The sequence below is a fragment of the Neocloeon triangulifer genome, unplaced genomic scaffold, assembly GCF_031216515.1.
Source record: "Neocloeon triangulifer isolate White Clay Creek 2 clone unplaced genomic scaffold, ASM3121651v1 ptg000017l, whole genome shotgun sequence".
NCBI classification, from domain to species: Eukaryota; Metazoa; Arthropoda; class Insecta; order Ephemeroptera; family Baetidae; genus Neocloeon; species Neocloeon triangulifer.
Window position 1 is genome coordinate 8,198,448 of NW_026775559.1, and position 411,652 is coordinate 8,610,099.

A 411,652-nucleotide genomic window follows, 5' to 3' on the forward strand; every position below is an offset into this window, starting at 1 on the left:
TCCTCATCCACATCCACATCATCATCCACATCCTCATCTACATCCACATCCACATCCACATCCTCATCCACATCCACATCCTCATCCACATCCTCATCCACATCCACATCCTTATCCACATCCACACGTAAAAATATTTTAAATTGAAATAAAAAATAAAAATAAAAAATAACTTTTTTATTTGTTGTGTGGATAATATTACTTAATTTTGAGAAAAATTAAAAAAAAAATTTTTTGATTTTTATTTTTTAATTTCTTTTTTCAAATATTTTTAGGTGTGGATGTGGATGAGGATGTGGATGTGGATGTGGATGAGGATGTGGATGTGGATGAGGATGTGGATGTGGATGAGGATGTGGATGAGGATGTGGATAGCGTCATCCACACGGTGTGGATGGAGGGTGCACGTGTGGATAAACACTTTTTAGCGTGATTTTAATTGTGATAATTTTTACAGAAGATAACAAGATAATTTAATTTAATTTTGACAAAATTAAAAAAAAGTTATTTTTTATTTTTATTTTTTAATTTCAATTTAAAATATTTTTACGTGTGGATGTGGATGTGGATGTGGATGTGGATGTGGATGGGGATGTGGATGTGGATGTGGATGTGGATGAGGATAGCGTCATCCACACGGTGTGGATGTGGATGTGGACATGTTAACCTTATGGCGATATATGAGGCTCGAGTTTGACGGAACAATTCTATCCACATGTGGATGAGGATGTGGATGTGGATGTGGATGACGCTAACTTCAGCACGGTCAACGTGAAGCATTATTAACATTTTACCGCGATAGCCACAGAACAGATGCACAAACCATTGGCATTATTGGAAGAATCGAGAGTTCACCAGCATCCGCTCCATGGACCTATTAGGAGCCGCTTCCCTCCCCCAAAACAATGCTTCTAGAAAAATGCAGCTGTGGTACAAAAGCGCAACCCGCACACCCAATTTTATTCATTAACTACTAAGAGCTTGCGCGGGTCAGGATACAGTGTTTTGGGCTCTCTGTTGTTTGAAAAGCTCCACAGTCCAGAGAGTCTATATAATCAAGATTTTGATTTAAATTAAAAGTGAAGGCCAACTAGTGCTCTGCCCCGGCAGAGCATTGAACAAAAAAGGAAGAAAATTATTTTCTCTGTCGAGTTTCTTTTTGCCGTGAAATGCATTTTAGCGTGTCGAAAACTTATAAATCCTGATTGACGTGAACAAGAGACGAAAAGGGAGGAAATGCTGTCCGCAGCAGCAGCGAAGGAGATCAGGGTGCCTGTTTTTATTGCCTGAACAAAAGGAGCAGAAGCGCGTCGCCAGCGAGGCGAGCCTCGCTGGACGTCTTCTCTGCAGGAAGAAAGCAGCCGCGCACACATGTGTGCGCGTGAATGAACTTAATGCGGCTGAAAAGGACCTGAGATTGGCACTTTTACAACCCTGGCGCGCACAACACCCCCTTGAGAAAAGCTCTGCGCGTCGGTTCTCACCAGCCGAGGAGAAGAATTCCAAGAAGATGGACCACCGGAATGGCCGGAGTTGCCAAAACTCACGGCTCTCTCTATTAATTGCTCGAAAAGAATTTTGAATTTTTAAGCCGTTTCAGTTTGAGAATTTAAAATTAATTGTTGACAGCAATTTATGAGAATTTGTATGTAGAATTGAAATTGAAAGTTGCATGGAAAAATAAAATTAGTTTTGAGCGCTTGAATTTAAATGCTGGGAAAAGTAAAAGAGAATCGAGAAAGTGCAAATTGAGAATTAAATAAAACGGAAGTAATTTTCAGTTAGCAAATGAGATTTGAGTTGAGAGAAAACAAAGGGAAGCGGAATTAAAACGAATTAAAAAGGGAGAAAAATTAAATGCCGCGCCAGTAAATAAATTCACTCGCTCGCTCTCGCTGGCCGTCTCTCGGCCGGCCCTGTGTGTGTCTCTCCTCTCTCGCCTGCACAGCGCACGCAGAGAGAGAGGCACTCTGTCTCTCGCTCGGCGGCTGAATAATAATTGAGTGGCCGCCGCGCAACAATTTCTTTGGTAATTGGTCTATTAGAAATTAGAAGGAAAAGGAAAAATAGAATTTATGGAATGCATGCATAGGAAATTAATTAAATCTTATTTGCAGGGGCGCAAACGTGCAAAGTCTCAAATAAAAACAGGCGATGTTTTTTTTTTATGAATTTGGAATTAAAGTTTTTTTTTTCAGTTAGAGTTGAGCGTTATTTAGTTCAAGATTTTAAGTTGAACCCTTGGCCAAGGAATTTAAGTGAAAAATCGGTTCTCGGATAATTCAATTTAGAATTAATTTTGAGTCTTCCGAGAGTGCCGAACTTGCGACAGCGCGCAGTCTTGTTGTTTGTATTTTTCATCCCTCTCAGCGCGCGCTGCGTAGAGTCTTAAAACAAGTCTTAAAACACCCACCACTCAAGCCAATACAGCCGCTCGCTTTTGACCGGCCGCCCCAATCAGAAGGTACCCCGCGAAAGTAAAGTAAAGAAATAACACAAAAGTGATGGCCGAAGGGAGGTGCTCGATTTTGGAATAAATAGCGCCGTTTTCCCTGCAAAAGGGGCATTCTATAGGAATCGCCAAACGATGCAAAAGGTCTAAGGTTCTCTTCGGAGTTCAGGGCCGCACGTTAAAATTCGATCGGATTGCTGGAGCTCCGGTCAAGAATGCGCAAAGGGCCTTCGTTCTCTTCGGAGTTCACAGCCGCGCATTAAACTCATGTGGTCGGCCGAGAGCCCTACTGAGGTTTGAGACTTGCACATAGCGCCAGGTGTCCGAAACACTTGCTTAGATTATCTCCTGCCAAGTCCGGCCGAAATGCGACCAAGGGACGGAGCGAACAGCCCCAAAAGGCCCTAAGAGGTAGCATAAATACGGAATAGTCAAAATAGGCTGGGTGCTAAAATGTGCATTTCTATGTGTTTTAGGCAAAATTATGCGTTGCAATCAGCAGCCGTTTCGAGCCGCGGAGCCAGCCAGTGGGCCATTACACTGCCCGCCGCTCGCAGAGAAACGACGGAGAAAAGACTTTTTTAGTGCTGACCGAGAAATAACACGCGCGCGATAAAGAAAACTCTGTAACTAGATAGGGCAAGGAAAATAAATAGCAGTTCACTTTAAATATAAAAAATTGACGGATTTTAAACAACAAAATTATAGCCCCTTTTAAACAAAAGTAGAAATTTGGGGAAGATAAATTTTGAGTTTTGAGAAAAGTAGAAATTGAATTTCAGAAAAAAAAAGAAGTTAAAATTTTGAGAAAGAAGAAATTTGAATTTGGGAAAATAAGCAAATAAGAGTTAAATCATTGGGAAAAATTATGTCACGACGACCGAGTGGACGGCGCTCGGTAGAGCAGCGGAAGTAGCCGCTGGCCATCGAGAGGACGACAGACGAGAGAGAGAACAGCGGCAGGACGACGGCGTCCTGCAGGTGGCAAGAACCGGGCACCCCTGTGCTGCCTACTCCAACACGCTCCCCGCCTCCGTTCACCGCTCGCGGAGGCGCCATTATCGTTCGGGGCCACCTTCGAGTCGCGCCGGGGTCGAACGGGAGGACCCCGCGGCTCGGCGCACCTGCCCCGTCAGCTGCGCGCGTATGCAAATCACGTCGGGCTACCCTTCAGGACCAGCAAGGGGGGCGCGATTTGATTTCCGCCGCGCGCGCCGCACGGCCGGGCACACCAAAAAGTGGTGTCAGGTGTGGGGTGTAAACTTTGCATCCCGCAAAGACGATGGCCGGCAACAACAATGAACCGCCGCCACCAGGCGGCAATGATGTTGACGTAGTTCAACAACCACCCAGGAATAGAGATGAAGATAGGCACCAGCCACCGCCACCACCTGGTGACGGGTACGATGGAAGGCAACAACCGCTGCCGCCGCCGAGCATCGGCAACGTACAGCAGCAGCATCAACCGCCACCTTACAACGGAGATGGACAACAACCACCGCCAAATGAGCCCGGTGGCTACAGAGAGCAAGAACGGTGTCCGTCTATCGATTCAGTGAGCAACAACAGCAACAACCAAGTCCCTCCGTGGATGTGGGCGATGCCGCCGCAATTTGTGGCACCGCGAACGTCACCTCTAAGCGCCGCCATCATGCTGACGACTTTTACTGGCGACCTTAAAGGTGAAAATTTGGAGAAATTCTTGCAAGATTTGAATTCAATGGCAGAGATGGAGAACTGGGACGCACGGAGCGTCTTCAACGTGCTCCGTTTGCGCACTGACGGCAGTGCCAGGACCGAGGTGTTGTCCTGGGGACCGGAAGTCACTTGTAAGATGGAAAAAATGTTTGCAGCTTTGCGAAAACGGTTCAAACCAAAACGTAGTATTGAGGAAATTGAGACGACGCTGATCACCTTCGGACAACAACATGGAGAACGAGCTGTTGAATTTCGCAATCGAGCCGCTGCCCTTGAGAGAGATATGATTGAGGCACTTTTGCCGACGATGCCGAATGTTGACATGGAGACGATGAAAGCAATTGTTGGTGCAAGAATTTTGCGAGCCTTTACCAACGGCTTGAAGCCGTCCTTGCTGCCGAGAGTGCGTGCCCTGCGACCGCAAACCCTGGAGGCGGCCGCCGAATTTGCAACTTTTGAGGAGGACAGCGAGTTGTTAGCCGCCCACCAGCAAGCCTTCGCTCAACCGGAGGTTAATTTGGCCACCCTGATGGGTCACCATGAGCACCAGAGGAACCCAATTGAGCGTGGCCGAGGACAAGGAGGACAAAGTTTGCGTACAAGACAGAGAAATCCAGACGAACCTGTGGTGTGCTATGAATGTGGCAAACAAGGCCACTACGCGAATCGTTGCTACTTGGTCATTTGTGGGATTTGCAACAACAGAGGTCACCGTCCGAAAAACTGTCCGACGCTGGAGGAAGAAAATGCAGAGCCACAGGCCGCAAATTGGCCAGTTGATGGCACTTGTAATGGTGCATTCGGAGTAGATGCAACTTTGAGGAAAATTTCATTTGTTGTTCACGTGCAAATTGGAAAATACCAGCTGCCATTGCTCGTTGATTCTGGGGCCGAAACAAGTGCCCTACGAATGGATGTTGCTCAGAAAATTGGTTTAAATTGGAAACCTGCGAACCCGCCCTTCAGGTCAGCTTCAGGACATGCACTGAACGTGGTGGGACAAGTAAAGATCGACGTTCAATTTGAAAAGAAAACTTTGGGCCACAATTTTACAATCATGAACGTGAAAGAGACGAATTATTTTGGACTTTTGGGTGTTGACTTTTTAGTGCAACACCAAGGAGATGTTTTGATGAGCAAACGCAAATTGAGCTTCCCGTGGGGAGAGGTGCCCATAACAGAAAGGTCTGAATTGGACACCATAAGAATGAGAAGGGACATTGTAAATAAATGTGTTTTTGAGAGTTCTGCAAAAATAGTAAACAATAAGGTCAATGGTCCGAACTCAGCAGATGCAGCCACCGTTGTTAAGCAGCCAAAATTGGAGCAAAAGCAAGGAGGTCCTTTAGGGCTCGCCGGTCCACCAAGGGCCAAAGGGCGATTGCCAAGGAGGGCTTCTAGGCAGCCGCCGTGGGTTCACAATGGCAAAGGAGGGCAAAGGAGTCCTCGCCTTGTTGAGACCCCGGCCGCGGCCAAAAATGACTCCGAGGCGCGAAACTGCTTAAAGCCATCCCGAAGAGAGAAGAGAGCAGCAAAACACGGTCGGCCACCTCCGTTGCCGCCGCCGATGCCACGCACAGTGCCACGTTGTAATGATAAAGAGTCCGTTTTGCTGCGCGAAATTTTGGAAAAGTTGACAAAATTGCGCCCGGTTGCGCTGAAAAATGCTGCAGAAAGAAAAGTTGAAAAGCCCATAAGGCACAGTGAGCCTAAATATGGAGTTGAAATTCGAGAGAAGAATAAAGAAAAATCGGAACCCGAGACGTCAGCTAAGAAAATCGGCCCGGAAGGCCCTTCGTTCCACTTTGAACTGACTTTTGAAATGGACTCTGAGAAAAATGGAAGCAAATTAGACCGCTTAGAAAATTTGCAAAATGTGGTCAGGCAGATGAATGAATTTTTTGAGGAATTTGCAGAAGGAAAAGGTTGCACTAAAACTGAATTTAAGCATCGCACGCGCACCGGGAATGCTGGAAGAGCTCCGAGGCCCTATGTTTCCCCGCCGAATGAACTGCAAATTCACGCCGCCCTGATGTATTGGCCCAACTGGCACACCAGCCGCGACGAGATGGGCCGCGCAAAAGGCAGAAATTATTAGTAAGAAATGAAAAGGAAGGTGCAGCTGCTAATTATTCAGGATATTAGCACGAAATGTTGCTAAGAAAATTGTACAGAGTTTAGTTTAAGGAAAATTGGAATAGAAAATTGTGCTAATGGAAATTTGCTTTGTTGGAGAAAAGGAAGAGAAAATTGTATCTTGGAGCAGAAAAATATTTGGAGAAGAAGATGATGTTTTTGAAGGAGAGAAATAATTTAGAGTGAACGATTTTTTTTTGAGACGAGAAATGTGGAAAGGTTGATAGAGGCACCCTCTCTTAGCAAACGCACGACACCTGAGCGCAGCACCCTTCGCTCCGCCCACGCCGGAAAGCGAGAGTGCCAGGCTAGACTGCCTGGCGGCACACCTGAAAGGCAGGAGGCGGAGAGAGCGAAAGGGAAGCGCCGCGCAGCATTACTCTCCCCCGCAGTTGTTTATTCTAGGCGCTAGGAAAAAGGGAAATAAAAAAGGATGAGGAGTTTAATCATGAGGAGCACTGGAAATTGATGATGAGGAAAATGGAAATTAAGGATTCCGAGAGTGGCTTGGCCGCTGATTGATGTGGCCGTTTTAGGTCAAGGATGGAGGCGAAAGAAGAGTGCACCGCAACCGTTGTACACCGGCTGTTGGTGCCGGCCGCAGAAACCGAGGACTAAGGCCGCCGCAGTCGCCCCCTCAGGCTGCTAGCGCACCTACCAAAGGGCACTGCACGACCCCCCGATGGACTGCCACCGAGAGAAAAATTCAAGTTCCGTACAAATTTGGATGAACTCCCTTCAAGACGCCAATAAAGTACTGCAGGCACTGTATTCGCAGACTTCTGGACGAAATAAGTTGTTGTTGTTGATGGGGAACTTGGCCCCTAAAATTGGTTGATGTATTTTGAAAATTGAAGGTGCTCTGATTGAAAAGGCTGACTAAGGAAAAGCTTAATTGCAAGGCTGCCGAGGGCGGCAGCCAATCAAGGTGGGGCGCCTGCTCTGCCCCGGCAGAGCATTGAACAAAAAAGGAAGAAAATTATTTTCTCTGTCGAGTTTCTTTTTGCCGTGAAATGCATTTTAGCGTGTCGAAAACTTATAAATCCTGATTGACGTGAACAAGAGACGAAAAGGGAGGAAATGCTGTCCGCAGCAGCAGCGAAGGAGATCAGGGTGCCTGTTTTTATTGCCTGAACAAAAGGAGCAGAAGCGCGTCGCCAGCGAGGCGAGCCTCGCTGGACGTCTTCTCTGCAGGAAGAAAGCAGCCGCGCACACATGTGTGCGCGTGAATGAACTTAATGCGGCTGAAAAGGACCTGAGATTGGCACTTTTACAACCCTGGCGCGCACAACACCCCCTTGAGAAAAGCTCTGCGCGTCGGTTCTCACCAGCCGAGGAGAAGAATTCCAAGAAGATGGACCACCGGAATGGCCGGAGTTGCCAAAACTCACGGCTCTCTCTATTAATTGCTCGAAAAGAATTTTGAATTTTTAAGCCGTTTCAGTTTGAGAATTTAAAATTAATTGTTGACAGCAATTTATGAGAATTTGTATGTAGAATTGAAATTGAAAGTTGCATGGAAAAATAAAATTAGTTTTGAGCGCTTGAATTTAAATGCTGGGAAAAGTAAAAGAGAATCGAGAAAGTGCAAATTGAGAATTAAATAAAACGGAAGTAATTTTCAGTTAGCAAATGAGATTTGAGTTGAGAGAAAACAAAGGGAAGCGGAATTAAAACGAATTAAAAAGGGAGAAAAATTAAATGCCGCGCCAGTAAATAAATTCACTCGCTCGCTCTCGCTGGCCGTCTCTCGGCCGGCCCTGTGTGTGTCTCTCCTCTCTCGCCTGCACAGCGCACGCAGAGAGAGAGGCACTCTGTCTCTCGCTCGGCGGCTGAATAATAATTGAGTGGCCGCCGCGCAACAATTTCTTTGGTAATTGGTCTATTAGAAATTAGAAGGAAAAGGAAAAATAGAATTTATGGAATGCATGCATAGGAAATTAATTAAATCTTATTTGCAGGGGCGCAAACGTGCAAAGTCTCAAATAAAAACAGGCGATGTTTTTTTTTATGAATTTGGAATTAAAGTTTTTTTTTTCAGTTAGAGTTGAGCGTTATTTAGTTCAAGATTTTAAGTTGAACCCTTGGCCAAGGAATTTAAGTGAAAAATCGGTTCTCGGATAATTCAATTTAGAATTAATTTTGAGTCTTCCGAGAGTGCCGAACTTGCGACAGCGCGCAGTCTTGTTGTTTGTATTTTTCATCCCTCTCAGCGCGCGCTGCGTAGAGTCTTAAAACAAGTCTTAAAACACCCACCACTCAAGCCAATACAGCCGCTCGCTTTTGACCGGCCGCCCCAATCAGAAGGTACCCCGCGAAAGTAAAGTAAAGAAATAACACAAAAGTGATGGCCGAAGGGAGGTGCTCGATTTTGGAATAAATAGCGCCGTTTTCCCTGCAAAAGGGGCATTCTATAGGAATCGCCAAACGATGCAAAAGGTCTAAGGTTCTCTTCGGAGTTCAGGGCCGCACGTTAAAATTCGATCGGATTGCTGGAGCTCCGGTCAAGAATGCGCAAAGGGCCTTCGTTCTCTTCGGAGTTCACAGCCGCGCATTAAACTCATGTGGTCGGCCGAGAGCCCTACTGAGGTTTGAGACTTGCACATAGCGCCAGGTGTCCGAAACACTTGCTTAGATTATCTCCTGCCAAGTCCGGCCGAAATGCGACCAAGGGACGGAGCGAACAGCCCCAAAAGGCCCTAAGAGGTAGCATAAATACGGAATAGTCAAAATAGGCTGGGTGCTAAAATGTGCATTTCTATGTGTTTTAGGCAAAATTATGCGTTGCAATCAGCAGCCGTTTCGAGCCGCGGAGCCAGCCAGTGGGCCATTACACTGCCCGCCGCTCGCAGAGAAACGACGGAGAAAAGACTTTTTTAGTGCTGACCGAGAAATAACACGCGCGCGATAAAGAAAACTCTGTAACTAGATAGGGCAAGGAAAATAAATAGCAGTTCACTTTAAATATAAAAAATTGACGGATTTTAAACAACAAAATTATAGCCCCTTTTAAACAAAAGTAGAAATTTGGGAAAGATAAATTTTGAGTTTTGAGAAAAGTAGAAATTGAATTTCAGAAAAAAAAAGAAGTTAAAATTTTGAGAAAGAAGAAATTTGAATTTGGGAAAATAAGCAAATAAGAGTTAAATCATTGGGAAAAATTATGTCACGACGACCGAGTGGACGGCGCTCGGTAGAGCAGCGGAAGTAGCCGCTGGCCATCGAGAGGACGACAGACGAGAGAGAGAACAGCGGCAGGACGACGGCGTCCTGCAGGTGGCAAGAACCGGGCACCCCTGTGCTGCCTACTCCAACACGCTCCCCGCCTCCGTTCACCGCTCGCGGAGGCGCCATTATCGTTCGGGGCCACCTTCGAGTCGCGCCGGGGTCGAACGGGAGGACCCCGCGGCTCGGCGCACCTGCCCCGTCAGCTGCGCGCGTATGCAAATCACGTCGGGCTACCCTTCAGGACCAGCAAGGGGGGCGCGATTTGATTTCCGCCGCGCGCGCCGCACGGCCGGGCACACCACTAGATTAGATCTATTGAACTTTTGCAACACCAAGGTAAGATTCGACTTCGAATTTTGAATAGCATTATTAATCCATTGAATTTTGACTCCAGAGGTCTAATTCTGTAAGGCTGAAATATAATCGTAAATTGGAGCCCAGAACTCCATTATGTCATAAAAAAATAATCGGCCGTTTTCAAATTGACATGCTTGTTTTCCACAGCGCACAGATGGACGTCCCATTAAATTTTTCAGCGCACTCCAACTTGAAATTGCCGCCAGAGGCGCGACCGAGTGCCCCCGAAAACCCCTGGTGGCAGTGGTGGCACTCTGCTGAAACAGATCTGTCCTACGAGAACCCGACGCGGAGCGTGTGGTGCATGGTTTATTCTCATTTCATTGGTGTTTGCGGAGTCACGTGACAAAAGTGAGATGAGATCGCCAGTGAGGAAAAGTTTCATCAACAATTAAAAGCTATTTTAATACGCCTCCGTTACGCCAATCGAGCGCTGCAGCTACTTGACCGGCCGATTATGTGATTTTGATCATATTGGAAACGCCCTCATTCACGCACATTTCGTTTTCTGCCCACTTTTAGCCCGTTTTACGACCTGCGGGCCACTTTCTCGTTGTTCTACAGGTGAAAAACGTTTTTGTACATTGTGTTCCTTGTGGCGAAGGCCGCCTCAGTCCGGGCACGCAGTCTATTACGGCATAATAATTTATTGTTGAAGTGGTTTTGTGATTTTGTCGGGATTTGTTTCGAACGCAAAACCATTTCTTCGTCGTGAAAGATTTCCACGGATTTTCCACCTTTTCCGCAATATTCCGTGAATTAACCGTTAATTGCTTTACCAACATAAACCAGTATCGTGTCAAATTATTAAATTCGCAGTGTGCGCAATCTTTTTACAGGTTCATCTTCTGCAAAAACGTCTCGACCACGGATGCACGGATGCAACTTTCGGCAACTTAGTAGGTCTTCGTCAGTACCAGAAATTTTTTGTATATATTTAAAAACGGCTAAGTATTTTTGTGTGAAAAGTGCGATTTAACTAGTCTAGCTAAATAAAATTTTCAATCCATTGGCCATATTTATTGAAGATTTAAATAATAAGTTATTCAATTAATTAACTACAAAAATCTGAAAATATAATTCCTCTAAATTAACGAAAACATAAAAAAAATTGCATCCGCGCGAAGGAGTCTAAAATTTGGCCTTTCGCTCACTCGCCACACTAAACTTATTATTTTATTGTTGCTGCTGCTCGAGCAGCCGGCTGACAGAAAGCAATGAAAGCAAAGGATGGATGTGGGATGGAGGCATCCCTCTCCTACTGCTAGCTTCTAGGTTCTTAGGAAAGCAGCGCAGCAGCGGTACAAAAGCACACCAACTACCAACTTTTTAAACGTAAACAACTCGGAGCTTGAGCAGGTCAGGAATTGTTTTTTTATGCTCTCTTTATTGTTTGAAAAGTTCCGTAAAGTCTATAATCAAGAGCTAGATTCAAATAATAGTGAGGGAAACAGTAGACATTTTTTCAGGCACTAAGTTATGTGCTGAGGTAAGAATTGAGACATCGATTTTAGAATAGCATTTTTTTATGAAGGATGAGGCAAAACATTTATCAAATATTAGCAAGTCTTGTTATGTTTTAAAGCTTTGAAATTATGTGAAATATTTGTTTGTTATGTATTTTTTCAATATAAAAAACAACACTAATTTAGTTATTCTCATTTTCAAACGAAAATGTATGTATTAAGGGATTTGCAAGGTTTTTATCTGCAATTTTAACAGGTCTGGTGTTAGTGGGCACAAAAATAATATTGAACTTAGTGGTTGAGTGCTTTGGTTGAGCCTTGTGCCTTGGTGATTAATTATTTAAGATATGCCAATGTTAAAAAAAAAATAATGAGTTAATAAATTAAAAAATCATAAATCAAAAATCGTGGGATGCCAGTATAAGATTGAGATGGGTTAACTAATTGAACTTATTAAATCGCTAAATTTTCTTGCATGTTGCAGTTAAATATAAACTATCAATCTTAAATTTTTATCAATAATTAAATATAAAATTAAAATTAATGAAGGACCATGAATAATTAATGAGGGTATCTGCAGGAAGATAAAATATTATATTAAAGCGATATAATTTTAATTATTGATTCTCTATTCATCTTTTACAGAAGAGGAAATAATGGCCAACGAATTTTCGGGATTCATCGATGGAATTGAAGGGATTTCTGTTGACTGCTTCAGAAAGGAAAACTTGCAAAGATGCGACTTGTTTTTTCTTTCAAATTACCACAAAGGTAAGGCAAATGATATTAAAATTATAATTACGCTGATCATTAATGTGTCTCAAATTTTCTAGAGGATTTTCAGCGCTTTTGTGGGCAGGCCGTCAATCGAAGCCGGCAATATTATGTCAGTCCCACAAAAACACTCTACTGCAGCCTCCGCACTGAGCAAATGATAATGAATGTGATGGGTTCAGTCTCATTTTCAGGATTCAAAATAGAAGTATTTGATATCGATCAAACCCTTAAAATTCCCCTACCCAATGGCAGGGAACTGAAAGTGACGGCGATTGATGCAAATCATTGTATGGGCTCCATAATGTGAGTTAAAAAAGTTAACAGAAATTTATTTATATTCTCAGTTAATTGCATCAAACTTTAAAATATCGATAGAGAGCGTTCCATTTGTTCTGAGGAAAAAAAATATTTTTCAGGTTTTTGTTTGAGACGGAGCAGAAAATTGTTCTCTACACATCTGATTTTCGTTGCACAACAGACCAAGTGCAGCAAATAAAAGCTCTACGCAACCTAGACGGCAGCTACAAAAGTTTAGATACACTGTATGTTGACTGCTCTTTTTTGGAGCATCATTATTTTGAATACCCAACTGTAGACAATTTGGCTCGCGTCTTAATTGAAAAGATAGAGAAGTTTGAAAATCCAAATGAAAAAGTCCACATACATTCAAGTGAGTTAATAAAATACAAATAAACATACTTACATAATTAATTTCACAGCAAAAAAGTTTGATTAATTAAAATTATTAAATAATTTATTTCTTTAATAAACAACGATTACAATTCTAATATTTTTTTAAAGATGAACTAATAAAGGAGACACTGATGATCAAGAAGCTCTCAATGCACTTTGTGAAAAAAATTCACATCTCATCTGACATAAAAAAGATGTATAACAATGTACAAAATATGGATAAGTATATGACTGATGCTTCTGAGACGAGCATCCACATGTGCATGGTAATATATTTAATTTTTTTTATTGCAAATTAAAAATTTCTTAATATAATTTTTATAGTCTTCTTCTTGTGACATCAACGGCATGGGCTTGAGAATAAAATTGAAAGATACTGTGCCCGAAAACATCACTGAGGAAGAAGAATCAAACTCGCAAATGGCAAGATCAAACAAAAAAATAATCACTTATAATTTATCTGAGGTAACTTACAGATCGAAGAAAATGGACCTGAGCTCACTGTGGCACACACCATTCATGCGACATTCGACGAAGTAAAGGGCTTGATGCAAATTTGTAACCCAGCAAAAGCAATACCCTGCGTTATACCAAGGAAGACCACAAAGGAACAGGTTTGGTTTAGAAAAACATTTGAAACTACAAGTAAGGCTCTTTTGTGACATTAAAATCACTTTGATTTAGGCTGAATACAAGTTAAATGTCATGCTTGAGGAGGCAACGAAAATTGCAGAAACGGAACACTTCCAATTTGACGGCTTTATAGAAGGTTTTGATGGAATTGCTGTTGACAGATTCAACGACAAGCATGTACAAACTTGCTCTGCCTTTTTCCTCTCTCACTGCCACCTCGGTAACACGCAAATTTACAATTAATCTGTATAATTTTATATAATCCAAATTTGATAGATCACATGCAGAATATTGAAAATCTTCTGGAAACCCCGTTTCAAAACTCAACTCTTTATTGTACTGAAGAGAGCTTCAAAATTCTGAACAACATAAAAGAAAATTTAAACTTGCAAGGAAGATATTATGACTCATTCTTCAGAAAGATTCAACCTCTAAAATGGGGTGTGAACTCAATTCAAATTGATGTAATGGAGAGGTGCTATGACCCGAACCTACCGGAGAGGGATGCATCACATTCTTATACAATCACAGTCACCACAATTCCTGCCAATCACTGCTTGGGCTCTTGCATGTAACGTTTATTCCATTTTAAAGTCGACTAGCAAAATATTTACTTAATTTTACAGGTTTCTATTTGAAAATTCCATAAACAAAGAAACGGTGCTTTTTACCGGTGATTTTCGTTTCTATGAAGTCCAGCTTCCAAATATCAAGGAGCTACATTCTGAGGATGGAACTGTCAAAGAATTGGACTTGGTTTATTTGGACACTACATTTTTCAACCAAGTGAACCAGAAGAAAGATTTTCCAACTGAAGACGAGAGCTTGCAAATGATTGAAAGCGAAATCAAAGAATATTTTGAAAAGGACAAATTTGCATTCATTGAGATCAGGCAACCAGGCATGTTTTACTTCCAAAACATATTAAATTTAATTCTAATTTTGTAAATCACACACAGCATACCTTTGCACTGGAGAAATCTACAAGAGATTAAGCCGGACATTTGGAAAAAAAATTTGGGTTCATGATAAGCATGCCCAATATTACAAAGGATTCAAAGATATTGAGTCATGCTTGGTAACAGATTCCTCGCCGAGACGAAGCAGCATACATATTTGCAGGACAGCAAGTAAATTCGAATCTGAATGGATTTTTACAAAACTCATTTTTTTCAGGGGTCCTACACTCAAAAGAGTAACAGATATCCGTATTGGAACAGCACAAGACAATGCAAACCGTACTATGTTGAGACATGTGTGAGAATTTATTCAACTGCAATGTACTTTGCAAGTCAGTTGGAAATGACAAGTCGGGTGAGTTTTAACTTTTGCTGTAAAATATAAAATTTAGTATTGATCTGTTTATTCTGTATGCCAAAAGTTGGAACTTGAACGAAGAGAGGCTGATCACAATAGAGATGTTCGCATAGCTATTTCAAAACACAGTGGGCACAAAGAAATTGTTGCTTTTCTCCGTTACTTCAAACCAAAGCAAGTCGTTGCTTGCGTGGATAACCCAAAGGGAGGCTCCACCATGGGAGAGGTGATTTTAATTTTATATCAAATAATACTTTGCTTGATAAAGAGGGAAAATAAAAACAATTATGTTTATTACAGATCCAGAGTGACTTAAACAAACTTGTCGACGAAATCAATGCCAACAAGAAATTAACCTCCCAAAGTCCTGCCAAGAGAAGGAAACTGAACTGAACAATAGTAATTTTTGAGGTTCAAACTTTTTAATAGTGTATCAAATGTTTTTTCCTGTTCTTTTCTTACTACCAATCAACTACCAATGTGGCAATTCTACAAAAGTAGAAAAAGAGAAACTTTTAGCAAATTGAAATCAGAAAAAAAATACGATATTCACCTAAAATTATGATATTTATGTACACTGGATTTATTAGCTTTGAATTGAAATGTTTTGCAAGCTAAAAACTGATACAAAATTAACTTTAACTGTGTGACAATAAATATATTTTTAATGGAGCACCATCAAAAATTATTTCTACTGTAATTCAATTGGACTGCGGTTTCAAAGAATAGAGTTTAATTCAATATTTAAAATTATTGTTCAATATATTGTAGTAAAATATAATGTGGGCCATTCTTGGTCGAAAAATGCAATCATCCCAGCCCATCCGCATGTTTTCATATAACCATAAGAAAGGATTTAAATACATAAAAAAGTTTCTAATTTTGTTTCAAAACAAGTCAATTAATAGAAATTCGCAAAAAGCAAACCAGTTTTCCCTTGAGCTACACCTATAAACTTTGTAATTTGAAGAGCGCGGCATATTATTTATTAAATTTTAAAATGATAAAATTTCATTTAAATGGCTCAATGGATTTTCAAAAATCAGAATATAATTTATTTATTTGACCAAATTGTTACTAATTTCTTTTGATGCGATAAACGCATGCATTCTTCTTTAATCAAAAACCAGATTAAAATGAAATTATTAAAAAATAAGGTCAAGTGTGTTCCATTTCTGAAGTTTTATAAGACAACAGTAACACAACTACACTTTTGCAATTTATAAACCAGATATGATTATGCAAGCCTAAAAAATAATCTTATCATTATTCAATGTGAATTTTCAGAAAAATAACAAACAGCGAACATAAGTAACCGGCATGACGTTGCCGTTTAAATAGTACAAGGATCAACCAATTAACTCTAGCATTATATTGGCATATCATACAAATCACAAGATTGATTAAAATTTGGTAAATTAAAAGCGCACATAAACCCTCTATGATATTCTTTCACAGTGACGAGGTAAGATAAAAAAATTTGAATATCGCTTTCATTTTTGGGTGTGGTATAGCTTTAAAATTTAATTCTTTTAATTAGTTAACTTATTTATTGTCTGCGAGTTTAAAGATGCTATAAAAGTAAACCATACAATAATTATTGATAATATATGATCGATTCTTGGTCTAGATTTTACAGTGGCTATGTACCACCTTTGGACATCAAAATCCATTATGCACCTGCTTCATTTATTGACCCTAAGGATCATATTAGTAACCAGAAAATTGGGCTAAATGATTAAATCGGAGTTTGAATGTAAATAAAATTTGTAATGAAAAATGATAAAAAAATCAACGATTTTTTAAAAGTGACATCCCGTGTCCCAACATCCCTTAGGTCCATGATTTTCGCATCACAAAATATGCTTGTTGTATAAAAAATTACCGATACTTGTCTATATTATAAAATTTTTTGATTCTTCACTAACTGCTGCCTTATTTGTTTGCGTTTCAGATTGCTCAAGACAAAAAAATTCACCCTTTGATTTTTAACTTTTTTTATCTACTTTTCTTATAAATATTGCTTTATTCAATTTTTGCGAATTTTTGAAAAAGAAACGAATATAATGACGTTGCTCACGTTGCCGTTTAAATGGTCAAAGGACCAACCAATGAATAGCAAATAGCAACAAAAATCACACTATTTAATTAAATGTCTTACTTAAAATTAAAAGCGCACTTCAGCGGACAGAGAGTATCAGCGGCTTTCCTAGTGTTTCACTTAAAGATTTAAGGAAAAATTTTAAAAGTGGCAATTTGTGGGATCATGAGCCACGCATGAGCCCAAGAGCAAGCCCAAGCCTCAAAATTTAAAAATGCTAAGCCCGAGCGAGAGCACGAGCCCTCAATTTTAAAAGAGTGAGCTTCAGAGCCTACTGGTGACCAATGAGCCTGAGCGTGAGCCCTTCAAATAAATGACTCACTTGTTATATTATATATGCACGCGCCTCTTACGCAGAGGCTCAAGGCAGTTGGCGCTTGCAAGCGAGAGTTGCCCAAATCAGTCTGTGGAACATCCGGCTCCCCCCCCTCCTCCTGGTCACATTATTAAAAAAAAACTCCTTCTGGTGTGCAAAAAGTACGCCAGTACACTTGCGTCTCGCTTTGCACAGCAACACCAGTCTGTTGAGATCGAGCAAGCGTCAAGGCCAGCAACGGTATGTAAAGCTGATTTATTGGATAAACTATAAAGTTTTTAGAGTTTTCTTGATAAAAACAAATTAATTGAAAGTCAGAAATTAACAAGTACAACGTTGACTCTCTGATATTCGCAGTCAACAAGATGAGTTAAAAAATTTTAATATCCCTTTATTTTTGGGTGTGGTAAAGCTTTACATTTACAAGTGATAAATATTTTTTTGTCTTTTAACATATTTTGATCTGCAGAAAAAAAAGGAAATTTTCGGGCCAATATTTTCTATATTTCCAGTATTCCTGTTTGTACGTTTAGCACATAGCGCACATAGTGTCAGAAATAATCAAAATAATTTTATATAATAGAACCTATGTAAAATAAGTGGGAGCTCAAAAATAGAGGATATATTTATAATGTGTATTGTTGAAAACAAGAAACATAAAACCATGGATTAAAATATTTTATAATAAATCAGCAAAATGAACTCATGCCGACTTTCACGGCGGCTCACAACTAACAATAATCACTGCTGGGGACTTGTATTGATTTTAGATTTTAATTTATGTGTTATTTACACAATATTAATTTTCAATGTTTAGGATAATTGGTATCATTCATTTTTTCATCACCATGGATGATCTTATTATAAAATTTTTAATTCTCCAAATGATTGATAATGTGCATGCATGTTTATATTATAATTAGCATAAAGTACTGTCTTTTGTTCTTGATGTTAAGTGTGTGTAAAGCAGATTCATAAAAACCAAAATTCAAAATTTTTGATTTAATTCCTAACAAAATTATTTACTGTCTGCGAGTTTCAAGATACTATAAAGTAAACCATACAATAATTATGTATAATATGATCCATTCTTGATCTAGATTTTAAAAGGATATGGCCAATTCATTTGATGGGTCTATCGATGAGAATGAACTTGAAACAGAGGAAATAACGGCTAACTCATATGCTGTCATTCACGAGATTAAAGGCATTTCTGTGGACTGCTTCATAGAAGAAAACTTGGAAAAATGCAAATATTTTTTCCTTTCAAATGTCCACAATGGTATAAAAAAAGAGCGAGTATTATATTAAAATTTTGAAGAAACAAGTTGGTCTATCAATTTCTAGACGATTTTCAGCGATTTTGCAAGAGAGCAGCCGATGATTGCCAATCTAAAAGTGAACAAATACTATTTTGCAGCAAAAGAACTGAGCAAATAATTAAAAATGTCAACCGTCGCTTTGTCTCAAGATTTAAAGTTAAATCATTTGATGTTAATGAAACCTTTGTAATTACTTTGCCTCGTGAAGACAATAAGGAACTGATAGTGACAACAATTGAAGCCAACCACTGCACCGGCTCGTCTATGTGTGTATCAAAAATTTTCACAAATTCAAATATTGGCAGACACTTTCCTTTTAAATGTGCATTTATAAAATTCTAGAATGATAATAATTATTTTCTTTTCAGGTTTTTGTTTGAGACAGAAGAAAAAACAATTTTGTACACATCTGATTTCCGCTACTCTAAGGACGAACTTCAACAAATAAGGGCTTTGCGCAACCCAGACGGAAGCTTAAAATGCTTAGACGCACTTTACGTTGACTGTTCGTTTTTGCGGCACAATTCTTATGAATTTCCAAGTGTGCAATTTTTGATCAAAGATTTAATCACCAGGATTGAGAATTTTAAAAGTGAAAACAATGTACAAAATCATGAGGTTTACCGCAGGGTTCACATACATTCTGGTGAGTAGAACATAAATTATTATTTAAACTGCAACTTAATTAAGAAAATAAAAATGAATAGAAATCATAGATTATAGTACTATTACTTAATCAAATTGAATGGAAACTGGAAACACTCGAGGTGGATTTAATTCGTTAATCAGTTTAAATTTAAATAGCTTTTACGTTTAAAAAGTAATTTTTAAAATTTTATTTATTTGAAGATGAACCCGAGAAGGAAGGCTACATAATCAATCAGCTAGCCATGCACTTTGGAGAAGCAATTCATGTGTCTTGGAACATGAACAAAAAATACAAATGCATTCCACAAATGGATCCTTATTTAACTAGCTCATTCAAAGCACGCATTCACATGTGTTTGGTACTGCAATAATTATACAAATCTTACATCCTTTTGTCAACCAGTAAAATTTTAATTAGGATCCCTGTTACAACCATGAATTGGGTTTGAGAATCAAATTGCAAGACGCTTGGTCTGAGAGCAACGCTGGAGGTGATGAACATTTGAAAATGGCAAGTTTTAAAACAAACTGAACAGGTGCATTAAAATTAATAGAATAATGCGCTACGCTGTTTTGCAGGTCGAAGAAAGTGGACAGGAAATAATTGTGGCGCACACCCTTCATGCGACGCATGAGGAAGTAAAAGCCCTGATACAAATGTGCAAACCAACTAAAGCAGTTCCCTGCGTCATACCAAATGACTTCACCAAGGAACAGGTCTGACGATGACTATTATTTTAAGTTTAAAAAGACACTTCAAACGCAAACTGTTCTAAATCAAGGCGGAAAATGCGTTAAGGAAAATGCAAGATGAAATAAGTGAGGGTGCGGAGACGGAACATTTTAAATTTGATGGTTTCATAAAAGGCTTTGAAGGAGTTGCCGCTGACCGATTTGATGAAGATCAATTAAACTCTTGCCCTGCAATTTTCCTTTCTCACTGCCACTTTGGTAAACATGACTTTTTTCAAAGAAATAAATATTATAATAATGTAGAATTGAATTTATGCTACAATTAATTGTGCGTTGCAGATCATATGCGAAGTATTGAGAATTTAATTAACACTCCATTTGAAAACACAAAACTGTACTGCACCAAAGAAAGTCTGCAAATTCTTAGAAATATTAGGCGCAAATTATTCTGGAGCAACTCATCTGCCGCTGATCGTGCCACTGATCGCTTTGATTCAATGATTGAAGTATTGGAGTTGGGTCTCAAGTACACAATAGAAATCAACTTTCAACTTCGAAAAAACAGTCCCAGTGAACAAAGGGAAGTGGTGCCTAATCCGTACACCTTGGCAGTCACTACAATACCAGCAAATCATTGCTTGGGCTCATGCATGTAATATTATATAATATTTGAGATAAAAAAGTCAAAAATCAAATTTTTATAGGTTTCTCTTTGAGCGTGAAAATAACAGAAGAGTGCTCTTCACTGGAGACTTCCGCTTTTATGAATCACAGCTGCCCGATATAAAAGAGCTTCATTTTGAAGACGGAACGGCTAAGGAGATGGACTTGGTTTATTTAGATACAACTTTTTTCCATCAAGTAAACAAAACAAAAGATTTCCCAACATTAGAAAAAAGCTTGGAAATGATAAAGGAAGAAATAGATGGAGCTCTGAATAAGGACAAAAATACATTCATTCAAATCCAACAACCAGGTTAATATATGTATTTGTTTTTTCTTATATTTATTATAAAAAGTTGGAGGATAAAAAAGTAATATTAAATTACTTTCAGCATATGTTGGTTCAGAAGAAATCATAATGGAAATTTTCACCAAATACAATATTAAAATTTGGATGCACCAAGATTCATTCCAATATTATGAAGGGATTAAGGAAATTACATGTTGTTTGACCACAAAGGAAAATGAAAGCAAGCGCAATGTACACATTTGTATGGAGGCAAGCGCATAATATTTATGTGAATTATGTTTTTTTTACTTCAATTCAATTCAATTCATTTATTTTTTTTACAGTTATTTTCTTTCACAAGTCTTTTTTTTAACAGATATTTTGAAATTTAAAAAATTAGAGTTTCATAATTATTTATATTTAATTTATCTGAATTATTTAGCGAGAAATAAATTGCAAACCTTCAGCCACGTGTAGGTTGAAAATTATTCCATCCGCTTTATACTTTGCAAAGAATTTGACCAAACAAAGCCGGGTAAGAGTTTCCTCAATTCAATGAATATATCATTTTTGACGATAGTTTTGCATTTATAGATTGAGGATGGTCGCAATATTCGCATAGCCCTTTCAAGACACTGCGGACACAAAGAACTTGTTGCTTTTCTCCGTTACTTCAAACCTAAGCAAGTGATCGCCTGCGTGGCTTATGGGGACAATGGCTACACCATGGGAGAGGTACAATCAATTTTCAAACAACTGCGCATTTTTAATCATAAGAGGCGAAATGAGTATAAATTATTTACTTAATTTCCAGATTCAAAGTGACTTGGACAAATTGGTTGACGAAATAAACGTTGGCAAAAAAGTAATTCCCCGTAGTCCAGGAAAGAGATTTAAAAGAGCTGACGATGAATAGAGAGCTTCCTATCTAATGCTATTGACACATATTAAAAATAATATTGTTTTTTTTATGTTCGAATGTATTCCTTAGTAATAATAACTTTGTCAAAGATATAACCATAACAAAGAAACATCTAAGCAGATTTTAATTTTTTTTTTATTATTATTGATCATATTTAACTAAATGTTTTATGTGCAAAAGCAAATAGTGTAAAAATGCCTTAAATATCCGTTGAGTATAACCTTCATTGTAGTATGTACATAATAGCTAGATTTGAAAAAAATCACCGTTCATAAAAAATAATGCTTGAATAAAAAAAAACGAAAATATTTTAAAATCATAATTTTTATGTCTCGACTCTTTACTACCTTGCTTCTTACGTTGTAACTTACAAGATTTTAATCTCTATGTTAAGTAAAAGGCTTAACTAAAAATACAATCGAAAATAATGTAAACTACATTTCCATTACGTTTGAGGTGTGTTCCACTGAAGCTCTCAGGCGGCCCGGCGCGGGGCCGCGGCGAGACTTTCATGCTGATCTGATGCCCGGCAAGTTACCCTGCCGATTCTCGCCGCACACACCTAAATGGACTTAGAAGGGCTGCGTGATTTCGGCCGTGGCCGAGAGCGCGAAATGAGAGACGTCAGTCTTATGTGATAGACAAAACGAATCTGAGTTTATTATAACATAGAGAAATATAATACAACGGAGTGCGCGCGGCGGCGCGCGCATTTCGCGGTTCAATATTCGGACACTTTAAAAGTCTATGCAATGGCCATATACAAAGACGATCGAAGTATGTGAATATTTGATAATAAATAAGAGCACCACACGTTATATACCTTCAGATTTTCAGAAATGGAACTTTAAAATGACCAAAAAATGTTTTTGCCACGTCACATTTGGTATTTATGCAGAAGCTCATTCATTACAATGCCATGCATGAAAGTCACTTGCAAAATGATTTATTTTTATTTTTATTGAGTTAACATTATAAGCAGCTTCTCCAGGCCCCATTTAATTAACTCATTATGTTATAATGCAGTTTCATTGCATATATATTATTCGATTTAGAGCGCAATTCCGCAGAGTGAAAGTTCCAAAACTTTCAAAAATTCGCGCTGCTTTTTTCCCAAAAGAGAAAACCGAACGATTGAGAAACGTCCGAAAATGGACGTCCACGTCCCTCGAGGGCCATTCTCGGCCCAAAATGCAACGTGACAGGTCGCACCGTGCCCGCAGCCACCCCCCGAGACGTGACACCCCCGGCGACAGGGTCAAAGAGTTGGACAAAGAAGGGCTGCAAAAGCGCCTCTTCGAGCTGGTCGAACGCACCGGCTACGTGATGGTGCAAGAAAACGGACAGCGTCGCTACGGCGGCCCGTGTCCCGGCTGGGGCAACGACCCGCCGCCCCCGGCCTCTGCAGAGCTCTTCGTGTCCCGCATCCCGTCCAACTGTTTCGAGGTAAAGTCCCAGAGTTAAAATCACCAACCTTTTATTCTGTCGCGTGACGTCACAGGACGTGCTCGTGCCGCTTTTCGAGGCCTTCGGACGGCTGTACGAGGTGAGGATGATGCTCGACTTCGACGGCACCCACCGTGGATTCGCCTACGTCAAGTTCTGCAGGACCCAGGACGCGATAGCGGCCATGCATGCCCTGGACAAACACGCGGTATGTATATTAATTTCACCCGCGGTCGTCAGTGAAGAGTGAACTGCGCGCTTGCAACATTTTCCATTTTTGCGCTTTTGCTCCACTGGGCGGGAGGAAAAAAAGGATTTCCCCCTCCCTTGTCTTCCGTCTGGATGTCTGGGACTCTGGATCCGCTTTGTTTTATCTTGTTTGGAATTTGTCATATCATGCACCAGATCGGTTTTCATTTCATTAACATTCCAACTTGAGATTCCAAACTAAAAGCTGCTCCTTCTTCAGTTTTTCTTTTCCCTCATTGTGCTAAAAGGTTTGATTTGAGCCGAACAGCCCAACAATGGAAAATGATCCATGGTTGAAGTTTTACTGTCCCCCACTGGACAAATTCATCGATGGGTCTTTTCGTGATTTTGATGTGAGAATTTTTTAGTGACCTATTCACACATACATTTTATCCACCATTTTATGCTCCTATTTTTTTCTGTTAAAAAAATCATAATTTTGTTGCACTTTGGTAATTGAACAAATAAATAAGGACCAAGAGATTTAATTTCAAATTAATTTTCTTATGACTTGTGAACTCTTTTCTGTTCATCATTAATGGATTCTCGATTTATTTTGTTTATTTTTGTGAAAAATCGTTTTGGTTTGGAGGTCCTCTAATTTTCATATGTTCAAAATTCTAGTCTTTTCTATTCCATTTTGTGTATATTTATGAAATAATGTTTAATTAAATATTGAGCTTAAAATATGTAAAAAAAATGTGCCCAGCATTTATATCATACATAAACAATAGTTACAATTTTTATCCTAAAATACAATTCAACCCTTTATTTGTTTGAAAATTTTGCAGTTGGCTGGCAGCGGACGCACCGGAATCCGAGTGTCCGAGTCTCGCAACAACTGCGAGGTGGAGGTGTCCAACCTGCCGTGGACGGGTGTCCGCGAGCGTCTGGAGCCCCTGGTGCAGGAGCACACTGAAGGGGTGCGTGCCGTGCGCTGGACCTGCGCCACCCGCGCCCTGCTCGAGTACGAAAGCCACAGGGCTGCGGCCGTGGCTCGCAGGAAGCTGCTCGCCATTCTGCCTGACCAGTGTGGCCGCGAAGTCCGCGTCCAGCTGGTCCGTCACGACCGTCCCAACCTTCCTCGGCACCAGCAGCAGCCCATGATGGGCCAAGCCACATTCAGGCCTCAACAAAAGGTATGCAATTTTTTTCCAGTGAAAAGAAAATCCTGATTTTTTCATTGCTATAATTCTTTTTAGCCCCAACACCCTCTGACTGAGAGTGCTGAAGAGTACTGGGCCCGTCGTAAAGCCCTGCAAGCTCAGGCTGCCCCCAGGAGCTCCTGGCCACTGGTGCCTGTTGCCTCGCCGTCCTTCGGCACCCAACCCTTCTTCTGGCCTCCCCAAAATAATATGTAAATTTGATGAAGTTTGCATAACAAATATTTTCAGTAACTCTACTTTGAAATACTCGAAGGAAATTTTGTAATGGTTGACAAATGGAATCCAAAAATCCTTCTTTTTAATTTTACCCTTACTAATATTTTTAAAACTATTGACTTGTCACTGCATTCATGACAAACCTTTGTAAAGAAGTGTACTCATTTGAAATAAACAGAGATTTTAACTTACTCTGATTAAGTGATTTAATTTTTTTCTGGGAATCAAACAAAGAACACAATAATTAATGTATTGTTCTTTCTTATAATAGTTTTATTTTCTCATGATCGATTCACAAAATGTTCTGCTATATTCCAATTTCTGTAAATTTCAAGTAATAAAATTTTACACTTTGCTGCAGTTGGCGTTGGAACTAAAAAATAATGCGCTTTGCAGTACACTCAAAATTTCTACTGTCCCCTTCTAAATTAACGAGGAAATTTGCTCCGCCGTACTTTTTTTATTGCAGTGGTGAACATACATTTGTTTTTACTTTAATTTAAGATCTGCTTTTCTCTTTTGTGTATACGGAATTAGCTTTCTTTTTTTTCTACATGCCTCGAAAATGTTCTATATTTACACAACACTGTGACAAGGCTGAAATCAATTTAGATTTTTCTTTCTTGCCCTGCTTAAATTTGCACTCGTTCTCATTTACCTGGCTTTTCATTCAGAAGTGTGATAATTAATCTTTTTACAATACAATCTCCTTATCTGGCGCTCTTTTAAATTTTACACATTTAGTTTGAAAGATTTTGATAATGTAACAAGCTCTTAAAGTTTAAGTAGAGATGAAAAGCCATCATCATCGTCATCTTATTGTGTAGCGAGTCTAAATAATTATTCAACTTACAGGGTAATGTACATTTTTTTTGTTACTCTGCGAGAATGCATTCCTACGCTCATTTATAATGTACAACAGATTGGCTGCAGTGTTTGATCTTGACCGGCGGTTAATTGCGGTGCATCGTCCACTCCTGCGGCTCGTTGATTGTCCCACCGGTCAGCTTTTGCTCGATCTCACTCGAATCGCGCAATTGGACGTCGAATCGCGGCGCAAAACTCAGATTTACTTCGTACAGTCACTTGGCCACTACACACAAAATATTTTCTCCATTTATACACTTTGAATGTCAACAAAAGTACACATATATAGGTCCATTTCTTATTTAGCAATTTGCATCACTGATGTCCTTCTCTTATCAAAAAATGAGGTTCCGCCGATAGTTTTCTACGAAAGTGTCTCTCAGTCATCACAGACCAGCCAGTAATGCAAAAGTATATAGTCAAAATAACCCGAAGCAAGTTTCTACACAAATTTTATCCCTCCAATTTAGTTTTTGATTTGCTGGCATTTTTTTGCTTTTTAATCATTCACATATGTTTGTAGCTCGTTCGGCCTCAGTGGTATAGTAGTGGTAATAAATACTCAGTTTTTTTTGCATAGTTGTCCATAAGAAAGTTAGAATATCACAGAAACACTCGCTGGCCGTCGCCTCTCGGACAGGCAGAATCTTCTTATTTCGGCAGCCGGGCAGCGAGCAATCAACTGATTTTTGCTAGCTCAGTAGACAGATTCACACGGCAACACATTCATGCTCCAGCTCACTCGAAAATAATTGTCCCTTCAAGTTGAACTACGGTTGAAATCAGGTTCGAGTCTTATTGAGGTGGCTGAGGGAATCAGACCAAGGGCCGGGATGACCTGTGGTAGATTTCATTTGGATGGCTGTTCTGGTTGCTGCTGTCATTTGACCTTGAGCTGCATTGCTGCAAATTAACAAAATAATTAAAATTTTGCTCGTCACTTCAAATTTGTTTCAAAATTTTTATTTGTGCCAAAAATATAAATTCATGCTAATATTTAAACAGAATTGAACTCACTTCCTGTTTTCTCTCCCAATTCTTCATGGCCAGCTTGTACTTTTCAAACTCGTGGCACCAATCTGAGTAGACCTTCTGGTAGTCCTGAGACTTGCTTGGTGCGCTGCACCGGTGGGCGTCCACGGTAATGTTGTAGCTGCACAGCAGGGAGCCACCGAGGAAGCAGTCGTACCGTCCAGCGTCTGCCTCGCGCACCCCAATGATGACCAGGCCGTGCTCAGAGGTCTCGATGTACTTGTCTGGCCGGAAGGTGATCTGGTAGCGACCCTTGTCCCTGCTGTGGTGGTACCAGCTCACTGTCTGGCTGCTCAGCACCTCAGGCATTTTCACGAAGCAGCCCAGGTGCACACTCTGGCCCCAGGTCACCACCATCTTCTTCTTGGTGATGCTTGTTTCGCAGACACTGGCTGAGCTGTTGGTCACATCTTGCAAAAGTCTGAAAATATGATTGGATTTAATTTTAAAATTTGTCTTATAGATTTTTGTAAATAGTAAATTTAAAAAGTCTCATGAAAAATGCATAATTGCATATTAAACTCAATTATTTTAATTGAATTTGCAATACAAGATCAGAAATTATTACTTTTAAAGAATCAAATTTTAATTAAAAACTGGCTCTCACCCTTTGGCATAAGGCTTGCAGGAACTGGTGTCCTTGTCCCATCCGCAGTAGGGGTCGTGGACACATCGGAGGCAGTTGTCATAACGCCTGTTGCACATCACTAGGTCGACCTGGCGCACCCTGTGGTCCGAGGCCACATACAGAGATTTGTGCTGGAAAATTAAATTTTATATTTATTATTTTTTGATAACTTTGAGATCGTATTTTACTACCTTCTGAGAGATTTCCATGATTCTGATTGGCTCCCCTGGAGTCAATTCAAACACATCCAGAAGGTTGGAGAATGAATCTCCATTGGCATCGTACCACTGGACAACTTTGTGCACTTTGCCGTTATCTAAAAAGAAGTACCAGTTAATAATTTTCTTCACAACTTTGTTTCAAAAACTTACTTGAACCAGCGTAGTGAATTGTGTATTCTTGCTCATTTCCATAAGTGATCACTTTGACTTTGTCCACCACAAGATGGGTAAACACCAAATCGCGCTTGTAGAAAACCGGCTTGTGGTTTTCGTGACCCACAGCCGAGTCCATCAGAGGGTGAGAGCGAATAAAGTTCAAAACGGTGTCTAAAAAAAGCAATATTAATTTGTTTGCACATTCACTATTCCAATAAGAAATACCAGGTAGAGTTTCGGTATCGTTGACACACTCGCCTGGTCGAGGCTCAGGCACTTTGTTGCTAAGGACAGGAAGCCAAGCTGAACTGCTAGTGGCCTGCTCTTTGAATTTTCCCTTGAAGACAGTCTGGATGTCTTCGATGGTGAAAGTGCAAATTGCAGAGCCCATCAGACCATTCATCGAGGTAGTGAATGTTGCGTAGAACTTTTCATCATCACCGGGCACTTTGTAAATGCTCTCTGTAATAAAATATGACAAATTAAGGTTTAAAATATAAATTTAAAAATAAATTCCTAAAATTAATATTGTTGAAAAAAGATACTCACGAATCTCGTTGAAGTAGAAAGGAAATTCGCCTGGAATGGAGCAGTTGAGCCTAGCCTTCAAGTAAGTGGCCCAGTTTTGGCTGAGGATGTTCTTTCCTCCAGTGTCCTTCTTGCACACTCTGGCAACCCTCGAGTAGATGTTCTTGCCGCAGTTGATATACTCGACGGCCGTTTCGCGGAAGAAGAAGTAGACGTAGTTGCCGATATCGAAGGATCCGACAAAGTTGGGTTCTGCAATGAAAAGCGCACGAGTTATAATAAAATTATGCAGCAGCTCGAGTGTAAATTTTTCATTTAATAAAACAAGTGGCAGAGACGAAATTGCGTTCTCGGTGTTTCATAAAATGCAAATTTCGCACAGAGAGCAGCCGGGCTTTTCCTCGGCAGTAGTTTGCATTTGGGCTCTCTCGCTGTGTGCCGGAGCAGAGAGCAGGAAAAGCGCAATTTTCTCCATGGGTAAACAGAAAGTAACAAGTGAAATATAAAATGGGAGATGTCACAAATTCGCCCAAAATGAAGTCGGCGCACGCGGTGGGCTCCCCTTTTTGCATACACGCGCCGAGTTCATTTGGCGCTCGCCTCGCTCGCTCTTGTGCCTTTTATTTTCACTAACAAGCCAGGGTTTGTTCAAAATTCTGTGACGTTTCGGACAGCGAGCGCAGGTGAATTTTAAAAGTATACATTTGTCAGCGGAGAGCGCTATCTGCAGCCGACTGTGTTCGTTAAAGGCCAAAAATTAAATTACACGGCGCATGAATCTTTTTTATTATTATCCTGCCTGCTGCTTTTGCGCCGCGCGGTGTAATCAAGAGCTGCTGGGTGGAAGAGACAAGCGGCAGCACAAGAATTATCATCATCAAGCCTTCTCTTTTTCTCCCTTCTTCATTTACATTCGTCGAGAGCTTTACGCGGAATGAATGAATTCGTCGTTTGTTCAACAAAATGCCGCCGGATTTGGGACGAAAAAAGTAGCCGGCAAAAATCAGTTTTGCTTGAAGCGGCGTGTATCTCTTTCTTACATAATCAACTGAATAAGCCACCCTGACTTGAATGCATAATGAATTTCGTTTCGTCGCCAGCTAGAAAATGGAAAATGTTAACGAACCTGCTTTTCCTCCAAATTAGCAAGACAGCATCACGATTAATTTTTTCTAATCCAGGTTACATAATCAGATTGTCGGGCGTAATCCGCGAAATGAAACCTTTTCCCAATGAGTGCGCTGATTCTATGCTTGGCAAACTCTTTACCCAAGCGGCACACACGCAAAATTGCAAACGCAATAACGACGGAGCTCTCTCGCTTAATCCAGCTTTAATTTACTCGACGCGGCACAAAAGGGCTAAAAATTATTATTCTATTAAATTTTGGCTGCGAGCGGCTTTTTCTCCCAGGAATTACATTTTGCTTCGTCCGACGAGCACCCGGTGGTGTCGGGGGTGCTGATTCAGCCCTTACTTATCTGCGGTCCTTCACTCACTTTCTCGCACGGGGTAAAAACCACCCGAGCACATCCTCCAGAGGCCGTCCTGCATATCACTTTTTGTATATTTTAAATGCGGCCGACGAGAGATATATCCAGAGCCTGCCCGCCGGCTATGCAGAAAAACGACTCTTTCCTCCTCCATATACGCGGTCAGCACATTTCCGAAAGTTTTTTAAATTGATGTTTGCCTCGATGGAATAAAATACGGGAAAAGTTCACTCGGTCGACTTAGCGTATTAAATCGGCAGCTGCGTCAATTCCCAAAAAGAGATTAAAAATTTTTAGTCGAAATCGAAAAAACAAACAAATTTCTGCTTTTAAAAGTGCGCGGATTAATCGACGGTCTCTATTTTTGCAGCGTGTTGTTTCAATGGTAATTACCTCTGAATGATTTGCGAAAGCGACACACAATGGAGTGCTTTTAAAAATTAATTCGCAAGTGCACGCCCGGCCGAGCGGCAACGATGGCAAGCAGAGGGGACACGTCGAGCAGCTTTTATTTCATTTAAGGCAAAAAGCACTTCGAAGGGGCAAATAATGCAAATGCAGCCGAGGGAAAATGGAAATGACACACACGTGATAATGACGGGGAGTCTGCTAATGCACATAAAGAGATCACAGCAACGGCCGTAAATAGGAGAGAGCGGCTGATGACAGGGGAGGCGCCCCGTTCCCAGCAAAGAGCCTACGGCGGTGCAACCTATCTTCAATGAAAATTCGCCTATGTACTGTACCCTCTACTACCTACGCGGGCTATGTCGGGGAAACATTGTTAAAAATCCCTGCGTCGTGGAAATTTAACCGAAACTTTTGCCACTCCTTATTGAAGCCGGTAAAATATAGAAATTTCAATTTTAATAACAGACTCCAAAATTTTTAGAACCGCTACTTTTATCCATTTCCAATCATAAAAATGCATTTCTCTAGAGATTTTTTTTAGTTTATCTTATTTTAATTTTTGATAGGGATATTATATATATTTTTTAAATTTTCATCCAAAAAATCTACCTCCCAATTGCTAATTTATTATTATTATTTTATTACAAAATTTCTAATACAATACAGTAAAATTCTCAACATTAATTATGGAAAATGACCAGTAAATTTGCGTGAATTTTTTATATTCCTCTCATGAAAAATAAATTTAATTTTTTTAAATATCTTATAAAAGCCAAAAGTGGGCAATTGGTGTTAATATTTCACTAAAATTTCGCAGAATAATGATGTTGTATGTACTTTCTCAATGAAATTTTTACAAGGCTAAAGTTTTATCAGTGTTAAAAAGCGACCGTCACATTCAGTCCTCGCTCATCTCTGGTTATCAGATAGAGCGATCAGTCATTTGGGCGCGCTCAGCGCAAAGTGCACACACACCTCGAACGCCTCTGGCCACGTCGACCGCAACTCAATGAAGAGCTGTGTAGAGCAACTTGTTCTTTGCTTTCAACCGCAAGAATAAATAATAATTCTCCCCCTGTCAGCGCGGCGCTGTGTCGATAGCAACCCGCGGCGGCTCTTCACTGAGCGCGATCGGAATTTATCCCCCTGAGCGGTGAATTAACATTTCTAAAGAACCAACAACTTGAAACCGATGATGAGGCGCCTTGTTGTGTTCTGCGCTCTGTTTTCTCTGCATTGCTCATCCCTATACATGGATGCGCCGCGTGCTGCTTTTCGCTCATTAAAACTTGCACCAGTCAATAAGAGCAGTCCCGACTTTTGTTTTCAGTCTTTTTAATTGCACAGCAAAAAATCCAGACTTGGAAATTCTGAAAATTTAAAGAGAACTGAAAATCAAATTTCTCTCGTCGTGTGACAGGTGTAAATCCCAGAAAATTCAATGTTGACAGACGAAGGCACGTCATTAAAACAAATCCGTTCTCGACGTGTCCAGGCTTTCGCGTCTCATTAATGCGTTTGAGCGACAGACACACGCTTGGCACTTAAATAAATAATAATCTCCGGCTGCTGCCTCTGGAGAGCAAAAAATAATTCATGGAATGAGCTTTCGCGCATCCCTCTCGCCACCGACACGCTCCAAAATTTATCATCGCGACTATTTCTGGCTAGTCATCTCATTTCATATTCAAAAGCCTCTCTGCAGCTTTTACGAGCAAACAAAAATACTTGGACGTGCACAGCCGCCTTCTTAGCAGCAGCCGGGAAAGAATTTTTCTGCCGAATCAGGGCGCATTTTATTGCTTTTTTACAACTGGCGTCCGTGTTTTTCCGCGCGCAACCCTCTTGTCCGGCGCGCGAAACCGCTGTTTAATTTTGACGAGGCGTATTAAAAAAATTTCCTTTGACGCGGCTGGAAAAGAGTGGCGGCTCTTTTTGAAGTGCGGCAGCCTCTTTGTTTTTGCCCCTCAAACTAACTAATGTGACGGCAAACGAGTGGCGCAAAGCGGCGCCTCTTCAGCCTCGCAGGCCACTGAGCCGACAAGTAACGAAATTTGCGTGCAACCGGCCACGCACTTAACCCTTTATCGATTGATTGTTTTGTCAAAGGGACCAAACTGGCCATCGGAGCGAATGCACGCAAGGGGGTCGGTGTTTCACATTGTGCATTTGACACTGACGACTATCAGATTGCAATCAGATGATTGGATTTACAAATGATGGCCGCGCCCAGGCACCTACCAGATCGATAACGTTTGTGCAATTCAAAGGTACTTATCAGAGCAAACTAAAAATTAAGTGAAACTTGAATGCTTAAAATTTCAAGGGAAAAATAAGAAACGGAACCATCAATTTTATCCCTCTCACCCGTCATGAAGAAATAGCAAGCAGAGTTGCAGCACCACGCTTTATTTCACAAGTTGTGGTCAAAAATCAGCAGGGGTGGCGAAACTTTTCTAAAGCTGAGGCGTAAATCAATTGATAACCGCCGCCAGCGAGTAATTTTTCCCTCCTTTTATTCTCCCCGCGGTCGTCGGCTGCATTTGCTGACATTTATTCTCGAACTTGTTTCCTCCCTTTTTTCCTTCTAATATAACATGTAGGTGATAAAATCAATAAATTCCATAGCTTGAAGGAAATCTTCCGATTTCCGTGTCGCACCCTTATCTTTTCGTTTTGTTCCAACGAGAGGGAAAGATGTATACATCTTGCGCAAGTTTAATATAAAACAATGCAGCACGGAGAGAAGAAAGCAGCCAGCGTCTCTTATTTGCAAGCGCGCAACCTGTTGTTTTAGCGAATTTAATTTCGCTCCATTATTACACGGCTGGTGAAATTTATGCGGAAAAGAAGCTGCGTCGCCCCTGGCCTTCTAGGTGTCGTGAAACGAAAAGAGAATTCTGCATCGCACAAGTTAATAGGAAAGAGGAGCGTTTGGGAAATTCGCCAACAAAAGCGGCATCACAATGAGACGGGCGGCGGGGGAATATCAAAGAACGCGCGGCGGCTGGTGTTCTTTTAACAATTTGTCAAAGCTTATAATGCGACTGGGAGGAGAGGAAGCGCACAGAGACGCGCCAAACAAGAGGAAGAAAAAGACAATTTCGAGACTTGTGAGTGAGGGAACTCGGCAAGACAGAAAAACCTCCCTTGAGATTCAGAATTTGAACAGGTGGATTCGAACGTAAACGTATGTTTAGGAATTCCCGAGAATTCTAAAAGTCAGAACACTTTTCTAAATTCGCAAGAGAATTTGAATAATTTAATGAAAATTTTCACGCAGGTCGTAAAAAAGTCGTAACCGATTGATAAGTACAGCAACTTTGCTCATTTTCCAGAGCAATTTTCAGCAGGCACCGTCCCCCCCCTTTCTCAACTCTTGCTTCTTTTTTAAGAGTTCGGCAACAATGGCACGGTCTTTTTACAGCGCGAGGGATTTTAATATCATACTTTGGCCCGCCCGGATGGAAATTTATAGCTTCAGCGACGGCCAGGTGAATTTTATTGCCAGCGTCGCTGCAAACGGCTCGAAAACAATAAACTGCTGGCGAAATAATCATTCGCAATCTCGCGGTCAAGTGCGCCGCCGAGCCGATTTTCCACCCCACCGATCGCTCGGCAAACGGAGAAATGAGTTGCAAAAGTTACAAATTGATCGCGCCGCGCCATATAAGAAGGTAATGAAGCACAAAGAAATTTACGACGGTATCGAGTGCGAGCGCCAGCGTTTTACGAGCAATAAAGCAGCCCTCCTGCGCCATTTGAATATACCAGCACACACAAAGAAACTTTTGCACCAATCACTGCTGCCTGCAGAACACGGCAAATTGAGCAAGAACCGAACCAACGGACGGATGGCTCCTCGGAGAAAGAATCTAATGATTCAGACGGACGGGCGTTTTTCCAGCGGCAGTCACGCGAATGACCCATTAGTCGCGGAAAATGACGGGAAATGCTGCTTTAAATGTAATTACTCGGTCTTTCTTACCGGGTCTGTGCAATTAGGTGATTTATCACGTTTATAAAAAGTGGAATCTAGTTGATGCAGATGAGGAAGGAAATTATAAAAAAAATTCAAGACTATAGTTCAGTTGAAAAACTGCTCTTTTGCATTAGAGTCTAACCACAAATTATTATTCATAAGGCAAGACAGTTTTTAACCATCATTCTAACATTTTGCTCGACTTGAATTTAAATTTTTTTCAATTCAGCTACAAAATAAGGAAATTTTTCCGCCTCTTTTTCAATCTCTCCGCCACTTGATTTTCTAAGTCTAGGCAACCTGTTCAACACCGAAGTATGGCAGGTTGCCTAATTTCGAATTCCGCAGGAGCTATAAAAGTTGTTATACTCACTGTCAAGCCACTTCGAATCGTATTTGATGGTTCTGCGGTACGAGTACTGCTTTCGGCGTGTGGTCATGTTGAAGAGGTCCGTCCTGAAGATGACCGTGTCAGCCTTGGTGAACTCGGCGTTGGTGCCGCTGTACAGACCTGGAAGATCACCAGGGTTGCCTTTTTCAACCCACACTGCTGTCGAGTTGTCGTTGGGATCGTACGGACACTTAGCGACGCCCATGCCGATGCCGGGAACGTAATCGTTGCGCGACAAGTGCGTCAAATTGGACTGTGAACACAGAAAATACAAGAAATTAAAATAGAATAAATACAAAAATGCAATGGATAAAATAATGCAAGTACAAAATATTTTATAATGGAACAATTATTTGTAATTGTAAAATGTTTACTAACAACATTTTGAAATAATTATATTTGAATGCAGAAAAGTTTTAAAGAAATTATATTAAGAAATACTATACAAATGATATACACTTTTAATTTTAATTTTAAAACTTTTAGCGTTCCAGTATGCAGAGATTCCAATAGCAAAAAAATTAAACAAGGGTCCCTTTGTGATCTAGCAAAAGCTCTTTGCTTGGTACAGACAAAGAGCACACAAGCAAAGGGAGCCGCCACGCAAATGCAGCAGGTCGTTTGGGTCGAATCAATCAAAGGCCTGTATCGCCGCTCGGATAAGGCAAACGCGATCGAGAAAAACTTCGTTAGAAAATCTTTCATTAACTTTTTCAAGGGGCTTGAAAGGAAGGAGTAATTGAAACCTTATTGAAGTCAGCAGGAAGGTGCCTTTCTAAAGAAAGCAATCACTTTTTTCCTTCCCCTGCTCCACTCTATACACCGCCCTACTGATAGTCTTTTCTTTTTAAGCGACGACAAAAAGGACTCGCTGCTGGAAACTACTTTCGGTGTAAAGAGCAAAGCGCCGCCTGTAGGCGTGCGTGCAAAAGTTGTGCAATTCCTAAGAGTATGTGTGTGCTCGTTCAAATGGCGCTCGTAAAACGGGCGTTTTTAAAATTAATTCACCGGCATGTGGCAAAAAGAGATAAAAATTGGTGCTTCCGCGCTCGTAAATTTCCTCTCTTGAGATGCGATCGGTTTGAAGCACGCAAGATTTTTGGTACAAGATTTCGGAAAGCTTTCTTAATATCGCGCTCAGGAAGTTTTACTCTAAATAAAAAGCGATAATGAAATAAACTCAGAGCTTCCTCCCTTCCGCTAATTGAACTTGTTCTCTCCAAATTTCACAGAAATTTACACGCCCCTGTAGCAAAAGTGTTTCGCGCAGTTCCCCACGGGGTAGATTTCCTTTCAAAATTCCCAGTTAATTTCGCAGACGGGCCGTGCGCGGGAGATGAATTGGGGAAAGCGGCTGCAAAAGTGGTAATTTTTGCCCTGTGCTACATTTAGAGTGAGCGGGTGGCCTAAGGAGCGGCAATTACCATTTTCAACACCGCAACCAACCCCCGAGGGAGCCATTCTTTCTTCACTTTTGACACGCGAATTCGCTCGTTTTCGCAGCCACGGCCGTTTTGTATTTTACTTTTCGCTTGACGCAACAATTTAGCAGCCGCCGTCGGGCACACGCGCGCTGCAAATCGATGTCGTATTTTTTTTAACACTTCAATTTTTTATCGGCGCCATTGAGCCGCCATCAGCAGAGGCATTATTCGGTTCCCAGAGGATTTGCAGCTGCCGTCGAATAAATTGCGAGTGGCAGTTGTATTTCTGCCGCTGCTCCCTCGCAATCACATCAAGTATTTACATTCCAGCCAGCACATCGATGGAAACGGCCAAATTTATAGGCAGCAAGTTGAAATATTTAATTCTGAAATTGAAATTAACTCGGTATGATATACGGAATCTGATTCTTTTATCAAAATTGTTTAAAAAAATTTACTTATCCAGTAATTCAAATGAACTTCATAATATTAAATTCAATTTATATTCATTATACATAAATTTGATAACAGAAAACTAATGTTTTTAAGTCTGGATGAACAATTGTTGGAAGCGGTAGGAGTTTAATTTCCCATGTTCCTCGCGATGTGGTGGAGAAACAAAGGATAATTTTCCAGCCAACAGCGCCCGTCCTTACAACCCAACGGAGATTTGCAAAAAAAGTAACTCACGGCGCAGCATTTCTAGCTGGCCTGGCGCCGTAGTCGTTGCATTAAATGAAGGCATTTTGTTCCACTCTACTTACTCGCGAAGGAGACTGAGATTTTTGTCCCGCCGTATCCAGCAGTGCGCAGAGGCCATTTTTATTTAAACTAAGACGCTGCTGGCAGCCGGAGAAGCATTATTGTTATTGCCGCCGCTCCTTGCATGCGACTCCACATGAATAAATTTCGCGCCGCGCACCTCACTCTTAAATGTGGTCGTTATGTAATTTCGCTTGGGTTGCCATCATTAAAGAATTTGCTACTTTTCCCTTCTTTTTACAAAATGAGGGCTTATTATTGCTAAAAAAAAGATGCTTGAATTTCTAGTACTGCTTTTTATAAATTGATCTTTTAATAAAATATATATTATATGTTTTGAATAATTCAATTATAATACACGAAAGCAGGCATAAATTGAGATAATTTTTAAATAAAATTTTGCTTACCATTCTCATCAACTTTAAATATTATAATCGTGTATTCTCTCCGAGGAATCAACATTTTCACTATTTTCATATGCGTTTCTTCCCATTGAATTTAATTGTAAAATAACAGATTAGCAAGTTTTAGGCCTCATTATTCACCAAACATTGATTTTGGCACTGTAATTTATGGTCTGAAAATAGACCGTCTAGAAAAGCAAACAGCAACTTCCTCATTTCAGTAGAGGAAATTAAACATGTCAAGAGTGGCGATAGTCCCTGAACAAACCGGGGCAAGACAAACAAAAGATTGCGCACAAATCATTAGAATTGCCTTTTCGCCTCGCACACGTTTCTCCATTCAGCGTCTAATGAGCCGCGTTTCTTCGGGCTCGTGCGGTCGGGTGCTACCTGAAAATTTAAACAGCCTGCGTGTGTGTGGCAAAAAGTTTGCTAGAGAAACAAGGCAGATGTTCTGGCGGTGCGGAAATCTCCTTTGTCTACACAAGAAACGTTATTAGAGCCGCAAAGACACTGAAATTTATACCCTAGGAACTTTGCAATTTGCTCTGGGGAAGAGGAATGGCTTTAATTCTATGCGAGTCCGGAGTTTATTTTGGTACATATACAATTTTGATTTGTATAAAGTCGGTGCCAAATTTAATTTTGAGTCAAAATATTTGCTCTATGCCCGGTGTAGGATGAAATTTCGCAGGCTCACTTTTTCACCCGCCAGGTAGACAGAGCAAGCAGGGCTTTGAGTGGGGCGCAAAGTTAGTTTTGCCCTCGCTGCGAGATAATTCAGTTACGCTCGTGATTCGCATGGTAATCTAATGTGCAAGACACGCATAGCGGCAACAATCTTGCTCTGCCGCTCTCGCAGCACATTGCGCTATGCTAAACAGGGGTGTATTCGCGTACATGTGTCGGCCGGATTTTGCATATTATTGTTTTAAACTGGCGCTTTATGAGCAGCGGTGGCAGATTGACAGACAGACGGAAGACCGCAAAAGCTTCCAACTCGATTACGCACAATGAAAGTCAGCCGCGTTTTGACAAATTGTTTCAGCCCGCCGGCGTCTGCTGTTGACTCGTCCGCCGCGTGCATACCAAGTACGGAACCGACGACAAAACGACAAGAGAGAGACAGTTTTCTTGTGTAATTTAAGCGTTTCGATTTTTCGCCAAACAATACTTACATAGATCACCCAGTCCTTGGGGTTGTGCGCGTTGGTGCCGCACACGTAGAGACGCGTTCCGTCGCCCGTCGGTTGAATCACGCGGATGTGATTACGGCAGTCAAATGCCTGAAACATAGAGACATTCAAAATAAGTACATTGTTCATGAATGACAAAGAAATCATCACAGTTTTTTACAAATGCAATTATCGGACAAAATAAATAAATAAATGGATAAAAAACAAGCGCCATTGTGGGGTTAATTAAAGTCTCAACCAGAAAGTGTATTGTTCCCTCAAATTCAAGCGTCACAAAATACAACAATATAATAATATATGAGCTGATATGCAAATAATATGCCATTTTCATTAAAATTGATATTCAGGGAAATACAGAAGTCTCGTTTGAGAGCTAATTATAACTTATGATATATGATGATAAGAAAAATTAAACAATAAGGATAAAATTTTTAATAAATAAATACTATTACATTTTCTCGTATTAGGCACAAATTATAAAACCGGATTTTATTTAACAAAAAATGAGCCTCTCGAGTGCCAAAATGTTCCACAACAACTACAAGAACGTATATAGAAACTTAAAATAAATATACTTTAAAATGTTAAATTATTATTATTATTAAAAGTTATGCAATCTAATTTTTCTATTTTAACAAAATAATAACTAATTTAAAAAGTTTATCACATTAACACTCTTTATATAATTCGGCTTTTATTCCATAGTTTATTTCAACATCGGCAAAAACCTTAATCCCAGAACTTAACTTTGTAGTGCTTTGTAGCTGAATTTGCACACACATTATAAAAAATAGCAGCAAATCCCCGAGGCAAAAAATTCGGCGAGGAAAAGCACTGTTCAATTTTAAATCCAGCGTTTTCCCAAATTCAGCTCACGCAAGTGAAGCTCTGAATCAATTGATCCTTTGTTATATTTTTCCCCGAAACCGAGAACAAGTAGCCGGCCGGCCACCAATCGATTAGCCACCAAACGGAATGGCCGGCCGGACGTAAAAAAGCGGCAGTTTCGTTTTCGAGGCCGCAAAAAAGAGCACTTGGGCTTGATGACTCGCAAAATTGCAGAGTTTGCCGAGCGATTTACCTCTATTTCTCTCCAGCAGCTGCTTTTGATACAATGAAAACAAACGCCGATTTTTGCATTTGGCTTTTGATCTGGCAAGAGAAGCCAATGCTAATCCCACTCGCATTTATTGGCGCCGTCCTGCTTTCCACTTTTTATTTTTGTATACATTTCGGCAAGGACATTTCTCTCTCTGCTGGGATGAAATAACGCCGTCGGATACACGCGTATGAATAAAGTAATCGAGAGAGCACGGCTCCATTTGTTATTGGCTGCCGTTATATAAATCCTTTCTGCGCCACTGCTTTTGTCCGGGAGGAAAAAAATACATTGTCCGGGCGTTTTAATAAATGATTGCAATGAGCCAAGTGACTGGTTTGTAAATCAAATCATTTGCAAGACTTGGTGGAAATGTTAAATTTGCTCAATTTGTGCCCAACATTATGTGAAAGTTATATTGAAACTCCCATTCTAAATTTAATCAGATATATCTTGCAAAAAATGATTTATCTTCTATCATTTTGGTTTTGAAAAATTGTTAATTTAATAAGTATGGAAACTAACAAAAAGATTTAAATACTTATTCACGTTTGAATAGAACAATAAATTTATATACAAAAATTAAATCAACATTTTCACGAGTTGAAACTCGCTCTCAAAATAAACAAGCAAAGTTGTAGCGAGGTGACATTTACGCTGTTTGAAAATTAAACCTTTACTTTACAATACGGTAGATCCAAGCTGAACCTATTTGCAATTTAATTTGCTGAGCATTGTTCCAGTCGGACAGAGTCACTGAATATCTGCCGTAAATTCGATACCGTGTGTGCGGACGAAACAACATTAAACAGTGCACATGGCAGGCGGTATTATTTGCAAGGGGTGGCCTCTCTGTCCATTTTGTATGTGACCATTTGGCGTGACAGAGATAATATTAAATTATTTGCCGGTCCGGTGGTGGTTTAGCTCTGGCTCTGCAAACTCCAAACAGAGTTTTGACACAAATTTGCATACAACACGGAGAGCAAACTGATCGGATTCGTTCGAGGAAGACATTAATTAAATATGCCGAGTGTGGAAATAATAAATTTGGGCGAGTGAAAGAAAATCAGCAACTTTTGGCTTGCGACTCGGCGCCGAGAGTTGGCACGAGAGAATTTTGGCTCCATTTGCCCTCGCTCGTAATTCTGCATTACAGTTTCAGACGAGAGAGCGACCGCCTGCCTGCGTCCCTGGCGAGGCAGAAATTGCTTTGGTTGTGTGCTTGCTCGCGAGGAGCGAGTCCTATTTTAGAGCCGCCTCCTGTTGTAATCCGGCCCCGCTGCTATTAGGGTCATTGTGCGCCAAGAAAGGGTGAAACACCCCAAGAACGTAATGCCGCGCCGGCCTGATTTATCGCGACGGGCTGATTGAAAGAGCAACCGCCTGCTTTTTCACCCCAAAACCCGAATTATTCGCGCGCACTTTCGAGAGACGCCTTACTCCACTGCGGCTCATCTCCCTAGCGAGAAAAGGCGCCCAGCCAATATATATCCCGCTGATAAAAATTCACAAGCTATTTTCAATTTCAATGAGAAACCAATAAGGAAACTGTCAGACACCAAATTCAATCAAATGTGCAGAATTACTTGTTTTCAGAGGAAGTAAAAGGATTTAAGAAGGCTTGTTTATTTTTAGCTTTTCATTATCAGAGCTCTTTTAACTTAATATGCAGCCTGAGGAACTACAATCGAACAAAAAAAAAAAAAAAAAAATATTCACGTTTTAAAATATACGTAAAAAAGAATCTCTATTTATAAATTTTGATGAAAGGTTAAAACATGATATATAATCATAATTGATTTGATTTAATACATTTTAAAAACTTTTTTCACTGTAATTGAAAATAATTATAAAAATATTTTCTTTTCAATGATCAGAAATATGAATTTTAAAAAGGATTTTGGGGTAAATATGAAATTGAAAAGTATGCACTGAAAGCGATTAACAGATTAATTTAAAACAAATGAAAAATTTATCACAAATTTCAGTTATAAATAGGTTCAGATATATACATATAATGTCATATGGTAAGATTTTTTAAATATCTCCATGCGGTGACTGAAATTGCTTTTGACTTTTTCCTTCTCTTTAGAAATCGAGAGCTCTATTCGATCCAGTGCAGCAGAGCGGCTTTGGCGAAAAGTAGTTTGTTTGTCAGAGCGCGGCGGATAAAATTCCTGACTGAGCCAAGAGGAAAAGTAGGAAAAGAAGAGGCACTGGCGCGCGCATATTACGGCGAGAGATAAGCCTCGAGAAATAAAGCAGCAGTCATATAGCTGTTCTTTTTTCGGTCTTATCTCGGCGAGGAAAACAAGGAAGAGAGTAGAGCACGTCGAGGTTAACGGCGCCAAATAACAGCGCTCTGTTTTGATACCAGACGAACCAATCAACTTTTGGCCAGAAAAAATACACACATAGAGAGAGAGAGAAAGAACAATCGCGCTTTTTCATCTTTCGTTGGGGGCCATTTTTCCGGCTAATATCCGCGCCCACCCAGCTCGTAAATTTTCAAAACTCTCTCGGATTATAAGAGTATATTATATAAAAAAAAGAGTTCAGCTTGGGGCTTAACTCATATTCGTTGCACAGAGGCGGATCAATTTGCTTTGTGTTTTCATTGCTGCCCTGCCGCCGACAGCTTAATAGAATAATTGCTTGTGTTTGAACTCTACCGAAAAAAGGGTTGAGCAGACAAAAATCAACCAAAGTAAATTTTTTGCTCGGAACCAATAGATTTCAAAAGATTCAGTGCTTCAGATGCAATGGAGGGTGAATAATTATGCAAAAGGCAAAACTCATCCTTTCTCAACTCTATATAAATTTGAATTGCTCTCTATTTGAAAGCGCAGCTCATTGTCGGCGGGCTGCCAACAAAAGCGGCTCAACTTGCAAGATATTTGCCCGTCAACTTAAACTTCGTAAAACTCTTCTCCCGTTCCCCCTGATTAAAAATTAACGTGATCATCCATGTGTGCAGCTGAAATGAGATGCACAGCCGAGCAACTTTTCTCCACTCTTTGTGTTCACAACATGCCAAGTGTGCAAATAATTGCCGCGCCTGCAATTTATATAAGTATTTGCCTATCTCGTCGATATACGCAAAGTTTGCTCAGCAGGATTGTGCACATATTTCTATCGAGAGTTGGTTTAATTGGCAATTATTCCGCCGAGCAGGCATCAGGAGAAAATTCTAATCCAGCGGCACGGAAAAAGAGGCAAAAACATGCACAATGCTAGTGTTGCGGCGTTATAATGAGCTGGTTTGCCCAACTTTTGTTGCTAGGATTTATTTCTATAATTTTTTTTATTTCGCTTTTTCCTTTCCACCTCAACATTGTATGTTATTGAAGAGAGGCTTCCCTAATCCAGAACGAGCAAAATATTTTGCCAAATTTTTAAAGCTATTATTATAAACTACTTGTAATTTAAATAACTGCTCTGAGAACGTCATGGTGACGTTTTTATTTTTTTTTTATTTTTAATGGAAATTTTTATATAGAAAACCTTTCGTACGTAGGCAAAAGATAGATGTCATTTCAGAACACCCCAGGTTATTAAAAGTTGCGAATCAGCTTTTTTGAATTGGGATATTCCTCTTGATAAACATATCTTGTCAATGGCGAAATTTCATTTTTTTTCTCAGCGAGAACGAGTTTATTTTTTCTGCCCTTTCGCGTGTGGTGGAAAAGGTGGTGGGAAATCTTCGCTGAATATCTCATGAGCTTATGCAGCAGGTAAGGAGGAAAGTATCCAATATTCCTTTACAGCGCCGTAAGAGGATATGCGCGCACGCTTATTTCTGCTTATTTTCCTGCGGCTGCCGCTGCTGCAAGTGAATTTCGTATGCATTATTCAGCACGCACCGGTGGAGCAGCCGAATTCTCACGCAGGCGGCCAGGCTATTGGAAAAGAAGGGTCGGAATTGCAAAAGAGAATTCGAAGGGAAATTGCGAGATCAAACAATCGCGCTTAAAACTGCCGCCGCCACTTTAATGGAATTTTTAAAATAGCATCATTTGTTCATGGAAGTGGAAGAATTTGATCCTCAGGGATGTTTGCAAATAAACCTTTTGCCTGTTTGCCAGTTTCAAAGGGAATAATAAATATCCAAATATTTAAAAAAAAAGCAGAGGGTCAAAAGATATATACAATCGCTTAAAACACAAATACTTCAATAGCATTCTAATTTTCCACGTAAAAGCCGATTAGCCAAAATTTTACTAATTTAATTATTTCCCGTTTTGAGTGGATCTTTGGGTTTTAAATTTTTAATAAGTGTTTAATGTGTGAATAAGGATAAGATTTCATAATTGAAATTATTTAGGATTATAAACAAATTAGGAGTGACGCAGATAACCATTACCAAAACAACTCCAGTTCAAGGAATTATTTTTGTGTGCCATTACTCAGGCGACAAACAGTGTGAATAATATTGTATTCCTTGCGGCGCATTGTATTTCGAGAACTTTCATGTAAATACGTATTGTTTGACTGTCGCGTTAATGAGAATAATAAGCGCGTGATGGGTAGGAGAGGGCAACGCTGATTTTTCTATAAATTGATAATGTAAGCCAAGCTTGGAGCTTTTTCACTTTCGTTCTGGGGCTGTCACTTTGTCCGGCAGATGCCTGCCGCGGTGTCTGAATTTTGTCAGACATAGTTCGTCTTTAGGAAATGTAAGTGTTTATTGTTATATTGTGTATTGCCACTGATAATTTTGTTATTTCACTGCTGATTAAGAAAAATGGGTTCAAATGATTTAGTTAATTTGACAGGTAGGGCCAGATGTATTTTAATTTCTGCATATTTTATTGTATTTTATTTATGTATATTTTGTAGTATTTATTTCAATAACTAATGTTAATTAAACACTTGATCCTGCATTTTATTCCTTATTGGCTGGCTTATCCACACTCCTTTTTAATGATTAGTATTTTTCAGTCAATTCAATTCAATTAATTTCTCACGCTACCAATTAAATAAAGAGTTCTTGATTCATTTTGAGTGACTGATTACTAAAACTTACTAAAACTGTAATGTCGTTATTTCGGGCTTAGAATTTTGGGGAAATTCAGTGGGCAGAGTAACGTGCATTCACATGGTGGCAGCGGTGGGATACGCTTGCAATAGTTCATTTTATCCCCAATTGGTTTATTTAATTGCAAGTCCCAGCCAATTTAAGGTTTTCTTTGCGGATGAGTGGTTGAATATTTTATATTTGATGGAATTTTAAGAGTTAATCGGAGGATAAGTGAGATTTTTCATTTTTTTATTATTCATTTCTTGCACTTTAACGTGGCTGACAATTTCAGCAGGTACTTTGGTGGTCAAAGTGGACCAAGTACTTCCTGTGTTCCTAAAAGGCAATAATGGTTGGATATACGAGTTATTTCTGGGAATAATAGCATTTGCAAGGCAATGATCGTTTTATTTTTATATGAGAGCATTGAGAATAATGTTCACTTATTCGTTAATAGAGCATACTTTTTGTCACTCCCGCATTGCGGAAAGAAGAGCAATTAAAAAAAAAAAACATTTTTTCTTTTGGTTGCACATTCACACACTAGTGGCTGAGCAAACCGTTTCGGGTTTGTGTAAAAGTGCAGATTGTGGTTTTGGATTTGTTTAAAAGAATTGTTTAAAGAATTAGTTGAAAAAAAATTAATTCCTTAAAGTGCTAGCAGCGAATAAGTTGTACATGGCATGAGAGTAATTGGTGGTTGTTTGTTGTGTTTTGATTATTTTATTTTACTAATCAAGCATGGATTATTGAGGGTTTGAAAGTTTAATGTGCGTGATTGTTTCTTTTTTGCTCTCATATAGAACAGTGTCAGACTGAGAGAAAATGAGTGTGAGCGATGCCGCGGCTGTATAAATGCTAGTAAAAATGCTTTGCAAGTTGTTCTATATTAGTTTTGTTTGTATTTGATTGCTAATTTTCATTAGCAAAGGTCACCCGTGAGGTCCAACAAAGTTGCCTATGGGAATATCCGTGCGTTGAGTCGGAATTGATTTAAATTAAAGTAGTTTCCGCTTTTAAAAGTTGGGAAGGTCGGCGCACTGAGGTGGCTGATGAAGAAAGACCAGTTTAATTGTTTCAATTCGCCACCAGTAGGGGCACAATTAAGGGTGTAATTTCACATTTTTTGTAATGGGATCAATTATTACCCGCGGGAAGTAGGAATATCAGTGCGTTTTTTCGAGTAGCAAATTTCCAAATGCGAGAATCCTAGGTTAGCTATTGGTAAATTTGAGTCTGCTCCCAGCTCAGCCTGACAAACTGAGCATTCAAATCGAGCTCGTAAAATAGTGCCAAAAACATAGACCTTAATCTTGTCAAGTTTTCATGGAAAAAGGGAAGCTTACAATTTTATTTAAGTCCTGAAAAAAAAAATACATCTGGACAGAATTTCATGCCGAAGTTTTCTTTTTCTGCTTTTCAAAGATTCTACAATAGGCCAAATTTGAATGCCTTATTGAAGAGGGTCTGGAAAGTTTTTAAATGGGAATTGATGACGATTATCAGCAGTGAAGGCAAGATTACGCGAGTTGGAACACATAACAATAGCACTTTCAGCGAGTCCACAAAATTTTTCTGGGCGTTTTAATTCCACTTTCGCAGTGTCCGAGAAACGCAAAATTTATTGTGGAAAAATTTCTTAACGTTTCTTTTTCTTTTCTTTTTTTGTAGCATGATAACATGTTGGTTCGCTAAGGTCTGTCGACAACCCAAGGCGACACATGATTTCAGCGTTTTTCATTTAGTATATTTTTTTATTTTAATTAATTAGCAACACTTGATTTTGATCAGCTAGGTAATTTTAATCTATGAACTTAAATTACCCTGAAAATTTTTGCTGTTCTAGTTTATCGCAGACGTTGGGCCAAATTAGAGGCAAATTCCAGTTGTTTGATCTAAAATCGTAATTTTCTTTCAAGCCATTTCTAGCGATCATGAGGGATTCAACTTATTAAGTCGGAATCATAATTATGAGCTTTCCTCCTTAAGAGCCTTTGCGGAAAAAAATGGGAGGGAGTTAAACTGAGACGCTAACTTTGGTGAAATATTTTTTTATTATGAGAAAGCCAACCTTTTGTGACATTGTGACATATAGCATAGAACTCTTCCAAAACAGGGTGGATTTCGCTCTTTATGCGTAAATAGACTCCACATTTTATATTTCTCTAACTTCTCTTCAGTGAGCCTTTTGTTGGAGTTGGGGCGACTTTACGGTTCGCACTTATTTTGCTTTCAAGCAAATGAAAATGAGGGCAGGGATTTTTGACATTTTTGAACTGCCTAACGGGGAGAAATCATTTCATATCGTCCGAATATTTCATCATCATTTAATCTGGTGTCTGATTTTTCCATGTCGCAGGAAGCGCTGTTATGGCCGTTTTATAGGACGGGATTGGCGGTTTCCAGAATCAGACTAGCGCCAATCTTCTACTGAAGTCCGGGGCAACATTTGGTTTGCCATGGCCTTGCCTTAGGGCAGACCAACATTTTTGGGCAGATATTTTGATCTGCAATTTGATGAAGAATCATTCTCATCTTTTAATTTATCATAATCAACTCATTCTAATATTAACTCTGATTGGTCATTTAAGGGGAAAGAACTGACCGAAAAATGGGCATTTCATGTCAATGTAATTCAGAGGTTTTTAAATCAGAGTTGGTTGTATCAATGAGACCGCAAGGATGTTATATTTGAGTAATGGGAATTTGAGTTTATTACAATCTTTTTATTTTTTTTTTATTCTTTTTGGAGCTCATACGTGTGATAAGGTTACCTGATGAAGAAGATGCCTATTGCTGCACCACCGAAAGCCTTTCACCTGTCTCTGCATCCTACTGATATTGAGAACTTTGCCGCGATAGCGGGTGCACACTGAGCAAAATGGACTTAATGGTTAAACGATGACGAGAATGATCTGGTTGACGTAAGCCCAACGACCTGCAGACTATGGTAACTGAGTAGAATTCGACACTTGGAGGGTAATTCGCAAGTGGCAAAGAAAATGCCGCGGTCCTCCTTGCCCTAACCTCTATTCAGTAATTAGCTGTTTTCAGGTAACATTCACGCGCATGAGTGTTCGCTTTACGAAATGCTGTTGGCCGTCCACACCCTCAAGATCTAATGAGTCATCTGCATCGGTCTCCCCTGTTGCGACAAATGTCCCACAGAGTCAGCGTCTGACTGTCTTCATTTTGATGAGGTTCTGCTCGGCTCACCGTTGGTGTTCCTGCTCCTCGGCCAATCCTCGACCTGTTGTCTGATCACTCTCGAGGAGGTCCGTGGCCCGACATACCACACAGTGTTTCGCCCAGCTTAGGTGCACTGCACACCGGCTCCGTGCGTCCATGGAAACTGCAGTTGAAAGCAGGCTGTTCCTCCTAAGAGACTCCTCTCCCCGTCTTCTGGACAACTCCTGCTGTAAGCGGATGCTGAGCGACAAAACCATGAGGAAAAATGGGTGTTCGATGCGGTATAGATGATATTGGCCAGATATTGGCCTTCCTGAATTTTGCAGTTGGCAGCACATCGCTTGTCAATATATTGTTGATGGCGGCCGTTATTTGATTGTGTACAATTTTATCACATATGAGAGCTTAAATCTTTTCCTTATTCGATTTTCCCCATTTTTTTAAATTTCAGTTGTCGAGAATGCGACAAATTTTGTAAAAATTATCTTTTCTCTTGATGGAGGGGTGTGAATAAGGATAAGATTTCATAATTGAAATTATTTAGGATTATAAACAAATTAGGAGTGACGCAGATAACCATTACCAAAACAACTCCAGTTCAAGGAATTATTTTTGTGTGCCATTACTCAGGCGACAAACAGTGTGAATAATATTGTATTCCTTGCGGCGCATTGTATTTCGAGAACTTTCATGTAAATACGTATTGTTTGACTGTCGCGTTAATGAGAATAATAAGCGCGTGATGGGTAGGAGAGGGCAACGCTGATTTTTCTATAAATTGATAATGTAAGCCAAGCTTGGAGCTTTTTCACTTTCGTTCTGGGGCTGTCACTTTGTCCGGCAGATGCCTGCCGCGGTGTCTGAATTTTGTCAGACATAGTTCGTCTTTAGGAAATGTAAGTGTTTATTGTTATATTGTGTATTGCCACTGATAATTTTGTTATTTCACTGCTGATTAAGAAAAATGGGTTCAAATGATTTAGTTAATTTGACAGGTAGGGCCAGATGTATTTTAATTTCTGCATATTTTATTGTATTTTATTTATGTATATTTTGTAGTATTTATTTCAATAACTAATGTTAATTAAACACTTGATCCTGCATTTTATTCCTTATTGGCTGGCTTATCCACACTCCTTTTTAATGATTAGTATTTTTCAGTCAATTCAATTCAATTAATTTCTCACGCTACCAATTAAATAAAGAGTTCTTGATTCATTTTGAGTGACTGATTACTAAAACTTACTAAAACTGTAATGTCGTTATTTCGGGCTTAGAATTTTGGGGAAATTCAGTGGGCAGAGTAACGTGCATTCACAAATGTCGTAAAATAGAAATTGATAAATTTAAAATACAGTTTATGTATTATTGAAAGAAACTTGTATCTTACAAAAATAAAATAATTTGAATGTTACTTGATATGAAACATAAATTTGAAATTGCATTAAATTCTAGGTGATCAAAAGAACAGTGACTTACATATTAAAATATAAAAAATAAATTAGTTATACGCTTTTTTACTTATGTACTAATTCAAGAGTTACTAAAATTATTTTTTCTTGGTCTTTATTTTAGGCTCAATCTTTACATTTAATTTGCCCTGCTTTTCCACTCACAACTTGGCCAATTAAGACTCCAGGAGTAACGATAATAAATACGGATTAAGATTAGCGCGCTATTTGCAGCTTCCTTTTCGCGTAATTGGCGGAGAAAAAGTGGTTCACAGTTGAAAGTCTGCGCTGCAAAAACACGAGAGCGCAATAAAGCATAACATCAGCGGGCTAATCTCGACTCTGGAAACGCAACGCAAACATCAGAGCTAGAGAGATACAAATTTTCACTCTCACCAAAGGCAGAGGAAAAGGGAGCGAGAAAATAACACGAGAGAGCCGCTTTACAGCATTTTGTTATTTTATGAAAGGATTTTACCGAGCATGAAGTCAGAAGTGGCGTTGACTTGTTTCGACTACTTGTATATCAGCCGGCCTGCGAGTTTATTAGGTGTTGTTACATTTATCTATCGCTGCATCTGCGCGGATCAGTGAGCAGGCAGCCGAGCACGAGATGTTACTGCTGCTCATACTTTTGTTTCAAAGCACAAAGGAGGTTTAGTGGAGGAGGCGTCGCTCCATAAACAGATATCAGCCCGGCTGCAATATCCAGCAGGGGTGCTAGCTAGGGTAGGTCTATCTGGGGCGTACATCAGTGCTGATATTCGCACAAGTTGTGTGACAAGGCGATTTCCTCGGTGCGATACACACGCACCGAATTTCCTCCCGAGTTTTTCATAAAGTAGCTTTGGCGCGCCGATGGATAAATTGAAAATCTTATCAGCCGGCAAACACATCGCGAACAGACGTGTGCACGTGAAAAACGAGACGACGCGCCCGCCGCCGCCGCCCCCGCACCACCGGCGCAATAACTTCGCGCGCGCGAAGGACGTTTTAATCAAAACTTTTGCGTCCGCTTTTTGTGAAATTCACAATGTGAATAGTAGACGAGTGCCACTTTTACAACTCTCAAGTAGCACTGATTTTTAAAAAAATTTTTTTTTAAATAAGAACAAAATATTTGTATTATTAGGTATGTTGCTCACACGTGCTTAATAAATATTTGATTGATTAAATATACAATTTCAAATGATGATTGAAGTCCAAATTTGGATTCACATAATATTTCAATACATTATTTATTACAATTTTCTCTTCATTTTTTTTTTTACCATTATTCAAATCAAAAGTCACGGGGGATCATTGGGATGTATAAATCTATCAGCAATAGTATCTATATGGTACAAATGATGATTTAAATTTATTTTATGTTTAACTCGTCTAAATTTATAAATATAAAAGTATCAAAGAATCAATTAAAAAATTCTATATTGCCTAAAATTATTTTAAATTTTTAATATATAAATGTGAACATATATATATGAAATGTTTACTAACTTGAATTTTTTAATGTTGATGTTTACATAACAAGTACATAAAAATAATAATAAATAAAATATAAAATATTTAGATTATTTAATTTACTCATATTTCCCTTTTCAATTTTTTTTTTGACAAGTAGAATAACTAATAATGAATAATTCAAACAGAATAGGCATCTTCTTGCATATAACTTTGAAACATTAACAAATTTAGTGACTCGCCCTTTTTATCTATCAATTTTAATCCCTTCAATCAAATGCATCATTACTGTAAATCGATTGGAGTAATGCAACAAATATTTAAGGCTGTGACCAACCGCTATATCAATGAGAAGATAACGCGTTGACACCTAACTGCGCCTGTTGTACCCAGCCTTGAATATTCAACATTAGCCTAATCTCATTCTCTCCTATCAACCCGATTCGAGCTGGGCTGATACCAAATTCTCCGGTCGGTCTCTATCATTTTTCGGTCAACTTTGGTGCAGCAAAAATGCAGGATGGAATTAAAATGGGCGGCAGCACTCGGTCCCGCCGTTTTTGGATCATTTTGGTATCAGCAGTCATAGGGGTGCCGGTTTTCGTCATTTTGGTCCTGCTGATGGTGGTTTTGATCCAGGCGGCGGTGATCACGGCACCGCAGGGCAACATTGCGATTTTGAATAATGCCAATACCGAAGGAATCACTGACGGGAAAATACAGGAGCGAGCACAACGATTGGCCGGAATTCTGAAAATAGAGACAGTGTCCTACGACGAAAACAACCAGAACAAGTCCGAGTTTCTGGTTCTTCACGATTACCTAAGTGACAGTGAGTATAATACTTAAAAAATGAACAGAATAATTAACTTATCTCTTTTGTTGAAAAGCGAATAATCTAACACTTCAGAAGCGTCAAAACTCAAAATTTTAATGCCTCTTATTAAGGATTATTAATTTTTTTGTGCTTTATAAGAAACGTTGATGTTAAATATTAAATATTTCAATCATTTTATTAACTTTGACGTAATGTTGCAGGTTTCCCAAATATTCACAGCAGTCGTTTTGTCGAAAAATATGTGGTGAACAAGTACAGCCTGTTGTACAAAGTGACCGGTTCAACGCGCGGAAAGCTTCCTTACTTGCTGACGGCACACATGGACGTGGTTCCGGCAACGGCCGCAAACTGGGAACATCCCCCATTCGGTGGTGTCATCGTAGACGACGTAATTTGGGGACGCGGCGCCATAGACGATAAGGGAAGCGTCATGGTGATTTGATTAACACACGCACGAGCAGAATTCGATAACGCATTCATAAATCGTTTCGCGACAGGGCATCATGGAGGCTTTGGAGTATTGGCTGAGTCAGGGGGTGCAGCCCAAGCGGACCTTCTTCATCGCGTTTGGCCACGACGAAGAAGTGAGTGACGCGATTTGCATTGATCAGAAACGGGATTTCTAATTTCCTGTTCCTCTCATACAGCTCTCAAGCATGTTTCAAATGAATGCATATTTTTATGCCTAAAATTAATTCATGTTTAAATTCCGTTTTAATAATAATCATGGATTTAAGCTAATGTATTTTTTTTTTATAAATAATTTAAATATTATCAGACCGGTGGAAACAAAGGGGCGTATCATCTTGCCATCAAACTAAGAGCATTAGGGGTTGAAAAGCTTGATTTCGTGCTGGACGAAGGGCTAATGACCACTGATAAGATTCTACCTGGCGTTACAAAACCAGCTGCACTGTGAGTATATCAAATTTTATTCTTTTACCAATAAATAAAACTCTCCAATAGGATTGGAGTGTCGGAAAAAGGATTTTTGAACGTCCAACTGGAAGTCACGGGGACATTGCAGCACTCCAGTTTCCCTCCAGCTGAGACCCCAATTGGAATTTTGGGCCGAGCCGTTGGGAAGTTGGAGGAAAACAAACACCCAATTGTTTTTGGAACTGGTCCTGAAAGCGACACATTTCACTACGTATCCCCTGATGTCTGTTGCAAATTTATTTTTACATAATTTATTTAAAATAAATTATTCGTTCTATTTTAAATAGACTGATTACGGAATAAGGATTTTCTACGCCAATATGTGGCTCTTTGGCCCTCTGATGGCTTCAATTATGCAGAATGACCCTCTTCAAAGCACTGTTGTAAAAACTTCAACCGGTCTAACCATGTTCAACAGCGGCGTTAAAGTAACAAATTGAATTTTTTTTTTGCTAATTATTTAAAATATTAAATTTTATAGGACAATGTGATTCCGGACAAAGCAACCGCCTTAGTAAACCACCGAGTTCATCCTGGGCAAACTATTGACCAAGTTATCGAGCACGACCGATGGGCCATAGGTGACGACAAAGTCAAAATCACACAGACAGCCAGAATGGACCCCCATCCCGTTTCTCCTTTTGGTCCCGAAGCTCTCGCGTACCAACTGATTTCAACTTCCATTTACCAAACTTACGAAAACGTCGTGGTTGCACCTTGTAATTTTAAAATACCAAATTTAAATCAATATGACTAAATGTTTAATTTGCAGGCATAATGATTGCTAACACGGACACAAACCACTACTTGTCCTTCACAAATAAAGTTTACCGATACGTTCCTGTCTCGGTGACTCCGGATGACGTGAGCAGGTACCACGGGGACAACGAGCGAATCCCAATCGACGACTACGCACACATGTTGGACTTTTACTTCCGCTTCATGCAGAACTCCGACCTGGTTTTCGACTTGGCGCCGAACGAGACGCAGGAGCTCGGCGACGAGTTGTGAGAGAAGATTGATTTTGTGACAAATAGACACTCGACACGAGCACACTTAGTCGGGGCCGTTTGCTTTTTACATTAAAAGTGACGACTGCGAGAACTTTTTAATTTCATTCCAAAGAGCAGAAGGCGGCGAGAAACTTTTCTGGCGAACTAACTCGTCGTGGGGGAAAGCGAAAGGCATGTGCGGGAGTGCCGGCTGAGCAGGGCGGCAAATCAAAACGACGCCGACTCTGCGAAATGAATTCGTCTACAAATTGAATTAAGTTGCAGCGCGACGGGCACGGAAAAGCATGAATTTGATCTAGATTTAATTGATGACCTATCATATTTGATTTTTCTATAATGTATAAAAATTTGGCTCGTTTTAATTGTTTTTAGCACACTAATAACTATAAAATAAATTAATTTTATATCAAATTCAATATTACCGTATAATTTTAATTAACTGAAAGATGTTGCAATGCTATTAGGGATCAGTTGAGGATAAAAAATTAATATATGCCTAGATAAACGGGCTTAAAATAGCTTAAAATAATTAATTAATAAATATTTGATATTATTTTAATTTTCTTTCAACAGTAATATGTGGAAAATTTTGTTGAAAAAATTGGCAAATTGCTCAAATTTTCATCATTATTTTTGTTTTGTGCAAGAGAAGTTAGGGTTTCAAAATTAATACTCCATACAGCAGGTACAAAGAGAGGAAGAGAGCGAAGACACCTTATTTACATGTCAAAAGTGGACAGGCTGCAACAATGGGCGTGTGTGTGTAGCGTGTTTGCGCTGATATTTAGAGCTGACAAGGATTACACTACTTGGGCCGGCGCAAACACACAGAGATAGATGTTCGGACGAGCATGTTGTGACGCCTTTTGTACATGTGATACTGCGCCGCATTACCTGATGCATGAATTCGAGCGGGGAGCTGACTGAATATAATCCGACCGCCGCTATCATTAAATACAAGTACAATGCAGGCAGGACGTGTGAGCGTCAATTGTGTTTCGTGTTTATTGACTTGCATCACTGAATGCGTCTCTCTCTCTCTCTCTTGCACACAATATCGCAGAGTGGATGGACGAGTGCAAATCTATCGACACCGGCCGAGCATGATTTATGAACAGCTAGCACGTCCAGCTTGCTAAACAGCCCCGTATTAATTGAATGCACTTGGCGCGACGCCGATGGTGGAATTTCCGCGGATTTATTAATTAACGCCGCAACCAGCCAGCCGGTGGATTTTCCATATTTAATTGGATCGCAGCACAGTGTCGCTTCCACTTCAATGGCCAGTTGAAATGGTTGACGTTCAACTGATTTTCAATTTTACTGCTGCACTATTGGAAAATAATATTATTGTGTAGAATTGCGTTGAAAATACTCTCTAAGATTTATTTAAAATGACTGCAACTAATTTTAAGAAAATTGCTAAATTTTGACAGACATATTTTTTTATTATTAGCAACTTTTTTATTATTATGTATTTAATATTTTTTTCTAGTATACGTTGGTCTTAAGATTAGCTAATTTAGTGTATTTTAGTTCAAAGTACATATTAAAGCATAACTTTGCAAAAACATTTTGCCTGCTACTTTTCTAGCAAGTAAAACCAGAAAGAGTTACACAATTGTAATAAGACAAAATCATGATCGTTTCATTTGTTGCATTATTTATTTCATTAGAAAAATAGAATTGAGATATTATGTGTCTTCACTTCATAATTATATTTAATTAGTTGATTGAAAATTTTGCAGTATAGATATTAATTAAATACAAGTGGATAAATAATTGTAGATAAAATAATGATTGAAATAGGGAGAGAACTTTGGCAATTCAAAACTTTGAAAGATTTACGGTGCCAGAAATGAGAGTCGAAGTTGAAAAATAAATATCCGGCGTGCGAAGGCATTAATTTCAATTGCGGAAATTCGACGACGCACCCTTTCTCTCCGTGTTTGTATAATTTGCAGCGCGCAACTTTGGTTGGCTCCCTCCGCAATTTTGAGTCTGGGCGCAAAGTTGGTTGCTCGAATTCATTTCATTAGTTTCACATCCTTGCAATAAATTCCGGGGCCGAGTTTGGTCGCGCACTCACTCGAGTGTGAATATTAATGCCGAAAACGCGTGTTGTCTGCCGACGATAAATAAGAAGCGCTGCGTGTAAAAAGTTCTTAATGGTCCAGTCCAAAGTGACGCGAGGCAGTAAATTAAGAGAGAAATGACGACGAGGAGTAGCATGTTGTTTGCGTTTCTTGTTGGCACCCGAAACGGAAAGAAGAAAACTCCCAGAGAAGAGAAATATAGGCATTCGGACGCTTTCAAAAGTTGTCCCAGACTATGTGCGAACATATGTTTTTGTGTAATTTTTCTAACCAAGCGGGACTGTACTTTCTCCACCGCGCGACTATATGATAACTCGTACTTTTCTCCTGCGCTCGGAAAAGTTTCCACGGTTTTTAGCAGCGGGTTTAGTGCACTTTAGTTTCTTTCCAGTTCTCCGTGTTTGTGCATAAAGTATGAGCCGGCGATGAATAAGTCACGAGGCGCTGCAGAGAATTGCCAGCAGCAGCGACCCACCCTTGCTGCTTCCTGATGCACACGATGATTCTCTCGAGGATAATTCGCGACCGAGCCATAAAAGTCCGACTTTGTTTTTACACCTTTCCAGATGTGGTAATAACAAAAACACATAAAAACAGCCGGCCATATTTCCAACCCCGGGCCGATTTCGCATTATAAAATTTTAAACCGCATCAGGTGGCGTCATCTGCTTATTATTAAAAGCACCTGCCACGTTTTTGTCATTAGCAGAGACGTGCGAGGGGTCGTAAAAATTCTTGCAAGTTTTGAGGGAGCTTCTCTCGTCGTGGCGCAGAGGGCGTGCGAATTAAGGGAGGCAGTCCATTAGTCTTAAAACGTCAGCCGACAAAAGACACCGTCGCTGTGTGAAAATTGCTACTTTAATGAAGTTTTATCTCCAAGCCCGAGACGCGCACACCCCGTAATTATGCGCGCTCGCGACGCAAAATTGCACTAATTTGTTCTACTATAAAAGGCAACAGTGTTTGTTATCCCCCCGATTTTCTTTCTTCTCTAAACAATGAGGACAAACGAGCCGAGGTTTTAATCCGCGATAATGAGTTCGAAAGTATAAAAATAGCCGCTTGGAAACAATGGCAGAGATTTCCACCCTGTCAATTTCGCCCCTCGAAACTTTTGCTCTTTCTTTCTTCTTCCGTCGGCGCCTGCAATAACTCACAAATGCGACACTGTGTCGGCGCACGAGAGAGGAAAAGTCTGCGGGGAAAATATACTCAGCGTCCGGTTTTTTTCCTGGTTTGCAAAGCTAAATGGCGCGTGAAAATTTTAAGATATCAAAGTCGAAACTCACCTCCGATTTTCCTTTGGACACACAATTGGCGACGTTGCTTGGCTCCAGCTGCAGAGAGTCTCTCTGAAAATTAAATACAAAAATAAAATATTATTTTCGTGGAAAATTATTTTAATAGCAAAATAATATGTGGGTTTTATTTCTAAAAATGTATTACAATAATAAACGGCTGTTCTTGTTTGGGCAAATTTAAAAGTGAGAATATATTAATTTAAAAATAATGTAAAATAAAAAAAAAATGGTTTAGTTCAATATCTGCAAGATAGTAAAATAAAAATGATATCATATTAATTTTTTTTTTATTTCTTCATAAGGCTGGTTACAGAAATTTCAACGATTTTATACGATCAAATTTCCTCTTTTCTTTGTTTTGAAATAAATGTTTTAGAAAAGCAGACAAATTATTATGCATGCTAATTAAATTAGCGTCAAAAGCAGTCCGTCCCCTTGAGGGCCCCGCGGCGCTGCGCAAATTGCAATTATCTCCAGGCAAATTGGAATTATGGCTGCAATAAAAGCTGCGCTGCCGACACAAACAAAAGCGTGGTGTATTACAATTTTCCTCTTTCCTAAGGAATGTGCAGTACAAATCAAAGCCACTCGAGTCTGGAGAGGGACCTTTTGAGTGTCGAATTAAAAAAGGGTTTCCATGGCGACAGACGCGCGCCCGGCGAATTATTATTATGACTGCGTCGCAGACTCTTTGAAGTTATCGAGTAGTAATTCAATCAGACTTAGGCCACAGAGACACAACGGGTATGCTCGTCAAATTGCCCGCTATCTCAATATCAAACTACGCGCCTGCACGTTTTGAGTAAACGAGTGGCACGCGTGTCTGATGTGCATGGAAACGGTGCGAGGGGGCTCTGGTTTAATTCGATTAACTGGGCCTGCTGGCCATTACTTTGTTTGATCTCCAATTATTTGATTACGCCGAAAGTGATCCTTCCAGCAGCTATGACGAGGGAGGAAAAATGGAATTTATGTGCAAAGTATCTCAAAACATTCACTCATGCATAAAGGGTTTGTTTAGTAAGTCTGGTATAACGTAATAAAATGTTTGGATGGTAACAGTGGGTTTGAGTGGATTTTTGTTAAGTTCAGCTGAAATATAAAAATGTAATATCCAATTTACAATATTTGTGGAATAAATTTTTTTTAATTTAATAATCTTATTTTTAATTTCATGGTAACCGCTTTGTTTCATTATATATGGACAAATAATTTTTTACATTTGGATACCCTAGAATTTTCTTCATATTAAATTATGTAGCACATTTTAGTTCTCGATTGATATTATTGACACATTCAAGTTAAATTTTTTTGATAGTTATTTAAAATATTAACACATTAAAAAAAACTTTGAAAGTAATTGCGTTTGGGCAAGAATACAGTCTTAATTTAGAAAATCTAAGAAACTCAATCTTTTCAACCGCTACGGTGAAAATTGGCCTCAAAAACTTTTACCGCGCACTCGCAGTAATTAAACGCGCTTTTAGAGTTTATGATAAGGAGTGCAAAGTAGGCATTTCTTGAGCGAAAACGCACCAAGCCCTGTCGGCAGAAGTGCTGATTAATTATTATTCCATCTGGTTTTACTGCCAGAATCAAGAGGGGGTGCTTGCTTGCTATGGGAAAACAAGCAGAGAGACCGTTTGAAAATCCGTCTGGCCGAAGATATAATATTGTGAAGAGCGACCCTCTGATTCACCAGCAGCAATATTAACTCTCGGGCTGAAGCCGCCGCACCAACGGTCATAATCAAATATAGAAATGGCTTCCATCCGGCCGTTGAGGCCGTTCTCTCTTTTAAACAAACAGATCTGTATTAAAATACCACTCAAAGATGAGGGTTTGATCATTCTAATGCAAGCGGAGATGATGTCACTCTCAGCAGAGGCCAAATTGTTTCCAATTGGGCCGAATTCGGCGGATTAACTCGGCTCTCCAACTGACCGTTTTCTGTTTGCTGAGCAGAACCGAGTGAGTAATCGGCACTGTGTTCTGCTGAGGGAATTATACGGGTCAAGAAAAGGGCTGAAAAGTTTGCCAGAGCGTGCTGAAAGTTAGCAAACTTCTTTCTGGATAGGGCTGTGCAATTAACGAGCGAGTTGTAATTCCAACTTGGAATCAAAATTTCTCGTTGTAATAGTTAAAAAATTAAATTATGATGAGTTTACGTTTAATTTATCTTCTTGAAATTCTTCAATTGATTCACAAAAACTCTCCACAGCTAGCCCTGAACGTCACAAGGCTGGTAAAGGTGCCACTTTTCAGCAATATTACAATAGTATCGTGCCAAGGGGACTTGGAGGAATAATCATATACAAAAAAGAAAAGGCAATATTTTGCATTTAGTGTGGATTATAAATGTGTCAATTTTGGAATTCAGTAAGCCTAATTAAGTCATGTCTTGTCTCCTAATTAAAAAATAATAATTACAATGTGGCAGAAAAATAAAATATTTTGAAAGCGGTGAGAACTCTTGGGAGAGGACGCGTGTGAAGTTTATTTGCATTTTCATTGGTTTCCCATAAAATTATACTTGCACACAATAATAATAATAACACACGGGTGCAATTAAAATTCGGTAAAATATGTAATATTCACGCAAATGAATTCCCAGGCGCTTTATCTCGTCGTAATTAATTTCGTGTGCTATCGGAATCACATAAAATTATTGCCGCACGCAAGCCTTAATTGCGAGCCCGTCGAGGGCCTGCAGATAACGCGCACCGCTTTTTTAATGACAGACTCTGCGGAATTAATTGCGAGTGAAATTCCGAGCGCGTCCGAACCGTTCGAGCAAATTAGTTTTCGCTCTTTACGACTACGTCGCCCGCGAGAGGTAATAGATTTTTCTTTCGCCCGCCGTCTTTCTTTGTTGCTAAAAGGGAGGAAAGCAGTCGTGGAAATATATTACCGAAATCGAACCAATTGCCAGCCGACTTTATTGCCGCAAATCCACATTCTTCACGCGCGGCCGTGAGCGGGCGCAGATTGGTCTTTTCACCCGCGCCGTCGATATTCACGGAAAATCTAAGCAGATGTGGAGAGAGGAGGAAATAACGTCTGACGCTGCATTTCCCTGCAATACTTCTTGATCGGAAGAGAAATCGCGTATTTGCAAATGCATTTATTCTGCTTGTGGCGTTTAAAGTACTTGTTGGAGTGTCGACGCCGCGACAGATTGAAAAATGGAAGAGAGCTTTTTCAACCTGCTATGTAGGATAAACTTATTCTCCGATGAGAGTGTAAATCAACACACTGCACTTTTTTGCTTTTGTAAAAAATAAATTTAATTTAATTTTAAAAATTATTTTCAGTATTATTTGTTCAGTTAAATATCAAAAATTAATTTAAATTTTTTACGTTTCATTTTTTTTTTAAATTATTGCTATTTATATTTGTAATTGAAAAGAATATTCTATATGATTTATAAATTTTGTTTTAAACCTACGTAAAGAAAAATAATAATATCAAAGTCAGCTATTGAGGGATAATAGTGTGAATGTATCCAACGGCGACAGTTAATTATATTCTTCTATAGCTACTTCTTTGTTACTTTGAGTTAAACGGCCTGATCCAATTATCAGAAGTAATTAAGACATATAAATTAATAAAATTAATTTATAATACTATAAAATAAAACGCTGTCTATCAGACTGTAAAATTTGTAAGCATTCTATAAATTATTGCTTTTTTCAAGTTAATTAATTGAGTTCAATCTAAACAATGTTGTAATTTTTTATACCAGCTTTTTAAATAAAGAAAGTAGAATCTCAAAACTGAAATATCCAAATGCGAGATAGCAAAGGAATAAATTATACTTCGGATTCAAATCAATCTTGTTATCTGAAGTTTAAATGTACTCCAGAATAATGTTTATTTTAATGGAAATAAGTGAAATTTTGAACTTAAAAAGTGCAATATAAATTATATTCTAATAACATTCTAAAAAATTATTTCCTGAACAACTTTACCACGTGAAATATTATTATTTTTTTGTTTTAAATTAGCAATTAAAGAGCGAAGATGAAATTGTGTTACAAATTAAACAAAAGATAGAAAATTTCCATGTTTTACTCACCTCGCAGTTGGAGTGGCTGATATTGCTCAAGTTGAGCCTGAAGACGCGGTCCCTGCAACAAGAAAGTAAAAATTAAGTCGCACATTCCGAAATTCATCAAGGGGGACAAAAATTTCCGCACTAATTAAAACGCCGGTTGTTTGCTTAATCCCCCCGGAAGAGATATTTGCATGGGAGACGCGTAAAAATGAAGCGCGCCTTATCAAAGGGCGGCAGATATGAGCAATGGGGTGGTTGGCGGCGAAAGCACCGCCATTACCGCACGACGACACACCAAATTAGGCCTGATGTTAGGCAGAAGGATCAAGGGGGTCAGCAAATAAAGCAGCTATGCACAGCAGCCTAATACTCTTTCCGAGACTGCAAAGGGGGAAGCAAGTTTGGCAAAGGGAGGAGGGAAGGCGCGCGTTATTTTGGGGGCATAATGTTATTATAATATTACGATCTGTCCCTGCTAAAGGGGTAGTTTGCTGAGATGAGATTTTCTCTGTGGAGTGTCACGCAGAAATATTTACACACTCGCGCCTCTCTCTCTCTCTCTCTCTCTCTTGGTTGCTCAAACATTTTGCGGCACCCTTATCTCGGCCCAAATGGCACCGGCGAGAAGTAAAAAGTTGCGCTGCTGGATGCTAGATTTTCATCTTCGCCACACGTACATACATTTATTTTTTCGTCACACTTACACGTTTCTGCATCATGCACTCACTCCCTTGAGAGAGGCGTGTAACATAAAAATACGTGCAAAATAGGTCACCGAGATAAAGATAAAGGACCGTGGAGTGGTGCGGGATGCATTTTTCATTTCTTTTATGCAAAAACGGCTTTTTAAGATATTCTTCGGAGACGAGGTCGGAGGAGGGATTTGTTTGCAACCTCGTCATGTATGTGCTTAGCTTAAGTGTCATTGCGTTTCTATTCAAACTCTCGTCTGCACCTCGGGAAAAAGTACTTTAGTTGTAATTTCTTTTCTCAAAGTTGAAAACTAGATCAAAATCCCTCTTGTTTTGGTATAATGATGAGGTTGTGTGCATGTAAAATCTATTTGCTAGGCTGGCGTGTCTGTTGGAGATCAAGTTTTTGCCACATATACACAGGAAATGGGATGCGTGTCAGCCTAATGCGCGTAATACCTCTGGTAATCTGGCTAAAATCATATCTCAGCCGGGGCAGGTCTAAAAACGGCAGCCTTAATTAAAGCCAGAGAAGTGCGCGAGAGATGATATTACACTGCCAACCACGCAGCCGCCGCCGCACTTAGAATCGCGAGTTTATCGCGCGCAGTGAGGGAAGGGGTTCTTAAAAGCATCTCGCTCCGTCTCCTCTGCGATATTAAATATTCATGTATTTTGCCGTCGTCTAATTTAACGGCTCAGTTTGGAAATATGCTTTGATCATTATTTGGAGGATTAATTTAATATTCCGTCTCGCACACAGCAGCAAGAAGTGCTGGAATTGTTTTATTTGTACCAAACTTTTGAGTTGATTACCAACTTTTTCCTTTCCGCCCAACAAGTTGACGTATGTTTGCGCAAAAAGCCACGAGCGCTGCCCCGGTGAACTCTGCCGGGGGAAATGCGCGAAATAACCTCCGCTTTTCTTTCTTTGCTTGTTTGCTCAGACTGTCTGCTGGCTGCAGTGGCCGGGCAAAAAGTTGACCACCGCGTGCTGTTTCGTGTCATTTTCCGCACCTAACGCAAAATTGGCCTCTCTGCAGACAAACATTGAGATTGCCGTTCCAAAAGATTCTCTCGACTGCTCTCCTTGAAAACTTCCATCACCGGGGTGAAAAAGTCGCAGCCTTTGAAATTGGTTCGGTCGCTCGCTCCAGATTGCCGAGCGCCGTTTGTTCTCTCCGGGACGAAAGTTTGATTGCAGCGTTTAAAAATCATGAATTTTCTTCTGTTAGTTTTTCATGTAACAAAGATAAAAATAAGTTTGGCGACAAAAATTTCAAGGTTGAAGATTTATGAAGCTAATGACAAGATTATGTTTTTGTACCCACCAGAAATTATATGATTCAAAACAAAAGTCCTAAACATAAGTAAAACTCAATTTTTTTTTATTATATTATTAAAGAGTTATAATAATTAGCATTTTTAATAACTAAATGAATGCCTCCAATTTAAATAAAAAACCTCAGATTACAATGTATTTTTAATCAATGGGGGCCTATACAACAATGGAATTCAGTATTCAATGTTGTGGACCAATCCGAAATGGCACAATCAAACATAACGCCTTTGATTGGCTAACAACAATGAAAAATAAATTTCATTGTTGGTATGAACCCCCCACTGTTTAAAGAGTGAAAATTCAAATAATTTATGCTTGAATTTGCATCATTGATTTACTATTTACATATCAAACACAAAAAAGCATAAAATGTAATTTGAATATAAAAATAAAATTTCAATTTTTAAATACAACCAAATCTCCTTATAATCTATACTGTGTGTTGTGGATTCGGGTGAAATGCCGAAACAACAGCTTGCTTGTCGCTCAGCAAGCGGATTAGTCTGTCATTATGTTGCAACTCGCAAATCCTAGCGGGCACACACTCACAAAGGGGCCGATTCATCCCCAACAAAGGCCTCGCTCGGTCGCCTACGGTGTTACTTTTGAGTCGGGCTCCATTACAGCAGTGTGTGGTCAGCGGCTGCATTATTGCTCCAGGGCCGAGCTGGAAAGCGTATATTTGCATACAATTGCTGCAGCGGACTAGAGCTGCTAAAAACAATAACGTCCCTAATGCATTTGTATCGTGGGCAGCATAAATCTGAAATCCATTACTCCGGAGGGCAGATGTTGCCACCGCTGCATTTAATGGTCTTCTGATGGATTGACCACCGCCTTGAATGCATTAGGGCAGAAAAGTTTATGATGGCAATCCGATTATCTTGACCTCTTGCTGTGTTATTTTTCGTTTAATTTCAGAGCAGGGTGGAAATTTTCCTTAGAACGGAGAAGCTTTAATTTGAATAGCAAAAGTGAAGCGTTTTATGTGCCTTCACTCGCATTCAGTTTCTCTCTAAAATTGCAAATTCCTCCAGAGCAGAGCTTTTCATTCAGTCAGTCTCTGAATTACATGAAATACCTGTGCTCGGCAAGGGAAGGCATCTTTTGTGATTGAATTTTATTGTTTTCCTATATATACGTGTAATGCCTGTGCAATAAAGGCGCGCCGGGTATAAACGACGTAATAGTGTAATGCATGTTCTTGGCAGCTATTTCATTTCCAAGAGAGAGCCTTTAATGCTGCATCATCACGTCTATCGTGCTATATCAATTTACTGTCTTCCTCACTCATTGTTGTAAAACAGCATTACAACAATAGATTTTCCAGGAACGCAAGAAATTTAAAACAAAGAGCGTCAAGATTTTAGTTCTATTGAAAATAATAGTGGCTTTTGTTTGCGATAATATGCAACCCATGTAACACAGATGATGGAATTTTATTGATTTCTTTTTAATTTCCATGTATACCGGAAAGATTGTATTTATATCAACATAAACCTTTAATTTAATTACTTTCTAAATAAAATTGTTTCTTTTATTTACTGAAGCTGGACCTGATTTGTGAAAACAAACATTTTTTTCTTAATGAGCAATTTAAACTGGTTTCAATAAAGCCCTTCCACGTTCAAGATGAAATTTTAAGGTTAAAAATACAAAATTCAAATTTTGTGGGTTCGCTTCTTGAATACTACACATTATAAGGAATGTTGTTATTTTTAATTTTTCAAAAGAGAAAGAATTTGTGATGGAATTTATATATTAATTAGATACAACCAGAGAAATAGATGTAATCGTGGCAAAAACAAGATGATAGCACGTCGCAGCAGAATCAGTGGAGTGTCTGTTGGACGTGCAGGAGCGAGTACATCCATCACCCTTGGGCGCCGTGTCTGCGCGAGCATGTGATGCGATGTTTGTGCCACGGCACCACTTGCTTAATTGCCGCCGTGACAATCTAATTAATTAGTCGCGATATTTGCACGACTGGTGCTGCTGCTTACTGCACAGTTTCCGCTTGATTTATCAGCTAGACGCGTCAACCGGGGCAGCCTAATAGGACGGCGGGGCATCAAAGTGCAGCATTTGCTACTTTCACGAGTCGCTGCGTTCCGACTGACAATGAGAATCATCGTCAACCCCTAGTCAATGTCATAGGCATCGAATTTATGATTTTATAGCTTGAATGATTCATCGCGAATATGATTTAATGCTACTTCTCGGAGATATGGAGATCATTAAATCCCTATTAGTTTATAAAAGTCAGAATAAAAAATATCCCATACACGAAAGAATAAAATAGTTTAATGCATAATATTAAATGTAAGTACACTGATTTTCGTGAAATTAAGTTTTTTCATTCAAAAATTTTATTAAAACAGAACTAGTTAGAGAACACTTTTCACCGAATAGCTGTTGATATAAAAATAATGTAAAATTAAAAGACAAATGAATATAAACAAAATTAAAATATATTTACACAAATATTAAAAATAACTTTTAAAATGAAATATTTTAATTACCAGATAAATAATTATTGATCTTAAAATTACAAGTTGAATATTAAACAAAGCACTAAATTCAAAACGTCAACTAGGAGCCACTGGACCTGACGTGCAAATATAATCTTTGTTTACCGCAAGTACAACGCAATCAAACTAGAGCCACGCACCACTGAATGCGACAACATTTGATTATACGATTAGTGCTCCGCCCGACACCTGTCAGTGTCATCTCAGGGGTGCAAACAACCCCCTTCTGCAAACACACACACGTGTCCTCCGAACATACAATCATTCTTTATATTGAGGAACCCGAAACTCAACGCTTTTAACCCTTTGAGCTGAGATAAGCAAACGTCTTAGCTGCGCTCAGCAAATATTTATGCGTTATTATTATATTCCTGTCTGGCGAAAGGGGTGTGTGGGTGTGAGCCATCAGAGTATCTCGTTTCCGAACCCGCCCCCTTGTGCAATTACAACCCCTCGTTTTGGCACCCAGCGTGTCGTGTTGGAGAATTTCAAGAAGGTGCGAAAAAAATCAAGGAGGTGCAACTTGAGTCGCTCGCCGAGCTTTATTGTTAAAATTTTGCAAAATCCGGTAGCCGGGTCGGCTCGAGTTTTCGCCTGCGGTGTCACCTGGCGAGTCGCGGTTTTGAAATCGGACGCCCGTCCGTGCAGCTTCCTTTGGCACGGAAGGAGAGAGATGCCGAAGGAACGAATTTTGCTCTTGTAATTAGAGTAGAACAATACCTGAGCTTTAAGGTTTTTCGCTCCCACACTTTTTCCACCAAAAGCACGGGTGGTCTGCCAGCTGAATTCCTAAAATTCTGGCCCCTCAAAGATTAGATCGTCCCGCGAGAGTGGCTCACGCTCTTTCTTATCGCTCGCTGAAATCTGCCTTAATTACCTTTAGATAAATGGGTTTCGGATAGAAATTCCCAGAACGGGGAGGAAGTTAACGCTTAGCGCAATTATCGGCAGTTTTTTAGGGTAATTATAATAATGACTCAATTTAAGTGAAAAAGAACGTGTTTCGCGATTTAAGATTTGTCAGAAAATGGCGGCCTAGAACAACTTTTTGAGTGCTGTTGGACCGATACAATTGGGAAAGAAAGCCGTCGGGAGCTAAAGTTGCTCGCAAACACCTCTTTGTTGGCTTAGGTGACAACACATAGGCACAAACTTCAGCGTGTGTCGCCAAATCAGTGTGCGCACTTTGGCACTTTGCGAATCAATAATCGATGCGGCGAAAACAAGAAGTAAGAACGGTCGGTTGGTTTAAAGATTCAGAACATAAATGTATACTTTAACTCAAACCGATGGAAAGGAATAAAAAAGGTTTTTTTTTAACAAAAATGTTACAAATCAATGTTTTTTTTTAAAATAAAAATACCTGTTATGACTGTTTAATCTCACATTTTATCTGGGAACTGAGTGTCCTGAAAGAGTATCAATCAAATTGCAAGAAGAAATATTGGATTTCCCGGCCCAAGCAAAAAGTGCTCGTGTCTAAAAGCCCCGTTGAATTCGGTTTCATTTCCTTTCCTGACAGCGAAACCACATTTTTGCCACCTTGCACGCTCTTTTGATAAAAAGGACGCCTTCCTCTCTTTCTCCGACAGAGCGAACAAATACATAAATCTGCGCCGGTCCGCAGAGAGGAATTCTTCAAATAGATTAGTCGCACAATGGTCGCCAGAGTGATATTTCAACGCCATCTTTTTAATAACCCGCGACAGCGATTTTTGTGCCGCGTCATTCCTTTCCACAGAAAATGCAATTTCCGATTTTTTTTTTGCGCCAGGGAGGAAATTAGACGTGTATGTTTGTTGACGTGGAGTGAGAGAGACGAAACTGGAGACGTTAGTCGATTTTATTGGTGCAGGTGTCACCCGATAATGCTCCAGTGATGTTCGCTCGGTTTTTGCGCCTGTTATCTATTGGCTCGGGTCACGCACTGCTGTTATGTGAAACACGACGCCGCCACGAAAATCGGCAAACGTTGTAGAGGAAAACCAGCACGGTTCCGAAATTTGTGAGTTCGTATAACACTAATTTCATTGAATAGTTTGAGATCATTGCTTGCTCAACACTATTAAACACAAAGCATTGTTTCAAACCAAATTTAAATTATTCAAGTCTAAAAATTGCCCTTCATCATATGATTTTGGTGCACCAACTGAAGTGACGTTCTCAGTTCGAGTTAATTTTTATTTGATTTAATATTTAAAAGCTGACTTACTTTAAAATAAAATTGATTTGTAAATTTGAGTATTGAAAAGTGTAATAGAAAACTTCACATATTTAATTCATTATGTCTTTAAATTGATTCAATTAATCTTAAATTACTATATAACTGAAATTTATAAACTAAAAAAATTATTTTCAAATGTAGTAATTAGATTTTTGCAGATAAGAAGTCTATGAAACTTCTTGTTTCAAATTAATACTTTTTGGATTTATTGGGACTCCGTGCGCAGAGCTCTTGTTCCTCTCCACCAAGCTGCTAAAACTTTCGGCACTCGCAAATTTCGCTGTCGGTCTTTTAATTAAAAAGGACACGCAATTGTACTTATCTGTATAATTAAAGATTAAAACGAGCCGCTGTGGGCGACTTGATTAAAATTTATCTCTGCTCCGAACTGCAAATGGAGGCTGTGGAGGCGCCAGCTGCTCTCTGGGGAATCGGGAAATTGGAAAAGTAAAAATCACGCGGTTCAACTGCCGCTAATAACTGATCGCCAACGACACTTGCGCTCGTTCTCACGGAATTTAATATCAGTTAGCACTTTCCGTGGAGAAGCAGTGCCTGAAGGGGCTGTTAATTGATTTCGCTCGCCTGAATCAACACGCACCCAACTTTTCATTTAACTGCACATGTACATAATTAGCAGGGAAAATTATATGCCCTTTCAAGCGTCTTTGGAATATGTTTTATTCATCCGAAGAAAGGCTAATTCGAAAGAGAGAGAGCGACGCATTCACTCGTCGGTGACTTGCGAAGCCGCCATTTAATAAAGTCAATTTTATGATAATCTGTGTGCCGCCTCGTTTTATCCACTTTATGAAAGGCGAATGTGATTTGGCGTCGGTGACTTACTCTCTTGGGCGGGGGATTTCGCATTCAATTGCTCTTTCGCCAAAGTAACCGACCGTCTCTTCCTCTCAAGAGGAGCAGCCGGCACACATTTTGAATTAAGACGATTAAAAGTTTTTCGCGACGAGCAGTGGAAAAGTTTATTATCGCATTATTATCGTACAAAGAGCCCCGCACCGGCGATGGAATTATATATTTGGAGCGATAAAAATCGCCGCCTGAAATTTCGCGGCTCACTGAGCCCGAGCGGCTGCTCCGTTTTTGGCTTCTGCGTCTCTTTCCTAATGCGAGGCAATTTGCGGCTGGATTATCAGAAGTGGTGTAGTTGGAATCCATTTGATGGATTTTTAACCCCCAAAGCTCTGACGGCTGCGAATGATGAGCGAGCGAGAGAGCTGGAGGCAGCAGAAATTTTTCGAGATTTGACAGAGCCAAATGATCATCCGCGCGTCGCCCGCGCGCCTTCCTAATTTCTGCGCTAAATTGATTTTTTGCTGCACCCTGCCAAATCATTCTCCGATATTTCCAGCATTCCGTCACTCGTTTGCTGCCATCCAAATTAAAGCAGATATGAATTTGAGTCTGGTAAAATCCCCTTCAGGACTGCAATGAATTAAACAGAAAACATTGTTTAAATTTACTATACGAAAGTTGATATATTTTGTAGTATCAACTTTTGAGCTGTTAAAAAAAAAATTGAGAATACAAAATGAAAAACCCTTGTTTAAAAGTTAAAAAGTTGCTGTGAAAATTTAAGAAGTATTTTCAGAAAAAAAGCATTAATTAAGCATTGGGTTTTGATGAAAAATTAAATAAATTTGAAATTTTCTAACATGGATGTTCGCATAGAGTGTTTACTTCAAATGCTATCATATGAATTTTAAATTTTTTTCTCATTTTTAATTCTTTTGTGATTATTTTTACCAACATAGCAGAACAATTGAAGTGACTAATTAATTATAATCAATTTTTTTCTGACAATAAGACAAGAAAGTAATTGCTCGGAGACAAATAAAACTAATTAATTTCTTCATCTGTGCGCAGCACCAGTGATGATTGATTACAAGTTGTGGGGTGACGTCGCAACAGCAGAGCAGCACTTTAGCAATAGGGAGGACGCTGATGCAAAAAATGGCAAGTTGACGACGGCTTGCTGATACGCACCAAATAACGCATCATAAATCCAACGCACATACATCTGTCTTCTATCTATCTTCCTCTCGGTTTCCCCTTTTATCAAGAAGAAAAAATGAAATACAAAACAGTCGTACGTCTCTCTGCGGAGATGTTATTTATCTCGTGTCCGCGAATAAATTCATCATGCGCTGTCCGATCCGCTAATTGAATTGCGCCGAAAGCTGCAATTACCCGAGCCACATTTTCTTTTTATTTAGTGCCGGCGTGTCTGCTGCAGATGACGAATGTCTCCGCCGCCATTACATTTTGTTCTGCTGTCAAATTGCGCGGAATAAACTTTGCAATTTTTCTTCTTGCGACATTCCGTCTGCGAGTCGGGAGTGAAAATCGACTTTACGGCTGCTGGTGTGTGTAGGAGGGCTGCTGCTCTTTTCGCCCGTAATTAAGTGTGAAAAATGCATCCATCCGGACAAAATGCGCAGTTCCAAGATATAAAAGATATAAAATCATTGTAGGAGAGGGTCGAAATTCACTCGGACGGGTGCCAAGAAAACTCCTCCAAGTTTAAAATCACGGCTTTTTATGCGGAGAGGGTGAATATTGTCGGCTACTTTGTGACATTTAAAAACCGGATTCGAAATGTCACGGCGCCGCTGCTTTTGTGAAATATTAGCCAGAGCGGAACAATAAAGCCAAGTCCCTGGAGGGGGATGACCCGAGTGACTGGGAAAATGAGTTTCCTTTCCTTATTCTAGCAGCAGGTGAAAAATACGTATATATAAGTGCTGCACGTCGAGAAACAGGTGGGAGTCGGGAAAGACACAAAGTTCCTTGGAGAAATTAAAAAGATAACTCTTGCAGCGGCTGGACGCTGCCGGGACACTGGGAAATTGCTGTTGCATCTCTCGCCGACTGCAAAAATTCTCTTTTATGATCCGTGCTGATGCTTTGCTACGTGCACCGTCTTTTATGAGGCGAGGAAAAGGGAAAAAAACTAGGTGCATGATGCGAGTGTTGCAATTCTCTAGGTTTTTTTTTAATCTTTCTCCACGGTGCTTTAAAGAAAAGAAACTCGTAAAAGTTTGCTTCCATTTTATTTGATTTGTAAATGTTACAAACTCAAATGTTAATGAAAATTCATAGAGTGCACTTTAGAAGCATAAAACTATCATATTATAGACTTTCCTATTTTTTTTCATCAAACGCTACAGATTAAGCTGCATATCAAGAAATCATTTTAATTTTTATCTGTTTCAGTTTGATTATAAATTTTGTTAGACGATATCGGTTTTGTTGAATAAAAGCAATAATTATTTAGGCAAATTCTTGTTTTTTTGAATGCCTACTCTAAACTAAATTTTTTTATTTTCTTTCCATATCTAAATTTTTCATAATAGATGTTTATACTCCACGTTTCAAAAGCGAGTACCACCTTAAAAGACAGATGATTTTTTTAAACTCATTTTGGCGAGGAGATTTTAATTAGCTCTCGGAACACATGTGCAGTGATGTGTCAGTTTTCATACTTGAGGATTCGTTTGGTTTTTGGTGTGATCGATGTGCTTGCCTCACGCCAAATCGGAGAAATCCGATTTCGCGCAACAAATAAAACGAACAAAGAAAAGGCTTGTTTGGCGAGACGTGATTCGCCAGGATTATGCTTGTTGTTGTTGCCATTATGAGAAAAGTTTCCATGCATGTGTATTTTGATAAATAAATAATCGAGAAGGCGGAGGAGACTTTTCCACTGGATATTTATAAGCAATACGCGCGCCCCAAAGCATGTTTATTCCGAGTTGAAAAGTTGCTGCATATGTCGGGAAAGAGAGGAAAAAGACGAGAAAAAAAACCAACTCGGAAGAGAGAAACTCAGGAAGTGCGTTATACTTTTCTACTTCTTCTCTCTTGCTGAAAATATAAAAACATACACACTCTTGCAGAAAAATACAAACCGAAAATGGCGTTTCTGCAACTTTAAAGTGCGTGGCTTTTACTTGAAAAAAGACGCACGCTTTTTACTTGCAAATCTCCTTTGTTTGCTCAAACAACTCTGCCGAGACGGAAAATTTCCTCTCCGGCTGTGTGTTCATGCAAAAGAGCGTGAATTTTTCAACCACGAGGTATTTAGCCGGCAGCGTCCGAATTTCTTTCGTCTCGGCGTTGACGTGAATTATGGCTGTGCAGATTTATGCGTTTGACTTAGAAAACGTCACATTATTATTACCCCTTTTGCCGTCGCTTTTGCAGGCAGCGCATGAAGATAAACTACTTTTGTTATTTCGCGACGCCACGGTGCAGGAGAGAGAGCGAAAGAAAGTAAATAATGTGTTTTGGAAAGAAAAGTTTGTCTCCCGCCAAGCTCCGGAATAACAATAATATGGGAAAATATGGGGGCATATGTTATCACTGTGGTGATTTATTTCCCTTGCTTGCGCATAATGCCGAATCCAAATTGCTATTTCGCGTCCCCGAAAGAAAAAGCATAAATTTAAAATTGCGTTGCTTGAGGGGTCTGAAAACCTTACAAATTAAAAAAAAGTGATCTTTTAAAGTTTCCAAGTACAATTTTTGCGAAGAGTATTTTTTTCTTTATTATTCTGACACTTGGGGAAACTGGATGGTTTTCACCAGTGAAATATTTTGTATTAATCTGGGTCTTAATAACCATCGAATTTTAATTTCCCAAGAGTTGGTAAATCCTTTAGGTGGAAATGTGTTCTTTGAAAAGTAACTCATCCGTCAACTGGAATGATTAGCTAGAGAATTTCGATGTAAGGTGCGGCTTCAATCATAAAGCGTCAAATGAGCGAGACATGGAGGATGAATTCAATGGTGCAAGTCTTCATTCTTTCTTTGCAGTAATTAAAAGCACGTTGGTCTTTTGTGCCTCGCAATTCACAGTTCGTTAATTCCACACTGAGCGGCTCAGAGAGAGAACAATTTTAATCAGATTATAGAAAGGCGCGCCGGATGAGAAATGAAAAGTTAATTGACGTATTTAAGACGCACCCCTTTTCTCTCTCTCTTTCATTCCCGATGAGTATATTGCGAAATAAATTTATTTTATTTCCAGCAGACCGTTTGATCGGCGTATTTACACACGACTGCACTAATTAATATCATTAGGTGCGTCGCACGTTTGCTGAATCAGCGGCTGAAATTCTCCCCCTATTGTCGGCCGAGATAAAAACGAGCCGACGAATGGAAGAAAAGGGGAATTTATTTGCAGTGTGCGGAAGAAACTGAGGGATATAATGAGGTTGATAAGGAAGTGCATGGCGAGAAGCTGCGACTGCACTCAAGCGCGACGTAATTGCATTTGTATTCTCTCTCGTCCATTAGCCTGGCTCTCATCAATTTAATTAAGGCTGTTGATCTTTGATTAAATTAATAGATGCATAATTGGAAGCCAGACACAAACGCGAGAAAGAAAGTTAGGGAGAGTTTTCATTAAATTTCTCAGATTCCAAAACTTTAAAAGTTTGTAAAGCGGAATCACAACATTTTCCATTAATTAGAAAGCTTTTTAATTACTTTTTTTCTGTATTCATACCTGACACAAAATTTCTCATGTTCTTCCTAATTCATATATTTAATTCAGAAAAGTAGAAATGAGTGAAAATTCTGAAAAAAAAATTGTATTGATGAAAAAAAGACACAAATGGTTAACTTTTGAACTTGGTCTGGGGAAAGTTGCTTGAAAGTTGGATTTTTTAATTGAAAAAATTTGAATAGGACGTCAAACAGTTATGGAGTTTGGTCCAATGAACAGCACCAGACTAAGTACCAGTTGCTCGCGGAAGCCTCTTCACATTCGCCCACCACGATCTTAATTGAAGTAAAACTTTGAGGCGCGAGCTGCTGTGTAATAGCTCGCTTATTACATGCATTCAGCATCTCATATAGAGAGGCAGAGAGAGCAGCAGATACAAAACAAAGTTGGTTGAATGAGTGACAAAAGTTTAATGGCGCTCTGCTTCGGGAGAGAGACCGACTCCCTCTGATAAATCGAGTTGCCGGTTGGGCTTATTACACACTCGTTCGCTCCACTGCGAAAGAGAAAATGGCATTGATATTTAATTGGAGGAATTTCAATGGCGTAATTCAGCATTTGAGTTGATGCGATGCACTGAAAGTCTCACGACTACCTATAAATTAGTTGGTGAATTTCATTAAAAGTTGCGTAAAAATTCGACAGAAAATTGAGAAGCTCAGTTAACTTGCAACGAACATTATTTGTGAAAAGGAAGGTAATAATTTATTCAGATTGATTTTTTACCACTGAATTGTAATATTGGCTGATCAAATTTTGTATCAGTGATTACTAACAAAAGTCACCTATATTATGCAATATTAATTGAATATATATCAAAAAATGGATATACCCACTTCTGATAAAGGATGAAACAATTTATTTATTTATGTATTCTTGGTATAATTTCTGAATATAGAATTTATTGTATACACTATTCGTATAGTAGCATTGAGATATATCTGATATGCAATATACATATTAGAAGGGTGTTCCATATATTATATAATTTCATTTTACATAGGAAAATATAAATTGTATTTTAATTTATCCAATAAATGCTTCTGGCATTAACAAAATGTTTTTGCTAAAAAATTTTATATAAAAATTAATTAATTATTATAATCTAAAAATAATCAAAATCAGCACGTAGTAAATTAATCATAAATAAAAAAATTAAAAGTTTTATTATTTTTTTATAACTATGTATTTATGTTATTTATTTTTTTAAACATTTAAAAATTCTTCTTTCTCTTAAAATGAAGCTTGCCGAGAAATTTTACAGCCACTCAGCATCAACAGGGACCATATTGTGTTTGCACACTATCACCTTCATATCGGACGGATCATAATTAACTGCAAAGCGGCGCACGCGTTTGCAATGCATCGTAAAGTGCGCTTATCGCCGCCCAAACGTTCTCCATCTTTATGATTGCTAATTTTGTTTTACGGCCCGCACGGGGGTGGGGCTGGCGCGAACAACAAAACTCGTGCGCGCGAAATTAACTGGCACGTGCTCATTATAAATTGCGTCATTATTATCGTATAAGTACTTCATGTATGCACACTGCATACTTTTCACTTTCATTGTCTTCTCTGGTGGCGGGCGATAAAATTTTACGCGCGCACGAACCAACCCCCTTATTATTATTGCAATGCAGCGTATCACGTTTTATTATCTTTACCCTGATCTCGTAAAACTCGGGAAAAACATTTCGCCGCTTTCTTCCGCCGGAATTGATTTCCTCGGCAATTAGTCTTTGTTTGAGGGGCGGATAATAATAAAAATAAACCTACTCGGATGATTGGGGAGCGGCTGAATACGTGATTTGCCTCAGCAAAATAAATCCACCATAACCGCGGCGGCTATAAATTTCTACTGCAAATAGCCCCAAAAAAGTGATTATTTCTTTACGCAGAAAAAGAGAAAATTTCAAAGAAATTGACAATCCAAAGAAATGTACATTAGAAAATTTGCATTTTTGATTACAAATTTTACCTTATACAAGTTATATCGTCAATTAATTTATTCTATATTATTATTATTTTTAAACAAACGATTCAATATCCGGCTTATTATTTTTTTTTTCAAAAGCTTTGTAGGCAGCATTAAAATTTAGAATTGACGATTTTGTACTCTTACGAGGTCAAGCCAATTTTCTCTACAATTGTTATGATTTTTCCAAAAACAATTTATTTGGAATTAATAAAGGAATTCGATTACCGTCTTTTAGGAGGTCAACAAATCACCAGAAGTGGACACTGGAGATTTTCACCCGAAGCAGAATAGATAAGCAGATGAGCTCGGCGGGGAGTATTTATCTTTCTCCAAGGAATCTTTACAAGAGAGTGCAGGAAACACAACTAGGGGCTATTTTTATAAGCGTAATGCAGATGGAATAATAAACAGCTCAGGAGGGCCGGAAAAAGAATGGCTATTACAGCTCTGCTCCTCCGGCCGTGGATTACGAGCTGCTGCTGCTGCAATATTACTTCTCCACGTCTCGGCGTTTTTTGCACCTTACACCTAATCTCGTTGTCGTCTACAAATGTGAGCACAAACTTTTCTTATTCGCAAAATCTCTCCTTTGTAATAAAATTACGATGATTCAAAAAGAAAATGTAGCCCGTGCAGCATTGAAGAGAGAAGAAGATGCTAAAAGAGATATTTTAATTAATTAGTTTTTTCTTTACATATAATATGAAAATTCAGATCTCTGAAAATTTGCAGTTTTGAACAGTTTCCAATTTTTGGAAATTTTTCATTTTCAAGTGTCACTTCCTTCTTTTCAAATTTAAATTCAAGTGCCCGCAAGTTTTAAAATAATTTCTTGCAGGGGGAATTTTACACACCAAGTGAGATCTGATGACCCGACGTGTGAGAGGTCACCGGCTTCAGTTGACATTTGTTGGAATTGCGACGCGCTGCAGCGTTTTTCATTTATTTATTTTTGCGCGGACTCTCTGGGCGGCGTTTACAGATTACTGATGCTTATCGCACACTCGACACCTCGCCGTGAATGGAGGTTGTCCTGCATGTGTATGTTTACGCGGCGCAAGTGTGTATTTATGTACCGAGCAATCTCGGGCCACGCGCATTTGAGCTGCTCAAACATCAGAGTGTATCAGAACGAAGGACGGCCGAGGGCAAACACAAGAACTGGAGCGCACTCGTGACGGGATTGAGTGCGTCTGAGAGCGCTTTATGCAAATATATGGGTCAAGACACGCGCCCCAGCCCCGGCTCTCGTCCCTTTCGACTTATCCATATTCAAAATTTCCAACTCTAAACTCGTCTACAAACTTAACAAACTTGTTTGTATGCTAATCGATTCCGACAGCAGGACACACTGAATTATTAAATTATTCTTATTCGTTGTTTTTAGTTTGGAGTGACAAATAATGTAATTGCTAAATATTTTATTATTGAATCTTAACTTTACTTCATAATAAGCAATAATAAGCTCTTTCTTATACAATTCACGATTTTTTAGGAAAATCTATTTGAAATTGGAGATATAATGCGACTTATCGTAATAAAAGGTAAAATTTTAGGTCATTATGACGTAAAATTTATTAAGGTTTTGAAAAAAATGACATAGAGCTTCAATAAATGCTTATTCTTCTTACTCCTCAGATAATTTGAAAAGTTACTGTTATCAAAAATGATAAATTGAGTTTTCCAGTTCCTGTTATAATTAAATTCCTTGTATACAAAATATTCGGAATATTGTTAAGGAGTTTCCAGAAAATCAACATCGATTTTGAGTTTCTGCAATGTATTGGCAAAATACCAAACAAAGCATGTAAACGATTTTCATCAGACGGCGTTTGTAACACGTCTTGCGGTGGCGGAGAGACGTGTATGCAAGCCCGCCTGTCACCCATGCCGAGCAGGTTGCATATCGGCTCGGAGCGTCGGTTCGATCCATCGGAAATTCCTTCGTCGGCCGACGTTTAATTACAAGCGAGCGTGTTTGCAACATTCTTGCCTGCATAATTATAGTTAACCGATAGCAGGCGTGATGGAGTGCCGCGTTCGCATCGTCGTGAGCGCAGTGACGAGGCTTTTCTCCCACGACGGACATCTTGCAACTCCTTTTTTACTTTTTTTCGTCCTGCGGTGCTCGAGGTAAAAGCTTTCGGCTCTTGAATTCCGTGCGACGAATTATACTACGACAGACACTCTCTCGGCGGCGAGTGCACGTTTTAATAAAATGGATGATGAAGTTGAGCTAAATTTCTGCGAACGGAGGTGCCGCAGCGTCTAATGCATCCCACCCCTTCCACCACGGTAGAGTGCTCTTTATTCTCGACGGAGTGAGAATATTTATTTTTTTGGAAAATTATCTTTTCCTGGTGCGGTAATGCGATTACAACAAAAGGAAATACTATGGAATTTGTCGGGAAATTCTGTGAAATTCTACGCTGAATTAATTCAACATTTTTCTGAATAGTATTAAGTATTAAGTGGCAATTTTACAACCGTCGTTATTTCAGTAAAACGCAACCATTAAAATATGAATATTTAAACCAACTTTTTGAGCTTTGAATTTATTTACTCCCTTTCTAAAATTCCTGCATTCATTAATCATTTTTTATACACTGTTGATGAGAAAAATTCAATAGCTATAGAAAGTGCTAAAAAAGGAAATGTTTCATAGCTCAATTTTACCATTTAAACTTAAAAATAACGACTATTTGAGTCTGACTTTTTTTAGTTTAAATTTTTATTCAAAGGAGGAAGCTAAGTTCTAATATTGGCAAATGAATTACTAAAAATTTTTAATTTATTTGCATTGCAGTTTGCGTACTACTCAAATCTAAAACTTTTGGGTCAATGAAGTCAGGCTACTTTTCAAAATTATAGGCACTTACATGGCTCCGACGTAGAGGGCGTCGCGTTTCTCATCCAGATAGAACGTCCGGTAGTACATCTTTCCGCAGCTGAACTCGCGCACGTGATCTGCAACACCAAAATACAATTTAGCACAAACACGGCCAATAATCCAATAAATAATGAGGCACTGCGACACTACTCGAGGTGTCGAAAGAACCCAAACACACCACTACTTCTTGGTAATGGAATTCCGACTAAAGGGGGACACCGGCCTGTTTGTATGCAACTTGTTTCACAACGGACATGAATATTTGATGCCGCTGCAGAATCAATTTTCCCTAACAGGTATACCGAACAAACTCTTGCGACCGACAAACGGGCGGGGATTCCGGCTTGGCGTTTCCCATTTTCTGCAAACCGAATTCCGTGTTGCCGAGCGACACCGAGAGATACGATACGGGCGGGGAATTTTTCGTGCGTGGATATAAGTATGCAACCGGTTGGGCCCGTCTTGAGCAAACACAATCTCCTTGAGACGATTTCAGAGCTCGCAGCGGATGCAAAACATGGGCGTGTTTGTGTCTATATGCACGGCGAGAGAGGATGGAAAATGCGAGGACAGGTTTGAAATCTCGTAAAAATCAGTGTTCGAAGGTTGCGTAGGGAATTCGCAGCTAACGCTTTAAGGTTGGAAATATTGTTAGACGAAAGACGCAAAGAAAAAAAAAGAGGTAACATTAAATAACATAAATTTTTATAATGATCATTCCGTCATTTATACAAGATCAATCATGATATAATTTTTTCTCTAGATTTCATAAGTAGCGAAATATTGATAGAATATTTTGGATTCATTTTTATTTAATTTTTGTGTACAATAAGTTGTCAACCACTCACTAAACTTAAGTAAATTTTAACTTGAATTTGAAAAAAAAAATATTAATATTACTACAAAAATGAAACTGTTTTACAAAATTAACAAATTTATTTCAGTGTGCAAGAAAATCTTCAGATTTTTAATAATTATTTTCAATATTTGTATTGTATTTATCACATTAAAGTTTTTTAATGATGGCATTACATTAATTTAATGCCAGACTAGAGAAACATCCCAAACAATGAGGGATTATGGCGTTAGATTTTTTTTTCTCACAGACCGGGAAAATCGCTGTCTCGCACACTTATGAATGTTTCATGAAATCCAAACACAGCCCAGAGATATTTGCGCTCCGAATATATCCGCATTATTTATGCATTCGCACGCAAAATTTCCAATTCGGGATTCAATCCAGCGAAGAGCAAACACAGTGCCTCATTACAGATCAAAAGAGCGCCAGATTTGTCCCGACTGCATATATTTGTGCAGGTTTTGCTCATATGCAGAAGCAATTAACGCGAGAAAGAGAGACACGGCGATAATTCCTGTGCGAAGTTGAAACAATATTTGCACTTTTGTGTGTCTGTCTGCACAGTGCACATGCACTCAACTTTCATCTCTGTGTGTGCTTTCTCGCAAAGCCGCGGCACGTGTTTTTCTCTCGCTCGGTGCGCGCAGGAGGAATTAACAAAACTTCAAAGAGCAAATTTATTATTCTTAGCAGCTGCTCTCGTTTTCACCGCGGCTAAATTTATCGCCTAAACAGCTGGAGGTGCGAGCGAACAATTGGATTTAATGCTCTTAATCGGCGTGGAAAACAAGTTGGATTGCGCTGCTGCCTTATTTTTTCCTCACGGCCGACTCCCATAAATTGTTCCCACATTGGGTTTTGGAAGTAAATCACTCGGAGGCACACAGAGAAAATTCAACCAGAGGTGCCCTTGTTTGTTGGCTGGTGAAAATTATTTGTGCTCTTTGGGTCACATAAATTATTATATTCTTGAAATTTTTACGCCAATGCAAAATTTTGAATTGACGACTGGATACTTAATATCAGATAATGTGATGTAATTTTCCATTACAATAAGAAATTAACTTCAATTAAAAATAAAAAAAATCAATTCATAAAGTAAAAAGAAAAGATTTTGATTTGACAGGGGTTTTATTGTTTTAGGCTGATAAATTTTAACAACGTGTCATTCATATCCAATTTCTGCTGGATCACTTGGTACAATAGAAGCCAATATATATGAGAATATTTTACACCCATCCTTTTTTCTGCTAACCCTTTGAGAGGGAGAGATCCGTCTCAGCTATTTTGATTTCCTTTCATCCTGGGCCGGGGAGCTATCTATATGTAGTTGTTATAGGCCCTTTTCCACGGGATGAACTACTATAGGCGGCATTCAAAACGATAAGTCATTACACTATACTCCTTTCGCTGACAAAGCATCTTGCATGGCCGCCAATCCGGCCTTTTATTCGGCGCGCTGCCATTGTTGGCCAGCACATAAAAGGAGTCTCCTCATCACCTTGCTGGCTTTTTCTCCTTTGGCCGGCGCGCGAAGAAAGGAGGAAGAAGCGGCAGCTAATTGCTTTAACACGCAACGCTGCAGTCCATGCAGCACCCGCCGCCGCCGCCGCTAGATTTATTGCTGTCATTCCGCGCCGTAATGGCCATTAATTTGTCATATTTTATCGCGCCGCCGCTCGAAATAATACCAAGATAGCAGCGCCAAGGATTGACCTGTTATTCCGTGATTAATGCCGGCCAGATTGACTACGATATCACGTGCATGAGTGCTCATGGGCCGAATTCATCCGAGTTTTACAAAATAAGAAACTAGATTGCTTGAAAATAAAATTTAATTCAGTGCCAAAAGGCTGGGATCAAAGCATTTAAAATTTTATCACCTATATTTCAACTTATTTCAATTATTTCTTTGGTTATCTGATCGGACTGCTGTGCAAGGTAAAAAAGCACGAAATGTTGAGGCCATTAGTGAGGAATTAATGCATATGACTGTAATCGCAAGAGATTTGAATTTGATCCATCAAGAGTTCATGTTTTCATTGTGTCAGTACAAAAAATGAGTAAATTTAGGTTAAACATTAGAAAAAAATTCATGTATACAATCACATTTAATTTTTTAAATGCCGTAGTTTATAAAAATTAAACAAAAAATAGCTTAAAATCGGCCTTGGGCAAAAAATATAATTGTATTTGAAAAATTTATATTTCAAAGGATTAACTATTTTTATTTGAATTACAGTAAAGAATATTCCAAATATGTTGAAAAAAAAACCTAAAAATAACTTGAACAGTTAAAAATATGCATCAATGTAACCTTCAATTAACGTATTTTCAACAAAAAGTCCCACTCCTTAATTTTGCCCCGCAATCGGTGTTTTTATTGATTACACATACTAAAAGTATAGAACCAGGTTAAAAAATCTGTGGAATATCTTTGAAAAGCTTGTGTCTTTGATACAAAACGCCTTCACCAATTTGCGAACGAAAGTAATCTAGTGTCCAAATCAACAAACAACACTTTACGCACCCACCTATCTAGCTAAGAGAGAGAACAAGGAAAAGTCGGCAAGGCGTCACCAAATTCTTAGAATCTCAGAGGGCCAAAATGAGACATCACTTCGAAATCCAATTACGGCACAGTCAACAACTGCAATTACAAAGCCTAATTGGGAATGGAAGGAAAAAGGCTCTCGTCTCAAAGAATAAATTTGCATTAATCAGCACACGTGTGTATTAATAGTTAAACAATAAATTCGATAATGCTGGAAATAAATTTATCTTGGGGTGCGAACGCCGACGAAATGCAATAAATCTCGCGGGGCCAATTAAAAAATTCATTCAACGGCCGAAAAACGCGTCAGCGGGAATTAAAAAAAGGCGAGTGGAGTAATTTATGGCTATTTATGCGCGACCTTTCTTTCCACGGTGCCATGAATCATTCCACAATGACACTAACAAGCTGAAACAACGGCAACAAACAACCAGACGCTCACCAATTCTCGCGCATCCCTGATAGGCGTCGGCTGTTATTAAATATAACATTAGAGCCAGAATAATAATAATAATAATAATAATAATACGAACTAGAAACGGCCAAGCGAAGAGGACAGAGAGGATGCGACCAATCTTATTGTGTGAAACGATGTCTGAGGTAGTTTAAAAATAATTATCAAAGCGTCGAGTGAGTTCCAACTCTGGGGATTTAAAACTATTGTTTTTTTTTCGAGGAAAAGTGATTTTGACTTTATATGATGAAGTTTAAACCTACATAAAAGTTTAGAAATATACACATTTTGTCTACTAATTATTAATTCCTTGAAATAATTATATCCTTTGATTTAAGAATTAAATATCTTGAGACTCACATGAACTTTTTAATTTTATTAAAATTATTTTGCAATAATTTTAATTTTTAAATAATTAAATTACATTTATTTATTATATTTATAGCAAAGACCGATTTATAATGAAACTCTATTTAATCTTTCACTTTATAGGTTAAGATTATAAGACAATTTTTATTAAATTATATTATTTTCTTGTCAGGACAAAACAATCATTCCTAACAGCTTAAGCAAGCCCTTTCACAATGGTAAAATTCACTCATTTATCTTGGAGTTGTTTTTAACTTCTTTGTCATTAATGTATATTATTAATCATTAAAACTTCACCTCGGAATGAATTATTACCTTGAGGTTTGATGCACCAATTGTCATGACAATCTAATAATTGAATGCATTAAGAATTCACATTGATGCATTGAATTTTAAATATATAACAAATCATCAAAGATTTTAGGGAGAATTGAACTCGCCGGAGCAGCAAAGTAGGACCTTGAAGGACAAATGATGCGTCAGTGCAGTGGCGTTAAAAGTTTCGAGCGGGTCAGGCGCGTGCGAAGGAAATAATTTGGCGGTGAACACGCCGCACAACAGCAATAATTCCACGCAACCGACGCCGGTCAGCCACCGCACTTTGCAGGCTGAGAATTTTGCAATTCGTCCGTCTCTCTGTGAAATTTTAATGGTGTCGGGAAATATTAATGGAAACACCGCATAGCCAACACCAGATGCGTGGTACCGGTCTGTTCCGCCGTGGATTTGCGTGCGGTTAATTGCAATAATAATAATAGTAATGCGCGCCGTGGTATTCGGTCGGGGTGCCTTATAGGAAGAGGGTGTGTTTGGGGAACATTATACTGGGAAAAAAGAAGCAATTACACACATACACAGGGAGTGGCGCCGACAAACCGAAACCTGCACTGTTTCACTTTTTGCGGCCCTTGTCAAAACACATTTGTTTCGTTCTGTACGAGGAAACAGTACGTTTTGTCACCGACTCCGCATTACGACATTACATATAATGTGGTAAGCAAAATACTGGAAAATTCTAAATAAATTTAAGTCTGTTTTGAAATTTAGTTAAAAAGTGATCCTGTGATTTTAAAATGGAGATAAAGTAAAGTTTAGTTTTTTCGTTTTATTTATACTATTTAAAAATTAGTTGAATAAAATTAAGTATCCAAAATTGTAGGCTAAATAATTAGATCATATTTTATTTTCAGATTTCATACCCGCAATAGTTAACTATTTTATATGAAACTGTCAAAAAGATTTTATTTATTTATTTATTTTATTTATTTATTTTTTCTCCATTCGATACAGTCATGAATACAGCAAGAAAACTAAACATAAAAGTATGATACAGGAAAAGCTGAAAAGATGCAAAATTTAAAGAGCCCCGATAAAAAAAATTAGAAAATAAGTCAATAATTTTAGTATAAGAATAGTTTTATGTCTAAACTTTTGATTGTAATTTATCAACTTCATAATTGATTTTACTTAAATTTAATATTTCCATGGAGTTTTGAATAAAATTTTTATTATTTAATTACATAATGCCAAAGACAAATTCATACACGCGTGAATTCCATTTGAAATTCTATCCAATATGATCCCGAATAATTTCAAATTTATAAAAAAATTTTGTTGTGAGTATAAAATTCCATTAATTTTGATAATACTGTGTTTTCAACAGGCCATGATACAGGCAGCTAATATATGAAATTATATACTGATTGTGCCGAGCGATTGTGTTGTTTTTGTGTGCAGTGATTCGGACACGGCTACTTGGCTGCTGGAAATTTAATGAGAACAAATCATTATTTTGGGAAATCAAGCCGGACTAATTATTGTGCTACGCTCCACATTGCATTATCGACATGCCATACTTGATATACGAATTTTCGCGTGTCGCGCCGCCAAACATTAAAACCCAGCACGCAATCACCAGCAATATTTATAAAGTGGTTAAATAAATAGCCAAAACGAAATGATTTTCAGGAATATAATATGAAAACAAACGCAAATATTATTTCGGCCAATTTGTAGCGAAATTCGGAATGAAAGCCGAGGGCGTCGGTAAAAAATCCAGCTTTTTTCTGCTGGCAAATAATCGAATTCCGGCTTCACGCGTCGTTTTCGCAGCGCGTGTCGGGAATTAGAAGCGAAAAATAATAATCCGACGCATAAACTCGCCAAAATCACCAGCGCCAGCAGCTTTTGTCGCCATCAAGTATGCATCTCGACGCAGCAATAAATGTCGCACACATCGCCTCGCGCGCGCTGAATTTTAATCCAGCGCCACTTTTTTTTTTTACTTTTCTTCCTGTGTGCATTTTCCAAGGGAGAAAAGGCGACACCGTGTTTTATATTTTTATATCAATGAATAAATGTCGAAAAAAGTTGCTCGCTGGTAATGTATCCGCGTGTTTATTTTCCGTCCGCTCGAAGCAGTTTGTTCTTTTAAGAGAAAATATATCTTTTAAGCCTCTTAGCCGCGCTCTCCGAGTAAGAAAAATTCTCTCGCAGAGCGTGCTGTGTATTTTTATTCACGGGATTTTGTCTTTAGATACACATCATTCAATATTCACCGTGGGCGATAGGGAGAGCAACAGAAAAGAATTAAGCTCCAAACGGAGAGAGAGGATTTTGCAAGCAGAGGAAAAAAGTACAAAAAATAGCTGATCAAGCAAAACTTTTCAATCTCTTCTCCGCATTGAAAAGGATTTTGCTTATGAAGGAGGATAAACGCTTTGAGAAGTAAATTAATTTCGGAAGAACCCAATAGAAGGTGCTCAAAATTCTGAAGGCATTAAAGGATTATCCAGAAGTAGAAGGAAGGATGCGATTGCCATTTTTTTAAATTTATTTTTAACATGTTTGAATTTGCATGGAAATACATATTACCTTAATTTAGAATTCCAACCAACTGTATTTCAGAAATAAAAAAAAAAACCATGAAGGTTCATGCCAATTAAAAGAAAATAATAATTAATAAAGCTGATAATTAATAAATCAAAATATTGTGAATTTAAATTATAGAAAAATTTGGCTAAAAAAAACACAAAGATGAACTTCCTTCAAAATTCCTAATTTTAATAATTGAATATGGTTACTTTATAAATCATATGGTATTTAGGCTATTCTATCCTTAGGAATCTCCGATTTCGATTGATGAATGTCCAGCTTCACTTGTGCATAATAAATCATCTCTAGCGCGCAGTGGTGTCATTCTCACGTCCATTTTCGCCTCTCGTCCCCTCGCTCACCCCGAGTGAGAGCAATTGAAACGCACGCAAACGAGCACTCTCGGAAATCTGCGGCCGTATCATAATTACAGGCAAACAGCGTACAATGAGAACGAGAGTGGTCGCATTCGAGATTAGCCACCGCCGCTCATTATTATTCTCCTCCTGAATAATTTCTTTGTCGTTGGCCGCACGCGACCCGCTAAAAAATATAGACTGTTGATTTCTCAGTAATCATTTATTATTCTGATGTTTACGGTTTCCTTTTTTTCCACCCCAACAGAAACTAGTGACGAATCGCGCCTGATTTATTGTAAGCTCGCGTTCGTCTCTTAATGGCGCCCATTTCTTGTCACATCAATCATTATTTTACAAATGGAATACTTTTTCTAACGACAAGACCAACTTTTTCTAGCCTGATTACCTTCATATTTTGTTATGAATTTAAGAAATTAACAACTGTCAATAAAAAAAACTTGCAAATTTTTTGACAAAAATTGATTTTTCAATACACATCTTTTTGTCAAATTCAGATTTATTACAAATTTTTTCACTTTGTCTTCATAAATTTTGGAGGTAAAATAATAATAATATTAAAATGAACAAGCGCTAAAGCGCTTGCGTTAAACGCAAGCATTTTCGGAATGTTGTTGTGGGACTCCATTTTTAATTTTACTTTTTAATTTTAAATTTCAATTAAATCGGAGAAAAAGAAAAAAAATAAGGTTTAAAACGAGAAAAACGAGAAAAAAGGTAAAAATCAGCGTAAAGAATCAATTTGGAACACTCTATAGGCAATAAGTTGAATGGTGGAAGGTCAGGGAACGCGCGGGAAACCCGCGCGAGTCGAATCGGCCCGAAAGTTTCGAAATCGGCCAGAGTTTAGGCCGCCGAACCCTCTGTAGTAGTTAACGAAGCGTCGGCTTGGTGCAAAAAGGGCGGGAAACTACGAGGGGTAGTCGTCTCCAACGTAATCAAAACCCCCTCAAAGTTGGCATTGGAACACCCTACACAGGCGCCACAACCCGCGGGAACCTTCAAACCGCGCGGGAAACCCTCGGGAGAAAGTTATCTAGAATGTAATCAAAAAATCTCAGAGTCAGCATTGGAACACCCTGTAGTGGGCAGTCAACCCGGGGGCCTTGGGGAACCCGCGTGGACCCCTTGGTATGTAAACGCCTTGAAAACTTTCAAAAGATTTCAAAGTTTACTTTGGAACACCCTATACCGGGCAATTGCCCCTTATCGACTTGATTACCCATCGTAAGATCCGTGGTTTCAACGTACCCGCGAGCCCCGCATAAAATTCCCAAAGTTCATTTTGGAACACCCTGTACTGGATAATTACCCCTTATTTACTTGCACACCCTCGTGGTACCCTTATAAAAATGTCTCCTTCAAAGTAATTAAAAATCCTCAAAGTCAGCATTGGAACACCCTAGACCGGGCAATTAACCCTCCTTGACTTGCTTACCCATCGTAAGATCCTTGGTTTGAACGTACTTGCGAGCCCCACATAAAATTATCAAAGTTCATTTTGGAACACCCTGTACTGTTTAATTAGCCCTTATTTACTTGGACACCCTCGTGGAACCCTTAAGAAAATGTCTCCCTCAAAGTAATGAAAAATCCTCAAAGTCAGCATTGGAACACCGTAACGCTGTCAGCCCTTCCGCGTGAACTTGCGAAACGCGCGTGGAACCCTCGTGGTTGTATATCGCTTTGAAGTTTTTAAATTTTGTTATAGTTTGCTTTGAAACACCCTATACTGGATAACTATCCCTTATTTTCTTGCAGAAGCCGCGTGAATCCGTGGAGCACAATTTATTTGAAACCTCTCAAAAAGATTTTGAGGCCCATTTTGGAGCACCCTGTACCGTGTAATTATCCCTTATTAGCTTGGAAAACGCACGTGAAATCCTCGGTTGTAATTTATTTGAAACGCCTCCAAGAAATTTAAAAGTTTGTTTTGGAACACCCTATACTGGGCAACCTACCCTCACGAACCTTGAAACCCCACGCAAGCCCCTCGATGTTAATGTACTTGAAAGCCTTTATAAATTTAGATGGTATGCTTTGGAGCACCCTGTACTGGGCAATTGACCCCTTAGCACTTGCAAAACCGGCAAGAAAGTGTTGGGCATCATATTTTTTTTGCCCATAAAAAATTTCCCATTTGAACTTTGGAACACCCTACAATGGGTCATAATCCTTAATTTACATATGTAATGCCCACGAATTGTACATCGTAATTTATTTGAAAATTTTTTTTTTTAAAATTTTAATAGTTAGCCTTGGAGCACCCTGTAGCAGCATCCTAGCGCGTGTGATTTTAACCCGCGGGAAACACGCGCGCGTCTTTGCCGCGACCGCGGGAAAGACGTCCGTGCCATATGGAATGAAAGTAGTAAAAAATTCCCAAATTTAATTTTGGATCACCCCTTGGTGGTTAGAAAAGGCGCGTGCAATTGTGTTACACGCGGGAATAAATTTTTTGCATAATTTTTTTCAATTTAAATGCAAATCACTAGAAATGTGCTTTGAAAATTTTGTAACATAAAATTAACACGGGCGCATTGGTGAAAGCAGCGGAAAGTTCACCGTGTCAATTTTTTTTTAAATTCTTCTGATTCTTACTCTTTATGTATTTTACAACCGCAATCGACCTTAATTGGCCGCGGGTTATGAATTTCGGCTCGGGGGCCACTGGGAGGCCGCCTTGGGCCCGCGGCGATCATTACGTCTCGTCTGAAGCAAAAGCGCGTGTTAAATCCCATAAGGAAAAAATTGTGCCGAATAATCGGCAATTCGGCCGCGGCGGGCTTGGGAGCCCCCTAGAAAAATCGGCCCAAAAATCAGCTTCATTTTGGTTTTTAAAAATTGAAAATCCGTCATGTAGAACGGCCGCGGCGGCCTCGCGCGTTTGCTTTTTTCTCCCATAAGAATAACACAGGCCGCGAGTTAGCGAAGCGACGGACGAAACTCGGAGGCGCCGCGTGTTAATAAAATTCGCCGGAACCCCGCGATCTATGCTTATTCCATCGGCGGCCGGCCGAATTTGGCCGCGGGTGACGAATTTCGGCCGTGGGACCGCCGGTGGGCCGCCGTGGGCCCGCCTCGAGCGACCCGATTCGCGTCGAGCGAAATCGCATGCTAAATGCCATAAGAAAATAATTTTGCCGAAAAATCGGCAATTCGGCCGCGGCGGGGCCGGGCGACCCCTGGAAAAATCGGCCCAAAAATTAGCTTCATTTTGGTGTGCGAAAAACGAAAATCGGACCACGGGAACGGCCGCGGCGGCCGCCGGCGTCTGCTTGTCCGTTCTCCCATAAGATTAGCATTGGAAGGTGGTTTTTCAGAAATTTCAAAACTAAACGCCGCATTCGCTATGGGAATGCGACCCAGGGTCCTATGGTGATTCGGACGCGTCTCGCAAAGGCGCACAATTCCTGTTTTGCACTTTTTTCGATTTTTGACTTTTCGCAATGTAATTTCTCGAAAAAACCGGTTTTTTCACCCTTCGGGGTGCCGGTAAACCTGGGGAAAAAATCGCAAGGGTCGGTTCTACCCGGGAAAATGTAGGGCACGTCAGGGTGCACCTGGGATTCGATCGGCTGTTCATGTCGATTTTTTTATGTCAGCCGTTTTCGCACTTGAATGCGGAAAAAATGCGATTTTTTGCGATTTTTCAGATTTACCCTGAATTTAAGGTGGGAAGGAGTGCCCCGAGCGAAAAACGGGTGACGACGTCAAATTAGCAAATTTAACGGAGAATCCAACCGTGCTAGCGGCAAATTCCTCGCTCGGGTAGGTACCGAGCAATAAAGCGCGAAAGACAAAAAGACGTGTTTGGGCCGCGCGGGCCCGGCGGGGCCTCGATCAAAAATCGGGCGAATACGGGTGGTCGAAATGGGGTGCCCTACCGGGTGATGCGGCGCTGCGCGGCAAAACAGTCGAGAAAGAAAAGTGCGACTTGGTATTATAGGGTTAGAATATACTTCTGCAGAATCAATGAAAATTACATTAAGAAAATTGGCACAAAAACAAGATTTTCTGAGAGAGAAATTTCAACACCCTGTCTATGGAAGAAAAATTACTTGGCTCTCAGCACAAAAGTTTCAATCCTGCCAGCACTGCTCTATTATTTTTTCCCTGTTCCAATCAAGGCACTGCTTCGGCGACAAATCAGGGCACTTAGCTCCTTGTCAACTGCAGAGAGAGCCACGTGAGCTACTTTTTTCCAGGCACGAGACGTTATTAGCAGATGACGGCGCAGCACTTTACCTGCCAATTATTTACTTTTAATTACATCAAGCGCGTTAATAGCAAAACTTTTCCAGCCGCACTTCTTGCCGGCGCTTGATCGCTTTATCAGTTAATGCAGCCGAGGATGATGCGATAATGAAGCAGCGATGGCGGCGTGCTCAGAATTTCCGACCGCCACCTCAGCCAAAGGCGATGACATAAGAGCATTAATTTCAAAAGCGGTGCTGCAGAAAATTGCAAAGAAACGAAAACTTTGAAATTGGCTAAAAAAAAGTGCATGGAATGATGAAAATTTTAGACGCAATTTAATTTTGGGACAATTGGAATGATATTGAAAATATAATTTAATTTCAAACAAAGTTTTGGTTTAAATATTATGCAAGTTAATTCGGAATTATATCTCAATAAAAATCGATTACAAATTTTTTTTTTGATTATTATTAAAATTTCACTGATATTTTGTCATTAAATAAAAAAATAATATTAAACGTAATTAAACTTTTAACTTTTTATCAACAGTTTTTTTTTATAAACTTTTCTTGTGTGCAATTAGAGTTGGAAAAATTACCTCGCGTGCTACCTCAACTCTTGAGGGAGAATATTATACATATTTTATGTTTTGCCAGCTACTATTATGAGCGACTGCTAACTTCCTCTTTAAATTAAGTTATGCTGCCACTTATACAATGTTAAATGTCTCCACACGAATATTTCTCTCCGATTCTTTTGTAAGATTTGTAGGAAGTTTATATTTTCAATTTCCTTCCACGTATCACAAAATTTCAAGTAAAAGGGCGTGCACAATTTACGATATCAAATTTTTTCAATTATAAGTATATTTCAAAGTATGGCATCAGGCACAAGAAAAAAAACTATACACACGCTATGTGGAGCGACTGCAGTCATTATTACGGGGTAATTTAGCGTATGGCATGACTGCGCGCCGACTGGGGGTCACTTCCTCCCAAAATAAGCCATTTCGTAGAAAAAACGCATCCCCCTGGGGAGCGTGATGTCGAAACGGGATATATAGAGCGGGGGTGTTTTTTTCCCTTTGCATTTAGAGCTGCGTGTTTCTATTTTCTTGATAGTGCACGTCAATAAATTAATAAAAAAAATATTGTGAGCAAAAGTTGTAAAGTGATTCTAACGCAATAAAAATGTGACCGAAGGCAATTAATTTTATACTCACTGCAGCACGTGTCAAAGTAAATCGACTCTTGTTCAAATTCGGCTATAAAATTTCACATAAAATTGAAATTTGATTTCACGGTTGAGGAGTGCGAGTAATAAAACATAGGCGAATAATTTACAGTAAAGTGCAAATCCAGCCAACTGAATGCATTTTTTAGTATGCGAGCGCGGGGAAACGCGAGGCGTATAACAAATTTATGCACGCGCCGGCGAATTCCCAGCGTCCAACTTTTCACGGTGAGAAATGCGAGTGCTCGACTTTATTACCGTCAACATGACAAAACGGCTTAAATTTTTAATCAGACCGGCGACTTTCCGAATTCGTCTCACGGAAGAAACTCTTATTTATATACAGCCAGCAGCACCTGTCCCAGGTGGGATAAAACTTTTTCTGCGCGCGACAGTTTGTCTTGCCGACCGGACAAGTTGGGAATTGATTCCAAACAATCTTCACACCTTTTGCGGCAAAAGCTTATATAGCCACTCCCTCGGGACTTTGGTAAAGGACGACATTCTTTTTATAGATCGCCTGCTCCATCAAATATTTCCTCATTGAATTGAGCACAAAATATTTTATTTTTAATGATTTTTTATTGTGCATTTTGGCCGTAGCAGGTGGATTATTTAATAAAAGAAGCACGGCTGTCAATCACAATGCATCCGGCGGGCGGAGAGAAGAAGAAGGAGCACAAGTGTCACATGGGGTGGAATTGTACCTCTTATTTTGTACAATTTCCCCAGGGCTCAAGCTGGCAGATGTGGCTTTCTCTCCGACTACAATAAAAAATTTAGCATTCAAAGATGTTTTCCTCCGCTACTCTCAACCCCGTCGAGACTCGAGTTTTTCGCCAGAGAAGAAAAACGACACAAGCGAAGAGATGCAAATTTATTAATAAAGGACGAATTTATCCAAGGGGGGTTGGCGAAACTTTTTTGTGAGAGGATTCTTTAACCAGGATTTTAAATGGCATTGTTTCATTACTGGGCTTGCAAATAATGTTACAATCCGCTTTCTTCCAGTAAAATTCGACTTTCTTTACTCATTTTTATAAACTTTTTTTTGGCCAAAACGAAAAGCAGCATAGAAAATAATATAATTTGCATTATTTTTTATTTTAGCTGAACCATTATTTATGTAATGATAATACAATCTGGATCTGGACTATCATTTAAATTTAAAATCTTTAAAAAATACTATGCAAAAATTCTGTTGATGACAAAGACAAAAATTTAACTGTGTATTTGTCTTTTTAAATTTACGCAATGATTTTTAAATTTAGTGCGAAATTCAATTTGGAAATGTGTCTAAAAGCTGGATTTAGCAGTTGGACAAATTGAAAAAAGGGTTAGCAGGCCAATTTGTTTCGACTGGCGCTCAAAAAGAGGCCGAATGTATAAATTGTGTAGCGTTGGTGAAAAAGCGCCGTCATTGCACACACAGGGCGGCCAAGCTTTTTCCTGGCAAAATCCCATCCGCGAAAAAGTTAAATCTAGTGTGTGCTGGAAGAGTGCGGCTTGTACGACTGTGAACGCTGGCAATTTACTGGGCCAACGGTTTTCACTGCGGCTATGGTGAAAAAATAATAATATAAAGTACTCGCCGCGCGCGTTCACATAAATTCACACACGGCGGCGAGAGGTTGGCACAATAAATTTTTCCGCGTGCACCCACCCGCGCACCGCGCCAGCCATGAATTTTTATTTTAATCGTCGTCATAATAACGTCGTTATCGCGCGCGCACTCGACCGTTTTCCGCCTATTTGAGGAAAATTTCAGGCCATTAGAGAATATATGTAAATGTGGTGCGCGGAAAGGAGTGAGCGTTTCTTGTGTTTTTTCATTATCTTTTCTTTGCTCCGAGTGCAAATCGAGTTGGTCGAAATGTTTTTAAAAAGGGAGAATATTCATAAAGCAGAGAGATGCGGTTAAGTTGAACACAAAATTATAATTAGAAGCGGAAAGTAACTTCGTTGTCAGAGATGGAAGGAAACCTTGTTGCTAGGACGGTTGCCAGAAAATCTTTCCTGCTGCAAGTTTTCTCTCCAGAGATTTGAAGAAGGTGCTTAAAAACCTGCCTCTATCAATTAAGAAGCTGCATGGAATTTATCAGCACTTTGAGAGGTTTATTTTTGTTTGCTCAAATTACTATGTATGAATAATAATTGCTGATTTCACCATAATACACGCTAAATTTTTTTATATTGAAAAATGAAACTTCTTCAAATAACTTTCATTTTTTGAGAATTTCTTTTAAAAATATAAAATTTAGGGTCCATATATTTTTCTTCAAATGTTATTTTTTGGCAAATATTATATATAAAAAGCGTTCCTTTTTACCTTCCGCTTCCCCAAATTGGTTTTTGGTTTAAAAATCCACTAGAACTTCATAAAAAATTTATGAGTTATACACAAATTGAGTTCTAGATTACCAAGTTGGCTTTAATCAAAGTGCTCGTGCCGATTAGGAAGCTTTTGGCTGAAATAAGAAACTTCAAAAGACGCAAAGCTTGCTCTCCCCATAGCTCATCTCATTTCCATTACACGCCAGGAAATTAAAACGCATTCAATCTCTCATCCCTTTCTCTTGCACTATATAAAGTCTCCGTCGGTATACAAATTTCCAAGTAGCGTAAAATAAAAAGCTTTAGAGTGCAAGAATGAAAATGTATATATAAATTTTCCATGAAAAGCCACCGCTCGGGCTATCTTTAATAAGCGTGCGCATTAAAAATTCAATTTATTTGTTTCTCCTTCATCTCCTTGTACACTAATCTGAAATGGAATTTTAAACTGTCAGCGTTATCAACCGCTTTTTATGACGCTGCTTCGGATTAAAAGCATTATTGTGTTGCTCGCGCGCCCAAGAGTGGAAAACAACAAAGGTGCTGCAGGTTGCTGGAAATAATTTCCTATTTAAGATTTATCACACTGCCGTGCCACGCCAGCCGAGGCATTTTCGGCTGCATATTAAAATAATGGGAATTCTTTTTGTTATCGTCCATTGTGCTGCTGGAAATCAGTGAACATCAATTTCATCCTTCTTTAAGCTGTGTGGGAACGGTTTCTTTTCGTCAAATTTCGCGCGTCATGAGAATTCCGCTGAATTGATTTCGTGCTGCAAATTGGAAATAAATTCCTTTTCAGCCGGTAAGCCGATTACGCTTTTCAATTACTTTTTCAGCTAAAAGGTTAACTTTTAAAAGGAAACGGGCGCTTTTCAAAAATTATGCTGACTGGCCAGTCCTATTCAATATACAAACCTCGCGTGTTGCCAAATTTTCCGCGACCTTGTTTCACGGTTTTCGGCGAGCAGTTTGTTGCTGCTTAGCGCGTTTAAGCCGATGTTGTGACATGCGATGCTTTTTCAAGAGCACATTCCTCTTAATTTAGCGTCGTTTGGTGGGCGTGCGGGTGGCCTAAATGGACATTCTGCTGGTGTACGTCATCCATCTGACTTTTGTGCGGCTTCTGAATGACATGGCGAAGAACCGCGAAAATCAATCGCACATAAAAATTGTATTTGATTTCGGTTTGTATAGAATGAAAGCGGGGGTGGCAAATCTTTATGTACAACTTTCCGACACCTTTCGTGTCTTGGAAATGTTTGCACGATGCATTTGCCATGACGACAATTATTGTGGTAAATAAAAAAGGAATTTTCTTTGAAGGATATTGACTTTTGTTTGAAGTTTTTGCTAAATTTTAATGTTACGATAATCTTTCAAATGTAGGACAAAGTTAACATTGCATTAACATAATTAATTATTTAAAGCCTTATTTAAAACATTGAAAAGTGTTTTATATTATAATTTTTAATTTAACTATTCTTGATTTTTATTTATTTATTTTTATAAATAAACAGGTTTTAAAAATTATTTTTATTATTTATATAATAAATTTAATTTGATGCAATATAGAACGAGTATTCAAATTAAATCTTTTGGGAACCAATAAGTAATAAAAAAAAATCAATAAATAATAATAAGGAGGACGATATTCAAAAAGACAATATGAAAATGGAACAGGAATACATGGTACGAAAGATTTTGTTAAGCGAGACAAAGTATTTTATAATGTGGATTAAGATTTAAACACCAAATAATGAGTAATTAATTTATCATAAATGAAACTTATATTAATAATACTGAAGTTTGCATTTAGAAATCTAAGAAGTTTGAGTTAAATTTTCAAGTAATCCATTTAATTTCAATCCATCTTAATCTAAAATTAAAAAAAAAAGGAATTAAACTTATAAATAGTGATATAATGCTACATAGTTCATCTTGATCTCTTCATCTGTTTCTAGAAAAAGCAGACATAATTGAGTCACTATTCTTATAATTTGACACCTGAATTATTTTAACATAAATTCAAATCAACGACCTAATCATCTTTATACCAAAATCACGGCTGAATGGGCAGACAAGTTGAAGTTTCGTTTCGTTCTCCCTCCCTGCCATTGTTGGAACAAAAAGAGATCCTGCTGCGTCTCCCTAACACTTTGCACACGGCTGTATGAGTTTCGCCTTGCTTGTAATTTAGCGGGCGCGCATATTATACTAAACTTGGCTTCGGCCTGGGTGCATTCGAGCAGAATCGGCCTGATAATAACCAGCATTGCCGCGCACACGTAACAATGGACGCGTCAAAGTGTATTAATTTTTTATTATCCACACACACGCGCGAATTTGAATTTCACACCTCTCGCTCTCCCACAAAACTGCGCTGCTTTTCTGTATTGTGTGTGTTTTTTTTCTTGCACTTCAAAGCGTCTGCCGAGTGAATTTACCCCCGAGCATCTCAAACGGCATTTTAATGGCGCATGCAAACTGCGGGGTCAGCGAAAATGACGTGTGTCCTCGCGTCGCCAACGGACCAGAAGAAATTTATGTGTCCCTCCAGAGCTCTTTTGTCGTCAAAGTGGCGGAATTTGGCCGAGCCGTACGTTGCAAGCTTGCAGTTTTTCATACATACAAAGTACAAAAGGATTGTACAGAAATTTGCAACAGATTTCGGTTGGGGAGTCTCTTTCTGCTTCGTACATAAAATTTTTACACAGCACAAAGTATATATTCGTTTTCCTTCCAAATGGATTGACATTGATTGAGCCATCTCTCGATATATCCGAGTCGCATAATGTCGCTCGCAGATGTATTGGAAATATGACAAAACGCTTTTTGCAGAATTACATCTTGACCCTCATTTTTATTATACAGTGGATTCAGAAGTGGAATGAAAAAATCCTGCCCGCTGCATGCAAGCCAGAGATGGTTTGATCATAAAAAGCGAATAAATTTCCGATGATATTTTTATTTCCACTCAGTCAGGCACTGAGAGCAGATTCGATTCCGGATCGAAAGAAAGAATTCGCGCCCTCGCATCAAAGCCAAAGCAACGAATCCATTTCGGCCAAGCGTTTTATAGACATACCGACCGGCCCTAAAAACGTCCATCAATTTTTTAACATGCTTATTTTTCAATCACTTAACCCACACAATATATATTTTGAATAAGGAAACGTTCCACAAATTTTTACTATGCAATATTGAAAAGACGGATTTATCAAAATCACTGTACACACGTATTTGAAGAGATAGTTCCAATTTGCGATTTTGTTTTGAAATTTTCAAAAGTGGTAATTATTCTTTATAAATATTCTTCACAGACAAAAATTGATTGTAAATAAAATGATTAAATTTGATTTACATAATTTTAAAAATTCATTACAGGCTTCGTTGGAAATAAAGTAAAAATATATGTTTATTTATTAATTGAATCAAATTAAAAATTATTTAGATTTTTAATATATTTTCGTTGACGTGCCAACGCTAATCTGAACTTCTTTCATTGACATCATTTGAATAAAAAATGATAATAAAAAATAAATGAATATTGAAACTTGTTCAATTTAGCTGTAAGGACAAAGTTGGCTTGCAAGTTAAAAGTAAGTTTTTATTGAAGCCGTTATAAAAGCAAATATAGATTAACAGCCCCAATTATGGCTTAATTACGGCATTTTGCACGTGATCCATTTCAAAATTAACAATTTGAAGCGCGTGCAGGAAACGGCCGGTCGCCTGAATTAATGCCGAAGCTGATGTCGTTGGCTGCCTATGTATGTATTTATTCGAGGCAGCTCTGGGCCCAGACTGCATGTCGGCTTCGTTCTGGACTCGGCGGCGCCTCACGATACTCGCGGCCTAAACCTTAGCACACCATATTATATTATATATTTTTGTGCCACGAATCGAACGAGATAAAGAGCAGAGAGCAGGGTATAAATAATAATAACACTGCTAGCCGCCACTCGTTCGCCGTGTAATCAAATGAAATGGGCCCCGAGTTCAATGAAATATATCACAAATGCCGCTTTTCCACGCGGGCAGGCGTGTTTTCCACTTGGAAATGGATTCCGGGAATTTCATGTCGCAATAATATTGTATAATAAAAATATGCACTGCTTCTCTGACCCGCACACGCCTTTCAAAACGCGAGCTAAATAACCTTTTCTATGAAAGAGCAATTTTATAGGCAAACGAATTGAAAGTGCTTGACGGGAAATTATATTCAAGCTTTTTTCAATCAGGGAAGAAACTTCTCAAAGTAAACATGTCTCAAGAAGTGAAAAGTTTCGCCGGAAAAGAAGTTTTTACATAAATATTGGAGTGATGAAAAATGAATTTTTACAAATTCTCTCCAACTGAAACGAATTCCAAATGTTTATTTTTGTTCTGGCGAACAGGAACTCATGCCACCGCACGTCATGCACGGTATCTCTCTGCTGGGCGTCATAAACCGATTTTTGAATGTGTACTTGAAGCCATTAAGAAATAAAATTTGACAAAGCACGTATGAATTTTGACAACGGCGGGAGGCCGGGCAGCGCCTCCTGCACGATAATTATAAAACAACTTTTTTTTAAGTGCACAGCCGCGGGTCATGATAATTTGGGGCCACACACAAGCTCTGCGCAAATTAGCGTTTATTGGCGGTGAAAAACGCTAAAGTTCAGGGCTGGAAACTTCTTCTTAATTTGAATAGCCAAACCTTTGAATTCGCAGAAGATTCAAATTTTAAATTCTCAAGACCCTTTGTTATTTCGAATAAAAAATTTATTCTATAAATAATTAAAATTTAACTACAAATTTAATTTGCAACCTAACCATAGTTCATTGTCCATTAATATTGCACTCATTTTCAATTTATATTTAATTTAAGTTGTATGTTTGTTTGAAGAAGTTGACACTCGAGGAGATGATCATGGAAATGAAGAGATCGGGCTTTTCCTTTTTGCAGAAAAGCCCGATCTCTTCATTTCCATAAGTTGTAAGTTTTTCTATTCAATGTCTTTTTTTTCTTTAAATGCATTTCACATTGATTTTTATAGGAAATTTCAAGTGGGCGGAAACTTTCATAAGAGTCACTCTTTGACAAACTGTGTTTGAACTTCTCGTGAGTTTTTGCCATGCTGCGTATATTGCCATTGTGGTCATTGCGCCCACTTTTGCACAAAACGGAGAGGGGGCACACATAACAAAATAACGTAATGGTGATATCAAGGACCCACCTGTGAGTGTGCACAAAAAGCGGCGCGCCGAGAAGGGTATGACAGCTAGGCTTCTTGTCAGAAACGAATATCTCTTTCTCCCCGGCGCGGCTTCTCCTTTTTTACATTCACTTTTCAGCCGTCAAAGTCTACTCTATAATTTACAACGCGCATACGTTTGCATATTTAATCCCTCCGTGAAAGCGAGCGCCATCAAATTCTTTTTAATCAATTCTTTTAATCAAAGGACGGGATGTAATTATTGCGTCTCAATTAATCACGACGCCGAATCAATGTCACTCCTTTGCGCTCTTAATTCTCAAACTCTGTGTCAGCCTGCTCTCGCGCGTGATAGATGGTTTATTCGCGATTCAATACAATACCCGCCTGCATGGCATGAGAGAAAATAATGCTCCTCGCTCAACAGATGTCACTTTGCATACCTGAAACAAAAGAATGAAGAAAAATTAATATTAGATTCTATTGGAGTTTTTTAAATTATTATTTTAGCAATTATATTTTTCATCTTTAAAAACTTTAGTACATATTTTCATAAAATCAAACAAGACCTAAGTTTTTTTTATGCAAATCAAATGGTTATGTGTATGCCAAAATTATATAAATTAGCTTGATGAATGCCAAAGTTTACTAATTTTATTTAATCAGCAAAAAATAAATACTTAAAATCATTAAAATTTATAAAAACGGTTGCATCTATAAATAAAATTTAAATATTTTAAACTATTTTTTAATATTAATAATCTTATTTTCAAGTTAAATATTTAAATTTTATCTTATATATTTCAGTTTTTTAAATTTTTGAAAATTTCATGACAGATAATATGTTTTTGAAATTGAAAATTTTTTAAAAACTTTATTGTATAACATCCGTAGTTTCTCAATTGTGAATTTGATATTTGTCAATAAATATAGAATTGTACTGGCTTTCTTATTCATGCTTCCACAAATTTAATTCATTGCTATTCAAATATTAAAATTTAGAACAGTAATCCCACTAAATAACCTGTTAATGTTGGACTCTTGCTATGTAATTTAATTAACGAATAAATTTTACCTAGAAATTTTGAAAGATTGAAGAAACCCTTTGTCGATTATAACCAGCAAATGAAGAAATTTGTAATTTCTCATAAGTCTGGCCAGTCGGAAAATTGAAACCGAGTTTGGTGGCCGAAGAGGCGCAGTTTGGGTCCCGGAGCGCGTAATTTGAGCCGTTGGCTGCTGCCGGCAAGGTGGCAATTTCAAATTCGCGGCATGAACCGCAGTTACAGTCGGCATAAATATAGCCGGCGTGTATGTGTTATTGCCTGCGCCGGGTTCTCGCCACCACCACCACACCGTAGTGGGGTTTCTATGTCGGTTACAAAACTTTATGAGAGTTGCCATTGCCCGCCGCGTGTGATATATAAAGAATCGCCCTGGCTGGAAAAGCGGCTGGAGAATTTCCTCTCTTGCGCGCCAACGACGGCTATATTTATTGTAACTGCCTTCATTTTGCAGGTGTAAAAAAGCTAGGCAATATTTCCTCATCGCCCGTGGGCAATTTCTGCCATTTGTGTGGCTACACAAAAAGGTGTTGCTTTTTATCGGTATGTTTGTGTATTTACTCTTGGCGCGGTCGGCCACCTTTTCCAATTAAAACTTCTCGTGGTTTTCGATTCGGCCACTGTGGGACTTTGCATGTGCGCACTTTCGTTTTATTATTTGTCTGTTCTATGAGTAGCGAGCAATAAAGTGTTGCTTTTTTATGGCAGTGGCTTCTTCTGCGTCTGCGAGAGACATGCATGACTTTATGGGCTGAAGGATAATTATCCAATGACTTGTCTGCAAATCGTTATTCAGTTTTGGCACGTAATTGCTACTGTGGGCCGCGAGTGATGAGGTCATGGAACTTCAAAAAATTTAAAGTGGCTACTGGCGAATAATGAAAAGTGAACATGCAAAATTGCAGAATAAATTTAATTGCATGCAATATAAGGAAGCAATATTTTTTTCATTTTTATTTATATAGGATATTTTTAATGGCCTAAAGGAATATTTTTCCAGAATTACTTTAATTTTAACTTAATGAAGATTAAATCGAAAACTAATAAATTATGCAATAAAACTAAATAAGCCTTGGCTTTTGGATCAAAATGTAAAACAGCTTTTCCTAGAATATAATTATGCATCAGGCTAGAATGAGCGCTTTGCAAATCCGCCTAATTAAACCTTTAATGAGACACACGTCACAAACATTGAACCGAGAACGGTTTGCTTTTATATGCAACTAAATGCGGCGTGCAACTATACTGCAAGTGCATGTATACATACCAGGTCGGTACACAAACTTGCACTCGGTATAGACAAAAGCGCACAAATTACTGAGACCTATTTCCATCTCATTCCGCGCGACACTCGCTGCAGCGCGCGAAAGAGACCGTAAGCGTTGGCAAAACAACTATTAGGAGCGCCGAGTGAAATGTGCTGATATTTTCCGCCACTGCACTTTTGTCTAGCATTAGTTCGCACAGGCTGCCGTGTAATATTGCAAAAGTGCATGCACCATTTTCCACTGGCTCTTCCGCCGTGATAAACATCATACTTGGCACGAAATTTATGCTCCAACGTTCTGAGCAAAAACAGAACAGCATCTCTTGCTCCATTTATATACCAAAGTGCGGCTTACGTGAATAAATATTAACGTGAAAATATGCATGGTGTGTCTGGTTGTGCAAAATGAAGTTGGAAAAAAGTTGGCGGAATAAAAACATCAAAAAAGAGCGACCGGGTCAATTGGCTGAGCTGCTGGATGGAGCGAGAGAAGGTTTCCGCATGCACATACAATTTGCAATTTGCTGTCAATATTGAATTTCCTACTCGAGGTTCGTTGGTTCACCGGTCGGTCGTGTGCCAATAGCGCGGGGAAAAGTTGCTACAGTGCCCCAGTTCAGTGGAGAGAGAAGCGCGCTATTGTTCCGACTAGGACAGCACCAACGGCGGAGAAATTATCAAAAATTCACGTTCTTTGCCAAATGACTGAACAATGGAATGTTTAATTTGTGTATTGATCGCTTCAGTTTGGGTGGGCATTCACAAACTGACAGCACAAGCGAATCGCAAAGCTAGACACTATAGACAACAAAAAAGCACTAGACCACCCTGAAAATTATTCTAGATTTTGGATATTTGTAAAGAAAAACAAAATTTCTAAGAAGTCAAATAGATTTTTGAAATTTTTATGGAATTTTTTTCGAAAACTTTTTTATTAATTTATTATTTTTAAATCAACTACTCAACTTCAAACAACGTTTATGTTTTTATAATTGTTTATAATTTAGAGTTATAAAAATATTAATATATACATTTTGTGCTCATAAAATTAAAAAAAAAAATAATAATATTTACAAATTTCATCTTGCATATATTATAGAGTAGAAATTTTCATCAATCTGATTAGGATAATAATGTAATCTTACTCACAAAAAATACATATGTGATAATAATAATAGGATATATAGAAATAACTACTTTATCGTATTTTCCGATTTTTCTGAATGAACTGAATTGTTGGAGTTACGCGAGCCATCCAAATATGCATGATTTTCAGAATTTCTTTTCCTATTTCATTTTTTAATAAACACAAAAAAACCAATCAAAATCTACAATTCAATAAAGCAAGGCATTGCTCTGCACATCACTATCGATATTGGAACTTTCAGCAAAGTCACCGGCAGCGCAAGCATTCATTCACTCACATTTTCCATTTTTGCCCAAGTCAATCTGCTATGCGCTCGGGAGGAAATGGAATTCCCATCACAAAATGCCATTTTCACGTGCCTAGCGAGCAGCGACAAAGCGCTAACTTATTCAAACGAACGTGTTTGTGCTGCGTGTACTCTCCGGCAAATAAATAAATAACTCGTCAGACACGCAGAGCCAAAGGGAAGAAGATGGAGTCCGTCCATTTGCTCTTTCTTTTGCAGTCGAGCCCTTTTGCGAGCAGTTGTTGCAACCGAAACCCTCGCGATGTATATCTTGGCTGCGGCGGTGCGGCGCACACGCCGAAACAGCTTCATTTCCTGCCCATTTCTTACATTGTTATGTACATACCCCGCCGCCTGCCCAATGATAAGGACGACAGGGCGGTGAAGCCCCCTTCAAAAGGAAATGCACTCGCCGTTGCTCCACAGAAAATGTGCATTAGAGACGACGAATTTGCGAAATTGCGGAACTCGATTTCGATTCTATCAGCCAGTCGTTTGCCCGCAAATTGAGAGGAAAAAATGAGCTGAACAATCCCCTTTAAAATTAAATAAAAATGGCTTAAATTTTCAATAAAACATTTTGATCGCACAACAAAATCTTACGTAAATAAAGTTGCTTAATTTTAGATTGATCTATTTGAAATTTTGTAGCGAAATTTCTGATAAAACATGAAAACATTAAATTGGTGTTTTGCTATCAATCATATCAGACACTTTTCTAGTCAGTTTTATGAGACGATTGTATACAAATGTAAATTTAATTAAATTTTTATCTTTTTTGTAAACAAAACAATCCAAAAACAAACTTAACAAACCTTGAGACATTTATCATCGTCTCGGCAGTAAGAAATTAATATGATAAGATTTTTAAGTTAATATTATATTTATAAGTTAATTCACTCAAAGAAAAAAGTTGAATGCAATCTGGCGAATTTTGCCACTGATGCGATGGCACAGGAAGGTCCCCCGGCGCGCAGATTTGGCCTAAAGTTTAACATCAGATTATCATCTTGATGGTGCTCAAAGTTTTTCCCATTCTCTTTGACGCTCTTTAGCAATCAACCAGCAGAACATGTGGGAATTCGCCAATGCCTGCGGTCGGTTATCTCTGAAACCTGTTTTCTTTTCCTCCATATTATAAAGTCATAAAAACGAGCCAATTTTAATTACCATTCAGCGGTGAATTAAGTAATTAAAATCATACTCCGCGTTCGTGCTATGATTGTCATTCAAATTGCACCGTGAATAAAATGTGGGTAGTGTGTGCGCATAATAGAAATAGATTTTCTCAGGAGATGCCTGCCGTAATAAACACATTATTTCAAATTACATCCCTGGCCGCGAGTCGAGGACTGCAATTACTATTGCCTTTTTGTTTTGTACCTCGGATAACAATCGCATGGCCATGATTATTAAGTAATTACATATTGTACAATGAAGAAGTTTTCAGGACACCTTGCATTTTTTGTTTGTTTCAGACCCACAGTTTAACTCCCCCACATAATTTCAAAATTGCATGTGATAAAACCATTAAAATTTTATTACTGACAAAAACAATTTAAAGTGCACATATTTCCATTGCAAATTAATTAAAGTGACTTAGGGAGGCGCAAATTAATTAGGCGGAATTTCGCGCCACTGATGAAAACTGAGAGAGCACTTGACTGTTGATTTAATTAAGGGCGGCGGCCTCGATTTCGCAACTTTCCGCTGATTAGCATTCAGATCATCTCTGGGGCAATGATGCGCAGGATGACGTGGCGGCAGCGCGAGCCTTAATTACACAGCACGCACTACTGATGTTGTATGAATGCGCACTCGGGTCTCGGCGTCAAGCTCACGTCTCTGCACTGCATCGTTATTCACCCTCCGTGCTAAAAGACGCGCCGTGTACCTCCGCAGTGAGCACAGCACAGGTGCATCAATCATATTGGCCAACGCACAAACACACACACATAGTACGTGAGACTCTGTCCGCGCCATTAATCATTACGTCCGTCCGGCCAACGACGCATTTTAATGTGACTTTTACTTGAGAGACAAATTATTATATTAATCCAGACATAAAATGCCATTTCAATTGAAAAAGTTAAAAAACCTTATTACACTTTTGAATTTTTAGTGTTATTGTGTAAAGCAGAATTCAGTATTAGGGTAAAATATTCAAAGGAATGAAGTAGATTCAAGATAATTTTATTTTTCAAAACGTTTTTTTATAACATATTACATTCAAAACTATGATTTTTAAATACTTGGTGCAATAAGAAATTTTTAATACCTTTCTTCTAAAATTAAATATTAAATTTAATGCATTAAAATTTTGGCAGCCCGTGAAAAATAATTACAGTTTCAACAATCTTTATTAACAAAGTTATTTTCAATTGTTTATATAAAAGAAGGTCACATTACTAATAAATTACTAAATTTTTTTTTGTATCTCAAAGCATTTATAAGTAGTATTTTTCCAAGATATAATGGCATTACATACAAATCAACTCTATTATTAAATTTATGGTATTTTTAATGAAATGATTAATTATTAGACCGTGTCCTATATATTTTGTAAATATATTGCGTGCTGCAGCCGGCTGGATAATTTAATCCCAAATAATGACAGGGTTGGCGAGCGTTCTTTTCTCTAATAAAGCAACAAAATTGGAATCTGGGATGCATTGAAGCGCGCGGGTGTCGATACCGAGAAAAGAATATTCCTCCCCGATGCACGCCACATAATGACTTTATAAAAGAGTTAGGTATACGCCAGCTGCTGTTGTGATCTTTCTGCGCGCTGCTGCCTCGACAACATCTGCTAGTCCCATCATATCGGAGAGAGAGAGAGCAAAAAATCTCCAATAAAACAACACAGCAAGCAAGATTGAGCCATTTCACGCTGCACTGAACTCGCATCAAGCCTCATGGCTTTCGGCGTCATTTGCAATCGCGACACGCGGCCATTCATCAAGCAAGCATTGCACCGCTCTCGTCACCAACCAGAGCAGCTCTCCGATTCTGAAATGATTGATCGCTTAATTTCGCGCCGGGCTTTGAGTTTCATCACGAGCAATTCATGAAGATTAAGTGACACGACGAACAAAATTTGCTAATTTTAATGACATTGCACTCATTTTTTTTCTTTAAAAAAGGAGTAATTTAAAAAGGATTGCAAATTATAGTGAGGTGGAAAGAGGGTTTCAAAATTCAGATATTTTATTGAAATTAAACTTGATTTTTCTGTTCATTCAACCATTATTTAATCGTAAATTACTAATTTTTTTGATATAATAAAGGTAATTATTGAGATTTTTACTTTACCAACTCCAATTGAAGAATTTTCAGGCCATGTATTTTTTATTATTTTTTAGTGCTTCTATTTTTTTTTGTCCCCAGTAGACCAGAATATGCTATGTGCAGCTTTTGCATATCAATTGAGATGAAATATTCCTATGCACCTATATTGAATCTGCAGAGGGAGGAAAATTTTGAAAGCACGTTCTCTCTCTCTCTGGCTTTTCCCGCCCGAAAACACATGCACGGAGCGTACCGTGCGCGATATCAAAGGGTTGACGAAGAGAATTATTGAAGCACGCTGGCGCCTTCTCGCTCTCTCTCTCTATGTGCCATTCGGCGCTGAATTGTGTGTGTAATGACAACGCTGATAATTGCGAGCGTGCATGTGACGTGATGATGAAAGGAGGCCCGCCCGCCCACTTGAATGTGTAATGTAGAAAATGCCACCCTCGCGCGCCGGTCGCCCCCAGAACACACACATCTGCCGCTCAGCTCAAAAATTGGGCCCCAAAGTGGTAAAGTGTAGCGCACGCGAGCCATTGTTAAACGGGTGATGTCATCTCGCCGTTCAGTTGAAGTTCAAATAGATTCAGGATGCAATAAAAATGTTGGATCGCGCCTTGGATTGATAAATTTCTGTACTGAACGCCCAGCGATTCAAGCATTTTATTATGGCTTGTAAAAGGAAGGAAAGCATTGCAAAAAGGAACAAAAATAGTATTGTTGATCAGGCGTTTAACATTTTTGCAAAAAAGATCTAACTGACGTTCTATTATTAAATTTATTTCAAACCTAAATAATTTTTGAACTTGAAAACAAAAATTAATTTTGTTTTAATTTCAATATCACAGTGACAAGCAGCAATACTTGAAAATTCTCTCTTTTTCTTCTTGCAGCATTAAAGTCGCGTCATTCTACTTGCATTATTTGAAGTGAATAGGAAAATCAGCGATCTGATGGTTTGACGCAATGTTTGCAAAATGATTGGATGCATTGTTAGCGAAGAATAACAATCCTTTATGCAAAGTCTCAGCTGCAAAAAGTAGGTCTTTCTTATTAAATATAAGTTCTATGGAGAGCAATTGCAAAAAATGCACCGCAGGCAAATTCATCAAATGATATACGCTGATTGCCATTTTCAAACTATCCAAATAGGTGAAATTTTTTGAGCTGACTGTTTGTTTATAATTTCGTAGAAAACACAATGGCGGAGAAAAGGACTGCGGGGAAAGGTGAGCGAAATTCCATTTGGAAACTCTATTTACCTAGGGCAAATTGAATATTGAGGCAATTTTGAGTTCGCCATTTGGCTGCGGCATCAAGAGTCTTCCTCTCACAACTTTCAATCACCTGCACTCAGCATTCAGTCGAGCAAAATTGCAAAAAAATGCAACGTCAAAGGCTTGGGAGATACGACGACTTTTTCACGCAAACACTCTTCCTATACAGTATAATTTAAATGGGAAATTATTTTCTGCTGCACTCCATAGTCGGCAGTCGAGTGCTTTTTTATGACGGCGCAATTTTCCATCTGAATAAGATAAAGGCCAGCATATTAAAATGATAATGTGGAAAAGGAGTCTTCAAATTATTTAAGAGCGTCTTTTTGTTTACACAACTATTTGACATAATGAGAACAATTGTCGGGGCGGAAATGAGTTTTTGCTTTCTTTCGTCCTTCACGTGTCTCCGGCCTGCGTTTCCAATAGGGAGGCGGAGAAGAAGAGATGCGCCGTCATTAAATAAAACACGCGCGCGCTGCGCCGTTCTGGAGGGTGAATATATGTGCATTCATTCCGTCACACTTTTTGCTCCGAGAGCAAAAAGATGACGACGCCCTGGCAAATGAAAAAACTTTTAGCGCTGGTGAAAAATGAGAAAATGAGAGATCGCGTCGTCTTAATTTACAAGACAAAAGAGCGAGCGAGATGTGCTATGCGCATCTCTTGTCCTAACTGACTATACGAGGGAACGCCACCAATCCTTACAATAACTGAATTCAGTATTAATTTTAAGATGCGAATGAGAAAAATGAATATTTCCTGATTTATTAATTAGGCTCACAATGAAAGCTTCCAAAATTTATGCACCAGAGAGAGAATATGTCATCTTGATTCAAAATTTATTAAATTGAATTCATTGTGGAAAAAAAGAAATAACATTTTAAAATTTGTAATAATTGAACGTACTTGGAAGTGGGGATATTAATTTATAAAATTTAGAACATGATTTTAAAAATTAAAATTAAACACCATGCCCTAATTCAGTTTTTGAGAGCAATTTATAATTACACCTTGTTTATATCACCTGTATCTTTCTCTGGCAAATTTTTTATGTTTCAAGTATGGTTTGACAACTGAAGATTGGTGAAGTTCCCTTCCGTCCCGAGATTAAAAAGGAAATATGAAAAAATAGCGCCGGCAGCGCCACGAATCAGAGCGTTTTCAAATTACCATCGAACAAGTAGCTCCCCTGCTTTTTTATTTCACTTCTTTTCTCTGCATGCGCTCGTCACTTTGCAGCTGAAATACAATTAAGATGGTAAATGAGAGACGGCTCTCTCTCTCTCTATATGGGGTGCGGACGAATTTTCAGGGGTGCTGCGCTCATTGATTGGCACCAGGGATTTTTGATGTGGACATAATCATCATCTATGCACCCCTCGCTCGGCTGCTTTTTTCTATTTTCGCGGTGGAATTCGTCATCTTCTTCCCTCGTATACAACTGCAGAGTTCGTCCCCCGGCAGTCCATGATAATAAAACGAGTCCTTTTGTTGACTTAGCGCAGGGAGCAAAATTAATTTGAGTTCTATTTGGCGTGTAATTCGTCGCTACAGGTCAAGTGCTGATTTCATCATCTGCAGCTGAAGTTCGCACAATTGCAGGATGACGAGGCGGAAAATGGAAGGGACGTTTTGAAATTAATGAATTTTGGTGATATTGAGATAATACAAGGCATTTCATGCTTTGGGAACGCTTACAGGGATTTAAATTCGATATTAAAATCACAATTTTTTTATTTGAAGGTTGGAGCGTATATAAATGCTCTCGGCTGAACTTTGTCCAACTATGGAGTGAATATTTTATAAGTTTTACAATTTTCAATTATTTTGATGGTTCACGTTCCATACAGGGCTTCATATTTTCGAATAATTTACTTTTATGAAGTTTATAACAACATACCGAAATTGAGCAATGCAAGTATTTATTTATTTTTATTTTTCAACAATTACTTTGATTCAAGTTAAAAGACTTTGAAAATCAGGTATTGTTAAGTAACAGAATTAAATATAAAGTAAAAAAAAAAACATATTGGAATTTAATAAAATAAATTAAAAATAAGAATAAAAATGATTAAATTAAATCATATAAAAAAAATCAATTAAACTTCCATTTTTTTAAACTTTAAATTTGGGCTTGCAAATAAATAAATAAAAATTTACATAGCCTAAAACCAGTTTCATGTATGTACTAATTTTTTATTGCGAAGAATTGATTGCTTCAGCTGGTACTAAAGAATTTTACACCAAAACCGTTGACGTACAAAATATTAAATCTACTTTGGCGCTAAACGATTTTCGGCTTCACCTGCGCTGTCAAACTTGTCGTATTTTCAAAAGCGGCAACGCAAAACAAGCACTCAAAAGCAGAACTAAATCGCAACGCAAAAAAAAAATGGGGAAAGAGAAAAGAGGGGTTCTTTTGTAATTACTGTTTGCGTAATTGACCAGCGCCGCGCACCTGTCACCGCGATGAAAATGAAAAACTGAACACGAGATAAAAATTCAATCTGCGGCTGAAATATGGCGGTATGATCGCGCTGGAAATTCAATTATAAAATCAAACAGCGAGCAAGCGAGCCAACCAGCCGTGGCTGGAAATTGCTCCTGAACGGACACGCTCCATTTGAAACCGCTCGCCGCGGCCGGACACCAACCGACCACTCTCTTTCACTCATCTCGAATTAAAATATATAAAAATATCGGCGGATTGTTTTATTCAACGACTGCTGCTGTGATGTATTGTTTTTATTGTCTCCTTTGTTTCCCTGTCCTGTCAATCCGATCCGAAAAAGCTGCTCTCTCTGTGGCAGAATTTGATTGATGGCGCTGTTTTGACGTTTGGTCGCGCTTACAATGCAAATTTGAACACACCATAAGATTGATTTAAAATCAAATTAAAAGATGACATGCTCTGCAAACGTGTAATTGATTTTCTTGTTGGTTTTGAAATTTTAGAAAAGAAGCAAGCAACTAATTTTAATTGTTTTAAGAATAAAAATTACAAATGAGTCTCCTAATTTATTTGCAATTTTTAAAACAAGATTTATTTCCCTCTTTTTAGTAATTACTCAATAAATCTATTGAATAATTTTAATATTATATTGAAGCTTCTTTAAAGAAACAAAAAAAAGGTATACACAACTAAAAGACCATTGTAAAAGGGTCAATGTGGAGCAGAGTGGAAGTAAATTTGAAACAAAAAAGGCAATTGCACGGTGAGTTATGAAGGTTGGGGCCAATGCAGCTCTTAGGAAGGACCACCCTCTGCGTGCAGAGGCAAAAAGTCAGGACCACAAGATACGCTGCATTCTACAGGCAAGTGGTCCACCGAAGGGAATTTCCAAGGCAGCATTTTTGGATGCTGGCAAGAAAAGTGACACATCCTAAACGATGATCACGAGCCGAGAGCAGCGGGGGTTTTCTCTCTACTTGGCATTCGGCCACGTCGGGGGCCCTAACAGCGTCTAATAAGTCTCAAAAATGCGCCATCCATAATTTTTTGCCGCCCCTCTCTTTGCTTTTCACATTTACAAATGGAACGCGTTCTGCGGCCTTGTTTTCGGCGGCGTGTTAATGCATCCGAGCTCTGCTTGGGCTTTTTGTTTTATCTGCTGTACAAATAATGTCCTGACAAGACTACAACAACTGGAACACTGAAAGCGGATACATACATTTCGACACCCTCTTTTGGCGCCAAACTCGCAAATAGGTTTTCAGAAACTCACCTAAAACAGAGAAATAAAGTCATGAGACAATGAAAAATTTAATAATAGAAAAAAGCTTAGGATTCATTATTTAAATAAGTCAAATGTTAAAAGAGTGAAAAGCCGTTTTTTTTAATAAAATTTCAAAATCTACTGATAATATTAATTAAATAAAATAATCATCCTAAACACCTACATAATACTTTCAGTATAATTAGGAAACTGAACAGATTTTTGTGCTTAAAAGTAACATTGAAAATTGAAAGTTTAAATTGAAATGAATAAATACCCGCTTTAGATAAATTGAAATTAAAGAAATATTTTTCGTGCTGATCAGATTGCACAACGCACTAATAAAAATGAAAAATTGGAAGATTATAAGGGAAAAAAGATTTAAAATTCTCATATGCCAAACAGGGGTGGTGATTTTGAAAGGGATGCTCCACCAATCTGCATTTTAATACAGGAAACCTGAAGGGAGCCCCGCCAACACAGAATGGCAATAACAAGACGGATCAAGGGCCCAAAGCCGTGTGAGAAGTGCAACAGCAGGGATTTATATCGAGTTTTCCGTGCGGTTGACACGAACGAACGAAATCATGATTTATCAGCAGCCAAGGGGGCGGCGCGTTTCTAATTTAAATTTGATCCGCCTGGCGCCTGTTGTGCGCGTCAAACGTCGAAGCAAATGTGCGAGGATTAAAAAATAAATAAATTGCGCTGGCCATAAATTCGGAGAGCGCCCTTTCGCCGGGCTAATTACGGCGCCGATTATCATATTTGTGCTTGTGATTTACGGTCTCGTGCGTTTCACAGCTGCAATAACGAGAAGGGCGACAGGAAGTGGCAGATCGGAAAGGGAGAACATGCAATTCGGTTTTATTTTAAAACGGACCCACCCGGCTCCAAAAATAAACTGCCTCAAGTGCACGCGCCCTGCCCCAAAATGTGCAACGTGTATATTTATTTATGTATTGCGGTGCATGAAAGACACCGAATGTGCTCTCCATTAAATGTTAAAAGGGGTGATTTATTTATAAACTCGGCCAAATTACAAACGACTATTGGTTTTCTTCCTGTGGAGCTCAATTTTTCCTGCTGGGAAGAGCCCCTCTTTATTTATTAAAGTGCATGCAGCGTTTCCCGCACCGACGGGGGTCACAAAACGTGATGTTTGACATTCGCGATTGGCAAGTGCACTCTCCTCTTGACATTTCGACGGCGGAAAAATGTCACTCGCGCAATATCTGCGGACGCCCAAGTCTCAAGGGAGGAAATTTATATATTACGGGCCTCACTGACATCTTTTATGTATTCCAAAATAAAAAATTCAATCATACAGACCGAAAAGTTTTTTAGTGAATTTAATTCCACGCAGATTTATACGTCGATATGAAAAGCTTTTGCACTGGTGAAAATTAACGAGCAAAAAGCTCGCAAACAAAACCGACCGAGCGTGCGGTGCATTGTGAAGAGCAAAGAGCATTTTTCTAAAACGGGGCGCGCCGTTTAATTTCACTGATGCAACATGCTCAGCACATAAACAAATATTTATTCACGCGGACGAGTTAATATTGGCTGGAGTGGTTGTGTGCAGTAAATTTCGCGCACCACACATTCATATACAAACGGTACAACAACGTTTGTCTGCGAGTCTGCAATGTGGACCTCACTCAGCTGCACCAACGTGAGGGCATAGAGGGTAACCCAGGAAATTTACAGCATTAAATAAAGCATTGAGGATAATTTTTAAAAATTTTAAAGAATTGAGATCATTAAATCTCTATATCCTATAATTTATATTAATAATTTTTATTACTTTTGCTTAATGCAATCAATCTATCGAATAAAAAAATAATAGAAACATGAAATCATATGGTACTGAGAATTGACCAGAATATACTGATATCCTATTTTAGTTTCAGGCTAAAAGATGTAGTCTTAACTCTTTTTTGGCTTTATTAATATTTTTATATTACTATAATTTCATAAGTTAAAACTAATTTAAAAATAAAAAAAATCACGTTTGTTCATTATCTTTATCTTTTTTATCAATATAAAGAGAAAAGAGAACTAAATATTAGAATAAAATTTTGAGTGTAGTAATTAATATTTTTTTAATAATATTAATATTTGTTTTAAACAAATAAATAAATTTTAACAGCTGTATTTGTATTACTAGTAAAGTCAAAACAATTATAAATTAAAATTAATAAAATTAAGAGAATAATCAACTTATTTTTAAACTTTCAATTAATGAAATCAAGTGATTAACAAATTTTTTTCATCACATTAGGCTGTAAGAATTAAATTATCTTCAATAGGTTTTCCCAAAGCTTCCCATCGTGGTTTACCCTATATAGTGGCCACACCACACTCAAACACTGCACGCGGACAGTTTTACCCCACACAGGGCAGCTCACATGGACGTGTGTAACGCACACACAAACGTAATATAGAGGAGGGCGAAATGATACAAGCACAAAGTAGATGCTCTCTCCATTAATGGCTCAATGAACATTTGTCTGTCGTATATGCACATATAAATGAAATCCGACGCAATAACTCGCGCATGAGGTGTTCCTGGCGGGCCTAATAGCAATATCATTATTCGTCCCGGTCGCTCTCATATATAAAACGGAGCAAGTTCAGCGTGAAAATCGCCTCCTCCTCCTCTGCTCTGGCGACCGTCGCCCTTTGATAATCACATTTCGTCAGCCATGCTATCTGCAGGTATTGGCTTTAATAAAATTTCAACGAGAGACGTCCAGCAAATTGAAATCCGGCACGTAATAACGTTCGACTGCTGCCGAGCTCATTTTTTTCGGGCCAAAATGAATAAAAAAGTTATCCGTGAATCGTAATGGCTCTTTTTCGTTTGCTCGGCAGCGCTCCAGCCCAATTTTCTCCGCTTTTTTCGCCAGGCGTGTGTTTGTATGTGCAAAGGTAAATTTTCGGGGTCGACGTAAATCTTGCCTGTGAAACCCTTGGGCAGTAATGCCTGCATGCACCGGCGGAGAATTTGCGGCCGCTGATAAAACGTGCCAGCAGAGAGAGCAGAAATGCGGGCTGTAAAAGTTTGTTTCAAGAAAGAAATTACAAGGTAATAAAAGTACTGCCGGTCATTTCAGATCGGCCGAGGTGAGATATCAGCACGAAATTTATTTTATTGTTCCTGGCGTAAAATTTGCCAATTACAAGTCCGAGGCAGTAATAAAAACTTCTCAGCCGAATCGCATATAAAAGCAACATGTTTATATTCTTCCGCTGCCTCTCGCAGAGAGGGATTAAATCATCGCATATATAATTAAATTGTGCAGGAAGTGAAGTCATCGGCTGCACTTTTTTCGCAGTTTTTGTGCTTTTCATGGACCAAGTTGTGATGTTTGAAAGGCGAGTGTGGGAATTTTTTGAAATGGATAAAGAGGCAGCCCAAGTCGTAAAAATGAAATGTCTCCTTATCAGATTCGTTTTTTGTAAAGGCGGGTTTTATTCATGGTGCGAAGAAATCAAGTTGGTACATCTTTTCGCTATATTTTTTTATAGATGTCATTTTAGAAATTAAATATGTTTTTTTTTTTAAATTAATATTACGCATGTAATATTTTTATTTGAAAATGAATATGGAGGAATTAATTATAACAATATTGAATCAAATATTTGATATATTGTGATTTTAAGGATTACTTTTCTCGCAAATTCAACTAACAAAATCATATCATGGAAGAGTGGGAATATTTGGAAATTCGATAGAGAACTCTTAGCCAGGTCGTAAAAAATATCCGCTTATCAGATGCGTTTTTGTCCGTTTTATTTCCTGGGACAAAACAAATCCCGAAACAGTTGGCTCAGCTGAACTACTTTCTGTTTATCTGAAAACAAAGAACTTTGAAGACCACAAATCTCGAGGCTCCGCCAGCAGCACAAGCAGTGCCAATGACATAAAACCATTACACACACTGCGTGTCTGCTGAACCCATTAAAGGGCAAGCACAGAGAGAGCGTCTATGTCTCGTCATGCATGGAGAAAACATGGCAGCAGCTCCTCCTTCCTTTATGTTGTTCGTCATCTAAACATCCCCGCGAGTGCAAAGAAAGTTAGCCTTGCGTAACGCCTTGCACAACCAGCAGCAGCTTGTATATTCAATTTAATTGACGTCGCCCATATTAGTTTCGCCTTTGGCAAAAGTGCTGACCGGAACCAACCAACCTCCCCTCGCATACATACATATATGAAAAACTACCCCGTTTTGGATTTGGCCCCGGGAGTGAGTTCTTTGTTGTTCTTTGCTCTCCGCTCCATTTGCGCTTGGCTGCTTTCCCTCTCTCTCTGTTTTCTTTTTGAATATTTCCGAATCAGACGCACAAAGTTGCTTGCTTTTGGCGCGTGTGTTTACTCGCAAATGTATGTGTTTGCCTCCGAATTTAATTAAAAATTACGCAAGAGGAACTCTCGACGAGTTTTCATACACTTTTCAGCGATTGCTCATGCGACAATCTGTCGCCGTCGCCGCCGACGACAGACAAGTAATGAGTCTGCTCGCCACTTTTTTGCCCTGGCGTTTTGTTCCAGTTCAAAAAGTTGCGCGATAAAAAACTCATTTCTGCGAAAATAATTTTCATGCATACACGTGTGCTTTTGTAATTAAAAGTGTAACGCGCGGGCGCCCGCCCGCCGCCGCGAAAAACAAAGTAGTGAAAAAATATTTGTCAACAGCAGACGCGCAGGTGTAATGAGATACACAAACTGTGGTGCGTGTGTGTGCATTCAAAGCCGTGCTTTGGCGCAAACTATATTATATAACGCAGGCTTTGAATGTGGAGAACTTTGTGCCGGAATTAGTGTTTGTGTTCATCCTCGTAAACACACTAGCTGCTGCAGAGACGCGGCGAAAATGGACTTTTGAGAGAGGCTGAGATTAAATGTGACTGTGAGAAACGCAAACAAAAGTCAAACTGCTATAAACATTGCATCGACTTAATGTGAACCGCGAAAGTGGAAGTGTCGAGCGAAATTAAGAAAAACGCAACGCTGCTCTAACTCTCGTCCCAGAAGTAATCTCTCTCTTTTGCGGGGAAAAAGAGTAGTGCTGGCTATTTATTGCTGGCCGGTGATTGCTTGGTGGGACCGACAGAGCACCAGCGTTCGGTGCACTCGCTCTGCCCTCGCCGGTAAAACCTAAACAAACAGAGCCGCAGGCGAGCAAGGTCAATTTCTCATGTTGACAAGTTAATCTGGAATGCATTATAGACAAAACCGCAGGGACAACATTCTGGCAACATTTTCACCAAAGCTTTACTTATACCACTGCGGTTGACGGGAAAATGCAAGTATTTGATCTGAAAGGGAAAATATGAGAAATGAGGGTATAAGAAAATTGTAGGATCAACGTAGTGGTAAAATCAAACAAAATTGTACTGCTTTGCTCTCAAATAAATTAATATTGCTCTATTTTCTTTAACAAACTATTAAATAAAATCTGCAAAGTGAATTTTATTAAATAATGTAATATAATAATACTATAGTTTAATTAAAATGTTTTATATTAAAAATAATTTTATTTCATATAATTTTTTCCCCTTATAAATAAAAACATTTTAGACCTTTAAGTTTATTTATACAATATAAATTTTCCAAAATTTCAAATATCCATTGGAGAACTTGTTCAACAAATAAAATCATAACTTTATGGACTTGTATTCAGGAAATGTTCCACATTGTTACAATGAAGATTTTCACAACAATCAATATTATTTGTCTGTTGCAGCCATAAATCATGTGCGCTTGCTTGGCGGAGGTATTTTATATGCTATACAACCAGACATAAGTTTTGATCAATCAAATGTGCATTTATGAAAAATTTATCGAAGTACAGGAAATTCAATCTGACAATGATATTTAAAATTGAAACAGAAATTAATTAATTGCTATTTTTACATTCAATTATGTAATTAATTGAATAAAGTGACTAATGAAAAGCATAATTATATTATTTATTAATGAGGTTCAATTTCTATTAAATCAAATTATTTAAGAGCCCAACTCAAGCTGTCAGAAAATTGGGAGATCTTTCATCCAACGAAAATCTGCAGGCAAATCCAGCAAATTTCACAGCTCAGCAAATTCGTTGGCTGTAATTCTATAATTGCATGCAGCCGAGGCAAAATTCGCCGAGCCAGATGTTCATTTGCATATGAGTTATGGAGTGGATAATACGAGGTCCAGCAGCGTGGCGCAATAACAGCGTATGGTGTAATTACGAAATGAATTTAATTTATTGATAGCACTCGGCCACTGCATTGTGAATTATGGCGCCCGTGTGCATGCAATTTTGCTGTTGGTCGATCGGCCGGAATAATTTTCATTTGACCTTTTATTTCAAATGTGTTGTGCGAATTAGCAATGCCCTTTCCAGCGTCAGGCCTAATTAAAATATCGCGAACGGCGATTGATTTCGCGCCCGATCGATGCGCTTTGTGTGCATGACAATTATTTCCATCATACAGTCCGAACATCAAACGGCAAAGGAAATAATTATTTTATCTGACTGGAGGCGAGCGAAACAATTCCAGAACCGGTCGGACTATTTTTTCCGCACCACGTTTGGGGCTTATTTAAATAGCTGGCGGCTGCGAGAGCGCGCGATCATTGTGTTATTATATTATAACTATCATGCAGAGAGAGCAATCATCAAGTCGAGTGTGCGGCCGATTGTGTAATTCGTGTGTTCCTCAATTGGCAAAATAATAGAGCCAAGTGCAGAGCAGAGAGAGTGCTGTCAGAAACAAAGCGCTGAATGTTATATTGTGCCGCAGTGGGCAAAAAGTTAATGGAAAAGAGTGAGTGCGCCTGACGAAGCCGAAACCGCATTGGAAAAACACACAAAAGCAGCAGCAGCAGTGCCAGCCAGCAGTTTAGCCACAAAGCAACGGCACGGGAAAAACACAGAGACGCGCGTACAATGTTTCAGGTGCAAGTAGCAGTAATGACTTGTTGCCTCGCGAACGAGTGACGACCTCACAAAAGGCGATTGTGCTCTGAAACAACTGTTGAGATTTTTATTCGCAGACGTCATTAAGTGGATCAACAAAGTTTTCAGTACAAATAAAGTGTAAATTTTGAATTGTAAATAAAAAGGAAATTAAAATATTTTGCTTAGTCAATTTTGTACTTTGAAAATAAAATTAAAATAATTATATTGTATCTACGAAACACAAATAAAATTATAAATTATTAATGTCTAATAAAATACTTTAACTTTTTGTATTATTTTATAATACTTTATTCCATTTAAAGAAAAAACTTTTTTAAATTTTTATTTTTATTTTTTACTATTTGTTGTTTAATTTGCATGTCACATCAAACATAATGAGTTGAAAAAAAATTTATAATTTTTTTTTCAAATGTAATCCCATCAATTTATAAATCCCATCAAATTGGTTAAATAATATTTAAATTTTTACAAATTAGAGGACATAGTAGTTGGCCAAGAAACAATAATGTGAAAGATTAAGTAATACATTTTTTATTAAAAAAAGTTTGAATGGTATTTTGCTAACAAGGATTGTTACAACCAGACAGCTCATTTTGATGATATTTTTGTTTGATCAGCGGAGCCCCCAATCGAATGGACCAAATGCACCCCTTTGGTCCGAGAGAACAAACTAAATCCGCTCAACGCGATCGTCATCAAGCGCACGCATCTGATGTTGACGGCTCTCTGGCATTAAAGTTTTTGTGCTGCGATTTGAATCCCTTTCGGGTGCAGTGCGCTGATCTGATTGCTCGACACACAGCTCATCAACGGCGTTGTGCGCTAATCCCTTTGATTCATCCAGGCTGCCCCCTGTTTGTACACTGCACGCACGTATAGCCTATTCGATTAGAAAATTATAATTATATATATTCGGCGAGCAGTCCCTCAGCGCAAAAACTAACAATGAATTCAGACTAATTCTGATTTGTGTGTTTGTGCGCCGGCGGTTGTTTTCGCAAAGGCAGCCGCGCCGTAATTCAATTATTCCAACCTGCTGCATCCGCGATCGTAATGAACTCTGAAAGTGTGCCGCTTTTGGCCATATTTGTTGTTTGCTACGCAAGTTGAACCTAAAAAATTGCGAAAAGAGGACGTTAAAAGTTAAAAATATTAAAGCGTGATAATTCAAAATATGAATAACATGACACTGCGGCAATTAACTTTTTAATCATCATTAAAAATCATTTAATAAAAAACAGGTTGATATGTGATGAAAATATTTTTCTGTCTTCAGCTTGTTGGCTTATATAAAATTGCACCTAAAAAAAAAACTTATTATTATGGCCTCTGCAGGGGATGACAAATTAGAGCTTTTTATATTGAACACGGAAAAAATTATTCACTAGTGAATAACAATTTTACATGAACCAACGATTAATTATGAAATTAGTAAAAACAGTCATCTTTTTGCATCATTGTTTATCAAAAGCTTAGTCGAACCCGTTTTTATCTTTGGGCTAATATGGATTCAAGAGCAATTTTGTTTCTGCAAATAACTTTATTAAATTTATCACGCAAAAAAATACCTTTAATTAAAACTGACTTTTCTATTTTCAAGGTAACACGAAAATAATGATCCTTTGAACATGGTTTCGTGCATGCACAGTACTTAAGCTGCCGAGCATTTTGCCAAGAAGCTCCTTTGAACTATTAGGAGGTGCGCGCACACCGGAGCCTAAACATTCGCAACATTTTGCCAAAGCTAGCTGTGCGACTCAAAGGAGCAGTAATAAGTGGCTCAAAGTTTCCACTTTGATATCACAGCAGAAATGTAAGCAGATCAGCGCGCGCAGTGGCGGACACACATTAATGGCGCAGATTCGCGAGATCTTTTCAGCCTTGGGGCCAAACGTATTATAATAACAAGCTGCACGTTGATGATGTCTGGTCAGCGGCCATAACGTGAATGCCGACGGAGTTTGCGAATAAAGAGATTCAAAAAAGCCCACGGCCTTTTAATCCGGCTGCCGTGAAAAGGTTCAAAGCGCAGCATCGACTGTGTGCAACTTTTGATAGGCGCGCGCGGAGAGAGAGGCAAGATATTTCTCTTCTTCGCCGCTGCCTATGCTGCGTTCACGAACAGCAGCGAGTAGTTTGCAGAATCTTGTACTTTTGGCTCGCAAGTGCACTTCAAAGGGCGCATTCAAAACTCAAACAAGATGAGCACATTCACCACGGCAAAAGGCTTTCAGCATTGGCATGTATTACAGAAAGGGCGCGCGGTGTTATTATGAACGGTGCTCATCAGAGGAAGCCATCAGGTTAATTCAGAATGAAATATTATATTCCCAGTATTTCACAGAACTCCCAGCACCTGAATCAACATCCGCACATGATATCTTTGACACATGATTCAGAAATTGTTATCTAATTAAATAAATTGCTTTCAAAGACTCATATTTAACGGTTGAATAAAAATATAATTGGGAGGATTTCTTACTATTCAAAAAAAATGGTTTCAATATTTCCCAAAATATTTTAAAAATTAGCAATGAATATAAAAAAAATTCCCAAGCCTCTCTCGAGATGAATTTTTGACTGACAACCGTATTATTTCCAAGGCAATTTCCAGGTATGCGAGATGAGTAATGATAATGACAAACGAATTTTAGGGCTGTCAGGAAAGGTGTGCGGGTCACAGGAAATTCACGCTGTGTATAAGAGAGAGTGTTCGGTGTTTGATCGAAGGATTATTTGTGTTTCCAGAGCCTCTCCAAGTTAAATACCATCGCTAGACAATATTTGCTCTTGCGCGGCGCAGATATATACGCGATGGCTTTCTTCCATTATAAGCCACACACGGGTGTTTCGAGCAAACAAACCCGCAGCATCGAGTGCTCGCAAGCTGGGAATATTGTTCATGACGGTGCATCATCATCTCGTCTGACGAGCAGGATACAAAATCACATGTGTGCTCCGCGAGTGACTGACTGACTGAGATATAATATTCGTTAAGAGAGAGGGAGCTCATGAGAGAGTGCTGTGTTTTGTTACAATTCACGAGGAGGTGATGATGGCAAGAGCAAAAGCCTCTTCTGCGCCGAGCCCTGACTTGGCGCGATTTCGAGGACTTCGCCCGAGTGCTTGAGTTCAAACTCACGCCTGATCATCTGAGCCCCTTCAGGAGGTCGATGAGAATCAGCAGGAAAATTATATTTAAAAATTCAAAGTGAAAAGTCAAAAATTTAGAAGCACCAAAATAATTATTGCAATTTTTTTCTATAATCTGGATAATTTTGTGTGTGAAGCAATTCATGATTTTAATCAATTATTACACGGAATCAGTATTATAATACTTGAAATTATATAATTTTATGTATTTTTTTTAATTAATGCTAGATAAAATTACCTAAAAACAAAGCAAAAAACAAGACCTGCGATTCATAAATTTAAAAAATAACTTTTTTCTCTCAAATTCAACAAATGAATTAAGGTTATTCTATCTTTCATCTATCTTTCATCTTTCATATACATTGAGAGTTATGGAGAGTTGACATTGTAAAATAGTGCATCTAGCTGTAATTTATTGAAACGACTGACCCAATTTGCAAATGAAACATCAATGTAATAAATTGGATAGAAAAACGAGAGAGAACAGACAAGTTAATGCCTCGCAATTATTTTTAAATTACAACCCGGCTGCTGCATTTTATGCGCTCTGGAAGTCGACGGCACAAGAGCGACATAAATTTGATCTATAAACAGAGAGCAGCAGAGAAGAGCACTTAGATTTTTTAATGTTTTTGATGCATTAGGAATAATAACTGAGCGTGCCACATGTCGAAATGTGTATATGCTGGATGGGATATATCAAATTACAGAGTCCAGGCTAAATGGATATGAAAATAATGCCGGCTTTTTCAAATAATATACAGATAACAGCGGAAAACAATAAACACACGATGATATGCATGTATTTCTATGCACACACAAAAATATAATGATGTCAACTTTACAGTTTTATGGCGCGAGTACATGCACAGCGGCTTGTATTTCCAGCAACAAATAACATATTCTGTAAGTTTACAAACAATTGTTATGTTTTTTGTGCCACTCGCTCTCTGCTATGGGCGAATCGTGCTGCAGACATACAAAAGCTAGGCAGGCTCTAGTGTAATGTATGTCGTGTAATTGAATCTCTCTTTTGTGTGTGACAGATACACCGCGTCGAATGTTCACGATAAATTCTGTCTGTGTAATCGGTTGGCAGCAGTGTCGCGGCGGGATATTTATGTGGTACATTCAGAATTCGGAATACATTCGTCTTCAATCACCAGTAATAAAAAAGCAAAGGAAAGGCAACAAAAGAAAATTTACTTTTATTGGCCATTTTTGCAAAAGGCAGAATTATTTTTTACCAGAGCTTCTCTGCGCTCATTTCAATTACATTTTTAACTTGTTTTAATCATAAATTTCTTGTAAATCTAAAATTTATATTCAAAACTATCCAAATTTTTAAATTTATTTTCAAATATGATTTTTTTTTCATTTTGATTATGGATATTAAAAACTTCAATTTTTTTAACACTGGTTAATGTTAGGGTGTGTTAGGGGGCTATAAATTATAAATTTATTTTAATATTATACTGTTTTCCAATGAAAATATTTTGTTTTGTTAAATAAAATATATTATATCGTTTTTCATAACAAATAATTTAAATGTTGAAAAAAATTGCATTTTAAATGGTGAAATGCAATATGAATCAACTTTGTATAATTAAAAAAAATTGTAATTAACTATTCAAAAATGAAAATAGCTTTTAAGCTCTAATTTATATTACTTTTCGGTTAAGCTTAGAGTGCCAGATTAAAATAATTTTTAAGCATAGAATTTACGTTTATGTCCGGATTAATGAACACGTTTATTAAAGATAATTTTGAGGGTGTAAAATTAATTTCCATTTGAGGAAAATGTGTTAAAATCATACTGAAGCTCAAATTTACACCAGAAACGTCTGTCCAAAATGAACTAAATTATCATTTAGAGATAATTTTGACGTCAAAAATCCATCTCTCTTCAGTGAATTGGAGTAGATTGGAAAACGCTACGTGTGGTTTAGCGGCGAACAATGGAGCTCGTGCTTGGCGAAAAAGCAAACAAATCGAGACGCAGATTGCTTTTGGATTATTTGATCATTCGCGCCGCGCGGTAATGACGTTTTGACTGGATGGATTTCCGCGTGTCTACAAAGCCATTTGTAAAAGTTACGCCACGGCGCGGCGCTTGATGGAATAGCGTGTTCCCGCGTGCGCAATCAATAAAGCACCAAGGTGTTTTTGTTCTACGGTTGAGAGTCGAAAATAATAATATCGCTCACGACACGTTATTCGCCGAATAAATTCCGCTTTTAAAAACTAATTTCCCTCTCTAGAACACGAAAACGCCTTGTTTTGCGAATGGGCTTTCAATTTTGTAAGCTATTTTTATAAATTTTGACCGGGAAGTTCATTTGGAAACTTTCAAAAACGCACTGTGCACAAATGCGGGCAATCATAATTCTCTGCTATTCAAGTCGCGTGACTGCCGCATAAATAATAAATTCGAGACACCCTTCTCCTCCATCTCTCTCTTCCTTGCCTTGTTTTTAATGTTCATCCAGCAGCAAAGGCTAAAAAACGCGCTGCAGCTATTATACTTATACGCGGAGTTTCATTCAAGCGTATTATAAATGTGCAGCTAAATCACGTGCACGTGAGGCGAAAGGGGTGAAATAATGATTCTGATAACACGCGAGGTCTTTTGATATTACGGACCGGAACCCTCCTTTACGGGCCGGTTAGAAAAGCATAAATAATAGTGGAGAGTCGAAAATTTATGTTCGTGCAAAAATAATCTGAAACGAAATTCAAATCTGTCCAAACGGGACATAAATTAATGCAGTTTTTACACGAATAAATGTTGCGGATCAAAAAGAAGTGACGCTAATTAAGGTGCATTTTTTTATGACTGGCACCCCTCCCACAGACGTCCAAGCACAATAGGGGTTAATTTATGGAGTGCATTACTTTTACGATCTCTCGTTGTTTGTCAGCCGTAATTATCACTTTGTAATCTGCTCAAGATTGCTATCGGCAAACAAAAGTTCATAACTTCTCGCATGCGAGTCGAAATTAACGAACTCGTGTATGGTCGGGGGTAATTTTTTCACTTTTCTTTTGCTCGACGGGGCGCACAAGCCCAACAACCCTGGTGATAAAACGCACCTCTCTGCGCGCGCCATGATTTATGACGAGTCGTTTTGTGTTATTGCCTCCGCGGCTGATAAGTCAGGTTTCCCTGTTATTTTTCGGTTCAAACGACAAATATTTGCCGCTACAGAGAGGGCATTCAATATTAAATGAAATTATATACCTTTGTGTTTGTGTCAGACCGGGGGAAAAAAGATAGCTTATCTCCAAAAACGTCTGTTATAATTGCATGGCTTCAACTTGCCTTGTAAAGCACAAAATTAATATCCAAAATGGCAGCTGCTCAAAATTCGCAATTTATTCAAACAAAATGGTCGCACTAACTCATTTCGAGCCAAATGCGAAAAACTTTATGGCCCATCGCAGCTCGCACACCGCCATAAATGGAATAATGAAGTTCGGCGCGTTTTACAGCAGCTTTTTGAGTAGCAAATTATTATGTTGCGTGATTCGCGAAGCATTCCGACAGCAAATTTATTTTTTTAAACTTGCCAGTGGGAAAAACGAAGGCCATAGACTGCTGATCCGCGATTTCTTTTATTTTTTGTCGAATTGTGCTCACGGCTGATATCTCAATTAGCAGTTCAATGCCTCTTGTGTGTACTCACAGAAATATTTTTGCTGATTTTTATTGCAGCAACAAAGTAAGCCTTTTTATTACGTAATAAAATAAAATAGCTTGTGGAATAAAATCGTCAATTAGGAGGATCGAATGTTTTTGATCAGGTCCGTGGTACAAGATAATTGTTTGAGAAAATCTTAAATGAAGTAAATTTATTCCGAAAGAGAGAAGGTTGTGAAAAATGGAAGCAGTCAGGAATTTAAGTCTAATAAGGAGAGCGGCATGAATAAATATTTTGAATGTCTCATCAGCGCGCGCACCTGGCACAAAAAAGGTATTTAGTCCCACATCTTTGGTCTCTTGTTTTCGTTGCACGACGACGCAGAGAATGTGAAATTAATGATGCTCGAATTCCTGCAGCAGCCTCGCTTGTGTATAATATTTATTTTATGCGCGCGGCGCGCACACACACAATTTCCAACTCCCGATTCCCCTTTGTCTTATCTGCGATCACCGCGGGTCGGATTCTCATCACATTATTTTTCAAGCAAACCCGCCTGTTTTTGTTTCTTCTTCCTTTCCCTCGGCGGCGTCTATAAAATTATAGCAGCGAAGGCCACTTGTTACACGAGATGTATATAGAGGAACCTAGCTGAGGGCCATCATTTTTTATCGTTCCTTTTCGATGCTGTTGTCCCTTTAACGGCCGTTTAATTACTTCTGGAAGCCATGCAAGTGCAACGCGACGAAATCAGGCTACCGCACGCTGAAATTCGAGACTGCCAATTAGTGAGGGCGGCTCATTTAATCTGTGTGCAAACGATTTTTCTCAATTGATTTTCAACTTGAAAAAATGCGGCGTAGAAATTAAAAGTGGATTACAACATACTTTTTCCTTGTTCGTCCACTTTTGTAATGTTTTGTAGAATTTATCTTTACCAAAAAGCGCTCTCATTTTCCATTTTCTGGTGGAATATTTCAAATTTGCTCAAGCCTTTAATTATCAAATAATGAAGCTGGCAAAGAGCTCAATTACGGAGGGACGGGTGCTATTAAAAATTTACCTGATGCCAAAAGAGAGAACAGGGCGGCCGATCAATCGTGCGTCTCATTAGCGTCACATTTTCCCCCTTTCGTCGTTTCCAAAATAATTAGAGTCGGATTAGGCGTCAAATTACGTCACTCGAAACAGTATAAAATCCAGCAACAATAACGAAGGGAATATGAATAAAAAATTTCATCTTGATATGCTGCGCAGAAAGTGCAATTTCCATCATATTTATTTTATCTCAAAATGTCTTTTTTATTGGCTGTGACATATATTCAGTGAGAGATATGCCCAAAACTGCAGATTGAGACATTGGCTCTGCAGCCGGTGCATAAATTGTTTGAATGGGCATTCATTAAGCCTTGACTTGAATTTATACAGACAAAAAAGTCAAAGGCGCAGCTGTCAATTTTCATTTTTATTATCATTCCGACCGTTAGAATTTAAATGGTCGAATTACGTATTTTAGAAAGAGGAAAACATGGAAACGAGCCGTGTGCGTTCCTCCCACTTGGATGGCTCCATTATGTAAATCCAATGTTTTATGACTATCTGCCATACAAGCCTCCATTATTGAGAATAAATTTATCAATTTTACCCATAACTTGAAGGATAAGGAAAAATTTCTGTGGTCAAAGACTCACTGGTGCGTTCAGGGGATTGTATTTCATTATTCCTCACCGCAACATGCAAAAAAACTTGAATATTTTGTGTAGTGTGAATGTGAAAGTTCAGAAAGATCAGGGTGGCGTGAATCGCAGTAATGAGCACAGGGCGTTGACCAAACGGCTAATATGGCGGAAGGAGCAGCACCCAAATTGGTCCAGCACGAAAAAGAATGAACAGTTTGGATGCTCCATTAACTTTTATAAGGTGTTTGGAGACTCGTAAATGGGCCAAATTAGCATCTAATTTTGGTCACAGGAGGAGAAAGAGCCGCACGGTTATGATCAATTTGACCTTTGTGTGAAAATCCCTCTGGGACAAATTAAAGCCATTAAATGGAATTTCGGAAGTTCTCTTAGGACAGTATAAAAAAATTCGTATAAATCTCTCGTGCCGCCGAAAGTGTTCCGATTTTATGGTGTTTGAATATCGGTGTATTATATTTTATGGCAGCGAAACACGAAAATGTTATTTCCCTACCTTCACACCACACTTCCCACTTCCCACGCTCAAATTTATGCAAATCCGTCCCTCTCCCCTGATAGATCCGAAAAACGACGCTTACCTGCAACAAAAAGAACAAAGTCATTAGCAAGATGCACGCACACAACTCAACAACGTCTCAATTAATTTTATTTTTTAATCGCTCTGACCGGGCGCCGGGCGTTTTTTTATAATCCGTGTAATTCGAGAGAGCCGTCAAGATTAGAAGCAACTGCTGCCAAGATAAATGAAGCAATTAACCTGGCGCGATCAATTTCCAAAGATATAAATTAGAAGGAAAAAAATGGGCATCAGTCAAAACACTGTGTGTAATTTCGGTTGAATTAAAACGAGCCGCTCTCTTGTGGTTTATCTATCAACATTATTAAAGAGCGACATAGCAAAACTGGGTGTGGGGGTCATAAAGCATGTGCACATTGAGAGGAGCCGCCACTAATAATATCATCCATTGGTAGTCATGCGGAACGCGTCGAGAAACCATCATCATCAGTGTGCAGAGTCATCAGTAAAAATCGAGCAGCCACTGCTTAAGTTAGCCGTCGAAATATAATTTGCTTTTTATGTCGATTATAATATATGTGCTTTATATGTTATTGCTTTATAATTTAGATTAAAATGCAATAATTACAAATTGATAATTTAATTTTATAAAAGTATCATATATTAATAATTAAATATTTTTAGTCTCACTTTTTATTTCGCAATATAACCTAATTTTGACATTTCTCGTTTTTATTATATTATTACCTCTTAAAATTAAATTTATACTAGTGCTATTGATGACTTTGTTTGTTTAAAAAGATCCAGTTTAAATGAATCAATAAATAACAAATTTCAACGAGGTCTACATACATTTAATATCAATATCAAACCTATTGCATCATTCCCAGCTGAATAAATAAGAATATTTTATTATAGGAAGAATAAGAATGTACACATTAATTAAAAATTTAAAACAGATATTCATGTGAAACCTGTATCTTCCTGAACTCAATAAGAGATATATCTTTGGGCTTTTTGTAGGAGTTATAGAAAATTATTTATGAAAATTGTTTTGTTATGATGGAGAAAACCCTGAAAAACTAGTACACATCTCAGCAAATTCCGATCAAAAAGCTGATTCACAAGACCCAATAAAACTCATAATGCACCGTGACATTTGAAATGCATCCATGCGGGCAGTGGCAATTTCACGGAAAACTAAGAGAATACCAGATAACCGGCCCTCCCGCCACACAATGCGTGGCCACGGTTATGAGTTTTTGCGGCATTTCGCTGACTCATTATTGTATCAAACAGGGGGCACATTATCACCCACCAGATAGGGGATCGCGCTGCAAATTAAAAACGACTAAGTGCAGCGCCGGCCAGTGTTTCGCCCGCAGCAATATTATATACACACGGTTCTCATTATTTATAAGTTATGCACGCGTGCATTTTGTGTGTTATGACAAGGGGTGGGAGAGGACACTTCAACGCCAAAGTCACTCTCCGGAAATTATTAATTCATCATAACTGAGCAAGTTTTTCACGTGACTCGCGCGTCACAACGGTATGAAACGGCAGAAATGTAAATTGTTATAAATGGGCCTTTTAAACTCAACCCGTTATTAAATCAAATTAATTCGTGTCCCTAATGCACCACCAGACTTATGGGAAAATTATGCAGATGAATCGTGGTTATACTTTTCAACAAAAGTATAGTTGGTGGACCTGCGTGTTTATTTCCAGGGCACAATCTTAAGAGATAAACTCGGAATTAACACGGGCTTTTTGAGTGAGATAAACTCCTCTTTTAAAAATTAAACAAGCACAACGAATTCCGGACTGAAAGCAACAAAAGAGAGAAACACGCAAATTTAATTACGCTATACAGGAATATAAAATTCTCTCAGGCCGCGACCTTCACAAAATGTTTTCTCGTCAAGAGAAAATGTAAACGAGAATTCGGTGGAGTAATTATTCTTACTAATTGGTCAACCAATTAAACGTACAGCATCTGATTTGACTGGAGCACTTCATTATTATTTTCCTCTCGCGGAGGTAGAAAAAAAACACAAAGCAGCTGCTGGAGAATTCCTTTTCATATGCTAATCAGCCCGGCTATTTAACGCAGCGCCTCATATTAAATTATCCCGGCCCGGATTTATTTATTAAGTTCTCATATATGCGTTGGATTTGTGTAGAGACTTAATATATTTTCAGGCAGGTATGGATGCTTATTCGGCTTAAAAGGTGCCGTAAATTTAATCGGCCCGGCCTAAACATAAAAAATATTTAAGGGTGGGCGCGCGCGTGTTATATTGCTCGACGTCTAAATTAAAAAGAACAAAAATAAATTCGGGCTGATGAGCACCGCGAAAGTTGGTCAGAGGAATTCATGTGGAGTGCTCACCGAGTCACTTCTCTCTCTGGAGAGTAATTTTCGGAAGAGCAGCAGCAGCACATATCTCGAAAAATGAAATTTAATTTAAAATTCCACGAGCGAGCGAGTTTTTTCCCTCTCTTTTATTTTATTTATTTCACTCTGCTTCGCTCTGTGTGGAGCCTCTTAACAGAATGAGCTGCTGTGTAACACAAGACAAATGGTAAAGGCGTGTTCGCGGTGACATAAATGGTGAATGTTTATAAAAAAGAGAAAAACGATAGAGCATGGTGGCGACGATGACCTGCAGAAAAGTCGAGTGAGCGGCACCTTTTTGCTCCTCGACAGAAAACAAGAGGAAATATTTAATTTTTTGTCACTTGAGAACATTTAGTTTGGATTTTATTTCTAATTTTTTCCATCCGTGGTGTAATACGACGAGCTTGGGGAATTATTAAAATGCAAATCCGCTGAATGAAAAAAAGACAGCTTTAAAGTGACACAAAGAGACAAAGGCGTCCGCCCGCCCGCATTGGAAAGTGCCTTTTGGAATTAGCTCATGCATTGATAATTTAATCCCGCGGCTGTCATCGCGCGCTCCGATCTTTTCTGACAAATATCACTTTTTAATATCGCACCAATAATTCTGTTCACTCTCCGCGTCTGTCTTGCTTTGCTCTGCCTAGGGGGTGATGTATGGAGCTCATTGTCTAGGCTCCTGACTGAGATGCAGGGGACTGACAAAGAGAGGGAAAAGAAATTTCCATGGACGTTTAGCTGACGTCTGAGACCATGACGAAATTCTGGAATTTCGAAGGGAAAATCGTCCTAGGAGGTCTGCGACTTTTTCCCAGGCACATATAGAGTTGACACAAACTCTTTTAACTCTCAAAATATCCACAATTACTTTAAAAATAAAATAAGGGGTCCACAGCTAATAAATTGTAAAACTTGATTTAAAAAAATCGTAATTTTTATTTTAATCATGTGTTTTTGTGTGGCAAACAGTTTCTGATTATAAATGAACAGTATTTTCATTCAATTTTTTATGGCATTTAAAAAAAATATGAGCATCAAATTAAGAACAATATTCATGGTATTCAATGTAGTAGAAATAAATTTAAGCTTTCAGGTATTTTTATGGAAAAAACGGGAAAATGCAATCAAGTTCTCATTTCGTCTTGCAATCGCCAATAATTTTTTTTACTTTTATCGCGTGCGAATCTCACAGTCATTGATCACAACTCCTAACAGTCTGCAAGTGCAAAAACAACCGAGTGCGATTCAAAGCCTCTTCCCATAGCAAGCTGAATAAGGAGTAAGGAGCGGTCTTTTGGTCTTTTGAAGAACGCGGCAGCAAAAAGAGGAAAAATCCCTCTCTCGGTTTCCATGGCGTGTACCTGCATGAAAGACGTGCCCACTATGGAGATTTATCCACAATAAGCCTCAATAAATTCCGTCTTGTGCTATGAGAGATCGGCAGGGGGGAGGATTTTTATATACCCTTTTCATTTTAATTTCAACTGATAAATAACCATTGCCCTTATATCCGGGTGTCCAATCAGTCAAATCAGTTCCATATTCAAAATAGAAGAACATGTTTAACAAAAGCCCCAGACGGATAGATTTATTTTCTTTCTTCTCAAGAGGTGACACGGGAGGCAATTAAATTTTTTTATAAAAGAGGGGACGAGGCCGTTTTATTTTGTCTCGTCGTTTTGGGCGCTAATTAGAGCTAGCTAGGCGTTGTTATGAGGAGCAGTCGAGACAGAAGAAGCCCCGCAGTGTCTGCAAGCTTTAAGAAAGCTGTTGACAGCTCTGCGTGCTGCTGCAGCCGTCGTCGTCTGCTCGACTGACCGACCGGATTAAACGCATTTGAATATCTGGGTGCGAGAAATGTTGTAAAAGTAAATGCACCTTAAGCAGTGCGTCGCCCTTGTATGGATGCCGCAAGTACATCAGGTTGCAATTCGTGAGTTGTTTTTAATTTGATGACAAGGGGTGCGAATTAAATTTTTGAATTTTTTTCAGGCCTCCCCCTTTTGTTTTATTCAAACCTATTCCCAATTGACTTTGAGAACAGCAGCACGGAAACCCACTCTCGCGCACGCCGTTAAATTACATCTGGTATGTTGTGCGAAAAAATATTGCGTTATTTTTATACATGCAGTTTTTTTACGAGCGTTGTGTGTTGCATTTTATGATTTACATCTCTATAAAAGGAGCGCGCATACAATATAAAAGCAAAAACAACACACGCTGGGGCGCCAAAACACAAGGAATTTTGAGCAGCTTTGGCTTTTGCATCGAATTCGTCTTTTGCTCTCGCGGAATAAATAATTCAGTGGTGCTGGAAACAATGGAAAGATGCTCGTAACTCGGCACGCACATCATGTATATTACCACTTTATCTATTCCGATGAAGATAAAATTTTAAGGCTCGCTCCGTTTTTAAGAGCGCAGGCGTTTTCCAGAGATAAAAGCGAAACAGAGTCTTTAGGTCTTTTCGTGTTTTGCTTTACGACGCTGCCTGCTTTTTGTGGTTGTAATGAGCCACCACAGTGCATTAGTTTTACGAGCATCAACAGCCCTGCCATTATAAATTCACAAATTATCTTCAGCAAAAGCAGAGACTCTTTTATGTTCGCGGGCCTGCTACTTAAAATAATAATATTTCTGATGCGCCTTTTTATAAAATAAATGTATAACGCTTCGAGGCGGACGAGAGGCTATTTTAGTACTTTAATTAATTAGGACCGTGCTTTACGCGTGCGTATTTAAAAGGGTTCTTCCTACTCTCTCTCTCTTTTCATCGTGTCTTTGGTAGTGCTGTATAAACTCCTTTCGTTTTGAAACGCTAATAACTTGATGCACCAATTTAACGTTTGCCTACTTAAAATTTCTCTCTCTAAAATAGATGCGGGCAATTTGCGGTTTTCAGTTTCCTCGCTAAATAATTCATGCAATTTACGATTTTTTTTGCTTTTATGGCCAAGGATTTAATTGCAGAAATTAGCAACGTTTGCTCATTTTTGTAAAAGGATGTAATAAGAAACTGGCGGTAAAATGTGAGACATCTAGAAACACAATTGTTTTCTCATGTTGAATTAAATAAAGGCAAACAAACGGAAACTCATTCTTGGCACAAGAAGCTCACCAAATAGTTAATTTATTTCTGGATTTTTTTACTTTTCTTTGACGCATCAATCATTCGGCCACCTCTGAACAGCAGGGAGGAGAGAAAGGTCCGAAAATAAAACGCTGGGAAAATGCTGCGTTGAAAACAAATGAATTGTATTTTGCTTCTCCGGATAATAATTCCATCAGCTAGCTCTCGACATCCTTCTCCCGACTTTTTGTTCAGCCCAATAAATAGATTTGAATACATAAACTTGCGCGGCCCATGAGCTCGGGGCGAAATTAAGCAGCAATTAATTTTTATCCATAGGTCGTTGCCTCTCCTTGCTCGTTTTTTTCAGCCTCATGAAAGTTTAATCAAACTCGCTTGGTCTTGTCTCTTAAAATACGTTTGATAATTGCCTCCTCTTCTCTTCTCTGACAACCTCAAGGACGTTTAATACTTTTATGGGTATAATTCAATCCCCGAGAGTTTCTTACAATAAAAACGGAGCAATCAAGTTAATTCCCTCGCGCGACACCTCGCGCTCTCATTCTCGAGTTGTAAAAAAATTATTTCCTTTGGCGTGCACGCTTCTTCATTCTTTTTATTCATCAGCGGTATCATTATCGCACTTGCTCTGAGTTTTTCCAGAAAGAAGCTGAGAATAAAAGCAGGGCTGCCGTGCTGCTCTTCGCCCCCAGCCACAAACTCATGTCATGTGGCATTTTTACTTTTTTCTCCATCGGCAGGGATGTAGAAGCTCCGCCGTAGCGCTTCTTTTCGGGCCTTGTTGCTGATGAAAGGAGGGAAATATTTTTGTTAAAAGACGAGGCCTGAATGGCATTTTGCACCTGGCTACCTGAGGAGAGAAGAATGGCCCGAGCGAACAGTCGGCGGCAATAAAACGTGGATGGGCAATTCTCCTCGCAGCTCCTAAAGATGCAAGTCGCACCTCAGCAAGAAAATAGAAAAATTCTTCGTGAGCATTTCTGAAGTATATTTCTCTTCAAATGAAAAGGTTTATTGTTAACAATAATTTTTATTGCAATGTTATCATGACTGAACTGGTGTGAATAAAATTTAGATGATATCATTTAGGTTTTATGAGGATAAACGAATTGATAAATAAAATTATATCTGATATCGGTCTGATTATTTATTTATCATTTTTTTTACTGCACTAAAGAAAGGCAAGAATTTAATTTACTGAGAAAAAGTGATGTCCATTATATTGATTTTACATTAAATTTGACATAAATCCATTCCCGGTCAAATTATCTCCGTTCCTCAAATTTTGGCCGAAAAGGTAAAATTTGTTGCTCATTGGTCGAAAGACAAACAGGTTCAGAAATATAAGCGCCACCGCATTGAAACAATGGAAGTGCAAAAAACTTTTTGAAATCAGTATGAGGTATGAGGATAAAAAAAAAAATAAACATACTAACTGAAATCAGGAAAAGCAATCGCAGTCTACGAATTTGGCCACAGGACTCCGACGTTGCTGATAATGAACGCCAGATAATCTCCAGGTTGTAATTAAGGTAGGGGCCCTGGGCAGTTGGCTGGCTGGTTGTTTAAAGGTAGGCCGAGATGATAATAAAGGTCTGCGCGCTGAGCAAGACATCATCTCTGATCTTGGCAGGCGCGCACCGCCTTCGAACACAACGTGATGCAGCCGCGGGGCCCGAGACGGACGCGCAGCCATTTTCCTCCATATATCTATGCGTTAATAACAAATAAACACGGTTAGGTCGAGGCAGGATATCGGTTCGAGATAGTGCAGTGCAATCCTTCATCCCGGCCAAACGCACGCACGCCTTTTCCTCTTTGACTCAAACATTTCCGGCGACTTCGATTTTCTCTCCACGCACCTTTTGATAAATTACACGGCCACGTGAGCCTAAAATTTAATGAGCAAAATTCAGCTTTTCATATACGGGCGTAAATAAGCAAGAGCTCAAATAATGCTAAAGCGGTGGAATTTATGGTCCCGAGCGGTGTAAACGAAAACTGGCAAAAATTCCATCTCATTATGTTGACGGGTTTTTCTTTTTATTAATAGAGTGCCGCCGACGAAGCCCGCGTTCATTCATTAATTAGAGTGACAGAACGCATTTTTAGCGAAATTATCTGCTAACAAGCTCCTTCCAGAGGAGACCCCCAAAAAAAGCCAAAATTATGAAGTCTAACATCTTTATGGGCATATAAAAAAAATGCTGCAGACACGAAAGACCATTTTTGAGATTTCTTTAATTTGTTTTCTTGCCAATTAAAATTTTACTATTTATTAAAAAAATTTTAGCAAGATTTTTGAATTAATAAAAAATGCTTTACACGCAGAATAAGTTTTTATATTCATTCAATTTTCAGCAATTAAACATCCTTCAAAATTTTGCAGTGAATTCTATTTTTTTTTACATATAAAATGTCAGTTATGTTAGAAAATAATTTTATTATTAAAAAATAGCAATGATGCTCTGATTGAAATAATTCTAAAAGTGCAAATATACTTTATCAAGAAGATTGCCTGTGATTGAACGAAGTTCCTTTAATTGTTATAGATAAAACTTGAAAAGCATAAAATTAATTTAAATTGACTAAATTTATAAACTGCTTTGGAAATAATTCTTGATAATCAATAATTTTCAAATATTTATCCCGGCATATTTTTGGCAATCAAGAAAAAATTTGGTCATATTATAATCATTCTTTGTTTCTAAAGTTTATTTAATTTTAGCTCACCCATTATTTTCATTCTTGATTAATTTGGTAACAGAATGCATTTTATATCACAAGATAATTCAACCAACAAGCTCTTTTTCTGCACAAATTAGGGAGCCATGCGACATCTTTGTTAAAATAGAGCCTTTCCTTTTTGGCTGCATGCTTTCTAACCAGTTTTGATCAAATGTTTCTGGCCGCACCTTTTAGCTCATAATATTTTTTTCATCCGATATACAAAACACCGCGTGTATATTTTTGCACGTCGTTTTGTTTTGCTGGGAATAAAAAAGGGACCAGTTGTCTTTCTTTATCCATCGGCAACCTATAATTTAGCGTTGCCATATCTTTATTGCGCGCGCGAGAGAGAAGAAACGAGAGGCTCTCGCAGCTTTTTTACTTCTTCATCATCTCGGCGCAGCATCTCCTCGGTGGGTGGGCCGCTGGACCTTGACTTACAAATCGCAAAGGTGTAATAACCCAATACACGCCAAAAAGACGAACAGGCAAGCTTTGATAGTGTAATTACGTTCGGTGAATCGAATACAACAGAGAGAGAAAGAAGAGACGCTCTCGGTTTCATTGGTATAGTGTTTGCCGGTTTTATGGTTTCATGGTTCCGACCCGCCAATTACATTTTTCCTCTGCGCCGCCTTAATTTCTTAATCAAGACCATCTGCGTCGGAGAGCCGTTTGTGTGTGTGCGTCCATGCATGTGCTGCGGTCGCGGCAGAGCTTCGTGCAAATCGTTAAGCAAAAGAGACCTTGGAACTTTTTAAACTATGATATAAAAGAAAATGCAAAATGGACATTTTTTAATATTTCAATTAAATCCATACTATTTTTACATTTTCCATTCCTGAATCATTTATTACTAAAGGTTTATTTTTAATTATTTCAAGATTTTCTGGAAACATACCTATTAATCAGAAAACGTAAAAATTATTTTGTTAAAGCTGCATTTTTTCCATAGGGAAAAACAAATGTAGCATAATAGTTACATTTTTTTTTATTATAATTATTTCTTGGCTTAAAATCGGACATTAATATTATTCAGATTATTTTGAATGATAAATCAACTGAATAATTATTTGTCCTTTCAAAATAAAGACTTGTCATGGCTACTTAAGCAATTCATTTTCAATTTTAATTTACTGCCACAGTCCATTTTTGTCTGAAATAATTTTACGATTTCTATCAAAAGTGCTTATTTATTTTCTTAAGCAAATCAATTTCAGTCGAGCGCACTAACTTCTCAAATTTGCATAGGATTTTTTTAATACATTTTTTTTTTTAATTCACCGAACCGTGTAAAATCATTCCCGGTTGAAAACCGTAGGGCAAATTTTGAACAATGAAAGCGAACGAGTATACATATATGAACTAAAACAAAAGCACGCCAGCGAGACTTGAAAAAGCCGGCCCGAATAGGCCTCGCGGAGCTGTGAGAGAGTAGAAAGGAAGCTATTTTCTGGTGCGACTTTAATACACATCGCAGAGTGCCGCGCGTATATGTATTTTTGCAGAGAGTGTTGCTGCCTTCGGGGAGGTAAGGTGACATTAAGATGAAGTGCTGTGCTGCCGTGGTGCACGAGACGGAGAAAAAACACAAGAGAGAAAGAAAGATGCATGTTCGTAAAAGCAGCGGCAGCTTCCCCTTTAAAACAATGGGGCCGGGATGGAAGTGTGAAGATGACGCGCTCCATTCTGGCACGGGAGCAGCTCTTCAGACATCACCGTCGCGACCTACAGAGCATGATTATCATCGTCATCAGCATCTCACCGTGCGCGCTGACAAAAAGAATTTGTCGCCCGTATTTAAACGCCAACCTTGCTGCCCCTGGAGTGAGCACCACCGAGAGGATTTCTCGGCCGGCGCCTCCTTCAAGAAAACCGGAGGACATATCATATGTATGTACATACATAGTCTGCACTGTAAGATATTGCCCTAAATTGTGCACTGAGAGAGACAGAGCACATTGTTTCCCAATTCACACCTTTGCAGAAAAGAAGAAATTTAACAATTTGAATTGAAATTCTGTAATTTGGCATTCTTTCCTTTTATTGTAAAAATATGTTATCATGATTATAAAAATAATTTGATTCTCGCATGAATATTGAAATGGTCTTTCAGTATTATTAAGTTTTCAAATGGTATTCCGCAATTATTGCAATTAAATCAGTAACAAAACATTAACGGATTTCAAATGTTTGTAATTAACAGGTATGTAATATAAAAATTGTATGACGCTTGCAAGATTCAAATAATAATTTGTCAAATAAAATATTGGACGTCAGTTAATACTTATATTGATTATTTAAAATTTTTAATTAAATAATAATATTTTAAATTATGAATAAAATCAATTTTTTTAGTGCAATTCCATTATTCAATCGGAAGTTACACGCTGTCTAAACAAATAATTTCTTTAAATACAGTTTACAAAATAAAAATTATTTTATAAATAGCTAACAAAACTTTTATGCTGTACAATAGATGGTACTATGTATTGAACAAAAATTAGATTTGCAAGTCTGTGCTCTTAATTATATTGATTAGTTACAGCATAATTTAGGATGAATAATAGAATTATGTACCAGAATAACGGATAATTTATGATGTAAAGATTAAATAACAAACTCTGTTGGAACAATTATTGCGTCTTGCACCCTTTTAATTTCCACAAGAAGCATTACAGAAATCATTTTTAATGTCCAATAGTCCACATAATTTTAACTTAAACTAAACAAAATATCAGTGAAATTTTAAATCAAAGCAAATGAACCATAATGAACTCCGAGTTTAGTTATAATATTATGAAGTAAACTAAATTAATTTTAAAAATAATCAAAATTTAATTCCTCTCTTATTTACAATTGACTATTGGTGACTATGAGGATATTTTATAAAACGAAAACAGGAAGTAATTATTAGTTCCTAGTTGCAACCGAACTGTTTCCTGATTCGAACGCATTTATTTTTTCAACTCAATTAAAGGTGAAAAACGAAGGTATAATTTTTTTGTTGGATCCCCAGCAGCGAGGAGAGAGATAGCGTCTCTCTGAATCGCACGTGGTCCGCCGGTAGGTATTCGCAGAGACCGAAATAGCCGGAAGTGGAATGAAAAAAACATACCTCTGTGGTGTCGGACGTGGTGGTGTCCGCAGCAGGGCGCCTCATAGTACAGCCCTCCGAAGTGCGTGTTGTCGGCCCACACGGCGTCCCACAGGCCCAATTGAAACACGACACTGGCCAAGAGCACAAACTTGAAACAGGCCGCCATAATTCAGTCCGACGGAAGCAAAATCCAAGCAAGTCGACACGGAAAGAGAGAGGAAGGTCTCGTCGGACACCTCGCTCAGGAGGAGGCGCGCATCGCGCTGTGCAGAACGGTCAAGCGAGGCTTCTGGGCCGAGATCGGGCGAGCGACTGACTCGCTGCTTGGGAGCGGGGCGACCGCGACCCCCCCTGCCGCTCGACGCCGCCGCACTCGGGCCAAATGCCGCTGCCTGCCTGCCCGCGTGTTTGTGATGAATTTATATTGTGTGTGTACACATTCGCATTCAATGCCAGGCAGCAGCTGCCTCTCCGAGGGATGCTCTCGGGGGTGACTTTGTGTGTTGCATTTTCCAGTTGCAACGCGGACAAAAGTTCAGCGATCTAGTTATGTCCGGGTAATTAACGAGCCGCTTCTGACAGTTGGTCCAGCATGCGGGTGAAAATCGGGGTCGATTTTTTTCTAACCCTTCCCTAAAATGCAATTCCGAAAGATTTTTGTAACAACTGCTGAACTGCTATTGAATTCAATTCAGTCACGTTAAATGTAACAAACTAATCATTGAAAGAAAAAAAAAACCAAAATAAGAAAATTACACTATCGTTGTTATTAGGATAATCCAGAGCTCTGTATGACGATTCAAAATTTTCACTATAGTTAATTTTCACGCCGATTTTTAAAATTTTCTTAGAGTTGGATTGCATTCAACTGCACAAATTTCGGGAATTTTGGGAAATTGATACCAAAAATGGATGTTCCCTCACAGTTCATTTAATCTCCATATTATTTTGGTGTTTTATTTTCCTTCGTTCATATTGATAACGTCAGCTTAGCTTAAAGAAAATTAAAATATTGATGGTAATGGAATATTCAAGTATGATGATGTGTTGATGCCTGTCACTGCATTTAAATATGGTTTATTAATTTTAAAAAATAATAATATTTTGTGTTTAAGAAAAGAGCTTTACTATGTTAATTTTGTTTACTCATTAAAATTTATTTTAATATATTTTTTTAGCTAAATTTTATTCTTTCTTATAAAATTAATTTAGAGACACATTTAATTTAATATTCCACAGTTGTTTACATCAAATTTTTGTATTGAACGTTTAAAATTAATATATAAATTTATGTGCTTTCTCAACTTATTTATTTTTGAGATATTATTATCCTTTATTTTTCAAATTTAGTTTTGTGAAGAGATGTGATCATGTTTAATTAAAAAGGAACTTGCAAATTATTGATGATTCAAGAAAATCCCTCTTGGAATATTGTGAAACGTGCATTGATCTGTAAAATAATTACCATAAATAATATTGAGCGTTGTCGAATAAGAAAACCAAGCGCATGAATATCGCGTAGTGGAGAATATTACACGCCGGAGTCGTAAATGAAAATGATGTTTTAATAGATGTCGGCCTGCATATCAATATGAATTACATACTCTGCATGAATGTGCAGTGCCGTTGGATCATCTCTCTGCTCTGCATTTTGCGTGAATGCATCAACAACGGTGCGGCGTCACCAGCAGGAGCTTAACAATATGGACGTGCGTCACTCCAATTTGCGCTCCCTCTTTATTAATAATTTGCCGCCAACGTTCTCGTACGTGCATGCAAATTCTCTCCTCTAATTATTCTTGTCCGAAGCATCCATAAAAATTTATCCTCGCATCGGCGCTAATCGGCAGCGAATTGGCTGTTAAATTTTATTGTGTGCTGTCGATATTAGGTACGCGGCGTGCAAACTGGGCTTCACTTTAAGCAATTATCGCGAAATGTACACGCGGAATTTACCAAAATGTTGTTGGAAAAGGACCATCGCAAATAATTTTAAAGAGATTTTCACAAAGTTTTAAATTAATCCTCAAGACTGAGGCATTTTATATAGTTTTAATTACGAATAATGTGTTGTGTTTTGAGTTTGTCATATTTTTTTTTATAAATTTATATAAAAAACTTTTGGGTATATTTATATTTCTAATTATTTCTTTAAATTAAATTTATATTTGTTGTTGTTTATTCTACTCAAGTCATACATGAAAAAATTGAATTGGAAAAAATGAGCAGAAAGGGTATCAAAACTAGCATGTGCATAAATTATTATCAAAAATATAATTTTCAATTTATTTCTCTTTCCAATTTAACAGCCTTTTTTTTAATTACTGTTAAAATAAAAAATAAATTATGATTGGAATAAGGCCGTTTAACCTCATTTTTAACTTTATAATAAAATATATTTTGTCAGTTTTTCTGAGAAATCAAAGTTTCTTAATAATTTCTGAGTTTTTTATAGGATTCTGCGCGATCAAAAATTGTTTTCAACTGGGTTTCAACAATTGTGAGTATAATAATGTTTGAAATAATAACTGCATTTTGTAATAATTTCAATCACTATAGGACGACGAATATCGAGAGTGCCACTCTACATTTCTCGTTGAGGGGTGCGTCGTGCACGTTTGGGGGTGCATCGGGGGTAAACAGGCCGGGCGGAATTATTACCCTTGTGTGATTGACAAGAGTGCAGCAGGGTGCGCGTCCCGGCCAAAAATGATGTATCTCATACCATGTGCGACCCCTGCTCTTGAGGAGCCAAACGAACGTCGCTGTCTGCAATATCGCTAATCTGGCGGCTGTGCGCTGGATAAACACGTCTAATTGGGGCGGATTTTATTTCTTACACTCGAAGGAGTTTGATTGGGGTTGTGTGCTGCACCGCGCGCCACGTGCACATCCTCTTTATTTGATCATATATGTGTTTCCCCGCATTAATACGCGTGGATTGAGAGGAATCACAGGGAAATGCACTTTTGGCCGCGATTTTTGTTTTCCCTAACCGACTCATACTGATATAGGGGGCCAGCAGGGGGCCACTTTAACTAATATCTTCAATGCTGGATAGAAAAAATTGGAATAGAAATGCAATTAATATTTTGAATTTTTTAATTGTGATTCGGAAGTGATTCTGATTTAAGTCACGTTTACGATATGCGAATTCCATATTTCCACTTTTATGGCACATATTTTGTTTCCGAAACGTTTTTCTCTTAACATTCTATTGCCTTCTGAGGATATTAACGGCCTTCGTTTTGCTATTTAATGTTCACCTCACGCAATAGTTTTGCCCAAAAAAGACCAGCTGCTGGTTCGAGTGAGACCTTTTTGCAGATTCAGATAGAAACGGTACGAATTTTCCAACTTCCATACATTTAAAGTGCTGTAAAATTCGTAAATTGCCTCCCAGCACGGCAAAAACTATTAAAAGATAATTCATAATACTGCTTCGTTCTGACTGCCAAAGCGAACACTTGAGACGCGCGCATATAAAAAACCTGCTCTCTTTTTGTATTATTTTTCATGGTGTGCGTTGCTTCACGAGACCAGTTTTTGGATTTAACTGCTTCGAGTTGAGAGAGAGAGAGGAGAGCACAAGAGAGAAGAGAAAAAGCAGCCGGTGTCGAATCCACAAATCATGACTTCTTAATTAATCGATACAAGGCAGAGAGAAAGATGCCGGAGCAAAAAATCTCACCGCGCGGCGCTCTTTATATTTTCTGTTCGTCGTAGGAAGAGAAACAATTTAATTAGGATTGTGATGAGAATTCTTAATTCGAAACGCCGCTTTTCGAGGAATCGGCATGAAATGTGTTGAGTTAAAGCAGCTCACGACCGGCCAGTCCAACCGATTATCAACTTCTTTTGGTGTGCCTTAATTGTATAAATTTTCAATTTCATCCCAAGACCGAAAGGAATAAGAAAATGACTTTAATTTTTAATTGCGTGGCGTCAGATAAGCTCAATTTTAATAAATAAAGTTTTCATTTGATTTTTTTTTTTAATATGTATAATTATGTTAAATAATCTGTACAGCTCTTAAAAAAATGAAGCACAATTTAACGAACTGTTTATGCTCAGGTAATTTTTCGAAATAATAATTAATTGACTCTGATCGTCTGATCTGATTTCAAGAAATTAATTATAGAGAAAATAATTAAATTCCTTAAACAATTATCTTTACACTACCTAAAAGAGTCTTAAAATAACCAAAATAGTAAAATAATCGCATGCCAATTTTTCCTCCTTATGGTTGGTTTTATTAGCAGCTTTATTCAAATCTACAGTTTTTTTTTTTAGAATTAAAATTATTCCGCCCTTTAAGCTATCTTCATTAAAATATGACCTCTAAAATTTAGCCTTCAATGATTATTCCAGTATGATTTTAGCCCGAAAAAGATGCTGCGTGAGCAATATGCAAATTTCTCCTCAATTCAAAACCGCCGATTTGGTGAATTTGAAGCTCAGCGTCGTGGAGCAGAAGTGCTTCGAATACGCTCCGAACAAAAAACACTCGCGCCCCGCAGTTGTTAAAATGCTCGTTTAAACACCAACCGCTGCTCCCACACATGCATACTTTGCATAAAAAATCCATTCCATTTCCGGAGAATCAAAAGTATTGGAGAGAGGAGGTGCAGGTCTTAACAGATAAAATTTTTCTTTAAAAGGTGCACACTGGAGAGGAAACGGCTGGTGTCTTATTTTCTGCGAGTCTTTTTCTTTTCTCTCTCGGTTTACACGCAGAGCGAATTCGTGTATAATAAAAAGTGAGAGCTCAGATTGAAAATCATTGTCGTCGTAAGGGGATTGAAAAGCAAGCGAGCTGTGCGTGCGCTTTAAAACTGTGGATTCGCCGGCCGGAATAAACCACACGCGCGCGCAAATGGAAAAAGCTGCGGCGCTCGCTCTTCCAGCGCGGCACCCGAGCAAATTCCCTATTCCCCTTTTAGACGCGCACCCCGCGTCATTTTTATATCAAAAGTGGAAAAGGGGCACATCAGAGTACTGACTGACGACTCTCTCATACACGGCCGGGGAACCCCGACGACAATTTTCCCTGGCTGATTTGAATTTTTATATATTTGCACTCGGCTCCCTAAAGCCGGTGTAATGATTCGATCCGAATGTGTGTTTCCCAACTCGAGATATAAAAATTTGAATTTCTAAACCGAATACCATTGTTTGATTTGCGCCGGAATATCTCAAATTGAAATATATTGGAATTCATTTTTATTTGGCTCTTGGGTTCCGTGTATTTTGGAGAACATTGAATTTGATTTTTGCAAACAGCGGCTGGTTGTTCCCCCGTGTGTGCGAAATCGCAATGTACGCACGTGGCACATATCGCGACCCTTTTCAGTTTACTTTCTTTCTTTCTTTCTCCGCGTGGGTTTTAATGGTGCGGGTGGCCCCTGAGATGAATTCCCGCAGCCCTCCCTTAATGGCTCTCTGTCGTTGACATTTGCACAAAAAGCGAACGCGAATCGCGAAACTTGCTCACTGCCCTTGTTTACTTCACTCGTGTGGATAGGAAAACTTTGCTGAAGAGCTCTTTCAAAGGACATACAATCTCAAAATCAGGTCCACTCTCAAGGATTTAGATTAACAAAACAAAAATAAAATTGTTTGCGGAAATTTTTCTACAATTGTGAAACTTCATTAAATTCTAGAAGATATAAGTTTGATATTGTTACTTCATTTTTGAATTCCGTACCTAATCCTTTTTATATTCAATGCATTTTAATTAAAATTAGTGAAAGACACAAGTATAACACAACTTTAACAAGCAAAATATTCATATCGAATAAATAGTCACCTATACCATTAAATTAAATTATGTAAATTATAGTTAAATGTGTTTGTAAAGATCATACAATAAAAAAATTGTATTTTTCTCAAAAAACTTAAATTAAATGTTAAAAAATGTATAATTATTTTATAAAAGAAATTAAAAGCAGTTAAAAATTTTTATTCATTATAAAAATTGCTAAAATATTTTTACTATATATTATTATTATTTTAAATTTAATTTTATACTTATATTTAAACTAAATATTTAGCATAGTGGTTTGATTTCCTCTACGGCATTTGAACTTAAAAAGGGATGTGAGTAATTTTGAGCTAGGTTACTGATCACCATCAATATTTTGAAACTACTTTTTATACCTAAAGTTTAATTTAATTAATAATGTATTTTTCAAAAATGAAAAGTTTTCAAAGATCTTATAAATTTTAAATATTAAAAAGGACGCATTTATGGGTATAACTACAGTTAAAATTAAAATTTGTAAATTATGTATGTACGCTTAAATTAATCTCCATTAAAAATTGTGCGTATTATATCTTTTGTCAACTGGCTCTTTCCTGACTTACACGCTGGAGCATGGAATACATAAATATTATATCTACTTACAGGAAAAGAGAAGGAAACAGATCTTTATGTTTATTTATTTTTAATTTATAACTAAAACTTATTTATAGTACCTGGCCAAATGAACACAATGGAAAGGCAGACACCAATAGTCCATCCTTAAAATACCAAAGTTGTGGAGATAAAACGTAAGTGGTCAAATAAATAAAAGCGCGTCTTTCGATTGGGCGGCCGGCAGGCAGGCAAAAACCTTTTAAGATAAACCGTGGCCAAAATCCACGTCGGTCATTAAAAAGTATTAAAAGAGCCGGCGCGCGCCCGAGGTGATATTTTACACGTAGTCGTCTCTTAAATTAAAACTCTTGACCGTTGAACTTGATAAACTCTCAGACAATCATACAAAACATTCTCTTTCTAGACTTTGATTTTTTTTTTTAAATTACACCGGATTTTCCTGCTTGAGTTTTGTTCAATTTTATTTTTATACTCGAAGCAACCATCTCTGCCAAGTTATAAAAATATACAGTAGCCGGCTAAAGAGTCTGGTGCCCCTTCAAATTAATGATCATCAGCGGCCCTTTCGGCGCATGCAGGGAGATTAACGAATATAAAAGCCTCTCGTTTTGTCTCTTCTCTCATTCTCGCGCTGCCGCTGCGAGAAACAAGCGCGGGACAGGTGTTTTTCTGTGGTGGTGCCCGCGCGCGAGACCAGAGCTGCTCACCCGACTAATCGTGCCGCCGAGTCATTAAAACAAACAGACGAATCCTCTCGCTCCTGCTCTCCTAATTAGGCGGACACGTCACGAATATCATAATATTTCGTGGATTAAAAAAAAATCCTCCACGGCGATTTTATCTTTTTGTGGCAGAGGCATGAAAACTTTAGCATATGGAAAACGCCGAAAAGAAGTTCTACTCTAGCAGATGCTAAGCGCATAGCACTTCTAAATAATCTTTGATGCATGTTGTTTAAAAAGTTCAACATAAAAAAGGGTTTTCCATTGGCCCAATTAAATCTCAACGATTACTTTTTGCTGAGTTATTATATCATTTATTATTCACTTTTCACTATGAATTGTGTGTCTATAAAATATGATTTCAAAGTCATTGCTTTGGCAAAAAAAAAAAAAAAATTTAAATATAAATTAAAAAACAAATTCATAAATTATAAGTTTGACAAGATTTACTGCAACCAGAGAGTAATATTGGCGCAGAGCAAAAGAAATCGTTATATTTCTTCTTCTTCTTCACTGTTCATACGCATCTCAAATTGGAATGAGTTTACATTGCGAAGAAGAGTAATAGTTTATAAATTCACCATCAAACTTCATTTCATTTCAAACAATATCAAAGAAAACTGCTTTTTTATAAATAAGTTTCGTAGATTCAATTTGTAGTGTATCCTATTGAAATGAGAAAATAGACGACCTAAACTTTGATTTGTTCCTTCTCCACATTTCTTTTAAGTAAAAGTTTCTCCCTTTGTTTTCCCTCTCTCTTCTTTTACAAAAGAAAAGCTCAGCGGAAAAATGTATAAATAGGGGAATCGTTCTTTTCTTTCTCTCTTTGTTGTGCGTCTCGCGAGTTTGCTTGTTTTTTATTTGTTGCTAACTAAAAAGAGGCAAGGCGCGCGGTGACGAAGCTGAAAAAGTAGTAAAATTCGGTGACTCGGAAAGGCAAGGAGAAAAAATGCAATAACGCAGTACCAGGGAATATTTCCAGAGAGAACGTGTTCGCCAGCGTAAGTAGTCGCGCCCGTTTGCAGTGTGCGTGTCTTCCCTTAGGGGGAATGCAAAAAGCCCATATCGTAATTCACGCCCGCGCGGAGACAAACATATATTTATTTGCGAAAAGAGCGAATGGGGGGCGCAAGAGCAGCACAGCCCTGTGAAGAGGTTGAATTTCACTAGGGGCAAAATGTAAATGCCAAAAAAGTGTAAGTATTACAAAATCAGGAGCTTTTACATTGAGAGTTTTTCTATAGATGCAGATAATAATGTATTTAAAAAAAAAAAACAATATTTCCTTTTTAACAAAAATGACTCAATTTCTACCAAATCTGCTCTTTCTTCAAATTATACTATTTGTAAAAAAATAAACAAAAGAAATTAAAGCTTTAACCTGCTAAAAACTTAGATTTTTTAATTTAATTAATAGAATAAATACGTTTTTAAAATAAATATTATGTTGTTACACTAAATAGTTTGCCATTCATATTTTCAAATTCATTCAGAAATATTTCAAATATGGTATAATTTTATTTTTCAGCTTCATAGCAAACGTATAAGAATACTATTTATTTTTCGAATTTCGAATTATATGTTTACCTAAAAATAATTGTATAATTGCTTATACTTTTAGATTTATTTTAATATCTAACGAACATTAGTGGTCTAAATTATATTATATTATGATATTTTTCTAGATCTTAATTGTTCTTGTTTTTTTTTCTCACATTTTTTTACCCTTTTTATCGTGTGGTATAATGAAACTTTCAGACTTCTTGCCATAGAGATAAACAAAAGCGAGTTTGAGGGCCAAGAAAGGCAAACAAACTTTGCCTCCTCTTCTATACATACAGAGAAGAGAATCCAATTTGAAGTGAAGGGGTTTCTCGCATTAATTAAATGTTTATCCTTTTTAAATTTATCATCAAGCACAAGGCGGAGATGGACCCACAAGGAAGGCGGAGAGGAGAATTCCCTTGCGGATTTCATCATCGCAGAGTCAGCTGCTCTTTCGAGATCAAAACGGCGTGCAGCCGCAAGAGCAGCCAGCGCACAAGAAAATATCGCTTTTGAAGTTTTTTAATGGGATTAAAGCGGCAAAGAGAATGTAGCCATCAAAATTGAATCTTGGGCCTCTCGTCCCATTCACCGCGCGCAGAAACACACACACACACAGGCTGTGCTGATGGAATTTTCTTGATGCAATAACGCCGACCGTGTATTTCCCGAATCTGGTTCGCCTCATTGAACAACGCTCGCGAAACTACTGCTCTCTGCTTCTGATGCGCTTTTCATGCCTCAATGGCGCGGTACTCGCATTTTGCGAAAGATGTTTCTTTTTGGAAAAAGAGGAGAAGAAGATTTGATGGAAAGTAAAAGTACCTCTAGATTTAGAGGAGATCCACCAATAGCCTGGCGTTTTCTGAAAAACTTCCACCAGTTCAACGTACCTGAAACAGAAAATTGAATAAAAATTAGAAAAGAGTTATCGACCTTTGAGACTTGGCAGGCCCAACTGTTGCCATTCCCAAGAGACTATTAAAAATGAAGATAAAAAAGTAAAATAATTTTCAATTTCACCTATCAATAGGAAAAATATAGTTTCTTTTGTTTTATTGAAATAATATATTTTTTATTTTAATAATTTATGCTGTAATTATAATATTATTTTTAAAAGGACTTATTTTCATAAAAAGTTACAATATTTTCATCAATTTACTATACATTTTTATCTGATTGATATTTGCTATTTTTTGTTTCTGTTAATATATATTTTTTGCTAACAATTTAAATTGAATTCAATATTAAATATTAATGAACTTTGATTTTTTTTATTTCCTTGTTTTATATTTTCACTTATGTAATAATCATCATTCAAGCAATGCATGGAAGGCAAAAGCAGTGATATAATTGATTTTCTCTTTAGATTGTCTTTCAAAAGGGCAAAAGAATTGGGCATTGATAGATTGATATATAAAAATGAATGAAAGAGTTCCAAAGTTCATCAAGCACAAAAACTGAAAGTGACTCAAAATTTAGATAATACATATACAGGAGAAGAGATAAAAATCGAGCCTTTTATAAGCCAGCAAACATTTATTAGTTGCAAATAAATTATATTTAATAATATATGATCACAGAAGCAATCACTATGTACCCATTTAGAGAAGAATCAAACATAATTTCATATTTTAATCCGATTAAGAGAAGAAACATGACAGATATCTTAAAATTTAACAATTATAATTTCTGAGATTTTGTATTATCAAAAATTGAAGTTTGAATCCATTTTGTATTACCAACTAATTAATCAAAACTCTAATGGTAATTTCATTCATCAATAATTTTTTTTCTTATTTTTCTATATTTCATATTACTTGGCATTAATTAATTTTGCATTGGCATTAATTTCCCTTGTTTATTTAAGTCAGATTGCTGAAGCAGCTTTTGTCAAGTTCAATCCCAAGTAGGCAAACAAAGGAGGAAGATGATTGTTGCCAACGCGATTATCAGAGCCTATGGCAAAATTTCCTTCAGCCCGCCGATTACAGTTCCATCACGTCCCCTCTCTTTGATAAAACGCAAGCCTCTCCTAGCTGGTAATTGCCGCGAAATTCGCAGCCGAAAAGAGTGCTCTGCCAACCCCAACTCGACATAGCCAATTAATCAGCGCGATGAGAGAGCGAGAGCGACGCGGTCTGATCCCCTGAGCGAGTGCTTCGCTCACTATCAAAATATCATGTTCAAACAGCACCAATGACAATTAAAATTTGCATTTCGTCGAGGCGAAAACGCGGGTGCGGCAGAGTACATGGGAGGCGCCCGGTGACGAGGGTTGTTTCGCCCCAACGCACAAATTAGACCAAGCCACCCCTGAAATCGTATCACGCCGGTGTGTAAAATCGAAAATGCGTGTTGCGAATTGGAAAAGCGGCGTTTTGCCCAAATAAATTTCAGGCCAGGTGAATTAAACTAATTAGTTTTAGTCTGGCAGAGCAAAGATCGAATTGCATTTATTAAATATTTCTCCTCTAAAATTCAGAGCGAGTGCATTACATTAATTATTTAAGACGCTCCAGTTACAAGCAGGGCGCGCGTGAAGGCTTATTTTATCGCGCGAAATATGGAAACGCTAATTCTACTTATACTTCTAATCTTATCAAGCTTCTAATTTTAAGCCTATTAGCGCTCTTTATGCAAATATTATTAGCTGTGGAGGAGAACGCAAGCGTCAGACTTTGAATGTCTTTAAAATTCCTCCACATTGCTCTGAGTGAAGTACTAACTGCTAAAAATTAGTAGAAAATTTGTTAAATGGCAAGTGAGAAATTATTAATTCAAAGAGATTATTTCAATAGGAAGGATTTTATTTAAAAAATATTATTTAATTCATTAATATATTCAGGAGTAGAGAATTAATTTTTTAAATTTAAAATAGGTCTTACAAGAGATGACGCATTTTTTATTGTAAATTTATATTGTTTCCTTCGACCCGTTTGTTTTATCTGTAAATAAATTTAATTCTAATGAATAAAATGTTATTACATTTATTTATTTTCCATTCAGATTACATCATTTAGAAGAACCGCCAAATTTTTTTTAAAAATAATGTCTTTTAAGCTTGAAAATTATATGCTTGATATTAAAATTTTAATAAAAATGTTTTTAGTTTCAAAAATTACAGCATATAATAGTAAATAATATTAAGTAAAAACATTACTAGCTAAAATATTATACAACGAAAATTTTGTACTTACAAAAATCAGGTCGCATGTCTTTAATTTAAACCAAAAATACAAAATGAGTATCAAAAAGTGAGGAAACTAAACAGAGATGGTAAAATAAACAGCATTAGAAAAAAAAATTGAAAAAAATCCTTTTAAAGCAGTTGAAAGGTACAACACGAGATGCTAAAAACGAAAAAAGACGTCACGAGGGCGCCAAAGAAAAATTCCCTGGCGATGATCACCTCATTTACATTCCGGTCTTTCTGCGCTCGTTCTCTCGTTCTGGATAAATGAAGAAAAATATGCATATTTTCACGACTCCTTGGTGGCGTAGAGCACGTTAATTAATGAAAAGAAGCAACGCGAAGGCGGCGGCAGCGACGAAATGATTTGAAAAACACAAAGCCGCGCGAAGATACGCTTCTGCTGCTGCATATTCAAGACGGTCTGATTTTTAATTTACTTTTCTTCGCCGTCGTTCGTTTCCCCAACGGATTGAAAGGATTGAATTAAATTCAATAGCGAGACGAGAGAGACAGAGAACGGCACTGCGAGAGAAAAAAGCGGAGCATATAATGGAGAGGGGGCTGCGCGCGCGAGAACAAAAAGCAGAAAAAGAGGAAATTCGAAAAAGGCTGATGGTGATATTCCCACCCGCTCTTTTTTATTAAAAATATTAAAAGAGAAGGCATTTTTATTTCTTTCTCGTGTTCAAATGCTGCGAAATGTACGTATAAAAAAAGAGCCTGCCGCCCTTTTATGCCTCTCGTGAGAGATAAAAGAGGAAAAGATGGAGAGAGCTCCTGGGTTGATATGCAACCGGCTGGGCACCGACTGGTAATTTTTTGATACACGTCGCTGATCGGCCGGAATTAGCCGGATTAAACTTTCAACCGGCTGGATTTTCGAATATTCCACCGAGGCCGCCGTTCCGCAGGGTTAATTGCATGCACAAAAAGGGGCTGCATGTGGGGGCAGGTTGCACACACATGCGCGAGAGGACAAAACTCGATTAGGTCCGCCGCTCGTCAGTCAATTATCAAGGCGCTTAACGACGTTAATGAGAACCGACACTTTGGGGGTGGTTTTCGCCCTACCCTCTCTGCCGCCGCCGCCGGTCGCAATCACTCTCTCGGTGCTGCCGGAGGACGTGACCTGGCCCGAGTGGGCTGCATCCAGCACTGCACGCCTGCAGAGCCAACTCTCAAATCACACTTTGATTACGTCGTGATGGCTCGCAGGCGAAATTGCGTTGCATCCCGTCACAGTAATTGAACTTGTCTGACGGTAAATTATTCAAATTGATCGTTAGCAAGTGTATGTAATATTTGGTACAATTACTTAGTAATAATTGTTTTTCTAAAAGTGTCAAGTTTTTAACAAATAACAAATTTAAATAGAAAATGCAATTTCTTTCAGTTAAAATATAATTTGAAATTCATTTCTACGCATCATTAATTTATTTAACCATTTTCAATTTTTAAAAATTATTTTTCAATGATTTTTTTTAAGAAATTGAAACATATATTTGATAGGATTTCAAACATTAAACTATTTTCTTCAAAAATATGCTATTCAATATAATTATACTACTCTCACTTGTTTATTTAATTATAGAATTAAAAATTTATTCGTTATTTGGCTTTTCTGCACGGTATTGGTCATAAGAACAAATAATAGATTATAAATTATTTGGATAATTAGCGTGCTTAATCTCGCCAGGGAAAATTATAAATTAAAAAATATCCCAAGGTAGTCTTGTGAGAAGTTTTGTTGCTGTTTATATGTATTTGATTAATGTTAATTCTACTCAAGTCATTACGAAAAAAAATGAGAACTTGAAAGACCGCGGTGAACTCACACTTGTGTTCTTTTTTTCGAGATACGTGAGAAAGAAAATTGATGTGACAAAAGAATAATTTGTTATTATTTTCCCTTTTTATTGCTTCTAATGGCGAAATGCATAAGATGCAATTAAACATTCTGCATTTCATTTTTTCGGAAAAAATATTGCGCAAGAAATTGTATTATTTATAAATATAAAAATACTTGTTTGAAGTAATTTAGAGAAAAAGCTTCTAAATATTTCTTGCTTGATTAAGTTTTTGCGATTATGTTTCCATTCTCTGAAGCCTGCCCCAACCTGACATTTTCTGTGACATTTGTTGCTACACCGAGGGTGCATGAGTCACACATCTGAACACACGGGATGTTGCTCTCTTTATTAAGCATTACAATTCTCAGCGGAAAGCGGCGCAGATTGCAGGGGTGAATTTTGACGCCCCCAGCCGACCGCCTCTCTCTCTCGGAGGCCCCAAGTTCAACAATAAGCAGAGTCAATTGTTCTTCTGGCGCGTCTTCCTCGCGCCTCTGCCACCGCCATTACCAACCAACATCACAGCGAGAGCAGAGCGAGCGAGCGGGCCAGCAGCCAACGTTTTGCATACATCTCGTGTAATGAGGGGGAAACGTTGTCAGCCAGAGAATAAGAGAGCAAAAGCGAGCATTCGCCTGCAAATACGACTGCGTGTTGTTATTGTGTTGTTGTGCGCAAAAGAACTCGCTCGTTGAGACCTCACATAATCCACCAATGATTTTTCTTCTTCTTAATTTTGCCTGACAGAGGAACAGAGATTTGCTGAAATTTTAAAATTTCAAGTTATTATATTGCTTGTTTTTTCATTAAAAATTGGACCCTTACGTGTCGTTTTCTTTTAGGACGGGTGAATTATTCACCAGTAGGGAAACTCCATTTTTATACTCAGAGCTAGGGGGATTTCCCGTTTGTAAAGGGAATAGTACATGCCATTGCGCATGGATTCTGCATAAATAAATTGCGGTACCGGGCTTAAGAGCTTTTGTGCCCGAAAATAAGTGCCACGGTCTGATTCAATCAGACGCTCCCTAATGTCTATGCAGGCATAAATACGACATAATTTTCCCGCCACACACACACCACTTTTCAGGCCGATAAAATGCATAAATAAATTCGACGAGGAAAATATTATTCCTGTCAATTGGTTCTGCGGGGAACAGGGAAGGGGGGATTTTGCAATATAACACCATAAAACCGCATATATACACAATTTTTTTTATAACTTTTCAATTTCCCTGGCCTCGTGCCCTCACAAACAGCATCTCGGCAAAAGTTTGTTTGCCCCTCTACAAACTGCTGCAGATTTATACCCAACACTGTCAAATCCATCCATGCAACTTTGCGGCCGACTTTTTCATACACCTCTCTCGCGAGCAGTTCACTCTTTACAAATTTATATATTCTCGCCTGCGCGCGTATACTTTTTCCCAGCACTCCCTCTCTGCCGTTAAAAGTGTATCTCAAGTTTGTTTTTCATCAAGTATACAAAACGCCTGCCAAATTAAATAAAACAAAATGCGCGAGTTGAAAAAGAGTGGCTGCGAAAGACGAATGTTTGTTCTTCGGTGCAGGTGAAAAGTTTTTGGCCGAAGCGAAAGGGTTGCAGGGAGACGATTTTGCCGCAGCGCTAATGAACAAAGCGGCAACTTTTTATTGTCTGGCGTGCATTCAAAGTGGAACCGTATAATGAGATAATAAAAAATTGTGCGCGCGCTCTTTTGATATTTGATCCTCGTGCTCTTTAGCGTCAGCCATGATGGGAAATGAACCCCAGCACATTCGTTCCTACATTCTCTTTTTTACGAGTGTGTGTGTTCGTCATTGTATTTGCATATGTGCGCCTATAACGCTGCCGTCCGTTTTTTGTAACATTATTTATTTTCATCGCCGCAATGACAGTTATGGAGGCTAATTAAAAACGTTGGCTGCACTTCCAGAGAATTAATCAACTAATTGTAGAGCAAATTATAGCTTTGAAAAATGAATGATCAATACAGATGACCGGTTCCAAACAAAAATGAGATGAAAAATTGATTATCTATGATACGAAATAGTTTATTTATGGATATATTATAATTTTATAATTTTTACGTCGTAAAACATAAAATTTATAATCTTTCCGAAAGTTTAATATGTAGAGGTGGAAAATATGAGTTCAATAAAATGGATTCATTGATAATTTAAAAAAAAAAAAAACAGATCATTAATTATAAAGAGCAATAAAGAAATAAGCACATATACAAAAATTATTTGATTTTCAGGGTATATTCAGTGGAGTTTGAAAAACATTTTATTATTTTATAACGGTTAAAAAGATAATCATCCTTCTCAAATTCTGATCTTTCTTTAAAAAAATCTTTCTCCCAATTATATTAAACTATAATCTTTGTATGTATATAATTATGACGTATCCTGTTAATGGCAGCAATTGCCATTGTGATCAGATCAACAGACAATATTTGCAACTATAACAACAACAAAATACAAATTAAATAAGATTTATTTTAATCAAATTTCCCAAAATAAAAAATTAATTTTAAAATAAAACGTAAAAAACTTGTTAAAAAATAATTTATAAAATATGTTTTTCCCTGGATTCTTTTTTTGTGAAATGATTTTGGGCCAATCTCATTTCCAGCATGAGTTCATTACACGCCGCTTGCTAGATGTCTCGCTTGGCCGGATCGCTTTTTATTAGAAAAGTAATAAAAATCTCGCGTGCCGTCTTTTCCGCCCAGAGTGCGTCTCCTAATTTTCTCGTCTTCTCTTTCGGCTAAAAAGAGAGAAAGAGCGGCCCGTGCAGATTTTATTTTTCCAGATGGCGAGATAATCGTTTTCATGCTAGTTTGCCCTCGGCTACACTCTTGGTGTCATCGCGCGCTTCTAATCTCTGCAGCGAATCTCGCTATTTTCGAACACACTGGAGAGCGAAATGGAAAAAAAAATACAAGAGCTTCTGGCTCGATGAAAATATATCGGAAAAGAGATGTAGGACGGATATTGCACACCTAGCTTTGCAACGGGCACACACACACAGAAAGGGAGCAGAAAAAGAGGCGCGCACCTTTGGTATTAAATATTGTCGCTCGGCGGCAATAGCCCGCTGGAATCCTCTTTTATTATTTCTTGCAGGCAACTTTGCCCGTTCATATTGGAGTTGGAGCAAACAATGGCAAGGGTTTGAAATATTGTGACAATAACCGCACCGCCATTATTACAGCATTATTATTGTTCTTCCTTGGTGCAAAAGCGCGCGCTTGTTTGCTCGGCTCGCCACAGACCTCGAATGTTTGTTTGTTTGAACGGTGGGCGGAAAATCATTGCTGCGACTTGTATTTATCAAGACTTTTGCACTTTGGCTCAAAGGAAAATATATCAAACTTTTACCGCGGAGTTCAAGCTCCAGAGTGAAAAGAGCCGTAGTGAAAAACAAAGTTCGAAAGGTGGGCGCGGATTAAGTAAAAAAAATCCCTTCTGGAAGATTTTCCACTTTGGCTTCTCTTTGGAGAGGAAGAGGAGGAAGTGAATTAATCATTAAATGGGATTAGCGCAGCGCTTGCTCTTATAGTTTAATATGCTTTTACGTCGCTGAACGGAACCTTAAAATCTGGTGGGGGTGACGTGATGCACAAAGACAAGTGTCAGGACAAGTTTACTGTGAAATTCCCTGCTCTCACGACGCCAAAAGTGATTCGAATTTTGTCAGAGGTGAAAATTCCTTCATTAACTGGGTGATTAAAAAGACGAGATGAGATTATTTGAATAAATAGTATCAATTTTTAAAATATAAAAATAGAAATTAATGAAAGTATGAGCTTGAGAAATTTTATTTTCATTTTAATTAAATTAAAAATGAAAGTAGAATATTTAATCAAAATTAAGTGCATCAAATTATTATAAGAAAATAATTTTTTGCCAAAAGGTTTTGCTAATTCATCAAAAAAGAGCAATTTAGATTTTTCTGCATCATCAATCATTTAAAAAAAAAAAATCAAGTCTAATATTAAACTTGGATGGAGCCCAATTTTAAGCATCGAGGCCTTAATTTTGATTGACGAGGTCAAAAGTCAAAATCTGAACTGCTAATGGAGTCGCTCGCACCCTTCAAAATTCGCACCTGCGTCGTCACTAATTAATTAACGCGCCAGTTCAAATTTGCGCCACTCTCTCGGAGAATCCTCTCGACCTCTCTGTCGTGTACGGACGTGCGTTTTTTGTTTGTGTACTTATGCTCTGGAGACGCACACGCGCCGAGGAATTTAATTAACGTGACTGAGGCAGCGCCAAATCTAATTAATGGGCGCCCGAGCACGCGTCTCGCCGGCCAAAACTATACGAGCTTCTGACGAGTAATCAGTCTGGGGAGACAAGTCGAAATTCGAGTTTGTTTGCACAGACGGATTGAATGCGCGGTATATACAAATTTGCCTGCTCGAAATGAGGCTCGCGGATATCTGTTGCAACAACAATGGCGTCGAGCAACGTCTGTCTAGCTACTGCCGTCATAATGAGATGACTTAGTTAGATGACAAGCTCTTTGAGCGGCACCTCTCTCGTTGATATTATGGCATTACGGAAAGATGAGTCTCTTAAAAGGCAGGCAGTAGCTTGTCAAAAGCAGATTTCGCATTTTGACGTCAGCCGCGTGGAAAATCTGAAATGAATTGCGTTCCTATCCACGGTTCTATAAAAAATTGAATCAATTAATTGCGTGTTTCAATCAGCAAAGGTCAAAATAGTAAACAATCTAATTACCACATGCAGGACAAAGGGTTTCGGAGTTAATCAATTAGCAATTTTTGCTGCAACGTCATATGCAGGATGCCACACACGAAATAATTGATGCTGACATTGTTGAAACCTCTGGAAAGACTGCTACTCGCTACATTACAATTGTCCATCGAGTATTGCAATTAATTAATTTAAACGAGAGAGAAAGCAGGATATGAATTAATACGGCGTATTATTGCGGTTTTCAGTTTGATCCAATTGTGCCTGATGTTGATGTATTTGCTCTCAGGCTTCTGTCGGAATATCCGCTGAATATTATTTTGCCTCCAGAGACAAAGGATGTGATTCAACTAACGCGCGCCAGTCGTGGCGGACAAAGTTTGTTGTGCGGTGCCACGCTGTTTCGCTCGGCTGACCATTTGTGTGGCTCCCTTTGTTTGTTTTGCCCAGTCTGTATTTTGACAATCTCTGCCCGCGCCACGGTTGATAATCTCCAGAAACAATTTGTGCATCAAATCGTCAGAAAGGCGAGGACAGAGATCAAAAACTTTTGTAACAAAGAAAATCGTCCTGAATCAACTTACAAATTTTGTTACTTTTGGATAGTTAATTTCTGTCCGAGTATCTGCTAAATTCTATGAGATATTCTTTAAAACTCATCTTAATAATTAAATTTTTATTAAAAAAAAGTTAATAACATGTTACTTAATCTGTTTTTATTTCATCATATAATAATTATCTAATTTTGAAAATTAAATATTTGGATAAGGAATTTTTTTAATGAAATTTGAATAGTCTATAGATTCCTGTGGTAAAAAGTGTAACTTTCATCCTTCTAACCTTTTTGAGCTCGTTTTTTCGCAAAAAAATGAGCATGGAGAAAATTATTAAAATTATCACAGCCCGTTTTCCCAAAGTCGACGCAAAAAGGGCAAAATCCACTTCTCGCACGCTTCGGGCGCACACATTAATTAATTTTCAGGGCAGGTCTTTATTTGCAGCTACCATTTTTCACCGGCTCTTTAACCGCACAACTCGCACACTTTTTGTCTCGCCCCGTTGCTAACGTGCCCGTACAAGCAGCCGCTCTTCAGGAGCAGCGCGTGTGTGTTAATTGTAAATTAGCTGCTGCCGCCACGCGCGGCGCGGTGCAGACGCAAAAAAGAGACTCGAGAGTGCCAAATCTGCGTCTGACAGCCATAATTTGAGGTAAGACGAGCGAACATACAGAATGTGTGTGTGTGTCTGCGCGAAAGGGTTAAACGTACGAACGTAAATTCAGCAGCCGTCGGAGCGTAGAATATACCACGGAATTGCGGCAGCCTGGCTGATGCGAGAGTGCGAGCAGCGGGCGATGTAATTTAAACGTATGTGCGCCTCGATGGGGAGAAAAGGGGTTGAAGATGTTACATGCAGAACATGTCACGCGCAAACAATTGCAAATGAAAGTTTTTTTCGTGAAATAAAGAGATATCAGATAAATTAATAATAAAATAGAAACTGAAGAACATAAATTGAGAAATAAGAAGATATGAAATTTAATTTTATATTATAATTTTTCCCATTTCTCTACTTAAAATTAAGTTGAATTGTAATGAAACTAAATTCGAATTTTTTTGTTAAATTTTCTTTGAAAAATTTTGGTTAGCTATCACAGACTATTTGAAAAGTTTGTCAATTATTTTAAAACTTCAAAAATAAGTGATGGTAATTGTTAAACAAAAATTGTCACAATAAGTAATAATCAATTGTATTAAGATTAATGAGATTTTTTTTTTAAATTAACTCCCCTTAATTATTATCAGATTTTATTCTAGGCAGGTTTTAAATTTTAAGACTTAAGTTACGAACAAAACCGTAATGATAGCTTTGGGTCTCCCTCGACCGCACAATCGGGATGGTTGATCGGCCAACGAGGCGCACAATCGCCAATTCCCACACATTAAAAGCTCATCGCGATTCCCCAGCTCGTCGACGGTGTGCCGACGAGGAAAGAGCAAATGATGCATTTCACCCTTGTAGAAAGTATCAACTGGACGGGCGGCGGCCGGGCTATTTGAGCGCCCCCTAGCTGAAAGCAATCCTCTCTCTCGCTTCTCGTCTGTCTGTCGGCGATCTTTGCGATGCTGAGTTGCAAACCGAACGTGCGCCGAATTTCAACCGAGCCCAAAGAGGAAAGCTCCCTCGAGGACGTCGGTCGGTTTGTTGGACGGACGAAACATACACCTTGGTGCGTTGGGAGAAAGCGAAAAAAATATTATACGTTTTCACTTTGAAATCCAGCCAGGACGAGCGAGGAAAAAACTGCACGTCGGTCGCCGGACGGGCTGAGAATTTTGATAAATAGTAATTGACTTTCTCACACAGACCGGCCTCTTCATCTCTTCACACAAACTTCAAACTAGATAAATTCTACAAGCAATTGTGGAATAGACTTTCTTCACATCAACTTATTAAAACTTGGATTTGAAATATATAATGATCATAATTTCTTGGAAAAATGAGATGTTTCATTTTTATATTACAATATATTGCATAAAATTATTATAGAAGTTGAATTGAATTGAAATTTTTCAACAAGATCTATGGACACAAGATGAATACATTTGATATTGTTCATAATAAACCAGAAATTACACATTATTAGTAAAAAATTATATTGCTTTCTTTTTGTAAACTAAAATACCTCATTTCTTACCCTGCTATTTTCTGATACATAAATTATTTTCTTATACATAAATAAATGTGCGTCATAGCTGAAGCAAAATTACAAATGAAGCGAACATAAAACACTAAATAAAATCTCTAACTCTAACAAAGGAAAAAATATTGTAAAATTGAGGCATTGCATAATTTATCGTTGTAAAATGGCGTGACTCTGTGATATAAATAATTATTAACTCTTCAGTGCATGCAATGATGCAATTCTATTCTCTCCAAATGCTCAGGTTCACTCAGAAATTCCAGCTAGGTTGCATTCCGCGTACTACTTGTGGAAATTTCTGTTCATATACATAGAATTTAATTTCATTAAATTTTCAAAGCTCCGTTGCAAGGTCCCGTAATAACGTAATAGGTGTAGTACTGCATTTCGCAAGGCGAACGCTAGCTGAATGCATTTCACCTGCAAATGCATTCTATTTGGCAAACGTGCGCGTTTATTCATACGTTTCTTGAAGTATAGCATGTCTGCTTTTCACTTGGTGCAGCAAACTTTACATTTTCACCATATCAAATGAAAAGAGCTTTTCCATTTTGCGCACACCGAGCACATACATTTTGAAATTCAAAATACTGTTGAGCATATGAAGTGCAAAATAGCACTTTGTAATTTTTGCAATTGGAGCTGTGCGGCCGAATTGCTATGGTCAAATAACAAAATCCGAAAAGCAGCACTTGGTGGACGATTGCAAATTGTGTAATTTAGTCTGATTGTGAGAGCGCAACGAGAGTCATCATTCATGATAATCAGATGAATTACGACCACGCGCGTTGTTGTTATTGCATGCGCCGGCTGCAGCTCTGTGTGTGGGTTTTGTTTCATGATTTACCACCGGCTTTTATTGACGTTGTTCTCTCTCGCTAATTTGAAAATGAAATGTTTCCGAAAATCCGCAGGAATTCGTACGACGAGGAAATTGCGCAAAAACTGTGTTGGGTATAATTGGGTATGCAATGCGCTGGATATCGAGTTTCCGATGCCATTGTGTTCGCGGCTGAAAAACAATTTAATGAAGTATGCATGCACGTCAAATGCTGGAATAATAATGCACGTGTGCGCATGCATTTCGCTGGCTATTGTGCAGGATTGCATTTTGATTGGATCACGAATGATTTGAATACCAGCAAGATATTTCCAGCATCGTCATCAGCAGTCGATTGTGTATCAAAAGCGCTTTGTTGTGAGTCAGCAAAGAGCAGGGCATTCCACGGCTCAAGTGGCGGTCAAAGGAAAAGAGAGCACAAAAGTGGCTTATTGGAAATAAAAAATGTTTTCACCATCTGCCAATAAAAGCAGACTTGTCCCTGGAACATCTGAATAGAAAATGAGCCAAAATTAATTGACAAAAATATTATTCCAAGTCTATGAAATTTCTAATTTATTACTGTATTATGCAATTATGTATCTAAATTTTATATTTGAAAATTCAACTTAATCACAACTTTCTCAACAATTTATAGCGGAAAACAGTTTTTAACCATAAATTGGGATTAATTGAAACATTGAAATACTTTCTCTCAGGTAAAGGTAAAACCATGAATTATCAGGAGAGGTCAGATTTGAAAAATTTCACAGTCAATTTAATTTAAAGGTTTTTAATATTTTTAAATTAAATAATTGATTTACAATGACATGTGACATCATCAAATAATTATTCATTTTATTTACTTTTGAAATTAAATTCTGATGCAAATCAGTTTTCATCAAATAATGATCGTTCATTTGATTGTCCACATAGAGCAAATAAATTTTACTGGTGCTCAATTGAGAAATCATGGATTGCATGTTTATGTTTTCATAATAATTGGGCCGGCAAATTTGCAACTCTAGCTGCGCTGCAATAAAATTTAAACCGATTATTTCACTATCAGCAGTCACGAACGGAATCGCGCAAACAGCCAGAATCAAATTATTCTGGATACGCGAAATAGAGGGTGAAAAAGCGCCATCACTAATTAATTAATGGGTGCGGAGTATGCAATTGAAAGGCGGATAATTTATCGAGTTTAAATAAACGCGCCGAGAATAATCATCGTCTCTCCGTCCACGCAGCAGATGCAGGTCAAGTGGCCGAGAATAAATTGGTTTTGCTGATTGATTGACCAAAAGTGCCACTTTTCCGAACCCAATCAATCCACGGGATTATATAATATTATTCAATAATACCACATTTGAGCGGCGAGTGGTAATAGTAATAATAATTGACACCACCGCGCGCACACCACCCGCGGTGCCAATAAAAAATAGCAGCCAGACTGCTCAGATAAAATCGGAATATTACCCAAAATAGGGTGCACGCCTAAACGACCATTGTTCGGGCGCGCGGCTAATCTAGCGTAATTTATATTTCATTCCGACCGTCATGGGAGGTCATCTGCATAATAAATTCACACACAGCGAGAGAGAAGGCTTTTATCGGACCGTCACAATCGGGGCCGTTCCAACATCCGATGTGGGTTTTTCAATCACCTGCACCTGTGAAATCAACCGACGGGAAAACGTCTCTCCCGCTGCGGCAGTGCCATTGGTTGGCGCACCCAGAGCACTCGTAATTAGCAATTTCCATATTACCACCGGGGATTCCGCCCTCGGCGAGAGACTGCCACTTACTTGTTCTCAAGGGTTGCGATCGAGGGCCTCCTTCAAATGGGCCTAGTTTGAAATTCCAAGTTGACAAAATATCGTAGAACAGCTATATATTCAGTGTATAAATTCAACCAACCATTGTGGAAATTCATAGACCATCTATTTTTTATTAACTACGATTGCTTATTAATTGTAGTTATACAGCTTTAAAATCCTTCAGAACCAAGCTTTAATTCATTTTGTTGAATAAAATTATAGAACTCTGTAAAGCTTCTTTTATTTATAAATATGTTTACTTATATTTTTGACAGCAGATTGATTTCAGATTTCTGAATTATTAAAAAATGTTTTTTTTTTTAAAGAAAATTAAAATTAATAAAAAAAATCTAAATAAATTTATTATAAAATAAATAAACTAATAGTCGAAAATTCAACAACTAAATTGAGATTAAATTAGTATTTAACTTGTAAAAAATATATTATTATTATTTTATAGTTTAATACTAATATTATTTTTTGGTTAGCCCCTCTTGAATGAGGTTCTTGTTGTGCTTCTGCAGAATGTGTGTTCTCGTCGATGTTGAATCGTCGCAGGGGTTGATGCCAAATTAGTTTTGCTCGCCTGCAATCACGTGATTGACTTGATCCATCTCTGGCGCACACACAAACTGCCGGGGTAACCAAGTTAGTGGCTGGCAGAAAACACGGCTTGCGCCCCTAATTCGATAAGAAGGCCCACGTTTTTCTTGCTCGGGCTCCGATTTTGTAGGCATGGCTCACCAGACAGAAACGGCCAAATTGAATTTTAAAAATAGTCAGAGAAGAAGAAGAAAGAAGAAGTGATGAACGAGCACGGCGTGTTGGGTCATTCAGCACAGCGAGAATTAACTTTCCTCGCGCGGCGTAATGCATTTTTAATTGTTTTCAGCGCTTTTGCCGCGTCAATGCATTAAAAGCTCTTGGGCTTTTTGCACTCGGAGCTTTTGTTTTTTCTCGCGCGCCAGGATGAAAAATAACAGACCGGGGATGATGGAACGAGAGAGTTGCAAGAGAATTACGCTATTTTTGCCTGATGATTTATGAATCGGGCGCTGTATTCCGATCCGAGTGTGTTGTCTATTTCTAGAGAGTGCTCTCCTCCCGCTATATATCTGCGGCTTCGAGATGCGACTCGTGATTGATGGGCATAAATATGGATCGGCTTTCTTTCGCTCGTGCATTTGCTGCGCACGAGTCGGAGATTCCCGTCTTTCGGGAAGAAAAATTATCATTCGGCGCGGCAGATGGAGGGCTTGAGAGTTAATGAGACACTCGGTCCGATCAAAATGATTTATCCATCTCTTGATGCTTGAAAGAGTTAAGAGTCTTTCAAAAATTATGCACTTAATAGGCCGTGAAATTAGATACGCTGCAAACGAGGGATAAATTTATGAGACTATACAATTGCCAAAATTGCACCGATTCTATGTTTCTCTTCTCGTTTGTGATTTTTACATTCAAAGTTAATGGTTTTGAACCGAATTTAAACTATTCTACTATTTTAATGTGATTCTAGGGTAAACGATTTGAACTTGAAACAAATTTTGAGGTTAAAAAAATATTTTCTACTGCTTTTCGTAATTAACTAATTTTTATTTTTGATCTATTGTAATTTATGATAAATATTAATGAGCATCCATAAATCTTCAACAGATCAATTAAAGGGAGTCGAGGGTAACAAAGTAAATCAGTTCAGCAGCATTTCAAATTCAAAATTTATGAAGAGCAAAAGTTATATATTTTTACTTTTAAACTAGATTTTTGTAAAACAAATTATAATATATGATGCTTTTAATCTTATGTATCCATTTATACACCGTGTAAATACTAGATAAATCCAACAACTTTTTTATAATAAAAATAATTAATTTAAACAATGATAATATATTTAACAATCTAAATAATACTTTTTTTAAAAATTTTTCTAAAAATGTATTTAAAAAAAATGCGTAAATCTTCTTTTTCAAAAACATTAATATTTTTTGATATTTGTAATGTTCTGGAGTGAAGGCTTTGCAGTATGTGCAACTGAAGATTGAATTTTCTATGACTCTGCTTCGGGAAAAAATTCTTCAGGAGTTACGTCATGCATTGGTTTCTTATCTGGTCAACGAGGTTATTTGTTGCAAAATTTCTCCCAAGGGGGAAGGACGCGGCCATTGAGCGCGTATCTCGAGTGGGCTGATGCAAGTTTACGCGGCGAGTACTGCGCTGTACTGTGTGTGTAAGTACGGAGTGCGCATTTCATATACAGCGGCGTTTCTCTCTAGAGATAAACTCCGCAAGCACCAAGTAGACAAGGATTGATACAAGTTGGCGGGAGAGAAAAATGAGCTCGAAAGAAATGCATCTTGAGCAAAATATGACATAATAATAATGCTGCACGTGGGGGAGAGAGTGTCTTTGAGATTATTATATATGCGCGTGCTGAGGAAACGCTTTGAATGCGCAAAACGAGACGAGGGAGCAGACAACTACTTATATACCCAAGCAGAGAAAATTCATTTTTATTTTAAGAGAGAGCAACTTTTGAAGTCTCGAAAATACTTCTCATACTTGATAAGCCATTAATCTCCTGTGAGACAAAGCGAAACGCGGCCGACAGAGCAGTGAGTGATTCCGCTTGGCATCAAAATAAATGTAGCTCGTAATTTTTATCATTCAAATTAGTTTTTTGCCTCTCGGCTGCTCGCCCTCAGATTAATGAAAAGACCCTTCAGAAAATAAATCATGCTCCAGCGGAGGCGAAAATAACGCCGATGAGAAATTGCCATTTGAATGAAGGCCTAATTTGCAAATAGACTCGCTCTCTCAGTTATTAAATCTGTGTGTTTATTTTAATTCGACTAAACTTATATTGCAAATTTGGCTCCAGACGTAAAGTTTGACGACAATAAATAAATTTGCATGACAACTCCTTTCAATAAAGGGGCTCAAAGTCTTTAACAAGTAGAAGGGCAATTATTTGCATACAAGTATGCACTACGCAACTCTCTCTCATTTCATTCTCTCGCGTTTGTTAATTAGTCTCGGCGCGCGTTATAATAAACCCCTGCTCGCGCCTTTGCGTAGACGGGAGGTATTAAAGTTTGACTCGAAAACTTTCGCAGTTGCTCCGAATAATGTGTATTATTCAAATGGGAACGCGAGGGGCTGCATTCAGACACTTTTGGACGCAATTAGACACACTGCAGTGCATATTGTGCGCGCTGAAATAATAACATTTTTGCTGCAGGAAAGGAGGGGATGCATTTTTGATGCCGCTCAGCTTTGATATGAGTCAGTCGGCAGCAGGTACGTATCCGCGAGGGGGAGATGATCCAGCCTGCAGCAGCCATCCATCACCCTTCTCCGCGTCCTAAGAAGCCACGCGGCTTTCTTATATTCTCCCAGGAAGATGAGCGTGACACGTGACGGAAAGATTTCGCAGCCGTTGACAGAGATAAAAAATAAATAGAAAAATGCAGAACGTCTTGAAAGGGACCGCGGATGTTTTATGCATTTCCTTGATGGCCTGCGGTTGCTAGGCCAGTTGGCCAGACACTAGCATAGCGCCTGCATAGATACACGCATAGGCAACCTGCACATCAATTGCATCACAAATGAGTGCAAAACTTAAATTTACATTTAAGTATTTAAAATAGTTTTAAGAAAATTCAAAATTAATTGATCAACTATATAGATTTATGGAATATTATAAATGATCAATTACTTTCATGATTTCCGTACTTTCAAAATCTCAATTTTCTATTTGAATCAACCAATTTTTTGCAAGAAAGGAGCTGCACACTAAAATTTAGCCCACCCTGTCAAATTGTATCCTTTGTAATTTATCAATTTCTTTAGATCTTGTTCCATGCAATTTTAATTTGATGTTGCTGCTAATCCTAAAGCTTCCTAAAGTTGACAATTTTCTATGTTCCAAAAAAAATCCAATTTTTCATTTAAAAAATTTATAACCAAAACATTTTTGGATGCATGGAATTCTTTTAAATTTAAAAATGGTACATTGTGTGCTTTTCTCTTCGCTTAGCAATCCATGGCGCGTGCAATTGCAGAGAAAATGAGCGAGCGGAAGAAACGAACAGAGCTTCATTAGTGCGACACTAGCGCTGCCGTTTCCGGTGCCTCGTTCGTTGTGCACGCCAGAGGTGTCGAACGGTTGGTGAACGGGTGCGCGCGGATGGCTCCACTTGATGACGCCTCATCGCTCATTACCGGCTGCGAATCCTCCGATGTGTGTGGATGTGCACGGGCTGTGGATTGAGCGAACGAGTGTGTGTGTCATTAGATCCGGCAGATATGAGCCTCGTTATACATTGTCGCTTTGAACACCTTGCGCCGCCGACAAGAGATGAATTTGCTTTGCCGCCGGCATTGTAATGCGGCAGACTGAGCATCGGCTCGCAACACATTGGCCGTCTCCTTTTTTTCATCAACTTGCTTCCCTTGGCCTAATGGTCACATATTTTATTATTAATCCGTCTAAAAAATATTGAAAGCAAATAAATTATTTATGGATATTTTCATGAAATAGGTAAATCTAAATTTTAGCACAATGTGAGTATTATTTTTCTCCTTTGACACGAGAGATTTTTTTCTGCATTTAGTTTTCATGGTAAAATTTGGATTTAATCAATTCTTTTGATTCACAGTAAGCGTTTGGAATATTATCATGAATTAAGCTATTTATTTCAATTTGATCAAAATTGACATCACGGTACTTTAATCTAATCATTATGGGTTGGGTGCATAATATCTAAAGCCATAGAGAATTTTCATTTGAATGTTAAAAATTATAATTTAACAAGTTTGATTATTTTTATATAAAATTTGATATTTTATAAAAGACAAGAATTTTATTTCATAATGATTTATATAGAAGCTTGTATAAAAAAGCTTTAAAAATATTAACAATATTAAAATAGAAAAGTAAATTACTTATTATATTAAAGTTGAAGAGTTTTTTATTCTTGTATAATAAGAATTTTTTAATATTGTAGGTCCATTCTTTTTCATTAGCAGTTTCAATGCTTCTGTCGGCAATCACGGAATAATCCGCGCAATTTTGAAGCCTCTCTCGCGAGCACAACTTCATCAAACAATATAATTGAATGCAAATCCTGACCTAATTATTTACGACTGCACGTAGGTAATATGTGCGCGGAAACAACAACAATCAACTCTGCTGCTAAATTAATAAGGGAGTCTGCTACACGTTCGTTTGTTAATTAATTAGCTAATTGGACACGTACACGTCATGCCACATCAAAACCGGCTTATTGCACGATTCGATTTGCAGCTCCAGTTGAAGGCGCGACATTTGCATAATCTGGGAATAAGTGGCAAAATAAGCTCAAGCGAGAGAGAAAGATTTATTGGGGCGAAAGAAAGGTCAAACGAGTGCAAAATTTACTGCAATCAGTTTGTTTATTTGTCCCGACGGAATATTTGCATCTTGCCAGTTTATTATGCAAATATCGGCATGGAAAATATGCAGTGGCCAATCATGCTTGCGGGCCAGCAGGCCAAGTGGAAGCGACTTTATTTTTTTCCCAACCGTATATAATATATTATTTGAAAAATTCGCTTCACATACATAGATAGAGAGTGAGGTGCTCCTCATGCAATTTGTGTGCATGTTACGTGAAATGCAAATATGCAGAAAAGCGCACGGACTGCCTTATTTATTATAACAAGGATGCTGAAAATATTTATCCAGCAACTAACCGGGGAATACACGTCTGAAGTCTGATTACACGCCATGCATGTTTGCGCTACAAAGCAGCCGGCCGGGTAATAAGCGAGACTTCAAAGAAAATGCAGCGTTGTGCTGGCGAAAGAGATGTGAATTTTTAAATAAACTACTTCCGTCTCTGCACTGCAGAAAAAGGCTGATGATGTAATTTAGTTCACGCTTTCGGAGCATAAAAGGGAAAAAACGCGGGTGATTGATTTGACGACAGGGCGAATCGACGCGCCTGTTAAAATGTAATTTTCACTTGAAAAGCTCTTGGGCAAACAACTCGAACGGTGGCAGTGTTGGAAAACGAAATTAAAGCAAACAGAAATGACAGAATGACGAGAGAATGAATGAGAGGCAGGGACCGTCATCCGAATTCACCACACTCACGTCAAAGTACATACGTGTTTGTGTTTACACTTTACTTCACATGCAGAGATCCGCTCAATAGTTTTACTGCGCAAAATTGACGGTGTGTGAAAGAATGTCAGCCCTGAATCGCCTGCTGCAAATTGAATGCTGGGACAAAAACTTTGGCAAATTTTAGATTAGTTTTCAGTTTGAACAAATAACGTTCAATGTTGATTTTTTCCCCTTTTTTTCTGTCATTTGCATTATTTATTGAAAAGATATTTTTTAAAAGAGATACTATTTAATTTTTTAATAGAAGTTAGAATTTTTTGAATGCAATTTTTAATTGAATAATAAATTAAATGCCATCAATGCATGAATTTTAAAGGAAATTGTCCAAATTATGAAGTCTCCTCTTTCTTATTATTATTTTTTTAATCAACTTCATCATAATTAAATGCACTTATTTTCCCATTATATCAGACACGAAAATGCATTTTTTGCAGCGTCAGCATGATGCATCACCTCGAAATAAATATGAATTAACACGTCGCTTTTAATCCGCCTTCCTCGTTTTCCACCCACCCGCGGAGTGCATTATTTTTTTCACAGAGAAAAACGCGCCGTGTGTGTTATTTTCCCATCGCCCTCTCTCAGCTTGATGCAGACGAGATGCAAATCCTTGAGTCATTATATACCGTTGCGCAAAATTTACACTGGTGTGTGATTTGTAGAGTCAATTTCTGGTGAAATATATATGCGAGGGCTGGAGGGGCTGAAAATTTTTCATTAATTCTGGTAGCCGCCGGGAATATTTATCCTCTCGCACCAGCACCCAACTAACCGCGCTCTCCACACGCCAGAAAATTTAAATTCGGCAACGAGCTGAAATTCCCCGTTTTCGCAAAAATCTGATTCAATCCCACATGCATTCTGATCAAAGGATTTTGAGAGTAGAATTATCACGGTTCTAATATTATCTTATATAATTCTCCCGTTTCACTTGTCAAGTTTCAAATCAACTGCGAGAACCGCGATTAATCCGGATGGTGTGCACAGGCAGCACAATTTATTGCCGAGATACATTCGCGCGCGCGCCGAGTTAAATCCATTAATCCGTCTCTCTCACTCTAGTCATAATAATTCTGCAAGAACTGCTTGTGCTGATATGTAAATCACGAGACCGACTCATTTCTGTTGGATGCAAAATGCATTCACGGTGTGCAGCCACAGCTCAAAGCCGCGGCCTCTGTGTGTGTATTCAAAGGAATGCAATTTAATTTCCATTTGCGAGACTTGCAACTTACTTGCTCCCTCCGACTTGCAATTATTGGACCAGAGGCAGATTCGCTCTCTCGTGTATAATGAAAGAGAACCACGTCCTTCTTACCTGCAACAAAGCAAACAATTGTACTCATTAGTCACCGCGCCGTAATGCCACTTTAGTGTACTTTTGCAATTAAATGATCGTGGCGGACGCACCAGGAAACCAAGTAAGGAAAGGAAACCGCAGAACTGAGTCTGACGTTTCCAATTGAATATCACAATTATTTTGCTGACAAATATATTTCTTCCCTCATTGGAAAATAATTGAATTCAATCTAAATCTGAACTGAATTTTTATTTGCATAATAAATATTTTTGTTAACTCGGTGTTGAATTGTGTCTATTCTGTTCGATTTGGTACAAATCAATTAAAGACTCATAGCAACTCATTTGGGAAAATTTATTTTCAGTTCCGTAATTTGTAATATTTGTTCATAATTAAATTTTAATAATATTTTATTTTTTTAGTATATCTTTCTAACTTCTCTATTTCTTAGCTATGTCTATTGCAGGTTTTTTTCACTACTGACGCGATGCAAAACATTTCGATTTCGTTTCGTGACCTATCAACTTGCAGCTGCATCTCAATCAGTAGAGAGCGACTTCAACTTGCATGTAAGTTTATGTGTAAACGTGTTTTGCACCATGCACGTGACCTGCCGTGCATCGTTAATATCGAAATGCACTTGACTGCCCGCGGCCATTAATTTTGCATCAAGTCCGAGTGTGTGGAAGGAACTCGGTTCGTTTCCTCGAGCGGGCCGACGTACAAAAAGGATGCGAGGACGTGTGTTTTGTGTTATCACACGCGCTGTCCCATTTATAAAGTCGCGGCGTAATTATTTACGAGCTCTATTTACCTGCGGCCGAGGTCGTGACCCCCAAGTGTTGTGCCACCGAGCACATCTTCTGCCCAGGACTGCGGGTATGGTAAAATTAATCAGCCGCGCCACAGCAATATCTATCTCTGCTTGTGGCTGCAGTTGTGTGCGGCGGATTAATTTTGCCCCTTGTTTTTCCTAGATTGGATGCAGCTCGAGCAGAACTTTCAGCCAATGAGCCGATTTATATTACTGCGCTTGTTACGTCAAGTGCATCTCTGGGGTGGAATTGCGCGTATGCAAATAATTCAAATCCTCATGGTTTATAAATAAATTGATCAGTTCACATAGTTATTGATTTTGACCCATCATTTATGCACAAAATGATGAAACGTGTCATAATTAAATCTATAATTTTATGTCATCTTGAATTGATATTGATCATTTTTCTTCAAGATTTTAAAATTCATTATTTGATATTTAAATAATTCTTGTATTAATTATAATTTTAACTAATATCAGTGATATGAGTAATTGTGAAACTAAAATTGAAAATTTTAATAAAATTCTGATTAAAATTTTCACATCAACAATGAAGACACTGAGATTGAAATTATGATCTTATAAAAATGCTCTCATTTCTTTATTCTACAGATATATTTATTTAAGTTTCTTTGACAAGTAACTAAAGACAAGTGCAACAGTGAAAATTTCCTCTTTTGGTATCTTCACAGGAAGAATTATAAAATTTAACCTACCGAAAGTAGCTTTTTGAGTGGGGAAATTTAATTTAAAAATTCCTCTGTGCACTTGAAAATAACTCTCTCACTAAAATTGCAAGCGTCTCGTTCTCTCCACATAAGAATAAAACACAGCATTTAAAATTTCCTCACGCGCGTCTCAAAAGCACTTCAAGTGACGGCGCCAGCACGATTGATGGCGGCGAATAAAACGCGAGCAAATGAAGCAATATGGAAAAAAACAACCCTTTCAAGATTAACCGCCCTCCTCCGGGCACTAAAAAAAAAGTTTCACTCTCTTTCGTGCGCAGATAAATTTCCGACAGGGGGGCGAGGGCAAATAATAACGAAAGGTATGTGACGATAAATTATCGGCTAAATGCTTCATAAAGCAGCGTGTGTCGTACAATTTACGATTTTTCGACGCAATTAAGCCGCGCTTTATCGCCGATAGTAATTTAACGTCAGGCGACAACCCTTTCACTCTTTGGCAAATAAATCTAATGGTCTGGTGTAAAATTTCTGTATTGTTCTGAGAAGAATTACCGCCACGAGTAATTAATTAATTTGATGTTTCACCAGGGAATAATTATTCTATACATGCGATGAATGGAAAATTTAATTACTATTAAAATTGAAGGTAAAAAATTCTGGTTGTGAACGGTTGTGAAGCAAAATTTAATTACGGTGGCCCATCTGCGTACACCGTATACTTCAAAGTTATAAGTCAATATATTGCGTTAGACAATGATGCGCGCGCCGCCTTTGATTAAAATCTCAAGTTGTCCTTCATTAAATTATACATTATTTGATCCAGTTGAAACGGAAGAGGAAGGAGCTGCGAGATAAAGAAAGCAGATGACAATTCGCAGAGGAGCGCTTAATGAAATGAGAACTTTCCTTCTTTCCTTTCCAAAAGTATGTTTTCTTATCTCTCCAGACTTCAATCGTCAGCACTTTTCTGATTAATAAGTCAACTGTATGAACGGGGAAATTATTTGCTTCGGCTGCAATATTGATAATTAAAGCCAGGAGTGGAATGCAATAGCGCAGTTGCGATGCAGATTCAATTATCCGCTGGCTTCGGAATGCTTCGAGTGCACGACGAACATTTTATTGAAGAGCTGACTGCACCAAGTATAATAATAAGAGCAGCCGGCTCCTAGTTGTGTGTTGCTGCTGGTTACTCTGCGGCCAAGAATTTTCCATCAACAGCGAATATACATTGAAATTCCTCGCGATCGGCAATAAATTATTCACTCGCTCTTAGAAGTCTTGAAAGTTATCTATATTGGAATCGCTCCTCTCGTTTAATTGCTGTTTGTGCACAATCAGGCAATAATTTCAGTCATTTTGGCCGTAACGAGCAATTTAAATTGTAAAAGAGCAGCTAATTAAGTTTTTACAGCAACCAATTAAATAATATAATAGTGAAAATTTTAAGTACAAATTTTGATTAGCTGCAAATAATATTGATTGATATATCACAGATAGGGCAGCGAAAAACAGAGAAGATAGATTAAATTGTAAACTATTTGTAACAACAACGTCAATATTTATAATTTTGTTTATTTTGTCGCAAGATTAAAATTTATTTTCAATTTGTTTCCTTTTTGTTTCTTAAAAGACTTTTTATTATTATTTTTTTTTTTTTATATATATGATATCAGAGAAAAAAATTGAAAAATAATTTTTTTGTCCCTGTTGAAAAGTTAATGAATTACATAAAATAAAATATCTTTTAAATTAATTTTTTATATAAATTTGGATTACATATTATTTGAATACATTTCAAAAAACTGATATAGTTCTAGCAATCTTTGAGCCAGTCCTTTTCATTGATAATTCTGATCTCAAATAATAATATAATTGACCAAAGACATAATAAGATCATTGATGCGATGGCAAGTAAAAATTTAAATTCAGAATCAGCTTGATCTGAAATATTCGAGTGTTGCACATTTCGCATATGTTATTGGACAAAAGTCTCATTCCCGTCTCACATTCGGAAGTTTCTCAAGTGCAGTTGCTAAACAAACTTTTGGCAGGGGCGATAAGCTCGTCTGATAATGTGAGTGAGGAAGAGGAAACGTCTTTTCCGCGATGCAGATCAAGCTCATCAAGCTGTCAGGCGGTAGCCCTAAGTTGCCGCTCAACGGTCCATTACAACGCACAATGCTGTCCGACCGACCCCAGCAGTACAAGTACAGCTCGCATGTACACACAATGCCAAGTACAGGAGGGTTGCAATATCTCGACGTAGCACGTCAGCAGTGACAGCAAAATACAAAACGAATCGTCCCGAACACGAGAGCGGCATTTGATATTCATTGTTCAACAACAACGCTGCCCACTTGATGGACCAGAACAGATAACACGCGATACGCTCAGTTTCCATCCGTGCTGGGGAACAAAAAAAATTGTTTTTTGCAAATGGCACACTGATAGCGCGTTCGCGGAAAACGTCACGAATTTGTGTTTTGAGTGGCCGGTGACATGGCTGTAATCAAATCCAGCCTGCCATGAGTTGCGTTTGTGATGGATGCGTGCTCCATAATGAATTTTTGCGAATTATGTGTGTGCCAACTTGCGATAACCTACAAATCCCATTCATTAAAACGAATCATACTGATCAATTTTTATTGCTCAGGCTCCATTATCTTTAAATAGTTTGGAATTTTTTTTATCACTAAAGCAATTGTTATTTTTCAATAAAATTCTTATTAATTAAAATGAAATAAAATTCTTATAGAAAGAAGAAGAGGAATATTTTGTGATGTAAATGTTTAAATGAAGTAAATTTTAATCATGTTGAAGAATTGTTAAATTTAGCCAGTCAGGATATGGAAGAGATTAACAGTGAAAATTAAATGAAGACAGAAGTCCTTGGCTTACAAAGAATTTTAAATCGTAAAATGTAGCAATTGTTTAGAAAATGACCTCTTAAGTTCATATTTCCTGTCACATAAAATTTTTAAGCCGTTGGCATGTAAACAATAATTTAAAAAAATTTATTTTTAATTTCAGATTTTTTAGCCTTTCACAATAAGTGTCGTTCAAAAAGTTATGCAAAGAATGAGATGTTACATGTTTTGTTGGAGCATTTTTTGTGTTTAATGTTAAAAAATTACAATACGTAATTATTATTATGTGGCTTTCAGAACCTATAAGCCCAAGATCCACACCACAAGTTAGTAGGTGGGTACCCAACAGGAAATTGCAACTCTTTAAACACCTAATTTTGTCACCCAACACCAATTAAAACGCAAAGCCGAAACTCGACGCGGCCGTTCACCGAACAGCTGCAAATCCGGCCACGTTCTCGCACCGTACGTGACGTGCTTGCCAAAAGTGCACGCAGACTATGTTGAGGGAATCTCGCTAATTACGCATCGGGCATAATTTGCATGCGTAACTCTGACGAAATTGACACGCTGCGAAATAATTGTTTCTGATTCAATTACGCGTCGTTTCATCTCCCTTTTCCTCTCTCTCGTCCAACCAAATCCGTTTTGTGAATTGGTACTGGGCGGGTAGTGAATTGTTACCACGGAAGAGAAACGGGCTCCCACGTATGCCACTTTTGGAACTTTGATAATTGCATTTCGCAAGAAATAAATCACTTTGGAACTTATTCCAAGCATTTCCTGCTACAATCCCGAAATCGCAACAACTCAAAATTCAGTTTCCCTTCGCTGGGTGAAAATCTGCGCGAATTCGAGGCGTTTGTGAATTAAGCGTCCTTTTGTGCATTCTGGTCACGCGCTTCCTGACACTTCCTGCGCCCGCCGAGCATTCAATATCGCAACGGCCCCATACACACTCACTCTGGATAAAAGTTTAAAGGGCGAGCGAGCGGCGCGAATAAATATCAAGAGCTCCCGATAGAATATTATTATTGAGAGTGCCGCGCGGTGTAATGTATGATTTACTACGCAACGAGGAATGAATTTTTATTGTCTTCGTCGTTGGTGGAGAAAAAGTGGAAAAGAGTGCTTCACTTCTACAACCTCGGGCAAACAAACTTTTATGGGAATTGATTGGTTATGGCTCGAATTTCTTGCAGCTCAATAATTTTTTGCGCTCAACTTTTTAATTCTTGCTCCGTGGAATTTAACGATTACTGCAAAACTTCTCGGGGAAATAAAGGTTTCTGCCAGAAATCCTCCGCTCGAGATGGAGGAGAAGCTGCTGATGCAGTTTCATATTTTTGCGCGGCACTTGCAGATCACAATAAATTCGCCAAGCTCTTTTCCTCCTGCATTTGGGTCAAGATGTTCAGCTCTTGAGAAACAAGCAGCAATTCTGTCTGCACCTCATATTTTAAGAAGCGGTAAGATTTTTGCAGGAGAGGTGTTCATTAAGGAACTTATTAGGAAAAAAGCAAAAAAGAGTGCCTAGTTTGAAACCTGACAGGGAAGGCTTTGATTAATTTTTTCCTAGAAAAATTCAAACAACACATTTTTTCCCTCAATTGTTTCCAGTGCCCCCAAATACATGAGAAAATGTAATTTATTTTTATATTTAATTTATATATAAAAGTTACAAGTGATGCAGCCTTCCATCTAACAGTTTTTTGCTACTAAAGTGTGCCTGACTAAAGTGGATTCGAACTCATACTTCTTGTTTCTTACAATGTAGATTGATATTATTGCAATACTCAAATGAAATTAAATAAAATAGCGTGAAATTTTATATTATTATTTAACTATTCCATCTAAATAAATAAAAGAAGTTATTTTTATATTGAAATATATTTAATTTATAACATTTTACTGCACGCTGGTTTCCAGCCGCTATATTTTCCGGTGCAACAAATCCGCATATTACAAATTGTTATAACCAGATCTAGGAAAATTCTGCAATTACATTAAGTGCACGGAGCAAGCGTTATGCACTATGCGAAACTTTTAATTAATTCAAGCGAAAACACTCGCCTGAAAATTATGCTTGCCGGTAATTGGAGTGCATTTCTTTCGAGCCAGCTGCCACGCCAGCGCAAAAAATTCCCACCGAGTCAGCAGCAAATTGGACTAATTTGCATGTGCAGCAGTTTTTTTCTCGATCTCCTTATGGAATTATAATTGGGGTGAATCAGCGGCCGACGGGAGCCCTAGTTTTTGCACGCTCCTCTTCTTACCCTAATTTAAAATTCAAATTCGATTCGCCACTAATTATTAATAATTCTAATCTGGCGTCGGCTCTCCACTTTTGCCATGCATTTCATAAATTTTAATCTTGGTCGACACCGCTCTGGGTCGGGGATGCGGGGGTGCGGCGGATGCCACTCTTGCCTCTGCAATTTGCATTCGTTAAAATGGCACACATCTGTCACACCAACTCGGCAGCAGCTCTCCCTCGGCCCTTCGAGGTTTTGACTAGCGAGTCAAAATTAAATTTCATAACATTTCTGGGACGCAAAAACTGATGCAATTTTAAGCAGGGTTAAGTTAATTAAATAATTAGTCATTATTTAATTACTTTGTGACGTCATTGTAGGTCTAAATCTACAGAAATATACACAAATTAATAGAAATTTAAAAAAAATTCCTTGGTTACTTTGCTGTTGATATTCTCTGAATCTTCTCAATGAGTGCCGTTCTTTCAGATTTTTTTATGAACAAAAACTGTTGATACATTTCTTAATTTTTCAGAATAAACTCTTTAATTTTGCTCTATATTATAGCCATTTATCATGCATGTTATCACAAACAGTTTTTTGATTCAATGTTAGGTGGCAAAAATAATTTGTCATATAAATAATAATAATTTTGGCATTTTATTCAACCACCAGTTTTTAATCTGTGTCATTAACGTAAGTTAAAGAAATTAAAACTTCCTGGCAATAATAAATAAATTAACAATAAATAAAGCATGCCAAAGAAGCTTTGCCTTGGAATTCATTAAATCTGAAGAAAATATTTTTTTTTTTCATGAAAATTAAGAAGAAATTTGCATAAAGAACCAAAGAAAACTGTTTTTGGACTTGCAAAAAGGACGCAAACTGAAAAGTGGCGCGGTTTCTAAAAAGATGGAACAGCCGCTTTTTCAGGCTCAACTCATTAGTGGCGCGGCGGTGGTGTAATTTGCCAGGTTTTCGCAACCCCTCGCGGATACATTTTTAATGCAATAAACCTTTATTACGGTGCGTGTGTGTGGTGCGGCGCGAGTGGAGCAGACGATGGTAATTATACACCTGCACGTCCCGCCGCCGCACCGCGAAAGTGTGTTGGGGAAAAATTACAAAAGCAGGTGGGGAAAAATTAAAATTCACGGGGCGCTCCGAGGCTGGGACTAGAAAAAGATAAGAATGGGAATTTATTCGGCGCGTCTCGGGGATTCCGAGCGGCCCACAAAACACCACCTGCATTCCGGCGCGCACAAAGGGTCAGTTCATTTATGCTCGGCGGACTTTGCGCGCGCCCTTTGTGCCGCTGGAATTTGCGTACCTGCCCCTTTGCTGTAGGCCCGAATATTCGGCGCTCTATTTCCCGCAGAGGGTCAGCGAGGAATGGGAATTTCAGTGATTTATCTAGGCTTTGCTCTACATTCGACGACCGGCCTAATGGGATAAAATAGTTGGCGTACTGCAAAGTTCGATAATTTCTCTCAAGACCTTTAACGCAGCAGACGCGGCCTGGGCATCCCAAAATGGATAAAATTTGAAAGGGCCTTTGTCTGTTAAAATTTATTTGAATATTTTAAATAATTATTGGTTTATAATTCATACAAAAATAAAGTTTCAATTAAACAGCAACAAAATCTTTCTTTTTAAAGATATTTTTACTGTTTCCATTCCATTTGGGTAAATTAATAAAAAATCAATGTTGAGCTAAATTGTTCTTGTTTCTTGGAGCTTTAAAATCTGATTTTTATGAATAATGTTTGTACAATTTTTAGACGCAAAAATATGGAATCATATCTCTCCCTCATTAAGCCAATTAGCAATTAAAAATTCAAAGCGTATATAGAAAAAACTTGAAACTTTCATAAGCAATGTTGACTTCTGAAGAGGTAATTTATCTGCTTTAGCAACTTAATCATATCATACTTTTTAATTAAAAAACCATCGTTATTCTCAGTGTACAAAAAAATGGTTGCCTTTGAAAGTCGACTCCGGTCAGCTTCCGAGAGAGTCGTTTCTGCACACTAGAGTGTGACACGTGCGTAACTAATGCGCGCCATTAAAGGGGTAAAAAGTGGCCGGTCAGTTTGCGACGCACACGCACGCAAATTACACCCGGCTGGACAATTTTTCCCCGTCTTCCCGGCATCCCTGTGCACGTCACCTGCAGCGGGAGAGCTATAGAATTTCCCGGCGGCGTGTGCAATTTTGCCCGGCGAGCGGTGGCGGTGCCGCATTACATGCTCTCTTGATCATATTTTTCACGCGTTGCCGGTCAAAGAGCGACAGCCGCGCCCAGCCCTAGAGTGAGACTGAGGCCCACGGATGCATATCCATTTGATCGATATTTGAATTCGCACTCAAATCTATGGTATGAAGTCAAAACACGTTAAGATTAAAAATTCATGCGGCCGGTATAGGAATATTCAAAAAAATATGTCAGAATGTTACAAAAAAAAAAAAAAAAAAAACGTAGCCACAATTTTAAATAATTATTTTATTTTTTTATAAATGAATTTGAGGGATTCAAGTCACATTTCCGCTGAAATTTTCAGCCTGAACACTTAATTTTACGGCACAACTGCCGAGTAATTTTGCTTCGCTCTTATAAATCGTAGATACCAGTATTTTTTGAAAACTGAGAAAACAGCAAAAACTTTGCTCGAACCACATTGCAATCTAGAGAAAAAGCTTCAAAATTAAATGAAAAAGCAGCCTGAACACTTAATTTTACGGCACAATTGCCGAGTAATTTTGCTTCGCTCTTATAAATCGTAGATACCAGTATTTTTTTTAAAAACTGAGAAAACAGGAAAATCTTTGCTCATACCACATTCTAATCTTGAGAATAAGCTTCAAAATTAAATGTAAGTGCAACCTTAAAATTTAATTTTACTTGCCGCAAGCAGAGTTTATTATTTTCGCTCTTCGCAGAACCTTGTATGTAATAAAAAAAAATTGATTTAAAAAATATTTCAAAACCATTGCACTTTAATTCTAGGGCAAATAACTCAGCTAGCGCTAAGTGTAAGTCTTAAGGCTTCGCTCTTTCATTTATTTTTAAAGCAATTTTTCTAGAGATTATTCCATTTCCGTTTTTTTGAACATTTTTATTCTTGAACAGTGGCTTCGTCACTTAGTTTCTCAACCCACGTTTATTTTCTTTTGATAAATTTGATTAGTGTTGCACAAAAAGAAGTAAGTAAGCCTAGCATTCACCAAAATATTTACATCGCAATTGGACAGATTTATTTGAGGTCAGCAAGAAAATTGAATAGGCAATAGGCATGATTAAATGTTGATCGTGAGGATTGTGTCTCAGCAACAAGTTAGGCAAACTTGGAATGAAGCTGCAGTGTCGTGAGTATTTGTGTACCAAGGTGGCGCAGCAAGGACACAGAGAGCACCATTGTCCGGCTGTCAAACGTCGCGCGAGCACACACACGATATATTCTCTATTATGCAGCAACACGAGCGGCAAATCAAACGATTGTCCCGAGCATAATAACTGTCACTTTAACGTTGGATTAAAGATCGTTTACGTGTCCAGCCGGTGTCAACCTGGGAGGTTTTGAATCGGAGGTCGCGCGATTTCATCGTCGTTTAAAAAATAACAATCGGCTTTTTCTTATTCGGGACACAGTCCATTGAAAAAAGGCACAATCATCCTCTAATTTATAATATATTTTTGTTCCGAGATTTAAATAGAGGGGATTTTGATTCGCGTCTCTGCGACTGAGAAATTGTGTTTGGCGCGGATGAGAAAATCATGAAATATATTCTAGTCACGGCTTTATCCCCACAACGACCCGCTTTTTATTGAAAAATAAAGAGCCGAGGCGAACACACTGCACCGTCATTACTTTCCGCCGCGCGTTTACGTGTGGGATAGTTAGGAGCCGGCCTGGGTAATAATAATAATAATGCTGCGGTAAGCCAGCCAGATACAAACACATTCAGGTACGCCAGTCTGTAAATCACTTTAAACCCAGGGCCGGAGGTCAAATGTCCACTATAACTCGCCCACTGAATATTAAATTTGTAAGCTCCGCCTGATAATAAGCTTTCCTATAGTTTTATATACATAATATGCACGGACGGACGGAGCGTTTTTAATTTTTGTCTCTCGTAAACTGGTTAGACGCGCCGCTCGTTATGGGAGGAACGAGAAATGAAGTTATTTGTTTTGATTAAGTGAAATCGCATTCATAATTCGGCTGGGAGAATCGTAAATTCGTGAGAGTGGTTTTCGTCCTGCTCAATTCACTTTGGGCGGCAACAGATAAAGAGCATCTCATTGAATGGGTGGTGGGTGGACTCTTGGTGCGGCTGAAAATCAGTTTCTTTCAAGGACCCGGAGAAGAGAACTCACATATTTTGCAGCCGCTCTTGAGCACATCATTTTGCACTCTCGGTCGCCGCTCTGCGTGGAAACCGAGTCACGCAGTCACATTACATTCTACGACCATAGCATCGCACTACATTACGGCTTATTTTGTTTCCGTTTGTCGACGAGGAAAGGTTCGCGTATGGAGCAACACCAGCACAATATGGTCGTGCAGAAACAAGCAAATTGAAATAACAAAAAAGGACAGGAAAACACAATAATATAGTTTAATGCACTTTTAGTTCTATAAGACAAGGGAGCGGAATGAATCTGAAATGTACTTAGTTTAAGAAATTTAATCATTTTCTGAAATAAATTTATATCCAATCTTTAAAATGAAATTGAAATTTTAATATTAAAATTAATATAAAAATTGATGAAACCAAAATTTGAATGATTTCGTTGATTGAAAAATATCTATTAAATGTTTTAGATGGGACTATTATAAATATCACTGATAAAATTGCCTGGAATGTGTGACAACTTGAAAGTAATCAGTTTAAATAATAATTTATTTTATTTTAGATAATAAATATTATTATTTTTCTTACATTTCCATCAATTTTAAAACTAGTAAACTACACCATAGTTGTTTGAAGTTTATAATGAAGCCAAAGAGATCAAAGCAGAGTTTGAACATTGCAAAATTTTCGAGCTGGAAGGGAGGCGTTAGTTTTGCAAAAGGGTTGTGCGGCGAGGCAATGATGATTCATTTGAGATGCACCCTTTCGCTTTATTGCCTCTTTCTCTCTCTCTCTCCTAGGCGGGCGCGTTCAAGCTTACAGGTGCGCCAAAGGAACCGTCGGTGGATCACTCTCTCATCTGCCGGTCGTTTCGAGCGCCGCGCAGTTTGAACTTTACTAGCATTAAAATTTAAGCCTCCATTACTAAAGAAGGGCTGCCGTTTTTACGATTAATTTCCTAAAAGTCTGAGCGGCTGTGTGCAGTGCTGACGAAAGAACAACACCTTAAGTGCCCTTTACCAGAACCCTCTTGTAACAGGGCCGAACTCTTATTTTATGGAAGAAAACTTGAAGCTATTGATTGATTAAAGCATAGAATTAAAATTTAAAAAATTATAAATTGCTTAATATTGAATGAACTTCTTCTAAGATATTGATGTGTTTATTTTTCTAGTTAATTTTTTTTAATTTTTAACTTTATTAATCTATTTATTAAAGAAGCCTTGATTTGCAAGTTCACTTTCCTCTTTCTTCAATAAAACTTATGAAATTGGTTATTGAAGTTTTGAAGTTTTTCTTCTTTTGCCAGGGTCGATTGGAAACAAAAAGCAAACTTCCAAGAGAGTTCCTGGGAAAGGACCGAAGAAAGTTGGTGCTGCACTAGTTTTATGGTTCTAGTTATACTCTGCCGATCTTTTATTCCCTGCTCTTGGTCTCGGCTGGCAGGCGGCAATTACACCAACTTCTTGCCGGTGTGCGGTACGAGCGCGTCGTAATTAGCCGACGTAATGTATACGTGCGCCGGCAATTACTTCTCACTCTGCGTGCAATTTATGATACACGACGAGAAGAATCGTTTTATATTTGTCTCCCGCACAATGCCGCAGGTATACGCCGCGCGGTCTCAAAACTTTTTACGGCCTCTCATACTCGAGGAAATTCTCAGGGGGCGAAAATAAGTTCTCTCATGAGTTCTGCCACCTTTTGTGCAAATTATGCGGAACAGTAATCTGTTGCTTCTCTTCACAGGAATTGTGAGAATTAAAATACCTCTTTTCAAACAGACTTGAAATCATATTCTGCTGCAGGTGGTGTCGGTGAAATTGTGAGATAAAATTTTCCTTAAACTAAGTGTGAATTTTAATAGAAATGTAAATTATTTTGATTTTTCTTATGATGTTTTTAATTTTCAATTTTTTTTATTGGCAAATTGAATGTTTGGAAATGGGTTCAATTTCCGCAGTGGGCCCCAGGTGGAATGAAACAGAATTGAATTAATTGAATAATCCAAAACATAGTTAAAGCCAATGACACAAATCCTAATTACAGCCTTCGGCCAACTGAAATCCGCGCAAAAACATTTTAATCAGCAGGGCGCATATTTCATTATTCCGTTTTGCCACAGTGCGTGGGTTTCAAATTGCGTAGAGGGAAAGTGAAAATTAACGCCAGCGTGATTAATAATGGAAGTAGCCGTGCAATAATAATGGCTTTGTATATTATTATATCATTTGAATGATACACGAGTACCACGTCCGAGATACTCACGCAGCATAATTCCGAGCTCAATGTTTGTGTTTCGGTTTCGTTTTATGGCCGCGAGGCTCATTGTGCCACGCCGGTCGTAAATATCAAGTGCATTCTTCGCATTTGCAATTAGGGACCGCGCGCAATAATATAATGGGATGCCTCCCTCTCACTGGCCGTTCCATTCATAATGTTCGATATGGCATTGCAGGCCAATAACGGAGGAGCATTCCTCTGTGCAGCAGAATTCCTATAGCTTATGGTCGTAAATTCGCCAGATGGTGTCCCTGAATTGCGACAAAATTGCTGCCTCGTGGTGGCAGTTGGCTGAATTTGCGATGCAAAAACCGGAGCAACAGTTCGAGGGGCAGTAAAGTTGAGTGAATAATTCAAAAATTGCTTATTGCAGTTCACTGACCATTGGAAAATGATCATGTGCTTTTATATTTATGCCTAACAAAAAAAAAATATATGAAAATTAAAAATTCTATTATTTTTTCTTTAGTTATGGCCAAATGGTTAATAAACAAATTTCTGAAACTAAAGATTAATAATATCGTTTTCCAATCCGGCTAAGGATGACCATGTTTGATTTATACAATTTCACAAGAAATTTCATAGATTTTAGAACTTTGAGTGTCAATTAATTGGAAACTTTCATCCTGGTCTACAGACTCGAACTTTATTTAAGATCATTGACATTTATTGTGAACAGCACGATTTTTGTAAATAATATAAAAAAAAGAATAATTTCACAGCAGGTTAATTTTTCATTTTAATTTGTTCAAAAGTTATTACAAAAATTAGTTAATTGGAGAAAAATGTTCTTTTATCCAAACCCTGATAATTATTTGAACCTTTTAGTTTTGTTCTACAACCTCTCAATGTACAAAAAAATCAATAAAAATTTTCTTTTGTGATAACACATTTTCCCAATCAAATCACATTAAATAGCACTTTGAGATGCTCTTTAATTTTCAATTGATCAAAGTGCAAGGAAAATTAAACTTTTTTATGATGGCAGCATTTTTATTCCATGATAAAAAATTTAATTAATGAAAGAGTTGAATGGAATTTATATGTGTGTGTCATGGAAACTAAGTACTTTCCAGAACTTCAATCACAAGAGATATAAAGGAAAAAATTCCCTACGTAAATAGCTAAAGGAAACATTCCTAGAAAATCCTTTTGCGAGCGAGTAAGAGAGGCGATTGAGGCCGTTTGAATTGCAATCTGCGCTCTCACGTGTATTTTTCCGCGTCGAGTATTCTTCTGGCTGATAACTTCATCATCTCGAAAACACTCGAGAGAGTCGGAGCAGCGCTGGCAGGGCGCAAAAAAGCGGCTCTTTCCCAAAGTGAGCAACTCTCCTCTGCAGTTTCCACGCCGCCGCGGCCTGGGAAGAAGCGAGAGCGGTTCTCTTTCGGCGGCGGCGGCGGACACGTTTTAATGGAATATTAATGTAGATTGGTTCATTGTTATTCACCTCTGATATATTCGACGCCGACGCCGCTTTATTCCTCATAACAAGCTGCCCTCTGCTAACTTTCATTTTTTCATCGCTGATAATTTCTTTTTCAGCGAGCGCCGTGATTGGAATTTTAAAACTTGCCTCTCCCTTCTCCGCTTTTAATTTGGTCCGCGAACAGAGCGAGATCGATTTTGGTACAAACTGGGCCAACGGATAAGTTTCAATCTGCTAATGACTTATTCTGAGATTTATTAATCCCTTCGCCGCAATAATTGAGAGAGCTAACTGGCGCAATTCCAGCTCAATTTATAGCTCGGGCGAAAAGGATTAATTTATTCTCTGCAAGTGCACTTTTGCGCTGGAAATTGCAATCACGGCCAATACACACTGCTCTGAATGCGCGATTTATATATTGAAGCTCTGACATGCACCACCATCTCAAGGGTGCTTCAAGTAAATTTTTCCTTTGCGGAACTCACCTGCCTGTGAGTTTTCATCGTCTCTAAATTGATTTACATCCACAGGCAAAATATAAAATATTGGTACGGAAAAATGAGAGGGAGAACCGTGCTTATCAAAATTGGCTGCCACACGCGGAATCAATTTGTCAAAATCATACCCGAGCTAGCGAGAGATGTAATTTCGTGAGTATCAAAAAATAAATTAATGCGCCGCCAGCCAGCATATGGTATCGACACCTCTACACTGCATGCCGAAAATCCAACACGCCCAACTGAAATTATTTTCTGAGTAAGAAATGAATTTCTGCAGGACGATAAACGGTTTTTTACTTAATTTGGGGGGAAAAAATATTGAACCAAAAAGAATTGTAAGAATTACTTCTTTTATTATTTATTCAATTCAAGTCAAAACAATAACAGAAGTAATTCTTACAAATGTTTTTGATTCAATAATTTTGGCTGCCCCAAAAAATAAGAAAAAAAACGTATATCAATCTATCAATTACAATTAAATTAAATCTGTTCTATATTTGTAATGAACACTTTTCTGAGTTACCAAAATGACTTTAGAAAAAATTAATTAACTGATATATACCATCTACAATTAAATTAATTTTATTTGAGGACATAAAAATGTCCCCTGAAAAATCCTCTCTTTCCATCTTTTGCATCATTCTATTTATATTATTATGTCTGTCGTCATGACAGATAAAATGCACGTTGCACTTTGCTTGGCACAAAGCAACCCTCGATGAAAGAGGTGGTGAACAAAAGGAAAATGCACACGAGACGCGGGGTGCGAGATTTCACCCGCTCCTCCTTTTCTTTCCTCCTCCATCCGCCGGCGTGCTGCAGCAGACACGCATGAATTAATTAAAACTCGTGCACCGCCAAGTTCTTGTCTCGCACCTCCGTTAAGAGAGGAGTGCACTGCAATTTCGAAAGAATCCTTTACTAAGGAAGACGAGGGGACAGACAAATGCACCGCTGCTAGTTCTTCATTTCGCTGAGAGCCTGAGGCAGGAAATAAAAGAAGATAAAACCCGCCAGAGGAAATGAAACGGAGAGAAAAATGCATCACAGGGTTTTGCGGCTTAATCTCGCTACTTTAGGCCCGTTTTTGCAGATTAAAATATAAATATTCAAGAAGAAAATTTGCTGAGCAAAATTCACTCCAAAGTTTCCGGACAGCATTGTTTTCTCGGCTTCTGGAGAAACAAAAAGTAAAATGCTCCGTGGCGCATCCTGTTTTGCAAAAGTTTGCACTCTTTGTTAGTAATTTTACTGCACACGCCTCGGTTCTCTTTGGTCCGCGTGCATTTACGCCGAGTTTATATGCAAAACATACGGCACAGCTGAGGAGAAAAACTTTTACGAGGGGCAGGAATAACTTTGTTGTGTGTGCACACGAAAGTTTCAAAGTTGTTGCACTGCATGTTGTTGTTGTTGTGAATTGATTCGTGTGTTTGCTTTTTTTATTGCCGGCGTGTTTGCAGCTGCACTATACTGGTGTATCGACGTGCCGGCCGCCGATCATAAAAATAATTTCCTCTTTACACCGACCGACATATTTACAGCCACTTGTAAATAATGCAATCCCGCTCGTCACGCCTGCTCTGCCGGCTGCATAACCTGCATTGCGGCCACCACAAATTGAAAATATCTTTCCAATGCAGCTCCAGTCAATCGTACAAAACTATACCATGTAATTTTATTTATGAGAATTACTTTTTCCGCTTTGGAGAAGAAAACAGGCAAAGAATCTGAAGATGGTAGTTTATAATTTTATCGCTCACTAGGGATTTCCTTCTTTTCAAACTCATCTATTATTAAAATTACAATTACAATTTTTCAAATGGGGGAGTTAACTTTTTTCAGTGCACTAAAAGTATTTAAACTTTGCCAAATTGATGATCGTTAGGAAGTGAAAAAGCAATCACGACGTTTGCTCGCAATGTCTCTCCAGAGAGCCACTACTAACTCTGCTTCGACGCCGCCCGCACGGAAATAATCAATGCAGGTGGCCGTCCTGCTCTCTCAGTGCACACACAAAAAGAGTGCACACACGCACCTTGCCAACTGCCGGTCTGGGAGCAGAAAAAGTTCCTTATTGCTTCTCGGTCGATCTCTCCGAAGAGCAATTAACGGTCGGAACGAGAGACTTCAAAAATCAACACCTCTGCCGCTTTTTCTCGCTAGTCCGAGGTGCAAACAAAGCGAAAGGGGTGCTGCTGGCGGTTTGTCCAAATAATTCGTCGGCGTGTTTGCTCAAAGTTCATTAATTTGTTGCGATGTGGGCTCGGATTTTGAGAGGGCGCCCAATCGCTGCAGCACACTTGACGGGCACAATCACCTCGCCATTATCCAGCACCGCCTCGCTCCTTCCTGCCCTTCATTTCCGTGCGCACCGAGAGGATTCGTTCGAGAGAAGAAAAAACGCTTCATATAAAATGCCGACTGCCAATTTGTCCGCCCTCCCGATTTCGCTCCCTCGGACCGCACGGATTTTTTTATCCAGGGGGAACTTTTGCACACACGCGCCATTAAAATTCCCTCGAAACAATCGAATCTGGGGACTGCAGGTGAATTTACACAGACAAAGAAAACGAACCGGGCGGAAAAGCCGTTTTATTTCTACAGTATGGCGCCGCTTCGGTGCCGGATTTTCACACCTGGTTGAATTTAATTTATGTCCCCAGCTGTTGTTCCCGCCCAAAATAATTCTACACTGCAGACGGTGGGTGCAAAACTCGGAATGCTTAAAAAGTTTTAATTAGGTAATTCAAAGCACGCAGGGTTCTGGCGGCGATATAATTTAAATTTATTATTAATACACAAGTTGTGCCGAGAGTTCATTTTTGAACCCCTGCTTTCTCTCCGAGGTAATAATCCGCCAGCTCTGGCTGTCACAACGGGACTAATTCGCGTTCCATCTCGCGGGAAATGGAAAGAGCGCGGCCAATATTTCAAAAGGCACCCCCGCCTTACATTCGCTCCGAAACTAACTAAACACCTCTGCAGGGGTGCGATATACGGACAAATTCAGAAAGAGAGGGAGCCGGCGAAAATTTCTAGCCAAATTATTTCACACGCCCGACCAGTTCCCTTTTCTCCTCCTATTAAACTGATTTGCTCGGGTGGAGACGAAAGTTGAGTTGATTTTTGGTGTGCCCTTTGAAATTTGATTTCGGATCTACCAACGCCCTTATTTTCCAGGAGAGGAAGTTGAAAGTAAAAATGCTGGCTAAGAAAGTCTGAATATTCATGCCGTGCTTTGAAAGTGCCGTACGTTTTATTAAATAAATAGGCAGCATGTATGTACGTACTTGGGTTAATGCGTTTGTTTTCTCCATTACAGAACCGTTTCGCCAAAGAAGCGACGCCGTCTTGATTACGTAAACACGCGAGAGAATTATAAAAGACCTCCACGTTCTCGGCAAAGTGGGTGAGTAATAATTCAGAGGTTTTACTGCCGCGCTGCTTTTCTGCTCAAACTTTTAAAAGAGAGTCTCGCTCGCAAATTGCACTTTTAAGAGGCGCTGCAAGGCGCGAATTCCCTCTTAAGCTGGAGCAAATTTTCATCACCTGACGGTCTGCAGAGGTGCGTCCCGAAATTCCAAAAACCGCTCGAGAGATAAATTCCGAGAAAGGTCCTTCGGGACTCTAACGAGCCGGAATAATCTTGCAAAGTTGAGCACAACCCCGAAATGCCCGCGCCAACCCTTCCTCTTCTTCGGTCAGCCTTCTTAAATGTTTACATTCAGCAGAGAGCTATTAATCTTGATTCCGAAACTTGTTTCAGCACGACCGAGCGAGCGGACAAAACCCCAAACACCCCCGCGTGTGCTCCCAGAAGTGCACCCCCTCCGCCCCAGAACCAATTAGCAGTCATCAACGTTTGCACTCGTTAATTGGCATGAAAGTGCAGCCAGGTCTTTAGGAATTCACGCCGAGACGCCACACAAAGGTTACTTCTTGCTCTTGTAATTAATGGATTGTTGTTTGCTAGCTCGTTTGAAGTCAGTTTTGTTCCAAGCAATTTCATCCTAGGACTTAAACTTTAGACCAAAGATTAATTAACTTGCAAATTATAAACAATTTTTTTCCTCCAGCTCGTAGTGAAGTTAAATAAGTGTTGTGCTCATTTTGAAACAAATTAAAACTGGCTAAATGAAACTAAATCGATCGTAATTTTGCAAAATAGTGGATTACTTTGTATCACAACATTATAATTTAAATTTATCAACTCTTTTGAGATCCTGCAAAAATTAGTCTTTTAATTTGAAAAGTTGGTGAAATTAGAATTTTAATGGGAAATAAAGGCTGGTTTCAATTAAGAAAGTGCATTAGGGTGCAAACGTCCTGAGGGAAATGAGAGCAGCCTCACCTGTTTTTGGAGTTTGCGGAAATTACAGCGGCGGAAAGGGTCATAACGTCGGTTTATTGCGGCAAGGAAATTACGCCCTTTGCTTAATTGCGCACTTTTATTTACCCCAATAGGACGGGTAATTATCTTTTAGTACTGTCCCTCCCGGTGTGGTGGATAGTAATAATATGCAGCAGACGACGACTTTCGCCCAGCGCCGGACCGGTAAAGAGGAGGGTCGGTGTCTGTCTGTGTATAATTACGACGCTCGGCAACTATACATGAAATCCGAAGCAACTTCATTACCCAAGAGTTGGTTCATTCAAAATGCATGCAGATCAAAGTTTGCGCGCGCGAGCTGTATTAATGAACTATAATGTAGCGGTGAATGCACAGCCAGGTCGGCGGCTGCCATTCATCAGCCATACACAAACATCATCAGTGAATCTGCTCGGCTCTTTATTGGCACACAGAAGCCGGAGGGCTCTTCGAAATGAGCAGTCTGCTTGGTTTTGACTAGATAACGTTCAATCATTTCAGTTTGAAAGTTTGCGGACTTACTCATGAATAGACGGTTGCAATAAGCAATATGAAATTCACTAAAATTAAAAAAAAGTTTGATATACATGGAAATATGGATTGCAAAGGTTTTTAAGAAAAAATAGTTAACTTGCAATTATATTTACAAAAATATAGAAATTTAAATAGCTCCTAACATTTAAAACTATGTAAAAAAGGCCTAATTTAAAAACTGGAGAAATATCATGTGCTTTTAAAAACATGTGTTAATGAATTAAAATGTGCTTTTGAAAAAAAAATGTAAATGTAAAAGCATTTTACAAAATACACTTATATTATCCTAATATTTTTTAAACATTCAATATATTTTATAAATTTCCCTTTTATTAACGTATAATTAATAAAAAATAATATTTAAATTTTTATTTCATTTTTTTTTAGATAATTGAAGTAAACAAGATTCTTGAAATGATTAAAATTTTTAATCAATCAATAAAGTTCCTAGTTAAAATATGCACTATCAGAAATATGAGTTATACTGTAAAGCATAAGGCATTATGTAATCAAGTGATTAATAATTTTATATTGGTGTTATTTCCAGGCCATGTACTTAAATAATGTAAGTTAAATGATATGATAGATTAAAAATATAGATTCTTACTTATCACATTGGATAAGTGCAACTCAAACAAGTATAATATTATTATATATTACAATAATAATTGCAAAATTAAATATTGCAATTTACTGAAAGCCCTCATTGAGAGCATCCACGCATTTGCAGGCAGCCTGTTTTCCCAGTGTGTTTGATAAAGCCGGGGCGCGGTACTTCATTAAGGGCGGCTCATCTTGGCTCAAATCAGCCCAATACATTTGCGTGCGTGTAGTGTGCCTGTGTGTTGCTGGCATAATCACTGCAGAGGTGCGCGTAAAAAGGATTTGCCCCCTATTCATGGGCTGAGCTAGAGCGGATGATGAAGCAAAGACCCAGCGGAGGCTCCGTCGGCTTCCATACACATATGCTTATTATTGACAAAACCCAAACTTCGCCACCCTCCGAAAAGGTGAAATATATTGGGTTTTGAATAAAAGGGCAGCTTGAAATGTGCATAAAAACCTTTTTCTTTGATTAGGTTCGGCCAGGATTAATCAGATTTTTTCTCCCCATCCCTTCTGATTGCTGATGTGGAGCGATTCTGAATATGAAAAGGAGGAGGAGGAGGAGTTTGGGGAGTATAAAGTTTAAAAAGGCTGCCGAGCAATTCCATATCTCGCGTGATGGGCGATAAATTTTCATTTTACGGCGCACCTAAAATTGAATCAGCAGCACTTACTTCGGCAGCGCGCGGAAGTGCCACCGGAGTAAAAAAGAGGAGCATAAAAAGTGTCTCCAACGCCGCTGCAAACTTTTTATCATTTGCTTTAAAAAGAGCGGAAAGTGTGTGTGCGTGCAAAATTTCGAGAAATCTGGCTCGCGATTGCTTTCTCACATGCTGCGTCAGTAATGGCCGAGTAATTCGTCGGGCGGTGCCGACGACAAAGGACTCTGAATCTCTTCATGAGACACGTTATACCCACACCACAACGAGACTTGACTGTGCCAAAATGACACATTTGATACAACAATTTTTGAAAATTAACAAAACAGTTTCTTAACTCCATTTTTTTTTTCTTAAATTAATGAACTTTGATTGATTTATGTGTGGTTTTCTTTTCAAATATATTTCAAATTGTTCACTATTTTAATTTAAATTTTTATTCCAAATCTACTCACTGATTGTGAAGAAAATAAATTAAAAATAAGACCCCAATGACAAAATAATCCATCTTTAATCTCAAATTAATTAATTTGAAAACTCCATGGAACTCTATATTTCCTCCTTAAATCCACTTTTAGTATTAGGTTCCCTTATATAATAGATATCAGTCAATATCCCACAACTATTATAAGCCAATATTGCTGCAGAGAGTTACAGTGAAGAAGCTTTTCCGTGTCACTATCAGATGATTAGTTGCCCCGCCGAACGATGAGATCAAATGGAAATTTAAAAGCCCGAGCTGATTCACCGCGAGGGTAATTACTCCCTTTCCCAGAGGCTGCGTAAACGGAGACACTTGCTTCTTTCTTATTTACTGACTTGTGCCATACGCACGGCGCACGCACTTCTCCTCCCACATTTGAGTGCCACTCGATGCATCCCCGGCTGACGTTGATTGACAGTAATCTGCAATACTCGCGACGTTATCTCCTTAACAAACGCCACACTGCATGAATCAGCTCTCTCCGAAATCTATTACGTTACATCTAAGTAATTAGTGTCAATCCCCTTAACGGATAATATTTTATACATGTGCAGTTGGTTCCTTTTGTAATGAGATTACGTATCAAGGATTTCTCAACGTACTCGCAGCTCCTTTGAGACGACATGAGACTGCGCTCTCAAATTTCATCTTTAAAGAACTTCTCACAAGTCTTATTCATCCTACCATATTAAAATTAATTTAAGTGGGTGCAAATGATTAAAATTATATTTATTTTGTCCTACGTGACATAATCTATAAAAAAGATGATTGTCAAAATATTTTGCTTCAAATAAAATTAAAATCATATTTTTCAAATGTATATAATTATCTTAAAGAAAATGTGAAAATCATAACTTAAAGTTTTGGGAATAACAGCATTTTTATATAATTTACTGTTATTTCTTTGAAGACGATACGTTTCAAAAAAATCGTCCAGAAATTCGTAATTTGAAAAGAAAAATCACCAAAATAAATTTATGGCAGAGCTGAGAAAATTTGAAATAACGGCAAAATTTAATTGATAATTTATGAAAGTTTCACAAACCATGACAATTTGATTTACTGAAACTTAAAATATAATAAATTGAATATTTTCATTTAATTATTATACATAACTGTTAATTTACTGTTGTCATTAAAAAAAAACCAGAAATCAAAATTTATAAATTATTTTCAGAAGCTTTTAGTTTGTGTGAAATTCGCACTGATTTTGTTCTAAGCAAATGGTGGTTCATACTTTTATCCCGCAGCAAATTAAAATTCCTACCTTGTTCTTTGGCGACCGGCTCTTCTTCCTCAAGCGTGATGGTGGCGAGGGCAGGTGCCGCGGGGGCGGTGGCCGCGTTCACCCTCGTCGTTGCCAAGGCTGCACACACCGCGACTAAAATCACTGCGTTCATTGTCTTTTCTTTCTGCACGGACGGAGAGGAAGAGAGAATTGAGAGTCGGAGAGAAGAGATTCGGTCGAAACGCACTCGGCGCTGATTAGCAATCACCACCTGAAACATACACGCAGGCATTTGCATTTGAAATTATTCGGCTGAGAGTGTGTGTAGAAAGAAAGGGAGGGTCCAACATATAAAAACAACGCGAGCAACGCGGAGATTCAATTTGCCTCCCTCGGTTCGCTTTACGACGGCCGCAACTTCAAAGGCAACTTTCGCCGGAATTGCAGAGGCCTCCAGCAGGTAGAAAGAGAGAGCGAATGTTGCGGTGAAGCGAGCAAGGGTTGCTTTTCAGACGCGGATGGCAAGGGTTGGCAAGGTGAGAGCGAGTGAGGTTGACGGCAATTTATCACGCGGACGGGCATCGCGCACTGCCCCTTGCTGTGGCCTCTGTGCCCCGCCATCACGCAACCTGGCCTCAAATGTGGCCGTTTGCAAAATATTTTTTAGGAGAGGGGCCTCCTAGGGACGAGAATTTTGTACTTTTCAAAGTTTTTGAAGAAAAGAAATAAAACCTTTTTTGCTCATAACTACCATGAAGGGATTTATCAATAATTATGGTGTGATATTTATGTGATTTATGTTTGAAGATGATTTGCAGAAATTGCATTGTTAATATTCGATATATCATAGTGATGTATTGGATTAAAAAGTATACGAAATTCTCATTCACCAGTCATTTTTCACAAAATTTACATCAATAAATAAAACAATTATTAAGCAATTTAATCCTGTATTGGAATTTCTCAATTGAGGGATATTAAACAACTTGCAAAACCTATCAAGGAGAAGCTGATTGTAAATTCAAATTACTAAAAAATTTAATATTTATATAAAATTTAAAAAAAATATTTTGCTGAGCTTTTAAGAACATTAAGATTTAAATAATTTTGAGCATATTTATTAATAATATTTTAAATTTTTTATTTTAATTTTTCGTCATTATTTTTTGAGCGTTTATATTATATTTATTTTATAATTTTAATTCCTGTTTTTATCAGAAATAATTTTTTTTAATAAATCCACAAGTGCAGTAAGAAACAGTATTAAAAAATAATAAACATAAACTAAAAATTTGTTCTTCGCGAGGTTTCAAGAGTATATTGCCCTTAATTCAATGAATAATATTATTGGTTGTTGAAATAATCATGAAAAATTATAAAAGAAAACTTTTCGTTACGAAGATAAATTAATATTATGAACGAAAAATTAAATTGAGAGATAATGAAAGATACAAAACTATAAGAGTTATAAGACTTTCCTCTCTACATGAATCAGACTATATGAATATTATTATGCACGTCGTTGATCATTGATGTAAACACAGTTTGTTGAACTTCAAATAAAAATAAAAATATATACATATTAGGCGGTTATATTATTCCCATTAGCATTACTGAAATTGAAAATTTAAAAAAAAATCAAATGAGTCCTGCAACTGTTAATCAACTTAAATTTTGGCATAGCATGCGTTTTCCCAGGTTGCAAAGTTAATAACGGGGGACCGTATAATATTTTATGCTACATGTTCCCCGCCAACATTACCGTGTATTTCCAAATTTCGGCAGAGGTCACCGTGCGTAATTTAATATTCACCCCTTTCGGGGGAGTGTGTGTGTGACGCAAATTAACTGTCACTGCACGCGACTACATTATGCATTTAGCGCCGGACATTTAGAGTCCAGTTTGAATTTTACACAAATGAGACATTGCGGTGTGCGCGCTTCACACCCAATTGTTGGCTCGCCAGCAGTTAATAAATAAACTAATTTTCAGTCTGCGAGTGCGAGCGCTCGTGAATAATTAATAAAGTGCAGTGCGCGAGGGTGAAATGAAACCCAGACCGACACCCACACCACACCGAAAAGCGACAGACGGCTCGACAGCCAACGTGGGCTTGCAATTTTGATAATTGCCTGATGCTTTGCAGAAATACACTACTTATGCGTATAGTTATAGCTTGAAAAAATTTTATTGCGTGCTAGCGATGAGGATGGTCTGATCTCGACGTTGGCTGCAAAAGTGCAAATTTAAAGTTTTTTACATTTTCCCCAGATCTGCCCCAGATTTAATTTCAATTGATAAACGGATGATAAAATGCAAACAATCGATATGATGTATTTTTCACTTGAGCTAGAGTACAGCAGGTGTATGGTGTGCCAACCACAAATAATTTGATTCTTTGAGCTTTGTGTGTTTTTTTTTATTATTTGATTTTTATCAGGGGTTAAAATAATAATATTTCATGAATAATATTATTGCATAGTGTGTTTTTCAATAATTTTTCCGCTGGCAACAGTTAATATATTTTTATATTAATGAAAACTTTGTATTAATTCAATAAAAATTGAAAATACCCTGATATATAGGGAAAAAACAAAACAAAAAATAAGTAAGACATCAAAAATAAATAAATAATTAAATACATAAATTATGTTATGTGTATTTTTATGTATTGAAAAAATAAGAAAGAATAAATAAATTAATATTAAGTAATTTTAGTATTTCAATAGTTCGTACATTTTATTTGCCATTTTATCAAATATGTGATTAAAGAATTTGAGAGTTTTGACTTTTACGCTTTTCTTTTCCGGATTGACGCTAACGCTGGCGAAACACGTTCGACTTTCACGTTCTGCTCCACTCTGGTATTATGAGATTGTGGCGGAGCTCGCCCCGTCGGAACTTAGCTCTCTTGAGACCTCTGAAATGCGTCTGCTAGGGTCAGGGGTGGAGGACCGCGGGCCAATTTGATCCTCCCCGCGCCCCTTCTGGGCTGCCCACTCCAGCGACGGGACGGAAACATCCCATATAACTCCCTAGTCAAAAAGGAGACGAAAGTGAAGATTTAAAACATACAATTTTTGTTATTTTTAAAACTGCTGACAAATGCACACTAATTTTAATTCCATAAACAGAATTTTTTAGCTTGACGGAAATATTTTAGTTGAAGAACTGTTTGTGAATAAAATATGATGCACTTCCTAACATTAAAACAGTGTATAAATGGCTTCAACCCGGGAAATTTTATAAAACTTCAATTATTTCTGTAATTTTTCTTTTCTCCCTGAAAATATTTAAAGTAAGAAAGGTTGGATCGGGTCGTAAATATCTATCATGTTAATAAATCTAATAAATTAGAAATTTTTACTTCATAATACAAGGAAACGAACGATCTGCTTGCATTCCAGTGTTTGATATTCATGAAGATTTAATAAAGAAACGCCCTGCGGCTTGTTCATTAAGTTGCGAATATGCATCACACGGTAGGCTGGGTTATTTAATGACTGGTGAGCCGAGTAGCAAACGACGAAGAGAAACTCATCGCAGATGCAATCGGCATGAGCAGGGAAATTCACGGGAGAGAGACGGATCGGAATCGACGGCGGCGGGCGTGACTCGGTTAATTCCTGAGCATTTTATTACAGAGACCGGTGCGAAGCCCACACAACGATCGTTTGCAGATAGACGAGCGAATTCGCTAAAAGGCAACAACTCGGGGTGGATTTATTTGCGCTCGACGCCGATCGGCGATAAAAATTATTATTGGAAATTCCTCAACTGCAACGTTTCGTAAAAAATAAAACAGAATGAAAATGTGTTCAGGTTATATATTTTTTACAGAGAGTTGGAGGGAAATGTTTTGGGGAAAAGAGTTCACACGCTAGCAGGCAATTTCGCGAGAGCACAAAGTGAAAAAACGGACGCGTCATTCCGCAGCAGGCCGGATAATAATTCAACCCTTCACGCCTCGGTATGAATAACCGCGGCCAAAAATGCTGATAAAGCCATAAATTCTGGCCTGCGTGGAGTGAGAGAGAGAGGCGCGTGTGACACACATTTATGCGCCCCCATATTGGCCCATTGTGCATTCCTCTCTTTTTTCGCGAGCAGGGCAGATTCGAGTGCCAAAACGTATATATTACACATTCAGCGAAACACGGCGGCGGCTTATTTTGAAAACAATAATCTGCATTCAGCAGCAAAAAGCGGCCCGTCAAAGATAAAAAAAAAAGGGAAAAACTTGCTTTGTCCGAAAAACACGTCGCTGTGAATTAATAAAAGTTTTACCCTGGACGCGAACAGAGCGGGATTAAAAGACCAACAACCGGCCGATGCCGAAATTAAAAAGTAAATTTTGCATAATGGCGCAGGACGAGCAGCTCGGTGTTGGTTTATTGTTTGCCTCGTTTTTCATAATAACGCGCGGGAGCGGCCACTAAATTTTCAGCGGGAATTTTTTCGTTCATACTTTATTCCAAATGGACCGGGGATTAGCGGACGACAATTTGCAACAACCCAAATGGCCCGAGTTAATTGACTCCATTTTTCAAGGACGTGCTGTTTGCAATTCTACAAAAGGGAATTCGCGAGAGGGAAAATGAATTTCCGCAGTTCGGAATGACAAAGAAGCAAAAAAAAATTGTTTTGCTGCCGGAAATTCTCCTCTCTCTGAAGTAACGATGGACAATTTTGGAAATAATTATCCTCTGGGAGAAAGAGAGCCGAAATTTATTCACCCTTGGACCAAATTTTTTCCGCTGGTAATATTTCGGAATGATTTAATTTCATGGCCGGGTACCTCGTTGACCCCCATATTCGCCCGGAAATTTTCTTTTCAGAAAGTAGAGGGATGAAAAAAAAATGCTTTTCTTTTGCGGTGGAACCCCCAGGGGGCCAAGAGGGCTGGGGCGCGGCAGCCAGTTGCTTTCCCATTAAGCGACGTCGCGTAGGATGAAAAAAAGAGAGAAAGCCATCATCGGGCGTGTGTTGCAATTCACAATGCACCAGCGGTATTATCCCGCTCCCATTTCGCCGAATCAAACAGCGACTAATAACAAGGCGAATTTTCTTCTCTCGCCGGAGATGAGACGTGCCGGTGCGGAGGAAGCGAGTCTCTCATCTATTTCTATTACACATCCCGCGCAAAAGGTGCTGGAAAATATTTTCCGAAGTGATTGGCAATTTCTTTGCAAATGGCTCGGCGCAAAAATTGAACGAGATAAAGATTGATGGAGAAGAGGGAGATGCGAGTTCCCAGTTAGCTTTTCTAACCTAAAGTGCTAAAGATGATGCAAAGCTCCAGCATCCTCGGCTCATTCGCTGGTTTCTGTGAACAAAAGAAGATTTAAATTTAATTTAATTTGATACAGTCTGATTCTTTCTGTTTTCACATACCCCGCCCAAAGTTGAAGATATCGATATGAGATTTTCACCACTTCACCATCTTAGTTTGGAAGCGACTTTCCTAAATTTTTGACTAAAAATTTTCAAAATTGCGGGTTTTGCGGGACATTTTGTAAAAACAAAAAAACATGATTATCTCAGCTTCTAGTGGTCGTAGAACAATTTTCCGGGTACGGCTGAACTCGTCTAAGCAAGTTCTACAACTTTGCTGTTGAATGTAAAATTTTAGGTCAAAGGTCAAGGTCATTTTTGGTGACCTGAAATTTTCAAACTCAAATTTGAAAATGTGCTGCATGATGAAAATCATTTTTGAGATTGCCATTCGATTCATCATGAAATTTTACGTATTATATGTCAAAATTGCGATGTTGATATTTTTAGTTTAATTTAAATAAAAATAAGAATATTAAAAAACGTGGTTTTTCGCACCTCGGCAGGCAGTGTCAACAATATAATCGTCTGTAACTTTTGTTCTGATGATTTTAGGTACTAAGTGGTTATGACCAAAGTTAATCTCCACGTCAAGACCAATCGATTGGTGTATATGTCAATGACCTTTAGTGACCTTGGGGTCAAAGGTCACCCAGGTCGGTGACCTGGGGTCACACGACCTAAATGTGTGATACGTACTTAGAAAGGTCTTGTCAAGAGGATAATTTTAGTCACTAAGTTTTTTACTTTACGTCTACTACAAATCGAATAATTATAATTTTTCCTAATTAAACGCAGAAGTTTAGGTAAAATTTATTGGATTTTAGAGATTACTCGCTTTGTGGTAGACGTAAAGTAAAAAACTTGGTGACTAAAATTATCCTCTTGACAAGACCTTTCTAAGTACGTATCACACATTTAGGTCGTGTGACCCCAGGTCACCGATCTGGGTGACCTTTGACCCCAAGGTCACTAAAGGTCATTGACATATACACCAATCGATTGGTCTTGACGTGGAGATTAACTTTGGTCATAACCACTTTGTACCTAAAATCATCAGAACAAAAGTTACAGACGATTATATTGTTGACACTGCCTGCCGAGGTTCGAAAAACCACGTTTTTTAATATTCTTATTTTTATTTAAATTAAACTAAAAATATCAACATCGCAATTTTGACATATAATACGTAAAATTTCATGATGAATCGAATGGCAATCTCAAAAATGATTTTCATCATGCAGCACATTTTCAAATTTGAGTTTGAAAATTTCAGGTCACCAAAAATGACCTTGACCTTTGACCTAAAATTTTACATTCAACAGCAAAGTTGTAGAACTTGCTTAGACGAGTTCAGCCGTACCCGGAAAATTGTTCTACGACCACTAGAAGCTGAGATAATCATGTTTTTTTGTTTTTACAAAATGTCCCGCAAAACCCGCAATTTTGAAAATTTTTAGTCAAAAATTTAGGAAAGTCGCTTCCAAACTAAGATGGTGAAGTGGTGAAAATCTCATATCGATATCTTCAACTTTGGGCGGGGTATGTGAAAACAGAAAGAATCAGACTACAGTAGTATTATCTGAATTTTATAATTATAAAAATGCTTTTAAGGTTAATGGGGGCTTATCATTAATTAATTGTTTTGTTGTTGCTCATTGCATTTTGTTTACTCTGGAGATAAAATTATTTCAATGAGTCAAAAAAGTCAAGCAAATCCCTCTATTCTTCATCCTCTTCATAATTTTCTTCACATTTTCTTTCTGCAAATACAATTTGCAAACTAAATGATATTTAACAATATCTATGACCTTTATTTAGCAATGGACCCCTTTCATAAGAAGTTTGATGTGTTCAACTTTTATAAGTAAAAAATATATGAAATTGCTTGAAATTAATATTACAGTTTAGTTTTAAATATTTATTATTTTTCATCCTGTATTTTTATTGTTTTTATCATCATTTAATAAGTACAGTTAACTTTAATTTATTTTTATTTTATTATTTATTTTTGTAATTTTCAAAATTTTCTTTATAGTTTGCTTCAAATTTAACATTTTCTATAACAAATTGATATTTGATACATATGTTACATAAATATTTTGAACCAACAAACATTTGATTAGTATATTGAATTTTAAAAATATAATGAAAGTCTCCAAAAACTGCTTCCATGATGAATGTGACGATTAATACAATGCAATAAAAAATTGAAAATTCATGACCTCAACGACTTGCGATTTTCGGCTCGCAAAGTTTTCTGTTGAGTTTTGTGTGGAAAGTAAGGTAAAGTGCGGTTGAATTTGGCTGCTGGCGGCGCATCAGATGTTCGTGTATTTAATTAAAGACGTGCGAGAAAATGAGTTTTTAACTGGCAAGCGGCCGTTTTGTTATTTAATGAAACCCAGCGCATGCATCACACTCGGCTGCATTTTATTTTATTTGGTGGCCGCAAGCTGTCTGTCTGTCTGCCTTTGAAAAGAAACTTTTATATTTTCGCCACCGCCTTTTCTTGCTCGCTAAGTCAATATTAAAACCGTGGCTGGGCAAAGCGCTGAGCGCGATCTGCGGTCGTGCCCGCGAGGAGAGGCAGATGAATTTGCTCTCGTTGTCTTTGGCTCTTTAATTTTTAGCCTTTTGCCTTTGACACGACAAGAGAAACGGATAAAAGGAGGAATAACATCAAAAGGAAACCAACAAACAATACGAGACTTTCGTTTGCGCGCGCTCCATATTGGCCTTCGCTGAATTCCCCGCCTCTGGGAGTGAAATTAATATTTGAGCTTTCGACCTAAAATTTAATTGCGAGCGGAGCCAAGTAATAAGAAAGCAATTTCGCGAATCTGAGTGAGCAGAATATATGCTATTTGCATTATATGAACTTGTTCTTTTGTCTTACTGACAAATTCAAAACAAGAATCCGAAAGTCTGTTCAAAATTAAAATGAAGCCTTTCAAGGCATGTTTTCGAAATAAAGCAACCCAATTTTTACGATTTCTATTCTCATTTTTTTTCTTAAATTGATGAGAACATGGGCACAGAACAATTAATATAATTTTGTATTTCAAGTTCCGACTTATGTTGTTTTTGGAGGGGAAAAAAATGTGAAATTAAAAATAATTTAATAATAATTCCAAATGCCATGGGTTACATGTTAAAATATGACCGTTTAAAAACTGATATTTGCTTAATTTTGTTGGTTCTGATCAGGTTCTGATGATATTCACATTCACGTTTTTTACTTCTGGATTTTATTAGGTACTAAATTATTTTTGTAACTTAAAATAAATTGAATTTGATTCGATGATTTCAGTAGGCAAGATTTTTTACATGATATTTTTGTTTTTGCAGAGGGTGCGATTAAATTTTTTTTTTTAAATATCATCGATTGTGAATTTGAGCAAAATTTAATTGTCTCATCTCCACTCAAAACACGCAAATTGCAAAACCAGTTTCGTCAAAATGTGACCGTCCCTTTCAAAAACAAACCTTCCGAGTTAGGAAAGGAATTTTCTTTTCTTTGGCAGCTTCCCGTGCCAATAGAAGGGAAATTTCAATTTGGAGGTGAGAGCCCTGGGCTCCATTTATTCAGCAGCATTTATCCGAGAGTACGCCGTGTTACAACTTGTGCCATTCAGGCGGAATCTCTTCTCTCTCTGCGACGTGTGTGTGTTTTTGCCATTGTGCAACTCTCGGGCAGGGGGCAGGGAGGAAACTCATTACTTTGGTCTCTCTCTTGTTCGGATGCGCGCGTTATCTCCTTTTATGCAGCCACACGTTGCAATTATTCGGCTCTCGCTTTCTTTCTTTCCTTCTATCTCGGCTACTTTACAGAATTTAATTTTTTGCGTCACTCGAGCGTTAAATGGCCCGGGGGGAAATCAGCGCTAATAAATTCGAGCGCGCGAATTTCGAGAGCTGGCGAGAGGTAATTTTTCACTCGCACTGATCGACGCGCGATGACAAGTTGTGTCATCTGGCGTGTCACGTGGCGCGCGTGATTGATGCACTTTGCACCCGCGCGACACAAAACTGCTCTCACTCGCCCCCGGGCCGCCCGCAGCGCAACCCCATCGCATTAATTACAAAACTCTGCCTCGCCTGCGACGTGCCCACGATAAATTACCAATTATTTTCAACGCCGAATCGCAATTTGAACTTTTTGGAGTTTGAAAATTGTTTTAAAAAATTACCAGAGCACAAAATTTAATTATGTTGGGAATACCTGTGCAAAATTGACTTGGGCCGGTATGATTTTATAATGATTTTATATTAATTTTGTTTAGGAGAGAAGATTTTATATTTGAATGTATGAAAATAATTTATTTTCGCCTCATCAGTCATCACCCACTATCCTGAGCAAAATTTAACTATTTTAACTAAAAATCTAGCAATCTGAACTGATTTGCTAATGTAAAGAGAGTGTAAATAAATATTTTTTGCAACAGTTTGAAAACAAAAGAATTTTTTTAAAGAAAATTTCATAAATTTTTTTCTCCTGGTTTTATTCTTCCAGATTTAAAATTAAAATATTATTCAAAAATCCCCCTTTGTCCACTTTTATCATTTACCTTGACAAGAAAGAGGGAGCAAAAGTTAGCCGAGGGTCCGTAAAAATAATTACGGGCGGAATAGCGCATAATTTTAATTACGCAGGGTGCAATTATGCAAAGCTCTTCTCGAGGGTGCAACACCGCCGGCCAATAAAAAACAACAGTCCCCCGTGTGGCTTTCGGTCAATACGGTCGCCACAGCCACTTGCGCTTTTGCCGAACTGTCCTCACCTTCCGGGATTTGCGGCTCCGAACCGCATAATCCCGCTTGTTTCTTTTTTTTGCACCCTCCTGAACGGCTCCTTTCACTTCAGCCAGGAGATTAACTTTAACCGCGCACGCCTAAGAAGATTAAAAAATCATTATCATAAAATTTCAATGTAAGTCTGCGTGCATGCAAATTAGAAGAAAAGTTAAATAAAGTGGAAAGCAGGCAGACTCCTCTCTCTTGCCGATATGCAAAGCAGCGAAGACACAGCACATCGGCTGATGGGAAAATGCTTTTGATGTCGGGAGCTTTTTTTTATAAATTCTACCTTTTTAATTTACAGCTGCTTTTTTCAGAGAAAAAATATTTAAATTTGCATACGCAGTGCTTTTTATTAGCCGCGGTGGCTTGCTCATAAATATTTCACAACGGCGCGGGGCGAAAAATTCTCTAACTGCGGAGAGAGAGGGATAAAGTCGAGTGGAATTCGCAGCGCAGGGGAGCGAGCGAGAAGAAAAAAGAGAAAGAAGAGCGGCCATGCACGCACGTGTACCATGCGTACGACCATTCATTTATAGCTTTTTTATTTGCACGTGAATTATTTAGTTGGCTGTTGTCTCTGTTCTTCTGTTGCATACTTCCAAGGGGCTCCCTCTTGCAAAACATATAAATAAATAGGGTCGAGGGCCAGGGGCTCTTCACAATCACAAAAGCAACCACAGTTCAGTAAATTTCAAAGAATTAAAAACATTTTTCTAAATAAAACATAATTTTGATTTTTTTGTAAAAGGGCATATTGCAACATAAATTATGCCATGGAAATACTAAATCAAAACTTCCATGTTCACATTTTCTGTTTTTGTCATTTTTTCTATGCTAGTGCTAGGAAAACAAGTATAAAAAGATTGTTATTATTATAACCAATAACTTAAAACACTAATTAATAATTTCACTCTGCTTCCAGTCATACCCTGAATAAAAATTTATGTGTCTTATTGGTCATTAAACATTGCTAAATGTTTTTTTTATTTCTTGCCGATGAGCGAAGAGCCCCGGCCAGATTCAAAGAAAGCCACTTACCCCCTGCATATCTGGATAAAAGCTTTCTGCTTTCTCTGCTCGTGGGGCAGGCAATAATATTTCAGATTTATTATTCGGGATGATATTTATGATGTTTGTCCGCAAACTAAAAGCCGCAGCGTTTCATCTAATGAAATGAAAGGGGTGACTCTGCCACCATAAACCAATGCGGCTGGAGCACAATAAAAACCGAGTCGTAATAACGCGCGCGCGAGACGCTTTGGCGTTTTGTGCACGTGAAACGAAGCGAAAGGGTGTTGCCGGTGGCTCTTGAAATCACAACAACAATGCACGGGTGATGAGCGCGGGTGTTCGGAATCATTGTTGTGGAGTGGCCTCTCATAGCACAATCCAGCTGGAAATGAAAATTAGCCGTATTTTGACTCGTGATTTGCCACCATTGTGTGTGCAGCAGAAATTCCGTCGCAACTTTCGGGGTCGTCTGGTGCAATCACAGTTTGCCGAAATTTGCTTAGCGCGGTTTGGTGCTCGGCCAAATTAAATTAAAACTTGCGTGTCCGAAACTGCAAATTAATTTCATTAGGGTGGGAGGGGAAAAAGCGCTAGGAGATGTTCTCTCGTTTTTGGGCGTTTTGGCGCCGGTTGCCAAGGGCGGCGTCCGAGCTTAATTAAAGCTCAAAGCCCCTCGGCTCAGATGTTAAATTGCAACGCGTATGTGTGTCCCTTGCGGTGGGGCGGCCGTGAAATGACCCGAAAGACTACCTTCCAGCCGCCAGCTTTTCTCTAATTTCGTATAGCCGGGCACAGAGGTGTTTGCTCGTCGGGTACTGTCTTTGTGCAAGTAACGCGCTCGTGGCTCACTTCAAAGTGCCACTTTAAATAAACAAATAGATGTACAACGTCCTTTGTTTATGAATTATAACAACCCACACACCGGCCGAACGGCTGCACTTGATAACCCTTTGCTTGGCCATTCTTTGCTTGTGCACAAGCTTGATTACCTCATAGTTTGACACAGTCATTTAAGGGACTAACTTATTATAGCTTTAATTAAAAAAAGAAAAAAAAATTGGGATACAATTGATTATGATAAGAAGTAAACCGTTAAAGGCTTCTTCCTAACAAAGTCTGCAAAGTTGCAGAAAAAATGAATTAATTATATAATTGAATTTGAATTAAATTATTGATTGATATTATATGATATAATAATTCATAATAACGTTAATAGATTACTTCATTCATTTCTGGGCAAGAGATCAATTAGCTCAAAGGTGAAGCTTTCCACTATACTCTGCAAAGTTGATGCTGGGATTATAATATATTAATTTACAAAATTTAAAATTAATATACCTGTTTTCATTTTACTTCATTGTAAGTAGAGTATAAAATATAAAAAATTAAATAATTATTATATTAACCTAAATTGATTAAACAATTATTTCCAGGTATATCAATTTAGTAAAATAAATAAAATAAATTTAATAAAATTGATGGTAATTTAGAATTTAAAAATTTTTAGTCTTTATTTTTAGCTGTTATTTTTTTTATTTGATATTAAATTATTAAAAAACAAGAAAATTTTGATTTATTTGAGAATTGATTTAAACTGGTGCATCTTGACAAAAATTAGAGATTCCCCCCAAGTGAAAGAGTCCTTTTTCTTTTTTTTCATTTTAATATTTTGAAAGTTTTTTTCCATTAAAACGTCTCCGACCACTGCAGCTGCGGGACATCCCCTTTCCTATTTGGTTAATATAAATACGTGATTCATATCTACTTTTACTTGGTGCTCTGGCTGACACTATTTGCATAAGGGGACGGATAAAAATGTCAAGAGTACACTCTTTTTCATTTTTTCTTCTCTCTCCCGTTGCTGCTGCCGCTTCCGGGTGCGCGCCTTAAGTGATATTGCGCTTAAATTTTCCGCAGCTTTCGCCCGATAAATAATGCCGCACGAGAGGAAAGAAATCTGTGAAAATAATATTTTTTTTCTATCTGCTTGCGGAGGATAAAGAAGCGAAAACGGGCCTTTCTTACTTTATCAGTGGCGCAACGGAGATCGCTGATCAAATAATGGATGAAAAGGTGCACGCGTGCCGCAGAAAGGGTGTATAGAGAAGAGAGCGCATTTGGCCAATGAAGCGCGACGCAAAAGCTTCTCGGCGAGCGGCGAAAGTAGGAGCGGGCGAACGCATCCTTGGCGTTTGATTAGTCTGGAGATGCGAGGTCGGCCGCAGAATGGCAGTTCACCAATCTTCCCCGAGACCAAATGGGGTTAGTTTCACACTCGATTTGCTCTGCAAAGGAGCAGGAAAAGGAAAGAAGCGACTGCTCTGAAGAAGTCGGGCCCTTTCTCGGCCTCCTTTCACTTTCTGATTTGATGACGATTTCTGCCCGGATTGATAAAATGACAAATTTAATCATCCAAGAACTTTGATCATACACTAAATAATGGATATATTAAATAGTCGTTAAAACAAAAATTAAGTGTTAATTAAAAATATAATAAAAGGTGGCAAAATGGAAAGTTTTAATGCTACGAATAGAGGAATAAAATACAAAATTTTAAATTAGGGTCAAGTAGACAAACAAAATATATATTGTTAGTCTCTTTTCTAATCGGAAATTTTAAAAATAATTAATAAGAAGGAAATTCAATTTTTATTAAAATTTGCTATACGTCGCTAATTGCAAGAATTTTTTTTCCATTCTGTATGAGTAAATAAAATTTTCAGTCCACGATTTTGGAAGGAATCTATATTTTTATTCCTTCGGGGCCTTCCCAAGTTTGATTGCCGAACGTACTTAGTAAATTACGACGCAGAGGGTTGGAGATGCCAAGAGCTTTTTGTTTTTCTATTGACATTTTATTCAGCCCCTCTTTCTTCTGGTAGTGCTCTGGCGAGATTCACTCCATCTCTATTCTCTTTCTTGCTCCGTGCGGCCGCAACATCACATAATAGAGAAACTTTTGCCCTTTTTGGCGTCGGCTACTCTTACTAGGCATATTGGCGAATAATACGCCCAGAACCGTCTCTGTTTGCATGCGGCTCAAACGCTCGAGACAAAATATTAAAATGCTTATAACGAGTTTTTTTGTTGTTTTCAGCTTTGGCAGAATTTTTATGACGGCAAAGAAATTTAGCAAATTTGACGCTTCGCAAACAACGCTTTAACTTTTGAGGAAACCACAGATTCTACTACAAGCCCGCGCAGTCTAGACGGTCTCAACTGCGCCGCAAATAGCCTGAGTTTTTCTCCCTGCTGTCGATGGAGGAAACAAACATTCTCGGTTCGGCCAATCGATAAATTAGCTCCTTTTCCATCTTAGCTCTCCGTGACTCATTTACCAAAGAGGCTTAAGAACTGCTTCTTCTGGAGTGATGCAGAAAGTCGCGGCCGTTTTTGCATGGAAAAGGAATGTGAGATCAAAGCAGAGGGTGCGAAATGTTTTGCACCTCAGCTCGATTGCGCACTCTGCTTAAAATTCAGCAGCAGCCGCTCGGCCAACAAAGAGCAAATGAAGCAGCGCATTGAAATTCAGCAGTCGGCGCGCATTAGGTGTAATAATGTGCCACCTCAAGAACTTGTTTCCATGTATATCAGGCCAATGTCAAACAAAGCCCTTTCCACAAAGAGAGACTTTCTCCTTTTCTCCGAGGCCCAGGGATTAAATTGGAAATTCACCCAAACTTTTGCGGTGAAGCTCCTTTTATTATTTGTTCCTAATTTGTTTCCACGCACTGAAAATCTCGAGGGCTTTTGAACAAATTAAGCAATGCTCTTGCCTCATTTTAATAATGTGACCTGGGCACACTATCGCACAAAGGGCCACACTGCTCATTCGCCGGCGCGGTTGTGTGCTTTCTGTTCAAACAAAAACACACTGCAGCAGATTTGCCGTGTGAGAGGAGTCGTGTGCTTTGTTTTGTCTCTCTCTCGGTGCTGCTGAGGTGTAAATATTGTTTCAGCGTCGACGGATTCCATTAATGCCGCTATTAATTTAAATTAAACAAATATCTGCGGTCTAATTCCGTGCCGCTGTTGCCAACAAAGTTGAGAGCGAGTCAATATAATGCAGCAAAGTCGCTCTAGCTCCCGCAGTGGCAAGTTTAAATAACTTTGCGTTTTATTGTTATTAAAGAAAGCGCACGTGTGTACAAGACGAGGAAACAAGAATCGTAAAACTGAACAACATAGCTCGACGCGTTCGCATAATGCACACGGTTTATACTGCAGTGCTTCTCGTTCATTTGAAGTAAAAAGCCATATAGACCCGCAAGATTAAAGTGGTTTTCGCCGTACCAAATTTTCAAAGAAAGCCGGTTTAGAAATTTTTGGATATCGTAAGATTTTCTGTGTCACTTTACATTATTGGTTCTAGGGTTAACTCGGAGAATAATCTGATTTCTCCAACTGCTAAAGAAAGTGCCAATTTTCTTCCAATAATATGTATAATATATATAAATTTAATGCCTCTGAAGTACAACATTAAAGGCTATTCAATTTTTACATTTTTTGTTTTAAATTCAAAGAATTTTTATGAAATAAAGTCTGGAAATTAATAGAAGTCAATATAGTACAAAATAGACCCCATAATGGCAATGTTTACATTTATTTATATATAATGTTTTTTCAAATTATGAATTGATAAGAGTTTTGAAGAAAAATTTAAAAATTGAGATTTTTTTATTACTCTCATTTTCCAGGGAGAAGACTGGGGAAAAAGAATTACAATGACTCAATATGAAAATTTAATATAATAAATTTAATATATAAAATTTAATACCAAAATTTAATAAATAATAAAAATTAAGATAATAGATAATTCATTCCCCTGGTAAGAACAATTAATTAAGTTTACATTTAATCTAACAATAAGTTTTATTACTATTTTTTATTTTTACTTTTTATTGATGATTTTTTTCTGTGATTAGAAATTTTAAAGAAAAAAGGTTTGCATAGAAAAATGTATTAGTTATAATTATTGTTAGTTCTCTTTGAATTGATTTCAGATTGGAAAGCCCTAAATTTTATTCCCAGACACATCGACGGAGTGTATCTTTTATCGAGGAAACGTCTAAATGTCACACAGCCTTTCAAACTTGTCGGTCGGACACACGGCTCTGAAACATTAGAGCAAATTCTAGGCGTTGCGCTGTCAATAAAGCGCAAAACGGATCAAGCGTGTTCCTTTTCCACTCAAGGTGTGCGTCAAAGTCCCAGCAGCCAGCGGCCTTAAAACAAATCCCTCTTTTTCTGTCTTCCATTCGCAGTAAATCAAATTGAAGAAAACACTGAAAGTCACTCACGCGCCGGCAGCAGCATTGACGATCAAAAAAGAAGGCAAAGACCAACGAACTAGGCCACCGCGCTGCAGTCGCGCGTCCGGCAGGCTGCATAAGTTGAAGTCTCGCAGGCGCTCTCTATTTAAAAAGCATCTCCGCAATATGATGGTATTTAAGTAGGTGGGCAATTATTGGTCCATTAGGAAAGGCCTTAAGGGGGCGACAAAAGTGACTGCGGGGGAGGCGAAGGAAGGGCTTTTAGCGGGAACGAGTTAAGAGCGGGGACAACTTTTTGCGCTGCTCCTTCTCAGCGCCAACTTTACTTTCTTTTCCCATAAAGCACAGGATGGAAAAATCCGCCCTTCATCTTTTCGGGCGGGCGAGATCTAGTTATAATAATGAGTTCTCTTTCAAGTCCACAAAGAAGGCGAGAGTTACTTTGATAGAAAATTTAGGCAAACTTGGTTCTCCGTTGTAAACAAGTATTCTGATCACCTCTCTCTGGCGGAAAATGGAATTTCCAAATAGCAGGACGGGCTTTACAAAAAAAAAAGAGGAAAAGAGTCTGGTGAGAGAGGGAGGCGTTTGTACAGATGCCGACGAGAGAAAGAGACTTTGTATCCAATTCCTCAAACCCCAACAAATGCACTTGTCTCGCACAAAAAGAGGATAAAGCGGCACAAAAGGGCAAAAACCGGCGAGTTGTTTTGCAGCAAAAAGCGGCGGGTCCGTCGAAGAAAATATAAAAAAGAGGGATGCTGCTGCTGCGTGTTGGGAAGGAGATTTCGTCGGCTAGCTGCGCGAACATGGAAACACAATTGTTTGCTGTAAGGGTGAGAACCTAAATGGATGTAAGCAGCCAGCTGGCAGCTCTTCTCGGTGAAACGCGAGCGTCGGGCAAGAAATAATAATTCCGTTGTGCGCACAGGGCAGCTTATTCTGTCCACCACGGTGATTCCATTAGCCAGGTCAACAGACCCTCGGCGAAATGTATCAAATTTTATATCCAACGCGGCGACGAACAAACAAACTTTCGCTAAAAAAACCACACTTCGTGAAAAAATGGCTCGGGAAACTTTCCCAGAAGGAAATCGATAGGCGGTCTTTAGACTATTTTGTAGAAGAAAAGGCAAAATCCATCAATGATTCAGCTCTCGGTACTACTTCTTGGCACTCGAGCCGCCTTTCCCATTTTATTATCGAACCCCAGGCTGCCTGCAAAAAGAAATAATCAAAGATTCAATTTCCCCCTGCTTGTTCTATCGCGTTTCTTTCTCCTGCTTTTATTATTTCTCCGGCGCCCTCACCTATAGCTTTTTTCGGCCGGTTATTGCGTGTGAGTGCGCGGCGGCGGCGCAATATATAAATCGCTCAAGATGCACTCGCCAAGTGCAGAGGAAATCCTACACCGGATAAAGTACTCTGCGTTCGTCTAGCTGCAGATGAACAGCAATAAGTGACCCTCGGGAAAATAAATAATGTGTGGTAATGCATTTCTGGGGGCTGGAAAATGTTCGAGGGCATTTCCATTGGCTGCGCTTATTATTTTATGCGTTTTATTGCCTCGCCAAGCAAATCTGCGGAAAGCCGAATTTTTATTACCACCCTGACAAAAGGGAAAAATAGCCATTTCTTTGATCTATTTAATTTGACAGGAGGTGAAATTTGAATCCGAAGCACCAAATCGAGCGAAAGATGAAAAATCTCCTCCACTTCCAGCAGTCAGACGTATATTCGCATTGCTGGTTTGATCTCTGGCTCCAGCAAGCAGGCCATAGCGAAATTCTGCTTTGTCATTTTACTGATGACTCCACTCTTTTTGCTGTCACAAAAGCGCTCCGTTTCAAATTTCGTTCACGTCTCACTAGGTATTCGCTCGAGAGACCATCATAAGTGGACATCAAAAGAAAAGCGGCGACCTTACATGCATGTGATGCATGCATACAATCAAAATCTTTGTTCATAAATCTTTAGAGCATTTTAATTTTTATTTTTTACTTTTTCAATATTGAAAATATTCAATATTTAATAGAGTAAATTATTTTTTTTAAAAATTAGGCAATTTTATATAATTATATAAAAAATATTTATTGATTGCGATAAATGCGACAATGGTGAGTAACGAAATTTATTTGTTTACTGAAAATAGCGGGAAGGATGGATAAGAAGAGACGTTTTTATCTACGGTGAGATATTCCCATTTTTTCTCCGAAGTTGAATCCAATTTGGCATCACGTGAGCACATAACTCAGCATCAGCGTGGCAGTTGAGGTGCTGCAATAAATATACTGCAGCGCGCGGCATCCGTTTTTCGTCTCTGCTCTGTGAGTGCCAAGAAGAAAGAAGAGGCTTTGGAACGTGTGCAACGGGAAGAACAAAAAGAAATATTGCACCGAATAATGCGACCGAGTGAGAAGCTCAAAAGTGGCCCTCTCGCACCACATGATGAATTGTCTGTCAAAATAATGCAGCCGCGCAATTTCGTCCGTCGTCGGCCGGAAAGTGGCCGCCGGAATTTTTATATGAGGCGCGAAATGCATTTCATTCCATGTGATGGAAAATTCCTCGCTGGATTCGTTTTGCTAATTTGGCGGGCGCCGCTTGTAAAAGGGTGCAAGTAGACAGAGTCTTATTTGATTTTTATCTGGCGCGTCCAATTTATTTATTCGCGCAGAGTTGGCGCGAGAATGCATTTGACACGCAGGCAGGGGGCAAGCTGATAAATTGAGCTTCGGCCGGCAATTAACAAAGCTAAAACGGCGGCTTTCCATTTGTCTGCAGCAGCGCAGTGGCAGCGAAAGGTACGCTTGGTACTGCACAGTTGGACGTGCAAATAACTAATACGCTCGATTACGTTGATTGCTATTTTGTCAATATTACCTGCACACACAAATAATCCCCGTTGCCGCCGCCGACACCGTTCCAGGAGGCCTGACGCTTTGTTGTTTTGTGAGAGTGCGAGAAATAGCCTTGCCGTTCCCAGAATGGAAAAAAGAGCATGTGGCCTTTTTCACATTATTTACAAAAAGAGAGCTCTATCCAATTCGATTAATTGGCACTTTTGGTCAAAAATTCTATTTGCGTGGTAAAAAAGAAGCAATACAATTTTTATTTATTTATTTATTTTAATACAATTATTATTATTAAGCTGCATTTAAAATTACTTAATTATTTAAGTAATTGTAAATGCAGTATTTAATTATTCAAAACTAGTAACCATTAATTACTTTTGGATATAAATTTTTGCAATGCTTTATTTATTTTTATGATAATACTCCTCATACAATATATTTTGAATCTCGGATGAATAAGCACATATTGCCATCGTCATTTTATTGGGGTAATCCGCGCATCCCATACGTTTCAATTTCCATTGGGGATAATACTTGTGGTGCACGCGTCGTCACCCCGCCGACTGGAATAATAATTAAAGCTCAACGCAGGCAGCGCCGCAGAGCCGATAAATAAAGCACTTAACTCTCGCGGCATAGGTGCGCTGCCGACAATAATTCAAGGGCGCATTGCAAGTGACTAAGTAACTGACTGTAAGCACTCGAGCAGGGGGAGATACGGAATAATCTCTTTTCATCAGACAATTAAAACAATAATTTTAATTTAGCGCCGAAAGGGGTGGCAAATTCTCAACAACGGAGAGTGAGATGCTGCGATAAAAGAGCTGGAATTGAAACGGCCGCATTCATTTGCATACCAACAGGCCCTTCCTTTAATTTCCTGCCCGCCTATGCAAATATGTTTACATAGTTACTTTATGTAATTACGTTTGCTAGGTATATAGTGAGAGCAGGCTCGCGGAGATAAAGCTTGGAGATGAGTAAAAGCAGTTTAATTAATTTCAAAGCTAATTCCACCTCGTCTTTCTTTCAGTCAAAGGTAGAGAAAAGTCTGCCGCCTCTCATATTTAATGAGATGCACCTGCCGTTCCCTGGAGGGACCAAATTTCACGCCCGCAGAAGGCAGGGATTGTTTCCCATTTCAGGGATAATCCCCTGGCAGATAGACAGCCGGCAGACCAAAGGTGCGGGAAATAAATAAATATCACGCAGCGGCCACACCAAAGTGGCTTAGTTCGTTTCTCTCGCGAAAACGAAACGGCGACGCCTCTAAATTCTAAGCCGCTTATCTTTATGCAAATTTATCGCTTGTCCACAACCGGCCATTTCTTTAATTACGTCTGCCCCCCGGCAACTTTAATTAAAATGCTTGTTTGCGCTGCATCACAGTTAAGTAAGTTGGGTTGGTTTCGCGCGATGCTCCTGAGGTCTGGCAATTAAAAGCTTACACGCTTGATGCAATTGCCTGCCAGTCTTGATAACGTTTCCTTCTTTTGTGAAATTTTATTTGTTCAGTGACCACTTGAAAATGAGTTTAAATTTAGAAAATCCAAAGCTTAATAAAATTCTCCTTTCATTCTATTAAATTTCAAATTTTTCTACATATTAATAATGGGAGACCAAACTGATTGTGAGATCTGTGCTGTGGCGAACCAAGCTTTGGAAGTGGCGCTAACCAGAGAGGAGAAGCGCGAGCCCTCTCGCCGAGCTCCCGGGAACACGGTGCACAAGCTCGCTTAGTTGTTCCCCAGTTCGCTAGATCACAGCACAGGACGGCCGGAAAATTGCAGGTGGAAAATTTCACAGCTTTCTTATAAAACCTTTATTTTTTTACTTAATATATCCATCCCTCTTAATAATTACTAAACACAATAATAATGTTAAAAACTTGTTTTTTTTTTTTTTTGCTTTGTCGTGAACATATCATCATGAATATTCACTCTTTAAAATATTTGCTTAATTTTTTTAATATAAAAATATTTTGTGCTCAAAAACTAAATTCCAAATCACAAAATATTTCATTCCATCAGAAGTGTTGAATTAAAAAACATAAGAGTTCATCGCACTCATGAAATATTCCAAAGGTAATAAATGAATAAAATAAACAAAATAAAGACAGCTAATAAAGATGAGAAATTCGGCAGAGTGCACAGGACAAAGAGCATAGGGCGGCCGTTCGTTATGTTTGATGTCAAGGTGCGTGATGAATCCACACCTGTTTGCTTTTTCTCCGCGCTTAAGAGGAATCAAAATTATTAAAATAAAACATCACACAATGCTTCCTAGAGGTGCTGACTGCGAGTAGCGACGCGGTGATTTCACGCGCTCACCATATTTACAAAGCAATCAAGGGCGTGGTGCACAAACAATTACGAATTAACGGAGGCGCAGCCCTCGCTGCCTCAGCCGCCAGGTGATTATTTTTGAATATTCCGAGGTGCAATAAACTTCAAATCGGAGCAGCCTCGTTATACCAGCATGGGACGATTTCCAGCCGGTATTGATTCGTCCAGACTGGAGAGTGGAAATGGCTGAGAGAGACGATGAAATTCGCGTTCACAGAGAGAGCGAAATTTTTACATCAGAATGCACAGCGCACAGCTCAAAATGAAATTAAACGCGGCCCGGCCGTGCGTTTGACGTTTGCTGCTGAATTTTTCGAGCGGCAAAAACGCGATTAATATTCGTGGCGCGTGGTCTGGTGCAAAAATTTAAACAATTAAACAGCTGTGCGCGGCCGGGCATCTCGTAAGAGCAGTGATGCTGGTGGACTCAAAAAAAAGTTTTTGGCTCCCAGTGCGGTAATTGAGTTTAAGAGAGGGTGGGGGAAATAATGCGTTGCCACCGTCATTAAAAGTTCAGACGGCCGGCTCACTTATTCTAATAGAGCCCAACAATGGTACGCTTGGGCATATTATTCGCATTTATATTCAACATTCAACTTGATCACTTTCATATTTTACAAATTATATTGGTAAAAAATGACTAATTTTCACGTCAAAGTAACATTTAGGCTCGTACAGATTATAATAATTTTTATGCCAAATCCGCCAAATCCTGAATTTAGAGCAAATTAAATGTAGTAAATCTTATAATTTGACACCCTATTTGCCAATACAAGTTTATTTTTCTCATTTTTTTTCAGACACTGCAGGTTTGCAAGGTTATTATAGAAGAACCAGCAGACCAGAAGTCACCTCTTGAGGTCAGTTATCTTAAATTTTTTTTTCTCTACTATAAGGTTTGTACGGTTTCGATTTTCAATAAATAAATAAAATTATTCATTATTCATCTCGACTAATTCATTTTAAACAATAATGCTGAAATATGTATAAGCTGCGGATAAATAAGGGAAAATGGTTGTTGGAAATTATCCTTCCGGTTTTAATTGTTGGATGTTAAGGATATAAACATTTGATATTTTATGAGCCATGTTGGACCTACTCTAAATTAAAATAAATGACGTTGGCAGCTCTAGCAACATAATGATCACTGCGTAAACGTTTTGGTGCGCGTCTGCATTTGCAAGATATTATAATTCCAGCAAAGCGCAGGCAAACTTTGGCTGCGGCTGCTTTATTGGCGAGCCAGTTTGCTGTTCCTGCGCGACCGCACGAACCGAGAGAGAGAGAGAATTATCATACAAAAGCCTGCAAAGTGCCGACGAGAGAGAGAGAGAACCGGCAGGTCGGTCACTTGCAAGAAAGTTTGGTCGGCGGGCAAAGCCCTAAAGTGAGCGGCTTAGCTTTTGATATTGTGCAAGGCGCAAATTTAATAATGATCGAGAGCAACCGGCTGACTACGCGAGAGATGAGGCCAAACTCAATCCCCCTCCGACTTTCTTATTCGCACACTCTCGGGACGCGCGGCGTTTTAATAAAATAATCCATCCGCCTGTCTGGCTATGAGAAATTTGGTCCCTTCTCTCGTCATTTGTCAGTCAAATGGGGTGTCGAAAGAAAATTCGCGTGAAATTGGATGAAGGGCCTAATCCCATTCTTTCCATGGACCTTCTCACCATACCTTTGATGTAAAAAGTATGAGATTTCTTGTAAAAGTTGAAAATGAGGAAAATGAGTTGAAAATGAGGAAATGAAATTCCACGCAGTATTTTCGCACTGCAAAGCACATATGGAATAATAACAAACGTGCTTTGGAAATAGTGCGGTTACACTCTTGAACTGAATCACTATACATAAAGCCCTCGGAATTTGAGATGATTTGTTTTGATTTTATAGTGATTTAAAAATAGCATTATGTAAAACTTGTATTAATTAATAAAAAATAGCCTATTTTTATATATTATAAATTATATACTCCGATTGATTTGCATTTCAAAATTAATTTATGTTAATTTCTGCTATATTTTAGTAAAATTATTTATATTTTGTTAAATAATTTTTTTAACCAAGTTTAAGTTTCTAAACTCAAGGACACAAAAATAAAAAACTAACTATAATTAAAATTGTAAAATAATTCAATCTTCTTATACGATCATGAAATTTTACTATTGAGAAGCGCAACAGCTAATAGTCACGATTGGTTGGTACAAAAATTATTTAATAAAACTTTAACAGTGTTTGTAATTACATTCAATTACAATAATGCAATATAAATTTCCATCGATATTCTTTAAAGCATTGATTTATTTTGTAAAAATCGTTGGCACACAACTAAAGATGGAATAGCAATGTTTGGATTTGTTTCTGGCGCATCTGTCTCCATATCGAAGAACAAACTGCATTATTTCTGAGTGCACACAGGGAATATCCAGATTTATGATCTTCGCATTATTAGATTACGTGCCGCGGCGGCAGAAGAACAATACGATTCGCATTAAAGCGTCCCAGACGCCCAGGGGGATGAAAGTGGCATTAGGGGTAAAAAATGGAGCGCGCATTTCCCGAAGGTGTAGTGCGGGTTGCATACATTTGCTCCTCTCCCCCATCAGATTCGTTTCAACTCCTGATAAAGTGACAAATAAATTAATTCAAAATGGAATAATAATTTCTAATTAAAAGGCGCGGGCCCGATTGGGCGTGAAGATTCGCCAAAATGACAAAGGTGTGAAAAAGGGCGACACTTGATACACGTGTGTCGCTCGAAACTCGCGTGTGTGCAACTCAGCGCGTTACTCGACACCGCGTTCGTGTTATTCGTCCAACCCTCTCTTTCTTTCTTCGGCTCCTTTCGAGTGCGCGTAATGCGTCGTGTATCGGTGATTCGTGATCCACACAAAACATGACTCTCGCTTGTTCTTGCAACGGCTTCTCTTTAATTTCGCGTTATGCAAATTTATCAGTGCTGACAGCCCAGTTTAATGGAAACGTAACACTCGGCAGTCTCTCAGTCAGGTGAGGAAGCGGAATGAATTTTTTTCTGCTCTTCTTTCTTGGCTGATTTTATCTCTCTGGGCGAAAAAGGTTCTTTGTGCTCCTTTAGTGGCACTAAAATACTCTGCCATGCTGCTGTGACGCCTGCCGTCAACGCAGCATTTAATTAAAAACAAGATTGTACGTTCGTGTTAACAATTTTTTCTAACACAGCCTTGAATAAATAAAAATAAATAGTTCGTGAGCGTCTTTTGCGTGATGGAAATACAAGTATTCTATAAATATATGGTCAATAAATTAAAATTTTGTTACTCTCAGATGCAAATAAATCAACAAATTAGTGTGCAATAGATTGAACAAATAAATTAATTTAATTTTTGTTATCAATGGTCAAATATAATTCAATTGTTGTTCAAGAGTTATGATATACACAATCATTAAATATTCCATTATAAATTTTGGACGAGAAAAAAACTTTTGTCATGCACATCACACTAACACATTATATAAACTTATTATTAGGAAAAGAGAAGTTTAAAATTTAATAAAAGCGATGAAAATTGAATGCTTAATTTTAAATACTTCATTAGGCTCGTGAATTTTATTCGATTTTTATGGGTCAAAAAGTCGACTATTTTTAGTTGATTTTTCAGAAATTTAGTTGCCTTTTTAGCTGGTTTTGGCCTAAATAGGCGGTTTTAGTCAATTTTTTTAATTGGATTTTTTGAGCTGTATTACATGAAAACATTATTCTCATCGATTTTCATGCAGAAAATGCATTTCCGTAACGTTCTGAGCGACGCAGAAAAAAAGTTGATCGACTAAAAAACACGGGCCTTTACTTCATTTAAATTATTCATTATTTAACCGAGGGACCAAGCATTGTTTTTTTCAGCAAGTATAAATGTAAAAGTACTACTTCCTTACCTTAATAGTTGAAATATGAGTTATTCAGCATCAGGGTGGGATTATCTGCAACAAGTAAACAGACAAACTTTTAGTATGTAATTGAGTTGCAGCAACAGATTAATGACGTAACTTTGCAAAACTTCAGAGCACACGGTGGTAATAAAACTCAAGCCTTATTTTTTGCGCAAATATTTCAGCTAGAGCGTGATGGGCATAAAAGGCGGACGGACATACATATACACAGCTCACAATTTATTCCCGCTCTTGAAGTATGCGCGCTGCAGAAGAGCAATAAATGAGAGGAGGGAAATAAATATTTGAAAAAGAGAGCCCCACCAGCAGCATCTCTCGCGTTATATTACCGCGCCACGGACGCGATAACAATCTTGGGAGCGTATATATTTTTATGTAAAGTTTGCATAACGACTGCTATTTTATCGACAATAACCGCTTATTTTCTATTGGTATTTTATATGAGGCAGTATTTTAATAGGGAATGAGAAATACCAAAGAGCAAGAGCAGTTTTTTTTAATTCCTCTAAATCAAAAGGTATGTTTTTGAAGTTGGGGCATCCCGATTTTAACTCCTTACGATCAGCCTTTATTTAATTTCACGTAAATAAAATTTTTATCATGTACAGCCAAAAGTTTTGCAAATATCTTATTGATTATTACAACGGATGAACGGATTGGTGAAAATTATATTGCAAAAGAAGTTTTCTTGTATATTGTCTTTGTTTCATAAATTATTAGCCACCTTTACTTTTCTACGAAAATAAAATCCTTTTCCTTTTCTTATATTGATAGTGAAATTGGATAAATGTTTTGCTGGTGTATATACTTGAATTTCTATATATAGCGTCCAGATTTATCTCTTTTTAAATTCAGATTGATCACAGCTTAATTTTTTTCCTCAGTATATATCTCACAATTAGGAGTTCCTCTTGAAAAACCATACCTGTTGGTTAAAAACCTCTTTAATAAACATGCAATTTTACATGACATTTCCACCTGGCAGCTGAAATCTCAAAAAACACTTATGAGGAAATTTCAGCAGAATAGAATGGCAAAACAGCTAGGTAGGCCCGAAGCAGCGATTGTCCCAAGTCGGACGCGGTATTTATTTATTTAGTAGTGCAGTGGCCACAGAGTCGTTTGTTATAATAATGGCGCGGAGGAAGATGGTTTCTGTTTATGGTTGCTTTATGGCTTGTAGTGACCATTTTACGACCAGCTAACACCGCTCTCGTTTTCGGTGCTCTTCTCCCGCGGCTACACGCGTGATGAATAACTTTATAAAAACGAGCCAACGCGAGATAGGCTGTGGATAATAATTAACTTTTTAATACCTCCAGTAGAATTTGGGAACGTTGTAAATTACGCCCGTGCGACAGATCGTATAATGGATTAATTAGATTTTAAAAGCAGGCAAGCAGCTATATAGCGCGTGAATGAAAAATAACACACGCCGAGCTCAAAGCTTGTCCCGGTTGATGGCTGACAGCCCGAAGAAATAAACGGATTAAATTAATTATGTCGGCTCCGCTTTCACGTGTGTGGAGTTGATAGGTCTGTCAACGGTTTGTCCTTTGGGGATTTATTTACACTTGGAGAATGTCACAAACAGATCAAAATCTTCACTAATGTGGTGAAACAATAAAGAACAAAAGCAATGAAATTGTTATCAAAATCGGTAGTTTTTAATTTAATTCAAAATTACGTTTGAGATAAAGAAATATTCATAAAAGGACCTAAAAAGAATGTTAAATAATTTTTATTACTGCGTTACAAAATTATTATTATAGAATCTTTAAATTTTTAAATAGCTGCTTAGCTATTACAGATTACTTTTCTTATGTTGTTGTTTATTTTACTTAAGTCATACATGAAAAAATTGAATTGGAAAAATGAGCAGAAAGGGTATCACAACTAGCAGAGGTCTGCTAAAACGCCCGACATCAACAAGAGATCGGCCACCGCGTGAACCCACATGGGTTTTCAGATGAAAATTTTTTAATGATTTTTTCGAAATTTAAAAATGCCTGTTTTTCACTAATTCCACAAAACGTTTCTGGTATTAATTATTATTTGATATCAGTTGTGATATGAAAAAAAAATACGATGAACTTTGTATTCCACCTTTTTCTGTACTTATTTAATGTATTTTTTTTCTACCTTGAATTCAGACATGTGTATCAAATAGAGAATAAATAAGTATGAAATTAAATTACTTCACCTGAGTTTTGAGGGTAAAATTATATAAAAGTTCCATATTTAAATTAATATTTCATTATTTCATTCTATAGCTTGGAGAATAATTATCTCACGTTGTATAAGTTCTAATGAAACTGCATAATTATTCCACATTGAAGTGCACAGAGTTGAGAGGGTAAGTGGAGACAGAGGTCTTGCTGCAATCAAGATTTTAAACAAAATATCACGTCAGGCACACGGTATAGAGAGAGAGAGCGACTGACTCACTTTGTCTCAACATTCAAGTGTCTATCCGCCGCAGTGCAGGCATTGTGCCGAGCGCGCGCGAACACAGAGAGTAGCGGCGCGACACATGAATGAGTAATTACACTGGCAATTATTAATCCTCGAGCGGTGCAAGACACACGTACACGCCGAGATTATTATTAACGCGCGAGAGAAGAGATTTGAGTGTCTCGGCAAGAATTAAACTCCTCTTATACGCGATCGTGTGCCGCCGAACGGATAATTATCGCGCGAGGGTGCAAGGCGAAATAATCATTGCTCATAATAATGCGCGCAGATTACGCGCCGTGTCGCGCCCACGCACTCGAATTAATTGCCGATGTACGTGCGATTCTCGCAGTTTGTTTGCACCCATTGTCCCAAATAACCTGCGTGCGATTGTAATTAACTGCAATCACACTAAGAATCTTCACATTAAGAATTTAAATATATTAATCTTCTTTATGAATTTGCTGCTGATATTAAAAATTTAAAAATGAAAAGTGTTTTTTAACTTTTTTTTACCAGTATTATTAATTAAAAAGCTCACTTTTTTACCATTACACCAGCAGTTTATATAAAAATATAAAGAAATGCAGGCAAAAAAAATTGAAAATTATAAATAATTATGAAGTGAGAATAATTGTAATGTCCTTTAATAATTTTAATACTTAAAAAATTAGGAAAAAAAAGGTTTTTGAACAAGAATAAAATCTTTATTCTTTCCTAGGGCTGTGCGTTTTAGTCTATTAAGAAGGTCAAAATAGAGTTTTTAAAGTCGATCTCCGGCCATAATTCAGTCGATTTTCGACCAAAGGTCGTCTGATAAAGTCCATTTTGGAGATTTAATATTCAAGGCAAAGACTGCAAGGATTGAAGGCGGTTAAATAAATTGTCAAAAAATTTAGCAACAAATGATCCAAACGGTCTGTCCGAATTTTTAGATGGTTTAAAAAAAAATGTTTTGTTGGGACTTCGTCACTGGGCCCGGGGATCCAGGAGTGTGGAAAGGAAAGAACATTTCAAAAAGGGTTTTCAACGTATTAGAACTATATTTTGACTACAAGTCAATGTAGAACTATATTTCGACATGAAGTCAATGTAGAACTATATTTCTACATCAAGTCAATGTAGAAATATATTTCGACATCAAGTCAATGTAGAACTATATTTCAACATCAAGTCAATGTAGAAATATATTTCGACATCCAGTCAATGTAGAACTATATTTCGACTGAAGTCAATGTAGAACTATATTTCGACATGAAATCAATGTAGAACTATATTTCAACATCAAGTCAATGTAGAAATATATTTCAACATCTAGTCAATGTAGAAATATATTTCAACATCAAGTCAATGTTGAAATATATTTCAACATCAAGTCAATGTAGAAATATATTTCAACATCAAGTCAATGTAGAAATATATTTCGACATCCAGTCAATGTAGAAGTATATTTCAACATCTAGTCAATGTAGAACTATATTTCAACATCAAGTCAATGTAGAAATATATTTCGACATCCAGTCAATGTAGAACTATATTTCAACATCCAGTCAATGTAGAAATATATTTCGACATCCAGTCAATGTAGAACTATATTTCGACATGAAGTCAATGTAGAAATATATTTCGACATCCAGTCAATGTAGAACTATATTTCGACTGAAGTCAATGTAGAACTATATTTCGACATGAAGTCAATGTAGAACTATATTTCAACATCAAGTCAATGTAGAAATATATTTCAACATCTAGTCAATGTAGAAATATATTTCAACATCAAGTCAATGTTGAAATATATTTCAACATCAAGTCAATGTAGAAATATATTTCAACATCAAGTCAATGTAGAAATATATTTCGACATCCAGTCAATGTAGAAGTATATTTCAACATCTAGTCAATGTAGAACTATATTTCAACATCAAGTCAATGTAGAAATATATTTCGACATCCAGTCAATGTAGAACTATATTTCAACATCAAGTCAATGTAGAAATATATTTCGACATCCAGTCAATGTAGAACTATATTTCAACATCAAGTCAATGGTCAATGTAGAAATATATTTCGACATCCAGTCAATGTAGAACTATATTTCAACATCTAGTCAATGTAGAACTATATTTCAACATATAGTCAATGTAGAAATATATTTCGACATCCAGTCAATGTAGAACTATATTTCAACATCTAGTCAATGTAGAAATATATTTCGACATGAAGTCAATGTAGAACTATATTTCAACATCTAGTCAATGTAGGAATATATTTCGACATCCAGTCAATGTAGAACTATATTTTAACATCAAGTCAATGTAGAAATATATTTCGACATCCAGTCAATGTAGAACTATATTTCAACATCTAGTCAATGTAGAACTATATTTCAACATCAAGTCAATGTAGAAATATATTTCGACATCCAGTCAATGTAGAACTATATTTTAACATCAAGTCAATGTAGAAATATATTTCGACATACAGTCAATGTAGAACTATATTTCAACATCTAGTCAATGTAGAACTATATTTCAACATCAAGTCAATGTAGAAATATATTTCGACATCCAGTCAATGTAGAACTATATTTTAACATCAAGTCAATGTAGAAATATATTTCGACATCCAGTCAATGTAGAACTATATTTCAACATCTAGTCAATGTAGAACTATATTTCAACATCAAGTCAATGTAGAAATATATTTCGACATCCAGTCAATGTAGAACTATATTTCAACATCTAGTCAATGTAGAACTATATTTCAACATCAAGTCAATGTAGAAATATATTTCGATATCCAGTCAATGTAGAACTATATTTCAACATCTAGTCAATGTAGAACTATATTTCAACATCAAGTCAATGTAGAACTATATTTCAATATCAAGTCAATGTAGAAATATATTTCGACATCCAGTCAATGTAGAACTATATTTCAACATCTAGTCAATGTAGAACTATATTTCAACATCAAGTCAATGTAGAAATATATTTCGACATCCAGTCAATGTAGAACTATATTTCGTCATCGTGTGAATGTAGAAATATATTTCGTCATTGTTGAATGTAGAACTATATTACGTCATCCTTTGAACTGTACAAGATTTTTATATGGTTGCTGAAAAAACATGTTTTTTTCTGTCGAGACCGTCACAAGGGTTGGCCAGGGTTCAACATTATAGTCGATTTAATTGACTCGAAATTGCATGATTTGTGCTCATTTCATAACCCCAACATCATGCAAAGATGAGAAATAAAAAATATGTTGATGTACTGAAACGCTCAACCCCATTTTTTCCCTTTTGAGTCTAAACTTCTTTACAAAATTATGAATTGTGGATTATGGAATTGCCAAAATATTATTAATAATAAAAGAACAAAGTTTAGTCAACCAAGACAAATGGGGTCTTTTTGATCTCGAGTTCTTGTCAGTGGAAGTGCCGTTAAGTCCAACAATTCATTTTTCTACAAATTGAATGCAAATAATGGGCAAATAAACAACAATCACAAGAAAAATCATTATTTCAACAGTTATTATTTTAACTTCAAGATTTAATTAAAATATAATTTTAACATTAAACAAAATCAAAACACGATTTATGGTACCTAATATTAAAAATAATTATTGGAGCAATTATTCCATTTCCATAATGGAATATTTTTATCAGAATAAAAATGCACTGGAAAGCTTTTCAATGAGCAACTCGTTCTCAGAACTCACTTAAAATTCATCTCGAGTTGAGTCTGTACATTATTTTCCAATCTCAACCAATGCGCACATTGCCCGTTTTCCACGAAGTAATTCAAAAGTCGGTACGAGAGAGTGTAGAGATGCATCCCTCTTTGCAAGGAGCGCAGCAGAGCAGATATTTATAATTTTAAACTCCGCAGCGTGAATTCGCATTTTAACAACAACGTATATATTCAGTATATTTATATTTAAACATGCGCAATATGCGCACGAGCATAAAACGAAATGCAAAAATAAAAATAAGAACGAGAGATAAAACTTGCACACCAGTTTTAATTAAAATGCGCAAGACGTGGAATAATAAACGCGAGAGGCCGCTTTCGCCTCTTTAATGTACGCGCCGTCACGGCAAATAGAAATGAATACGTTGGCCCATTAGAGACCACGATAATTATTTCGTTACTCTCTGACAGCAGGTCATTTACGGCATTGTTCTTAGGAGCATGCAACGAGTATGAAAAAAGAATAAGCCGGCCTCTCTGGAACAAAACGCTGCATCCCATTTGGATGAATATAAAAAAGCGGCACGACGGGCGAGTCGTGAATCTCATTATTTTCCGGTGTGGGAGTGCCGACCGACGGATAAATATCTTGATCTCCATTCCTCTCTTTCAACGCCGAGTGTAAAATCAAAAGTTGCGTGCCAATTTCAGCAATTTCAACTCAATAAATCAGCCAAAGTTTTGTGTGTACGTGTTTCATATTAATTGACAGCCGGCCAAGATCGATTTGTAGCAAATGCACTTTTCGTCCGACTTACTCGAGGCCGTAAAAGGCGATTGCTTGACCAGATTGCACGTGTCAATCAGAAAGATGGATGGAGTCGATTTAAAGATCACTAACTGCAGATCATTCACTCGCTGTCACACGCGCGGCTGAGGCCCCACGCCGTATTTTTTAAACGCCGTTTTGTTGTACAGAGTCAAAATCGAAACAAGAGAGATGAGAAAGAAAACGAGAGCGTGCGCCAGACCTCTTTGTTTGTTGAAAAAATATTCAGGAGCCAATTAGAGAAAAATTTAACATTTTGTATACACAAAGGCTATGCTTGGGTCACCCTTACTTGTCCTGAAAGAGTTTTTAGTAATATTTTTTTGAATTGCAATTATTTACAAGAAGCATTTTATTAAATTTAAAAGGGCACAATATTAAGATGATAATGAGATGAGATGGTATGTAAAATCTTAATTGCATAAATAATTGTGTGAGACACAATACGATTTAAAAATACATAAATAAATAGGATGAATATTTTTATTCTTAAATTTATTTTGTATAATTTAAGGAGCAACAAACACCCATGATATGTATATTTCTTTTTCATTCTGTAAAAGTTAATTTTTGAACAATAAAGGAGCTCCCAGTCAGTAAGAAAAAAAAAACGCTTACTCTCATTGTGTTGAAAAAGCAGCAAACCGGATTAATTAATTAAATAATTAATTAGGAAGCTTAATGAGTTGGTATCCGACAAGCGCAATTAGCCGAGGCGCAAACAAACAAAAGGGATAATCGGATTAGTCGTGACTAATGCTTTAATTAAGAAATCCATTCGCGAGAGAGCCCGAGTCGCTCTGGATTTGACGCATGGCAAGAGTGGCGATCAAAACTTTTACAATCATCTTTTGTGTGCAAGGAAATTTAATCTGATTGTTCTGGTGAGAAGCTCTTGCTTGTACAACTTTCTGCCCACCAACTTTGCACGTTTGACTTTGATTGGTTGATGTTTTGCGACTTCCTCTCATCTGCGGAGCGAAATTCAATATTTCACTGCAGGGGAAGAGCGAAAATTTCCATTGACTCCTTTCAAGTGCATGCGCGCTTGCATTTTGATTGGCTCCTTCCTTTGTTAGGGGTCGGAGTTTGAAAAATAATTCAAATTTACTTTCAAAAATTAAAAATTTGAATATTAATAACTGCTCTTTGGGCGATGAGTCTTCCTTTCTGTCTGCCAGCAGTCGCGAAAAAAACTGCTTCATTGGAAAACCTGTGTGGCATTTCGGCCACGCGGTAATTGCACTATCTGATCCCAAACAATTCCAAGTATTTAGCGGACCAGACACAATGACGGGCCCTCATCAATAATGCATACAACGGACGTATAGAAAAGTAATGCAGCATCATTAATTTGGTCGCGTCACTATGACAATAATGGCATCGAAATTTATACACACATATACATGCATGTTACATCGACGCGGGAGTATAATATAATGAATCGGCGAGCGCGTCGCAAATGGACCGCAAATGAGCATGATCAGGCAGATTCCACGGCCCGCCAATTCCCCTTCTGCGAACCGCGCGCGCGAGCCTTTTTGTTTTTGCAGATTCAAGCAGCTTAATTAATAACGCATTGTTCCATATGGATTTCGGTTCGTCAACCTCTAAAAAGATCAAGGTTTCAATTGAAATAAAAAATTTCAAAATTCAATTCAACTCACAGGCAAACATGAAACTTCTTGCAATGGTAAAAAAGGAACAATGGAAATTTGTAAAGTTTCCAATGAATAAATTAAATTAAAAAAAGTAAATACTCAAACCTATCATTGATGTGTAGGTAAATTTTTTTAACTAATTCTGCCTAATTTAGCATGACTTTTGAAAAAACAGAAAGGCACGAAAATTTACATGAAGTGAAGTTTTAACATTATTTTAAAATAATACCGTAACATGAATTATATAAGTTCAAAAATTTTATTTGAAATTTGTCTACTTCAAATAAGTCAAGATTAAAATTTGGGTGAAAAAAAACAACCTCTCCCATAATTTGAGAGGCATATTAAGAAAAAAAGTAAATAAAATTATTAATGTTTCCTGGTCAACAAATTACATAAGTATATATAACAAATAATAAAAAGATCCAATAAATATCTGTAGAGCTGCTTTTGTTTTCCTCTTCAATTCTGCAAATATGGCACAAAGCAGATATAGCAGAGCTCGATATTCTAAAGTATTTCCTACTGGTGCTCTCATCAGTCGAATTCCACTTTGCGCCCATGCGAAAAAGTGCGCGAAAATGCACTCTGTGTGAGAGCTGCTCGTTCGCATTCCGCTCCCTTGCGCAAAACCCGTCGGATGCTGCTGCGGTGTGGAGCCCCCTTTTTGCCTCCCTGGCGAGAGAGTTCATTTCGGGCATCTCCCTACTGTTGTTACTTCTGTGGATTGAGTTTAATCCTGGATTAGAGGCTGCGGTGCGCGCAAAAAGAAAAAGACGCTCTTCTTCCATCAGCAGTCGTCGCCTGCTTTTCAAATTCATGTATGCATGCCCGTCGCGAGTTTATATATATTATATTTTTCTCCCAAGACGTCCTCATTCGCATACAAAAGCCGCTCCGCAAGCGTCCTGATGGGAATTATAATAAATTGCAGCATGAAAGAAGAGATGCACCGCATCAGACGCACCAGCAAGTTATTTCTGAATGTAGTTTCTTCTTCCTTGCAAAGCTGCAGGAATAGAAAAACAGCTTTTCTTTGATTGAAATTGTTTCTATGAATATAATTTTATAATATTGCTTCAATTTTATTTAAAAATAAGCAACTCTACTTTAATTTCATTGAAATATATTGAAACCGCTCCAGGAAGAAATAAATCCACTCACGAGGGTCATAAAAGTTGATCTCATTAAAGTTCCAGCTACACAAGCCGCAGTTACAAAGTTCTCGCTCAACACAAAGCAACTTTTATATTCATTTGCAATTAAGTTGAAATTGCGCGGAAAGTTGGCTGCCACGTTGAAAATAAACAAAGGCAAAGCCTTGCTGCTTCTGCTGCGGAAGAAGAGAAGAAATAATGGAACTTTGCAACACCAGTCTCAAGATTAGTTTTTCCTCGTTGTTGAAATCCACTCAATTTCAAGACACACCCCAACAGTGGATAAAAGGAGAGCAAATTTTAAATGTATTGGAAGCAATAAAGCTTTTCCATTTCGCAACCGTGAATAGTGTCTGAACGTAATCATTGAACTATAATTAAATTTTTAGCATTAATTTCCCTTGTAATACAATGCTTTTTTATTCTACAGTTTCATTATTAAAGAATAAAACCTTGTCCTGAATATTAATTTTGTTTATTTTTGTCCAAATTGTTACATCACATTGTTTACATTCAACTGTTGACAACAATTTACTTGAAAAGAAAAGAAATTGTTGAACAAAATGGCACCACCACTATAGCAAGAATTTTGCTAAAATGTATTCCGAGATAAAAAAAAAATACCCCATACACCGCAGTGATCCTCGGTTGACTAAGTTTTTGTTCTTATAACTAATATATATTTTTGTAATTTGCATTTCTTTTGTCAGAGAGCAGTGTTAAAAATATACTGAGTCCTCAAAACAATTGCACTTTGAAGTATAAACGCCCTCTTAATAAAATTTTTGCCTCGCAAAAAGACGTGTCGCTTGGATAATGCCATTATCGTTATTCCAGTCCACCGCCCACAGTAATGAGGCATGACGTAAAAATAATGATTTTCCAGGAAAAAGCCGGAAGCTGAAAATAATGCTAAAATTAGCACCGATTTCAGCCACCATATTGCTGCCGAGAAAATACACAGCCCAGTCTGTTATATAAATAGAGAGAGGCTGTAAAGAGGAACCGCAATGCCAAACCCAATATACCACACAACGCAATTTCAACGCCAAAGTGATTTTGTCTGGGCGCTCAATAGTTAATGTCAATAGTCCTCGGATACATAATTCCGCAGGCTGGTATGAGTGACACTGCTGTCGCGCGTGTTGCGTTGATTTGATTACACGCGACACTGGAATAATAATTACTCTCCCGCGCACCGACGCAGCTCCACAATTCCAGGATGGCTCTAATTTGATTTTGAAACTCGGAGGCAACACTTCGCGCCTCCCTAGAGACTCAACTTGTGTGACATATATATGTGTGGGCGGAATTAGATATATTCTGATATTTCCATAACTGAAAACTGGGAAATTTTGCTCTCTCTTAAACTAACCCCTGAAATAAAATAAATATAAAATGCAGCTGCATGACTTTTTTAGTCCGTTTAATATCGACATTTTAATGTCGCACACTGTATTTTATGACTCGACTCTCAGTTTTAATATTGTAGAGGCGCACTTGAATAAAGAGTCTATGTGTATAAGCTCCCTGCCGAGAATACAAAATAATAAGAGGGAAAAGTAGGAAATTTTTCAACATAAAGTGAAGCACCCTTCTCAGTGCAGTAAAATTCAGCTGCATTTTGAGCGTAAAAAAATCTTAACATTAAATAACAACGAGAGGGTAAAGTTGCAAACAAATTTTCAAATTAAGCCTTTTCATCAAAATCCGTCTTTGTATAAAAGGCGAAAAGAAGCTTCTGTGCGAAAATGACTTTCCCAGGCTTGAGTATAATGTCAAGTCTCTCTTTAAAATCCATAAATCTCGCTGACGGAGCACAAAAGGCGATGTTTCGGAAAAGAGAGTACACACCGGTTATTTGTCAACGCGCCAGCTAGCGTGCGTGATGAATGGGGGTTGACACCCCCGCGCTCGCTTTACAAGGCAAGTGCAGAATGCAGCGGTGGAAAGTGCACAATGGAGGCCAAAGTTCGTCCTTTGTCGTGCACCCATTTTATCGTGAATATTTGCATGCTGGGCCGGAGACAATAAATTAATCCGCGAGACGCACTAAAAAGGGAAGAAAGAGAAGCTTTCGCAGCTACAGAGAAAGAGACGCCAAGCGGGGGTGTCGTGTGGCGTAATTTTCTTATTATGAGTGTCAAGATTGGCGAAGAAACTTATTGTTAGAACGGAATTAATTTATTAATATATATTTAGGGTGCTTCTTATAGCATTTATTTTGATATATTTATATTATTTTATTTATAGAAGAATTATAATAAATTTTAGCATTATGGTTAATTTTTTTACTAAACGAAAAAAGATAAATTTTAAGATTTTGATTTGATTTATGCCAAAAATATTTTTTTGACTATACAATAAATAATGCTATACATATGAATGTGTAACATAATTCTAAGGCATGTTTGACCAATAAAATGTGAGGTAGCCTTGTCAAGTATTTATTGTATTGAAAATTAATGAAATAATCTATAATAAAATTTAAACATACAGAGACCAAAATGTAATGAAATGTAAATAATGTTAAGGCTTAACGAAGTATTCAAATTTTCATTATTCAAAATTATCAGTCTGGGGGCCAGAAAATAAAAATATCCATCGTGATAAATTTCGGCACCACGGGGCACGGATTCTCGCGGTGCACGCTCGAAACGAGAGGAATTTTGAATAGCCCCAGAGCTAACAAGAACGAGAGGAGCGTCATTACGCCCGAGAATAATGACGCGCCGCGAGAAGCGTGAAAGGTAAAAAACGAAATTGAGTTATCCATCCGCCGCTCTCGTTCCTGAACTCTTCTTCTCCGCAACACACACGAGATCAACTCACCTGCATGAACGAGAGAGAGAGACTAGTTTGGAAAATGTGTATATTTTCAAGAGGCGCACACACACCTCATCATCTTTGAAGCCGCAGCCCGCGGCACTGAATTCATCTCAATCATTTTCTATGTACCAACTATAATATACGCCGAGATGGAGCAGAGCAGAGGATTTTGGGCTACCACATAATGAGCCTCGAGACTCGACGTAAATGAGGCGAAACGCCTTGAAATCATTTCATGGGTTCTGTTAACACCTCGTCTCGGCAATACTTTTTCTAAGAAAAGAATTTCCTAATAGGACAAAGTTTGAGTACAAAAAGTATGATAAAATAGGTTATTGATATTTTAATGCAATCAAATTAATGGTTGAAAGCTGATTATTTTTTCAAATTGTTATTTTTTCAGAAAAATAAAATAACTTTGTGATTTTTCAAAGATTTAAAAGAATCTTTGAATAAATGTGTTTGCATTTCGATTCTCGATGTATTGAAATTGTAATAAAAATATTCAAATTTTTGGGCCTTATTTTTTTCTTCTTTTTCCAATAATTAAAATTTCCAATTTTAAATAATGTCTACCTGTATGTTTCAGTTAACAATCTGATTTCGTTTACTTTGTTTTAATTTAAAACACCTCAAGGTGAACTTCTCTACAAGATAAATCCTGAGTATCCTGACCAATGTTTAATTCATTCAAAAACCCACTTTCGGGGTTTCCTTGATTAAATTCCCTCTCTGGTTTTTTTTCTCCTTAGAAAGATGAAAAAAGGAGATGTTTAAAAAAAATTTAAGAGCGTCTCTCTGCTCGACTGCTTCCTCCGCGGGGAAGGAGCGAAATTTCTCGCAATAAATTTTTGCTTTCTCGCACAAGCTGCGCTACAGTGCGGAACTAAAAAAATCTTGAAATAATTATGGGCGCTGGCTCGTCATTAAAGAGAGGTTGCTATTCCTGTCCGCAGTGAGAGCAGCTCCTTAATGGCCAAACAATGGCACGTCCCCCGCGTGCTGCGCTGAAAACTCCTCCCCGGCGAGTCGCAAAAACAGCCGAATGTCTAATGAGCTTTTCTCCCGCGGCTCTTTCCCTCTGCTCCTCCTTATTTGCACCTGCTGAAGTTTCGCAGCTCTTTTGCCTCTCTTTTTGCTGTCACCTGCGTGTGTGTGTGTGCAAATAAAGCGGCCGGAAGTCGTTAGGCACCGAAAACAAACAAGACGATTTACATCAAACAACGAAATTCTTTCCCACCGACAGCTCAAATCTTTTTAAGAAATCCAATTCTTTTTCCAGAATCTTCTCTCATTCTTCAAAACATTGTTCAATTAATTTCTATGAAAGATATCATGACTTATTTTTAATAAATTTAATCTCTTCCATGGAAAAATTTTAATTTTTTAATTTCTGAACTTATTGCACGGTTCGTGCATGTTTCATTGCTCAATTTATTAAACAAATTTCAATGGCAATATCTCTGCATGCGAAATGAAATTGTTTTATTCGTTTGGGGTGGTAAACTGCGATTTCATGACTTGATAATCGCCCGCCGGCCGTCAATATGAGAACATAAAGCGAGCATATAGATTTTTTTTGCACAGGCGAGTGCAGGTTTGCGTGTCTCGGTGTTTATTTCTTGCTCACATCGCTCTCGCGATCCGCTGGCCGAGGCAAGAAAAAAGGCTGAAATTTACTTTAATTTTGTTCCTGTCGACTGGACAAACTGCGAGCAGGGAGAGCAGAGCTCAAGCCTGTTCTGCCACACGCTTGATTACACTTCACACCGCCAAGACGAAAAAGACGTGAAGTTAGTGAGAATAAAACTGAAAAGTTGCTCCGAAAGATCCGAACTGCAAAACAAAAATCTTAATAATCAATCGCAGGGTTTCATAATTTAAAAAATATTAAATCTTTATGAGAAAATATAACAGCAGAAAATTTTTAAAAATTTTGTTGCATAAAAGTCTAAAAGGAAATTCTTCAATATAACTTAATTGTATGTGATTAATATTTGTATTTTAGTGTTATATTTCACAATATCATATTTTATTATTAATTTTTTCAATATAAACAAATATATTTTATTTAATATATTTTTATGCCACCAAAAACGCAATCATTAAAATTTATTTTATAATTGAAAACAATTTTTTTAATAAATATAATGACAAATTAAATATCATTTATTAAGGAACTTAGTGATCAAGTTTGAGTTGTGATGAAATAAAAAATATCAATAGGAATGCCTTTCTGGCTGAGTCCCAAAAGTTCTGTATTAAATTTCGCATATATTCTTTAATCCTAAAGAATAATTCATAATTACATTAAAATGCTAAATTAACACATAATAAGCCATCATTTTTATTTATTTTATTATAAAAATTTTCAGTGTATTTATACAATTCTTGACTAATTATTTATCATATGCCAAAAATAGCAGAAAAAAAGTGGTTCAAAGATAATGCGTTGAGGGTTTTTCCATGTTTTTTACAGGGAAATGCAAGCTCTCATTATCAGACAAAAATATTATTTATGTACATATCGTACATGCATCCATCATCTCGGCACGTTGCCTCTTTTTCGCCGGTGCATAATACGCGAATTGCACGCCGACTGCTTAACAAACACATTTATTTGCAGAGAGAGAGACAAAGAGGATTGGCAGTTTTGTTTGCAGTGGCGTCGCATTTTGCATTATGGATGCAGCCAAGCAGGCACTCGCTGCTGTTTCACGATTCGCTCTCTTTTCTCTCTCTCAACATTTTTATCCTCGGCGTTCTGGTGCTCTTCATGAGAGGCGATTTTTAGCCTGAAACAGCTCGCAGACGTCTCTGTTTTATATCCTCAAGTACGTATGTATGTATACGTGGAAAGATGAGAGAAAGAGGGTATACGGCGAAAGGGAAGAGTAAAGAGCATCATCCCCATCGTTTCGCCGATGCTTTTGGCCGTTGTGAATATGAAATGTGTGCGTTTTCTACCTGCTTTATTCACAGCAGTGTGGCAGACAAAAAGTTAGGTTAGCTCCAAACATCAAAAAGGATTTCCTTTTATTTTCATGTGTAAATCTTTTCCGAAAATCACCAGATTTAAAACTTTTAAAACAAAAGTTTTCAATAAGAAAGAAGTTTATTGAAATGCAATTTTTTTATGTGCTTGTTTTATTTGAAGAGACATAGTCCTCTTATCACAATCACCAATCACTTGAAACTTTTGTTGAAGTAAAAAAGCTCGGCAAGTGTAAAGTCGCTTATTATAATTAAATAGACTATTTTAAGTCTCTCAAATTTGCCCAATAAACATGTTCAATATAATCTGGAAAATTTTTAGTTCTATTTATTTCTATTCTATTTGTTTAAAATTCTAGCAAAAATGTGCAGTTTTAGATTTTGATTTTTTTACCTTCAACTATTCGCTGTCCTTTTTGTCTCTCTCTCTGAAAGAGATTTGTACAACATAAAACAAAACCAACGCGGTCTCTGATACATAATGTAAGGCTTGGTATGTTGTTTTGTTTTCTTTTGACGCCGTTTGAATAAAACATTTTGATCTAATAATGCAAATGTCGGTGGCCATTACCGCGGCATATAACATTTAAATATCAGAGTGCTCTTGGTCACAAACACGACACAAAAAAAGAATACAAATCTTGCTTCAGGAACGAGAGCAAAAAGCAACAGAGAAAGAGACTCGGCGCCTCATGAATTTTAATTCAGCCGTGATTGATTGACCAGGTTTGGTCTGAATTCGAAGTGAACCAAACAAAAGCGGACACGAAATTTACATCCGGCTTTGCTTCTTGTCGTGATTTGAAACACAAAAAGAAAAGAAAAACAATAATCGTGTAATCGAGATGAAAATTAAAAACAATATTAGTTAAAAAATTAGATCATAAAATCGAAAATTAATGTTTAATTTGATTGATATCCAGAAATTAATGAAATATTTGTAACTTTGAAAACATTTGAATTGAATAATAATTTGATATACATTTAATTAATATGCATAAAAAATTAATACAAATTTTTTTCTCCTATTGAAGACCAGTGGAGACCAGTTAGTAAGCATTTCACTGCTTCAACTGAAATAAATTATTCAAATTAAATTTTTTTTAATCATACAACTTCTTTTACAATTACCTGAAGTTTGTTTTAAAAGTTTTAAGTATCTCGGTCCTTTTTATGACACCACATAAAAGTTTAACATGTAAATTTTATTAATATACAAAACACACATATTCGCTTTGCTGCGTCCATAAAAGCCACTTTTCGCACCCACGACGCGATTTCTCACCCGTATTTTCGGGCGTCTGGGCAGTATGGCGAGCCCTCCCGCGGGCCATTTGGTGAAAAACGCGTCTGGCCGAAACTGCAGGTGGCACTCAACAGACTCACCACCGCTCTCAGGGCCTTGATGGTGCCAAAATGAAGAGCCGCAGGTACGAATTTCGCGCCGTCAGACAGAGCTGCAGAGACCGCGCCCAAATAATTCAAAACACACACCCTGTCTTGAAAAGGCGCTAATAGGAAAATTGCACGCGGCGGCGGCGAGAAAAAGATACGGCACTCCTTGAAATCGAATAAAATTTAATAAGGGTGCGCGCGCGATTGAGCATCTCACCATTGAGATTATGCGTGCGTGGGCACCAGATTCAGGTGTAATAAGCCTAAGAGACGAGACCACTCCACTATTTATGACACTTAAATAAGCCGATAAGCATCTCGAGGGCACTTGCTATATTGGCTCGCGGCTTCACACAGGTCGACACAGGTCTTATTAGAATGCTCCTCATAGTCGTAACTTCAGCCAAATAAACTTTAAACTGAATTAATAAAGAGCTGTGAAATTCTTAATGAGCTCCAAGAACCTTTTTTAAACCAGTTTGTAATAATTTAATTTTAATTAGTTTTTTTTACTTTATTTATGTCAGCACAGTTTCTGCGTCTTATAAAATATTACTGGTGCAGTTGAAAGAAATGACAAAATATTGGAGTGTAGGTATTTTGTCTTTTGAAATCAATTATTTTGAATAATCATTTAAAATTTACACAATTAAAAAGAAAAGGCCATCATTTTTTGGTTGGAGATGGGTCAGAGGTCTTGGAAATAAATTCAGGAGTGGCAAAAAAAGTAAGAATTTTTCTCTTTGGTCTCTTTAGATTTTTATTTTTGGCAAATACAAAAATTTAATTTCTTCCATTTAAAAATCAAATGACGCCGAATATTTTTTTATATAAAGAACAATCTATTTTAAGCTAACTAGCAAGTGGATTTAAATAAAATAATGGGCTAGGGTGAACCTAAAAATTTACGATTTGATTCCTTAAAATTATTTAAATAATAAATTATTTATTTTATTTTGGGTTCAGTTCACGAGGGACAAAAAGCAAAGTTTATAAGGCGCCTTGCTTACTAAGCAACCGAGGCCTTTAAGGGATGAATCAATAAGGCACATTTGGATTGTCGTCGCTATCGGAAAAGTGGATCTGGCAGACGCTTGGCCAGACAGAGAGTTTTCTTTCCCCAGTTCTTTCTTTTGTGTGAAGGCAACTTTCCGTTCTACAAGGGGACGACGACGTGTTGTGTAAGAAAAGAGGGAAAATGCGGTGTAATATCATCGAATGTGCGACGCGAGGAAATTGAAAGATCACCTCTCGTGCCCCTGCCCTCGTGCAGCCGTCGCTCTCTTGGCGAATTGCGCGCGGCTCAATGGGAAATGCGCAGACACGTGCATCATCCAAAATACATCACAAGTGGCCGGGCGATTCGCCAGCAGTGTGTATCAAAAAACCCTTAGTCGCCGAATTTATCGCCCACGCAGTCTCTCTTCCAACAGGCTGGTTAGAAAAAGTCCAGACCTCAAATAAAGCGTTGCAGTTGAAGGGCAAATATCAAAATAGAATTTAAGCACATAATAAAGATATATCAGCAAAATAAAAACCATTTTTATCGAAATTAGGCAAATATGATTTACATTAATATCAAATAAAATAAAATCTTTTCACCCAGATTGCGAAAGAAAGTAATTTTTATTTATATTCAAATTATATCAGATCTGACTTGTCAAACGTTGAATTAAAAGCTTTAATTTTTTTATCAATTTGTTCTCAGGTTTGGTTATTAAAAAAATTATTGGTGAATTTTCAACCAACAATTTTCCAATTTCCCACACACCAGGTGAGTTAATGAAACCAGCAAGTTTATTAATTTCGCTCTGCAGCAAGAATGCGACCCAGCGACTAATTAACTCGCAAACATTTTTGCGCACATTCCAATCTGCGCGCATATTTGAATACCTGACGCTGGTCCCACTCCCCGTCGTTGGCTTTTTGTCCAGCACAAATTTTCCAATATATTCCAGCAGAGAGCGGCGGAAATAAATCCGGCTCGAATTTCCGCACGGCTGTGGAATTTTCCGGTGCTCGGACCTACACTGTGTGAAATTCGCTTCAAATAAAATGGACGCAGAGGTGCAAATGTTTTTCGTCAATACGATTTCAACTTTATCAGTTTTAAATTTTTTTATTTTGAATAACGAGGTAATGATTTCAAATTGACGATGTCCAAACTTTTGGTAATTAGCTTTTCGAATCCATTTGACAGAGCGCAACATATTCCCCCAGGGCGTGTCTCCTTCTCCTTTTTTTCAATTCCAAGAGTGTCCACATTGAAGCAAGTTCCGCGTTTTGATACACATAAGATAGCATCGTTCTCGGCAATGATATACTTTTACTTACATTCCGAAGATTACGTTAAAATTGCGCGGGGTCGTCGAGTTTTTTGATCGAGATTCAATGAAGAAGGAGATGGAGATAAATGTCTGCCCCTCACTAAAAAGAGAGTTTTACGAGTGCGTTGACAGTCACGGGCGGGGTTTGCTTCCTTATTCATTTGATTAGCCAGATTAAGGGTGTGTGTGAAAGAGAAGGAAGACGCATCTTTGCGACCGTAGAGACCAAAATAGGACTTTTTTAGAAGCAGTGATTTTGCGATTAGTCGCACGCAAACGTAATAAAGGCGGAAAACTGACACGTATTTCATTCCAAATTAAACTTTCACATAGTAGAGGTTCAGCAAAGGGGAATAAAAGAAAATGCACTTACATTTTCTCAAGTAGAGTTGGATGATGGATTCTCTCCAAATATCAATGTGACAGAACACCTGGAATCAAAAACATTCATTAGTTTTAAATAATTTTTCTTAAATATGTAAATTAATTATTGTTTTGTTGTGTAATTACAAATTTTGTCTCTCTATCTCTTGTTATTGATTAAATTTGTAAATTGAAATTAAGAATGATGAATTTGGACAGAGAATCCCCGGTGATACATTAATGAACCCTGAAACTAAATAATTTGTAGCGCATATTGAGAAACAAAAAGCAACGTCAATTCTATATGCATATACAAAATATCGTTAGCAAAAAATTTATGTTTAATTTTTTTTTAATAATATTTACTTATAAAATATAATAACTAAATTAACATTACATTTTAACACATTATTTTTTTTATTTATATATTATTTATTAATTAAATATTCTTTGTTATAATATTTAAGAAAGAAATTAATCTCTTTGATAATCTTTATATTTATAAATATATAACCGTATTTATTGAAATTATATATATACTCTTTGTACTTCAATATGGAAAAAGCGGAAGAAAAGTAATTTTGACATATCTGGAATTGGCCTTTTAAAATTCAAATTCATAGATAACTCTAGTACAATTATTTTCTATGAAAAAGCTGAGGAACTTCAATTCGTTTCACTAGCGTTTAGCTTGAAGATTGAAATTCCTGTGTAGTTGATGGTTGGTGGCACAGAGTTTTTTGCGGAGGCTGCACGACCTCAGCTTATTTATGGTCGAGTTCAGACCGCGAGATCGAGCGCAGCCGTGATGAGAATCAGTTAACGCCAAATAACAACTAATAATTTGCACCGCGCGTCATAACATTAGCGTTGAGAGAGAAGACTGCTGAATGGGTGTCGTGCATCGGCGCGCGATAAATTACCGGCCGCAACGAGAGCGCATGCAGCCTTGGAATTAGCTGGCAAAATAATAAATTACAGGCTGCATACTTTGCCGGCATTAGAGGGAACGTTGTTGTTGCTCGCGACTAACAACAAATGAACTTGGGTGCTCAATATTTTATGTGCTCTCCGCCATGCGAGCAAAATAAGTGTGCGTTTACATGCTGCTCAGCTTCAGAGCCTACAATGTAGCGCCAAAAAGTTATAAATTTACATTCACGGGCAGCGGAGCTAATTGATGGCTTGAGAGTGCCTGTTCGGTGTCCCAATAATGCGTCCCTATCAAACAAGCTTCAGGAAGTTAACAATTGTTAGTAGAAATTTTTTATGTACCATGTAATTATTTCATAATTAATATTATTGACAAATTCCAGTTTATTGTTTTTAAATACATTGAACACAACTAACTCCAGTTCAAATTTTAAAGATATTTTAAGACGTAGCAGATATTTGTGGGACTCAATTTCAAAAGTATTTATTGTTTATATGCATTAGAAAATAATTATGGAATTTAAAGAGAAAAATCAACTCATATTTTATTATTGAAATTATTATTATTTTATTTTGTTATATTAAGTCTCATCCATTCCATTTTTTAATTTTGTTATATATAATAACAAAATTAAAAAATGGAAAAATAAAAATATTTTAATTAAAAATAAAATATAGCATATAATTCTTTTTTACTTCAAATTAATATATTTTTTTAAACTGAATATCAATTGAATGTTCATAATAATTTGAAAAAAAGCTAATTTTTGCAAATAATTTTTTATTTTTTCTGTTTTTAATAAAGTCTTCATTATAAGGCTCTCATTCCTCTTTCAGAAAGACTAGTTGAAATTTGACCAACCAATTTCAATTCCAAAAATGGGATTGCTTTCGCGCGCAAATTAATGGCCGCGGAGATGAAAGGAGTGAGCGATTTAATTAAAAACAATGCATCACTGCGTTGCGGCGGATTAATTAATTGGCGCAGCGCGTCACAATCAGCAGCACGTTCGCAAAACAGTCTGCGGTGGCTCGCGCTGCAAATGCATAAATAATTAATCCGGCGTCGTTTTGTATCATATCTGAAACGTGTCGCTGCCGCGGAATACCAGCAGGCTCATTTTCATTCATCATTCACCATCGCTTGATGGCTGAATGGCGTATTTATCAAAACATAATATATATAATTGCGCTCTGCATGTATTAATATTGCTGCCTCTCGCGCGTCTCCTCCATTTGAGCAGGCGTCACTTATGTCGAGAATAATTCTGACGAGATGATAATGCTAAGGAACGTATACATCAGATGAGAGAGAAACGCTCGGTACTTATTATCTCGTTGTTATTAAACCAGCCTGAATATGTCACACAGTGGAACAATAAACATGCCACATTACACTCTGCGCTGCGCAAAACGTGCTCGCGGTCGTTCGTTCACTGTGCGAAATTACTTTTCTTTGAGTTTAGCACAACTTGTTCGTGCTGTAGCCCCAACCCTATCATATACATTTCATAGTCTTGGTGATATAATATAAACTTGTATTATATTGTAGATTTAATTTAAATTTTAATTAATTTACTTGCGCACCGTTTATGAGGTAAAATTTATAAAATTTCATCAAGGAAGTGATTCAAACAATATCCAATGGATTAATTATTTATTTTATAAAATTCTTATATTTATAAATATAATATGATGAAAATGAGATCATCTTAATTGATAAGCATTTATAAAATAAATAAAACAAATGACATGAAAATTGTAAAATTATAATTTATTTATATTTAAATTTTTAAATTATTTAGAAATTAAATGAAAAATAAATAATTATTAGCTATTATTAAATTTGCTATTTAAACAAACTTACTTGAAATGTGTATTTAAAAACGTCTTAATGTATAAACTTGATAAGTAGGTCTCTGTATTATACTAAGGTGGATAATAATTCAAGTTTGCAAGTAATTTGGTTTCTCATTTTCTTTCAACCAGCGGGAATTCCACCATCAATTGTGTGTACCAAGGTCAAAATTGAAAGTAAAATAAACAAATCTTAAAAATCTGCCATCACAAACTTCTTGCAGGTAATTTGAAGATAAATAACTCATTCGCACACGTGTAATTGAGCTTGAAAGACCGAAAATGATAAATTACACGTCGGGACGACGGAGCGAAGAAGTATTTAAAAGAAGCAAAAAGTTCGAAGAGGGAATCGTTTGCTGTAAAAGGCGACGTTGGCGCTGGCCTTGTGCGTTCTCCACTCGCGGCCGCAGATAGAGAGATCAGCGGAGCTCGCGCCGATGGGTGGTCTGCGGACCGAGGTGGTCCCCTGACCCCCTCCACACGGGGCCCTTTCCACGTCACATCCGCCGAAAAGCTCTTTTATAACATAATGAAGCCGATTTGCATTTCATAAATGACCCGCGGCCAAATTGACGCGCTGTGATGAAAAATAAATCGCGAATGCAAATGAGGCGTAAATTATTGCACCGAGCGTTGACGAATGGGCCCCGCGGCGCCGATCGCTTTTAATCGAGCGAAACACGGCGGATTCCGGAATTCTCGCCGCGCGTCTCGTCATTGGCCAAATTGCTCAATTAGGAAAGAGGAGGAAGGCCCTTGAAAATGAGCAACAAAAAACAAAACCGCGAATTATTTCTCTCCTCCTCTTCAAATCAATTTGTTCCAAAATACGTCGGAAATAATTCACGGTTGATTGGCGGACAAATTGTAAAAAATTAATCATTTCGAACCACAAAAGATTTGAATCGCGCCTCTCCTCTTCCTCATGATTAAGACATTATCTTGTCTGTCGTCCTGTGTCGGTGCTCCAGGGTTTTGTTTCCGTTCAAATGCACCGCTGCTGGCGGCCATCAGCACTTTCACACGCCATAGAGCACAACCTCTAATTTGCTTTACACACTCGTCGTTTTTTTTCCTGCACTCTTTCCTTCCTGCACCACTGACTCACGAGAATGACTTCTTTTCACAGCAAACCGAATGCACGTCTCCGTGGTGAATCACATAAGTATTCAAGAAGAGAAGAAAATTGCTTAATTCCAGCACCAATTTTCTGTTTCTTTAGCAGAGAAGAGACCGTAAAGAATTCAGTTTTCTCAAGAGAATTTCAAAGATGCAATTGATGCACTTTTTTCCATTGCTAAAATTTGCTCTCATTGACCAACTTGCACGTTGTATTTTTCTCTCTGTGAAAAGCATTACAAATTTATTTCTTCTTTGCTATATAATTTTCATAAATAAAATATAGCTGATTTAAAATTTTGTATAAACTTTGGTGTAGATCGAGGTATAGATTCCAATTTTTTGTTACAATATAACATTCCTCTAAGCTACTTTTATGCAATAACATACATATTCACTTGGTTTCCTTCTTTTGTACTAATTTCGGAGGTTTTTGGAGTTTTTCAATATCATTTATTTTATTATTTCCATTATTTAAGAAAAACAAACATGCTAAGCAGGTCATTGAAATATTTATCCAGAATGTTTGTTCTAATTAAATAAATAATAATTTTAAACATGAGACAATTTTTTTGCCTACGCAAGTTTTTTGCTTTGAGCAATCAACGCCACTTTAGGCAGCTCCAGCCATTTGATTTAGACACAAAATAAAAATTTTACATATACTGATCGATAAAATGAAACGAACAATTTTTTTTCTAAATAAAATTCAATTTACGCTGCATTGATAGTGTTGCGCAAAATCATTATAGCAAGCAATGCGCCTTAATAAGAAGGTTAAGTGCTTTCCCGAAGCGTTTGCCTTTTAATACCCCCGCGCATTCCAGCTCGCCGGTGCAAAGGTTAACGACCCAGCTTATTTTGCAAATTACATGGCGAGAGCTGGCGGATTATTATTTGGAACATCGGACTAATAATTGTGTGGGACGCGGGCGAGCGATATTGTCAGAGCCAGTCAGTCAGTATTGAATTGCCAATTCAGCCTTTAATGCTCGGCAACTGCGACTTGAGCGCGGCATTATTCGATCCCACGCGGATTAAAAGTCGTAATGGAAACGAGCGTTGCTAGCTCCCCCAGTTCATGTCAGCCGCGTAGAAATGACAGCCAAATAATCCCAAATTGCCTTCTGATTCAAGAAAATGATTTCCAGCCAGACCACATTATTTGAGGTTTGAAATCTCCCTGATCACTTTTGTCAATGCATGCTTGAAATTTGATATTCGTAAAAAAATTTAAAACAATCTCAGGATTTGAGCTTTTTTATAAAACCAACTTTTAAAGGTGACACTATCTCCTTACAAGTAAACATACCCAAATAAAAATTGATCAAGGCCAGGCGAGTGGCAAAAATAGCCAAGGTCTATTCTGTTCTCATCAGGAGCAGTGGCGGCAAAAGACTGGAGGAAAAATGAGACCAAGATAATTTCAAATGTATCACTTTCTTTAACAAAAACAAATCATTTAAGCCAGCCTGCAATTTAAAATTAATTCTATTCCAAAATTTTCAATCGCGAAAATCATTTTCAAAAGCAAAAAATTATTATTAAATTTAAGATTTAGCAAATCCGCCACTTGCTTCGATGGTCCGTGTGCTATTTGGGCGGTCTTTGATGAACGAGTCGCAAACATTATTCCGAGAGGCCTCACTTGCCCATGGTGATGATGATGATGATGCACTCTGTTGAAGAATTGAGATAGCAGCCGAAAAATCAAGCTGTCAATAGAACAGCGAGGAACCCACTCGACTGTGTATAAATTAGCGGCGAGTACAAAATATCAGGAGGAGGCAGAATTTATTTATGAAATTTATTTTCTCGGATGTGCGGCGACGAGAGGTGAGTCGAGAGTGTTTCATACCGGCTGCACTACAGGAGACGCGGTGAATAATAATACGAGAGAGTGAAAAAGTGGCGGTGAATGCCAACAAAGAAGAAATATTCACTTTTTTGCTCATTGCGAAACGATCCCGCGGCGCATTGTGATGCAAAACGCGCCGCACGAAAAAGGGTTGACGCCATTAAGCCATCATCAATTTCGGAGCGAGAATTTTTATTTTCACTGGCTTGACGTGAGATAATAAGCCGTGTTAAAATTGTTCTGAATGCGGATGCAAATTATTTAGCCATGAAATTTCAGAATGATGAACCATGAATAAAAATAAAAACAAGTATATATTAATAATAAATTGATGAAGTCAAAATACAAATTTAGCTCATAATTTCTTTATTTGTCAAAGGGCAAATCTTGGTCAATTTGTGTTGAAACATAAAAAAATGTAATAAATTTTTTATTTATCAAATTAAACAAAAAAGAGTATGTATTGAAAAAAAATTTGAATTCTCCTATAATGATTATTACACAATTTTTTTGAACACTTAGAAAGGAAATTAAATCAGAAAATTTTATTATCAAGATAAGGTCCTGACAATAAATCAAAATATTTTGATAACGTTATTTAATAAAATTGTAAGCGAAAATACTAAAAAAAAAATCAACAGCTCAAGGCTTCATTTCTCATCCCAAGGGAAAGGAATCAGAAGATGAATCAATCGCATGTGCGAAGCTACCTTATTTACGGCTGCTTTTTGTGTCACCGTCATGCACTGGGGGTTATTGTTTTATTGGATTTATGGCCTCTGAGGAAAGTGCGCACAAGGATATCTGAATGCATTCTCCGTTGTGCAGTTCAACCCTCGCTGTTCACAGGGAGAATTTATTTCCTTTCTTCTTTCTTCAAGGGCAAACAGAAGAATAGTGCCGATGGCATGAGGAGTCAACAGAATGGAAAATAAACCAACTAACTTTTGCCATAATACTTTGCATTTCTAGTCTGACATTCAAACTTCGCATTTTTTTCAAGTACTTTTCATAGATCTTTCTTTATTTATACTTTTTGCAATTTTTCCAACAATTTCCTGTAATTCTTGACGGATAATTTAATATTATGATTTTTCAATTAGCTTTTTATTATTAATTTATATACTTCTGTAATTTTTTTTTATCAATATTTTCCTAATGTAATTAGATCTTATTGGGTGTCGCATCTCTCACGGCGTCTCATTAGTGGGCGTGTTTGGGTATCAGGTTTAATGAAGCTCTCACTCAAGATTTCTTTCAACGCCTCCACCATGCATAATAAATCGACCTCTCTCAATTTTTGCGCTCGTTTGGGCGCGTGAAGGTTCGCATTTGCGTGATGGCGGGGACGCCAAAGTCGGTCATTACACCACATTAGCAAGGCGGTCGTAATAGCCGTGTGATTACAAACGATAATCTGGTGACGAGATAAAATCTGGCGGCTTGAATGTCACGCCTCGTTCGCCCATCATTTCCTTAATTTCTCCGCCAATACTCCCTCCTGACACTAATCCCCGTCCGCCGCCACCGCCGCCACGGGTGTGAAACGCGATTTGCGGCACAGACAATTCGGCACAAAAGATGTCTCGAGGTCAAAATAATCGCAATTTGGCCAAATTGTCTCCCAAATTTTCAAGGGAAGTGAATGAAAAAATCACGCTTGACAATGAAAAAAGTAATGAAACAATTCAAAAATAATTTTATTATGAAATTTTATTATTATGAAATTTTTGGCATGATTAATTTTATTTTTGCTGACAAAAAGTTGCCATAATTTCAAAAAATTTCAATGATAAGTTCAGTTCTAGTCTAAAATTTTTCACACGTCCCTTACAAATTTTGGCGACACGCTTATTTTGACACAGTCAACGGCAATGCGTCACAGGATTAAGGTGTTTATGATATTCGTGTGTGCACAATGATGCTCATTATTCATTGGAACCGAAGGGACGAGGCTTAAAACAGGCAATAAATAAATTTGGCTTTTAATATAACACACGCGCGCGCTCCCTCGAGAATTATATTCTTGCCACCTTTATAGAGAAAGAGCTAGAGAGGAAAATGCGCCAAGAGGGATCCACAAGCATGATTGATGACGGTCGGCGGCGAAAAATTTTCCTTCCACCTTCTTTGGCGTGCCATTTGCATATGCATCGGGCCACTTCGACCCAAAAAGTACTCGCGAGCAGTAAATCTTGTTTTATTGCTTGGAAAAATACCAAAAGGAGAAAAGAAATAAATGGCAACAAACCCGCTCAAGAATTAATCTGAAGTGAATAAGATGCATTTTTCAGAAGAATGTTTGAATTAAAAAAAAAATCTTTGGTACTTAACCAACAATTTAATATCTCCTATCAATTTTTTCCTTTGTACCAACAATTAGTACAAATTGGACTTTAATAAAGAGAAAAAAATTATCTTATTTTATAAAAAAATTATAGAGCAATTTTTGGTCATAAATAGTCTTACTTAACTATGTAAAATAATTAAAGGAAAGTTTTAATTTGGTTTAAAATCGTCCCTCATAAATAAATAATAAAATGAAAATCTCTGTATGGCAAACAAGAGAGAGTTAGTCTGGAGCTGTTTCTTGATGGGTGATTAGCAACAAATCCGTAGATGGTTGCAAGCGATTAAGGGTGCTGCGTTGTACTATTATTATCCCTCTCTCGTGCACTTTACTTTGAGTGGCTGCTGAGCAGGCACGTTGCTGCGGGCTGAGATGTTGGTCGGAGAGTCTAATGGACGCCGAGAAGTTTCAGTTACGCAAACAACTTAACGGCGATATTAAAAAGCGGAAATTAAAGCAAGGAGTTGAAAACGCCCCAGCGAGCACAAACTTCTTGGGCGTGTGCGACAAGGAGGAAATTTAATTTCACCCCCCGTCGCCGCCGCCGCACCATCTTATCCTTTATGTCGAGGGTTTTCGGCAATACCGGAAATGACTCGCGAACGCATTTTAGTAGAAATTTTGTACAAATTAGCAAGTCGTTGGCTTCCTCTGCGAGATTTTTAATTTTTTTCCACCCCGCCAAGTTTTGCATGCATTATCTAAAATGGCTGTCAGACGGGGAACAATAGGCTCGGTGGAAACAAAAGCTCTGCTGGTTGCTGTGTTTTCAAATTACGAGTTCGCATTTTTATTTGCCAGGTTTATTTCCGTGCACACAACTTTGAGCTGCCGTCGACAGTATTACTATTCATTTTCACAGAGCTCGGCGTATAATGTTTGCCTGCTCTAAAATTTCATACGCAGAACAGCGAGAGGTTTTTTATTCCCGCATATAACACGTGTACACGACACTTTCCATTTTTATGCACCCTCTCGTTCCACCCGCATTACCATGTGGCCTTCTTGCAAAAATTTATTATATTTTTACAATTTTTATTTATTTATTTTATTTACTATAGAGCTGGTTGCCAATTCTCTCCCATAGTGACTTTTCCATTTCTTATCTGACTTGTTGCAAGGGAATAAATAAAATGAATTGAAATTATTTGCTAGGAAACAAAACACAACGCCCTTTGTTTACGAATTCCCGATTATTATAGCATGAAAAAAGTGTAATGATTCAGTTATGAAACGAGGAAAAATTAGTAAAAAATTAATGTAGAAATAATTGCTGCTACATCTATTTTTAATAATTATTGGGGATAGGGTTTGGAAAATAGCTGAAAACTTTGTTTATCAAATTGATTAAAATAGTTTTTTTTTCAAAACATCTAAAATCATCTTATTTATTGAAAAGTCGATTATTTTTAAATTTTATTAGTACAATGCATCCCTATTTTCAACTGAAATAATAATAACCTATTTTGTGACGTTTCACTTTTCAGTGTGAGTTTCTCCTAAAATAATTTTTTTCTTCCAGAAAATTAGCCAATCACAAAACAAAGTACTTGTAAAAGCGTAAAAAATTAAAAAAAAAATGAAAAAAAAATTTATTACTGTCTTTATGCATTACCATCTTTTGTCTTTTTTACCTAAAACTGCCAATTTTCCACCTAATTCCGCTGCAAAAATCCAAAATTCCCAAGCTAATCTCAAATCTGTGTTCTTTTAAAAAGTAAAGGTAATGAGAATTTTTTTACATCTTTATAAATCTTCAATCGAAAAATCAAAGTTAAAAAGTCCGCACAAGCCCTAAACACGCTATGACTCGTTTTAATTTCATAATTTATATCGAGTGAGCTTACTTTCAACCCCTTCAGCCAGATAGATAATTCTGAATGCACGCGGGAGTGCGTGAAAGTAGCGCTGGTCCGGTTTTGTAATCGGGAAATAGGCAGCATCGGGACCATCAATGATGATTACGGGAGAGCCGGGGCGAGGGTATTTGACTCGTCCCTCACTCTCTTTATTGGCAAAAATAAAAGGGTTGGGCCAATCCCTCTGATGCAGCAGCACCCCTGCCTGCACGCGCACTTTATCAGCGGAGAGGCGAATTCGCTCTCTCTGCGGCCCCCGGAAAATAACACATATCGCAGCAGCGTGTCCGTCCGTCTGCTGGCCGGCAATAAAAACGACGAACGTGCCCACGCTGGACATGCATTAGTGCGCGCCAACTAAAAACTAATAAGACCACCCGTCCGGGGTGGAATCCATAACTAATCGACGAAAAGGGGAGCGAAAGATGTGATTCACCGGCCGGACGAGACCGAAGGGGGTAAATCAAATTGAGCCAGAGTAAATTCATGCGTACGTCAGGGAAATTTCAATTTTTGGATGCTTACACTATGGAATGAAATTCACGTCTCTCTAATTTGGTCTTCTTCAACAGTCAAAATGGATGAAACCCTCAATTTGAAAGGAAAAATTCACCCTAATAATTTCTATTCAAATATAATTGGTACTTCTTTAATTTATTCGTAAATAAACTTTTCCGACTTTTTTATAGAAGGATGATTGCCGGTTAAGTAATAAGTGAAATTCTTTTTATCATAATAAAGTGCACCTCATGTATGGAGAAAAAATTAATAACATTCAAAGGTAAAAATACAATATAATAATATTTATCATGAGCTATTGTTTCTTCTTAATTACAAATAACATTTAATAAATTAAAAATAAGGTATTTTTTTTTTATAATTTCAAATATTTTGATTCAGTGGATTAAATAATTTGTTCAACTACTTTAGCCAAATAATTAAGTGAGCTCAAAGTTCCTGGGATCGAATTTATAATCACCCCTCTTGGCACTATTGTCTTTACTGCAAGCATTATTCAAAATCCATACAATTCAAGTTTGTGTTGGTCGCAGAAGACGTCAGCATAGAGCTGAATTCGATTTGCCAGTTTAATGTGCGAAAAGCAGTCGCGCTGCCAGACGCACAATGGCGCTGGTATTTGCCGAGTGTCGGCGCGGCACCGCCTCGAGGAACAAAGATGAAAGGGGGCAAAAGGCAAAAGGCGGATTTGGCACCTGGATTCTCGCAAAACGCTCGGATCACCGCAGCTATTTCAATTTGCAGTGTTGCGTGTGGCATCCACCCGAGTCTTCAATTACATTCTCCTGGTGAGACAAGGACGTGAACAGAAAATTAATTTTTATCTCGGTGGTAAAAGTTTAATTTTTTTTTTATTAAAATTCTTAGTAAACCTCAGTGATAGAGGGAAAACAATTTGATATTTACTTGATGCTTGTAAAATTTTTAAAAGGCCTCTTTTAAACAACAAAATACAAAGTATTGTATCATATTAATTCAATTTTGTGGACGCTAATAGATTTTTCAATTAAATTAAATTTTAGCTACAATATCAATTTCAATGTGAAATCTTATGAAGATAAAATCAATGGATGTTTTGTTTTAAGTTCATATTAAGAATCATTCTATTTTTAATTTCATAAGTATGCTAGCAACAGATTCTAAAAAATCTTCATTAGAATAATAGTTTTAAATTAAATCTCCAGTAAAGAGCACAGAATCTTAAATTATAAACATCTATGTTTTAAGTATAAACAATTTTCAATAATTATAAATTGACTATTAAGAAAAGCAAATAATGTCATTATATACAAAGTAGATTGTAATTAAAAATTATTTAATTTAAAAAAATAGACGTTATAAAATTTTAACTACTTCGAAAAATATTGTGAAAGCAATTTTAAATTAAAATTTTATTAAATTTTAACAATTACTTAATTTAGGTAAACTTATTAATTTTTTTGCATCCTTTCAAATGGCTATGCAGCTATTGTCGACTCGGCTCGTCTCAAACCAATAAATATCAAATGGTTGTATCATGTTACCTGTTTGCAAAAAAATCCAGTTTTCTCGCTCACATCTATATTTGCTTTATTGTTTCTTCGCGTGGTCGTTTCACATAAACGCAGCTGAATATGATTAATTAACAATTATTAGCAGCCATTCACGAGGTAAATAGTCGATATTATTATATAGGTCCGAAGCGAATGTCGTTCATAATTTAAAGCGGCGCGCTCGCATTTATTGTGTGTGCGCGGCGTGCTGAAATTTATGGCCAACCTTTGAATAGCGCTCATTAATTTTTGAAAATGGAAAAATGCCTCTTACGCCGCCGAGCGATAAATAAATTCTGCCCCGACGACGCTGCCGCTTGGCGCGATGATGGAAAAGCTCGCCAATTTATTTTGCTGCACCCTAACCTCTCTCTCTATCACACAAAACCATCGAGTAAATTGAATTGAGCAAATCGCCGTCGGCGTCGTGATTTTTTTTCTCCGCAGAGAAAAACTTTCATAATGACCGTTCCTTGAAGAAAAAAAATAATGTTCACCCAATTGATTTATGTGCTTATCAAATTTTTATATGCACTGGAGACTGGACGATTGAAAGGGAAAATTGGAGGTTGGAGGGGAAAAAAAGTATTTTTTTATTTTTAATTAAATAATAGTTGTTACTTAAAATTTATTCTCATTTATTCATTAAATTTTGATATTTTATTTGCTTTCGTTGCAAATTAACAAATTAACTGAAATCAATAAAATCTTTTGTCATAATTAGGATTTTTTTGAATTAAATTAATATGTTGAATTCACTAAGACATATCAGGGCTTAAATATTATTGATATCTATTTTATACTGCATAAATAATGTGATAATTTTTTTTGAATGAATTAATGAAGCAAGTATTTGGAGAAATTTACAATATATTATTCTGATTAACTTTGTAATTAAAATGTCTGCATATATTTTTAAATATAAAACACCACAGCCTTTGCATAAATAGTTTGAAAAGAGCATTTTCATTTTTAAAATATTTTTGCCTTTTGAACCAAACATGCTCCATAAAAGTTGTAAAATTAAAACTATCACAATTAAAATTTCAGCCAAATTTTTATTTCAAATTGGAAAGCCTGTAGCTAGATTTGTTATTATAATAATTTTATTTATTTCTAGAAAGACTTGTTGTGAGAGAATAAAAGACTTGAATGAAGCATAGATTATTTCTTGAATTGGGATTAAAAGGGAAAAAATATCAACACATTTTCAAGCAATTTTCCTCACTTAACAGCCTTGCAGGAAATTGGGGCGCCATACCAACAATTTCACATTCCGTTTTGCATTTTGCGGCGAATCCTGGGTGAGACGGTCTCGCTCTCGCACTGTTACCTCGCGCCATATATGCGCAAAAGGGGCTTTGCATTTCGCTCTCGCCGAGGTATTTATCGGCGGACAAAACCGCGCTCAATGACCACCGAGGGGATTATCACGCTCCGTGGACCAGAAGACCACCATAACAGTGGAATTAAATTCGCGAGCGTCCATTTTGGTGCCGCACGCGTACATAGGATTAATATATGCGTGTGCCGAAAATGCAAACCGACAGAAAGAGAGCTCTGGGCGAATTTCCACTTTGTCAGGAACACGAACGAAAACATTTCCACTCGTGTACAGAGAAGTGTCGACGGTTCAAAAATATACACTCGTTGTGATCGAGTTTCGTCGCTCTTTTTGGGCCAAAATTATTTCCTCTGAATTTGCCGCGTGAGCGGGAAAGGAAATTCATCTCGGTTGAGTTTACAAGTGGAGGCAATTTTTGCATGCAACGGCCGGAAAATGATTTTGCAAGAGTTAATTGAGTCGGAGGCAGGAAAGCCGAACAAAAGGTAGAAATGAGCTTCTCGTGTTTAGGAGGTGAAGCGCGGCGAGGGTGGAAACAATGGCTAATGATCTCGAGAACGGCGCTGCACTGCAAGAAATTACAATAAAAGCGTTAGTGGATCTTTCGCTCGCGAGCAAAAAGGGAAGAGTAGCTTGGGGCAGTGTAATATCTATTCAGCTTTTTGCATGCAGAGTAGCTCGGTTGCTACTTATTCTCTTCGTGCGCCTCTAACTCTTTTGCTTTTTGCCTCAGTAGAATAAACAACAATTATATTGTTTCAGTTCCATCAGCTGAGGTCATGAATGGGATTAAGAAACGCGGCAAGGAGAGCAAACTCTAAAGGTTTAATTTTAACTGATTATAGCATTGTTTGATTGAATAGTGAATGTCCAGAAAAAGAACGAAAAAAATTTAGAACGTTCAAGAAACTACAACATCCTTGGCTGTTAATTGAAATAAAAATTAAAATAATATTGATACTTTTTGATGACATAACTCGGTATGGCATACAATAAAAAAAAAATTGTAATTTTACTTTTTTTTAATTTAGCTGTCATATTTTAAGCTTCTTTTTATTTTTGTAAAATTTTGGTAAGTTCCAATGCAACTATTAACAGTATACAATGTTGTTAATGTAAAGTGCACAATTTTAGTTGCTACAATTTATTGCAGACGCCATGGGACGCCATATTTGCCGGTCAAAATTATACTTTATTGGTCGTTTTCGCTGATGGCGAGTAAATCAAATTTTATTATGTGCACTGCAGAGCGGAGCGGCGCGCTTTGAATTCCGCGCACTCGGCACTAACTAATATAATAGCATGAAGTGAATATCCATTACCGAATCGCATGCCGGTGGATAAAATAATCATGTATAATACGTTATGGCTGCTGCATCATCGCCACTGGCATTTTAAATGGCCGCCCGACAGTTAAATTTTCATATAATATGTGAGCGCCACTATTTATTCGCTTGCATGCATCAACCCGCATCGTTGCGAATGTGTGCATTTGATAAACGCAGCATCATAAATTTTTATTTGCATTACACGTTCATTCGTTCAATCTCAGTGCAAACCTGCATGTGTCTGGATTTGTATGCTTATAATGGAAATTATCTGCTTTTAGCCTCATTTAATTATTCGAAAACTAACAATAAATCATTGTTCTTGTTCTTCAAAGAAGTTTAAATTTAATTATTTTAATAATGGAATGAATTTTCTTTTATTTATTGTATAAAATGCAACCAACTCACCGCTTCACAGAAAATTTTATTTCCATGATTTTGAAAGTTAATTGTACTTGGTGAAAACAGGTGAAAAGAAAATAAATACATACATACTGGAGCCCTTTAATTTGGCGTTCTTGAAAATTAAGGAGTCAGAAACTCACCTGAAACAGAAAGATAAAAATAATTAGCCTTCTTATTAAAAATTTTTAATCAAAAAAGTAGATTATAAAATAGGTACATCTTTTTAATTATAGATAAGGAAATATTGCATAAATTTGTTCATGGGAAACTACTCAACAGCTGAAAACAAAGAGAGAAGATTTGAACCGCGCATATCACAAAGAACTTATGGTTCAGAGGTTGGCACTGAATTATTTCTGCGTTCTCCGTTGCTCCCTGATTCCGCAAAAGGCCGGCTCGTGGGCGCAGATGGATCCAAAAGTAAATAGAGAGGTCATAAGGCAAGGCATAAAATGTTGGCGATCGCTGCTTCGCCTTCTTGATGATGCACACGGCCATTGTTTCGCCTTCCACGCTGACATGAGCTTTTTACATTCGCCAGCGCGCGCGGCACAAAATGATATAAAAAAGCAGCAGCTCTCCAGACGTTTAATATCATCCGTGTTTCTATCCGAGCTTGAGCAGAAAGAGAGAAACAAGCAAGCGAGGCGCGCTTGAGATTAATATCTGCGCCCTCTGAAATGAGAAAGGCAGAAAGAAACTGCTTGCGGAGAATTATCATCATTATTTTTATTGCTTCACCGCGGCACCTCCGCTGTGCAAATATACCGCGAGAGACGAGCACTGCAGCAAGTCAGACGTGCTTAGAAAATCGTGCCACTCACACCTTATCAACTAAGAAATTATACACAGAGCAAGCAGAAGAAGAAAACAAAATAAGTTTTAATTCTACCCAGTTGTTCCAACTTTACTTACATATGACTAACATAGTAAAATGATAGTAATTCGTGGCCCGGTAAGTAAAATTTTACAAAACTTACTAAAGAATTACTAAACATTTTACTAAGGATAGTAAAAAGTGTTTACAAACACTTTACTAAAATCTCTTAGTAAAATTGTTTGTAAATTTTTTGTAATTTGAGTTTACTATGGACATTCGATAACCCACCCCCGCACAAGTTCGGCGCTGCTCTCCACCTGAGCGCCCAACGAACTTTTAGAGCACATTTTTGATAAGTGTGCAGAGTGGGTGTGTTATGGCCGCAGCCAGTGTTATTTTTCTTCTTTTGTGCGGTGAATTAAACGCGGATGGTCATTTTAATACAACGTGCGATGTGCAAGAAAATTTCCATAAGACGATGAACTGCTTTGCATCCGTTTTCGGCCAAAAGCTAGCTCAAGACGAGTAAAAAATACGCCGGCGTCTGCCCTGCTAGAGCGCACCTCCATCATCACCGGGCCCCGTCGTAGCAAAAGGCGATAGCGACAGCCGACTTGTTTTCCACTCGCGTCATCTCTGCGCTCGCGGACTGATTTTTTGAAATTATTTAAGGTAAGCTCTATTTAAATAATTTAGATCCAGTGATACACTAAATTGTTATCTGAAAATATTAATCTACCCAAAAAATATTAAATTGTGTTTTAAAATTTTCAGTTCAAGTCAATTCCTCGATGGAGAGACTTTCTATAAGATCATCTATAATGGAAACTCCGTTCAACCTCCTCTGATTGTGAGCTACGGACTATTACAGGTAGTTAATTTGTTTTTGTATATTTAATAATACAATCATTAAATTCCAATTAAATTAGAGTACATACACGTGAATGAAATTATAATTTTTTTTTCAATTTTAATATTTAATTCAATCTGGTGTATAATAAAATATTTTTTTGTATTTTTTTTTCAGACATCGTGACCTGCCAAGTTAGAACAATTTGCTTTGAGGGAGAAGACAGTTCCACGCAGATCCATGCAGTGCAATTATTATCCTTATTTATGATTTCTATACTGTAATTGTGTTGTATTTAAAAAAAAATGTGATACAGAATTGAAAATTTTTAAATAAAAGGATCTATGAGATCAATTAAAATTGAATCAATATTATTTTAGTTAAAGCTTTCCAGTACCATAGTAAAATGATAGTAAATTTAAATTACTAAGACTGACAAACAGGTTAGTAAAATGTAAGTAAGTTCTTTGTAAATGGAAATTACTAATGTTAGTAAAATGGAATTACTAACGTTGTAATCCATTTTGCTACAAAGCGTTAGTAAATTGTTTGTAATGTGTTTTTACTAATCTTAGTAAAAAAGGAACAACTGGGTAATAGATGAAATTTTATTGATCTATTTTAAACAATAAGATATTTGGTCACAAAACAATTTTTTAAATTAAATAACTTATGCATTTATTTAAGAAATTTTAGTTTCTATTTCTGTTTTATTCTAAAATTTGTTGAATTAACTAAGAAATTTTTTCCGTTTAAATATTTGTAAAATTAATATATTACCTAAGAGGGTAATGGAATTGTCACATACATTAATTTCTTAACTGTAAAGTCAGTAAATCGTACCAAGGTTCAAATGCTCTGTTTCTGTTGTCTGTGAATCATGAGATAAACGAAAAACGATGTAAAATTAAAAATATGCGTCTATATCAAAGCAGTCGCGAAAACATAGAAAAATGTTTACATTATTATAGCATTTATTCAAATGAGGGAGACAAATTAATAACAAATTATTACAAAAAGGACAGTTCCGATCTTCACCTTTTTAACGGAATTAAGGAATAAAGTGAAGACATTTCTGAACCAAAGTTGGAGCCAGCATAATGTGTAAGCAGAGTTGTGCACTTATGTGCTCGAAACTTTGCAATTACAACAGTGTTCGAATAAGGAAAGCTGCTGGAGAGGAGCGAGTGTGAACTCTGGCCCTCGGCGGCAGACTAGCTCTTTCGGGATGACTTCATCTTATTGTGGTGTCGCATTGGCAGAGCGGGGTCTTGCATCAAATGATCAATGGAGCCATATTTCACCGCGTGCGCACGCGGTGCCAGAAATGGAGGCAATCACCTCCGCCTGCGAAAAAGACAAACTGCCAGCGCGTATCGATATTTCTTCATCGAGACGACACGTCTCAATAAAGTTGAGCTCGCGCAGAGGAGTGATTTGCCTGTGCGTCAATAACTCACCAGGAAATATGATTTTTTGAATAACTTCCATGACACGCAAAAGAAGTTTTTAACCAGAGAGAGCAAAAAAGAGCTGCACAAGCTCCCTTTTGGTGATAATGCGTGCTGAATTTACACTTGTCTGTGTTTGTCCAGCGCGCACGTTATTTATCTTGGCACAAAATATGAAAGGACGGACCAGGAACATGCGCCAACTAAACAGATCAACGCTCGCACGCACTGAAATCCACCCTTGGTGTTTGTCCAGGGGAAGAAAATAATATTGCTGCGCAATATGGCTGGCTTTAGCACAGCCGTTGTGTTTTATTGATGTGTTTACATTGATCAGCATTGCACAATACAAATAATTTGACAGAAGGATTCTACTTCACGATTCACATTTGGTAGGCTGAAACAAAATTCTGTTTGTTTAAGCCATGGCATGAATTCATTCTTTCCTATTTTTCAATCAATAATTATTATTTATTGTATAATTTATTTATGGTTAAAAGAGAGAGAGAAAGGATTTATCTTGTTTACTTTGTTTGGCTCATAAACTCGGCAAATTTATAATGTGTCGGTATAAATTCAGAGCTCACTTATTTTGAAGTTCTAATTTTTTCAAAATCAAATATTTAATATACTTATATTATGCCATTCAAGTTATTGACGAATTTTAGAATTTTAATTACATATTTTAAAATTTCGTCAATCCAGTAATAATTTAAAACCACCATTGTGCAGTCTTTACACGATTAAAGCCAACCTATTCTGCCATTTTAAGCCAATAAAGGAGTAAATATGTCCAGTACATTTAATTTCTAATCATACGATTGCGCGTGGAACGAGTGGGGCATTAATTCATTTGATGGAGTTGTGCGAGAGCGTTACACGCTGCGGATTAAGGGCGGGAGCGCCGGCTCGGCTCACTTAATTGGGGATTAAATTTATCCTCTCTTCGCAGGGCATAATGCGATATAATTGCAGCCGCGTAATAACGTGCGGTCATATACAACTCGGCTGAGAGGGAGTAGTGCATGAGCCCAACGTATAATGCAAGAGACTCATACGTGGCTCGTAACTCGCGCCTTTATTGCTTTTGCGGAGAGCGCGCTGGTTGGGTAAGTATCTCTTAATGGCCAATCAGATTTCCTTGTGTTCAATGCACGCAAACACACACGCACGTCACATTATGGTGATTTAAGCGATGCGAAATAATTGAAAGAGAGAAATAAAAAGAGGAATCTGAGAATGAAACCAACAACCATAACTTGAGTGAGATATTTTCATTGTTAAGTAAGAAACTAACAATTAGATTAAATAACTTTGTGCAAAAGCAAATATTTTAAATAACTATCCCAGTCTTCATCTATTAATTGTATCTAATATGTAACTATTATTCTTGATTGTTCTTGACTTAAGAGATTAATGAAGTTATAATTCAAAGGTGGATCACAGAAGGATGAGTTACACAAGCAAGGTCAATGTCATAGTAACAAAATTATCTTAACCACAATCTTGAGAAGGACAAAATATTTATATTATTTTTAGAGCGCGTGATAATTTTATAGCATAGGAATAATTTTGAAGGATCAAATGAAAATGTTTGTAATCAAATTAATTGTAAAAATATTTGTTTTTTCTAAAATATTTACAAATTATAGTTTAAAAATTTATTTAAAAAAAAAAAATAAGTTTACATTAGTTTTAACATTTAAAAAAAAAAAAAATTTGTTAATAAAAAGTCTTATGCCATTTTTTATAATACAAAATCTGCCCTAACTGCACGCACCCTTTGTATAAAAATTAAAGAGGTCAAACCGCTTGAAACAAATAGGTACAAATCGAAGGGTGGAGCAGCCTCTCAAAAATGGACCATCTGGTGACACTAAAGAGGTGTTGGAGCTGCGCAGTCGAAATGTCTTGCTGGATGGCCCTCGACGCAGCACAAATCGCAATTTGGGGAGCGCCACCACCGCTTTTGCCTGTCCTTTCGGCCGGCTGCTTTTCTCTGGAAATTACATGAGAGGCAGCATCTTTGGCCGAGCTTCTTTGTGCGCGCGCGAGAGAGAGAGAGGCTGTATTATGTGTGTGTGGAAGAGAGAACGCGAGAGCCGAGCAGTATTGATTCCTGCCGCTCAAGATATGTAGTGTAGTGAGTGGATAGTGGAGGGGCTGCAACCCCAACCTACACCAGCAAGCTGCTACTCAGAGGGTTTAGGGGATCGATGAGCCGTGCCATCCTTTCGGCGAGGGCCAAATTTGTAATTTCGACTCAGCCACCCTTGACGCCTGCTGCTGCACAGGTGTCTGCCACAGTGAATGCTAGAGTAAAAAACCGACCTCAAACATTATGCCTAATTAAATTTGGCCAGCCGCAAAAATGAGTTTGCTTGAGCCAGGCTGCCCTGAGGGGATGGCATTGGATTGTTCGAGGACTGAAAGACAGAAGCAGGAAGAGGGACTGCGGAATTTTTAAGCTATGCAGCACAAATTTGTCATGCATTTTGACTATTTTTAGGAGCCCAAGACAATTTTTTTTCATTTTTTAAATTTTTCTTTAATTAATATGCGATGCGCTATTCTATTAACGATATTTAAAATTAAATAAAAAAAATTCATCAATCAATTAATCAATGAAGTTAATTTATGTTAAAAAACAATAAAAAAATTCTTCTCCATTGAATCACCCATCTAATGGATGAAAATTATGAAAATTAAAAATTTTAAAAAATAATTTGAAATACTTGAAGAGCCCATTCTGTGCAAAACCAGCATTCCTCAAATCTAGAGTAACGCACAAGAAAAGAGAAAAGAATCCTGTTTGCTATCACGAGGTCATCCTTTGGCCTGCGACCTGTCAGGTCAAGCAAACAGGGCCAAGCGTCCTCCTGCCTGCTGCATATTCAGCGGCACAGTTTTTTCGCTTTCGTGCATCATTCATCACAAAGCCCTTATCTGACTTTTGACGATTAAACAATGGTTTGCACGCCGCGGGGTTTCCTCGTCGCGAGAGGGCATTACCGGCATTAGCACGCAGCGCAGACGGACGCGTATATAAATATAAAGAAAGTCTATCTCGCATTTTATTCCTTTGATAAGCAGTTGGTGGGTTTTGCTTTCATATGTATAAAACTACTCTGCGTCCCTGAATCCCCATGAGAGAGCCAGGCGGGTCTGCATACCTATCAGGTGCTGCCCGCTCCCTCACAGGAGGGAAAAACGCTGCGTTTGCAAGGCAAATAAATGCCGAGCATGAGTTGTTTGGATTTGGACGACTGGTTCGCTCTGCTGTTTGTCTGCCGCTTTTTGATGGGGGGAATATGTTCTGCAGAGGGGTATCAATGCTGATCTTTGATAAAGTGCCTCTGGGCAAAGCGCCTCTCCACCAAATTGTAATATGCGAAAGTATTATATGAGCTGCCGGGAGAAGCAAAAGTTTTTCTGGAAAAATCTAATCTCAAGTCACAAGGGCAGACTAATCATTAAAGTGGAAAAGACAATAAAGGGTCCGTTGACACTGCTGGAACTTTGGGAGTTTTACTCATCCAAATGTACTCACAAGATTCCATAGTTTCCATACTACAGCTTAACAATAAGTTAATTTATAACATAATTTTGGCATAAATCAATAGCAAATTTAAATTAAATTTATCAGTTTTTTTTTGATAAGGCTCTTCGAATTTGGTTGCACCTAGTATTTTTACTAAGACAAATAATAAAAAGTTTTTGCCAAAATTAAAGTATCCTAGCCAAAATCATATCATTCAAAGAAAATTTATGCGCATAATTTTTGTAAGAAAATAAATTTCAACATGAATTTGTTAAGTGAAAAAATAATTCATTTGGAATTGGCAGAAAAAGCAGACACTTGGTTGAGGTATTTCATTTTATTTGCTAGTTCTCTGCGCTCGCCCAAGGCAATAAAATTTAACGCCGTCTGTAAATTTTCCCGAAAATCGTGTCCAATAAAAAGTCGAAATCATAAAAATGGCAACAAATTCGGTTTTTATGCTGCCAAACCGATCGAGCAGACACAATACACCTTATTTGCGTCGCGAGGTACCAAAATAAGAAACTAGAGTGCGGCCCGGCGCAATAAAATGTTTATTGCCTCGTCATTTTGCGACCTCCTTTAAATCCACTCCCCTATTAAATGCGCACAGAGGCCGAGCACGATTTGCTCTCCGCCACTGCCTATTATTAAAAAAAAAAAAAAAAAAATGGTCTTCTTTTCATTCCCGCAGATTGCAGATTAAGAATTTATTTCAAAATCACGTCTGACGGAAAAGTTTGTTTTCAAAGAGTCGTCCGTCCGTCCGAGTCTTGCTGAGAAATGATGAACGCGCCGAGATGCATCATATATATGTGAAAAACATACATGCATGCAAGTAGTACTTCTCTTCAAGTGGAGAAGAGCAAAATGAAATGTCTTATCTTGCGCGCCGGCTGGACACGCCGAGGAAGAAACACATCTCGGTCTGCGAAAGGAAGTCGCCGCTAATCTGGCCGCTGCATCTCTCTAGAAATGTTTGCTCGTCGCGTCATTAAAATTTGCCCGCAGCACCACCGCAGTACTTTTGTGCCCGGGCAAAAGTTTAATTTAATCACCGCCAACATTTGCATTCTGCCTGGAATGTTCATCATTTTAAATGAGATAAAAAAGAATTAAGCAAAGGACTTTTAAGTATTACAGTGAAACGTTTCTCAGCCACAAGTCAGGCGGCGGCCATCTTGGACATTAATTCCGCAAAAGCGCACTTTCCTTGATGAGTACTTTTTATCTCTCAGTAAGTCTCAGCTTTAATTACAATAAATATGCAATCTTGCTGCAGAGGGAGATGCATTATGCATGCGCGAGGTGCAGTGACACCGCCGGACCATTAAAGTGCATTCATATTTCCCACCGCAAAAAAATCGTTCTCGTCATTTTCCTTTCTTTTTTGCCAGCAACAGCCAGCACAAGTTTCGCGTGTACACTCGTTATTTTGTAACTCCGTCGTCGTTGTTGCAAGGCGCAAAAAAGTCTCTCTCTGTCAACGAAAATGAATTCCGTCGCTCTGCTGGAGAGCGAAAGAGAGACTTTTATTATGCCCCGTACTTACTCTTGAGACAATTTTCACTTCGGCGCGGACACATTCTAGGCGAAATTATTTTAAAGCACCGCGCTTGCTGCAATTTATCGGCTGGAATTCTTAAGAAATTCCTTTTCTTTTTGCAACGCGTTCAAACGGCGTGGAAATACGCGAGAGCGACGTGCCTTAAAAGAAAAGGGGGATGGTTTTTCCGGTCCAGCAGCTTTGAAATAAATTTTAAAAGTAATGAGAACAGATTTAACTTTTCCATTTTCTCTCAGTGCAGAAAAAAACTTTTTTGTGCTTCAATTTTTTTTTTTTACTTTTTACTCTTAAGAAAATTGCATGTGATGAAACGAAAGGAAATGCCCCCGTGTGTTACAAATGGCCTGTGAAAGGTGAGTTAGGCCATCTGAAGGATATTAGACGAGCGAGAGCAGAAAAGTACTCGGGGCACAGTCATCTATCAAAGGAGGAGTCGTCGTCGTTTCTAAGTCAGAATGGCCTGGACCCTTTTGGCCGGTCACCAGATATGACACGATAATGTGCCTCAAGAAAAATCGTGTCCACCCGACGCAGGAAGAATGAGACACTTTTCGTTCGGCTCATCATTAATCCACGCCTTGGAGAGAAAGTTATTTATTTTGACAATCGCTCCGTTCCGATCTGTGGATCCAGAAGTGGCCGCGAGAGGAAAAGGAATCAGGTGATCTCTGAGAATCACATTATTGGCATTCTTTCCGCGCCAAGACCCAATTTTTCACGTTTTTCATTATTAGTAATACAGAATTGATACGAAACAAGTATGGAATAAATTAACCTTTCTCATTTTTTATAGCTAACTATTTTAACAAATATATTTAGAAAAACAAACAAGAAATTATAAAATAATTGATATTTTTAATTTTTTAAAGTTTTTACTCTAGACAAAGGGTCAATTTTTAATTAAAGTAAATTAATAAAATTGAGACCTTCTATACTTCCATGTTTAATTAAAGTTCTTTAAAAATACAAGTATGAACAACAGTTGCCAATTGAAATAATTATATAAGAGCCGGTGCGCTCTTCTTCGAAGGAGAGTGCACCGTGCTTTAGCAAGTTGTTTGCTAGCGAAGAGCCATTTCTCCATTCACCCCTCTAACCAACATTCTTAACATGTATTTTCAGTATTTTATATTAATTTTTTGTGTATTGACTTGATGTAAGATGTTGTGTATTTCATGTATCTGAATGGAGAATAAATAAATAAATATAATTTCTACACCAATATAGCATCTAAATTTTATCTGAATAAAAATTAAATTCAATTTTCTCCTTATTATTACTTTGATGTATTGAAATTTTGCTGTACTCTGTAGAACCTGACTTATCTCAATAATCAATAACTTAATAAGCTTTTCCTTAATTGACGCTTATTGGGAATCAAATTAAATTCAAACAGATAATTGAAACATGAAAAAATATAAAGTAATATATTAGATAATTAACAAATTATAATCATTCTTACGTACACGGAATATTATCTCATTGGTAATATAATTGCTCAAAATATTTGATTTTGTACTTGGCAAAAAATGAAAATGAAATAAGAAAGAATAATCAGTTTAAATTATTCGTACATGTACTACTTGAAAGTGCTTGGAAATTTGCCAAATTCGAAAATTGATGCCTCTCAGCCAACTACAGCCTGGCATATCAGATATCAAGAGCGATAAATCACAGCTTGATTGAAGTAGATTTATGAAATGAGTCGCACCGAGCTCGGCAGCGCGCAACAGTTCGCTCTGCATTAATGATATACTTATGTCAAATGTGTGGCCTTCACGGAGGAAAAGCGGTTGAATTGTGTTTTTGATTGATTGCGATCTGTCACTGATTGCCACAATACAAACATTACAAGAGAGAGCGCAAGAAAATATAACATATTCTCTCGCGACCGCAGCAACAGGGAGCGAAATTTATTTTTCTTGCTCTGCGTGTCACCCGGACAGCGTGCGGAGGAAAAAAATAATGCTTGGCACACACGCGGTTGGCGGGAGAGAAAGATAGAAAAAAAAAGTAAAAAGAGAGATGATGGAGCGCGATATTAACATCTCTTGCGCGTACGCCATTAAATTTCGGTACGAGCGAGAAGAGAAGGAAGGCTATGGTGTGTGTCGATAAATCTTTTCGTCAAATAAATAAGACCGCCAAGGTAGAATGCGTCTTTCGTATCGCGATGATGTAACTGGATGAATTGATGGGGGCCGCTCGCTCTCTCGCGCCTCGCTCCAAGATAAAAACAATGCCTTATCCGTTGGCGCCGCGTTTCAATTATTTTTGATAGAGAGGTGCGACAATCGAGACGCTCGTTTTTCTCTCTCCATCGCCACCTTGGATACTCCCGGATATTTAAAACAGACAGTCGCAATCAAGGTCATAAATACTGGCTCGTAAAATCAGCAAATGGCAATTATTGGACTTGCGCCTTTTCTCTCAAGACTCACAAGAATTGAGAAAAAGTCAAAATTAAAGCCTGGTTTCCAGCAAATATTTCTTGAGTTATGATTTATTCTTGTGTCAAAAACTCTACCTCTACTGAAAATAAATATTTCTGATTGGTAAATAATAGGTTTGAAAATTTAGTTTTTGTTATAATTACAAAAGTAAAATTGTTTTTGTCAAGTTAGTAATCAAAATGTTGCTCCATCTAAAACTCTAAATCACTACTTTTCTTCAAATATTGCTGAAGAATTTGCAAAAAAATTAATTTAAAATTATCAGCAAGAAAGTGATATATTGTATTCTTAAAAATTTTCATTTGCTCACAAAAAATTATCAGGTGATTTTTTTTTTCAATTAAATGCTGACATGAATTTTATTTTAAGATATTAATTTCTGGAAAAAAACAATTAATGATGAAGAGAAATCTGACGCCCCAAATATTGTTACAATGATGCAAAAAAAAAATTCAAAGAATGGTCTGGAATAATATTTACAAATAAAAACTCATTATTTGTCACTAACCAGGCATGAGATTTCAAAGGTTGAAATTCAAGCCAGTCTCATTTCTACAAATTGGAGCGTAAATAGGGGAGAACTTTTTCCTTTTGATGTCTGCGCGAAAAATGGATAGAAAAGGCCCGGTGGTCTCATTAGAGACGCGATAATTACATGCACACGCGAAATGTAATTACAGCTGCGGGTGGTGCTCAAAGTCGACGAAATAATTAATGGCGAAATCCTATACTCGCGTTCGTTATATGCGTTAGCGATTAGCGAACCGTCGGCGGATTTGCGCGCAACGGCGGATTCGGTCAGATGTGTTGTAGCTACGTGATGGTCACGCGTGGGAGCTTCAAAAGGTATCAAGTCTCGCTGTTGGCAAGCAACGCGAAAAGGATCCTCTTGATGAGGCTGCGGCAAAATGAGCGTCGGTCGGCGCACATTACGCGAGACAGCGCTGGTGCTGGATTTCATCGTGAAACAACACAGACACTCCGTCTGCCTCTGATAGGAATAAAAATATAATATTGCAAGTAGCAGAGAAGAAACGAGCACTTGAGGAGATGTTCATGAAATGAACATCGCTAGTAAAAATAAAAATAGTAATTCGATAAAATTTAAAAAAAATTATTATTCTGTTTAGTAAAAAGTTTTTTACAACTGCAGCAAATAAATCAAATATTTGAAATATTGTAATTTAAATTTTTTCTGTTAAATAAATTTTGAAATTCCAAGCACAAAGGTCAAATTTTGCCAACGTGTGCAATCTCAAACTTTTGCTCTCTCCCCTGGATCTATTCAAATTTGTTTCTATGACTTCGTCCCCCTGATACCAAATCAGCGCATGTATTCAGGGGAGCTAATTTTCCGGACGGACATCAGGTGCCCTTGACCGTTCTCTCCCGAAGGGCCGTAAAGCGCCAAACGATCCCGCCGTGTGCGCATAGTAATTGGACGGCAGTATGTTCGTCTCATAAAACGTTCGCTTTATCGGGCCCAAATTGATGAGTCAGACGGCTGCAATTATTGTTATTATCGGCGGTGGACGGTGCTTCAACATCGCAAAGGGCTCCCTCCATTAGCACTGGCAGCATCCATGCCTAATGCAAAGGGATCGGACGGGGGAATGCTTTCTTTTTTTTAGGAGATCAATTTCGGTTCTAAAACTCTTATAATTATGAGAATTGAAGAAGAAAAGAAATACAGAGTTTTATTCTCTACAAATATTTAAAACTGGGCCTTACAAATAAATGGAAAGGTCATAATTGGTTATAATCATATATATTTTTAAAAAAGCAAAAAGCAAAAACTGCTTAAATGAATGATCACTTGTAACAATTTTTCAATATATTTATAATTATTTAATGATTAATTATCAATTTCATATCAACCAATTTTCTCAGTTTTCTTTGTTTGTTCATGTTTCATGTTGCATAATATGTATAAAGAAATACATTTTACTGAATATAATTATTAATAATTTCAACATTGTGAACAGTTCTAAGCACATTTTATAATTTATATTTTCTACAATTATACTTATTTTTATTTTTTATCAATGATTGCCAAATTTTAAAATACATTTTACGATTTTGTTGCTATATTTCTTAAAAAATTTTAATTAAAAGTTAGAAATAATAATTGTTTTTATATTACAAAAAATTAAAATATTAATTAAGTAAAAATTTTAATAGTAATATAATAGTATTAAATTAGTACAATTATTTAGCATTAAAATTAATTGAACTATTATAATGAAATATATTTTAAGTTTTACCTTGAACCTGCCTTGAACATTTTACATTTATCATTGTTGTCATTACTAAAATGTATAAATGTAAGTCTAGCAATCACAATCAAAGAATACTACATTTTTAATAATCTTCGTAGCATAATCCTTTGAAGAAGTTCGCACTCGGGAAGATGCAGATCATGGAAATGAATTGTTTCAGAATTAAAAACAATTTCTGCAACGAAGAAAAAGCCCGATTCATTCATTTTCTTGAATATTCCAGTTTAATCTTCAAAATTTTAATAGATAATTATAGTACAATTTCTTACTTTCGATGAAACATGGCAAAGAATAAAAATCAAATTGATAGCAAATTATTTCTATCCATTTTCAGATCTTGCCATTGGGACACACGCAGAGCAACTATGACATAAAGGAATTTTTAATGGTGCCTGTTAGCCTTCGATCGGTTATTTTCAGGGGCGAGAAAATTTGCAGCCGAGCACACGGCAGGGGTGCCGGAAGAAAACCCAACGATGACAAGGTGGAATGCATTTATGGCGCTGCAAACAAAATCGTCTCTCCGGCAGCGTGTGTGTGTGCGTTGGCAGGTTTTCGACAAAAAGCTCGCACCCCTGAAAGTGTGTGCGAGGGGCGCGCTGAGCAAACTACCGCTTTGTTGTGCGCGCGTCATGCAAATGCGGGGGTGCAAAAACGAAAGACAGGGTCGCGCGTGCGAGTGAGTGAGTTCGTGTCTTTTCACACACAAATTCAATCCGGACCAAATTAAGACGACGAGAGGGTGCGTCGAACTTTTCACTCAAATTACTCCGGGCGTGAGTGGCAAAATTGTTATTTATTTCATCAGTCAACCACCGTGTTTAGCAATTTTCCGATGAGTAATTTCATCCCTCTAATGGAATCCAATCGTAATTGGTTATTTGCAGACCAAAAAAAGTTAATAGTTTTTTTACCTAATAATTGAAAATTTTGCCTTCGTCACAATTTCTCTTTACATTGGATCAACGAAACGTTCACAAAATAAAAACCAATCATCATTTTAATTTATCTTACATCAAATTAAATACAAATGACTCCGTGTTATGTAAAAAAATTAATTTAAAAATAAAATTAATTAATAAAAAATTTACTAATTAACCTATTCAGGAATGAAAATCGATAGTTTTCTACTCAAATTGAGTTAAAAAAAATAGATATTTTTACAAGTTTCCTTAAAAAAAGTAGCTTGAAATCCTTTTAGTTAATTGTAAAAAATTTAAGAAAAATTTCATATTACCATATAAGAGTTTTTCGCCTGTACCAAAATAATTGTATTTCTTTAAATGCAACAAATAAAAATTTGGCTTAAAAATTAGGTTTCCTCTTTTTTCATTAATTTTGCCTTTTGGTTCCTGCACCTCTTGATTGTTTTTGAATGGGATTTTCAAGACCACCATCGATTTAATTCCACTCACCGCATTGAAGAAAGAGAAACTGAATTCCATTACTTAATCTGGTAGTGCAATTTGTCGCAGGTTTCCGTGTTTACCGGTCGGATGACTGCAGAAATAATTTGTCTCTGCATGTGTGCTGGTAGGTACAGCATTTGCTGCAAATTGACGTCTGCAGGCGAAAGGAAAGACAAAGGGTTGAGGCAAAAAAGCAGCGGCGTTCCAGCTGGTGCGCCGGCAGCTTACAAAGAACCAAAGAAGTGCAGTCCGGCGACACAAAAGAAAAGAGTCTGCTCTCATTGTCAAGTGGTGCGTCCGTTTGGCCTGACAATTAGTGTGTACGTCTTTGCATGCGGCCGAGAAATAAATAAGGAGAGTTCATGCACGAGAAAATAATATAAAACAGCACAGAGAGTCTATTGAATCGAGTGTTTTTCAAATCCAGCCGGGTGTGAAGTTTGCAGTAGCAGAGGTGTGAGATCATTTCATGATCCGCATGTGCGGGGAGAAATTCGATACGCAGCGAAAATAATGGAGGATCAAATTCATTGTGCAGTTCCCACGAGCGGATTAATACACCGGAATTTATTTTCTTCTCTTTCCTCAACGAAATTTAAATCGTTGGCTCTCATTAATTCCAACGAGAGGCAACAAAAAACTCATTCGCCGGAATAAGTTAGTGCTTTTCAATTCGGAGCAGGCCTGCTTTGCATATATTGTAGCGCGGCGCGAAGTGACACGGCCAATTGAAAACACATCTCGCGCGCGATAAGCGGCCAGCTATTAATTGGCCCTGCTCGATAGAGTGGAGAATTGAGTATGCAAATTCGGCGGCATGCAAATTAACACCTACGAGCAGACCCGTTCACCTTGCGCCACACGAGAGAGTAAATCGCGCGTCTTCATCACCCAATTTATGCACGGGTTCGTTTTTCGTTCGCCACACAGACCCTCTACCGTGTAAAACGAGAGCGATAATAAAATTTGCGCGCTAGATGCAAATCTCGGTCGTGTTCGCCGCCGCGCGCGGTGGGCAGCGAATTTTCTCGATTCGCTCTCGGCGGGTGACAAAATAATTCCGCTCTTAATGAGAGGGAGTGGTCCCTATTTTTTTCCACACGCCAGAGATGCAGAGAGGGATTCATGCAGCGGCGAGTGATCAATTTTGGCTTAATTAAATTTTTGGAGATGCTTGAAGGGAGGGCCCCTATTCAAAGTATTTTATTTTGCCCCTGGATGACTGATAATTAAAAAAAATTCTTCTTTCTTGTGTCCTCGGGCTCGGGGGTGAAAGAAAAAGGAAATCCGGTGGCTTTCAGAAATTGCTTTGTTGTTCTTTGCGCACTGCGTGGGTTAAACAAGGAGCTGTTTTTCAGCTTGGAAAATGCGATAATTGGTAGCGAATTCCCCTCTTTTCATGCAGGAAGGTTTCTCTTGTTTTCTTTTTCCTGCTAATTGTGCTTTAATGGGATATATAGAGTGATTAGCAGCTTTAAAAATGCAAAAATATTCCTCCAAAAACTATTAATTATTTCGCCGATTTTAAAATTGCACACATAAAAAAGTTCATTATAGCGTTAAAAAATTTGTTCATCATTAACCATTATTAGAAATAACTTAAAATTTGATATTTTCAAGATTTAAATTAATATATTTTTATTTTGTATACAGAAAAAGCAACATAAATAGAACATTAACTATGCAATGTTCATGAACAAGAAAATCGAAAAAAAATATATATAATTTTTGTTTGAGCCGGAATTCTTTCATCATATGAAAGTAAAATTTAACAACTTATATAATTTAATAATTAAAAAAATGTTTCATATAATTATTTTAAGTAAAATAAATATTTTTTAAATAGTATTATTAGTATTAACATGAAAATAAAACACAGGAAAACAACACATGTGCTTAATATTGATATAAAAACTTGAATTTAAAAGTTTAATAATAGTTTTTAATTCATAAAACGCAGCCATTTTTTAACCCCCTCTACCATTTCAAGCACAATGTTAATGATGATAAACTGGATAGAGTAAATAATTCCCGCCCGTATGTGTATCTTGGCACTTCCCATGGCGAGGCCAACAAAGGCTTTTTCTCGCAGGTGTTTGCTCTGAGAACGCGAGGTAGCAATGACACGGCGTTTTAATGCGGCAGCTCGTTCGCAACCGGAGCAAACCGAACAAGAAAGAAAGATGCTATCTGCCAGATAAGCGCGCGTAATACCTTTGCCTAACCCTTTGAGAACGGACACAAAGCAAAATAGCACTCCATTAAAACCGGAGGCCTACATCGAGACCCCTGTCGAGGGGAAAGTATGCAACCCGCCCCGCACGCTGGAAGCAATGGTTGCATAAACCAAGTTCAATTCCACCCCTGCCGGTGCGCGACACTCGTGAGAAGAAAGAAGTAGAAGTTTTTCCTCCAAACAAAGCAGCTTTGCAGCAGAGTTTTCCCAAAGCTTACAAGTTGATAATTGAAAACGGATAAAGTTTGCGGCGCGAAACTTTTCTTTTGACAAAAAAAGAATGATGGAAAAAGAAATAACAGCTGAGACTTTTCCTCAAGGAAAATTTATATATTTTTCTTTTCGAGGGGAAAAATTGTGCCAGTGGTGGAAAGTGAGTGATTGGCCGAAATTGACCATCTCGCGGTTGCGGCCGATAAGGCGCACGAAACGCTTTGGCCAAAGTGCCGGCCGATACGATCGCCACTTTCCGGCCCGGCGCGGCCTGCATACCAATTATGACTTTTGATTTATATCAAATTACTGCGCCTCGGTGGTCTTCTTAATAAAATATATGGGTGGCAGAGGTGCCGGCTGATGCCAGCCCGGTCATCTGTATGCAGCGCACCCTTTCCCGCTCCGATATCTTTTTCGACCCTCGTTCTGACCACCGCCGACTTGTAGTTTTTACAGTGACCAAATTTATCAAGCCAAGGGTTGAAATGTCGGATGGACGAGCGCGAGGGTGAGACATTTATCTAATTAATTGAGATGATCGATAACGAGAAAAGAAGGCACTTCTTGTAGGGACTGATAAATTTTTCCTCTGCAGATTGATTAATCCTCAAGACTTGTGGCTTTTTAGCAAATTAAAATTAAATTAATTATATAATTTCAGTACCAGTATTGAAGAGTGTGTAGGGAGACTTAATATTAAAATAATAATATTTTGAAACGTAAAAAAATTGGTTAATTTTAATAATTCATCAATTTTTTAAAATTAAATTGTTTTATATTTCTTAAAGTTGAGCACTATTGAAAGCTTTTAAAAGCCTTAGAGTAAATTTGCTCCCTTTAAAATAATAAGGGTTTTGCGTTGCCGATTGCCAGAAAGTATGCGTACGCGTTCCGAATCGATGCTCGGCATAAATTAGCAACTCGTTTCGCCAAATGGAAGCCAACTTTGCTGGTTAACCAAGCAGCAAAACGCTCTCCTCTTTCTCTCTGGGGTCTGCGAGAGAAAGAGAAGAGTTTCATATTCTGGCCGCCTTTTCTCTCTTTCTTCCTCCCTTTCAGAGCGGCTGATCGATATTGTTGTGAGAGAGCGGCAAAAGTAAGTCAAGCAAAATGCGTCTGGAAAAACAGCACAAGCAGGTGAGCCTCCCAGGAATTAGCCGTTGTGTGTGGCTCGGCAAACTTTGCTGCTCGTGCAATTACTTTTACGATTTTCTCGGACGAATGAAGCGGATTTTATGGTTGTTCACGTACTCAAGACACGCCAAATTAATATTTAAAAAATTGCTCGTTTCGATTTTTCGCCAGTTGTAAAATGCTAATTTATTAGTGGTGTCTGCAATTTTTTTTTCAAATTATGCTTTACGATGGGAAAGCTTTCGACTGCTCACATCTATATTTCAAATTTCGATTTTCCCGCTCGGCCAAGGCAATCAGGAGGAGGATTTAAAATTCCACACTGGTGCCGGCAGTAAAGTAACAGACGGGTTGCTGCACGAATAATGAAAAGAGCAATGCATGAAAAAATAAAAATAAAAACGTGAGGCGGATTTCCTTTGTGGATTGCCCTTGCTGGAAAAATAGGAAAGCAACAGCCAAGGCGCGATGAATGAAACTGGCAGTGTCTGTCACTTGGGAAATTAAATTTGCTGCTCATTTTTCTCGTCGCGTCGTCCCATAAAACAATTATTATTATTACAAGCGCCATAAAGTAAGAAATATTGAATTTTTATAGCCCAGCGAGCTTTCGGACGTGTATATATGTAAATGCGCCAGAGGAGAGAAGAGATGGCCAATTTTTTTACCCTGGTCCGAATCAACAGTTTGCTTAGGAGCAAAAGGGTCGTCTGTTTTATTACATAGCCATCTCTGTGAAGAGGAGAAATACAACAGTTGAATTATGTGGAATGTCAACTTTAAAATTTTCTCCTCCTTAACGGTGAGCAGTATAATATTATTACACACGGGCGGTGCGAATAAATAAATAAACAGTCACACTTAAATTTCCACCATCCTTTATATTATATATAGAAGAGAATCTTCATTTACGCTCATGTTTAAAAACATAATTTATTCAGCAAGAACATTTTCTATATGAAAGAGGCGCGTTTCATTTACTATAATTACAAAACAAACAGTTTTTTTTTAGATTCCCGATATCGCTGAATAAATTGATTGAAATCTTTCATCAATTATGCACATTAACAATATCAAATAAATAAATAAATAAAACTCTAAATGGTAAACTTGAAAAAGTTACTTTATTTTTAAATTTTATGCTATGAAATGATTTGAGTATGAAAAAATATTTGTGTTTTTAACAACTACAAAAATTGTTGGACTTCACCTGTAGATTATTATAGTATCATATTTCAAGTTCAAACAAGTTAAAAAATAAATTTAGACAATCGATTTAAATCGTGTACCGATTCTGTACGCAAACAGACATACGTCAAATCGAATTATCTCTTTGGTTTCGCCAGTTTGTTGACAGGCTACATTGTACAGTAACAAATTTTGTTTCACAAATTCAAATTTCATATGCACATATCATTATGCCATCTGTTCCTGTCCACGTGAAAAAACTGCCACACTGCTGCTGTGTACCGTCGTCGTTTTCAATTCCATATTATTCCCTCGTCATAAAAATAGTAGCGGAGTCTCTCTCGGGGCGCTTTTTGTGTTAGCGAACGAAATGTTGTCGGCGGTTGCTTCGCGTGTTTCGCGACTTGCTTTTTTTATTGTTAACACAGAGCAAGAGCGAGAGAGAGAGGAAAGGAGTTTAGGTATCGCTCTCAGCTATTGCGTCTGCTTGAAATGTAAATAGTCGCCGAGACAGCAGCCGCAGCCTTTTCTTCTCTCATGGGCAATAAATTTCGTTTTCATTTTGCTTTCTATATTATGAAGCCATCGCGTAAGAAGCAAGCGATCAGGAGCAGGCAAGATAGTAAGGGAGCAAAAATAATTGACAAATAAGATCTAAAGTAAATGTGTGGTGAGCGACATGAAGAACTAAATCATACGTTGTAATAGAGCTATATTAATAAAAATAAAATTTAAATGTTTATTACTGTTGATAAACATTTATTTAAGGTTACTTTTTTTACAAAATTGTACCGTTTTTAATGTATTTTTTATAAATATAATTCAAGTTGTTTTTAAATGGAATATTATTATTTACACAAAATCAAATTTAGCAACAATGCAGGAAATATTACAAAATTGTGCTAATTTATTATTATTTTAACATATGGTTTGACGACAATAATAATTAGTCAAAATAACTTGCACTAAGTATGCATCGTGTGGCCGTAGCGATAAAAAAATTGAAATTTATATAATTTCTTTCATCATGCTTCATGAAATAGAAAAACCTTCTCCTCTTAATGTATTGTTAAAATTTATTTGATCTAAAAACTTTAAAATGCGGTGGCCGGGCCGGTACGCACAGATCTTTCTTTTTCAGTTTTGTTGGACGACGTCAGCGGCGAAACACAATGGGCCGATTTTTTATTCGGCAGTAATGACAACGGCGCGGTCTCATTAAAGAAGAAGCTTTTGCAGCTGCGACTCATTCGCTGCCCGCGCGCATATATTTCATTTCACGTACTGCTTAACTCTGCGCCGCGGCTTTATTTGTTTACCTGCGTGCGTGATTGCGATCGCGCGGCCGTAAACTAGTTAGCAATAATAATGAAAGAGGAGCATCCCTGTTCACCATAATAAATATTATCGCAGCAATGCGCCGGCGATTTCCTGCCTGAAAGAGGCACACATTTGCATACTCGCCCAGACCTAAAACGATTTTTGATATTTCGTTTTTATTCTATTGCTTCAATTGACCGCACCGGATCGATTTTTTTTATTTTAATTTTAACGTTTATACTTTTGCATTGGTCGGTTAAAGGCGCGAGTTGCTTTTGAAGTTGTGAATTTATTGGACCACTTTACGCGACGATTAATAATAAAAATATTCAGGGCTCACTTTTCACACGGAGCTGCCAGGCAATCAAGAAGTCGTATTTTAAAAATAATTAGCCGGCTAATGCAAGCTTTAAAATAAACAAAGCGATATTTTAGAACTCTGAATTGAAAAAATGGCACCTCCTGCGAGGCGACTGAATAAATTTCGCAGTCGTAGAGGCAAATATAAATTTTCGTGCAGGTGCAAAAATTGCTTTGGCTCCCGCGTTAATGTCAGCCATTTCTCATCACAGAGAGCAACGTCTCATTTTTAGCTTTCAAAAACAGTTAAATTAGATTCATATTTCAGCGGGAAATTCAGTCACGAAGAGTGAGATAGACGGCGCATGCAAATTACTTTTTTACATCCTCCAGGTAAAAATTCTACGCTTTGGCCGAGCAGAGGTCACTCTTGCTAAAATAATAATGCGATGGCGCGCGGCCGCAGCTGCAGCCCGAGAGTTCATCGGCAAATACCACGCGGAGGCCTCATTAATTTTTCACCCAGCGGTGTCTACCGAGCGAGAGAGAGAGACGATCCATGGAGGAAAGTTGGCGAACAAGACGCCCGAGCAACTCGAAACCACGAGAGAGATAATTTATTCACGAAACAGTGGCCCCCCGATAGTCAGCAGTGCCCAACTTCATTCGATCCATTTCTGAATATTTCAGGGCGGCCAAACTTCATTCGGAATGAAAAATCGATTTGTATTATAATTTATTAGGTTTGCTCTGAAGTAATTTTTTTTTAATTTTTAAACTCCATTCATTTTTATTACATATACAACGATCAGAAATACAATATTAAATAGTATGAGCTACTGTAATTTTTTTTTATTATTCTTACTGTTTGGTATTAAAAATTAAATAGAATTTTTATTGAGCGGAAATAACTAAAAAAAAAAAATATTATAACGGCCAAAATGATTTCTTCATAAATTTCACTGTATCAATCATTCAACAGATAATTATTATTGTTGTTTATCTGTCCAAATTGTTAGGTCACATTGTTTACATTCAATTGTTGAAAACAACTTTTAAAAAATAAAATAAAATTGTTGGACAAAGCGGCACCACCACTAGCAAGAATTTCGCTTAAACTCGGGAGATTAAAAAGGGAAATTGATATTTAACATCAAATGATGTAGGAAAAATAAACTAATTTGACTGGCATGCTTCTGATCTGATTAAATAAGTAGAAAATTTAACGAAATTGATATTCTATTTATTAAATAGTTTACTGTATTTAATTTTACGTATTAAGACAAGAAAGCATCAGATATAATAAAATAATATATGTATTCTTAATTAATACAACATTTTGTATAACAATAGATATTTAAAAAAAAAAATAAGGTGTCGATTGTTCACATTATTTTCCCTGTTAAAGAAACCTAATAAATTTAAAAGTCTAGGAGTATGAATTTGAAAAATATTATAAAACCTCATCAAAAATTATTTAAAAGGAAAAATCCCCAAAATAAAGTTTTTTTTTTAATGTGAAATAAAAATTTTAATTATCAATTGATTCTTCTCCAAAATATTCAGATAAAAAGTTTTGGCAGAGATTATTTTACTCTTGAGATGCAGAGGTGAATACGAGAAACGTTTCAACTTTCAACCAGTTCCAGTTACGACTCCTCAGACATTTTGAGTGTCCCCGAGTCAAAAGAAAGAATCCGTCGACATTTCAGTAAAGCGCCCCTTGACGTTTTTACTAAATCAAAAAGAGAGAACCTCAAAATAATGTAACAGTCTGCTAATTGGCGCTGGTTTCATTTTAGTGCGGGACAAAGAGCTAAAAGGTCTGTGCAAAAATTTTCACAATTCATTCATTTTTTTCGCCGCCTTGAAAGCTGCACAGAGAGTTTAATTAAAAACGACCTTCCGCTTTTGCACGACCTATTTTTAGTCGTGGCGCCGAGCAGTCTGTGGGGTTGCGCGGACGATTCGCCCGGAGATACGCGCGCGGCACAAAAGCCCCCGAGTGCATCCTCAGTCAGTCACTCAGTCAGCCAGACACCAGACCAAGACGGAAGAAGGGTGGCCGGGGGTGAGGCTGGCTGGCTCTCGCTCTTTCTCTCCTTTTCCCAGTGACGTGCACACGTGCACTTTTTTCGAGATGGCGATCAAGACGCGACAGACGCCTTTCACAATTTCTCGCGAGAGAGAGATGCTTCTTCTTCTTCTCTTTGCTCCTCTCCACAGTGACACTGACCGCCGCTCTGCTAAACCTTTTAGATTCAATCGCCGACTGTACATGCTTTCGGGCGAATTTTCGTGCTTGCACTTTGCAGCTGGCCAGCTCAGCATCAAAAGTGTTTGTAATTTTCAACCGCCGGACATTCATGGCGTGCCCGTGTTTGCTGATCATATCAATGACCATTCAGTGTGTCATAAAATAGCTATGAGCGGTTTAAATTCCTTTATTTTAACCAAGCAAGCCACTTAAAAATTTATTAGTTCTTAAAGTTATAAACACAATCAAAAGTTGAAATTAGGACAATCAAGCTGATGTATGAAATTCTTAAATAATTATTGCTAATTAAGATGCATTTCTGCTAAAAACTCTTTGAAAAAATATAGCATTATACATATGACCCTTTAAATTACTGCATAATATTAAGGTATTTTTGCTAAATATTATATTGTTAATTATTCTTATTCTCAATATGAAAATTGTAATTTCCCAAAACTTGATTAAAAACTTTGACTTACAGAGTTGAGGAACAGGATAAAGATTATCAACTAGAGATGAAAGAGACGTTCACATACCTGAAACAAACAGAAATATCAATTAATTAACCAATCAAATGAAGTTCTTAAATTTACAAAGTATGTTGATTAGATTTTTAAGCACTGTTGTCATCAATATCATTTGAAAAATCTATATTCCGTGCATTATCATAGCAAACTCTATCTCTTTTTGTAAAAATTATAAAAATAATTTGTTTCTTGTTTTTACACAAAATTCCAAATAAGAAACACGCACTTTCAATCTTCAGTAATTATATCTGTCTTGACAGTGAAAGGGTTACGCTCAGCTCTTGTGATATTTGAAATTCCCAAGGGCCCTCAGCTGTCCATCTGTCTGCATTTCTCTCTCTAGCGTGCGGGGCACGCAGCTTTTAATTAGTGGCCGGCAACTGTATGTGCATCAGCCGACGTCCCTCGTTAGCGACTTTGCAGAAACACAGCCCTCGGGCCATTCATTGCTCTCGCCAATGGATTTGTTATTATCGAACCACACAGACGAGTCCGGTGCAGAAAAATTAATTAGCAAACATACTGATGATTTATTTGCGTCTGCGAAAACCACTAAAAGCTCTTTGAATCGCAATTTCTTGCTTCGAGAAGGCAATTAACACGTTTAATTCTCATTTCTTGATATTTTATAAACCGGCTTCGCTCCTTATCGAAGAGATGCTGAGAGCCACAAAAGATTTTCTCGACGACTCTCGGGCGGTGTAATGAAGAGAGCCGGTGTAATTAGCCCTATTAATAAAAAGCGAACACTCTCCGCATCTTTTTGCTCCTCTGCTGACAAAGGGCGAGGAATGCAACAATGGAGAGCGTGGACAAAAAGACATTCTCTCGAAAGCTAGCGACCGGTCTGCCCGGCAAATAACTATTCTCGATATCTATTTCATGCCAATCACCGTTTTCTCAGAAGAGACGCAGACAATTTTCGCGCGCCACCCAAGTCTTAACGAGAGATAGAGATGAGAGCTTTGGTGCTAATGAGCGAGAATTTCCCCTACGATGAAAGATCGCACCAATACTCATTAAGATATGGCAAGGCTTCAAACTTTTGCTAGTGGATCATTTCCAGAATGGGTGGAAGTGAGCATATATTTTCAGTATTTCTGCCACTGGATAATTTTTTAATCTTTAATCCAGCCTGCTAATTATGCTCTAAATGAAATGAAAATTTATAAGTAGCGTTTTGATTATAATTAATGTTACTTTAATTTTATTGTGCATAAATTTGCATAGATTTTCGTCCATTTAATGTTAAATTCAGGCCTATACTGACGTCATTTTCTGAATTATTTTTTTTTCTTTTGGTCAGGCCAAGACAGAGTCTTTATTGGCCTGTGCCCTTGTGAGCTTGCAGAAGGCAAGCTCTTATTTTTTTTAATTGGGTAATTTTTATTATTTAAATAATGATTTTAAAAATTAAAGATTAATAATGTTTTAATATTTAGTATCAAAAATTATGTTAAAATTTTATTTGGTGACTTTTGATCAATTCAAATTTTTCCTGGACTTTTGAAAAAAAATTTATGGAAAGAAAAGACAAAGGTCACATTATGGAATAAAGCAGAGCCAATTTTCCAAGACAAAGAAATCGATTGACCGTGAAGACGTAAAAAGTGTGGTCGCAATTTTACGATCAACCCTTTTCCTCACTTCCCCAGTGCGAAATTTGTCTCTTTTCCTCAGCGTTGCGAGAAGTGGGGTGATGGTGGCTCGAATCTCATCAACGCGAGGCGAACCAACGACCCGGCCGCCTCTTCTTCGTCTTTATTATGTCGAGTGCGAAAGAAAGACTGATTGAAAGACTCGTCTGATGCCTCCCTTTGCTCTGACCCTACGCCAACCTACGCTAACTTTCCTCCTTATTTTCGTCACAAGCCCGACCGGAGAATGACGGGGGCTGCGAAAAGTTTTCCAAGCTGATGGTCGCTGACAGGGATGAAGCAACGTAAGAAAAAAACTTTATCACTTTGTGACGTGTTCAGAATTCAGGTAATACAAAGCGATTCTGATTTGATTTTCTCTAGTCACACATATATTTACAGAAATAAATATTTTAGAAATTTGCTTTACAAAACATTACTTTATTTCAATTGCCTTTTAAATAGTTTTGATTCATATAAAAAAAAAATTATTTATTTTTAGAATTCAATATCAAATCATTTTCATTGCAAATTCAATCCAACTTTTGTATTTGAAAAAAAAAGGAATAATTTATCCCTTTCATTTTCCTTTTTTCCACGTGATTGCCGCAAATGGGGAACAAAGCGAGTTTGCAGCTTGCAGCACAAAAGCTGCGACGGATTGGATTAGTATGCAGTACCAGGTCTGGCTGAATTATTGCATCTGGACGCGATCCTATCGCGCTTTATTTTCTGCATATTGAAATAATTAGGGTGGTGCTTGTTTTCAAATAAGAATTATCGCTGCCGAGCGATCTGCGCCGCGTGTCAGACTGGCTTTTTCAAATTGTGCATGTGTGACACACTCTTTTTCGCCGACCATTGGCAGTAATTGCGATCATTGTTCTCGCATTTCAAACTGAAAACAAAAGCCTCTTGATATCGAAACTCGCACAAGCAAGCACTTCAAACGGGCGTGTAGATCAGATTGTTCCAGTGGTTTCAAAAAGGATTTCCATAAACAACACAAATTCAATGAGTGGGTACATTAATGCTTTAAAATAATCACACTAAAAACAAATAAAATGTTTGCCTTCATTATTTTCAGTATAAAAGTAATTAAAAATGTTTTTCAACAACTTTAATTTTATTTTTTAAACAATTTTGCTCTGTTTCTGACTGCTAAATTTCAAATTTTCATGTTTATAGTTTATTCATTTAAATTGCAACTGTGGAAATTATTACAAATTGTTCTAGTTCCTCTATTAGATGATATTATTAAGTAAGCATAATTATAATCTGTGAGGACAGTGAGTTTCATTAGAATTTTAATTATTGACTTTTTATCCAGTCAATGTTGATTAAACTGATTAAAGTATAAATATTTGATCATTTTAAAAAAAAATATCAATTATATTATTGAATATTGCACAGTTCATGAAAGAAAATCTATGCAATAAATTGCGTTGGTACGAATCTTGAATTTAAATTTGGTTCAATATTTTTTAATGCATATAAAATTCTTTATTTCTGAGATTCTGATTTCATTGTCAGAAAAATCTGTTTTTAATCCGACCTTGCGTGTTTCAATATCCTCTCATGATGAACTCTTTATCAAAGCACTTTGATGGCTCTGGTTTTTCCGCATGCTTAATTAAGCAGCCGCGTTTATTACAACGAGAGCCGCGTGCTTTTACAACCAGCCGCATTATTTCTCTGGGCCGACACACAATGCACACACATCGAGGGGAATTAATAAGAAAGGCGATTGCAAGTCATGATTGTAATTCCCGCGGCTCATTTGAGCGCCGCGCCACTGTGCTCTCTTCATACACCAAATGTAATTAATAATTCGCTTTTGACATCTCACTACGCGCCTGCCATCACAAAGGGAGAGGCACCGATCCACACACACACGTGTAACGGGATTTGATAAAGAAATTATGTTTTCTAATTTAATTTATATTTATATAGCCAGGCGGTAACGAGGCCGAAACGTTATAATTAAAACCAAGCACTTTTCACGGGAGGTTCTCATTTCTTTTCTCGCTCCTTATTATTTCGTCTCGCTGATAAATCATGCATGCGAGTGCGGACGTAATGAGTATGCGACCGGCCATGTTTTTAATTAAAATTAGTACACCATCCTTCATTACGCGAATGTACGTGCGTTAATAACGCTCTCGCACGAGTATTATATAATATTTCGAGGAGAAGAGCGTCGCATGTTTGGTATTCATTTGAGAATTTATCGTGCCAAGAGTGGAAACTTGGGCGCCGGTAGCGTTTTAATTTGGATAATTGGTGCGTCAGACTGCTTCAGTAAAATTCTTCACTCTCATTAAAGAAACATTTTGTACAAATAAGTTGAAATTGTAACAAAATTTCAGCCCTGAAGGCAAAGTACCTAAAAACGGGGGCATGAGGCTGAAAAAGGTTCAACTTGCCATGCTAAATTTAATAAATTTTAATTTATTTCTTTAACTTAGAAGTTAATATAATGTGTTAAAATAATTAATGAAAGTTCAACATGATCCTAGTGAATAAATTCAGAATTATTAAGACCTTATTTTTAATATTGTATAATTCACCAATTGATACACAATTATATTGTTGAAGAAATTTACAATCATTCTTAATAATTGCCATTAGTTATGGGCTTTGAGTAGACCTAAAGTTCCTTTAAACATAAAGATAAATTTTTTTTAAACAAAAGTTGTAATTCAAAATTTATTCAATTCCATTTTGAGACCAATTAAATTAAATAAGAAAGAAAAACTGGGTTTAGAAAGTTGAGGAAAAGATCCGTGTGGAGAAGAGGAAAATGAAGTGAATTTTCAAATTTGCACAATTCCCTCGTCAAATTTTATTGATTTATGATACAATTATTACTTTGAATACTAGTACATGTCAGTATATTAATTAAAAATTATTATTAAAAAAATTGTCCTTTGCACTCTTGATGACCTTCAACCCTGAAAAATTTGCAATTTTTCATTTTAAATTGTTTATTTTTAATTTACGATTTCTCATCTGGTATCATGTTAGAGGAAAATTAATTAATAAAAAATTACCACTCCTCAAGTGAGGTTTTGAACATGTCTATCATCCCATTCTGCGCATCCATCACAATCCCTACCCTCTCATGACGCGTCTCCTGCGGGAGGGAGCGTTGAGTTTATTCTGCGTGTGTGTCTTTCTTTCTCCTCCCTTTGAAAGCCCGACACCTTTCTCTATTTGCGACGACTAGCACTTTTGCAAAGCATCGCCGCACTTCCACTCGACTCGCGAGCGAGAGAACGGGGTGTTAGAAATTTCCCTTTTCGCACTGTCGCTTTGATGCGTGTGCTGATGAGACGCGAGAACATAAAGGATGCAATTTTTTCACCCCAGGCGCGCGCGAAAGTGAATTTCGCACTTATGTCGCTGATGCTGCTTGTTTGGGGTCTGACTCGCTTTCATTATGCAAATGCACTCTTTGATGCGAGCGGAGCATCGGCACTCTTGAGCCGCGTGCACTTTTCGCAAAATCAACTCTTCATTGCTCTAATGCGTGATTCATTTTGCACGAGACGAATTTGCATGCTTTGCTTTTCTGAAATGGAAATTATGTTGAAAATATTATTTTAGGGTCAATTAATGACAAAAAATTAATGCTTTTATTACCAATAACTAACTCTTTCTTTGCACTTAAAGTTGTCAGATAATTATAATATAATAATTTAGAAACAACTTTTCAAATAAAAAAAACCTTTAATTTTGTTCTTTCTCCATTTATTGTTCTCTTTTAATATCAAATTACACTGAAAATTGCCTTACTACGTATTGTCTAAAAATTATAAACATAACAATGTTAATTTTCATTGCTTTGAAAGAATTGCAATTAAATTGACTCTTTAAATATTGATTTTCTTTTAATTTCATTCATTAAATTCTTTCCTACGGGAAAAAGGAAAAGATAATAAATGAAAAATATTGTATTTTTTTCCTCTTTTCAACAAAAGGAAAGCATATTGGTGCTTCTAAAGTAGTATAACCGCTCTCATGTTTTAAGATAAGAAGGGAAGCAAAGTTTTCGCACCTCTTTCTACTCCCACTTGCTGTAACAAAGGATTTCTACCAGCGTGTATAATCTTGCTCTCGACAAGTTTTCGCGCGCGAATGCCGCTGCATGCACTCAGGGAGCAATCAATTCGTGATGAAGCAAAGTTGCCGCGAATAATATGTATTCTGCGCAGCAAGAGATAGAAGTGCATGCTGAGAGTTGCACACAGGCAATTTCTCACTGCCAGCCAAATGATAAAACGCCTTCTCTCGTGCGCAGCATTTATGCCTCCCATGAATAAAACCATGCATAGTTCTCTCCCGGGATTGAGTTATTTTTTTTTATCCCAGATATATAAAAAGAAAAGCTCAAATTTCTTGCGGTGAATGAGAGAACAAGAGAGGACCGAAAGGCAGCAGCTGTCCTAGCTCTATTCAATCCAAAAAAAATTAAACCGAGAGGCACCAGAGGGTTCAGAGAAGTATGGAAATTTGTCCGGGTCGGGGGATTTGGGGCATTGTGTGCGAGCGTCATTCCGAAACATACATTCGTTCCAGTCAGCTATTTATTGGGAGCGGATAATCTCCTCGCTCGTTCGTATTTTGTCCATCAGATCGAACCGAGCTATGCGTGGTGGGCGGGGCGCGCACAATGTTATCTGCTCTTCGCGGAGAGAAATATGAAAGGAGTGTCCCCCGCGCGCCAAGATATTATACATTTTATTCAAATGAAATAGGTGTACGTGTACTTTGCATTTTTATTATCACGTGTGTATAAAACGAATATATACATACGCACGCGGCGAGAGAGCGAGTGAACGAACGATCCCGACCGAAAAATTGAATAGGCAATTTCTTTAAAGCGGCGTCATTAGATTTGCATAATGGAGCCTCTCGCGAGATGGCAACACAATGACACCGTGATACGGCCGCGAAACACGATGTTGATTAATTTTTTGGCAGTTTAGCCTCTATCATTACGTGGCCATCATCATTATTTATCCTTTATCGTCACTCTCTCTCCACATTTTCTTCGCCGCACGCCTACTTACAACAAATTCGAAACACAAAAACGTCTAGTCACGATTTATAAAAAAAAAATACTTTTTGCAAGTAAAATTGAATTTAAATTTAAAAATAATAATAATAATAATAATTAACTATATTTTCGTGTTTTATAGAAAAAATATTCCTAAAGAGGTATCATGCGAACACAAGAGGAGCATCAGAGCCGTACTAGAAGACTTGTATACATTAGCGGCAAGAAACAGGACTTGTCTATTCTTAAGTGCAAAGACGCCCTTTTTGATACACTACTATTGCAAGAACAAGACTATACGAGATTGGAAGAGAAGAGCTTCTTTGTGATGTTTATTTGGTGTGGATGTGGAAAGGGAACACCAGGTTAGTAAAATTATTCCTCAAAAAATTAAAATGTAAATTGGTGTGGCTTTTACGTAAAAAAAAACATGGTTATAAAAATAAACACGAATTTGCAATTAAATCTAAATAAATAAAACAAAATTAATTTCTTCACAGGCACAAATAAAATATAATAATGCTGGACGAATTAATTATTTAAAATTAAATAAAATGAAATGAGTTAAAAACTTAGAAAAAAACAAAACTGGGACATGAAATTAATTTTAAACTGCCAGCCTCGCAACTACGCTTAGGATAAATGGGCTTCAACTTTATTTGAAACCTGATTCATATCCTCTTTTACTTTCCTTTTCGCTCATTTCCATCGCAGTTTCCCCTGCAGCTCTTTTATCGCAAATAAATCTGCTGGCCGTTGAATGGGAAGCTTGAGTAATGCCAGAGAGAGAAAGATGCACTTGGATAGCCTGGCTGCTCTATTCAGCAAATTCGCATCCGAGCGTTGTGTGTAATTCTCGGCAGTGCACGCGCGGCGGATTGAGCTCAAGCCCGAGTTCCAATCGATACGACTCGCACACAGAACGGGCCTTTCGCAATTTACGTGCTTGCTGCAGCGGCGACGACGACGAGGGGATGCTAACATTTTGCGCTGCTCGCACTCAGCCGTTGATGAGGGAGCTAAAGTATAGAGACCTGTCACTATCACATGCAACACTACACCGCAGCGCACACAAAACTTATTATCCGAACTTGACCTGCTGCGGGAAATTGATCGGAAAATACAAAAGCCATCCATATAGGCGCAGGTGAACGCGCGTTTGATAAATTATTTTTCCATTACCGGTGTGTTGGAAAAGGTAAAAGCATGGGGGGGTATAAAAGCGGTGGACCGCCTCGGGGGTTGCTTTCTTTTCCCATTCACCGGAGCCGGCGGCGAATTTTCAGCTCAAAGGGCGCCGCGCTCGGCATTTGACCTCGTTTGGGACTCCGACGCGTGCTGATTAAAATTTTTCTTCTTTTTTTGCCAGAGCCGCGTGCGTCGCTGCTCAGAGTTGTCTGCACACTGATGTGGAAAATGTTGTGTATTTTTTTTTAATTACCTCGGGCTCCGGGGAAATGCTTGTGGGGCCGAAAAACCCAAAAGTGCTTTTGTAGTGGAGCTAGTGAGTGCTGGGAAATGAAAATTAAAAAATAAAAACTGCTTTCGCAATGAAAAGTGGTAAGCTTGCAAAAAAGCGTGCTCATTTTTCAGCTTTGAAACATAAAGAAAATTTGCTGATTTGGATTTTTGTACCTCTCACAATGGTATTTATTTATTTTTAAAGAAGGCAATTTTAGCTATTTTAATTAAACGAAATCATTTCATGTATAGATTTACAAATGAAATATAATTAATTTTTAATGCACCATTTATTACATAAAAATTTAGATTTTTATGATTGTAATTTAATGAAATTTGGGATGTGTTTCATCGTTGCTGATTATTTAAGCACGGAAGAGAAAAAACTTTTGTTGGAAAAATGCATAAAAACTATAATTTTTTAAATTTGTTTTTAAAATTAATTTTATCCAGTTCTAATTGTAAATGCACACGATAGATAAATTATTTAATTACAACCCCCTATTACGTCTCACAGTTCAAACATATTACCAGCGATGCGAGTACTGCGATGCGGTTGCGCCAAACACACACATCATCCACCATGCTGGTCCATAATGGGCTTTGCAAATTACTCATGGGCCATGAATGATGGGCCGCAACACAATGCAGACAGCGAGGCAAATGAAGAGGGAAGATAGATAGATGCACCGTTGAGATGAGAGATTTACCTTGGGGCATAGTTTCAGTCAATAATATCACGGCTGCAAATTTACAATAATTGTTCATCAGTTTTTAAGAGTTTCCTGGATTTATATATTTATTTCTTAATTTATTACTTATAGCATCATTTAACCTCAATTTACCATTTACAATATGCATCAATGCAAGTGAATTCTGTGCCACATTTGTACCATCATTGAGTTATAAATGTTAATTTTTCGCAGATATAATGAACTTTTTTAATATATTCAAAATTAAAAGATTTATTGAATAAAAAATTTAAAAAAATATATTCTAACATAAAAAGTATATTAAAATTGTTTAATATTCTACGTAAAACTCTAAAAACATTATAATTATTGAAATTAAAATCGTGAATTATTTTTAAAATATGTTTTACTTTTTGGTAACTTATTATAATTTATGTTAAAAACCCTATATAAAAAGATTTTTTGATGTCCAATAAAATGGAATAAAATTATTAATTTCCTTCAAACATTACTTCATCTACAGTGCATATTGGCGTTCCCTGAAAAATTGGCAGAACTACTACTTCTCAACTTTAATTATTTTGATATATATAAATACAAATTATTCTTATTAAATTGAAAAATTCACGGAATTCCTAGGCAATCGACGCACAAAGCAGACAAAGCTGACTAACGAGCCTTGTGACAAAATAAACGCTGGCCAAAAAATCCAATCCGCAGGCGACGCGTCCAATAAAGTATCGGTTGTCACCGAATTTATTTTCCCCGCTCGGTCCTTTTTTTTGCTTTTTGCCGTGCAGTGTGTGTTTGCCGGTCAAGGTTTACATTACACCGCGCACACACTACTGTGGGAGTCGAAACGGCCGGCCGAACACACACCACTGTCATATGCCGTGTACTTGTAATGCCGTTTTTTGCGCGAGCCAGAGAGCGACCCGCCTCACATACTCTTGCCTTTTGTGCGAAAGCGAAAAATAAAATAAACGTCCTTGTTTGCGGACGGACGCAGCTTTTCAGCCGCGCGCGTCTTGTTTCTGGCCGGCAAGGAAAATTATCAGCGGACAAACAAACAGACGAATGCATGTCGCCCAGCCTTGCGGATCTTGGTACGGCTGCTGTAAAAGCATCTTCCTCGAATCGCACACCTCTTTGCTCGAGACACTACATGCTTAATGGCCCTCGAGTAATGAAGAAACAGCTCCTCTGCGTGTTAGTCTCTTGTTTTCTTTAGATGCGTAACTAATTTTTCTTTCCCTTTGTTGTCTACAGGAAGATTTATTTATTTTTGTCGCTGCTAAATTTTATTTAAATTCCCTTAATGCTTCTTGAAATTATTCAGTAAAAATGATCAAGTTACTTAAATGAATATTTGCAACGCAAGAACTTTGAAAATGTTTTATTTTTATGGAAAATTTCAAATTTCGTGAAAAATCTTAATTTTTTGTTTCTGAAGCTCGAAACAAATTCAGGAATTTTCGTTCAAAATACAGCGAAATATTCCTTTTCTCAAAAAAAAAATTCTTCATTGAGGAAAGACAAGACAATTTTATATATTCCCAAGGACACTGCGGGGGCTCAATTTTGATGGTGCTGCGCGTCATTCCAGACGGTAATCAATCCATTGAGCCCTCGTCCGTCCGATGCAAACATAATTCCTCTCCGGTCCCGGGCGCAGATCAAGGAAAATACCTGGCATCAACGTCAAAACTAATCACGCTCGACGGGTCTTTGTTGAGCAATATTATAAGTCGGTTCTCACTCGTTGCTTTTCATTATTGCGTCTGCAATAAATAGCGTCACGCTAAACAGGTGCAAGTTATTTTTAATCTCTTATTTGCAGTCTTGTCGAGTGGAATAAATAAATATTTAAACGAGATTTAGCGGCAAGAATATTAGTTTTCCTGCCACTCGGTATATAAACTGAAGCAGAGACGCTCTCGTTTTTCCCTTAATCATTCTCGGCTCGAAGAGTGTCTGATGAAGCGAAAGAGGATTATTTGCTGTTACATGTATATGTATCGTGTGTTGTCTTTTCGTAATGAATTATTAACACATTCCTCCTGGTGATAAAGCCCTCCTTAATGCCAACCAGCGGCAGTCTCGGTTTATTTTTCCTCCTTCTCCGCAACGCTATTTGCTTATCGTAATTTTATTCCGCGCCAGAGGATATTAATACGCGATGTACACACACGGCACACAAGTGGTTTCACTGTGTGTCTCTCTCTCTCTCTCTCTCCTGTTTTATCTCTGGAATAAAGTCGTTTTAATTGAAAGTAATTATTTCTCCCTCTCTTCTTTTGAGTGCAAAAAGCAGCAAAGCCGCCGTGTTTTAATATGCAGCCATTAAATTTATAAAGCGATGAGAAAGCTGCGCCGGCGAAAAGTTTCTTTTGCTCGTCATTAATAAATCAATGGTGCTCCGCACGCGTTTTGGACTTTTGCAAACTTCAGCAGCTTCTTCGAAATCTTTTACTTGAGTGGCTTTTGCCGGGGAAAGTACATTGCGAAAAGAAGCGAAGCAAAAGGATGCTTTTAAAAGATGATGCTTCGGGCTTGGCTAATTTATCCCTCGGCTGCCTCTCTCGTGCAACTCCGCGATGAAGATGATTACCAATGAACATGAGAATCTTGTTTACCTCAACGCTCAGTAAATTTCACTGCTTCATCCTCTCTCGATCGCAAATGAATTCACTTTCATACGAATGTAAATGTTCTTCGGAGGCGATCGAGGAAAGGAGGACCTTCTTTCACAGGCAGGCCATACAGCTTCAAATTAATAAAGAGAGGTTTGGTAAAAAATAAAAATCATATTTTGATAACATTGATTATTTTGTTTTCTTCTCAAATTTGTTGATCCCAGTGTAAAAAGTTACGTTTAATCAAAAATTTTCAAACCCAGTGTTTCCTAAAAGTTTGAACCAGCCAAATAATTAATTAACAAAATGTTGATTAGGGTAATTTAAGAAATTGTCATCGATTACTTTAAGAATAAGTAAATTAAAAAATGCCTAAAATTAAAAGCCAATGCAATTTTGAAAACCCTATCTACCTAAAATTTAGGTTTGTACAGATATGCAAGCCTTGATAATCAGCGAAGCAATATTATAGGCTGAAATTTCGGCTACTTTGAATGTTGATGGTCTTATTTATGTTGTTTTTTTCTAAAATTAAAATTTCCCGAATTGAGCCTTTTGCAAAGGGGGCTCCGGCTTATACATTCAACGTGTAAGTTATTTGCAGGTGATTCGTCCACAGGTAGGATTGCAAAAAGAGTTGGCCGCTTACGTGTGCTCTGCTGGCTTATCTCGGGCCAGGCGCATTCATTTTCCACCAAGCACCACTTGTTAATTCACCAATACCGCATTTTATTGCAGCGGACGTTGTAGCGCTTGTCATGTAAGAAACATGAGGCTTTAAACGCTGCTCTTTCTCTCCGCTGGTGTACAATACCCAGCGTCGCGTCGTCGTTCCACGTAAAATATAAAATGCACATTATGCAAAATACATAAAAGCAGCAGCCACCGCTGTGTGGGAATGATAAAAAGCAGCTCGCTGCCGCCGTTGCTAATTAACGAGCGATGCATTCGCTCTTGTAACAACGGAGCACTTGCATATTTTAATGCTGCAGATCCCCTTTGCCATTATGCCACCTGCGGTACACTCCCTTTAGCTCAAAAGCGAGAGTGAAATTGCACCACGAGACGTCGAGGCGCTCCCAAGCCAGATTCGCGGAATTTTTCACTGCATTGCGATTCCTTACAAGATAACTGGCCACAAAAAGCTGATCTCAGTCTTTTAGATTGACAAAGATTTCTTCTTCATTGGCGATTGAAAAATAAGATGCATATTTTAAATAATTAAGATTGATGATAACAATAAAGCAGTGATAATTAAATTATTCAGCATGTGTCTCCCCAACAAAGCAAGCAGCAAGTAATAACTGGTTCTAAAACTTTATCTGCTAGAATTAAGAGGCAAATAATTTTATTTCCTTCGAAGCTGCATGCAATTTTTCATGACACTTCTTAATTCCGTTATTTATTTCTTGTAATTAAAACAAAGATAATTAAAATATTTACGGAATTCTTAGTGAATTTTTACATCTGTTGCTTGGATTTTAAATTTTAATTAATTAGGCACTGCTATTCTCTAATCCTGTAATTAGTAGGATTTTCTTTTCAAGAAATGCAAGATCATTGGAATATGTTTGAAACGTACAAAGTGCATGTTTTCCTCTCGTTCATTGTCCTTTGTAACTCGACGTGCAGCATGTTCGCGGCGCCAACAATGAAAAAGTGGCAGTGCTGTTGAGAGTCGAAAGAACTTTGTTTGATTGGCCGGCTCCCACAGTGACTGCCATTGAAAAAGGTCACTTCATTCTGCGAAACAAAGGGCGATTGTGGTTGCCAGCCAGAATGTGTGCATGCGGCTGCATTTTGAACTGCGCGACGCTACACATTCAACTCTACAGTTTCATAATCTGGCGCATTAATGTCCGACCAGCGAGGAATTTGCTCTCCACCTCCTCGCTCTCGGCTTCAGTTTTATGTTTTCAGAGCAGTCTTTGTGCTCTCACTGTGATTAATTGCCTCATTGAGATGCACGTTGCTGCAGCAGCGCCTCCATTCACTACGATTTTCTGCTCTAAAAATTTGCTAAATTCACATTTTCCGAGAGGAGATAACAAAGAACAGCAAAAATTAATGCCACGTATTAACATTAGTAAAACGCTAGTATGTTCCCATTCTGAAATAAATAAATATAAATAACAAGGAAAATAAGAAAATAATTTAAAAAAAAAAAAACAGTAGATTAAAAACTACAAATTATAAACTGGAAAAGCTGTGATCATTTTGCAGTTCTAAAGTCTCATTTCAGGGCGACACTCTGAATTATATGCATTTATTTTTTGAAACGGTGGGTAATTGGAGTTTTCTTTGAAGTTCAATTTCATTACAAGAGTGCCTCATTTCAAAAGTAAAATCATAAATCATTTTAAATTGACTAGAGGTCAATAAATTTTCACCTCGGACCACATTTGGAGTTGATTGGTGTGTGCCAGGTTGGAATTATTGTCATACAGGGATGCAATGCGGTGTACTGAGCCAGAAGGGCCGCTGATTGCTCTCGTCGAGTCGCACATTCGTGGCGTGCGAGCGAATTGATTGCAGCCCAGCTGAGCCGGCCGGCGAAACGAAGCAACAATGGCCGCAGTGTGAATTAATTATTGACCGTGAATCGGTCGGACCAACTCAATATTTGCCCGTTTGAGTGAAAGGCAAACGACGAATGAAAAAAGCAGAGCAGCAAAATATAAATTTGTCTGGTTTCCATTCAGGCCGATGTTTGCCCTTCTTTGTACATCGGCCACGCACAAACCGTTCGGAATTCAAAGAGGAGGCTTTTCAATTGCCGGCGCTTGCAAATACAAACAAATGTGTGCCGCGATTCGAAAACCAAACTCTCTCTCTGTCTGCAATATTTGTTGAAAAGTAGCCGCACAGTATAAAATTGGAAATTGCTCTGGAAATGTATCCGTGAATTAATCGTGAATGAGTCATTTGGCTTCTCAAGGTGAGCTTTTTGCCCATTAATGTCTCAATCGCGGCCGAACAACAACAAAATCGCCGGGGTCTTCTCGTTCCGCTTGATTAGCGGCCGCGCGCATTATTAAATAAGTCTCGGTTTTACTTTTATACACCAGGTGAGTTTTCGTTCTGGCGGCGGCGGCTGCTTTTTGGGTATACGCTTCACGCCGGATTAAACGCCGGCACTTGACTCGGTTAGCTCAAATTTCCGGTGCTCTCTTTGTTTCCGACTTCTCGGCCGCCATCATTTATCATTTGGCCCGCCTTTGTTGCCTTCGACGTGCCCGCCCGCGACTGCTCCCGAACAATCAGTCAAATGTTAAATTATTCACGCAACACTAATTTCCCACTTAAAGGATTATATTTTGCAAAAAGAGGCATACAGATTTTTTTACTTTTCTGAAAAGAACAACCAGGATCTAATGCGTATTTTTTGTACATAGCAAATTTAATAATGCAGCCTGCAAAGCAAAATTATTAAACGTGGTAATTTTTGTTCTGCAGGTTGCATACCTTGTTAGATCACTTTATGCCAAATAATATATAATATTTTATCTATTTTCTTATTCTTAGTAGTCGATTTTTAAAATTTCGTCAATAATTTTATATTTATCAATTTTTTTTAACTGAAGGAAACTTCAATATATATTTAATGACGATAATAAGACTTATTATTACATCCTTTCCATTCTCTATGTACAATGACAATCTTTAGTAGACCAAGACGTCAAATTAAGTCAAATTATGTCTAAGTTCACTGATGTTTGCTATACTGGCAACTAATTTATAAAAAAGAAAAACTGCTATAGCATAGTTATTACATTATTTAGCAACACATGCATAGTGTAACATTAACTAAAATAAAGATTATTAAATCTAAATATTGAAATTATTATTTTCAAATTCAAAAATAATTAAAAAAAAATTATTTTGCATTAATAATTTAAAAATTAATTACTTTTTTAACACTTTATAATTAAAAATTCAAACAATAGCATGACATCGAAATATATTATCAAAAACCTTCAAATGTTATAATGCAGCTAGCGTAATATTTTTGGCTAAAAAATGTTTTGGCTCCGTCAGAAGACTTTTGACTATAACGTATATTACTAGACAGCACTTTTCAGAGTTGACGAATGTATTACTTTGGCGAGACGGCAGGTACACAGCTCGCTCTCTCGCCGAGATCAAACGGTTCAGAAAGCCGAGCATTGTGTAGCCCGAAACACACACAAAGGGGCAGCGAAACACAACAACAACAAAGTATACAATCGAAAGTGTTTTGCCCTGACTGCGACGAAAATCCATAAAGGAGTGCGCGCGTCTCCAAGATCAACAAGAGCAAAAAGCTGATTTCCATGAAATTAAATGAAATTTTTCAAGCACCAAGCCTTTCTCCTTTCCGAACAAAGCCGGTCCAGACGCATTTTATCGAAAAAGTTTGCCCACATTGAAATTCAGGGCAGATTTCGAGACAAAGGAATTCAATAATAATATACACAGGGAGCGAGTGCGTGTGTGCGTCGTTAAAAAGTAGCTCTCCGAATTTTTTGTGTCGCGCCACACCAAAATGTATAAGCCACCAATCCCATAAAGCTGCCGAGTGAAAGAAAGAACTGGTCTAGCGCAGACTTAGTTTTGGACACAATCGAATAAATTGTTAACGAGCAGCCGAAGGTGCCGCGCGTCTCTCTCGATTTGGATCTTTTGTTTTTCTCTCCTTCTTTCTCGTCTTCGGAGAGCAAAGGATTAAATCGATTCGATAATCGGCCGGAGCCGCTCCAAGGTCGATAAATCAGCCGCTTTTTTGAGGTGACGCTGACTAACCTGTCAGGTAGGTAGAGCAGAGCAACACATGCGGCAGTAAGTGGAGTGGACAGATGTCCACACAAACCTGCGCATGGGAAAACTCAAATCGCGGCGCTGCACTCCGAAAATAATAAGCCGGAATGGCCAGTTATTGACGTGCGGTTGCGTTTCTCTGCGGTGGTTTTTAATGCACGTTTAATTACGTTTCTCTTATACGTGATAATATTTCAATCTCCAAGGGAGGCGACGTTGCTTCGCTTCTTTCAAGGCAAGTTTTTAAATAAAAATCGAATAAATTCTCAACCGTCTCTTGATATTAAATGTCGTAAATCTGTTGACTTTATATTTATTTATTTTTAAAGTATTGAAAACTAGTTTTCAATTTGCTGCTCTTTTGAATAAGATTTTCCAAGATTTCATATCCGAAAGGCTGAAAATTTATCGCTCGCCCTCATAAATATTTAGCACTTGTTGTTTGTATTTGTACATAATATTTACGCGCAGGCCGCGTGTAATGTGTGCGACCGAGCGGCAGCAATTTTCTCAGCGCCGAGTGCAACAACAAGTTTTGCAAATATGGTGTCAACAGGGTTTATGAATAAAATATGAGCCCGGCCAGCACCAATTAGTTAATGGTCCAGATGACAATGCGCGGTGCTCGATGTGCTCTCTCTCGCTCTTTCGTTCATTTGCATCCGCCGCTCGCTCCAAGTCCTTTGCAAATTTTCTTTGCACAGCAGATCAACACTAACTAACGTGGCGTGTTTAATCGATTTGCAGGCAAACCTTATTTTATAGTATTGGCACGCACACTGCACCACCGACAGCGAGTTGATCGAGTTTATGTTCACGTGCACAATTGCTGCTGCAGTGGATAAACCGCGACATAAAATCAGATTTACGACTGCTCGATCGTTAAGCAGCAAAGAGTTGCATTCGGTCGATTGCTCGCTATTAACTCGCTTTTTGCGAGAGAGCCTCTTTCAGAATTGTGGTTCGGGTCGGCTGGGCTAATGATGACGAACGGTGCACACACATGCTACATATTGTGCGTGGTCGGTCCGTTGTGTACAGAGTGCACGCAGTAAAGTATGCTTTTCGCTCGTGCGAAAACGAGCCGCGCGTCCATTACTCGCGGCGGAGGCTGTTTTCGCTGCTCGTCACGTATTCTTTTCCCCAGCCAGCCGTTTTAATGATGTGTGATGGAAACTGGACCGCAACTGCATTTTCCTTTTAGATTGGACGGCTAATGCTCTCTCTCTCTGTACAGAGTAAGTACTCCACCACTCTTGATGACATTTTGCACGGTTGTTTGCGCGCGCCAGCACTCGCCGGCGCTAAAGCGTGCTGCCTCTCGTTATTGCAGCCCTCTAATCAAGTTACGCGCGTTTTGTTTGCACGAGCCGATAAATTATTTATCACACGGCACTTTGTCACGCGGATAATGATCTTGTAAACTCATTTCTATAAAATTTGATAAAAAAAAAAAACGTGATTAGAGCTGATAGTTTTATTTTTAAAAATTAAAAACAAAAAAACAAGAAGTAACAAAATTTATTTATTAATAATTATATTAATTATGTATTTTATTAGTTCTTTTAATTAAAATATTTTATTTTTACAAATATTTTTATTTTTGTATTTAAAGGTTAAGTCAAAATTTCATATATTATGGTAAAGGAATAATAAAATTATATGAATTTCCGTGTACTATATACCATAAAACGTACATTTCAGCAAAACAATCATCTCTTTTGCTTAGCGTATCATTATTATAATAAAGGAAATTTAAAGATAAATTAATTACTAAACTATAAACTCTTAATTACATTTTAATAAATATCTTTATTCCTTATGGCCACATGGACGTTTCCCATCAAACTTGCAACAGCTTTTCAATTGTAAATGTTTGCTGGCCGGCGGCGGAGCGACCGACCCTTCTCCAAACCGGAGGCACTCGAACCTCCGGAAAGTGAGTTCAGTGGGCCAGGTTGGGTGGATGCTGTTTACGCGGAGCCCGCCGAAGCAAAACAATCGAAGGTTTATCTAATATGCAGAGAGGCATCCAAATACAAAGGCAGGTATACGTACTATCGTGGAGCGCTGGGTAAACAAACGAACGATTGCTCCACGGCCCATTATCAATTCACACACATGCGAGGGAGTTTATCCCGGCCGGAGAGCAAGTTGATGGCCGTTGTTGGGAGCAAACTCAAGGTCTAATTAATTAGGCTCGAACACGATTACTCATTAGTTGGCCGGGGCTCACCTGGCTCTCTCTCTCTCGTCGTTCGTCTCGTTGCTACTGATAATTATGCACAAAGTGTTGTGCACACACACACACACACACAAGAGCACGAATTTAATGGCTCGCCGGCGAAAAGGATGATCCATAATTTATGCCATGACCGGCCGGCGAACACAAGAGATCGTGATGAGTGTTGTTTTAATTTATGATAATCGCAATTAAAAAGGAAGCTGCTTGCTTTTGGCGCGCCTAAATGTATGCAACACGGCCGTTCATTACCTCCTTTGTGTAATTTTTTGTTGTGCGGAGTTTATCTCTCGCCCGACGACCAAGAGTGTTTTTAATTAAATGTTCGCGGCGCCGATGGATAGGAATCTCGCTTTGACGCACCCCCGTCGAATATTTTCCTCCGGAGAGAGAATAAAATTTAGCCTTTCAGCGCAAAAACTGGCTCACTCCGAAAACAACTCGCACCAGACGGACAAAAAGTAGCGTGCGGCACATTCCCTTTCCTTTCTTTCTTTTGAGTCAATATAAAGTTTGTCGCACATTTAATTGGATTCCGGAACACTCTAATTAGGAAACAATTTTCCTTAGGCAAATTTGTCTAATTGGAAATTTACGCAATAAAGTGGTAAACTGAAAGCCAATGTCACTGTTTAAATTGAATTTCTCTCTGAGGGAAATTTCAGTTTGAAATGCTAATAAATATTTTATACCAATTTGATACACTGTTGTGTGATTAAAAAAAAATCTCTACCGTTTCAAATCTCCATTGCAAAACTTTCCTTGTTTAACTTATTTGAACTTCCTAAAATTGATGATGAAATGGTTTCAAATTGCGTTTATATCCATAAAACAAGGTAAATAAATATCAAACATTAATTCAATTAGGCAATCCAGGAAATTTTGTTCAGATTGAAGAATATTTATAACGCTTTCCTGCAAATGGAGATGAATCGATCAAAGCAGGGAAGTAGTTTTCGTCGTGTGTATGTTACTTTTTTCTTTGCGCATGATTTATAATGAGTTAAGTTTTAAACAGGGCAAAATTATAGCAAAGTTAAAAAGAAGCTTATCTTTTAGTTACCAAACAAGGTCTTGCTTAACAAATATATATTTTTACTAAAAAAATTGAAAAAATGATTACAGTAAATTATAATTTGTCTTTTTCACTTTAAAAAATGCTTAACGCAACATCTCCTTGTAAAAACTATTCTTTAATAATTGTTATCTAAATCCATTTGACTCTAACCAATATCTGAAGTTATGCTATGACACGAATGCTTATGTCGTCAGAATTACTTTCCATATATGTAATTATACGCTCAAGCTTACTTACCACACTATTAAATCAATCCGCATTGCAGAGCGCTGCGATCATTGGAACCTTTTTGCATTTTGTTTTGTGCGCCCGCGTTTATAATCAGATCAGCGAGCGACCAAAAGTTTGCGCGGCGCTCTAGCCTGCGCTGAATCTGATAAAACGACGGGCCATGGCAGTTGACACCATTTTACGCGCGCGTTTTAATTTAATTTTATATCTCGTGGTCCCGTCGGCGCTCCACTCTTTGTATGTATGCTAAAATAAAGCCAGCGTGTGGTTTTGAACTTTCTAAAAGCGCACAGAGTGGAAAATTGAATATTTTTTGCTCTGAAATTGAGTTGTTGCTGCTCGTTGGCGTAAATCGATTTTGAATATTAACCGGCAATCGCTCTCCGTGTCCAGAGGTGGAAAGAGGAGATAATTTTTGCAACATTTTAACTGAAAACATTTAACACGTTGTCAGAGTTGTCAACGGCGTCGACTTTTCAAGCGAATCTTGATGTTCTTTCTGAAGAAAAAATAATAACGTTGCAATGAGACCAGACGTTAAATTATAAACGAGCCTTGTCTGCTTTCATCAGATCCCGCACCGAGAAACTTGAATAATCCGCAAATGCCATTTAGGTCAATAATAAATGAGCTCCGGGACCGGCAGCACCAGCAGCAGGTACCCACTGCCGAGCGGCCCACGCAGCAAATAAAGTATATTTCTCTCTCAGTGATGGCAGCGACAATGTGCCAAAAATGAACCCGTTCTGAACACTTTTTGGTGGTGCGGAAAATCGCCGCCCACTCGAAGCAGCTTTTCTCCCATCTCTCACCCAATCTAAATTAGAATCAATAAACATGCCATGTGCGGAAGCAACCCTTTCACGAGCACCCCTAGCTCGTCGGACGCATTCTTGGGTGTGGATATACGTTAATGACGACAACAAAACCAATTTCCTCTAGATTTGGTGGCGGCCTATATTTAACTTATTCCGTTGAAATATTGTTATTTCCATATTTGAAATTATACAATTTCAAGGTCTGAAAACCATTTTAAATCCATATATAACTTTGATAAATAAGTTTTTATTATTGCAATACGTCATTTTCAACAAAAGCAGGCGAAATGCTTCCAGTTTCCTGAGAAACGCTAAATTATAGCAAATCTGGCAATTTTTTTTAGCACCTTTTTAACCCAAAATCTCTGATCTACTATTTATTTATTAAAAAATGAAATGAGCTAGAATAACCCATTTTTAGATTTTTTCTTTTTTTCTTTTAACCCAGCAGTAGGCTCTCGATATCATCAATTTTTCAAACCTAACACAAATTGGCAGGAAACAGTAGGGGTAGATTTTGAAATTCAGATTCAGCCCCTTAGATGAGAATTTGTGTGCTCCAAAAAGGGTTGGAAGGAGTGTCGTAATATTCAGGCAGCTGTGCCGGTGCTGATACCAACATTTTCCTCCTTTGCTCCGCGCTCGATCGCTAGCTTGCCTCTTTAGTAGCGACAGGATCACTTTTGCTCTCTAAAGTAACCCCGGTCGCATTATGCAACCCCGACAGCATCGCTCCAAATCATATCAGCGGGTTAGGGGTTGCTTTTCTCTCTCTTCTGCATATACATTTGCGCGCCACCCCGACGGTTGCCATGGAGACACTAACAATCTTCCGGTGCCTAAACATTGCCAATAAAATTACATTCAGTGTTTTTGAAGCGGCGCGTGTGTGACAATAATATCGGGCAGGGGTGAGCCCTTTGCTCGAATGCACCCTTATTTACCTTGTCGTTGCCGGTGCTCTTTGGCAGCGCCGCGCGCCTGGTTGTTATTTTCATAGGCAACTCGGACGAATGTTATTTGCCGCTCTGATAAAAGCCAAACGAGTGCCGAGCAAAGGAGGGATGAGCTCCAAGTTTGCTATAGGCGTCGAAATCGACTTTTTTACACCAGGCCAGGGGTGAGTTTTTGATGGGGTAGTTTTTTTCAACAGGTACGCTAAAAAGAGAGGACGAAAAAACACAGTTGTACAAATTAACGGATAAAAACAAATCTTAATTTATTTATAAAGATTTTTTTTAGATTTTATTTGAATTTTTTAAATTAAGTGACGTTAACTAAATGTATAGCAGGCAAGAATTTTAAAGCAGTTGCAAATGGCCTCTTTTTAAGATTTTATTCATAAGATTCACTTGTATATTTGGAATCTGAAAATTATATACCTGGGTAAAACTTGATTTTTATAGGGTTAAAAGATATCCAAATATTTATATTTATTTTTTTTTATTTTTTTTGCATTTTTGTAAATGAAGGTATTCCAAATTTTTGTAAAAAATAGCAATGAAATATAAAATAAATATCATATTTTTAGTATCAATTTCATTATTTAATACTGCATAATTAGGTAAATTTAGAACAAAAAACGTGGACTAATATTTTTTTTCCAGTCCTGCGACAAGGTTGTGCATAAGTTATTTGGAATGAAGTTATAAAGAGCAAGAAAATAATTACATAAATTTTTATCAAACGAAGGCAGTTCTTGCAACCGTTGTTGAAAGGGTAATATTGTCGTCAGGTAACCATGAACAATCAGGCTTATTGTTCAGCTCTCGCCTGACCTGCGATTATGGCACACGGTGCTTAAGTTTTAAGACCGTGTTTGAGTGGCGCACGGAGCAAAATGCCCGTGGCGACGAGAGGAGGTTTCGCCGTTGCACTTCTCGCTCGCCCAGCATGCACTTTATGACACTGCGCCGCTCTTTAGTTTTGCGAAACGCTCCGCCGTCTGCTCGGGATAGGCCTTGTTACAATAATTATATTACACGTATGCCCTGTTCGCAGCATTTCACAGTTTCACACCTCGACCACAGCGTACCGTGTGCTTCTGACGGGGAACGCAGAATGCACGCTCAGGAATTAATAAGTAATCACCCGTCAGCGTTAATGTAATCCTTTCGCGTTAAACTCTCGGAAAGAGCACGTGTGTTGGAATTGACACGTAGAGTGCAACTGCAAAAAGTAATCCATTGATTAGTAGTTTGATGCAGCTCAATAATGCACGCCTGCTGCCTTCAGTGCGACGCCCTTTTGCTCAGTGGAGAGTGACACAGATCACTTAATTCATTCAGAACTACAAAATTATTATTATTATTAGATTTCTTGTAGAAAGTATTCTATATATTAAATTAAATCTAAAATTAAATTAGAGAACCATAGTTCATTTTTTTTTTATTAAAATAAAGGAAAATTTATTATCTTTTTTTTTTTGTATTCTTGCTCAAAATCGATTTCTTCAAATTTTTAATAGATTAATTAAAAAAAAGCAAAATAATATTTTTTTATTTAAAAATTATTAATATTTTTTTAATTTAAGTTATTTGTAAATTACGTCAAATTAAATAAGCCTGAACAAATTCTAATGCAAAACCGATAAAACAGGAATTGCTCCTCGGAACTAATTAATTTACAAATGGGTCCGGAGTGGCCCGAGAAGTGGCAGTTTAACAATTCGCAGTGCAGCAGGTCGGGCGAACATAACACCGGAGAGGTATGGGTTGAAGGTCTGCCTGGGGCTTTTGCCGGTTGGCGACGAGTGAGTGTTTTGCCATCAGAGCGCTCACGTAAATAGAGTCCAACAGGGATCAAGTGCAGAGGAGGGCCCTAATTACGTGATGGCATTAAGGACAATAGACCGTCCTGGGAAATCAAAAGCGCGGCTCTCTCACTCAACAGCAGCTAGCACATGTACGGCGCTGTTTAATCTGCTCCAATGCACCGAGACAAGAGTGGAAAGGCTGCCTTTCCTCTCTGTCTCTCGCGAGAGAAGGGCAGACAAATCTGACGTGCACGAAATTGAAACGTCGCAAATTACGGCGCCGCAAATTCGTCGCAGCTCGCAAACAATGACCAAGTCTATTTACTTACTCGGCTTGCGAAAGGGCGCCTGCCAAACAACGGAAGGACCAAAATCCAAGTTTTATTGTTAGTTGAAGTTACTTCAGTCTTTACCTGCAACACAAAAATATATTATTGCTTTTGATGATTGTTAAATAATATGCAATAGTTTAACATCATTATAAAATTAATAAACATTTAATTTTCAAATTAGTCACTTTTTTTAAATGCACAATTCGAAATTTATGTTTTTCCAACATCAGCAAATATTTCAAGAAATAACATATCTTTGAGGCTAAAATTGTTAATGAAAGTTAATTTCTGAAAATTTGTTCATTATTCAATTTATTTCTTATGAAAGAGTGGTGATACAAGATTGGTAAGATGTTGATTTATAAGTTATAAGGAAATTTAGAAATTGGATTATGGTTTGGGAAAATAAATAATTTCAATAATTAATAAAGTCATCCTTTGTTTTATATTGATATTATTTTGTAATGTAATAATTTATTTCAAATTTCCTCAGAATCAAATTATCCTTTATATAAATTTTAAAATAAGCTTTTAGCTTATTTATATCCTAAATAAATAATTCAATTTAGTTAATTCTGGTATTTAGTTTTAGATGTTTCAATTTAAATCAAATAATTTTAACAACAATAATAAATTTAAAAAAAAACTTTTTAATCATATAATAAACTTAAAAGAAAATAAAATATTTAAACAACCCAGATTTTTAATTTGTACAAAAAATTGTTATGAACTCTATTGTAATGTGTAAATAGCAATGCAGACAGGAAATTAAGATTATAATTTTAGTATATGTCCTGTAGAATTTAAAGTAGAAAAATTCATCATCAGATCAGTATCCATGCCGTGGTATTCGCCGCGAGAGATATAAAAATTGAATTTGCCAAATTTGATCTGCCTCCTTGCGGCTCTCATGTGTGTGCAATTCGGGCGATATTTCTCATTTTATTTTGCCTGTAGTGTCCACATAAATATGACATATACACACAAATACGTGTTTGGTCGCTCGCGCTTGGCTGCAGAATTAAATCAAGCCGCAGCTACGGCTGGCTGGGCATTCAGCCGGTGGAATTCGCCGTCGTCCCGCGCCACGAAAGCCCCTCTTTTGAGGTTTTCAATCGATAAACATATAAACGTGAATAAAGCAAGATTGATTTCGCTTGCGTTCTGCGTGGTCAGAGCGTAATGAATATGCATAATCGCCCGCCTTTCAATATATAGCCTCAATTATATACTCCTTTTATGCCCAACCTCAGTAGCGTAGCAACCTATACAAATTTTAGTATATGGACGACTTGCTGGACATATGGTGGGGAATAATATCGTCTAATTAGACCCTTTGTTGGTATAAAATTTGGTTAAAATAAGATAATTTTTACGCGCTTTAAAAACTAAACCAAAATAAACAAGCATTAAAAAGCAATACATTCAAGAATACTGTCTTTGGGACCAGATTCGATGATGAAAACAGTCTGACAGTCGGTCTCAAAACTCTAAAGCTTTGTTTAACGAGAAAAATGCAATAGATCCAATGCCCTACTTATGCTGTAAATAGAGATTCAAAATTCAATATTGCGAATCAAGAAAACAGGCACGGATTGTTTTGATTTTTGAAGAGAGCCGCCGGCGGAAAGGACGCGAGCAGCGGTGATTGGCTAATTTCGTTTGGTAGCTTGCGGCTGTCGGATTGCAAAATAAATATAAAAAAGCAGATTTGGTTCGGACGGAGCAGCAAATCGCATTTTCGATTCCGGACGAGACCACAGCAAGCAAGCCTCTTTTTTGCAGTACGAGCAGAAAGAGGTTGGAAGACGTGACAAGGGTCCAACAGCACCACTTGAGTGGCTTGTATGGCCCGTGGACATTTTGATAAAAGAAAAAAATGGACAGATAATAATTTCTGTAATGATGGAGAAAAAATGAAATCGTGAGCTTTATTTCATTATCTTTGTCGTTTATTACGATATAAAATTTTCAGGTAAAATTTGGGATTTTCTACCCAAAGATGGGAAAAAAATTAGACATAATTGACCAAAAATCTTAAAACTTATTGCGAAAAAGACTAATATTATGAAATTAATTTTAAATTGTACATACAAAAAAAATGGCTGCTTGGAATCCCAATTTTGGTTTTAATCTATTCATTGTAATAATCTAGTAATATCAAATAAAGAAATATTTTTTTAAACTTTTTAAGAGCACGCTAACTTTTAGACAATAAGGCGTTCTATTGATTTTTAATATTCACTTGAAAAAATGTTTGAAAACTGAAATTATCTTCTCTCGTCTCATCTAGAGTTGTACAATTGAGCGCCCTTGTTTCGAGGAGTTTTCTGCGAAAAGGCGGCGGTCGGGTGGATGTAAAGTTGTAGAACCGCAGCTTGGACGGCTGCAGCTGACACTCGGCCTGCCCGTTGCGCCGCAAACTGTACGAGAAGAGAGAACAACCAAGTGGAGATGCAAATGTAAGTGATATCGCGTGTCAGTCGAGTGCTGCCGCTGTTCGGATCCGCGTCCCTCCCATGCTAGGGCTATTGCGGTCGTGCGCACCCAATATATAGATAAACCTGCACCGCAAAGTTAATTTTCTGCTTTTGAAATACGATGCTTTTCTGACGTTGGACAGTTGCGAGTCTTCAATCATTCAATTTATATTAACTTTAATAATTTATTACAAAAGTTAAGTAGATTTCATCATCAGCAATTTATTAAACACTCTCGTGTACAACATAAGTAGCTTTTATTAATCTTTTTTTCCCAAAAATTATTTGTTAAATTATTACAATATTTTATTTTGACTATTAAAATTTTTCAGGCATATTTAATTCATTCCACTATGCAAATCAACTGCCGATTAAAATTCAAACACATATCATGTCTTCCATGAAACTTTGGACGGAAGAGTATTTTTTTTTTATACCAATAAATTCATTTAAAATCACGCTATTGTCTTTTGGATTTAGTTTATTTCTTTTAAATTGTAGTAAGATTTATATTGGTATTTGTGTTTCTAATTTTATTAGGCTTCACCAACTTGCAAGAATTTTTATGCCATGTCGGTATGCAACTTTACGACTAAACCCTGCTCCAAGAGAGCGAGGTTCGCTTTTCTCTCTGCAGTGTGATTTTCATTCCGATGTCACGATTGGGAACGTGTAGAGATAAACGAGCGGGCCGATCGAACGCCAAGCCGCGAATAAATTTAATCCCGGCTATCGGCTGGTGTTGCCGAACACAAGATTTATCCAAGCAGATCTAATTCGAGCCAACACACTCAAGGTAAAACATTATATCGCGGGCCACAATTTTCATCTCTCTCCCTTCGATAAACACTGATCGCTGACAGAGACCGCGCGGCAAACACGAAAAATATTTTTCGGCACTCTCGTATTTCAGGACGTTTGCCGCGGCGTCGCCATGAAAAATTGATTCGACGTCGCGATACCAAAATATTTGTGTTGCAGTCACATGAAATTTCTCGTTTTCCGATAAGAAACTAGTCTGCCTATCAGCAAACAAAGGGAAATTTTTCAAAAATAATGAAAATCAAATTACAGAATGCCAGATAGTTTATAGTAAACATTAGCTTGCAAAGTAATTTAATCCGTTATATTGAATGGGATTTTTAACAAATTCAATGAACATATTCATAACCTATTTATTCATTTCTATTTAATAATAAAAATTCAATCCTGCTTGGACACCAGATTAGTGGACTTACATAATTGTATTGCTTAATTTCTACTAGAATTTTATATTTATATATTTAAAAAAAATATCATGTTCTGTTGTTGATAGTTTTTAACAACTGATAGACCAGATAGATAATAATAGCAATGATAAAATATGAAATCATTAACAATAATTATAATATTTAATGAAATCAAATGAAATTTTATTTAAATAATACAAAAATTTAAACTACTTTTATAAAAAATTTCTGAAATTAAAATTAAAGATTGTTTTTAAATTAAGAAAATTTTGTTTAATTAAAATAAAAGAATGCAACTCCAATTCCTTTGACTAAACTAATTGTAAGTCGCGGTAAAATGTAATTCCGGCGAAATCGGTGGTAGGAACCGTGTGTATGTTTACCTGTGTAATCAAGAGCCACGCTTTTCCTTTCATCTGGCAAACAAACTGATATTTGCTCTGGCGAATGAGAACGCCGCGCTCGTCTCGTCGCGAACAAACTACTTGGCCGGCGCACTACCCGATTTATTTGTTCGCACACCCAAGAAGGGTTGTTCTCTCGCTCGCCCCTACAACAATGGGGCAGGTGAACCGCTTGGTGTACCGGGGTGGAATTTCGCTTGTGTACGCAAGGGGTTGTTTGTTACGAGGCGTGTGGGGCACCGATTGCGCTGCTGGGGTTGTACGTGTTTCCGAGATGCAGCCAGTGGTGCACACACGCTGGAAATTTGCATTTTGGGGAACAGCCAGCCAGGCGTAACCCCTTGGAATGCGAAAGATTCCCTCCTTTGATTAGCTCGGCAGGAATAAGGGGTGCAAGCAAGAGGCGAGTGTCAGCCAGAGTGGATTGTTTCAAATTTAGTCCAAAATTACAATGGAAATTGGAATAATTTACCAAGACTGTGGTAATAATTAACCCTAAAATTCAATTAAACTACCTTCAAATAACGCAGAAAAGCTTTTAGCGGCTTCCAAAATTTATTAATTTCTCTCAACTCATTATTAAATTATTATTTCCGCAGTTACTGAGTTTCTTTTTCTCTCACGCCTTAGTCTGATATTTAAATAAATTTGCAGTATTTTTAAATTGCCTCTAATTTATATGTTGAATAAAATTTGGATCTGAAAATAAAATAAATTTAAACGAGGATCTTAAAACATTGAGGCTAACTTTATCCGCCAATTTAAAAAAAGGGTATAATTTTTTACCCTCGGCCAGGTTCAGGCTTTCGGATCGCTCCAAATATTTTTTTGATTTCAACATAAATTGTATTACGGTCCATAACACACAAAAATTTTTTGAGTGGCATTTTATTATCAATAAAAAAAATATATATATGTTACAAACATCTATTTTGTTTTTTTAATTGAATAAACCATTATTTAATAGTAATTATTAAACTGTGTAATAATTTGTGATTTTACGAGTATGATTCAGTCAGCCTTATTACTACCAAGTATGACTCATATGTATGAAACAAGATCTTTTCGCGTTCCACACACTTTGCTTCAGTGGACGAATTTTTCGCTTTCCTTCTCCGTCTCTTTTCACATTTTCACTCTCTGCTCTTTTTTATTCCACGCTGCGTTAGCTCGGCGATAATAAGCTCTGGACAAAAAGGACGCTGGCAGGATCCCGTCGGCGCGGAAAATTAATTCGCACATTTTCGCGCAGACACGCGCAATAGATTTGAATAATAAAAATGATATCCCGTCGTCTCTCTCGCTCTCCTGCGATATATTTATTCAGCGGAGAGACGCCCACTCGAGCCACTCTCGAGTGCGGCAGTTTTTTTCCTATCTTTGCACACAGTATTCTGAATACGGCGCTGTGCGAATGTCAGGCTCACACCACTCACAGTGAAATGCGGGACGTTTAATTAAATTATAAATCAGCGCAGCTCGGTACAGAATGAAAACCAACTTTTCCCAGGGATGACGAAGAACTCTAGCACAACTTAAACTTTTGAAAAAATCATGAAATTAAAATAAAAAAACTTTATGCCTTTTTTTAAAGTTTTAATTGAAATAAAATGATTTCAAAATTTCCTAAATAATGTGTCAGAAATAACTTAAAAAATATTACACATTTTCTTGGAAATATTTTAGTAAAAATGCATTTTATTTGCTTTTTTACTTATTTAAAACCACTCTAATTGAAAATTTATGGATCAAGCAGTTGCTTCGTTTTAATCTAAAATGAACTTCAAAGTACGTTTGCATAGAGCTGAGGACAAGTTTTGCACACTTTGGTGGCTCATTTTGGACGCTTTTCCATCTTAACGTCTACCAAGTGCGTTGTGAATTTATAACTAGCACTCGGCTGCGCGACAGCACACACTGGCGCCGTAAATAAAGCGCTGACTATATTAGAAACCGCGTGATGAGGAATAAAGTATTAAAAATCAGCGGGAGAGGGCCGGCTGAATTCGCTGTTGCTTTGCGGCAGATTTATTGCCGAGCGGCCGCGGAGGAAGAGCGAGGGTGTGAGGCTTTCGTGTAATAAGTAAAGGGCGGCCCAGATTAAAAATGTTTCTGATAGCCAGGGGTTGGCCGACGGGTTGGCTTTTATTTTATTAATAGCATACGGGGCGACTGCAGTCCCCTTGAAAATGAAAAGTGCATGTCGACGGGTGATTATTATTTTATTAGTATATGGATCGTTTTTTGCGGCCGCGCACTTTTTGACACGCGCTCGTTTTTCACTTTTATATCGGAACGGCTTCGCTCTCCGCGGTGCGATTAATTTTCGTTTTGTACCAAAGTTTTGCAATATATTTTGTTAAATGCTCCCGTTTCGTGCGGTAGAGCGATTTTAGATAATAATGATTTTTTCAAATCATGCCACTGGCAGACAACGGTTGAAGTTTATGAGGAATTCTAAAGTTGAAATAAAAATTTCCCATTTCATAACCATTGGATTGAATATTAATTAAATTCTGAATAAACATGACCCAATGAACTATCTCATTAAATTTAATACTAAATTTCCCTAATTTGGAATGTTTATAATATTTGATTCTATTCAATTTTAATACATTTCATTTAAACATTAAATACAATTTGAGTATTCAAATGAGAATAAATATAATGACAATTAACTCAGTCCACATTTAATTAATTATAGCTTTAATTGCCATCTCATTTAATTAGTGGTATTCATTTCTAGTGACAAAATACTCATTATTGTTAAAAGTTTTTTCTTAGAATATCCACGGTTGACCTGAAGATAGTTAATTATCAAAAATTATCATTGAAAATAAAACATTTTTTATTTTACATTGCATGTTTTTCATAAATTTTCTAAGATAAATAATTTTGATCATTATTTATTCTAAATTTAAAAGCAAATAATTTTCTGATGAATCTCGTTGCCAAACATTTCAAAAGGGAAATAATTACTAATTGCGCCAAATTGTTGATTTGCGCAACAAACCGCAAATCCCCAAACACGAGCGGTAATAAAATTAGTCACGGCGCTGTCTCGGCTGATTGTTATTTCAGCACGGTCTGCGCCTCTTGTTTAAGGGCACACTCACATCGGCACATCGTGCACAATACTAATAATTCGCCGGGGCTATTAGTGCGGCCATAAATTAATGATATTGCCAGGCTAGGCCGGGCCTCCCGCGAGCCCATTACGTGACCAGGTGGCATTAGCTAAGCCCAAAGTCGCTTCCCCCTCGCACTTTTGCCATCCTTTGGCTAATCCATTTGAGACCTGGGTCTGGTGCAAACCGGGGGGCCGAAAGGGCCACCGAAATTCCCGGCGATAAACATTTTTCAGCGTCTCGCCGCTTTAGGACTAGGGGTCTTTAATTGATTTTTTTTTGTTCCATTTCATGCGTGTGGCGTGTACGTTTTAGAAAAAAGTGTCAAATGAAAAGTAATTTTGTGTATTTTATTGTTATCTTCCCATTAAAATGTGAGTTTAAAATTGCTAAATTACAAAAGAGAGAAAAATCCAATAATCGGCAATATCTAGAACAATGAAAATTTCAGTCAAGCAAAATTGTTCATTGTTGGAAACATTTGCTGAATTTTGAAGAAAATGGAAGGTTTTCTAGTGGAATCTCCATTTCTGCAGGGCGAATTTCTCAGCCCGGAGCAGAAAATTCTGGTCAAGACGGCCATTGACTTTCTGAAGGCCGAGAACAAACTCAAAGTTCTCAAGTTTTGGGGCCGCATCAGCGGAATCACCAACGACTACTACATTCTGCAAGGATTCACGTCCGACTACTTCAGAAACATCAAGTATTTCTACAGGTATACAAAAACAAACTAGATATTAAACTGATTTTAAATTACTTATAAATTCAAATTTTTCACAGCCACGATCTGATTGAGTGGGTCAGGATGCCTAGGGTGGAGCCAGAGGCCCTAAGACTTTTGGAGGCCTGCACCTCCCTGTTCACTGGGATTCCCAGCCACGTGTTCAACTTCATGTCTGCAACTGTGAGTCAAACACGTCAGATTTATATTATTTAATTTTATTAAGAAACAATTTTTCCGTTATAAAAATTATAAATACTGCTCTTGGGCATTAATTTCAATTAACCTTATGAGCGAAGTAATAATTTTCGATAGGACCAAAAGGAGGTCAGTCTGAAAGAGGAAGATCGTCTGACTGCGGCAGTGGCCGTGATAAACAACGAAATGTCCATCATCCCTCGCAGCGCCTTTCTGATTGGATCGGACAACAAGACTGCCAAAAACAAAATGTTCAAAGGTAATGCGGGCCGTCGCTTTTTTCCGGCTCCTTCCGACCGCGAATTTAATCTCACCCGATTTCCCTTTGTGTTTTGTTGGGCGCAGGCCTGTCGTTTGACAAGCTGGCCGACCACGATTCCTACGTCCACTTCGAGGACTTGCGCGGCTCCAAAGTCATGTTCCCGCTGCTCGACTCGCGCCACACCATCAAGACCGACTTCCCTCCGGGTAAGAATTTTCCATTTCACTTTATGCAAATCACCACGCCCTGAATTTTAAATATACGCAGCGAATGAAATGAAATAAAATAAGCCGAGGAAATAAAATAAAATACACACATAATTTTTACGATTAATTACAGCCTGGAGGTTGCAACTCGAGCAGGAGGGCCAGGTGGCTGTGGTCAGGAGTCTGTTGTGGCCTGGACTGACCTTCCACCACCAAGTGGAGTCACCTTTCTACGGCTGGTCGTACTTGGGCGACGGCAGAAGGAACTGGGACATCTGTTACATGATCTGATTAACTTGTTCCTCAGGCCCCTGTTTGAATTGCACTCGAATATAAACCAAACTTGGAATTGCGTGCGCCGAAGAGTGTAGGATGCGTGTGTGTGTGTGTGTGTGTGCATTACCCTGGGAAAGAATAATATTGACTCTCGTCAAAAGGAGTAGAAAGGGAGCGTCGTATTTGAAGAGATTCGCTCTTGAGAGTGGCATGAGAAGTTTTCCAGCCTGCATAATTAATTTTTCATCTTGGCTCTCAAAAAGGCCAAAATGACATTTTAATGAGAATTCAAGAAGCACTTTAAAAGCAGATTCAAGCCTAAAACAGCAACTAAATTTAACCGTGATTAGCACAAGATTTTTCAATGATTTTTGGATATTCAATTAAAACGTACTTATTAAATAAATCTTAAAACCCTGTTTGCAAACAATTTTCAGTCGCAGATATTTAATTAAAAAAGCTTGAAGCTTAATAATTAATCATTTCAGTCAAATTTGAATAGGTGAAATTAATCATAAGTGCTGCTTAAAAAAGCTGAGAATAATTGTAAGAATTTTTAAACAAGCCCAAAATTTTCTAATTATTCTGTGTTTAGTTTTAATTTAGTTTTTCAAAAGCATTATTCATTTTAATTTTAAAATTTCTTATGCATATGCTTTTCAACATGTTTGTGTCATAGCATAGCAAATAAGATAATTATGTAATCACCTATTATTGTTGCTAAAGGTGCATACTCTGAATCGTGTTGTGTTTCTGCGCCAGCGGATAACGATATTAGCGCGTTCGACAAACTGCAAAAGACGCGTATGTGCGGCATTTCATTTGTGCTGACGCGGCAGGAAAAATACACACCTAATTGAACGCCTAGTCCTCTCTTTCACGTTAATTGCAGCACGCGACTCAATCGCAGTCACTGCTGCTCTCTGGTAAATTAATTAGCAGACTCCTCTCGATTCAGCGTAATTTCCCCCTGCTCTTTCTGCACCCGCGTGTATACGTCGTCGTCGCGAAATCCGTTTGCACGCGCAAAGGGGTGAATTTAAATTGTATGAAAATGAGCCACGGAAGCTTCGTGCTCCTCTGCGCTCGCACCGAAAGAGTCCCAAAAAGGTAAAAGCAAAACACGCGGTTTAGCAAATGTCTGGCACCGTTTAAGAAGCTTCATAATAGTTCTTTTACTGTTTATGACTATAAAAAAATATATTAAATAATAAAATAATAATAAATAATAAGAATAAAATATATTCTTAATAATTTTAAAGTTGCAAAAACATATTCAATATTTATTATTTTAATTTTTTTATTATACTTTTTGAAATAAATTATTTATTTTCCCATTATTTTAATTGTTAAAACTTTATGTATAATTATTTGTATTCAATATTTTAATAACTTATACAGGGTGGCCCATAAGTAATCCGTGGTTTTTAAACGCTCGCCACGGACGAACGGCTGGACGAAATTTCATTTTCTCGGCAGATTCTGAAAGCCCAACTTCACAAGTTTTTGGCTGGCACAATGAGAAATTTCGCAAATTTGAAAATCCAATAGATTTTACAGGAAAACTAGAAAGTGCCAAGTTGCCTTATGGGAGCTCCCATGTAGCGGAAAATGAGTGTTCGAGGGTAGAAGTGTGAAACATGTTTTTAGGGGTAAACGACCTCCCTGAACACCGTGACGTGGCCAGATTCTTGAAATTTTGCTTCCTTCTAATTTTTTTCTTGACAAATTTATTATTTGCAAAAAGTGATCAAAAAAATGAACGCTTGAAGATAAAAATCTGCAAATTGCTGGAGGCGTGGATCTTGAACATAAAAACAACGTAATTTTTCCAAACTTGTTATTTTCTGGAAAATTGCCCATTTTCACAAGAGGTCCACGTTTTGGTCCATTTCTCAACTTCTATGGGAGCTAGAAACAAAACTTGAGGTGATTCTGAAAGCTGATTAAATTTCCAATTTTTTTTCTGTGAACAGCAACTTTCCAACGACGGCTGATTTTCCGGAAAAGTAAAGTAAAAAACTTACTTATTTTTCACAGGGAGTATGCAACCCGCGAAAGAAAGTCTAAGTAGCCAAAATGTAACTTGGTTCTTTGGCAATACACCCCTAAAATTTCAAAACTTTTCCTCCAGCCGTTTTTCCGCAATCGCCGATTTTCCCGACCCCTTTTGAGGAAAACAAAACTTTTCCGGAAAGGCATGTGTGATACATCATTCGATTAGGCACATCAAGGAGATGCTAGAAATGAATTTTTATCAAAATCGGATCATTTTTCCAATTTTTAGAGCATTTTCCATTAATTAAAAAAAAATGGAAATTCAAACTGCTCTAAAAATTGGAAAAATGATCCGATTTTGATAAAAATTCATTTCTAGCATCTCCTTGATGTGCCTAATCGAGTGATGTATCACACATGCCTTTCCGGAAAAGTTTTGTTTTCCTCAAAAGGGGTCGGGAAAATCGGCGATTGCGGAAAAACGGCTGGAGGAAAAGTTTTGAAATTTTAGGGGTGTATTGCCAAAGAACCAAGTTACATTTTGGCTACTTAGACTTTCTTTCGCGGGTTGCACACTCCCTGTGAAAAATAAGTAAGTTTTTTACTTTACTTTTCCGGAAAATCAGCCGTCGTTGGAAAGTTGCTGTTCACAGAAAAAAAATTGGAAATTTAATCAGCTTTCAGAATCACCTCAAGTTTTGTTTCTAGCTCCCATAGAAGTTGAGAAATGGACCAAAACGTGGACCCCTTGTGAAAATGGGCAATTTTCCAGAAAATAACAAGTTTGGAAAAATTACGTTGTTTTTATGTTCAAGATCCACGCCTCCAGCAATTTGCAGATTTTTATCTTCAAGCGTTCATTTTTTTGATCACTTTTTGCAAATAATAAATTTGTCAAGAAAAAAATTAGAAGGAAGCAAAATTTCAAGAATCTGGCCACGTCACGGTGTTCAGGGAGGTCGTTTACCCCTAAAAACATGTTTCACACTTCTACCCTCGAACACTCATTTTCCGCTACATGGGAGCTCCCATAAGGCAACTTGGCACTTTCTAGTTTTCCTGTAAAATCTATTGGATTTTCAAATTTGCGAAATTTCTCATTGTGCCAGCCAAAAACTTGTGAAGTTGGGCTTTCAGAATCTGCCGAGAAAATGAAATTTCGTCCAGCCGTTCGTCCGTGGCGAGCGTTTAAAAACCACGGATTACTTATGGGCCACCCTGTATTATGTATATAAAAAACGGCTGTTTTCATATTTTGACTTAAATATTGGTTCACCCAATTAATTTGTGCGAGGCGGGCAGCATTTTCTTTAATGACATAATGATTTAAACCGGAATACAAATTGATTTTGAATTTATATACTATTGGAAACTTACAATGTAATTAAAGTGGATTTTAATATCAAATAATACCTTGTTAATGTAAAATATTAAATTGATTGTAAGAGAAAATAATTATAATATAAAACTAAAAGAAAACCCTGGGACTTTTAGGTGTCAAAACACATTAAAGAGCGATTTGAAAATATTTCTCCAAGCAACGTGACTGCGCGTTTTCCCATTATTTACCAACGCGAGGAGGCCGGTTCGGCGCCCACCGCATCATCTTTCTTACTTAATTCATCGCGTCTCGTGTGTGTTTTTCGAAGCACGCAGTTTTACTCTTCGCTGCTTTCGCAAATTAAAAAATATACGTGCGTCAGGCGTACTTAGAATAATTGCGAGAGACTGAGAGAGCGACGAGACGAGTCTTAATGAAGATGAAAACGGCCCTCGCCGACACGCACGTGTGAGCCTCGCGTCATTTCGTCAACAAAGATTAATGCTAGCGAATTTGTCACTCTCAATTTCGCACACACTTTGGCTAGAGATTTGTTATACTTTGGAGTTTAGGCGGATTGTGTCTGAAAAAAAAAATCGATTATCTTTTGTAACAAGTAATAAGTCAATCGAAACCACGAAAATATTTGGTTTTCTTAAAAGATTAAAAAAAATTCCGCATGGCGTTTTTTAAACTATCTATTTTTGGCAATGAGATTTGCGAAATAAATACAACTGTCATCTCTTTCTCTCTGTGTGGCAAAAATGGCGTGGAATCGCGCGCAACTGCCTCGCACCTCTCTGCTGGCACATTATCGATTTGAAAAGCGTCCGTCTAATCCCAGCTGAGAGATTATTTTTGGAAAAAAAATCAGCACCGGCAGCAGCGCCGGAGCAGGAAGCAGGTTTCGATTGTGTGCGGCATCAAAAGTGAGTTACCGCCTGCATACATATACATACAGATCCGAAATTTTGGCCGTGGATTGATTCGCCGAAATCAATAACTCATTACGCTAATATCCTCTCGCCAGCAGCCGCGTACGGCGTTTGATTGACGGGCGACACAAATTCCGATGACTACGCACACTCACTTTATGAGCAAAAATCAGAGCAGACACCACGCAAGCTTTTTCACCCGCGATCTCTGCTTTATCTACAGTATAAAAAAAGAGGAAAAATAAATGAAGAATGAAACAAAAAAACTCAGCTTTGGAAGTAAAGTAACCCTGATTAAAATTGGTATCTGCATAAATTCAATGAATATATCATTAAAAATATTTTAACTTTACAAGGGTAAAGAAAATTCATATTAATAATTTATACAAAATGTATTAAATATGATTTTTCTGATAAAATTTTATCAATCTTTCTTCCATAAAAAGAAAAAAATCAACATTTATTGATTTATTTTGAGAGTTTTGCATTGAAGTATACTTGAATTTTTTAATTAAAATTAATTAATGTAGTTATACAGACAAGTTTGTATTGTGTTTGATTTTGCAGAGTGGCTCCCGTGAGCGCCACTACTCTTCAACATGATATGATGTTATTTTCAAACGAGTACAATAGAAAAAAAATTAATTAAATTAACAGAGATTTGAAAAAATATTAAATAATACACAGAAACATTTCTCTCAAATTAAATTTGGAGCGCAATTTGTTCTATTTTTTTTTTCAGATATAATTAGAAAAATTTAGAAAAAAGTTTTACAGGTTTTTGTCAAAATTGCTTATTCACCATTGTGCTTTTCTCATATTTAGAAGAAGTTACACACATGTCTTGAAATAGCAACAATTTTCCTTTTCAGAGGTTCTATTCCGGTCCAATGCCTCCAATGGAACGGCCTTTCACATCACAACAAGCTTTTTTCTGTACGTTCGTTCCTTGCTTGAAGAAAAAAATTTACGTCCACATGGATAGACGCAACAACGCCCACGCAATAGCCACATGATGGTTTGCGTTGTGTGCGAAATCAGATTTGCAAACCAATAAATTTGGCAAAACAGCCAATCGGGGCGGCAACTTGGCAGAGAGAGGAAGCAATCGGTCCCGCAAATCTAATTTGGAACACGCAGAGAGAAAGAGAAAACGCAACTTGAAAAGGAAAGCGACCGGGTCGAAAGAAAAAGAATAAAAAAAAAAACAATCAGTAGCTCCAAGAGCAGCGGGACAATTGAGTCAGAAGGGCTGGCTGAGATTCTTCTCTGAACATTTTTTGCGGCGTGCTTTCTGCAGCAATATTTCACCCTAATGCCGCCGTTGGATGTACTAATTCCTTCTGGTTGAGTTGTTTTGTTATCTCGACTCGCCAGCCCAGAACAAACAGATGGTCCTCGGCCAGCAGCCCGGCCCGCCCGGCTAATAAATTAATTTTTGCCCTCTTTTTGCGTCCTCCCCCGCCCTTGGTGCATTTCTCAGGGTGCACACACACAGACCGGGTATGGCCGAATCGATATAATACACCATCCCTCCCTCTCTTTCTCTTCCGGGTGTGCGACAGATAAAACGGCTGCAAATCTTCGCCTCCTTGTTTTATCACGGAATATCGCAATAAAATTTACTTTCCTGCAGGATTTTATAATTAAACTGCGGCACCGAGCAGAGGGAGAGAGGTGCATTACAAAGTCAGCGGAAATTGACCCTCTCTCTTTTCTGCAGAGAGGTTGAAATTTATTCTGCCCAAGGAAAGGAAGAACCGACCGGCCCCGAGATCTTTGAGAAGAAGTTTTCCCGGTCAGAAAATCGAAAACGAGTGAGAGACTTTTGCCCCGAGTTTATTACGAGCGGTGACAGCACACTCTTTTTGCCCATCGATACCAAATCAGAGAAAAAAGATTCTGACTGAGACAAAAATTTTTTTCATTTTTTTTCTCAGTCAAGCCAAAGACCAAAAAGTATGGTTGAATGAAAGTGAATTGAAATAAAAATGTGTCAATATTTCTTACTGATTAATAAAAGGTTACTAAATATTTTCTTGAAAAAAAATAATAATAATTTTGGCGTTCACACACCTGTCTACCAAGTGGCCACAGGTAAGAACTAAACAAAATGAAATTTAACAGAAGGCAAACTCAAACACCAAAATTGTGGTTCAAATTACCTTCACCAATCACAAAAAATATTATAATGAATTTTGCCATTTAGTTCATATTTCGTTGGATTATTTAATTATGCAATTCATTATTGAATCATAGTAATTTTAAAAAATTCATGGTATTAAGTTAATTCAAAATATTTATTTATTTGCATTTAAATATTTCAATTTAATAATTTAACTTTATAAAAACATATGTTTTAAATTTTCAAACAAAATCAAAATTCAAAACATGCTGGTTTCTAATTTACAAAATGTAATTATAATAAGATGAATATTCCTACATTAAAGAATGCTTTAAATGATAAATTGATGCAATGATTTTACTAATTAAAATTTATTTGTTTCTAAGGAGAAGCCTGAAATTATTTATTTTGTATGCTGCAAAAAAAGATACTTTTTGAAAAAAATCTATTTATGCAGGTAGATAATATGATTATTATCGTCTATTATTATTAGCAGGCTGTATCTTTTTTTTCAATTTTTAGTTTGCCTCATGTGTGTATCCTGGCGTGAGAAATAATTTTTTATTTTCAATAATTCACCATTTCACGTCTCCAAAGTAGCTCGTTTTCCACTCGGTTTGGGAAATGAGTCGCTTTACTGCCGTTCGCCATGCAAAAGTTGCGCACTCGTGCGTCAAAAGTGGAGACATAATGGCCAATAACGGAGCTCGTTACTGCTCGCGTGTGTGTCACATGTGTATAGAGTTGCAGAAAACAAGCTTGTCATTATACCAGAGGAACGAGACTCTCCAACCTCAACCTCTCCGGCGGCGACCGGCAATTTTATTAACCAGGGGGTGAAAAATGCAGCGGGGGTGCGAGTGAGAGAGCGTGGGTGTGAGCGGTAATAAGAAGACATGCTAAATGACGCGGGGGTGCAACTAGCTTTCTTTTGTTCTCATCCCCTCTAAACCCTTGCTTGCTTTTTCATAGACTTTGTCACGCCGTGCCGAGAGAAAGTATTTTATTATGAACTGCGTGGCAAGTTAGTATAAAAAAAGTGTTTGACGCTTGCACTTATTTACAGCCCACGTGTTTCTGCGTCGCGAATCGCACCCTTCAGGACAAATTGAAACGCAAAAAATGGGACAAAATTTCCACAATTTTCAACATCAATGATTTGCTAAACTTTGAGTTTCTGTTCTTCAACGAATTAATTTTGAATGTCTTGCTAATTATTGATAACTGTATTTTTATGCCACAGATCAGCTTAATAACAATTGCAAATCATGTCCCCAAAGACATAATATAATAATTATTTTATTTTTAGAAATTTAAAATTAAATCGTATAATTTTGAATGAGCATAAATCATGATTTATCCCTCTATGGGAAGCAAGATTGCCTTTGTGATAGAACAATCAAAATTTAAATAAATAACTGGTTAATTTTGTTGAAGCACTTCATCCAAAATTCCCTTGGTAATCACTAACTATCAATATTATCTAATTTAAACAACCACAGTCAGTCGCAATATTAAAATTAAAGATAATTCAATTTTTAGAGATACCGAGAGATACATAATCAATCCTATTCAATCATTTACAGACTTGCACGACGTAGATCAGATGATTTCCTGAATCATCTGTCTGTAAATATTTATTTTTAAGTTCTTCCCAAGTTTGCACACCAAAATATTGACCACACATACCTTTTTACAATTATTATCAGTTTAATGTAAAATATTAAAGTAAATACAAAATTAATTAATTGTTTATTATTAATATTCAAAACAAATATAACAATAAAAATAAACATTATTTTTTATGTTATTTTTATACATATTTACTTTTGTTATAAAATTGATTGTAATTATTGTAAAGTGGATTGGCATGAAGAATAGAAAAAAATGTGCATTAGGTAAAAAGTAAAAAAAAATGCGTAAAGATCGTAATTTGAAAAAAAAAACTTGTATTTTAAGTCCGAAAGTTACTCAAACGTTTTTGAAAACTATATGTATTTTAAAATAAAATTTTTTTATTTCTCTGTAAATTATTCTTATTTTTAAACCACATTTAAAACTAAATTAAAGAATGCAACATTTTTAAATAAAAAAGGAGCACCAAGCCTGGTGTGTCCGCAACATTATCAGATCCGAGTCCAAGACCCTTACCTTGCTCCGGACGTTGCTGTCCCGTCGGCTGGGGGCGGGTTCGTCACTTCGGACACCTGCGGTCACCACGAGCACAGAATGCGAGTGATCGCGAGCACGCACGAATGTTTACAAGCAAATTTTGAAAAGTTCGTCTTGGGGCACGTGTGGATTGTTCCTCTCCATTCGCCGGGCAGAGCACAACTGGAGTCGCTGATGGAGCGGCGAACCGGCGGAGAGCGGCGGCGAGGGAGGGAGAGAGGCCCGGGAGCGACGCCTCGCTCCCCCCGCCACCTAGGCCGCCCGCACTACACTCGAGTATGCCGGGTGGCATAACACGGATTTCGCCGGCTCGCAGGGAGGAAAATAAAATAAATTTGAAAAGCTACGCTCGCTAAACCCAGAATGTTTCCAAATGCTCAATGCTCGCATTTTATTTGTTTAGAAAAAAGAGCAAATTAATCCAGTTGCGAATGAAGGAAACAAAATATAATTATCGATGATTATATCAAATAAATGGCGCAATTTCAGTTGGCAAGGCTTATATTTGGAATTAAATTATTAAATTTTGATGAACGAGAATTATTAAATTTGTGTGATTATAGAGAGATATTATTGTGAATTAATTTGTATGCAAAATAAAAGCATGATTTTGTTGAAAATAATTGAATTTTTTCCATGATCATTGATTTTATGTTTATTTTGTTCAACAAAAACATCATTGATCAGAATTTATTTTAGATATCAAAAACTAAAAGAATTAAAAATAATACATAATTCATTTTTCACAAATTTTCTCATATTCTTGGATTTACTTCAGTAAAGTTATAAAAAAAATTTTTATATGAAAATTGGAGCAAAACCCTAATTGTTGGTACAAAATATTCTAAAAATGGCCTCTGTGTAGTTGGAGGTCGTGCTTTTAACAGATTTTAACTGGCAATAAAGGCTGAAAAGAAGGAGGGCGGATGGCGCAGTTTTTGCCATTATGGTGAGCAAAACTCGGAGTTGATGCCATTAAAAGTTGGTCTCCTTTGCGCCAAGGCGGCAGAAAAGCCACCCGACGACGGACGAGCACGGAGACGAGAGGGTTGGAAGGAAAATGAGCGGGGGATTCGCACCCTGTCCTTCTTTTAATCCTCAGCCTTAATCTGCGTCATCTACATGTCGTTTGCAGCGGGGCGCCTCTTTAAAATTAAAGCACTTTCTTTTCTTCTCATTTCTAAGCTCAGTCGAAATAAAACAAAACTAAATATAATAATATACATTTCGTACAATGGAGCGGCTAATGAGATGGATTTTATTTCGTTTATCGGTCGATTGATCTTGGAGAAATGGAAAATCAATTGTGGAGCAAAGTTTGGCGCAACCACCGAGCCAGGCGGAACATTTCCACCAAGTGCCGATTCATTTTCATTTAGGGCTTTTATGGAGCGCTCAAGTGAAATGGAATGTGATTGCGTGAGTTCTGGAAGTGAAGTTGGTGAGGAGAAAGCCAAGGAGGGAAATAAATTCACACATTCAGCTAAGCCGAAATTGAAATTCCCAACTTTACCAGAGTTATAATAAAGAAGAATGAGCTAATTTTTCTCTTAAATTTTTAGATCATTTTTATTTCCTTTAAAAAGCTTTCTTACTTCTGCTGGCTTGCGATTTGTTTAAGGAAAATTTACTAAGAAAATTATATATAAATATCTTAACCAATTAATTAATAATAAATAAAATAATGTAAATTTTCAATTAACCGCCATAAGTATAAAAAATTAAATATTACTTCCAGAAGGAACTCGCAGTGGTTTTTAATATGGCGTTTTTGGTTAGGAGAAAATATTGTGAGAGCAGGAAAAAGGAATTTTAATGTTCCTAATGCTTTTGCAGGAATTCGATTTGAGCTCTGCAAAATAGATGCAGTCGAATCGTTGGCCTGATGAATGGTTGCGAATGGCATTTTTTTTCAACGTTGCGGGAATTCTGGGTCAAAGTGCACCTCGGGAGAAAAGTGGCTGTGCCACTGGAACTTGTTGGTGTCGAGTGCACGTGCGCTGCATAATGCATGAGAAATCCAACTCCAATGAAATTTCCACACAAAATGCTCCGCGCCGCGCCTCATAATTTATACGCTCGCCGTTTGTCTCCGCAACGCCATTAGCGGCTGACTGGCCTGACTGCCAGTGGCAAAAACTTTGTGGCTGCTTTCAGTGAAAAGACGCAAAGGAGGAAAATCTGAATTGAAAATCAGCGTGGTGATCCTCAAAATTCTCTTTTATTTTGAGTTGTAAAAATTATACAAGAGGTGAACAAAAGACTAAAGAATATTAAGATCGATGATAAACAGAAAAAAATTAATATGTGCAACAATTTCGACTTGCTTATTCCAAGAGAGTCCTTAAGAGGAATTTTAACAGTTATTTTTAGTTGTTTTTATTTTCATTAATTTTCTTCAAAACTGGGAGTAAGTTTTCATTTTGATAATTAAAAATATGGATCTTAATAAATCGATTATTAAATTAAAACATGCCATGCCATAGAAAATCACTTCACTTATTTTCAAAAAAATCATCATTATCAATATTCAAGTTGCCTCTTCTGACTAACCTTTATTGCATTTTTAAAGACCGATTTATTTACCGTCTAGAAATTACCTAATCCGGTTATCATTAATTTAAGTAATTCTTATTAATTTAAGCAACAGAAAAATTGAAATATTTTAGACAAAAAAACCCTTAAAAAATTTGCTTTCAAGGTTTTATGCTCATATTCAAACATCCCTTCATTTGCATAAACACGGCACCCTTTTGTACCGTTTGCGCACAACCCTTTTCTTGACGCATGTTTCTCTTTGCACGCACACTAAACTCACTCTCTCTCCTATCCAATATTATACATGAGGACAAACTTGCCACTTTGTGCCGACGAACTCCAAATTTCGCATCTCTGCCAAAGCAATAAACGGCAGCAAGAGTAACCAACCAACCGACAGCCTACTCCTTTCACTAACCTCAAACACGTTCCACTTACAAGGAGGGTAACATTCGCCTGTGCAAGTTTTCAGCAAATAATATTTTGTGAGAAAAAAATTATGTTGTTCGGAAAATTAGGCTATTTAAGATTAAGAAAAAGGGTTTTTTTTTTGTTTTTGATATTTTTTGGAGCGTGAAATTTGTCAGATAAACGGCCTACTGAATTTCTCCAAAAGTCTGCTTGATTAAAACTGTCAGACTCAACAAACCAACAGTTGTACAAGTTCAACATCAAATGCCACGGGCCCCCTATCTCTTGCCCGAAAACTTTCGACGCTCCAAATGTCTGACTAAAGCCGCTTTAAGAATTAGGAAGCAGCGCGAGAGCGACCCCCGTGCGCACCGACATCAAGGGGCTCTGTCTGTAATTGCAAAGGGTTAAGTGTGCTCTGCTGGCACAAAAATTTTTTTCCTCCGCTTTCCCGAAAAAGCCTCTTTGAATTTATTTCAGTGGCATGCGAAAAATATTAACTCAAATTAACTCCCCCGCTGGAAAAAATTGTTTCCTGTCTCAAAATTGCGTTTTCTTGTTTCATTATTTGAGCTTGTGCATGTAATAAAATTAATTGCCAGCAGGCGAGTGGAGAATCATTGTGCTTAATATTTAATGCTCTTCCCCGTGTCAGGCAATAAAAGTTTATCAGGTGCGCATGCAACTCTCGGGTGCTTGTTAAAATAAAATAATGGCGCTTTAGTGCCACTTGAATTATTTCATTGGCATAATATGCAGATTAGCTGAAAACTCAAAACGCACACATGGTCCGAATATGATTTTATTTGACATGTGTTTTATTTATAATAGGACCTAAGAAAATAATAATAAAAAAATGTAATTCATGATGTTGAAAATTTATTGTTTATCCAATTGCAAATGGTATGTTGATGTTTAAAAAAACATCTTTATTTTCAATTACATAAATATCTTTATATTAATACTGCTCTTAGAAAAAACAGTAATTGCACTTTTAAATTAGTTTCAGATGTGATATTGTATGGTAATTATCATAATAGCATACATAATATTATATTTTTATATAATTATATATAATTATTATATTCTAACTTATAGTTTTAACCGAATTGTGGCTCAGTGGTTCATGCGATTGCTGATATTATATAATATATATGAGGCCTTGCATTCTCCCAGCTCGGGTCAGGGCATGACAATTTCTGTTCCTGGCCAGTAAGTTTACAAGACTTTAGAAAATCATAGGAGATGCATTGATCGCTGCGACAGACAAGATTCGGGAGGAATTGCAGGCATTTCGTCTACAATGTCTGATGTTTTCTGCGGTTCCAATCAGACATTCCAGGCATTTCAAGCAAATTAATAGGCCGTGCAGCCGCTCAACTTCTTCAATTTCCTCATCCTTGAAATTCCCAACAACCAAACCAATCGCATTCTGATCCTATACATACTCCTTTCTACTCAGCCAGTGGGTCCAAAGTCCAAAGTCACCAGTTATCAGCCCTTGCGATTTAGCAGGCCTGTCTGCTACCGCTTAAAATAAATATTTGAAACAATAATCACTTAATTAAAAATTGAAAGTTTTTGTTTAGAAACAAAAATTACGTTTACGCTGTTAAGAGCTCTTATAAAACTAAAAAAATATTTAAAACAATAAAACTATATCCCAGAAAGCTATTTTTCTTAAAAAAAATTGTAACTAGACTGACAATGACACTACATATAGATATTTGAAGCTGATAATAACTGTGCGCCTGAAATTAAATTAAGTGCTCAATTATTTTAATTTTAAAATCCTGTATAGTGTGTTGAAAAAAAATTAAAATATTGTCCATGGACTGTGTGCAAATTCGGTGTGATTTTCAGCCCAGCGTGCAGATAATAACAAAAATGTACTGCGCCGGCCGACGAAATATCACGAGAGCGAATTAGCATCGGCTTTTATTGCTTTATGCAAATTCAAACCCGGCACCGGCCACGCAATGGGATTCGCGTGTCCCCTCTGCTGTCTGCGGCTCCGAGAGCACGTCGATCGACTGCATTTTCACCACCCTTGGTAACCAAGCGAAATTCCTATCTTAATTCAGCAGCGTTGATGAGGTGCAAAATAGTCCGAGTCCATTATGCGGATGCAATAATGACAAAGCCTAATGGCGTCCGAGCACGGTGACACAAAATAATTCGTTTCGTTTCCTCAGTGTTATCTTTTGGCCGCACGCACCTCCAAATTATACTGGGGGTCCATCAAAGTGTGATGTTATCTATAAAAAAAAAATTAAAATTTATCTAGTGTACATTTCTGTCAACGTAGTTGCCTGGACGCAGAATTTAATTGCAATTAATAAAAATAACAAAATTTAAAACAATAATGTACTCAACAATAATGTAGTAGAAAGAAGAAAAACAAGATATTTTTGTTATCATAAATAAAAGCAGTTTCGCCAGTTTGGTTGATGATTTTAGAGATTTACTTTTTGAGATTGTAATTTTTGATCCATAAATAATTTTTATTTTCAATTTGTGTACAAAATAGAATCAATTGATCGTAACATAGCCTGATTATTTTATCAAATCATGCCATAATTTTATTCAGTGTTTATATTTTATTGATTTTTCCAGGTGAAAAAAATAAAGTTTAAATATCACATACAAAACTTATATTTTTATTTTATATCACACACTTTTTAGATGCCTGCACAAAAAAGTTTTTGAAACATTCCCTGTTTTTTTCCTCTAAACCAAGTTTTCAGCATACCAAAAGATGCGACGAATATAAAGAAATCAACCGCCCTTTCCATCAGAAAAACACCATTGTGCTCGTGTTTGTTGTCATTCATGCCGGTGTATACCAGACGCCCTGCGAGCTGTCAAAAAATTTGAAATACGCGCACGAACAAATAATATGCGCGTCGCTCGCTCTCGTATTGATTATGCAAATTTCACTCTGGCGTGGACGCAAGATAGACTCACGCTTTTTTTAACACACCCCCGCACTTTTTCCTTCAAAAAATTCGTTTTCAATGCTGCAGCGCCCTTGTGCAGACAGAATCTTTTCTTCCTGCACTCTTCAGCTGATAATCATCTTGTGAGCCCTTAAGAAATTCGTCTCCCCTGCTTTTCTACCGAAATACTTGAATGTGCTATGGTGGATAGGAAGCATTTTAAAATAAGTTCTCTTATCATACGTCCTGCTATTAAAAGTGAACAGGAAAATTCTAATCAATTCTTTAATGGTGTCTTTAACTGAACTAGAACACGCTAGATTTTGTGGATTTTGTATAAAATTCAGAAAAATAAGTGAAAAGCTAAAACTATTGCAACAAAACAATTTAAAAAATAAAAATAAAATATTTGTTTTAAAACACAAGCAATTCAAATTTTTTCTTTAGCTATACAGATTCAAGTAAATTCACAAGCGACTAACAAACCAAGCACCCTATGTTATTTTTTGTTGCAAAAGTGCCGTAAAAAGAGGAGGATTTACGCGAGGAGCAATAAATTGCAACGCTCAGGCGAGCAGCCGTAAGACAAAGCGCCGCTTTAACTCAACTTTGACCCTGCTGTGAGCATTAAAGGTGACCCAACACCAACGTCTGCATTTCGACCAAGAGAACGCGTGGTCAACACAAGTTTTTAAAAAGGAAGTACGTAATTATTGGAATGTTCCCCTTTTAAAACACTATGTCAGTACAGTATAAATTGGGAAAAATAAATTAGAATCGTTTGCAACGTTTTGTTTAACATAGCGGTTGTATAATTATTATTTTTTTTTTATATAACTTTATCATTGAAGAAGTTTTTCAATTCCACAATGCAAGTACTTTTTTCATAACCTAGCCTGGCATTTTATCTCTTATATTTTTATGTATAAAACACATGTTGATTGGATACACAGGCTTGTTTGTGCGCATTTGAGATTATGAAAGAGTTAAGGATTTATTCCTATTTTTAATGTTGGCCTGTCTCGTATATTTATCTGCATTTCTGCTCATGCTGAATGCAGCTCACTGGAACTGTGCGCGGGAATGAAAACGAACGAAATATATTTCATTCCGCTTTTTGCGCGCGAGTTGAGTAGCGCATACAGCTTCTTTACAAAATCCGCCTCGCCTGTTTTCATATTTATTTGCGCATAATGAGGCAGCAGCAGGAGAGACGGATGATTTTTCAAATAACAACCGGTGGGAATAACGTTGTGCCGTTGATGAAAATTATGCGTCTTATTCGTTTTGTCTGTTCAACGGGCGGAATAAATTGCTGGAAATTTATTAAGAAGTTGATTTGCAGCTCAACTTTCATTTATTTCCACTTAAACTCTGCAGAGATAAAAAATAATTTATTCATCCAAAAGGAAAATCAACCCGACCATTGAAAAACTGAATATTAATGTTTATATTTGGAGGTAAAATTAAACTGGCAATATAAATCAAAATCATCTAACAAAACCACCACCGATTTAATTTTAAATTTAAAACGCTTTTCATTTATGAAAATTGTGATTTATAATAACTGCATGCATTCGAGCTGGCGATTGAATTTAATTCCGCGCCGCATGTGTGTTTTATTCAATGAGCGTGCTCCACTTGTTTTTCAATGAAACGACCAAGATTTATTGCAAATGCTGCTGGGCTGCTGCTGCTGGCATTCGCTGTCCGTTTCGCTGCTGCAATAGAATTGCTGTGGAGCGCGCGAGAGCGCGATAAAATCTAGCGGCGGTGAAAATAATGCAGCACGTATTTGCACCGAGCACGAGCATTTCTGCCTGTGCGCGAGAGATTTAATTGAAATTAGATTTACTCCGTCCCAGATCGGTTTTTCTCTCTTTTATACCAAGTAAAGAGTAAATCAAAACGAATCCAGACAATTTACGATTGCAGAGAAAAGAAGACCTGAGGTTGACAAAGGGAAAAGTAGTTAATTTTGAGTGACTCTCCAACTTTTATACATACATGTTCATTTATTTACTTAATATTGAAGTTTCTTATGATACATGATACCTTTTCAAGATATATTTGACAGGGAAAAGTAAATTGATAATTTCTCAACACGATAATTTGATATAATACCACTTGATATGAATAAATTTGAAAATGAATAAATATAAACTATTAAAAAATTTTATTTTGCTTAAGCTTAAATTATAAATTAAATATATAAAATTTGTTATATGTCAATACAAGATTTAGATAAAAAAAAATGATAAAAATTGTTAGAAAAAAAATCAACACATGCGGTGGATGGCTTTTGAATGTGACTAAATTTATAAGAATTAAATAAATTTGCGTTAATTAAAAATCCAGGAAAATAATATCTGATATGTTTCCCGAGAGGTCACAAATATCTCTTTGCTAGTCTTGCTGCGTTAGTCACTAATTTAGAGAGGCGTATTGCATTATGAGCTTATAATTTACAGCCATATTGTCTTCCGAGACGATTTGACTTTTGCTTATCTGGTCGGCACGATCGCGGGGGATTATTGAGCAGAGACACTATAAATCAAATTAATATTTTGCTTGCTCACACACCAGAGAGAAATGAAAACGTTATTATTGTTACAATGTGCACGTTGAATTTGAATAAATTTGGCCGGCGGCGAAATGGTTGCTACCAATTTGATTGGAGCCGCGCGCGACCGACGAGGAATAATTGGGTGGAGCGCAGGCAGCTTTTCAAAACGGCTCGGACAGTCTCTCTGGATTTATTACACACACGGCGAGCGGCTTTGTAATCTCTTTATTAAACGCGAAAATATCAAACAAAAAAGACGTGGCAAAAAACGCTGCGAGACACGAGTCATTGAATAGCGCGTATGTTCGATAACCTTGAAGGAAAAAATGTACAAACCCGGCGGTATGAATACATTAAAACTTCAACTTCGTTTCATAACCTGATCAGCAACATTGTGTTTGTTTTAACCATCGGCTGTCCATTCCAGAACTGAATGTGGGAAACTTTGTCAGTTGGTAGCTTAAGTTTGATTAATCGACTTAAATTGTTTTATAAAAAATAATTGCAAAAATTATGTTGAAATATATCTGAAAAATATTTTATAATCTTTCTTTCAAGGTGAATAATTTTTTAACTTTAAATTTTTGTTGAAATGATTTGGTACAAAAAAATCTTGATTAATTTATAATTTTTAGTTTGCAATGTTTGCGTCATCATTTTTGAAATTTTTAATTCCTAATAAATTCATAATTCAAATTATTGCATTTTTTTTTTTATTCAATGTCACATGTCTGAATAGAAAAGCTACTTTTTCCGTTCTTGGTCGTTCGTTTACTTTCTTGATGGGCATGTCAGCAAAAGCTGGTGTGGCGCTAAATTTTTCACGACTTTTCACACACTCCAGGGATGTTGAGCGCGAAGAACAGACTCCATCTCTTTTGTTCCCAGGGCGGAGATGCGAGAGTGCGAAGCGAGCGGGAAACGCACGTATTTTCAGGGGTGTCTCGGCTGCTTTACGGTTTTGTTTCACTTTCGCCTCGGAGACAAACATTATTTTTTTTCTCCAAAAGCAGATTTCGTGCGAGCTCCCCTTTTGTCTTTGAGGGATAAAAAAAGTTTGCATGCAAAAAGAGCAGCTCGAGACGTTGCAATTTGCAAAATGACGCCAGAGTTCGGTGAATAATGACAAGACAAGTCTTTTGATCTTGCCCTTAAAAATTATCAAATTACAATTTGGCAAAGTAGTTTTTTTCCCAATTTCACACGCCAGACAGAGGCCCCTAGGCTGCGTGAATTACAAATTAGCCAAACTGCGTGAGTCGTCAAAAGTGCGAAATTGGAGACTTTGGGCTGCCAATTTCTCAGCCAGAGGCGTCTCTGTCTCTCAAGAGAGAAGATATATTTGTATGAGGAGCCGTGTGTGTGATTGATGCCTCTCATGAGTCAGCCACACACAGGGCGTAATTACATTTTGACAGTTGCAGCGCCAAAGGGGCCTCCGCAGCCGTCATCGCTTTTCTCAAGACGCGAGCAAAGCGAAGGATAATTTAATATGCCTTGGATGAGCTCTATAGAGATAATTCTGTTTGCAGCAAGAGCTGCTCTACATTAGTCTTGAGATTTAGTAAGAAGGAACTCTCTGCTCTGCCTGAAGGAATGATTTTTTAATTCTAATAAAAATGCACTGAAACACAAATAATCAATACTTGAAAATAAAGAAAATATTTAAAAAAGGTTGTCAAATGAAAATTGCACATAGCGGATAAACGCGCACAATTTTGCAGCCAGTCATGAAAACCTAAGTTCATGAGTTCTATAAAAATTGAAAAAATAGTTTTGAAACATAAAAAAATATTTGAAATTAAGCTAAATAATCTAAACACTAGTTAAATTTGAAAGATATAATAACATGCTTTAAAAATTAACTTTTTTAATAATTAAAATAAAATTCAATATAATTTATACATAAAAATACTTTTATAATATTTAAAAAAATTTAAACTGTTATATTTGTAAATTAAACTAAAAAATAGAAAAAATTTAAAATTTATAGAAAAACACTTTTTTACTGTTAATTATGAAAAAACCTTTCATTAGTTCAAAAAATTGATTTATAAATATCTATAGCAAATATTAAACAAGTGCCAGGCAAAATTACTAATAAGTAATGTCCCTTGATTAGTTTTTATAACTGAGATTCGATTAATAGTTTCAATAAATTCAGAGTAAATAAAAACTATTAATGCATTGATCTTTTTAGAGATGCTTCCATATAACATTTTGTGTAATAAGACAAACTCCGAAAAGACTTTTGAACTTGCATTGGATCCTATGAAATCTGAATTTAAAATTTTTATAACAAGAAGAGGGAATGGATTACAACACTATTACTTTTTTGTCCAGGCAGAGATAATAAGATTCAAGTTTGCACTGCTTATTTCGCATTAAGTTCAGCAGGGCGGCTAGGCATGAGAGCAGACAAGATTCTCGCGGGATTAAATAGAAGGCAATTGTAATTAAATTTGACAAGCCACCGTGGTGTGTAGACACGAAATTCAACAAACACACAGCCCGGCGAGCTTCTTTCTCAAGAGAAGGCAGCTATCGCGGATTAGGCAGAGCAGCATTAATCCTGACACATCGTCTACTCACTCAGAAAGCGGCTGTCGCGGGCGCACTTTTTTGCAAATTAAACGAGTCTGTTAGCAATGCCACTGTCACGATGGAATTTGGATGATTTTCTGAAGGCTGCGATATGACAAAAGTCTTGGAAATTAATAAAATAATCTATCTCTCTGCAACTTTTACTATTTTAAGAAGAATTGCAGCACCCATCAAACATCCAAAATTCTCATAATTGAAATATTAAAGCAATAATGATAATATCCCAACTAATACGATTTAACTAAATTTAAAATAAAAGCACTGCGCGATTTTTGTTCTTGCTAAACATTTTTTACACTTGTTTGGAGCACTAAAATAAATTATTCTTTATTCTCTGAATTCTCCAATTAACCTTTAACTTTTACAATAAAATTAGAGAAAATGTAAAAGAAAATCCGTCAAGTGTGGCATAAAGACTTCATTAAATTAAAGGAACAAATTCTGTAGCAGAATACAAAAAATTTAATTTATTCCTTTAAAATAAAGAACCTGCAAAAATACAAATTTTGCAAATAAATCTCTTTAAGCTATACTGCTTTTATCCCTTGAGATATTTATTTAAGCTGCCACTGTACTATTTTAGCAGCCCTTTTTAAAACTCGAGATAATTTTTCAAACCAAAGAGGATTGTTATCATCGTCAGCATCTCGGGTTTCGTCATTTACCTGTCCTTCAGCTGAGGTTGTTTTATTAATTAGCCCTCAGCGCCACTCTGATCGGTATCTCTCGGTCAGGTTGCACTACCCAAGGTGTGGCCGCGAAAACACATCTTAATAAAGTGGTACCTACACGCACTCACAGGCACATCTCTCGTCCAAACACTGTAATTATACATATCGCTTGATGGAAAAGAATGTAACTTGCAACTCCTTAAGACTAAAATAAATCAATTGATGAGACAATTCCATTCGTTTATTCTCCCTCAGCATTTCAGAAGTAAAATAAAACTATAAAAATTGAACAAAATTAATTAAGAGTTGGCACCAGCTCTAGATAACCACTTGCTAAATTTTCGCAATTTGAATTCAAATGTTTTTAAAAATTGATGAAAAAAAATATGTAATTACGGACATAATATTTCAAAAATATACTCCTCCATCTCATTTTACTATTTGTCCTTTTCATTGTGGAACGAGACTAGAATCTACGGCCTGTGCATTGCAAAGACAAGGCTCATGTTCGCGATTTATTCGAGTGGCGCTTTATCAGGCGAGCGTCTGGCAATAAATCTCGGCCTAATCCTCGGGCATTTCTGGATGCAAGTAGGAAAAAATGGCCACAGCCAGGGATGTGGGCTCAGTGGCAGTATGCAGATGGCAAATAACTCAACAGGCTGTCCTTATCTGTAGAGGGATGCTTTTTCACTGATCCGATGAGAATGGCGGGGATTTTGCTCTATATTGGCTCCAAACACGCCATCCCTCATGCCCAGTAAAAATAATATGAAATAACGACATAAAGCACGACATGCTCTGTCAGTTCTCACTGTTTACTGATAACATATAATTATATATAAATTTGCTGTTGAAGATATTTCAAAGTTTTTTTTTTGATAAATCTAAAATTTAATATTTATTTTTAAATATCTCAAAAACTTAAACCCTTATTTCACATTTAATTAATTTTGATATTTTTGATGTCACAAGACTAAGTCTCTTTACAATTAATTTACCAAAAAAGATTTTTATTGTGTTTAATATATAAGTATTATCTAGAAAAACTTCCGTACAAAAATTCCACCAAATTTAATATTTAATACCCTTATATTAGTTGCTTATTCAATTTTTCATATATTCATGGCAAATTTTTTGCTTCTCTGGGGTGCCCTAAGAGTTTAAAAAAGATGCGCACCAATGTATGAAGTAGTCTCAAAAGCATAATTCTTCTCCAAACAGATTTTTCATGCCTTGTTAGCTCGATCATTCTAAGTGAAAACTTTCAAAAGTATTTTTCGTCCCGCTTAAAACAAAAGAGTCAAAAGGTATGCGAATGGGGTTGCTACCGTAATTAGCGTGCACATGATGCTTTCATTACGGCGTGTTTACAACTGTCATTACTCGCTGGGCCAAACTGCAGGTGCGCGTAGAGTTGGGCTCCGGGGCATTAAGGACGGTGCAGAAACTGCCACCAAGAGTGCCATTAAATTAAGTCTTATGGCGGAAGAAAGTTGAAACTTTTACTGCGGAGGCGCTTGCCAAATACGGGTCCCTGGGGACCCTCGGCAAAATGCTTCCCTTTTGCATTTGCATATGTGCCCTGTCCTTTTTGCCATTTGCATAAAACCGAAATGGCGATTCGCCGCCTAAGTGATCCATGACCGAGCTGGAGATAATTTTCATTGTTTTATGGCCGTGGGCGCCTGCTGGGGTTAACCAAAAATTCCAATAACCTCTGACAAAATTTTCCTGCCCTCTTTATTATTATTATTCTATTCAAAAATTCCTCAATGAAAATTTTTATTGAGATCAATTGAGATATTATTATCTGAAAAACACTGCAGTGCGTCCCGTTTTGGCTATTACTCAAGACTAAGGGCTGAAATGCAGTCGGCCCCTTTTCACACCACGCCAACTTTTTGTTCTCCCTCGAGACGAGGGGAGAAGAATTAGTCGGCCGACCTGAGCCGAAATGCACCACACTTTTAATCAAGAGCATCAGACAATTTGGTGCAAATTAAAAGTTGTGCGTGTTCCATTTTATCTCATTAATTATTAGCGGCGGACGAAAGCAAAAATTCCGCCCTGATATACAAATGCGGAAAACGCGAGGTATACATTTCTGTTGTGGACCATATATATGGAGAGTTGGTGCGCGTGGGAGAACGAATGAAATGTGTGTTCATATACGCTCCGTTGGCATTTTTGCATTCGCCGCGCGCACGTGTGGAGCTACAAATTTAATGAGTTTCTTGTTGTTTGTGTGGGTACGTTTTGTAATGAGACTGTAATTTGACGAGTGAGGTGCTTGCTTTTTCGCAGGTCTTTTTCTCTGTTAGTTTTTAAAATGAGAGAGTGCCAAATATGAATCTCATCAAAAAAATATGGTTTACACACTGAAATAATTCCAATTAAATTTTCGATTAGCAGAAAAAATGAAACATAATTGTTTGAATCTTGCAGTATTGGAAAATATTATATTTATTCATATATTTAAACTTTTTCTCATTTGCTCGTTCAAATGTGACACTAAATAAGTATTATTTTTCTTAATCAAATCTGCTTCTGCTCCTTTCATTTACGAATTAAAATTGGTTTTTGTGTCTCAAGTGTGTTTGTTATTACTTTAACTTAACCATTTTTCAGAATTTTAATTATTTTGTTTGATGATTGAGACAAACCATTCAAACCAATACTCTATTATCAATAAATACAACATATTTGTAGGAAATGTATATGCAATTTTTATTTATAAAGAGGAGAAATATTAGATAATGTTAAGCTTAGTTTTTCAACTCTATACCTGACAGTAAAAATTCATAATTAATTTTTGTAGTTTCTGTCTTTGCAAAAATGTTAATTTAATACTTATATATTCACATTTTATATTCAAAAATTCCTATCATTCAAATTAAGTGAATCACTACACTGCACAATTAAAATATAATTTGGTAAATAGGAATAGTTACAGACATGCTATAAATATTGCATTTAAAAAAATCAGAAATGCACTATTTCATAAAATTTTCTGTATTAAAAAAATTTATAAAGCTTTTGCTGAGAACACTAAGGCTTGAATATCGTTGTGAGTATTTTCAGTCTTGGGAAAGACTCCAATGAATTCGTTGTTCCAGATAAGCTGCGATCCGTACTTGTATTGCTTTGACACAACAGTTTCTTCCTGGAGGTAGATAACTGCGACACTGTAGCTGATATCTTTCTTAATCAGGACATGCTCTGAGAAGGAGAGAAAATCATTCGTATTTGCCTTGATCTTGCCATCAAAGTCTGCATAGGCGAGAATTCTGTTGGGAGACAAAGCACTGGACACACTGCAGGAGATTTGCAGTTTCTTCCCTATATTTATGGCTGAAAGGCTTTGGAGCTGAATGCCTGTTAACACAAAGCCTTCGCAAGGCGTCTGAAATTTTAGCACCGACGAGTTCGATTTGCTGTTCAAGGAAACATCAGACATTATACTCTGCTGGCCGAAATTGGATCTGAGGGGCTGCGAGTCAAGATTTCGAAAAATCAACAATTTGCTGAAGCCATCTGGCAAGTGGTGGTCTCTGCCAGTATCAATGCTCATGAAAATCTTAAGTTTTTCACCATCTGTCAGCACATCTGCATTTTTCTCGCACAATGAAGCAAACTGGGAAGGCTCCAAGTTGCGGAAACGAATCAATTTCAATGGCTCGTCTATCAAATGTCTGATTTGCTCATTATTTGTAACTTGTGCTTTTCCCCACTTAACAATGGCATCGAAGAGCTCCAACTCTGAACTGATATTCAGGTGGTCCAACTGAAGAACATCAATGACGGTCTGCTTCGAAGCTTCCAGCCAAGACAAGGAGCCAATGACTGCCTTAGTTTGTTCCTCCATCACCTTTTGATATAAAAAATGCATAATTTTTCAAAATAAATTGGAGATGAATAAAGGCTTTTACGGCCAATGGGAATTCCAGTTGTGAGGTGCTTAGCATTTTGAAGCACTCGTAGACTGGCAGTGCCTCCTCTGGACCACATTTTTCCATCACATCTTCTGCAGCTTTCATGACACCACACATCATCCATTTGTGAGCAAATTTGTACACATCAATTGCTTGGTGAATGTCCGCAAAATTTTCATTTTTGCCGTAAACAAATCTATAAAAGCGGATAACTTTTTTAATGGAAAAATTAAATTTTTCTTTTATACTTCATGGCCAGATCAAATGTGTTGGGTGATACATCCAGAATGTGAATGGGATCATCCTTCCCTTTGAATGATTCTTCAAAATTTCCAAACAGCAACGCAGCAAACACTTTGCTCGCTTTCGCAAGAATCAATTTGTGACATTTGAACAACTATAAATAAGAGAAAAAAATTAATTATAAAAATTTGTATCATAATAGTGTTATAAAATTTCCTTTGTGTGAATTTTTTACTTAAAACTAAGCACGTAAATTTGTTTTATTACATACCAATAAAAGGCGAGTAGGATAATTGTACCTTTTTATCTATTTCGCCCACCAGGAACGAGCAATCGTAGAAGTAGCTTTCGGTGTACAAAGCAAGTTCGTCTTGAGATCTGTCACCAGTCCGATGCCACGTGCTTTCGTCTCCCATCTCCAAATTAACGAATCCTGAAATTTTTACAATCCAATTAATATTGTATATTTCTTAACTTTCTTAAATCTAAATTTCAGTTAATATTTCAACAGATTTTCTCTCCTCAATCCTCATAACGTGTATATCATTTTAATTAAAATAAAAAAAAAAAATAACTGAAATACTCATAAAAAAATTGAAAGAATAAAATTTGGAAAATTTGCGTTCTTGTTCCTTAACTGTTTGTATAGAACGTGCTAATCATCTCAGTTCTATGAAAATTACCTAGCCTCACTTGTAGAGTTCTTGCAAGTCGGATTTCCGCACGGTGTTTTTATTCAGAGCAGAGAGATGGACTTCCTATGATCGATTGCTCTGTCGATTTGTTCAAAACCAGTCTGCACAGTCCGATTCGTGTCCGCGCGTGCTTTTCTCTGTCTCTCTGCTGCATGGGCTTTAATATGTGGCGCCTGCCAGGCGGCCGGAATGCAGAAATTGCAAAAAATTCATATCACAGAAAGGTAGGCCGGGGAGCAGAAGCAGAAAGAAGCCTGTCGGTATATGCAATGCAACAGAGCCAGCCAGGAATTGAAATAGAAAAGATCAAACGTGGCGAAGGTGAGAGAGAAAAATGACTAAACTTATTGTGTGTTATCTACTTTTGGAATGCGAAAACCAATTCCACACAAGCACCGCCCCGTCGCCACATCAAATTATAACTATGATTTTAGTGAATAGTTCTGCGCGTATTATCTGCTCATATAATATGGCTTTAATTCACACATAAAAAGCATATTTTTTTATGAAAATTTTCTCTCAAAAGTAAGATTTTTGTCACCCTCTATGAATATGAAGATCAATGATCAACTGGAAAGATATTAAAGTTTTCACCTAAAATAAGCCTGAATTGCAGAATTAATTTGACGTGCCACTTTCTCATTTATCTGGAGTTTATTATCATCAAAAAAGTAGCATAAATATTAAAATCAATTCCAATAAATTGACCGTAAAATACAAATCACAATAAGCCTCATATTTGTTTATTTTTTCATTGTAAAAAATATTAAAAGTTCAAACGCACTCACTGAGAAAAAAAAACACATTATAAATGCAATTTTGAGCTCAATATAAGCAACGAGGATGTAACGAAATAAGAACATCTTGGGGAGGATCAAAACATAATGAGATTCCCGGGCTGGAACCGGTTGTTGCGGGCACTCTTCATTCCCAGGCAGCACCTCAGTAGGGCCGCCAGCCGCGCGAAGGCAAAGCGGAGAACCACCTCGGACATGATTTTTGAATAACAGGTTTGTTAGGATTGAAATATCATGCGCCACTCACGCAGGCGGAGGGAGGTGCTCAGGTGTCAGCCAAAAGTATATATACCCTGGGAAAACAAGTGCGCCGTAAATTTGGTCAAGTTGAGAAAGTGACCCTGCCCAGCGCGCCGCTGATAAATTCCTAATCTCTCCCTCGGATGATTTTTCTTGGCCGCTCAAGATCTGTCTAATTAAGAGAGGCCGCCGCGACTGACAAGAAGTGAATTTTTTCAAATGAACTTGTTGCAAAAAATATACAAATAAAAGCCGGACTCTGTTGATAGCTCTGGCAACAAAGAGCGCGCGCCGGCATATTTCTCGGAATTGGCTTTAATATAGTGAAACGTGAGTGCCGGGCCAAGAAAAAGTGCGATGTAATCAGCATTGATCATCGCTTAAGCTATTCAAGATAGCATCGGACTCTTTTTCATTTCTTTGCCTCACCACATAATCGATTACAAGCGTATCTGGGCTAGTGAATGTTTGCAACGGACCTTTATTCATTTACCTTTCAACTTCGTACGTCAATCAATTCGCAATATAATTTATAATTGAAGTTTTTGTTGCACTTTAAAAAGAGTCAATGGAGAATGATGTAGAATTTGTTCTTTCAAATAATTTAAAAATTAAGTGCATAATAGCATAACATACTACGAATATATGGCCGCAAAATACATGGAGTCAATAATTTTTGCACAATGCAATGCTGAAAATAAATAGAAAAAAGAATTTTTACATAAAAATAATGCAATTGGAAATTTTACAAAAGAAAATTCTTTTCACGAAATTGAATTGCAGATGTGTAAAAAAAATCAATTAATAATTTTTTTACTGTTATTTTCTCTTTGAAATTATACCAAATACCAACCAAATTAGAATAAGCAGTAATAAAAATTAAAATTATTTATAACGTCTTTTCTTATATTTTGCGTATTGTAAATTGGTTTTGTTTAATAATGAAAGTTTCTTTATTTTCAAAACTAATAAAATTACTTAAATTAAACATGGAAAATTAAAAATCAAACGAAAGAATAACTAAACCATAATTATATGATTTTATATCACCAATTGTAAGCAAAATTGCTTCTCTCATAATTTTTTGTGTTCCATGGCATGCACTGGAATTTATGCTTACATTCTCTCTGGTTGGTAAAATACGCGCAGTAATAATAAAATTAATCTATTTTAGGGGCAATAGAGGGGCTCGAAAACCACCAAGGCTCTCTTGAGAGAAACCTCAAACTCTTTGGTCTCTCTGCTGGTCGATGGGTTGCTGGTTAGTTATTACGGGGCAGCGTGATGCTTTCCTCGCCGGCTCTTGCCGGTCCGTAATGATGAAGTAGTTAATAAAAAAAGTTGTTGTTTTATTCCGCGGGGAGACGTGAGATTGGTGGATCACGCACCGGGGAGATGATTGAGACATCACACTACGGACGGAGAGAGGTGTTGGCCGAACCGACCGACGGATAATTGACTTGTTAGGCATCCTGTCGGGGGAAGAGATCAGAGAATCGCACGGAAAATATAACCACGCTTATTGTTGGTCGCGGGAATATAAAATTATATATACGTGGTGCGGCGCGAGTACCCTATAATCAGGTCGGGGCTGCCGTCTCTGAAAACTTCAATCAGGAAACTTCCAGCCTTCACCAAACAGCGCACTAAATTTTTGATTCAAATTTCAAAGATTTTATAAATATACAACATATTTTATGTAAAAAGTTTGTTATTAAGCGGAACACCTTTTTAATATATTGGAAGGCATAGCAGTTTAAAAGTTAAAATTACTAAAAAAAAATCATTTCTTTCACTTGCATTACACCAAATACTATATTATATTTCATAAAAGGGCAACAAACCTATTTATTACAATTTATTCAGCAAGCGTGCATAAAGTGTTTTGCAGAGATGACAGAACATGAGCGAAAATTATTTATTGGCCGCTTAACGTCTGGACGCCTCTCTTATTATGAGCAAAAAAAGAAACTCAAGACGCGCCATTTGATATGAGAAATAAACTAAATTATTACAACCGTAATATTTTCATTGTGGCGGCGAACCGAACACATCGGAGCGTGAAAAGCAGCGCACACAAGAGATTTCATGATTAACCCTTTATGCCGGGTGTGAATTGAACACAAATTGCTGAATACAAATAATAAAATCCGCTCCTGGCTTATAGGAAGGTAATGAGCAGTCGATAATATACAAAGTACCAAAAGTTACTTGATTCTTTTGTACCGCGCGCGGGCATATCTAATTTGTAGGCGATCGGGGTTAAAGCGGGCGGTAGCTGTATTGTGTTTAATTGTAGTTTCACATCTTGCAGGAGGAATTCAAACAGATCTATAGATTTCCGCAAGTCATTGTAAAATCATATTTTTTGAGGGATGAGAAGTGCAAGATGATATTTGAATAATACAATAAAATATAAATTATTTACGCTTGCCATTTACACGTAGCAGGTTTGGTCGAGACCTCTGTCGCGTTCTTGGCAGCATCCCTTTAAACTGGTGCCAGTAATAAAATCAAAACACAATGGACCCTTCTGCAGCATCTCTGGCGCACGTCCATTTACCTTTCAAAACAGCTGTGCTTTCGTTTTGTGCTCCATTGTCTCTCTATTCGGGAATGATGCAGTCCCCATTGGCGTCAAATCCATAGAATTGGTCCCGACGTGGATCAAAAGTCAAAAACCGCGTTGCAGCACACGGGCAGCAATAGGAGAATGAAACCCTATCCCGGCTGCTGGTTTTGCAGCATGCGTCAAAAAGCGATAATTGCTGCGTATTTGCTCCTCCACTATTTTGATTTTTAATTAAACTTTAATTATAAAAAAAATATTAAAAAAAGACTATATTAAATAATTATACAGCCTGATTCAATGGAGATGAAAGTTGGGAGACAAAACTGAACATTCAAGTCTCAATTTATCGCCATGGCTACTAATCAAGTCAAGACAGCTGGAAACTTCCAAGCTGACAAGACTGGCAGGAGCAACACAAAATAAGGTAGATAGCATCTTGCGTAAAGAGATAAAATTTATGAGGGCGTCTTATGATTTGTAGGCGTGTTCCTTGCCATGATGGCCAGCCATAAAAGCAAAACTGCAGGGAGTCAATTTTAATGTGCAACACACTGGCTGGGTTTGTCACTTGACAGAGTCTATTTAAATTACCGTCTCCATGCAAAATTTCTCACTGGTGACATTTCAAATTGATTTTTGGAGATTTTTCTAACAATAAGAGACAAAAAATATTTATGGACGATACTTTAAATCCTTTTAATTATATCTTAGAATCGTATCTACACGTTGCTCACAAAATATCTTCCAAGACAACTAAATCAATTCGTAGCAAATTTCCACTCTTATTTTTTTTTAATTATAATAACCGATCATAAATAAACATTAACCGTAGTGCTGGTAATCAGTCAGCTGTAATGCAAGTAGATGAAAATTCACAAGCAGACCTTTCATCCATTCAAACTCATGTAAGAGCAATTCCTCATTGAAATCAGTACTGTTGGCACGTCTAGACATTCAAAGGCTATCATCACTGGACTCGTGCAGGTGGTCGTCCATGTTCATGGCGTTCCCTAATCCGGCTGCCTCCTGCAACGAGTCCGACGGCGGCGCGTCTGTGGCCATGGCCGTGTCCGTCGGCTCCAAAAGGCCGCTGCTCTGACTGGCCACAGACGCCACAGTGCGATTCAGGGCGGGGTCAAGGGCCTCTTTAATCTGCGAGTTGGCCCCCTTGGGATCAAGGTCCATCATCCAGGAGAAGTGCATCAGTTCCAAGTGGGTGTTGCCCAGCTTTGCATGGACCTTCCCAGTCAGGAAGTATACCTGAAGAAAAATTAATATTAGAACAAGATTCAGAATTCAATTCCAATTCATTTACCTGAGCTTCCTTAGGCACCAGTTCTTTCAGTTCTTCAAGCTCCCTGAGCGCCTCCTCGTACTTTTCATTAGCAAACAAAATCTTGGCCCGGTTGAATTTACAAATTGGATTTTCCGGATTGGATCTGATGGCCTTGTTGAGGATTTTCATGGCCTCGTCCGACTTTTTGAGCGCTTGCAGAGAGACGGCCACGAAATTCATCACAACCGAACTGTGAGGGTTGATTTTGTAAGCCATCTTGAAGTGCAGGTCAGCCAGCTGGTAGCGCTCCTGCTTGTAGTATATGGAGCCGAGGCCTAGCCATGCGTTGTAATGCCTCGAGTCGAGACGGATGGCGGTTCGGAAGCAGGTGAGGCCCCACTCGAGCTCTTCCGTCTGGACATGCTCATGGCCAAGGAGGGTGAAGGCGTAGGCGCACTTGTCATTGAGTTGGACAGCGCGCTTGAAGAACTTGATGGCCGTGTCGTGTTCCCGCTGCTGACTGAAGCAGTTGCCCAGCGCCAGACATGTTTCCACACTGTTGCGGTTGATTTCTTGCATTTCATGGCAGAGAGCTGATAAGGCGACCTGAAAAACACAAGGAAATTTTGAAATAAATATTATAATATTAAATATTAAAATTACAAGAGAAATTTATATTTATAGAGAGCAACATGACTGTTTTCAGCTTTAATTTGTTTCCAAGAGTTGAAAATCCCTGGTAATGTTTCATAAATACTGCGGCAGAATCTTTTAGGGGAAGGACTTATGCAATAGTTCAACTCGACAAAGCTTTCACTTGATCAAATAAACAACTCATTTAGCCAGTTTTAAGAAATTCAAAATAGAAATTTACTATTAACTGTTTAGCCTACCTCATGTTCTAGGTACCAATATGCTGTACTTAGAACTTCCATGCCCTGAAGCCGCGACGGTTCCAACTCGCGGCACTCCTCGTAAATCTTCACAGCCGTTTTGTAGTCGGACAACTCGTAATAAGCCTTGCCCTTGGCGCACAACACCCAGCCCGTCTTGTAGTGCTTCTCGGGCAGCTTGTCCAGAATGTCGATGCTCTTTTTGCACTCGTAACGCGAGAGGCACAGATAGGCCTGCCCAATCTGTTTTAAGATGTCGAGGAACTCTTTAATGCTGTGACTGTGCACCAAGGACAGTTCGGCCGCCACGTTGTACGACTCGATCAGATTTTTCTCATTCATTTCTGTGGTTGTTGACTTGGCTGAGGGAGTTTTTGTTGAGCTGCTTTTTCGGCCGGAGCGCGGAGATTTGGGGGTTGCGGTTTTCTTCGTACTTGTGGAGTGGCTCTTTTCGTTTTCTTTTACGGAGCCGTTGCTGTTTGTGTAGAGACGGGTGCTTCTTCTCACTCTTTGCTGACTGTTGGAGGTACTGGGTCCCGGACTTGGCGTCAGGGTCAACGCTGACGTTCCCAGCGAGGAAGTTGCCGAGTTGTTAGCCTGGAATCAGCCATAATTAATTCAAATTACAAAATAATACTAATAAACTACAGTCATCTATGTAAAACCAGTAAAAATAAATTACTTCCAACATTTCTTTTAATGTAAAAAAGGCTGACAAAAATGCTGGTTAAAATAATATTTTAAATCTACGAAACAATAAGTTTACATTCTTAATTTCTTCATTGTTGACAATTTTCAGTTCAAATTAAATCTGAATCTAATAAAATAAGTTTTGGAAATATTATAATTATCGAGAAATGTTATTTGTGGATATATTTATATTTTTGGATTCAATATTGAATTTAACAATACCTGGAACAAATTTTTCCCTAGTTTATTAAAATATTTCAATATTTGGTTATTCTTGTGTAACAAAAAAAAAAACTTACTTGATTTATCACGAAAGGCTTTGATTGTTGAAGAGGCGAATCATGATCCCTCCTAGTTTTAAATTTTTTAGAGGGCGCCGACGGCAGGTGCCCGATGTTGGTGCCACCGAACATAGTTGGCGTGATCACTGGTGATTCATCTGGTGTTGAATTCTGCGAAGCTATGGAGTCCGGCGACGAGTCCGGCCTTCCGAAACTGTTCTGGCCCGAGCCGAGTAAGTCTTGGCCTCTAGTCAGTCTTGCGAACCTACTTCTAGTAATGATGGACAGGCCGGACGACTTGGGGTTGCTCTCCGTTGACGATTCTGAGCCGAAGGACAATTTCTGAGGATAAATAAAGGCGGCTGGTGGCTGCTCCTTGCCCAGGTTGGAGTCAAACACAGAGTTGCTGCCACTCGAACCTGTCAGGGCAGACAACTTGTGGTTGGGCTTCAGCTGGAAGAACTCATTGGCGTCCGGCTTGGCTCCGAGGTCACACAAACTCTGATAGGCTGCAAAGAGGAATGGGTTGAGCCGCAGACAGTAGCGGAAGGCCTCCTTGGCCTGGGCTAACCGCTGCGTCTCCTGGTAGATTTTCCCCAAAAGTTGGAGGGCGAAGCACGCCAGGTCTCCAAAGGTGCGTTCGATTTCCTCCAACTGGTCGTAGACCGGTTTTAAAAGCCACAAGTATCCATCGAATAATGTGTTTTCCGCCTGCTTCACTTTTTTCAGATCCATGTAGCACTTGGCAAGCAAAAGTTTGCTCTCGGCCGAGTCGCTGCTCTTCCTCAGCACATCACATGCCTGCACTTGTTTGCCCGCGCGGTAGTAGCAGGTTGCCAGCAGGTACTGCGCCTCGCCATTGTTGCTCTGCACCTGAGCACACAGGCGTTCGGCAAGGAAAGTGGCGTTCTCATAGTCGTAGTTGTTCAGGCAGTTCCAAATAGCCGATTTGATCGGTTCGTGCAGATGCATGACGGGGCCGGTCTACTTTTCTATATTCTCATCTGCAAGTGCGAAAAGTAAAAAGCTTGTGTAAGCCATTATTATATGATAACCTCTGCTTACGTACCATACAAAGTGAAACATCAGCTTTATTTTATCCACATAAAACTACTCGATGGCGACCTCCACCTGGAATTAGAGTAAAACTGAATAAAAAACTAGACAAATGATGAAATAAATTAGAAAATATTTATGGAAGGTTTAGAATGTAGGACAAATCAGTCGATAGCATATCAATAAACAATCGGGAATCAAGGCCGAATTATTTAACCAAATTGTGAAGAAAATAATTGGCCAATGACTGAATTTTATCACGAATCAATGAGGGTCAATCGAAGGCATTCAGGTCGGGTGAAAATATGTTGCTAGGCGTTGGAAATGCCTCAAACAACCCAGCTCACCAGGGTGGAATTTGGCCTCGGTCTCGGAAGGTGCTGGATGCGACGCCCAACAGACCGCAGCCGAGGAAATTCGACTTTCGCCGAGAAATCTAACAGTCTGGATTTCGGGCTGCAATGGTGAACGGGACGAAAACTACTAAACTTAGCTAGATTCCCAGCAAAACGCGAATTTTGAGAAACAAAAAGCCGTCACATCGGCCATACTTGTCTCCTGCCACTGGCCGTCGCCATTGCTCGAGAAGAGCGCAGACGCAAATTTTCTCTCGGGTTACTGACCTCACACGCCATCTGCTGGCAGACAGCGGAACTAACTTCATGTCTCCTGATCGCTGATTGGCCAGTGGAAAATTTCTGAATGTCAAATATCAACAAACAAAAATAATACAAACATAATTCAGTCGATTTTTGCCGGATCAATTAAAATTCGGCTTTTAAATCAAGTTTCACGCCTATTATAACTGCAGAATCGAATCCAGAATAAGCCTCTGAATATTTCCCAAGCACCGTCGTAAGAGAAAAGTCACAATTGTTTTTTAAATTTTATCACTTTTTTGCAATTTGTTTTCCAGTTCATATGATTTTTGCATTTTGATTCGCCGAAGCACACAAAATGCCGACCGTGGTGGTGATCGATGTTTCGCTTTCGATGTCCAGGCCAGTTAACTTGCCTGACTCTTCATCAGAGTCCATCACTCGGCGACAACTCGCTGTCCAAGGCATCAGCAGTCTTCTCAATCACCTGCACGTCAACTCCAGACTGGAGTTTGTTGCTGTGGTAACATTTTTTTCTTCACATTTTTATAAAAGAGAATAAATTCTAAAGTTTTGTCTCCAACTTGCAGATAGCATTTTCTTCCCTATACGACGTCGTGTGTCCGTTCACAAGAGACTTTGATCTTGTCCGTTCGAAACTGAACAACCTTGAGGAATACGACAAAACTTGTCTCAAAACAGCTCTGCAGGGAGTCTCAACGTTGGTTCTGGAAGAGTGGGGCAACAGCACCCAGTGCCAGGTTAAAAAAATTACTTTGTTAAAAAAATTCATTTAACTAATTTAATTGAACAGATTTTGATTGTCACTGATGGAAGTGTCGGAATGGGTCCGAATAGTTTGTCTGCGTGTCTTCTTCAAGACCAGTCATCACCTTTGCCGTTTCCCTTCCCTTCCACCCTGAATGTTGTCTGTCTGGCGAATCCGGACGAACCAGGGATCACACAGTCTATCGCAATGTATCAAAGGCTGATTGAACTTTCCGGGGCCCAAGGATCAGTCCACGCCCCTGATCAGAACCTATCAGTGAAGGTGTGTTTTTAATTCAGAGTTTATAACTAAAATTACAACTTTTTTGTTTTGTTTTTTTAACAGTGTGTGACTTCACTTTTCCAACGACTGGCAGAGTCTCAGTACACCTCATTTCACGGCACCCTGTCCTGTGGTAAACTATCTTCCAGTATTGTTCTGTCCCCCACACCGCAACCATTTTGCACCACTGGCGAGGTTGAAAGCCGAAAAAGGATTTCCCAAAATATTGAGATTTGCGGGTTTCTCGACGTTGGTGACATTGGCAGCCCAATGGTGTTCTCCAGGCACCTTGTTTTACCATTCGGGAAAGGTAGAAGTTTGTTTGTAATTTATTTAAGCAGTTTCATAATTTTTGTTTTTCTTCAGACCTTTCGAATGTTGGTGTAAATATAGATCTGAATGATTCGGATGATGAGAATTCATCACAAGACGAAGGACGCATGGCCTCATTTTGTGTTTTACTGCATGGAGCTTTGAAGGTTTCTTGGCAACTTCTTTACGAAAAATGGGTTTCATAAGTTTTGATTTAAATAGGTTGAAAATATGGTAGCTCTCTGCATTCTTGGAGAATCGTGGTATGGGATTATCTACTCGTGGGCAGACACTAAGAAGAAATCAAACATAATGCTCAGCATTTTTAACCCAGGTAAATTTTTTAAATGACAGTCATAAGGAACTGACAAGTTATAATATTTTTCTCAGGTCTGGATGTCATTCCTTGGTTGGGTCGTCTGGATTGTTTAGGAGTGTTGAAGGGCAGTGAGCAGAGTGAAGGACTTCCTGTGAAGCCTGTTGAGAAAAGAAGCTATGCCCAAAACCATGTCAGCTGGATCCGACATGCTGGGCTGCAATCAGACATTCAAAAGATCCTGCGCCACGCCAAGAAATTGCCAGACAAAACTCAACAATTCTACAAAGTAAAATTTAGCCTCATTCTTATTATGATTCACTAATTAACAAAAATTTATTTCTAGGAGTTGAACCGAGTGAGGAAAGCGGCTCTGATTTTCGGCTTCATAGACCTTTTGGTTCGATTGGCAGAAATCCTTGACCGAGAGTGCCATTCGTTGCCTGGCTCTGCCCATCCAGACTGTGCCCTTCAACTGTCACACTCGGCGTCAATTCTCAGAAGTCGACAGTGTCTTGATGTAAATTTTCTCATTCAGCCTTTGAGAACCAAGTTTGGTCAGGGGGACTAGTTATGTGATTTATTTTGTAAATTTATTGCATTTTTTTTAATTAAAGATAAAATTGAATGGAATAATTTAATATTCCGTATGTAATTTAAATGCAAAGTTTATTTAATAGAAATACATTTTACCATGATTTAGGAGTTTAAAAAGAAAAAAATACCATTCTGCTGACTAAAACTCCTAAATTATTTACTATTAATATTTTTTAATAATTTGAGGTGAAAAATAAGTTTTACTTTTAATTCACCTTTTAAAGCTCTGAACTCCTTGCCAACCGCAGCCCGATTTTGGAGGCAGGACCACCCGAGTGAGCAATTAATTTCATTTTTGACAAGCTTGCAACATATAGTCGAGTGTGTGTATTTGGGAGCCATGCCGTGACTCCACATAACTGCTCTCAATTCTCACTCAGCTGGCATACGCGGCGTATTTTATACATATATTTATCCTCACTTTTATTTTATACACTCGAGAAGCATGCGATACACATTCTTGAAAAGTGATTTTGCATACTTGCATGATCCGCTCGCGCGTTCTTTCTTCTCTCTCCCATTCATTTTTTGATCCTCCCGGGCAGCGGCGCGCATAAATTTGCGTTGCTAATGCCGCATTTTGTCAAGCGCCTCATGACACAAAAATTTTCCATTTAGTTTTCATATATCTCTGTGCACAAGTCGCGCGTTCATCGCGTGTGTGTTTGTCTGCGAAATGCAAAAATGCCCAGCGCTTTTGAGTCGAGTTTATCTGACACGTATTGTGGTGGAGAGACAGGGGCGGTTTCACCCCCTATATATTTCTGTGAGCGGTCACTTCCATTAAAATTCCGCTCACTGTATTCAATCTTTGTATAGAGCAATCTTTCATCACAAATCATAATCTTATTTATTATTTATAATTAAGTTTCTAAAATCATCAAAGAAGCCGAAAAATTTAAAATGTAATAATTATTTTAATTCAGGTGCTGCATCTAATTGATGAATTTTGCTTGAGGTAAGATATTACAAAACGTGTTATTGTTGAGGCATTTTTTTTTCTTTTTTTGTTAAATTGCAAAATTATGCACGTAAAAAGGAAAGATAAAAGGAAAGCCAGACACATGAATAATTAATTAAACCGTCTGTCGTCCTCGATTCCGACAGTCAAGAGCCGGTGTACAAGTGAGTGTATACGTGTGTGCCGGCGAATTGCAAAAGAGACGATCCTCTTTCCGTAAGTGGAAACCGAATCCGCGTTTGCCGCGTCGTGAAATCTTGAAATAATAAATAGATCGGCGCCGCAGCAACGGCAAAGGTGCCGTTCCGGGAGCAGAAAGAACAGATCTCGTGTGATGTCACAGAGGACAAATGGGGCGGCGCTCCGAGGGTGTTGGAGAATGCATCAAGTTTACAAACGAAAAAGAGCACGCATACTCTAGGCCGAAAGCACACACGCGGATTCACGGAAAGCCAAGAAACATAATCAAATGACGCCGCTGGCGCTTTTTTCGACAGCTGCCGTGTTTATTATTATTTTGCGCGAGAGAGGCTCAAAGAGCCAGTCTGGCTGAGACGGTGGCCGAGTGAGCACATGAAGGCCCTCTGGGGCCTGTTGGGGGCCCTCATGGGCCTCCAGGCTGTCTCTTCTCTCATCTCGCCGCTCTGCAATCATCCGGCAAAAGGTTTGATCATTTTAATAGTTCTTGGCAAATTTATCATTAGTTAATTAAAAACTAAATTATGGAAATCACTCTAGTTATTTGAGCCAGACTTTTTTTTAAATGGGATCAAAAATTTTAATTTATGGTCATGAACATTTTTGAACAAAAAATAGTTTTGATTACAGTTAAGCAAATTTATTCCTTAAATTTTATGTCAATATATTTAACGGAATGACCTAAATTTTTTTCAAATTGTAACTCCTATTACAATTTCACGTTTAATGGAAAAAAAATATTTCAACGATTTCTAAGTCTTTCTCAATCTAGTTTTTGTTTTCTTTGTCGTTCTTGCATGCAAAATTTATTTTTAATGAATCATAGAATTTTTAAAAATTCAATATGAGCCAAATAATTAAAATATCCCATAAAAATAATATGCCTATTCATGGAACTTGAACACACTTCAAAATTACAAAACAAAAACATTTCTATTTTTGTTGTAAAGTATTAAAAGTAGAATCGCAATCAGGGAGAACATGCAAAGTGGAGTGTGTGCCGCGCGAAGTGGTCGTTCCGCTGCCGGCGCGACCGCGTCCCGGCCACATCCTCATCCCGGACGTGGCCCTTGTGAAACGGTGCGCCGGCTTCTGCAGCCTCCGCCTAGCGTGCGTGCCGGCCAACATCTCGACCGTCGTCTGGAAGGTGAGCAACTTTGGCTTTCTTGCGTAATTTGTAATTCAAATCGCCCGAGCCTAATTTGCGCAATGAAATTTTCACTTTTACCTTCTGATTGATTCCTGGTAATTGAAAGGTAATGGACATTGACATGGTCGGCAGAGTGCCGACGAAAACCAAGTCGGTGCGGCTGGAACACCACGAGGCTTGTAAATGTGACTGTGAGGTACTAGGAAAAAATAACTACTTTCGTTTTTTTTTTAAATTAACAAAAAAATATCTCCCAATTAAGATTAAGGCTGAAGACTGCGCCCCGGGTCAGGTGTATGACCCGCAAGGCTGCAAATGCGTGTGTCCTATTCGGCAAAAGACGTGTCCGGCGCCAATGGAGTGGAGCGTGGACTCTTGCAAGTGCCTCTGCCCGAACAGGATTACGTGCCCCAAGGGCAGATTTTTGGATCCAAACACATGCAGGTGAATATTTTTAAGCCGCTTCTGGCAACTTCAAACAAATATTTAGAGAAGGGAAATTTCGTGTCAAATTCTTCAACTAGCTGCTTTTTACTTTTTGCCAAGCAAATCGTAATAGTTTTTCCTCTTAATATAGAGTTGTTTGAGCAGAACAAAATGTGCACAAAAATTATGTGGAGACATGATTGTGGAATTATAGGATTTTATTTTGACTTGGCTAAATCGCTCTTCGCAAATAATTTACTACCAAATCACAATTTATTTTTAATTTAAGTCATAGTTTATTTTTCTGTAGATATTTATTCTGAAGCCTCATTAGAGAAAATAATGCCACTATAAACACTTCAATTGCATTAACAGAATCAAGTTGCAAATGAGATTATAACTTTTTTTGTAAGAATCGGTAAAAATTTTAAGTCTTCACATTTTTTGGTTAAAAATTAAATTTACTAAAGCAATTTTTATTTTTTTATTTTCCTTATAAAGCCATAAATCTTTATTTTCTATATCTTAATATTTTTTAACGCAACCTTTGGATGAAATACGGTGCGAAAAATGACGGACAAATGACGCGTGATGGAGCATTTTCTTTCTAGTTGAAGGAAGGTTGAAGCCAAACAAATCTTTTCTAACTTGGCGTTTTTTCTTCTCTTTTCCGTCTTGCAGGTGCGACACGCGGAGGAAACGGACCAAAGCAGATAAGTGCGTGCTGCAGACTTAAGGAGAAAGAGAGGAACAGATGTGTGCATTGAGCAGAGCAATACTCTCACTTTTTGCCGCGCCGCCGCCACCCAGAGCCGGCAGATAAAAGGTCTAATGTGCATTGTAATGGGGTCTGAACGGGCCCCATATTTCATGTATTTCGCACGGCTAACGACCTGAGGGTATAAATCACGGCCAGACTTATCACCAGGTGCTCTTTGTTGCAAAAAGCAGGCCCATTTTTCAAATTTATTGAAGCAGCTCTTCCCTCACACAGCAGAGAGCAACAGTTTTTTCCTCTCTCTATTATATTCCTTTCCAATTGATATTCTGCATGCCAAATGAAACGATCTTTGTGAGATCCCCATCTCTCTTTCTTCGGCGAGAACATTATTCCATTGAGCGGTTGTCAAATGTAATCATAAAGTACAAGATTGTGAATGAGATTCGATTATAATCTAAATCGATTTATTTTCAAACTTGATTATATATTTTCTATAAAATCTGCTGCGAGACTTTTCATCGTTGTTATTGATTGATTGTAAATAAAGATATTTCAAAAGTCTTTGATCTGAATTCCAATTTTTATGAACCCATTACCTGAAGTGACGTGTATAGAATTGCGCAAGTATTGGAGCTTAAGCAATCTCTGTATATGCGAAGTGCGCCTGTTTGATGTTCTATTTTGGTCAATTTTTCTGAGAAAACGAGAGCAGCTAGCAGACTAGCTGCTGAGCAAAGAGAGATATACATGCGCGGAATTCATAAAGATCGGAATCAAAAGCAATTTAGCGCGTTTCAAAAGGCAAACAACGGCGCGCAATCTCCTTAATGAAGAACTGTCGGCAACCCGCGCGACACCCAAGCTGAAAGAATTGCATACTTGAATATTTTGATGCGAGAACGTCTACCTTCTGGCAACATACGCGGCCTATCTGTGGAAGGCGCCAGTTTGCTTTCTCACCGAGTAATGAAATTTCTTTATATTAAAAACGAGAATATTTGCCAAGCCCTTGAAAAATTTCTCCTTTGTTAAATTGAAACAGATACTAATGATGAAAAATTGAAACCGGGCGAACCTCGTTGCAAAGAGAAAATGATTTTTTCTTTGCAACGATGTTCGCCCGGTTTAAGTTTTTCATGAAATCTACCTCGAGTGTTACCATTCAATTTACATACTAATGATAAAATGCAATAATTAATTAGATTGAGAAATGGAACTACTACCTCCATTTGATAGTTTTAAGGTTCCCGATAACTGTTTTCAAGTTAAATTTTATAGATTATGAAGTGCCTTATCAGTTAATTTGTGCCTGAATGAGAATTTCAACCAATTTCGCTTCATGCTGAATCAGCAATTCTTTTAGAATTATTAATGTGATCATTCTCTTTTACTTTCACTTATGTCTGGATTAGTTCTGTGTGGGGCACAGTTATCTCTAGTTAACTCAATAAACATTATTTTGCTATCAAAAGGATCAAAGGAGCACAAATTTTGCATAAATATCTATAAAAACAGATTTGTAATTTTTTTATTGGCTTTAAGAAATTCAATTGACTGATGGCCACAATTTGTAAGACTAAAATTTTTAATTGGTATTCATCTAATTAATCAACAAAATTAATATTTCACTGTTTCGTATCAACTGAAACAGAATTAAAAATCATTAAAAACTACCTGTCTCGCAGTTCTGAATTGTTAAATAATTATGGTACAATATCTGATAAAATTTTCCAACGCTGCTTTAAATACGATTTTTATTCTTTTGAAATAAAAAAGCAGCTGACGATAAAAACCAGAATAAAAATAAATAATTAAATAAATTTAATACTTAGGAAATAAGACATTTTTCTTCTTTTTATGACCTCTAAAAACCATCTCTAGAATTTTCTAGTCTGTTAAAGAGTTTTCAGTCAAAATTTTAAATGTATTTTTATTGCAAATTTCCTCATTCCTAAATCCGCAAAACACAGAGTATCCACCTGCCCGGTTTTGTTTATGGACCTGTCACCTTTCTCACTCAAGCAGGCGGCGCTGGCAAAACATTCCACCCGTGTCGCCGGCGCTGAATTACAATTTGGATATTTTTGCACGAGCTTTATGCATGCATATATAAGTATTCGAGGGCAGTGGGGTGTTCAGAGCGGAGCGGCGAGGAATTAGTAGCGCGGCCACAAATTCGGGCGGCCAAAGAGGCTGAGGAGGACGACGAAGGCTGATTAATTATTCCAGGTGTGTTCGTCGTCTTGATCCGGTTAATGCACTCGGCTGATCACGAATAATGTTTATCTCGACGCACTGCAGCCGCAAATCGATTCGCGCGCGCGAGCACAAATGAGGAATTAAAACTTAATACTTGTCTCTCGGAATTCTCAGCAGCCAGCAGTTCCAATGAGCACCGGCATGTACAATCCAAAACATATACGTATACGTTTGTGCTGCTAGAAAATTAATCCCCGAGACGTGTGCACGCAAATTTTGAGCTGCCTCTGCTCTGGGAATAATTTTCTCGTGACCCGAGTGTACGGACAGAGAAACAAGAAGAAGCGCTTTGATGGTTTATTCAGCAACCGCGAATTGGCGCGAATTATTCCTACCAAATTGCTCAAAATTTAAAAGATCTTAAAATATTTAATTAGGCTTACTCGTGAAGACCGTCAATCTTTTACTTTCAAATAATAATGGATTTTTTTCGGAAAGTATTATCCGTTTAATAAAAATAAAAATTATTAATTTTATAATTGTCAATTATTATTTAAATCTACTTTTATTATCATTTTGGAACTAACTATGTACCAATAAAAACTAAATATCACAAATTTTCATAAAAAATTCTAGTTTGAAAGAGAAAGAAATTTTGCTTAAAAAAAAACTAGATTTAAATTTCCTAAAAAAATTTATCACCTTTGTTGAATATTTGATACATAATCAGAAATTAGCTGATCTAATTTTTTATTTTGCATATTATTAAACTTCATTTTATCATTTTTTTTAATAAGCTTCACATTATCTATTTGAAAAATTTTTATCAATAAAATTTGCATACAAGTTTTGTACATTATAGTGAAATAAATTTTCTAAATAACACTGCGGGAGAAATTAAAGGCATGTATAAAAGTGATTATGTTTCTTACAATGAGAAATGTTTGCCTAAAAGTAGAATTGCTTTTGTCTACCAATTCCAGATGCACGCGATGCCGAAAAAAGTGGCCTCTAGTGGGAGACATAGTTGGTCGACGGCGCTGTTGGTGGCGCCTCCCCGGGTGGCGCGAGGCATCCGGACGGACGCAGATGCCTCCCTTCAGTCTGTCGCCACCTGTTCTCCATCCGCGGACGGGACCATGTCGTGAGCGCAGTCATGTGACACTCAACCAGCATCTCAGGTAGGAAATCTTTATGATTTATATAACCAATTTTCATTTTTTTCCTCGCACTTCTCCGCAGTCTTTCCGTGTTTAGAAAATAAATTAAATTTTATTTCTTTTCTTCTGGGAGATTTATTATGGAAAAGAATTTCAAATTAGTTGCGGTAGAAAAAGTAGATAAGATTTGCATAATTAATGATTTTTTAACGTTCAAAAACTGCACTGATTGGAGATTTAAGCAATGGAGCGAAGCATTGCTTTCCACTGGATAATCTTGTATAAGTATTAAAACGCTTTAATAATCCTATTACATCATTGTTTCTAGGCAAAAAGCAATGAGCCGAAAAATATGCTTATAGCTTTAACAGTCATTTTTATTTATTTAAACTTTAATATGCTTTAGTCTAAAATATTCTTAATATTTTGCATAGAAACTTCACTTTTATTTTTTTCTCATCAAGGGTTATTCTTGTTTTAACAATAAGAAGGAACTATTTGTCCAAAACTTTATTTTATCTCGCGAATGAAAAATGATCTCAAATCAGATTCTATATTTACTTGTAAACAAGATTATGCAGGATGAGTTCTTACAAGAGTGATCCGCAAAAAACCTTAATCTCCTTCAATTTTAACATTCTCATTGTTAAATTTGAGTTCCGTCAATTTCATATTATTTTACTGGGAGTTTGTAGCCCGCAAAAATGATTATACCGATCTTTTTTTTCCAAACTGATAATATGCGAAATTAAACTTGAATTGAACATATAAAAATGTCAATGTACAATGTTTGAACCACTACAAAATTCAAAATTCACATACACAATCTCATACACATAAAAAAATATGCCGTTTACATCATATAAAAAACCTTTTGAAATAAAAATTTTGACCTCTGAGCGTCATTCAAAATGAATAAATAATCACAAATATGGCCACTCAATGGCCTGGAGAGAGATATGATTTTAAGAGCGAATTTCTTATTTTTCAGTTTAAATTTGATTTTATAGTTTTCACCTTTCTATTATTTAAATTTTGATGAAATTTTGTATAAAACTGAAGTTTTAAAAGGACTTAAAGTACTTTAAATTCAACATCATTTTTTTTTATTCAAAAGTTGACATCAAACTCGTGCAGGTATTGTCTTCTGCGAACTCCTCCAAATAATTCAAATTACACTGACATGAAATTGTATCATGGAAGCCCTATAACGTGAGCAAAAACATTGAAGTATCTAAAAGCAGAAGAAGTGACAACACCAAGTTTAATTGGGATGCCTCTCTTCAAAAACACACCCTGTCAGCAAAACACATTATTTCGCATGTTTTAATGACAATCACAAGCAATCGAGAGTTTTTATAAATGTTAGCTACAAAATGATTAATTTACGCTATAAACACTGACATAAATTTTACTTTGCACTTTTTACGTTTGATTTTCTAATCAGCTGGATTGAGCAAATAATGTCGTTAGGACGACTGTACGAAGAGGGTGGAAGTAGCAATTTATTATCGCAGTAAAAATAAAGTCGGCGAAAGATAAAGTGATAAATTGTCGGCGATGAGTGCGAAAACTTTTCGGACGCGCATAATGTGACAAGTTGGAGACATCGGCTGCCGAGTTCGACGCGACCCGATTTGTAACACCGATGTATGCAAATTTGCAATTTTCGCACTGACCGCGCACGATTGAATTATATCTCGGGCACTTTGATTGGAGCGAGATGAGCGGGCCATCTCTCTCGCTCTCTCTCTCTCTCGCATTTGCACAGATTAATTGCGGATGCAGCCGTCAATGAAAAAGCTGCCTGCTCTCGCTCGCTCGCCCACCCGTTCTCCTCTCAACGAGTTTTGCGCTAACTTTTGCATTATTGCTCTCGTCGCCTTTTTTCCACCCTTCAACAATCGATCCGCACTTTTGAAGGATGGATCTCGGCGGTGCGCCTTTTCCCAACTCTTCTGCCCGGCGACGAGATTTCAGAAAGGATTTTCCAGCACACACTTGAAACTTGTGTATCTCAGAAACTTTTAATTTGAGCAGCAAGGCTTGTTAATTAATAGCGCAATTGCGCGCTTCTATTTAATCTTCCTGACACTCGAAACTCGCATTTTCTTCATCAACTATTAACTTTTTTGTTGGATCAAAACTAGCAGTAACAGTGGATTAAATTTTCAAACAAGATTTCAGGAATTTTAGCGACAACTTTGTTTCAAGAAGGGAGAGCGAACGGACATAACCTGGTCGAAAAATTTACATTTATCTTCTCCAGCTATACTAAAGTCTAAAAAGTAACAGAAATACTAAGAAATTTTATTCCATCAAAATAAAATGTCAGAAACATTTTTGAAACCACTTAATAACAATTCTAGAGATAAAAATCACAATACGTATGATTTATCGATTTCTCTTTTTATTTTCAGTCTTGTATTGCAGTACTCATTATTTTGAAAAATCTTCCAACGTACATACAGAAAATGAAGTTAATAATAAAGTCGACGGGAAAAAGTGCTGAAGGAAAAGGAACTAATTAGAGTGGAGCGTGCATTGTGCTGCAAGTTTGCATAAAATGAGTGCACTGCGGCTAAATTATTAAATTCAATATTTGAGCTGCTGTTAAAGACCGTTAATAATATCTCTCGTTGTGCCACTTTTGTCATCCAGCGTACAGTAATTTTTCATTCATATAACATTTTTTTTAGATTCAGCCAGCTTTTCTGCGGCTGCAAATTCTTCCTTACTTAATAATAGTATTAAAGGTTTATGACTTAAATATGTCAAGAGCATTTACGTCATTGGAATCCTAAGCGCTCGTTTCGCTCTCGTCAAAATAATTCATCGCCGCGGCTTCCTTCATTTCAATTTGCCGCGCGTCATTGTTCTCGGCCCGCTTCATTCATCTCCGCGAAATTTTCACGAGAGAATTTTCTCTTGCTCGCAAAGGTACATAAGGCCTTCAACAAAAATTAACAGACTTCCTCAGTTTGCACGAGATGGATAAATTTTAGGCAGATTTTCTTCAATTTTATAGTCTAATGTCAGTTTATAGTTATTTCCGTTTAACTTAATTTTTATGATTTTTAAAAAAAATTAGTTTCTTTGTATCGAATTTTAAAGTCTCAAAAAAGAGAGAATGGTGTTTAACATGCCTTTAGAAAGTGAAACAAATTGCACTCACGGGTGGCATTATTTTTTTTAATGGGACCCACTTTTGGCATGGGGTCGGCGGATCTTGTTGAAAATTGGTAGTTTGGTTGCCCTTAGGGTGTAGACAAATAGTTTAGAAGGATTTTTGAAAATTCTCAAAATTGCCTATTTTACAGGGGCTCAAAGTTGGGGATTTTTAAAAAAGGTGTTTTCGAAAATCAAAAATATCTCAGCTCCTGCTGCAGATAGCGCATGTGTGTATATAAACAAAGTTGTAGGAAATTAGACGCCCTACAACTTTGCCATAGTAACCAAGGTCATAGGTCAAAGTTCAGGGTCAACTTTTTAAGCTTGAATTTTTTGATGCGCCACCAAAGTACCTAGTACATAAAAATTTTTGATTCCATTATAGCCAAAAGTTGCTCTAGTTGGTAGTCAACAACATATTAAAAATTGGCGAGACTGTTTTTTTCCGTTTTCGAGATATTTTAGGTCAAAAGCAGAAAAACGTGGTTTTCCGAGCATTTTCCTACACAAATCAACATTTAACCGCCCGTAACTTTTTTCCTGCTAAAGTTACGCAAAAATGTATAATGACAAAAAATGATTGCCTTGACCTGTTCTTTCAAACCATGTATCGCACATAGTGACCAGGTCACAAAAGGTCATTGACCTCGGTGACCTGTGACCTTTCCAAAAATATTTGCTGGAAATGTTTCACCTCAATGAAAAGAAACATTAGAGTATCTGAAATTCAGGTTTGCACTTGCAAGGTCACAGGTCACCGAGGTCAATGACCTTTTGTGACCTGGTCACTATGTGCGATACATGGTTTGAAAGAACAGGTCAAGGCAATTATTTTTTGTCATTATACATTTTTGCGTAACTTTAGCAGGAAAAAAGTTACGGGCGGTTAAATGTTGATTTGTGTAGGAAAATGCTCGGAAAACCACGTTTTTCTGCTTTTGACCTAAAATATCTCGAAAACGGAAAAAAACAGTCTCGCCAATTTTTAATATGTTGTTGACTACCAACTAGAGCAACTTTTGGCTATAATGGAATCAAAAATTTTTATGTACTAGGTACTTTGGTGGCGCATCAAAAAATTCAAGCTTAAAAAGTTGACCCTGAACTTTGACCTATGACCTTGGTTACTATGGCAAAGTTGTAGGGCGTCTAATTTCCTACAACTTTGTTTATATACACACATGCGCTATCTGCAGCAGGAGCTGAGATATTTTTGATTTTCGAAAACACCTTTTTTAAAAATCCCCAACTTTGAGCCCCTGTAAAATAGGCAATTTTGAGAATTTTCAAAAATCCTTCTAAACTATTTGTCTACAACCTAAGGGCAACCAAACTACCAATTTTCAACAAGATCCGCCGACCCCATGCCAAAAGTGGGTCCCATTAAAAAAAATAATGCCGGGTAGAATTTCATGCAAAACTGATGACCCAGGTGCTACATTTTTTATTGGTTCCCGTTGAGAATTTCCATCTTTATTGGATGTATTGTTTATTGGCTCCTGTACTTAGGCAGCTGCAGATTAACTGAATATTTTGTGTTATTTTTGCATTGAACCTTTCAAGCTTTTTAAAGGAATAATTTTAAATTTAAACTACAAACACTATACAGGCTCATTCTTATTTTTTATTATATTAATTAAGAATCAGCCAAAAAAATTAATTTAGCATACTTGCTTATCGTAAAATTTATGGCATGTGACTTTCTGGTTTCTAGGGGCATTTTTAAAAATTCGTTTCTATTTTAAATGTGATTAAATTTTACATGAAAATGTCGTGAACATTTGATCAAAAGTATCTAAAAAAAGTATTTTCACATGAATTATTGTATTTTAGGTCAATTTTTGAAAAATTGTGAAGGACATATAATATGAACATTTAAAATAATGATAATTTATATCAGCCTAACCATCATGTCATTAAGTTTTAATTTAGTTGCAAATCGTGTCTATTGATCTTTCACAAAAGCAATTGCCACCCATAAAGAGATATGTCATGTTGTTATGTACATTCAAAATTACTAATTTGGAGTTTTTAATTATATATACGAACACATTGTCATTAAAAATTTAGCTTTCATTATGAAAACCATGGCTGCCCCAGTTTTTGTAGGAATCACGCGTTTCATTTTTTGTTGAATTACAGAGTGAAAACACGACTGCATTTTAAAAATGGCAACGTGTGTGCAAGTAAATGTACCAACATTAATTTTTTCGAGCGTGGAATGAGCGTTGAGCATTTAAAATTTTACGATTCAAGCTGTTGAAAGATGTGCCTCAACACGCTCTTTTGACAAACTGCAGCAATGTTATTATAGCGAGAAGTGAAGCGGTATAATTTTTGCATAAGCCATAGGTGAATGCGTCGCGCGAAAGCGGAAACGTCTTAAGGATAATTGCAGCTGGCAGTCTCACAACGCCAGTTTGCAAAACAGAATAATTTGAAGCTAGAGTTTTGCACTCTAGTTAACGCAGAAGAGCAATTTTAAAAGTGTTGCGTGAATATGTGGAGTGCAAACTGGCCCAGAGAGAAGCAGAGGGTGGAAAATGATCATTGTTGTGTGTTGCTGGCTGCGGGGATGAATGGGAAATTATTCGAGGCCGCGGGCAATCGGAAAACGAGGCTCGCCAAGCCGGAATGTCGGTTGCCGCTGCTGCGTTTTGATGCTCGCGCGAGAGGCGCTTATGCAACACGCACTACCCCCATTACTTGCCTCCATTGCAACAACTATTTCAATAAGGAGAGGCCGTTTTGTTTCCTTCTCGAAAGTGCAGAGCCGCTTGATTAAAATGGAGCGTTTATGGATGAGACGGATGAGAAAAGCAAAGCTAAGGAGATTCTGCGATATTGAGTCGCATAAAGAGAAGAATTTTTGCGGCTGCTTAAGTGGCAGAGACGCTTTTCTTTTTCTTTTGTATATTTTCATCCGCGCGGTTGCCGAGCTAAAGCGGGCGAAAAGAATAGGATCACGAGAAGAGATATATTTTGTGCTTATAAATCTCAGCAAAACAAAAAATGGCGACGACGTCTCTTTTCTCATCTGCGCAAAAAAAGATTGTTAGTTACTTGGCCATAGGTGGAATGAGAAAGTTTTCCTGCTCAGCGAAGATGCGTGCAATTGGAAATCGAATCCTGTCTAGCCAGGCTAAGGGGAAATTTGATAAAAAAAAAATTGCTGTGTAATTTGCTGTCCCAAATGAAGTTTATCCCTAATAAAAAAGGTCTTGGGTCATCTGATTCTCATATTTCAACTTGTCTTGGTATCGATTTACGTAAGTTGACAAGTAAATCAACAAAGTGGGGTTTGACATAATTAATTTATAACCATAACCCAATCAGTATTTCAAAAATGAATTTCAAACAGTTTATTGGTTAAAAGTAACAAGTAAAAACTTTCAAACGTCAATCATACAATTATTTTGTATAAAATCAACCCTTTTTAAAATTAAAAAAAAAAAATGCTCATAATGCAGGCTGTGAAATAATTTGATATATCAAATTTTTTTATCTATAATGTAGCTTTGTTTAACATTTTTTAGCTACTCAAAATTAAAATTTATTACTACAGAATATATTAAGAAGATAAAATATATCCAAAAGGCGAGAGTAATCTTTTTGGTGCAATTACGCAGCTGTGTGCACTTTTTTTTATTCCTGGGCTTGGAGACATTACACTGCGATTTATTTCGGGAGGCGGCCGCCACTGACACACTAAATGCATTACACGCACACACCGCCCGACGCAAATCTCGCCCGTCTGCTTTTTCCCTGGGGGCGATTTCCTGACGCTCCCCCTCGCTCTCTCTCGGTGGTCTTGAGCGAGGGCAGGTGCAAATTAACCCTTTCTCTGTACCCAGACAATTAAACTCGGCCGCGCGTTGCCTTTTTTCGGGGCACTTTAAAAAGTCGGCGCGAGGGTGCAGCGCCGAGGCCACACGCAGAAATTGCTTCATTAAAACATTTTTCATCAGGTTCAAATTGCCACACGCCAGCGTGGCCTCTGCTTTTTTTATTGAGTTACCTGCTTGCAATTAAAATTGAAGTGCGTTTGCACGGCAATGATTTTCTTTTTCACCCAGTATTTCAGCCCGGCTCGCTTTCGGCTTTGATTGTGATGCGAGAATGAGCGCAGCACCGAGGGATTGGCTCGATTTCGCCCCCGTGTGCTCGCGGAGACAAAAATAACTCCACTTGTCGATTTTAAAGCAGAGGTGCAGTTTTTGTGAATCTCGAGTCGCGACTTTTGAATGACGGGAGTGCCGTCTCCGTTCATTTGCTTGATTGATATTTTTTTTCGAGATATGAATTTTAAGGGGGTGTCACTATCATCAACGCACAGAGTGCCAATTGTCAAATTTGGATAAGTTGGCTCATAAACAATTCAATTGAAGCTTTCCTGAAAGGCACGCTTGTTAAGAAGTTGAATTGGCATTAGCATAAAAATGGGAAACATTTCAGGTGATCTTTAACCGTCATACCGCTTGCATAAAAATTTACGTAAAAAAGTATTTTTATTTTTAATGTGAATGTAAACCAGATTTTTTATTCAAATGATTCATTGTTTTGATTCTAATGCATCAAAAAGTTTTTTCATAGTATAGAGATCAATTCATTTTCAATAAAATTGCGCAGAGTAATTAATTTTTTTTTTAACTATATTAATATTTTTTTCCGTTTCCAATCATACTTTGAGCTATGGATTTCCTTATCTGTTGTTTAACGAGACAAACTTTTAACTTTTATGACAAGCCCAAAAAATTGCGCCAGACCTGACAAGATAGAATGAGAGAAGTTTCCTTTTTGGCGTCATGTACATCGATTTCGGAGGAGAGATCATCACTTTCTTTCTGGGTGAAAGAATTAATTTATATTCAAATTGGAAACGTAGATTTTTGCTTTTGCGAGACGGCCGACTTTTGATGAGCGGCAGAATGAAAAAAACCCGACTTCTCCTTTCCCTCCCTGTGAACTCGCCCCGAGGGGCAAAAATGAGAAAGTCTCGGGAGCGTATCGGAAAAACTGTTAGTTTGATATGGATTTCAGGTAATGAATACAGGCGCTTCGCCCCATACGTATACTTTCTACTTCTTTCCCTCAAAATATGGCCTCATGCGTTCGCCACCGATAAATAATTCACTACCGAGAGTCACGTTCACAACGACAAAATACTTTTTTAACAACGACCTACGGTACTTGAGGCAAGAGTATCTGATATTCCAGGAACATTCATTTTTGCCTCTGGACATTTATTCTTAATATTTGAAAATTTATGATTATTTATTCATTGGATAAGTAGAAAAAAAATGAAAATTGAAAAAGTGTTATCGATTATATTTTTATTTTATTGGGAGTCTAATAAGAGAAACTTATCAATGAAGTAAAAAAAAGGTGTCCATGAATATTTTAATAAAAAATATTTAATTAAATTTAAATTACATAATGAGATAATCTACTTGTTGGATCAGTTTTTTTATCAATGGAATTAGAATTGATATTGCTCTTGGTTTTCATTTTTAGCATACCAAAGCAAGATATTTCATTTCTTTTATGCTCTGTGATGTACATTATGTATGTTGCTGCTGGGTTTGGTGGTAAAATGCAGACGTGCAAAGAGTGGAGTAATTTGCTCCGAACAATGATGGACGAGGGGGACTCAAAAAAGAGTGGCGTACTGATTGCTCTGCCATGCTCAATTATTATTTTTATCCGGGCGCAAAAGCTTATCACGCCGCGTGAAACTTTTAATGACCTCTTCATTTGACATTTCGCGCTCGCGACCAGCGGCAAAATGGATTCGCTGCTCGCTTTGATATGAAATTTTTGCGCAACGGAAAAGGATTTTTCCCGCAGAGCAATTATGTTTCCAGATGATTAAAACTTCTTGGTATTTTTTCTCCGCATATACAAATGTATCAAAATGCACGTCAGCTGGGAAGTTGCAGTGCCGGAAATTTCTCCGGTTTTATTTTCACCCAGCATCAAATCGGCACAGGAGGTCGGAGAAGTTGGTCGAAAAGCCACATTATTATTTTTCCTAGCCTCAATCTCCTTAAAAAGGCAAGTCAAACAGGGAGAACGAGTGGCGGGCGAGCGAGCGAAAGAGAGAAAGGATACTTTTCGGCTGTTTGCCGAGCGAAACACAAAGGCCGAGGCAATTAATTAAACTTGGCCTTTTTTCTTTGTCCGATGGCCAAATCATTGAGAGCTACAATTGAGCCCCTAATTGGACGTGGGATTCTTCCGCAAAGCAGTCTGCTCTTAATACGACCCTTGCTTTTGCATTAAAAATCACCTTTCCATGATTTGACCCTCTGAATAAGTTACCATATGCCTACAAAAATGTCATGGACTCTGATAGTATTACAACTAAGATAATTTTTATAACTAGAACATCCCGATTTAAAAATCTATGAATAGGATAAGGCATTTATGTAATCCAATCATCACTAATATCAGAAATTTCAACAACTATCAAAAAGAAAATTTTACGCACACTGCGTAAAACTTTTAATTCTTTGTGAATGATAAAAATAATCCTAGACATCTCAAAGCCAATTCTGAAGATTACAAAACCAAAATTATTGCAAAATTTTCAAATATTTGTTTAAAATTTGCGATTTGATGATCCATGCTCTCAAAAAGAACCAAAACCAAAGATTTTTTGGGCCACAGTGATTTGCACTTTTTCATTTGGACTCACGCGATGAGCGAGTCTGCGCGTCGTCGGCGGTCGCTTGATTCAATTGGAGGCTGATTCGCTTTAATTGAGCAGCTGGGGCGCTAATTAGATTCACAGTGTCATTTGATTTGCGTCGCGCGCGTGACTGCAGACAATCGTAGTGGATTTATAACACAAATCCTGAATCGTGGATTATCCGACGCGCTGCTGTGAGAGGCCCAGGCCGCGAAAATTAAGTGCCTCTATCAACGACGAGCTCAACGCTTTTACTTTCAGGGATTTCCATCGCTCTTCTGAAAATCCTTTAATCTTAAAATTTTTAGAAATGAATTGTTAAGGAAATATCACAAGGAATAAAAAATAAAAATAAATTATTTTCTCCCTTACTAAAATTTCAAAATATTGAAGTACATGTTTATAAAATATATATTATTTACAAAATTTATTTTTGAGGAACAACAAGTATCATTTTAACATTATTAAATGTTTAATAATTATATTGCAAGAAATAAATTTCCCAAAATCATTCTGTTTCAGGCGGGCATGCCCCTCTTGTGATGATGCTGCCGCCCCCGCTGCTGCTACTGCTCTGTCTCCTTCTAGTCAGGTGTGTATAATAAATGTATTAAATGAGTAATTACAAACCAAATAACTCACTTCAATTGCTGTTCAGTTGGAAATTTCGATTTCATTAAAGTTGCATCGCCTTTCTAACTGACCACATGGACCTAATCAATATGTTCGTCATCAATAATCACCAAGCTTTTGCATCGCATTTCCATTCATTACTTGTTAATCCTCAGCTTGGATTTCTTTGCGTTGATTCAAATGCACGGATAAATCAATTTGAATATGCTGTTGAAAATTCCGCGATAAATCCGAGCTCATTTAAATCAACAGCGTCATCAAGCGAAATCAAAACCAAACACCACCCACGCTCGCACCTAAATTATTATCACGTCAGCCGAGTGGAAGCAAAAATATTTTTACTAAAAAAAATTGAGCGTCGTTCGTTTGGCGCGCACCAAAATCAGATATCAAAGGTTGGTGGCTTTTAGAGCAAAACTAGAGAGAGGACCGCGGAAAAAAGTAAATAATAACATTCGCATGCAAAATCGATAATTGCATGACGGACGCACGGAGAGCTTTGAAACGAAAGCAGGCAGTCAGGCAGAAAGGCCGTGATTGCTCCTCATGTTTCGCCACGCCAATTATTTTATCTGGCGCGCGCTGCTCTCGTCAAAAGGCGGCGATAATTTCACGTGTTTTGTTTCTGTTTGTTCATTTTCCGGCCCGACGGGCTCATCAAGCCCAAGTACTCGCGGCACCGAATTACAAAGTGCGTGTGCTGTCGCGCCCCCAGAGACTAGTTTTCGCCAACGAGCTCGAGCTGCTGATCAACTCTCTGCCACTTTAATTATGCCCCGTGTGGCAAATGGATCGGATTCATTTCCTCCGCGAGTAATTCAATCAGTCACACTGATTTTCCTGCCGCGCTCGGCACCCACTTGATTTCTCTGCACGCCATTTCCTTCGCTTACTTTCGGGGTTTCTATTTGGTTTTGCAATTCTTTCAAAAAGAAAGGTCGAGAAACGCTTTCGTTGCAAAGGGTTACACTAGTAGAAAGAGAAATAACAGAATTTCTTCTTTTGATTTTCTCATTTCCGTCTAACGAAAGGAAGAGAGAAACATTTAGCAATGCTAAATTTTGATTGAAGTAGCACCAGTTTGAATGAATTCGAGATAAATAATATATTGTTCATATTGTTTAATTTATTTTTAATTTAAGATGAAAAAATATAATATAGAGAACCATGAAGAGGAAACAGTTGTTTATAATTTTACTATTTATTTTTAAAATTTTTAATTTCAAGTTGAATAAAATATATTTATATAATGTTTTTATTTTTTACTGCTCATAATCAAGGTGGAAGTAATTTTTTCTTTTTTTTATCAGGAGTGAGCAACTTGTTCAAATTTATTATAAATTCTAATTCTATATAACTTTAAACATGTGCTTTTCAGAGATCTAAAATCTAGACGTGTTTTCTAAAATAAAATTTTTACCTTTCTATTGTCAGTGTAGAAGGTAATACTCTTGATTTTAAATAATTTTCAATACCAACAAAGAAAAACCCAAATAAAATCACTCAACTTATTCCAGGAATTGATGGTTTTCTTTTTTAATGAAACAAACAAAATTTTTTATGGGACTTTTGTTAGGTTTGTTTGCGCTTGGGTGTTAAAATTTTCCGGGCTCAATGTCAGTTTTGTGTCACAAGGAGATTGATTTCGGCTCTTTTTTATCTTTTGATGAGGCGCGGTAATAAAGATTTTCACGAGGAGAAAAATATAATGCGCGATTCCCGCGGGAGAGGCCAAAGAAAAAGTGTCTAATTAAGGCGGAGTGGCAGCAGCGGCGTCTCTCAGCGGAGCTGCGGATAATCAAAATTGTTAACCATTAGATTTATTGTCAAGCATCCCTCAAGCCGTCGAGAACGAAAGAAGTTGCAAGGGAAAGCATGTGATAAAAACGAATATAAGAGAGTGCATGGGTAAAAGAATAAAAAAATCGCCGCAGCAGAGACGTGACTGCAAATCATAGAGTCGCGTTTGATCTCATTGTCTGGCGGTCGCCGATCCCATTCTGCTGGGGCTAAAATAAAAAGAAAAAAAACTATATACATGTATGTATAACGAAGGCCCTTTGAAACGGCCTTTCATTTTCCAGATTTTAAAGCAGATATCGAGTGAATGTGCAAACTCAAGTGCCGATCGATTTTGCACGTTCGCCGCCGTTTTGTTTCGGCTTTGTCGGGATTGAAAAAAGTGTCTCACAAAGGGCTGGAAAAATAGTTGCACCCCGCCGAGAGCACAAATTCATACGGCGTTTGAATGAAAGGCAAATGATCTCGGAGTTAAGCCCTCTCGAAACACTGGTGACACGCTAACGAGAGTCAAAACAACTTTCAGCTGCGAGGCGAGCAAGAGCAACCCACACAGGAACGTCTCGGAGCTGCTGGACAACCTGCTCAGGGGCTACGACAACAGCGTCCGGCCCGACTTCGGAGGTGAGTGTCCTGAGCTCTAGATCAAATCACCACTAGTGAATAGCAACATATGTATGTTTGCGGCTTCCGCCTCCCTTGCCGTTCTGGTCAATTAGCACTTCAAAAACAGCCAGGCCTTTCAGCCTTTCTCTGCATGCCGGTCTTTGTGCGTCAAAGCCACGCTAAAATGAATGGGTTTTTCCATTTTTTTTTTGCACACTGCTCTTTTTCCGAAAGGGTTAGTTTGCCTGTCAAACATTACTTTTCAGACTAACTGATGTGGCAAATAGATTCTTTACAATCACTGAGCTCACTGAATATTACTTTCTTTTTTCTTTTTGCAATTAATGCTGCTATTATTTCCACAACAATTCCATGTTAATGAAGTTCTACAGAAATAAATTGCCATCACAGTTCCAAGTAAACTATTATATGAGCCAAAAGCCAAATGAAAATATACATACAAATAAAAATTACATGCAAGAGATATACAAAAATATCACGCATTTTTCAATGATGTAGAAATTTTTTATTGAGCAACGAATTTCTGTGGCATGATCAGGTGCTATAATGATGAAAAAATGAGATATAAATTTTTAATTTTTACTTCAACTTCTAATACTCAAGGGGGATTTTGGGAAAGATTTATGACCTCAATTTATTTTTTAATTCATTCTTCAAAATGTGCATGTTTGCACGATATGTCTATTATAATTTTTAAGCTTTAAATATAAAAATAATAAAAATATGCTTTTGTTACTTTTTTGCAACTGAAAAAACGTTGGATCGACCATTTTGCAGTTTCGATTTTCAGGTGAATGAACCGCATTGTGGATTACCTTTTCCCGCAAATCATCCATGATTTCTAATCGATGTGTTTTCTCACTTGACATGTCACGCATAAAAGTAAAGATGTGTGCTGGGTGTATCGCGCATAAAAAGTTTTCCGTGGTCAAAGTGCTCGCGGTACTTTGGCAAACAAAGCCGATTTAGTAACTGGGAGACTCGAGCCTTTTCGGCTCCTCGCCTATTTATATGCTGCAAAAGTTGTAAAGTTCAGCCAAACTTTTTTATTTGTTTCTCGATGCTATTTTATTTTTGTTCAGAATAAAACACTGCAGGTATCTCGCAGGGAGCAAAATAAAATTTCTGGTTCAGGGACCAAGTTGAAAGTTGAATTTAAAAGAATTATTTTCCCCTTTTTGCTTTTGTCCGGAGTACAAAAAAAATCTGACCATCGTCCTTGCTCATCGGCAGAAAAAGAGCGGGAGAAACGGCGCGCGGGCATACACAATGATGAGTTGCAAAAGTCTCTCTCCCTCTGTATCATTTTTTGCCTTTTCTGCGGAGAGATAGAGCGTGCGGGAGAGCGATGGCATTTTCTGAATTTTGGCTGCGTTTCACTTTTGAAGAGCGAGCGCTGCCAGTCTTTTGTGCCCCAACAGCACCCGGGGCCATCTCGACAGCTCGGCCCAGCCACATTTTTATCATCATTATTGTGTGTTATGAGCTTTGTTACGGATTCGTCGCCGGCCTTTCTCGCTCACACTTATTGGAGCCGCAAGGTGCAAATAACGGCGACGCCTTTTAAGCGCGCGCGACCAACACTTTCAACCCGCGTGCCATTCTTGCCGCTTTTTCCATAAAAAGACACGCATTAATGAGGCCATTCCAGCTCGATACGTCGTTTTGCTCTTTACGCGTCGTCGACGTTAAGTAGCAATCTGTAAAGAATCGATGAACGATAGTTTAACCTAAGGTACTTCCATTCAATTGAAGAATGGTTGTTCGTAATAAGAGTACGCGTTTAACTCTTGATCGGTCAAATGAGCAGTCGTTCATGGCATTTCCTGATTGTGAAAAATTATTAGGAATAAGCCAATTCTAGGCTCTGGGAAAGAATGCAGCAATAATTTATAGAACGAATATTTTAGTGTTTAATGATTTCTTGTACAGGTGAATCTAAAGTATTCAAAAATACCCAAGTTGTTAATATTTTAAAAAATAGCTCAGAAATGAATGGTAATTATTAAATAAATTAAAAATTTTAAAAATAAAATACAATAATTTAATAATTTAAATATACAAATTTAATTTAAATCTTATTGGAATTATTCCTTTTTTAAATAATATAATATGTATGTATTATTTTTTAATATTTTTTAAATGTAATTGTATATTATATAGTTTTTAATTTGAAATTTAAATTAACACAAATAATTAATCATTTAATCATTATTCTACACTTTTTTTTAAATAATATTTTACTGTCCTAGATTACTCTACGGCAGATGGATATATTGAAAAGAAAATTAATGCCTTGGGGTTGGGCCTCATGACTCCTGTAAATGTAGAATAGAAATATAATATTAATAACATTAACTTGGTTATTCATCTTTTGTTCTAATTCAAGTAGTGCTGCGTGAATCCATCCTATTTAAAATATTTCAATAAATATTTTTGCATATAATTTATTAAAACGTAGAAAGTTTTCAAAATTGTGAGCAGAGATTTTCCCTTTTTCCCAAGCTTAGTTTTCAAGAGGTTTTATGCCAACATCAAAATTCGAATTAGAGCGTTAACTCAGCACAATCAGCCACCATTGAAAAAACTTTGGAAAACACCCTACGCTTTTCGCATGCCCGGCCGCCTGACTGGAACAAAAAGTTGGTGAACACGGCCGTGGAAATTTGCTTGCAGGTCCGCCAGCGGTGGTGGAGGTGGACATGGTGGTGCGCAGCATGGGGCCCATCTCAGAGGTCGACATGGTGAGTGCCACCCCCTGACATGTCACCAGCATGCCGCCCATTTCCTTTCACCCGTCGATCCTCCGCCTGCCTAATCTGACGCACAAAAACAACCCGTTTTATTCCATTTGTGAATGAGAGGCAGGTGGCTTTGCTGCTTTTCAGCCACGTAATTCGCATAAAATAAATTCGTCCCTCACCTTCGCGAGAATTTCAACTTCTTGCAAAAGTTTGCACAGCTCGAGCGTTTTCTAATCGTTGCAATTGTGTGACTTGGCAGCAACAAAAGTTGCAGAAACTTCTTTGCCCGCCCAAGGCAAGTCTCAGACTCTTTGAATCCACTCTGCGCGGCGCTCAGATAATTATCTCATTTGCAAATAATTACACCGTGACGCTTCTTTAGAGAGCACCTGATTGCGAGTGAATTCAATGCCTTGCCGATGAATGAGTTGAATATCACTAAGTTGTTACAAAGTCCTAGCAAGTCTGTTTAACAAAGTCGTTGAGATTTCCTTTCAGTCATGCTAATTGTACAAACAGGGATTATTTAGTGTATTTTTGTACTGTAATTAATTCTTCTTATTTTGAATGGAGAAAAACGGACGAAAAACTAATTATAAAGGACAGTCTTAATTCAAAGGAGGGCTTTAAAGTTTGCGTATGTTTTAATTAGGGACCTGTTGCTCGTTGGTAGAAAGTAAATGTCTATACTTAATTAAAGCAAACTTACAATTTGTCACACAAAAAGAAGTCAAATTTAAAAGAGAAAATTTATTTTTATAGATCAAAATAAATGGGATCATTAAACGAAAACTTATATAACATATAAATGTTGTACTAATATTGGATGCCTTCTGCAGGTTCAATTCAAAAAAATATATATACGATTATTTACCTAAAAAAAAACTGCAAGTTCCCTTTTGAAACTATGTAACAAATCACTTATAAGCACAGACAGTGCAAAATCAATCCGTGTCATCTGCGCTCAAAGCGAATCCCACGTGAACCGAATACCTTTCATTAGTGACAGAGATTAAATTCATAAAGTAGCATTCATTATTCTATTCTATTCTATTAAAAGATAATTATTGGAAGTCTGTAAAGCGTACAGTAAGGTTACTTTTTCCTTTTATTAATTAACGGAGTCAACGTTGTCTTTTTTGCCATTATTTCGCAGACTTATTCTATGGACTGCTACTTCAGACAGACGTGGGTGGACCGGAGGTTGGCTTTCAAGGGCAGCAAAGAGACCCTGGCACTCAGCATTTCGATGCTGATGCGCATCTGGAAACCGGACACCTATTTCTACAACGGCAAACAGTCTTACCTCCACACCATTACCACCCCCAACAAATTCGTGCGGCTATACCAAGACGGCAGGGTGCTATACTCGTCTAGGTGAGAGAGTTGTTTAAAACCTTTAAATCCATTTCAGTCAAGTGCATTACAAGCTCGAGTGTTCAAATCAAAATGCAAAATTACACTTCGTCGACTTTGTATGCTAATGGGACGAGAATGCAGCAGGAAAGAAGATTTGCATTCTAATTTGCTCTGGAGTTCAATATCTGTGGATTAACCGGCGCGAAATTGAAAAGGAGCAGACGAGGCCGACGGTTTGCACGCTGCCGAGTATGAAATTAAGCTTGGAGAGTCCGAGAGGGAGGAATTCATCAGATCTTAACAGACCCATTCGAGCAAACAGCACACCAACTTCCTCTTTTATGCTGTCGAGTTTTCCCATCCAGCAAATACACACACTTGATTTATGTTTGGCCAGAGCTTTATTGCACGCGTCAATTGCGACGATTACACACACCGAGCTGCAGTCTGAGCAGCTATAGATGTTTTTGCTTTTGATTCGGTTGTGTGCGTTGCGGATCGAGGAGACTCTCGACACGGCAAGATGCTGCCTAAGCAGACTGAAAAGTGAAAATCGATTCGGCTAATTGAGTGACCTGATTTTGCGGCCGCCATCCAGCAACAATCCGCCCTGTGCAGTCGCTCTTTTCTCATCGCCGTGTCAAAGTGGCCTATTCGAATCAAGTCTCATATTTTCTTGTATGTAGGTTTTTAAGACGTTTTTACCTCAAAGGAGCGATTTTCCGAGAGGCGAGTGTTTACCTTTGAAAATCACTTTGCGGAGCAAATAGAGTAAAAAACGGTTGATTACTCCCTACTTGTCAAGGAAAGGAGTGCCTTGTTTATTTGCACAGCTCGAGGCTGCTTGTGCTCTCTTAATTGTGATGACTGATGAGGCACTCCTAACTGATGAAGCCAGTACAACTCTTGATTAAAGGAATTGAGACCTAAGAGATCAAATTGACATTTGTAATGCCAAATTCAATTGTATTTAATTAAATTTGATAGTCTGCACATAGTAAAAATAAAACATTTGTTTGGGTAAAATCCAAAACTGCTATTATGTATTTATTAATTTAAAAACATTTTTATGTCAATGATTTTTTTGAGAAAATTGTTAAAAATTCCTTGTATTCTCTAAATAATAATTGATTTGTTGGCAAAAATATTTTGTTAAATTTGTTAAACGAAATTATTATTTGCTTTTTTCTTTCAACTGAATTAAAAGATTCGTTTTAACTTAAATTTTTTAATATATTAACGTTTGGCAAAAAATGCAGAACATTAAATTTACAAATGTTTTAAACGTTGACAAGTGACTTTAAGTTTCTAAATAATTTTAAATTTAAAATTTGTGGCCGTATTTTTTACTTTATTTATAATTTATTTAAAAATTATTAACCATCCAACCATCGCCGACTTTTCATCGCTTGACTTAGAAAGCCTCTGGCAGCAGGAAATCTCTAGTGAAATTTATTTAAGTAAAAATGACATTCTTTTAGCAGGTGCATATATTTCTGCACTTGGATAGCGCTGATTCCCTCTTGTCACTTAGCAAGATGAAGTTGTTGCAATTTTCCTTGTTCCCTCTCCATTCATCGCAACCCGTTTAAACTTCACGAGAAAACGAATGAACTACTTATTTCCTTGTCACGTGCAGTCTTTTGAATAAAATTTTCCATCCAAGGCACACTGGCGAATTAAGCAAGCTCTCGATTGAAATGCGAAAAGCAGGCAGATTGATATAAAATTAGATTGGAGCTGTAGGGCCGCAGTTGGCGCTCGGAAGAATCCGCCAGCTCCAGTGGAACGGCGTGTTTATCTGTCGAAATGCGATCAGCGCCCGCGATCCCGCCAGCAACGGAAATGGCACTCAGAATGCAGACACGCTTTCTTCTGTCGCCGCCCCGTCGACGTCGTGTGCCTCTGCTTATTCTTATTCTTCTTGGGCGGCCGTGCATTGATTCCGCGCCATTGTGACGTCACAATGACTCTTTGTCGTCATTTCAAGGGTGCAGGCTCAAAAAGAGCGCCTCTTAAATAATGCACGGACCGCTCGAGATGACACCTAATTGGCCCATCCAACCCAAAGCGCCATCGCCAGGTGACGTCCGTCTTTTGTTGCTCCGTTCGGGATTGAATTTCACGCTTTGTGCAAAAAATTCTTTGAAGTTTTTTTCTTTTAATTGACTCTAATTTGTGGCTTTGTTCTCCAATTACAGATTGACCATCAAAGCGGGGTGTCCAATGAACCTGGAGGACTTCCCGATGGACACGCAGCGATGTCCCCTCAAGTTCGGCAGCTGTGAGTGTGTTTGCTTGCTTGTCAGTCAAATCGTGTTTGCCACGCGACCGACCGCGCAAATAGAGTGCGCGCCCATATCGGGCCTATTGTATCGTCGCTCATTGTTATGGGAATTTCGCCGACATGCATATGCAAATAACCAAACGTGCGCCTAGCTAGAAACAAATCAAATTTAGGGCAATTGGATTGTGTAACTCTCATGTACGCCTCTAATATCCAATTTGAACGGCTTTACCATTAATTTATTACCTGATTTACCTGACCTAGTAAAGAAATTTTGATTTCAGTTTAAATTTAACTTCAGAAAATAATTTTGATGCACTTTTTATTTTTATTTTTGAAATTTATATATTTAAGAACTCCAAAGGCACAATCAAATCAAGTCTTTGCAAAAATTAAGCATTATTTTTTTACAAAATAACTTTGGAAAAAAATTGGAAATTTAAACCAAAATTTTTATAAAGATTTTTTTCCCCCGTGTGAATAAGGATTCCTGAAATATTTACATTTGAAAAAAGTTCTAAATCTGCAACTGAAGATAAAAATTCTACTATATGGAAAAAATGTAGAGGTTCTTGAACCTCTCGATCATGGAATATGAAAATAAAATTTTTCCCGGCACACATGAATAATTTATGCATGCTGACGAAATAGGCGCGTTCTCCCTTTTGGTCCGCAAACGCAGCCCCAGCCAGCGCTGACACGTGATGAGAGCGAGAGGTGCTCGATGGAGCTGAAAACAGATCGCAATGTCAGGCGAAAAACTCATAAATCATAAATCAGCAGGAATGCGTGTGCGGGCTGCCTCGGCTGTTCGCTTCTTGTAAAACTACCGCGAGATCCAATTCAATCGAGTCCAATTCATTGAGTCGCGCAAAACAAGAATCAATTTGCGTTTTTTGTCGTACGACTCTCTGCAAATAAAATATGCATGGCTCAGTGGCACCGCGGATTTATTTTTATTTCCAACCGTTCCACATATTAAATCTCTCATTATTAAAAACTTGGGCACGTGGATTTCTCTCTTTTTTTAGTCGGCTACACGACGCAGGACGTGTTGTACAGATGGAATCCTGCCCGCCAAGTGGCAATAGCCGACGATATGAAGCTCTCACAGTTCGACCTGATTGCAAACCCCGCGGGGAACCAGACTGACGTGCTCAAAGCTGGTGAGAATTTCATAATAATAAACAATGAAAAAAAAAGGAAAAACATAGCAATTTTCATATCAAGCATAACTCACTAAAACCAGGGTATTAAAGCGCATCATTTTTTTTTTAAATACATGATAAAAAAAATGTACATGATTTTAATATTCATTGTTTCCTGGGGGGAGGTGGATTTTTGTAGATATCAATATACATGCAACTAATCAAAATTCATAATTTGAAAATAAAGAAAAATAATTTGTTCTTAATATAACACAGGCGAAATTTTGAATTTCTTGTTGAGTTTTTTCCCTTTGCCCTAAGCAACGGATTTTTCTCTAAATTTTAATTTTAGTCCTGAAGTGTTCTAAAGACTACAGTTAATATTCTTGTCTATTAGAACAAAAATAAAATAAAATTGAATTGAATTGCATGTTAAAAATTTGTGCATTAACCAAAGCAATTCAAGGGGAGTACTCGATGCTGCTGGTGAGTTTCCACCTGCAGAGACACATGGGCAACTTCCTCATCCAGGTGTACGGCCCCTGCATTTTGCTCGTGGTGCTCAGCTGGGTCTCCTTCTGGCTCAACCGGGAGGCCACTGCCGACAGAGTGTCCTTAGGTGAGTGCTGGCGTCGAGCAGGTTGCATACTTTCGCTCTTGCAGGCGTTCAGCGTTGACAAATTGACTTGCGCTCGCAGGAATCACCACCGTTCTGACGATGACCTTCCTCGGTCTGGAGGCGCGAACCGATTTGCCCAAGGTGGCCTACCCGACGGCCCTGGACTTTTTCGTCTTCCTCTCCTTTGCGTTCATTTTTGCCACAATTATACAGGTTTGGAGAAAAATGAATTATAATTAAGTTTCAACTGACGAAATTTTTAGTTCGCAGTGGTGCATTACTTCACCAAGTACGGCTCTGGTGAGGTTTACTTCAGCTCAGAATTCAACTCAGATTCGGACTCCTCGGACAGTGATGCTTGGGACACAGACAATGCTCATTCATCACAAGTAAGACAAGTTTTATTTTAGGATCATTGGCAATTTTATTAGACTTATTAAATCAGATAAATTTGGTAAAATTTAAGCCTCCATATATTTCAATCAGATATAAAATAAAAGACAAGTATAGAATAGAAAGTTTTCAACCACTAGTTGGTAGTTTTTTTTTTTTTTTTTTTTTTTTTTTAAGTTTTATTCGATTTGAATGGAAACAAAATTTAAATTCCGTGTCACAATTTATTTATTTATTTTTATTTTTTGCTGAAAATAATCTCAAAGATTTATTATTTTTTTTTTGTAAAATTAAAATAATAATTTTTAATGTCAATTACGGCTGTTATAGAGACTGCAAAATCTATTCATTATCACTCAAAGGACTGATATGCATCCAATAAATATAAAATTATTGTAAATACAAGATAATAATTAAATTAAAAGATAACAACAAAATTAGCATAAAATAATTTTATTAAATAACAAAATATCATAAATTAAAAGAATTAAATTTAATCAAACTAGTTTTAAATTTTACACATCAGTTTCATTTGAAATTATATAATTGAACTAACAATTAAAATTTTTATATTTAGGATGATGCTTTGAGCGACTACCCAAACAGAGACACGTGCGTCGAGGTAATTCCGCTCTCCGCGCCAAGCTGCCTGCAGCGCGAACCGCCGCCACCTTGGCTGTGCTTTTCGCGGCCGCAGCGACGACCGGCCGCCTTTCCGGTCGCGCTGCGGGACCAGCGGAGGCGCGAGCCGCCGTCCGCCCCTGCTCCAAACCTCACCCGGAGGCGGCGATCATCCACCTCGTGTCCCAACAGACCGCCCCCGCAACGGCGTCGGCGGAAGAAACGCACCCCGCGCTACAACTCAGTGTCCAAAATCGACCGCGCCTCTCGCCTCGTGTTCCCGCTCTGCTTCCTCTGCATCAACGTGTTTTACTGGTACTCGTACCTGGCCAGGAGCGAGCGCATTAAGAACTGAGAGAAACGCGTCAGTTTTAATTTTTACATTGAAAATATCAGTTGTTTCAAATTTCAAATTTTTGAACTCGAAGAATTGATAACGAATTGTGAAAATTATAAAAAAAATTGGAGTTGAATTTTAAAAGAAATATTTATTTCTATAGAAGATGTTCTATTTGGTGTAAAAGGGATTGAAGGCTTTTGGGAAAATTAAGATTCTATATCAGTTGAGATCCTGACTGCTCTTTTTGCAATGAATTGAAAAGAAGTTTTATAATTTTGAACATAACACTAAATCAAAAATTTAAAGTTTTTCAAATGGAAGTCATATGATTACATTATTTGGTTAGATTGAGAGGTTGAAAAAAAACGAAAAATTTTGTACTAAAAGAAAATATATTTGAATCTTCAAGAATCTTAAATATATAAATATGAATTAATTTTTCCAAGGTTTCAAACCCTTTACAAAAAATTCAATACTATTGCTATCAGCGTCTTGCAATTTTATTTTTCAGTGTGTGATTGTCGATGCTAAATAAGATGAATTAATTGCTATGCAATAAATTTTATGTGAATTGTTGAGTGAATGGCATGCAACAAAATATGTCTGTATAAAAAACTCGTTTATGTTAATTGTAAAAGACAAAAGGGTGGATCCCTTGTTGATTTGAAGATTTGATTCCGAACACTCTAGCCTAATAGAAAGTCTCATTCATTGTACCAGAAAATCTGGAACCGGCAAAGGCAATATCAAAAAGTTCCGAATGATCCTGTCTAAAGCACACAAAAAGAGGAGGAATAAAAATATACCTCTTGAACAAGCGCGAATTGCAAAAGTCAATATTGGCCGCGAGTTGTTACTATCTGCCGGCGAGGAGGGTATAATTTTTTGGCAGGTCCTCCCTTGAATGGGCGAGGGAAAAAGTACATACTCTTGGTGTATGAGAGGAGAGAGCAAAAAGCCGACCGATTGGAGCTCGTTGGCCGTGAAAACACCTGGCGGAAGTAATGCTTCTTATTTTTTCTTTTCGCGAGAGAGCTCGGTTTTTATTTTCTCGAAGCAATGCACAGTTGGGAAAACACTGCAGCCAAAGAAGAAAATGGTCTCGTTTTTCAGGCCGCAGGCTCGTATATAAAGTCTCTCGCTATTCACCTCTAGAAACGAGATATGGAAATTTATGCATGCACTTGCTCTGCCCCCGAGTGCAAGCGGGATTTTTAATATTAATGCTCTTGTGTGACTTGGTCCCTTTTGTTCTCGCACGTTGCAAACCCTTTTTGCAGAGGCAATTTGCTTTTAACTCCACTGTGGGAAAATCTACGTTTTTGTCGAGGTATATTCTTCTTTTCCAGAATTTCAAAGAATAGAATAAATTTTAAGTACGAGGAAGATTCTTTTTATTGATCTTTCCGAAATCCAAAATCAAACAGAACGTTGATTACAGACGGTCTTGGTGCTTTTTTCCTACTGAGGAAAGTATGCGGGTAGGTTTATTTCCTTGGTGGTGGGTGCACTCCGATCGAGCCCCTCGAGTGAACCCCATCAGCCAAACCAAACAGTCTTGATTAAAAAATAAATAAGTATACACACGAGAGCAAAAAAAGTGAAGTGCGCGGGAGCGTTTTTGCTGTCAGCGGGCTTAATTTCCTCCTGTTTTCCATTGCTGATAACTCTGGATTCCAATCTCGCGTTCATCGTACACGTGTCTCATCAACACTTAATTGTAACAATGAGATAGTTGGGTGAATAAAAATGAACAATAATTCAACACCAACACTTGCATTTCTTTATTCATTTCAATTAATAAATGAACAATTAATATTTACCAAAATCTGTACATTTATAATTTGCTAATTTTGTACAATAAAGTTAGTTATCTTGTTTGAAAATTTAATATAAAAAATTGTATTCAACATCAAAGCGTACTTAATATTACGCTATTTTTTTTAAATATTTAAGCTCGATTTCAATCAAACTCAATTTATCAAAGGTGCAGTTATTACAAATTAATTTTGATTGGCTACAATAATGGATGGAGGTGGCTCTCGCCACTTGAACTCGTCAGCCAGGGCAACGTAACCGAGCCAGTACAAGAAGTTGAGGAAGAAAAACGACGCTGGAAACATTACACGCGCAAATTGGTCAATCTTTGAAACGCTGTTCATGATTCCTGGCCCCTGCTGCCCAGCCGCCCTTTGACGCATCCGACGAAATTTGTCATTTCCTGTGAAGAAATTATATTTTTTTTCTCATTTCTTGGCAAAACTACTTGCCTGTCAGACAAAACAGAACTTGTCTCCAACCCGGAATGCGACGCTCGGTCTGTGTCTGGCGCTCCATGGTGCTTCTTTTCGGCGTATCATTTTGCGGTGGACCATCCTAAATCAAACTTAGCGAATAAAATTAAAATTCGGCTTAGCCAAGTTACCTTGTAAATAGGACAAATGAGTGATCCGCGTCGCCTCTGCTCCAACATGCCAACGGACCCCATCACAATCACCGCGTCATCGATCCTCGGGCCTTCAATGTCGTCCCATTCTTCCTCGTCCACAGGAATTTCACCGTATCCCACCTTTACATAATTATGTAAAAGTAGAGCATTTACAACGTTTATTTAATACTTTTGTGAAATAATGGACGCCGGCGAATTCAAGTAAAGTCGCGATGCAGTAGAAAAAGCTCATTAGCAGGAACCAGTCAAGGGCCGTGGCGTATTTCACTTTGGGCAAGTCTTTCCGACTGTCTAGGCTGATTGTGGATAAGGTCAGCACGGTGGTGATTCCTTATAGTTTTATCAAAAATGATTGCGAATTAAAATTAAAATACTTGCAAGTTGATTTGAAATTATACAAAATGCTGTAAAAAAAAAACTTATTCTTATTTCATAAAACATAAAAATATTTTGATCGACAAAAAAATCAATTTATTGATGACCAGCGAGCTATAAGTTTTTTTGGGGAGAAAATGAAATTGTTTTGGAATTAAATTTAAAGTTATACCAAAATAAAATTATGCATCTTGAAAAACCAGTTTTAATTATTTATTATTTTATCCTTCAACCCAAACCATAGACTGCAGAAAGCCAGATAAAACTATTGTTTTTTTGCTTAAATTTTCCAGCTTTTATCAGAATGTAGTAAAATTATAATTTGTATGGTTTTTCCACAAGTTAAGGACACTACAAAAGAATTTTTATCTTTACCTAGACCAACTCTGTCACTTGTTGCCTCACGGTGGATCCAAAACGAGACCCAACTGAGCACCACGATCAAAATGCATGGCACGTACACTTGAATCAGGAAGTACCCAGTGTGCCTCTGGAGATTAAAGTTAACCTGCAGCACACTAAATACACCTAAAGCAAACGGTGTAAATTTTAGATGACTAAATTTTTGACAAGGTTCAGTGACCTTCCCTGCGTCGATAAGTGGAATTCCTTTGAGGACTGCCCATCAGGTCGAATTGCGAAAGGGACAGTCCGGGCTCAAAACTCACACTCGCGCCGGATTTCCACTGGTACTGCAGTTGCTTTGTAGTGTAAGCGTCTTTGGGAAATTATTTTATTAATTAAAAATTTGAGCTCATTTCATTAGAATAGCATCAAATAATTAACTTTAAAACCTTAAAACAATTGTCCATCAGGGAAAAGCCCATTTTACTTCACTTCATTTTTTTTTTATGTAATATTTTCAACAAAAAACAACCCATTTTCCCCTTTGCGGTGGGTTAAAACATTGTGCGGTTCTTGGAATAAATCTCATATGAGTCGCAAAAATTTCCAGTTCAACGCTGCACGTGACATTTCCCATGCAATTAACAAGAACAAGAGTTGCTGAAGTGCTAAGTAAGTGTGACGCAATTTCAAGTTAGCAGCGCGTACAGAATAAATTGTAAATTCAAATTAAACGCCTCAGCGATTTGATTTCGTAGCTCATGAAACGCGAGAAATTAATTAGTGCCCTTTTGCAACTTTTGTACGTGACTTTAAATAGTTTCTCCAGACCCTCTCAACCACCCATTGTATATATTATTTTATATTTTGAGCCTCATCGATCTCGATATGTTGCTTGGCTTTCCGTCGAAACAATATTGCTAGGCGAAAATGATGTTTGCCGAGGCGCACACAATTTTTTTATATGTGACCCTGCCTCGCTTGAGCACTTCCGGGCGCTTCAAAGAGAAAGAGAAAATCGAGCCGAGACACATTTCTACTTTTCTTTGACGCTGCAAACAGCATTGCACCCTTTTGAAATGGAAATCATTTTTCTGCTTGTGAGCCGAGTAATAATTTCTCTCGAGGCCGCCGGAATTTATTCGCGGTCGCTGCTCGGTGCAAAATTGCAACTTGAGAAAGCCCCACTGCAGATATCCATCATCGTCTGAAATTTCATCAAAGCACCGTGCAGTGCCAAGGAAAAGAAAATTGAACAATTCATCTGCATTTAGAAGCTGCAAGTTGGATGAAAAATGTAAAATTTACTCACAGCTTCCCAAGATCAGCGGGCATGACTGACGGTCCATGGGGAAATTTCGAAGCTCCATGGGGCACTTAGCCTTAACTGTGAGCCTATTTTTCCACAAACAACAATTCAAGGGTTTCTTTAAATATTTTTAGTGAAAAGTTATTAGTACAATAAAATAAAATTAAAATTTCTAATGAATCAAAATAAACACAGAAAAATTAGTTGCCAATATTTTTTCATCATTCAATATTCACAGCACCAGCGCGGCGAGTAGGTTTAATTTGGAAGCACTAATGCTTTAAAATTTGGCCTATCAGTTTTAGTTAGTTGTTTACTAGAGCTGGCTGCCAATTCTCTCCCAATGTGACTTTTCCATTTCTTTGTTTGACTTGTTGCAAGAGGATAATTTAATTTAATTGAATATTATTTTTCTATGAATTATTCTGCCAATTCACTTCTAAATTATCTTAATGATTTAACCATGTAGCATTCCATTTAGCTATGATGAAAAGTGCTGTTCAACATTTAAAAATGATTGTAATACCAAATAATAGAAGAAAATTTATTATTTTGTTTTAAATAAAAAAAAATTAAAACAATATAAGATATCAGAAAAAAACCAAAATTTTAAATTAAATTATAAACAAAAAATTTTTAAATTTAAAAAATTTTTAAATATATTTTATAATTAATATATAATATTTGTAAAAACTTTTAAAATATATAAAAATACAAATTTAAGCTTCATAAATAACTTTTTTATTTAAACATTTTTATAAATTACCTCATTGAATAAAGAATGTCACCATTCTGAGAGAGCCGCAGCAGTTTGTTGGGAACAGTGATGGTGTGCACATACGAATTCTTTCCATTGTAGAAATAAGTGTCTGGCCGCCAGATGCGTTCCAGCATCTTGATATTGAGGCTCAGACTCTGGATGGGACCCTGGAAACTGAGACGCGGGTCTCGCCAATACTGCCGGAAGTAGCAGTCCATCGAGTACTCCTATCAAAATATTTTCACGTCAAAACAAGGGAAAATTGTCACGTGAGAGGATTTTCGTGTCCACCTGCCACACGGCTGACTATGCAACCCGCGCGACGGCTGCAAGTCACCGCCGCTAAATGGTCAAGCGAAAAAAAGAAGTAGATAAAACTGATAAAAGATTCACGAGATCAAACAGGTTTTCAACGTGAATTTTGAGGGAGCCAAGTTTAAAAAAATGCATTTTTTTACTGAAAAGTTTTAGGTATAATGAAAACTATCTAGATTAAAAAATAAATACCATATCAAGCTCAGAAACAGGGCCCATGCTGCGGATCAAAATGTTGGTTTTCACAATCGTTGGCTCGCCTGGAAAATAAAAAAAATAATTCTTTAGTTTTACTAAAAGCCAGAATTGCTACCTTTAAAATGTGCAAAGAATGAGTGATTAATCGTACACTGTCTTGTTAATATATTTTATTTTTAATAACATAAATATATTGTTAATAATCTATTCCTTTGGCTTCCCTAAAAACTTTTATTTTATCTAAAATTTCATTTATATGAGAAAAAAGTGTTCTACTTACATTTTTCTTAAACAAAATAAAAGTGTGCAAGCTCAAATTCTTTTAAAACAATCTATATATCAGAGTGAAACAGTAGAAATTAACAAAATCTGCAAGCATCAAAGTTTAAATTAAGAGTAAAAATACTATACAAAATTTTAATGATGACAAGATTTATATTCCTCAGGCAGTTTAATTTTTTTTTTAAACATTTATGGTTAATTTTTAATAATTTATTTTCCCCTTTTAAACCCAAGATTATTTGATATTTATGTTAATTATAAATTTTAAAATTGTACCTTTCCGGTGCGTTGGAAGTTGACTGCTTTCATAGTTCTTGAGCAGATTCTCCAACACCAATGAGATGTTTTTGCTGAGGGCGGCTGGAGAGGCTGATGCGATGGACCGTCGCTGGACCACGTGGCTCGAATTACCCGTGGAGTGCAGGACAGCGGCTCGGGCGATGTGGCCCTCGGGAAGGGGTCGGGCGTGCGGGTTGCAGCAGCAGCACCTATCAAATTCCTAATTAGCTTGTTGTATTTTTCTGTGCCAATCTGGCTGGTAAATCAGCGTTGCTCTATTGCGGCGAGCATTGATTTTTGACGAGAGGTGTTCATTTTCCACAGTGGCTTCCGTTTTTGCTTTCATTTGCGCTACATAGATGTATAATTTTCCGTTCCGTTGCTTCTCGAGCCATTGTCGGCCGCGTATTATTGGCTCACCTCGCGCCGCTCAAGAGAGTATTATTACGTGCGGCATCCCAAACAAGAAATCGATGCATCAGTAATTGAGGGCCCTCGAGCGTCCGCCGTCAGCACTTTTCAACCAGCCAGTCCCGCCCGCCCCAACCACCGACCGACCCAGTGTGTTTTTCCAATTTTCTGCATATTTTAGCGATTCGTCACGCGCCGCCGATTACCCACTCGCGCCGCGCCTCCGGATTAACTCGTCCTGCACGGAATTAACCCTCGCGCAGATTGTTTTATTGTTGGCGACGAAGCTGATTAAATTGTTTCGATGGCCACAGGGCTCTGCAGATTTAAACTTCTACATTGCATATCGACCGACCTCAACTCTCGATTCATTGCTCTTTCCTCTGGTGGTCCAATATCAACTTTTTTATTATAATTTTTTTTAAATCCAGAGTCACTGTAATATTCGCAGCCAAGTGCTTACATTATTATTATTTAATTATTATATTTTTTTTAAATATAATTTGAAGATTTAAGTATATGGAGTGCATTATTTTTAGAACTAAATATTGCTCAACAGATTAAAAGACTTGCACGGTTTTTCACCAAATTAGCCTATAAATTTCAGCAAATATTAGTAATTTTATATTAATAATTAAATTTCCATAATAATATAAAATTCTTTAATGCTATTTGCTTGTTTTTCAGCACAGTTTCAATTAAGTTTTGTACCCTTTTCTTATAAATAAACCGTGAAACTGCATTTAAATAGTTGCAGAGAAATTTTGTTCATTATATTAATTATCAGGTATGTAACAATACAAACAGCAGATTAGTCTAAAAATGTACATAAAATACAGACGCATTCACAGCTATTAGTATTGAGCAAATTTTTTTTTCATGCACTTAGAATATTACTCAGTAATATTAATATTAACATCATGCAATGCATCAATTTATAAAAATTTGCGTGTGTGGTCGCCTTTCCTTCAAAAAGAGTCAGGTGTGATACTGTTTCATTACTATTATGCGCTGTTATAATTATGATATGGCCCCATAAGGGCGTTTTCCCCATAAAGAACCATGGTGCTTAAAATTAAAAAGTGGAGTTAATTTGCTATGTTAGTACTGTAAATTATAAATAATCCTAATTTAATCGTACAATGTAATTGTGCACCTCGCGATACCCGTTTATTTAATTGGTTTTGTAGTACCCCAACGTCACATTAATTCAGATCGATTAATTACTGTTTGTAGCGTTTAATTATTAGTTTATTTCCTATAGGCTTGATAATGAAAAATTTATTGTACAAATAATCATCAAAGTATCATGGCCACTAGTAAGCCAAGCAATAAAAATAAAAATATTATAATAAATTTATACATTAGTTTTAATTTGTTATAAAATACCATTATATGAATGAACAAAATAAATAGTTATGATAACTAAAATAATAAAATGATAATGTTATTAACTTTGCTATATTAATAAGTTCTAGATCAAGAGAAAATTAATAAGATATTTAAAAAACAGTAAAATATTAAATATGCATGCACTTAATAATCAGCATAGTAGAGGTAAAAACCAAAGTAAATAACATTGCAGTCGGCTACTCACGTGACTGACAGGGAGATGAAGAAGGACACGAGGCGTGGGTTCGGCATGACTGAGTCCCGTCGACCAGACGTCAGTGGTCCGGAGGCCTAAGAGGTCCTTCAGGACGCAGGCGCCTCCGTGGCTTATCTCGTACAGCCGCACTCGTGATCACAAGTCTCTTTCCAGCCAAATTTATTGCCGCATGCTCATTGTTCACAATGTGTCATATCAATGTCACTCACTTCTCGCGGTGATTTAAAGTCGTCAAATCTGTCCAAATAAAACACAAATTCTAATTTCAAAACTAAAAATTTCACTTAAAATTAGTTTTTTTTTCCAAAAAGTTTAGTACTAGATTGAAACTAATAAACGAAATGATAATCTTCCGCAAATAAAATTTAATAAACAAAATTGTGCCATATTCTTCAAAAATGATTTGAAGTTTTAGGAGATTGGTAAGAATTTAATGATTTCACTGCACATTTTTTTCTTTTCTTGTGAATATTTTTTTAATCAATGCAATGTACGTGTGCACGCGATGAATTTTTGTTTCCCGCTTCTTGGCACTTAATTTATTCGCGGTGTTGAAGCAGCAGAAGTTGGCGTGCTCCTGAGAGCGCACTCTATGTATCTCTGCGCTGCTCTCATTCATGCACGAATTATTTATTCGAAGCCTGTGGCTGCGCCAAGAAATGGGACCTCAGCGTTTCTCCTGAACATGGATAAGCGGTTGATAATATGTGCCTTGTAATCCGCAGAGTGCATGTGGAGGCAAGGGAGGCCAATTGTTTGCTTTTCAGCGGTTGGTGCAAATTAGCAAGAGAATCTGATGATGCATTAACTAATTAGTTACGTTTAGATTGTAAAGGTTGGAAAAAAAACAAAAATGTGATTCTTGATTTTGTCAACCTCCACCTCGTCAGGAGGTTTTTGTTATTTTCTCTTTGGTGTGCTGCGGGAAATGTAAATAAAAAAAAGACCAACTCGCGCGCTCTATACCAAAGAAAGAAAGAGTCGAGAGAGAAATGCAGAGCAAAAAAGAAAGCAAATTTTCTGCAGCTCCCTCATTCTTATTGTTTGTCGAAAGCAAACTTCTTGCGTCGGCGGCATCGGATGCGCGCGCGAGTGAGCGACACATTCATTTATTTCAAGACTCGCCTTTCATTTGTAGAGGATTTAAAGGGGTGCACCTGTTTTTGTGTCAGATGAGCCGCACATAACGGGTTAAAAGCTTTTTAATCAGAACGACTCGCTTCCATTGGTTTTATCTAATGGTAATTGCAAAGAGCTCTTGAAATATTATACCACATGCCTCGTAATTGAATTTAGGCAAAGAAAATTTTATATATTATACCTGCATAGCCTGTAAAATATAAGAATGAAATCAAATTAAAATTTGCTTAAAATTAATAAAACATATTTACAAAATTTCCTTTCACATAATTCATAAAATTTATACTTGCAACAAATAATGTAACAAAAAAATTTTGCTGCTTTATATTTTTACTGTTCTAAACTGCATTCAACAAACATTAGAGGCATTTTTTTGTCATTACCACTCATATATGGTCTAAAAAATCAGCTTCACAAGATCAGCGTCCATCTAACCACAAAAAACACATCATCTTTTTTGAAGACCAAGATGTTTCATACCCAATAATAAATTACTTCGAGATCAAGGGATCAATTTTTAATAACCGCTAAATTAGTCTCTTTCTGAATAAGCGAGGAGCAGAAGCCGGGGTGTTTCTCATTTTTCTCCGCTCGCCCAGCAGAGACCTCAATTATTCAAAGTCAAAGAGAGAAGGCGCAGCGCGGCCTTAATCGGCCAGTGGCAGTGCACATATTAAATATGGGCTTTTCACTTCTGTTTGCCCAAGCGCTTCATAAAAATGGCTCGCACACCCTCTCACATCCTTTCTCTTCATTATATTCTTTTTCAGACGAACGTCCGACGAATTTTTGCTCGTGCCCGCTTTCCATTTCCTGTGCAATTTGCAGCTCGTGTGAATTGCGCCAAAGTGCTCCTTTTCTCTATTTGCATTTTATCACGCCAAAATGAAAATAATAAAATGAAGCTTCCACAAACGTCATATTATTGCAACTTTTTTTTCAAATTTCTTTATTTGCTCAGGGTCTGATCGTGATGCCGGCATTGGTCTCGATCCAGGTTAGGTACTCAGTGATCCTGGTGAGTCCATCAGGGTAGCCGGCCTCGCAGCCATCGGAGGCGCCGAAGGAGACAACGCCGATTTGCGTGGCATCGCCGTCAGCTTCGAAAATAATCAATGGACCACCAGAGTCTCCCTAAAATGATTTTCATTTTTCGTTTGACTGAATTGATTGCATAAAGTTATTATAATTTTCATACGTTGCAAGTGCCGGACAATCCAGCGTTGGTGTCGACGCAGATTTTTGAGTCGTTTATGATATCGCCGTAAACGGCGGCGCACTCTGCGTTCTCAATAACTTTCACGTCGACGAACTTCAAATCCTCACTGATGTACGGTGAAGCTGAAGTGGATATTTGTATTTATTGATTTGATAAATAGGCGGAAATATATATTTTACATACAGTCAGAAGTGCGGCCCCAACCAGAGACTCTTGCATATTGACCGGCGAAGGTTACTCCAAGCATGGAATGCGAAGGAAGACGCACTGGTCCAATATCTAAAATCCAAAATGGCAATAAAAAAATTTTGCATATAAGCAATTTATATTGATAGTTGTTTTATTTTATATGAAAAATTTATAATGACAGATAAACAAATAAAAAATACTATAAACCGCTAAAAACCTTACATGTAGTGCTTGTAGTTTATGTATAAATATTTATAACAACTCATTTATTATAATCCTATTTTTTTAAACTAATAAATAAAAAATAAATCACACATAATATTTTATGTTTTATATAATTTAAATACTAGTATTTTTTTAACTACTAAACGTAAATAAAAATTATTTTGCTACTAAATAAATTTAATAAGGAATTTTATAATAATTAAAATATAAATTACTCTCTCCAGTAAGCTGATTAGGCAAGAAGACGAGGGCCAAGTCATTGATGATGGTTACCGAGTCATAGTACTCGTGAATTGTGGCGTTCCTTGAAGTCACCACCTGCCCGCCCTGGTTCCAGGTAGTGCCAGCGTGCACTTCGAACGTGCGAATACTAAAATAAGCAGTGTTAATTTGGCTGCTAGCCGTGAATTAGAATCACACACTCTTCAGCGCAATGAGCCGCCGTCAGAACAATGTTGTCAGAAATCAAAGAGCCGCCACAGAAATAGGCAGCATCGAGGTAAAGAGCAACTTGGTTGGGGAACTGACCGAGAAACGCGTAATCGCCACCAATGATTTTATTGCTGACTGAAATTTTAGCAAAAAAAGTTGTATTATAAATAAAGAATAAAACCAAAATGTTCACTTTTTGGTGCCGTGAGCGTTGGCCTGGTTTTATAAATCGGCTTCACTTTGGCCCATTCTATGGCCTGTTGGGTACGTAAAAGCGTGTCAATTAAGTCAAATTTAGAACGTCCCCCCGATACTCTGAAAAATTGTCATTTTCCGCCTACCTGAGTGCCAAAAACGGCGAGAGCAAAAATGGTCAGCAACAGCCTCATCACGACTAAATGACAGTTTTGCGCTTCTCGTTGCTTATGCATTATTTATTAACCTTCCCAAAGCGATTGATAAGAAAGGAGCGAACCCAAATCTAATCGATACTCAAATTTCAGATAAGCTTGTTTATTAAATATTGGCAATCTATTGTACAATTATTAAAGTAGCTCAAAGTTGATTTTTTTACAGATATTAGTGATAAAAATTTAAAAAAAGTTATTAGAAAATAAAAATGACAAAAACGAGATTTTTTTAATTCAGTTGTTCGTCAATCCAGAATCTAAAGGGAGCCAACTCAGTGTAAACGCCAGGTTTTTGCCCACATCCTTGACCCCAAGAGGCCAGTCCAAGCACCAGATTTTCCAAAACAAGTCCGGCTCCTCCATCCATCTAATTTTTATAAATAATTTTTTAGTTATATCCTTAATACAGTTAAAAAAAATTACCTGACAAGCATCCTTGCTTCCGTCCTCAACACCAGCGCATATTTGATTATCAGGTATGGTATCCACAATATTCTTGTGCGCCTTGCTGCACTCGTCAATATTCACAATTCGAATTTTAATTTTCATCAGCAATGGTGACGCGCTTCCATTGATCTACAATCATAATGTTTTCATTTTCAATACGAAATTTATTCAAACACACTCTAATTTTAATGATTATTGAACAAAACTTCTGAGCAAAAAAATGTATTTCCAAAATCTAAAATTCATTTCAACACTCGAAATTTAGGTAAAAAATAAAAAATCTAGAGAATAAGACCAAGCAAAATTTCATTCATTCATTCATTAAAAATAAAATAAATAAATTTATTCATTTAATTGAAAATAAAACCTTGGTTGCGCCCCATCCTGCAACAGTAACAATCTCGCCCTGGACCGTTTTCTGCCCCTTGGTTGGCAGAGTTGCAGCCTTAGTTTTTCCATCCTCGAATTTGATTTCAGACTGAATCCTCAAAGCGGCCAGATCGTTAACCGGAACCCTTCCCTTCAAAAGAAAGTCAGGGTGAACGACCACTTTCGACACGGTGTATTCGGACGCCTTGCTCAGGTCAGCCGAGCCAACCTTCACTCTGATATCGCTCGCGTTCAAGAACCTGAAATTTTTCAAACTTCAGCACAAACAAGCTAATTTTATTTTCACAGTTCGCAAAATCGAACTAATCACGGCGCAAGGTTTGTCCAGCTATAATTAATTAACTCACACGGCGCAAACTGCTGATGTGAGAACCGTCTTTTTGCCGACGATCACGCCACCGCAAAAGTGCTCTCCAGCAGCGTTTTGAATTGATGCCTATGAAAATTATAATTAAATCAACCTAGCTAATTAATGAAAGTTGTACCGAGTAAGCAGCTTCTCCATCCGCGGCAGGAGTTCCGCCAACAACGCGCTTGTTCCGGGCTAGAGCTATCAACAATTATGAACAGTAATTTTTAATTTTTCTGTTATGAATTAATTTTTATGATCAAGTTTTATTAAGAGGTTGTCATCTTATTTTTTTAAATATCAGAATTTACAATCTTGAATTAATATTCATATAATAATTGAGTTGAGTTTCTGTATCATATAAATTATTTAGATTAATAATTTTACTGGTTTCTACAAGATTTTTTTCTTAATAAACTCAAAAAAATAATTTACCTGTGGCTTCGGCCGCGAGTAAAAAGCAGCACAGTGACAAAACGTGGGAGAAACGCATGTTGTGGGTGCAGTGAGAAGCATAAAATGAATAAGAGTGAAGGTCAGACCGACCTTTTTATACTGGTGCGCAGGTTACAACCCAGCAACTGCCAGAATAAATGCGTATTTGCTTAACTTGTTAAAAAGGCTTTGTGTTTTTTTTTGCGCTAATTGCGAGCTCTGCGATGCGTGTCGTGAGCCGGAAATTTTGTATTTGGTGCTTAAGCGAGGTTAACAAAGTCCATCCACTGCCTAAGTAAATTGAACGCAAAGAGTCTTAAACATTCTCAAACTTGTCTCTTCTATTAAAAATAATTCCTTTATAACATTCAATTATTCACGCCGCATTAAATTAGTAAATTGGAAAAAATAGCAAAAAAAGTAAATTACGTATAATGTTCTGAGAATTTTCCAATAACAATTACTAAAAAATTTTGAAATAAAACAATTATTGTGTTTTTAAATGCATCGGCCCATTCAGGTACAATTGGCATTTAAAAAAATAAATAAATAAAATAATGGAACTTTTCCAAAATTGAAAATAATTCATGTGTATTGCTCAACGATTATTTTTATTGCTTTTTATTAAACATAAAATAATAAAATTTAAAGTTTATTCTTTCAATATAATTATTCTCTTTTTTAGTAAAAATTGGTTTTCTTTCGATCTCATCTTTCTTGGCATGTACTGCTTTAAAACTTATTTGGTAAACTATATGAAATAGATTCAAGCAAATTAAAGCGTTTTAATCGACTTTAGTATGCCTTTCCCTCGGTGAAGCCGGAGATGGAGAATAAAATAAAAGAAAGCAAGGCTGTCAGGCTGTCCGTCTCCGGCCCTCTGGTGGCGCCTCTCGTAAGTTGTAAGTTTCGTGGCTATACTGGCTATTGAAAAAAATTGTAAACAAAAAGGAAGAAGGATCCGCTGGTCTGCTCTGTTCAGAGTTATTGCGATGGCCCAAGATTTTAACAATCATCGGACCGAGGACCGACTGTCACTGGTCGAAGGACGTCCTGAAATTCCTCAAGGTTCCTGAAAGGACTTAGATTTTAGTATGTGACATGGATAAAATGACAGGGAAAATTCGCCCTGACGTCTACGAGAAAAGCTGAATTTTAAATTTTAGAAAAAAATCATTACATTTTAACTTTATGGCACAATTCAAATTCTTCAAATTAGCAGCATTTATTTGCTCCAAGGTGTACGTGTGCCACATTTTGCTGCTCCAGCGATGAACATTAAATTCATTTCGGAGGATTTGTCCCAAAAATTCTCAGAAACGTGAGGAAATTAGAGGAGAAAAATAATGAAATATGAGACAATACATAACTTAACTTTATTTTCAAAATGAAAAAGCCACTAATTTATATGTATATCAAGATTTTTTAGCCATTGTTTTTAAGACCAAAAATTTGCATAAAAGCAACAATGTGGTTTAAAAGGAAAAAAATAGATTCTAGCACCAACAATTCAAAACACAAATCATGTTCAAAACTTGAATAATTCTTGCACTCTCTCTCCATTTGTTGGAGATAACGGTTGGTTTTGAAGTATTCTAGAGAATTCTTATCAAAATTCAAGTTTTTGGTTCCAGCTGCAACTTTTGAGAGGAACAAAAGCTGCACAATATTGATGACTTTTTGCAAAGCGTCAAAAACCAGCTGCCCGAGGATGCTACGCCAAACCTGGTCCAGGAGTTCCCCTTCGTGTGATCGGAATGTCTGACGAGATGAGTGAAATTGCTAAAAACAATCACGAAGCCCTGGATTACGAGCACGCCTTCCACCTGGCTCTGATGAACGGCTACCAGCCCCACGTTGGCACTCGTAAGAAAAAATAATGACTAGAAATTGTTTAAGTGAAGTCAATTTTACTCTCAGGTCGCCGCGACATTGACGACTACATCTACAGTGTGAAAAACCAGCTTCCTGGAGATGCAGTTGTCGAAGATGACGGTGAAGTGGACTTTGACCAGCAGCCCCCCCCCCCCCTGAAACCCTTCTCCGTCGCATCCTTCGATTTCTTCACCTGGAGAAATTCTTATAAGTGATTATTACACTTCTGCCGGCTCCCGTTACTTGGCATTTACAAAATTTCTGTAACTTAATGGTCATGCAAATGCGATAGAAAAATTGTTTTTACCATATTCATATTAATTATAATTTGTTGACAGCACAATTATGTAATATCACACACACACCATACACACCTAATCATAGCTTATTGTCATTGTCACTTGAATAAGATTATTAAAAATGAAAATGTCAGAGAAATAAGTTTTTAATTTTTTCACAACTGAATTTGAATTGGGAAATTTGATCACTGTCCCTTTTTTTAATAATCACTATCACTTTATTAATATTGCAATTGGAAGCAAGGGGGTTGGCAAGGGGCAAGATGGAATTTTTAAAGTAAAAATTATTGTTGTGAGGAAAATTCTAATCTAAACTAAATGAATTTAATAGATGGCGCATTTTCTTAAAAACCGGTATTCAATCCTTGACAAATATAAAATCCAAATTTGCAAGCTTTTTCATATTAAATATTAAATGCTCTTGAAAAATTTATTTTTATCATTTTCTTTGATGAATTCTGAACATATGCTTTTAAATATATAACTTTACTACGTAAATTTCTAACTTCATAACCGGTTTCTTTAACTGAAAAAATGACTTTAACCGCCACAACACGGCGCAGTCGCGAAACCAAAACATATGATCGTATCAAATCTTCTGTGTTTCTCTTTTTTTGTTTTTTACGAGTTGACATTGACAGCGATAAACCTGGGGATCTCTTGAAATTACCAATTATGCTTGTACTCGTAAGTGATTCATTCTACAATGAGTGACAATCCAGCAGGTAATTTGAGCTTAAAATTCGCGCCGGAAGAATTGTTTCCGTTAATTTTGTGAGTGACGCAAAATGTAATAAAATCAAATTTGAAATCCACCCCGTATATGTAATTAAATTTAGACGGTTAAAAATTTTTAAACTCCTCTTTCGAACGTTGGTAACAGTCTTCTTGTAAAAATGCTAACGCTTGAGTTTGAATTCCAGCAGGGAATCCGGAACCTGCGAGGGAAAATCCCTCCGGAGAAGCAGAGACTCGACGAGTGGTTGGCCTGCCCCTGGCCCTGAGCCAGCTGGGCAGGGTTCACCGGTCCATCATGTCGCGACCAGAAATATTCAGCTCGGTCTTCAACGAGCTGCGATCGGAGCGGAGGCAAAACAATAATCCTCCAAGGGAACCTCCCGAGGAAGGCGTCTCCGTGTCCATCGACATGGGCCGGACAGAGGAAGGCGCTGACAATGCGGCCGAGGGCCCCACCAGACTCAACCCTGAGACCATTGCCATGATGGCCATGATGCAGAGATACCTGCCCTTTGTCCTAATTCTCCTCGTCAAGCTCCTGTTCGACCATGGAATCGGTCAGTTTGAAACTAATTAAACTAAATGTTTTATTTAAATTTAGGATTTTAATAAAAATTTCTGTCCTGCAGGCATCCTTGTGGGCTTGGCCCTGCTCATCACATTTTCACACGCCAACAGCAGATTGAAAAGGGAAGTGGGGCTGCAGGCTAGGAGCAGCATTTCTGGACTGGTGTTTCTCCTCATCCACATTCTTTTCTGCATTGTTTTGTTTTACCTGGTTTTTGCTGACGAAATCCTTTACTCCAGGTAATTTTTACCTTGAAAACTTTCAAGTTCAACAAATAATCCTTTCATGTTTGAAATCCTTTTTTATCTTTTGATATAAAAAATTGAATTTTTTATAACTGATTGATTAATTAATTGATTAATATTTTTCAAATTACAATTTTTTCAGTCTCTGGTTGGCCCCCACATTCCTGCCAACCTCATTTCCAGACCTGCTCTGGGTTGTCTTGGTCACTGACTCTGTGCTCAAGCTCATCACTGTCGAGTGCAAGGCTGTGCTTGCCATCCTTCCTGCCACCACCATTGCCTTTGCTAAAAGGGTAAATTTCATTTTCTGTTTTCTATTATCTACGCAAAAGCATTTGTTTATTTATATTATTCGATTTCAATTTTTCTGAAAAAATTAAAAATTTCATACTCCAAACTATGCTGAATAGGAAGATTTCCAAGGCAGTTCTATTTAAATCAGCTTCAAATTGTATACTAACCACAATCAGGAAATTTAATTCACAGAATAGACATTAATTTAAAGAAAATTTTTCAGCAACCTGTTTCCATCTGTGATGTGCGACACTTTCTTTCGTATAGTTGTGAAGAAAAACTCTAATCAATATGACTGTTTGAATTTTTATATTTATTTATTAATTTGATGAATTTTCCTTTTTAATGTTGGGACCAAATTTAGTCATGTTTTTGAAACGCAGTTATTTTGTTTTTACCAGGGAAAAGTTTTCCTGTCGATCGAAGCCACATCCCAGTTGTACCGAGCGGTCGCACCAGTCCAGGCGTGGCTGTACTACCTGGTCAACTCGTACGAAGGGGTCTACCGAGTTTTGGGCTTCACCCTGGCCTCCGTTTACGTCCTCTGCAAGTTTTGGGAGTTGCTGGCCCGCTACAAAATGTGGCACTCGTCTGTCCAACAGCTGTTCCGCCACTCCGTAATTTGCACACTCTTGTTGAAAAGATTAATTTTCACCCGACCGAATGCCAATTTTCAGGCCCTGGGCGAGGCGCCAACAGCTCAACAGTTGGCTACGGCTGGAAACATGTGCACCATTTGCCACGACGAGTTTTCCGAGCCGGTGGCCTTGCAGGTGTGCGGCCATGTCTTTTGCGAGTCGTGTTTGACTACTTGGTGCGACCGGGAGCAGAGTTGTCCCCTTTGTCGAGCCAAAGTTGGCACCGACCCTGCTTGGCGCGACGGAAGCACCTCCTTTTTCCTCCAACTCTTCTAGCCAAAACAATGACTCAGTAAGAGCGGATTATTCTTGCTGTTCAAAAAAGTGGCAATCATGCAATTACTGATCAATTATTATTTAACCATTACAAAAATTTATCTTCTCTATGATGCAAGCTGGAGTTTGAAAATCCTCTGATAAACCAAATTTCTAAGTTGACTCGAGATGCTGGAGAACCTTAAGAAGATGGATTCTCTACAATCGTTTTTAGCCGAAGACTGTGAGGCCTAATTTGCTGGAATGGTGAAGTGAGAGCAAACCGTTGAGTGGGTCAAGACTGTCTCATCACAGCCAGTGCAAATGTGATAAAAAAAACGAGTCTTGTCAAAAGATGAGTTAAAAATGTGGTGTGTGTGGGAGAAATTTTCATATTGTTGTGAAATTGAGTATAATTGTCAGAAATATTCTTGTAACACCTATGTTATGTTGTAATTGCAAATTACACAAGTAATAAATATGCAAATAAAAATATTGCTCATATTTGTTATTCAGATTCTGAGAGTTTGAGAAATCTCTTTTTTTTTAAATGAAACTACCATTTCAATTTTTTTGGATTGTTCTCCTTTATTTGTCGCTAAATACGGTTAGCATACATGATATACAAATGGCTACATAAATATATATTCATATTTAAGTGTATATATCATTCAGTAATAATCAATTTAGTAATTAATATGATATGTATTAATTCCGTTAAGTACACAGGTAATGATGGATTACACAGCACAAGGAAAGTGAGTTGTTCCTACCCAAGAGCAATTTATTGATTATTGACCAACGCCTAATCCATATCAAAAGCACTACTTTGAATCCCAACGTACATACGAGCCTGCATGAGAAAATTTCTACACTTTCTGGTTTTTGCGCCGAAACGAAACGTCTGCTGGGTGCGATTTCGAGTCTCAAAACTACATTTAATTTCTGTTCCAATTTTATTTTGCTGTCAAATTGCGGCTCCGCCTATATCATTTGTGTGTGCAGCACATGGAGCTAATTAATTGTTCGAGTGTGTGTCTTAGTGTGCATTATAGCTTATGATTACGAAGACTACTAACACCGAAACGACACCTAAACCTCAGTTGTGCTTCTTTTTTCGATCCCACCGAAACCAAAGAGCAAAAAACCAGCCAAAACACAGCTAGTTCCGAGTTAACACGTTCTTTTCTTCTTTATAAAAATACATATGACCGTATGCAGGGGTTGTACAAAATATTGACGCGCGCTTTTAATTACTCAAAATCCAATTGATATGAATATTTTGTTTTCAGTTCCAAGTTAATCAGCTTTAAACGTAACGCATAATATATTGCACCAATCAGCAGGTCACAGCGTGTGCTCCACATTTCTTCCACGTTCAATTTTAATTCACATTTAGTTTTCTTTTATAAAATTTAACCACAAGTGATGAAAAACTTGCACGAATCATTTTTACCTAATATGTTATTTTTTCTTTGTGATGAAATATAAAAATTTCTTATTAGAAAAATGATGCAAGGAAAATAATTTTTTAACTTTGCTCTTCTATTAAAACTTTCTGGAAATTATTATGTCTGTAAAAGTTTGTCATTAAAATTTTGCAAGAACTTTTGTCAGTTGCTTCGTGCAAGTGTAGACAGCACTTGTATATCAGGGGCTTGAAATGCAAATGGCAAATCGACTGAAACCGGGCCAAAGCAAAAGACATTTAAAGGAGGCTAAAACACTTGAGCAAGACTCTCTCTTGGGAAATGTGTCTCGCAATCAGAGCAGAAGCCCTCCCTCGCTCACTTGCTCGTAATTTACTTGCGATGCGATTGGAAATGCAAATTTTTCACAAGGCGAGCCCTGTCGATCGTTCTTGTGAGGTTGGGGGACTCGCAGCTCTCAAGAGGAGAGTAAGAGAGAGAATGTTTAATTCTTTTATTTTTTGTTTCGCATTTTAAAAAGGATAAAATTCTTGACGTATTTACACAATCAAGGTTATATTCGCTGATCGCAATCTCTCGTATATAATATAATATATGTAGTATATACATATTTATTTATATAATTATATTCAAAGTTTTTATCACTTCATTGTCATTGACACCTCTGCTATGAAATTATAGCTGCTCTTTACCTGACACGAGATATAATTCCTTAATTAGACACTGACTTTGTGCTGAGAGTGAGATTAATTAATTATGCTGATTGTTACACCACGAGTATTGTTTAGCAGATTTTCATCGTTATTTATTACTTTGAAGCAGCTATGAAACAGAATTTATATATGTATATTGTTTAATTCTCAATCATATGTTGGTGGGAAAGTCAAAGTTTCTCACAAAGTCGTAAATAACGATCCAGTGACCCTCAAGATATTCCGTCCCGAAAGAAGCGACAAATAAAAAAGCAGAGCACGTATGATTTTTTTTGTTGATCCACAGTACCCAAAACGGACATCAAACGGAATGAATAAACCGCCCCTTTAATATTACAGGGAAGTGTGCGTTTACCTGCATCACATTTAGCTAGTCGTGGATGGACACCCATTTATGAGTATAGAGTCTAACAATGAGTACACAAGTGAGCATTACCTATCGGTTATTGTGTGACAGACACGCGAATATATGCATTTTTATATTATTAGGCTGCAATTTGTTTTTTGTATGGTTACTCAAATTTCTTAATCTTTCCTCTTTTGATATGTAAGTATGTGTGTGTGTGTTGGTTGATTTTCTTTTTTTACTGTTTGTGTGGTTATACGAGTGTTCTTTTCTGACTATAGGCCGAACTCGAATTTTCAGTCTAAGAATTATAATATATATCAGCTACCCTGAGTGTTGAGACCTAAACAACATCAACAATGCCTGCTAGGCCTGATCAAAGAACCGAAGGCTGATTCGGGAAATAATCAGAAAGTTTATATATTTATGATCTGCTTGAATGGAAATGTGATCAGGCTCCGCCCGTTTTTCTAAAGTATAATATTGATGACAATGATGACAGAAGCAAAGAACTGAATATAGCTCTAGTCATTTTTAATAATTTTAGAAATGAAGGTAAAAAAATCCAATTAAGCATTTGACCAAAACCTGCACAAAGAAACGTTCACGAAAGTTCAAAAAGCTCATAAAGATTAATCATCAAAATGAATTTTTAAATGATTTTTCTGATTTGCTTTCACTACACTATAAAACTTAAACTTATAAACTTTTAATTCAATTAATAATTAAAACTGGAACAATTTTGCCAGTAAAATTAGTAAATTCCCAATGTTAAAAATTTGAGGTCTTTTTATCTGAAGGTGAAAAGCAGTTGTCTATTTTTAAAACGAAAACCGGGCGGATTATCCTGAAAAGAGGATTAGCTTTTCGCCCCCGCCATGCCTCTAAAGTGGTGCTGACGCGTTGGATAGGTTTTAAAGTTTTTTTGTACGAATGGAGAAAAAAGTGCTGAGAAATCACCGCAAGTTGGCTGAGCGTCAATGAATCACAGAGAATCACGACTCTGGTTGAGCAAAGAGAAAATCACGAGCCTGGCAAAGTCCTCTTTGTATGAGCGGCCTGGAGGGCGCGCGTGCGACGCAGAACTGACCCCGGTGATTTCATTTGCATTTAAAACGAAAGAAAATCCAAGATGGAGCAAAAGATAATAGGCTTATTGGGGCGTTTCTATCGACTTTTGTTAAGTTCCGAATGTTTTCTTACGTAACGCGCCGCCTCATCATCTGGAGAACGGAATATTATACTCGAGAGCCGTCTTGACGGAGCTCCCAGGCAAATTACGACGGAGCGAGAGGAAAAAGTGGGTTATGCAACCGGCTCGACTCGGGTGTCGAACAGGTTGCTGGAAGGTTTTCGTAATGAGATTACGGCCGAAAATTGAGTCAGCGAGAACGCGTCAGCAGCACTACTTGTTGCGTGCCGCGGCGGGAGAACGTATTTCTCTTGAAATCAAAGAGCTATTGCCGAATTTGGGGTCGCGACCGACTTTTATGTGTCAATACAGCAGTTCAACAACAGAAAAACGGAAAACGCGCGCGGGTGGAACGTACGATATACAGTTTATATATTCGCAATTGACTACAGTGTGTGTATGTGTGTGCACGGTGGATCGGGAGCTCGACGGTCGAGTGGACCCGCAGGCGACACAGAAAAGTTTGCAGAAAAGCAGCTTAATTCGAACGCGCTTTCGACCAACACCGCCATTTCCATGTGAGTCGGAGAATAAGCTTGTAGAATTTTAATAAAATCAATTCTCGCCTCCTTCAAGGTGAAATATCAAAGTTCAGTGAGGGCGTACGAGCCGTAAAATATATTTATGTTTGGAGATTTTTCGCAGTTGGGCCGACGGTGTTCCCGAAAACCAGTTCAATTTTTCAAGTGGAATTTCCTAATGATTTTTATTAGAGATTGTGCTTAAGAATAACATTAAATGGCAAATTTTAAATAAAATTTTGAATTTTTGTGCAATTTTCAACATTTCTTGATCTTTTGTCTCCACAAGGAGACTCAATCTCAAATTCATGAAGTAGAACTATTAGGTAAAATTAAATATTAATTGTAACTGACTCTTCTGAGGTTCAAAAATGTTTCCGGTAGGGAATCCACCGAATATTTTTTTAATAAAATGTTGACTAATTTCACAATCAACAATAAAAATCATTTTTTTTTACTGTGGGCAATAGTGCAATAGTGTTTGGCGCCTCAGGTCCACTCGCCGCACCGCATCGTCTAACAGGGGCTGCGCCAGCGCTAAGCCGAACAACGCGGGGCTCGAAACGAGTTTCGCAAAATCGAAGGCACAGTTTTTAGCAGCATATTACACGACGTAAAACACCAATTAACATCAGCGTGTGTAAATATTTTTTGCCTTATGCTAAACGTAGTGTGTGTGTGTATAATATATTTATCATATAATTCTTTGCAGCTTATTATGCGTGTGTATGTGATATGTATTACATTACAGCAGTTTACTTTTTTTCATATCCTTAACGATTAATTATATGCTTGTGTGTTAGTGAGTGTACTTTCTAGTAAGCGCGTGAGTTGTTTTTTGTTCTACCACAAGTTTTGCAATAACGAAAAGCTGTCACGTGTATAGCTTTCTCTTATTAATAAATCATCCCTAAGTGCCAAACACCAAACACGGCACGAAAAAAGCGGATCGAGAGCAGACGGAGAAACAACCATTTCTTGCTAACGTCTCTTTTTTTTGTTCTTCTCAAACAAAGATTTCTTTTTAAACACAGAACTTCCCACTATTTGAACGGGGAATTTTTGTCTCTGAAAACACCTCGATATTTATACGCAGCGATTGATGCTAACAATGACAAAGAAAAAACGTGAAATACAGAGTCGATTATACATGTGTGTGAGTATATCAGAATGCAAAAATTAAGAGATTGCATGTGGCGGCCGATCCGTATCAAAATATAGCTTTAAAGTGTGAGTGTGACAAATCGTTGTTGGTAAATTTCCAAAAAATCCAAGCCAAATATGATATGCAGTTCGCGAAGATTACACAAACCCCATCCCTAAAAATCTTAAATTTTACCTTATAAAAGTCATATCGATCATCATCATAGAGTCTCACTTGAAAATCCGTTTGAAGGCTGATAGAGGCCAATCGAGAGTGGCCTTCGTGACGCCATCCGCCGCGCCGATTGGTGTGAAAAGTGCAAACGCGCACGAGGAGAAAGCGTCTACGCAATGAGTAGAAAAGTGAGAGGACGCGGGATTATTGTCCGCGGGTAATGTATATTGAGCATTATTCTAGTGGAGTGGTGCTCCCTGTACCGAGCTAACACTTCAGAGAGTTTCACACCAGAGAGACGCAAATCGATTGATTTTTTTTTTTTTTTTATAATTTATCAAGCAAAATTGAATTTTGCTGTTTTTCGTCCAAAAAGATTTTTTTAATTTCTACATTTTCAAGTAAGGTTCATTGTCTTTGCTCATTTGATTGAAGAAAAATTACTTCTGTTTTGTTTGCTATAAAAAAAGTGGAAATGCATTCGCGCCCCTCAAAATGCTACTCCTCTCTCCAGCTAAAAAACGAGTTTTGGTGAGAGGTCGGAATTCAATTTAAGCAGCAGCAACAGCGTCTACTGGAGTGAGTTTTTCACACGGACACGTGCGGTGTATCACGAGAGTTACTTCTTGTTTTTTTTTCTTAATAATTCTTTTCAACGATTTGCGCAATCATAGCGGCCGTTAAAATGTGATATGTGTGTATGTTTGTGTGTGTTATTTTTGTTTGTCTGTTTTGTGATATGTATATTATAAATTGCGTCTCACAGGAATACAGATCGTCAGTTGACTGATATGCGACAATGATATGTGCGGGAGAGCCTTCGCGGCTGCGATTACACGCTGGACAGGGCCAGCGCGACGAACATGACCACCGAGCCGGCCAAAGCCGTCAGTTTCCGTACTGACGACGCTGACGCGCTCGGAATTATTTCCTTTACACAGTCCTCTTTCTTGGCTGGAAAAAAGTGCAAAATTTTTTGTTGTAAAGATGCGAGTTATTAAAACAAAAAAAGGTTGCTCACCATGCGCCTCGGCGATTTGGGGCATGAATGTGTTCCAGAAGGCGCAGGCTGTGGCCCTTGGCCCAACAGCGACGCGCCCCAGACTCTCAGTACTCCACGTGTAAAACTGCGGTGTGTTTTTCGAGTATGGTGGCCACACTTCTGAGTCTGGTGTTGGCCTCCTGCAATTCAAATAATGAAATCGCTGTAAAAAGTTAGTTTAAAACTTGCAATTTTAATCTTTCAAATAACTGTATATTTTAAATTTTACTGTTTTTAATAGTATTCAAACATTGAATCATGGAATGAGTTATGAGCTCCAACATAAAATATTTGAATAAATAAAATAAAATTAACCCAGTCCATCAGGCTAGAAGTAGTCATGTGTTACGTTTGATCGCTGAAAAATTTCTGCTTCAAGGGTGTGATATTTTCAAAAACTGTATTTGAAAATTGGAAAATTCTAGATTCTTATTGTTAGTTGTAAATCACATGAAGATTAATATAATATTACTAAATATCTAATTAAAATCAATTTAAATGTACAAATTAAAACATTAATAAATTTGGGAAGTTAGCAATCAGAAATTTTATGGTATAATTTTGTTTAATTAACTACGTATTAAAATTGCAGATCTATTCTTCTGTCTAAAAGTTAGTACCAGAAGACAACAGAGAGAGAGAGGTCGCTCCTTAAATCTGTTACCCCAGGCTAAGCATGCGGACTTTGAGCAACCCATTGTATTACTATTTTGTGTTACTTTCTATCTTTCCCCTTTAAACCTGCGATTGTATCACATATAAAACAATTGTAATGGAAAAGTGGGTCACATACCCAGTGGAGGCAAAGTGCCTATAGTAGCCCATGATGCTCTTGCTGAGGCGCTGCTCAGCCTCGGTAAAGCCCCGGGCGGGGTCAAGGGGTCGTCCGAAGACGTAGTCGATCTCGTCGCCGTGCATCACGCCCATCCAGTCGCCCCACAACGAAGTGGAGCTGCGTTGGGCGAAGTAGTAGTAGTAAACGGGCACGCCGTTCTCAGCCATCGTGTTGGCGAAGTGGTTCGATGGGCAGATGAAGAAGTAGTCGCCGACCATGTCGCCGATCATCTTCTGGTTCAGATAGCCGTCGTTCATGTGCTCCCAAGCCGTGTACTGCATCAGTCGGAAAAAAAAGAGATTATCTCTGTAATGAGAGCGGCGAACAAATTTGCTCAAAGAATATAAAACCAGAGAGAACGAGCGCTCAAATTAAAGGTAAACAACGCGGCTTAATGAATTATTATCCGACCACCTCGCGTGCTGCGTTATCAAGTGATGTATCTTTTAATTAAACGTGTTGTGCACCATTATAAATTGAACGGAACATGAGAGTGGGAAAATTTAAATGCATATTTTGATATAGGGGTGAGAATTAGATGTGTGTACAAAAGGATGAAAAAACAACAATATATTGCAACCTTGACCAAATGTTAAAATGCAAAACAGACATTATTTTTTAAACCTTTTAAAAAACCATAAGTCCAAGTCTTTAGCCCTCAAATGCAATTTAAAAATACTGGAGTTTCTTTTACTTTTTTTTAAGGACTTTCGGTATCAAGTGTGGAAATTCTTTTCACCGTTCAAAACTTGGATTTTGAGAAAAGAGGCAGCTTCATTGCTTTTTTAATTAAAGCAACTGGCAAAGAGCTGGCCTTGATATCCAAGTTTTGCAACCTGTTCCGCTCACACATATTAACGGCTTTGAAGTTTTCACCTCGGCAACCGCGGCGATATAATTTCTTATGCAAATGCGATTCTTGAATGAATATATAGCAAGAACACGTGGTGAACCGTGAAATCATAGCTAGAGAGATAGAGAGACAAGAGGGTGAGCGACATCATTATTTTTAAATTACGTAACTTTAGCCGAACAAGCAAGAGGGACATTGAAATAAATAGGGGCTGCGCGGAGAATGAAAGCCGCTGATGCTTTTCATAATTCTGCTAGGTTGCTTTCAAAGAATGGAAAAGCAGCTCCTCTCTTTCTCCTCCCCTGCCTCGCTTGCTTGGAGAGGTGGAGGCGAGAGTGGTTGTTTTTTAATGAGGCGACCACAGTTTTTGTCCAAAGGCATGCCATCAATAGAGGCCAAGTGGCAAGGCGAATTTCGCACCGAAATTACTTAAATCAAAAGCCAAGATTAAAGTTCAGCCAGACTGATTAAATAGTTTTCCGAAATCTGCTCGGCCGTTTTTCGTTCTTGAAATCCGCACGGCAGCGGTAGCAGCGGCGGCGGCTGCAGAATCAATTTTCCAATAGAGCGACGTCGGCGGCGGAGTAATTTGATCGCCTCCAGCAAAGTATGCAAATGAGACTGGCAGACGGGCGGGTCGCATGGGCCGTGATTTGGTTCTCACCTGGAAGAGAATTGCGTCGCGCTCGATTTGCGGCCGGTCCTTGAAGATGGTGTTGATCAGGTGGACGAACTTGTCGCGCGGAAGGAAGCTGGCAGAGTCCTTGTCGAACTGGTCGATGAAGTCGTACAGGACAAAGTAGGTGCCTGGAACCAGAAGAGATTCAGTTAGCACAAATCTTTCAATTTTGAATGATTTTCAAAAAATTACATCTTGTTAATATATTGAGTACTGAGAAATTTCTTATCTGATCAATTTCCTTTTTTCAACATATACGTTTGAAATTTAAAAAATTTCAAATTTTAAATCATTATGGTAAGTTCTAAATTGACTAAAAATAAATAAACTGAATTCTTATCATAAAATTAGATATTTCTTTTTAATATTATCGTTACATTATACCGCATAATTTTTTTATTCTATTGATATTTTACAATTAATTATGCCTTTTTTTGTCTATTCCATTTTTTCCATAGATAATCAATTCGCTTTATATTGTATGTGTCTAAATGTTAGTAATATGCTATAAATAACAACAAACATTAATTCAAGAAAGAAATAATTTTCTGTAACTAATGCAGTTTTCAATCTTAAATGAGCCTACACAAAACTGGCTTATGAAGCTCTAGATTTTAGAATTTAAATGAGTAGTATGACTCCAAATTATTTTGTTAGCTACTTATTTTCATAAATTTAATCATTTATTGATTTAAATGTGTGATCTTATTTTTCTTGAAAAATAACAAAATATATATTTTTATAAATAAAATTATTATTAGTACTTTTGTTGTTAAAAAGTTAAAACAACAGTATTAAATTAATTAAAATATGTACCATATTAAAATAAAAAGTTTTCATCAGTTGTAAATTAATATAAAAATATCACATTTTCTGTCATATCCATTGTCATAGAAGTTTTGGATTTTGAAGATTTTGAGGGCCCACCTGTATGTGAATTTTTACGCCACGGGACGTTGTGCATAATTTCTCTATATCCCGTCGACGTTTCCGGTCGCCATCGCCAAATCAGATCGCAGTCACGTAGCGCGTTTGGATTGTTGCGCAAAATGCAAAAAAAGGCGTGCGGCGGCAGATTCACGTTTCGGCTCATTAAGGGTGGAAGGGGTTGAGGGGTGTTGCTTGCCAGTCGACATGTGAGTTTTGTTTGTTTGTTCTGCGAGGAGATCGGCGGCGCCGATATTGACCACCGCGGTCGCCATGACGACGCCGCCGAGCGCGTACTCGGGCCGCGCGAGTACTCGAGCGGGACGTGAGTCGCAAAAATTATCGCCGCCGAGCCGAGAGAGATGCGCCCTCGCCCCCTCCCCTCCCCGGCAGCAGCCATCTAGAGCCCAACCACTCCCGCCACCCCCTCGGCAGGCAGGCAGTAGTGCTGAGGACAACAAAGTGAGTCTGATTCGGCGCCGTCGACGAGAGCCCGGCAGAGAGATGCGCGCTCTAGATTTTGCACACCTCAACTGCTGAAATTTTTATCGGTTCGATACTTCTTTGCTTTCTTTCTCCAGCTCGGGGGAGTTTTTCAAATTTTGGTTGCACAATAAATATTTTGGTATTTGATCCTTTTCCTATATTTGAAACGGTTTCTTGTGAAATTACAAGCTCTCTCGCGTCCACACGTCCCACCAGACTTTTCCCTTCTTGTATCTTTCTTTGCCCGGCTTTTTCTTCCTCTCGCTGGCTTACCAAGTTGCGCGGCGCCGAGAAGAGGATCTCGCGTAATCTCCACAGAGCGCCTTCTCCGAATCCATATTTTGCCCTTCGAAAAGAAAGAAAGCGCGCGTGGGCTTGGTTTTTAATTACAGGGGCGCCGAGCGCAGTTTTGAAATTGTTAAGTACGTACAACTTCATTCACCCCAGGGCCACGTTAATTTCAAGTAATTAAAATAAAAAGTCAACCGTGAGTCTGCCGAGCTGCAAAGGTTAAATGTCATGCCGGCGTTGGAATATTGTAATGGCAAGAGGAATTCCAGCAAAGAGCCATTTGGTGTGAAATTTGGAGCAAAATTAAACACTTTCTAGTTCAAAATAGAAAATGAAATGACAAATAAAAATATCCTATGAGAGCTGCGAATAGAAAATTTGTCCGTCGGGTGCTATTTTCCTAACAATAAGAATTAAGCGGCAAGATTTATAGCAGTGAATAGATTTTTTTAACTTGATTGCATTTCTAAAATAGAAAAAAAATGGCTTGATTCAGCAACTGCAGAGGGTCCGGAGGAATTTTCCAGAATTGAAAATGAAATACCAGGTGCAAGAAATAGAGAGAGCGCAGAGGGCTGTAGGCTTGCTATTCGCTCTCTCTCATTTCCTCCTAGCCTCTGCCTCTGCTCACCTCTGACACACTTTGCAAATGCAATCAATAAGCGCGCCGTGCCATTTACCAATAACTCACTTGTTGAAAAGTTCCAACTAAACGATGTGTGCCACTTTGACTTTGGCTGCCGGTGTCACAACCCCATCCCTCTTTCTAATGCCGGCAGCTGAGACCGAAAAATTCCTAACCAAATGTCTTAGAATCTTCTATCTCTTAAAATAAAAACGAAAATATTTTGTTATTATTATCTAAATTAAAGTTATTTGATTTCATAGTGCAATTTTTCTTATTAAACTCGTCTTAAAAAGAAATTAGGGAAGAAATAATTTTTAAGAAAATTCAAATAATATTATATAATTTAGCGACTGTTAGAAATCCATTGTTAAGAATCAAAATGACTTCCATCCTGAAATTTTTAACTTTTTAAACCCTTTTTTTATCTTAAATTATCAAGTTCAAAATTTCAAATTCACTAAATTCTAATTTGTGAGGATATATATTTTCTAAAAATGTCGAATTGTTAATCAAAAAGCTGTTTGACATTTGTCATTTTCATTTTTAAAGGTTTCTGGTTTTCTTTTTTTTTCTTATGAATTCCACAGATGTGCCTCTCTAAGAAAATACTAAAAATTAAATGAGCTGAAGATTTTTAACAACTTTTTTTCCATGAAATCAAACTTCCTTACAAGGAAACTCCATGATGCTGGGCAAATCCGCTCAGACATTACTTGGAAAAGAAAAACTCACCTTCATCTCTGTTGCTGCCGATCATGATCTCGGTTTCCTTGAGGGCTCCGCGTTTTAGCAGCTCCATGGGGTCGTCAGTGATGAACTCGCCGTCAACCGTGATGGTGGACGGAAAGCCGAGGATGCCTCCGTAAGTATTCCACTGCTGCACGCTGATGGTTTTCGGGTCCACGCTTCGCAGGCAGTTGAGCACCTCGGCCTGTCCGCCCTCGCGAGCCAGCCGCAAGGTCGCGTTGCAGCCGCAGTCCTCGGCCAACGAGCGGCCAATCTCCCCGGCCCTTTCTGCGGTCATCCAACTCCAAGGCGCATTGATTGTGCCGCTCTGCAGGATTCCTCGACGCACCAACCCTTTGCTCACCTGCCACAACAATCAAACCTTCAAAAATCTAATCTACTCGCTAAAAAATTGATGAGAGAGCAAAATTACAACTTCTGAGTTGACTTACAGGCGATAATAGGTGAGCACTGACGGCACCGCCACCGGCACTCTCGCCAAACAAAGTGAGTGTTTCGGCGTCAGCACCGAACACAGCTGCATTTTCGCGGAGCCACTCCAGAGCAAGCGTTTGGTCGTACAGACCCATGTTGCCACCTGAACTGGTTTCGCTGTCACTGTTCTCAGATCCATCTGGAAACACAGATATAGGGAAGTTTGAACATAAAAATCTATTAAAATTTGAATAGTATTTTTAGTTCCAAAATGTGTATTGATCAATCTGTTTTAAGTATTAAAAATGTAGTTTTTACATTGGATGATCATAACTAATTACTAAATCATGGAATTATTTTAAATTTTGATACAAAGTTTGATTTTTTTTTCAATTCATCATTATTTTTAAATACATTTTAAACTGATGAATAAGAATAAAACTATGGATTTTTTAGACAACATTGGATTAAATAAATGTCATTTCTGTTTTCAGTATTGGAAGAGTTAAAAAAAAAATTTATTTCTTAAGCTAAAAGCCTTTGGAGAAAGCTGGAAGGGTTGAAACAAAACTTTTCTATCACGAATTTCCCGAACGCGTACAAGGAAAACGCTCTCTCACTTTGTAAAAGAGCAATTATTACAATAGATTAGTATCGGCAGCGCGGCGGAAGTGTCGATAGTTACACTTGAGAGCAATCAATCGAAAAGTTGAGATTTTCCTCATGACAGAGCTTTGATAAAAAAGGCCGTTTCATTATCATTGCGCCGAGCCAGCGAGAGGGTGGGCGGGCGCAATAAAGGCTGTTCTGTAATTCAGACCAAGTCAAGATATCACGCAACCGCACTCAAGAATTCAACAGAAACGGCCCGGCTGAATCGCAACAACACAATTATTAATTCACGTGGCGCTCTCAGCCGCTCGGATTATGTATATGAACATGCAAGAGGGCGAGGGTGTGCAACCCCCGGCTCAGCTCTAACTCGCTCCAAATTCAATTTCCCGGCGAGACAGAAATCACTGCTGCTGTCCTCGGCAGGAAATCAGCGCCCTGTGCTGGTTGTAATTAATTAGACCCATTTTTATACATTAGTCCAATTAGAGAAGTGAGGTAAATAGGTTAAAACCTAAATTATCAAAACTGATGCACCATAAATATCAAATTTACTACTTTTTCAGGAAACTTTTACCACTTATTTTATGACAGTTTTGCCTGTTTTCAAATCTTATGATATGAAAAAAGGAAAAAAATACATTAGCTTTTACTCTCCCAGCCAATTGTTTTAAAAAATCATCTAAATGGGCGCTTTAAAAAAAATAGCCTCTCCCTTCCATGAGTAAGATTCGCACAGTACCTGGCATGTAAAGGAAGCCAAAAGCGCCAACTCGGTACTGCATGGCCACGACCACCACGTCCTCTTCGGCCGTCAGCGTGGACGCTTCGTACACAGCCAGGGTGGCGGTGCCGCTCATGTAGCCGCCGCCGTACACCCAAACCAGTAGCGGCGCCAACTCGTGATTGTGGCGCCGCTTCGCCGGCGCCCACACGTTCAGGTACAAGCAGTCTTCGGAGATGTTAGTGTTTGGATTCCACATTTCCTCGCCCTCAAAGCCCGGGAAGTACTCATATCGCTCCTGTGAACACCACACAAACATGATTATTATAGTATAATAAAATTGAAAATAAAATTTTTATGATTTATTTATTTATTTATTTTATCACAAAAAATTAAATAAAAAAATTCTTGTACTTTAATCTACTTAATGCTGTTAAACACAGTTCAAGAGTTCAAAATCGAAGGGAAATTAATTAAAAAATAATTATCAATAAAGGAATATGATTATTAAATTAATTATTTAAAAAAATTATTTGATGTTTCACTTATGACGTGCTATCAAGAACAATTATGACTTGTCCCCTGACCGTCGATCGAACATCAGTGTTCTCTCTAATGCACTCGTAGATTGCACTCATTGAATTTAAACGCATTATGCCATTCGCCACATGTCTAAATAAGACGTACCGAATCAGAAAAGTAAAAAACGGCCAACTTATGAACAATACAATAGTCAGACAACAAGAATTACTCCAATTTTGCCATCACTTGTGGAAATTTTATTCTCCACTGGCAATTAAAGCAGTTAAATAAGTATTCAAAATTAAAACAAAACTTATATTAATAAAATTTTACTAAAAATAATGCCAAAAAATGTATAAAAACGGACTTTTGTTGCTATTTTTATAAACACAATTTTTGCTATTTAATATATTATATCATATAATTAACCGCCTGTTTAATAGCAAACACTATCATGTGTCACGGCAGATATAGTGCGTTTGGTTTACTACGAGCCATCAGGCCATCAGAGGCAGCGTGACCTTTGGGTGCGACGAGTAGCCCAAAGGTCACTACGCCTATACGATTAGGAGTAAACAAAGCTGGGAAGGTAACGATACGATTCGCCAATAAAATTCGCGTGGCTGGTGGTATACGAGCTGCAAAGGTAGCGTGCGCGCCGCCGATAAGGTCCCGCAACTTTTATGCCATTGGAGAGAGAGAGAGAGCATCTCTCTCTGGCGTTTTACGCTCTCTCTACACTCCGCAGGTGCACCGATCATGCGTATTTTGTCGCGCGTCTCGCAGACTATTGGAATTGTTTCGGTTTTGCCCAACGGTGGGGTGCACGTCGCGCTTCTCTTGCTCCAAGAAATAAAGACCACGACGGGCTAAATAAACGGAAGCCAATCCGAATTATTGAGCAGAGAGACTCCGGATGAATTGTTGATTGGATATTTGAGCACGGAGAGCAAGCGAGAGAACCCAAGCCCATATAAAGGGGGGCAGTATCACTCTATCGAAATTTTAATTGAAAAAAATTAAAAAAAAAATCTTGATTTAAGATAATTAAATTTGATAATTGCGTTTTGCTAATCATCAGAATCGATGCTTTTGACACGACGTAAAAGAACAATAAACAAACCAGCTGTCAAAATCAATAGACGCCTTCCTGTCTAACATTGACGAGCCCCTCTCGCCATGAAATATTTACAGCCGAGCCAACCGCGCAGTGCTATAGAGCCCAACTACTCCCGTCTACTATAAACGAAATTCGTTGAGTGATTTTTTTTCTCGCATTAACACAAGTAGTGTGTGATAAAAGATCTGACTGATTTGCTACGGGTCTGTAAAAATTGATATCAAAGTGACACTCACAGGATTGATTTTTATCTCTCACCTGGTAACAGGAGTTGGGCAGCTCGTCAGCGTTGAGGATGTGCGACCAGTTGTCAACCCTCTGCGGCCGCCGGAAGCGGAGTTCGCCGAGCGGCGGCCGTGCGAACGGGATTCCGTAGAAGACGCGGATCTCTTTGTCACCGACGGTGCGCAGGAAGCCGCGGACGCGGCCCGTGGTCGTGTGAACCACCAGTGGCTCGTGGTGGCCGCTGTAGAAGTGGGCGCTGGCGTTGTGGTGGATTTCGACGTGCGGCCGGCCAAGAGCCGCCGAGGCCAGCAGGAACAGGCACAGCAGGCAGCTCTTCATTTTCGCATCGTCCGTTCGCTGTCTCGCTCTGGCTGCCTCGCGACTGATGAGGCAGTGCTGGGCCACCGCTGGGGCACGGCGCCTGCGCCCTTCCCGCTGCCCCAGCGGGCCGCTCTCGCGGCGGCCGACCGGCCGCCCAACGAGCCGCCGCCGCCACGCTCGATGCCAAATCACGCCGCTCGATCGGCCTTGACCGCCGCCGCCGCCTCATGTTAAAGGTGAACCAGGAAATGCAACCCGCCCCCGGGATCCAAATTGCATCATCCAGGTTGTATGCCTTCAATAGTGCGAGACTTGCTATATAAAAATAAAAATTTAAAAATTGACAAAAAAAATGGCAAATCCAGGTCCTAGTCTTGTGCAGAAGTTTCATCAAGAAAAATATTGCAACGTAAGGTTTTGAAGCACAAAAACCAATATTATATTGCTTATTTTCTCTATCCTTGGATTATCGCAGAATGGCAAGAACTAGTCCTATGAAAATATTAATTTTCTATTGAATCAGAATTAAGATTATATTTAAGAAGTGTTAATTTGATATATCTTTACATTATGACCAATGTCTATATAGTTTATAAAGTTTTTTCAACCAAATGCGACGCCTGTGAAAAAGTTAGCAACCCTGTGCACAAAATCCTAGATTAAATTGCCATTGTATTCCATAATATATCCTTTGTAAAAATCAGACTATCCCTCTTTTTTGAGGTACATATTATTTCCTCCAAAATTATAAATTAGATTTTGATACAAGATGGCTAATCAAATTTTATCAAAATTTTCATCTTAAAAAGCTTCTATTTTCAATTTGCTAGCATAAAACTTTAACTTACATGAAATATTATGATATATTTAAATATTCAAGATGCATCATTTTCATTATTTGTTGCATATTACTTCTCTGCTTTAATTTGTATTTTTTTACAGCTTTAAATATTATAGAAAAAGAAATTTATTGCCAGGGATGCGGACGTACAAAATCAATACATTATATAACCGTGCGCAGCACGCGACAATATTAACATCTCATTTATAGCAGCAGGTGACTTTAGTCACATTACTTGTTAACACACAATACAAAAAATGATACAATTTTCAGATTGTTTGTTGTGTCATACAATTCGATCTTGATTCAAGATAAAGTGCAAATGCGTTGATTGTTAACAATTTGTAAACTTGATGGGAACTGTAAGCAGGAAAAGACGTGTGGGCTGATATGAACATTAAAAATTACACGGACAGCGTTTGATCACGTGCCCTCTCAAATTCTGCTGGCGCCTTCAAAGAATGTTGACTTTGCAATGGTGTGCCTTGTGTTTGAGCTTCTCTCGAGCAAGCGTTTGAAATTCCGGTGCTCATTTTCAGCAAAAGAGCAACTAAACACAATGAAGCACATTAAGAAGTCACAAAAATTGGAGTGCAGAAATGACTTGTGTGAATTAAATACTGCCTGTGGGTTATAATCTATAATCCTCTTCCCATTTTCAGACTACCGAAAAGTATTAGCTGGTTATTGTAGACGTGACTAAATTTTTATGACTCCTTTCGTTAACTTAAAATGGAAGTTTGGCGGCAAAAATACATTCAGCGGGAATTTTCTGCGTAAATACAAAGTTAGACAGGTCTCTGGTTTCAGGAAGCCAATTTCGTCTGTGCGGTGCCAGAAAAAGACGCAGAAAGTCACACACACTCTTAGCAAAAATATCAGCTTTCATGAGCAGCCACAAAAAGCACAGTGCAAACGCCTGAAATAACAAAGAACCAGTGACACCTGCGAAATTGTTAACCGTGACCCAGGCAAAGACAGAAATAAATATACGAAATATACATTAAAAAAATATGTGGATTGAATCTATTATGTTAGTAGGAGGAGATGTTAAGTAGAGTTTAAGAATTCTACATGTAAATTAAATTCTCAGGATTTTTTTTTTAATATTTTGCCTGGCAAATTTGAAGAAACTTTTATATTTGAACAAACGGAGCTAATTAAATGGAGGGAAAATTAGCCCTGTCAAGATTAATTATCAACTTAAAACCACGCTGGAGAGTCGCAAAGTTCATCGAGCCGGATTATCCTCACTGCGGTGGCGAAAACTCGTAACGCACAAAACGCGTATACACATTATCGAGGGTGTAATTTGAAGAGGGTGCGAGGGTAGGTGGGTAGGTTAATTAACAACAGGTGTCTAAACACATGGTGGCGCTCTCTAGTTGCCGCCGCTTTGTGAAATGTAAAACAATTACGTTTGCCGAGGCCCGTAAATTTGCCTGCCCGCGTCGCGTGGCTTTTTCTTCGGCCGCTGCTGCTTCTCGGTTGCTAGGCGGCGCGGCGGCAACGGAGGGCGGGGGGTGTCAAGGTCGCCCCGGCTCAACCCTTTGCTTGCCAGGCGCCGAGGTGCGAAAAGTGGGCATCGCAAAGACAAAGGCAGGAAATTAACCCACCAGGATTATGCGGTCTTTTCCTAATTTACTCGGCACTCGTTTTATTTCATTAGGCTCCTACTTAACGTGATGTAATTATTGTTGCCCTTGTGAGGCTTTAATTAATTACACTCCACTCATTAATTCTGTTGTACAATTTTAAATTTCTGTTGCAATTTTTATTTTAAATATCAAAACTAAAACTTTTTTCATTTTGCTTAAGCACGGCGTCTGAAGTATGCTTCTCATTTGCATGGGCGCAAATGAATTTAGCGGACCGTCTTGCAATTAAGGTGAGGTCGTTGTGATTTATGATTTTTTAACCCAGGGCGCTCAAGTGCTTTTGTGCCTCGAGAGACGCTTCATAAATCTAGGGTAGTCCTTCTGGCGTCTAAGCGTGAAATAATTCATCCAATCAACTGAGACTTCTTTTTCGGCTACACTTTTTCTGCGTGGTTCTTTCTTTCTAGACCGCTTTCGAAAATCGCTATTTCTCACAACTTCACGCTGCATTAGCGCAAGGCCAGAAAAATTAGCTGGCCACTCAGTAAATGCCAGAGTCGTACTTCTTGTTAAGCGCTCGCCTCTGCCCTCCGCTCGCCTGCCCTCCCGCGCGCAGGGAAGCATGAACACGAGATTTATGAAGCACTTGATGACCTTTGCAGCGAAACCTAGCCGAATTGTGATAACCAATCTAAACGACTTGAGCAGGTCCTTGAACCTCCTCTAATCGTATGTGTATGTGAGTTTGTGGTCGATGCCACAAACGAGACGGAAAATCGATGCGTTGGAAATAAAATTTCAACATCTCAAATCTACCAGATTTGAAGAAAAAAAAAACAGCCGGCAGTTTGCGCAATATCAATGCTGTGCACGTTGCATAACCAACAAAGCTGCAGGCGCTTGGAGAGACTTGGGATATTTTTTATTGAATTTCAAGCAAGACAAAACTTTTGTTAGAGAAAATCACGATTTTAAGCTCAGCTCAGACTTTATATGATTATGATTATTTAGCTGTGTTTCATTTCAATAATAAAAGAAAGGGTAAAAACTAGAAACG

General features: G+C 37.7%; 16 protein-coding genes and 1 long non-coding RNA gene across 31 annotated transcripts; 10 read left to right on the top strand and 7 right to left on the bottom strand.

Moving 5' to 3' along the window:
• The first annotated feature begins 10,259 nt into the window (after positions 1–10,259).
• Positions 10,260–15,168, top strand: LOC132203088 (uncharacterized). Of its 6 annotated transcripts, none has more exons than XM_059630552.1 (16): positions 10,332–10,435; positions 10,711–10,780; positions 11,072–11,230; positions 11,983–12,108; positions 12,171–12,417; positions 12,531–12,784; positions 12,916–13,073; positions 13,132–13,230; positions 13,284–13,421; positions 13,492–13,660; positions 13,717–14,011; positions 14,067–14,341; positions 14,400–14,566; positions 14,617–14,754; positions 14,822–14,983; positions 15,058–15,168. In XM_059630552.1, exons 4-16 carry the CDS (start codon positions 11,994–11,996, stop codon positions 15,148–15,150), a joined length of 2,310 nt encoding a protein of 769 aa, XP_059486535.1. In that variant the 5' UTR covers positions 10,332–10,435; positions 10,711–10,780; positions 11,072–11,230; positions 11,983–11,993; the 3' UTR covers positions 15,151–15,168. The 6 variants fall into 6 exon arrangements, with proteins under 6 accessions (XP_059486532.1, XP_059486537.1, XP_059486535.1 ...); XM_059630553.1 differs by having other exon boundaries at positions 10,711–10,774; XM_059630550.1 differs by having other exon boundaries at positions 10,334–10,435; positions 10,711–10,770.
• Positions 15,169–15,580: 412 nt separating this feature from the next.
• On the top strand, positions 15,581–21,970 carry LOC132203090 (protein artemis-like). 3 transcript variants are annotated; one of them, XM_059630557.1, is made up of 14 exons: positions 15,581–16,222; positions 18,275–18,456; positions 18,522–18,762; positions 18,865–19,142; positions 19,346–19,503; positions 19,563–19,655; positions 19,724–19,861; positions 19,927–20,095; positions 20,177–20,489; positions 20,542–20,813; positions 20,893–21,059; positions 21,232–21,324; positions 21,384–21,524; positions 21,604–21,970. In XM_059630557.1, the coding sequence occupies exons 2-14, from the start codon at positions 18,288–18,290 to the stop codon at positions 21,703–21,705; spliced, it is 2,334 nt and encodes a 777-aa protein (XP_059486540.1). In that variant the 5' UTR covers positions 15,581–16,222; positions 18,275–18,287; the 3' UTR covers positions 21,706–21,970. The 3 variants fall into 3 exon arrangements, with proteins under 3 accessions (XP_059486540.1, XP_059486539.1, XP_059486541.1); XM_059630556.1 differs by lacking the exon at positions 15,581–16,222 and adding an exon at positions 17,286–17,414; XM_059630558.1 differs by lacking the exon at positions 15,581–16,222 and having other exon boundaries at positions 18,289–18,456; positions 18,595–18,762.
• A 188-nt stretch (positions 21,971–22,158) lies between these two features.
• LOC132203091 (dead end protein homolog 1-like) lies at positions 22,159–24,974 on the top strand. The gene is made up of 4 exons (XM_059630559.1): positions 22,159–23,157; positions 23,213–23,365; positions 24,198–24,545; positions 24,609–24,974. The coding sequence occupies exons 1-4, from the start codon at positions 22,732–22,734 to the stop codon at positions 24,765–24,767; spliced, it is 1,086 nt and encodes a 361-aa protein (XP_059486542.1). The 5' UTR covers positions 22,159–22,731; the 3' UTR covers positions 24,768–24,974.
• A 65-nt stretch (positions 24,975–25,039) lies between these two features.
• LOC132203708 (semaphorin-2A) lies at positions 25,040–317,352 on the bottom strand. 3 transcript variants are annotated; one of them, XM_059631660.1, is made up of 17 exons: positions 317,180–317,352; positions 237,359–237,416; positions 217,630–217,674; positions 197,365–197,419; positions 192,132–192,363; positions 77,930–78,017; positions 60,772–60,823; positions 56,682–56,744; positions 38,266–38,373; positions 34,480–34,750; positions 28,242–28,472; positions 27,918–28,154; positions 27,687–27,863; positions 27,507–27,631; positions 27,295–27,446; positions 26,673–27,108; positions 25,040–26,558 (listed from the first exon to the last, which is right to left on the bottom strand). In XM_059631660.1, exons 5-17 carry the CDS (start codon positions 192,262–192,264, stop codon positions 26,472–26,474), a joined length of 2,160 nt encoding a protein of 719 aa, XP_059487643.1. In that variant the 5' UTR covers positions 192,265–192,363; positions 197,365–197,419; positions 217,630–217,674; positions 237,359–237,416; positions 317,180–317,352; the 3' UTR covers positions 25,040–26,471. The 3 variants fall into 3 exon arrangements, with proteins under 3 accessions (XP_059487643.1, XP_059487644.1, XP_059487642.1); XM_059631661.1 differs by lacking the exon at positions 197,365–197,419; XM_059631659.1 differs by lacking the exons at positions 192,132–192,363; positions 197,365–197,419; positions 217,630–217,674; positions 237,359–237,416; positions 317,180–317,352 and adding an exon at positions 137,787–138,086.
• LOC132203538 (N-fatty-acyl-amino acid synthase/hydrolase PM20D1-like) lies at positions 50,913–53,778 on the top strand. The gene is made up of 8 exons (XM_059631372.1): positions 50,913–51,338; positions 51,545–51,777; positions 51,842–51,928; positions 52,123–52,259; positions 52,311–52,506; positions 52,571–52,711; positions 52,765–53,002; positions 53,056–53,778. The coding sequence occupies exons 1-8, from the start codon at positions 51,020–51,022 to the stop codon at positions 53,292–53,294; spliced, it is 1,590 nt and encodes a 529-aa protein (XP_059487355.1). The 5' UTR covers positions 50,913–51,019; the 3' UTR covers positions 53,295–53,778.
• LOC132203506 (uncharacterized) lies at positions 253,612–254,426 on the top strand. Its single transcript, XR_009442444.1, has 3 exons — positions 253,612–253,948; positions 254,051–254,147; positions 254,304–254,426. It is a non-coding gene; the product is annotated as an uncharacterized LOC132203506 (long non-coding RNA).
• On the top strand, positions 307,487–308,665 carry LOC132203361 (radial spoke head protein 9 homolog). Its single transcript, XM_059631079.1, has 5 exons — positions 307,487–307,701; positions 307,767–307,890; positions 308,023–308,164; positions 308,251–308,373; positions 308,507–308,665. Exons 1-5 carry the CDS (start codon positions 307,487–307,489, stop codon positions 308,662–308,664), a joined length of 762 nt encoding a protein of 253 aa, XP_059487062.1. The 3' UTR covers position 308,665.
• A 14,110-nt stretch (positions 317,353–331,462) lies between the features above and the next one.
• On the bottom strand, positions 331,463–334,922 carry LOC132203710 (kelch-like protein 40b). Of its 3 annotated transcripts, none has more exons than XM_059631666.1 (5): positions 333,801–334,922; positions 333,407–333,540; positions 333,113–333,261; positions 332,862–333,060; positions 331,463–332,800 (listed from the first exon to the last, which is right to left on the bottom strand). In XM_059631666.1, exons 2-5 carry the CDS (start codon positions 333,521–333,523, stop codon positions 331,958–331,960), a joined length of 1,308 nt encoding a protein of 435 aa, XP_059487649.1. In that variant the 5' UTR covers positions 333,524–333,540; positions 333,801–334,922; the 3' UTR covers positions 331,463–331,957. The 3 variants fall into 3 exon arrangements, with proteins under 3 accessions (XP_059487649.1, XP_059487647.1, XP_059487648.1); XM_059631664.1 differs by having other exon boundaries at positions 333,746–334,922; XM_059631665.1 differs by having other exon boundaries at positions 331,465–332,800; positions 333,791–334,920.
• A 3,142-nt stretch (positions 334,923–338,064) lies between these two features.
• On the bottom strand, positions 338,065–342,189 carry LOC132203707 (cell division cycle protein 27 homolog). Its single transcript, XM_059631658.1, has 6 exons — positions 341,955–342,189; positions 341,621–341,682; positions 340,570–341,555; positions 339,581–340,177; positions 338,727–339,293; positions 338,065–338,671 (listed from the first exon to the last, which is right to left on the bottom strand). Exons 3-6 carry the CDS (start codon positions 341,521–341,523, stop codon positions 338,366–338,368), a joined length of 2,424 nt encoding a protein of 807 aa, XP_059487641.1. The 5' UTR covers positions 341,524–341,555; positions 341,621–341,682; positions 341,955–342,189; the 3' UTR covers positions 338,065–338,365.
• A 147-nt stretch (positions 342,190–342,336) lies between these two features.
• LOC132203709 (integrator complex subunit 14) lies at positions 342,337–344,556 on the top strand. Its single transcript, XM_059631663.1, has 9 exons — positions 342,337–342,462; positions 342,524–342,729; positions 342,797–342,967; positions 343,021–343,257; positions 343,321–343,567; positions 343,624–343,736; positions 343,792–343,903; positions 343,960–344,174; positions 344,232–344,556. The coding sequence occupies exons 2-9, from the start codon at positions 342,565–342,567 to the stop codon at positions 344,454–344,456; spliced, it is 1,485 nt and encodes a 494-aa protein (XP_059487646.1). The 5' UTR covers positions 342,337–342,462; positions 342,524–342,564; the 3' UTR covers positions 344,457–344,556.
• A 1,211-nt stretch (positions 344,557–345,767) lies between these two features.
• Positions 345,768–348,493, top strand: LOC132203393 (balbiani ring protein 3-like). Its single transcript, XM_059631164.1, has 5 exons — positions 345,768–346,107; positions 346,616–346,788; positions 346,898–346,987; positions 347,054–347,235; positions 347,899–348,493. Exons 1-5 carry the CDS (start codon positions 346,017–346,019, stop codon positions 347,951–347,953), a joined length of 591 nt encoding a protein of 196 aa, XP_059487147.1. The 5' UTR covers positions 345,768–346,016; the 3' UTR covers positions 347,954–348,493.
• Positions 348,494–351,183: 2,690 nt separating this feature from the next.
• Positions 351,184–375,490, top strand: LOC132203551 (gamma-aminobutyric acid receptor alpha-like). 3 transcript variants are annotated; one of them, XM_059631402.1, is made up of 11 exons: positions 351,184–351,318; positions 361,682–361,751; positions 364,119–364,216; positions 366,896–366,963; positions 368,120–368,340; positions 370,524–370,606; positions 371,641–371,775; positions 372,215–372,376; positions 372,456–372,589; positions 372,640–372,765; positions 373,347–375,490. In XM_059631402.1, the coding sequence occupies exons 2-11, from the start codon at positions 361,702–361,704 to the stop codon at positions 373,743–373,745; spliced, it is 1,476 nt and encodes a 491-aa protein (XP_059487385.1). In that variant the 5' UTR covers positions 351,184–351,318; positions 361,682–361,701; the 3' UTR covers positions 373,746–375,490. The 3 variants fall into 3 exon arrangements, with proteins under 3 accessions (XP_059487385.1, XP_059487386.1, XP_059487387.1); XM_059631403.1 differs by having other exon boundaries at positions 372,224–372,376; XM_059631404.1 differs by lacking the exons at positions 351,184–351,318; positions 366,896–366,963 and having other exon boundaries at positions 361,718–361,751.
• Positions 375,376–382,245, bottom strand: LOC132203550 (gamma-aminobutyric acid receptor alpha-like). The gene is made up of 11 exons (XM_059631401.1): positions 382,051–382,245; positions 380,040–380,251; positions 379,476–379,543; positions 378,975–379,195; positions 378,212–378,294; positions 377,138–377,272; positions 376,930–377,082; positions 376,349–376,509; positions 376,156–376,299; positions 376,001–376,106; positions 375,376–375,951 (listed from the first exon to the last, which is right to left on the bottom strand). Exons 1-11 carry the CDS (start codon positions 382,095–382,097, stop codon positions 375,734–375,736), a joined length of 1,548 nt encoding a protein of 515 aa, XP_059487384.1. The 5' UTR covers positions 382,098–382,245; the 3' UTR covers positions 375,376–375,733.
• A 1,857-nt stretch (positions 382,246–384,102) lies between these two features.
• Positions 384,103–385,746, bottom strand: LOC132203149 (brachyurin-like). Its single transcript, XM_059630685.1, has 7 exons — positions 385,609–385,746; positions 385,461–385,524; positions 385,258–385,402; positions 385,051–385,205; positions 384,605–384,700; positions 384,401–384,543; positions 384,103–384,336 (listed from the first exon to the last, which is right to left on the bottom strand). The coding sequence occupies exons 1-7, from the start codon at positions 385,696–385,698 to the stop codon at positions 384,160–384,162; spliced, it is 870 nt and encodes a 289-aa protein (XP_059486668.1). The 5' UTR covers positions 385,699–385,746; the 3' UTR covers positions 384,103–384,159.
• An 18-nt stretch (positions 385,747–385,764) lies between these two features.
• Positions 385,765–387,416, bottom strand: LOC132203152 (trypsin-4-like). 2 transcript variants are annotated; one of them, XM_059630687.1, is made up of 6 exons: positions 387,299–387,416; positions 387,000–387,058; positions 386,862–386,950; positions 386,492–386,753; positions 386,101–386,253; positions 385,765–386,044 (listed from the first exon to the last, which is right to left on the bottom strand). In XM_059630687.1, the coding sequence occupies exons 1-6, from the start codon at positions 387,354–387,356 to the stop codon at positions 385,907–385,909; spliced, it is 759 nt and encodes a 252-aa protein (XP_059486670.1). In that variant the 5' UTR covers positions 387,357–387,416; the 3' UTR covers positions 385,765–385,906. The 2 variants fall into 2 exon arrangements, with proteins under 2 accessions (XP_059486670.1, XP_059486669.1); XM_059630686.1 differs by having other exon boundaries at positions 387,000–387,064; positions 387,299–387,414.
• A 2,624-nt stretch (positions 387,417–390,040) lies between these two features.
• LOC132203145 (RING finger and transmembrane domain-containing protein 2-like) lies at positions 390,041–392,733 on the top strand. Its single transcript, XM_059630678.1, has 6 exons — positions 390,041–390,197; positions 390,396–390,767; positions 390,840–391,017; positions 391,166–391,316; positions 391,719–391,934; positions 391,995–392,733. The coding sequence occupies exons 1-6, from the start codon at positions 390,179–390,181 to the stop codon at positions 392,229–392,231; spliced, it is 1,173 nt and encodes a 390-aa protein (XP_059486661.1). The 5' UTR covers positions 390,041–390,178; the 3' UTR covers positions 392,232–392,733.
• Positions 392,734–392,786: 53 nt separating this feature from the next.
• Positions 392,787–408,227, bottom strand: LOC132202998 (acetylcholinesterase-like). Its single transcript, XM_059630406.1, has 8 exons — positions 407,869–408,227; positions 405,987–406,266; positions 404,650–404,831; positions 404,204–404,561; positions 401,125–401,267; positions 399,566–399,882; positions 398,752–398,912; positions 392,787–398,684 (listed from the first exon to the last, which is right to left on the bottom strand). Exons 1-8 carry the CDS (start codon positions 408,172–408,174, stop codon positions 398,563–398,565), a joined length of 1,869 nt encoding a protein of 622 aa, XP_059486389.1. The 5' UTR covers positions 408,175–408,227; the 3' UTR covers positions 392,787–398,562.
• Positions 408,228–411,652: the final 3,425 nt, after the last annotated feature.

Excerpts from the sequence above, each read along its gene's own strand:
- LOC132203710 (XM_059631664.1), bottom strand. The coding sequence starts at position 333,770 with ATGATTAGCACGTTCTATACAAACA. Across the intron at positions 333,061-333,112 it reads ACATTTGATCTGGCCATGAA|ATTTGTTTACGGCAAAAATG; the intron begins GTATAAAAGAAA and ends CCGCTTTTATAG. Across the intron at positions 332,801-332,861 it reads AACTGGAATTCCCATTGGCC|GTGATGGAGGAACAAACTAA; the intron begins GTAAAAGCCTTT and ends TTATATCAAAAG.
- LOC132203550 (XM_059631401.1), bottom strand. The coding sequence starts at position 382,097 with ATGCCGAACCCACGCCTCGTGTCCTTCTTCATCTCCCTGTCAGTCAC. Across the intron at positions 379,544-380,039 it reads ACTTCCAACGCACCGGAAAG|GCGAGCCAACGATTGTGAAA; the intron begins GTACAATTTTAA and ends TTTATTTTCCAG. Across the intron at positions 375,952-376,000 it reads AGTTCTGTTTTGTCTGACAG|GAAATGACAAATTTCGTCGG; the intron begins GCAAGTAGTTTT and ends ATTTCTTCACAG.
- LOC132203393 (XM_059631164.1), top strand. The coding sequence starts at position 346,017 with ATGAAGGCCCTCTGGGGCCTGTTGGGGGCCCTCATGGGCCTCCAGGCT. Across the intron at positions 346,789-346,897 it reads TCTCGACCGTCGTCTGGAAG|GTAATGGACATTGACATGGT; the intron begins GTGAGCAACTTT and ends GGTAATTGAAAG. Across the intron at positions 347,236-347,898 it reads TTGGATCCAAACACATGCAG|GTGCGACACGCGGAGGAAAC; the intron begins GTGAATATTTTT and ends TCCGTCTTGCAG.
- LOC132203709 (XM_059631663.1), top strand. The coding sequence starts at position 342,565 with ATGCCGACCGTGGTGGTGATCGATGTTTCGCTTTCGATGTCCAGGCCA. Across the intron at positions 342,730-342,796 it reads GACTGGAGTTTGTTGCTGTG|ATAGCATTTTCTTCCCTATA; the intron begins GTAACATTTTTT and ends TCCAACTTGCAG. Across the intron at positions 343,568-343,623 it reads TGTTTTACCATTCGGGAAAG|ACCTTTCGAATGTTGGTGTA; the intron begins GTAGAAGTTTGT and ends GTTTTTCTTCAG.
- LOC132203145 (XM_059630678.1), top strand. Across the intron at positions 391,018-391,165 it reads GACGAAATCCTTTACTCCAG|TCTCTGGTTGGCCCCCACAT; the intron begins GTAATTTTTACC and ends CAATTTTTTCAG. Across the intron at positions 391,935-391,994 it reads AACAGCTGTTCCGCCACTCC|GCCCTGGGCGAGGCGCCAAC; the intron begins GTAATTTGCACA and ends GCCAATTTTCAG.
- LOC132203091 (XM_059630559.1), top strand. The coding sequence starts at position 22,732 with ATGCAGTTTCATTGCATATATATTATTCGATTTAGAGCGCAATTCCGC. Across the intron at positions 23,366-24,197 it reads ATGCCCTGGACAAACACGCG|TTGGCTGGCAGCGGACGCAC; the intron begins GTATGTATATTA and ends AAAATTTTGCAG. Across the intron at positions 24,546-24,608 it reads CATTCAGGCCTCAACAAAAG|CCCCAACACCCTCTGACTGA; the intron begins GTATGCAATTTT and ends AATTCTTTTTAG.
- LOC132203551 (XM_059631402.1), top strand. The coding sequence starts at position 361,702 with ATGATGCTGCCGCCCCCGCTGCTGCTACTGCTCTGTCTCCTTCTAGTC. Across the intron at positions 366,964-368,119 it reads CCATCTCAGAGGTCGACATG|ACTTATTCTATGGACTGCTA; the intron begins GTGAGTGCCACC and ends ATTATTTCGCAG. Across the intron at positions 368,341-370,523 it reads AGGGTGCTATACTCGTCTAG|ATTGACCATCAAAGCGGGGT; the intron begins GTGAGAGAGTTG and ends CTCCAATTACAG.
- LOC132202998 (XM_059630406.1), bottom strand. The coding sequence starts at position 408,174 with ATGAAGAGCTGCCTGCTGTGCCTGTTCCTGCTGGCCTCGGCGGCTCTT. Across the intron at positions 404,832-405,986 it reads TGGCTTCCTTTACATGCCAG|ATGGATCTGAGAACAGTGAC; the intron begins GTACTGTGCGAA and ends CTGTGTTTCCAG. Across the intron at positions 399,883-401,124 it reads GCGACGCAATTCTCTTCCAG|TACACGGCTTGGGAGCACAT; the intron begins GTGAGAACCAAA and ends CGACTGATGCAG.
- LOC132203361 (XM_059631079.1), top strand. The coding sequence starts at position 307,487 with ATGGAAGGTTTTCTAGTGGAATCTCCATTTCTGCAGGGCGAATTTCTC. Across the intron at positions 308,165-308,250 it reads CAAAAACAAAATGTTCAAAG|GCCTGTCGTTTGACAAGCTG; the intron begins GTAATGCGGGCC and ends TGTTGGGCGCAG. Across the intron at positions 308,374-308,506 it reads CAAGACCGACTTCCCTCCGG|CCTGGAGGTTGCAACTCGAG; the intron begins GTAAGAATTTTC and ends GATTAATTACAG.
- LOC132203538 (XM_059631372.1), top strand. The coding sequence starts at position 51,020 with ATGCAGGATGGAATTAAAATGGGCGGCAGCACTCGGTCCCGCCGTTTT. Across the intron at positions 51,339-51,544 it reads TCACGATTACCTAAGTGACA|GTTTCCCAAATATTCACAGC; the intron begins GTGAGTATAATA and ends GTAATGTTGCAG. Across the intron at positions 51,929-52,122 it reads CGTTTGGCCACGACGAAGAA|ACCGGTGGAAACAAAGGGGC; the intron begins GTGAGTGACGCG and ends AAATATTATCAG.
- LOC132203707 (XM_059631658.1), bottom strand. The coding sequence starts at position 341,523 with ATGCATCTGCACGAACCGATCAAATCGGCTATTTGGAACTGCCTGAAC. Across the intron at positions 339,294-339,580 it reads ATTGGTACCTAGAACATGAG|GTCGCCTTATCAGCTCTCTG; the intron begins GTAGGCTAAACA and ends TGTGTTTTTCAG. Across the intron at positions 338,672-338,726 it reads TGGTGCCTAAGGAAGCTCAG|GTATACTTCCTGACTGGGAA; the intron begins GTAAATGAATTG and ends ATTTTTCTTCAG.
- LOC132203152 (XM_059630686.1), bottom strand. The coding sequence starts at position 387,356 with ATGCGTTTCTCCCACGTTTTGTCACTGTGCTGCTTTTTACTCGCGGCC. Across the intron at positions 387,065-387,298 it reads ACTCGCGGCCGAAGCCACAG|CTCTAGCCCGGAACAAGCGC; the intron begins GTAAATTATTTT and ends AATTGTTGATAG. Across the intron at positions 386,754-386,861 it reads ACATCAGCAGTTTGCGCCGT|GTTCTTGAACGCGAGCGATA; the intron begins GTGAGTTAATTA and ends GAAAAATTTCAG.
- LOC132203149 (XM_059630685.1), bottom strand. The coding sequence starts at position 385,698 with ATGCATAAGCAACGAGAAGCGCAAAACTGTCATTTAGTCGTGATGAGG. Across the intron at positions 384,701-385,050 it reads TAATCAGCTTACTGGAGAGA|ATATTGGACCAGTGCGTCTT; the intron begins GTAATTTATATT and ends TTTGGATTTTAG. Across the intron at positions 384,544-384,604 it reads TTGGGGCCGCACTTCTGACT|CTTCACCGTACATCAGTGAG; the intron begins GTATGTAAAATA and ends TATCCACTTCAG.
- LOC132203708 (XM_059631659.1), bottom strand. The coding sequence starts at position 137,934 with ATGGCGGCCTGTTTCAAGTTTGTGCTCTTGGCCAGTGTCGTGTTTCAA. Across the intron at positions 34,751-38,265 it reads CCAAGGACTGGGTGATCTAT|TCCAATTTGACGCACTTGTC; the intron begins GTAAGTATTGTT and ends CTGTGTTCACAG. Across the intron at positions 28,155-28,241 it reads TTTCTACTTCAACGAGATTC|AGAGCATTTACAAAGTGCCC; the intron begins GTGAGTATCTTT and ends ATTTTATTACAG.
- LOC132203090 (XM_059630557.1), top strand. The coding sequence starts at position 18,288 with ATGGCCAATTCATTTGATGGGTCTATCGATGAGAATGAACTTGAAACA. Across the intron at positions 18,763-18,864 it reads CACTGCACCGGCTCGTCTAT|GTTTTTGTTTGAGACAGAAG; the intron begins GTGTGTATCAAA and ends TTTTCTTTTCAG. Across the intron at positions 21,060-21,231 it reads ATGTACACATTTGTATGGAG|CGAGAAATAAATTGCAAACC; the intron begins GCAAGCGCATAA and ends TGAATTATTTAG.
- LOC132203088 (XM_059630549.1), top strand. The coding sequence starts at position 10,743 with ATGCACGGATGCAACTTTCGGCAACTTA. Across the intron at positions 13,231-13,283 it reads AAGAATCAAACTCGCAAATG|ATCGAAGAAAATGGACCTGA; the intron begins GCAAGATCAAAC and ends GGTAACTTACAG. Across the intron at positions 14,342-14,399 it reads CATTGAGATCAGGCAACCAG|CATACCTTTGCACTGGAGAA; the intron begins GCATGTTTTACT and ends AATCACACACAG.